General features: G+C 51.0%; 21 protein-coding genes, 4 long non-coding RNA genes and 4 pseudogenes across 68 annotated transcripts in view; 15 read left to right on the forward strand and 14 right to left on the reverse strand.

Moving 5' to 3' along the window:
* Positions 1 to 1,092, reverse strand: part of CASKIN1 (CASK interacting protein 1) — a 10,679-nt gene extending 9,587 nt beyond the window's left edge. The window contains exons 1-2 of the mRNA XM_037813789.1: positions 621 to 1,092; positions 272 to 565 (exon numbers count right to left, since the gene is read on the reverse strand). Coding sequence (XP_037669717.1) covers positions 272 to 565; positions 621 to 1,092 — 766 coding nt within the window. The remainder of the gene's footprint in view (positions 1 to 271; positions 566 to 620) is intronic.
* On the forward strand, positions 341 to 4,113 carry MLST8 (MTOR associated protein, LST8 homolog). 4 transcript variants are annotated; one of them, XM_037814924.1, is made up of 9 exons: positions 341 to 531; positions 1,024 to 1,219; positions 1,325 to 1,376; positions 1,457 to 1,619; positions 1,916 to 1,991; positions 2,073 to 2,225; positions 2,925 to 3,053; positions 3,158 to 3,321; positions 3,432 to 4,113. In XM_037814924.1, exons 2-9 carry the CDS (start codon positions 1,091 to 1,093, stop codon positions 3,439 to 3,441), a joined length of 876 nt encoding a protein of 291 aa, XP_037670852.1. In that variant the 5' UTR covers positions 341 to 531; positions 1,024 to 1,090; the 3' UTR covers positions 3,442 to 4,113. The 4 variants fall into 4 exon arrangements, with proteins under 4 accessions (XP_037670852.1, XP_037670849.1, XP_037670851.1 ...); XM_037814921.1 differs by having other exon boundaries at positions 445 to 531; positions 2,925 to 3,049; XM_037814923.1 differs by having other exon boundaries at positions 445 to 531; positions 1,328 to 1,376; positions 2,925 to 3,049.
* BRICD5 (BRICHOS domain containing 5) lies at positions 4,004 to 8,027 on the reverse strand. The gene is made up of 6 exons (XM_037814926.1): positions 7,959 to 8,027; positions 5,195 to 5,314; positions 4,857 to 5,012; positions 4,671 to 4,772; positions 4,291 to 4,444; positions 4,004 to 4,172 (listed from the first exon to the last, which is right to left on the reverse strand). Exons 2-6 carry the CDS (start codon positions 5,252 to 5,254, stop codon positions 4,078 to 4,080), a joined length of 567 nt encoding a protein of 188 aa, XP_037670854.1. The 5' UTR covers positions 5,255 to 5,314; positions 7,959 to 8,027; the 3' UTR covers positions 4,004 to 4,077.
* On the reverse strand, positions 6,386 to 9,207 carry LOC119517862 (phosphoglycolate phosphatase). Of its 2 annotated transcripts, XR_005213647.1 has the most exons (3): positions 8,533 to 9,207; positions 7,959 to 8,424; positions 6,386 to 7,181 (listed from the first exon to the last, which is right to left on the reverse strand). XR_005213647.1 is itself a non-coding variant. In XM_037814925.1 (2 exons), the coding sequence occupies exons 1-2, from the start codon at positions 9,170 to 9,172 to the stop codon at positions 8,099 to 8,101; spliced, it is 966 nt and encodes a 321-aa protein (XP_037670853.1). In that variant the 5' UTR covers positions 9,173 to 9,207; the 3' UTR covers positions 6,386 to 8,098. The 2 variants fall into 2 exon arrangements, 1 of the variants encoding a protein (XP_037670853.1); XM_037814925.1 differs by having other exon boundaries at positions 6,386 to 8,424.
* Positions 9,208 to 19,188: 9,981 nt separating this feature from the next.
* On the forward strand, positions 19,189 to 28,267 carry E4F1 (E4F transcription factor 1). The gene is given in 17 exon segments (XM_037814142.1): positions 19,189 to 19,363; positions 21,526 to 21,677; positions 22,624 to 22,723; positions 24,945 to 25,138; positions 25,222 to 25,342; positions 25,497 to 25,649; positions 25,743 to 25,912; positions 26,234 to 26,446; positions 26,654 to 26,762; positions 26,838 to 26,906; positions 26,909 to 26,982; positions 26,984 to 27,055; positions 27,178 to 27,363; positions 27,366 to 27,378; positions 27,451 to 27,593; positions 27,661 to 27,734; positions 27,790 to 28,267. Coding segments are annotated over 17 exon segments (2,355 nt in total). The 5' UTR covers positions 19,189 to 19,209; the 3' UTR covers positions 28,148 to 28,267.
* A 669-nt stretch (positions 28,268 to 28,936) lies between these two features.
* DNASE1L2 (deoxyribonuclease 1 like 2) lies at positions 28,937 to 33,034 on the forward strand. Its single transcript, XM_037814143.1, is given in 11 exon segments — positions 28,937 to 29,333; positions 29,336 to 29,386; positions 29,388 to 29,426; positions 29,428 to 29,442; positions 29,527 to 29,615; positions 29,707 to 29,790; positions 29,870 to 29,913; positions 29,916 to 29,984; positions 30,685 to 30,857; positions 30,936 to 31,187; positions 31,367 to 33,034. Coding segments are annotated over 11 exon segments (909 nt in total). The 5' UTR covers positions 28,937 to 29,294; the 3' UTR covers positions 31,421 to 33,034.
* Positions 32,128 to 42,126, reverse strand: ECI1 (enoyl-CoA delta isomerase 1). Its single transcript, XM_037814141.1, is given in 9 exon segments — positions 32,128 to 32,307; positions 32,416 to 32,616; positions 33,320 to 33,498; positions 33,586 to 33,707; positions 34,226 to 34,372; positions 35,057 to 35,184; positions 41,860 to 41,932; positions 41,934 to 41,974; positions 42,063 to 42,126. Coding segments are annotated over 8 exon segments (906 nt in total). The 5' UTR covers positions 42,112 to 42,126; the 3' UTR covers positions 32,128 to 32,307; positions 32,416 to 32,449.
* A 765-nt stretch (positions 42,127 to 42,891) lies between these two features.
* Positions 42,892 to 50,667, reverse strand: RNPS1 (RNA binding protein with serine rich domain 1). 6 transcript variants are annotated; one of them, XM_037815129.1, is made up of 8 exons: positions 50,515 to 50,667; positions 47,442 to 47,629; positions 47,051 to 47,200; positions 46,360 to 46,539; positions 45,954 to 46,056; positions 45,534 to 45,687; positions 44,689 to 44,830; positions 42,892 to 43,748 (listed from the first exon to the last, which is right to left on the reverse strand). In XM_037815129.1, the coding sequence occupies exons 2-8, from the start codon at positions 47,510 to 47,512 to the stop codon at positions 43,649 to 43,651; spliced, it is 900 nt and encodes a 299-aa protein (XP_037671057.1). In that variant the 5' UTR covers positions 47,513 to 47,629; positions 50,515 to 50,667; the 3' UTR covers positions 42,892 to 43,648. The 6 variants fall into 6 exon arrangements, with proteins under 6 accessions (XP_037671057.1, XP_037671052.1, XP_037671054.1 ...); XM_037815124.1 differs by having other exon boundaries at positions 46,360 to 46,551; XM_037815126.1 differs by lacking the exon at positions 50,515 to 50,667 and adding an exon at positions 50,416 to 50,434 and having other exon boundaries at positions 46,360 to 46,551.
* Positions 50,668 to 58,636: 7,969 nt separating this feature from the next.
* On the reverse strand, positions 58,637 to 102,334 carry ABCA3 (ATP binding cassette subfamily A member 3). 6 transcript variants are annotated; one of them, XM_037814614.1, is made up of 36 exons: positions 102,146 to 102,334; positions 101,036 to 101,202; positions 100,514 to 100,587; positions 95,044 to 95,207; positions 94,229 to 94,293; positions 93,964 to 94,085; positions 92,976 to 93,046; positions 92,560 to 92,824; positions 91,548 to 91,675; positions 90,771 to 90,936; positions 89,445 to 89,704; positions 86,167 to 86,283; positions 85,837 to 85,957; positions 83,765 to 83,938; positions 81,686 to 81,867; positions 79,907 to 80,047; positions 79,302 to 79,431; positions 78,609 to 78,763; positions 78,197 to 78,352; positions 77,782 to 77,992; positions 77,336 to 77,486; positions 76,018 to 76,116; positions 72,883 to 73,066; positions 71,769 to 72,072; positions 69,997 to 70,270; positions 67,533 to 67,737; positions 66,984 to 67,203; positions 66,048 to 66,233; positions 64,178 to 64,350; positions 63,321 to 63,449; positions 63,039 to 63,233; positions 61,141 to 61,328; positions 60,646 to 60,816; positions 60,209 to 60,399; positions 60,025 to 60,098; positions 58,637 to 59,521 (listed from the first exon to the last, which is right to left on the reverse strand). In XM_037814614.1, exons 7-36 carry the CDS (start codon positions 93,027 to 93,029, stop codon positions 59,390 to 59,392), a joined length of 5,136 nt encoding a protein of 1,711 aa, XP_037670542.1. In that variant the 5' UTR covers positions 93,030 to 93,046; positions 93,964 to 94,085; positions 94,229 to 94,293; positions 95,044 to 95,207; positions 100,514 to 100,587; positions 101,036 to 101,202; positions 102,146 to 102,334; the 3' UTR covers positions 58,637 to 59,389. The 6 variants fall into 6 exon arrangements, with proteins under 6 accessions (XP_037670542.1, XP_037670541.1, XP_037670544.1 ...); XM_037814613.1 differs by lacking the exon at positions 95,044 to 95,207; XM_037814616.1 differs by lacking the exon at positions 93,964 to 94,085.
* LOC119517700 (ATP-binding cassette sub-family A member 17-like) lies at positions 101,913 to 255,556 on the forward strand. Of its 12 annotated transcripts, XM_037814626.1 has the most exons (13): positions 102,471 to 104,247; positions 109,358 to 109,438; positions 109,727 to 109,775; positions 135,269 to 135,426; positions 137,521 to 137,602; positions 137,975 to 138,236; positions 142,674 to 142,811; positions 155,076 to 155,203; positions 156,412 to 156,574; positions 252,824 to 253,011; positions 254,030 to 254,199; positions 254,440 to 254,630; positions 254,741 to 255,556. In XM_037814626.1, the coding sequence occupies exons 4-13, from the start codon at positions 135,317 to 135,319 to the stop codon at positions 254,932 to 254,934; spliced, it is 1,626 nt and encodes a 541-aa protein (XP_037670554.1). In that variant the 5' UTR covers positions 102,471 to 104,247; positions 109,358 to 109,438; positions 109,727 to 109,775; positions 135,269 to 135,316; the 3' UTR covers positions 254,935 to 255,556. The 12 variants fall into 12 exon arrangements, with proteins under 12 accessions (XP_037670549.1, XP_037670547.1, XP_037670548.1 ...); XM_037814621.1 differs by lacking the exons at positions 109,358 to 109,438; positions 109,727 to 109,775 and having other exon boundaries at positions 101,913 to 102,585; positions 254,741 to 254,814; positions 254,923 to 255,556; XM_037814624.1 differs by having other exon boundaries at positions 109,358 to 109,775.
* Positions 120,937 to 122,891, reverse strand: LOC119517702 (casein kinase II subunit alpha'). The gene has a single exon (XM_037814632.1). The coding sequence runs from the start codon at positions 122,822 to 122,824 to the stop codon at positions 121,772 to 121,774; it is 1,053 nt and encodes a 350-aa protein (XP_037670560.1). The 5' UTR covers positions 122,825 to 122,891; the 3' UTR covers positions 120,937 to 121,771.
* Positions 156,431 to 208,426, forward strand: LOC119517703 (annotated as a pseudogene).
* Positions 233,756 to 235,966, forward strand: LOC119517701 (annotated as a pseudogene).
* A 3,245-nt stretch (positions 255,557 to 258,801) lies between the features above and the next one.
* CCNF (cyclin F) lies at positions 258,802 to 280,185 on the forward strand. The gene is made up of 17 exons (XM_037814415.1): positions 258,802 to 258,840; positions 260,082 to 260,236; positions 261,208 to 261,314; positions 262,343 to 262,410; positions 263,280 to 263,473; positions 263,866 to 263,919; positions 264,775 to 264,879; positions 265,151 to 265,228; positions 269,467 to 269,618; positions 271,204 to 271,368; positions 272,914 to 273,037; positions 273,157 to 273,337; positions 273,617 to 273,704; positions 276,147 to 276,246; positions 276,334 to 276,461; positions 277,573 to 277,742; positions 278,421 to 280,185. Exons 1-17 carry the CDS (start codon positions 258,825 to 258,827, stop codon positions 278,846 to 278,848), a joined length of 2,313 nt encoding a protein of 770 aa, XP_037670343.1. The 5' UTR covers positions 258,802 to 258,824; the 3' UTR covers positions 278,849 to 280,185.
* Positions 269,775 to 280,927, reverse strand: LOC119517576. Of its 5 annotated transcripts, none has more exons than XR_005213562.1 (6): positions 280,771 to 280,927; positions 272,085 to 272,986; positions 271,442 to 271,659; positions 271,106 to 271,336; positions 270,423 to 270,529; positions 269,775 to 270,070 (listed from the first exon to the last, which is right to left on the reverse strand). It is a non-coding gene; the product is annotated as an uncharacterized LOC119517576 (long non-coding RNA). The 5 variants fall into 5 exon arrangements; XR_005213558.1 differs by having other exon boundaries at positions 272,085 to 273,710; XR_005213559.1 differs by lacking the exon at positions 280,771 to 280,927 and having other exon boundaries at positions 270,253 to 270,529; positions 272,085 to 274,308.
* A 64-nt stretch (positions 280,928 to 280,991) lies between these two features.
* TEDC2 (tubulin epsilon and delta complex 2) lies at positions 280,992 to 285,015 on the forward strand. 7 transcript variants are annotated; one of them, XM_037813883.1, is made up of 10 exons: positions 280,992 to 281,047; positions 281,132 to 281,230; positions 281,364 to 281,434; positions 281,540 to 281,942; positions 282,365 to 282,463; positions 283,104 to 283,197; positions 283,376 to 283,487; positions 283,603 to 283,704; positions 284,195 to 284,385; positions 284,581 to 285,015. In XM_037813883.1, the coding sequence occupies exons 1-10, from the start codon at positions 281,022 to 281,024 to the stop codon at positions 284,725 to 284,727; spliced, it is 1,344 nt and encodes a 447-aa protein (XP_037669811.1). In that variant the 5' UTR covers positions 280,992 to 281,021; the 3' UTR covers positions 284,728 to 285,015. The 7 variants fall into 7 exon arrangements, 6 of the variants coding, with proteins under 6 accessions (XP_037669811.1, XP_037669812.1, XP_037669806.1 ...); XM_037813884.1 differs by having other exon boundaries at positions 282,410 to 282,463; XM_037813878.1 differs by having other exon boundaries at positions 281,364 to 281,942.
* On the reverse strand, positions 283,961 to 290,403 carry LOC119517348. Its single transcript, XR_005213510.1, has 3 exons — positions 290,176 to 290,403; positions 285,043 to 285,233; positions 283,961 to 284,107 (listed from the first exon to the last, which is right to left on the reverse strand). It is a non-coding gene; the product is annotated as an uncharacterized LOC119517348 (long non-coding RNA).
* NTN3 (netrin 3) lies at positions 289,478 to 293,239 on the forward strand. 2 transcript variants are annotated; one of them, XR_005213508.1, is made up of 7 exons: positions 289,478 to 290,858; positions 290,939 to 291,127; positions 291,215 to 291,364; positions 291,452 to 291,502; positions 291,633 to 291,707; positions 291,922 to 292,984; positions 293,033 to 293,239. XR_005213508.1 is itself a non-coding variant. In XM_037813872.1 (6 exons), exons 1-6 carry the CDS (start codon positions 289,931 to 289,933, stop codon positions 292,260 to 292,262), a joined length of 1,734 nt encoding a protein of 577 aa, XP_037669800.1. In that variant the 5' UTR covers positions 289,478 to 289,930; the 3' UTR covers positions 292,263 to 293,239. The 2 variants fall into 2 exon arrangements, 1 of the variants encoding a protein (XP_037669800.1); XM_037813872.1 differs by having other exon boundaries at positions 291,922 to 293,239.
* On the reverse strand, positions 292,901 to 294,542 carry LOC119517223 (translation initiation factor IF-2-like). The gene is made up of 3 exons (XM_037813790.1): positions 294,392 to 294,542; positions 293,757 to 293,955; positions 292,901 to 293,648 (listed from the first exon to the last, which is right to left on the reverse strand). The coding sequence occupies exons 1-3, from the start codon at positions 294,540 to 294,542 to the stop codon at positions 292,901 to 292,903; spliced, it is 1,098 nt and encodes a 365-aa protein (XP_037669718.1).
* Positions 293,284 to 316,049, forward strand: TBC1D24 (TBC1 domain family member 24). Of its 4 annotated transcripts, XM_037813876.1 has the most exons (11): positions 293,284 to 293,360; positions 305,721 to 305,829; positions 306,817 to 307,913; positions 309,138 to 309,155; positions 309,618 to 309,776; positions 310,542 to 310,605; positions 311,419 to 311,514; positions 311,842 to 312,073; positions 312,338 to 314,199; positions 314,849 to 314,999; positions 315,094 to 316,049. In XM_037813876.1, the coding sequence occupies exons 3-9, from the start codon at positions 306,949 to 306,951 to the stop codon at positions 312,502 to 312,504; spliced, it is 1,701 nt and encodes a 566-aa protein (XP_037669804.1). In that variant the 5' UTR covers positions 293,284 to 293,360; positions 305,721 to 305,829; positions 306,817 to 306,948; the 3' UTR covers positions 312,505 to 314,199; positions 314,849 to 314,999; positions 315,094 to 316,049. The 4 variants fall into 4 exon arrangements, with proteins under 4 accessions (XP_037669804.1, XP_037669803.1, XP_037669802.1 ...); XM_037813875.1 differs by having other exon boundaries at positions 312,338 to 314,203; positions 314,849 to 316,049; XM_037813874.1 differs by having other exon boundaries at positions 314,849 to 316,049.
* Positions 316,050 to 321,846: 5,797 nt separating this feature from the next.
* Positions 321,847 to 327,418, forward strand: ATP6V0C (ATPase H+ transporting V0 subunit c). Its single transcript, XM_037814333.1, has 3 exons — positions 321,847 to 322,058; positions 326,425 to 326,608; positions 326,708 to 327,418. Exons 1-3 carry the CDS (start codon positions 321,980 to 321,982, stop codon positions 326,910 to 326,912), a joined length of 468 nt encoding a protein of 155 aa, XP_037670261.1. The 5' UTR covers positions 321,847 to 321,979; the 3' UTR covers positions 326,913 to 327,418.
* A 107-nt stretch (positions 327,419 to 327,525) lies between these two features.
* On the forward strand, positions 327,526 to 334,856 carry AMDHD2 (amidohydrolase domain containing 2). 3 transcript variants are annotated; one of them, XM_037814331.1, is made up of 11 exons: positions 327,527 to 327,669; positions 327,781 to 327,917; positions 327,995 to 328,134; positions 332,795 to 332,849; positions 332,952 to 333,164; positions 333,235 to 333,323; positions 333,418 to 333,562; positions 333,636 to 333,743; positions 333,852 to 333,920; positions 334,280 to 334,381; positions 334,640 to 334,856. In XM_037814331.1, the coding sequence occupies exons 1-11, from the start codon at positions 327,587 to 327,589 to the stop codon at positions 334,726 to 334,728; spliced, it is 1,230 nt and encodes a 409-aa protein (XP_037670259.1). In that variant the 5' UTR covers positions 327,527 to 327,586; the 3' UTR covers positions 334,729 to 334,856. The 3 variants fall into 3 exon arrangements, with proteins under 3 accessions (XP_037670258.1, XP_037670260.1, XP_037670259.1); XM_037814330.1 differs by having other exon boundaries at positions 327,526 to 327,669; positions 333,636 to 333,920; XM_037814332.1 differs by lacking the exon at positions 333,852 to 333,920 and having other exon boundaries at positions 327,526 to 327,669.
* Positions 334,857 to 343,111: 8,255 nt separating this feature from the next.
* On the forward strand, positions 343,112 to 435,436 carry PDPK1 (3-phosphoinositide dependent protein kinase 1). 2 transcript variants are annotated; one of them, XM_037813524.1, is made up of 15 exons: positions 343,207 to 343,254; positions 394,258 to 394,346; positions 394,586 to 394,849; positions 404,159 to 404,201; positions 404,482 to 404,619; positions 409,489 to 409,633; positions 414,335 to 414,432; positions 420,631 to 420,706; positions 423,005 to 423,073; positions 423,246 to 423,342; positions 424,127 to 424,300; positions 426,149 to 426,366; positions 433,693 to 433,750; positions 434,663 to 434,815; positions 435,133 to 435,436. In XM_037813524.1, exons 2-15 carry the CDS (start codon positions 394,341 to 394,343, stop codon positions 435,247 to 435,249), a joined length of 1,656 nt encoding a protein of 551 aa, XP_037669452.1. In that variant the 5' UTR covers positions 343,207 to 343,254; positions 394,258 to 394,340; the 3' UTR covers positions 435,250 to 435,436. The 2 variants fall into 2 exon arrangements, with proteins under 2 accessions (XP_037669451.1, XP_037669452.1); XM_037813523.1 differs by lacking the exon at positions 394,258 to 394,346 and having other exon boundaries at positions 343,112 to 343,254.
* LOC119518009 lies at positions 356,188 to 357,215 on the reverse strand (annotated as a pseudogene).
* LOC119518011 lies at positions 361,721 to 363,135 on the reverse strand (annotated as a pseudogene).
* Positions 378,680 to 382,933, forward strand: LOC119517051. The gene is made up of 3 exons (XR_005213461.1): positions 378,680 to 380,563; positions 381,757 to 381,858; positions 382,876 to 382,933. It is a non-coding gene; the product is annotated as an uncharacterized LOC119517051 (long non-coding RNA).
* Positions 435,437 to 440,892: 5,456 nt separating the features above from the next.
* KCTD5 (potassium channel tetramerization domain containing 5) lies at positions 440,893 to 459,921 on the forward strand. Of its 2 annotated transcripts, XM_037814947.1 has the most exons (6): positions 440,893 to 441,172; positions 448,403 to 448,511; positions 450,189 to 450,280; positions 451,431 to 451,526; positions 455,531 to 455,656; positions 458,343 to 459,921. In XM_037814947.1, exons 1-6 carry the CDS (start codon positions 440,921 to 440,923, stop codon positions 458,370 to 458,372), a joined length of 705 nt encoding a protein of 234 aa, XP_037670875.1. In that variant the 5' UTR covers positions 440,893 to 440,920; the 3' UTR covers positions 458,373 to 459,921. The 2 variants fall into 2 exon arrangements, 1 of the variants encoding a protein (XP_037670875.1); XR_005213650.1 differs by lacking the exons at positions 451,431 to 451,526; positions 455,531 to 455,656; positions 458,343 to 459,921 and adding an exon at positions 448,632 to 448,966 and having other exon boundaries at positions 450,189 to 450,247.
* A 2,750-nt stretch (positions 459,922 to 462,671) lies between these two features.
* PRSS27 (serine protease 27) lies at positions 462,672 to 468,881 on the reverse strand. Its single transcript, XM_037813791.1, has 10 exons — positions 468,836 to 468,881; positions 468,759 to 468,794; positions 468,092 to 468,151; positions 467,689 to 467,836; positions 465,572 to 465,692; positions 465,337 to 465,432; positions 464,968 to 465,248; positions 463,869 to 464,140; positions 463,340 to 463,509; positions 462,672 to 463,069 (listed from the first exon to the last, which is right to left on the reverse strand). The coding sequence occupies exons 1-10, from the start codon at positions 468,879 to 468,881 to the stop codon at positions 462,782 to 462,784; spliced, it is 1,518 nt and encodes a 505-aa protein (XP_037669719.1). The 3' UTR covers positions 462,672 to 462,781.
* Positions 468,882 to 480,795: 11,914 nt separating this feature from the next.
* LOC119517523 lies at positions 480,796 to 481,939 on the reverse strand. Its single transcript, XR_005213544.1, has 3 exons — positions 481,773 to 481,939; positions 481,245 to 481,407; positions 480,796 to 480,925 (listed from the first exon to the last, which is right to left on the reverse strand). It is a non-coding gene; the product is annotated as an uncharacterized LOC119517523 (long non-coding RNA).
* Between the last annotated feature and the right edge of the window lie 2,545 nt (positions 481,940 to 484,484).

Here is a 484,484-nt window from a genome sequence, read left to right on the forward strand (position 1 = left end):
TGGCATTAGGTGAAGCTTGCACAGGAGTAACCTCCAGGACATCCTCTGATGCGATTTGAAATCTCTTAGCCACTGAAACCTTATTCTGTTGCCTTTCTTTCCCCACTTTTGGTCAAAAAGGCACTCTCAACCCCTAGATGCCAGGGTCAGGCTCGTTCCCGGAATCCGCGTCCCAGGTCACTAGGAAGGCGCATTCGTCTGGGGGGTCCTGTCCCACGGCGGGGGGAGGGCGGTGAATGAAATCTTAATTTAACGAGGTCCTGGGCTTTACCACGCAACCCCGTCCCACGGCGTGCGGGGCGCAGGAGGCCGGCGGGACCCGCCCCGGGGCCCAAGCCTGGAGAATGGCTGGGACCCCTGCTCCGGCCTCCCCGCGCCGCCAAGGGCCCTCCTTGCAGCCGCCTCCGCCCAGCCCTCTGGTCTCGCCCCGAAGGCCCATCGATAACTCTGCGCTCAGCGTCGGCCTCGAGCGACTCGCTCCGGCTCCTCCCGCCGTCCTGAGCCACGGCGGAGTGCGGCGCCGCGTGTAAGGTACGGAGGCCGCGGGACGAGGGCCGGGAGGCGGCTGCCGGGCGGCCGGGAGAGCGCGGCCGGGGGAAGCCGGCCCGGTTAGACGGAGCCAGGGCGGTCGGCGGAGCACAGGGGGAGCTTGGGGATCCACCGGACGGCGCCCCCTCCCTTCAGGTCCGCCGCCCGCCTGGTACGCATGCGCGGCGGCAGAGCTCGGCTTTCCGCTCCGGCCGGTCCGCCGCCCCACGCATGCGCGGCCCGCCCCTGCGGCAGAGCGGGCGTCCCGGGCGCCACTGCCCCCTGCCGGCCGCGAGGGGCGGGGAGCGGAGCACGCGCCCCGCAGCCCCCGAGGGCCCTTCGCCGCTGTGACGCGTGTACCCGGGCCTCGCAGAGCCTCACTGTCCCCACCTCTAAAATGGGAGCCATAGGACCCATCTCGCAGCGCCGACTGACCCTGGCACCCTCATACACGGAGGGCAGCCCCTGAACACCCCGCACCTCCCTCTTCTCCAGATGCTCTGATTGGTCCCCTGCCGCCCAGCTCCCGGGCCCTGTGCGGGCTCTCCTCGGCAGCCCCGCCATGAACACCTCCCCGGGCACGGTGGGCAGCGACCCGGTCATCCTGGCCACTGCCGGCTATGACCACACGGTGCGGTTCTGGCAGGCCCACAGTGGGATCTGCACCCGCACGGTGCAGCACCAGGACTCCGTATCCAGCCCCGGAGCCGGGTGGGGGGCCGGGAGGGGAGGGCACGATGCAGACGCCCCACGGGGTCTCTGGTGCTGTTTCTGGCATCTTCCTTAACCCATGCAGCAGGTGAACGCGCTCGAGATCACGCCAGACCGCAGCATGATCGCAGCCGCAGGTACCTCTGATCCTTGATCCCTGACGTTTGGTGGTCGCCCTGGGCGGCACCCAGCGTAATGTTCAGCAACGTGCCCTTAGGTTACCAGCACATCCGCATGTACGACCTCAACTCCAACAACCCCAACCCCATCATCAGCTACGATGGGGTTAACAAGAACATCGCGTCTGTGGGCTTCCACGAGGATGGCCGCTGGATGTACACGGGTGGCGAGGACTGCACGGCCAGGATCTGGGACCTCAGGTGAGGCGCGTGGAGTCGGGTCCAGGCCCCCATCAAGCAGAGGGCGAGGCAGGGCTTTGAGGGCAGGTGATTTATTGAGGGAAGTGAGGACAGCAAGACGGGGCAAGGACGAAGCCAAAGAAAGCTGTGCGACGTCACCGTCTGGTCCTGCGGGGAGCTGTGGAGAGTGAGCTGTGTCAGAGGCAGCTCCCCCTTCTGAGTCCATCCGGGCATTTCCTGATGAGACGACCAGGTAGAGGGCAGCTGGGCAGGGCACCCGCAGCATCCACCACACAGGGTGACCCCGCACCCTCCAGGTCCCGGAACCTGCAGTGCCAGCGCATCTTCCAGGTGAACGCGCCCATCAACTGTGTGTGCCTACACCCCAACCAGGTGAGGGGGCCTCGTGGGGCCTGACACCCAGGGCTGGAGGAGGGCAGGGGTCCTGCCCAGCCTCACCTCCCCTGCCCCCAGGCCGAGCTCATTGTGGGAGACCAGAGTGGGGCCATCCACATCTGGGACTTGAAAACTGACCACAACGAGCAGCTCATCCCGGAACCCGAGGTTTCCATCACATCCGCCCACATCGACCCTGACGCCAGCTACATGGCAGCAGTCAACAGCACTGTGAGTCTCCCTCCGGGGCCCCAAACCCCACCCAGCTTCTAAGCCAGAAATCTGGATGTTGGTTCCTCAACTATCCTTTTGCAGTCTGCCACGTCCTACCAGGCAGGTTGTGCAGTTTTGTTTACAGAAGCCCTCTGTCTCCTTCCTTTCTCCCTGTTCCCTTCCTGACCAGGGCTTTAGTCTCTCCGTGCCCCCCCTCCCGCTACTCCCCCAGCCCCCAATCCATTCTCCCATGGCCACCCGAACGTCCTTCCACAGGCAGCCTGCCCGCCTCGCCCCTGGCTTCTGACCGTGGCCTGCAGGGTGCTGCGGTGGCCCCTGCTCTCCTCTCTGGCCTCATGTTCTCCCCTTGGCTTCTATTAAACTTCAGCAAGTCCCGTGTCCCCTCCTGTGCCTTTGCCTGGCTGTCCCCTCTGTCCCGGGGCGGGGCCCTCCTCCCATCCTGAACTCCTCTTCCTGTTCCCGTTGGTGGGCAGCGTTCATCCTGGGCCGGCCATGGCTGCCTGCTGTTGGTCGCAGTGGCCTTTGGTTGGGTCCAGGGTTCCTGCATGCTCCCTTCAGGCAGGATCAGAGTGACCCACTGCCCGCACACGCCCCCCACCCCTGTGCACAGTCAGCCCCGGTGTTGGGCGGTAGCCCTGGATCCCGGCTCAGACCGCAGGCTCCCGGGCTGCCCACGATGGCTCTCCTACCCTGTAGGGAAATTGCTACGTCTGGAACCTGACTGGGGGCATTGGCGACGAGGTGACACAGCTCATCCCCAAGACCAAGATTCCCGCACACACCCGCTACGCCCTACAGTGCCGCTTCAGCCCTGACTCCACGTGTGTGGGCACCTAATGGGCAGGTGGGGAGTGAGGCGGGGCCGCCTGGTGCCAGTGGGAGTAGCAGTTGGAGAGCATCCGCTGTCCCCACACCCCCACCCACCCCAGGCTCCTGGCCACCTGCTCGGCGGACCAGACGTGCAAGATCTGGAGGACGTCCAACTTCTCCCTGATGACAGAGCTGAGCATCAAGAGCAGCAACCCCGGGGAGTCATCCCGTGGCTGGATGTGGGGCTGTGCCTTCTCTGGGGACTCCCAGTACATTGTCACGGGTAAGCCTGCCCCCCACCCTCCCAACCTCCCTGCTGTGGTCCCCAGTGCCAGCCCCCGGCCCTGCATGGGCTGGGGCTGTGCCCAGATCTGCTACGTGTTGCTCATCCAGCTTCTTCTGACAATCTGGCCCGGCTCTGGTGCGTGGAAACTGGAGAGATCAAGAGAGAGTACGGAGGCCACCAGAAGGCCGTTGTCTGCTTGGCCTTCAATGACAGCGTGCTGGGCTAGCCCGTGCCCCTGGGACTGCAGGCGGCGCACTTACTGTCAGCCGGGACTGCCTGATGCAGGCAGCACTCAGCTGCAGGTGCCTGGACAGCCCCCAGGTCCGAGAGAACCCCATGGGCTAGCCTTTGATGGCCAAGACCAAATGGACCTTTGAGCTACCCTGGAGCCCCCCGGCCAGCCGTGACCTGCCAGGGCGGCCTGCCCTGGGGCACGCTCAACCCAGAGTTGCTTCTCTGGGTGTGACGGTTCAGAAGGCCTAGCCCAGGCCCGGCTCTAGATGACTGGGCTGGGCTAGCCTGTCTCCATCTGGGAAATTCTGGCAAAATCTGGGCCTGGAGCCACTGAAAAGGACCCAAGGCTGCCGGCCTAGCACCCAAGCCAGTGCTCCCCACTCCCAGCTGTTGCCTTGGGCCCCGAAGCCACAGAGAACACCACCGCAGCCGGGCGGAGGGCTTTATTCATCTCAGTTGACCTCTGTGGTGCGGGTGACGGGTGGCCAGCTGGTGGGGATCAGGGCCGGGACTGGGGCTTTAATCTGGTAGGTAATAAAAGCAGACTGATACGCAGATGTTGCTGGGGAAGCAGATGTCGATACAGAGGTAGATGAGCCGCTGCCTTGGGGGCCCTGGGGAGAGAAGCCCCCGTGAATCTGAGAGGCCCCTGGCCCCAGCACCCCACCATGCCCTGTGGGAGCCGCAGGCCTCTCCGTGCAGCAGGGTGGGTTGCGAGCTGCCCTGACTCACCCTTTGCCCGACGGGCCCAGTAGATGGGGGTCCGTTCACAGAGCTGCCGCACCAAAGCCCCCACCTGGGCAGGGGCCACCTCGTGCCTGCCTAGCACGGCCAGCAGCTCCTGGGTGTGGCGGGTGTCCTGGCTGGGGCCACGAGACTCTTGGGCCTGCAGAGAAGGCGCTGGTGGACCGTGGAGGGTAGAAGGCAGAAGGGGGCCCAGGTACCCCAGGGCTGGCATGGCCCTTGGTCTTTGTCAGCAGCCCCCACCAGGGGAAGAGAGAGCTTTCTGTTACCCTGAAACCGGAGTCCTCAGGCGGCCCCTGGCCTGGTCCATACAGAGGAACTTTTGTCTGGCCCTGGCCTCGGCACCCAGCCCAGTGGGGGGCCCTCACCTGTGAGGTGTCCAGCAGCAGCTGCAGGGCCTCCCGATCCCCTGGCTCCATTGCGCGGAGGAAGCAGGCCCGGTGCTCTGCTGGGCGGTAGCAGACGCAGCCCTGGGGAGGCAGCTGGTGAGGCTGGCTGCCCCGGACGCCAGGGTCTCCCTGACTGCAGTTGGGGACCCCTCCCCACACACTCACGCTCTGCCCGTCCAGCAGCACCACCCAGCTGCCGTTGCTCCGTGGGGGGGTCACTGTGAGTGTCGCCACCTTCCGCACCACGTCCACCAGGGTGGTTTGGTTGGACCAGGCCCCCCGTGGGTTTGGGGGTGTCAGGTGCAGCATCTGCAGCAGTGGCTGAGGGGGGGTGGTCAGAGCTGAGTTGGGCCTCTGGGACACCCCCAGCACCCCAGGCCCGGGCTGTCCCGCCTGAGTGGTTCTGGCTGCTCTGAGCCCTTGCTCCCCGGGGGTGCTGGACCTGCTGGCCTCTGTACCCCTTCCCACTGCCCACGCCCCTGCCCAGACCTCGGGGGTCTCACCTTGGCAGGGCCCTGGGTGGAACCAAGCAGCCCCCCGGCCACAGCCCCAGCAATGGCCATGGCCAGCAGTAGCAGCAGACCTGGGGCTCTCCAGCCCCCACAGCTGGGCTGGGTCTTCTCCTGGGAACACACGGGGGTCAGCGAGGGGGCTTGCTTAGGACAGGTATAGCAGGAGGTGGGCCCTTGTCCCAGTCCCAGGTGAGGGTTTTGGGGTGGTGGGGGACACTTACCCCAACAGGCCCAGGCCCGGAGCGCTCAGTGAGACCGCTCCCCTGCTCCATGCCACAGCCTCTGTCGACAAGGAGCCGATTGTCTGGGCCCAGGACACCTGTGATGCGCCAAATGACAGCCCCCTCCCCTGCTCAGCTATCTGATATCTGGGTTGGGGCCAGCCAGCCCCCTCCGCCTACCTGGAGGGGCTTGTCACTGTGCCTGCGCCCTGAAACCCGGGCCGTGTGGACCAGGGAGCGTGGCCGTTGGGGAGGTTGAGGCCTGCTGACTGGCAAGGTCGGCCTGGGCCCTCCCAGACCCTGCCCTTCATTGGGTTCCCTGGGCGACTGATTTGACGTTTCCTGAAAAGGCCTGCTGCCCTTGGGTCACCTCTACACTCCGAGAACCGGGCACAGGGCATAAACATCCCAGTCAGTGAGCTGTCAGATAATGTGCTGGCAAACCACGGATGTGGGGACCCCAGGCCACTGCCTCCTTCCTCCTGGTGCACCCCCAGCTGCTGCGCCAACCCCAGGCTGGGTAGGGTGCAGCCTGCCCAGACCCAGTGTGCCTGGGAGGAGCCAGCTCAGCCCCTGGGGTCCCACTGCCCTGGCTTTCTCCTTAACTGGATGCCATTATCCTGGCCCTTGGCTTGTGCTCACCAGCAGCCTGACACTGTGGCCAGCACAGAGCACAGGCCCTGCCACTGCCTGAGTGCTCCATGCCATCTCGGGGTGCCCTGTGACCCTCTCCTGCTCTGGACTTCCTCTGCTTCAATTTCCCCAGCTCTTCCGGATTGGTTCTATCCTTCTCCAGAAGGCTGCCCCTCTGCAACAGGCCTGAGACGGGGTGGTGCCAGGTGGCAGGGTGATGGCTCTGGAGGTGGGAGCCCCGGGACAGCCGTCTTGCACTTTTAGTCCTCCTGCCCCACCCCCACGCAGGATCAGCAGCTGCTGCGGCGCGAGAGAAAAGCAGGCTGAGTCGAGCAGGTTGCAGAATTTACTACACGTTCAGTACACAGTGTGGAGCCCGTGATGCATGGGCTCCTGGGCGCTGCCGGGCAGGAGAGGGAGGTCACGGAGGCCGCCCCGCTGCGTGCTCCTGGTGTGGGTGACGACGCCCTGACAGGTCTGCTCAACATCAGACCCACCTTGAGCCGACATCGCAGAGCCAGGGTCAGCTCCACCAACCTCACAGGCACTGGCCTCCCTGATGGTTCCGCCTGGAGCAAAGCGGCTGCAGACCAGCCCGATGCAAAGCCCAGACCCCAGATCTGGGAGGAGCTGGAGCCTTGGGATACTCTTTATTGCTCTGAAAACTCTCAGTGGATGAGCGTGACCCGAGCGCCAGGACAGCAGCTACGGCCGTGGGCAGTTGCCACTGGGTGCAGGGCAAAAACCGGGAAGCAGTCGGCTGAGAGGAACAGCTTCCCAGGCTCTGCCCACACGTGCCGGTGGAGCGTCTCTTGAAAGGCCCGTCCTCGAGGGCAGCAGACCCAGGAACAGGCAGAGAACGCCACGGCCCCCGCCAGGAAGTGGCTACTCCTTCCACCGGCCAGACCGCGGGATCCAGGGGTAAGGGAGGTGGGCCTCCTGGGCCACTGGCCCCAGCCCCAACCAAGGAGACAGGAAGACGGAAGAGCCGAAGGCTTTTTAAAAGGCCTTCCTTTCCTGGAGAAACTCCCCCTCACCCACCCAGAGGGTGCCCGGGTGACAGGACACGCCCGAGGCCGTGCCGCTGGCTGCAGGGCTCGTAGGCTTCCTTGGTGGGAATTTCCCTACGAAACAGAGCACAGCTATTAATCAACACACTCAAGATTCTGTTTCAGCACTTGACAAAGTCCTTCCAAAGTTCACAGGGATCATTTTTGGTACCAGCGCTGAACAGCAGTGCAGAGTTCAGGGACTGCAGCCACACCCTCCCGGCTGCTTGGCCACCAACACGACATGCTCAGGAAAAGTCACCTGGATTTAAAAGCACATTAGGGCACCCGAAGCCTAACCGGGCTGATTTATAGAATTGCACAACCATGCGTGTGGCCCGGCAGCCCTGGGGATCTGAAACGGAAGAGACAATTGTGACATCGCAGTGGTTTGCAAGAAGTGGGTGTGTACGTGGGGGGGGGGGTATAGGGCAGTGCCCCATACCTGAAGGAGAGCCAGACACCCCTGGTAATGTCCCCTTCTCCATTCCTGTCCTCCACAAAAGGGGTCTAGAGGCAGCAGCAGACCCTTCTGCCAGAGGACACACGGATGCCAGCCCTGATCGCCTCCATACAATTTCTCCCAACAGTTGTGATAACGAGCACCAACCCCTGCCCCTTGCAAGGGGGGGCTTCGTCCCTGAACGGGTTCTTCAACAAAATCCCGGAACACACAGCCCGAGGCACACCTCAGTCCTGTCTGCAGGTCCTGAAGCTGCCTAAATCCTGGCCAGGTACACACCCACCCTTGCCAACAGCACCCCAGACCTGGGAGCCCCAGGGTGGCATCCTTAAAAGTGCATCTTACAACACAAGCATCTGTAAACAAGATCACCCCCCATGTTTACTCACAAGGTAGAAACTAAAGCCTCTGCTTGGCTCACAGTACGTCCTCTGGAGCGTCTCGCTGAGTGGGGACTTGAGCCCCACCAACGGATGGGGTAACTAACTTTCCATTTTTTTTTATTCTGGAGATTAAAGACACTAAATCTTTAACCTTGAAGGGCGGGCAGAAGGTCAGCGATGCTGTCCACATAGAAATCAGGGACCATTTTCTTCTTGGACAAGCAGTCACTTTCCTGATTGCTCTTGACGTCCTCCAGCGTGGAGACTCCAGTGAGGGTCAGCACGGTCTTCAGGCCACAGGTGACGCCCAGGAGGATGTCCGTGTCCAGCCGGTCTCCCACCATGACCGTGCGCTCCGGGTTGACGCCGTACTCCTGGGACACGCAGTCGAAGATGAAGCGGCTGGGCTTCCCGATGACATCGGCCTGGCGCTGCGCGGCCATCTCCACGGCGCGCACCAGGCAGCCGGTACCTGCGGGGCCGAGAGGGAGGCAGAGAGGGCGCGCCCGGGGTCAGGGGGGCGGGGGCGGCCTCGTTGGGGGTGGCCCGGCCGCCGCCCGCCCCCCCGGGGCGCACCGACCCGCGATGAAGCGGCCGTGCTCGAGCGGGAGCCGGTTGTCCATGTTGGTGCCCACGAGCAGGCAGCCGGGCTGCTGCAGGTAGCGCAGGGCCTGGAGCAGCTTCATGTAGCTGAAGTGCGGGTCGAAGCCCACCACCACGGCGCGCACGCCGGGCTCCAGCGGCGCGGCCAGCCAGTCGCCGGGGCCGTCACCCCGCAGCGGCTCGGGCCCCACGCCCAGGCAGGCGACGCCCACGGCCTCCAGCTCGGCCGCCAGGGCTGGGCTGCCCAGCACGTAGGCCTTGGCGCCCGGCGCGCCCGCCAGCCGCTGGCGCAGGTAGAGCGCCGTGCAGTAGGCCGTGCCGAAGACCTCGCGGCCGGCGTCGGGCCCCGCGGGGCCGCCGAAGCCCAGGCGCCGCAGCTTCTCGGCGTAGGCCGCGCGGGTCTTGCTGCTGTTGTTGGTGATGAAGGCCAGGCGCTTGCCGCGGGCCCGCAGCGCTCGCAGCACCTCGGGCGCCCCGGGCACCGCCGTCTCGCCGCGCCACAGGACGCCGTCGCAGTCGAACAGCAGCGTGTCCACGTCGGCCAGCAGCGCCCGGGCCCGCTCGGCGCTCAGCCGCACGCAGCGGGCATCGTCGCCGCCAGCCTCCGTCGCCGCCATGGCCGCCGGCGCTGCCACCACCGGCCGCCGCCGCTGGCTGCTCCTCGCAGCCGCCCGCCGCGGCGCCCGCCACGCCCCCTGCGAGCGCATTGGCCCGACGCCTCACGCGCGCTGCTCATTGGGCGCCGCCTGCGCCAATCCGCCCCCGCCTCCCGTGGGCTGCGGACGCTCGGCGCCAACCCGCGCGGCGCGGCTAGGGGAGGCGGGAGGCCATTGGCCATCGGGCTAGGGGCTCCGCGGTGATTGGCTGGAACGTCGCCAACCGGCATTCGGAGCGAGGCGTTCAGTGCGGAAGCGCTGCGGAGGAGCCGGAGGCCGGGCGAAGGAAACGTAAGACCGCCTCTCATTGGCCGCCGCAGAGCCGCGCTCCCATTGGACGCGAGCGGTCAGCCTAGGTGACGGAGGCCCTTATTTAGTGACCCCGGGCCAGGCGGGACGCTGATTGGCTGCGTTCCCTCGCCACGTGGGCGCCTCCGCCCGGGCGCGCCCGGGGCTCCTTCCCCAGCGAGTCTGCGCGCTCGCTCCCGGTCCTGGGCGGCCCCGTGGGGAGCAGGGTCGGTCACCGAGGGCAGTGGGGTCGGGGCCGCCGAGGAGGACGCTGCCTGGGCGGGGCTCTTAGGTTGTAATGGGGCCGTCCCTGTGCAGCTCGGTGTGCCCCGCCCCGAGGAGACGACCCAGATCGGGGCAGAATAGTTCCAGCAGCCCGGGAAGTTGCCTCCTGTCCCTGTCAGTCAGTAGCGGGTCCCCCCGACATGGAAGCGGGATCACGTAGTATGTAGTTTTGGGGTCTCGCTTCTTAGGCGCAGCAGAAGTTCTGTGAAATCCACCCTTCTCTCTGCTCCCCTCCTTTTCATTGCCACGTGGTCCGTTATGAGAATTTACCCCCTTTGAGCTCTTCTGTTGGTGGTCAGCTCGGGGCGCTTCCGGTTAATGCTGCCGCGTATGTGGACACCTGCACATAATGAGAGAGAGAGAATGTGCAGCAGCAAGATCTGGAAAAATACAGCCCTGGGGTCTTTATAGACTCTTAGTAAGCATAGCAGTGGAATTGCTGGGTCAGGGTAGGTGTATGATTACCGTTAGGCATTAGTTTTTAAATTTTCATTTCTAAAATTTTATGGTGATAGCCTATATGTATATAACACACAACTTGCCATGTGAGCCATGGGTTAGTACTTTGAATGGAGCCAGGTGGCAGAAGACAATGGGCCCCAGTTGCCCGAGGGCTGACTGCACCAGGCTAGCCAGGCTGCTAACCTTTATCGGGCACGCAGCTGTTCATTTTTGGGCCGCAGCTCTCCACAATCTCCTTTGGAGCCCCAACCCCACTCCAAACCCATCAGGCAAGGCCAGTGACTTTAGTTCCCAGGGTCACGTTTGTTTGCTCAATGGCCTGTTCATATTGGGTTCTTGGCTCACCTGGGGACCCCTGTAAGACAGGGGCCACAGCCCATGGGAGCATAACCCACATCATGCCCCTGCTTGGAGCACTCCCCACCCAGGGAGAAGGTATCTCCCTCCCTGCCTCTTTGTACATAGGTTTGGTGCTCCGGCTGACCCTGGGAAGAGCCAGATGGTTCTTAATCATATTCTCTATGTCGCAGCACCCTCACCACCATCCATTACTAGAACTTTCCCTTCACCCCAAACAGAAACCCTACACATTTTGCATTAACTCCCACTGCCCCGCCCCACCCCTGGTAACCTGCACTCTACTTTCTATCTCTATGAGTTTGCATAAACTCGGATTATTTTCTTTGTGGTTACCGTGGGGCTTAAAGTTCACAAAATCCCAAATTTATAACAATCTTGTTTTTGTTGATACCAACTTAACTTCAATACATATGTAAACCATGTCCCTACACCCCTCCATCTTCCCACCCTTGTGTAGTTCTTGTCACAAATTACTTTGAGTCCAAAACCACTGAGTTATCATTACATTTTTATGCATTTGCCTTTTAGATTCTGTAAGAAGTAAAAAGTGGAGTTACAAATTAAAAATATAATAGTACTGGCATTTATATTTGTCCATATCATTACCCTCACCGCAGATCTTTTTCTTCATGAGTCTTCGCTCTGTCATCTATTGTCCTTTCCTTTCAAATTGCAGAACTCTCTTTAGCATCTCCTCCTTAATTCCTCCCTCATTTTTGAAAGACACTTCTGCTGGTTATAGAATTCTTGGTTGGCATTTTCTTTGCTTTCAGCACTCTAAATGTCATCCCACTGCTGTCTTGCCTCCATGTTTTCTGATGAGAAATTGGCAATTAATCTTTTTGAGTCTCTCTTGTGACATGTTACGTCTTTCTTGTGGCTTTCGGAGTTCTCTGTTTACCTTTGGCATTTGACAGTTTGATTGTAACATGGCACACTGTGGGTCTATTTGGGTTTATCCTGTTTGGAGTTTGTTGAGTGTGCTGGGTGTGTATTTTCATGTCTTTTTGGGAAGTTTTCAGCCACTATTTCTTTGAATATTCTCTCTGCCCCTTTCTCTCTGTCTTTTCCTTTTGGAACTCCCCCAGTGTTTGTTGGGTCAGAGATGGGGTCCCACAGGTTCCTCAGGCTCTGTTCACTTTTCTTTCCTCTTTCTGGTCCTCAGACTGGGTGGTTTCAGTTGTAATAAGTTCAAGTTCACTGATGCTTTTTTCTGCTAACTCCAATCTGCTGTTGATCCCTCTAGGGAATCTTTAATTTCTGTTACTGAGGTCTTCAGCTCTGTTTGGCTCCTTTTCATAATTTCCATCTCTCTCTTGCTCTCATTGTGATCATGTATCATTTCCTTGATGTTCTTTAGTTCTTTCTCCATATTTTTCTTTAGTTCTTTGAACATATTTACGATCCTTTTTTTTTTAAATGTTTGTCTGGAATGCCCCAGGTCTGATCCTTGTCCTTGATGGTTCCTAATTGTTCTAGTTCGCTAAAGCTGCCAGAATGCAATATACCAGAAACGGACTGGCTTTTAACAGTAGGGATTTATTAGCTTGCAAGTTACAATTCTAAGGCCATGAGAACATCCCAATTAAGGCATCAAAGGAGGACACGTTCTCTGAAGACAGGCTGCTGGCATCTGGGACACCTCTGTCACATGGGAAGGCACACGGCCAGCGTCTGTTGGTCCTTCTGGGTTTCATTGCTTTCAGCTTCTGGCTTCAGTGGCTCCCTCTCTCATCGCTTCTGGGGGCCTTTTCTCTGTGAGCTTCTCTTGGCTTTTCTGTCTTTTATCCTCTCATAAAGGACTCCAGTAAAAGGATCAAGACCCGTTTTGAATGGGTGGGTCACATCTCAACTGAAATAACCTAATGAAAAGGTCCCACCCACAATAGGGCTGCACCCACAGGAATGCATAAAAGAACATGGCGTTTTCTAGAGTACATAATTTCAAACCAGCACACTAATGCTTTGTTCTTCTCCTTTGTCTGGGCCATCACTTCCTGTTTCATTTGTCTCTTTTGTAATCTTTTTTTGAAACCCGGACATTTCGATATTTTAATGTGTTACTGCTGAAATGTAGACTCAGAGGCCTCTGTTACAACAGAGCTTTCTTTGAATGCCAGGAGCTCTCGTACACACACACAAGGGAAAAAAGAACGCCCCTTCCCCAGTCTTTGCCGATTGACCTGTGGGAGCGTTCTCCTTCAGAGCGTATCCCATCAATGAGTTTAGAGAACAGTTCCAGGCCGAAGTGTGGGGTCTCCCTGATCCTTTGGGCACCTGCATCTTGTCTTGGGCCTGCGAGTGTGGGGCCTAGGAAATCCCCTGTTCACACAGTCACAGATGTCGTCTCCTCCCTAGGAAACGGCTTCCTCTTGGTCCTGGGCACTGCCCATGTGTCCCCCAGCCAGCAATCCCTTTCCCAGGCAGCATGAGTTAACTGCTCTCCACGGCGGTCTGTGAGCTGCCGTCCATAGGCAGGGCACGTTCTGGGACAGGGAGCCCCTCAGGCCACCCCCAGACAGATTGAGCCGGACATCCATGCCCCAGCATGTGCTTGAGGGTGACTCTGTCCCTTCAGAATTGAGCTGAGGGATCTGCACGGGGCCTGAGGCACTTTAAGTAACCTTTCTCTTGATTTAGCACTTGCCCTGTTACTGTCATCTTTTAACTGTTTTCAGGAGCTTTGGGAAAGGTGTTTCTGCCAGTTCTTGCACTTGTTCATAGCTTCTGTGGGTGGACGGGGCCCTAAAGCTTCTGACTCTCCGTCTTGGCCAGCCTGTTTTATAGTTTTTGTGTGGAAGTCTTTCATCTCCTTGGTTAAGGGATGCTACTGTAAATGGAATTGTTTTCTTGATCTTCTTTTTGGGTTCTTCATCGCTAGCATGTACTCCTGATTTTTGCATGCTGATCTCATGTCCTGCAACTTTGCTAAATTTGTTTATTAGGTCTAACAGTTTTTTTGTGCATGGATACTTTGGGATTTTCTATATATAGGAGCATGCTATCTGCAAATAGGGGAAGTTTTACTTGTTCCTTTCAAATTTGGATGTCTTTTATTTCTTTCTCTTGCTTAATTGCTTTGGCTACAACTTACTGTACTATGTTGAAGAGAAATGGTGAAAGTGGGCATTTTTATCTTGTTCCTGATCTTAGAGGAAAAGCCTTCAGTCTGTCACCATTGAGTTGATGTTACTTGTGTGTTTCTCATATATTTAATTTTAATAGTGTTGCATAAATTTAAATTGATTGGAAAACACAAGTAGCCCCAGAATCTGTGATTTTAAGTTGTTATTGCTTCTAATGAGCTAAGGAGAAAAAGAGAAGATCAAACAAATCAAATATGGTACTTACACCCAGTGGACTATTTTTCAGCTGTAAGGAAGAATGAAGTTCTGAGATAGGCTGCCACAGGGAAGAACCTTGAAAACTTCAGGCTCCGTGAAATAAGCAAGGCACGTAAGGATAAATATTGCATGATATCACTTATAAGAGATGACTAGAAATAGAAAATTTGCAGAGATAGAAAGTAAATTAGAGGCTCCCAGGGGGCCCGAGGAAGGAGGAAAGGGTGTGCTTGTTCGGAAAAAATGAGAGAGAGAGAGAGAGAGAGAGAGAGAATGTACAGCAGCAAGATTTGGAAAAATACAGCCCTGGGGTCTTTATAGACTCTCAGTGATTGTCCTGCCAACTGTTTAGCTCTGAAAAATGTACAATATGGTAATATCTACTTTTTAAAGCATTTAGGTATCAGATTTACAAATTAGTTTCAACCAAAATAAAGATAAATGGCATTCATCATTTGCCTGAAGCAAATTGACTACTTCCAGCATTATTTAGCCTCTCTAGGGTCAGAGACCTCTCATCTAGGGACAAGGTAAGGATGAAATGAAATAAGGTCTCCAAATGTCTCCATGTTTCACACATGGTTTGGATCAGTAAAGTGTCTCCTTGCCCAGTCGCAGGGTGGGATAAGGTTTGTGAACATTTAAAAGACTAGGAAAACTGTCATAAAAGCATTACCTGTTGACATTAGTAACAGATAAAAACAACCAAAAAAGAAAAAGAAAAAAAAAAAGAAAAACCCACAAAAGACCAAAGGGGATCATTGAAAAAGGACTCAAGTGGTCAAAAAACATGGATTCCACTGAAACGTTCTTTAACAAGGAATTGGTTAAATAAATGAACATTCATCCAAGCCATGGAGATTAAGCAGCTGTCAAAAAAGGACAGAGGGGCATCTGTGTGGACAAACGGAAGTGTAGGTGACGGTCTGAAACATCACTGCGGAGCCGGGAACCGGGGAGATGGCGGAGAGTGACCTGACACCGTGCAGGGGCTCGTCGCGTGGCCTGGTGCTCCGCAGCAGGTGCGAGGTAAGTTCCCCACGATATCCGACCTGAGCATCGGAAGACGCAGTGTCAGTCGCGCTGATGACATGGAGAAAAGCAACACCGACCTCACGGCACAGGCTGGGGTGGGAGAACTGGAAGGTGAGAACAGACACCTGCCGCAGAATGAGTTCCAGGTTGCTGGGAATTTACACCGAAATCGGGAACACTGGTTTTTCGAGCCAAGAGAAGATTGAATGGTTTTTCTACTACTACATATACACAGGTTTTCTATTATAATGTTTGCATTCTTAATATATATTATATAGTTTTCAGAATGACTTCCCCCATTTTCTTGAATATGGTAACTTCACATCTTGGACCTTGGTTGGTTGTGCTATTAAATATTAAACACTAAAACTCTGGCAGTTCCTGCATAAAATTTTCAAATATTTAGTGTATTTTTGTAAAATCACTTTTTTTTTCTGTCATCCTTTTTCTAGTAGTTGCTGTTGGATAAGAATTATGGTGTAACTTTTTCTTAGACAAATAGCGAGTCATTTGATTAGCACTAGATTTTGTGAAGCATGACATTTGTAGAGTTCCAGTTCTTAATTCTCAGCACGAAGTGACTGTTAAACTAACACCAGTGTCTTGGCAACACTTTTTAAATGGCCAAAAACATTAAAACATCGTTTATTCTGAAATATTTGTCACTACCTAGTTATGAAAACTCAGAATTGAACCATGGATCTGTTTGTTTCCAAGTCCCTGAGATGCTGAAGAATTGTTAAATATGGAATTGTCAAGTCTAGAATTCTTAAGTGTGGGAAATAACAGAATAGCCCGATGGAATGGAATGTTAGGGTTTTGCCGGAGATTCTAAGACAGGAGAAACCCACTGTGTCCATCTACAACAATGACCATAGAACAACTGTCAGGATTCTGAAACTCAGTTACTGCCCCTTTCTTCAAGCTTTTGACTGGAAAAAGACACAGAAAAAGGGAAGGAGAGCCCGCTAAGTCCAAGCCAGTTGCTGGGCTAGAAAACGACAAAACGATTTTGTAGTAGGTTAAGTTTTGAAGAAATATGGTTTTACTGAAACAACTTCTTAGCTAGATTGTGGCCAAGTAACAACTTTATTATGGGCCAAAGCAGCCTGGAATATGGCTCTTACCACTCAACACCGCAGTGCCGGGCGAACTGGGCCGAGGGGCTGGTGCTGACCTCCTGAGGGAGACTCACGTGGGTGTCATGGCAAAGTGACTTTTCTTTAACAAAAGCTGAGGAGCAGTTTAGTACTTCATGGAGGAAACCCCTTAATGAATACAGTATGTTTTTTTTAGTCATATTTTTTATTGTGGTATATAACATACATACATACAAGTGATAACTTTCCTAGTGCAATTTAACAAGTAGCTAGAGAGCAGATTTCAACAGCATGTTTCCTGTTTGTTTCCTATATCATCATTTGTCTTGATGGTTTGTATTACAGGTCTAGAATAATGTTAAGAAATAATTTGTCCTATTTTAAGTTCTCTGGGGAACAAAAGAATAAAAGTCTTCAGTAATAAAATGGATTAATGGCCATTATTGTGCAGGTGCAGGAAGGACTTTGGGGGAGCTGGCGCGGCTGTGAGGAGGTCACCACTTGTACTGGGCCGGGCCCAGTGACACCTGGGTGCAGGCTGTTTTCAAGCCCCGTGAGTGGCAGAGAAACGATCCCATGTCTTGCTGTTGCCGGGAGAGTTTGGCTTTAGTTAGGATTTGGCTTCTAAGAGTAAGTGGGGAGACATTTCCAAGGCAGGCTCCCCTCACCAACTCATTCATGAATAAATGAACTCAGCCGGAGCCCACGGTGAGAGCCGGGTGGGGCTGGCGGCTGTTGAGAGGAGGTAGGGGGTGTCTGGTTCTCGCCACTCTGCTTTCCTCCCAGTGACCTCGGGCCTGTCCACTCCTGTGCCTGCTGCTCTGCCTACCGGGCCAGAACACGCTTCTCCGAGTAGCCCGGGGCGGCACCAGGCACAAGCCCTGGCCTGACCCCTGAGGACTTGACCCAGCAGGCTCTGGAGCCCACAGCAGGGCAGACTTTCTGTCCCTACTGCTCACGCTGCCCCACGCCCAGGCCCTCCTCACCTCCTTCCTTCTGGGCTTCTCCAGAGCTCCTCAGCCCACCCCCTAGAGATCCAGGGCTCCGGGCTTGGCTTCTCCCTGACTTTACCCTCAGACCTGAACTCAGAGATCCAGCTGCACCCCCGTCCCCTCCCTCTGGAAGCCCCCCAGAGCCCTTGTGCTCCACACACCACAACCTGCCCCTCCTCCTGTCCCCCCCCACTAAGCGACCATCCATCTTGAAGGCCAGTGGCTTCCGGTGCCCACCCCCTTCCTCTGCCGGGGCCCTCCAGTCTTTTTCTGCACAGCAGTCTTCAGAAGAGCCTTCTGTCACTCCCTCAGCTGAAGTCCTTGCAGTGGCCAGAGACCCTGTGCTGGTTTGGAGTTGTGTACCCCAGAAAATGCCACATTCTTTTGATCCATCCCTGTGGGGGCAGACCCATTGTGGATGGGACCTTTTGATTAGGTTTTTTCAATTGAGATGTGACCCCACCCATTCAAGGTGGGTCTTAGTCCTTTACTGGAGTCTTTTATGAGAGGATAAAAGGCAGAGACATTTGGAGAGAGCTCAGAGAGAGAAACACCCAGAGATGCTGAGAGAGGACCCACAGCTGAAACAAGAAACCACCGGAAACAAGCTGGAAGCAATGAGACCTGGGAGTGAAGGACCAGTGGACGCTGGCCATGTGCCTTCCCAGCGGACAGAGGGGCCTTGGAGGCCAGCAGCCTTTCTTCAGGGAAGGAATCCTCTTGTTGATGCCTTAATTTCAATATTTTTTACAGCCTTAGAATTGTAACTTGTAACTTAATAAAACCCCATTATAAAAGCCAATCCATTTCTAGTATATTGCATTTCAGCAGCTTTAGCAAACAAACAGACCTTTGCTGCAGAAAGCAGCCCCTCTGTTCCCCGAGCCCCACCTCCTGGGCCTGCCTCCCCACAGCCCCCGCGTGGAGACAGCCTCCTCTCGGTGCTTGCTTACTCCTGGGCAGAGGCCCCACTCCCCGCAGAGGGACCATGCTGTCTGTTCAGCCTTCCCTGGAGGCCAGCAGTGCTGGGGATGGTGAACTTACCTGATGCCAGGGCGTCAGGGAGCCCCTGTGGGTTCTCAGCCCGAGGCTCTGGGCAGACCCATGGCAGTGTCCTAGATCCTCTGGGCCTCAGTTTCTTTATTTTCAAAGTGGGATTGCCTGGCTTTTTTTTTTTTTTTTTTTTTAACTGATGTGAACTTCACATAACATAAAATAGCCTATTTTAAAGTGTTACAATTCGCGGGCATTTACTACATATACAAGGCTTGTGACCAGGGGGTTCCAAAATATTTTCATCACCCCAAAAGGGAACCTGTACCCATTACCCATTAGCAGCCACTCCTCACCCCGCTCCCCCCAGTGGGGGCAACCACCGCTCTGCTTTCCGTCGCTATGGATTTACCTATCCCGGATTTTTCATATACAGGGGATCATCCAACGCGTGGCTCTTTGTATCTCGCTTTTCTGTTTCCGAGGCCCATCCACCTGGCAGCGTGAACCAGCACCTCCCTCCTTTTTATGGGGTGACTGGTACCCTCAATGAGGTAACGCTGTAAAGCTTGAGCCTCCAAGAACTAATTAAATATTACCGTAAAAAGAATAAGAGGCTTCGCAAAGCCACTCCAGGAGTGACCCGCAGCAACCGAGGGAGGTTCCACACCCCACGGGCGGCGAGGGTGGGGGCGCCCTCGAGCTGGGTCCACGGGGCGACGCGGCTGCAGCTTCCGTCCGGGTCCCGGGTCCGGGGTCCGGGTTCCACTGCCGAGGGGTGGGGAGCAGGGTCCGCCTCGCCCCGCAGCTCGGCTCGGCTCAAGCCGGGGTTCGGCACCTGGACCCCAGGCCCCGCCCCCGTCCCGCCTTCTGCTCTTTGGACCTGGCCCCGCCCCCATTCCAAGTCCCGCCTCCGTCCACCAGTCGGCTCCACCCTAACCACGCCCCCAACCGGGTTCGCCGCGTCCGCCTCAGAGGTTCAGAGCCACACCCCTCCGCAGGCCCCGCCCCACCTCCTGCCCATCACCCCTGGCTCCGCCCCGCCCTCCTCTCGTCTTCCCCTCTCGCTCGCCTCGGCGCGGCCCGTTGTTATGACGACACGGTCGTAAATCCGCCATCTTCCTGCGGCGCGTTGCGACATGGAGGGCGCGATGGCAGTGCGGGTGACGGCCGCTCATACGGCAGAAGCCCGGGCCGAAGCCGGGCGGGAGGCGGGCGAGGGCGGGGTGGCGGCGGCGGCGGCCTTGGCCCCCGGCGGCTTCCTGGGCCTCCCGGCGCCTTTCGGCGAGGAAGGTAACGGGACCGGACGCGTCTGGGCGCGGCCGGCGTCGGGGCGTCTCGGCCGGGCTCGCCGAGGCCCGGATGGCCTGGGCTGGAGGGCGCCGCACACTTTCCGAGACCCCCGCGGACTCGCGGCCCCCACGGCCCGCCACGAGCTCCCCGGGTGTCCTCAGACCCTCAGGGCCTGTGCTGCGGGGCGCCCGCCACCCCCGCGGGCCTCCTGCCCTGCCCCCGTGTCCTCACAGGTGCCCCAGCCTCCGGGGTGACCATGTAGACAGACCTTGCACGCCACCCCCGCCGGCCAGCCCTGTCCCCTCAGGCCCGCGGCCCGCTCCGCTCTGCCTCCCGTGCTGGGCAGGGCCCCTCCCAACGGGCCTCTGGGTCCTGGGCGCGGTGCGGCTCCAGGGGGGCGGGGGTAGGCAGCAGGGGCCAGTGTGTCGCACACCTGCCACTTTCCAGCTCTGCAATCCTGGGCAGGTGACCACACCCCTCTGAGCCTCCATTTCCGCTTATGAAAGGGGGCGGCTGCGGCAGATAATGATATACCAAACACCTACCCTGAGTCAGGTCTTCTCATCCTCAAACCAGCCCTGTCAGAGGCGGCTGCTGCTGTTGTTATTAGTCCCATTTTACAGATGAGGACAAAATTGGGGTCAGTGCTGGGAAAGTGACTGCCAGTCACCCAGCTAGGCAGCAGCCAGGACCTGATTGAAGCCCAGGACATTGTGGCTCCCCAGCCCACCCCTTAACTTCTGGATTTGGCCACCTTGTAGGATGATGGTGAAAAGGAAAATAGACCCTGCCTGTAGTGCGCTCAGACAGTGCCAGGGATGCAGTAAGGGCTCGTCACGTGGGCATGGAGAGCTTGGGGAGCCAGAGCTCTGATCTCTGTCCTCTGAGCTGGCCCCATGAGGCTGCAGACTGGGTCAGTTAGGAGGGGATGTGACTCGTGACCTTGGGGGGTAGTCTCTGTACCTTTTTGCCTCCCCACCACCTTCCAGCTTGGAGAAGGTCGATGCCCCTGGGGGCACTGCCAACCTAGAGAGGGGCTGCTGTGCCCTGCCCGGGCCTGCCCGTGGCCTTGCCTCAGCGTGGAATGGCCGGGTGTGCTCCCTTCTGGGGTGGGGGCTCTTTTGACTGCAATGGCCTGGTTCCGAGTCCGACATGGTGGGGTGGGAGGGTAAAGAGGGCAGCAGGCACCCCGGTGCTTGGTGGTCCACACCCACTGTCAGGTGGCCTTCTGTGGGCAAGTCATGGCTGTGGTGTGGCCCTTTGTTCAATCACTAATTCATCAAATGTTGGCCAGGCTCCTTCAGTGCACCAGGCCCCGGGTGTGACCTCGGTGTGGGACTGAACGTGAGCTGGTGGGGATTGGCTGACTTGTACAGAAGCAGGGGGCCCGTTCACCGCCCTGTCCCTCAGGGCTGACTGCAGGGCATCTGCACTTTACCCTCAGGTTCTGGCTCTGGCTCTGATGCCAGCTGGATGACTTGCAGCTCAGATTGTTTTCCAGAATGGGAATGAGCACCTCCATACCTGCAGGGGTTGGAGAAGTCCCCAGGGAGGTGCCTGGCACACAGGAGGCTCTCAGTGAATGTGAAGTCTCTCCTACAGGCCCTGGGGAAGGCCCTGGGTGGCCAGAGCCAGGCTGGCTTCAGGGTGCAGAGCCCCTCTAGAAAGTAGGATGACACCCATTTTGACACACCCTTTGAAACACTGAAGCAGCAAGTCAGATAGAGAGAAGGGTGGTCCCCCATCCCGTGGCCCATCCCGTGGCCCAGAACCTGGTGGGCATCGGCCCTCTGACTCCCCGTTGTGACCCTCGGGCTGCTCCGGCCCCCTCTACAGATGAGGAAATGGCCTCTGAGATGGAGACACGACCCACTCCAACCCCAGTGGGCTCGACTCTGGCCTTCCCTGTCTCCACGCCAGCCTGGGCAAATCCTGCCTGCTCACAGCCGAGTGGGGCTCTGGGCATGCCAGGGGGAGGTCAGGACCGTGCAGTGCTGCCCGCTGCTCCTCACGGGGCCTGCGCTGCCTCTGGTGCCCTGGGGTTCTTGGCGGCCTGTGGGAGGGCCAGGGAAGGGGCTGCTGGGCCTGCTGCCGTCCTTGGGTTTGGCTGGGGCTGGAGGGGCGGCTGCGCTGTGGCCCCCGTGACGGCAGGCTTGTGGCAGATGAGGACGACGTGCACAGATGTGGCCGCTGTCAGGCAGAGTTCACTGCCTTGGAGGACTTCGTTCAGCACAAGATGCAGAAGGCCTGCCAGCGGGCCCCTCAGGAGGCCCTGCCTGCTGCCCCTGCTGCTGCAGCCCTGCTGGAGGAGGAGGTGAGCCCCCTTCCCCTTGATGGGCTCACAACACACACGCATAGCCCACCCTCCCTGGTGCACCCACCAGGCCTCTGACTGGGAGGGGTCTGGGCCGGGCTGGGCCTCGTGGTACTCTGTGCTTTTTGGTGGCTTGGGATGGTCCTGCCTTCTCAGCAGCCTCCTCTTGGGTTGCAGGGGGCCTGCCCTGGCTCGGGGGTGCCATGGTGGCTCTGGGCCCTTGGGCTTGCTCCTGCCCAGGCCCCCTCCTTCCCAGGGAGCTCACAAATGACATGCCCTGTGGGTTCTGTCGCTCCTTTAAAAGCAGCTGCCCTTGTCGAGCCCTCATGGCATGGTCTCTGCACTGCAGTGGCTGTAAATTCTCATGACACTTCTGGGCGGGGGGCACAGGTCACCCTCACTTGACAGAAGCAAGAAAGGAGGCCCAGAGGAGTCCGTTGCCTCGGGCCCCTGCAGGGAAATGGCCCAGATGACATTTGAACCTGGGTTGTCCTGCTTGACCCTGTGCTGTTGACCAACCCCTTTCCCGTGGTGCCCCCTCCTCCAGGAAGGCCCCCAGCCTGCAACTCTGGGCCTTCCCTTTGACCGCTTGGCTGGGGCCAGGGTGTCCTGTGCCTTCATCCCTGCACAGCTGGCTGCACCACGCCGGCTTGCTGGTCACTTCCTCTGTGAGCCCTCCCTGCGGGGACCTGGCGCTCCACTCTCGGCCCTCGGTGGCGGGGTCAGGAGAGCAATGGGGCTGGGCCCCGCGGTCTCCCGGGCCGGGGGTCGGCTCAGAGCTGTGGTCCTGGGGGCAGTGTGCCCACTCCAGCCGTCAGCATCAACAGAGCCCAGGCTCGGTCCCACAAGCCGCCACTGCAGCTTCAGGCCAGCGGCACCCAGGCCTCTTCTGGGGGATTCTGGAGCCCACCCACAAGCCTCCTCTCTCTCCCTGACCCGTCGGCAGGTGGCAGCGGCAGACACTGAGGAGCCCATTGCCATGGCCCACATCGTGGTGGAGGCAGCCTCCCTGGCCGCAGACATCAGCCACGCGCCTGGCATCGTGGGTAAGCCCTGCCACGCCCCCGCTGTCCACGGGCGGCTTCTTGGTGCCGAGGGTGGCTGATGTAGGCAGGGCTGGGGGTGCTCGCAGGAGCCTCCCCTGGGGCAGGGCTGGGAGGAGACGCGACATGGGGTGCCTGGCCCAGCCCTGCCCTGCCTGCGAACCAAGGCTCCTCCCTGTGGCTGCAGGGGCCTGGGGGCCTGGGGGCCTGGGGACCGGGGGGCCTGGGGGCACGCTCCTGCCCTGGAGTCTTCCTTTCCCACCTGGTCCTGCGCCGGCTGCTCCTTGGCAGAGGTTTCCCGGCTCTGCTTTGGCCTTCCCGGGAACCTGCCCCGAGCCTTCCGCCCGCTCCTGGTTCTGCTTTCCTGCCTCAGCCCCCCAACCCCCGGGGCCCTGCACAGCTCCCCCCAGCTGTTGGCTCTGGAGGTCAGCGCAGCTTGGCGTGGGGTGCCCCCTGCACCCCCTGCTTGGCCGTGACTTGCTGCCTGCCCTTGGCCACCACCCCCGGCTCTCTGACTGCAGGTGTGAGGACCTGGTAGGGCTTTCATGGCGCGCAGCACGTGCTGGGTGTCCTTGTGGTTTCGTCTTTGGGTTCAGGCGCTGTGCCAACGTGCGGTGGCCAGGAGGCTTTGGGAGAGGTTGGGTCAGGGGATGGGGCCTGGGGGGGCGCGGGAGCATTTCACAGGGCGGCAGCTGGTGCCTGGGCAGGGAGGGCTGGCAGCTGGGCCCAAAGCCGGCTCTGCAGATGCCAGTGGGCAGTCGGGAAGGAAGTGGGCATTATTTGGGGCGGGACCCAGGCAGGTGGGTGAGTGGGCAACCAGACAGGAAGCGGGTTTGGGCAACAGCAGAACTTGGCCTTGGGAAGCCCTTGGGAAGGGCTGGAGCAGGAAGAGGGGGTGGCGGGGGCTGGGGGGAGGAGCCCCTGGGCAGGTTCTGCCAGGGCTCCACCTTGGGGAGGCGGCCGCAGCACCTGATCTGGTGCCCATGCCGTTCCTGACATCCTGGTGGGCAGAGGACAGCCGCGTGTTGCCACACCGGGATAGGAATGCTGTCTCGTGGGAGGTGGGGCTTGCTCCGGCCTGGCCTGGCACTAGGTTTCTGGGGCAGGAGGATGGTGTCATTTGGGAAACAAGCTTCCTGGGCACAGACAGCATCTCCAGGCTCCCGGCCCCACCCCTCAGTGCTCCCTCAGAGTTCCCTCCCCCTTGGGGGTGTCTTGGGGTCCCTAAATGAGCCTCTTGGCCTGTCAGCTGGGTCAGGGGACTGAGCCAGGGCCAGCCGGCCTGCCAGTTAGCTCTACACAGAGAGAAGCAAACCAAAGCCCCCACCGCAGCTCAGGCAGTGTGGGAGCTGGGCCGGGCTCTGGGCAGGCAGGGGTCCTGGGCAGTGGGCCGCGTGTGGCTGTGTGGCCTGCCTGGGCCTCCACCTGCAAACAAACTTGGTTCTCTGGGCTCATCTGAGAAGCCATGCTCTCCCCACTTCCCGGCTCCCCTCTATCTACTTGGCCACCACTGAACTCCAGACATGGGCATCCCAAGTCATCTGTCCTTTGTGGAGGTCACGTCTGGGTCGGAGGGGAGATGGGGATGCAGGGGGGTTGCCCTTGTCCTGAGCATGCCAGCCAGGGCCCGGGAGAGATGCCCCTGGTTGTTTCCCGAGTCCCGGTGATGCTGCTGTAAGGGGGTGACTGGTCCTGACGGGCCCCAGGCGCGTTCCAGCTGTGTCTGAGGGGCAGCTTTACAACCGTTTCCCACACATTGTTTTTATGAGCAGAAATCGTGAAGTGTGTTTACAGCTTAGTTTTACATGTTGTCATATTTCCTCAACACCCCATGAGATGTGTGGAAGCCCGATTTTCCTTCCCTAGGCTGTCCCAGGTGTCGAGCGAGTGTTGGCATGTCTAAGCCGTGTCTGTGCTGCCCCGGGGCAGGGCGCCCGGCCCGCTGGTGGCCCCTCGGGAGCGCATCCTCTGTGGAAAGGCCCGTGCGGGGCCGGGGCTGGAGCGGCGGGCACCAAGCGTGCCCTGAGCGTGCACTCCCGGGGTGCATCTGCTCCAGGCGGGTCTCCCCACCCCAGCACATTCTGGGGGCCCCGGGTCTGTCCCAGGTAGCTCATGGGGCCTCTGCCTCGGGTCCCCCAGTGCTGCTTGGACCCACTGTCCCTGGGTGGGGTCTGCAGGGGTCCCCAGTTCAGGCTGAGGTCAATGTGTGACCTGTGTCTCCCAGGTGGCGGGCACATCAAGGAGGTCATCGTAGCGGTCAAGGCGGAGCCGGGGGACCGGGAGATGGCGGAAGGTCCGGGCAGCCCCTCCCCCCAGGGACCTGGGCTCGCCGGGGAGGCCGAGCAGGCCCAGGTCAAGCTGCTGGTGAACAAGGACGGCCGCTACGTGTGCCTGCTGTGCCACAAGACCTTCAAGACGGTGAGCCCCGGGGCGGCCGGGGTCGGGGCAGCCCCTTCCCGCTCCCGCCGGCGGTGCCCTGAGCCACCCACCCCCCCGCACAGGGCAGCATCCTCAAGGCGCACATGGTCACCCACAGCAGCCGCAAGGACCACACCTGCAAGCTGTGCGGGGCCTCCTTCCGCACCAAGGGCTCGCTCATCCGGCACCACCGGCGGCACACGGGTGAGCAGGGGGCGACCCGCCACCCACATCCTCCCCCAGGTGTACCCCACACCTCCCCAGCCTTCTGCCCCCAGGGGACCCAGAGCAGGGGCTCCGTGTCTGCCCCTGCTGGGATGCCCGGCGTGTTCTGTGGGGCTGACTCCTCTCTCCGTAGACGAGCGCCCCTATAAGTGTGCCAAGTGTGGGAAGAGTTTCCGCGAGTCAGGTGCTCTGACGCGGCACCTCAAGTCCCTCACCCCGTGCACGGAGAAGATCCGCTTCGGCATGAGCAAGGATGTGGCTGTCAGCCGAGCGGATGGGGCTGCAGGTCAGCGGGGCCTTGGGCCGGGGGTCGGGTCCCTCGGGCTCCCCTTCCTGGGCCTGTGGCAGCTTCCTCAGGACCCTCTCGGCTGCCTCTCAGGGCCCGGCACCTCCAGCGTGGGGACGGTCACGTCGTCCTCGGTGACGGGTGAGTCCGTGGAGATGTCCCCCGTGATCCACCTGGTGACGGATGCCAAGGGCACGGTCATCCACGAAGTCCACGTCCAGATGCAGGAGCTGCCCCTGGGCATGAAAGCTCTGGGCCCAGAGGTGGGACAGGGAGGGGGTCTTGCCTGGAGGTGGGGACAGGTGGGGGGTGTGCCTGCAGGGGCGCGGTCCACAAGCTGGGTCCTTTCTGTCCTCTGTCCACTCCATGCCAGGCTCTGTCCTGGGCACTGGCCACAGGGCCGCCTGGGGCCTGCCTTCCTGGAGCTTGGTGTGTTTGTGGGGAGCCAGTCAGGACAGCAGACTGTCCAAGAATGGCAGCCCAGGCAGGGGTGGGCTTCGTCAGGGGAGCACAGGCCTGTGCACAAGGCTGAGGGGCTCCTGAGAGGGCAGCTGCAGTGTGCTCCTGTGCCCGCCTGGCTGCAGCCCCCTGCTCCCGAGGAGACCCCCGGTACCAGTGAGGGTGGCCGTGAGAACCTGCTGCGCCAGGCCATGCAGAACTCGGGCATCGTCCTGGAGCGAGCGGCTGGAGAGGAGGGGACTGCCCTGGCACCAGCTCTTGCCCCTGAGCCCAGCCCCCAGTGCCTGGGAGACAGCCCCCCAGAGTTGCCGCTGCTGGAGCTGGAGCAGGTGGAGACAGTAGGTGCTTGGGGGGGCTGTGGGCGCCTTCTGGACCTGGTCCACACTGTCCCCACACAGTGCAGCTGCCAGTGCCCGCAGTGCTTCCTGCTGGGGCAGACCCGTTGGTTCCCTGCTTTTCTGGGGTCCCCCATGGGGCTGACCGCAGGGTGGGCCATGGGTCCTGTTTCCTGGGCAGCTGTGGGAGGGGTACCTGTGGCCCTTCAGCAGGTGGCTGGCGAGGCGGCAGGTGTGTCCAGGGCCCACCCGTGCCCCCAGTGCAGTGAGGCTTTCCCCACGGCAGCCACTCTGGAGGCCCACACGAGGGGCCACGCAGGTGGGTGGCGGGGGCAGGGGAGGGGGCAGCCTGCGGCTGGGCGCTGGCTTGGGCCTGACGCGTGCCCGGCTGCAGGGCCGCGGCCGTTCTCGTGCATGCAGTGCGGCAAGGCCTTCCCCAAGGCCTACCTGCTCAAGAAGCACCAGTAGTGCACGTTCACGAGCGACGCTTCCGCTGCGGGGACTGCGGAAAGCTCTACAAGACCATCGCCCACGTCCGTGGGGCACCGGCGCGTCCACTCGGATGAGCGGCCCTACCCCTGCCCCGAGTGTGGCAAGCGCTACAAGACCAAGGTGCCTTGCCCGGCCCCTGCACCCTGCCTGGCCCTCTTCCAGGGCCTCTGGCCCCCCGCCCCAGCCTGGCCCGGCCCCAGGGGCGGTCGGGGAGCTGCGGCCTGAGTGCTGGCTCTCCACAGAACGCCCAGCAGGTGCACTTCCGGACGCACCTGGAGGAGAAGCCGCACGTGTGCCAGTTCTGCAGTCGGGGCTTCCGGGAGAAGGGCTCGCTTGTGCGCCACGTGCGGCACCACACGGGCGAGAAGCCCTTCAAGTGCTACCGCTGTGGCCGCGGCTTCGCAGAGCACGGCACGCTCAACCGACACCCTGCCGCACCAAAGGTGGGGTGGCTGTGGGCAGGCGGGAGACGGGACGGGCTGGGGCCACCCTGTGTAACTTTCCCCCCCACGCAGGAGGCTGCCTGCTGGAGGTGGAGGAGCTGCTGGTGTCTGAGGAGGGCCCCTCGGCCGCTGCCACTGTCCTGGCTGAGGACCCACACACGGTGCTGGTGGAGTTCTCGTCGGTAGTGGCCGACACCCAGGAGTACATCATTGAGGTGGGCGGGGCAGGCGGTGTGGGGCGGGGCCCTGGGCGACCCTGGCTGACCCCGACCTGCTGCTCAGGCCACTGCGGACGATGCAGAGACCAGTGAAGCCACGGAGGTCATCGAGGGCTCCCAGACGGAGGTGAGGACTGGGTGCTAGGTGGGAGGTGACCTGATGCTGGCCCAGGGCTGACGGTGCTGCCCGCAGGTGGACAGCCCGCATCATGGAGGTGGTGCAGCGGATCGTGCACCAGGCCGGCGCCGGGCATCAGATCATCGTGCAGAATGTGACGGTGGACCAGGAGGCAGGGCTCGGGCCCGAGGCAGCCGCCGCTGACACCATCACCATCGCCACCCCTGAGAGCCTGACGGAGCAGGTGGCCATGACTCTGGCCTCAGCCATCGGCGAGGGCACCGTGCTCACAGCCCGCCCGGGTGCCAGCAGCTCCGAGCAGGCCACCGTGACCATGGTGTCCTCGGAGGACATCGAGATCCTGGAGCACGCGGGCGAGCTGGTCATTGCCTCGCAGGAGGGCCAGCTGGAGGTGCAGACGGTCCTCGTCTAGCTGGCAGGGCAGCCACAGCGTCCTGCGTGGGCTGGGCCTGGAGGACACAGGGCCCGGAACTCACAGTCAGGGAGATGTGGGAGGACTTTGTTGTTGCTTTACAATAAAACCTGAAAACCACAGCTTGTGATGTGGCAGCGGCAGCCCCGGGGGCTGGCCCACTGCCCCGGCCGGTTCCCCGCGGCCCAGGCCTACCCCATGCGTCGGGACACCCTGCCCTGGGCACCAGGTCTGGTGCTGGCGACGCCATGGCGGTGTGTGGGCGTCCCTGGCATCTTAACAGGCTGCCTCCTGCCATTGCCTGGCCCAGCCTCCAGAGGCCGCTGGAGGGGGTGCTGTCTCCCAGGGAGCCTGGGGGCGGGGGCACAGCCTGCACTGAGTCTGTCTCTGCCCACCCCTGGGTGAGGGTGGGGTGGAGGGTGGGCAGTGGGAGGGGGGGTCCTGAGATGGGGCCATCTTCCCTGTGCTGTGCTGTGGTTCCCGGGGGTGTGGCACGAAGCGCTCAAGGAGGCAGATTCTGGTGACCTGGTTTGGGGGTGGGGACAAGGCCAGAGTTCTGAGTCCTGACCTGACCCTTGGGGGCTGGGCAGGGGGCTTCTGCACCCTTCTCAGGCAAGGCTGGGCTCCTGAATGGGCTCAGCATGGATCCCTGGCCACCCCCCCTCCTCCTTGGGGGCCTCTGGGAATGGGAACCAGGAGTTGGGGTGCCTAGTTCTGCCGAGGGGGCGGGACCTGGCACATCCTGGCCCCTCCCCAGGCCAGGACCTCAAATACTGGCCTGCACCCCGGTGCCGGAGCTGCTGCCAGCCAGCCCGCGCTGCCCCTCACTGTCCCAGTCCTGCCCCCAGCTTGGACCCCGCACCCCTCCTTGGACGGGGACCCTCAGCCTCTGCCCCTGCCATCCTAAACTCAGGTGAGTGTAGGGAGGGCTGAGCTGGGACTGGGTGGGATCACGGTGTCTCCCTTCTGGCCTCAGTTTCCCTGCGGAGTGGCAGGACTGCCGTGGGGAGGCCTGGAGAGCTGAGTTGGAGGACGCGTCCCGGCAGCAGACCCGGCCCCGGCCCCGGGCCCCCGCGGTCGGGCGTCTGGCCCCGGCTCCGCGCTCACGCGGCCGCGTCTGCCCTCCCAGTCCCGCCGGCCGCGCGCCATGGGCGGGCCCCGCGCCCTACTGGCCGCGCTTCTGGGCGCTTGGGGGTCGCCGGGGCCGCGGCGCTGCGCATCGGAGCCTTCAACATCCAGAAGCTTCGGCGACAGCAAGGTGTCGGACCCGGCCTGCGGCCCCCGTCATCGCGCAGGTGAGGGCCGGGCCCGGGCGGGGCTGCCCTGGGCGAACCGGCCGCGCGTGACCCGGCCCCTGGCAGCCTCCCGGTCTCCCGCAGATCCTGGCCGGTTACGACGTCATCCTGGTGCAGGAGGTGCGGGACCCCGACCTGAGCGCCGTGGCCGCGCTCATGGAGCGGATCAGCAGGTGTGACGGGCAGGGCCGCGCGTCGCCAGCCCGGTCGGGCCCCGGGCTTCGGCCCGGTGCCTTGACCCTGCACCGGGCCCGTGTCCCGCAGCGTGTCCCCGCACGAGTACCAATTCGTGAGCAGCGAGCCGCTGGGTCGGGACCAGTACAAGGAAATGTACCTGTTCGTCTACAGGTGAGGGGCGGGGTCGCGGGAGGGAGCGCGCGGGGCCCAAGGCGGGCCCCCCGGCGCGACCACCGCCTTCTGTCCCCAGGAAGGACGTGGTGTCGGTCGTGGACAGCTACCACTACCCGGACCCGAGGACATCTTCAGCCGTGGAGCCTTCGTGGTCAAGTTCTCGGGCCCCGGTCTCTGGTGAGGCGAGCCCCGCCCACTCGACAGGGCCCCGCCCACCCGCGCCTCCTCATCGCCCCGCCCCTGGACGGGCCCCGCCCGCTCCGCGCCTCCCTCCTCGCCCCGCCCACTCGACAGGGCCCCGCCCGCCCGCACCTCCCTCCTCGCCCCCGCCCACCCCGCGCCTCCCTCCTCGCCCCGCCCACCCGCGCCTCCCTCCTCGCCCCGCCCACCCGCGCCTCCCTCCTCGCCCCGCCCACCCCGCACCTCCCTCCTCGCCCCGTCCCACCCCGACAGGGCCCCGCCCACCCGCGCCCCTCCGCCCCCTCCGCTCCCCTCGCCCACCCCGCGCCTCCCTCCCTCCTCGCCCCGCCCGCCCCGCCCTCCTCGCCCCGCCCACCCGCGCCTCCCTCCTCGCCCCGCCCACCCGCGCCTCCCTCCTTCGCCCCCCGCCCACCCCGCACCTCCCTCCTCGCCCCGCCCACCCCGACAGGGCCCCGCCCACCCCGCGCCTCCCTCCTCGCCCCCGCCCACCCCGCACCTCCCTCCTCGCCCCGCCCGCCCCGCCCTCCTCGCCCCGCCCACCCCGACAGGGCCCCCGCCCACCCCGCGCCTCCCTCCTCGCCCCCGCCCACCCCGCACCTCCCTCCTCGCCCAGCCCGCCCCGCCCTCCTCGCCCCGCCCACCCCGCGCCTCCCTCCTCGCCCCTCCCGCAAGCAGCTCCCTACCCCACAGGCCCGCCCCTCCCTCCCGGCCGCCCCCTCCCCGGCCTCTGACCGCGCCCCCCGCCCGCAGCCGCCAAGGAGTTGGTGCTGGTCCCGCTGCACGCGGCGCCGCACCAGGCTGTGGCGGAGATCGACGCTCTCTACGACGTGTACCTGGACGTGATCGACAAGTGGGGCACCGACGTAAGCCCCGGGGGTCGGGGACCTGGGGCGCGGGGCGGGGGGCGGCCCCGGCGCTCAGACGGGCTGTGCGCGCCGCAGGACATGCTGTTCCTGGGCGACTTCAACGCCGACTGCAGCTACGTGCGGGCGCAGGACTGGGCGGCCATCCGCCTGCGCAGCAGCGAGGTCTTCCGGTGGCTCATCCCGGACAGCGCCGACACCACGGTGGGCAGCTCCGACTGCGCCTACGACCGCATCGTGGCCTGCGGCGCCCGCCTGCGCAGGAGCCTGAAGCCCCAGTCGGCCGCCGTGCACGACTTCCAGGAGGAGTTCGGCCTCGACCAGGCCCAGGCGAGTGGGCGCGGGGCTGGGGGGCGGGGGCGCCCGCCGCGTGAGCGCTCGGAGGAACGCCCTTAGGGGGCCAGGGCCCAGATCTGCGACGGCAGGAGTGGCTCCAGCCCAAGCGGGGCAGGGGCGCAGCGCAGGGCTCCCGGCGGCCCCTGAGGCTCCCGCCCCACCTCTCTCTCCAGGCTCTCGCCATCAGCGACCATTTCCCCGTGGAGGTGACCCTCAAGTCCAGCTGACAGCCCACGGCCTGCCCAGGACCGGCTACCTGCAGACTTGGCCACGTGGCTCGGCCCCTGTGGCTCCTCCAGAGCAGCAGGCCACCCCCTAGTGAGGCCCAGGGCAGGGGTACCCCAGCCTGGGAGCCAGCACCCCATCTCCCGCTGGCCTGGACGGAAGCCATGCACACGTCACGGGACCACTGGGAACTCAGTCTCCCCACCATCTGTACAACGGGGCCGTGGCATGTGCCTCCTAGGGCTCCGTGGGGAGCTGCACCCGCTCTCCACCCTCAGCACAGCGCCTGGGTCGCCGTCAGCCCCTCCCAGGCCTCCACTCCTTCTGGGGCACAAGCTCAGTCCCGCAGCCCCAGGGGTGGCCAGTGGCTCCAGCCCCTTAGGGAACAGGGCCACCCTGGCCTGGCCACTTCACGTCTTGCTAGGAGTCAGGCAGCAGCTTGAGCAGTGAACTCTAAAAGCCTCTAAGAGCCCTGAGGCCCGAGTGCTGTGAGGGGAGCAGGCAGCCGCGGCGGGCAGCAATCAGTCACCTTCACAGTGCAGGCGCTGAGACCCTCTCCCTCCCCGCGGGCCACGTCTCCCCTGGTCCTGGGCTGCAGTACCCGATGCACCGCCCACTGCCCTGACTCCCGGCCCCCCACCCCCCATTCCCCAGTCCTGCAACCCCGTGACTCCCTCACGCCCAGTAAGCAGGGAGACCAGAGGCCGGGGGAGAGGCAACCCAAGGGCTTTATTCCTGACTCTGCAGCGTGCTCAGTGGAGCCGGTGCCACGGTCCCGAGTGGCTGCCTGCAGCTTAGGGCTCTCACCCTGGCCAGGTGGCCTCGTCATTCCAGGGCCTTCCAGCTCCTCATCCTGCTGCGCAGAAAAAGCTCTCGTGGGTGGCCCTGGCTGTAAATAAAGAACAGGCCCTTCCGATGAGATCTACAAAACCAAGAGCCGAAACGACCCGTAACTTGAAAAAATGCTGATTTCCGACCCCGGGACCAGAAGGCTCACCAGGAGCCGGGTCTGCCCCCGAGGCGGTGCGGCCTCAGCCCTTCCTCTGCCTCAGCTTCTGCAAGTACCCCTGCAGCCCCTTCTGGATGGAGTCCCTGGAGATGAAGTCGACGAAGTGCTGAAGGTCAGCCTCCCGCTGCTTCAGCAGCTGCTCGGCGGTCGGCTTCCGCATCATGGCCTTGGTGAGCTGGCGAGCGTGGTCTGGGGAGGACAGGCCCCTCTCAGCAGAGCCAGCCCGGGACGCCCGGCCCTGCTGGGGGGTCTGGACAGAAGCTGGGGGAGAAAACTTAAAAAAATTAAAATCACCTGTTCCCCACTGCCTCTGTAAAAGAGAAACTACCTTTATAACCTGTTGTTCCTGCTCAACTACGTACTGAGATCCTTTTCCACGTCATGAAAACTAATGGCACAATCAATAGCTGTGCAGTGTTCGGCCGTGTGATTTCATCAGGTGCTGGCACACCTGGGCTGCAGCTCTTTGTTTTTATTTTCCTGTGACTCGTGAGCTAAGAATGGTCATACGTTTTTAAGTAGTTGGAAAAAAAGAAATCAAAAGGATATTTTGCGATGTGGAAATAATATGAAATTCAAATTTGAGTGCCCACCAATAAAGTTTTATTGGCAGTCAGACACACATGCAACCGCTGACAATGGCGGAGCTAAGGGCTGGGACTGGCCACGTGGCTGCACAGCTAATACTGTTGGCACTTCACGGACAGTTGCTGGCCCCTGCGCTCTGCCACCAGTCGGCCCCGCTTGCTGCCCTGAGCACAGGCCTGTGCAGCCCGGGGTGACCCGCAGGGGGCTTTCAAGGTGAGGACACCCTGCTCTCACCGGCAGTGTCGGGCCAGGGTGGGATGGTGGAAGGCCCCCATGGCCAGGCTGCCCTTCTCGCACCCCTTACCTGGGATGGCCATCCAGCGTGCCATCTCGGAGAGAGCGGCGGCCTGCACCTGCTCCTCGGGTACCACCTGGTCTACCAGGCCCACCTGGAGGGCCTCTGCCGGTGGCAGGAGCAGCCCCAGCTGCAGGGCACGCTCCGCTGCCCGGTGCCCGATGGTGTTCACTAGTGTGTCCTTAAACCTGCAACGCAAGCACCCGCTCACCCTGGGCCCCAGCTCCTGGGCCTCGGGGTCACCTGGGGCCGGCCCCATGCAGCCCTCGCCTCACCAGAAGGGAGCGATCATGCCCAGCAGGGTCTCGTTCAGGCCGATGGTGTACTTGGGGTTGTCGGCCAGGACACGGTGGTCGCAGCTCAGGGAGATGATGCAGCCGCCGGCTGGGCAGGCACCCTGTGGGGGGAGCGAGACACCTCTCCTGCAGGAGGGGCTCCTGGGTGCTCTGACACCCCACGGCTGGGCAGTGGGTGTAGGGAGGGTGGAGCAGCACCCATCCTTGGGGTTCTGTGGCTTTTGTCCTGGGGTCAAATGTCCGGCAGGCACTGACCCCGAGCCATCCCCTCCCGCCACAGCTGAGGTGTCCAGGGTACCCACTTCTTGCCCTTCATGGCCCCAGAGATGGGCAGGTGGCCCCGCATCCCCTTCCCTCAAGGCCCCCTGCCCCTGCCCGCACGGTGCATCCTGAGCCCGGCCCGAGGGACGTTTCTGCAGGAGCCCAGGCCCCCCACGCAGCCCCTGTTCCTCTTGACCTCGTCTCTCCGGCCACTCCCCTCTACCTGTGTCCCCCAACATGTCACGCTGGTCCGTCACGGCACATTCACCTGTGAAGGTCAGAGGGGCACCCCAACTGCCCCTTCCCCTCCGAAAGCCCCCAGCCAGTGCCCACAAGGCCGGGGGGAGCGGGCACTCACGTTGATGGCGGCCACCAGAACCATGTTGGAGAGGTAGAACCGCAGCCACAGCTCCTGCACAGCCTTCCAGTACTCGGCGTAATGCGCCGGGTTCCGCCCGCAGATCTCCAGCAGGTCCAGGCCGGCTGAGAAGACACCGGGGCAGTCCTGGGGGGGGGGCAGGAGGGCAGGTCAGGGGGCCACCCGGCGAGGCCCAGGCCCCCCGGGGCTCAGTCTCCCACTACTTCCAGATACGTTCTTCCCCTTCCAGCTTCAAACCAGGAAATACGAGAGAGGCAGGTGGGGTTTGGCTCCCTCGCCGTCGTAAGCACACCCGTCCTGGCATCGTGCGTGTGGTATCCCGGGTCGTGGGCCTGCCTGGCGTCTGCAGGGACCGTGGTTCTGATCTACCCTCCCTCAGGGGCTGCCCCCCGCCCTGGCAATGACACAGCATCACGGGTGCATTACCAGTGCCTGCCAGCACCCAAGCCAGGGCCGCGGGGCCCTCGAGAATGAGAAGGAGACCCCGACTTCCAGCCCCTGCCCCAAAGAGGAAGTGCGAGCTGGCAGGCGGGCAAGTGGGCTGACAGTGACAGCTCGGGGGATCCCCTTGGAGGCAGTGGTCTCAAGCTCAGCTGGCCGCCCTGTCCCAGGCACACGAACACAACTGGGGCCCCGGGCCACTCCCAGGCTGCACGAGACCCTCTGCAGAGGCCCCCGGGGTGGCCTGGCATCCGCCGTGACGGCAGGTGCTCGCTTTTCTGGGTGACCTGCGTTTGGACCCCGACGCAGCTGACTGAGCAGCGAGCCCAGGGGCCGGAGAGGTCAGACGGGAGCTGGACCCGCTCGTACCGAGGTGATGATGATGCCGCGGAGGGTCTTGTCATTCTCCAGCTTCTCCAGGCTGATGAGCAGCTCCGTCAGCAGCTCCAGGCTGAGGCTGTTGACTGGGGGGTTCCTCAGTCTCAGCACGGCCACCCCTCGTGGGAAAGTGGAAAGGGAAAGAATGCACTTGGCGACAGAGCAATCGCTCATCGCCACGGCCACGGGAGACTTTGATACACTCCCCGTCCCAGCAGGATCGTCTCAGATCGACAGCGAAGTTGCCGGGACAGCCCCACAGCCCTGGGGCCCTGCTGGGTCTCAGTTCACAACACAGAGGCCTCGGCCTTCTGCTCCTGGGGTCCTGGCACTGGGAGAGGAAAGCCTGAGGCCCGCGTGGGCGCAAACACGAGCAGCCGGCCAGCGTCGGACACACCATCAGGTTCTGAGCAGGTGGAAGGGGCCCCAGGGGACGCGGCCTCCCGGGGGCTCAGGTGGCAGAGGGGGCTCTGCAGGGCTCTGGGGATTCAGTCACACGAGGATGCAGCGAAGGCCGCAGGCTGGACCGAGACGCCTCCTGGGCCGCTGTGGACGGTCGCTCCATGAAGCACGGGCAGGAATGGGGCACCCCGGGCTCACCACATTTGGGCATGGGTCTTGGGGTGACCCCCTTTCTGTGTGACTTCAACACAGACCTGATCACGCCACATCCCCAGCCCGTCAATGGTGGGGTGCACGGCTCACCCCAGGGCACTAGGCTCCGGCCCCCACTCCCCCCTCACTGCGCCAGGCGATGCGCTGTCAGCTGCACCCGCCTTGGCTCGGCTGTGCCCCCAAAGCCCGGAAGGGAAGCCCCAGGAGGGGGGGCGCTCAGCCTGGAGGGAAAGCTCTGGGGAGACCCGGGCAAGGACCCACCCGGACCTGGAACCGAACCCACAAAGGAGGGGAAATTGGGAAGCTTCCTGCCCTAGGGGTAACTTCTGTGTTTAAAACACACTTGTTTAATTTTAACAAAGCAACGTGTGTTTTTAACATTTAAGACAGCATTTTCTTTCCTTTCCTGTGAACAAAGGATTTAAAACAGGCGGGAAGGCTGCCCTCCACGGACGGCTGGAGTCAGAGAGAATCTCGGGTGCTGGTGAGGGTGGGGGGAGATGGGAGACGCTGGGACCCCCGCGTGCTGCTGGGGGAACGTGCATGTCCCAGAGAATGGAGAGCGGGACGCACACAGAGCCCTGCCCGCCGATGGCCGTCACAGCATTTGCACAAGAGCCAAATGGCGGGAGCCCTGGTATCCGGGACAGCTCCGTGGTCCATCCACAACAGCTCAGCCACAGGAAGGAGTTCAGATCTGAGACCCAGCAGCAGGCTCTCTTCCTTCCCCAAGAGCTCCGTGGGGCAGAGTCCGTCCAGTTTTTGCTGAGACAGGTGCTTCTCCCCCAGACGTGTCGAGGAGGGTGCGAGCCGGGGAGCATGGCTCTGAGGGGTCAGGCCGCCAGCAGAAGGAAGGAAGGAAAGCAGAGGAGGCCGCTGCCCACTCCCGGGTCTGGTGAGGATGAAATGGAAGGCCCGGCTCTGCACGGCGCTCCCTGCCCTGATCCCGACCGCGGCTGCCCTGCCCCCGTCTCCTGTCCTGTGGCACCCCCGGAGGGTCTGGCCACACCACCACCCCGGGACCTCGCCCCTCACCCACCAATGCCAGGGCTGCAGGAGCGAGGTGGGGGCTGCACGTCCTGCCAGGCAGCCCCAGCCGGAACCCCACCCCCCGTCCATTCTCGGCGAGGACTCTGGTTGATAAGTAAAGGCTTCCGACAAAGTCCAAATCCATCCTGGAGAAACGTCTTCAAGACCTAGTGCCAGGAGGGAGCTTCTGAGACCTTACACCCAAAGCACCAGCAACGAAAGAAAAAATAGATAAATGGGATCTCCTCAGGACCGAACACTTCAGTGATTCAGGGACTTTGTCAAAAGGGTGAAGAGGCGGCCAACTCAGTGGGAGAGAATATTTGGAAAACGTGTATCTGATAAGGGCTTGATATCCAGCATATATAAAGAAACCCTACAAGTCAACAACAAAAGGACAAACAACTCAATTATAAAATGGGCAAAACATATGAACAGACATTTTTCCAAAGGAAATACAAATGGTTAAAAAGCACATGAAAAGATGGTCAACATCATTAGCTATTAGGAAAGTGCAAATCAAAACCACAATGAGATATCGTATCATATCTAGTAGAATGGCAGCCATTAAACAGGAAACTGTAAGTGGTGGAGAGGAACACTCATTCACGGCCAGCGGGAATGAAAAATGGTGCAGCCGCTGTGGAAGACAGTTTGGTGGTTCCTCAGAAAACTTAATACTGAGTTGTCCTACAACCTGGCAGTTCTGCTACTTGGTCTATGCCCAGAAGATCTGAAAGCAGGGACACGAACAGACATTTGCACACCAATGTTCATGGTGGTAGTGTTCACGATGCCCATGGACAGAGGTGGTCTAAGGGGCCATCGACTGATGAGTGGAAGGGTGAGCTGTGGTGTGTGTGTACAATGGAATATCGTGAGGCTACAGAAAGGAATGAAGTCGTGAAGCAGGCAACGAGGTGAAATAAGCCAGAAACAAAAGGATAAATATTGTATGGTCTCATTTAAAAAAATGACTATACAAAATAATGTCGACACCCCTTTTTAGCATGAAGAAGTTTGAATGGTCTTGCCCAGATATCCCTGAAGACTGAGAGAACGATCAGATGACACGGAGGAGTTGTGAGAAGTTAGGATTTAACAAATGATTACGACTACTGACCATTATATAGATAGTTCTTTTTAGATTCTAGAGTATTAGGACAGCCAGAGGGAGATCCCTGAAACTGCTGAACTGTAGCCCAGGAGCGGTGGCCTTGGATACTGATTGTGTAACTATATAGCTTTTATCTTGTGACTGTGATTGTATCCATGTAGGGGGAGATGAGCAATAAAGTAAAGACATGCATGAAAAGAAAAATCCATCCTGTAACCTGACGATTGCCTCGTGCCCGGCCCCAGCCGCAGGGGGCATCCCCCTTCACTTCTTCCTCTTCTGGAAGAGGCTGGTGGTGTTTGTTACGGGTCTTTTTCACTCTCAAAATCTCCCTGCCAGCTTCTGACGTCTGCTCTGCTTGTACTTCATCAACCCGTCCGATCCTTCCCGTGCTTCTCATCCTCCGGCAGCTGGTCCCCTGCCGTGCGGGGGAAGGAAGTGGCCTTGGGGTCCCCTTTGCTCCAGGGAGTAAGCGAAGCCCTGTGTTTTGGGAAAAACCGAAGAACCAGATGTGCAAGGAGGAGCTCGGGGTGGTGAGGGACACCCCAGTTCCCGCTCGTTGAAGGACGGGGGTGTGAGGGCCACGGGCCTGGGCGGCTGGGCGGCTGGGCGGCCGGCTGTCCTGGACGCTGCCGCGGAGGTGGTCCGTACGCCTCCACACACCTCCACACACCCCACCTCAAGCGAACAGACGACCTTCCATAACGTGGGTGCCCTTGTCCGAAAGGCAGAGGCCCTGAGGGTGGAAACCAAGGCTTCCCGGAGAAGAAACTGTTTCCAGACTACGACTCTTGCCCGAATTTCCAGCCTGCTCTACAACACTCATACTTGCCAGCTCCCACAACCACAAGAGAAGATTCCCTAAAATAAATCTCTAATCGCGTGCACGCACGTGCACGTGCACAGGACGCAGAGGCTGTGCGTACACGTGTGTCTTGCTGGTTCTGTTTCTCTGGAGAACACTGAGTGACACACAGGTTAAAAATATGGGGATTGGACGTTCTCCAGCGGGTCTCTGGATGACTGGCTTGGCGGCAGCGGAGAGCGCCCCTCTGGGGCTGGCACCGGGCAGGAGGGACAAGGGCCTTCCCTCAGGTCACCTGCCCCTCTCCTGTCCCACAAGCAGACCCCGAAGGCTTCAGAAACACCACCGTTCCGGAAGGGCATTTTTGGATTCCTCTGGAACCTCCGTGAGAGGTATTAACTGGCTACAAGTATATGCGTTCATGTCTACGAGAAATAAGCAATCAAAACTTCTAGAAACGAGATGCCCAAACTTGGTCTGGAGGGAGGTTTCTGAAATGGACCCTAGAGTGTGTGGGAAATGATTCCTGGGCACAGAGGAGCCTCCTGGGGCAGAGAGCAAGCCCACTGGGGGAGAGGTCACGAGGCCGAAGGTGAAGACGAGTTACTGGAGGGGCACTGTGTGCCATATCTCTGGCACACAGTGGTTGCTAAATAAATGCTTCCTGAATGCTCTAAAATCAGCCTAAATACAGTACTCAATTACATTAACACAGCACTAACTGCTTTCACAACCTGTGCTACTATCTCTGTCATCGTTACCAACACTTTTTCATCGCTGCCAACAGAAACTCTATACACACCAAGAAACAGCTCCCTCCCCACCAGGCCCAGTCACCTCTCCCCTATTTTCTGACTTGATGAGTTTGCTTGTTCTGGATATTCCAGAACCAATATTTATCCTTCTGTGCCTGGCTTCTTTCAACACAGCATGATGTCTCCAAGGTTCATCTGTGTTCTTGCAAATACCAGAACTATATTTCTTTATGGCTGATTAATATGCCATTGTGTGGACGGGCCACATTTTGTTTTTCTCTCCATCTGCTAAAGGCACTTGGGTTGCTTGCACCTTTTGGCTCGTGAATAACGCTGCTGTGAAAGTAGGTGGACAAGAATCTGTTCAAGTTCCTGCTTCAATCCTTTTGGACAGATCCAGGAGTGCAACTGATACGGTAATTCTATATTTGACTTCTTGTGCTGCCAAACTTTTCTTTGGTGGCTGCACCATTTTACATTCCCACCAACCACACACAAGGTTTCAATTTCTTCCCGTCCTCGCCAACACGTTATTTTCCCTTTTTTTTTTTTTAATAACAACCATCCTAGTGGGTGTGAAGTGGGATCTTGTGGTTTCGATTTGTACTTTCCTGATGGCTGATATTCATGTGCTTATTGGCCATTTATAGATCTTCTATGGAGAAATGTCTATTCAAATTCTTAGCCCACGTTTTAATTGAGCCGTTTGTTTTTTTCTTGTTGAGCTGTAGGAGTCCTTTATATATTCTGGATGTTAAACCACATGTCATATACATATGATTTTCCTCCCCATTCTATAGGCTGTTTTTTCACTTCCTTGATAACGTCCTTTGATGTTCAGAAGTTTTAAATTTTGATGAAATTCAATTTATCTGTTTTCTTCTGTCGCTCACGCTTTCAGCATCTCATTTCAGAATGCACTGCCAAATCCATGAGCACGTGTTTTCGTCTAGGAGTTTTACGGTTTTAGCTCTTGTATTTAAAGTCACTGATCCATTTTGAGTAAATCTTTGTGTATGATGTGAGGCAGGGGCTCCCCTTCGTTCTCGTCCACATGGAGAGCCCGTTGTCCCTGCACCATTTGTTGGAAGACTATTCTTTTTCCAAACAAAAAGGTTTTTTTTTAATTTTTAAAGTTTTATTTACACACCATACAATCCATCCTAAGTAAACAATCAGTGGTTCCTGGTATAACACGGTTGTGCATTCACCACCACAATCTATGTGAGGCATTTCCATTTCTTCCCAAAGAAAGAAGAGGGAAAAAATGAAAAAATAAAAAAATAAAAAAAGGAGAAACACCACCACCAAAAATCCCACACCCCTCCCTTATACCCACCTCTTACTGACATTTAGTGTGTATTGTCTCCAAACAAAATATTTTTAAAACACTTTGCCCTGAAGGTTACCTGGATCTTAGTATTTCAATTGTGTTTCACTAGTAGTAGGGACAGAATCAGGCCACTTTTCTGGCCCCAAACTCTACTTTCTATAGCTCTAAGCCGCTGAATTTAGCCAGTTCTTACATGATTTAGTGGGAAAACTTTTTGGCAAATAACCATTATTTCACCTGTATCTTTATATACATACACATTTGTTTCTGGATTTTTTGATATAAATATTTCAAGTTGCCATAGACTTGATCCTTTTAGGTTGTGGCCACACTTGTACTCAGTTCTTAACTCAGAGAGGCAGCTGGACAGGTGAGATGGGCCAAATGGGCAGGAGCAGGGCACCCCACTACTGTGCAAAGGTATGGGTGGCAGGAGGTGGGGGTGTGCGTGGGGGCAGCTGGAGGAGAAGGTGGAGGAGGGTGGCAGCTGCAGCCTGTTTGGGGAGCAGCAGGGACCCGGCACTGAAAGGCCAGGGCTCTAGAGCTGGGGGGCCGGGGCCAGGAGCTCCTGAGCCCGCAACTTTTCCAGTCTCTGCTTCCTGCTCTCCTGACCCCAAGCCTTCCCCGGGGCCAGCTCTGGGGTCCTGTCCAGTGGGGGCGGCGCACAGGGTTTTAGCTCTAGGCCTCTAGGCCTTACCTGCCTCCAATTTCACCAGCTGTTCTGAAAGGGCTCCCTGGCCCCGTTTTTGGGGTCTGCACCAAGAAGTAGAAAACTAAAACATTTCCTTCCAAAATACTGCCAATGTAATGGACTAGAAAAAGGATCACATCCTCCAAAGTTTAAAAACACGGAGTGTTTAGTCCTCATAATGAGCTAGTGAGATAACTGTCAGGCTCGAAGTGCACCAGAAACAGAACCTTTAAAGCCAAGCTTCCTTTCCGTGCCCTTTGGAAACGAGTTTTCCCACTGGCCGGGAATGGAGCGGGCAGGAATGTCACACGCGCTCCGTCCGCCTCCGGGCACCGGGCGCTCTTCCCGCCCCCGACGGAGGGCGCAGACCCGGGGGCGCTGGCGGGCTCCTCCCCAGCGGCCGGTGCCCGCGCCCCCCCCGGGCCCCCGACCCCCCGGCCCCGCTGTACCTGCGCCCGCGTCCGCCTCCATCAGCACCCGCTGGCTCGCCTGGCGCCGCGCGCCGTCCCCGCTGCCCGCCGCCGCGCCTCGTGCGCCCGAGGGCCGCGCCCCGGAGCAGGGCCCCTGCGGACGCAACGCGTTGGGGGTGAGCCCCGCGCCCCCGCGCCCCCCGGCCCGGCCCGGCCCGGCCCGCCGCCCCCGCAGACCGCACCTGGACGGAGCAGAGCGCGCGCCCCGAGCCGCCCCGCAGCCAGCGCCATTTTGGCCCGCCGGGGGGGGGGGGTTGTCGAGGCGGGCGGGGCCGGCGGGGCCCCGGGGTGAATCCCTTGACGGGGAGTTCCGGGCTGCACACGGGTCACGATAAAAACCACACCCAGCGGGGCCGAAGGCGGACGACGGACTGTGGCTGATGTGATGGTCAACGAGGCGCCACACCAAGGGCAAAATGGTCCCAGGGGCAACTGTGGGGCTACCGGGACTGCATTTGCTGCAGGTTTTCCGTTACACCGACAACAGCTCTCCGCGCCCGGACGGCCCTCCCGCCCCCCGGGGTGGAGCGTCCAGTGCAGCCCAGGCCGGGGGCAGGCCACCCCCTTCCCCGCCGGGAACCGACAGGCAGAAGCCGGACGGCGTGGACCCCGCGCAGCTGGTGGAAGCGCACAGATGGCGCCCCTCCTGCCAGCGGGAGACAGAAAGGCCACCCGAGAGAGCAGCGGAGGTGGCCGGCGGCCGGGCAGGGGAGGGCGGAGGGGAGCGGGTCTGCGGTGGCGGGGTGGGGGTGGTGGACTCGTTTGTTCTTCAACCCGGGAAGTGTTTCCAGTTCTCTCTGGGGGCACAAACCACCTTCTAAGGTGGCAGGCTAACCACATACTCTCCTGAGATTCTGGGGGTGTGGCCGCAGAAATAAAACCAAAACCCTGTTTTCAGTGAGTCACGTACTAGAAACATTGTGCTTTCACTTCTTTCAAAGCAGAAGCTTAAAAAACAAAACAACAAAGACACCCAAGGGCCGGAAGGAGGCAGCGAACCCTATTCCAGACCTGCTTTTCAACACTAGGTTTATTCAGTACAATCCATTCTTTCTACATAACAAAGTACAAACACAACATTATCTAAAATGCTACAAAGTTACAAAACTGAAAACAGGAACTTTATAGTACTGACTGTACAATAAAAGCCAAATAAGCAATATACACTTTGCAACGTCGATGGCTGCAGTGGTGGCTCCGTGGTGACCCTGCTGAGTAGCACTCAAGTTGCCCGCCAATTTCAGAGAGGGAGGTATGGGGTGGGTGCAAGGGCACAAATAAAAAACCATTCACACCAACAAATGCAGGGCAACGGGGACTCTTCTTGGGGTGCTCTGACCCTAGGGGTTGGAAGAAGACTCGGAGCAGGGGGGCTCGGGACGGGCCAACAGGAAGGGCAGCTGCAAAGACGCTCACCTGTGCCCCCCAGGGGCCACAAGGGGCACGGCCAGGCCACCAGGTGCTTCCAGGTCCTTTAGGGAGAGGAGAAATGGGCCCCAGCAGGGGCAGCATGGCCACCGTGCAGCTTCACTTGCCACCCCCCTTGGCCCTGCCTCTAAACTAACTCTCCAGAAAGCTGGTGCACTTTCCAGCCAGAACCCCTGGAGGGCCTCACCCCAAACCAACACCCCCGTGGGCCACACCCAGCCTTCGAAGCCCCCCGAGTTAAGGATTTCCTTTCCTGCCTACCTCCCTTGACTAGAAAAGTGACAAAATGTAGTCGGACGGGAGCACTAAGTTCTGGGGGCGTGGGGCTTCTGCCGCTGCTTTAGCGGGAGGAGTTGGAGCTGGAGCGGCTTCGGTGGCGGCGGCGGCCAGGGGACCGGGAGCGCCGGCGCACGGGAGACCTGCGCCTGGGAGAGCGGGACCTGGGGGGGGAGAGAACACGTCACCACAAAGCAAAGCACCCCAGAAGCAGCTCAGCACCTTGCACCACAGGGTGAGGGCCGGCGCCTCTCAGGAACAATTCTGTAGTTTTATTTTTAACTACAAGAAGAGTCAGCAGAGCTTTTACTCTCTCTTCATTTGCACGTTTTAGTTTACTTTCCAGTACTCAGGGAAAAACAACGGTAGATTCACCTACCAAAGTGGAAGAACGCCGCAACTATGATCTTTCTTAAATATAAAATTTTAGTTCATATAACACATAGCCATTTAAAAATGTAGACCTCAGTGGCACTGTGTGTCCACAAAGCTGTGCAGCCACCCCCTCTGCCTAGCTCCGAAACACTTTCATCACCCCAGAGGAAACCCTGAGCCATTCGGCAGACAGCCCCCCTCCCTCTGGACATGTCCCTTTTGATGGGACCAAGATGGAGCCTTGGGAAGAGAAACACTGTTCTCATGATGGAATGTACAGCCCCAGATGTCCCTGGTTTTCAGAGGGCTCAACACCACTGACAAGGGAGGTCAAGCTTTGGCCTTGGCCAAGGGAATTAACTGCCCGCTGCCATTCTTCTGAACCAAACTTCCTCCCCTCTGGGCCCAAGGGGCCCTGCACTTAGAGGTCCAGGATGCCAAGCCCCTGAGATGCCACATCACTTGACTGCAAAGAAAACACACCAGAGCCACCTCTAGGCCCTCATCTTCAGCCCGTCACTTACTTTGGCTACCGCCTGCTCCTCCTTTTCCCTCCTGGGGTGGGCCTGATGAGATCCTGGGGGCCAAGCCATGATGTCCCCACCCCACTATGAAGCCCCAGTTGAGAAGGTGGCAAGGCTGAATCAAAGGGCCCCAAGTAAGCATTTCATAGGATGTCCGCAAGTGAAACAAACCCAAACTGGCCCCCGTCAGTCCCTGAGGATTTACCTTCTCCTCATCCGTGGGGGGGACCTGCGCCACATGGGCGGTGGTGGCAGCATTCTCCTGGGAGGGCTGAAACGCCGGGGGGGTGGCCGAGGCCAGGGGGCCAGCACGGCTGTGGCAGTGATCTCCTGGCCATCTATTTGTCCTGTTGGAAACAAAAGGTAACAGGCACTGTGCCAGACGCAGGAGGTGTAGTGGTGAACAGACAGAGAGACGGGGCTAGGAGGGAGCAACAAGAACCATGAGCCTAGACGGTGTCGTGTGCCACGGCGGCCTCAATGACAGCAGCGGGGAGCTAGGCCGAGACCAACTTCAAATTCCTTAAAATGCTGACTTGAAGACAAAATGAAAACTATCCACAAGCGTTCATCCCACCCAGTACATATGGCTATGAACGTCACCAATGGTTATAAAGTACAAGCTTTTGTATATTTTGTGAATTCTGATAATTGGTCACTCAGTAAAATAATCCTAAAAATGCTGACATGGGAATAAAATAGAAAATCATTCTCAAAAACTTTAAAGGAATTACTCTCATACAAAAAGTTTCATTATATTCATAAGAATATATTTATAAGTAACCATCATTCGATTCTTAAGCTTCTAACAGACTGAAAAATCTTAAAAAGTCCATATACTCATACTTGCTAAATCTTTTTCAAGACTAATGTTCCATAATTCATGTTTTTGGTAAACACACTCCCTCTGACTAAGAATTGGAATCCTGAAAGAGTTCCAGGGAGATTCTGACATGCAGTCAGGTTGGAAATTCCTATTAAGGCATAGTGGATAGTTGATCTGTGGCATAGAACAGGTGAAAGGTCAGAGGGCGCAGGAAGGTCACCCACCTCCGTCCATGTGTTTCAGCGCCTTCTCGGCTTCATCCGGGTTCTCAAACTCAACATACGCGTAGCCTTTGGAAAGATGGGGGTGCATCCTTTCCACAGGCATGTCAATCATTTTAATTTTCCCATAGGTGGAAAATATCTCCATGATGTGATCCTGGAGGGATAGGAAGGGTCACTAATGCTCTCGCACCAACTGCTGTAAGAATCAAACAGAATCTACCACCTGAAGACTTACTTAAACATTCCTCTCTGAAGAGAACCACTGTCATTTGGATAAGTTCCATTTAAAGGAGCATTAATGCATTTAATCGATGCTCTGCCCGACTCTCGCAGCACCGCGACAGCCCTCCGAAAGGCTCCTCCGGCACAGGCCAGCTGCCCCACACCTCACCACTGTGCAGTGGCATCCCCAGTCCTCACCTTGGTCACATTCCGGGTGAGCCTGCCAATGTGTACTTTGGTGGGTTTTGGGGAAGGACTCCGCCTTTTCCTTTCCTTTTCATCTCTTTTGGGTGGTTTGGATCTGATTGAAAAACAAAGCAAAAAACCAGAAAACATCAGTTTTCGTCAAGTTGAAATGTACTGGATTTCTTGTTAGTGGGGATGTTAACTGTGAGCATGACAATCTTTTGTAGGGAAGCTTTTCCTACCAGCTCACCCCCATTACCCATCTCAGAAATCCTATTAAGACAGAAAGCCTCCTGTTTGCTTTTACAGTTGGCCCCAGCTTGCCAACTTAAGTTCCTATGTAAAGCATCAGTCTTGGGGGAGGCTCCCGAACCACGCCAGGCCAGGCCCAGGAAGGGGTCCCGGAGAGGATGCTCACTTGGAGCGGGAACGCCGCCTATTGTCGTGTCTGCGCCGAGAAGGACTTGGAGAGCCCGAGGAGCTGCTGGAGCTGGAGCTGCGGGATGTGCTGGAACTTCCCGAGCGGCTAGAGGCCGAAGAGGAGCTGGAACCACTGCTTGAGCCCGTGCTGGTACTGGAGCCGGAGCTGGAGGTAGAGCTGGAGCGAGACCTGAGGTCAAGGTTGAGGAAGCCACAGTTGGACAGGAGGTGGCGTCTCAACGCTTGGCAGCAGACTTTCCCCAAAGCCTCCAGTGACCCCGAGGGCATCGGTGCCCTCTAAGTTCAGGCCTCACTGCTGTCCCAGTGGGAAAGGAAGGTGAGAGCCAGACATTTACACTCCCCACCCCCAGGCCAAAGACCTAGACAGGGAGAGAAAGCCGCATCCACACGGAGTTGGTGACGGGAAAGAAGGAGCCTAAGCCAAAGTTTAGAACCATCAATTTAGCTGGGGAGGTGGTGGCTGATCAGGTCGGTTTTCAGCTGCAATGAAAAATACACTCTAAGCTAGATGATCTAATCACAACTTTCAACAAAATTTACCACACGTTCCTTAAAACATCTAGAAAAGAAAAAAACCCAAACACCCTCTTTTACATATAAATAGAATAAACCCCAAACCAGTTTCCCATAAATTAGGGTCTCTGTTTAGCCCCGGCCAGCAGGCCCACCTGGTGCTGCTGCTGCCGCTGGAGGCGCTGCGCCTCTTCCTGGTTTTATCCCTGCCACGATCCTTCTCGTCCTTGGTGGCCCCCTTGTCTTTAGAGCGGTCCTTGGACTTCTCGTCAGAGCGTTCTTTGCGTTTGGAAGGAGAAGGAGCCCTGGATGGTGAGGAAGAGTGTGAGAACGTGTGCCCTTCAGACCAGAACCTGAAACAACAGCACAACCCGCAGAAGGGAGCCACGAGGGCTGGAGAGCCCAGGGAACCTCAGAGCAAAATGCTCTGTGGCTTAGGACATTTTCACTGTTGAATGCAAAACATTTCCAACCTTCCCCTTTGTGAGGGTCCCTGGCAATGAGCACCCCCGAAGTAGCACTAGAAAAATCTAACAGAAGGATTACCTAGTGCTGGACTTTTTATTATTTTCTTTGACTCCTAGCAAGCTCTTCTTTTTCACTCCTGATAAATCCATTCTCCCCTTCTGAAGTGTTCAAAGCAGCAATGGCGGCCTCACTGATCTGAACTCTCACTGCTAACTCGATTCTGAGAAACGATCCCTAATCGATTGCAATTTACGCCAAAGAGCAGCCTAATAACAAGATAAAAGGATTTAAAGAGTGAATGGATTGGCAAGACAACAAATCTACTTTGCAGTAAAAAGCTGAGCACATGAAAAATTGGCAAGGGAGCACAGTAAGCAGTGTTCACACAGCCAGAAACCCATCTCCCTACGGAGGATTCTCCACCCCTATAGGAGGTGGGGTTGGCCCTGTGAGTGTTGTTTTATAGGCTGTATGATATCACTTTTTCACCCAAACATTTGATGAGCTCTCTAAAGCCCTTTTGAAAAATAGAGTGCCACATTCAATGCAAACAGGGAAAAGCCTAACTCAAATGTGGCTCTCCTCAGAGAAATTATTGCTGTAATTTCCTTTTGGGATATACTGGCTATATAACCAGAAGCAAAAAGCATTCCAAAACTAACTGGTACCAGCATCAAAACACTTAATATCCAAACATAAATAGACAAAATGCCTTATATAGACAATTAAAAAAGCAGGAAAACGATACTTTAAAAAGTAGTTTCTGGAAACACTGAACTTTAGTGGTACGCATACTTCAGTATTTAGGGGGAAAGTACAATTTTCTTTGAAATGCAAGAAAAAGTAAGATTGGTGATTGCTGGATACACGATAAAGCGGAGAGCAGGAAGGTCACTTGCAGGCTCTATTGGTGGTTATGTGGGCATTCAGGGTACAACTCTTTCAACTTTTTTTGTATGTTTGAAAATTTTCAAAATAAAATGGTGGGGAACAAAGTAGATACTAGAATTGTATGAGACACTGCATGAAAAGCACAGTGCTTAGACTGCAATATGTTTAATCAATGGTAACTAGTAATTTCTTATGTGGCCTTATTTCCTGGAGACTGCAGCCTTTAGTACTTCCAGGGAGGTTTGGAACAACTTGCTGGAATTTGGAAGCAAAGACCTCAGGATACCAGTCCCAACTTACGCCTCACCTCCAAAGGCCCGCAGGCGACCCAGACCAGGCATGGCATCCAGGTCCCGTTTCCGAACGTGTAGAATGCTGCCATTTTGCTGCATGGAAAAGTGTCAGATCCAAGAAAGAAGAGCACCTGGCTCTGGACAGTCAAACAAGTGGAGGAGAGCAGATCACCACCTTGCTGCTCCTTCCCAGGGCTATAAAGCCACTTGCAACACACTACTATAGGCGGCAGCACTCAATAAGGTGGACAACCAGGAGAATTCAGCAGGAGGAGCACAGAGCCCAGGTTTGATTCAGGATTTTGCTGTGTGACCTTGGACAAGCACTGAAACTTTCTGAGCCTCAACTTCTCATCTGGAATAGGGTGACAATTACAGTTCCCACCTTACCATCAAGGGCACTCATGGAATTAACCCACCAAAGAGACTCAGTGCCCAGTTAAAGCTCAATAAATGATAGCTACTCTTTTAAGAAGGGTTGTTTCTCCACTTTTGGAGGCTCTTTTCCCACATACACTGTTTCCAATGACACATGATTTCTGAATGCTCCCCCAGGTGTCCCTGTCTTGTCCGGGTTAGGGTCACCTGGAACAGAGCTGCCCAACAGAAGAATGCGAGCCACAAGCATATCAAAATTTTCCAGTGGCCACGTTGCAAAAAATAAAACTCAGGCAAAATCTTATTTTTAATAAAATTAACAAACTATATCCAAGATATTCTCTTTCCAACAAGTAATCGTTATAGGACTATTACTTAAACACTTTATGTTCTTTCCCAAGTCTTTGAAGCCCGATTTGCATTTTAACTTCTGAGCTTGGGTCAATTATCCTTCAAGTGCTCAACAGCTCCATGTGGCCAGTGGTTATGGTACTGGACAGCAGAGACCTAGCTTGCAGGTTTCACATTCAGATTCCTGGGCCCCATCCCAGCCCTAAAGATCTTGAGGGCAGACCCTGGAATGCACTTTGTGAAAACAAACACCACCTGTTACTTTTAAGCACTCTAAAAATGAAGAATTGCAGAATAAGTGAGGGCTTTGCTGGGTGCGGCCGGGTGCTAGGAAGCAAAGGGTGAGGTTCTCGGTTCATGCAAATGCGGGTAACAGGCCAGGACCGCGGTCACCTCCCGCATTCTCCGGAATGGTGCGCGGCCGACAGCCAGAGAGAGGAGAGAACGATCAGTTAAATCCCGAGCACATGGGTTTCGGCTCGACTCTTCTGAACACCTTTCCCACTTGAAAGTACATTTTAGGCACAATTCATGCGAAATAACAGACAGGGAAGCCTCGTCCACGCCTCCTCCACTGACCCTAACCTTCCCGCACCCTCCCCTCTAGGGTGGCCCGTGACACTGAACTCCACGACAGCAGAGGCCGTGCCCGTCTCGGTCACCTGCGGGGACCGCACCGGGCTGTGCCCCCAGGGTCTGGCACCGAGACCGGCACCCAGGAGCCCGGAAAAAGTTCGTGGGCAAACGTTTGAACTTCCGACCCCGAAGGGAGAATCAGCCGGTCTTCCGGGGCCTCCCACAAAGCACCCAGCCCGCGCACGCCCAGCCGCCGACCTCGCCCTCCCCGTCCGCGTTCACTCACAACTCCCTAGTCCAGGCGCCGGGCCGCGAGCGCTTCCAGAACGCTGCGGGTCCGGGTCTCGGCCCGGCGGGAGGCCCCGAGAGCGGAGGCCGCGCTGCCGGCTCCTCGGAGCCCCGGGGGCCTAGCTGGGCACGCCGCAGAGCGCACCGGGCGACGGGCGCCCTTCCGTCCGCGCCGGGCCCGACCACTTCCGGGCCGCGGCCTCGGCGCCTCCCCCTCCGCCCGCCCCGGCCCGCACTCTTTCTCCTCAGAGCCCGCGCCGCGCCGCCGTCCCCACCTCGGGGCTGCGGAGCGGGCCGGCTCCACGATGCGCCCCGCCGGGCCTAGCGGGCGGCCCCCGAAGCTCAGATGGGGTCGGATTCCGCCCCGAACTTACATCTTCCCGCCGCCTGCGCCGCCTCCCGCTCTCCTCAGCCGCCGAGGCTGGCGCCGTTCTGTCGTCAGGGTTCGGGAGCGGGAAGGCGCCGCTGTCCGTCGCGCAGCGATGACGTAAAGCGCGGCAGCCAATGACCGTGAGCGAGGAGAGTGTTAAAGGGCCAAGGGCGTCTGTGGTTAATCGCGTCAGGGGCGCTTAGCTTATTTCCCCCCCAGGAGTGGTCTTCCGGTGGGGGCTGCCTGGGGCTGGTTGCGAGCTTCCTGGAGTGGGTCAGGGGGCGGCTCGCTGGGGCCAGGAGGGCCGCGCTGACGGCACGGAGGGGGTTAACGCGGGCGCGGCCCCGCTTTCCCGTGCGCGCGCGCTAGGTTCGAGACCCCCTCCCGTGCCTCTTGTGCGCGTGCGCGCGGCGCTCGCGGCCCCGCCCCTCTCGTGCACGCGCTGGGTTTGTAGCCCCCGTCCCTCTAGTGCGCGTGCGCGCTGGGTTCGGGCCTCTCCACGCCGAGCGCGGCTAGAGGCCGCGGGGTCCCTGGGCTCTGGGCCGCAGGGCGGAGGCGGCTCGGGGGGCGGGCTGGGGCGCAGCGTGGGCTCGCGCGGTCAGGGTTCCCCGTGGCGCGAGCCGGCGAGGCTGGGGAGGACGAGGCGCAGGAGGCACGCGGCCCGGAGGAGGCGGCCCTGCGCGGGGACCTGCGTGGAAGGGGCCGGGCGCGCGGCCCGTGGGGAGGAGGGGGCCGTACGCGGGGAGGCGGCGGGCGCGGGGGGCGGTCAGGCCGGGAGGCACTGCCGAGCCTCTGGGAGTGGGAGGGCGCAGGCCGGGCTCGTTCCCCGCCGTGTCACCCCTGGTGCTGGGCAGGTGGTCGGCGCTCTGTGATTAACCGTGGAAAGAAAGACGGTGCGCTCGGCCTGGGATGACCCGCGTTGGAACAGGGTGGGAACAGTGTTGCAGGAAAGAATTAAAGTGAAGGACAGGAAAGAGTTCAGGATGAGGCTTGACGACCCTGGACAGATGGACGGAAGGATGGACAGTCGGGATGGACAGGTGGATGGATGGTACGATATGGCCCTCCCCCTTCCCCAGTCCCTCTGGCCTTGCCCAGTCCTCCCTGACCTGTCTGAGGAGTTAAACTCTCTGCCTTGCCATCACATCTCCTGGGGTGGCCAAGCATCAAAGAGTAAGTGGGAAACAAGGGTGCCCATGGGTGGTGCCTTCGACCCTTCCGCTGCAGTGAGGGGTATCCGGAGGTGGCCTTTGGGGGATGGGGTGGGCTTGGTGGTCCAGGCAGGCAGATGTGATGGCACAGGGGAGCTGGTGACCAGAAAGAGCTCCCCAAATCCTGAGCCCACCATCAGTGCCTGCCCAAAGGCCTTGAACCCAGGGCCTCTGTCCAGGGCAGCACTGACTGGTCAGGGGCAGCCAGGAGACCCATCATGGCAAGAGGAAGATGGGGAGTGGGGCAGAGAGCCAGCCACTCTCCTGCTTTTTGTTAATGCTCTAAAGTAATTTAACTTGACATTCCTGTAAAATTTAACACATTTTATATTAAATTTAAGAGCACAATTTATTCAGACACTTGGGAATTTAATTGAATTTGTTTCTAAATATTATTGGCTTTTGTGATGAAATGTGCAGTCAGCTGTTGAACTTTAAAAATTGAGCATCATGGTTTTTGCCATTTAGAGGAACAGCAGAAGTGTGTTCAGAAGATACGTGGCCGTATGTTTCCCCCTCCTGTTCCCCTCTGCCAGTCCGCCAAGGCTGGGGGGCTGGGGGTGGCGAGGCCAGGCCCTTGGGACCTCCTGGAGGGTAGGGCAGGGTGTCTGTGGACAGGGCATTGGGCAGCTGGCCGGGGCCTGGAGCTCTGCCCTTTGGCAACCTGCACATTCAGGCCAGCGTCCTCGGAGAGGACACCGAGGGATGGATGCCAAGGGGCTATGGTGACCACCCCCCCATTTCTTCGTGGCTCAGTGCTCCTTCAGCACTGTAGACTTCCGGGGAGATTTGGGGAGCTCTAATCAAGGGAGAATCTGCTCCCTGCCCTCATCCTCCCCAGGTCTGATGGAGGGTGGCAGCTGGGACTTGTGGTGCTCACCCGGTGGTCCGGGCAGGTACCAGATCTCCTTGTCAACGATGTCTGGGAAGCACCTGTGCCTGTCACTAAGAGCTGGCTCCGTGTGCCCAGGGCAGTTACGGCACAGCAGGGCAGGACACGGGGGTTTGGGTAGGTGCGGAGGCTGCGATGAGCTGTGTGACTTTGGGGAGACTTCAGCTCCATCTGAAGGGAGAGTGGGGCGGTAAGGGGGTCTGGGCCTGTGGCAAGGCCTCCCCAGCTCTGGGTTCACCTCTCAGAGGCGTGAGGGCCGTCAGAGTCTGGCCCCCCCAGCAGGCACCTCCCGTGAGCCCTTTGCCCGACACCTGGAACGAGGGGTGGGAGCAGGAAGGGGCATGCAGGAGGGGCTGTTGAGAAGGGGAAGAGGGGGCTGTCAAGCACACTGAGGCTAAAGGATACCCAGGTGGGATTCAGGGTGCTGCAGAAGGACCTCCTTGAGGCGGGGTGGGGGGATGAGGGGGCAGTGGACGGGGGACGAAGGGCCTCTGAGGGACTGAAGGGGCAGAGCTGGGGGCTTAGGAGCTGTGCCAGTTTTTACGCTCAAAGCCACGTGTCTGTTGCTGTCATTAGAAGGCTGAGGGCAGTGATGCCCGAGCCTAGAGTGTCTTGTCAGGGGAGAGGGTGGGGTGGGGCCCCACCCACACACTGGATGAGCCGCAGAACCAGGGAGCAGTGGGGGCCATGGCTGCTCACTGGGCCCCGGCTGGCCCGGCCTCCAGGCCCCCCGTCCCCTACCTCCTAGATCCACCTGTAGCCAGTCGACCTGGAGCTTCTCTGACCCAGGAGGCATCTGTGGGTGTGGGCCGGGCCCCAGGAGCGGGGCCTGGGCAGCCCCATGTGTTGAGGAAGGAAGGCAGGGCCCCCGCTCCCCGGGCCCGACCCCACAGCTTCAGCCCCTCCTCCTGCCTGCTTGAAGCAGGCCACCTGGGCGCGTCAGGTACGATAGGGACTCCCCGGCTGGCCTGTCCCCTGGCTGCCTCTCCCAGGGGTCACAGGAGGGCTGCCCGGGGCCTTTGGGGGCTGGGCCATCCCTCAGGGAAGGGGAAGGGGCTGCAGGAGCGCAACAAGCTTCAGGGTCAGACCAGGCCAGCCAGGGTTCAGGGAGCGAGCGGGGCCTCGTGTCTGGCGGGTGGGGACGACCCACGTGCTGCCTGCTGGAACTCTTGTGGGGCACCCCCTGTGGGCTGTCTGCGCTGTGTGGGTGTGGGGGCCCCGGCCGCCCTCCATAGGAGGCTCCCTCAAGCTCTGTCCCCAGGTGCGGGCCACACGCAGGTGAGGCTCTGGGCAGGTGTGGGCCAGAGACCTGCGTGCTGAGCACCTTGTGGGAGCCGGAGGAATCTTCGGGGGCCGTGCCGGCCTAAGCCATCGGAATTTTGCTCGTCCCTAGGTGGACAAAACAGCAGCAGCTGGGACGGTGTTTTACACAGAGCAGCAAGAAACAGCTGTCCTCTAAAAGGATCAATGAAATCAGCGACCCTTTAGCTCATCTGCCAAAAACGAGACAGGATGCAAATAACTCAGCTGTTAAGTGAATTGGCAAAAGTGCCTGGGGGCAACTTGTCTCAAGTGTCTAAAGCAAAGGCCACCTTTTTCATACCTGACCAAAGTCAAAGCCAATTTGTGTGTACGTCTTGGAATCTCCCACACGCAGCTAAGCCAAGTTTCCTGTGCGACTCTCCGAGCTCTCGCCGCTGCAGGGATGTTCTGACATTTAAACCCGGATCTTGATTTCCTCACAACCGGGCTTTTTGTTGGGCGTGGTTACATTTTATTAGTTAGCATTCCTTCCCTTTCTAAGGCTTGCTTTTCTTACTTGTTTTTGTTTAATCATATTTTTCTTTGTGGGGCCTCATTATATTTACTAACTAAGCTGCCTCTTTTTTAGGGAAAGTTGGAGTGTGTTTGTCTTGGCATCGAGTGTTCCCAAATTTGCAAACTGTCTCCTTTTAATAAAAAAAAAAGTCTCTCTCTTCTAAATTCTTAAAATTTGTCTTTTATTTGATACTACCAACCACACATAAATAAAAAGGATTGTAAGAGGTGAACAATGGCATGCCAACAAGTTAGATACCCTAGTTAAAATGGAAGAGATTGAATTAGCAATCAAAGCCCCCCCAAGGAAGAGAAGTTGAGGGCCCCACAGCTTCACTGTGAATTTTATCAAACATTCCAAGAGGTATTAACACCAATCCTGTTCAAGACTCTTAGAGAAAACTGAAGAGGGAACACTCCCAACTCATTCTCTGAGGTCAGCATCACCCTCACACCAAAGTCAGATAAGAACATCAAAACAACATCCCTTATGCACGTAGATTCAAAAATCCTCAACAAAATAGCAAAGGGAATCCAAGAGCACATTAAAAGAATCACACACCATGATCAAGTGCAATTTATCCCAGAAATGCAAGATGGTTCAACATAAGAGAACGAATATCATACACCAGATTAATACAATGAAGGAAAAAAACTACATGATCATCTCAAATGATGCAGAAAAGGCATTTGACAAAATCCAATATCCTTTCATGATAAAAACACTCAGAAAACGAGGAATAGAAGGAAATCTCAACATGATAAAGGGCACTTGAAAAATCCTCTGCTAGCCTCATACCCAATGGTGAAAGATTGAAGCTTTCCCGCTAAGATCGGGAACAAGACAAGGAAGCCCACTGTCGCTACTGTTATGCAACATTATACTGGAAGTTCCTGTCAGAGCAGTTAGGCAAGAAAGAGAAATAACAGGCATCTAAATTGGAAAGAAGTAAAGCTTTCTCTATTTGCAGATGACATAATCGTATATAAAGAAAATCCTGAAAAATCCATCACAAAGCTACTAGAGCTAATAAATTCAGCAAAATGGCGGCATACAAGATGAATGTGTCAAAATATGTTTTTATACACTAGTAACAAACTGAGGAGGAAATCAGGAAAAAAATTCCATCTACAATAGCAACTAAATCAAATATCTAAATAAATTTAACCAAGGATGCAAAGGCCTCGTACGTGAAAAACTAACAAAACATTGCTGACAGAAATCAAAGAAGATGCAAATAAATGAAGGATATCCTGTGTTTATGGATTGGAAGACTGAATATTGTTAAGATGTCAATTCTACACAAAGTGATTTACAGATTCAATGCAATCCCAATAAAATTCCAACAGCCTTTTCAGAAATGAAAAGCTGATCCTCAAATTCATATGGAATTGCAAGGGGTCCCGAATAGCCAAAGCTATCTGAAAAAGAACAAAGTTGGAAGACTCCTACTTCATCTTCCTGATTAATGCTTAATCCGTAATCAGTACAGAGTTTCCCTTTGGGGTGACAGATGGTGGTGATGGCAGCACAACATGTGAACATAATTCACACCACTGAATTGTATACTTGGAAGTGGTTAAAACAGATTTTAGGTTGTATGTTACCACAATAAGAATTGAAAAACAAAACCCTGTGGACCTATACAACACAAGAGTAGATTGTGGACATTGGCTGTAATTAATATAGTAACATTGGTTCATTGATCATCAGAGGTTCCACCACTTTCCACCAATGCGAAGTGTTAACAAGGACACAGTGTGAGGGGTTTATGGGCCTCTACTTTCTGCAGGAGTTTTCTGTAAAACTACAGCTGCTCTAATAGAAAGAATGAATGAACCAGCTGCCCTGGCTGCTGCCCCTGCCCTGCTCTCAGGCCCTGGGGGAGCCCAGGTGGACTTCCCTGGGCCTTCAGTCCTGCCACACCTGCCTCAGTGGCCCAGAGAACCACCCAATGTGCAAACGTTGAGCACCACCTCCTCCGTGTGTGCAAGGAAGTGGCTGGGTGTGCAGGCCCCATCAGATGTGCCTGCTCGTCTGCAGCCAGCCCGAGTGTTGCCTTGGGCACTTATTCTGGCCTGGCTGGTGTGGGGCTCCCAGCCTCGGTCCCCTTTGCTGCTGTGAGACTGGGCTGGGGGTCCCCAGTATTCAGGTGCCCTGGGCTTTCCCTGGAAGCCTGGTGCAACATACATGAACTTTTGCATTATCCCCAACTCTTCCCTCTCCAAGGGGCCCTGGAGAACAGATGTTCCCCCATCAGGGAAAATAAATCTAGGCTTGAGGAAAACAGTGCTGTCCTCAGAAGGTATGCCCAGGAGGAAAACATGAAGTGTAGAAGCTGACAGGCCAGTTTGTGACCCTTAATCTGAAGGCACACGTAGCCGAACATGCCGTGCCTGTGCTGCAGCCTTGTTCCCTGTCTTCAAATCTCACAAGCATCGTCCTGTCCCCTGGTCAGTGAGGACCAAAGAATCTCAGCCTCTCCTCCCGCTCCGGAAAAATGCCGTATCCCACTTTCCAAGCTGGGGTGTATGAGTCATTCTTGGGTCTGTCGCACCCCTCGAGGTTCCACAGGAGGCTGTCCTGTTACACAACCCTCGACTCAGAACACCCGGATTAAAGATTTGGGATTGAAATTTGCTCAGCCAGAAACTGTCCTGTTTGCTTTACTTTTCTAAGTCCTGCGCCCTTGGCGGGGAGTGGGGTGGGGTGTGGCCGCTTGTGCCGAGGCCTGTGGCTTCCAGCTCTAACGGACAGCACGGTGTTCGTGGGGGAGCCTCCCCGAGGAAGGCAGAGCCTGTGTTTACTCCCCGGTAGTACCAAGTCTGGGCCGCGAGCAGCCGAGGGGGCCTTCTGCCCGCCCCTTCTAGCTGCCGCATCCAGGGGCCGTGAGGGTGCTGCAGTGGAACTCGGGGCCTGGAGCCCGGGCGCCTGGAGGTCGGAGGACGGTCGCAGCACCCTCTCGGGCTCCGCGCGCGGCAGAGACGCAGATTTCTGTCTCCGAGGCCAGCCGCGAGCAGCAAGCGCTTCCCCCCGGCTCCCCGGGGTGCAGGCGGCTGCCACCCGGGCGGCCCTAGCCCCTCATGCCCGGGCAGGCGGCGCACGGGGTCATCCGCCTGCAGCCTCGCCTCCGGTAGGGACCGGGCCACGCACGGCGGCCGCGTCCCGCACCGCTGGGGCCCCCAGTGGCTCACAGCCGCCACGGCGAACGCCACAGCAGCGCGGGCAGGGGCTTCCGCGGGCCACGCGCCCGCCTCTCCGGCCGCCGCTGCACCCACCCCCCGGCTCCCTCGCCGCGCGGCGGCGGCGGCGGCGGCAGCGATTCCGCACGCCCCCGTTTAAAGGCCGCTCGGTCTCCTCCGCGGGTCCCGGCAAGCCCTGGCCTCTCGCCTCCCGTCAGTGGGTCCTGCTGACTCTGCACCGGAGGACCCCCGGCCCCCGCGTGTGCTGTCCCTGCAGTCCCGACCCAACGGAGAAAAAGGGCGGCCGCAAGCTCGCATCCCCGGTGAGGGCTCCACGTGTGCCGGTCGCGAGCCGCGGGACCAAAAAGCAGGAGGACAGGGTGGCGGGCAGGGGGCGGGGCCGACAGCCCTGGGGGCGGGGCACCGGGCGGGAAGGCGGGGCCTCCAGGCAGGGGCGGGGCGCCGGGCGTGGGCGCGCTTGCGCTGCCAGGAGGGTCGCGAGCACGCGCGGGCACAAGGCCGCCTGTCGACTCTTTCTCTTTGAAGCCCACGGGCACCCCGAGCTTAACTTTTTGAACGTGAACTAAGTGACAGCTTGAAGTTTTAAAGGGAATAAAAGACCTTCCGGAAACTATCTCTAGTGTGCATAAGCTATCAGAGAATGATAAAAATGCAAAGTTGAAACTGTCCCAAATGAACTGAAAGGATTAACAAGCCGAGCCTTTTCTAAAGCTATGAATTCTAAGGGAGGATAAAGGCGCAGACATCTTTATCATGGAGTTTTAGGAAACCATAGCAACTGTGGTGCATAAATAAAAAGGTGCTCGTGCTAAGTCTGAGGCCTCCTGGCCCCGGAGCTGCCTCCCAGCACCCTTGCCAATCCCGAACGGATCTAAACTGGCTCCCACGGGTGTTTCCGGCTTATTCCTTTGCCTCAGGGTGATGCGTTGGTAACCTTATTACCTCCCGCTTGTCAGGAACCCTGTGCCACCTTGTTCTGGGTGCGAGTCACAGACCACGACTGTGTTCCCCACAGCCTTTATTTCCCGGACAGTCACGTATGTTCAGTGTGTTCCCAACACTGGCCCGAGCCCCTAGGGGTGTCGTGTCAGAAATGAGGACTGCGCTCTGCGTCTGGGTGCACCATCCCCCACTGTGCCAGAAGGTTCCGGAACATGCCAGTGGGATGATGCCTGGCCTTAGCTCTGCGTCTGTAGACGTCCACACCCCAGGGAGCAGTGTGCAGCGATTCCAAGACGCCCTCCCGGGCCGCGCTGGGAGCTAAGAACCTGGCACTCTAATTACTGCCGACCTTTTCCCTTCACTGACGGAGATCTGCCACTTCCGTTGGTTCACCGCGCTCTGGTGCACCCGGCTGTACCCCAAGCTCCTTCCTAGCTCGCCCTTGGGAGGCCTGGCGTCCCATGTGTGTGTGCTTCCCAGGTGTGCCCTCCTCACGGGACTCAGGCCCGAGCCCCCGGTCAGTGGCAGCCCCTCCTGCGGCCCCTCTCCGCCCCGCTGTGCACACACAGACCCCGGGCCGCGCTCGGTTTGGGGACGTGCGTCCCAGAGGGGTCAGAAGTGGGTGTCTGCACACTGTTTCCCAGGTGAGGGCTGGTCGGGTGGCCCCTACCGTGTTACACCTTGATTTCTCACGACCATCATAGAAAAGAGTGATTACAAACAAAGGTGCAGGACAAAACGGACTCGGAAGGCAGGATGCCGTGAGCTCCTACCCCGCCCCGCCGGGCGCCTGGGAGGCTGCAGAGGGCACCTCACGGCCCTTGGTCCTCGGCTGCTGGCTGCAGGTGGGCGAAGCTCAGGAACACCTGCTCCAGCGAGATCTGGCTCACTGAGTAGTCGTCCACCCCGTATGTCTCCTTGGCTCTCTCCAGGGTGCCAAACACCTTTGGGGAGGCAGAAAAGCCACTGTTCACGGAGGCAGGGCTCCTCGCCTGGGTCTGGGGTCCTCTAGCAACAGGGGTGACAAGGCCCCCGAATATCGTGCCAATGCCCCGGCCTTGCCCCAGAGTGCCTGCAGGAAGCCGGCCCATGGGGTTGGCTGGAGGAGATGTGCAGGTGTGCACTAGCTGCAGGTGCAAGTGGGGTGGGGCCTGGCTTCCCGCTGGCTGTGTCCAGTTCCGCACATGAGCACATGACCTTGAGCAAACCAGGTTCCCTCTGGGCCGGCTTCCTTTTTGGCACCAGATTCCACCCCACTCAAACATTTTGGGTATAAAACCCTGAACCCATCAGGTGCTGTGATTCATGCTGGAGGAGGAACTGCCAAAGGACTGAAATTGATTTCTGCCTGGGAAGAGAAGCCAGTTGCCACGGAGAAGTGGCAGCTGCAAGGGAACTTCCCCAGCCCCAGCCAGGGGCCTGGCCCAGACACGGAGCCCACACTCACCTTCGCCCAGCTGAGGCCGTGGCCGGGCAGGTGGTAGTGGACCATCCCTTGGTGCTCATCTTCCAGGACGCTGCCTGCACAGAGCAGAGACCGTTTTCCCACGAGGCCCAGGCTGGAGGCTGGGGTGGGCGGCCGGGGGTCAGGGCTGTGGGGTGACGCGGGGGCCACCAGAGCTGGCACCCACCTGGGAAGGTCAGGTTCACGAATGCCTTGAACTCCTCCAGGGCCTCCTCCTGCCTGTCGTGCCGGACCTTGGCCCGCAGGGAGTAGCCGCTGCCAAATTTGCTCTTGAGGTGCTGCGGGCTGCCCAGGCACTTGAACTGGCCCTGCACCATGATGGCCAGGCGGGTGCACAGGGCCTCACACTCCTCCATGCTGCCGAGAGAGGGCGGGAGGCCTGAGGCAGGGCCGCGGATGTTGACGCCCTGATCGGGCTGTTCCTGATCCCCCTGCTCAGTGCGGGAATCCCCTCGCAGACGCTGCTCCGGCTGCTGGCAGGTGTTCAGTCCATCCCGCCCCTGCCCAGCCCACCCCTCTCCCAAAGCTCCCAGCCCCAGCCCCAGCCCCTGTCCCAGCTCTCCCACCGATCCCACACTGACCCCACACAGCCCCAGGCCCTACCTGTGGGAGGTGATGACAATGGCCTTGCCGGACTCACGGGCCCGGGCTATGGTGTCCCAGAGCAGGCGCCGGGCCACGGGGTCCATGCCAGTGGACGGCTCGTCCAGGAAGATGACCGCGGGGTCTCCGATGAGGGCGATGCCTGTGCTCAGCTTCCGTTTGTTGCCGCCGCTGGAGGCAGGAGGTGCCAGGGGAGTGACAGCCCGCCAATCAGCAGGGGTGCCCGGACTGCGGCACGACCCCAAGGCCAGGCACTGTAGAGGTGCCCCAGCCGAGACAGGGGGACGAGCCGCACTCAGAGCCTCACAGAAACGCTGCACCAGGAGGCTGCTCCAACCCCCTCCCGGGGTGAGCGGGGACCGCTGACGGGGCCCCCTCCACAGCCCTGGCTGGCCCGGTCTGCAGGTATCCAAGCAGGGAAGTCGGGTGCCGGGCATGCTCTGCTAAGGGGCTCCCTGAGCTGCAGGGCCCGAGCGGGCCAGCCCAGGGTCGCACCTGTAGGTCCGGACCAGCTTGTTGGCGTGCGGCTCCAGCAGCAGGCCCCGCAGCATGTGCTCCACGCAGGCCCCGATGTGGCGCTCGGGGACGCCCCGGAGCCGGGCGTACATGACCAGCATCTCCCGCCCCGTCATGTGGTCCAGCAGGGCGTCGAACTGCGGGCAGTAGCCGATCCGCCGCCGCACCTGAGGTTCAAGCACAGCCCGTGTGCAGCGTGGTCAGAGGGATGCAGGGGAGGCAGACACGGCGAAGGGCCTGAGGCCATCCTGCCTTGGGGTGGCCCCTGGCGCTGGGCTGAGTGGCAGGTCAGCGGGGCCCTGGGGAGGGGGCAGCTGGCTCAGGGATGCCAGCAGCAGCCACTCAGCCTCAGAGACACTACATGGACGTGCCCTCCCTTGGCCTCCGTGCCGAGGGGTCGGGAAGGGTCCGGTTGGAACCTGGCCTGTTGCCGGCCGCCATGGGAGTGGACGGGGAAGCACGGTGCCACGGCTTATCAAAGCGGGCAGCGTGCGCGGCTTTCCAGAGAAGCACAACCTTCTGGTTGCGAGTGGGGACCCCCCATCCGTTCACCAGGCTAACGAGCGCCTCTCTCTTCTCCTTGACTCAAAAGAAAGGGCCTGCCGGGCACCCACGGGTGCAGCACCTCTCAGGCAGAAGGGCGGCCAGCTCGGAACAGCTCCAGCAGAGCCCAGGCCCCATGAGGCCCTCGGGCCGGAGGAGTGAGCCGCTGGGGCCGGGGTGAGATGGGCTTTTTCCCCTTTACCTTTCTTGGGGTTCTCAGGCTTCTGAAATCTGTTTTCAAGTAGTGGAAGAAAATCTGTTCCCCCTTCCCCCCGACTCTTTCCCCTTGTCTTCTGGCAGGAAATTTTCTTTGGTTCTTTTAACGTTTTTTAAATCACGTTTATAGTTTTCTCTTTCCTGCATACATTTTCAAGCTTGTTTATTTAAATACAGTTGCTTTTGGATCTGAAAATTGCAAACGTAAAGCCTATGGATTTGTTTCTCCTCTCGGGCCCTTGTTTTTGCACTCTTTTCTTCTGTTTTTAACTATTTTTCAACTGCATGCTGTGCCTGGCCCTTAAACGTTATCTGTGGGGGTCTCGGAGGCACGGGGTAGAGCTTCGCCTGCGCCAGGGAGGACCTGCGTGTGCTTCGGGCCCTGGGGGCACGGCTGTCTGGACCACCCTGCCCAACCTGCGAGACCACCACCATCACCCAGCAGGGCACCTGTCGTCTCCTCTCTCCCCTGCTCTGCTCAGTGCCCGGAACCTTCCACGCAACCCCCAGCAGGGAGCAGGACTGCCTGTGACCCATCCTCACCCTGAGGGGACAGCCCTTTGGGGCTCAGTCCGACATGGGGAAGTCACAGCACACCCCAGAGCAGACGGGCCCCGGCTTTCGTCTCTGTCCCCTTCACTTGCTGAGTCACCGAGCCCAAGCCCGAGGTGCCGGGAGTGGAAAGCACCTGCTGGGCCGGCAGCTGGGTCAGCGCTGGGCTCACTGGTCAGCGCCCAGCTAGATTTGGGCCTTGGAGGATCCGGAGGACCAGGTTCCCCATTTCTATTCCATTCGGCACCGAACACCCCAGGGCCATGGGCCTGTAAACCAGGCCTGGAGACAGGGGAGGGGGTAACTTGTGTGAGTGAGGGGTTGTGGGGGGTCCTGCAGGGCCCTTCTGGCCCACCCTGTCCTCCTCTGAGAGGGGCTGCTCCGGGGCTCGCCCACCAGGCCTGGGCACTTCGGGGGGTTACAGGTGACAAGCCCTGGCTGAGCTGAGCCTCCTGCCTGTTCTCTCCTCCCCGCCGCGTGCTCAGCTCTGGTTCCTCGGCCCTGGCCTTGTCCTGCTGCCCACACACGTGTGCTGTGCCCCCACCCCTGGCCCCGGCTGCACCTGCCTTCCCCACGTCGGAGCGGATGCTGTGGCCCCCGACGAAGGCGTCCCCGGAAGTGATGGCCTCCTCCCCGGTCAGCATCTTGAAGGTGCTGGTTTTCCCGGCGCCGTTGAAGCCCAGCAGGCCGAAGCACTCCCCTTTCTGGACGGCGAGGGTGATCCTGTCCACAGCGAGGAGCGGGGCCTGCTGCTCGTACACCTGAGTGGTCCCCGTGGAAAGCACCAGAATGAGCACCATCCGGCTCTGGGGAAGGGCCACCTGCTCCCCCGGACCCCAGCCCGTCACCTTGCACAGCTCCTTGAGGACCAGCGGCACGTGGGGTGGAGTGTCTGTGGGGCCCCCCAGGACCCTGCTCCTCTCCTCCGCCACGTCCTGGTCTTCTGGAAGCACCGACGCCCGGCTGCGCACATCTGTCTAATTGTTCAGGGCAAAGACGGTGCGGGTGAGCCCCAGCCCGGGGGAGGGCAGAGGGCGGACGCTGAGGGGGTCTGATGGGACGGGGCAGGCAGCAGACTCGGGGGGCTCTCGGAGGTGCCCCGCTGTGCTGCCCGGCCCTTCCTCGGGAAGAGGCATTAACAAGTGTGAACCACCTAAGAACAGCAGCTGTGTGGGGCTCAGAGGACACCCCAGAGCTCTGCTGAGGGGGCAGAGGGTGCCTCCACCAGGGGAGGGGGACACCTCCTTCCCGAGGGGCCGGGGCACCTTACAGCTCGGCCTCCCCAGGTTCACCTGCAAACCACAGCTGCCTGACTGCCAAGAAAACATATATGTGCAAGGGGCTAGGAAGGTTCCCCTAGGCTGCTGCCCCACCATGGCCCCCCATAGTCTCCTCAGGCCCCCACAACCCCCCACGGCCCCCTCAGGCCCCCTAGGACACCACAACCCCCTCAGGCCCCCCTAGAACCCTACAGCCCCCTATGGCCCCCTCAGGCCACTCTAGGGCCCTACAGCCCCCCACACCCCCTTGGGCCCCCCTGGGACCACTGGCCTCCTCATTTCCAAGGCCTTCATGGCTGGAGCGCATCTGCAGGTGGGGGCGTGAGGAGCTGCTGGGGCCCCAAGGGGCCGGCACCGTCCCCCACCCCTGGGGAGAGAGCAGGAGCAGCCCGACGCTGGGCCCCTGGACTGGCCGGGGCACTCACCAGCACCCAGCTCCTCCGGGGGGCACAGAGGATGGCTCTCAGTCTCCTCGGGAGGCCGGTCTCGACGAGGAAGAGCAGGGTGAGGTGCACGCACCCCGAGACGGCCATGGAGGTCGCGAACCTGCCGACACCCGGGGTGCGCCAAGCGTAGAAGTTCTCCTGGTACTCGATGTCTGCGCGGGCAAGGGGAGACGGCCGTCACCCCATGCCCCTCCCCTGGGTTCCCACCTGCCAGGGCCGCAGCCCCCAGCCCACCCTCTCCATGGGGCTGAGGCCCCGCCCGGGCAGCCCCCCATTTGTCTTCCCCAAGGGGAGTCCTGAAAACAGCGACAGGGACCCTCCCGGGCTGCAGTGACAGCCTTCCCTATGGGTGAGCCTCAGCCCCACCTGTCCCTGCATCGGGCTCCACGCACAGAGCAGACGCGCCTGGGCCCGTGGCTGGGGGGGGTTGGAGAGGGGACAGCACAGCTGGCGGTGCCCCCTGGAGCAAGGGCACCCGAGGCAGCAGAGTGTCCGGGGCAGCAGAGACCCCGAGGGGCCCAGGGCTTGGCACGGGGGCCATGGCAGAGCTGTGCCCATGCCTGGGGGAGGCCGTCCGGGGTGGGAAGGGGTGTGGGTGGGCTGAGAAAGGACCCTGACAGGAAGTCCAGCTCTAAGCCCAGGGAGCTGCGGGAGACCTTTTAGGAAATCGCCTGTAGGTTAGTTAGCTGAGGATCTCGCACCCTGGCTGAGGGCTGGCCCCAAATCTCCTGACAAGAGACCTTGTGGAGGAAGGCAGGAGCCCTGAGGCCTCATACCCAGGGCCGGGCTGGGATGCAGGGAGGCCTTGGGAGGACGGGCCACGACTGGGGGGGGCACGTCCAGGGCCCAGGGACGCCGAGGGTTGCCAGGTCCTTGCAGACAGCGAGGCCGGGCACAGCCTCCCTGCAAAGAACCAGCCCTGCCATTTTGGGCTTCTGACCACCCCAGCCGTGGGCGAGGGGATTTCTGCTGCTTGAAGACACCCAGCAGTGGTGCTTTGCTGCAGCCAGGACAGAGCGGAGGGGACGGGGGCTGGAGGGGACACGGCAGACGCTGGTCGGGACACACATGGCCCGATGCGGGGCTGTGGGGCCGGGGAGGCGTTTCAGCAAGTGTGTGTGCACACTTGCGTGTGTGGGTGCACTCAGGACCGTTCCTGGGGGGCCGTGTGGGGGATGCACTGGGAGGGGGTGAAGCCCAAGAGGGCAGAGCGAGAGGGCCCAGGGGAGACGTGCATGTGGGGGCTGGAAGGCGGCGACAGTGAGGTGCGAGATGGCTGACTCAGGCGGTCCCCGAGGTGAGGGCTGCGACGAGTGGCCAGGGGACGCCGTGGGCTCTGGCTGAAGGGCCGGGTCACCTGTCCTGGGCCCCGGGAGCAGAGAGGTGTGGCGTGCCTGGGGGGTGCTGGGCCACGGAGAGAAGGGGCAGTGGTGTGCAGGCAAAGGGGTGCAAGGCGGTCATTTCCAAGCGGAAAAGGCCTTTCACGGGCAGAGAGGAAGGGATCCCTTCAAAGGGGGAGCTCTGGGGATCTGAGCTAAAGGGAGTGGGAGCCGCAGGGGTGGAAGAGGGTTCCTTCTCTGGACCCCAAGGCTCCAGGTCTCTTGCTGGGTAAGAGGGGCCGAGGACTGGGGGCACAGTGGGGGCACAAGGCCTGCTCCCACCCTCTGGGGCCTGGTCTCGAGGGAGCTGGCCATAGGCAGAGACAGGCGCCCATGTGGCGAGATGGAGGCGTCCGGACCCCGCAGGGCACGGCGGTGGGACAGGCCGCCCGGGAGAAGGTGGGAGCCGGGCGACGGCGGAGAGAGGCCCACCCCCCCAGCCCTCCCAGGACCCCGCGGCGGACACGCACTGTACTTCCTGCAGTAGTGGGTGGCCACCTCAGACGACGTGCAGTATCGCCGGGTCTCATAGTTCTCATAGAAGCTGCTGACGGCCATGCCCAGGCAGTGGCTGGGCAGCACCAGGAACACCTGGTCCAGGGCTCTGGAGAGCTCCTCCAACTTCACCGCTGCCGCGAGGAGACGGGCTGTCAGTCCTGGAGGGCACAGCCCCCCAGGGCAATCACCCAGGAACGGTGGGTCCCCCACATGCCTGGCAGTTCCATCCCCTCCCTGCTGCCTGGGGCGCATAGCAGGTGTCCCCAGCACGCCAGATATAGGCCGTCCCAGGCTGAGGGTGAGGGGGGTCCCAGAGGAGGGGGTCCTGGGGAAGGGGGGGTCCCAGGGGAGGGGTCCCGGGGGAGGGGGTCCCGGGGGAAGGGGGGTCCCGGGGGAGGGGTCCCAGGGGAGGGGGTCCTGGGAGAAGGGGGGTCCCGGGGAGGGGTCCCAGGGGAGGGGTCCCGGGGGAAGGGGGGGGTCCTGGGGGAGGGGTCCCAGGGGAGGGGGTCCTGGGGGAAGGGGGGTCCCGGGGGAGGGGTCCCGGGGGAGGGGGTCCTGGGGGAAGGGCGGTCCCGGGGGAGGGGGTCCCGGGGGGAAGGGGGGGTCCCGGGGGAGGGTCCCGGGGGAGGAGGGTCCTGGGGAAGGGGGGTCCTGGGGGAGGGGTCCCAGGGGAAGGGGGGGTCCTGGGGGAAGGGGGGTCCCGCGGGGAGGGGGGTCCCGGGGGAGGGGTCCCAGGGGAGGGGTCCCGGGGGAAGGGGGGTCCCGGGGGAGGGGTCCCGGGGGAGGGGTCCCAGGGGAGGGGGTCCTGGGGGAAGGGGGGGTCCCGGGGGAGGGGTCCCAGGGGAGGGGTCCCAGGGGGAGGGGGGGTCCCGGGGGAGGGGTCCCAGGGGAGGGGCCCGTGTGCCCACCTGGGATGCGCATGACCGTGACCACGAGGAAGGTGGCGACGCCCGAGAGGACGTTGAGGACAGTCAGCCTGGTGTAGGCGGTGGCCGCGCTCGGGAAGAGGAAGCTGGCCAGGTACATGAGGGGGACGCCGGCCCAGCCGTACAGCAGGAGCAGCAGCAGGGCGTCCGCCTCGTGGCCGTCCCGCGTGAAGGCCCGCACGTCGAAGGCTCGGAACACCCCCTGGGCAGCAGGAGAGGGCCCGCCTGGCCGTCAGCCCCGCAGACCCCACCAGGGTGGCTTCCAGCAGGGCAGGTTCCCCTGTGCCCCTCGCCGAGGGCGACTTAACAGGGCCCAGGCTCTGCCGACCATGGGCAGGATGCTGGCTGGGGGAACCTGGCTGGCCATGGGGATGTGGGGCAGGGGCTGCCAAGGAGGCGAGGGGAGGCTGCGGGCATTTCCCACTGTCCTCGCAGAGTCGGGGGCTGGGGCTGCCAGGCCGGTCCCTGAGATGTGCAGGTGCCTGTGTGACCCCAGCTCTCCCCACGCCCCCAGGCTGGCCCCGCACTCACCAGCAGCAGCAGGCTGGGGACGAGGAAGGAGAGGAGGTCCCACAGCAGAGCCGAGAGCCAGAAATGCGCCACGTGGACCCCGCTGACCAGCTGGACGTGCTTGGCCCCGGTGGTCCTCTCACTCACTGCCAGGATGGAGAACGTGCTGGCCAGGAACGCCATGGCGAAGAGCAAGTTGAGGGTGATGTCGAATCCCTTGCGGCCCCTGTGAGGCACAGGGTGGTCGGAGCAGGAGGCAGCTTCTCCGCCTGGGGCCCCCACCAGCCTCGTTCTTTGTGCCGCCTGAGGTCAGACCCGTTATTCGTGCCTGGGTTCCTCCCAGAGCTGACTGACCCCCTCAGACACACACCACACTGCTCGGTGCCAGCCCACCCTGCAGGGGCGACTCTCACAGCATAAAAACCCTCAGTCTTTCAAAAAACGGTGCTGGATCAAGCACAAATCAACATGGAAAGAATAAAGCCAACCCCTGAGTTACAACGTACACACAAATGGACCTAAGCACAAGAGCCAACGCTATAGAACTCCTAGAGGAAAACACAGGGCAAACCTTCAAGACCTTGGGTTAGGCAGTGGTTTCTTAGATATGACCCCAAGAGTACAACTGACAAAAGAAAAAATAGGTGAAGTCAACTTCTTCACAATAAAAACCTTTTGTGCTGCAAGTAATACCGTCAAGAAAGTGAAAAGAAAACCCACTGAATGGGGGATGGTATTTGCAAATTATGTATCTTATAAGGCGATTCGCATCCAGAATATATAAAGAACTCCTACAACTCAACAACAAAAAGACAACAACCGAATTTAAAAATGGGTGAAAGACTTGAACAGACATTTCTCCAAAGAAGATACACAGATGGTCAAGAAGCACATGAAAAGATGCTCAACGTCATCAGCTACCAGGGACACGCGAATGAAAACCACAACGAGATTCCACTTCACACTCCCCCATAATAAAAAAAACAAAAAACAGGAAATGAGTGTTGGGAAGGACGAGGGGAAATACATTTTGGTGGGAATGGAAAATGGGGTGGCCGCTGTGGAAGACAATTTGGCGGCTCCTCAGAAAGTTCAACACAGAATTACCCTATGGCCCGGCAATTCCACCCGAAGAGAAATGGAAAACCAAGTCCTCGCAGAAACCTACACACAAGAGCTCATAATGGCTCCATAATAGCCCCAAAACATGAATAACCCACATGTCCGTCAGCTGTCGAATGGGTAAAGAGCCTCTGACGTATCCTCCCCTACCATGGAGCATAATTTGGGGGAAAAACAGAAAGAATGAAGTACTGACTCAGAAGGTAACAGGGATGAACCAAGAGAACACTATGCTAGAGAAGGAAGCCAGATACAAAAGGCCTCAAAATTGTACGAGTCCATCAGAGGAAACGTCCAGAAGAGGCAAACCCACAGACCAGCGGTGGCTGGGCACTGGGAAGGAGGGGTGGGGACTGGCTGCTAATGCTTACGGGTTTCTTTTTGGAGTGAGGACAATGTTCTAAAACTACACTGTGCAGCTGGTTGCATTATCCTGAATCTACTAAAATCCACTGGATTGTACCCTTTAGGTGGGTGAAGCTTGCAGCACGTGATTCCTCTCTCAAAAGCCGTTAGAAAGAGACAGAAACCCTCCTTCCCCTGCCCCACAGCGAGCCCAGAAGCCTCAGCTGAGCTTTGGGGTCTCACAGCCAGGAGCTCTCTGTGCCGACGGCTGTCCCTTTTCCGGGAACCCCTTCCTGGGGCCCCACTCTGTGGTGACCAAGGCCTTGCCCAGCTTTCAAGGGCCCCGAGTGGTGCCCCCTCCCCGTGCCCTCCCACGGCCCCCAGCCTGGCCTCAGCACGTGCTCCGTCTTTGCGCTCGCCCTTCCCGGGCCTGTCGAGGAGGAGGAGGGCGGGGACGGGGGCGGCCGGGGGCCAGGCCAGGACGGGGAGAGGACACTGCCCTGTGCTCGCTGCCTGACGAACGTGACTGTTCTCAAACTCACTGACTCTTAGCTTCTTCTAGGGGATCCCAGTTTGGGGGCTCTGTGGCTGACACAGGGACGGCTTGACAAGGCGTGAGGAGACGCCTGAACGGGCTTCCTGCCGTGGGGTCACCCCAACCCCCGCCAGGCTCTGCCATCTCTGCCCCCCATCGCCCCGTGCGGTCGGCACAGCTCAGGACCCTGGGGGGGCACTGCCCGGGGATGGCCACAGGGGCGCAGGGGCCATGCTGGAGAGCCCGTGCAGGGGAGGACGGGGAAGACAAGGCCCTGCGAGGTCCACGCCACCTGGGGGTGGGGGTCCCATCAACTGACTCCCACCGAAGGGGCTGAGGAGGAGGTGGGGCCAGGGGGTCCTTCTGGCCCTTTCCCCGGAAGCTTGAGGGTGGACACTGCGTCCGTCCATCCCCGGGGTGCTCAATGACCCCCGTGGGGCCCCTGACCGCGGGCAGAGACTCCTTGGGGGTGGGGGCACGCACGCGCTGAACTGGTCCCTGGCGGCCTGCAGGGTGCTCCGGGGCTGCGGGTAGTTGGAGACCGCGATGGAGGCACGGGGGCCGCACAGCAGCCGGAACAGGAGGCTGTCCACGACGGCCAGGGCGGTGGCCGGGGAGTGGTAGGCCTGGTTGTTGAACAGCGCGGTGACGACCGTCCGCTCGCCCGCGTCCTTGAAGGACACGGACACCAGGCACCGCTCGTCGAAGCCTCCACCCTCCACCGAGGCCCGGAAGATCAGGAACTCCTCCAAGTCGCCTGCGGGAGCAGAGCCAAGTCAGGGGCCGGACCCCCCGGGGGCGCCGAGGGACACTGGCCACCCCACTGGGTTCTCGGCCAAGGCGCGGTGGCAGCCTGGACACACGGACGCCATCCTCAGATGAATGAGGAACACGAGCTGGGGCCCGGGAACCGGCGACTCCATGGAGAGCAGCGAGGGGTCCCTGGGGGGCTGGGAACTCTGAAATTCCCGAGTAAGTTCTTACATCCTCTGAGGATTCCAGCTCCGATGGCCCAGGAACCTGCCCACCTCCACCCACCTCCGGAAGTCAGGGGTAACGAGGGGATCCCCCCATGCCCGGCCCAGGCCCGAGCCCACGGGAGCCCTGTGCCTCATGGCACGGGGAGAAGACGGCACTTGTTTCGGGACTTGGCTGGGCCCGAGCTTCAGTTCAGTCCTGCTGGGCGTGTGTGTGGGGCCCGCCTGCAGCCGGCTGAGCACCCGCTTGGGCCTGGCCCTCTCCCTCGGCTGCAAGACGGGGGTCATAACCTTCACTGTGGGACTGACGTGGGGGTGGAGGGAAGGCCAGGGGGGTGGCCGTGAACGCATGCAAAGTGTGCACTCCATGGCCGTCTGCAAACTCTGCTGTTGTCAAAGAGGAGGAGGCGGTTTCTTCAAACAACAAGTTAGTAAAATTGCACAGCGAGGTGACAGGATGCAAAGGCCCTGCTTGGTAGGGGAGCCAGGCAGCGTGCACTTCCAGGCTCTCAGCCCGGGGCCATGTGCGGCAGCTCAGCGAACCCAAGGCCCGGCTCTCAGAGCTACCGTGCACCGAGAGCCCGAGACCCTGGGGGCCCTGCTGGGGCACTGCCGGCAGTCGGGGCGTGGACCCCACGGGGGTGAGATGGCAGGCGCTGGTGAGGGGCCACTCGCTGGCCTGAGGGGTCCTGTCTGAGAGCCGGGCTCATCTCTAGGGCACCAGCACGGGCAGCCTCTCCCCGAAGGAGAACCTGATTTCAGCCTTGATTTTGTCCTCATTCAGGGAGCTGACCCTAAAGGTTTCTGGTCGGGAGGCAGGAGGGGAGATGTGACACTTAAGCAAGGCACAACCCCTGCTCTAACCCCAGGGCAATAGGAAAGTGTGAGTTAGAAAGGTTGAGTGACCTTAGACCCTAAGGGATTGGAAAACAATGCTGGGTCATGTTAGGGGCACTTGGAGGCCTGGTAAACAAGGAGAAAGGTTACTGAGTGAAGAGTGAGGCTTTGCATTTCGTTTTTGAATGACCCTGAAAAATAGGACTTTGGTGGGTGAATGCGCAGACAAAGCTCAGGCCCGAGAGGCACAGCTGCGATCGGGGAGGCGTTTCCGGAGTCTGTCCGGCATTGCTGGGCACTGCCTGGCCCGGTGGGCTCCCCACCCTCTCCCAGGCATCCAGCCGTGACTGGAGGCAGCAGTGCCAGGGCTGCTGCTCAGCTCCCCGCTGGGCAGGGAATAGCAGGGAGTGCTCGGCCCCGGCGCGCCCGGGGGCCCCTTACCCAGCACCTCGCGGGGCTCCTGGCCCTCAGCCTGCAGCAGGGCCCGCAGGTGCTCTGACAGCTGCTGGTCCAGCCGGGAGGCCCCAGGGACCGAGAAGGGCACAACCGTCCTGCCGTACTGGCCCAGTGTCAGCTTCAGGACGGGGTCGTCTGAGATCTCGGAGGAGTAGCTGATGGCCAGGAGGGCCAGCGTGATGCACGCCAAGGGGACCAGGACCTGTGCCGCCACCATCTTCCACTCCCGCCAGCTGTAGAGAGCCTTCTTCACGAGCATGGCGCAGAACTGCTGGCTGTGGAGCGTGAGCTGCGGCACAAGGGGCGGGTCAGTGCTCGGACCAGGGACTGCCCTCCCCGTCAGCCCCCAGCCCGGCCGGCCACCCCACACACGTGCTGGGAGAACATGGGCAGCGGCCTGTGCCCACACAAACGAGCGGCCAGATGGAAAGCCCCGGATGGCGTGGGGTGGGGTGGAGGGGCTCGGACCTGTTGCTGTAGGTCCCATGCAGCTGCCCCCTGAGGCTTGGGGCTTGCAGCAGCCACGGGGGGGCAGGACAGACACCAGCAGGCCGGCAGCTGGCTTGCCAGAGGGCGCAGGGGCCTGGCTGTGACCCTGCGGTGGACACGTGGAACCAGCCAGAGCCCCGTCTGCTCCCCACACTGCTCCTCGCTTGGAGACACCACCGTGTAGGAACACTCGCAGGACGGACAAACAACCCCGCCAGCCTTCCTGTAGTGACCTCCCCACATTTCCCACGCGCACGTCTGCACTAAAGGGCGCTGGGGCTCAGGGTTGGGTTGACCCCGTGCTGGCTGCTGAGCTGAGGCCCGGGCCTCGGTTTCCCGACTGTAAAATGGGAACAGCACCAGGGAGGTGCTGCGAAGCCTCGTTAGCACGGAGCCAGGCCACAGCTCGCGTGGGACACATAGACCACCGGCAGAGCCACCAGCAGACGTCCGCGCCTGTTCCTGAGTGCCCAGGCTTCAGATCCAGACTGTGCAGAACACGAAGCAGCTGCGCCTGCGTTTCCCCTCTGCCCGCGCACCCGTTAGCAGACATACTGCGACTTGCTCCCTCCCTGCCTGTGCCCGGCCCCGGCCCTGCCTGGATGCTCACCCCAGTGCTGAGCCTGACCGTGGTGCCCTCCTCCTCAACCAGGGCGCCGGTGCCGTCGCTGGGGTCCATCGGCCCGCACGGGCTGTCCACGGCCCAGTCGCTGGCCCGCCGCTCGTGCTGGTACTGCAGGGCCGGGAGCTGCACGGCCTGGACGTCCATGCTCGTGTCGACCAGCTTGCCGACCCTGTCCGGGACACGGTGCTGGTCACGGGACAGCCCCTGGGAGGCGCCGCCAAGCAGCCGTCCAACCCGGGCCACGCCAGACGCTGCCCGGGGCCTGCAGCCGCCCCTGCTGTCAGGGACCCTTGGGGCCCATGCCGAGCCGGCAGCCCAGGTCGGAGCGTTCTGCCGCCAGGTCACAGCTGCGGAGCGGCGGGAGGTGACATCGGGGAGCTCTGGGGGCTCCCAGGTGCCGGAGGCCGGGGCAGACGGGCCAGGCCCAGAGGGGCCCTGGAGCCCAGGAGGGAAACGCTGTGTCAAGAATGAAGCAGTGAGCAAAGAATAAAAGTAATAAAAACAAAATGAATAAACAACACACAAAGAATGACACGGCGGAAGGTGAACCACGGAGCGGCTGGGTGACCCGGCTGTTCCCTCCCGGGGAAACCTGTGTCCCCCCGGAGGCTGGCACAGGTCACTCACAGCTGGGTGAGTCCCAATCGCCCAAGTGCCCACCGGCAGGCAGACAGAGGGACAGAACATGATCCAGCCACCGAGGGGGATTTTAGACGTAAAAAGGAACGAAGTTCTGATCCGTGCTACACGGATGAACCTTGGAAACACGTGGAGGGAAAGCAGCCAGACACAAAAAGCCAAGTACTGCGTGATTACATTTACATGGAGCGTCCGGAACAGACAAACGCACAGTGACTGAAAGCAGCTCAGGGGTTGCCAGAGCTTGGGGGGGACACAGGGCGTGACTGCTGACAGGTAACGGGCTTCCTTTTGGGGTGATGAAAACGTTCTGGAACGAGACCACGGGAAAAGGGGCACAACTCTGAATATGCTACAAACCACTGAATTGTACGCTTTAACAACGTGAATTTTATGGCTTAAATAACCTCTCGCTAAGAAAAAACACAAAAACAAAAAACCCTTCTACAGCTTCCCGCTGACTGCAAACCCAGCCGCAGCTGCAGAGCACGGGCCGGCACCCCCAGCTCATCGGCCGCCAAGCCCCGACGCCTGCACCAAAGGCTGTGGGGTTACTCCTCTCCGCAACGCCCCTCCCAAGCCTCAGTGTCTGCCCTGCCCTCGCCTCTGGGAGGAGCCCCTTCCTCCTTTTATGGGATGTCTGTGACCCTGTTCACCTTTCACAACTCTGACCCCAGGCTCTGGGTGGGGAAGGTGACAGGTGCCCCTCGCCGACACCCCTTTGAACGAGCACCGCCTGCCCCTCCAACCCCACCCAGGGCTCCATCACCCACTGGGGGATCTGGGACAGGCTGGGCAGAACCAAGCAGGTTCCTTCTCCTGAGCATGTAGGTGGGAGTGGCCACTGTCAGGTGTGCTCAGGGCTGTCACGCAGACTGGGGGCCGGGGAACAGCTGGGCCATCTGCGGTCAGGGACGTCAACTGGCAGAGAGGAGGCAGCGAGATGCGGGGGTGAGAGGCTGAGACCCTGCAGTTGCCGAGCCCGGCAAGAGCCACCCCAGGCCTGCCCTCTGTGTGCTTCCCTGTGGGCTCAGGCTCACTTGATTCCATCGAGAGGACTAAAGGCCACTGTGCGGAGCGGCCGCGGCGGAGCCCTGGGCCTGGGTCTGCGCCCCCGTCACTGCCCCGGCCTCGACCCAGCCTGAGTGAGTCTGCTCCTGGCAACCAGACAGGCCCAAAAACGCACATGCTAGCTCTGACCCTCCTCTCCCCCGCTGCCTTCTAGGCCTTCTAGGGCCTTGTACTGGTTTGCATATATTATGTCCCCCAGAAAAACCCATGTTCTTTGATGCAATCTTGTGGGGGCAGACATATTAGGGGGGATTAAGTTGGAATGTTTGGATTAGGTTGTTTCCATGGAAATGTGCCCCACCCAACTGTGGTTGGATAATTTCCATGGCGGTGTGGTCCCGCCCATTCAGCCTGGACCTTGATTAGTTCACTGGAGCCCAATCTAAGCTCAGACAGAAGGAACGAGCTTGCTACAGCCAGGAGGGATACTTTGAAGAATGCGCAGGAGCAGGAGCTGCAATTTACAGAGACATTTTGGAGATGGACTTTGAAAGCAGACTTTTGCTCTGGAGAAGCTAAAAGAGGACAAATGCCCCAGGAGCAACTAAGAGTGACATTTTTCAGGAGCTGAAGCCTAAGGAGGAACGTCCTGGGAGAAAGCCATTTTGAAACCAGAACTGCAGAGCAGACGCCAGCCACGTGCCTTCCCAGCTAACAGAGGTTTTCTGGATGCCATTGGCCATCGTCCAGTGAAGGTGCCCCCTTACCTTGGACACTTTATGACCATAAGACTGTAACTTTGTAACCAAATAAACCCCCTTTATAAAATCCAATCTATTTCTGGTGTTTTGCATTCTGGCAGCATTAGCAAACCAGAACAGGTCTTCCAGCTCCTTCCAGGGCCGGCCTCTGGTAGGCCACAGGTTCTTTCAGGGAAGAATCTAGGCTGTTCTTATTTTGCATTTCTGATTCTTAACACCATATTGGGCAAACAAGCACCCCAGAAATGTATGATTTAAAAAAAAAAAGTCTGATGAGTGTGGTAACCTTCCTGAACTTGCCCTATAACTCTGAGGGCTCGAAGGCTAAGTCTTACATAGTACAGCCACATTTCATTACGAACGAAGTGCTCCCCTGAGGGTTATTATCTAATTTCTAAACCCAAGAAGAGCCCGGCAGGCTTCTGCTGCTGCCATGGCGCAGGCGGTCGGGGGGCCGCCCCGGGAGGGCTGGGGCAGGTGCACACACAGGGTGCGGCTGCCGGCCCGGGTGCTGGCTGCTTTCTGTGCCCCGGGCTGCCACGGGGCCGGGCGCCACATGGACCGTGCACAAGTGCGGAAAGCTGAGTCGTAGTCTGAACCCCAAGGTTCTGACGGCCGCCCCGCTGCCACGTACCCTCCAGTCAAGGCGACCTCTGTCCTCACACATGCACACCCCTGCCCCCCACACGGACAGACGGACGGCACTGACCGCAGGAAGACTTCTTCCATGGTGGTGACCGAGGCCCCGAAGCTGGCGATGCCCAGCTCCTGCTGCTGCTTCTCCAGCTGAGCAAAAAGAGTTTCGAACCTGAGGGGAAAAGACCCAGAGTGATAAACCCCAGTGGCTCCCTAACATTTGTTTCCAAACAAGCACCTCTGTGGAGACTGGGGGAGGGGGAGGGAGAGTTAGCGCCTTGCGATGCCTTTTTTTTATTTTTTATTTTTTAAAAGAAACGGTGGCTGGGTTGTGTGGTTGGTTCCCTGCTTTTTTGTGCATCGCCTGGTGAGCACTTTGGCCTGTTAGAAATCCCCTGATAACATCCAGCTACAGGAACCAGAGAATGAACTAGAAGAAACAGGTGAATTGAACATTCATTTGGTTACAGGGCAGAAGGGCACTTTCTAAGCATACAGGAATGGAAGAAACCTCAAGGGGAAAGATATGACACACTAAATGTAAAATACATACAGGGAGACATCCCACAAAATCAAAAGGGAACTGGAAAGAGTTGCGACAGAAATGTCTTATATTAAACCATGAAACACCCCAACTGATAAATGAGTGACAGGCACGGACAAGCCACCCCTGGCGGAAGCAACGGGCAGCAGATCCGCTCCTCTAACCCCCCACTGGGAGGCAAGGAAGAAAGGCCAAACGCAAGTGCGAAGCAAGCGGCCTCGTGCCTTTCCACCATGAGGACACACACAAATATAAATATATATTTTAAATGTTTACTCCAAGCCGGCAACCTTGAGTAAAGCAAACACTCTCCTAGCGGCCGATGGAGGGTAGCGCAGCCCCACCTTTCTAGAAGGGAATTCGGCAATATCGATTCTACTTTATCTGCCCCAAGGGGGTAATCGGAGATCTGGACAAAGAGCTTTACATAAGGATGTTCATCAGTGCACTTGGGAGAGCACGAGTGTGATAACAGAGAAATCAGGGAACATTCTGTGGCTATTAAAACCACATTGTTCAGAGTCATAACAAGATTAAATGCACATCCCCACGTTTCTGAGTTTGGTTTTTCCCTCCCCATGTGGGTAGTGCTGCTCTGATTATAAGAGGGTGATGAGGCAAGATCCTGTGCCCAGATTCCCGTATCAGGAAGACGTGTTCACTTCCACAGATAATTCTGGAAACCACGATGGGCCGAGGAGCGGGCCCCTGGCCCTGTGACCGCTCTGACGGGCCGGCCCCTCGGGCCTCGTCTCAGGGATGGCTGCGCAGGGGCCCTGATGTTCCACCTGCAGGAGGGACACAGCCCGCCAGGCCTGGAGGCGAGGGTGCTGGCAAGGGGGCCCACCTTTGAGTGCTCTCTCTGGGGAGGACGAAGGACAGCTCTGAGCCCGTGCAGCTCTCCAGGGTGGCGCTGGGCACGTGAAGCTGGACCAGCCGCGAGATGGCCTCGGGGTCACAGTGTGGCTCCTTCACCAGCGCCAGGTGGTATCCGGCTCCTGAAACGCCGGGGTCATGTGTGAGGCCCTGGGCGCCCAGGCCAGGCTGTGCAGGGGGTGGCGGGTGAGCGAGCCCATTCCTAGCTCCTGCGGGGCAGGTGGCGAGGGTCTTGGGGTGGGGGCATAACGAAGAGCACCAGCTCTCAGCAAGAGCCCCCTTGACCATACAAGTGGCTGAGGCCCGGGGCTCCCGGGAAGTACACAGACGGGACAGGAGAAGAACCCCTGTGGCCGAGGGGCTGAGTCACAGCCCCGGAGCGGCCCCTCCCCATGGTAGCCGCCCCCCGCCGCTCACCGTACTTCTTCTTGAGGAACAGCGAGGACCCACAGCACTGCAGCTCGCCCTTGGCCATGATGGCGATGCGGTCCCCCAGCAGGTCGGCCTCGTCCATGAAGTGGGTGGTCAGCAGGATGGTGCGCTCACTTTTCTGCTGCTGCAGAAGGTTCCAGATGGCCCTCCTGGAGATGGCGTCCATACCAGAGGTGGGCTCGTCCAGCATCAGCACCTGGAGGGCAGAGGAACGGCCTCGGTCCCCCTCCCTGCCCCGCCCCGCCTGGCTGCTCCGCAGCCCCGTGCTGCTCCGGTCAGGGGGCTCCCGAGCTGCAGCGAGGCCCGCCCTCGCCAGATCTCCCTCCCGTTGGCGGCCAGGGCCGAGGGCCCCGCGGGTTTGCCGTGCTCCGGCAGGAGGCCGGGCCCCGCTGCCCCCTACCTTGGAGCCGGCTATGAGGGCGATGCCGATGGAGAGCTTGCGCCTCATCCCCCCGCTCAGGAACCTGCTCCTGGAGTTCTGCTTGTCTTCCAGGTTGAGGATGTGCAGCATCTGCTGGACCTCTTCCGGGCACTTCTGGCGTGGCAGCCCTTTCAGCTGGAGCGGCAGGAGAACCGCAGAGATCAGGCGGGGGCTTCTGACGGGAGCTCGGCCCCCTGGCCCCGGATGGGTCTTTCCGTGACACTGCTCTGCTCAGCCTCGGCTCACGGCCCTCGCACTCCCGCATTCCGGGATTTCCAGGACAGGTTTTGGTTTGCTGGGAGGTGGCGCGTGATCCTTGGCTGCCTCAGAAGCCCGAGCGTGTGAGCAGAACCCCCCAGAGCCAAACAGATCCCTGCTACCCCTGACTCACCTGGGCGTAGAAATAAAGATGTTCGGCTACTGTCAGGTTATCAAACAAGATGTCATGCTGGGGGCACAGGCCCAGGCTCTTGCGGATTTGAACCATGTCTTGGGAAATTTCATACCCACCAATGTAGGCCCGTCCACTGGTCGGGGGAAAGAGACCTGGGGACAAGCAGAGGACCCCAGGAGCTTACGTCTGGCAGGAAAATCCTGCTGGTGGCACTGGGTGTGAGGACCCCACATGGACTTACACCCTTTAGCTTCGTTGTGGCCAAGGTCCCTGCCAGGGAGTGAGTTTGCCAGTGACCCCCCTGCCGGGGGTCTGTGCAGGGGCTGCAGCTTGGACCAGCTGGGGAGAGTGGGAGAGAGGAGTGGCCCCACGACCAGAACGTGCACGTGTGAGGGGTGAGACTGAGGAAAGCACACGGTTGCACATGCGTGCACGCTGCGGCATCTGTGCGGCACTCACAAAACCAAACTTCACCGAGTTCGGGAAAATACGGGTGCTGGATGTGGAGTGTCAGGGAAGGCTTTCTAGAGGAGACAGTTCTTCTCTTGGTCAACAAAATAAACTCGGGGGAGGTGGGCCCATTTCCATGGGGCTCGAGGATTGGCACCCAGGGATGGGGCTCTGCCGGGGCGCCGGCGTATGGCTTCCCCGGCGTGGCCGCGGCTGGTGTGTGGGGCCGCTCTGACTCACCAGTGAGCATGGACAGTGCAGTGGTCTTTCCGGCACCATTGTGGCCCAGCAGGACTGTGATCTGCCCCTCAAACAAGTTGAGGTTCAGGTCCCTGATGGCCGCCTTCCCCTTGGTCCCGACCCTGAACACCTGCGGGAGAGGAGAGGGCCCCCTGCACCGCCTGTGGCTCCCCCGGCAGCACCGCCTCAGGAGACGAGGCCCAGTGCTGCGGACAGGCACCCGGGCAGCGAGAAGGTCTGCCCAGAGCGCTCGTCAGACGGCCATGCTGCTCCTGCTGCCCTGCTCTGTGTCTTGGGTTGTGCCCAGGGTCCCTGCAGGGTCAGAAGGCCCGTGAGGCCTAGGGGTCGCAGGGGGCACGTGGTAGTCCCTGAAAAAGCTGGTGAGTCCCTCCTGAGGCTGGCTGCACAATGGGCCCGCACGCTGGAGGACTGGCCAGAGGGCAGCAAAGGCCACCCCGCCCCCCTCATCGGACTCGGGAAGGCGGCCGAGGGGACCCGCCTCTCCCCGTGGGAAGCCAGAGAGTGGGGGTGAGCAGGCCTGGGGGGATGTGCCCACCCGGCAAGGCCGCCCTGTTGCAGCACCCGCCCCCTTGGGGAGGCGGCACCTTGGACAGGTGCTTAATCCGGATCCCGGCCACCAGGCCCTCGGGCTCGGCCTCAAAGAACTCGGTGCGGAGCACTTTCTCAGGGTCGTCGCCATCCTCTTTCCCTGAGGCTGTCCTCGGGTTCCCACACCAGTACGAGGGCTGGGAAGGAAATCAAACACGCGTCAGCTGGTCACGCCCTGTCCGTGTCCCTGGCCTGAGATCATCAAAGTGGTACCCGGCGATCCACCTAAGGCACGAGCCTGGCCATGCTCCCGGAGCCTGGGGCCACCTGGGACCCTGCCTGGGGCCTGGAGTTGGGGTCACATAGCGTTTATCCCCATGGGAAGCTCTAGGCCTCAGTCTACCGAGCTGGCAGAGGGGGTGAGAGTAGCTCACACGCCCACAGTGAATGTCAACTCGGACAACGACCCAGGGGGAGGGGGTTTATAAACCGTGAAATTTAACACCAGGTGACTGCAAGCTGCAGGCGAGAGTGAGGGTGGGGCCAAATAGCAAAGGAGCTGCGTCTCTGCATCACCTGAGTCTGATTTCCTTGCTCAAGCTGCACATGAGCGCATGTCAAGCAAGGGAGCGGAAGGGGCCGGCCTCACTCAGCTTCGAGGGGCAGGGACAGAGGGATGAGGCTCACACCCTCCTGTCCCCCTGGGCAGGGCGGCGGGGCCCCGGGAGAATCCCCACTGAGGTTTCACTCACAGCGGGACCACCAGGCTGTTTGCGGTGCCCACACCGTGCCTGGCACACAGCATGTTGCACTGCTTTTAAGGGACACAGTTTTTACATTTTAAGCTACTTTGCCATAGTTGCTTAACTATGCCACCAATGGAGTGCCACAGTTTAATGCTATTTTTCTTTCTTAGTAATTAATAAAATAAGGACACAGCTAACCATCAGTGCCATCTCAGATGTGACAAAATACATTAGTGGACACTTTATAAATAGTTGTTGCATCGAAGAATGAACAAAGGGGTGGCACCTAACTCAGCATCAATAGGACATTAAAATACATGGTGGTATATCCATAGGATGCAGGGCAGTCATTAAAAAATGAGGTCATTTTTAAAAGGGCATATATTTAAACAGATTTATAAATAAATAAAACAAAAATTAAAACCACATGTAGAAAAATCTAAAAACATTTATAAACATATACACATATTTTCATTTAAGATACCCAAGAAGTATTTTTGGGTGAAAATAGAAAGCAAGTTTAAAGCATTATTACAACACGACCCCACCTCCGTAAAAACAAACGCGTATCTGTTACATACGCATCTATGCGTGTGCGACGTGACAGCAACGCACGGGAAAATCTGAAGAGCACCCGGTGTTGTGGGTTTGCCTCCGGGTAGTGGGATTGTGCCGTGTGTTCCAGGGATGCTATCATTTTTATAGGAAGCAGGTGTTCTTTCATGGGCAGAAAACCCAGTAAGATATTTTTTACGAGAAAGGAAAAGGAGTCAATCATGTTGAACGCCAGAAAGAATTCAGCGAGACCAGGCTGTCAGCAGGCCGGGGTGGGCGGGGACCTGAGCGAGCAGCAGGGGCCTGCATGGGCCGGTCTGGGGGGTGACGGGCCGGCAGGAGCCCCTGCATCTTGCACCCTGGCGTGGCGGCATTGCAGTGAGCAAATCACAAGTGCTTTAGGACACGCCACTGTCCGCGCTGAGCACAGGAGGCGACGGTCAGGGACGTGGGGGTCCCGGGGAGCGAGCGCTGGGCTGGTGTCACCCCCCACCAGGGTCGGCAGCCCGGAGGCACGTGGGCACCAGGACTCACCAGGACGAAAAAGTACCAGGGCTGGGGCACGCCGAACTGCCCCGGGAAGACGGCCTCCACGTACCAGGTCACCAGGCCGTAGAGGACGGTGTCGAGCAGCAGCATGCCCAGCACCTGCCCGAAGGAGAAGTCGTCGTCCACGTTCACTGGACTCAGGAGCTCTTGCCACTGGATGCCCGTGCCTGGAAGACACACCGAGAGGCGGGCCCACGCTGGACGGCCGGCAGCCCCAACCCCGTCCTGACCACATGTGTGTGTGCTGCAGCCACGAGAAGCCAGCAGGAAGACAATAGCAAGTTATAGATAAAGTCGGTGAGTTACAGCAGCAGCACAGGCTCGTTAACCGACTGGACGTGCTCCGGTTTGATTTATGGCACATACATGTGCGCACACACACACACACGTATACCTACACATGCATAACTTGCAAACACAGGTACACACACATACGTAGGTTTTGGGGAACAATGGACCAGAGTGCATTTAGGAGAAGATGTTTTTAAAAACAGAAATAATTCAGGTATTTTTTCTCTCTGGTGGGCCAATGTCACAGTCCCTAAACTGCTTGGGAATTCTGCATGGCTGATCCGTCCTTTGTCCGCTCAAGGCCCCAGACACTCACGGCCGCTCTCCAGCCTTGGTGAATACACACAGTTAGAGGACTAGAGGTTTGTCTGTTTTAAGAAACTTCGTTATAGAACATTAAAAAAGAGAAAGGTAAATTTAAGAAGTCTAGTTCGATTCCTCTTTGTAAATGGTTTTTTGGAATGCATTTGAACCCCAGAAGGAGCTCCTCAAGTACAAAGTCCACATCTGATCAAACACGACTAAACCCGGAAACACACGCATCTAAAAGCTGAAGTGTTAGAGACGTCGCCAACTGCAGGATAACATTCCTATTAAAAACGGAGCAATGCCGAGTGCCCCGTGGCTGCTCGCCTACCTCCTTACAAAGCCACAGCTTGGGAAGCTGCAACGAGGAGCTGCACGTGGGAAGGGATGGGAACACTCAGCCTAAAAAAGAAACCCAGGCCCTGTCTGAAAATGCTCGCGGGCAGGCAGCGTTTGTGTGTCTCGCTGATGGGGCTGGGACAACGCGCAGGTTCCAGAAGATAGGGGTCAGGGCAGCCACAACTGCAGCCACCTTCCTGTCCGCTCGGGAAGAACCTGCTTCAACGGCAGGTTCTACTCATCACCCCCGGGGCTCCTGTCACCGTCAAAGCCAGCAGGCGCCTAGGCACGGCTCGAGCCACCCAGCGAGAGCAGGCCCAGCCTGTCTCACCCATGTGAGAGCCACTGGAGATCCCCCCAAGAGGTGAGCTCCCCGTCTGCAGAGGTTTCCGCAGGTAAGCACTTCAACCAGAAGCTCTCTATCAGTCCCTTCAGCAAGAGGGCTCCAACAGGGCCAATTAAAATGAGTGTCTACTGCAGGGTTTGCAAAATGGGAGCCCACAGGCCAAACAAGCCCCAAGAGTTTGACCACGTGGTATTTTAAAAATCAGGAAATTTCACAAAAATCAAGAAAAAATATCCTAGTTAATCACTCATCTCTCTCTTAGGCTCCTTCCCCACCACAGCTTTCTGTTCTTTGCTTGTGGGGCCCAGGCCTGCCCACCGCCTTCGCGGCTCCCGTCGCTGCAGGAGAGGGCAGTGAGAGCTGGGGGTCCGCGCAGAGTCCTCCAAGCCTGGTGGGGCGTTCTGAGAATCATGAAAGTGGGGGACTCGTGAGTCATCGGTCAGAGCCTGTGCCCTGGCGGATGCAGACGCTGCCCTCCAGGCACTTTCCTGCAGGAACCATGTGGCTTCCGGGGGAGCCGCAAGGAAAGCTGAGGCCAGGAGCTGCTCCGGGTGGTGCAGTGGCCGGCACGGTGGGATGGCTCCATCTCTGCCTCTCGCCGTGGGCCCTGCCCCCTGCTCCCCAGGCTCCCGTGTCCCACCCAGGGCACGCTCGGTGCCTGCCTGCTGGATGAGCCCATCCGTTTGGTGTCCCGTCTTGCCCACATATGACCTGGGTTAGAGTCTAACTGACTTCCTGCTACTGAATCGGCAAGAGCAGCATGTGAAAAGGAAGATACTTACCTTTCGCTTCGAATTTCCCGATGAGTTGGGCACCCATGGCCATAGCGACGTTGGAGAGGAGGCAGGAGAAGAGCTTCTGGCTCAGGGTCATCCAATTGTAGTGGGGGGCGATGAAGAAGTATGGGATATAGGTGAAGAAGTAGAGGAAGCCCCCGATGGCTGCCGCCATGTTAGCTGCAGAGCGAGAGTCCGTGCTAAGACATGTGTGCCGTGTGTTCAGAAGGGAGCCCGAGCTCCACCTGCGGCGTCAGCCATCGGCACGGAGACACGAGCCCCGGTGCTGGAGGGACTCCTGGCTCGGCCCGCTGCCTTCCTCTTCGCCGTGGGCACCCACCCCGGGAGACGGCACCTGCCGTAGCTTCGCATCTCCCCACATACTGGGGGACCCACAGAGACATCTCCAGCCTGCTCCGCCACGCTTTCCCTCCAGCGCCATCAGGAAATCACACCCAGATGGGCAACTTCTTACCAGATGGTAAGATAATATGTCAAAGTGCAAAGGGATACTCCATGGAGAGTTTTACATGAACTAAAATATTATTCAGGGCTGAGGACAAAATAAAGATGCCTTGCTACAGACAAAGTCAAAGAGAACTCACCCCTCACCAGTCCTCATTTAATAGAACTATTCAGAGTTCGTGTCTTTTTTTTTTTTTTTGGTTTTACGAGATTTTAGTTGGCATTTCATCCTATTATGCTGTCCGTTGTTTCCATCATTCTCTTCTGGAATTCCTATTGACCTCTGATGGAGCCTCTAGTCCATCCTTCATGCCTCTAAACTTGCTTTTCATACTTTTAAAAACCTCTTTACACTCAGTTCTGTATGATTTCTTTAGCGTTGTCTTCCAATTCTCTAATTCTTTGACTGTGTCTATTCTAGAATGCATCTTATCTACTGAGATTTTACTTCAACGATTATATTCAATGCAGAGTTCTGAACTTGCATGCACTGTTCCTGGATCAATGGTGGTATTTTATAGCCTTTCATTTGTGAGGATGATTGTTTTTCCCTATTTGGTCACTATTGTCATTCCCCTTGAAGAAATCATGTTTATGGCTATCCCCATATAAATAGCTGACCATTTATTTACTGGAGCTAGGGTCACAGACACTAGTATCAATTCCTCAATATTTTAGATATCAAATTCTCAAATTTAATGCAAATATTCCTTTTCATCTTTACACTACACAGAAGTTTTAGCTTTCCAAAAAAGACACCTCATCCATGACATTTTCCTTACATTACTTCAAAGACAAGACATCACTTGTTTCCCGTAGGTTGGATAATTATTCTAACTCCATTTCATTTTTATTTTTTATAACTTTTGAAGGATTAACTCTATAACCCATTAGGAATTTACTCATGCATTTCTATAAACTTTGTAGACTGATGACCCAGATTGGTACAAAAACAAAAAAGGAACAGTGCTTGGAGCCAGGCCTTAGTCACACTGCCCTGAACTAGGAAAGAGAGAGCTACGTAAGATCCAGATAGAACACTGTGAATGCATGGGGTGAATGTGTTTAAATGCTACTGTGATAAAACAGGTCCTGCAAGAACACATCTGAACAGCGGACAGGTATCAGCAAGGTGTACAGGGTAGGTGGATGGGCAGGTGTCATGTGTCCTAGCTGACAGCTGGCCCTTCTTTTCGCTGTCCTCCAGTATTCAACACAACTGTCCACATGCTCGCCTTGTTCCAATTTTCCTTCACCCTTAATTACTCTGACTCTTCTCCTTGTTGCACACAATGCACTGTCCCTCTTCTGCTCTTTCTCAGCTCCTTCCCGGGGTCTTCTGGGAGGCTCCGTCACTGGCCCTTTGCTCTGTTCCCTCCACGCCTCTCCCTCAGTGGCTTCACCTGTGTTCAGAGCTGCACCTTTCACCTGTGTGCCCTTTATGTCCACCCCTGGCCCTTCCTGCCCCCTTCCTTCCGGTAATTCCATCTCTAGGTCACTCACTTCTGCTTAGATGTCCTTTGACCCCCTGCCCCTGTGTACCCTGAAGGAAGCTGCCTCATTTTCCCAGACTCAGATCATCCCCTCTGGTTCCGGGGGGCACAGGGACTCACCTTTACTGAAGAAGGTGCTGACCATGAAACTGAAGGAGACGGAGGAGAGGGCAAAGCACAGCAGGAAGACCAGCACCAGCGAGGGGTCGCTGCTGGAGAGCACTGCCACGTTCTCCTTCACCTGCACGGCCGCCGGGGAGGTGGACGCAAAGGCAGGAAGTGACCTGGCCGCTGCCCGTCGTGGGGGACCGATCACGATGGGAGACGAGTCCGCACCTCCACGAGAGGGCTCTCCCTGGAACCGTCCCCAGACGGACGCCTTCCCAAGAGCAAACCCCACCCGGCGCTGCCCCAGCGCCCTCCCTCCGAGACCCCGTGAGCCACACTGACCTTGACGCAGAGGAGCAGGGTCATGGAGGCAACGACGACCAGCAGCAGCAGGGAGAAGAGCAGGAACCAGGCGCTCCAGTGCAGCCAGCCGCTCAGCCCCATCATGCACATGTACTCCTGGGGTGGGAGAGATGTATCGTGGGGTCCGTGGGCTGCTCAGGTGGGTGCAGGGCCCAGAGGGGGCCCACCCCACAGCTGTGCCCCAGGGCGGAGGTCAGGAATGGTAAAGGGCGTGGGGCCAGAAGAGAGGGCCTCGAGTCCTGATGCTGGGGCATGGATTTCAAAGGCCACCTCGCCCTCTTCTGACCCTCATCCCTGTTCCCTGCCTCTAGGGATGGTCTTCCCAGCTGGGAAGCCTTGCCCGACCCAGTCAGATCCATGGTCCCTGTGTCCACCGTGCCCTGCGTGCTTGCCCGGCCTCGCCTGGGCCCTGGCCTTGCTCTCCCTTCATGAAGCTCAGTCTCTGCTTCCTGCCTGAGGTCCATGGCTCTGTGGCTACCTCATGCCCTTTGTCAGGTCCAGGCCCAACATGGGTATGTAATCTATGGTAGCAACCAATGCGTTTTCTGCACAGTCCTCCATGGGAATCCCTTAATGCTACGAGGCAATTACCAACCCATAACCGGCGCTTCCGAGCCTTTTCCCAGCACTGGGAGCCACCCCTGGAAGCCGTGCCGCCTGGAGCCCTCGCTGGTCCAGCCCGGCCCCACTGCTGTCGGCCAGCAAGGCCCCAGCAGGCACCTGATTGCGCTCACATCGGCTTCCCCGGGTCAAACGGAACTGTGCTTGTCAAATGCTCCAGAAGGCACGAGGCATTAGTGAACACTGACTTTTCAGTGCCACCGCACGTCCCTCACCTCCCGCCATTCTGAAACAGGCGTCTGGAACTTTCCGTAGGAAGGCCAGATCAGCGATGTTGGGACGTGGTGTGGGATGCGGCGTGGCCAACCCTCAGCAGTCAGCTTCTGATGACACCTGCCTTCCTCGGCCCATCCTGGTCAAGAGGTCAGGAGGGGAGGAAGCCCAGCTCCTCGACCGACCAGAGTTGACCTCAGAGCCCACAGGACTCAAGGCTGTGCTGTCCCCTACAGTGGCCACTGGCCACATAGGGCAATTTCAATGAACTAAATAAAATTAAAAATGCAGCTCCTCAGTTGCACTAGCCAAATTCCGAGCTCTCAGTAGCCATGTGCGGCTTCTGTAACGGATGGTGCAGAAGCAGAACATGTCCGTCATTCTGGAACATTCCATGGGAAGGCCCTGGTCCAGGGCAAAGGCAGTCAGGATTCAGGGTTTCCCATACACCAGGTGCTAGGCTAGACTGCTTATTTCCAGCTTCCTACTACGAACAATTTCAAACCTCCAGCAAAAGCAGAAAGGCTAGTACAGTGATCACCGGTGGGCCCACCACTGAGATTCAATCATCAGGTAACATTTTGCCGTGTTTGCTTTACCTACGTATCTATGGATGTGTGTTGGTGTGCACATTTTTTTTTGGGGGGGGGAACATTTCACCACTAAATACTCCAACATTACACCATTTTATTGAATTATTTAAGGTTGCCCAGAACACAATACCCTGCTCATCGGTTGTTCCTGCCTCTCATTTACAGCATTTAAAAATTTCCAAAATTCTCACAGACCTGGGGCACCCCTGAGAATATCCTGAAGTTTGTTTCACCGGCATGCCAGTTTGAGGTACTATGTCCCCCAAAACGCCATTATCTTTGATGCAATCTTGTGTGGGCAATTAGATTTTGGAATCCTTTGGGTGTTTCCATGGAGATGTGATTAAATCAAGGGTGGACAAGACCTTTGGTTGGATAATTTCCATGGAGGTGTTGCCCCACCCATTCAGGGTGGGTCTGAATTAAATTACTGGGGCACTGTATAAGCTCAGACAGAAGGAGCAAGCTGCTACAGCCAAGAGGGACACTTTGAAGAATGCACTGGGACTAAAAGAGGGGCTCTGGCTTACAGAGACATTTTGGAGATGGCCTTTGAAAGCAGACTTTTGCTCTGGAGAAGCTAAGAAAGGATAAATGCCCCAAGAGTAACTAAGAGTGACATTTTTGAGGAACTGCAGCCTAGAGAGGAATGACCGGAACTGACGCCAGCCATGTGCCTCCCCAGCTAACAGAGGTTTTCCGGACGCCATTGGCCATCCTCCAGTGAAGGTACCCGATTGCTGATGTGTTACCTTGGACACTTTATGGCCTTAAGACTGTAACTTTGTAACCAAATAAACCCCCTTTTATAAAAGCCAACCCATTTCTAGTGTTTTGCATTCTGGCAGCATTAGCAAACGGGAACAACGGCATTGACAGTATTCCAAAGGAAGAACTCCAAGTAAATTCTGGGGACTGGCACATCGCTGGTGTGAGTTTATAGGGGATGCTGCTCACCTGGGGGTCCTTAAGTGAGTAAATTACATTACTCTATGGCCACACTTCACATACTTCTTCATTCCCTGTTACTTTACACCCAGCAGCCTAAAACTACACCTGTCCCTGCTCTGTACGCAACACTAACTGTCCTGCTCCGGCGTCTCTTTAAACAGCTCGTCTCCCTGTTGACCCAATCTCTAGAGTAGCACCACCCAACAGACGTCCAGCGTGAGCCACATAAGTAATTTAAAATTTTGTCATAGCCATAACCAAAAAGTAAAAAAAAAAAAAAAAAAAAGATAAAATTATATTTAAGCTGTTATATCCAAAATACTATCTTTTCAACATGTAATCAATACAAAAATTACCAGAAGGCCGCCCAAGTTCTCTGTTTTGCACCAAGTCTGTGAAACCCAGGGTACAATGCACACTTTCACGCCCCTGGCGTGGCCCAGGCAGGTGGTGGGAGCGCAGAGCCCTGTGGCTGGTGGCTCCCGGACAGGGCGGGGCGGCTCTGGGGCCACAGCCAGTCCTCGGAGGTCACTGCAGAGGAGCAGTGCTTTAGGAGGGTTTAAAGTGCACCCTCCCAGGCTGACCTCAGTGAGCCCAGAGGTGGCCGAGCGCTGTGTGTGGGGCGGTTCACTGCCCGGGGTCCGCTGCCCAGGGGTCCTCTGCCCAGGAGTCCGCTGCCCGGGGGTCTGCTGTCAGGGGTTCCTCTGCCTGGGGTCCGCCACCCAGGGTCCACTGCCTGGGGTCTGCTGTCAGGAGGTCCACTGCCTGGGGGTCCGCTGCCCGGGGGTCCTCTGCCTGGGGGTCCTCTGCCCAGGGGTCCGCTGCCTGGGTGGCCCCGCCCTGAGCTGCGTGGTCCCAGAACCACGGCAGGTGGGTTACCTTCAGCTTCCTCTCTTTCTCCTGCACCACGGCCCGGATGATGGTGAGCGAGGTGTAGGTGAAGCTCAGCATCAGCAGCAGGGGCAGCTGGTACTGGATGGCGACGAGGAAGGGGTCGGAGATGAAGGGCGGGTACGGGAACCTCTTGGCGATCACGGTGACCTTCTCGAGCAGCTGGGCCGCGGAGGCGTTGGCGTGGTGCTGCATGATGGCTCTGTCCACCGCGTGCTGCACAGCCAGGAAGCCTTCCCGGATGTAGCCTGGGGTGAGGGCAGAGGACGTCCACGCCCATCAGGCCGACACGTGGCAGGAGGGGCTGCTTGCACAGAGGGCTGCGTGTACCACCTCATATGAGGACGGCCCAGGGTCCCCAGAAAACGGGGCATGTGGGACAATGGGGCGAGTTCACCTGACGCCCCTTCTGCAGCCCCTAAGGGCCTTGGGCTGTTCTGTGGCCCCGTGGGACAAGGGAGAAGAGGCATCAGACCCCCATAGTGAAGCGAATAAGAGGGACACTGTTGCCATGTCCACTTTGCAAGTCACACGCACAATCACGTTTTTAAAAACACCTCCAGACGACCCTGGCTGGAAAGACCCTGCTTGCTTGGAACGGGTTTGGTGGGATTCTAAACCAACAAAAGCTAGGCCCAAAATATTAGGAAAGAGGGCACTGGAAGAATAAGGTTCGGAAAACAGGAGCAACAAAAAAAGCCAAGGAACAAGAGACGGTTTCCCCATAGCCAGTGAGAGGCCGAGGGGAAGGGCTGGGCCTGAGTGGGTGCTGCAGCTGCAGAGAGGCGAGTGCTCAGGTGGCCAAAGGCGCCCCCAGCCAGGAGGAGCCGGAAGCAGGAAGAGGCTGACCGGCTTTGCCAGAGGTGGACAGGAGAGGCGGTTTTGGTGGGTGTGCTAGTGTCCTGCTGTGGCTATAATAAATTGCCACGGACTTAGATGTTTAGAACACCACGGTGCACACAGATAGGGTTCAACCTGCCAAGATCCAACTTGTATCAGTTACTCAGATTCAATAAAACCAGGATAAACTATACAATGAGCACAGTGCTGAAACAGCCCATCCCCCTGTGCCCACAGATGGCCAGGGAGAAGGGGGCTCACGGGACTAAACTCAAAGGATTCAAAGCAAACCGAGGCATCTTTGAAACTGAAATGTAAGTGTGCCCCTCAAAGGGACATGTTTTCTGGGGTAAGAGGAGGGCACCCGGAGGAGGTTTTCTTCCTTTTCTGCAGAGAAGCCCATGGTGGCCCTCACGTCAGCACCCCCAGTTAGCACCCAGGGTGGGCAACCAGCGCGCTTGAGGTGCTCCTCACCTGGCTCGCCCCCATCAGGGGATGTGGGCTCCCTCGGCCCTGGGTTTGGGAAAAGTGGGAAAAGGGAAGTGGTGTGCCACCCCTCCGACTCTTTCAGGAAAACGGAGCCTGTCTGGGTCCACATGTAATTTCTTCGCGTGTAGCTGAACCGTAAGTGGTATTTCACCTATGGAACAAAGAAGAAACAAGCCGCTCTGGGGGCTCTCACTGCTGTGGAGGAACCACCCACACCCCCATCCCCATGTCCAACGAACCCCGTGTGAGATGTCACTGAGGAGCCCCTATTTAGGGTTGGGGTGGTGGGTTGTGAAAATGATGCTAGATAGACCTGGTGGTTTCTCTGTCTTCACGTCATCAGGCAAGTAAAAAGCTTCTTCTTCAACATAACTGGAGTTCTAATGCCACCCCGTATTCAAATCCCAAGTGCCTGCTATTCCCCCGTCTATCGTCTTCGAGCCACGCCACAGAGATGTGGTGACAGAACCACCTTTTATAAAATGAGAACCACAAGGGACCTTGGGCGACTGGTATGGGCTGCTTCCTTCAGGATTGGAAATCATCGCCAGGGGTTTAAAGAAGCGCCAGGGGCTCCCATCAATGGGGGCTGAGTTGCCAATACTGGACCTGAAGAGAGAGTCTAATATTTACTCGCAGGCAGCGGTTTAAGGCAGAAGTGGCAGCTTTCACATGTTGCAAGAACTCACAAAGGAGGACGTAAGGCTCTGCTCGCATTGCTGCAACGTCCCAGCACAGGGTTGGGGCCCCAGGGAGTCTCACCGCCAGGGGCAAGGGATCCTTGCTGTGGTTGAAGGCATGCTCAAACACCACCGCAGCCAGCACGTTGGAAGAGCGGTTTCCGTGCCTAATGTAGTCCTCGAAGTCCTTTTCGGAGGGAAAGCCTCGCACTGTGGAGAGAGAGCGCAACCGAGCAGTGAGTTGCCCCGTCATGCTTTCCACTCGAAAACTCTGGAGGCTCCACATCACTTACAGATACAAGATGGCAAAGGTACAAGTATCTCCAAGGCTTTGCAAGCCTCTGCTGAGACTCAAGTCTGCTTTCCTTCTTGGCCAAGTGATAGACAGCCATAAAGAGGGGGAACTGCTCAGCCAGGGCTGGGCCCCGGGCAGCCCCTTCTTGCACCGTGACTTCTTACGAGAGCTGAAGCAGAGCCGGCGGCAGAGCCACGTCGTGCTAATCTACGACCCTCCTCTGGGCTCTGCGGCCAGGGCTCACGTGCCCAGCTCATAACCATAGTGGTGTGTTTTAAAAACCAAGTGGACACTAACTTACAGTTTCTCCATCAATTCCTCTGTTGCCCAGAGCCCATCGCACATAAAGGGCTTCACTCTGATCGCTGGGTGAGGGCAAGGAACTTCCCCTAAGTGCTGGGGGAATCGAGTTAACCCCAGAAAGCAGGTGCCAACATTAAAAGGAAAAACGAAGGGGCTATCTTTTTTTTTTCACCTTGAGAGCAAAGATCGAGAAACAACAGAATGGCAAGTATGTGTTTGCTGGAAGTCTCCCTGCACGGGCTCCCTGGAGGCTCCTGCACCTGCTACACTCCCCACCCCTGGCTCGTACTTGAAGAGCTTTTCCAGGGGCACGCTTGCCCAGTTAGCCCTTAGGATTCCCAACTGGCACGGTCAGGAATCCGATCCCACCGCAGAGCCTGAGACTTCCAGAACGTTGTCACTGCGTGACTCCACTGGCCCTGACAACTCATTTTATAAATGGGAAGTCAGGGCTCAGGGTCCAGGCTCCCCTCCAGCCCGTGCCTGGCGCCCCCACCTCTCATGCTGATCACCAGCATCTTTTTCGCGGCCTCGGTGATGGTCCTCGCGGCGTCGCTGCCGGAGGGGACGAAGGCCAGCTCCCAGGCGCCCTCCGGAGGCGGGAAGCTGAAGAACAGGGGCAGCTCCCGGATGGCCTGTCCTGGGTAGACGGTGGCCTTGGGGACGTTCTCCGACTGGATCTTCAGGCGCAGCCAGATCAGAATCCCAGAAAACAGCAGCGGCAGGAAGACCTCCAGGACGGTGACGAGGACTTTCCGTTTCTGGAAGGGAAGTGGAAATTGAGCGGATGCAGAGCTGAAGAGGCCAGGTCCCTGGGAGCACCGTGTCTTCCTGGCCCCCTCACAGCCCCCCGAAGACACCGCATCCCAGGACACCGGGCCCCTCCCGCCCGCCTCGGGGGTCCCAGCCCACCTGCAGGGTGTAGTTCTTCCAGAGGAGGAGGGCCAGCTGCCTGGGCGCCGCCATGGCCTCGCCGGAGGGACCTAAGGGGAAATGAGGGTGAGAGAGGAGACCACCAACTGTGGGTGCTGTGGGGGAAGCAGGGGAGCAGGAGGAGAGTCGCCTCTCACACACCGTCCTCCTCCCGTCCCCCTCACCTTCTCCTGCACCACCTTGACTCAAAGCACCACCCAGAGAGAAAGATGCTGGCCTCGGGCCACCCTCATGTCTCAAACAGTCCCTACTCTGTATATTCCAAGAAGACCTAGCCCTTTTAGATGGACCTTTATTCTCCTGGAGCATTAAGCTCACATGCAGCGAGACTGCCGCTGTGGTTGGACAAACACTGTCTGGGTTTCCTCTGCAGGTGGCGTGGATTTTGTACGTATTGGCAAGGGCTTAGGGATTACGAGTGCTCCTTGCTGACGGGTTTTACCCTCAGCCGACAGGGCCAGTAAAAGGAAACTCGCTTGAGGGACCCGGCTGCGGACTGACATCTAGGCAGGAGGGTGGGGGGCTGGACAGGGCCCGCAGCCCCTCGGGGGCACTCACTGTGGACCCAGGGGCAGATGGGGGGACAGACATGCAGAGGTGTTCATCGTCCCCCCCGCCCTGACCCCCAGGGACCAGCCTCTGCTATCGGCACGGTGGGCACCGGCACCTGACCCTCCACTGCTGCAGATGGGCCGGTTTCTTCTCCATTTTCCCACTTCTCCAAAGAGAGTCGGGAAAAAAACAAAAACCCTACCATCAATCACATACAAATGTAATATTTAAATCTGACATGTATAACTGGGAAAAAGTGGGCTGAGAGATTTACAAACATAAGCAATAGCAAAGATGAGAGGCTGTGATTTCTTAAAGTGCCCCCCAATTGAAACAAATCCATGTTACTACATTTCACATGCAAGAAACAGACACCCTGGCCAGAGACCACGGCCCAAGTGCATTAGATGCTCACCTGGCGGAGAGGTAGGAGCTGGGGGTTAGCTCAGGTAGACCCTGCCACACCCAGGAAATGGACGGGACCGTGTTCCAGAGCTGAAGGCATGGAGTCGGAGGCGCAGACCCGACACCTGGGATCTAGGGTGGGGGGCACGGAAGGCGGCCTCGGAGGAGCTGCAGGGCACCCCTGGTCATCGTCCCCGTACGGAGAACTGCCAGCAAAGAGGAGAGGGCCCTCCCCAGCGCGGGACCGTCAAGTGGAGGGACGGCCGGTGACTCACCGGGCAAGTTTCAAGTTCAATCAATCAGCTCCATGCCCGCAGCAAACGCCAACCGAGCACCATCCCTGGGCAGGGTTGAAACAGCACAGAACTCTGAGGCAGACGAGTAGTAAGCCGCCGGTTAATCAACACCACAACCAAATGAAAGGCGGTTTCTTTTTCAAAATGGGCCACTGCTACTTCTGGCTCCAGTCAGTTGAAAATCATTCCCTTTAAAGTTCTTTTTTAATTAAAATCAGGCCTTTTTTTTTTTTTAGGAGGTAGCTGTCATATATAATAGCTACTCAAATGTATTCTTTAAAGGCTATCCAATAAATATTTGTAGAAAACACAAATGCAAGAAGCTATTAATTAAAAATCTGACTTTTAATGAACCCCATGGTTGAAATGTGAGGAAATAAAAGCTAAAACACTCTGAAGTGCTGTTGAGTAGCAAATTAGTAAGTTGTCCCAAAGCTTTTAAACTTAATAAGGTGGAAAGAGCGTGTGAAGGTCAGTAGTAGGGGAGTAATGCGAGAGTGGTGATCTGAAGGCAGCACGAAGGCCGGCAGCCTAGGAGGGGCTTCCGGAAGCTTCAGGTAAAGGAAGGCAGGGCCTCGGGTCGGGGCCAGGTGGCCGCTTGGCCGAGAGGAACCTCCTTCCTCTACCAAGGGAAGAAGAGAAAAAGATCATTCTTCAATGCCTCGTGGTTAGAGAGGCAGGTGGGCTCCTTTCCAGGAAGCTCCGGCCAAGGGTAACAAGCTTCCGTGCGTCACCCCATGCTCTGGGGGCCCAGGGCTGGGCGGGAAGGGCACCAGGGCCCCCCACCTGCCCACCTGCAGCAGAGACCTGGCACCAGAGGCTCCGGGGTCACAGGAGAGCTGGCAGGGCATGGACGGCCCTCCACGGACAGCCTCTTGGGCAGAGCGAGATCTTCGGGAACTGGGACGCCTCGCTGGGCATCGGGGAGCACCCGGGGTTCACGGGCGAGACTCTGCACCTTTGGACGAGAGGACGCCGTGGTGCATTTGGAGAACAATCACCAGACACTGCGCGTCCGGTCAGAAAGCAAAAGAGCCAAAAGGGCTGTAATGTGTTACTCAAAACAAAGTAGGTGGGATAACATGGAAGCATTTATTTAGAAAACAGATACACGCAGAGCGACTCTTTGTTCTCTCCCGGAACGTTAAAACATAAGATGCATCTTGTCCGATCCTCTTGCCCTCGTTGTCTAAACTGGCTCACCCAACCATCAGCCTGTGCGTCTACACACGCCCCGGGCTCACGGCCATGTCTCACCTAGAGCAAGTGCTGTGGCTTTGGGCACCGTCGCCATTTTAGAGAAGATGTGGAGACCCAGGGCCCACGGCCACACAGTGGGAAAGGGGCAGAGCCAGGGTTCAACCCTCTGCCTGTTCGAACTTCTGTGTTCTAACCTCGGCCCTTCCTCATCCTTGTGTAGCCCCAAAGCAATGAACATCTTTACAAAGTTTTTATATATGGCTCCCAGAACCCAATAGTAGAGATCAAAAGGATAAAATATCCTGCAGTTCCAGCCCCTTGACAGACATTTTGTTTATTTCTGTGTCCCTACAGCTCCCAGCCGGTAGCTCTGTGTATGCGCTCTGTGTATGCGAGGCTTTATCTAGTCCTTTCCTTGAATTCAATCTTCCATCTTGTCAGGCCCCAGAAAAAGAGTCTAACATATAGAAGGAATGTCTGATCCACGGGCCCTGCTGCTTATCTCATAAATACCAAGTGTGCCATAAACTAAGGGTTGGAGGCTGTTTTAGGAATCCCAGTCACAGTGGCACCTAGACTCCAGGGGGCAGACAAGGCAAGATCAGATATGCCCATAAGATGAATGATCGCAAACAAGCCAAAAGGCCTGCTTCCTCCACATAGATAATACAGTGCACATCAAAGAAGAGTAGTGTGTTAGAACCCTAGTAACCAGTCAGCAGAAACTGATAAGCACGCACCCAATCGAGGCCCAGAACACACTCAGCAGGAGCTTCCCCCCCAACACCCAACGTGGGTTTTTCCTTTAAAAAATGCTGCTCTCAGATAGAGGGCCGGAGCCATTTTTCCTTCTTTCTTTTCTGATGGCTCCCACCTGCTTTCTTCTGCTTTCTTCCTCTAATAAACCTTAAACTCTCTACTTAAACCATGACTTGCTGCGTTTGTGTGGATTCTTGAATGGCTCTGAACCTAACACATCTGTTCTTTCTGAGCAAGAGGAATTTAAAGATGGAGATTCCAGAATTACAAAATCTGGAAAGCTCTCTGGTTACGAAAGCAAATGTATGTGAAGAAAAGGAAGTCAGAGCTTCTTAAAACACTTGACACCGTAGCACACAGTGTCCCCAGAAGCCGATGGCTGGGATCCAAAGCTGCGGGCAGGCCTGGCCCTGGGAACAGCTCTAAAGCAAACACGTGGGGGCTGCTGGTCCCTTCCAAGGCCGCCCACCTCCGGCCGACAAGAGCAAGTCCGAGAACTTCCCTCTGAAGAGGGCTCACTTCACTGCCCCCGGGAAAGGGACAGGAAGGGCAGGGAAAGGTTTCTCTTTCCTGCTAAACAGCTTGTTTGCTGACTCTTAAAATATTAATCATTAGACAAATCATTGAGTATTTCAATGTTTGCTTTTTAGGTGAGCAATCGAACCCATGGAGTCAGCGCATGCTATGGGTTGCTAATTTCTGAGAACTTTTTCGATGGAACGAAGGATTCCTCTAAAAATTGTTTTTCCAGAGAGCATCACTCATTTAAGAGGTACAATTGTGCCAGTTCAGCTGCAGCTGTGATTCTTCAGGCACCTCAACTCTGCAGGTAGCAGTGCTGAAGAACGAAACGCGTGGCAGTGCCCGATACCTCCACTGCTGTTTCTTGCACATCAACTTGAACACGCCATCTAATTTATTCGTGTCCAGGCAAAAGAAGTTTCTATTTCTGCATATTCGGAACAGAAAGGTGTTAATGCTTCTGGAGAGGTCCCTGTGAGTAGGCCTTAAGACCAGTGAGCAGAAGGAGGGGACCCCGCACAAGGCGCCGGACCCTCATGCTATGTTCAGGTGCATGCCTGTCAGAAACCTAAGTTTGCCCAGGCCTGGCAGGGCACTCCTGGAGGAAGATACGCCATGGGGAAGAAGGCGGAGGGTCTCCATGAAGCTGCAGTGGACCACCCGACTCACCCAAAGGGTAGAATACAGAGGTTCCCTGTTAGTGGTGATGGCCAGGACCCAGCACCTTTTCCTCCAGGGTTCGGCCCCCTCGCAGCTAGGAACACAGCAGAGCTCCAACATGGGGCGTCCACACTGTCAGCTGGCACTGAAGGCCACAAGCACATCGCGGAAGCATGATAGGTACTTAACGGAGGTTTAGCAGCTGCATCTGTGGCCTTACAGGATACACGTGGTAAAAAGGCATTTATTCATTCAACAAACATTTGCCAAGTTCTTAACTGTGTGGTTGGCACTTGTACCAGGTACTTCTTATCCCAGGAGTTCACAGTCTAAACGTAAACAAATGCTTGTATGTACTGAAATGGCTGTCTCTGAAGCCAAAAAAAAAAAAAAGGATCACAAGATTCTGGGAAAGAGAGGAATTAACTGTGTGTGTTTGAGTGAGAGAGAGCTGGCCCTGAAGGCTTCAGGAAGGAGGTGACATGGGGCACAGTCTCAAATTACTCATTAGTCGGGGAGGGGAGGGCCTGACATCACTGAGAAGTAAAAGACTCTGTTTGGGAACCACGGGTAGTTCTGGGTGGTTGGAAGAGTGATTCAGGGGCAGCAACAGCAGGGAAAAAGCCAGAAAAGGAGGCAGACCAGGGCTCAAGCCGCCAAGACCAGGTCTGCTGTGTCAGGAACGGGCTGGGGGCAAGTCCAGGTTTGAATGAAGTGCAGTGCTGCTGCTGAAGGACGTTTTGTTCTGTTCTATTTAATCTTTTACCCAGTATATGAGCCTTTTTTTTTTTTTTTTTGGGTGACCAGTAAATGACTGAAAAATGGATTCTGCAGATTAAATGCCCCAATATCAGTCTGCCTGCAAAAATCAGGTTGAAAATAGCTGGGCACATCTCTGGCCTAAGGTGTATGGCCCCCACCCGTGAATCCCCCTGATCGCCACATGGGGTGAGCAGGACAATCTGCTGCAGTGAACTTCCACGTATCCATGTTTTTCTCTGAGAGGAGGTGAACTTGGCCTTACTGGTATTTAATATGAGGACAGGCCATGGTGCTCTCGCTGACCTGTGTGTCCGCAGCCACGGCACCCAGAAGGGGAGTGGGGGTGTCCGTGACATGGGGCGTGGTGGGTGCCCTCACCCCCTGGTTTACCATCAGCACCTTCAGGCAGGTTTGTGTGTACCTGCTCCAGGACACCTTGGCAGCCAAGTGCATCAAAGCAAGACCCTGAAATAGCTGAAGCTGTACAGGCCTTTGCAGTGATTTGGGAAGGGACACAGGGGCTCGCTGGCTGTCCCAGGGTTTAGTACTTCAAAAAGCCGGGGAACTTAATGTGGGGGCATGCATTTTCTTTCATGAAAACACCAGGGTTCCAAATCTGCTGGCCTTTATCTTTTTAATGACAACTGGCCATGGCACTGCATCAATAAGCTTACTTCTCTTAAACAGACACACTCAATGACTCTGTACCTTCAAGGAAAAGGTGACAACGAGCAAGGTACAGCTTTTCAAAAAAAAACCTGTGCCAAGAACACAGCGTATCTGAAGGTGGATGTTTGGAAATGTCTCCACAATTGTGTGACTGTGCTACTGAGATGATACAAGAATTCCGTCTCGCCAACACTCATTCCTACACACTGAGAAACCTTGGAACCCAGAGCTTCCCCTTCCTTGAGAAGTTACCAGCCCCCATTCATCAAGGGCCCTCGCAGGATGGGTGGGTGGATCGAGAAACAAGGACCTTGACTTACGAGCACAGGCTGTGTGCCTTCATGAGGTGCATCACTTCTACCGGGGAACGTCACAGAAGCCAAGAGCTGCACTAAACATAAGTTAGAACCAGACCTTCAAATGGCTGGGACTTAAGTTATCTAAGAATTTATAAATGGGATATGGCCTCCATCACATCACTCTTATTTAAAAAAAAAAAACAAATATATTTGTGTTATAGTTTTTGTACCATTAATATATTTAAATATTTAATTGGGTTTACTTCACTTCTTACCCTTTCAAAAGATCTATATCTGTATATATTTGAATGTCCCGAATATCAGGACAGTGTTATACAGCTATTATTTAAAGCATATAACATATATGGAGGTGCTCACTCAAATCTGACAGATAGGAGTACACAATTAGAGTATGAGGATGACTGTTTTGCACAAATTGCACTTGTGAGAATGAGGTGGGAACAAACCCACAAGCAACCGCCAACACCCTAGAGTTCCACAGAGGGGGTGGTTTGAAGCTGTAGTGGTTTGTATCTGGGGGCCCCAGGGAGTGGACTGCTTTCTGCAGCTCACATTGGACACCACCCCCTGCTCTGTCCAGGGCCAGAGGCAGCCCTTCCCGACTCACAGGGCTCTTGTTTAAAGAGAGCTCCAGAGCTGTGGTCCAAAGGGGGCCGTTGGGAGCGAGTTCAACCAGATGGAACCACTACCCGCTTTCTGAACCGCTGCTGCCACCTCGGTCCCAGGCCTCTCTTGGTGGAGGGAGTGAGGGAATGAGGCAACTGAGAATCCCCCAGGCACCTTGGCTCTCTGGCAACGAGCAGGCCACAAGGAGCTCATTACACAGCTCCTGCAAAGAAGCCCATCAGCCTGTTTACTCCCAACCTCTGAATGTTTGCAAAAACCTCTGAGCCATTTAGGGGAATGGGCACCATGACAGCAGCCCAGGACTGGGGGCCACATGCTTTCAGCCTTCCCACATGCTTTTGAGGCACTTCTCTGCTTGGAGTATCAGCCATGTCTACCTGCTGAAATCCCACCCATCATTCCAAAGCCCAGGCATAGTGCCACACCTCCAGGAAGTGTCACAGAGAACTCTGGTTCAGTGATTCTTGGCTTTGGCTGCACACTGGAATCTTCCAGGGGGCTTTAAGACAGATTCGGACGTCAGAGGACCATCCCCAGGGATTCTGGGCTCCTGTCTGGGCATGGGCATGTTTCCGCAGGCGATTCTAACATGCAGCCAAGGTTGGGGCCTGATGCTCTTGCTGAGAGACAAACGTCTCTCCACCCCTTTTGCCCACAGCACGTTCTCTGGACTTCTCCTGCGGCACACAATTCAGTCTGTCTTTTGTCACAAATTACTTGTGAACAAATCATCTCCTTAACTTACCAGAGTTCTAGAAGGCCTCCCCTGCCACAGACTTCATTTGGAAGAAGGATCCATGGCCACCTTAGGAAGCAAGGCTGGAGAAGAGATTGTAATCAACAAAGGAGTTGTCCCTGGGCCTTTCCAGCTGAGACCAAGTCAACGTAGGTTCCCATGAGGCTGTCTGGCAGACACTGGGGAAGGCTAACGTCTTATTAAAAACAAGCTCAGCTACCCTCTCTTATTCCAAAAGGCTGTCTTGTCAAAATGACGGTAGAGTGCCTTGGATGGGGAAAGACGTCATCCTGCTTGTCAGACATAACAAGCAAGGGTTTGCACTCTCTCTCTCTCTAAGACATTTAAAAAAAAACAAAAACAAACCTATAGCATCCATTCTTACCTACTTTCTCTTTCTCTTACATTTCCCATGATGCAAACTCTCTAACAGAAAACAGTCTTAATCTTCCTGACTTCAAAAAAGACAGCCTCAAAACTTTCTGAATAAGATGACGCAGTTGCTCTGGAGTATAACTCTCCCGCTTGTACCTTGCCTGGGTCTGCACACAGTCAGCCAGTCACTCCTCGAGCATTTCCTGAGTGCCTGTTATATGTCTGGCGCTGGGCTGGAGGCTGAGGATACAGATGCCAACAAGTGCTGGTCCATGCCTTCAAGGAGTTCACAGTCCAAGAGGCAAAGAGGCAAACAAACACCCCTATAAGGAGACGGCTTTAATTAGGCTGTGAACAAGCAACTGGGGAGGGGGCATGTGTTCACTAAACAAATGTACACTTTTTTGAGCACAGGCACCACCCTAAGCCCTTTGGCAGAAGATACAGTCCATGCCCTCAGGAAGCTTATACTCCAGTGTGGGAAATAGTCAATAAATTCCTAACAAATAAATTTATGCAGTGGGGGTACCAGGGTTCCCGTGTGGTTGCCCTTTCCTTCTGTCCCCCACAAAGGAGAGGAGCTCACAAACTCCGGCCATGAACAGCGGGCCACTGCCCCTATTCTGAGGCTTACTGCAATGAAGGGATTGGGAGCAGGCTGGAATCTCACGCCGAGAAGCACCCCCACCGCATACCGGCAATCTGCGCCCCGAGGCGGCTCTGCTCCACCCCCCCAGCCCGGGACGCTGCCTGGAACCGAGCCGGCAGGTGCTCAGAAAGCGCCTGAGGGACGACTGCCAGCCAGGCTGCCACGGCGATTCTGACGCCCCGGAAGGTTAAGTTTTTGCGAGCAGAGCCGGCTTCGGGGAGCCGCCTGCAACGGCGGGGACACACCCAAAGGCTCCCCGGCGCCGGAGAGGAAAGCATGAGTCAGAGCGAACCGGCACTGCGGGGAGATGCACCTGCTGGAAAGGGCGCGCGGGGAAGGGGCGGCCGGGACGGCGGCTGCCTGCCGCAGCGGGGTCCTGCGGGGGTCCGGGCGGGGTGCGGGGGGGGGCGGGGGGGGGTGGGGCGCCTGAGGGCGGGGTGCAGGGCCGCGGGCAGGCCAGTGGGCGCGCGGGGCTCAGGGCGCACACGCGGGACAGGGGGCAGCCCCGGCCGCCGGCCAGGACGGGCAGGGTGGCCAGGGCGGGCCAGGCGGGGCAGCGGCCCGGGAGCTGCGGGCCCCGGGAGCGAGCGCGAGCGGCCGGTCCCGGCTGCACCTACCGACCCTCGGCGTCGGGGCGGCGGCCGCGCTGCTCCTTAGCGCGGACTCCTCCCTCGGCCCGGGCTCCGGTCCAGCCTGGCAGCAGCGGCGGCGGCCAATGCTGACAGCTGCTAGGCCGCCATGGCGGGGAGGGGGCGCCTGCTACCCGCGGCCGGCGGACGGACCCGGCCGCTTGGGCTCCTGCAGAGGGCGCCGCTGCTCCGCGGCTCGCGCGTGCGCGGTGGGCCTCCCCTGCGGGTGCCGGGTGCGCCCTCCGGCGCCCCGCCCCGCCGCGCCCCGCCCGTGCGCCCGTCGGCCCCACGCCTGCGCAGTGGCCCGAGCAGGGGTTCCTGCGCCTGCGCAGTGGCCCACGCGCCATCCTGCAGGGGGCGCACAGTGGGGACAGGTGGCTTTTCGCGTTCGAGGCCGAGCGGGCGAAGCTCGGTGTGGCGGAGCGAGGGTATGGACTTGATGACAGAGGTTGTTAAGTGTGTGTACATTTCACATCCCCTAGAGTGGTTATCACGGGAAAGTTCGACCTTTGTTGGCCATTTTTCAGGTTTGCCATCTTTCCTCTGGCGAGGTGGGGGCCCTTTCTCCTCAGCTCTCCGCGGGGGAGGGCGGCCCGGGGCTTCTGTCCCGGAGGGCCCGTGGCCTGGCGGGGACGGCGGAACGAGGGCGAGGGACTTTCTGGAGAGGGGCCCTCGGGGCGGCGAGCTCGTAGCGGAGGCCGTTCATCACGGCGGTCCGGGGGCCGCCCGGGCGGGGTGAGGGTAGCCCGGGGGCGGCGCGCGGGGCCAACAGTCGGCCGCGGCCCTGGTCCCCGAGGAGCCGCCGGCGGCCCGAGGCGCGCTCATCGCCTCCCGCCGCCCGGGCGAAGCCGAGGCCGAACCGTAAAGGAATGAGCCGGGCCAGCCCCCCCAGCATCCCGAGAGACGAGCGGAGCGCGCCAGAGTCCCGTCGCCCGGGTTTATAGACCCGCTTTCAGAAGTATCCGCAATGGGCTTATTTACTGATTTTCTTTTCTCCCCTCTCTCCCCACCAAAAGGCGGGCTCCATGAGGAAAGGGAGTTTGTCTAGTTCCTTGGGCTATCCCCGGCATGCCTGGCACAGGGGGCACTCGGTAGATACCTGCCTTCCGGTCTGGCCCCTGAGTGAGCCGAGTGTGCCGGGGCAGGGCGCCTTCACGTCCTTAAAATGGGAGGATAGTGATAATACCAAACTCAGAGGTGACTATTATTATTATTATTTTGAAGAAGATGCAGGTTTAAATTATTACAGTGCCCGGGACATAAATGCTCACTAAATGGTAATATCCTGTGGGTATAACTGGAGACTTCCATGTCTGTAATGAACGTAGAGAAAATAGTTAAAGCAATTACAGTCTTTACTGGTCTCCAGGGGATGGGTGGGGGAGTGGATTATTAATGCACTGCAGAGATCTTGGAAACCACTAAGCCTTCTTTCTTCAGCTGTCCATGTCAGTGATCTCCCCTCAAACTGCACCCCCAACCCCACCTGTCCCCCGACTGAGGTGTCTTCACCATTCTCTGCTCCTTGTTGGAAAACTCGGTGAGCCTGACTGGTCCCTGTCTTCACTCTGCCTCTTCCTCACTCATTTTCTCTAAGGAATTTGATTTGGTTATATCTCACTGTTTTTCCCACCCTTTTCTAAACCCATTCCTGATTCTGCCTAACCACACCCAGGAACAAAGGCTGGCTGACTCAGAATTTCCCTTAGGAGGAAGGTGAGGATAGAGGTGCTGGAAGGATGATGCTGCAGATCAAGACAGAGCAATTACAGAGAGTTCTGATTTTATGTTTTTGTACTTAACTCTGTCAGGGGGTCTGCTATTGTTATTATTATTGCTAAATATTAATGATCAAAACTGTGAACTGGGAGGGTGTGGAGGGCACTGGCAAAGGAAGATTACTATGCACAAAGCCTCCAGGCTTCGGACTCCTGGTCCAAACCAACAGCCCACGGCAGGCTGGACCCATTTGATCCTCTTCAACAGTCACTGAAAAATCTGCCATATTTCTGCTAAAAGTCCGTATTGAAAAAACAAGTGAACAAACCTAGATGCTCCGTCTGGTCTTTCCCCTCCAGATGGAGGCCCAGGTAAGGGTCACAATTTGTGCAGAGTTACTCAGTAGAACAGATACTGGTATATAAGCATTCACATTCATATGCCTGTGAATGTGTGTAAGGAAATTGGATGGCTTGCTCCTTGGGGTTACCATGGCCCAGACACTGCTTTCTCTTCTTTCAAGATTGATGGCAAAGGTTAAAGTGGCTGTGACACTCATAAACAAATCACAGGGCTTTACAAAAGGCAGTAAACCTATTGGCTGCACTAGTTGGCTGATGCTCATGTATATAAATGCATTATACATATTTGTGTGTGTGTGTGTATATATATATATATATATATATATATATTTAATGGAACCAATGTATGTCAGCTCCTAATTTGGAGGGGCACAAATAACTATATATTTTATTTTCTGCAGCACTGCCCAATGTTGCTGGTGTTCAATGCAGACTTTTAGAAGACTTCTCTGATTGTTTCCATAGGAACAATGTTATAATTAGGGGGTATGGCCTGGACCAAGTGCTGCACATACATTCATTTGTTCAGTGATTGAGAGACATTGTATTGTAGTGGTTAAAACTGGTTATGGACTGTGGCCACTCTGCCTTGGATTCAATCCCAGTTCAAATGTATTTAGGCAAACTACTTAGCCACTCTGTTCCTTGATTTTGTTGTGTAAAGTGAGGCTAGTATAGTACCTGCTTCATAGGATTGTTGACAGGATTAGATACATCAAACATGGTAAATATGTGCACAAGTGATTGCAACCTGGCAAGTGCTCAATAAGTGATCTAAGCATTATGCAATATGCTGATGATACAAGAATGAATGAAATGTGTGTGTTCTCCCTCATTTCCCAAAACAGATTCACTCATTTCAATTTAGTTTTCACTGGGTACTTACACCAGACACAACTTGAAATGCCAATATGAATAAAATATTATCTATACTATAAGGGAATTCAGAGTCCCTAACAATATATTGTTAGAAGCAAATGTGTTGCAGTTGAAAATAATGTAAACTCTGAGTTGCATAGAATGAGCATGAATACATTAACTACATTGAATATCTCAGTTATTCAGGGGTTTCCATTGTACTATTAAGTATTCAAGTAGTACGGAAACTTTAATTCCATTGTATCATAAAATATATTTGTCTAAACCTATAACTTGCTCAAAAATATTTATTTTGTTTAACCTTTTACAGTTTAGAACTTTTGTGGGGGTGATTTGTATGGACCATTAAAATTTTTCAAATTAATTTTAATTATACAAACATTACATGAATACATACTTTAAGTAAGTAGACTTTGTTTTTTAGAGTAGTCTTAGGTTTACAGAAAAATTGTGCAGGAAGTACAGAGTTCACATATACCACCCACCCAGTTTCTTCTGTTAACATTTTGCATTGGTACATTTGTTACATTCGGTGAACCAATATTGACACATTAACTAAAGTCCATAGTTTTACATCAGGGTTCACTCCATGTCCTACAGTTCTATGGATTTTGACAAATATGTAACGTCATGTATTCACTGTTAAGGTATTGTGCCAGTTTGAATATATTGTGTCCCCCAAATGCCATTATCTTTGATGTAATCTTGTGTGGGCAGATGTTATCAGTGCTGATTAGATTGGAATTCTTTGAGTGTTTCATAGAATGTGCCCCACCCAACTGTAGGTGATAACTCTGATCAGATATTTCCATGGAGGCATTGCCCCACCCATTCAGGGTGGGCCTTGATCAGTGGAGCCATATAAATGAGCTGATGGGCAGAGGGAACTCAGTGCAGCTGTGAGTGATGTTTTGAAGAGGTGCTACAGCCAAGAGGGACACTTTGAAGAAAGCACAGGAGCTGCAGATGAGAGACAGTTTGAAGACGGCCATTGAAAGCAGACTCGTGCTCCGGAGAAGCTGAGAGAGGACAGATATCCCAATGCAACTAAGAGTGACATTTTTGAGGAACTGCAGCCTAGAGAGGAATGTCCTGGGAGAAAGCCATTTTGAAACCAGAACTTTGGAGCAGACGCCAGCCACGTGCCTTCCCAGCTAACAGAGGTTTCCCGGACACCATTGGCCATCGTCCAGTGAAGGTGCCCGATTGCTGATGTGTTACCTTGGGCACTTAAGACTGTAACTGTGTAACCAAATAAACTCCCTTTATAAAAGCCAATCCATCTCTGGTGTTTTGCATTCCAGCAGCATTAGCAAACCAGAACAGGTATCATATAGGATAGTCTCACTGCCCTAAAAATCCCCTTCGCTCCACCTGTTCATCCTTCCCTATACCCCCCTTGAATCCGTGGCAACCACTGATCTTTTTGCTATCTCGGTAGTTTGGCTTTTTCTAGAACATCCTATAGTTGTAAACATAGAGTATGTAGCTTTTTCAGACTGGCTTCTGTCACTTAGCAATATGCATTTAAGTTTCCTTCATGTTTTTTCTTAGCTGGATAGCTCATTTCTTTTTATCATTGTATATTGTATCATATTTTGTATCATTTTATCATCCATTGTATGGATGTATCACAATTTGTTTATCTTTTCCTACCCTGATAGCCCATTTCTTCCTTTTTTAAAAAATTATTTATTTAAATTGTGGTAAAATATACATAACATAGAAATGACCTGGCCCAATCAAGATGGCAGAGTGAAATGCTTCAGGGTTCTGTTCTCCCACAGAAGTTTTGAACAACCAGCAGGAATTGACAGAAATATCTTTCTCAAAGTTCCAGAAAACAGTTAAAGGATGGCAATAGCAGGGCAAACACTGAATCAAGAGAAAGGCTACTTAAAAGCAGTAGGATCTCGTGGTGCCCTGGCTGGTCTCACCCCACCCCTCACTGGTTTGGCTCAGTGCAGAGCCATTCTGCACTCCCAGTGTGGACTCCTGGTCCTGGTCCCAGAGGGAGCAGAGTAACCCTTGTGCACCTACTGGGTGTATGTATGCCTGGCTCAGTCATCTGGAGGCAGCCCAGAACTTGCCCTGTTTGTAGAAGCATCTCAGAAAGCTGTGTGAGATCAGTCAAGTCAAGCTGCTTGGAATTCAAGGGGTTGCTAGCTGTAGAACATGTGGTGCAGTGCCTGTGACCATGAGGAACCTTTTTCCTGGGGAAGGTGGGACATTCGTAACCATGTAAATGGGAATTCCTAGGGCCAAACACATATGCCCAAGACAAGACACTTGCAGGAAGGATCCTCTGGAACTATTCTCTAAACTCATTACATGGATAAACCCTGAAGAAGTGCACTTGCACAGGTCAGTCTGCAAAGATTGGGAAAGATGGTTTCTTCTTCTTCCTCGTTAGCTCCTGGCAGTCAGGGAAAGCTCTGTCATAACACTAGCTGGATACAAGCTTAAGGAACAGACACCTCAAGGTCTAAATTCTGGTGAGAATACATCATTAAAATATCAAAATGTCCAAGTTTCAACAAAAGGTTAAAAAGACATACAAATTAATAGGAGTGATGGCCCCAGCAAAGATGATGAAACCGCCAATGAGGAGGACTAGACCTGAGACATACTGGACAAAGACTTCTTAAAAAATGGTGCTGAGTATGCCCAAAGAGCTAAAGGAAACATGGCAAAGAACGAAAGGAAATCAGGAAAATGATAGTTGAACACAAAGACAATATTGAGAGAAAAGGAAAGTATGGAAAAGAACCAAACAAGAGCTGAAGACTTCAGTAACAGAAATTAAAAATTCCCAAGAGGAGTTCAACAGCATTGTGGAGCTGGAAGAAGAAAGAGTCAGAGAACTTGAAGATAAGACAACTGGAATCACTCAGTGTGAGGAGAAGAAAGAAGAAAGAATGAAGAAAAATTAACAGAGCCTGAGGAACACCATCAGAACACCAATAGATGCATTCTGGGAATCCCAGAAGAAAGAGGGAAAGGGGCAGAGAGAATATTCAAAGAAATAATGGCTGAAAACTTCCCAACTTTAAAGAAAGACATGAATATATGCATCCAAGACACTCAGTGAACTCCAAACAGGATAAGCCCAAATAGACCCACACCAAGGCATATTATAATCAAACTGTTGAATGCCCTTGAGAAAGCTGGAAGCTGCAAGAGAGAAGCATGGGTCACAGACAAGGGAGCCTTAGTAAGATTAGAAGATTATTCATCGGAAACCATGGAGGCAAGAAGGCAGTGGGAGGACATATTTAAAGTGCTGAAAGCACAAAATTGCCAACCTAGAATTCTATACTGGCAAAACTGTCTTTCAAAAATGAGGGAGAAATTAAGAAATTCCCAGATAAACAAAAGCTGAGGACCATCATTACCACTAGACTGGCCCTACATGAGATACTAGGGAGAATTTTGCAGGTGAAAAGGAAAGGACAGTAAACAATAGATCAAGCCACATGAAGAAATAAAGATCTCTGGTAAGCATAACAGCATGGGTAAGTATAAATGCCAGTACTATCACATTTTTGGTTTGTAAGTCCACTTTATACTTCCTATAGGATCTAAACGGCAAATGCATAATATCTAATTATAAATCAGTGAGTCATAATGTATAGATGTAATTTGTGAGAAGACCTACAGAAAAGTGGGGGAACATAGGGGTATAGGAACACAGTTTGTATATACAGTGGAGGTTAAGTTGAAATCAAAGCAAACGATATTGTTATAGATTTAGAATGTTAACTTTAAGCCCTATGGTAACCATAAAGAAAGTATCGGAGAATATGCAAATTCAGAGGGACAGATGTTACTGTACGGGTTTCCAGGGGAGGTGGCAGTGGGAATGGGGTGTTAATACATAACAGGTGTAGGGTTTCTGTTTGGGGAAATGGGAAAGTTTTAGTAATGGAAGGTGGTGAGGGTACCACAGTACTATAAAGGCCATTAAGCCCATTGACTGGTATACTTGGGGATGGCTGAGATGGGAAAGCTTATGTTGTATGCGTGTTCCCACAATTAAAAAAAAGTAATGAGACAATGACGATTAAATGCTATATATGATCCTGGGTGGTATCTAACAAGGGAGGAGAAAAGGCTTAAAGGGATATTATTAGGACATATGGAAAAAATTGGAATGTAGATTGTAAGCTTTCAATGTTAAATTTCTTTGACTTGATAACTACACTTAAGGTACTTACATAAATGAATGTCCTTGTTTTAGGAAAGTGTATGGCAGTATTAAGTGTTCATGGAGCTTGATGTATACACTCTACACTCAAGCGTTGAGAAAATGGGTTGATAGGTAGGTGGATAGATAGATGGAGTGGTAGATTAATGGATGGATAGAATGATATGGCAAATAAGTCTGCATATTGAAATTGGTGAATCTGGGTATCTGGAGGGATAAGGGTATGTTGGAAACCTCTGTAGGGTTGTGTATTATTTTTGTAACTTGTATGAAAGAAAGTATTTCAATATAAAAATTTAACATTAAGAAAATATACGTAACACAGAAATCATTTTAACCATTTTAAGTGGGCATTCTGTGACATTAAATACATTGACAATATTATGCACCTTCCTCCTCTAGTTCCAGAACATTTTCATCTTCCTAAACAGAAATTCTCCCCAATTAAACAGTAAGTCCCCATTTCTATCTCCCCTTCCCCTGGTAATCACTATTCTGCTTTCTTTCTCTTTGAATTCGCTTATTCTAAGTATTTGATATGAGAAATATTATAATTATTGTCCTTTTGTATCTGGCTTATTTCATTCAACATGATATCTTCAAGGTAGCATGTGTCAGAACTGCATTCCTTTTTATGGCTGAATAATATTCCATTGTATGAATGGATGTACTAAATTTTGTTTACGCATCCGTTAATGGACATTTGGATTGCTTCTACCTTTTAGCAATTGAGAATTATGCTGCAATGAAAGTTGGTATACAAACATTTGTCCAGGACCCTGCTTTCAGTTCTTTTCGGTATATACCTAGCAGTGGAATTTGTGTGTAATATTGTAATTCTGTTTTATCTATCCGAGGAACTGCCAAAGTGTTTTCTACAGTGGCTACACTATTTTATGTTCCCACCAACAATGCACCAAGATTCCTATTTTTCCTCATCTTCACCAACACTTGTTTATTTTCTGTTTTTAAAAAATAATAGCCATTGTAGTGTGTGTGAAGTGATTATCTCGTAGTTTTTTGTTTGTTTGTTTGTTTTTGTTTTTTATTAGAAAAGTTGTGGATTTACAGAACAATCATGCAAAAAATACAGGTTTCCCGTATACCATCCTGTTAGTAATGCCTTGCGTTGGGTGGAGCACTTGTTACAATTGATGATAGCACATTTTTATAATTGTATCATTAACTGTAGTCCATAGTTTAACTCGTACTTTTAATTTATTTTTTAAATGTTTTAAATTTTATTTTTTCCCTTTTATACAGAAATATTGACTTGGACAATTTTTATTAATTGGACATTCTTTTTAACATCAGAATAAAAGAGTAAAAGCACCTAAAGTTGTAATATAGTTAATGTTACAATAAAAAAATCCAGAGATAGAAAATTTCTGAATTGGTTTAAATGCTAAATAAATAAACTTAAAATCCCAGTGAAAAATAGGGTTACTGATCAGATACTTTTAAATTTGGTGAAAGTCTTAAGATTTCGAATCTATTCCTGAGTAGTGATCCCCAAGACTATACTTGTTCCTGCAGATCTATTCTATTGTTATTATTATTATTATTTTAATTAGAGAAGTTGTAGATTTACAGAAAAATCATGTAGGAAATACAGTGTCGCCTTACCCCCCCCATTGTTAACACTTTGCGTTAGTGTGGTGCCTTTGTTACATCTGAAAGAATATTATAATTGTACTATTAATTATAGTCCATGGTTTACATTAGGGTGTATTTTTTCCACATATACCATCCTATTATTAACATCTTGCATTAGTGTGGTACATTTGTTATAATGCACAAAAGAACATTTTTATAATTGTATTAACTGTTGTCCATTGTTTACGATAGGGTTCAATGTGTTGTACTGTCCTATGTTTTATCTTTTTTTTATTCTAGTAACATATATATGACCTAAAATTTCCCCATTTAACCATGTACACATATATAATTCAGTGCTGTTAATTATACTCACAATGTTGTGCTTCGATCACTACCATCCATTTCCAAAACTTGACAGTCAACCCAAATATAAATTTTGCAAAATTTAAGCATTAACTCCCCTACCCCCAACCCAGCCCCTGGTAACTTATATTATAGATTCTAATTCTGTGAGTGTGCTTATTCTAATTATTTCCTATCAGTGAGGTCATACAATATTTGTCCTTTTATGTCTGGCTTATTTCACATAACATTATGTCTTCAGGGTTCATCTGTGTTGTCGCGTGAACCAGAACTTGAGTAATATTCTGTTGTACTATTTTGTTTATCCATTCAGTGGTTGATAGATCCTTGGGTTGCTTCCATCTATTGGTAGTTGTGAATAATGCCACTGTGAACGTCAGTGTGTAAATGTCTGTTTGAGTCCCTGCTTTCAGTTCTTTTGGGTATATACCTAGAAGTGGGATTGCTGGGTCATATGGTAATTCTATCTTTAGCTTCCTGAGGAGCTGCCAAATTGCCCTCCACAGTGGCTGCACCATTTTGCATTCCCACCAGCAATGAATGACTGTTGCTATTTCTCTATGTCCTCTCCAACATTTGTAATTTTCTGTTTTTTTTTTTTCTTTTTTCCAAACAGTAGCCATTCTAGTTGGTGTGAAAACATATCTCATTGTGGTTTTGATTTGGACTTTCCTGATAGCTCATGATGTTGAGTATCTTTTCATGTGCTTTTTAGCCGTTGTATGTATATCCTCTTTGGGGAAATGTCTATTTTAGTCTCTTGCCCATTTTTTTTTTTTTTTTAATCATCATTTTATTGAGATATATTCACATACCACGCAGTCATACAAAACAAATTGTACTTTCGATTGTTTACAGTACCATTACATAGTTGTACATTCATCACCTAAATCAATCCCTGACACCTTCATTAGCACACACACAAAAATAACAAGAATAATAATTAGAGTGAAAAAGAGCAATTGAAGTAAAAGAGAACACTAGGTACCTTTGTCTGTTTGTTTGCTTCCCCTACTTTTCTACACATCCATCCATAAACTAGACAAAGTGGAGTTTGGTCCTTATGGCATTCCCAATCCCACTGTCACCCCTCATAAGCTACATTTTTATACAACTGTCTTCGAGATTCATGGGTTCTGGGTTGTAGTTTAATAGTTTCAGGTATCCACCACCAGCTACCCCAATTCTTTAGAACCTAAAAAAGGTTGTCTAAAGTGTGCGTAAGAGTGCCCACCAGAGTGATCTCTCGGCTCGTTTTGGAATCTCTCTGCCACTGAAGCTTATTTCATTTCCTTTCACATCCCCCTTTTGGTCAAGAAGATGTTCTCCATCCCACGATGCCGGGTCTACATTCCTCCCCGGGAGTCATATTCCACGTTGCCAGGGAGATTCACTTCCCTGGGTGTCTGATCCCACGTAGGGGGGAGGGCAGTGATTTCACCTTTCAAGTTTTGCCCATTTTTAAATTGGGTTGTTGTCTTTTTGTTGTTGAGTTGTAGGATTTCTTTATGTATTCTGGGTATTAAATCCTTTTTGGATATGTGATTTCCAAATATTTTCTCACATTGAATAGGTTGTCTTTTCACTTTAATGATAAAGTTCTTTGATGCACAAAAGTTTTTAATTTTCATGAGGTCTCATCTATTTTTTCTTTCGTTGGTTTTGATGTAAAGTCTAAGAAAACAGTGTCTAACACAAGATCCTGAGGATGTTTCCCTACGTTTTCTTCTAGGAGTTTTATAATCCTGGTTCTTATGTTTATGTCTTTGATCCATTTTGAGTTAGTTTTTGTATATGGTGTGAATTAAGGAACCCCCTTCATTCTTTTGCAAATGAGTTTCCAGTTCTCCCAGCATTTTTTGAAGAGACTATTTCCTAATTCAGTGGACTTGGCAGCCTTGTCAAAAATCCATTGGCCATAGATGTGAAGGTCTATTTCTGAACTCTCAGTGTCTATTTATCTGTCCCTGTATACAGTACCAAGCCGTTTTGACCACTGTAGGCTTTGTAATAAACTTTAAAGTCAAGAAGTGTGAGTCCTCCAACTTCGCTTTTCTTTTTCAAGAAGTTTTTGGCTATTTGGGGCCCCTTACTCTTCCAATTAAATTTGATAATTGGCCTTTCCATTTCTACAAAGTAGGCTTTTGAAATTTTGAATCTGTAAATCATTTTGGGTAGAATTGTCATCTTAACAATATTTAGTCTTCCAGTCCATAAGCATGGAATGTCCTTCCATTTATCTAGATCTTCTTTGATTTCTTTTAGCAGAATTTTGTAGTTTTTCACATGTAAGTCCTTTACATCTTGATTAAATTTAGTCCTAGATATTTGGTTCTTTTAGTTGCTATTGTAAGTAGTATTTTTTTTCCCCTGATTTCCTTCTCAGATTGGTCATTACTAGTGTATAGAGACACTACTGATTTTTGCTTGTTGGTCTTGTTTCCTGCCACTTTCTGAATTCATGTATTACCTTTAGTGGCTTTGTTGCAGATGTTTTGGGACTGACTGTATATAGGGTCATATCATTTGCAAATAGGGAATTTTTACTTCTTCCTTTCCAATTCAGATGCCTTTTATTTCTTTTCTTGCCTAAGGCTCTGGCCAGAGCTTCCAGTACAATGTTGAATAGCAGTGGTGACACTGGGCATCCTTGTCTTGTTCCAGTTCTTAGAGGGAAAGCTTTCAGTCTCTCACCATGGAATCTGATGTTAGCTTTGGGCTTTTCATATATGCCCTTTATCCTGTTGAGGAAGTTTCCTTCTCTTCCTGGTTTTCTAAGTGTTTTTTATCAAAAAAGGATGGTGGATTTTGTCAAATGACTTTTTGCATCAATTGAGACAATCAGGTGATTTTTTCCCATTCATTATGTTAATGTGGTGTATTGATTGATATGAATATGTTATTGATGAAAAAATTCAACTATAAATTAAAGTTCTCTATGACCACCATCCCCTTCCCCAGTTTCCTCTCCATAGTCATTGGTTCAATAAATACACTTCTTAACATTTTGTATGCTTTGCATTCATATGCTGATTAGTCTATAGATATATAGTATTGTTTTATGCTTTTTCCATAAATGATAACATTCCGTAGATATTATTCTGCTATTTTCTTTTCAAATATGTAAACCAGGCATTTGATATTAGAACCTTGCTCCTGTGTTTGGAAATTCTCCATTGAGTGTGTCAAGATAATGCCTGGGCTCAGTGGATCAGGTGCCTTTGCAAAAGTGTTGCAGGTATTTCCCCCAAGTTCTTTTTTGGTTTTTTACTTTTTTTTCCAAAGAAAAGTTGTTACATTTTATATAATGAGATGCATCAATATGTTCTTTATAGTTTCCTGGTTAGGTCATGCTTATTAAAAAACCTTTCTACTGTAAGTATATAAAAATATTTACCCAGAGTTTCTTATAATACTTTAGTACTTTTATAATTTAATTTTATGTGTTAAAATCCTTCACTCATCTGGAGGTTTTTTGTTTCTATTTTTTTAAAATTCTGTTTTATTGAAATACATTCACACACCATACAATCATCCATGGTATACAGTCAACTGTTCACAGTATGATCACATAGTTATGCGTTCATCACCACAATCCATTTCCGAACATTTTCCTTACATCAGAAAGAATCAGAATAAGAATAAAAAATAAAAGTAAAAGAAGAACACCGAAACCATCCCCCCCATCCCACCCTATTTGTCATTTAGTTTTTAATCCCCGTTTTTCTGTCCATCCATCCATACACTAGATAAAGGGAGTGTGATCCACAAGGTCTTCATAACCACACTGTCACCCCTTGTAATCTACATTATTATATAATCGTCTTCAGGAGTCCAGACTACTGGGTTGGAGTTTGGTAGTTTCAGGTATTTACTTCTAGCTATTCCAATACATTAAAGCCTAAGAGGTGTTATCTATATAGTGCATAAGAATGTCCACCAGAGTGACCTCTCGACTCCATTTGAAATCTCTCAGCCACTGAAACTATTTTGTCTCATTTTGCATCCCCCTTTTGGTCAAGAAGATATTCTCAATCCCACGATGCCGGGTCCAGATTCTCCCTGCGTTGCCAGGGAGATTTACACCCCTGGGAGTAGGGTCCCACGTAGTAGGGAGGGCAGTGAGTTCACCTGCCGAGGTGGCTCAGTTAGAGAGAGAAAGAGCCACATCTGAGCAACAAAGAGGTACTCGGGGGAGACTCTTAGGCATAATTATATGCAAGTTTAGCCTCTCCTTTGCAGTAACATTCTTCACAAGGGCAAGTCCCACGATCGAGGGCTCGACACATCAAACCGCCAGTCCCAGGGTTTGTGACATCAACACCAGTCCAGGTGAGGAAGTCCAACACCTCCGCACCTTCCCCCAGCTCCTCAGGGTGGGGCGGGGAGGCTGTAAATATATTTTTTATTCTCTGCCCAAATTACCCTGGGATGTGTCACTATTTCACTCTAACCTATACCAACCCACCGAATCTCACTTCCTATTCAAAGCTCCATGCAATCACAGCATTCAAACAAACTGACTGTAGAGTTATACTGTTTAGAAAATATAGATCCTGTACCAAATAGACATCTCTTCCCCTGGTCTCACACAGAAGCCAAAGTTTTAAAACACAGTCAGTTTCGACCTTTACCCTTTGGCCCGGTCTGCCCTAGTCCCAACCAGATCTGCTTCATTCATATCACCAATTGAAGTCTGGGCTCCTTTTCAGCTTTTCTTTTTAACAGTTGCTGTATGCACTAATACTGACATTCATATCTGCCAAGCTCTAGCTCCGAGCCTCAGGCGTCCCAGAGATACGCTTTGTTCCAGAGACCAATCAGGCCACACTAGGGGATCAGCATCTCAAAGTCTAGAGATAAGCATTACAATTCAGGAATAGAGTTGACCGCTGCAAGAGCTTACCATCCAGGGACTATTACAATAATCATGTTCACTTTAGGCTATGTTCTAAGATTCAGTTCTGATTTTACATATTGTAGTTAGTCCATACCAGCGAGGCACTACAGTGTTTGCCCTTATTTCTGGCGTACCTCACTCAGATACTGCGTACAGGATCCATTCACCTCATTGTGTGTCTCACAGCTTCACTCCTTCTCGTAGTTGCTCACTATTCCATTGTATGCATACGCCACAGTTCACCATTCTGTTCCTCAGTCTGTGTACCCTTAGGTCCCTATCTGGAGGTTTTTTTTGCAGGAGTGAGCTAGCCAAAGGTCAGAGTTGTTTTTTTTTTTTTTCTTCCCCCTCTTTTTTTTTTGTGGACATGATGTCCAGTTGTTCCAGCACCAATTTTTAAAAAGATATTGAATTGGCAAAAATTAATTTGTCAAAAATTTGTTTACCATATTTGTGTGGATCTATTTCTTCTCTTTATTCCTGTGATCTGTGTGTCTGTCCTTTAGTGCAGGAGTTGGCAAACTTTTTCTGTAAAAGGCTATATAACAGATTTTTAGTCTTTGCATGCCAAGGGGCAAAATTGAGGATATGTAGTTGCTTAAGAGACAAATTTCCATATTTTTATTGATGCAATTAAAAATATGAGAATACAGTTACTTTTTGTAATACAGATCTAATGAGAAGAACAGAATTCTTTTGTTCAGGGTAACCTTTTTTTATTGTTCAACCTTTTATTAAAGAGAATTTCAAATATACCCAAAAATAGAATAGCATAGTGAACTCTTATTGACCCATCACTAGCCAATCTTGTTTCATTTATTGCCTTCTCTCCATTCCCCTTTACAGAGACTCAGCCATATTTTTTCTTGAATAAACATTCCTCAGATTGTTGAAAGCCTTTGATTAATTTCCAGAGTTCTGAAAAACAGAAAATAATAGTGGTTGAGGGCAATTCTTCCAATCATTAAAAAGTATAAAAAAAATTTTTAGTTTTCAGGCTTTACAAAAACAGGTCTTGGACCAAATGTGGCCCATGGGCCGTAGTTTGCCTACCGGTGCTTCAGATGGTATCGCCTGTCTGGATTACTGTTGCTTTATAGTAACTCTTGAAATCAGGTAGTGTGAGTCCTCTAACTTTCTTTTCAAAATTTTGGCTGTTCTAGTTCTTTGACTTTTTTTTTTTTTTTTTTTTTTTTTTTTTTTTTATTGTCAACATTTTTATTTAAGAAAACAGAACTTAACATGGCATTTTTCTTTCCTCTAATGGCAGCAGCACATAAATCATTTATCAGTCATCCAGTGATACAAAGAAAGGTGGCCAACTGTGTCTGAAGTAGTCAATTGTTAAGGATCACAACCCAGGCAGTGTTGCTTTTCTGCAAAGTAGTCTGCTCCATGGTTCTTGAAGATTTATCCAAGCTTTCCAGCTGGGTGTCATAATTTCTGTCCCAACTTTTTAGTCACCATGTACATCGAGAAGAGCCAACAGGTGAAAAACTGTTAATTTATTGTTTCAACGAAAATTGTTTTATGTTTTTTTTTTTAACAATCCCCAATACATGCAGTTCAGGGTTAAGTATCACATTTGTAGCACACTGTTGAGTCTCTACACAAAAATATTCATCACCTGGATAATTTCATCACATCACTTTTCCCAGTGTCAATACGTGGTTGGGGCTGTTTTCATTAACATATCCATGTAGTTTAAAAGCATGTTACTGCTTTTCTTGGCCAGATGTTTCTCTACTGCCTCCCCTCCTCTCCCTTTCCCCACCTTTAATTTTTAAAGGCAGGACATTATTCAAGTTTAATTTACTAAGCTGACAAACTTTGGCCTCTGTGTGCTCATGTGGACCCTGCTTTTGTTTTCAAAGGGTTTATATTTAAATAACCTTGACTCTGATCAGTTATTATCCATCTACTCCTATTTATTTGTAGGAAGAAAGTTTGCTTCCTCCTTTGGGTGCTCATGCAGCAACAGTTTCCAAACTAATCATTTAATCTGAACTGGCATTTAATGAAACCGTTAACTGGGCTCTTTCAGATCTACTTCAATGCACATAAAAAACTTCCAACTGTTACTTGTGTCCCAAAGTAGTTTGCTTCTACCCTCATCAATGCAGCACCTGGGAGAACCTAAGTCATTTCCCTGAGTAGGCGCAGACTGCGAGACCCACAGCATCCAGCTCTCTCGGGGACTCGGCATCTGACTCGAGAGCACCTTCTTTCAGTCCACGGGTTACCAATCCTGCTCAGGACACATTCCAGAACATGAACTTGATGTCTCCTAATTTTATCCCTAGTATGTTCCTTCCTCAACATCTATCTTTAGACTGTTCCTTTCCTACTTTAAGCAGCATCCTCCCCCCAGCCACTCTTCCCAAACTCCAAAGGATTATAAGCTCCCTCTGCCCCCTCTAATCAATCAGTGTGAGATTATCTTGCTTTCTTCTCTGCAAGGGAATACATTTGCTTGAGCCTATGAGTCCTGGTGTGCTACAGAATGTCCGGCATCAATACTCCTTTAGTTGGTAAGAAGACCCAGGAATACTTAGGATAGGATGGGGCTAGGCCAGCCGATGTGATCCAGGGGAGGGTGAACTATTGCCAAGCTATACATAAATCTATTACTCTGAACTTCCTCAGTTCTGCTCTCACCATGGTATCTCTCAGCTGAAGTAAAACCTGGCAGTTACGGTCACTTGTGGCCGATAAACTATGGTATACCAATCTGTATTTGGCATAGGAACCTTTTGTTCTCACCATACCAGGTCTATGTTCTTGAACACAGGCAGTACCTGAGATGATAGTGTAACACTACCCTGTTCCCCACATTTTTTTGCTTTTCTCTAGGAAATAATCAAGTCCTTATCATAGGCACTTTTAACGTGTTATAAGGTAATGAAGCAAATAAAATGTCTGATAAAAATTAATGAGATGAGTTGAAGAAATAATATGCTAACTAAGAAGGACATTGGGGTAAATCTACCACAGCTAATCTAAATATAAGACTAGACTGCCACTCCTACACACACCCACACCCACATCCACATACCTTTTAGAGCTCTCCAAGACCATCTCCTAACCCAGGTAAATACTCTAAAATCCCAGGGGAGCTAGGTCTCCCTGGGCACAAAATGGTTTTGGAGACAGGTGAGAGACAGACGGTCTGGAATGAACTCTCTTCAGTTCGGGAAAGAATAGCCCGAAGTTGGTCAGCTAGCAAGTCCAGTTGTCAAGAGCAGACTCAGAAGGGACTGAGCAATTCACACCCAGTTCTTTCTAAGTCTAAGGCATGAAGATGGGTAAAAAGCATAGGTGCGACAAAAGGAAACTGTATGAATAAAAAGGAAAAACTACTCATGTTTCAAACCTCACATACAGAACCCAAGGCCAGGCAGATTAGCTGTATCTGCACATACTAAAATCATGACCAAAGGAGAGAGCAGCAAAGGCAGGTCTTCTGACTCTTCTCTCCAGATGCTTTTATTGCCTCTGGGGGAATCAAGAGGATACTGCTTACCAAGACCCTCCAGCAGGCTCTTTCTACTTGGTCCAGACAGGCAACAACAACAACAACAAAGGCAGGGCAGGGGGAGTGGGTGAGAATGAGAGGTAGGGGAGCAGGAAAGACACACAGTAACACACCTCCCTGATAATAGCCAACAGTTCGATAATTGCCTATAAGGGCACAACAGAAGGCTTTTGATAATCCAAAACACTGAGTTTTGCTGTCTGACATATTGACATAGGCTCGGCTGAGAGTGCATGTCTCGTTTTCAATTTTCAGGTAGAACAATGTTTACACTAATATACATAATGTGCAATGCAGGCAGGTAGAATTGTTATGAGAACCTTAGCTGGACTCATTTTCTGGCTTTGGATCTTATTTAATTTCTTATTCTGGAACCTCAACTCCATAATAAGAGAAGAGTTTTATTTGCATTTTAAGTTCTTGCACACCAACGAACAAAAATAGTATCTACATTTAGAGATAGGACTCACTACCAATACCAATATGATTTTATTGGAATGTGGAATGTAAACAAATGTTTCAAACAAACTAACTTTGTAAAAATGTATGGCATTATTAAATAATTAATAAAGAAATCCTACAGTGGGATGTGATGACACGTCTAGCTCTAGCCCAGGTGTGTGAAATCTCCGCAGCGGTAGCATGGTGCTGCAGCTGGGATTCCAAGGAGCAGCTGGGCTGAGGTGCCCACCTGCAATCTGTATTGATGACAAGTCCCAAAATGAAATTAACCCTATTTTTTTTTTTTTTTTTTTTAAACCTAGCCTCCTTTGCTAATGTACAGGCTAGCATGATGGATCCAAACCTTTAACCTTTGTGCCAGTAGATCTGCTTCCTTCCCCAAGCCCCTGGTAAACTCCTCTCCTTTCAGTCACTCGAGTGGCCTTGCCACACAACTCCAGCACCTTGCATGCGAAAGACTTGTCTTTCTCATCACAATAAGCATCACATATCAGAGCTTAAAAATGTGTTACCCTGATTACAGCAGGAAATTATTTCTCTCAGGGGGATAAAAAAGAGGGAAGAAAAGGAGGGAGGGGTATATAACTTTCACCCAATAAATCTTTTCTGAATAAACTCTAATGGGATATTCTTCTCCTTCCCTGACCTGCCTGAAGACTGACTTTCCAGCTTTAGCTATGGGCGTGAACAAAAAGTCTGTTTCAAAGAGGTGCATTAAAACAGGTGCACATATAGGTATGTGCTGGTAAGTGGTTTGTTTTCCTTACAAGGCTGGGAAAAAAAGGGTAAATGAAAAAATAGCAACAAGATTTTTATGGTTAGGCAAATCGACAAAGGTTACACTTTGAGTTATCACTTAGCATCTAACTTTCAATGAGACTGATGACCTATTTGTGGCACCGCAAGGTTTAGTGATGCCACCTGACATCAAAGAGGACTCTTTTGTGAAGTGATTACAGTTTGCTCCCATATGAATACACTTGGAGGAAAACTGCAGGGATGAGGTACATTTCCTGGAGAGCTCATGTCATAAAAAATACATAAAACATGAATTTTAAAAGAGCTTTAAAAAAAAAAAAAAAGAAATACTGTCACTGTTTAATATCTCCTTTTCACAAATGAGGCTGGTGTGTCAGTGTAGACTGCTGACATTTTGCTATAACTTGAGCCTGAATCTCACCAAAGGAAACCCAGACCACAATGGAATAGACAGGAAGTCAGATATTCAGAGCTTGTTGACTGAAGGGGTTAATTCAACAGTGGTCTCCTGTTAAAGCAGGTAATGCACAACAACTCCGAGTCTCTCATCTCCCATGCATTCCAGAGGGAGCTTCCCTCAGATCCTGAACTATGCGCATCATCATGCTGCCAGAGCGGCAGCTCCCTGTAGACTAGTACTGGGGAGTTTCTTTCTTTCTTTCTTTCTTTCTTTTTGACAGACTTTTAGGTCTTTACTCTTCTTTGCATTTAGAAGGAATGATTACAATTTCTTTTTATCACACTGTAGTTTTCCTTCAAGGATGTGTGTTTTGGTTGGTTGGTTTTATTGGCAAGCATCAATGACGCATTACCCGTCGCTTCCCAGTCTTCATCGTGCAGTTGTGAGACCACTGGAAAGCACAGTGTTATCTGCAGAAGGCTGGGACTGCTCCTTCACCACAGCGTAGAAGTACGGGTGCTCCATGGCCTCCTTGGCAGTCAGTCTCTGTTGATGGTCGTATCGCAGAAGTTTGTCCAAAAGATCTAGGGCCTCAGGACTGACAAGGTGTCTGTTCTCACTGTGGATAAAGTTTTCCCAGCGTTTCCGTGAGTGTTGTCCCAGGATATCGTTGAAGTGTGGATCTAGGTCTATGTGATACTTCTTCAGATACCCATACAGCTCATCTGTACCCAGAACCTTGGCAATGCGAACAAGCTGGTCATAGTTGTCCTGTCCGTGGAAGAAGGGTTCCTTTCGAAAGATCATGCTTGCTAACATGCAGCCCAAACTCCACATGTCCAAGCTATAATCATACATCTGGTAGTCCACAAGAAGCTCTGGTCCTTTGAAGTACCTCGAGGCTACACGGACATTGTACTCCTGAGCAGGATGATAGAACTCTGCCAGCCCCCAATCAATCAGTCGCAGCTTTTTCTGTTGGTGATCTATCATGACATTGTGAGGTTTCACATCTCTGTGCATGATTCCCTTGCTGTGGCAGTAATCCAGAGCTTTAAGTAGTTCATACATATAAAACCGGATATCAAAGTCTGTCAGGATCTGGTAGAGTTGCTTAAAATCTGTATTATTGATATATTCAAATACCAAAGCTGGTGTCTTTGACACGGGGTCCTTTACAGTGTCAACCAGCTTAATGATATTTGTTCCACCACGAAGATTCTCCAGAATCTTAACCTCTCGTTTTATCTTCTTTTTCTTCACTGGCTTGAGAATTTTTACAACCACTCTCTCGTTGTTGGTGATGTTAATGGCCTCAAATACTTCACTATACTTTCCCCGACCAAGTTTTCGAACCAGTTGGTAATCATCTTGATTACCCCAGCTCGGGACGTGCGCCTCATAGTCCCAGTACTCGCGGCTCCTCAGGCTGTTCACCTCGGCGTAGACCCGGGCCCTGCTGCCCGCGGCCGGGCCGGGCATGGCGGGCGGGACCGGGGGGCGCCGCGGGGCGCAGAGGGTGGCGCGGCGGGGGGCGCCGGGGGGCGGGCGGAGCAGGCGGCGGGCCGCGGGGCGCCGGAGGAGGAGGAGGAGTGCGGCGGCGGGCGGCCGCGCCAGGCCGGGCCCGCGGGGGCGGGCGGGTTGGGGGGCGCGGGGGGCGCCGGCCGGGCCGGCCCGGCCTGGAGCGGCGGGCGAGGCGGAAGGGCGGGCGGCGCTCGCGCTCCTGGCGGCCTCGGCTCGGCTCGTGGTCCCGAGTCAGTGGCAGTGGCAGCAGCAGCTGCGGCAGCGGCAGCCACCGGCCGGGAAAGGGGCAGCGGCGGCGGCGACGGCGGCGGCGGCGAAGAAGGAAGAGGAGGAAACTAGTTCTTTGACTTTTTATATGATTTTTTAGAGTCAGCTTGCTGATCTCTACAAAAAATCCTCCTGATATTTTGATTGGAATTGCATTGAGTCTGTAAATGAATTTGGGAAGAACTGACATCATAACAGTATTGAAATTTTCAGTCCATAAAAATGGTATTCCTTTCCATTTATTTATTTTATTTTATAAATTTCTTTCATCAGCATATGGATTCTGTATATATTTTATTTCATTTTTTCAGTGTTACTGCAAATGGTACTTTGAAAAATTTTGGTTTCTACTTGTTCATTACTAGTGTGTAGAAATATAATTGATTTTTATATAATGACTGTTGTGACCTTGCTAAACTCACTTATTAGTTGTAGATTATTTTTTTGTTGTTGATTTCTGGGGTTTTTCTATTGAGAAAATCACGTAATCTGCAAATAGAAACAGTTTTATTTCTTCCTCTCCATCTATATGCCTTTTATTTCCTTTTCCAGCCTTATTTGTAGTACTCGCTAGGACCTCTAGTATGAAGTTGAATAGGATTGGTGAGAATGGACATCTTGGCTTGTTCCCAGTCTAGGGGGAGAGCATTTGATCTTTTACTATTAAATATCATGTTAACTGTAGGTTTTTTGTAGATGCCTTTATCCGGTTGAAGAGTTTCTCATTTGTTTCTAGTCTTTTGAGACATTTTATCATGAATAAGTGCTGAATTTTGTCAAATTTTTTTTTTCTGTATCCATTGGCATGACTATGGTTTTTTTCCTTTAGCCTCCTAATACGATGAGTTACATGATTGGTTTTGAAATGTTGAATCAGCCTTGTTTTCCTGGGATAAACCTCACTGGATCGTGATGTATCCTTCTCATATTTTGCTGGATTTTATTGGCTAATTTTTTGTTGACAATTTTTTGCCTTTACATTCATGAAGAATATTGGTTTGTAGTTTATTTTCTTGCATGTCTTTCTTGTAATGTTTTTGTTTGGGTTTGATGTCAGGATAATTCTGACCTCTTAAAATAAGTTAGCAACTATTCCCTCTTTTTCTGTTTTCTGGAAGAGATTGTATAGAAGTAGTGATATTTCTTCCTTTAAAGGTTTGTTAGAATTTGCCAATGAAACCGTCTAACTGTAGTAGTGCAGGGCCACCAAGAGCCTATATTGCACACTGTGCGTATGAGGAATTGCCAAAATGTGACACACACTGCCCCACAATCAGTTAATTAAATGTACTCCAGCTGTGCTAACCAATTAGATAAAGGCACTGCCTCTGAGCAGAACAATTAGCAAAAGGCACCCTTGCTCCCGCTGACCCAACCTTGTACCAGGGTGCATGGTTTGGTGAGTGGAACATAGACCGACTCTCAGCCCCTGCTCTCTCACCCCCTTGGCCAGGTGCCCTTGTGTAGGGGACAGTCCTCACAACTGGACCCAGTGGCTCTGAGAATATTTCCAGAAAAATGTTAAAAATAATGTTGCAACTGGTGTTCTCGTCTTGGTTCTGTCTTAACTGTGAAAGCTTCTAGTGGTCACCAGAAAGCATCTTTGCTTTTGATTTGAGATGTGTATTTTTTTTAGCATGTTATAGATGAGTCCTTTCTAAGGAATACAAAAACCTCCAAACATCCAGGAATAAATGTTGGATTTTATCAAATGCCTTTTTGAAGTTTATTGACATGATAATATGTTTTTACTCTTTCGACCTATTAATATGGTGAATTGTATTAATAGATATTGCATAAAAATGGTGAACCATTCTTATATTTCTGGAATGACTCTTCCATTTGCTCATGATGTATTATTCTTTAAATGTACTTCTGGATTCTTTGGGTTATGAAGATTTTTACATCTCTCTTCAGTGAGATTGGGTTTTCATTAGCTTTTTTTTTTAAACATAGTGTCTGATTTTGGTTTCACTGTTATGTAATCACATTTTTAAAATTGTAAGTTTTCTCTCTCTCTCTATGCTTATGGTTCAGATTAAATAGCATCAGAATGATCTGTTGTGCATTTGAAAATAACTCATCCATTTGACTTATTTGTCTTTGCATTGCTTCAACAACTCTGGCAACTTTCCCAATTTCTTCATAGTTATTTGAAGAAATATTTGTGTTTTTATCTCTTCTGGATTAATTTGGTAATTTCTGTTTTCTTAGATAATCAACTTACTTTAGGCACATTGACAAATTTATTTGCATAGTTATACAAAACTTTTAATTTTCTATGCATCTTTAGTTATTTTTGCATTTTTAATTCTTAATGTGTCAGTGTGTGTGTGCTTACTTTTTGTGTTGACTAGATGTGCTAGTGTATTATTTATTTTAGAGGCTTTATTTCCCCATCTACCAGCTTTTCTGCTTTTCTTAATTCCATCTTTCACCTAGAAAACAGTATCTGTGTTCCTAAGAAATTTAAAGTGTTAAAAAAAAATAAACAACCATACTGTAGAAACAATTCTTTCAATGGAAGAGGGTTGTCATAGACTAGAGATATTCACTTGTGCTATAACTGTGATCCTTTTTCTGCCAGAATTTCGATGATAGTGTTTTTTAATACCTCTAAATGGAGCTGTGGAACATAAACTGAGCATTTGATCACATCTGGCTTTTGTTTAGGAGGTACTGCCTTCCATTCCCATCACCAGCAGCACTATCATTAAACCAAAGCACCAGACATGTTCTTAACATTTGTAACAGTGGGCGATACGGATGATGATGACTATAAGAAGCTTCCACAGTTGTGTAACTGTGCACAGAGCTAGTTCTTGAGCCACTTTTAGTCTATGTAATGAAAATCTTACATATTCCTAATGAATTAACCATCTTATCTAGTTTTCTCCGACTTTTTCCCCCAACTTTTTATGTCGGATGCTTTATTTCTAATGTAGTAGTGAAAGGTTTGGGGTTATGAATTTTCCTGTCCATGCAGTTTTCTGTCAATGCAATTTTGATATATTTTGTGGTTTAGGAGGGAATTTTTAATTTGCTTTTGGTTTTTGCTGTTTTTATTATTAATACTTAGTTTTAGTGCAGTAATCTTGGAATGTGGTCAGTATGATTTCTACATTTTAGAATTTGAGATTTCCTTTGTGGCCTGATGTCTATAAGATGTTTTCACCCACTTCTGTTGACTCGCTTTTTATTCGGTAGGCATTTTGTTCCTGAGGATGCTTTGGCACACCTTTAGGTCAGAATTATACCAACAATGATGGATTTTCATCCAGAAAGTATTTTCTGCAAGAACTCCATTAGGCCATTTGCAGTGAACCACATCAACATCTCAGCCCACTGCTGAGGTACTGTCACCCCAGGGGGTCAAGGTACAAGGCCTCTAGAAGCAGTACAGTGAGGACCCTGGAGAGCACTGGGGCTCGTGGTAAGAGACAGAACCCATGGCTGCCACCCACGTCCAAGTCTAGTGATGGTACACTGTATATGGTTTTGGTTCCTAGCCTAAGGAGTTAATAGAATGAAAATTGACTGGCAAGGTGCCTGGTATTTTATTGGAATTTTGTTTCCAGAAGAGAAAAAAAGTTTAATAAGCAAATTGCTCAACCTCCCTGGGTATTGCCTGAAATCACACCACTAGGAAGTGGGCTACAAAGGCAGTGCAGTCCCTTAGAAGGGGGATTGTCTGCAATTTCCTTCTCAGGTGTGACCACGAAGGACGGTAGATACAATCAAGTTTCTTGTCACCGTCGTATGTTGGTGACTGGGGACAGTCACGTTTTCATTTAGCCTGGAGTGCTGGGCTGTGGGAGGACACATCTGTACCAGGACCTGAGGAATGCAAAGCACCCAGGCTGCCTGGCCTTGATGCTGGATGCAGAAACTGCACAAAACCCAGGCAGTCGTCTTCTTGTGGGGAGGGAGCCGAATGTATATAGATAGTATACGATGTGAGGCAGGAGAATTTTTGAAGTAGTATATATAGGAAGAAGAATTTCTCTTTTTTCTGTTCAGCAAGTAGGCAATGCTTTCCCTCCCCTCTTCTTCTGGTGACAGAAAACCTCTCTGTGTTGTGTGTGGGCGGCAGTCATTCCATATGGTTCAGGTGGGGCTGTCCCCCTCTCCTCCATTTTCCCTGTACCTCTCCCGCCTCTCACCCTGCTGCAACCCACGGTCAGCCAGTCAGAGTCCTCCTTAGGAGTTTTGCTAGAGCTATCAGGAAGGAGCCACTCTTTTCTCTGGGATTTTTAATATAAGCCTAGAGCTCCTGGGGGCCATCTTGGCATCAAATATTTAGAGGCTGCGTGATGAGAACAACACAGAGGAAAGTAGAACTGAGGGATATAAAACTCTGATTACATTATTTGAACCCCTGGTTCTGTTGTGCTCTGTAACTTAACTCCACTGTGGACTTCAGTATATGAGCCAATAAATCCTCTTTTTTTTTCCTTTAGTTATGTTGAGTTAGATTTCTGTTAATTGTAACTGAAAGAATCCTACCTGATACATCAGTTTAATTTCTTGGCTTGGACCGAAGTGGTAGCAAAGATATGGAAAGAAGTGAATAGGTGCGAGACATTTTTTAGAGAGTATTACCATGACTGACTGATGGATTGGATACAATACGTAGGGGACAGAGAGTTATTAAGGTTGGAACCTAGGTTTTTGGCTTAAGCAACTGGTATAAATTTATCATTTACTGAGAAGAATATCAGAAAAGGCAGGTAGAGTAAAATCACAAGTACACTTTGTGGACATGTGGAGTTGGAGATGTCTCTTAGATTCAGTGCTACTTCAAGTCCTTTCTTAGGAAGGCTGCACCATTTCTCAGTTACTTGGAATAGTTTCATCACTGGTTGGATTTGATCCTAACATTTTTTTCAAGAAGGGTTTTTACTTGTTTATAGGTCCATAGGTCCTGGCATGCTTGCAAATGTCTGTATTAACTTGGCTGATTATAAAGTCCTGGAGACATGCTCCGTATCTGAAGACATTTCAGTGAGATCTGCTGATGTCCTCTGGGGAGAGGTCCGAGGGGCCAGCCTGGTTCTCTCCCTTTGGTTGATGATTTGTTTGTGTTGCCTGGATGTTGTAGGACTCTTTCTGTGTCCTTGAAGCTCAGTAATCCACTAGGATACGTCTCTGTTTTCACAATTTTATGTAAGTTTTTCCTGGAACGTGCTGATCTTTTCTGATTTTCAGATTCAGCTGTTACTTCATCTGAAACATGTTTTCTTTTAATACATATACATATATGTATATATCTGTTCCAATTATTCCATTCCATATTTTTTCAGGGATATTAATTATTTTCATGTTGGATATCTGTTATCTTTTTATCTATAATCTTTAGTTTCTTTTGACTTTTTCTTTGCCTTCTTTATGATATCCTCAAGCCTGTCTTACATTTAATTGTTTGTCTTCTATAATGTTGAGTTTATTCCTTGCTATTTCTAGTGAATATCTTAGTTTTTCAATCTCCAGTTCCATCTCATTTGAGATGAGAGCTCATTTCTCTTTAATTTATTTGAGATTTGAAGGATTTTGTTGCTTCAAGACTCTTTTGCATATAATTTGATTTTTAATTAATTTTTTGAATAATAATACATGCTTTGGGTCACTGCCCTTGTCCCCTCAGATCTGAACTGAAGTTAATACTGTGTTTCCAGTTGCTGGTCTTTTGTTGTCTTTGAGGGCTTTCTTTGCTGGGCAGGTGGCAGGCCAGAATTCCCTGAGAATTAGCATTTTAGAGGAGCATTTCCCGACTAATATGTGATGGCAGTTGGCAGGAGTTGGTATATAAATACTCCAGTTCCCTTGCACACCCCTCAAATGGTACCTTGGAGGCTTGTTTTTTGTGTTGGCTTCCAGAGTCCCCCAGTGGGATTAAGGTATAGTCACCATGGGGGTAAATTGCTCAGTAACACATCCTTTATTGGCTATCTTCTCGTACTCTACAGTCTTTTTCTGTATAAACTATTTGCAGTTGCATCCTTGTCCAAGGATCTGCTTCTGATGGAAACCTAAGTCAATAGGTAATACATTTACATGATTGAAAGTCAGATGAAAGGTGTATAGAAGTCTCACTTACGTCTCTGATCCTATCACCCTGTTTCAACTTTCCACCTCCCCAAAGGAAACCTTTTTACTAATTTCTTATTTATTCTTCCAGTATTATTTTTTGCAAATGTAAGTGACTACATATATATATTCCCCCTTTTTCTTATTTAAAGGGTAACAAACTATATAATTGTTCTGTACCTTCTGTTTTTCACTTTAAATATATCCTGTAGATCCCAGAAGAAAGTCAGTATATTGAGTTCTTGCTTTTTTTTTAGTTTTTTTTTTTTAAGTTGCATATTACTTTATTGTTTGGATATATCATATTTTATTCAACTAGTCTATTGATGGATACTGGGTTATTGCTGGTTGTTGCTATTATAGACAATGCCACAATGAATAACCTTGTATATGTTTCATATTTGCACAGGTGTGTCTGTAGGAGAGTTTCCTAGATGTGGGATTGTTGGACCAAAGGCCTTTCTTAATCTTGTTCTTGTAGAATATTTGAATACTTGTTGTGTCATTTATTTTCAACCCATTTTTTCTTGACAAGGACAGTTCTGTTTAGGTTGTCTGTTTTCCCAAGGGCAGCGTGAATGGATTTTCCTTGATCCCCTCCCTGCTTGTCTGGTATCTATTTGAATCTTGCCCTCAGAACTTGAGCTTGCAGCTGAGAATTCATAGCTTGTGTTTTGTTAGTTTGGTAGGGATTGGGGTGAGGTGGTTAGGAACAGGGAGAAAGAAACTAAGGATTAAGATTAAGTCTCCCTTTTCTTTGTCTTTTTCCAAAGTCCCTCCTTCACTAAGGTTCTACCTGGTTCCACGGGGCCTGGGAGGTGGGGGCCCTTATCTTTCCATTTACTGGTAGGCAAATACATAAGTCTCTGGAGACAGTCCATTGATGCCTTCTGTCTGTTTGGTCCTTAGGTCCTCCGCTCTTAGTTTTCTGAGGCAGTTTGCAACCATAGGATCTCTGACCTAGGAGATGATATCCTTGTTTACACACACTCGCTTATAAATAACAAATTATTATTCAAAGTTGGTGAGGGAACGCTACCTTATAAAAGCCTTACTATTCTGGGTCAAGAGAAGCTACTGTTCTGCTGCAGACTCTTCATCTTTCAGGAAATTACTAGGCATTGTTGACTCTTTAAAAATTCCTTTGCTCTCTACTTCTTTTGAATTTTCGTTTCTCGTAATAGTGGTCAGTCAGGCTCTCTGTCCCTTCTCCTCCCCCACCCCCAACCTCTTCTATTCCTTCCCTCCCCTCACCTCCCCTCTCTTCTTGAGTTACTAACATTTTCTATTTAATCATTTTTCTTCTGGGAGATTATAAATTCCTTGAGATCAGATGCAGTTTGTTTTCTTTTAACTATTTATTGAAATATATACTTCCATATGTATATACAGAAAAGTGCACAAATCGTAAGTATAAAGCTCAATGAATTTTTACAACCTGAACACACCATGGAATCAGCACCTAGATGAGAAACAACATAACCAGCATCCCAGAAGGCCCTCTAGTGCCTCCTTCCAGTCGCTACACCCTCTACCAAAGTTAACTGTTGTTTGCTCTTGACCAGCTTGTACCAGTTGGCTCAGGACTTTCCATGCTTTAGCACTGGAAGTCCTGTATCCCGGGGAAACTCCTCCATCCTGGGCAAACCAGGATGGTTGTACCCGCTGCCATCCTAACTCCTTCTTGGCATAAATTATTTTTGCCTATTTTTGAACTTGTGTGAATTGAATTCTGCAGTATGTACCCTTTAGGGTCTAGCTCCTTTGGCTCAACATGATGTTTATGGGATTCATCTATACTTATAGATGCAGTTTTAGATCGTTCTTATGGCTGTACTTGTATGAACATACCAAAATTTATCTGTTCTACTGTTGATGGTAATTTGGGTAGTTTGCAGTTTTTTGGCTCTCACTAATAGTGCTGCTGTGAACATTTTAGAATACATAGGAATGGAATTGCTGAACCACAGAATATGCATCTGTGTTCAGCTTTTGTATATACTAGCAGTTTTCCAAGTGGTTGTACTGTATCAATTTATACTCCTAGCAGCAGTGTGTGAGAGTCCCAGTTGCTTCACATCCTCTCTAGCACTTGGTATTTTCTTTCTTTTCAATTTCCTGGTGAAGGTGTAGTTGTAATGGGCTCTGTAGTGCATTCCCCAAATGCTCCCCACCTCCCACATTTAGGACAGACTGAAGATCTGATACCCACAGACAATGAGAGTGTGGGTAACAGACAGCTCACAGTTGAGGTCCCCTTGGGAGACTCCCCTCCACTGGAGAGGACAGACTTCCCAAGCTTGCATCCCTTTCAGGGATGGGGGATGGGAGAGAGCTGGTTCCAGGGACTGGTAATGCCCTAAAGGGGGACAACTCTGCAGAGCTCTCTACTCCAACCCCAAACTATGGAAATGGTGAGGCCTTTGTTTTGACTGCATTGCAGCCCAGCTCTTCTCTACCCCATCTTGCTTCCTTTACTTCCAACAAGTATTGATTTAGAGAGCAACCCTGTAAACTTCCTGTGCACAAATCTCTCTCACAGTCTGCTTTCCATAGAGACCCGACCTGCAACGTATGACAGTAGTAGTATTGCCCTGTGGTTTTAAAATGCATTTCCCTGATGACCGCTGAGATTGAATACTTTTTCAAATATTTATTACCTATTTGGATATCCTCTTTTGCGAAATATCTGATCAAGTGTTTGCCTATTTTCTATTGCATGATTTTTGATCCCCATTATTTTCTGCCTTGAACTATAATGTTTACCTTTGTATATATTATTTTCTCTTACTAGGTTTTTTCCCACAACCAAGTTCTATAAGGGTGAGGTCCATTACTGATTGATCTTTTTATGGTAGCATTTTTCACCACATACAGTGCCTTCAGTACATACTGTTTCATTAATAGATTGTTTTACATTACAAGCTTCTGAGTAAACTTAAAAAAAGGAACATCTCACCTATATTATTCACAAATTTAAAACAATGCTTATTATGAAGACCCCCATCTTCTATTATTATTTCCTGCCCCATTGCATTGAGCTGTAACTGTGGCTGGAGAAAACCACATACCCTCATTTTCACTGGCTTTTATTTATTTTTATTTTTTACTTTTTAAATCAATAGAATATTTTTTAGAGTAGTTTTAGGTTTACAGAAAAAAATGAGTAGAAAATACAGAAAGATCTAATATACTCCTTCCTACCCTCTCCCGAATCCTGGCTTTAATTTTTTATCTTGGTTGGGCCTGTAATGGAGCCAGAGTAATTCCTTATCAAGATGATAGGAGTTATGCTTGGCAAGTTTATAACACAGAGTTTTAAAGAATTACTGTTGAGTGTTTTGGTAGGTGGATATTCTTCCCAGTTCTTCACTCCTACATAGTATTACGATCGTATTATCTGTGCCCTTCGCCTACCACCAGAATAGGCAGTTTATTTTCTTGTTGCATTGATATTGGGTTTGACTGTGTGATTTACCTTGGCTAGTGGAACAGTTAGCATATGTTGTGTGAGCAGAAGCTTTAAATGTACTTGTGTGGTTTGGCTTTATCTGTTGCGATCAGCTGAAGATGCTCTAGCTAGCCGCTGGTCTGAGGAGAATGCAGGGATACATGGAGCTGATCTGAGGCCAAGTGCAGCCAATGCCAGGAGTCCAGCGGAGCCACACTTGGCCTGTAGACCTGTGAGCAGGAAATAAATGCTTCTTGTTGTAGGCCACCGTGTTGTTTGTCATGCAAGATTGTTACAGAAACAGCTGACTAATAGAAAGGTATAACTGAATTCACTCTTTTTTTATTTTTAAATTTAATTGATTTTTTAATTGAGGTATAACAGGTAAAATGCAGAGATCTTAAGTTTACAGCTAAGTGAATTTGTACATATGGATCTATCCCACTAACTCTACCCAGATGAAGATATAATATCGAGTGTTTCCATTTCCCTTCACCATGCACAGTTCTCCTTTTCCTGGCTAATATTCATTCTCTGGTCTCAGCTTGAATGTCACTTCCTCTGGAAAAACAGCCTTGCTTCCCTAAGACTTGGTTACTACAGCTCTTCTGTGCTTATTCCTTTAGCTACACATTTGCTGTTAGCATCTCTTTCTAGATTGCGAGCTCCTTGAAAATAGAAGCTGTTTGTGGATAATTAGTTTAGTAGGATACCTTGCACATAGTAGTCATCCAGTTAGTATTTGTTAAATAAAATCCTAGCTCTGCTATTAATTGGCAGTGTAGCTTTGGGTAGTCACTTAATCTTCACTGGTCTCAGGTTTCTGTCTGGAAGATGAGGGGTTTGGACTTTATAGCTTGGGGGGTTTTGACTCGGGAATCTGGGTTTATTCCCTTGTGGTGTATTAGTTTCCTATTGCTGCTGTAACAAACTGCCACATACTCAGTGTCTTAAAACAATACAATACAAAAACACAGTACAGTCCTGAAGGTCAGGAGTCCTAAATAAATCAGCAGGTCTGCATTCCTTTTGGAGACTCCAGGGGAAAATCCATTTCCTTGCCTTCCCCAGCTTTTAGAGGCTCCCCGCATTGCTTGGATCATGCCCCCACATCTGTCTGATCTCTGCTATGTTGTTACATGGCCTTTTCTGAATGACCCTCCTGCCTCCTTCTTATAAGGACCCTTGTGTTTACAGTGGGCCCACCCAGGTAATCTAGGGTTGTCTCCCCGTCTCAGGATCCTTAACTCAATCACATCTGCGAAGCTCCTTTTACCATTTGAGGTAACATATTTGTGGGTTCTGGAGATAAGGACATGGACATGTTTGGGGGAGAGGCATTATTCAGCCTACTGTATGTGAGGTCCAGTTTCTCAATCAGGGCAGAGAAAGCATAGGAAAGACATTTTCTAACTCCTCAGCCCCAAAATGACATGTGTGACTTCTGCCGACATTCCAGAACTAGTCAGAGCCAACCTCATTGCAAGAAGAGCTGGGAAATGTGGAGGAGCACGTGGAAATTAGTGAACATGGACAATCTCTGCCACAGCCCCTTAAGTACCTTTTAGCTCTAACACCTACTCCTTGACCTACTTGCAGTGTTGGGGGTGACTATTCAGGATCTGTTAAGAGATATAAATTGGGCTTGCCCAACAATTTTTCCTCCTTTCCTAGATTTAGACACAATTCTTCCTTTTTTTTTTTTTTTTTAACATCATTCATGAATATCTCCCTAGGCAGAGTAAAATTGGTCTAGGGATGGGCAAGCCAAGCCTGTTAAAATTTTTACCCAGAAATCTATTATCTCAAACTGGAGGAAGAATGTCTTCTTTCTTCTCTAGTTGAGAAGCTGTAAGGATAAAAATTTGTGATGACTAGAGGCCAGTCACTGTGAACCCTACCACCAGTCTCCCAACAGGAGGCAAACTGGTTTGTGGCAGAGGAAACAGCATTAATTAGCTTTGTGACTTTGGGTTAGTATTTAACATTTTTGGGTCTCAATTTCCTTACCTGGAAAATCAGGGTTGGATTTTATAGCCTCTGTATTAGGGTAGTTAATGCTACCTTCTATAACAAATAAATCCTAAATTTCAGTGGCCTGACCCAGTGAAAGTTGATTACTCACTTGCCCAAAGTACGTTGCAGTTTGAGCATCTCTCCTGCTTAGCCCTCCTCCAAGTGTTGACTCAGGGCACATCCACTCTTTGAAGATGCTATTTCTGATATCTTGGGTTCATGAGAAAGAGATAACATCCCTGTCCTTAAGAAAATAACACTGTAGGATACACAACACAAACAAGACTACACACAGAATAAGGACTTTCTGGGAATAATAGTCCTGTTTTCCCCATATTTTTTATGAGTGAACCGTGTTTCTTTAGTTTCTAATGAGCAAAGTCAAGGAAGTTTTAACCTGAGGAAAAAAATATATATATATTTTCTTCTTTCCTCACTGGAAAGATGCTTTTCTGGAAATAAAAACCTCTTTATAGGAGTATCTAAAAATTAAAGCATTTATTACACTTGGGAAACAAAAATACACTGAAAAGAGAAGGAATTTTCTGGTACATAAAGTATTTTTTCTTCTTTCCTCACAGTCATTTCTGCTTCAACCATCTCCCTCCAGTATATACAGAGTGCCCACCATGTTTCTGGCACAGCTCTTGTGTCTGGGGATACAGCAGCAAAGAAAAGAGACACAACTCCTTGCCCTCATGGAGCTTACATTCTGGTTGGGAAATCAGATTATAACTAAGTAAATAAATAGTACTTTAAGTAGTTAGAAAGTGCTAGAGATTAAAAAATAAAGCGAGGAAGAGTGATATGAAATGTTTAAGGATGTTGACATTTCATATAGGTTGTTCAAGAAAGGCCTCTGTATAATTTAACTTGTATGGTAAGTTTATTCAAACACCATAATTACATGGAATTTTGAATAGGGAGTGAAATCTCCCTGGTTTGTACAGGTTTGTGTGAAGCCCTGGGCAGAGAATAAAAATGTATTTGCAAAGCCCCTTTGAGAGACTGGGGAAAAATGTGGAAATACTAAACGTCCCCACCTGGGGAATTACTGATATTCTCACAAACATCAGAGACTACCAATTTAGAAAGCTGAGCCCTCATTCTTGGGGCTTTCCCTTATGAGGTATGTTACTGCAAAGGAGAGGCTAAGCCTACTTAAAATTGTGCCCAAGAGTCACCCCCAGAGATCCTCTTTTTTTGCTCAGATGTGGCCTCTCTCTCTCTAAGCCAACTTGGCAGGTGAACTCACTGCCCTCCCCCTACATGGGACATGACTCCCAGGAGTGTAGATCACCCTGGTAATGTGGGACATGACTTACAGAGATGAGTTTGGCCCTGGCATCGTGGAATTGAGAAAGCCTTCCTGGACCAATAAGGGGAAGCAAAATGAAATAAAATAAAGCTTCAGTGGCTGAGAGATTTCAAATGGAGTTGAGAGGTCATTTTGTAGGTTATTCTTATGTGTTATATAGATACCCATTTTTAGTTTTTAGTGTGTTAGAATAGCTAGAAGGAAATACCTGAAACTGTTGAACTGCAACTCAGTAGCCTTGATTCTTGAAGACGATTGTATAACTATATAGCTTACACTGTGTGACTGTGTGATTGTGAAAATTTTGTGGCTCCCAGTCCCTCTATCCGGTGTATGAACAGAAGAGTAGAAAAATGAGGACAAAAAGTAAATGAATTATAGGGAGACATGGGGGGTGGGGATGGGATGTTTTGTGTGCTCTTTTTTACTTTAATTTTTGTTCTTTTGTGGTAATGAAAATGTTCAAAAATTGATTGTGGTGATGAATGCACAACTATATAATGGTACTGTGAACAATTGATTGTACACTGTGGATGAGTGTATGGTTTCTGAATTAGGAAAAAAAAAGTCTCATTGAGAGAGTGACTTTTGAAAAGAGGTCTGAAAGAAGTAGGGAGCTAGACGTGTTTCTGTAGGAGGAAATTATTCCCTCAGCGGAAGTGACAGCAACTGTGTTTGGTGTGTTCTGGGCCTAGCGTCCAGTCCTGTGATGCAGGAGCAGGGAGAAGGAGGGGAAGTAAAATAGGAGATGAGCTGAGAAAGCTAACAGGATGATATCCTGTGGAGCTTTGTGGGCCATTGTGAGGCTTTGGCTTTGGCTTGGAGTAAAATGGGAGCCAATAAGAGAGTTTTGAGCAGAGGAGTGATGTGATCTGACTTGAACAGGAAGACTTTTTTTGCTATGTGGAAAGTTAATTGTAAGGTGACAAGTGAAGAAACTATTGCCATGATCTAGGAAAGGGATGGTAGTATCTTGGACCAGGATGATAAGAGTAGGGGTGGTGAGGAGGTATTGAATTCTAGGTGTATTTTAAAGGTAGAGCCAACAGGATTTGCTGACAAACTAGATGTAGGATGCTAGAGAAAGGAGTCAAGAATAACCCTTTATAAGTCAAAGAATATAATTGCCATTAACTGAGATGAGGAACACTGTAGGATGATCTGTTTTAAGAGGAATATGAACAGTTCCATTTTGGACATGTTAGGTTTGAGATGTCATCAGCAGACAGATGGATTTAAACCCAAGAGACTAAGTGGGATCATTTAAGGAGTGAGTGTAGATAGAAAAGAGGAGCCGTTCACAGTCTTGAGCCCTGGATCACCTTAATATTTAGAGGTTGGGGAAAGAAGAAGGAACCTGTAAAAGGCTGAGAAGGAACTGCTAGAAGAGTAGGGAGAAAACTTATCTAGCAGAATGCTCTGAAAGCCCAAGAGAAGAAAGTTTTTCAAGGATGAAAGAGTAACTCAACATTTTTGTAACATACATGACATTTCCCCTGTTTGTTTCCTGACTAGGGGTGAGCCCTCCTCTTCTACTAGAAAAATGACAGTGTTCAGGAACTTAAAACTTCTTCTCTGGAAGAATTTCATCTTGAAGGTGGGTACAGTTATCTGTGGGGAAAATGTGAGTCCTTGGGAGGGGCTGAATGTTTAAGTTAAATTGATTTCTAATAATGAGTTAAAGTAAAAGTAAGAACTTTACTTGTAAATTCCCTTTTCTGGAAATAAGTCATGTTTCCACAGTAATATTAAAGATGACATCATTAGTACTGATTTCTATCTATTGGTGTTACAGGAAAGCTAAATGGAGATGTTTCTAGCTAATTCTCATTCTGTTTTTTCTTTTTCATGTGTTGTGCAGGAAGGCTGGAAGAAATGAAAGTGTTCTTACTGGAAGAACATTCATCATCTAGCAGTTTATATTTGTGATCTGTTTTGGATTAACATATAGCTTTCGTTTTTATTTTAGAAGCGGAAGACTCTGGTAACAGTCCTTGAAATCTTGATGCCATTACTATTTTCTGCAATTGTAATGTATCTTCGTTTCAATAGTTTTCCAAGAATGAAACCTCCTGTAAACTACAGTGCAATTGATATCAGTTTACTGCCAGATTTCTTCCATCATTTTCCTCTGAAAAGTAAATTTCAACTAGTTTATATCCCTTCCAAAAGTGAAACTTTGAAGGCTCTCACTGAAATGGTGGACAAAAGCTTTGATGTTGATTTTGAAGGTTAGACATAAAGATGGGGAAAGATAGGGAGGGCATTTTTATGAAGTATATTTGAAGGTTTTCCTAGAGTTCTTACAGTAGTGATTCCAACTCTGGGTATTCAGATTCTAAAGAGTCTACAGAGTGGTAGTTGGGGGGAAGTAGTTCATGAGGTATTTTTATTATTTCAAATAATACTCCTCTTGTTTATTTATTTTTCAAAGTTTCAAGGCTAAAGTGTTAAAATTTTAAGTATTTTTATTATTAATTCACTACATTGCCACTACTTATATTAATCAGAAGCTCTGTTTGGCAGTTATGTCATTGACTAATAAAAAATGGAAAACATTCAGAGATTCTAGAGTTCATAAACAGCCTTCTAGTTGTTCTCTTTGCTCCCCTCATTTCCCATTCTAATCCAATCTCCACGTAGAGGCAGAAAGATTGTCTTTAAAAGGTCAGTAGGATCCAGCCAGTTTTCTGCTTGAACCCCTCCAGAGAGTAAACTCTTCACTGAGAGTAAACTTGTCTCCAAGCCCACAAGTCTCTGCAGGACCTGGCCCTGCTTTTATCTCAGTTTTATCTAGTTCCGTTTTTGCCTTTGCTTCTAGCACTTAGGTTGCATTGGCCACCTCTCAGAATATGGGGGCCTCTTTCCTGCCTGAGGGCCTTTGCACAGACTGTGCCTGCTGACAGAAAGCTCTGTCATTCCCCTCTGCCACACACACACACTGGTTCCTCCTTGTTCCAGTTTGCTAATGCTGCTGTTATGCAAAATACAGAAATGGATTGACTTTTATAAAGCGGGTTTCTTTGGTTACACATTTCCTAAGGCCATAGAACTGTCCAAACTAAAGCATTGGCAAGAGGATACCTTCACTGAAGGAAGTCCGATGGCATATGGAACACCTCTGTCAGCTGGGAAGGCATGTGACTGGTGTCTGTTGTTCCTTTGCTTCTGGGTTACATTTCAAAATGGCTTTCTCTAAAATGTCTCTGGGTCTCTCTTAGCTCCTCTTTCTTAGCTCCCGTACATTCTTGCTTCTTTCTCCCAGGATGTTTCTCTCTAAGCATCTGGGGGTCCTCTCTTAGCTTCTCTGGGGCAAACTCTGGGCTTCATCTCTTAGCTTAGCATCTCCAGACATCCTCTCTGCACCTCCGAGTGTCTCCCAGCATCAGCAAGCATCTGAGTCAGCTCTGGAGCTCTCTTAAGTAGTCCAGTGAACTAATCAAGACCCACCCTGAATGGGGAGGGTCTACACCTCTATGGAAATAATTCAATCAGAGGTTCCACCCTAAACAACAGACTAATCAGTCTGCCCCTACAAGATTGTGTTGAAGAGTATGGCTTTTCTGGGGGACTTTATTTGGATAATAGATCGAAACTGGCACACTCATTCTTATCCTTCAGATTTCGGCTGAACTGGCAACCTAGGCAGGCAGCTAAGCAGATTTTAGATTTCTCACCTCTGCCTTATTCTCTCTCACAGCACTCTGTTTGATACCTTCTAGCAATTTTATAAATGTTTAATTACACATTTACTCATTTGTTTTCTGTTTATTCTCCCCTTTTCTCCACTAGACTTCACCTCCACGAGCTCAGAGGCCTAGGTTTGTTTTGTTCATCAATGGGCCAATTATATATAGTGCCTGGCACATAGTAGGGGCTCAGTAAATATTTACTGGATGAATATTGAATGAGTGAATTTGGTAGATAAAATTTTTCAAAATGTGGAGTCCAAGATGGGGGGGGGCGATGTTTCCAAAATTACTATAATTGTAAAATGTGCTATTATAAAAATAATCTAATAATACAAAAGGATATAGAGTGTGGGGCGGGGTGATTCTCCTCCCCAGCCATTCAGTGGGGACAATTCTTTTAAAAACCCTCAGTGGTAAAATGTTTGAGAACACTGTTTTGAAAGTTGTACTTTATGCTTGCCTAGTACCCTGAAATACTATTCTAGTTCATTTACCTTATGAGAGTTCAAACAAAACAAAACAAAACATGGAAAAAAATCCTCTCTGAGTTGGTGACAAGTTAGTTAAGACATGAAGGATAAAGAATGAGCCATACTAAGTGGGAGGGTGATGGGGTTCAGGAGTAAGGGACTGTCCAAGTAGGGGAAGCAGCAAGTGGCAAGGTCCTGAGGCAGAAAATAAGGTGTTTGAGGGTCTGAAGGTTGACAGGTGAGGTTTCAGTATGTTGAGAGAGTGGCTTGAGATGAGGTTTGAAATGTTGGTAGGAGCCATGTAATTCAGAGATGTGTCGGCCTTGATAAGATGTTTGGGTTTTCTTCTATATACAAAAGGCAGCCATTGAAGGGATTTTAAGAAGAGAAGTTAGGTGATACAGTTTGTTTTAAAAGGGATGTCTCTGGCTGTTCCAGGGAGGAGTGATTGGAAGGGGGTATTATTTGCAGAAATTCGGTAAGAGAAAGATGATAATGGCTTGAAAAAGGGAGATGGAAATAAGTAGACGAATTCAAGATAAATTTTGGAATTTGGGAATGATTAGTTGGAAGCCCTCCTGACTGTTCTGGGCCTTTCTCAACCAGTAGCTTCTCTCTCTCCCTAAATATTCAGTTTCCATCTTGGTTGGATTTTCCTCTCACTTTCGAATAAGCTTTATTCACCCCATTAAAAAAATCCCTATTCTTTCTTAACCATTAAGGTCCTTCCTTAGATAATTTTTTCCCCTAATGATTTCATTTTTATACTTCCCACTCATTTCTTAACTCATCATAATCTGTATTCTGTCCTCATCACGGTACTGATATCTAAGAAATTGTCAATAATGACTTGCTACTGGTCAAATCCAATGTTTTCTTTCCAGTCTTCATTCTGTTTGTCCTCACTGTAGCAGTGATGTTTTTAAACTACTTTCTCCTTTGAATTCTTTGATGCTGTTGTCTTCTATTTCCATCTTCCCACTGTTTCTATTTGTCTTCTTTACTCAATTTTTGTCCTTTAAACAACTCCCTGCCTTCCTTTCTTCCCATGATTAATACATGAAACAATATGTGTTTAAAGTAAAAGAATCAGAGTCCCCACTTCTCAGAAGAATTCTTTGTTAATGCTTTGGGATGTATTTTTCTGGAATTTAAAAAATTTAAAAAAAACATAAAATTTACAATCAGTACATGAGTTCTTTGCTTTAAAAATATCAAACAATATAAAAAGATAAAGAATAAAAAGAAAATAAACCTCTTCTTGCCATCCTCTGAGCAAATTTTCCATCCTGGAAGTAATGACAAATGACAATTTGATGGTCCTTTCTGAACCGTCATGGACATCTAATTTTCTTTCTTCCCCAGCATTTAGTTACCCTTTTGATATACATTCCCTATTTCTCTCTGAGAACCTGATCCTTTCCCATTCTCAGCCCATGTATTTCTGGTGATGTTGACTACCCTGGCTCAGGATGGATCATGTAACCTGTGTATAAGCCAGTCTGTACTTTGCAGTCTCCTTGCTACAGTGATTTGTCCAGGGAGGGCATTTAACTCAGTCAGAGTCAGTGAAATACAAGGACATATTTGCCAGGAACTTCTGAGAAAGGTATTATTGTCATTCCATTTCTGATACTATGGCAGACTAAGTAATTTGGACCAACTCAAATATTTTGGCCAATTTTTATTTGTACAAAGTATTAAAAACAGGTTCGTGAAGGCAATACAGAACTAAAAAGATAGTAAAGAACTATCTAGACAAAAACTTTAGGGTGACAATTTATTTCTTCAGCCAGAGTATGAGTTTTTGTTTGTTCATTTTGTAACTAGTCATTGAACTGAACAATTGTGTTTTGTATATCTTCTTGTTTGTATTTTATTTTCCCCAATTTAACATCATATATATATATTTTAAAAGATTAAGGAAACAAAAGGAATGAAAAACCACATATAGAAAAAATAAAGAAAATTCACTCAATCCTATCACCCATATATAAGTGCTATTTATTATCTTGGTGTAGATTCTTCTTACCCTTTCTCTAACCATGTAAGTTAACAAAAATAGGATCATACTGTGTGAACTATTTTGTAGTTTGCTTTTATTTAATATATTGTAAATATTTTTCCAGAATATTAGGTATTTTCCTAAACAAAAAACTCTAGACAAAGGAAAGAACCCAAAGAGGTCAGTGGAGACCCTAAGTTGCTTTTGATGACTATGCATCATACTAGGGGAAATTGAGCTGTAATTTCCAAGGCCTTGAAAGTCACGGAGGGAAAGAAGAAGAAGTCAAGGCACATTCAGAGGGGAGTGTGTAATAGGAGACCATTTTCCCTTAAAACTTGGACTCCAATTGCCTTAACTGCTAGGGTTAAGTTGAACATGCCCCACTTGCACCCCTAGGGGACTACAAAGAATATAGCCTTGGAACTGACCATAGAAGGTGAGGGGAGGAACCCTGAGAGTCATATCACTTGCTTGTGTCCCCCCTTCCCCCAAAAAAAGGAAGGAAGAAAAAGAGAAAGAAAGAAACCCCTCCAACTATGAACTGGGACTCTGACTGGCAGATACAAATCAAAATCTCCCCTAGAAGAACGTACTTTCATGCTGTATCTCAAAGATACCCACCAAAAATGTTTCAAGGTCAGTGAGCAGCACTCAGTCAAGAATAAGTCAAACACTGGGAAACAAGGCAACAAAGCTGACAACTCGTATATGCTGCAGAAAGCAAAAACAGACTATAATGACAAGATAGTGGAATTATTAGTTTCACTTTATAAAATTACTGTTTACTAGATTTAAAGAACTGAAAGATAACCTGAAAATATCTGTAGGTAGCTTGTCACTATAAATAGTCACCTAGCAGATTCTGGTGGTGGGAGAGAACCAAACAAAATTTCTAGAAATAAAAACAAAAATAAACAAAATTTAAAACTCAGCTAAAGATAAAGTTAGTAAACTAGAAGATAGATTCATAGAAAAAGTTACAGAATGCAATAAAGAGAGAGAAAAAGACAAAATATAAAAGACAGGTTAAGAGACAGGACAGAATGAGAAACACGAATAGATGTTTAATAATTAAAGTTCAAGGAGAAATAAGAATGTGGCAGAAGCAATATTTAAAAAGATACTAGTTAAGAATTTTCCCTAAGTGATGAAATTAACCAATCCAGAAATAAAAGAAATTTTTAAAAAAAGAAATCCACAGCTAGATACCTCAGAGTAAAACTGAAACATCAATGATAAAATCTATCTCAAAAGCCACCTTAGAAAAAGAAAACTTTAAAATGAGCCAGAGTTAGATTGATAGCTAACTTTTCAAGAGCAATATTGAATGCTAGAAGAGAATGGATTAATATCTTCAGTGTGCTGAAAAAAAATACCCACTGATCTATGATTGTACACCCAGGAAAATGTATTTCAAGAATGAGGAGGATATAAGCATATCTTAAGCAGCACAAACAACAAATTATTTAGCATCAGTAGGCCCTCCTAAAGGAAATTCTAAAAGATGCACTTCATCTATAAGAAAGGTGAATCTGGATGGAAGAAGGAAGACATAATAAGGAATGAAGTACAAAGACAGTGGTATGAATATATTGGTAAATCTAAACAAGTGTTGTATTACACTACAATGAAATAATGTGGAATAAAAGATGATTAAAATACATTCCAACAATAATATATGTTAGTGAAGAGAGTTGGTAAATGGAATTAGAGTGTTCAAAGACTCTTGTACTGTTTGAGACGAGCATAAAGGTTTTGATTAAATTTAGACTTTGATGGAAGACACAAATGACCTGTAAGCATCTGAAAAGATGCTCAACATCATTCGTTATCAGGGAAATGGAAATCAAACTCATGATGAGATACCACTCCACATCAAGTAGGATAGCTGTTGTTAAAAAACAAGTGTTGATGAGGATGCAGAGAAATGGGAATCCTTATACGTTAATGGTGGCATTGTAAATGGTGCAGATACTGTGAAAAGCAGTTCGGCAACTCCTTCAGAAAAGTGAAAATAGAATTACTGTATGACCCGGCTGTGCTGGTTTGAATCTGTTCTGTCCTCAGAAAAGACCATGTTCTTTTAATCCATCCTTGTGGGGGTAGACCTACCATGGGTGGGACCTTTTGCTTAGGCTATTTCAATTGAGATGTGACCCAGCCCATTCAAGGTGGGTCTTAATCCTTTAGTGGAGTCCTTTGTGAAGAGCATAAAAGACGGTAAAAGTTCAGAGAGCTGAGAGAGAAACACCCCAGAAGAAACAAGCAAGAACTCTTGGGAGCTGAGGGAGAGAGCCATTGAAACTGGAACCCAGGAGAGAAGGACCAGCAGACATTGCCATGTGCCTTCCCGGGTGACAGAGGAACCCTGGATGTCAGCAGACTTTCCTCAGAGAAGGTATCTTTCTCTTTATGCCTTATTTGGACATTTTCATGGCCTTAGAACTGAAAATTTGTAACCTAATAAATCCCCATTGAAAAAGCCAACCCATTTCTTGTATATTGCATTCTGGCAGCTTTAGCAAACCAAAACACTGGCAATCCCATTTCTGGGTATATATCCAAGAAAATTGAAAGTGAGGACGTGAACAGATATTTGTGCACCAATGTTTATAGCTACATTATTTACTATAGCCAAACATGGAAGCAACCAAGGTGTCCATCAACAGATGAATGGATAAACAAAATGGTACAAACACAAAGGAATACAGTTCTGGTGCATTCTACAACGTGGATGAACCTTGAAGACCTCATGCTGAATGAAATAAGCCAGATACAAAAAGACAACTTTTATGATCATACTTGAATGAAATACCCAGCAGAAGCAAATTTAATACAGATGAATGTTACATTATAGGTTATCAAGTGCTGGGGAAGGGGCCTGAGGAGGGAAAGAGGGAGTTATTGCTTAATAGGTGCAGGGTTTTTGTTTGAGGTGATGAATAAGGTGGAGTAGTGGATATTGGTGATGTGAATCAATATTATGAATGCCACTACTGAATTGTGCACTTGAAAGTGGTTAACATGGGAAATTTTGAGTTGTGTATATGTTATTATAATATAAAATAAAATAATTTATGCTCTGATGAATTGGTGTAAAATGAGTTGGTATGCATGATGTAATTCCTAACCAAAAAATATTGTAAGACTGGAAACGTTTAAAAAGAGAAAAGGGGAAAAAAGTACAGAATAGGTGGCACAAACAGAAAACACAAAATAAGATGATAATAAATCCAGATATATCAATTATTACATTAATGTAAATTATTTAGTTAAAACATTAGTAATGCTTAGGCTATTTCAGTTGAGATATGACCCAGCCCATTCTAGGGTTACATTTAGATTTTAAAAGTTCAACTAGCTGCTTTTTACAAGAGACTCTTGCTTTTCACTTCAGAACTTTAATTGGAAAGTCTATAGTCCCAGGAACTGCTAGCAACTGTCTTGAAATATGAAGGAAATAGAGTAGTTGAAGGAAGAGAGAATTTAAATACTGATCACATCATTTGAGATCTGGATCAAACCTTGCTTTGGATTCTTCAGTTACATGAACCAGTAAATTCTCTTTATTGATTAAACCAGGTGATTTGGGTTTTCTGTTACTTGTAACAAAAAATCCTAAGTAATAACCTTATGTTATATATGAATGTGCCTATTAAAAATTTTAAGTGTGATCAGTTACAAGTTATTCTGTAATTAACCTTTTTTCCAATTGGATGTCTCAGAGAGCTTTCCATGTCAGTACATAGACATCTATTTCATTCTTATTAGAAAATATACATACTATTCTATATCCTTAATCATTTATTTAACGATTTCTAAATAGACAGTTCTAACTTTTCTACTACCACAAACAGTGCTGCAACAAGAATTTTGTGTGTATGTTGAAAATTCTGAAGTATCTGTTTTGAAATGTAGAATTGTTGGGTCAAAGTGATTATACATTTGTAATTTTGATAGATCCTTTCAAATTATCCTCTAAAAGTTCTGTAGCAGTTGACACTCCAACCAGCAATTATGGAGGTACCTGTTTCCCACAACTTCTCTCGTTGTAGATATGATCAATCTTTTTGATTTCTGCTAGTCTGATAACAAAATCAGATATGTCATTTTAATTTACATTTCCCTGAGTGCTAGAGAAGTTGAACATCTTTTCCTAAAGTTACTGCCATTTTCTGTTTCCTCTTCTGTGAATTGTCTTATTTTTTGCCAAGTTTTCTACTGGACTTTTTACATTTTTTGTATTTACAAGAGTTCTTTTTATATTTTGGATTTAAATCCTTTATCTATTGGATATATCACAATTGTTTTCTCTTGGCATTTTAACCTTGTTTTTTGGTGTATAATGACATACAGAGGATTTATAGTTTTGTATAATAAATTTGCTGATTTTCCATTATGGCTACTGGCATATGTGTCTGTTTTTAAGAAGGCCTTCACTATCCCAAGTGTTAGGGATTGAATCACGTCACCCTGAAAGATGAGTTCAATTCCTAACCCCTGGTTCTGTGGTTGTGAACCCATTTGTAAATAGAATCTTTGTCAATAGAGTCTTTGAAGATGTTTGCAGTTAAGGTGAGGCTGAGTTGAATTAGAAGGGCCTTAATCCAATGTGGCTGAAGTCCTCCTATGCAAAGGAAATTTCGATACAGGGGCAGGAGGAGACAGGAGAACTATTGCCATGGGGTGAAGGCAGAGATTGAGTTGTGGATTGCTGACCAGCGGCCACCAGACACCACAGACACTGGAGAACACATGCCCTTGGTTTTGGACTTCTGGCCTCCAAAACGGAGACCGTACATTGCTGATGTTTAAGCCAACTAGTCTATGGTAATTGTTACAGCAGCCCTGGCAAACAAAGACACCAAATTATATGAATGTATTTCATCTAATTCAGTTATGGGTTTTTAAAAATAGATTTAGCTATTTAATTCACCTGGAATTTGTTTTTGCATATACTTGGAGGTAGAATGAATAGTCAGATTTCCCAAACCATTCAGTTTTCCCAACCCCCTCTCATTGTAAATCAAATATAATTTATACATGGGTAAGTTTTAAACTCTATTTTAGACTGGGGATCAAATTTTCTAATTCTGTGCCACTAGTATCCTTTAAAATTACTGAAACTGCACATGGTGTTTGAAATCTGGCAAGTCTCCTCCGTAATTGTTTTTCAAAATTTTCTTGACATTTTAGAATGGGTTTTTCTATTTCTCAAAAAGTGCCACCAGGATTTTGATAGCAAATGCATTGAATCGTATATCACTTTGGGTAGTAGTATCATCTTAATAATATGAAGTCTTTCGATCCATAAACATGGGATTCTTTCCACTTATTTAGGTCTTCTTTAATTTCTTTTAGCAATATTTTATAGTTTTCAGTGTACAAGTCTTTCACCTCTTTGGTTAAATTTATTCCTAAGTATTTTATTATTTTTTATGCTACTGTAAATGGAATAGATTTCTCCATTTCCATTTCAGATTGTTTATTGCTGAGTATAGAAGTCCAACTGATTTGTGTGTGTTGAATTGTGTGTTCTGAAACTTTGCTGAATTTATTAGCTTTAACAAGTTGTGTGTGTGTGTGTGTGTGTCTGTGTGTGTGTATTCTTTCAGCTTTTCTACACATAAGATTATGTTATCTGAAAGCAGAGATAATTTTACTTCTTCCTTTCGAATTTGGATGCCTCTTATTTCTTTTTCTTGCCTTGTTGCTCTGGCTAGAATTTCCTGTACAGTGCTGAATGATAGTGGTACAAGTGGGCATCCTCATCTTGTTCTTGATCTTCAGGGGAAAAGCTTTCGGTCTTTCACCTTTGATGTGTTAGCTGTGGGTTTTTCATACATGGCTATAATACATGCCACAGACTGGTTGTCTTAAACAAAAGGAATTTATTGTCTCACAGTTATGGAGGGTAGAATTCCAAAACCCAAGGTGTCAGCAGGCTCATGCTTTCTCTGTGGCATTCTGGTGGTGGCTTGCTGGCAGTTCCTAACTCCAGCTCTGCCTCTGTCACAGGTGATCTGGCTAGATTCCCTCCACTTTTAAGGACTCTAGTCATATTAAGGCTCACCTGATTCAGTTTGGCCTCACCTTAACTAATAAAGATGTTATTTACATACGGGTTCATATCCCCAGGCCCAGGGTTTAGGATGTGAACATGTCTTTGTGTGGGGTATGATTCATTCCATAATAGTAGGTGTTATCATGTCAAGGAAGTTCCCCTCTATACTTAGTTTATTGAATGTTTTTATCATGAAAGGGTGTTAGATTTTCTCAGATGCTTTTTCTGCATCCATTGAGATGATCGTGTGTTTTTCCCCCCTTCGTTCTATTAATGTGGTGTATTACGCTATTGATTTTCGTATGTTGACGCACTCTTGCATTCTGGGGATAGATCCCACTAGGAAATGGTGTAACATCCTTTTGGTATGCTGCTGAATTTAGTTTGCTAGTATTTTGTTGTGGATTTTTATATGTATGTCCATAGGGGGATATTGGCCTGTAGTTTTCTTTTAGTGTCTTTGTCTGGCTTTGATATTGTGGTAACGCTGGTCCCATAGAATAAGTTAGGAAATATTCCCTATTCTTCAATTTTCTAGAAATTTTGAGAAAGAATGGTGTTCATCTTCTTTAAATGTTGCATAGAATTCACCAATGAAGGCATCTGAGCCTGGGCTTTCTTTTTTGGGAGGTTTTTGATTACTTGGTCAATCTCTTTACTTATTATAGATGTATTCAGATTTTCTACCTTTTCTTGAGTCCGTTTTGGTAGTTTGTGTTTCTAGGAATTTGTTATTTCCTCTAGGTTATCCACTGTGTTGGCATGCAATCATTCACAGTAGTCTCTTATAATTTTGCTAATTTGTGTCTTTTCTCTATTTTCTGACTAAAGTTTTGCCAATTTTGTTGATCTTTTCAAAGAAACAACCTTTGGTTTCATTGATTTTCTTTATTTCTCTGTTTTTCTATTTCATTTATCTCTGCTCTAATCTTTATGATTTCCTTCCTTCTGATATTTTGAGTTTAGTTTGTTCTTTTTCTATTTCCTTAAGGTGTATGTTAGGTTATTGATTTGAGATCATTCTTATTTTTTTAATGTAGGCATTTACAGCTATAAATTTTCTTCTTCATACTGCTTTCACTTCATCCTGTAAGTTTTTGTATGTTGTTGGTTACATTTTCATACATCTCAAGGCGTTTCCTAATTTCTCTTGGGATTTCTTTGACTCATTGGTTGTTTAGAATGTGTTGTTTAATTTCCACACGTTTGTGAATTTTCTGGTATTTATTCTGTTTTTGATTTCTTGTTTCATTTTATTGTGATTTGAAAAGACACTTTGTATGATGTCAGTCTTTTAATATTTATTGAAACTGGTTTTGTGGCCTAAATATGGTCTATCCTCAAGAATGTGTCATGTGTATTTGAATGTAATGTGTATTTTGCTGCTATTGGATGGAATATTCTGTATATATTTGTTAGGTCTAATTAGTTTATAGTATTGTACACGTCCTTAATTTCCTTACTAATCTTTTGTCTGGTTACTCTATTCATTATTGAAAATAGAATATTGATGTTTCTAACTATTCTTTTAAAACTATTTCTCCCTTCAAATTTTGCCTCATATTTTTGGGACTCTGTTAGATACACATATGTTTATAATTGTTACATCTTCTTATTTAATTGACCCTTTTATCAATTATATATATAATGTCCTTCTTTGTCTCTTGTAACCCTTTTTGACTTAAAGTCTATTTTGTTTAACAATAATACAGCCACCAAGCTCTCTTTTGGTTAATGTTTTCATGGAGTATCTGTTTCCATCATTTTATATTTAGCCTATTTGTGTTTATATTTAGCCTATTTGTAGTCTTTGAATACTTTTAACACTATTCTTTGAATAGTCTTTGAATACTATTAACAGTTAATGTGAAGAAGTTAGAGACACAAGTGCTGAACAGTGTTCATAGCGTCTTCACCAGGAGTAGCTTTCATCTCAACAAACCATTTTCTTTGCTTATCCATGAGAAGCACCTCCTTATCCGTTAAAGTTTTATATTGAGATTGCAACAATTCAGCCACTTCTAATTCTAGTTCTCTTGCTATTTCCACCATATCTGCAATTACTTCCTCCACTGAAGTCTTGAACCCCTCAAAGTCATCCATGAGTGTTGGAATAAACTTCTTCCAAACTCCTGTTAATGTTGATATTTAGATCTCTTCCCATGAATCATGAATGTTTTAAATGGCATCTAGAATGGTCAATCCTTTCCAGAAGGTTTTCAGTTTACTTTGCCCAAATCCATCAGAGAAATCACTATCTATGGCAATTATAGCCTTACAAAATGTATTTCGTAAAATATAAGACTTGAAAGCTGAATTTACTCCTTGATCCATAGACTAGCAGAATGGATGTTGTGTTAGCAGCATGAAATCAACATTAATCTCATTGTTCGTCTCCAGCAGAGCTCTTGGGTGATGCGGTACATTGTCAGTGAGCAGTCATATTTTGAAAGGAATCTTTTTTTTCTGAGCAGTAGGTTTCAACAGTGGGCTTAAAATATTCAGTAAATCATGTAAATAGATGTGATGTACTGTCATCCAGGCTTTGTTGTTCCATTTATAGGGCACAGACAGAATAGATTTAGCATAATTCCTAAGGGTCCTGGGATTTTCAGAATGGTAAATGAGCATTGGCTTCAACTTAAAAGGCATGGGCTACATTACCCCTAACAAGAGAGTTAGCGTGTCCTTTGATGCTTTGAAGACTGGCGTTTATTTCTCCTCTCTAGCTATGAAAGTCCTAGATGGCATCTTCTTCCAATAGAAGGCTGTTTCATCTACATTGAAAATCTTTTGTGTAGTGAAGCCAACTTCATCAATTATACTAGCTAGAGCCTCTGGATAACTTGCTGGAGCTTCTACGACAGTACTTGCTGCTTCTCCTGACACTTGTGTGTTACAGAAATGGCCTCTTTCCTTAAACCTCTTGAACCAACCTCTGCCAGCTTCACACTTTCTTCCCGCAGCTTCTTTACTTCTCTGAGCCTTCAGAGAATTGAAGAGAATTAGGGCCTTGTTCTGGGTTAGGCTTTGGCTTAAGAGAATGTTGTGGTTGTTTTGATCTTCCTCTGTATCAGCAATAAGGCTGTTCCACTTTCCTATCATTCGTGTGTTCGCTGGAGTCACACTTTTAATTTCCTTCAAGAACTTTTCTTTGCATTCACAGATTGGCTGTTTGGCGCCAGAGGCCTAGCTTTTGGCTCATCTTGACTTGGTGACGTGACTTCCTCACTAAGCTTAATCATTTTTAGTTTTTAATTTAAATGCAGAGATGTGCAACGCTTCTTTTCACTTGGACACTTAGGGTCCATTGAAGGGTTATTATTGGCCTAATTTCAATATTGTTGTGTCTCAGGGAATAGGGAGAGCCAGGGAGGGGGAAAGAGATGGGGTCACAGCCAGTTGGTGGAGCAGTCTAAACACACACAGTAGGGCCATCTTATATGGGTATGGTTTGTGGTGCCCCAATAGTAACATCAGAGATAGCTGATCAGAGATCACTGTAACAGATACAATAATAATGAAAAAGTTTGAAATATTGTGAGAATTGGAAATGTGACACAGAGACAGGAAGTGAGCACATACTATTGGAAAAATGGCACCAATAGACTTGCTCGACAAAGGGTTACCACAAACCTTCAATTTGTAAAAAAACAGAATGTCCGCAAAGAGCAATAAAATGGAGGTGTGTCTATATCTTAAATGATAGCAAGATGCAAAACAGCTCATCTTGTATACTTCCATTTGTTTGTAAGGCGTTATATAAATTCATTAAATATATTTGTATTCATAGACTATTTATAGGTATAACTTAATGCAATAAAATTTGCCCACTCAAAGTGTGCAGTTTAGTGAGGTCTGACAAATAAATACATTTATGAAACTACCATCACAGTGAGAACAGAACATTTCTGTCACCCCAGAGAGTCTCCTGGGCCCTTTCTTGTTCAGTTCCCTCCCATAATTCTAGGAAGCCACTGATTTCCTTTGCATCACTATTGATTAAATTTTTCTTTTCTAGAGTTTGATAAAGATGGAATCATACAATATACTTTTTTTTTCGGCTGGCCTCTGTGTCTGTCAGAAGTTCCTTCCTTTTTGTTGCTGTGTAGTATTCCATTGTCTGGACAGACCACACTTGGATTATCCATTCATCCATTACGGCATTTGGATTGTTTCCAGTTTGGGGTTATTATGAAGAAAGCTGTTAGGAAAATTCTTATAGACGTCTTTATGTAGACTTATGTTTTCATTTCTCTCAGGTAATAAGCGTGAAATTATTGGTTTGTATGGCAAGTGTATATCTAACTTTATAAGACATGGCCAAACTGTTTTCCAAAATGGTAGTATCACTTTACATACTCACTAGCAGTGTATGAGAATTCTAGTTGTTCCATGTTGTTGCCAACAGTTGGTATTGTTAATCTTCTTAACTTTAGTCATTCTTAGTGGGTATATAATGGTATCTCATTGTGGTAACAATTTTCATTTCATTGATAACTAATGATATTGAACTTCTTTCAGTATATTTATTGACCATTTGTAGATCTTCTTTGGTAAGGTGATTGTGTGATTTGCCCATTTTTAAATTTGGTTGTTTACATTCTTATTATTGGTTTGTAAGAGTTTTTTATATGTCTTATGGATACAAGGTCTTCATTAAATATATGTATTCCAAATATTTTCTCCAAGTGTGTAGTTTCCATGTCATTTTCTTAATACTGACTTTCAGAGAGCAGACAGTTTTAATTTTATAGAAGTCCATTTTGTTAATATTTTTTATTTTATGTTTGTGGTTAGTATTGTTATATCTAAGAAATCTTTGCCAATTCCTAGAATCACAAAAAATTTCTCCATGTTTTCTTCTAGAAGTTTAAAAATTTGGTTTTTATGTTTTAGTCATTTATTTTAAGTTAATTTTTGTGTATGGTGTGAGGTCAAGGACAAGGTCCCTTTCTTCCTATTTAAATGTCTAAGCTTGTTGCGATACCTCTTAAGTTGGATTACCTTAGTCTTTTGTCCCCCTTTATTAGCGAAGTTGCGGGTTTACAGAATAATCATGCATAAAATACGGGATTCCTATATACCCCTCCCTCCACCACCACCTTGCATTTCTGTGGAACATTTGTTACCATTGATGATATGTTTATAATTATACTGTTAATTAAAATCCTTGGTTTAACTTAAGGTTCGCTTTTGTGTAGTTTTGGTTACAGATGGTGATGATGCAGCACAACATTGTGAATGCAGTTAAAGCACTGAAATATATATCTGAATACCTTAGCCTTTTTATTGTAAATTAGTTGACCATATATATGTGGGTCTACTGATGGATTTTCCCCTCTGTTGCATTGATCTATATGTCTGTCCATAAGGCAATATCACACTGTCTTGATTATTGTAGCTTTATCACTAACTGAGATTAGTTAATGTAAGTCTTCCAAACTTGTCCTTTTCAAAATTGTTTTGGCATTTCTAGGTCTTTTACATTTTTATATATAAACTTTAGAATCAACTTGTCAATTTCTGCAAAAACGGTCTGTAGTTATTCTTTGTTCCCTTGTATATAATGTCTTGTTTTCTCTAGTTGCTTTTAAGATTTTTTCTTTATGACTGTTTTTCTGCAATTTGATTATGATGTGCTTCTGTGGGATTTTTTTGGTTGTGTTTCTTCTGTTTTTGGTGTCATTAGAGTTTTTTTATTTTTATCTTTTTTACTATGTGCATGCCTTATTCTTGGCAGTTAAAAAACTGGTTGATAAAAACCCATTAGTGTTTTCAGAGAGTTGTGAGAAAATATTGTCACTCTAAAACATAAACAGACTCCTATGAAAAGGAACCAATTAAAAAAACAGTGGTTTTAAAATTAAAAATGATTATTAAAATAACTCATGGAAATAATAGAATAGATATGTTTGAAGTTTGGCTGGTGATTCAGAAGATAAAGTCAAGGCAATTTCTGAGAATGTGAAGCAAAAGGATAAGGAAATTGAAAAAATGAAAGAAAAGTTAAAAGACATGAAGCCCATACCTGCAAGTTCAACCTTCATCTACTAAGAGTTCCAGAAGGACAAAAGGAGACAACTGAAGAGAGGAAAACATTTAAAGCAATACAGAAAAGAATTTTTAAAGAGATACTTTATGACTCTTCAGATTGAAAATGTTCATTAGTTCCAAGCAGGAAAACAAAATAGGGGCAAATTTAGATACATTTTAGTGACATTTCTGAACTCCAGGGATAAAAAAAAAGTCCGAAAAGCTTTCAGAGAGGAAAACCAGGTTCCCTACAAAGAATCATACATTAAACTCTGCAACACTGGCTGCTAAATTATGTACTAATGCCTTCCACATTCTGAGGAAGAGTTATTTTCAAGGAGAATTCTATATTGTAAAGTGTAAGGGCAATGACTTGAGAAATTAATTATCTCATGAGAGCAAGTAAATTTCTTTATCATTTTATTCCCCAGTTTTGGTTTTTGTTTTAACCTTGAAGAGAAAATTGAAACAGAGCAACAGATATTTTCTCAAAAAGAGGGGCAAGCATTGTGTTCCATCTACCTGTTTGGACTAAGTGTTGCCCAACTTAGAATAGTATTATGAGGAAACTTCAGAGATTTAGACCATTGTTATTTGACTTTGTATTCCCATTGCATAGCATAGCTACCAGCATCTTGTACGTGCTCATATGTTTGCAGATTGAATAAATGAGTGAAGTTTGCTATCCCTTAGTTACGAAGTAAGCTAGCAATTCTGTAACTCCTTGGATAGAGAGGAGGTAGTTGGGCATCATTTTCCTTCAGGCCAGTGACTCACTGATGGGATTTTTCTCTCTCTAGTTCTAGGCAGTCATTCAGTGCCTTCATTTGATAGATACATAGTGAAGAATCCCAAATCTTTCTACGTTTTGGCTGGAATTTTTTTTTATCATAGCTTCAAAGACAGCAAGGAGCCCTTGCCACTTTCGGTAAGAACATCTTTTCGGTAACAGTCTCATTTTGCAGCCTTGAGTAGGAGCTCACTGAGGAATCTTGTTACCTGATCTGTCCCACTGCTTTGATCTATTTCAGCTCTATCAGCTAGCTGCTATCTTATTTCTGGAGGAGATAAAAGGATGCTCCTGTGTTGGTTGCACATCTTACAAGCTAGATCTTGAGGTCCCATTCAGTTTTCTGATTCTTTAAGAGAAAACTTAATCTGAGCAACTTTTATCCTGAGAGTACAGGATAGCAAATGTTCAGTTGCTTGACTGAAAAAGTAGAATGCATATTCCAGTGCCAGTCTCCATAAATTTGAACCCTGGTTCTGCAACTTATTAGCTGTGTAACCTTGGGAAAGTTAGTAACATTTCTGGGCCTCAGTTTTCTCATCTGTGTAATGGGGTTAATATCAGTACCTAACTCATAGAGTTGTGAGGATTAAATGAGTTTTCCTTCTACAGTGCTTGGAACGGGCCTAAAACTGAGGAATTTTCCATAAAGATTAGTTATCATTGTTGTCATTCTTCTTCTCACAACATTTCAAATATGGGAGGTTTGTTTAAGAAAAAGGCAGTGTTTTAAACATGGGAATATTTGGTTTTGAGATGGGAAAACCATCAGTGTGTAGCTTTTGTTTTGTGATGTGCAGTCTATAGAATAATTGATTGTCAGAACTTGCATGGAATGTTGGTGGATGGAGAGAGGCATGTGAATAAAATAGCCAACATTTTTCAAGCACTTCCTAATACCAGGTATATTGCAGGGACCAACTCATTTAATCCCCCAATGCCCCATGAGGTAGATGTTATGACTATCATCCCCATTTTACTGATGAAGAAACCGACTGTGTGGGGAGGAAGTAACTTGCCCACAGTGACTTGGCTATTCAAGAGATTTTGGATTTGGATCCTGTTAGTCCAGCTCCAGAGCCCAGGTCCTGCCACACTGTGCCGCTCCCCCTTCTTGAAGCGGGGCCCAGTAGCCTGTTGTCCGTTTCCCTCGTACAGTCACAGAGACCATTTGTGGCAGGTGCAGGACAGGACCCCTGCTGAGGGTGCTCCCTGGAGGGACGCTGGCCAGTGTGGGTGCACTTCCTCCGCCACAACTGCCTCAGTCACACCTCTTCCGTGTTCTCTGCCTTTGCTGAGTTGCAGGATCGCAGAAACCAAATTTATTTTTTCTTTGTTCTTCGTAGGTTAAGTATCACTTGCGCTTCAGTTGCATAAAGAGGAATTATTTGTTGTCAAGGTTAATCATCTTTCGAGACGATGGTGAAGGCTGGAGCACATCCTATCTTTATCCTGCTAACCTAGGACAAGAACCCCGGGAATATTTATTTGACGACGGGGGACACCCTGGTGAGGAAGCCCTGAAGCCTGTGTGAGTTATCAGGAGCATGGCCACTGTCACCTAGCAGCACATATTTGTGAGGCTATTTTTGTTGTTTTTACTGTCTGAACACTTGGTAAACAAACACTTCAAAAGAGGGTGAAGGAGTGATAATTAGGAATGTGGCATTCGGTAAAATGCTTACATTCCAGCATCAATTAAAACAGCAGTTATATATTTGTTTTGTAATGATATCCTTTCACTTGTAGGAAGGGTTGAAGCATTTATGTTAACATTGAGTGTGACTCACTTTCCTTTGTTTCTGTATTAACTTTTCTGTTTATAAAAATGTATATTTGCCCTTAACCTTCTGCAGACTAGCATTTAAATAGCTATATTCTTATACATTATTAAAACTCCCGTAAAATAATTACTCTACTTTTTCTCTAAAGTGATTTGTCATGCCATCCCTGCTCTAGAGACATGCTTGTCCTCTTTGCATGCCTTGCAGCCTCCATGATACAGCAGTATAGTATGTGTACTGCATTCTAAAGTGGCTTATTGAATTTTGAAGTATGACATATTTGGACGAGTACACAAGTCATAAGGGTCTAGCTATATGAATCTGTGTACCCAGAACCCAGATCCAAACAGAACATTACAGTAGCCCAGAAGTCTCCTTCAGCCCCCTCATACACTGTCTTCTCAGGGATAACCACTATCTTGACTTCTAATCAAAAGTGATTTTGAAAAATGATTTCCATACCATCAATCCCTGTGCCAGAGACACACATTACCTCATTTAGCTTTATCTTGTGGGGCAAAACTTCTCTTGTTTATGTAGAAATGTGTCTAATTTTTGGATTCTTCTAAGTTTAGCAATTAAATAAGTTTTATGGTTCTATTAATATTGGAAAGTTGTATTCCATTTCTGATTGTGCTTAAGGAAAAATTATTTCTCATTTGGAAACTTACTTTATTTTTTGATATTCTTACTTCCCACAACCATTTCTTGAATTGCTGCAGCATGTTTTTTCCTACTGTATTTTAGCTTGTTTCCTATTTTGTTTCAGCATATCATTTCCAATTTAGTACTTTCTGGCCCAACAAGGACAGAAAGGGAGGTGGAGATCAGTCTGTGCATGTCATCAAACGCCACCCTATGACTTTCTCCTGCTCAGTTGCCAGCCTCTTGCTTAGGCCCCAGATCTCCCTGGATTTCCATTTCCTTTCTTGCAGACCCAGGACTGACTAGGCCTGTTCACGGTTTAGCAGCTAGTAATGCCCACCCAGCCCTGGAGATTTCTCTCTCTTCTCCCCGGCTCCTCACTTTTTGTATCCCCTGGAGATAAATACCTAGGATCTTTTCATTTTAGAGATTTTCCTGCTAGCTGTTACAGGGCATTGGGTGGGAACTTATCTTGATTCCAAAAGAACTACCAGGACATCTACCCCAGATGTCACAAAACACAGTCTTCACTCGCCCTGCTCTCCTTCTGCGACTTCAGCCTTCCCTGCTTACTGTGTGGTTAGAGGATGAGAACTTGTTGCCGTCAGAAAGCGCGGTCTTTAGTAAGCAGGCCTGCCTGATCCCACATCAAACAGAGAAACAAGTCTCCTTGCTTTGGTGAGAAGATGAGTTTATTGAAGATGCATCAACAAGGAACTGGAGGGAGGGAAAAAAAAAGGCTTCCCAAGACCAGTTTGGAGTGAGAGGGGGTAGTTTTGGCTTTTATAACCCCAAACAGACAAATAAATGCCCAGAATCAAGAAGAAAGCAGAAGGGGAAAAAAAAATAGAAGAGGGAAAACTGATTGGTCAGCATGTCCTGTTGTCTTGTAGGCCCTTCTTGTTGTTGACTGTTTGGCTTTTGATCTTGTCCTTCAAAAGAGAGGAAGGTGCTGTTATTAGTTCATGTGATGTTTCATTCCTGCAAGCAGAGCAAGGGAGGATTTTATTACTGTAACTGAAAAAGAGCAGAGAGTAAATTTTTGAGATTAAATTAACAGGAAGCTGTTTCTACAACAGCAAACTATTTCAACAAGGGCTTTTAGGCTTAAAATAACTCAAAGCTGCTTTAGTGAAATGATCATAATAAACATTTTTCTAGCTACTGAAGACTGTTAAGAAGCTTTTTTATTATTATTTTTTAAGCTAAAGGATTATATTGAGTATTTTCTATCTATCCAGCTATCAAACTGCGCATGAGCGAGGGGGTCAGGTACTTGCTTTGTGAGAGTGACAGGGGCTAGGGCTGGCCGCTGCTGTGGCTCTGATGAGCCTGCTGAGTGCCTATGGGCTGTAGCTGTGTGTTTTGGGCAGAGGGCATGCAGGGCCAGAGCAGATCATAGCTGGCAACTCAGGTGACATAGCTCTCAACCTGGAGGGAACGTGATTTGTGTTTTATGAACATTTAAGGTTTACTTGGTCCCCTTTTCTGTCTGTAAGTACCACTCTTGTTTGTTTCATCCTTTTAAAAAATATATTTTTATTTTGCTATTTTTTTTCTTAGAGTGGTTATAGGTTTACAGAAAAATCATGCATAAAATACAGAATTCCCATATATCACCTTATTATTAACACCTTGCATTAGTGTGGTACATTTGTTGAAACTGATGGAAGAACATTTTTATATTTGTACTATTAACTGTAGTTCATAGTTTACTTCAGGGTTCGCTGTTTGGGTTGTACAGTCCTATGGATTTAAAAAGAATTTTTTTTCTTTAACATTTATACAACCTAAAATTTCCTCTTTAACCACATTCAAACATATATTTCAGTGCTGTTAATTACATACATGTTAATGTTGTAATACCATTACCACCATCCTTTGCTAAGGATAGTAGTAATCATCAATTTCCATCACCCCAAATAGAAACTCTGTACAATTTAAGCTATAACTCACCATTCTCTACCCCTACCCTGACCACTGGTAACCTATATTCTAGTTTCTGACTCTATGAATTTGCTTATTCTAATGATTTCATATCAGTGAAATCACACAATATTTGTCTTTTGTATCTGGCTTATTTCATTCAACATGACGTCTTTCAAGTTCATCCATGTTACCACATGAATCAGAACTTCATTCCTTTTTACAGCTGAATGATACTCCATTGGGTGTATATATTACATTTTGTTTTTCCATTCATCAGCTGACGGACACTTCGGTTGATTCCATCTATTGACAATTGTGAATAATGCCTCTATGAACATCAGTGTGCAAAATCTCTATCTGTTTGAGTCCCTGCTGTCAATTCTTTTGGGTATATACCTAGAGGCGGGATTGCTGGGTCGTACAGTAATTCTGTATTCCATGGCAGTAGTGACAGGGGGCGTCCTTGTCCTGTTCCCGATCTTGGAGGGAAAGCTTTCAGTCTTTCACCATAGAGTACGAGGTTACCTGTGGGTTTTTCATATATGCCCTTTATCATATTGAGATATTCCCACCAACAGCAAATGAGTGTTCCTATTTTTCTGCATCCTCTCCAACACTTGTAATTTTGCGTTTTTTATTTTTTAAATAGTAACCAATCTAGTGGGTGTGAAATAGTATCTCATTGTGGTTTTGATTTGCATTTCCCTGTATAGGTAAGGATGTTGAGCATATTTTCACATGCTTTTTGGCCATTTGTATATCTTCTTTGGAGAGAAATATACTCATGTCTTTTGCACATTTTTAAATTGGGTTGTTTGTTTTTTTGTCGTTGAGTTGTAGGATCTCTTTATATAATCTAGATATGAAACCTTTATCAGATATGTGCTTTCCAAATATTTTCTCCCATTGAGTAGGCTGCCTTTTCACCCTCTTGACAAAGTTCTTTGAAGCAAAAAAGTGTTCAGTTTTGAGGAGGACCCACTTACCTATTTTTTCCTTCGTTTCTTTTGTTTTGTGTGTAAGGTTTTAGAAACTACTTCCTACCGCAAGATCTTGAAGATGCTTCCCTACATTTTCTTCTAGGAGTTTTATGGTTCTGGCTTTTATATTTTGGTCTTTGATCCATTTTGAGTTAATTTTTGTATAAGGTGTGAGACAGGGGTCCTCTTTCATTATTTTGAATATGGATATCCAGTTCCCCGGGCACCATTTGATGAAGAGACTGCTCCGTCCTAGTTGGGTGGACTTGGCAATCTTATAAAAATTAATTGCCCTGAGACGTGAGGGTTTATTTCTGAACTCTCAATTTGATTCCATTGGTCAATATGTCTGTCTTTATGCCAGTACCATGCTGTTTTTACCACTGTAGTTTGTAATATGCTTTAAAGTCAGGAAGTGAGAGTCCTGCAACTCCTTTTTTTTTCCTTTTTCAAGATGTTTTTGGCTATTTGGGGCTCTTTACCCTTCCAACTAAATTTGGTAGTTGGCTTTCCAATTCTGCAAAGTAGGCTGTTGGAATTTTGATTGGGATTGCATTGAATCCATACATCATTTTGTGTAGAATTGACATCTTAACAATATTTAGTGTTCCAATCTGTGACCACAGAATGTCCTTCCATTTATTTAGATCTTCTTTGATTTCTTTTAGCAATGTATTGTAGTTTTCTGTGTATAGGTCCTTTATATCCTTGGTTAAGTTTTTTTCTGGATATTCCATTCTTTTCATTGCTATTGTAAATTGAGTTTTTTTCCTATCTCCTCCTCAGATTACTCATTACTAGTGTATTGAAACACTACTGACTTTTTTTTTTTAATCATCATTTTATTGAGATATATTCACATACCACGCAGTCATACAAAACAAATCGTACTTTCGATTGTTTACAGTACCAGTACATAGTTGTACATTCATCACCTAAATCAATCCCTGACACCTTCATTAGCACACACACAAAAATAACAAGAATAATAATTAGAGTGAAAAAGAGCAATTGAAGTAAAAAAGAACACTGGGTACCTTTGTCTGTTTGTTTCCTTCCCCTACTTTTCTACACATCCATCCATAAACTAGACAAAGTGGAGTTTGGTCCTTATGGCTTTCCCAATCCCATTGTCACCCCTCATAAGCTACATTTTTATACAACTGTCTTCGAGATTCATGGGTTCTGGGTTGTAGTTTGATAGTTTCAGGTATCCACCACCAGCTACCCCAATTCTTGAGAACCTAAAAAGGGTTGTCTAAAGTGTGCGTAAGAGTGCCCACCAGAGTGATCTCTCGGCTCATTTAGGAATCTCTCTGCCACTGAAGCTTATTTCATTTCCTTTCACATCCCCCTTTTGGTCAAGAAGATGTTCTCCGTCCCACGATGCCGGATCTACATTCCTCCCCGGGAGTCATATTCCACGTTGCCAGGGAGATTCACTCCCCTGGGTGTCTGATCCCACGTAGCGGGGAGGGCAGGAAACACTACTGACTTTTGCATATTAATCTGTATCCCACTACTTTGCTGCACTTGTTAATTAGCTCTAGTAGCTTTATTGGAAATTTTTTGGGCCTTTAGGTATAGGATCATATCATCTGCAAATAGTGAAAGGTTTACTTCTTCCTTTCTGATTTGGCTGTCTTTTATTTCTTTTGCTTGCCTAATTGTTCTAGCTAGAACTTCTAGCACAATGTCAAATATCAGTAGTGACAGTGGGCATCCTTGTCCTGTTCCCAATCTTAGAGGGAAAGCTTTTAGTCTTTCACCATTGAGTACGATGTTACCTGTGGGTTTTTCGTATTTGCCCTTTATCATACTGAGAAAGTTTTCTTTTATTCCTAGTTTTTAAATGTTTTTATCAAGAAAGGATGCTGGATTTTTAGCATCAATTGAGACCATCATGTGTTTTTTTCCCCTTCATTTTGTTAATGTGATTTTCTTAGGTTGAATCACCCTTGCATACTGGGATAGGGTTCACTTAATCATGGTGTATAGTTCTTTTAATGTGCAGTTGGATTCCATTTGTAAGTATTTTGTTGAGGATTTTTACATCTATATTCATTACAGAAATTGGTCTAATTTTCCTGTCTTGTAGTATCTTTATCTGGCTTTGGTATTAGGGTCATGTTGGCTTGATAGAATAAGTTAGGTAACATTCCCTCCTCTTCAGTTTTTTGGAAGAGTTTAAGCAGGACTGGTATTAACTCTTCTTGGAATGATTGGTAGAATTCACCTGGAAGTCATCTGGTCCTTGGCTTTTCCTTGTGAGTTTTTTGATAACTGTTTCAAGCTCTTGTGATTGGTTTGTTGAGGTCTTCTACTTCTCCTGGAGTCAGTGTAGGTTGTTAATTTCTTTCTAGAAAATTGTCCTTTTCATATAAGTTGTGTAGTTTGTTGCGTGTAGTTGTTTATAGTGTCCTCTTGTGATCTTTTTGTTTCTGTGGGGTCGGAAGTAATGTCCCCTCTCTCATCTCTGATTTTATTTTTTTGCATCTTCTCTCTTTTTGATTTTGTTAGTCTAGCATCAATTGTGTTGATCTTCTCAAAGAACCAACTTTTGGTTTTGTTAATTCTCCGTTTTTTTTTGTTGTTTGGTTGGTTTTTTTTTTGTGTTGTTGTTCTCAATTTCCTTTATTTTTGCTCCAGTTTTGTCTATTTCTTTCTCCTTGCTTTGGGATTAGTTTGCTGTTCTTTTTCTAGATCCTTCAGGTGTGTAGTTAGGTCTTTGATTTTAGCTCTTTATTCCTTTTTAATGTAGGTGTTTAGGGCTATAAATTTCCCTCTCAGCACTGCCTTTGCTGCATCCCATAAGTTTTTTTTTTTTAATCTTCATTTTATTGAGATATATTCACATACCACGCAGTCATACAAAACAAATCGTACTTTCGATTGTTTACAGTACCATTACATACTGGTACATTCATCACCCAAATCAATCCTTGACACCTTCATTAGCACACACACAAAAATAACAAGAATAATAATTAGAGTGAAAAAGAGCAATTGAAGTAAAAAAGAACACTGGGTACCTTTGTCTGTTTGTTTCCTTCCCCTATTTTTCTACTCATCCATCCATAAACTAGACAAAGTGGAGTGTGGTCCTTATGGCATTCCCAATCCCATTGTCACCCCTCATAAGCTACATTTTTATACAACTGTCTTCGAGATTCATGGGTTCTGGGTTGTAGTTTGATAGTTTCAGGTATCCACCACCAGCTACCCCAATTCTTTAGAACCTAAAAAGGGTTGTCTAAAGTGTGCATAAGAGTGCCCACCAGAGTGACCTCTCGGCTCCATTTGGAATCTCTCTGCCACTGAAGCTTATTTCATTTCCTTTCACATCCCCCTTTTGGTCAAGAAGATGTTCTCCGTCCCACGATGCCAGGTCTACATTCCTCCCCGGGAGTCATATTCCACGTTGCCAGGGAGATTCACTCCCCTGGGTGTCTGATCCCACGTAGTGGGGAGGGCAGTGATTTCACCTTTCAAGTTGGCTTAGCTAGAGAGACACGGCCACATCTGAGCAACAAAGAGGCATTCGGGAGGAGGCTCTTAGGCACAACCATAGGGAGACCTAGCCTCTCCTTTGCAGCAACCGTCTTCCCAAGGGTAAAACCTGTGGTAGAGGGCTCAACCCATCAAACCCCCAGTCCCCTATGTCTGTGGTCATGTTAGCAACCATGGAGGTGGGGTAGGCGAATACCCCTGCATTCTCCACAGGCTCCTCAAGGGGGCACTACATCTTTTTTTTTCCTTGTTTTTCTTTTTCTTTTTTTTTTTTTTAACTTTCCCTTCTTTTTTAAATCAACTGTATGAAAAAAAAGTTAAAAAGAAAACAAACATACAATAAAAGAACATTTCAAAGAGACCATAACAAGGGAGTAAGAAAAAGACAACTAACCTAAGATAACTGCTTAACTTCCAACATGTTCCTAATTTACCCCAAGAAAGTTACCTAATATAGCAATAATTCTGTGAACTTGCTCCTACTATATCCATCAGAAATTAACAGACCATAGTCATTCCTGGGCATCCCCAGAACGTTAAAAAGCTTATCTGTTCTTCTTGGATTATTGTTCCCCCTTCCTTAATTGCTCTCTATTGCTAGTTCCCCTACATTCTACATTATAAACCATTTGTTTTACATTTTTCAAAGTTCACATTAGTGGTAGCATATAATATTTCTCTTTTTGTGCCTGGCTTATTTCGCTCAGCATTATGTCTTCAAGGTTCATCCATGTTGTCATATGTTTCACGAGATCGTTCCTTCTTACTGCCGCGTAGTATTCCATCGTGTGTATATACCACATTTTATTTATCCACTCATCTGTTGAAGGACATTGGGTTGTTTCCATCTCTTGGCAATTGTGAATAATGCTGCTATGAACATTGGCGTGCAGATATCTGTTCGTGTCACTGCTTTCCGATCTTCCGGGTATATACCGAGAAGTGCAATCGCTGGATCGAATGGTAACTCTATATCTAGTTTTCTAAGGAACTGCCAGACTGACTTCCACAGTGGCTGAACCATTATACAGTCCCACCAACAATGAATAAGAGTTCCAATTTCTCCGCATCCCCTCCAGCATTTGTAGTTTCCTGTTTGTTTAATGGCAGCCATTCTAACCGGTGTTAGATGGTATCTCATTGTGGTCTTAATTTGCATCTCTCTAATAGCTAGTGAAGCTGAACATTTTTTCATGTGTTTCTTGGCCATGTGTATTTCCTCTTCAGAGAACTGTCTTTTCATATCTTTTGCCCATTTTATAATTGGGCCGACTGTACTATTGTCATTGAGTTCTAGGATTTCTTTATATATACAAGATATCAGTCTTTTGTCAGATACATGGTTTCCAAAAATTTTTTCCCATTGAGTTGGCTGCCTCTTTACCTTTTTGAGAAATTCCTTTGAGGTGCAGAAACTTCTAAGCTTGAGGAGTTCCCATTTATCTATTTTCTCTTTTGTTGCTTGTGCTTTGGGTGTAAAGTCTAGGAAGTGGCCGCCTAATACAAGGTCTTGAAGATGTTTTCCTACATTATCTTCTAGGAGTTTTATGGTACTTTCTTTTAAATTGAGATCTTTGGTCCATTTTGAGTTAATTTTTGTGTAGGGGGTGAGGTAGGGGTCCTCTTTCATTCTTTTGGATATGGATATCCAACTCTCCCAGCCCCATTTGTTGAAAAGACCATTATGACTCAGTTCAGTGACTTTGGGGGCCTTATCAAAGATCAGTTGGCCATAGATCTGAGGGTCTATCTCTGAATTCTCATTTCGATTCCATTGATCTATATGTCTATCTTTGTGCCAGTACCATGCTGTTTTGGCAACTGTGGCTTTATAATAAGCTTCAAAGTCAGGGAGTGTAAGTCCTCCCACTTCGTTTTTCTTTTTTAGAGTGTCTTTAGCAATTCGAGGCATCTTCCCTTTCCAAATAAATTTGATAACTAGCTTTTCCAAGTCTGCAAAGTAGGTTGTTGGAATTTTGATTGGGATTGCATTGAATCTGTAGATGAGTTTGGGTAGAATTGACATCTTAATGACATTTAGTCTTCCTATCCGTGAACATGGAATATTTTTCCATCTTTTAAGGTCCCCTTCTATTTCTTTTAGTAGAGTTATGTAGTTTTCTTTGTATAGGTCTTTTACATCTTTGGTTAAGTTTATTCCTAGGTACTTGATTTTTTTAGTTGCTATTGAAAATGGTATCTTTTTCTTGAGTGTCTCTTCAGTTTGTTCATTTCTAGCATATAGAAACATTACTGACTTACGTGCATTAACCTTGTATCCCGCTACTTTGCTAAATTTGTTTAGTAGCTCTAGTAGGTGTATCGTCGATTTCTCAGGGTTTTCTAGATATAAGATCATATCATCTGCAAACAATGACAGTTTTACTTCTTCTTTTCCAATTTGGATGCCTTTTATTTCTTTGTCTTGCCGGATTGCCCTGGCTAGCACTTCCAGCACAATGTTGAATAACAGTGGTGACAGCGGGCATCCTTGTCTTGTTCCTGATCTTAGAGGGAAGGCTTTCAGTCTCTCTCCATTGAGTACTATGCTGGCTGTGGGTTTTTCATATATGCTCTTTATCATGTTGAGGAAGTTTCCTTCAATTCCTACCTTTTGAAGTGTTTTTATCAAAAAGGGATGTTGGATTTTGTCAAATGCTTTTTCAGCATCTATTGAGATGATCAATTGATTTTTCCCTTTTGACTTGTTAATGTGTTGTAATACACTGATTGATTTTCTTATGTTGAACCATCTTTGCATGCCTGGAATAAACCCCACTTGATCATGGTGTATGATTTTTTTAATGTGTCTTTGGATTCGATTTGCAAGTATTTTGTTGAGGATTTTTGCATCTATATTCATTAGGGAGATTGGCCGTTAGTTTTCCTTTTTTGTAGCATCTTTGCCTGGTTTTGGTATTAGATTGATGTTAGCTTCATAAAATGAGTTAGGTAGTGTTCCATTTTCTTCAATGTTTTGAAAGAGTTTGAGTAAGATTGGTGTCAGTTCTTTCTGGAAAGTTTGGTAGAATTCCCTTGTGAAGCCATCTGGCCCTGGGCATTTATTTGTGGGAAGATTTTTGATGACTGATTGGATCTCTTTGCTTGTGATGGGTTGGTTGAGGTCTTCTATTTCTTCTCTGGTCAGTCTAGGTTGTTCATATGTTTCCAGGAAATTGTCCATTTCCTCTAGATTATCCAGTTTGTTGCCATACAGTTGTTCATAGTATCCTCTTATAATTTTTTTAATTTCTTCAGGATCTGCAGTTATGTCACCTTTTTCATTCATTATTTTGTTTATATGGGTCTTCTCTCTTTTTGATTTTGTCATTCTAGCTAGGGGCTTGTCAATCTTGTTGATCTTCTCAAAGAACCAACTTTTGGTGATATTTATCCTCTCTATTGTTTTTTTGTTCTCTATGTCATTTATTTCTGCTTTAATCCTTGTTATTTCTTTTCTTCTACTTGGTTTAGGATTGGTTTGCTGTTCATTTTCTAGCTTCTTCAGTTGATCCATTAGTTCTTTGATTTTGGCTCTTTCTTCCTTTTTAATATATGCGTTTAGTGCTATAAATTTCCCCCTTAGCACTGCTTTTGCTGCATCCCATAGGTTTTGGTATGTTGTGTTCTCATTTTCATTCGTCTCTATATATTTAGCAATTTCTCTTGCTATTTCTTCTTTAACCCACTGATTGTTTAGGAGTGTGTTGTTTAACCTCCAGGTATTTGTGAATTTTCTAAGTCTCTGATGGTTATTGACTTCTAATTGTATTCCATTGTGGTCAGAGAATGTGCTTTGAATAATTTCAATCTTTTTAAATTTATTGAGGCTTGTTTTATGTCCCAGCATATGATCTATTCTGGAGAAAGTTCCATGAGCACTAGAAAAGTATGTGTATCCTGGTGATTTGGGATGTAATGTCCTGTATATGTCTGTTAAATCTAATTCATTTATCAGATTGTTTAGGTTTTCAGTTTCCTTATTGGTCTTCTGTCTGGTTGATCTATCTATAGGAGAGAGTGATGTGTTGAAGTCTCCCACAATTATTGTGGAAACATCAATTGCTTCCTTTAGTTTTGCCAATGTTTCTCTCATGTATTTTGTGGCACCTTGATTGGGTGCATAGACATTTACGATTGTTATTTCTTCTTGCTGAATTGCCCCTTTTATTAGTATGTAGTGGCCTTCTTTGTCTCTCAAAACATCCCTGCATTTGAAGTCTTTTTTATCTGAGATTAATATTGCTACACCTGTTTTCTTTTGGCTGTAGCTTGCATGAAATAGTTTTTTCCATCCTTTCACTTTCAGTTTCTTTGTGTCCCTGTGTCTAAGATGAGTCTCTTGTATGCAACATATTGATGGTTCATTTTTTTTTGATCCGTTCTGCGAATCTATATCTTTTAATTGGGGAGTTTAATCCATTTACATTCAACGTTATAACCGTGAAGGCATTTCTTGAATCAGCCATCTTATCCTTTGGTTTATGTTTGTCATATTTTTCCCCTCTGTCTATTAATATCCTTTATTGTACCCATACCGAATCTCTTTAGTACTGAACCTTTCTCCAAGTCTCTCTGTCCTTTCTTTGTTTCTCTGTCTGTAGGGCTCCCTTTAGTATCTCCAGTAGGGCAGGTCTCTTGTTAGCAAATTCTTTCAGCATTTGTTTGTCTGTGAAAAATTTAAGCTCTCCCTCAAATTTGAAGGAGAGCTTTGCTGGATAAAGTATTCTTGGCTGGAAATTTTTCTCACTCAGAATTTTAAATATATCGTGCCACTGCCTTCTTGCCTCCATGGTGGCTGCTGAGTAGTCACTACTTAGTCTTATGCTGTTTCCTTTGTATGTGGTGAATTGCTTTTCTCTTGCTGCTTTCAGAACTTGCTCCTTCTCTTCTGTGTTTGACAGTGTGATCAGTATATGTCTCGGAGTGGGTTTATTTGGATTTATTCTATTTGGGGTTCGCTGAGCATTTATGATTTGTGTATTTATGTTGTTTAGAAGATTTGGGAAGTTTTCCCCAACAATTTCTTTGAATACTCTTCCTAGACCTTTACCCTTTTCTTCCCCTTCTGGGACACCAATGAGTCTTATATTTGGACGTTTCATATTATCTATCATATCCCTGAGGTCCATTTCGATTTTTTCAATTTTTTTCCCCATTCTTTCTTTTATGCTTTCATTTTCCATTCTGTCATCTTCCAGGTCACTGATTCGTTGTTCAACTTCCTCTAGTCTTGTACTATGAGTGTCCAGAATCTTTTTAATTTGGTCAACAGTTTCTTTAATTTTCATAAGATCATCCATTTTTTTATTTAGTCTTGCAATGTCTTCTTTATGCTCTTCTAGGGTCTTCTTGATTTCCTTTGTCTCCCGTACTGTGGTCTCATTGTTCATCTTTAGTTCTTTGAGTAGCTGCTCTAGGTGCTGTGTCTCTTCTGGTCTTTTGATTTGGGTGCTTGGGCTTGGGTTATCCATATCGTCTGGTTTTTTCATATGCTTTATAATTTTCTGTTGTTTTTGGCCTCATGGCATTTGCTGAACTTGATAGGGTTCTTTTAGGATTTGTAGACCAATTGAAGTCCTTATCTCTACTTTATCAGATCTACAGCTTCGTGGAGTACACTTTCTCTAACTAACCAGCAGGTGGCATCCACGAGCCACCTGTTCTCCACAAGCCAGTTCTCCCCTGCTTAGCCTTTTTGGTGAGTGGGGGAGTGAGTCTTGTGGGGTCCAATTGGTGCACCAAGCTTGTTTGTGTAGTTGGTGTTGCCTGCCCTGTATATGGGGCGTGTTTCTGGGCAGTCAGGGAGGGGGGGGGTGGCTCTAACAATCAAATCTCCCTGGTGATCCTAGAGTTTTAAAGCTGCTGCAATAGTCTAATCCTTCAGTTCAGTCCTGCCACAGTTTGTCTCTGCCACTGACCCACAAGTCCTTGGTATTGGCGTATGGCTCCTGAGACTTGCAAGTGGGCCCTTCTTCCAGGCCGTGCACCCCGGGTCCTCTGTTGAGGGATGACTGTGCTATGTCACAGGTGAGTGCCGTCCCCCCAGGGCAGTTCTGGGCTGCTGGGCTGTGTAGGGAGGCTCCCAGTCTGCTGAAATGATGGCTGAATGGGGCTTTGTTAATTCACACTGCTATACCTTCCCAACTCTGGGACAGTCAGCTGAGGTTGCAGGGAAGGCTAATGTCCACGCCCAGTTTTGTGGTGTGTGCCTGTTATTTGAAGCACTTCCGTCACACTGGGTTGTCTGGGGAAGTTCTGGGCTATGGGGCTGGCGATGGGCAGGAATGTTACCTGTCCACCAGGATGATGGCTGTGAGCGGACACCCCCGTTTTCTTGGGAAGTTGTGGTGTTTAGTGAATTTTCTCAGCCACTGGATTATTGCGTTTTGTCTCAGATATCTCCTAGTTCTGCTCTTGACTTGACCTGACAAAATTGCAAGTCTTTGAAGCTTTCTGTATTGGGCTTCTTAGAGTAATTGTTTTAGAAAAAGAAAAAAGGATTAAAAAAAAAAAAAAAAAGGCCCTTCTCAGAGATCTAATGGGTTATTGAAATGCTAAGAGACAAAGCAACCAGGGCCATTAAGGAAAGGTCCACAGGGCAGAGAGATCAGCTTTTCTTCGGGATTTGCATATGCGCCTCAGGGCCTGAGTTCCGGCCTGAGCTCTGCCCTTCCCCTTTCTATGTTCACCAGAACTCCAAAAATCCTCCGCTTTTATTTTGGAGTTTTTTGTGTTGTTTTTTTTCTATGCCTGTCTCCTCTCTGCTGGGCTGGCTGCTCTCAGATTCTCTGGTGTCTGGTCTCAGTCTATCTATGGTTGGAGTTTGGATCAGCAGAATGAGTTTCCGATAAGGGCTGCCACTGCAGTTCTCCCTTCTCCTTCCCGGAGCTGACAGCCCCTCCTCCCCCGGGACTGAGCCTGGCAGGGAGGGGCGCAGGTCCCCTGGCCGCAAAAACTTACAGATTTCGCTGATCTCAGCAGTTCCATGTTTTCATGAGTGTTGTATGAAGTATGCCCAAAGTCAGATTGCTCTGTGGTGTCCAGTCCACGCAGTTCCTGGCTTTCTGCCTACTTTCCTGGAGGAGTAACTAAAACATACAGCTCACCAGTCTGCCATCTTGTCCCGTCCCCCCCATAAGTTTTTATATGGTGTGTTCTTGTTTTCATTCTGTTGCAAGATATTTACTTATTTATCTTGCAATTTCTTTTTTGACCCACTGTTTGAGAGTGTATTGTTTAACTTGCATAAATTTGTGCATTTTCCAGCCTTCTGCCTGTTGTTGATTTCCAGTTTCATTCCGTTATGGTCAGAGAAGGTGCTTTGAATAATTTCAGTCTTTTAAAATTTATTGAGACTTGTTTTATGACCTAGCATGTGATCTGTCCTGGAGAATGATCCACGGGCACTTGAGAAGAATGCATATCCTGTTGTTTGGGGGTACATTGTTCTGTATTTGTCTGTTAGATATAGTTTATTTATAAAATTATTCAAGTCCTCTGTTTCCTTATTGATCCAATGTTTAGATATTCTACCTATTGAGTAGTATGATGAAGTCTCCAGCAATTATTATAGATTTGTCTTTTTCTCCCTTCAGTTTTGCTAGTGTTTGCCTCATGTATTTTGGGGCACCTCATTAGTTACATATGTATTTATGATTGTTATTTCTTCTTGGTGGATTGCCCCTTTTAATAATATACAATGTCCTTTTTTGTCTCTTATAAAAAAGAGTTTTGCATCTAAAATCTAATTTGTCCAGTATTTGTATAGCTATCCCAGCTTATTTTTGGATACTGTTTGCATGGAGTATCTTTTTCCATCCTTTCACTTTCTGCCTATTTGTATCTTTGTGTCTAAAGTGAGTCTCTTGTAAACGGCATATAGATGGCTCTTTTTTTTTTAAATCTATTCTGCCATCTGTGTCTTTTGATTGCGGAGTTTAATGTGTTAACACTCAATGTTACTATTGTAATGGCAGTACTTGCTTCATCCATTTTATCCTTTGGCTTTTATATGTAATGTCTTATTTTTGTCTCTCTTTTTACCCTTTTACTTGCCTTTACTGATAGTCTTCATTTCTATATTCTCCTCCAAGCCTCTCTCTCCTGTCTTTTCCTTTTAGCCTGCAGGACTCCCTTTAGAATTTCTTGAGCAGCAGGTCTCTTGTTAATGAATGCTCTCAGCTTCTGCTTATCTGTGAATATCTTAAACTTTCTCATTTTTGAAGGATAGTTTTGCTGGATAGAGAATTCTTGGGTGGCAATTTTTCTCTTTCAGTATTTTAAATGTATCATCCAACCATCTCCGTGGTTTCTGATGAGAAATCAGCACTTAGTCTTATTGGGTATCCCTTGTATGCAATGAATCACTTTTCTCTTGCTGCTTTCAGAATTCTCTGTTTATCTTTGGCATTTGACATTCTGATTGGTATGTGTCTTGGAGCAGGTCTATTAAGATTTATTTGGTTTGGAGTATGTTTCACTTCTTGGAGATGGGTATCTATGCCTTTCTTAAGAGTTGGAACATTTTCAGCCATTATTTCCTCAAATATTCCTTCTGCCCCTTTTCCCTTCTCTCTTCTTCTGGGACACCCAGGATGCGAATGTTTGTGTGCTTCATGTTGTCAGAAAATTCCCTGAGACCCCGCTCCATTTCCCTTTTCTTTTCTCTGTCTCCTCTTTTGTCAGTTTGAATTTGGATGCCGTCTTCCAGCTCATTGATCCTTTCTTCTGTGTCTTCAAATCTGCTGTTGTGTGCCTCTAGTATATTTTTAATTTCATCGATTGTGCCTTTCATTCCCATAAGATCTGTTATTTTTCTTTACATGCTTACAAATTCTTCTTTATGCTCACACAGTATCTTCTTAATATCTTTTATCTCTTTAGCCATCTCCTTGAATTGGTTTAGGAGTTTTGTTTGAACATCTTTGATTAGTTGTTCCAGATTCTATGTTTCCTCTGACTTTTTGATTTACTCCTTTGACTGGGCCATATCCTCCTGCTTTCTTGGTTTGTCTTGAATTTTTTGCTGATGTCTGAGCAATGGATAATCTTGGTGGGTTTATTCTAAAGGTTGGATTCATATTCTCTCCCCCTCCTCCCTCCCTCCGTCCCTTCTGCCCCTCCCAATCTCATGTCATTTATTGAAAAATATTTACTGAATGCCTTTTCAGTGCCGGGCACTCTTCTAAGACATGTATCCTGGGATACATCAGTGAAAAGAAAAAAAAAGTCCAAGATCTGTGACTGATGGTCTAAAGAAGACAAACACAGGTCAGGAGGAGTGGGGAGAGCCGCGGTGGCTTCTTCATTCAGAGCTCTCCTTTCAGAGGCCGACTGACTGGGTGCCTCCGCCTCTCATCTTCCTCCCAGGACAACAGCTGCAATCCAAACGTTACCTGACATCCACTTTTGCCACTTTCTCCTTATCTGTCCTCCAGTTATCATTTCCTGTCAGACTTCATCATTCTTCACCTGTTGACGTTTTCAGATATAGCAAAGCATCCTGCCTCTGAATTTCCATGTCCTTCAAACTACTTGCTTTCCCAATCTGGCCTTGTTCATATTTTCAACTCTAAATGTCTGCAACCTCAACGGAAACAGTTTCAAAGACTTGGCTCCCTGCTCCTGCCTGGGCTACTTCGATGATATGGACCAAGTTACTGCCACAAGGTAATGACAGGATTCCCATCCTGGAAACACTATTCTGTTCATCGTTAAGCAATTTTCTCATATTGTCATGGACAGTTTATCTCTCACAAGAAGGCTTTTGTGCAAGGTATAATGAGATAAATGTGCTCCTCAGCAAATTAAAAGTACATCTTTGGTAGCCAGTTATAAACCCCTCCTTAAGTACATAATAAATATGAGTCTGAAAATAATGCCAAACACTCAAATATCTACTTTAACTGAGAGATTTTTGCATAATTTTGATTTTACACTGTAATACATTTGAATTCCCAGTGGCCTCTGGATGTACCTCAAAAGCTCTGAGCTTGGGGATAATTTCTACAAGCAGATGCATATCTTTGGAAACCTTTGAAAACTGAAAGTGGAGCTTTAGTTTTTTCCACTTTCCTTATATATCACCACATTCTTGCTTGAACTTCTTTTCTTTGTGAGGAGGGACATTTTTCTACAAAGCCTTTATTTCTTCTGCAAGTTTATCTAATATAGGTTTTTAACTCTCCAGGATTTCATCAAAAAGAGCTTGGTCATGGTGTATAATTCTTTTAATGTGCTGCTGGATTCAATTTGCAAATATTTTGTTGGGGATTTTTATGTTGATATTCATTGAAAGGATTGGTCTGTAATTTTCTTTTCTTGTGGTATCTTTGTCTGGCTGTGGTATTAGTGTGATGTTGGCTTCATAGAATGATTTAGGTAGCTTCCCTCCTCTTCAGTTTTTTTTTGAAGAGTTTGAGGAAGATTGGTACTAATTCTTTCTTGAATGCTTGGTAGAATTCACATGTGAAGCCATCTGGTCCTGGACTTTTCTAGTTGTTGTTTGCATGACAGGCCTTTGTTTCCAGCCTTTCACTTTCAACCTAGTTTCATCCTTGAGTCTTAAGTGAGTCTCTTAAGTGAGTCAGCATATAGAGTCAGCCTGTTGTTGATTTCCAGAGTCAGCATATAGAAGGTTTTTGCTTTTTTACCCACTCTGCCAATCTATGTGTTTTGATTGGGGAGTTCAGTCAATTAACATTTAATTTGATTACTGTAAAAGCATTACTTTCTTCAACCATTTTTTCCTTTTGGACTTTATATGTCATATCTTTTTTTTTTCTTTCTTTTCACCCTTTTAGTTACACTTACTGCAAATCTTCATTTCTACACCCTTCTCCCAACCTCTCTCTCCTGTCTTTTCCTATCTGTCTGTAGCACTCCTTTTAATTTTTCTTGTAGAGGGTGTCTCCTGTTCACTAACTCTCTCAGTGTCTGTTTATCTGTAAATATTTTAAATTCTTCCTCATTTTTGAAGGACGGTTTTGCAGGTTATAGGATTCTTGGTTGGCAGTTGTTCTCTTTTAGTTTCTTGAATATATCACACCACTGCCTTCTCCCTTCCATGTCAGGTATGCACTGACACTTCTAAAGCACTTGAGATATTTCAGGTAGAAGGTCACACCTGGTCCACGTCCACAGCAGTCCCAGGGCTCCCAGCAGCGCACAGGCCCAAAGAGCTCTCCAGGCAAAGCCTGCAGCAACCTGGATTCTTGCCCATCAAATATTTTTGTTGTTGATTGGGTTTGTGTTAATGCTCTTCTTTGACACTTGGCTCATCAGTATTACCCAACTAAGGGGGCACCATCTCACAGGGCCCCAGGGAGAGGGTCAGGTAAAGATGCCAAAAATCCTTTCATTCTGCTCCCCAAGGGTACACTTTCCTAGAGTGCCCAGCATATGGCCCTCTTTGCCCGAAAGCCTTTTAGACGTCTTCTTGGAGGTGGGCTTTCCTCGCCTGCCAGCAGATGGTGCTCCGTGTCAACCTGCTCCTGTCAGCTCTCAGAAGGCTGGCTCTTATTAGCTCCCTGCCGGATCCAGCAAAGCAGCGCTGGGCGGGGTGGGTTGAAAACGCAGGTCTCAGGACTCCAAATTTGCCACCCAAGAGCTGGAACAGTGCTAGACCAAGTCCTGCCCTCTTCTTGGGAAAGTGGAGCTCCGCGGCCCTCTCAGTCTGCAGCCACCCGTCTTCCAAGGGCCGGACACCCCAAAGCTTTCTGCCCCAAGAGCCAGGGCTGAGGGGGCTCACTCATGGTCTCTCACTGTGGCTTCTCCAACTCTTCATCCTGCACTTCCCTGGGTGTTGCAAAGCACTTCCCCCTGATCTCCAGAGCCCCAGAACCTTTGTTCTGGAAAGTTTCTGCTTGTCTCATAGTTGCTTTTCTGGGAGAGAGGTGATTTCAGCCTTTCCCTAATCAGCCATGTTGGATTCTCTCTGGTCTTTATATCTTCATGTGCTTTGAGCCCCTGTCTAGTGTCCTTTCCTTTCAGTCTGAAGAACCCATTGGCCATCCTCCAGTGAAGGTACCCGATTACTGATGTGTTACCTTGGACACTTTGTGGCCTTAAGACTGTAACTTTATAGCCAAATAAACCCCCTTTTTATAAAAGCCAATCCATCTCTGGTGTTTTGCATTCCGCAGCATTAGCAAACTAAAACAGATTTTGGTACCGGAAGTGGGGTGCTTTTGCTGCTGAGTTTGCAAATACCAAACATGCTGGAATGGCTTTTTAAATGGATAAGGGGAAGACTCTGGAGGAATTGTGAGGAGCTTGATAGAAAAGGCCTAAACTGCTTTAAAGAGACTGTTTGTGGAAATATGGACTCTAAAGATACTTCTGATGAGGTCTTGAACAGAAATGATGAATGTGTTGTTGCAAACTGGAAGAAAGGCGAACCTTGTTTTAAAGTGGCAGAGAATTTGGCAAAATTGAGTCCTGGTGTCAGATGGAAAGAAGAATTTAAAAGTGACAAACTGGAATACTTAGCTGAGGAGATCTCCAGACTACCTGTGGAGGATATATCCTGGCTTCTCCTTGCAGCTTATAGTAAAATGCGAGCAGAGAGAGATAAACTTAGAACTGAACTCTTGGGTTCCAAGAAACCAGAAACTGATGGCTTGGAAAATTACAGGCTTCCAGGGGGTGGAATCCCAGAAGCTACAGCCCAACGTGAGGATGGAACCAAACATGGAACCCAGCCGCCATTTCAGTACAAACCAAGATTGGAAAAGGAGTTAAGCAGAAAGGATTTGTGGAAAATCCTATTGTCTGATGGCTTTGACCCCTGCATGCTTCATGCAAAGCCAACAGAATTTTTGCGAGATCTTTATAGACGGAGCCATTGCCGGTCTGGACTGGAGGAGACAGACAAGGAAAAAATTAAAGGAAAAATCTCTTCAAAGACAGAGCCATGGAGGTTGAGGTCTGGAGTCAAGAGGTTTAGGGCTGGGAGAGCGGAGCAGCCCACATGCATGGAAAGAGTGAGTTTGCCCTGGAGGTCGAGGGCGGGCTTTCCACCTCGATGCTCTGGAAGAGTTTTGCCACCTCAGGTCCCAAAGAGGTTGGAGCACATTCCCAGGGAATTGGGGAGAGCCTGGCTGCCACCACACTGTTCTGAAGGGGTTGAGCGTGTGCCCCGGAGATGGAAGGGAATCCGGGAGCTGCCCCGATGTTTGAGGAGGGTGGGGCCGAGAAGGTGGTCTCCCCAATGTGTGGGTATGTTGGAGCACTCACCTAAGCGTTTGGAGAGGAAAGGGCTGCCGAAAAGGCCCTTAGGAAGAGTTAGGCTCCCACTCTCTCAAGCCCCAAGGATGCAACGTTGTTCTGTTAATGACTCTCAGACCTTGAAATCTAATGGAGTTTGTCCTGCAGGTTTTAAGAACTGTTTTGGTCCTGTTAACCCTGTTTTCCTTACTGTTTCTCCTTATGGCAATGGAAATGTTTATCCTATGAATGTCCTTCCTTTGTATATTGGAAGCATATAACTTGTTCTAAGTCCACAGATCCAAGCTAAAGGAAAAGTTTGCCTTAGGACTGACCACGCCTATATTTGAGTTTGATGGGATTTTGTACTTAACTATTGTTACTGAAATGATTTAAGTTTCTGTGGTATTGTGGGATGAATGTATTTTGTATTTGGAAAGATAATGTCATTTTGGGGTCCAGGGGGTGGAATGTGCCGGTTTGAATGTATTGTGTCCCCCAAATGCCATTATCTTTGTGGTCTTCTGGGACAGACGTTTTGGTGCTGGTTAGATTTGCTTGGAATGTGCCCCACCCAGCTGTGGGTGGTGACTTTGGTGGGATACTCCCATGGAGGTGTGACCCCACCCATTCAGGGTGGGCCTTGATCAGTGGAGCCATATAAAACATGCTGACTCAAAGAGACTGAACAGAGTGCAGCTGTGAGTGACGTTTTGAAGAAGAGCAAGCTTGCTAGAGAGGAACATCCTGGGAGAAAGCCATTTTGAAACCAGAACTTTGGAGCAGACGCCAGCCACGTGCCTTCCCAGTTAACACAGGTTTTCCGGACGCCATTGGCCATCCTCCAGTGAAGGTACCCGATTGCTGATGTGTTACCTTGGATGCTTTGTGGCCTTAAGACTGTAATTGTGTAGTGAAATAAACCCCCGTTTTATAAAGGCCTATCCATCTCTGGTGTTTTGCATTCTGCAGCATTAGCAAACTAGGACAACCCCCTTTAGCATTGCTCGTGGGGCAGGTCTGTGGTGATGAGCTACCTCAGCTTTGGTTTATCTGGGGATGTCAATCTCTCCCTCATTTTTGAAAGAATGTCTTGCCAGATATAAAATTCTTGGTTGGCAGTTGTTTTCTCTGTATTTCAACCCACTGCCTCCTTGCCTCCATGGTTTCTGATGAGAAATCGGCACTTTATCTGGCTGGTATCCCTTGTACATGTCACGTTACTTTCTTTTGCAGCTTTCAGAGCTGTCTCCTTGGTCCTTGTGTTCAACAGTTTGACAGCCATGTGTCTGCATGTATTCTCTTCAAGTTTATCCTGTCTGGTGTTCAGTGGGCTTTTTGGATGTGCATATTCACATCTTTTAATAAGTTTGGGAAGTTTTCTGTCATTATTTTTTTGAGTATTCCTTTAGCTCCATTCTCTCCCTCATCTCCCTCTAAAAATAAAGAGATATGTTGGTATACTTGATGGTGTCACACAGGTCCCTTAAGCTCTTTTTGCTTTTTGTAATATCTTTTTTCTTTCTGGTCCTCAGCCTGATTCATTTCAATTGTCTTGCCTTTGAGTTCACTGATTATTCTAACAGCTCCGATCTACTGTTGAAACCTGCCTAGGAATTTTTCATTTCAGTTATTGTAGTCTTCAATTCCAGTAGTTCTGTTTTGTTCCTTTTAAAAATTTCTGTCTTTTTACTGAGATTCTTATATTGTTCATTCATTGTTCTCCTGATATCCTTTAGTTCTTTCTCTGTATTTTCCTTCATCTCTTTGAGCATATTGAAGATAATTTTTTTAAAGTGTTTCTGCAGTATGTCCACACTCTGGTCTTCTTTGCTGATGTTTTCTGGGTTTTTACATCTTCTTTGGGATGGGCCATCATTTCCTATTTCTTTGTTGTAATCTTTATTGTACACTATACATTTTAATATTTTTGTATGTTGTCTCTGCAATTTAGTCCCTAATTACTTGTTTCTTGAGTTTGTATTTAGATAGTGCTATGACAGATTTTCTTGAGTGCCAGGAGCTAACAAAACCAAACAAACACAAAAAACACCTTTTGCAGTCTTTGCAAATTGAATTTTTGTTGGTTGGTGCTCTCTTTGAGTTCAGCCCTTCTATCTAGAAGGTCAACTCATGGCAAACGCAAAGCGCGGGGCCCTCTCTGTCTTTTCTGGGGCTGTGTCTTCCCCTGGACTTGTGCTTGCTAGTGGTCTTAGGAGTTCTGCTGTTCACAGGAATTTGAATGTCCCCTCTACTCCCTGGCAAGCAGACCTCCTCTCCAGGATGCTCCCAGCAGGACTTAGAGCAGGTAAGCTCTGCCGCAGGCCACTTTACTCAGCTGTTTCTTACCTACCTTTCAGCTGTCTCAGGGTGCTTTTGTCTGGAGGGCAAATTCTTGGGGGAGGGAAGGGAGCAGGAGAAGCGTTTTCCAGATCATTCTTTCCCAAGTGGAACAAGGCCAGGGAGCCACAGAGGGAACAGTGGCTGGCTGGCTTCACACTGCCCAGGGGAGGGCATGAGTGAGGGGTCAGCACAGGCACCAGGGGCTTCTCTTATGGCTCTTTAAAGCTGTGTTTTCTTGATTTGGCACTTGCCCAGGTCTCCTCTGCCACTTTTGCCCAGGGTAGGTTGGAACAACGGTCACCCTTAGAGAGCAGTGGCCAACTGTCAGGCTGCCGACACCTGGATCTTGGGGACCTAGGTTTTTATATCCTACCTTGGCACCAGCAAGCTGCACCATGGTTGGATTGAGTACTTCCCTGCTGCCTGCCATGATGCTGGGGAGTGGGCGATGGTATCCACTGCACAGAGAGGACAGTTCATCAGTATGTACAGCAGTTTTCCAGTCTCTTCCTCCCACTCTTCCTTGGATGCTGCGTAGTCTTCTACTAGACTCTGAAGTTTCAACAGTTGATTTAAACAGTTCCTGCCTGTTTAACAATTGTTCTCATGAAAGGACTGATTCCTGGAATTTCCTACTTCACCAGCTTTCCAGAGTCCTCTGTTCCATCCATTTTAGCACACATGCTGTTCAGCACCCATGTTCCATTTGTTGTCCTTGTCTGACACCCCTCACTTATTATCTGTGCTAAATGTTTTCTTTTTGCTTTGTCTTTCCCATTTAATATAGTAAAGGGAGAAAAGACAATTGTTCACACTGTCTCGGCTCCCTGTCTGCCTGCTCAAAATTGCTTTGGGGGCTATTTCCAGGCTCTGCTTCTAGAATCCCTGAACTCTCTCTGGCCTTTTCATTGGCTGATCTTTCACTTTGAGTTTACCTGCTTGGACCCAATGCTTTAGATCTTTTTAACATTCTTATTCTGTCCTCCTGTCCCCTCTCGTCTGAGCAAGAATGCTAGTTCCGTTTTCTTCCAGGTCCCATAGTCTTGGCAAGAGAGTTTCGCTCCTGTTTCATCCTGTCTGGAACCCTAGTCTGGAAGAAGCCCTTCCTCTTCCTACTCCTGGCTCAGGACAAGGGGACAGGAAATTAATACCAGAGGGTTGAAATAGTTCAGGTTCTCCGATTTGTCCTAATCCTCCAAACGTCTGCCAAGCAGGGATGAAGTGTGGTCTCAAAAATGGGTCCTGACACCCAGTTTCCATAGTGTGTATTCCTTGGGAAGCTGCACTGATTCTGCTCTGGCACTTCAGGTGAAGGTGAAGGGGAGCCTGGCTCTGTGACTGCTTTTCATCTGCTTTCGCTCTCCCACATTAAGTGGTCTAACGTGTCTGACAGAGTGGATACCTAAACTTGGCACCCAGTTTTTCTTGGCCTTGTCTACACCACCACAGCCCCCAACTCCCACTCCGGCTACACAGGCTCCTGGAGAAGTAGTGAGGCAACATCAAGACCTACTCATCCTCTGTTCTTCACAAAAAGCATCATATTCCTGATTTAAAGCCCATGAGCCAAGCCTCTCTTGAAGGACTCATGCTCTCCACTTCACTTTGGAGTTTTGGTTTCCCTCTTTTGCAAGGGGTTTAGGGTGAGCACCCTCTTAGGGAACTAACTGCTTTTGGAAAATTAGTCTGTTAATCAGCACTTTGTTGTAGAATGACTGTACAATTGACCTGATGCTTTGAGCCTGTATTTCCATCAAGCGAGACTCCATGGCCAAGCACTTACAGTTTCTAGATGACTCCTGATATAGCTAAGGGATTCACAAGATTCTAGAAAAGATATAAGCAGTTCTGGAATGGAAATTCTCCAACCTACAGTCAACAATATGTAACATTTCCCAGAATGTTATTACCAGCAATTTGTTCCTCATTTGTTTATCCTGATGTATCTGGGGGTCTGTCTGGGTCTAGGCCATGGGAAGACCTTATTTACCCCCACTCCAAGCTGACGCACCCCACATTGCTTCTGTCCATATGGGGGGCCAATAACCCTCACTCAGAGGTGGAGCCATTATCTCCCAAGCTAGGAATCTTTGTCTTTGAGCCTATTTTTCCCAAAAGCTGACCATAACATACCATCCATTCCATATTGAAATGAGTATTGCTTGTTGTAAGGACTGTTTTTGAGACTTGGTGTAAAAATTCAGCGACTATTTCTTGGACTACAGCAACAGTGACAGTTCAAAAACAGATCACAATGGGTCAGGGAGACAGTCTTTTTCAAGTGCTTTGAGTTTTACCATCTCACAGGTGCTTGATGATCAAAACTACAGAACATACACCCCTCCCTAAAGCCTGAGCATAAATAGCAGAAGATGTGGCCCTACCCTGGACAACCTTTGTTTGTCTGCCCTATTTTCTGATAATAGACTCTGTCTCCGTCAGCCATGGGAGGGTTTCCAGGTATTCTTGTTCCTCCATGCTGCAGCCCATGGTCCACAGGGATGCCTTTCTCACCGTCACCTGCATGTCTTTATGAATGGCTACTGATAACTGAATTATCAGTGGTTTGCACCTTCAGTTTTTCGTATTCTCTTATGTTTAAAATCCTGTAGGATATTACAAAGAAGGCTTCCTGGCCATACAGCATGCTATGGATAAAGCCATCGTGTGGCACCATGCTCGTGATGCGATGACCCGGATGTTCAAGAATGTCAGTGTGCTTGTGAGAAGATTCCCATGTGGAGCCTATGTGCAGGATTCTTTCTTCCTGGTCCTGCAGAGCGAGTTCCCTCTGCTCCTCATGCTCAGCTTTATCTGCATTGAGCTCATCATCATCAACTCCATTGCACTGGAGAAAGAGAGGAACCTGAAGGTAACCTCACCTACTTTGGATGCATGCCTCTCCCGGGACAGGAAAGTATGGAAGCTGCTAATGAAAAATGACCAGAGTAGAAATGAGGCCAAGGCAGGTGAGAGGTTGCTTAGGTATCAGAGTGGCCTGCAAGGTAAGAACTTAGAAGTTTTCCATAATTTTAACTTGCTTTCAACTTAGAAGGTGCCATCTATTGTTTTTACATGAATCCTTGCTTTTAGACTAAGGACATCCAGCCAAGTAGTTACTGGTTGGCTAGCACACTGCCCAGCCTGTGGTAGGTGTTCAGAAAATGCTTGAGGAATGACTAACTGAAAACCCTAAGGAGGGGAGTAATCATCCAAAATTAATGTATTCTTATTTTGCTGTAAGGGAGGTAGGAAGCTTTATCAAGGAAGAGACAACTTAAGGCAAGGCTGATCCTGCTGAGTTGCTCCTAAAATCATTGATTTTATGCTACTGTATGTACTCCTCTATTTGTCTACTCTCTCACGTTACTTCCTCTTCCTAACTTTTCTACTATTTTTTATTCTTCTCACTCTTTAATTTTCTTCTCATTTTATTGTTTCTTATGATTGTTTTAAGTTAGCCTACCAGTACAAAAAGACAAATATTGTATGACCTCAATGATATGAAATAATTAGAATAAGCAAACTCATAGAGTCAGATCCTAAAATATAGGATATAGGATGGGGTGGGGTAGGAAATGAAGAGTTAGTGCTTAACTTGTACAGTTTCTATTTGGGTTGATGATAAAGTTTTGGTAATGAAGGATGGTGATAGTAGCACAACATTGTGAACATAATTAATAACAATGAATTAATTATATATGTGAATATAGGTTAAAAGGGGAATTTTTAGATTGCATAAATGCTACTAGAATAAAAATAAAACAACAACATAGGACCGTACAACACAAACAGTGAACTCTATTGTATATGATGGACTATAGATAACAGTACACTTATAAAAATGTTCTTTCATGAATTGTAACAAATGTACCACAGTAATGCAAGGTGTTAATTATAGGGTGGTGTATGAGAACTCAGAAGAATTTTTCTGTAAAACTACAACTTCTCTAATTAAAAAAACAATCCTGCCAGTGACTCCCCGATCCCTATTTGACTTCACTGATGATGTGCAGGGCTAAGAAACTGATTTCCCTGGTTTGCTGTGGTTTCTTGTTTATTCATTGTAAGGAACAGAGACTAACTGATGATGGTTTGTGAGGCTGGCTGTGGGATTGCCTTGGCAATGCTCTAATGTTGGCTGTACTGGATGATAGTTGTTCTGTGGACTGACTGGCAGGTCCTTCTGGGGAAACTAGAAGCTTCCAGTGTGTTGGAATTTTTAATTTCTTTCTTAGAGAGGTTATAGGTTTTTGGAAAAACCATGCAGAAAATAGAATTTCCAAATACCATCTTCACAAACGCAGTTTTTCCTATATGAACTTTTTTTTTTAATCATTTTATTGAGATATATTCACATACCACGCAGTCGTACAAAACAAATCGTACTTTCGATTGTTTACAGTACCATTACATAGTTGTACATTCATCACCTAAATCAATCCCTGACACCTTCATTAGCACACACACAAAAATAACAAGAATAATAATTAGAGTGAAAAAGAGCAATTGAAGTAAAAAAGAACACTGGGTACCTTTGTCTGTTTGTTTCCTTCCCCTATTTTTCTACTCATCCATCCATAAACTAGACAAAGTGGAGTTTGGTCCTTATGGCTTTCCCAATCCCATTGTCACCCCCCATAAGCTACATTTTTATACATCTGTCTTCGAGATTCATGGGTTCTGGGTTGTAGTTTGATAGTTTCAGGTATCCACCACCAGCTACCCCAATTCTTTAGAACCTAAAAAGGGTTGTCTAAAGTGTGCGTAAGAGTGCCCACCAGAGTGACCTCTCGGCTCGTTTTGGAATCTCTCTGCCACTGAAGCTTATTTCATTTCCTTTCACATCCCCCTTTTGGTCAAGAAGATGTTCTCCGTCCCACGATGCCGGGTCTACATTCCTCCCCGGGAGTCATATTCCACGTTGCCAGGGAGATTCACTCCCCTGGGTGTCTGATCCCACGTAGGGGGGAGGGTAGTGATTTCACCTTTCAAGTTGGCTTAGCCAGAGAGAGAGGGCCACATTTGAGCAACAAAGAGGCATTCAGGAGGAGACTCTTAGGCACAAATATAGGGAGGCCTAGCCTCTCCTTTGCAGCAACCATCTTCCCAAGGGTAAAACTTATGGTAGAGGGCTCAACCCATCAAACCACCAGTCCCCTATGTCTGTGGTCATGTTACCAACCATGGAGGTGGGGTAGGCGAATACCCCTGCATTCTCCACAGGCTCCTCAAGGGGGCACTACATCATTTTTTTTCCTTGTTTTTCTTTCTTTCTTTTTTTTATTTTTTAACTTTCCCTTCTTTTTTAAATCAACTGTATGAAAAAAAAAGTTAAAAAGAAAACAAACATACAATAAAAGAACATTTCAAAGAGACCATAACAAGGGAGTAAGAAAAAGACAACTAACCTAAGATAACTGCTTAACTTCCAACATGTTCCTACTTTACCCCAAGAAAGTTACATAATATAGCAACCTTTCTGTGAACTTGTTCCTACTATATCCATCAGAAATTAACAGACCATAGTCATTTCTGGGCATCCCCAGAACGTTAAAAAGCTTATCTGTTCTTCTTGGATTATTGTTCCCCCTTCCTTAATTACTCTCTACTGCTAGTTCCCCTACATTCTACATTATAAACCATTTGTTTTACATTTTTGAAAGTTCACATTAGTGGTAGCATATAATATTTCTCTTTTTGTGCCTGGCTTATTTCACTCAGCATTATGTCTTCAAGGTTCATCCATGTTGTCATATGTTTCACAAGATCGTTCCTTCTTACTGACGCATAGTATTCCATCGTGTGTATATACCACATTTTATTTATCCACTCATCTGTTGAAGGACATTTGGGTTGTTTCCATCTCTTGGCAATTGTGAATAATGCTGCTATGAACATTGGCGTGCAGATATCTGTTCGTGTCACTGCTTTCCGATCTTCCGGGTATACACCGAGAAGTGCAATCGCCGGATCGAATGGTAGCTCTATATCTAGTTTTCTAAGGAACTGCCAGACTGACTTCCAGAGTGGCTGAACCATTATACAGTCCCACCAACAGTGAATAAGAGTTCCAATTTCTCCACATCCCCTCCAGCATTTGTAGTTCCCTGTTTGTTTAATGGCAGCCATTCTAACCGGTGTTAGATGGTATCTCATTGTGGTCTTAATTTGCATCTCTCTAATAGCTAGTGAAGCTGAACATTTTTTCATGTGTTTCTTGGCCATTTGTATTTCCTCTTCAGAGAACTGTCTTTTCATATCTTTTGCCCATTTTATAATTGGGCTGTCTGTACTATTGTCATTGAGTTGTAGGATTTCTTTGTATATGCAAGATATCAGTCTTTTGTCAGATACATGGTTTCCAAAAATTTTTTCCCATTGAGTTGGCTGCCTCTTTACCTTTTTGAGAAATTCCTTTGAGGTGCAGAAACTTCTAAGCTTGAGGAGTTCCCATTTATCTATTTTCTCTTTTGTTGCTTGTGCTTTGGGTGTAAAGTCTAGGAAGTGGCCGCCTAATACAAGGTCTTGAAGATGTTTTCCTACATTATCTTCTAGGAGTTTTATGGTACTTTCTTTTAAATTGAGATCTTTGGTCCATTTTGAGTTAATTTTTGTGTAGGGGGTGAGGTAGGGGTCCTCTTTCATTCTTTTGGATATGGATATCCAACTCTCCCAGCCCCATTTGTTGAAAAGACCATTATGGCTCAGTTCGGTGACTTTGGGGGCCTTATCAAAGATCAGTCGGCCATAGATCTGAGGGTCTATCTCTGAATTCTCAATTCGATTCCATTGATCTATATGTCTATCTTTGTGCCAGTACCATGCTGTTTTGGCAACTGTGGCTTTATAATAAGCTTCAAAGTCAGGGAGTGTAAGTCCTCCCAGTTCATTTTTCTTTTTTAGAGTGTCTTTAGCAATTCGAGGCATCTTCCCTTTCCAAATAAATTTGATAACTAGCTTTTCCAAGTCTGCAAAGTAGGTTGTTGGAATTTTGATTGGGATTGCATTGAATCTGTAGATGAGTTTGGGTAGAATTGACATCTTAATGACATTTAGCCTTCCTATTCATGAACATGGAATATTTTTCCATCTTTTAAGGTCCCCTTCTATTTCTTTTAGTAGAGTTATGTAGTTTTCTTTGTATAGGTCTTTTACATCTTTGGTTAAGTTTATTCCTAGGTACTTGATTTTTTTAGTTGCTATTGAAAATGGTATCTTTTTCTTGAGTGTCTCTTCAGTTTGTTCATTTCTAGCATATAGAAACATTACTGACTTACGTGCATTAATCTTGTATCCTGCTACTTTGCTAAATTTGTTTATTAGCTCTAGTAGCTGTATCGTCGATTTCTCAGGGTTTTCTAGATATAAGATCATATTGTCTTCAAACAATGACAGTTTTAGTTCTTCTTTTCCAATTTGGATGCCTTTTATTTCTTTGTCTTGCCGGATTGCCCTGGCTAGCACTTCCAGCACAATGTTGAATAACAGTGGTGACAGCGGGCATCCTTGTCTTGTTCCTGATCTTAGAGGGAAGGCTTTCAGTCTCTCTCCATTGAGTACTATGCTGGCTGTGGGTTTTTCATATATGCTCTTTATCATGTTGAGGAAGTTTCCTTCAATTCCTACCTTTTGAAGTGTTTTTATCAAAAACGGATGTTGGATTTTGTCAGATGCTTTTTCAGCATCTATTGAGATGATCAATTGATTTTTCCCTTTCGAGTTTTTAATGTGTTGTAATACATTAATTGTTTTTCTTATGTTGAACCATCCTTGCATGCCTGGAATGAACCCCACTTGGTCATGGTGTATGATTTTTTTAATGTGTCTTTGGATTCGAATTGCAAGTATTTTGTTGAGGATTTTTGCATCTATATTCATTAGGGAGATTGGCCGGTAGTTTTCCTTTTTTGTAGCATCTTTGCCTGGTTTTGGTATTAGATTGATGTTAGCTTCATAAAATGAGTTAGGTAGTGTTCCATTTTCTTCAATGTTTTGAAAGAGTTTGAGTAAGATTGGTGTCAGTTCTTTCTGGAAAGTTTGGTAGAATTCCCCTGTGAAGCCATCTGGCCCTGGGCATTTATTTGTGGGAAGATTTTTGATGACTGATTGGATCTCTTTGCTTGTGATGGGTTGGTTGAGGTCTTCTATTTCTTCTCTGGTCAGTCTAGGTTGTTCATATGTTTCCAGGAAATTGTCCATTTCTTCTGCGTTATCCAGTTTGTTGCCATACAGTTGTTCATAATATCCTCTTATAATTTTTTTAATTTCTTCAGGATCTGCAGTTATGTCACCTTTTTCATTCATTATTTTGTTTATATGGGTCTTCTCTCTTTTTGATTTTGTCATTCTAGCTAGGGGCTTGTCAATCTTGTTGATCTTCTCAAAGAACCAACTTTTGGTGATATTTATCCTCTCTATTGTTTTTTTGTTCTCTATGTCATTTATTTCTGCTTTAATCTTTGTTATTTCTTTTCTTCTACTTGGTTTAGGATTGGTTTGCTGTTCATTTTCTAGCTTCTTCAGTTGATCCATTAGTTCTTTGATTTTGGCTCTTTCTTCCTTTTTAATATATGCGTTTAGTGCTATAAATTTCCCCCTCAGCACTGCTTTTGCTGCATCCCATAGGTTTTGGTATGTTGTGTTCTCATTTTCATTCATCTCTATATATTTAGCAATTTCTCTTGCTATTTCTTCTTTAACCCACTGATTGTTTAGGAGTGTGTTGTTTAACCTCCAGGTATTTGTGAATTTTCTAAGTCTCTGATGGTTATTGACTTCTAATTGTATTCCATTGTGGTCAGAGAATGTGCTTTGAATAATTTCAATCTTTTTAAATTTATTGAGGCTTGTTTTATGTCCCAGCATATGATCTATTCTGGAGAAAGTTCCGTGAGCACTAGAAAAGTATGTGTATCCTGGTGATTTGGGATGTAATGTCCTGTATATGTCTGTTAAATCTAATTCATTTATCAGATTGTTTAGGTTTTCAATTTCCTTATTGGTCTTCTGTCTGGTTGATCTATCTATAGGAGAGAGTGATGAAGTCTCCCACAATTATTGTGGAAACATCAATTGCTTCCTTTAGTTTTTCCAGTGTTTCTCTCACGTATTTTGTGGCACCTTGATTGGGTGCATAGACATTTACGATTGTTATTTCTTCTTGTTGAATTGCCCCTTTTATTAGTATGTAGTGGCCTTCTTTGTCTCTCAAAACATCCCTGCATTTGAAGTGTATTTTATCTGAGATTAATATTGCTACACCTGCTTTCTTTTGGCTGTAGCTTGCATGGAATATTTTTTCCATCCTTTCACTTTCAGTTTCTTTGTGTCCCTGTGTCTAAGATGAGTCTCTTGTATGCAACATATTGATGGTTCATTTTTTTTGATCCATTCTGCGAATCTATATCTTTTAATTGGGGAGTTTAATCCATTTACATTCAACGTTATAACCGTGAAGGCATTTCTTGAATCAGCCATCTTATCCTTTGGTTTATGTTTGTCATATTTTTCCCCTCTGTCTATTAATATCCTTTATTGTACCCATACCGAATCTCTTTAGTACTGAACCTTTCTCCAAGTCTCTCTGTCCTTTCTTTGTTTCTCTGTCTGTAGGGCTCCCTTTAGTATCTCCAGTAGGGCAGGTCTCTTGTTAGCAAATTCTCTCAGCATTTGTTTGTCTGTGAAAAATTTAAGCTCTCCCTCAAATTTGAAGGAGAGCTTTGCTGGATAAAGTATTCTTGGCTGGAAATTTTTCTCACTCAGAATTTTAAATATATCGTGCCACTGCCTTCTTGCCTCCATGGTGGCTGCTGAGTAGTCACTACTTAGTCTTATGCTGTTTCCTTTGTATGTGGTGAATTGCTTTTCTCTTGCTGCTTTCAGAACTTGCTCCTTCTCTTCTGTGTTTGACAGTGTGATCAGTATATGTCTCGGAGTGGGTTTATTTGGATTTATTCTATTTGGGGTTCGCTGAGCATTTATGATTTGTGTATTTATGTTGTTTAGAAGATTTGGGAAGTTTTCCCCAACAATTTCTTTGAATACTCTTCCTAGACCTTTACCCTTTTCTTCCCCTTCTGGGACACCAATGAGTCTTATATTTGGACGTTTCATATTATCTATCATATCCCTGAGGTCCATTTCGATTTTTTCAATTTTTTTCCCCATTCTTTCTTTTATGCTTTCATTTTCCATTCTGTCATCTTCCAGGTCACCGATTCGTTGTTCAACTTCCTCTAGTCTTGTACTATGAGTGTCCAGAATCTTTTTAATTTGGTCAACAGTTTCTTTAATTTTCATAAGATCATCCATTTTTTTATTTAGTCTTGCAGTGTCTTCTTTATGCTCTTCTAGGGTCTTCTTGATTTCCTTTGTATCCCGTACTATGGTCTCATTGTTCATCTTTAGTTCTTTGAGTAACTGCTCCAGGTGCTGTGTCTCTTCTGGTCTTTTGATTTGGGTGCTTGGGCTTGGGTTATCCATATCGTCTGGTTTTTTCATATGCTTTATAATTTTCTGTTGTTTTTGGCCTCGTGGCATTTGCTGAACTTGATAGGGTTCTTTTAGGATTTGTAGATCAATTGAAGTCCTTATCTCTACTTTATCAGATCTACAGCTTCGTGGAGTATACTTTCTCTAACTAACCAGCAGGTGGCGTCCACGAGCCACCTGTTCTCCACAAGCCAGTTCTCCCCTGCTTAGCCTTTTTGGTGAGTGGGGGAGTGAGTCTTGTGGGGTCCAATTGGTGTACCAAGCTTGCGTGTGTAGTTGGTGTTGCCTGCCCTGTATATGGGGCGTGTTTCTGGGCAGTCAGGGAGGGGGGGTGGCCCTAACAATCAAATCTCCCTGGTGATCCTAGAGTTTTAAAGCTGCTGCAATAGTCTAATCCTTCAGTTCAGTCCTGCCACAGTTTGTCTCTGCCACTGACCCACAAGTCCTTGGTATTGGCGTATGGCTCCTGAGACTTGCAAGTGGGCCCCTCTTCCAGGCTGTGCACCCCGGGTCCTCTGTTGAGGGATGACTGTGCTATGTCACAGGTGAGTGCCATCCCCCCAGGGCAGTTCTGGGCTGCTGGGCTGTGTAGGGAGGCTCCCAGTCTGCTGAAATGATGGCTGAATGGGGCTTTGTTAATTCACACTGCTCCACCTTCCCAACTCTGGGACAATCAGCTGAGGTTGCAGGGAAGGCTAATGTCCACGCCCAGTTTTGTGGTGTGTGCCTGTTATTTGAAGCACTTCCGTCCCACTGGGTTGTCTGGGGCAGCTCTGGGCTATGGGGCTGGCGATGAGCAGGAGTGTTTCCTGTCGACCAGGATGATGGCTGTGAGCGGACACCCCCCTTTTCTTGGGAAGTTGTGGTGTTTAGTGAATTTTCTCAGCCACTGGATTATTGCCTTTTGTCTCAGAGCTCTCTTAGTTCTGCTCTTGACTTGACCTGCCCAAATTGCAAGTCTTTGAAGCTTTCTGTATTGGGCTTCTTAGAGTAATTGTTTTAGAAAAAGAAAAAAGGATTTTAAAAAAAAAAAAGGGCCCTCCTCAGAGATCCAGTGGGTTATTGAAATGCTAAGAGACAAAGCAACCAGGGCCATTAAGGAAAGGTCCACAGGGCAGAGAGATCAGCTTTTCTTCGGGATTTGCATATGCGCCTCAGTGCCTGAGCTCTGCCCTTCCCCTTTCTATGTTCAGCAGAACTCCAAAAATCCTCCGCTTTTATTTTGGAGTTTTTCGTGTTGTTTTTTTCTATGCCTGTCTCCTCTCTGCTGGGCTGGCTGCTCTCAGATTCTCTGGTGTCTGGTCTCAGTCTATCTATGGTTGGAGTTTGGATCAGTAGAATGAGTTTCTGATAAGGGCTGCCACTGCAGTTCTCCCTTCTCCTTCCCGGAGCTGACAGCCCCTCCTCCCACGGGACTGAGCCTGGCAGGGAGGGGCGCGGGTCCCCTGGCTGCAAAAACTTACAGATTTCGCTGATCTCAGCAGTTCCACGTTTTCCTGAGTGTTGTATGAAGTATGCCCAAAGTCAGATTGCTCTGTGGTGTCCAGTCCACGCAGTTCCTGGCTTTCTACCTACTTTTCTGGAGGAGTAACTAAAACATACAGCTCACCAGTCCGCCATCTTGCCCCTCCTCTGCTTCACTTTTTCTGGTTCTTTTTTAGAATTTCTATCTCTTTGTTGATATTCTTTACTTGGTGAGAGTTTGTTCTCATACTTTCCTTTAATTCTTTAGATAAGGTTTCATTTAACTTTTTGAACATGTTTTAAATTGTTGAATTAAAATCTTCATCTAGTACATACAGTTTCTGTTGATTACTTTTTCCTGTATATGGGCCATACTTTCTTGTTTCTTTGTGTGACTCCTTGTTTTTTGTTGAAAACTGGACATTTAAAATAATAGAACATGGCAGATCTGGAAATCAGATTTATCCCCTCAGAGTTCATTGTTGTTGCCATTTGTTTTAGTAGCTGTTGCTTTTTTGTTTAATGACTTTCCTGAACTAATTCTATAATGTCTGTATTCTTTGTCACGTGTGGCCCTTCAAGTCTCTTCTCGGTTAGCTTAGTGGTCAGTTAATTATTGGACAGAGATTTCCTTAGACACCTGGAACCAATAAGTCTCCTGATCTTTGGTGAGGGACTCTTTGTGACTCTTGGGCGTGCCTTCAAAACTCAGCCAGGCAATTGACAATTCTGCCTTAATCTTCCCTTTCTGCTTGTGCAGACCTTCAAGGTCAGTTAGAGATGAAAGCATTGGGCCTCTTCATGTCTTTCCTGAGTATGGGCCCAGCCTGACCCATGAACATAGCCTTCTAGATTCCCAGATATATGTTGAGCTTTTTAAAGCCCCTATGAAAATCTCCATTTTCAAGCTTTTCCTTGTGAGCTTTTTGATTAATCTGCACCTCAACTGTTGTTCACCACCTTGGTCCAAATCAGGTAAAATGCAGATAGCCTTGTAAATACAGTACCCTAGGGAACCACCAGACGGGACAATTAATGACAATTCCCCGTGAACAATACTTTAAAAGAACTCCAGTCCCATTTTGATCCCTCCATTGGCTGCCAGGCTAATGGTTTTCACCATGAATGTAGGCTGTTATTTCTCAAGGGCATCACAGAACTGGAAAGCAGAATATGGGACTAGATCAAGTAAAGACTTCATAAAGCTCACTGTTCATAACGAGATTCAGCTCTTTTCTTGAATAAATGCTCCCCAATTGCTGCATGCCTTCTGTTAATTTTCCAGTTGATTCTGATAACTTTTGCCAGTTTTCTCACTGCTTTTCTGGAGGAGAGACTCTTCAGAGACTCTACTATTTCATGATGTCGTCTCATTTCTGTTCATTTTAAAAACAAGCTTAAATTCCTGTAACTACCATTATAATCAGGATGCAGAACAGTTTCATCACCCCAACAAACTCATGCATACTGACTCTTTCCCCCTCTAACCCCCTGTAATCCTTCTCTGTTCTACATGACTAACATTTTTCATTTTCTAGTATGTCATAGAAATAGGGTCATACAGTAGGTAACCTTCTGATACTGACTTTTTCATTCAACATAATACTTTTGAAATTCGTGTAAGTTGTTATGTATGTCAATAGTTTATTCCTTTCTATTGATGAGTAATATTCCGTTTTATGGATGAACCACAGTTTGTTCATCCATTCACTAGCTGAAGGACATTTGGATTATTTCCAGTTTTTGGTGTTTATCAGTAGAGCTGCAGTAAACATCCATGTACACTTTTTTTTGTTTGTTTTTTGTTTTTTTGGAAGGTAAGTTTTCATTTCTCTAGATACATTCCTAGGAGTGAGATTTCTGGGTTATATGGTAAGTACATGTTTAATTTTTTAAGACACTGCCAAACTGTATTCCAGAGTGACTGTACCATTTGCATTCCCACTAGCAATGTAAAATATTTCTAGTTGCTCTACGTTCTCACCAGCATCTTGTGTGGTCAGTATTTTTTCCTTTAGACATTATAATAGGTGTGTATCTCATGGTGACATTAATTTGCATTTCCTTAATGGCTAATGATGTCGAACATCTTCTCATGGGTTTTTTGCCGTCCATATTTCCTCTTTTGTGAAGTGTTTGCTCAAGTCTTTTATCCTTTTTTAAATTTGGTTGTTTGTTTTCCTGCTGTTGAGTTTTGAGAATTCTTTATATTTACAGGTCCTTTGTCATGTGTTATTTGCAGATATTTTCTCAGTCTGTTGCTTATTTTTCATTCTCTTAACAAGGTCTTTCACAGAGCTAAAGTTTTAAATTTTAAGTCCAGTTTGCCTTTTTTTCTCTTGTAAGGATCATGCTTTTGGTGTCATGTGTCAGAACTCATTGCGTAACCCCCCAGTACACAAAATTTTCACCTGTGTTTTCTTCTAAAAGTTTTTCATTTACATTATGATTCATTTTGAGTTTTTTTTTTTTTTTTTTTTTTAAATGTGTGACGTTTAGGGCAAGGTTCATTTTCTTGATATGGAGATGCAGTTGTTCCAGCACCATTTGTTGAAAGACTTATCTTTTCTACATTAAATTGTCTTTGCTACTTTCCAGAAAATCTGTTGACTACCAAGGTGGTGTCGTGAGACATGCCAGGGTTCTGTAATCATACAGAAGTTTTAAACAACAAGAAAAATAGGCAGAACTATCTTTCTCAGAGCTCTGGAAGATAGTTAAAAGATTGCAGTAACTGAGTGAATACCAAAAGAAGAAAAAGAGAAGTTAAAAATACTCCTGTCATTCAAGGAGAGCTCAGTAATAGCAATAACTGACATAAGCTTAAGGAACAGACACCTCAGTTACTGAATTCCAGAAATAAAGCATTAAAATATTAAAATGTCCAGCGTACAACTAAAGATTATAAGGCATGCAAAGAATCAGGAAATGACAACCTGTGCAAAAGAGCAAGATAAAATATTAGAAGCCAATCAAGAGGGAGACTGGACTTTGGACACATGAGACAAAGACTTTTTAAAAATAGTCTTAAATCTGTTAAAAGAACTAGAGGAAAACACAGACAGTTAACTATAGGAAATCAAGAAAATGACAGGTGAACAAAAAGAGAATTTCAATAAAGATATGCAATCATAAATATGAACCAAACAAAATATTAGAGATGAAGAAAACAGCAACTGAATTAAAAAAATTCCCAAGAGGGGCTCAACAGCAGATTGGAGCTGGTAGCATAAAGAATCAGTGAACTTTAAACAATTGAAATTATTCAGAATGAAGAGCAGAAAGAAATAAGAATGAAGAAAAGTGAACATAGTCTAAGAGACCTGTAGGACACCATCAGGTGTACCAACATATGCATTATGGTAGTCCCAGAAGAAAGAAGGGAGGGAGGGCAGGCGGGAGGAAGGAAGGAAAATTCAAAGAAATAATGGCTGAAAACTTCCCATTTTTAACAAAACATGAGTATACACATTCAAGAAAGTTAGCAAACTCCAAGCAAGATAAACCCAGAGACCCACACTAACACACTTTATATTTAATCTGTCGAATATCAAAGACAAAGAGAAAATCCTGAAAGCCTCAAGAGAGAAGTGTCTCATGTATAGGGAGCATCAATAAGATTTAGTGCCAGTTTCTCATCAGAAGCCATGGAAGCAAGAAGTCAGGGGATGACATATCTAAAGTGCTGGAAAAAAATAATTGCCAACCAAGATTCCATATCTGGCAAAACTGTCTTCCAGTACCTTCCCAGATAAACAAAAGCTGAGGAATTTGTCACCACTAGACTGGCCCTATGACAGATGCTAAAGAGAATTCTGCAGGTTGAAAGAAAAGAACAATAGATTGAAGCTGCATGAAGAAACAAAGATCTCTGCTGAGGGGAACCGCACAGTTAAATATAAATGGCAGTACTATTGTATTTTTGGTTTGTAACTCCACTTTTTACCTCCTGTAGATCTAAGGTCAAATGCATAAGATTTAATGACAAATCAGTAGGTCTGGACTCGTACTATGTAAACATGTAATTTGTGAGAAGAGCTACATAAAGGTTGGGGACAGAGGGTTCAAGAACATAGTCTGTGTATACTATTGAATTTAAGTTGGTACCAAATCAAAGAAATTGTTATACATTTAGGATGTTAAATTTAAACCCCATGCTAACTACAAAGAATATGTCTGAGAAAATATACACAGAGGAAAATTAGAAGGTATTCTAAAGGGTTCATTATAAAAAATCAACTAAATACAAAAGCAGGCAGAGGTGGAAGAATTGAGGGACAAAAAAGGAATAGAATTACAAAACCAAGTAGCAAAATTGCAGAATTAAGAACCACATTACCAGTAGTTACTTTTGATGTAAGTGGGTTAAATTCTCCAATCTAAAGCCAGAGCTTGGCTTTAGAGACTCAGCTTAAATTCAGAGGCACAAGTAGGTTGAAAGTGAAAGGACAGAAAAAATATTCTGTGCAAATAGTAATCTAAAGAGAGTAGGACATCCATACTATTATTAGACAAAATAGACTTTAACTTAAAAAAAACAACAAAGAAGGATACTATATATTGATAAAATGGTCAGTTCATCAAGAAGATATGCAGCTAACAACAGAACCCCAAAATATACGAAGCAAATATTGACAGATTTGAAGGGAGAAATAGATGTTTCTAGATTAATGGTAGGAGACTTCAATTCACCATTTTCAATAATGAATAGACCATCTAGGCAGATCATCACTAAGCAAACTGAGGACTTCGGCAATCCTGTAAAGCAGCTAGACCTAAGAGATGTACATAGAACACTTGCTCCAGCAACAGCAGAATACACATTCCCCTCAAGTGTACGTGGATCATTCTAAGGATAGACCATTTATTAGGTCAGAAGACAAGTCTCAATAAATTTAAAATTACTGAAATTATAACAAAGTATCTTCTCAAACTTCAGTGGAATGAAGCAAGAAATCAATACCAGAGGGAGAATGGGAAAATTCACTAATATGAGGAAATGAAACAATACACATTTAAGCAACGAATGGAATAAAGATGAAATCACAAGGAAAATTAGGAATTACCTTAAGACACATGAAAACTAAAACACACCATGGTAAAACTTACGGGATGCAGCAATGGCAGTGCTCATAGGGAAATTCATAGTTGTAATTGCTTACATTAAAAAAGAAGAAAGATCTCAAATCAGTCACCGAACCTCACAGCTGGAGGAACTAGAAAAAAGACCAAACTAAAACCAGTGTGAGCAGAAGAAAGGAAATAGTAAAGACTAGCACAGAGAGCAATAAAATACAGAGTAGAAAAACAATAGAGAGAATCAGTGACACCAGAAGTTCATTCATTGAAGAAATCGATTAAATGGGGAAACCTTTAGTTATACTGATAAATAAAAAAGAGAGAGGATGCAAATAACAGAAATCAGAAATGAAAGGAGGGACATTGCTGCCAACCATGAAGAAATAAAATGGAATATACGAGGATACTGTAAACAATTGTACATTAACAAATTAGACAACCTAGGTGAAATTGAAAAATTCTTAGAAACACACAGAAACCTACAGAATGGGATAAAATATTTGGAAACTATATATCTGATTAATTTCCAGAATATATAAAGAACTTCAATTCAACAATAAAAAGACAAACAACCTGCTAAACAACCTGTTCTAGTTTGCTAAGCTGCCCAAAGCAGAAAACCATAAAATGTATTGGTTTTAACTATGGAGTTTATTAGCTTTCAAGCTTATAGTTTGGATGCTGTGAAAACGTCCAAATCAAGGCATCATCAAGATGATGCTTTCCTCTTGAGGACCAGCTGGAGGCAATCCTGGACACCTCTGTCACATGGCAAGGCACATGGTGGCATCTGCTGGTCTCTCCCTTCTCTTCCAGGTTCCATTGTTTTCAGCTTCTTGCTTCCATGGCTTTCTCTCTTCTTGTCTGAATTTCATTCTCTTATAAAGGACTCCAGTATGGGGATTAAGATCCACAATGAATGAGTTGAGTCACATCTTAAGAGCCTACTCTCCAAAAGATCCTAGTTACAATGGGTCCACACCCACCGGAGTGGATTAACGTTAAGAACATACTTTTATGAGGTACATACAGCTTCACACCATCACACAACCCGATTTTAAAAATGGGCAAAGGTAGATACCCCTGAAATCGAGAAAGCAATTAATTAAGATAGGATTCAACAAAGGATTATGAATACTGAATATATAAAAAATTTTTAAATGCTAGGGTATTAGAATAGCTAGAAGGAAATAACAGAAATGGTGGAACTGTAACCCGTAACATTCTTTGAAATTTTCTCTATAACTACTTATTAAATTGTACTTTGAAAGTTACCATCTTTCTGTATATATGTTATATTTTACAATAAGGAAATAACTGAAACTGGAACTGTAAACCATAACATTCTTTGAAATTATCTATATAACTATTTGTTAAACCATACTTTGAAAGTTATCACCTTTCTGTATGTATGTTGTGTCTCAAAATAAGGAAATGAAATTGTGGAACTGCAACCCATAACATTCTTTGAAATTTGCTCTCTAACAACTTGTTAAATCATACTTTGAAAGTTATCACTATTCTGTATATATGTTATAGTTCACAATAAAAAAGTAAAAAAAAAACAAGAGAATGAAAGTTAAAAAAAATCAAACCCTAAATAAAAGATTTATATTGAATCATCTCACTTAAAAAAATGGGCAAAGGATTTGACTAATTATTTTTCTAAAAAAGATAATACAAATGGCCAATAAGCACATGAACAGATGTTCAACATCATTAGCCATTAGGGAAATGCAGATCAAAACCATAATGAGATACTAACATCACACACCCAGAATGACTATAAATTTTTTAAAATGGAAAATAATAGTGCTGGCAAGGAAGCAGAGAAATAGAAAATCTCATTTAATGTTGGTGGGGATGTAAATTGGTGTAGCTGCTGTGGAAAACAGTTGTGCAATTCCTCAAAAAGTTAGACATATGACGTGGCATTCCCAACAGATTTGGGGATCTCAATTTGCAAAGAATTGAAAGCAGGGACTTGTACAGATGTTTGTATACCAGTGTTCTTGGCAGTGCTATTCACAATAACCAAATGGTGGAATCATCTCATTTCCGTCAACAGATGAATAGATAAACAAAATGTGGTACATACATTTAATTGAATATTACTGTGCCATGAAAAGAAATGTTTACATGCTCCTACTACATGAATGGAACTTTCATGTGAAATAAGTGAATAAGCCAGACACAAAAGCACAAATATTGTATGATTTCATTTATATGGAATAACTAGAATATGCAAATTCATAGAGACAGAAAGAAGAATACAGGTTACACGGGGGTGGGGGGAGTGTAATGGAGAGTTAATGCATAATAGGTGCAGAGTCTCTGGGGTGATGGAAAGTTTCAGTAATTTTGGCGGTCATGGTGGTACAATACTGTAAATGTAATTAATGCCATTGAATTGTATGCTTTGGAGTGGTTGAGATGGGAAATTTTATGTTGTATATAAATTATCACCATTTTAAAAAAGAGAACAACTGAAGAGACCATGACAATTAAAAGCAGTACATGATCCTGGACTAGAAATAATAATCTGGGAGAAAATATCCAAAAGGACATTATTGGAACAATTGAAAAAAATTGGAATATAGCCTGTATGCTTGATAACAATGTTAAATTTCTTGACGTTGGTCATCGTACTTTATTTGGTACATAAGTGAATATCCTTGTCCTTGGAAATATCGTGGAGATATTAAGTGGTAATTAAGCAGAATGTACACAGCCTACTCTCAGATGTTTAGAATATAAGGGAGGGAGGGAGGGAGGAAGGATTTTGCAGATGCCTTTTAATGGGTTGAAGAAGTTCCCCACTGTTTCTAGTTTGCTGAGAGATTTTATTATGAATAGCTGTTGAGTTTTGTCAAATGCTTTTTTTGCATCTATTGATATGATTATATACTTTTTCTTCTTTTGACTGTTAATATAGTGGATTATTTTGATTGATTTTCAAATATTGAACCAGCCATGCATCCCCTCAATAAACTCTACTCGGTCATGCTGTATTAGTCATTTTTTAATAAATTGCTAGACTCAATTTGCTGGTATTTTGTTTAGAATTTTTACATCAGCATTCATGAGGGATATTAGTCTGTAGTTTGCACTTCTTTTATTGTCTTTGCTTTTGCATCAGGACATTGCTGGCCTTACGAAATGATTTCGAAGATGTCCTTCCCTCTTCTCTCTGCTAGAAGGGATTATGTGGAATCGGTGTTATTATGTCTTTAAATATTTGGTAGAATTTGCCAGTGAAACTATCAGCCTGGAGATTTCTGTTTCAGAAGGGTTTTAACTACAAACTCAATTTCTTTAATAGTTATAGGACTGTTCAATCTGTTTCTTCATGGTTGAGTTTTGATAGTTTGTGGTTTTTCAAAGAATTGGTCTATTTCATCCAAGTTGTCTTATTTATGTGCACAGAACTGTTTGTGGTATTCCTTTATAATCATTTTAATGTGTGTGGGGTCTGGTTGTGATATGATATCTTTTTTTCATTCTTTCTTTACCTTTTCTTTTTGGCCAGTCCTTGTAGAGGTTTATTAATTTTATTGTTCTTTTAGAAGAACTAGCTTTGTTTTCATTGATTGTTCTCTATTGATTTTCTTTTTAATTTCAGTGATTTCTGTGCTTTATGCTTTCCTTCTTTCTATTAGCTTTGAGTTTATTTTGCTGTTCTTTTTGTAGTGTCTTGAGCTGAGAGCGTAGATTATTGACTTGAGAACTTTCTTCTTTTCTAATGTAAGCATTTAATCTTATAAATTTCTCACTAAGCACTGCATACCACAAATTTGCACCTCACAATTTTGATGTCTTACTTTCATTTTTGTTAAGATTTCCATGAAAATGAAAAAGCACTTTGCAGAAAATTATGTATATTATGATTCCATTTTCTAAAATACACATTTATGTTTATATATTTGTAGTAAAAAAATTAGGGAGGCTGCACACCAAACTGTTAACCGTGGTTAGTTATCATAGGGCAGTGGGGTTGGTGGTATTTTTTATTTTACACTTTCTAAATTGTCTGCATTTCTTAAGCAATTAGTTTGTTTACTTTTCCAATTAAAAAGATAATATTTTATATATTTAAGCTTATTTGGAAGGACAAATTCACAGGAAAAGCCAGTAACATATAGGAATTTCATTAATGTTTAAAATGACATTTTAAAACCAGTAGAGAAAGAATGGATTCATCAGTAAATAACATTTGGCCAATTGACCATCCATTTGGGAGAAATATTAGATTGGTTTTCTAATTTATAAGCAAAAATATATTCTAGGTTCATTAAATATCTAAATTAAAAAACTAACAACTTAAAGACTAGAAGAAAATACAGAATATTTTTCTAACTTTGTGGTGTGGAAGACTCCCAGAACTTGCCATGAAACCCAGAAAACGCTAAGCAATATACAAGTATTTAAATACATAAAAATTTAAGGCTCTATGGGAAGAGACACAATAAATAATGTTAAATAGCAAAAATACTATATATATATATAAATTACAGAGAGTTTATTTGTTATTTACATATGTGTGTGTGAACAAAAAAAATTACAAATGGAAATTACAATTTAGGAAAAATAAACAGAAGATGTAAATGATATAGAAGAAAAAGTGTCTAATAATCATATGAAAATATACTTAGTGTCCCTAACAGAGAAATGTCAATTAAAACAAGATATTTTATCCCTCAGAAAGGTAAAGATTTAAAGAGATAAATAATATCTAGTGTTATCAGTGATATGGATCTAGGCATTGTGATAGCTGTTGGTAAGACCAAATTCTTCGGAAGACAATTTGACACTATCTACTAGATGTTCAAAATGCAGACCCTTTGACTCAGTAATCTCTGCTTCTAGAAATTTATCTTGTAGAATATTTGTGAAACTTGTGAAATTTGTGAAATTATATATAAACTTGTGAAATTATATATAAAAGAATGTTTGTTTCAAAATTGCTTTATAAACATAAAAATGTAGAAATGTCTTAAATGCCCATCAAATAGAGGCTGGTTAACAAATTATGTGCATAAAACAGAAAATGATGCAACCATGAAAAAGAATTATTTTCATCTCTATGTCCTGATATGGTCAATGTCCATCATATATTATTAAATGAAACTAGTAAGTTGGAGAAGATAATGCATAGTATAATTCCATTTTTATTTTTTGTGCTTATATCTAAAAATTGATTATACACAAAACTGTAACAATGATTTTGGAGAATGGAGAAGTACCTTTACTTTCTACCTCATACATGTCTCTTATCCAGTTGAGTGTGTATTTATTGTTTTGTTTTCTTTCTTTCAAAAAGAACAGCTTCACTTTTATTTGTTCTGTAAGATTTCAGTTGGAAAAATAGAGGATTCTGCTGCTAAGAAATGAAATTTTAAAAGCACTACAAATAGATAATCAGCTTTGATAATAGAAATTTAAACTGAAGACTGATTAATCAATTAATTTATTTCCATGCAATCAGATACAGGTGGCTTTTATTCATATTAGATATGACAGATGAATTTCTTCAGGTTAACGTCTTCTTGGCATAGCGGAGTAATTCCATGACTTTGCATTTTTAGTTTTATTCTATTGTGTAGCCTCTGAAAATTCAAAAATGCCTTTTCTTTGTATACACGTTTCATTAATATCTGCATTATAAGCTGCCCTCTCTCTTTTATTTATGATGGGAAATGTCACTGCTCCTTTTCTAAATCCTCTGAAACAGCCTTTAGAACATTAGGAAGGGTAATTCAGCTTTTTTATTATTATTAATTTTATTTTAAAATTTTCGCAATTTACAAACACCCACCAAACAGAATCTCCCCCTTCCCTCCTGGAAACCTCTAATATAATTTCTATCTCTATGAATTTTCTATTTCTACATCATTCATAGACGTGAAATCATACAGAGTTTTTCCGTGTGGGTCTGGCTTATTTCACTCAGCATGAGGTTCTCAAGCTTCATCCTCGAGATGTGCCGCAGCGTGGATCGGAAGTTCACTCCTTTTCATGGCTGAGCACTACTCCATTGTGAGTGGGCACCACACTTTGCCCATCTGGTCACCTGATGATGGACACCTGGGTTGTTTCCACCTTTTGGCTCCATGGTGTATAATTTAAAAATATATGTATTTAAAATAAACTTAAAGGATTAAAAAGAAATTAAAAAGAGAACATAGTCTCCTGAGTGTTTTTTATATGACTGGTCAGTTGAAGTTTCAAGTGAAACTTAATGATTGACAGGAGAACAAAACAGAAATATTTTGTATCAGAAATAATTGTCATATGGATAGGGATATTCCTTGAGAAAGCATTTGTTTTACTGCATTATTTTTATAGAATATTGGTTATAGCAAGGGAAGCAAAATACTATTCAATGTTTATCATCTGTTGGGCTGTGGTTGACGATAATGCTTCTTTTAAATACTGTTTATTATTATAGGAACTTACCTTGTATATGTAAAAGATGAAGAGAAGCTCAGAAAATCATCTAAAGTTTGCTGACATCTCTTTGTCCTGTTTTAGCAGAGGGATATGTGACCCAGAGCAACATCTACGCTTGGGAGTCTCTAGGGGTGGGGAAATACCTCACGGCCCTGGCTGTCCTCGGGCCTGTGTACCTCGTCCTGCTTTTCCTCATTGAAACCAATGCCTTGTGGAGACTGAAAGCCAAGATTTCTGAACTCTGCAGGAAGAAGCATTCAGTTAGTGAGTCAGAGTGTGACCCTCTGAGGGTAAGGGGCGGGTCAAGGAGCTGGCTCCCTGGCTTCCGCCTGTGATCCATAGCAGCCTCGATTCTGAGCATCAGAGGGGGCCTGGAAACGTCTAGTCTAACCTCAGGGCAGAGAGGCCTCATGCCCGAGGACCCACAGTGACTGGTAGGGGAGGAAGGAAGAGTCTCGCTGGGCTGTCCGGTGACCTCAGGAATAAGCTGGTCCCTGCGTACTTGAGTGGCTCTCTTAACTCAGCCAAGAAGCAGACAAGTCCCTGGGTTTTCCAAAACCAGTCACTCTGTGGAATACTTCTTCCCCACAGACATCCAGGAGCCTGATAGGAGAAAGGTCTGTCCATTCAGCTCTTGCTGTGAATACCTTCCCCAGAGCAAGGGCACCCAAGGAAACTCGAGAAAATAGGCCCTTGTTATAACTTTACATTGCAGGATTTCACTCTTAGCTTTCCTCATAAGTCAATGCCACATATAGATCCCACAACCACAGTACGTAGTCATGTCAACCTGAGTTCAGCCTTGAACACTGGTAGCTGCCCTTGGGGTGGGAGTTGTCATGGATGCGCACACACGTGTGTGTGTTGAGAGAGAGAGAGCAGGGGTGGGTACTGAGGTTGGGCTGGGTCCCTTAGGTTCTCCTCAGAGAGGATCTAGTCCCTTGTTTCCCTCTATCTTGCCTCCAACCCTAGCAAAAAAAAAAAACAAAAAATGACATCTTTGGTCCTTCTTTTGGGAATGCAGGCAATGTTACTTGACGAAGCATTTGAACTTGGAGACCAAGATGTGGCAATGGAGAAGAAAAGTATCCGGTCAAATTTGCAAAAGTTGTATGAGAATAATCCCCTGGTTGTTAAAGAAATGTCAAAGGTAATGTCAGATTTGGGTTTAAAAGGTAAAGGCCATGATTCTTCTAGGCCCTTCCATAAGGAAGGAGCCTGTTGAAGTCACTTTGCTGAGGTTACGTGGCTCTTCCTGCAGGTTTGGAGTATTGGCAGATGTCCTGGGTGAGTTTCAGTGGAGACAGTCTCAGAGTGGGTTTTCTCTGGTTGTGACTGAGTCACATTTGAGTTCATTTGTACACCTAAAGACAGAAATTAGCAACTCAGCCCTTTCACTGTCTCGCCTGTGTGCCCCTTTAAGACAGGAGGGCCTGGGACAGGACAGGGCCCAGACACCTGAATCCCAAGAAGATAGGAAAGCTGGAAGCGTGGATGGGACCGGCTCAGTTTCTCCTAGATCTAGGAGGCGGGGAGAGGGAGCTTAGAAAATTCAAGCCAAGCCTTATTAGTCTTCTGTGGGCCCCAGGGAGAATTTTATCAAGAGACTCATCAAACATCCAGGAACTTTGTAATATTTCCCCTAAGTTTGTTAGTCTTATTCTTTGTTTCCCTATAGTCACTGGTGGTTTAAAAAATAATTAAAAATAAAATAAAACTCAAGCACCATCAAAAGATCAAAAGAACTTTGCTTGCTTCAGAGACAGAAGGGAAGTGGCTACTTTTAGAGAATGAAGTTCTGACTGTGGAAGGCGGAGAGAAGGGAGAAAACCTGACCAGATCCTACTGGCAGTCACAGCTGGGAGGAGACAGTGACTAAGCCTGGGTGCAGTGAGAGGCTCTGGGGCCCCGAGGGCAGCTCAGACCTACCCCAGTACACGGGTGCAATCAAGCAAGCGGAGCCTTCTGCACTGTGGCCTCCAGGCCTCTTACTGGGCATGTCCTGCTTTGGTTTTCTCAGGTGTACTTTAAGAAGACGCCCCTGCTGGCTGTGAAACAGGTCTCCTTCGTTGTTAGATCAGAGGAATGTTTTGGCCTTCTGGGCCCCAATGGAGCTGGGAAAACATCCATTTTCAAAATGCTAACTGGGGAAGAGCACATGACCTCTGGGAATGCCTTTGTCACTGGCCTCAGCATCAGAACTGACATCAAGGAGGTAGGGTGTGGCCAAAGCAAAGCAGATACGCCCTGGGTGGGGCAGGTGTGGTGGCAAGAGGGGTCACAGAAACAAACCTGGGAGATGTTACAGGGGATTTCGGCTTTTTCTGTGAGCTCCAGAGGCATCTCTCCAGCTACTTACTCAACATCGCCTCTTGTATGGCCCTCAGGTACTTTGTCCAGTTTGCCAGGGATGTTGTCACAAGTATCCCAGACTAGATAGCTTAAACAACGGGAATTTATTGTCTCACTGTTTGGCTAGAAGTACAAAATCACAGTTTCGGCAGGCCTGTGTATTCTCTGAAGTCAGCAGCGTTCTGGTGGCAGCTGGCTGGCTGGCCATCTGTAACTCCATCTCTGCCTTTGTCATGTGTCCTTCTCTCATCCAGTCTGTCTCCTCCCAAGTCCACATTTTCTCTGTGTTTGAGACCTCAGATTGAGGCCACCTTGATTCAGTTTGGCCTCACCTTAATTCATAACATCTTCAAAATCCCGCTTACAAATGCGTTCACGCTCGCAGAACTGGGAGATAGGACTTGAACATGCCTGGGGAGGGGCAAGTGGTGTATGAGTCTGTCCATAACACTTCACATGCAGACCCACATGCAAAATACATTCACCCCATCCCAATATCCCAAAAACCTTAAGCCATTTCAGTAACTCTCCAAAATCTCTTCTAAATCAGTTATGGATGTTATCCATCCTGGGGCAAAATTCCTCCCTACATGTGGATGTGTGGAATGTAGAAAAAAGTTATCTGCTTCCAAAATACAGTGGTGGGACAGGCATAGGATAGACATTCCCCTTCCAAACAGGAGAAATTGGAAGGAAAACAGGGTTCATTGACTGCAAACAAGTCAAGGCCTGGGCATCATCTGTGGCTTGATGCTTTGTCCCCAGGGCTGACTGGAATAGTAGCCCTGTCCTCTCTGAGCACTGAAATGGTGGCCACACTCTCCCCAGAAACCAAGTTTTGCTGCATATAATTTTTAGCTCTGCTGTTAGTTGTGTATATGTTCATAATTCTTGCTCAATTGAACATTTTACTTTTAACCTTTTTGTGTCTTTGTATCTAAAGTGAGTCTCCTATAGACAGCATGTAGTGGATCATGTTTTTTTATCCATACTTCCAATCTCTGCCTTTTAATTAAAGAATTTAATACATTTACATTAAGGTAATAACTGATAAGGAAGAATGGTGCAACCTCTGTGGAAATCGGTATAGCTTATAAAGTTAGCTATAGAATTACCGTATGACCCAGCAGTCCCACTTCTTGCTATGTTCCCTAAAACATGGACTCTTAAAGATATTTGTATGTGAATGTTTATGACAGCGTTGTTAACAATAGCTAAAAGATGAAGCAACCATAGGATTCATCAACAAATGAATGGATAAACAAAATGTGTTATATACACAATGGACTATTATCCAGCCATAAAAAGGAATGAAAGAGAAAAGGCCAAAGCAAGAAACTGAAAGCAATGAAACCCGGAAGAGAAGGGAAAAACAGCAGACACTGCCATGTTGCCTTGCCATGTGACAGAGATCGCCCGCAGCCAGTCTTCAGTAAGAAAGCATCACCTGATGATGCCTTGATTTGGACATTTTTCTCAGCCTCAAAACTGTAAGCTTGTGGAGGTGATGAAATTTACTCAGATCTCAGGAATGGAGTTGCATCCTATGGGAACACCTGGTGATTGGCTGGCTGAGAGGCACGGAGCCCATTTGAACTAATGAAAAGGTCTCAGAACCACAGAGCAAAATACCCAAGGCAGAGCCAGCAGGGGTCTGGACACTCCTTAGGAGAAGAGCATCCCAGGAAGAGAACCAGCCTCAGACTTGTACTCAAGAATATTTACCAAAAGGAGCTGGAAGAAACTGCACATCCATTTTGAAATCGGAAACCAGTCTCCAGAATCCTAGTTCAAGGACAATTGACTGACTCCCTGGTGGTGCTACTAGGAAGAACTTGCTAAAGAAAGAGGCATTCTGGAATCAAGAATTCAAATATGACCCGACAGTGGTTTAAGTCGCAGTGTGAGAACATGGCTGGAACATGAAGAAGTACTTTGTGTGTAGATATCTATGACACAAGGAATGAATTTGATGAAAAGAAGCCATTGCTTCCTTAAAGGACATAGTAGAAGGAGAATTTAAGGCACCACTGGCAGAGAAGCTGTTGGAAGTGTTTGACACTAGGTCTTCCCAAACGCACCCTTCCTGTTTTCTTCCAGGCCAGGCTGAACCTCCTCAGCAGTGGGTCCGTAGTGCCGGTCAAGATGGAAGTGAATCCCCCCAAACAGGAGCACCTGCTGGTGCTGAAAGGTTTGAGAGCCTCCATCTAGAATGGAATGGATACCTGGTACGTCACTCTCTCTGATCAGTGCCCATGCATTCACCAGACAGAATGTAACTGCAGAAGCTGATGTACGGACTCTACTCCGTCTGAGGAACTCGCTAAGAAATTTTCTCTTCATTAAGAGTAACCAGATTACTGTAGAATGACTACAGAAGTAATAGTACATTATCAACCATATGAAAGCAACCCCTCAAAACTGCCAAAAATTGCAGAGAAAGCAATTCAGGACTTTCCTACTCATCTGCTATCAAGATTTATTCCTTGGTTTCCACATGATGGATCCAGACTTGCACACAAACCTAAAAAATCACCACCTATGATTTCTAGAGAGGCAGCTAAAGATGTGAAACAGTGCTTAACTATTTCAGCACATGATGTTAAATCACAAAAGCTGTGATTATACAGTAGATCTATTGGAGTTTCAACCTAATTTGAAAAAAAAGAAGCACTTAATCTGGTCTTACACACTGAATTAAAAAACTAATCCTGGAAATATCAATAAATGATCAGAAAAAGGAAAACAGCACTTGAAGAGGTCTTGGAGTGTTTCCATTCACAGCAATAATTATACTGAAAAGATTTTCCCTTTATCTAAAAATCTGCAAGATAGTTTAAAGGCACTAACTTTGCACCCTCTTTATAGAGGAAGATGGACAATAGAACACACTATTTGTAACAGCCAAACACTGGAAGACATTGGGCAAAACTCAATCAAATATCAGGCACAGTGAACTACCATCTTGTAATACAACAATTCAGAGACATTTAGGTGAAATATGGGTTTTCTGTGATGTTATATACTGTGAATATGTATAAAATTTTCTTAAAAGAAGATTAGCTCTTACTGGGAAAATGAATTTATTTGTATATAAATATGGTGTTATTTTTAGTATGTAATGAATTTGACTGATTGTAAAAAAGAATTTTTTGAATGAACTGAGCATGGACTTGAAATAGTGAGATGAATAAATGTTTTACTGGTTTTTACATTTTAACGACTTTTTTTTTTAACTTTTGCTAATATAGCATGTTTGCTCTTAACTTTGTGGAAAAATAATTGTATGATATTATGTGTACAGTCTGTATCCCCAAAATGAATATGTGTCAGGCAAATTCCTAGCCTTGTCCTTAACTCAAAAACTTTCTGGATTCTACTTATTAGAAACCTTTTAAATGAATTATGATAATTTATTGTTTAAAGTGAATTTGAAGGTAAATATTTCTTTTTCCTTTTGTTACTTTTCTAGTGATTGAATTAAATATTCCTATGAGATAACTAAGTTGCATTTTGGTGAATGCTCCGAATCTAATTTTACTGTATTTTTTTCTTTATTCATCTGAAGTGTAATGATTTTTTCCAATAAAACTGAAAACAATTCTTCTAAAAAAACAAGAGGGAATTCAAATACGGTTTCAGAACTGAAGAGCTGATACCCCCTAGGGCCATGAATTCCTTGGCAGATGCCCCGAATTGGAGGCCCCATGTGTCACGAGGGTCCAGACACCCCAGACTGTGCGGGGGAGAGAGCCCTCACCTCCCGCTGAAACTTGAGAATCACTTTCCAACACTACTACCTCTGGGGAGGGATTCTCAGGTCCTTGGATTCCTTTTTTGGCCCCAATACCAAAGAAAATGCCAAGATAACAAAGAACATACTGGTGTGGGGGTACAGCAGTTAAAGGACTAATCTCAGCCTCATTCTGTGCATATAAAAATTTGCAGCAGCCCGGATGCACTGAGACAGACTGTGCTGGCGCCGTGACTCCCGGCCGGGGGGCCGTCTCCTCCACTTCTCCTGCAGCACCAGCAACGCGCAGGAACCTCAGTATGTATATATTTACTTAACAGTCAAGAATTCTCTAATAGTTGTATAAACTGGCACAGATTTTTAGAGGGAATTTTGGTAGTGTTTATCAGGTTTTCATTGAATCTGTAATCACTTTGGTTAGGATTGACATCTTAGTAATTTTAAGTCTTCCTATCCATGAACCCAGGATGTGTGTTTATTCATTTAGGTCTTCTTTAATTTCTTCCAGCAATGTTTTTTTTTTTTTTTTTTTAATTAAGTCGTGAGTTTAGAACAATCATGCATAAAATGCAGGATTCCCATTTACCACCCTATTATTGATACCACCATACATTGGTGTGGTACATTTGTTACAACTGATGAAGGCACGTTTTTATAATTGTACTATTAACTATAGTCCATGGTTTAACTTAGGGTTCACTCTTTGTGTTGTGCAGTTGAATGCTTTTTAAAAAATTGGTATTCTAATGGCATATATACAACTTAAAATTTCCCCCTTTTAGCCACATTCAAATGCATATCTTTCTGTGCTGTTATTTGCGTTCACAGCATTGTGCTACCATCACCACCATCCATTACCAAAATTTTTCCATCTTCCCAAGTAAAACCTCTACGTTTTGAGCCTTTGCTTCCCATTCCCTACCCCCACCCCATCCGCTGGTGACCTGTGTCCTGGATTCTGACTCTGTGAGTTTGCATATTCTGATTGTTCCCTATCAGTGAGATCATACAATGTTTGTCCTTTTGGTGTCTGGCTTTTTTCACTTGGCATGACGTTGAGGTTCATCCATGTTGTTGCACGTATCAGGACTTTTGATTCCTTTTTATGGCCGAATGGTGTTTCATTGTGTGTGTACACCACATTTTGTGTGTCCGTTCATTGGTTGATGGATGCTGGGGTTGCTTCCATCTTTTGGCAATTGTGAATAATGCCGCTGTGGGCATTGGTGTGGAAACGTCTGTTTGAGTCTCTGCTTTGAAGTCTCTTCAATCCCACCTGGAGGGGGATTTCCTGGTCATATGGTAATTCTGTGCTTGACTTGCTGAGGAACTGCCAGGCTGTCTTCCACATCAACTGCTCCATTTTGCATTCCCACAGCATCATTATTTGCAGTTATATATTGTGTACATTATAAAGTTCAGAATAACATACAGATAAATTTTTTGTTTAAAAAATTAGTTTATCAAGGTTTCTAAATGCAAGGTCATATAATAAAATGTTGCTGACAGGGCGATGCAGGAATGAAACACAGACGCAAAATTAAGATTTAAGGGAGCAGGGGACCCACTGCATCGTGTGCCAAGTGGGTGCTAATGCACCTGTGCTCCAGTTATTTATTCGTTTGTTACACAAAGCAAGACTACGCTATGTGAGCAAAAGCAAGCAGGGTCTCTCAGATGTCAATCTTTACATCCTGCTGCAGATAAGAAGGAACAATCTGGGGTCAATGGTTAATGCTGTTGTCATAGTCACAAGACACATATCTTTACAAGGTGTGCTTGCACGGCGTTCCATGCAGGCTTGCGGCCCAGCTTTCCAGGCTGCTACCCTGGACATGGTCTAAACAACATGAAAGGCTTGGTTCCCCACAATAAAATCAATTGCATTTTAATATACCATCATTAGTTAGAAAATAAAATTTTACAAAGTTATCATTTATAATAGCATCAATGACCTAATACATAGGATTAAATCTGAGAAAGTCTTTATTTCTCCATTTTTTTAATGGAGAAATTTATTAAAATAATTTTTTAATTATTTTGAAATAATTTTGGACTTACAGAAATTTGCAAAAATAGAGCTGGAAGTTCCCATATATCCTTCAAACAGCTTCTCCTAATGGTAACATCTTGCATTTATACAACACTGCTAATGACATGCCTTGTTAGAATTTCACCATGTTTCCACTGATACCCTTCTTCTAGTCCAGGATGCAATAGAACCCCACCCTGCATTTAGTTACCATGTCTTTTTTTTTTTTTTAATTTTTTATTTTGAAACACTTTCAAACTTACAAGACAATTACAAAAATAATACAAAACAAATACAGAGAATGCCAACATACCTCCACCCCCATAACCAGATCTACTAATTTTAAAATTTTGCCACATTTGTTTTATCATTCTATCTGTCTATTTATCAATCCATTTCTGAACTCTTGAGTGTAGATTGTATACATCAAGCTCCTTAAACACTTAATATTACTATGTATATTTCCTGAGAACTACAATATTCACTTATGTATCCCCCTTTAGTACAGTTATCAAGTTCAAGAAATTTAACATTGATATGAAGTCTACAATCTACAATCCAGTATTTTCATATGTCCAATAATTTACTTTTTTTAAATTTTATTTTGAAATAAATTCAAAGTTATAGGAACAGTTGCAAAAACAATATAAACCCCATACACAGAACTCCAGCATTCCCTGACCCCCCCCATACTCCGATCCACTAACTTTAACATGTTGTCACACCACTATTTCTTTCCCTCCCTCCCTCCCTATCTATTGCTCTGTTTTCTGAACATATGAGAGCTTGCTGCACACATCCTTGAACAAACACTATAATTCACATATAGAATTCCCATGAACAAGAACATTCTTTTATGCAATCCCATTAAGCGCAGCTAAGAAGTACAAGAGATTCGACAATGATACAAAGCTTACATTCTGTCTTTCGTTTTCCTTATGTCTTGACTGTGTCCCTTTGAGCCTCCTGTCCTCCATCCACAGATCCCATCCAGGGTCATCCTTGGCATTCAATTGTCATCTATTTAGACTGTCTTTTTTTTTTTCCTCAATTGTGGAAACATATATACAGCCTAAATCTTCCCATTCCACCCGCTACCTAGCCTTCCATTAGTGGGATTAATCACATTTAGAATGTTGTAATGCTGTCACCTTCCCACCATCCATTACTAGAAATTTCCCTTCACCTCAAACAGCAACCCTACACTCATTTCTTAACTGCCCATTGCCCCTTCCCCCATTTCTCTTAACCCATACTCTGCTTTTCATCTCTGATAATTTCTTTGTGTTTACTGTGGGGCTTAAAATTAAACTCTTAAATCCATAACAATCTTGTTTTTCTTTGATACCGACTTAATTTCAATAGGACACATAAACTATGTACCTGTACTCCTCCATTCCCCCACCTTTATATAGTTCTTGTCAAAAATTAGTATTTTACATTGAGTTCAAAACCACTGATTTGTCATTAGAGTTTGTGTATTTTATATCATGTAGGAAGTAAATAGTGGAGTTACAATTCAAAAATTATTGACTTCTATTTGTATTCCACTGTGGTCAGAGATTGTGCTTTGAGTATGTTCAATTGTTTTGTTTTGTTTTGTTTTAATTTATTGAGGCTTGTTTTATGTCCCACCATATGGTCTGTTCTGGAGAAAGATCCGTGATCACTAGAGAAAAATGAGTGTCCTGGTGATTTGGGATGTAAAGTTCTATATATGTCTCTTAAAATTCTCTATATCTCTTTCTCCTTTCTTTGTTTCTCTGTCGGTAGGGCTCCCTTTAGTATCTGAAGTTGGGCAGGTCTTTTATTGGCAAACTCTCTCAGCATTTGTTTGTCTGTGAAATATTTAAGCTTTCCCTCAAATCTGAAGGAGAGTTTTGCTGGATAAAGTATTCTTGGTTGGAAATTTTTCTCTCTCAGAGTTTTAAATATATCATGCCACTGCCTTCTTGCCTCCATGGTGGCCGCTGAGTAGTCACAACTTAGTCTTATGTTCTTTCCTTTGTATGTGGTGAATTGCTTTTCTCTTGCTGCTTTCAGAACTTGCTCCTTCTCTTCAGTATTTGACAGTCTGATCAGAATATGTCTTGGAGTGGGTTTATTTGGATTTATTCTATTTGGAGTTCACTGGGCATTTATGCTTTGTGTATTTATATTGTGTAGACGTGTTCTAGTTTGCTAATGCTGCAGAATGCAAAACACCAGAGGTGGAATGGCTTTTATAAAAAGGGGGTTTATTTGGCTACACAGTTACAGTCTTAAGGCTATAAAGTGTCCAAGGTAACACATCAGTAATCGGGTACCTTCACTGGAGGATGGCTAATGGCATCTGGAAAACCTCTGTTAGCTGGGAAGGCGCATGGCTGGTGTCTGCTCCAAAGTTCTGGTTTCAAAATGGCTTTCTCCCAGGACGTTCCTCTCTAGCAAGCTTGCTCCTCTTCAAAATGTCACTCACAGCTGCACTGAGTTCCTTCTCTTTGAGTCAGCTCATTTATATGGCTCCACTGATCAAGTCCCACCCTGAATGGGTGGGGCCATGCCTCTGTGGGAATATCTCATCAGAGTCATCACCCACAGCTGGGTGGGGCACATTCCAAGCAAATCTAATCAGCACCAAAACGTCTGCCCCACAAGAATACATCAAAGATAATGGCGTTTGGGGGACACAATACATTCAAACTGGCACATTCCACCCCCTGGACCCCAAAATGACATTATCTTTCCAAGTACAAAATACATTCATTCCATCACAATATCACAAAAACTTAAATCATTTCAGTAACAAAAGTTAAATACAAGATCCTATCAAAATCAATTACAGATGTGGTGGGTCCTAAGGCATAATTCTCCTTTAGCTTTGGATCTGTGGACTTAGAACAAGCTATATGCTTCCAATATACAAAGGAGGGACATTCATAGGATAAACATCCCATTGCCATAAGGAGAAAGAGTAAGGAAAACAGGGTTCACAGAACCAAAACAGTTCCTAAAACCCGCAGGACAAACTCCATTAGATTTCAAAGTGTGAGAGTCATTTACAGAACAACATTGCATCCTTGGGGCTTGAGAGAGCGGGAGTCTAACCCTTCCTAAGGGCCTTTGTGGCAGCCCTTTCCTCTCCAAACACTTGGGAGAGTGCTCCAACATATCCACACATTAGGGAGACCACCTTCTCGGCCCCACCGTCCTCAAACATTGGGGCAGCTCCTGGATTCCCTTCCATCTCCGGGGCACCCGCTCAACCCCTTCAGAACAGTGTGGTGGCAGCCAGGCTCTCCCCAATTCCCTGGGAATGTGTTCCATCCTCTTTGGGACCTTGGGTGGCAAAACTCTTCCAGAGCATCAAGGTGGAATGCCCACCATCGACCTCCGGGGCAAACTCACCTTTCCATGCGTGTGGGCTGCTCCACTCTCCCAGCCCAAGGCCTCTTGACTCCAGACCTCAACCTCCATGGCTCTGTCTTTAAAGAAATTTTTCCTTCAATTTGTTCCTTGTCTGTCTTCTCCAGTCCAGATTGGCAATGGCTCTGTCTGTAAAGATCTCACAAAAATTCTGTTGGCTTTGCATGAAGCATGCAGGGGTCAAAGCCATCAGACAATAGAACTTTCCACACATCCTTTCTGGATAATTCCATCTCCAATCTTGGCTTGTACTGAAATGGTGGCTGGGTTCCATGTTTGGTTACATCTCACATTGGGCTGTAGCTTCTGGGATTCCACCCCCTGGAAGCTCGTAATTTTCCAAGCCATCAGCTTCTGGTTTCTTTGAACCCAAGAGTTCAGTTCTAAGTTTATCTCTCTCTGCTCGCATTTTACTATAAGCTGCAAGAAGAAGCCAGGGTACATCCTCCACATGTAGTCTGGAGATATCCTCAGCTAAGTATTCCAGGTTGTCACTTTCAAATTCTTCCTTCCATCTGACACCAGGACTCAATTTTGCCAAATTCTCTGCAACTTTAAAACAAGGATCACCTTTCTTCCAGTTTGCAACAACACATTCATCATTTCTGCTCAAGTTCTCATCAGAAGTATCTTTAGAGTCCATATTTCCATAAACAGTCTCTTTAAAGCAGTTTTGGCCTTTTCTATCAAGCTCCTCACAGTACTTCCAGAATCTTCCCCTTATCCATTTGAAAAGCCGTTCCAACATGTTTGGTATTTGCAGACTCAGCAGCAAAAGCACCCCACTCCTGGTACCAAAATCTGTTCTAGTTTGCTAATGCTGTGGAATGCAAAACACCAGAGGTGGATTGGCTTTTATAAAAAGGGCGTTTATTTGGCTACACAATTACAGTATTAAGGCCTTAAAGGATCCAAGGTAACACATCAGTAATCGAGTACCTTCACTGGAGGATGGCCAATGGCGTCCGGAAAAACTCTGTTAGCCGGGAAGGCATGTGGCTGGCATCTGCTCCAAAGTTCTGGTTTCAAAATGGCTTTCTCCCAGGACGTTCCTCTCTAGCAAGCTTGCTCCTCTTCAAAACGTCACTCACAGCTGCACTGAGTTCCTTCTCGTTGAGTCTCATCAGAGTCATCACCCACAGCTGGGTGTGGCACATTCCAAGCAAATCTAATCAGCACCAAAACTTCTGCCCCACAAGACTACATCAAAGATAATGGCGTTTGGGGGACACAAGACATTCAAACTGGCACAAGAAGGTTTGGGAAGTTTTCCCCAACAATTTCTTTGAATATGCTTTCTAGACCTTTACCCTTCTCTTCCCCTTCTGGGACACCAATGAATCTTAGGTTTGGACATTTTATTTTATCTATCATATCCCTGAGATCCTTTTTTATTTTTTGTATTGTTTTCTCCATCCTTTCTTTTGTTCTTTTATTTTCTGTTCTGTGGACCTCTAGGACACTGAGTCATTGTTCAGCTTCCTCTAATCTTGTATGATGAGTGTCCAGAGTCTTTTTTTTTTAATCTTCATTTTATTGAGATATATTCACATACCACGCAGTCATACAAAACAAATCGTACTTTCGATTGTTCACAGTACCATTACATAGTTGTACATTCATCACCAAAATCAATCCCTGACACCTTCATTAGCACACACACAAAAATAACAAGAATAATAATTAGAGTGAAAAAGAGCAATTGAAGTAAAAAAGAACACTGGGTACCTTTGTCTGTTTGTTTCCTTCCCCTATTTTTCTACTCATCCATCCATAAACTAGACAAAGTGGAGTGTGGTCCTTATGGCTTTCCCAATCCCATTGTCACCCCTCATAAGCTACATTTTTATACAACTGTCTTCGAGATTCATGGGTTCTGGGTTGTAGTTTGATAGTTTCAGGTATCCACCACCAGCTACCCCAATTCTTTAGAACCTAAAAAGGGTTGTCTAAAGTGTGCATAAGAGTACCCACCAGAGTGACCTCTTGGCTCCTTTTGGATTCTCTCTGCCACTGAAGCTTATTTCATTTCCTTTCACATCCCCCTTTTGGTCAAGAAGATGTTCTCCGTCCCACGATGCCAGGTCTACATTCCTCCCCGGGAGTCATATTCCACGTTGCCAGGGAGATTCACTCCCCTGGGTGTCTGATCCCACGTAGGGGGGAGGGCAGTGATTTCACCTTTCAAGTTGGCTTAGCTAGAGAGACAGGGCCACATCTGAGCAACAAAGAGGCATTCGGGAGGAGGCTCTTAGGCACAACCATAGGGAGGCCTAGCCTCTCCTTTGCAGCAACCGTCTTCCCAAGGGTAAAACCTGTGGCAGAGGGCTCAACCCATCAAACCACCAGTCCCCTATGTCTGTGGTCATGTTAGCAACCATGGAGGTGGGGTAGGCGAATACCCCTGCATTCTCCACAGGCTCCTCAAGGGGGCACTACATCTTTTTTTTTTCCTTGTTTTTCTTTTTTTTTTTTTAACTTTCCCTTCTTTTTTAAATCAACTGTATGAAAAAAAAAGTTAAAAAGAAAACAAACATACAATAAAAGAACATTTCAAAGAGACCATAACAAGTGAGTAAGAAAAAGACAACTAACCTAAGATAACTGCTTAACTTCCAACATGTTCCTACTTTACCCCAAGAAAGTTACCTAATATAGCAACATTTCTGTGAACTTGCTCCTACTATATCCATCAGAAATTAACAGACCATAGTCATTCCTGGGCATCCCCAGAACGTTAAATAGCTTATCTGTTCTTCTTGGATTCTTGTTCCCCCTTCCTTAATTGCTCTCTATTGCTAGTTCCCCTACATTCTACATTATAAGCCATTTGTTATACATTTTTCAAAGTTCACATTAGTGGTAGCATATAATATTTCTCTTTTTGTGCCTGGCTTATTTCGCTCAGCATTATGTCTTCAAGGTTCATCCATGTTGTCATATGTTTCACGAGATCGTTCCTTCTTACTGCCGCGTAGTATTCCATCGTGTGTATATACCACATTTTATTTATCCACTCATCTGTTGAAGGACATTTGGGTTGTTTCCATCTCTTGGCAATTGTGAATAATGCTGCTATGAACATTGGCGTGCAGATATCTGTTCGTGTCACTGCTTTCCGATCTTCTGGGTATATACCGAGAAGTGCAATCGCTGGATCGAATGGTAACTCTCTGTCTAGTTTTCTAAGGAACTGCCAGACTGACTTCCAGAGTGGCTGAACCATTATACAGTCCCACCAACAGTGAATAAGAGTTCCAATTTCTCCACATCCCCTCCAGCATTTGTAGTTTCCTGTTTGTTTAATGGCAGCCATTCTAACCGGTGTTAGATGGTATCTCATTGTGGTCTTAATTTGCATCTCTCTAATAGCTAGTGAAGCTGAACATTTTTTCATGTGTTTCTTGGCCATTTGTATTTCCTCTTCAGAGAACTGTCTTTTCATATCTTTTGCCCATTTTATAATTGGGCCGACTGTACTATTGTCATTGAGTTGTAGGATTTCTTTATATATGCAAGATATCAGTCTTTTGTCAGATACATGGTTTCCAAAAATTTTTTCCCATTGAGTTGGCTGCCTCTTTACCTTTTTGAGAAATTCCTTTGAGGTGCAGAAACTTCTAAGCTTGAGGAGTTCCCATTTATCTATTTCTCTTTTGTTGCTTGTGCTTTGGGTGTAAAGTCTAGGAAGTGGCCGCCTAATACAAGGTCTTGAAGATGTTTTCCTACATTATCTTCTAGGAGTTTTATGGTACTTTCTTTTAAATTGAGATCTTTGGTCCATTTTGAGTTAATTTTTGTGTAGGGGGTGAGGTAGGGGTCCTCTTTCATTCTTTTGGATATGGATATCCAACTCTCCCAGCCCCATTTGTTGAAAAGACCATTATGACTCAGTTCAGTGACTTTGGGGGCCTTATCAAAGATCAGTCGGCCATAGATCTGAGGGTCTATCTCCGAATTCTCAATTCGATTCCATTGATCTATATGTCTGTCTTTGTGCCAGTACCATGCTGTTTTGGCAACTGTAGCTTTATAATAAGCTTCAAAGTCAGGGAGTGTAAGTCCTCCCACTTCGTTTTTCTTTTTTAGAGTGTCTTTAGCAATTCAAGGCATCTTCCCTTTCCAAATAAATTTGATAACTAGCTTTTCCAAGTCTGCAAAGTAGGTTGTTGGAATTTTGATTGGGATTGCATTGAATCTGTAGATGAGTTTGGGTAGAATTGACATCTTAATGACATTTAGTCTTCCTATCCATGAACATGGAATATTTTTCCATCTTTTAAGGTCCCCTTCTATTTCTTTTAGTAGAGTTATGTAGTTCTCTTTGTATAGGTCTTTTACATCTTTGGTTAAGTTTATTCCTAGGTACTTGATTTTTTTAGTTGCTATTGAAAATGGTATCTTTTTCTTGAGTGTCTCTTCAGTTTGTTCATTTCTAGCATATAGAAACATTACTGACTTATGTGCATTAACCTTGTATCCCGCTACTTTGCTGAATTTGTTTATTAGCTCTAGTAGCTGTATCATCGATTTCTCAGGGTTTTCTAGATATAACATCATATCATCTGCAAACAATGACAGTTTTACTTCTTCTTTTCCAATTTGGATGCCTTTTATTTCTTTGTCTTGCCGGATTGCCCTGGCTAGCACTTCCAGCACAATGTTGAATAACAGTGGTGACAGCGGGCATCCTTGTCTTGTTCCTGATCTTAGAGGGAAGGCTTTCAGTCTCTCACCATTGAGTACTATGCTGGCTGTGGGTTTTTCATATATGCTATTTATCATGTTGAGGAAGTTTCCTTCAATTCCTACTTTTTGAAGTGTTTTTATCAAAAAGGGATGTTGGATTTTGTCAAATGCTTTTTCAGCATCTATTGAGATGATCAATTGATTTTTCCCTTTTGACTTGTTAATGTGTTGTAATACATTGATTGATTTTCTTATGTTGAACCATCCTTGCATGCCTGGAATGAACCCCACTTGGTCATGGTGTATGATTTTTTTAATGTGTCTTTGGATTCGATTTGCAAGTATTTTGTTGAGGATTTTTGCATCTATATTCATTAGGGAGATTGGCCGTTAGTTTTCCTTTTTTGTAGCATCTTTGCCTGGTTTTGGTATTAGATTGATGTTAGCTTCATAAAATGAGTTAGGTAGTGTTCCATTTTCTTCAATGTTTGAAAGAGTTTGAGTAAGATTGGTGTCAGTTCTTTCTGGAAAGTTTGGTAGAATTCCCCTGTGAAGCCATCTGGCCCTGGGCATTTATTTGTGGGAAGATTTTTGATGACTGATTGGATCTCTTTGCTTGTGATGGGTTGGTTGAGGTCTTCTATTTCTTCTCTGGTCAGTCTAGGTTGTTCATATGTTTCCCAGAAATTGTCCATTTCTTCTACATTATCCAGTTTGTTGCCATACAGTTGTTCCTAATATCCTCTTATAATTTTTTTAATTTCTTCAGGATCTGCAGTTATGTCACCTTTTTCATTCATTATTTTGTTTATATGGGTTTTCTCTCTTTTTGATTTTGTCATTCTAGCTAGGGGCTTGTCAATCTTGTTGATCTTCTCAAAGAACCAACTTTTGGTGATATTTATCCTCTCTATTGTTTTTTTGTTCTCTATGTCATTTATTTCTGCTTTAATCCTTGTTATTTCTTTTCTTTCTTCTACTTGGTTTAGGATTGGTTTGCTGTTCATTTTCTAGCTTCTTCAGTTGATCCATTAGTTCTTTGATTTTGGCTCTTTCTTCCTTTTTAATATATGCGTTTAGTGCTATAAATTTCCCCCTCAGCACTGCTTTTGCTGCATCCCATAGGTTTTGGTATGTTGTGTTCTCATTTTCATTCGTCTCTATATATTTAGCAATTTCTCTTGCTATTTCTTCGTTAACCCACTGATTGTTTAGGAGTGTGTTGTTTAACCTCCAGGTATTTGTGAATTTTCTAAGTCTCTGATGGTTATTGACTTCTAATTGTATTCCATTGTGGTCAGAGAATGTGCTTTGAATAATTTCAATCTTTTTAAATTTATTGAGGCTTGTTTTATGTCCCAGCATATGATCTATTGTGGAGAAAGTTCCGTGAGCACTAGAAAAGTATGTGTATCCTGATGATTTGGGATGTAATGTCCTGTATATGTCTGTTAAATCTAATTCATTTATCAGATTGTTTAGGTTTTCAATTTCCTTATTGGTCTTCTGTCTGGTTGATCTATCTATAGGAGAGAGTGATGTGTTGAAGTCTCCCACAATTATTGTGGAAACATCAATTGCTTCCTTTAGTTTTGCCAGTGTTTCTCTCATGTATTTTGTGGCACCTTGATTGGGTGCATAGACATTTACGATTGTTATTTCTTCTTGTTGAATTGCCCCTTTTATTAGTATGTAGTGGCCTTCTTTGTCTCTCAAAAACATCCCTGCATTTGAAGTCTATTTTATCTGAGATTAATATTGCTACACCTGCTTTCTTTTGGCTGTAGCTTGCATGAAATATTTTTTTCCATCCTTTCACTTTCAGTTTCTTTGTGTCCCTGTGTCTAAGATGAGTCTCTTGTATGCAACATATTGATGGTTCATTTTTTTTGATCCATTCTGCAAATCTATATCTTTTAATTGGGGAGTTTAATCCATTTACATTCAACGTTATAACCGTGAAGGCATTTCTTGAATCAGCCATCTTATCCTTTGGTTTATGTTTGTCATATTTTTCCCCTCTGTCTATTAATATCCTTTATTGTACCCATACCGAATCTCTTTAGTACTGAACCTTTCTCCAAGTCTCTCTGTCCTTTCTTTGTTTCTCTGTCTGTAGGGCTCCCTTTAGTATCTCCAGTAGGGCAGGTCTCTTGTTAGCAACTTCTCTCAGCATTTGTTTGTCTGTGAAAAATTTAAGCTCTCCCTCAAATTTGAAGGAGAGCTTTGCTGGATAAAGTATTCTTGGCTAGAAATTTTTCGCACTCAGAATTTTAAATATATCGTGCCACTGCCTTCTTGCCTCCATGGTGGCTGCTGAGTAGTCACTACTTAGTCTTATGCTGTTTCCTTTGTATGTGGTGAATTGCTTTTCTCTTGCTGCTTTCAGAACTTGCTCTTTCTCTTCTGTGTTTGACAGTGTGATCAGAATATGTCTCGGAGTGGGTTTATTTGGATTTATTCTATTTGGAGTTCGCTGAGCATTTATGATTTGTGTATTTATGTTGTTTAGAAGATTTGGGAAGTTTTCCCCAACAATTTCTTTGAATACTCTTCCTAGACCTTTACCCTTTTCTTCCCCTTCTGGGACACCAATGAGTCTTATATTCGGACGTTTCATATTATCTATCATATCCCTGAGGTCCATTTCGATTTTTTCAATTTTTTTCCCCATTCTTTCTTTTATGCTTTCATTTTCCATTCTGTCATCTTCCAGGTCACCGATTCGTTGTTCACCTTCCTCTAGTCTTGTACTATGAGTGTCCAGAATCTTTTTAATTTGGTCAACAGTTTCTTTAATTTCCATAAGATCATCCATTTTTTTATTTAGTCTTGCAATGTCTTCTTTATGCTCTTCTAGGGTCTTCTTGATTTCCTTTGTATCCCGTACTATGGTCTCATTGTTCATCTTTAGTTCTTTGAGTAGCTGCTCCAGGTGCTGTGTCTCTTCTGATCTTTTGATTTGGGTGCTTGGGCTTGGGTTATCCATATCGTCTGGTTTTTTCATATGCTTTATAATTTTCTGTTGTTTTTGGCCTCATGGAATTTGCTGAACTTGATAGGGTTCTTTTAGGATTGGTAGACCAATTGAAGTCCTTATCTCTACTTTATCAGATCTACAGCTTCGTGGAGTACACTTTCTCTAACTAACCAGCAGGTGGCGTCCACGAGCCACCTGTTCTCCACAAGCCAGTTCTCCCCTGCTTAGCCTTTTTGGTGAGTGGGAGAGTGAGTCTTGTGGGGTTCAATTGGTGTACCAAGCTTGCGTGTGTAGTTAGTGTTGCCTGCCCTGTATATGGGGCGTGTTTCTGGGCAGTCAGGGAGGGGGGGGTGGCCCTAACAATCAAATCTCCCTGGTGATCCTAGAGTTTTAAAGCTGCTGCAATAGTCTAATCCTTCAGTTCAGTCCTGCCACAGTTTGTCTCTGCCACTGACCCACAAGTCCTTGGTATTGGCGTATGGCTCCTGAGACTTGCAAGTGGGCCCCTCTTCCAGGCCGTGCACCCCGGGTCCTCTGTTGAGGGATGACTGTGCTATGTCACAGGTGAGTGCCGTCCTCCCAGGGCAGTTCTGGGCTGCTGGGCTGTGTAGGGATGCTCCCAGTCTGCTGAAATGATGGCTGAATGGGGCTTTGTTAATTCACACTGCTCCACCTTCCCAACTCTGGGACAATCAGCTGAGGTTGCAGGGAAGGCTAATGTCCACGCCCAGTTTTGTGGTGTATGCCTGTTATTTGAAGCACTTCCGTCCCACTGGGTTGTCTGGGGCAGCTCTGGGCTATGGGGCTGGCGATGGGCAGGAGTGTTTCCTGTCGACCAGGATGATGGCTGTGAGCGGACACCCCCCTTTTCTTGGGAAGTTGTGGTGTTTAGTGAATTTTCTCAGCCACTGGATTATTGCCTTTTGTCTCAGAGCTCTCCTAGTTCTGCCCTTGACTTGACCTGCCCAAATTGCAAGTCTTTGAAGCTTTCTGTATTGGGCTTCTTAGAGTAATTGTTTTAGAAAAAGAAAAAAGGATTAAAAAAAAAAAAAGAAAAAAGGGCCCTCCTCAGAGTTCTAATGGGTTATTGAAATGCTAAGAGACAAAGCAATTAGGGCCATTAAGGAAAGGTCCACAGGGCAGAGAGATCAGCTTTTCTTCGGAATTTGCATATGAGCCTCAGGGCCTGAGCTCTGCCCTTCCCCTTTCTATGTTCACCAGAACTCCAAAAATCCTCCGCTTTTATTTTGGAGTTTTTCGTGTTGTTTTTTTCTATGCCTGTCTCCTGTCTGCTGGGCTGGCTGCTCTCAGATTCTCTGGTGTCTGGTCTCAGTCTATCTATGGTTGGAGTTTGGATCAGTAGAATGAGTTTCTGATAAGGGCTGCCACTGCAGTTCTCCCTTCTCCTTCCCGGAGCTGACAGCCCCTCCTCCCACGGGACTGAGCCTGGCAGGGAGGGGTGCGGGTCCCCTGGCCACAAAAACTTACAGATTTCGCTGATCTCAGCAGTTCCACGTTTTCATGAGTGTTGTATGAAGTATGCCCAAAGTCAGATTGCTCTGTGGTGTCCAGTCCACGCAGTTCCTGGCTTTCTACCTACTTTCCTGGAAGAGTAACTAAAACATATAGCTCACCAGTCTGCCATCTTGCCCTGCCTCCAGAGTCTTTTTAATTTGGCCAACAATTTCTTTTATTTCCATAAGATCTTCTATTTTTTTGTTTTATCTTGCAATTTCTTCTTTATGCTCTTCTAGGGTCTTCTTTATGTCCCTTTTATCCTGCTCCATGGTCTTCTTCGTGTCTTTTATATCCTGTGCCATGTTTTTGTTTCTCAATTGTAACTGATTAATTGTGCCAAGTACTATGTCTCTTCTGATATTTTGATTTGAGTGTTTGGGATTGGGTTCTCCATATCATCTGGTTTTATCATATGCATTAAGATTTTCTGTTATTTTGGCCTCTTGGTATTTGCTTTGCTTGATAGTATTCTTTCAAGTAAAAAAATATACCAATCTGTTTTTTCAGAAATACAAGTTGGTGGTGTACACTTTCTCCAGCTAACCAGCAGATGACGTCTGCGAGTCACCTATACCCCTCAAGTCAGTTCTCCCCAACTCTGTCTCTGTGGTGTGTGGGGAAATGATTTTTGTGGGGTTCGGTTGGTGAACTCAGTTTGGGTTTGTTGTTGGAGCTGTGCACCCTGAATGTGGGGCGTGTGTCTGGGTGGTCAGGGAGGCAGGGCAGCTTTAGTATTCAAACCTCCCAAGTGTTCCCAGAGATTCAAGGCTGTTGCAAGAGTCTAAGCCTTCATTTCAGTTTTGCCCCAGATTTTCTCTGTCGCTGACTGTCCTAGTTTGCTAATGCTGCAGAATGCAAAACACCAGAGATGGACTGGCTTTTATAAAAAGGGGGTTTATTTGGCTATACAGTTACAGTCTTAAGGCTATAAAGTGTCCAAGGTAACACATCAGTAATCAGGTACCTTCACTGGAGGATGGCAAATGGCGTCCGGAAAACCTCTGTTAGCCAGGAAGGCACGTGGCTGGCATCTGCTCCAAAGTTCTGGTTTCAAAATGGCTTTCTCCCAGGACGTTCCTCTCTAGCAAGCTTGCTCTTCTTCAAAACGTCACTCACAGCTGCACTCCGTTCCGCCTCTTTGAGTCAGCATGTTTTATATGGCTCCACTCATCAAGGCCCACCCTGAATGGGTGGGGTCACACCTCCATAGGAGTATCCCACCAAAGTCACCACCCACAGCTGGGTGGGGCACATTCCAAGCAAATCTAACCAGCACCAAAACGTCTGTCCCACAAGACCACAATGATAATGGCATTTGGGGGACACAATACATTGAAACCGGCACACTGACCCACAAACCACTGGCACTGATGTAGCGTCCCTGGGTTTTCTGAGCGGGGCCCCCTTCTCAGCTGTGATCTTCCAGGACCTCTGCTGAGGGAATGCTGTGCTACGTCGCTAGTATGCGTCATCCCTCAAGGGAAGCCCCAGGCCCCCGGGCCGTGCAGGGGGCTCTCAGCCTGATGCAAAGATTAGCCTATAATTCTTGACTGGTGTAAGTTCTGAATGAAAGGCAGGTAGTAGAGCTGGGCCCCACCCCTTTCCTCTTAGAGAAGATAGACGCCCTAGGGGGAGGTCATTAGCATTTCAGTGGTCTCTCTCTGCCTGTGCCACACCCCTGTCTGGGTCACAGAACTGGGAACTGAAAATGGCCGAGGCTTTCTCCACTGAGTCGAAAAAGGAACAGAGCTAGTCTGAGGCGATGCTTGGCTCCCCAAGGTCAGCCGTCACCCAAAGCCTCTGTCTACTTGTTGGGGATTTGTACCTCGTAGTGAGCAGTTCACACTCACTAATTAAAACCCCAGTTGGAGCTCAGCTGAGCTATATTCACTTGCTGGGAGAAAGCTTCTCTCTGGCACCACGAGGCTTTGTAGCTCGGGCTGTGGGGGAGGGGTTTCCCGATTTGGATCCGCAGTTCTTACTTACAGATTTTGTGCTGTGATCTTGGGCATTCCTCCCAATTCAGGTTCGTGTATGATGAGTGGACAGTCACATTTGTCCCCCTGCAGTTATTCTGGATTATTTACTAGTTGTTTCTGGTTTTTTGTAGTTGTTCCAGGGGGACTACTTAGCTTCCACTCCTCTCTATGCCGCCATCTTAGATCCTCCCTCAATAATTTACTTTTGAGCCGTCTCTCCTCCCTTGTTAGATCCTGACCAGGGTCATTTATTGCCTTTAGTTGTCTTTGATTCTTTAGTTGCTTTTTCTTTTTTTTCATTGTGGGAACATTTATATAACATAAACTTTCCCATCTCATCCATTCCCAGTGTACCATTCAGTGGGATTAACCACATTCATGTATTGTGGTACCCTCCCCACCTTCTGTTATCAAGTTTCCCATCTCTCCAAAAACAAACCCTGTACCTATTTTGCATTAACTCTCCGTTCCTCCTGCCCCCACACTGGCAACCTGTACTCTAATTTTTGTCTCTATGAGCTTGCATGTTTTCCAATTTTTAAAAAATTACCGTGGAGCTTAAATTTAACATTCTCAATCTTTAACAATCTGTTTGCTTTGATACCAGCTTAACTTCAATAGTGTACACAAACTGTGTTCCTATACGTGGGAAGCATCCACCCACCTTTATGTTGTTCTTGTCACAAATTACAGGTTTATACATATAAGTCCATAACCATTGATTTATAATTGCATTTTATGCATTTGCTTTTTAGATACTATAGAAAGTAAAAAGTAGCATTATCCTATTGTTTATTGTCTTTGCCTTTTCCTTTTGTCCTGCAGAGCTCTCTTTAGCATTTCTTTTAGAATTCCTGCTTGGTTATTTTTTTCTTTCAGCACTTTAAATAAATCTTCCTACTGCTTTCTTGCCTCCAGGGTTTCCAATGAGAAATCAGCACTTAATATAAGATGCTTCCTTGTATTTGACATGTTGCTTGTCTTTTGTGGCTTTCTTTGGAATTTGACAGTTTGATAATATGCCACAGCATGGGTCTATTTGAGTTTATTCTGTTTGGAGTTCGTTGAATGTCTTGGGTGTGTACATTCATGTTTTTTTGTTAAATTTTGGAAGTTTCTAGCCACCATTTCTTTGCATATTCTCTCTGCCCCTTTTGCTCTTCTCCTTCTGGGCCTGCTACAGTTTGTGTAATGATTCGCTGGATGATGTCCCACAGGTTCCTCAGCTCTGTTCGCTTTCTGTCACTCTGCTCTTCAGACTGAATGATTTCAATTGTCTTATCTTCAAGTTCTCTTACTCTTCTGTCAGCTCCAACCTGCTGTTGCACCCCTCTAGGAAATTTTTAATTTCTGTTACTGTGGCCTTCATCTCTGTTTGGTTGCTTTTCATAATTTCCATCTCTCCATTGATATTCTCTTTGTTTATGTGGTGGATTAAACTGTGTACCCGTGTTTGGACACGTTCTTGGTCTCGTTGCACATTCTGGCAGGTGTGGACCCATTGTAAGTAAGTTCTCTTCAAGATGGTGGTTCAGTTAAAATGTGGCCCAGCTGAATAAGGTTGGTATTTAATCCAGATTAGTGGAATCCTTTATAAGCAGAATGAAAGTAAGATAGAGAAGTCATGGGGCACAGCCAGAAGCTGGAAGTCAGTGGAGCCCAGAAGAGACAGGAGAAGATGCCCCATGTGCATTGCCATGTGACAGAAAAGCTGAAGACCAAGGAATAACGGCAGCCAGCCCCAGAACACCACAGTCTTATGGGAAGAAGCATCGCCTTGCAGACCTTGATTTTGGACTTCTCCTAGCCTCAAAACCATGAGCCAATACAATTCTGTTGTTTAAGCCAGCCCATTGTATGTTTGTTTTAGAAGCTGGAAACAAACTGTTCATCCATCATTTTCCTGATTTCCTTTAGTGCTTTGTCCATGTTTTCCTTTATCTCTTTGAGCATATTTAGGACCATTTTTTTAAAGTATTTGTCTAGTATGACCCAGCTCTCTTTCTCCTCATTAGTGGTTTCTAATGCTTTAAATCTTCTCCTTTGCCTGGGCCATCATTTCCTGTTTCTTTTTATGTTTAGTAACCTTTTGTTGAAACCTGGTCATTTTGATATGGTAATGTGTCATTGCTGGAATTTAGACTGTTAAGCTTGTATCCAGCTAGTGTTATGACAGAGCTTTCCTTGATTGCCAGGAGCTAACAAAGGGAAAAAAAAGCAGCAGCAGCAGCAAGCAAAAAAATAAAACATCTTTCCCAGTCTTTACAGACTGATCTGCATGACTGCTTGACTGCTTGCCTTCAGGACTTATCCATTCAATGAGCTTAGAGAATAGCTCCAGGGCAAAGCCTCTCTGATCCTCTCCATGCCTGCATCTTGTCTTGGACATGCGCCTTTGGCCCCAGGAATTCCCATTAACATGATTCTGAGTGTCCTATCTTCCCTAGGAAATAGTTTTTCATGGTCCCAGGCACTTCATTGTATATCCTACAGCCAGCAACCCTTTGCCCCAGGCAGCCACTTAACTTCTCTCCCACAGTGTTCTGTCACAGAGCTGCCTTCTACATGCAGGGCAAGTTCAGGGATGGTGAGTCCCTCAGGCCAACACCAGCATATTGGGCCAGACATACATGCTCCCAGCATGTGGACAAGGGTTACCCTGGTCCATCTGGAACCGGGACCAGGGATCTGCAGGGGGAAGGTGGGCTGGGTCCTTGCTGAGCCAGTGTGCTGGTTTGGAGTTGTTAGGTCCCCCAGAAAAGCCATGTTCTTTTAATCCATTCTTGTGGTTGCAGACCTCTTGTGGGTGGGACCTTTTGATTAGGTTCTTTCCACGGAGATTTGACCCAGCCCATTCAAGGTGGGTCTTAATCCTCATGCTGGAGTCCTTTATGGGAGGATAAAAGACAGATGAAACTCAGAGAACCCAGAGAAGCTAAGAGATGAAATCCAGAGAAAAGCCTCTAGAGGACAGAGAGAGCCACTGAAACCAATCCAGGAGAGAAGAACCATCAGACACCACCGTGTGCCTTCCCGGGTGACAGAGGAACCCCGGATGCCAGCAGTCTTTCCTCAGAGAAGGTATCTTACTCTTGATGCCTTAATTCGGACATTTCCATGGCCCTAGAAATGTAAATTTGTAACCCAATAAATCACCATTGAAAAAGCCAACCGATTTCTGGTGTATTGCATTCAAGCAGCTTTAGCAAACCAAAACAGCCAGCGAAGGGTGGGCGAGGGGCCACGAGATCCTACTGCTTTTAAGCAGCCTTTTTCTTGATTCAGCACTTGCCCTGTTACTGCAGTTCTTAAACTGTTTTCCTGAGCCTTGAGAAAGATATTTCTGCCAGTTCTTGCTGGTTATTCAAAGATTCTGTAGGGAGACAGAGCCCTGAAGCATTTCATTCTGCCATCTTGATGGGGTGGTCTCTCCATTAAAAAAAAATTGTTTATTTTAATTGATGATAAAATATACATCATATAAAAACCATCTTAACCATTTTAAATGGACAATTCTTTGACATTAAGTACACTGACTATACTGTGTAACTTTCACCACTCTATTACTAGAGAATTTTCATCTTCCCAGACCAAAATTCATACTCATTTAGCAGTAACTCCACATTTCCCCTGCCTTTACCTCTAATAATCATTATTATGTTTCTGTGTCCACAAATTTGCCTACTCTAAGTATTTCATATAAGAAAATTAATAAAATCTTTGTTCTTTTGTGACTGGCTTATTTCACTCAACATGATGCCTTCACGTTTCATCTATATTGTAGTATATACCGGCACTCATTTCTGTTTTACAGCTGGATAATATTCCATTGCCTAGATAGACCACATTTTGTTTATCTGTTCATCTGATAATGGATACTTGGGTTACATCCACCTTTTAGTTATTGTGAATAATGTTGTGATGAACATTAGTGTACAAATATCTGTCCGAGCCCCTGCTTTCAGTTCTTTTGGATATATACCTAGGAGTGGAATTGCTGGGTATGCTGGTTTGAACGTATTATGTCCCCAAAACACCACTATCTTTGATGCAGTCTTGTGGAGGCAGATGTATAAGTGTTGATTAGATTGGTATTCTTTGATTGAATGTTTCCATGGAGATGTGACTCAATCAACTGTGAGTGAAGCATTTGATTGGATAATTTCCATGGAGGTGTTACCCCACCCATTCAGGGCAGGTCTGAATTAAATCACTGGAGCCATATAAAAAAACTGACAAACAGAAGGAGCTCAGAGCAGCTGTGAGTGACATTTTGGAGAGCAACTGAGAGTGACATTTTGAAGAGGAGCTACAGCTAAGAGAGGACAAAACGCCTCAAGAGCAACATTTTGAAGAACGCACAGTTGCTGAGAGAGGAGCTGGAACGTAACCCAGGATCAGCAGATGCCAGCCACGTGCCTTCCCAGCTAACAGAAGTTTCCCGGATGCCATTGGCCTTCCTTCGGTGAAGGTATACTTGTTGATGCCATAGATGGACATTTTTAGGGTCTTAAGACTGTAACTTTGTAACCAAATAAACCCCCTTTATAAAAGCCAATCCATTTCTGGTATTTTGCATAATGGGCAGCATTAGCAAACTGGAACACCAGGTCATGTGGTAATTCTCTATTTAATTTTCTGAGGAACCAACAAACTATTTTCCATAGTGACTGCACAATTTTATTCCCATAATTAATGTATGAGGGCTCCTACTTCTCTGTCTCCTCACCAATCCTTGTTATTTTCATTTTTTAAATCATAGCTATTCTAGTGGGTGTGAAGAGGTATCTCATCATACTTTTGTGTTTATCTAATGACTAATGATGTTGAGCATGTTTTTATGTACTCATTTGGCCATTTGAATATCTTCTTTGGAGAAGTTTCTATTCAAATTCTTGGCCCATTTTTTAATTGGGTTGCTTGTCTTTCGTCGTTGAGTTGTAGAAGTATATTCTGGATATTAAACCTTTATCAGATATATGGTTTCTAAATATCTTCTCCCATTTTGTAGATTGTCTTCTCACTTTCTTGATGATGTCCTTTGGTGCATAAAAGATTTCAATTTTGATGGAGTCCATTTTATGTATTTTTTCTTCTGCTCCTTGTGCTTTAGGTATAAAGTTCACTGCCTACTACAAGGTGTGGAAGATGTTTCCCTGTAAAAGTTTTATAGTATTAGCTCTTATATTTAGATCATTGATCCATTTTGAATTAATTTTTGTGTATGGTGAGACATTGGGGTCCACATTCATTGTTTTGCATGTGGGTTTCCAGTTGTCCCAGCACCATTTGTTGAAAAGACTATTATTTCTCCATTGAATGGACTTGGCACCCTTGTCGAATGTCAGCTGGCCATAGATTTGTGGACTAAACTCTCAATTCTATTCCATTGATCTGTATGTCTGTCCTTATGTGAGTACCACACTGTTTTAATTACTGTAGGTTTGTAGTACGTTTTAAAATCAGGAAGTGTGAGTTCTCCAACTTTGTTCCTTTTCAAGATTGTTTTGGTTCTTTTGCCCCTTGCAATTCCATATGAATTTGGGGATAAGCTACTCCGTTTCTGCTAAAAAGGCTGCTGAAATTTTGATAGGGATTGCATTGGATTTGTAGATCACTTTAGGCAGAATTGACAGCTAAACAATATTAAGTCTTCTAATCTTCATTTGTTTTTCTTAGTGAAACTGGTATTTTTTTTATTGGCAAAGTTGTGGGTTTACAGAACAATCAGTCATAAAATACAGGATTTCCATACACCACCATACTATTAACACCTTAGGGTGGAACATTTGCTACAAACGATGAAAGCACATTTTTATAATTGTATTATTAACTATAGCCCGTGGTTTAACTTAGGGTTTACTGTTGGTGTACTGTAGTTCCATGTGTTTTTTTTTAAAGTTTATTGTTACCATAGATGCAATCTAACATTTCCCCTTTGAATCACATTCAGGTATATATTTCAGTGCTGTTAATTGCATTCACAGTGTTGTGTTATCACCACCACCATCCATTACCAAAACATTTCCATCATTCCAAATAGGTACCTTGTACATTTTACGCCTTAACTTCCTATTCCCTATACCCACCCTGTCCTGTGGTAACCTATATTCTAGATTCTAACCCTATGGATTTGCTTATTCTAATTATTTCAAACCAGTGAGATTATACAATATTTGTCCTTATGTGTCTGGCTATTTCACTAAACACGATGTCTTCAAGGTTTGGCCACGTTTTTGCATGTATCAGGACTTCATTTCTTTTTATGGCTGTATACTATTCCATTGTGTATGTGTACCACATTTCATTTATCCATTCATTGGTTGATGGAGACTTGGGTTACCTCTGTCTTTTAGTCTCCGTCACTTTCGAAGGATAACTTCACTGATACAGAATTCTAGGTTGGTCGGGTTTTTCTGTCAACACTTTAAATATGCCACTCCTCTCTTTTCTTGCTTGCTTGGTTGCTGACAAGGAGTCCACTGTAATTCTTATCCTTGTTCCTCTTTAAGTCAGGTGTTTCTCTCCCTCTGGCTTCTTTTAAGATTTTCTTTTTGTCTTTGGTTTTCTGCAATTTCAACATGGAATGCCTAGGAATAGAATTTTTGTTAATAATCTCCTTGGTGTTCTCTGAAATTCCTGAATCTGTGCTTTGGTGTCTGTCATTTAGTTGGGAGACTTCTTGGCCACTATTGCTACAAGTCTTCCTTCCGACCGGTCCTCTCTTTCTTCTGCTTCTGGTGTTCCAGCTGCATATGAGTTACACTTTTTGAAATTGTCCCACAGTTTTTGGATGTTCTTTTTTTTCTTCTTTCACTCTTTTTTGTTTTTTATTTGAGTTTGAAAAGTTTCTGTTAACATTTCTTCAAGCTCACTGATTCATCCTCAGATGCAGTCTACTGATGAGCCCATCAGAGGCAGTCTTCATTTCTCTTACCAGGCTTTTTACTTGTAACATTTCCTTTTGATTCTTTCCTAGAGTGTCCATCTCTCTGCTTGAATTACCCATCTCTTCTTGCATCTTGTCTAGTTTGTCCATTAGCCCCCTTTATATATTAATCAAAATGGTTTTAAATTTCCTGTCTGATAATTCTAAAATCTGCGTCATTTCTGAGTCTGGTTCTGACGCTTACTCTGTGTCTTCAGAATGCTTTCTTCTTGCCTTTTAGCATACCTTATCTTTTTTGTTGTTGTTGAAAGCTGGACAGGATACGTTGGGTAATAGGAACTGAGGTAAAAGGCCTTCTGTGTCAGGTTTTATGTTAATCTGGCTAGGAGTTTGGAGGGTATTTAATATTTGCTGTAGCTATAGGTGCCAAAGGCTTCAGATTCCTCTAATGTCCTTGTGTTTTTTCCTCCCCTGTTGTTTTTGGGTATCCTTATTGAGTACAGCCTGTGCGTTGCAGCTTTCACATGTAATCCACTGTCAGTACACTGGAGCCACGTCGGTGTAGTGGTAATCTGGGGGAGGAACTGCTTGCACGAGGAAGGAGAAAGGGGGAAAAATAATGGAAAAATAAAAAACAGTTATTTTCAAAATTAGCATCTGGCTATTTTTTTGGCATCTACTCTAGGAGAACATTAGAACATAAGGACAAACCAGGGTGGTTTCCTGTGGGTTTATAGTGGCAAAAACTTGGAAATAATTCAAGTGTGCCTGAATGTTTGAAACAGCTAAGTAAAATCGAGAAACTTTCCCTGGATGACTAAGTAGCAGTTGAACTGAACGGGCGTAGGTCTGTGTTTACTGACACAGGAAGATCTTGAAGACAAAATGTTGTGTTTAAAAAGCAAGTTACAGAATGGTGGGTACAGGAGGATACTGTTTGGCAGAAACACAGAAATGTTCCTCTGCCAGGGAATCTGTCTGTGGAGGTTGCCTGCTTTAAAACAATAAATCCGACCTGGTGGACCAGGGCAGGCAGCCATCGGAGACCTCGGGAGCCCTTGTTGACTGCTTCACACAAAAAATTTACTCACATATTACATGTCTTGTCGAAAACATGTTTAAAGGGGAAAGAAGTAAAGCACAGAGAGGCCGAGCGGCAAAGCCCAGCTCCCTGAAAGAGGAGTAACCCACCCCTGTGGCTCATCACCATGCCCTCTGACCTGGCCAAAAAGCAGGCAGCTGCCAAAGCACGACAGCAGCCCAGAAAGGGGCATGAAGAAAACGGAGATGCTGCCAAGAACCACAATTGGCAGACTGCCAGTGCCAGAGAGCCCACAGCAGGGCATGTGCTCACCAAGGAGCTAGGGGACTTTGAGATGAGGAAAGCTGCTGTTCGAGTCGTCCCTGGTGTCCTAGCCTCTCGCCCCAGCATACGATGTCCACATTACCAACCTCTCACTCACCTTTCATGGTCAAGAGCTGCTCAGTGACACCAAACTGGAGTTAAACTCAGGCCATTGCTGTGGTGCAACTGGCCTAAGTGGAAGTGGAAAGTCTGTGCTGGTCTCTATCGGGACACGTGACATGCCCATCCCTGAGCACACTGATGTCTACATGTGACTAGAGAGATGCCGCCTTGTCACGAGACATCCTTGCAGTGTGTGATGGAAGTTGACACAGAGAGGGCCATGCTGGAGAGGGGGCTGAGCGGCGGGCTCACAAGGACGCGGAGTGTGAGAAAGCAGCAGAGCTCCATGAGTGCCTAGAGGAGCTGGATGCTGACAACGCAGAGTGAGGGCCTCACAGATATTGCATGGACTGCATTTTCCACCTGTCACGCAGCACAAGAAGGTGAAAGACTTCAGTGGGGGCCGGAGGGTGAAGGCTGCCCTTGCCAGATACCTCATTATTTGGCCCTCAGTGCTGCTCCTGGACGGGCCCCCAACCATGTGGACTCAGATGCCTGTGTGTGACTGGAAGAAGCAGCACATCTCTGTCCTTGTCTCCCCATCCCAGGATTTTCTAAATGGTGTCTGTACCAACATTATTCACAGGAACAACGAGAAATGAAGTATTGCACAGGTAATCAGGCTCACTGTGTGAAGATGCGACTGGAGCTGGAGGAGAACCAGATGAAGAGGCTTCACTGGGAGCGAGATCAGCTAGGTGTGGTCATGGCAGTGCCAAGCTGGCCCAGAAGGCCCAGAGCAAGGAAACGACGCTACAGAAAATGATGGCATCAGGCCCAGTGAGAATGTTGGGCATGACAAAACACTGTCATTTTATTTCCCATCATATGGCAAGATCCCTCCATCATCATTATGGTACAAAACATGAGCTTCAAGTATACAAAAGATGGGCCTTGCACCTACAACAATCTAGAATTTGGTATTGACCTGGATACATGACTGGCTCTCGTAGGGCCCAGTGGAGCAGGAAAATCAACTCTTTTGAAGCTGCCAGCTGGAGAGCTACTACCCACAGACAGGATGGTCCAAAAAAAAACTCTCTTGTCAAGATAGGGCATTACCATCAGCATTTACAAGAGCAGCTGGACTTACATGTCTCGCCTTGGGAGTACATGATGACATGCTACCCTCAGATCAAGGAGAAGGAAGAAATGAGGATGATCATTGGGCGATATGGTCTCCTTGGGCAACAGCAGGTGTTCCCAATCCAGAACCTGTCAGACGGGCAGGAGAGCCGAGGGTGCCTGGCCTGACTGGCCTGGCAAAACCCCCACCACTCACCTGGACACTGAGAACATCGATGCACTGGCAGGTGCCATCAGCGACTTTGAGGGTCTCATGATGCTAGTCAGCCATGATTGCAGGCTCATTCCACAGGCTGCACAGGAAATTGGGTTCTGTGAGAAGCAGACAATCACTGAGTGGCCTGGAGACATTCTGGCCCACAAGGAGCACAAGTCCAAGCTGGTTGGCGAGGAGCCCCAGGTCACCAAGAGGACCCACAACATGTGAGCCCTCTGGCCACGCTTGGGTCAGGAGCTCCATCTGGGGACTAACAGCTGCTGTCGTGACCGGCAGCGCAGGACAAGACTCTGGGGCTACCCTCCTGCACTGCGGCAATATTGCTCCCCCATAGCCTGTTCCCCTGCCCCCTGCCACCTGCCTTAGCTGCACTCTGTCATCTTATCTACAGCTGGACAGTACCTATCTGTTTCCTATCCTACTTCCAGTTACTTTTGTCCATGTCTGGACTCAGGTGGCCGTTCCCTGCAGTCCCTTGCTGGTTATTTACCTGGATAGTGATGCAGCCAGAGGCACCTGAGGGTTAGCCAAGGGCCCAAGCCCTAGATCTGGCCTGTGGAGGAGCTTAGGATTCTTGTTTTCTGGGTTTGGGTGATGTTGGAGGAACACCCCCAGCCCCACCAGCCCCATTCCTTTCTGATTCTGGCTTGGAGCTCTGGACCAGGGTATAAGACCTGGTCAGTTTTTAAATAATTATTTAACAGCATGACTTCTAGACCTGTGTGATACCTACTGTTCTAGTTTGCTAATGCTGCCAGGATGCAAAACACCAGAAATGTATTGGCTTTTATAAATGGGTTTATTTGGTTACACAGTTACAGTCTTTTTTTTTTTATTATTAAATTCAGTTTTATTGAAATACATTCACACACCATACAATCATCCATGATATACAATCCACTGTCCACAGTATGATAACATAGTTATGCGTTCATCACCACAATCTATCTCTGAACATTTTCCTTACATCAGAAAGAACCAGAACAAGAATAAAAAATAAAAGTGAAAAAAAACACTGAAATCATCCCCCCATCCCACCCCATTTGTCCTTTAGTTTTTTTTTTTTTTTTAATCATCATTTTATTGAGATATATTCACATACCACGCAGTCATACAAAACAAATTGTACTTTCGATTGTTTACAGTACCATTACATAGTTGTACATTCATCACCTAAATCAATCCCTGACACCTTCATTAGCACACACACAAAAATAACAAGAATAATAATTAGAGTGAAAAAGAGCAATTGAAGTGAAAAAGAACACTGGGTACCTTTGTCTGTTTGTTTGCTTCCCCTACTTTTCTACACATCCATCCATAAACTAGACAAAGTGGAGTTTGGTCCTTATGGCATTCCCAATCCCACTGTCACCCCTCATAAGCTACATTTTTATACAACTGTCTTCGAGATTCATGGGTTCTGGGTTGTAGTTTAATAGTTTCAGGTATCCACCACCAGCTACCCCCAATTCTTTAGAACCTAAAAAAGGTTGTCTAAAGTGTGCGTAAGAGTGCCCACCAGAGTGATCTCTCGGCTCGTTTTGGAATCTCTCTGCCACTGAAGCTTATTTCATTTCCTTTCACATCCCCCTTTTGGTCAAGAAGATGTTCTCCATCCCACGATGCTGGGTCTACATTCCTCCCCGGGAGTCATATTCCACGTTGCCAGGGAGATTCACTTCCCTGGGTGTCTGATCCCACGTAGGGGGGAGGGCAGTGATTTCACCTTTCAAGTTGGCTTAGCCAGAGAGAGAGGGCCACATCTGAGCAACAAAGAGGCATTCAGGAGGAGACTCTTAGGCACAAATACAGGGAGGCCTAGCCTCTCCTTTGCAGCAACCGTCTTCCCAAGGGTAAAACTTATGGTAGAGGGCTCAACCCATCAAACCACCAGTCCCCTATGTCTGTGGTCATGTTAGCAACCATGGAGGTGGGGTAGGCGAATACCCCTGCATTCTCCACAGGCTCCTCAAGGGGGCACTACATCTTTTTTTTTTTTTTCCTTGTTTGTCTTTTTTCTTTTTTTTTTTTTTTTTTAACTTTCCCTTCTTTTTTAAATCAACTGTATGAAAAAAAAAAAGTTAAAAAGAAAACAAACATACAATAAAAGAACATTTCAAAGAGACCATAACAAGGGAGTAAGAAAAAGACAACTAACCTAAGATAACTGCTTAACTTCCAACATGTTCCTACTTTACCCCCAAGAAAGTTACATAATATAGCAACATTTCAGTGAACTTGTTCCTACTACATCCATCAGAAATTAACAGACCATAGTCATTTCTGGGCATCCCCAGAACGTTAAATAGCTTATCTGTTCTTCTTGGATTATTGTTCCCCCTTCCTTAATTGCTCTCTACTGCTAGTTCCCCTACATTCTACATTATAAACCATTTGTTTTACATTTTTGAAAGTTCACATTAGTGGTAGCATATAATATTTCTCTTTTTGTGCCTGGCTTATTTCGCTCAGCATTATGTCTTCAAGGTTCATCCATGTCGTCATATGTTTCACCAGATCGTTCCTTCTTACTGCCGCGTAGTATTCCATCGTGTGTATATACCACATTTTATTTATCCACTCATCTGTTGAAGGACATTTGGGTTGTTTCCATCTCTTGGCAATTGTGAATAATGCTGCTATGAACATTGGCGTGCAGATATCTGTTCGTGTCACTGCTTTCCGATCTTCCGGGTATATACCGAGAAGTGCAATCGCTGGATCGAATGGTAGCTCTATCTCTAGTTTTCTAAGGAACTGCCAGACTGACTTCCAGAGTGGCTGAACCATTATACAGTCCCACCAACAATGAATAAGAGTTCCAATTTCTCCACATCCCCTCCAGCATTTGTAGTTTCCTGTTTGTTTAATGGCAGCCATTCTAACCGGTGTTAGATGGTATCTCATTGTGGTCTTAATTTGCATCTCTCTAATAGCTAGTGAAGCTGAACATTTTTTCATGTGTTTCTTGGCCATTTGTATTTCCTCTTCAGAGAACTGTCTTTTCATATCTTTTGCCCATTTTATAATTGGGCTGTCTGTACTATTGTCATTGAGTTGTAGGATTTCTTTGTATATGCAAGATATCAGTCTTTTGTCAGATACATGGTTTCCAAAAATTTTTTCCCATTGAGTTGGCTGCCTCTTTACCTTTTTGAGAAATTCCTTTGAGGTGCAGAAACTTCTAAGCTTGAGGAGTTCCCATTTATCTATTTTCTCTTTTGTTGCTTGTGCTTTGGGTGTAAGTCTAGGAAGTGGCCTCCTAATACAAGGTCTTGAAGATGTTTTCCTACATTATCTTCTAGGAGTTTTATGGTACTTTCTTTTATATTGAGATCTTTGGTCCATTTTGAGTTAATTTTTGTGTAGGGGGTGAGGTAGGGGTCCTCTTTCATTCTTTTGGATATGGATATCCAACTCTCCCAGCCCCATTTGTTGAAAAGACCATTATGGCTCAGTTTGGTGACTTTGGGGGCCTTATCAAAGATCAGTCGGCCATAGATCTGAGGGTCTATCTCTGAATTCTCAATTCGATTCCATTGATCTATATGTCTATCTTTGTGCCAGTACCATGCTGTTTTGGCAACTGTGGCTTTATAATAAGCTTCAAAGTCAGGGAGTGTAAGTCCTCCCACTTCGTTTTTCTTTTTTAGAGTGTCTTTAGCAATTCGAGGCATCTTCCCTTTCCAAATAAATTTGATAACTAGCTTTTCCAAGTCTGCAAAGTAGGTTGTTGGAATTTTGATTGGGATTGCATTGAATCTGTAGATGAGTTTGGGTAGAATTGACATCTTAATGACATTTAGCCTTCCTATCCATGAACATGGAATATTTTTCCATCTTTTAAGGTCCCCTTCTATTTCTTTTAGTAGAGTTATGTAGTTTTCTTTGTATAGGTCTTTTACATCTTTGGTTAAGTTGATTCCTAGGTACTTGATTTTTTTAGTTGCTATTGAAAATGGTATCTTTTTCTTGAGTGTCTCTTCAGTTTGTTCATTTCTAGCATATAGAAACATTACTGACTTATGTGCATTAATCTTGTATCCCGCTACTTTGCTAAATTTGTTTATTAGCTCTAGTAGGTGTATCGTCGATTTCTCAGGGTTTTCTAGATATAAGATCATATCATCTGCAAACAATGACAGTTTTACTTCTTCTTTTCCAATTTGGATGCCTTTTATTTCTTTGTCTTGCCGGATTGCCCTGGCTAGCACTTCCAGCACAATGTTGAATAACAGTGGTGACAGCGGGCATCCTTGTCTTGTTCCTGATCTTAGAGGGAAGGCTTTCAGTCTCTCACCATTGAGTACTATGCTGGCTGTGGGTTTTTCATATATGCTCTTTATCATGTTGAGGAAGTTTCCTTCAATTCCTACCTTTTGAAGTGTTTTTTATCAAAAAGGGATGTTGGATTTTGTCAAATGCTTTTTCAGCATCTATTGAGATGATCAATTGATTTTTCCCTTTCGAGTTTTTAATGTGTTGTAATACATTGATTGTTTTTCTTATGTTGAACCATCCTTGCATGCCTGGAATGAACCCCACTTGGTCATGGTGTATGATTTTTTTAATGTGTCTTTGGATTCGATTTGCAAGTATTTTGTTGAGGATTTTTGCATCTATATTCATTAGGGAGATTGGCCGGTAGTTTTCCTTTTTTTGTAGCATCTTTGCCTGGTTTTGGTATTAGATTGATGTTAGCTTCATAAAATGAGTTAGGTAGTGTTCCATTTTTTCAATGTTTTGAAAGAGTTTGAGTAAGATTGGTGTCAGTTCTTTCTGGAAAGTTTGGTAGAATTCCCCTGTGAAGCCATCTGGCCCTGGGCATTTATTTGTGGGAAGATTTTTGATGACTGATTGGATCTCTTTGCTTGTGATGGGTTGGTTGAGGTCTTCTATTTCTTCTCTGGTCAGTCTAGGTTGTTCATATGTTTCCAGGAAATTGTCCATTTCTTCTACATTATCCAGTTTGTTGCCATACAGTTGTTCATAATATCCTCTTATAATTTTTTTAATTTCTTCAGGATCTGCAGTTATGTCACCTTTTTCATTCATTATTTTGTTTATATGGGTCTTCTCTCTTTTTGATTTTGTCAGTCTAGCTAGGGGCTTGTCAATCTTGTTGATCTTCTCAAAGAACCAACTTTTGGTGATATTTATCCTTTCTATTGTTTTTTGTTCTCTATGTCATTTATTTCTGCTTTAATCCTTGTTATTTCTTTTCTTGTACTTGGTTTAGGATTGGTTTGCTGTTCATTTTCTAGCTTCTTCAGTTGATCCATTAGTTCTTTGATTTTGGCTCTTTCTTCCTTTTTAATATATGCGTTTAGTGCTATAAATTTCCCCCTTAGCACAGCTTTTGCTGCATCCCATAGGTTTTGGTATGTTGTGTTCTCATTTTCATTCGTCTCTATATATTTAGCAATTTCTCTTGCTATTTCTTCTTTAACCCACTGATTGTTTAGGAGTGCGTTGTTTAACCTCCAGGTATTTGTGAATTTTCTAAGTCTCTGATGGTTATTGACTTCTAATTGTATTCCATTGTGGTCAGAGAATGTGCTTTGAATAATTTCAATCTTTTTAAATTTATTGAGGCTTGTTTTATGTCCCAGCATATGATCTATTCTGGAGAAAGTTCCATGAGCACTAGAAAAGTATGTGTATCCTGGTGATTTGGGATGTAATGTCCTGTAGATGTCTGTTAAATCTAATTCATTTATCAGATTGTTTAGGTTTTCAATTTCCTTATTGGTCTTCTGTCTGGTTGATCTATCTATAGGAGAGAGTGATGTGTTGAAGTCTCCCACAATTATTGTGGAAACATCAATTGCTTCCTTTAGTTTTGCCAATGTTTCTCTCATGTATTTTGTGGCACCTTGATTGGGTGCATAGACATTTACGATTGTTATTTCTTCTTGCTGAATTGCCCCTTTTATTAGTATGTAGTGGCCTTCTTTGTCTCTCAAACATCCCTGCATTTGAAGTCTATTTTATCTGAGATTAATATTGCTACACCTGCTTTCTTTTGGCTGTAGCTTACATGAAATATTTTTTTCCATCCTTTCACTTTCAGTTTCTTTGTGTCCCTGTGTCTAAGATGAGTCTCTTGTATGCAACATATTGATGGTTCATTTTTTTTGATCCATTCTGCGAATCTATATCTTTTTAATTGGGGAGTTTAATCCATTTACATTCAACGTTAAAACCGTGAAGGCATTTCTTGAATCGGCCATCTTATCCTTTGGATTATGTTTGCCATATTTTTCCCTCTCTCTATTAATATCCTTTATTGTACCCATACCGAATCTCTTTAGTACTGAACCTTTCTCCAAGTCTCTCTGTCCTGTCTTTGTTTCTCTGTCTGTAGGGCTCCCTTTAGTATCTCCAGTAGGGCAGGTCTCTTGTTAGCAAATTCTCTCAGCATTTCTTTGTCTGTGAAAAATTTAAGCTCTCCCTCAAATTTGAAGGAGAGCTTTGCTGGATAAAGTATTCTTGGCTGGAAATTCCTCTCACTCAGAATTTTAAATATATCATGCCACTGCCTTCTTGCCTCCATGGTGGCTGCTGAGTAGTCACTACTTAGTCTTATGCTGTTTCCTTTGTATGTGGTGAATTGCTTTTCTCTTGCTGCTTTCAGAACTTGCTCCTTCTCTTCTATGTTTGACAGTGTGATCAGTATATGTCTCGGAGTGGGTTTTTTTTGGATTTATTCTATTTGGAGTTCGCTGAGCATTTATGATTTGTGTATTTATGTTGTTTAGAAGATTTGGGAAGTTTTCCCCAACAATTTCTTTGAATACTCTTCCTAGACCTTTATCCCTTTTCTTCCCCTTCTGGGACACCAATGAGTCTTATATTCGGACGTTTATATTATCTATCATATCCCTGAGGTCCATTTCGAGTTTTTCAATTTTTTTCCCCATTCTTTCTTTTATGCTTTCATTTTCCATTCTGTCATCTTCCAGGTCACTGATTCATTGTTCAACTTCCTCTAGTCTTGTACTATGAGTGTCCAGAATCTTTTTAATTTGGTCAACAGTTTCTTTAATTTCCATAAGATCATCCATTTTTTTATTTAGTCTTGCAATGTCTTCTTTATGCTCTTCTAGGGTCTTCTTGATTTCCTTCATATCCCGTACTATGGTCTCATTGTTCATCTTTAGTTCTTTGAGTAGCTGCTCTAGGTGCTGTGTCTCTTCTGGTCTTTTGATTTGGGTGCTTGGGCTTGGGTTATCCATATCGTCTGGTTTTTTCATATGCTTTATAATTTTCTGTTGTTTTTGGCCTCGTGGCATTTGCTGAACTTGATAGGGTTCTTATAGGGTTTGTAGACCAGTTGAAGTCCTTATCTCTAATTTATCAGAACTACAGCTTCGTGGAGTACACTTTCTCTAACTAACCAGCAGGTGGCGTCCACGAGCCACCTGTTCTCCACAAGCCAGATCTCCCCTGCTTAGCCTTTTTGGTGAGTGGGGGAGTGAGTCTTGTGGGGCCCAATTGGTGTACCAAGCTTGCGTGTGTAGTTGGTGTTGCCTGCCCTGTATGTGGGGCGTGTTTCTGGGCAGTCGGGGAGGGGGGGTGGCCCTAACAATCAAATCTCCCTGATGATCCTAGAGTTTTAAAGCTGCTGCAATAGTCTAATCCTTCAGTTCAGTCCTGCCACAGTTTGTCTCTGCCACTGACCCACAAGTCTTTGGTATTGGCGTATGGCTCCTGAGACTTGCAAGTGGGCCCCTCTTCCAGGCTGTGCACCCCGGGTCCTCTGTTGAGGGATGACTGTGCTATGTCACAGGTGAGTGCCGTCCCCCCAGGGCAGTTCTGGGCTGCTGGGCTGTGTTGGGAGGCTCCCAGTCTGCTCAAATGATGGCTGAATGGGGCTCTGTTAATTCACACTGCTCCCCCTTCCCAGCTCTGGGACATTCAGCTGAGGTTGCAGGGAAGGCTAATGTCCACGCCCAGTTTTGTGGTGTGTGCCTGTTATTTGAAGCACTTCCGTCACACTGGGTTGTCTGGGGCAGCTCTGGGCTATGGGGCTGGCGATGGGCAGGAGTGTTTCCTGTCCACCAGGATGGTGGCTGTGAGCAGACACCCCCCTTTTCTTGGGAAGTTGTGTTGTTTAGTGAATTTTCTCAGCCACTGGATTATTGCCTTTTGTCTCAGAGCTCTCTTAGTTCTGCTCTTGACTTGACGTGCCCAAATTTCAATTCTTTGAAGCTTTCTGTATTGAGCTTCTTAGAGTAATTGTTTTAGAAAAAGCAAAAAGGATTTAAAAAAAAAAAACAAAACGGCCCTCCTCAGAGATCTAATGGGTTATTGAAATGCTAATAGACAAAGCAACTAGGGCCATTAAGGAAAGGTGCACAGGGCAGAGAGATCAGCTTTGCTTCGGGATTTGCATATGCGCCTCAAGGCCTGATCTCCGCCCTTCCCCTTTCTGTGTTCACCAGAACTCCAAAAATCCTCTGCTTTTATTTTGGAGTTTTTCGTGTTTTTTTTTTTCTATGCCTGTCTCCTCTCTGCTGGGCTGGCTGCTCTCAGAGTCTCTGGTGTCTGGTCTCAGTCTATCTGTGGTTGGAGTTTGAATCAGTAGAATGAGTTTCCGATAAGAGCAGCCACTGCAATTCTCCCTTCTCCTTCCCGGAGCTGACAGCCCCTCCTCCCCCGGGACTGAGCCTGGCAGGGAGGGGCGCGGGTCCCCTGGCCGCAAAAACTTACAGATTTCGCTGATCTCAGCAGTTCCACGTTTTCATGAGTGTTGTATGAAGTATGCCCAAAGACAGATTGCTCTGTGGTGTCCAGTCCACGCAGTTCCTGGCTTTTTACCTACTTTCCTGGAGGAGTAACTAAAACATACAGCTCACCAGTCTGCCATCTTGCCCCCCATGTGTCCTTTAGTTTTTATCCCCATTCCTCCACTCATCCATACACTAGATAAAGGGGGTGTGATCCACAAGGTCTTCACAGTCACACTGTCACCCCTTGTAATCTACATTATTATATAATTGTCTTCAGGAGTCCAGACTGCTGGGTTGGAGTTTGGTAGTTTCAGGTATTTACTTCTAGCTGTTCCAATACATTAAAGCCTAAGAGGTGTTATCTATGTAGTGCATAAGAATGTCCACCAGAGTGACCTCTCGACACCATTTGGAATCTCTCAGCCACTGAAACTATTTCGTCTCATTTTGCATCCCCCTTTTGGTCAAGAAGATACTCTCAGTCCCACGATGCTGGGTCCACCTTCATCCCCGGGAGTCATACTCTGCATTGCCAGGGAGATTTACACCCCTGGGAGTCGGGTCCCACGTAGGGGGGAGGGCAGCGAGTTCACCTGTCGAGATGGCTCAGTTAGAGAGAGAGAGGGCCACATCTGAGCAACAAAGAGGTACTCAGGGGAAGACTCTTAGGCACCGTTACATACAACTTTAGACTCTCCTTTGTGGTAATGAGCTTCATAAGGGCAAGTCCCATGCTCGAGGGCTCAGCACATCAAACCGCCAGTCCCAATGTTTGTGACAACATATGCTAGGGGATCAGCATCTCAGAGTTTAGAGATAGGCCTTACACTTCAGGGATAGAGTTAACTGCTGGAAGAGCTTACAATCTAGGGACTTTTACAATTATTGTGTCCACGTTAGGCTATGTTCTAAGATTCAATTCTGAGTTTACACATTGTAGTTAGTCCATATTGGTGAGGCATCATCCCTCTCACCATGTTTTCTCCAACACTTTTACTCCTATATATATATTTTCCTACAATTTTATAGAGTGTTATATTCACATACCATACATTTATCCACAGTGTACAATCAGTTGTTCATGGTATCATCATAAAGTTGTACATTTATCACCACAATCAGCATTTGAACATACTGATTACTACAAGAAAAATTGTTTGTTTGTTTGTTTTTTTAGCAATAAGAAAAAATGATAAAAAGAAAAATAACATGTCATACAATACAATATACTACTAAGGACAGCAAATAACACCAATGCCAAGAATCCCATATTACTCCCCTATATCCCCTTCTCATATACATTTAGCATTGGCTTATTGCCTTTGTTATATTTAATGGAGGTATATTACAATGTTACTGTTGACCATAGACTCCAGTTTGCTTTGATTATGTTTTTTCCTGAATACCATCCCTTTTTCAAATTTCTACATGGTTGACATTCATTTGCTTTCCCACATGCAAAAACATTTTTATATTTGTATATTTAGTAACAGTCATTGGCCACTCCAGTTTTTGCCACGTTATACAGTCCCAGTCTTTATCATCTATCTTTACCTCTGGTGTCATACATTCTCCTATCCCACCTCTTTCAGCTTTACTCACAGACATCTTTGTTCAGTGTACTTACAATACCGTGCTACCATCACACAGTATTATGCTATCTATTTCTGGATCTATGCAATCAATCCTAAACATTCTGTAGTCCTTCAGCATCAAATGGCTGATCTCTGCCCTCTTTCTATCTCCTGGTCGCCTGTGTTGTCAGCTTTTAACTCCCAAAGTTTGTTCATTAATGTCTGTTCATATTAGTGAGACCATACAGAATCTGTCCTTTTGTTTCTGGCTAACTTCACTCAACATAATGTCCTCAAGGTTCATCCACATTATTACATGATCCATGTCTTTGTTCTGTCTTACAGCTGCATAATATTCCATCATGTGTATATACCACAGTTTGTTTATCCACTCGTCCTTTGATGGACATCTGGGCTGTTTCCATCTCTTGGCAATTGTGACTAATGCTGCAATAAACATTGGTTTACAAATGTCTGTTTGTGTCTTAAGTTTCAGTTCCTCTGAGTATATACCCAGCAATGGAATAGCTGGGTCATATGGCAAATCTATATTTAGCTTCCTGAGGAACCTCCATACTGTCTTCCAGAGTGGTTGCACCATTCTACATTCCCACCAACAATGAATAAGTGTGCCTCTTTCTCCACATCCTCTCCAGCACTTGTCATTTTCTGTTTTTTTTGATAATGGCCATTCTGGTAGGTGTGAAATGATATCTCATTGTGGTTTTGATTTGCATTTCCTTAATAGCCAGTGAAGTTGAGCATTTTTTCATATGCTTTTGAGCCATTTGTATTTCCTCTTCAGAAAAATGTCTGTTCATGTCTTTTGCCCATTTTTTAATTGGATTGTTTGTCTTTCTGTTATTGAGATGCAGGATTCCTTTATATATTCGGGATATTAAACCCTTATCTGATATGTGGTTTCCAAATACCATCTCCCATTGTGTAGGTTGCCTTTTGACTTTTCTGACAAAGTCCTTTGATGTACAAAAGTGTTTAATTTTGAGGAGATCCCGTTTGTCTATTTGTTCTTTGGTTGCTCGTGCCTTGGGTGTGAGGTCTAAGAAACCACCTCCTTTCACAAGATCTTTAAGATATTGCCCTACATTTTCTTCTAAGAGTTTTATGGTCTTGGTGCTAATGTTTAGGTCTTTGATCCACTTTGAGTTAATTTTGGTATGAGGTGTGAGATGGACATCCTCTTTCATTCTTTTGGAAATGGATATCCAGTTCTCCAAACACCATTTATTGAACAGGCTGCTCTTTCCCAGTTGCTTCGGCTTCACTGCCTTATCAAAGATCAGTTGTCCATAGATGTGAGGGTCTACTTCTGAACACTCAATTCGATTCCATTGATCAGTATATCTGTCCTTATGCCAGTACCATGCTCTTTTGAGCACTGTAGCTTTGTAATATGCTTCGAAGTCAGGTAGTGTGAGACCTCCCACTTCACTCCTCTTTCTCAAGACATTTTTGGCTATTCGGGGCACCTTACCGTTCCAGATAAATTTAGTTATTGGTTTTTCTATTTCTGTAAAGTAAGTTGTTGGGAGTTGAATTGGTATTGTATTGAATCTGTAAATCAGTTTAGGTTAAGATTGCCATCTTAACTATATTTAATCTTCCAATCCATGAACATGGTATGTTCTTCCATTTTTTCAGGTCTTGTTCAATTTCTTTTTGCAGTTTCTTATAGTTTTCTATGTAAAGGTCTTTTGTGTCCTTGGCTAAGTTTATTCCTAAATACTTGATTCTTTTGGTTGCTATTGTAAATGGGATTTTTTTCTTGATTTCCTCCTCTTGTTGCACATTACTTGTGTATAGGAACACTACAGATTTTTGCAGTGTTGATCTTGTAGCCTGCTACTTTGCTGTATTCATTGACTAGTTCTAGTAGCTTTGCTGTAGATTTTTCTGGATTTCCTACATATAGAATCATGTCATCTGCAAATAGTGAAAGTTTTACTTCTTCCTCTCCAATTTGGATGCCTTTTATTTCTTTTTCTTGCCTAATTGCTCTAGCTAGAACTTCCAGCACAATGTTGAATAGCAATGGTGATAGTGGGCATCCCTGTCTTGTTCCTGATCTTAGAGGAAAAGCTTTCAGTCTCTCCCCATTGAGTGTGATGTTAGCTGTGGGTTTTTCATATATTGCCTTTATCATATTGAAAAAGTTCCCTTCTATTCCTATCCTTTGAAGTGTTTTCATCAGGAAAGGATGTTGAATTTTGTCAAATGCCTTTTCTGCATCAATCGAGATGATCATGTGGTTCTTCTGCTTTGATTTATTGATGTGGTGTATTACATTAATTGATTTTCTTGTGTTGAACCAGCCTTGCATACCTGGAATAAATCCCACCTGGTCGTGGTGTATAATTCTTTTAATGTGCTGCTGGATTCGATTTGTGAGTATTTTGTAGAGGATTTTTGCGTCTATATTCATTAAAGAAATTGGTCTATAATTTTCTTTTTTTGTAGTATCTTTGCCTGGTTTTGGTATTAGGGTGATGATGGCTTCATAGAAAGAGTTAGGTAGCTTTCCCTCTTCTTCAATTTTTTTGAAGAGATTGAGCAGGATTGGTACTAATTCGTTATTGAATGCTTGGTAGAATTCACATGTGAAACCATCTGGTCCTGGGCTTTTCCTTTTTGGGAGCTTTTTGATGACTGACTCAGTCTCTTTACTTGTGATTGGTTTGTTGAGGTCATCTATTTCTTCCTGAGTTAATGTTGGTTGTTTATGCTTTTCTAGGAAGTTGTCCATTTCATCTAAGTTGTCTAGTTTATTAGCATATAGTTGCTCATAGTATCTTCTCATTATCTCCTTAATTTCTGCAGGGTCAGTAGTTATATTTCCTTTCCCATTTCTGATTGCATTTATTTGCATCTGCTCTCTCTTTTTTTTTTGTTAGCCTAGCCAGTGGTCCATCGATTTTATTGATTTTCTCAAAGAAGCAACTTCTGGTTTTGTTGATTCTCTCTATTGTTTTCCTGTTCTCAATTGCATTTATTTCTGCTCTAATCTTTGTTATTTCTTCCCTTCTTCTTGCTTTGGGGTTAGTTTGCTGTTCTTTCTCTAATTCCTCCAGGTGAGCAGTTAACTCTTCAATTTTTTTGCTCTCTCTTCTCTTTTAATATAGGCATTTAGGGCAATAAATTTCCCTCTCAGCACCGCCTTTGCTGCATCCCATAAGTTTTGATAAGTTGTGTTTTCATTGTCATTTGCCTCAAGGTATTTACTAATTTCTCTTGTAATTTCTTCCTTTACCCACTGGTTTTCTAAGAGGGTGTTGTTTAGCCTCCATATGTTTGTGAATTTTATGACCTTCTGCCTTTTATTTATTTCCAACTTCGTTCCTTTGTGGTCTGAGAAAGTGTTTTGTATAATATCAATATTTTTAAATTTGTTGAGACTTGCTTTGTGACCCAACATGTGGTCTATCCTAGAGAATGTTCCATGAGCACTTGAGAAAAAAGTGTATCCTGCTGTTGTTGGATGTAGTGTTCTATAAATGTCTGTCAAGTCTAGTTCATTTATCATACAATTCAACATCTCTGTTTCTTTAGTGATCCTCTGTCTAGATGTTCTATCCATTGATGAGAGTGGTGTATTGAAGTCTCCAACTATTATTGTAGAGGTATCTATTTCTCCTTTCAGTGATTGCAGTGTTTGCCTCATGAATTTTGGGGCATTCTGGTTTGGTGCATAAATATTTATGACTGTCATGTTTTCTTGATGAATTGACCCTTTTATTAATATATAGTGTCCTTCTTTGTCTCTTTTAATTGTTTCGCTTTTGAAGTCTAACTTGTCTGATATTAATATAGCTACTCCCGCTTTTTGCTGGTTGTTGTTTGCATGAAATATCTTTTTCCAACCTTTCACTTTCAGTCTATGTTTGTCCTTGTGTCTAAAGTGAGTTTCTTGTAGACAGCATATAGATGGGTCCTGTTTTTTAATCCATTCTGCCAGTCTGTGTCTTTTTATTGGGGAGTTTAATCCATTTACATTTAGTGTTATTACTGTAAGGGCAGTACTTTCTACTACCATTTTGTTTTTTGGAATTTATGTCATATCTTATTTTTTCCTCTCCTTTTACCTTTCCTGATAATCTTCATTTCTGCACTCTTCTCCAACTCTCTCTCTCCTATCTTTTCCTATCAGCCTGTAGCACTCCCTTTAGTATTTCTTGTAGTGCCGGTCTCTTATTCACAAACTCTCTCAGTGTCTGTTTGTCTGAAAATGTTTTAATCTCTCCCTCATTTTTGAAGGAAAGTTTTGCTGGATATAGAATTCTTGGTTGGCAGTTTTTCTCTTTCAGTATCTTAAATATATCATGCCACTGTCTTCTTGCCTCCATGGTTTCTGCAGAGAAATCTGTACATAGTCTTATTGACTTTCCCTTGTATGTGATGGATTGCTTTTCTCTTGCTGCTTTCAGAATCCTCTCTTTGTCTTTGACATTGGACAATCTGACCAGTAAGTGTCTTGGAGTAGGTCTATTGGGATCTATTCTATTTGGGGTACGTTGTACTTCTTGAATCTCTAATTTTCTGTCTTTTATAAGAGTTGGGAAATTTTCAGTGAATATGTCTTCTATTACTCTTTCTGCCCCCTTTTCCCCTCTCTTCTCCTTCTGGGATACCCATAACACGTATATTTGTGCGTTTCATGTTGTCACTCAGCTCCCTAAGACCCTGCTCATATTTTTCCATTTTTTTCACCATCTGTTCTTTTGTGTGTATGAATTCGAATGACCTGTCTTCCAGTTCACTGATCCTTTCTTCTGCCTGTTCAAATCTACTGTTGTGTCCCTCCATTGTGTTTTTCATCTCCTCCATTGTGGCCTTCATTCCCATGAGTTCTGCCATTTGTTTTTTTAAGTTTATGAATTCTTCTTTATGGTCAGCCAGTGTCTTCTTTATATCCTTCAGCTCTTTTGCTATATCTTCCTTCATTTCATCAAATTTATTTAGCATTAGTTGCCTCCACTCCTGTGTCTCAGCTGAGCTATTAGTTTGTTCCTTTGGCTGGTCCATGTTTTCGTGTTTCCTGGTATGGCTTGTTATCTTAAGTTGTCTAGGCATCTGATTCTCTTGATTAGTTTATTTTGGAGCTTGTTTTCTGTCTTGTACCTAGTGGTTTTCTTGTTGGTTAGCTTTGTTTTCTGGCCTCTGTTATTCAGTTCAGCTTATTCTAGACCTCTAACTTAGGTTCTATTTAGTTGATCAGAATTTTTCCCCTCTTGTTTTTTCTGTTTCTTGCTCTGCCTCTATGTAACCTTTTTGTGAGTGGGTTTCCTCAGATATGGTCAACCCTAGTCAGATTTTCCCAGTCTAGTGAGGCCCAGGTCTCATTGGGAGGGTATGGAGTTTTCCTGATAATGAGACCCTCCTATGAGGCCTTTAGAATTGGTGCTTTTCCTCTCCTGTCCAGCAGGCGGCGCTGGCCAGCCCACAGCTCCCCCACCAGTGTAAGGAGGTGTGGAGCCTTTAGTTCTCCTGGTGACTCTGATCCTGTCGGGGGCGTGGCTGACTGAAGCCGGAATCTGAATTCCAGCCCCTGGGGTCTGAATTCCCGGAAGGAGGACTGCCAGTTGAGCTGGACCTCCCTCCACTCTCCCAATCCTCAGAACTCCAGTTGTCTCTCAGGGGCACTATTCCCTTCTCCTCTCTCCTCTTTGGGGCCTCTCCAGGTAGATTCCTTGGTCAGCCTGAGTTGCCAATTAAAGACGGGGGTGGAGGCCTTCAGTAGTGAATACGGAATTCAAAGACACCATGGGTACTCTGTCTCCCCCAAGCCCAGCCTAGTCCCTCAACCTGGGCTTTCCGATAGAAAATAACCACATATATTACTTTTAGATTTAAAAAAAAAAAAAAAAAAAACTAGGAAAGAAATCAAGAAAAAGAAAAAAGGAAAAAAAAAAAAAAAGAGTCTCTTTTAAAGGTCTTTCCCCAGCCTGGAAGTTTTGTCAGTGTCAGAATAGAGCATTTAAAGATATGCTTTGGGCTATTGTCTGATAATTACTCTCCAACTGCTTCAGTTCCACCCCCACAGTTACAGTCTTAAGACCATAAAGTGTTGTCCAAGGTAACGCATCAACAATTGGGTACCTTCACTGGAGGAAGGACAGTGGCATCTGGAAGACCTCTGTTAGCTGGGAAGGCACATGGCTGGCATCTGCTCCAGAGTTCTGGTTTCAAAATAGCTTTCTCCCAGGATGTTCCTCTCTAGGCTGCAGTTCCTTCAAAAATGTCAGTTTTAGATGCTCTTGGGGCGTTTGTCCTCTCTTAGCTTCTCCAGAGCAAAAGTCTGCTTTCAACGGCCGTCTTCAAACTGTCTCTCATCTGCAGCTCCTCTCTTAGTTCCCGTGCATTCCTCCAAGTGTCCCTCTTGGCTGTGGCAAGCCTGTCCCTCTGTCTGAGCTTATATAGTGCCCCAGTAATCTAATCAAGGCCCAGGCTGAATGGGCAGGGCCACACCTCCATGGAAATTTTCAATGAAAGATCTTGTCCACAGTTGAGTGATCACATCTCCATGGAAACATCCAATCAAAGTCTCCAACCCAATCAACACCAATATGTTTCCTGCCCACACAAGACTGCATCAAAGATAATGGGGTTTGGGGGGATATAATACATCCAAACCAGCACACCTACAAACCATCTAATAAAGCAGGAAGCGTTAAAAATAAAACAACACGTCTTCCAGTGACCAGACTTTCCTAAGGTGGCCGAGAGGGAGGGACGAGACAGGAGCACCCAGCAGGTGTTTCCACCGCACTTTCTCCGGTACCGGCTGCTTTGCTTGGGCCCAGACTGGCTTCTCTAGCTACAGGAGTCCTATTTACTGGAACAAAAGGCAAGTGTGCCCCAGGGTGGGTGCTGAGGAGAAATGCTGGCTGCTTTCAGTCAACTGCCGGCTCTCCCAAAACTTCCTGTTCAGCCTCCAGCAGCAGGGGCTGCACTGCAGTCCAGGCTGGCCTCTAACCTCCTCGCTAGCATTAGTATCACCCCACTCATGGTCCCAGGCTTGCACCCCTGTGCCTGCGTCTGTTCACATGGCAAACGCGTATCAACAGGGCAGAGCCGGGGACCTGGGCTGGGGCAAGGCCAGGGCAGGAGGCCTGAGCTTGGTGGGGAGGCTCCCCCCTGAGCGGGCCCCACCCCGGGCTGTGCTTGAACCTCAGGTGCGGCGGCGAATCGGCTACTGCCCGCAGTTCGACGCCCTGCTGGACCACATGACGGGGCAGGAGATGCTGGTCATGTATGCCCGGCTCCGGGGCGTCCCCGAGCGCCACATCGGGGCCTGCGTGGAGCACATGATAGACGACTTATCCCTGTGCCCTTATGCCGGGAAGCTGGTAAAGATCTACAGGTGCGCCGTGGGGCTTGCTTTGGCCCTTTCCTTCTCCTCTTCCAAGACAGACTCCAGTTCTTCTCGATGCCAGAGTTAGGGCCAGGACTGTCGGCACCAAATGGGGCCGCTGCACATCCGGGTCCTGGGCTGCCTGGCGCCTGCCTCCTCCCAGCCCTGGGCTCGGGATGATGGGCCTGAGGATGGGCAGGTGGCATCACACGTGTGCTCCCCAGGCCAGCATAAGGACACCCTTTCTTCCTGCACCTTCCTCGGGGCTTCTAAGCTTCCATTACCTGCCCAGGGCTCTTTCATTTGTGATTAAAAACCCAACTCAAATCAGCTTAAACAAAGAAGGGCATGCAGGGGCCATGTGCTGCAAGGCCTCGTACTGCCCAATCCCAGAGTCTGTGGCCACGCTGTGCATGGCACCCCCTGAAGCGTGCAGCAGCAGCACACGCCCGTAACTGGGAAGCACAGAGACGCAGCTGACTGGAGAGCTGGGCCCAGGGCCAGCTGACTCCCCGTCAGGGTCTGGTGCTCACCATCCCCCCCACCCTGGCTCTGCGTTCCTCTCTGTTGGCTTCTGCTTCAAGCAGGCTTTTATGTTTTTTCATCCTAATTACCAGGGTCTTCTGAAGATATGAAATGAGCTCATATTTGCACAGTTTAGAACAGTGCCTTGCACATAGTAAATATGTGTTTTTTTTTTTAAATAAAAAAAGTTAGCTGAAATGGCCCACGCCCCTACCCTCAGATGGAGGAGAAGCTCCTGCCCCCAACATCCAGAGACCTTCAGCAAAGACCACGTGCTCACCCTGGACTGTTACTGTCCAGGGGAATGGTTTATGCCCTGACTGGACAGCCCAAGTCACAGTACAACCCTGGGGTGAGGGCGACGGACCATGTTACTGAAAGTCCCCCTAGGGGTGGTGGAGCACGTCCTGAATAGACAGCTGGAGGGGGCAGGTCTGAGCAGAGTTCACTGCTGGAGCTTTGTGGCTGCCACTCACCCTGGCCTTCTCCCCACTGACCCCAGCGGCGGCAACAAGCAGAAGCGAGCACAGGCATCGCCCTCATCGGAGACCCCGCGGTCATCTTCCTGGACGAGCCGTCCACTGGCATGGACCCCATGGCCCGGCGCCTGCTCTGGGGCACCGTAGCCCGGGTCCGCAAGTCCGGCAAGGCCATTGTCATCACCTCCCACAGGTAGGGCCTGGGGCTGTGTGGGGTCAGTGTGGGGTAGGTGGGAGAGCTGGGACAGGGGCTGGGGCTGGGAGCTTTGGGCGAAGGGTGGGCTGGGCAGGGGCGGGGTGGACTGAACACCTGCCAGCAGCTGGAGCAGCGTCTGCGAGGGGATTCCCGCACTGAGCAGGGGGATCAGGAACAGCCCGATCAGGGCGTCAGCATCCGTGGCCCTGCCTCAGGCCTCCCGCCCTCTCTCGGCAGCATGGAGGAGTGTAAGGCCCTGTGCACCCGCCTGGCCATCATGGTGCAGGGCCAGTTCAAGTGCCTGGGCAGCCCGCAGCACCTCAAGAGCAAATTTGGCAGCGGCTACTCCCTGTGGGCCAAGGTCCGGCACGACAGGCAGGAGGAGGCCCTGGAGGAGTTCAAGGCATTCGTGAACCTGACCTTCCCAGGTGGGTGCCAGCTCTGGTGGCCCCCGCGACACCCCACAGCCCTGACCCCCAGCCGCCCACCCCAGCCTCCAGCCTGGGCCTCGTGAGGAAACGGTCTCTGCTCTGTGCAGGCAGTGTCCTGGAAGACGGGCACCAAGGGATGGTCCACTACCACCTGCCCGGCCACAGCCTCAGCTGGGCGAAGGTGAGTGTCCAGCTGGGCGTGGGGACAGCACGCCTGGGAGGTCATAGCTTTCTGGTGTGTCAGTTCCTTTCTCTTTCCGGGGAGTCACATTCCGTGCTGCTGCCGCAGGTCCCCTTCTGACGTCTCCATGGCAACGTTCAAGCGGATTTCGTAGAACATAAGGTGTTTGAGCTGGAAGGGACCGTGGAGATCAGCTCCTCCCACCCCCTCACTTCACAGAAGGGAAGCAGGCCCAGAGAGGGTGTGCCACACGCCCAGGGCCACACAGCCAGCCAGGGACCAGTGGGCCCTCCCCCACGGGAGCCCCTCCCGGCCAGGCCCCCTTTCCCCTGAGAGCACAGTCTGAGTTCAGACACTCACTTCCGAGGATGGGCCTCTGGGGGGACTTGTCGCAACCCAAGAGGCCCTCCCGCTTTCTGCCCCTCTGCTGCCTCCCCCTTCCCGGTGCCCCTCCTCATAATGAGCCCTGTCCTCCTCTGGCCTCCGTCGGCGGCGGTCTCCTTCCTCTCCTCGGGTGTTCGGGACACTGGAGCGAGCCAAGGAGGAGTACTCCCTGGATGACTACTCTGTCAGCCAGGTCACCCTGGAGGACGTCCTCCTGAGCCTCAGCAGCACCATGGCCCCAAGCGGGGAAGCGAGTTGAAATGACTGCAAGCCAAGCCAGCGGGGCCTCCCTCACCCCCAGACGCTGCTATCACATGCCAGCCTGTCTTGCTATAATAAACAGTTCCTGTTGCCCAGACTGCCAGGTGTGGCTGCCTTGTGGCCTGCCACCGGGCCCATGCCCACCTCGGGGGCCTGGTGGAAGAGCCAGGGGCATGTGAGCGCACAGGTTGGCTGTGGCCTCGTCCAGCCCTGGCCATGTCCTGTCGTGGTGATAGGCATCCCCCGTCTCCCGCAGCTTTGTGCTCGGTGCTGTGGCTCCCACCCACCTCCACTGCCCTCAGCCAGGCGGAGGGCCCTGGTGCTCACGGATGAGGAGACTGGAGTCAAGGGGATGTACTCGCCTGGCGCCTGCACCCTTCCTTCTCCAGAACCCATTTCTCCTCTGCTTCAGGGCCACAGGCCCTCCCTCCCTCCCTCCTGGGTGTGACAGGCCCTGTGCTGTGTGCACTGCTGTGGGCAGGGTTTAGACGGTGTGCTGGGGTCCACACAGGGGCACATAGCCCCTCAGCATGTGCAGTAGAGTCAGGGATGGGACACAGACCCGGGCTGGGCTGGCATGCCACATGATACCATGATCAAGCATGGCACTTGAAGGAGTCCATGAATTTGAAAATCAAGCCTGGCCTCCCAGAGCATAATGAAGGTATATTTGTCAAAGGAGGAGAAAAGAGCATATTTAAGTTTGCTAGCCTAATTTACACTTTTTAAATATTTAAACATTTAGATATGTAGGCCCCATCTGCTCTCTTGCCCTGGCCCCTGCCAGTGTTTGGGGTGGGCCTGCATGGGCCCATGAAGTGGACGCAATTAGCACCCCCGTTTCAAGAAGGGTAATCAGAGACAGATAGTCTGGAGCCTTCCCAGGTCAGCAGCCAGCAGCACCAGGACCCTGGACCAGTTAAAATGCAGATTGCCAGGCCCTGCCTCAGACCTCTGAATCAGCTCTTGGGATGGGGCCCAGAAGTCAGCATCATAACAGCCTGCGCCAGGGGACCCTGACGCCCCAGCCTGAGAACCGCCGAGAGCACCCACTGCCCCGGGTGCTGCAGGGGGCGGGCGGGGGGCTACACAGATGCTTTTCTGTCGCCCCGGGATGTCACCCCATCACGCAGCCTTTCGCTCTCTGTCCCGTGGAGTCAAACTGTCCCTCACCACTGGCTCCCTCTGGAAGGACCTCAGCTGCCCCTCTCATGACCAGGGGTGCTCCTCCCTTCCTTTCTCAGCAAGCCTGACTCCTGTGCCCACCATGTGGCCAGAGTTATGGCTTTGTCACGCCTCAAGTGCCATGTCACTGGCTTCTCTCGACTCCATGTGAAATCTCTCAGCCACTGAAGCTTTATTTCATTTCATTTCGCATTCCCCTTTTGGTCAAGAAAATGTTCTCAATCCCACGATGTCGGGTCCAGATTCATCTTGGGAGTCATAATCCTGTGTTGCCAGGGAGAGTCACACCCCTGGGAGTCAGGTCCCACGTAGTGGGGAGGGCAGTGAGTTCACCCGCCAAGTTGGCTTAGCTAGGGAGAGAGGCACATCTCTCAGTCCTCGATTTGCTTGAGGTCTGAGTCACTGAGGAAAGCCTCTCCCTCGTTGCCCTTCCCACCACCTTCTGGCCTCCCCATCACTCCAGGGCCGCTGTCTCCATTGCAGGCTCCTTCCTCTTCCTTGGTCTCTAAACGGGGGCTCCCTCAGTCCTGCAGCTCACCTCGCTTTCCTTCCTCTTCCCTCTGCACCCTGCCACCTGTGGCATTCTCATTCACCCCCACCTTCCAGCATCTTCCCTGAGCTCCTGCCAATCTAGAATTTTCCAAACTCTCCAGTCCACCTGAAGCCCGTATCACACACTACCAGGGGGCTGGCCTGGGTTGGCCCTGAAGGCTCCTGCTGCGGGCGTGGAGGGTGGGGGGCGAGGGACGTCGTGGCTAAGCACAACCTATGGCTGCTGCTGAGAGGACACCTGTTTCCTGAACAGTAAGAAAACTTAGCCTCTGAGTGAACAGAAGAGTTCCCGGGCAGCTGAGGCCTTGGGAAACAGCGTGCTATTATGGACACATGACGTAGGACCCACTCAGGGCGTGGGGCGAGGAGGCACAGGGTGGCTGCTGACTTGCTCAGTGTTGGGCCTAGTTCTGTAGTTACTCCAAAGTGCCACCAAAACCTAGCCAGGCAAGAGCGCACCTCAACCTTTCGGGAAGATGGGTAACAAAGTAACAGTGCGCAGGGGAAGAGGGTGGCAGTTACACCCTGGGGGAAACAGTAACCAGTGGGGAGGAGGGGAGCCCCAGTGGGTGCCTCCCCTTCCTCGTGTGGGCAACAGGGACACCCAGGGAGCAGCCCCCGACCCAGCCCCAGCAGGCTGAGCTCCGTCCTCTCCTGGCCTCATCCCAGAGTCTGTGGGACCGCCTGGCCTTCCGGGCCGTGACCTGCACACTTCTGTCTCCTGCCCCAGGGACATGGAGCCTTGACACGCCCCAGCACAGAGCAAGGGGAGCAGGAGGGATGGGGGAGGGGGTGACGGCTGATGGGGGGGCACAACTCCTGACCAAGTCCCCCAGGGTTCTCAGAGGAAAAGCCACTCCAGCAAACACCTTGCCTCTCCCTGGAGCTCCGTTTCTTTCCCTTTTCTTTCTCTTTCTCATGGAAGAGGTGAGGTTGCAGCTGGACAGTGAAGGTCAGGCCCGGGTGGGCACCGCCCAGAGAGGGATGAAGAGGATGGCCGTGGACTGGACACTTTCCCCGGGACTGGCAGCAGCCGGTCAAGTCAGCAGGGGAGGCAGCGAGGAGGGACTGCGGACAGGCACGGGCGGCGTGTGGCCGGTGGAGGGTGAGGGCCGCCTCCAGGAGCGAGGACCAAGCCTGCGGAAGGCGAGGCCCGAGGCTCTGCGCCCCGGGCTCCCGGCGCCAGCCCCGGGGTGCGCTGTGCCCCGCCCGCGGCGGGGAGAACGCTGTGCGGCGCCGGCAGGGACCCCCGGGCACCGCGCCCCAGCGTGAGCAAGTCGCGGACCCTGGTGGCGCCTGAAGGACCCCCGGGTCTTCCGCAGCCTGGGCCCCCGCGGCGCCGCGCGCCCCGCCGAGAAGGGCCCCTCCCCGGCTACCTGCGGAGCGCCCGGGGCATCCCGGCCGGCGGGGGAGGCGGGGCGGCCGCGCAGGCTCCGCCAATCAACGGCCGGCATTCGAATTTGCGTCCTGGCGCGGTCAATCACGGGCTCGCGGTGCCGGCGGGGCGGGCGGGGCCGGGGAGGGGCCGGCCAATGGGAGAGCCGGGCGCGTTTGAAACTGCGGCGGGCGCGGTGTGCGCCTGCGCGGCGGCGGCGCGCACTCGGGCGGTGCGGGCGAGCGAGCGGGCGATGGGGAGCGGCGGCGGTGAGCGCGGGCCGGGGGCGCGGGCAGGGCAGCGGCTCGAGGGTCCAGGGCCCGCCTCTCGGGCAGAGCGGGGCGCGGGCGTCCTGAACGCCGGGTGGGCGCCGCATCCCCGGGGGAGCGCCATGGCGGGCCGCGCGCGGGGGTCCCCGGTCCCCGGTTTCCGGCGAGGGTTGAGCGCCTGCGGGTCGGCCGCCGCGCCGTTTCCCGGGCTCGCGGGCTGGGTCCGAGGGGCCGGCCGCCTGCCACTGGGCGCGGGAGCGGCTCGCACGGAGCCCGGCGAGAGCGTGAGGAGACGCTGACGGTGACGCCCTCCCCCTCCCCGGGGACCGGCCACCGGCGCCCGGAGCGCTGCGCACCGTTGACTGCGGATAGGAAGACCCGGGTCAGGTCGGGGACGGCCAGCGGCGGGAGAAGGCCCTGGCGAGGGGGACGGGGACCGCCCAGCCGCAGGGGTTCCCCGCGGTGGGGAGAGCAGCCCCCTCAGGAGGGCAGGGCGGGTGGGGTGGCAGGGCCCTCAGGTTCCCGTCTGACGGGGTCCCTTTTCCTAAGAAATAAAGGGCAGGAGGAGGGAGGAGTCGCCGGTACGAGAAGCAGGAAAGCCTGCAGGAGAGGGGAGCTGGAGCTCACGGAGGGTGGGCTGCTGGGCAGTGGGGGCCCGGGAGGTCTGGGTTTGTGTTGGGACTCGCTGGGCAGCCGTGCCGAGGAGCGGTCACCTCCCTGCTGCACCAGCCGGGTGCTGGCACCCAGGGGCGGCCACTTAGCGGGAGGCACAGGGTCCAGCCTTGGGTGCAGCCGGGCCCGGCCTTTTGCCCCTCCGTGGGGCCTGAAGCCACACCGCGCAAGTCCCCAGCCGCTGAGTGTGGTGCTTTCCAGTGGAAACAGAAGCAAGGGTTCAAGGGGCCCTCCTGGGAATGAAAGGCCGGAAAAAGTGCCAGCCCCGTTGGTCTGTTTTTCTCTGCCTGGTTGTCACTTGGGGTCCTGGCCTAAAAAGTTTGCCAGTAGCCAAGTTACACTGTATCTGCTGTTTTCCATAAATGTTTGTTGAAGAATTAAAGAAATTATTATGTTATAATTTGTCAAATACTACTACTTCATTTAATCTTTTTAGGACTAGAAATGTGGTCCATTCCTCTTGTGGAGTAGGGGACAGCAACTGTTAAATCGTCTTCAAATACAGCTCTTCATATTTTTGCGACTCCTTTCCAGTACATCACTCAACCATCCTGGTTTTTCTCCCTCAGTGATCCACTGTAGGTGTGCCAAGTGTTTCTGTTATCCTACCAAGCGAAGAATAAGAAAGAGGTCCCGAAACCTAACCATCTTGAGTCTTCCTGAAGATGTACTCGTTCACATCCTGAAGTGGCTTTCCGTGGAGGACATCCTCTCTGTCCGAGCTGTGAGTTGCCACGAAGATAGGGCCTGCCCCAGCGTGGGTCCCTGCACTGCTAAGGCGTTGTGTTCTTAAGGAGCAGAACAGAACTTTGGCTGTGAAGGAGGGCACAGGGCAAGAGAATGATATTGTTGGTAGATGTTTGTGGTTTTGTTTCCAGTTGCAGGATGTTTAAACGTAGCAGACTGAGCTTTGACTCTGTTGGTACATCACTCTTTAATTCAATTGAGAAAGTACCCCTTTTATGGCAATAAAATTTGAATCCCCAAAGAAATAAGCTAGCATTAAAAGGAATAAGGATGTATTCTTGAGGACAAATCCCATGTGATATTCTGCACCGAAAGGCACTCGAATAATTATAGATCCTGGGACCACGGCCTTGCAGCCACTCACTTTGAGTAACTTCACCATCATTTTAGTGGGAAAACTCGACAAGAACCCCTTCCTCTGCCTTCCAAAGCCGCCTTCGTCACAGTCATAGTACATTGCATAGAACCCAGGGGGTGCTGGGTCTCCTGTGGCAGGGGAGAGATGTCGGCCCAAATGCCCTCCTGACCTCTCAGCCCGACCCAAGCAGAGGCTCCCTGGTTACCTGTGGCTCCTGCACAGGTGTTACAGCTGTTTCCACAAGTCCCCGGCACCTAAGGGCTGCAGGCCACACTGCCACTCACAGGGCCCCACGGAGAGAAGCACAAGGTGGATTTCTGTCCTGCCTGCTCCCCTTTAGAGCCAGTGCCTCTGGCCCTGCAGGCAGGCACTTGTCCCCCCACTTTCCAGGACCTCTGTCCTCACCTTTAGAGTCTCGGGGAAACTCACCTCTTGGCTCTTTCTTCTATTAAAAGCAACTGTTAATGGGGTCCTTTATACTTGGGGTTGGGAGGGAGATAGGAGACCCTGTATGAGGTGACTTCTAGGGCCCCTGGAGCGGGTCTTCCGGGATGTCCTCTGATAGTCCCCACCTGGCTTCCGTTCTGCAGGTGCACTCCCACCTGAAGTACCTGGTGGACCACCACGCCAGCGTGTGGGCATGCGCGAGCTTCCAGGAGCTGTGGCCATCGCCCAAGAACCTGAAGCTGTTTGAAAGGTATGTCCGTGGGCCGAGAATGGCACGGTTTCCCACCTCGGACCTGTGGCTGGGAGCCCATGTCCTGGCTTGGGCTGGCGTTGCCGTCCGCCATGGTGTGGCCAGCAAGTCACATGGCTGCAGACGCAGCCGCACTCCCAGTGACCTACTTCCAGCACAGCCCTGACGCTGACACTGGCCACAGTGGGGCTTCTGACGGGTCCCCCTTGGGCGTGACCCAGCCCTTGTGACTCACAAGCGAGCCAGCTAGATATGGAAGCTTTACTCAGACTCTTCCATTAGTCAAAGGTGTGCGATTTCAGTTGTGCCCTTTTCCACTCACTGGCTGGTCCCAGCCCACCGGGCTCATGGGTGCAGGGTGCAAATCACCCTGAGCCAGCCGTCCTCAGCCAGAGCCTGCTCGCGCCTCCTCATTTAACAAACCGAGAAGCCACGGCTTGAGAGGGCCTTTGCCTCGCCGAGGCTCATGTGCCCCCTTGGGTCCGTTCTGGCCCTCATCCCGTCTTCTGACTTGCTTGAACTGCAGGCCGAGAGCCAAGTTGGTGCACAAATGTAGGACTTCCAGGTTGCTTTTGCTGAGAGAGAGAGACACTCCACACAGCGTGCAGTTCACCCTTTCAGGGTGCTCAGCCCAGCAGGTTTTAGCATAGTCACAAAGGGTGCAGCCATCAGAGCAATTCCAGAAATTTCCACTGTCCAAGGAGAAACCCTATACCTGTTAGGAGTCACCCTCATCCCTCCCCCAAGCCTCAGGCAGCCACGAATCTACTTTCTATCTCCATGGATTTGCCCATTTGGATATTGTGTATCACCGGACTCGTACGATATCTGGGCTCTCTCGAGACTGCCCTCAGCATCACGTCCCCAAGGTTCATGTGTTGCGGCCTGTAATGGACAAGTGACACTTGACCATGTTACCTAGAGAAACATTCTGTTCAGAAAACAGGTGTTCCAGCTTCAAGTGCTGTAGAGGTACAGGACCTTTGTGGAAGAAAATACAGTGATGTTTTATGTTCTTGGTGTTTCAGGGCTGCTCAGAAGGGAAATTTTGAAGCTGCTGTGAAGCTGGGCATCGCATACCTCTACAACGAAGGCCGTGAGTCCCCCGCGAGGCAGGGTGGGGCCGGGTCTCTCCATTGCCGAGTGAGCAGGAGCCTTTGGCGTTTCCAGAGGCCTTTCCAGGTTGACGGGTTGGCTGGAGGTCTGGTGTCCTACCCCTCTCGGGAGCATCCCTGCTGAGGGCCGATGGGTGGTGCTGATGTCATCGGCTGTGAGAGGGCCACCTCTTGTTTTAAGAAACCCTCAATTTTGAAGAGGAAAGAATCGCCCTGAACAGAGTCTTGGGAGGGGGAAATGCAGCTGCCCCAACAGCGCAGCCTTTTCCTGGTTCTTTGATCCTGCCATGCTCCCTGCCCTGGGGAGACGCCTCTGCCCATGGTGGACATGGCCTCTTTTCTTGGCCACCCTCTTTTGAACTTGGGGTCAGAGATCAAAACATGCATAATTCGAATGAGTTTCACTAGCTCAGGCAGCCCAGGCTACAGGCATGAAGCAGGTAAGAGCCATCATGGAGCTGAGTTCCTGCACCCCAAAGGGCTGGTGCTCAGAGAACCTTGTGCAGCGTCCTCTGCCACAGCTTGGACAGACTCGGTGGCCCATCATTTTCCTGCTTCTAGAAGCCTCACCTCTTGCTGCGAGCTGGCCCTGCCCATGGCCGGTCGACAGGCTGTGGGAACAGCCCCTGGCCCTAGGCTTGACCAGGAGGGCTGAGGTCCTGCCCCAGCTGGGGGGTGGAGGGGCTGAAGCCTCCACGGGGGCACCTCCCGCTGACCTCCCGAATCCCGGCTTCTGGGAGGACTTGGCAGAGACCTGATTACAGAAGACCTCCCCATCCTTCCCAGAGGGACCTCCTCCTGAAATAACTTTCTGCTCCTCCCCCGGCTTCACTCCTCTCTGTCCTTGCAGTGTCTGTGTCTGACGAGGCCCGTGCAGAGGTGAACGGGCTGAAGGCCTCGCGCTTCTTCAGCCTGGCCGAGCAGCTGAACACCGGCGCCACACCCTTTGTCTGGCTCTTCATCCGCCCGCCCTGGTCCGTGTCAGGGAGCTGCTGCAAGGCCGTGGTCCATGAGAGCCTCAGGGCCGAGTGCCAGCTGCAGAAGGTAAGGCCTGGTGGACGGGCGCATCACGGGGCCCTGGGCAGCTCCAGGCGGGAGGGGGAGGGGGAGGGTCAGCAGCCGAGGGAAGCAAGGCAGAGAAGCTCAGAAGTCTGGACATGAGGGAAGTGTCTTGGGACAACGCAGTTGAAGAAGAGGTGGCCTCAGAGCCACCACTGGGTTCTCAGGTGATGGCCAAGTGCAAAATTCTGGGAGCCGCCATGACAGCTGGAGAAGCAGACGAGAAGCTCCATAAAGCCTTTGGGGCTAAATAGTGTGTGGAGTGTGGAGTGTGGGTGAGGCAGCAGGAGCGTGGAGGGCTGGGGTACCCCCCCCCCCCCGAGTTCTCTGCAGGTGACCTCTCTCCTCCCCCTCCTCCTTTTCCTTTATCTTTTAAGACTCACAAAGCATCCATACTGCACTGCCTGGGGAGAGTGCTGAGTCTGTTTGAGGTGAGTTGAGTTGTCTCGTGTGGCCCTTGGTGGTGTGATGTGTCCCTGGCTTGGCGGAGCTGTGGGGTGCTCCGCCCAGTTCCACAGCTGCCCCGCGGGCCGGTGCTGGGACCAGAAAGCAAATGAGAAGCCTTCACGGAGCAGCAGAAGGGGCTTCTGAGGCCAAGGCCACGCCCAGCACCACCCATGGGGGTGGCCTGGAACCGGGCAGAGCTCTGCACGTGGACCAGGCCACGGGTTCAGATCCCAGCTGCCCTCGCTACCTGGGAGGCCCTGAGCAGGTGACCTCACCTGCCTCCTGGCTGCTTGGAGACTCTGGGCCATTCTGGGAAAGGTGCAGCACGAGGTGATTTGGGTTTACCTGGGACATTTGCCAGCCCTCCTGCTGGTGGGCCTCCCCTGCTCCTCAGCTGACGCCTGCCTTCAAGGTGGTTTAAATGTGCTTTGTGATTCCTGGACCCCCCTCTGCAGCCAAATGCAGGAGGAGGGGCTGTCTGTGAGGGAGGAAGGCAGAGCTGAGCAAGGAGGCAGGGGTGTCCTGAGAAAGTGGGGGTGCCTGTGGGGCAGAGAAGCCCGGAGCCCTGCTGGGAGCCTGCAGGCTGGGTGAGGCCACCATCCAGCCCGGGGGACTGCAGGACAGCCGACAGCCCAGTGCGGAGGGCGCACCCTTGCTGGCCACGGCACTGAGTCCTGACGGATGGCATTCCCACTCGGATTAGCTCACTTGCTTTATCAGAGGCTGCAGCAATGCCGGGACAACTTAGAAGTACAAGAGGGACAAGGGTGGTTGATAGGACAATTGAGCAGAAAGTAGAGAGCTAGGGAAGAATAAGCTGTGCTTCGACTTCCTCCCAGGATGATGAGAAGAGGAGGCAGGCCCTAGACCTGCTGGAAGAGTCCGCAAATGAGGGATGCTTGAGCAGCTCTTACCTCCTCTGGGAAAGCAGCCAAAGGGTGGACGTAAGTGAGCGTGAGGTCATGGGGGGCACGGGGCGAGGGCTGGCTAAAGGCCCAGCTTCTAGATGGGGAGGGAGGGAGGACCAGCTCCTGGGCCTCTCCGTCCCCGGAGCCACTGGTCTGGGCTGTGCCCAGCTCCGCCCAGGACGGCTCCTGTCATTTGGGGGTAAAGGCCTGGGACGCAGGCGCCACGGGGCCATCCCGGGGGCACAGCCAGGCTGCTCCGAGGACCCGTGCAAAGGCACAACTCTAAGGACCCTCCTCCCATTGACAGACGTCAGATCCCGGGAGGTACCTCCACAGCTTCCGGAAACTCAGGGAGTTCGCCACCAGGGGCTGCTGGGAAGCACAGGTGAGGCCCGGAGCAGCCGGGGGAGGAGGGCCGCGCCCGCCCTGTCGAGACCCTTTCTCCTTTCCTACTTTCAAATGAAATGTTACTTCCTAATAGGTTGCTCCTTTGAACGGTTAACTCAGAACAGCAGTAAGAGGCTTGGCGTGAGTTTTGCTTCCATGCCTGTCCCCACCCATCTCTTGCTCCTCCACTCCCCGCACAGGGGCCGTTTTTATGGGTTTTCTGATTGATCTGTCTAGTGTTGCTTCACGAAAACACAAGCACATGTACATTAATGTGCTCACCCCACCCCTCAACACAAACGGTAACAGTCGGTCCTGCCGTTCGGTACACTGCCTTGTTTCTGGGTCTCGTAACATGGTCTGGAGCCGGTTCCAGTGCGGTCCCTAGAGTGAGCCTCGTTCTCCGCTGCGGGGATCCTGCTGCAGGGGCGTGCTGGTGTCCCCTGCTTGTCGGCAGGGCGGGTCCAGAGAGCCAGGGTCCCAGGCCGGTGGGTAATGGCGGCTGTGATCTCATGAGACGCCACGAGGCCCCACCCAGGGGCGTCAGCGTTTTTTTATGTTTCTTTGTCTTCGGCAAAATAGACACAGCATTGCTGTTCTAATTACCTACTTGTCTCAGAAACCTCAGAAAAGTAATGAACATAGACAAGAAGGTGAAAAGTATTATGAAGAAGAAGGAGAGGGAGGGAAAGAAGGGGAGAGGAGATGGGGAGGGGAGAAAGGAAGGAAAAGAGAGAACGGGATGATGTGCCAGTCCCCCAGCTCCTGTCCAGGGACTGCCGAGCGGGTGGGGTGCTCCTTCAAACTTGCAGGCAAACAAAGCAAGCTCTTGACAAACGGGGTTTTGAGGGAGGTTTTATGTTTACACACCCCAAGCTTTAAAAGCTCTTGGAGCATCTGCTCATCTCTGATCTGTTCTCCGCCCTTCAGCAGTAGCTGTTGCTTCCTGTCCCCAGAGGGTGGGCCCAGTAGCCTTGGGGAGGGGGGGGCTGCTCTGTTTCCCTGTGTCCTCTCGGTTTCCAAAGAGGAAAATAGGATCAGGCCCAGAGAAAACAGCCCGGAACACCACGATGACTTGCGGAAAGGTGTTCAGGGGAAATTATGAAACCCAAGCTGAGGGGAAATTGGGCCAGAGAAAGGTGGCTCGGATGCTGTCAGATGAGGGATGAACGGGCTGCAGAACATAGGGCAAGCAGGAGTGTCCGCCCTAGGAAAGCGTGACGAGAACGCCACTAGGCCTCCTCGGGAGGAAGCCCGTGCTGCCGGCAGAGATACAGCACATGTGCTTTTGAAAAACAGTAGAACCGGATTACGTGTGCTCTGCAACGTGCTTTACCCACTGTATTTGCTGACAACACTGTATTCTTTCCTCTTGTGGCTTTGCCATCCTTGTTTCCTGCTTTTTGCGTTTTCCCTTTTCCTGCCCTAGCTCCCGAGTCTCCCTGCCTCAAGCTCCTCCAGGTGTGTGTCCAACGCCCCTACCCCACTTTCCTCTCGCTTCTTGTTTCCTGTTGAGTCAAGACCAAACCTGTCCCCTAGAGTTCAAGACCCTCCGTTGCACCGGCCCCAGCCCATCCTCCCAGCTCCTGGGGCGTGCTGGGCCCTGCTGCCTTCCGTGCTTCTCTGTCTGTTAGAACGGGGTGCCACTGGGGGCACGGAGCTGGTATCAGACACACTCCTTGAGCAAGCAGCTCCTGGCCCTCACAGAGGTGGGTTACAGATGGGTGACCTGGTGTGCCCCTGTACCCTGGAAGCAGCGGCAGAGCCTCTCACCCCATGCTCTGGAGCTCCTCTCCACACAGCCCTTCCCAGGGACCCCCAAATACCCTGCTCCCGAGGAGGGGTCAGCATTTGCCGTCCCACACCAGACACTTCCAGCTGGGGGTCCCCTCACTGCCCACCCCGGCAGGCTGCCCCTGTGCCTCCAGAACTGTCCTGTCCTCTCCTTGGCGTGCTGGAGTAACCTGAGTCCACACCCTGCCCGACCTGCCTCTGTCCTGAGCACGAGCCCTGTTGGACGGTGGCTTTCACCCCGGGCCCTGCACACACACAGCTCAAAGCACCTTCTTCCTACCCTCCTGCTCCCTCCTCATCCTGGCAGACCCCAGGGAGGCACTTCTGGGAAGTCCAGTGGACCCCCGGGGCTCTCTTCGTGGCCTGGAGGAGGGGGGCTTCCCTGTTCAGGGCTCAGACCCACCCCAGGGCCCAGGCGAGCTGCCGAGCAGCTGTCGCCACTGAGACAGGCCATTTAACCCCTCCTCTCACTCCCACCTCTGCCAGCTTCTACCTCGTGGGGTCTTGCAGACAGCAAGGTCGGGAGGTAAAGCAGTTAGCGTGGGTCCCAGCACGGACAGGACACCGAGGAAGGGGTCCTTCCTGCGGCTGCCACCTCGCTGGCCCCTGCGCATGGGCATCCTCTGGGCTGGGCAGAGCGGCTGCTGAGCGTGTGCTCCCTAACTGCTGGTTGAGGGCTGGCAAGAACCAGTTTTAAGTGAATCAAGTCAGGGAATCGTAAACTGAGTTTCTTCTGTGGAGAAGGTGGTGTGCTGGGGTCGGGCTCGGGCCAGGGAGAGGCCACGCGCGATGCAGGGCAGAGTGGGACTGACCCGGGCTTTGTTGCGTCCAAGGCCTCTGGCTCCCGGGGGTGTTGGAGTGTGGCAGCCGCTCCCGCTCCTCCCTGCCTGCCCCTCCCAAGCCGCTGGGGGCCGAGCGGCCACACCCCTTGTGGTGCTCCACTTCCAACTGCTTGCCGAAGTGACCCCGCAGGGAAAACACATCTGCACCAAAACGTGCGGGTTCTGGGGCGCGAGCGGCCGTGCGGAGCGTTCTGTGTTCCTGTCAGCGCCTCGCGCGTTGGAGTTTGAGAACCAGGAAATCCAGAATGTGTAGTTGTTCCCCAGGCCTAGTTCCCTTGGGGCTGTAAAGAAATTGTTGTTTCAGGACAATCAAAGAAAATACTCCTTTGCCAAGCCGGTTGGAACTTGGTGCTTCTCGCCCCATGGAGAGGGTGGGCGAGAGTCATCTGTTCCCAGAGGCCAGGAGAGAAACCACTAGGCGGCCGCCGGCCTGACCGGCTGAGGCACAGCCCTGCAGTGTTAGTGTCCGAAAAGATCCTCAGCAGGCCTGCGAGAATAGAGCTTAGGCCAGGAGCGAGAATAGTGAGGCCTGAGAAGCTCGGAGGACCCCAGCGGACTCCCGAAAAAGATGAGAAACATGGAGCAGGTCACATTGCAATGAGAGATTTGGAGCTGATGGTGTTAGCAGAGAATGTATGTAGATTCCCTGTGTGTGTTTAGGCTGGATAGCCGGTAACTTCCGAAAACCTGTACTTTCCACAACTGCGAAGGTGCTCCTGTTAGTACAGCCCCCGCCCACGGCACTTGGGCACTGAGCCAAAGGCTCACACGTCTGCACCTCTGAGAGGGGCACAGGCGCACGGAGGCCTCATCACACAAGGGCAGAGAGAAGGTGTGAGTGACCGTGTCACGGGCACACAGACTACATTGCCATAGAAGAATCTGGAAGGAGGGGTATGAAAGCTGTTAATAGTAACCACCCGAGTGCCCAGAGGCTGGGGACACGGCCTGGTTACTCCGCACAGCTCTGCCAGAGCAGGCCGTATTCATCACACTGTTTCATGAGGGGGAAACTGAGGCACAGAGCGCCCCCCCCCACCCCCACTCCGTGATTTGCCAGGGGTCCCAGCCCCTGCTCCTGGCTGCTTTGCCGTGTGGTCCCCACAGAGCAGCTGACGCGCAGGCTTGCGGGTGAACAGAAACAAACTCAGTTATTTTCTAAAGCAGAGGAGCTGCAGCAGGCGGGAAGGTGGCTGACGCTGCAGTGTATAACTTTGGCTTCTGTAAATTTTTATATTACTCAAAAAAAGAACAGTAATTATGAGTAAGAGCAATTACTGCTTAGAGCTATGGAGTTTCCGTTTGGGATGATGAGAAGGTTCTGGAAACAGGCAGTGGTTACACAACACTGAATGGACTCGATGCCTCCAAATTGTAGTTGAACATAGTTAAAATGGAATGATTTAGTTGTGAATGTTATACCACAGCCAAAAAATTATTAAAAAAAAAAAAGAAGAATAGTAGCCACCATGTTAACCACACTGGTTCTAGAAGGTGCAGAGGTGTAAGTTGGGTGGGCGAGTGTGTGCATGTGGACAGATGTGTTTGGCCTCGGTCGTCCTCCGCGTTCTGAAGCAGCCTGCTCTGCCTCTCCCCGCAGCTGTCCTTGGCCAAGGCCTGTGCCCACGGCAGCCAGCTGGGACTGGGAGCCAGGGCCTCCAGCGAGGCGGTCTCTCAGCTCTTCCAGGGCTCCCGGGCCGCCAGCAAGCAGCGCATCTTCTCTGTGCAGAAGGGGCTCAACGACACCATGAGGTGAGGTTGCAGGGCAGCCCGTGTTTCCGTGTAACCCCGATCCCCTTCTTGACACTTGCCGCCCCGTCGTCACCCCACCAGGATTCTCCTGTTTTTGGGTGCGTGTGCATGTGTCTCCTAAAGCAAGACTATGACGAAAAAAGAGTTCCACATCAGTTTCCACTATCTTGGGTTAATTTTTGTAAGACACAGAACGTGTTAAACCATTTTAAGTGTCTTTCTAAAATAGTGGGATTTCCCTCTTTCTGAAGCGGAAAAGCCACCTTTTCCTTTTGACCCACTGTCACCAGCACAGGTGTGTTGTGGGGTGTCCGGCGGCCGTAGGAGCTGCCGGGCCGAGGGGGCTGCGCTTGGGAAGCCTGGGGGCCCCAGCGTGACAGGCGTCTTCCAGCACATCCATTTTCCTCCAGGGCTTGGAGGTAACACTCTTTTACGCTAAGTCACAGAACATCCTAGAGAGGAAAGATAAAAATGAGTTTTTAAGTTTAATCATGTGGCTTCAAATACACTTTGGATTTATAAGGGACTGACTTGGGCCCTACTGCCAGGAGACAACGCACAGCACATAAGTGCTCGGCAGAGGAAGGAGGGAGCCCACACACACCAGCACACACCTGTGCACACCTGCACATACCTGCACACACACCGGCCTGCACCGCCCCCTGCCACTTCTCTCCCAGCTCTTTCCTCTTCCTGCTGGAAGCCGCTTGCCAGCAGCACCTTCTGCCCCTCTCGGGCTCCTTGGTTTTGTTTTGATTTCTGCTATTCATTTTATGTGTGTGTGTGTTTAATGTAGATTCTCACCATTTTGGAGTATACAGTTCACTTGGTCTGTTGTTTTAAGCCAGGTTGTTAGGCTGGTTAAAGCTCTGCTAGTTCAGGCTTCAGACACCTGGCTCCACTCTCCTTCCCTGAGGGAGAAACCGAGGCTTTTCTCCCACCACCACTGCCCCCCTCCCAGCCCCTCTGCACCTCTGTCCCCTGCCTCCAACTGTGAGGGACACCTCTGCCCAGGCCACACCTGGAACCGTCCCCTGCCTCCAGCAGCCTGTCCCGTCACGCCTCTGCTCACCTGCTCGGCCTCCTGTCCTCCACCCAGCGGCATGCAAGGGAGCGGTTTCCTCGCCAGTTGCATAGCTCCTACCTTGTGATTGTTGGCGGCTCGGCCTGGGGTTGCAGGGCCTGTGCCCACAGCTCTGCATTCCCACCCTGGGGCACAGTCGAGGGCTGCTAGGGGACCCCAGGTGAGTGAAGTGGCCCTGGCCCCTCTGGCTCTAGCCATGTTGCTGGTGTAAGTTGCCATAAATGACCCAAAGAGGAGAGGTGGCCCACAGGGAGGTCCCCGACTGCAGACGAGTCGCGCTCCCGCCACCTGTGAGCCACCAGCTCCTCTGGGGCCTGGGCCCCATCCCCTCCGCCATGGCCTACAGGCAAATTGTTCACTTCCCAGGGCCCCAGGAGCACACCGGCAGAGCACATGAGCTCACCCTCCCGGAATGACGTTTGGAGATGCGGGGCCTGCTGCTTGGGGCGGGCACCCAGGAGAGCGTCTCCTCGTGTTTGAAATGCGGCGCTGCACCCGCAGGTACATTCTCGTCGACTGGCTGGTGGAGGTGGCCACCATGAAGGACTTCACGAGCCTCTGCCTGCACCTGAGCGTGGAGTGTGTGGACCGGTACCTGCGGCGGAGGCTGGTGCCGCGGTTCAAGCTGCAGCTCCTGGGGATCGCCTGCATGGTCATCTGCACGCGGTGAGGCCCCTCCCCAGGACCCTCACCCTGCTCGCTCGCTCACCCTAAGTGGCATGAGCTCCATGTGCCTCACCTGGTTGCCGGGCAGTGTTGGGGTGTCCAGGCCGAGCTGCTCCCAGGCTGCGGACGGCCCTCAGGGTTCCCCTTGGTGTGGGCGGCCACTCCGCCAGGCCCCTGTGTCCAGGCGGCTGGGCCCCAACATGAGGGCTCAGGCTGGTGACGTGGGTGGAGGGCGTCATGCAGGGCTGGGGCGGCTCCTTGAGGCACCTGGCTACAGGCAGCTCCGACTTCCTGCACGGGAAGAGCCTCTTTTCCTAAACCTGCCTTCCTTGGACCTGCGCCCACCCGCCCCAGTCTCGCCCTTGAAAGCCAATGCAGAGGGTGACTGTCCCACGCCCCCGCCCCAGGCACCCCCGGCCTGGCCCGCCGTGGCCCACAGGACATTGCTTTTGAGGTTTGGTGCTTACAGGACCCTCAGTTTGCACAGCTGACGTGCGAGCTTGGGGGCCGAGTCCCCTTCCATGCACCCACCCCGATGCAGCATCCGGGCCCGTGACAGGCATTGCTGCTTCATGAGCTCCCAAGGAGCCTGGTGCCTTCTGTTGTGCTTTCTCCCTCCACCCCCACGCTGGTGTCACCCTTGTCCCCAAAGCAGAGGCCGCTGGGCACACGGAGCCAGAAGTTAGTGCAGAGCAGGCCACAGGCTGCAGGGTTACCTAGCGGACACTGCTGCAGTCTTCAGATGGGTCCTCTGCAGCCGCTTCCCCAGCCCAGGCCTTGAGACCAAAGCTGGCTGCAGAGGTGGGCTGCTCGACACGTAGCTCCATCGCTGCAACTGAGGCCCAGTTCCTGAGCCACAAACAGGCCGCAGCGAGACAACAACAGCTTCAAAGACGTTTCCGAAGGCTGAGGCCGCCCCATCTGCTCTGGGAGCAGTGCCTGCCCTTGCACTGGGCTCTCACTGACGCCATCGCCTCTCGTCGCTGGGGCCCCCCACCCCCGCCCACACCAGCACGCGTGTGCGGGCCCCGACCACCCCAGCTGAGCGAGGCGTCCTGAGAGCTGGTGCTGGGGGCAAGTCGGGGCCGGCTGCCTGCCAAGGGCCCCAGGCCATGTGCCTGCTTCCTCCGAGCCACCTGAGGCCCTTGCTTCCCGCTGATGGGGATCAACCTGCTGTCTAGCTCCCACAGCCCCTGTGCCAGCCTCACAGGCACTGCCATGGGACAAGGCCATGGGGGGGCTGGTGGCCCCCTGTAAAGCACGGTTCTTAAGGTGGTCAAGAGGATTGGGAAGTGGACAGATGTGTCTGGTCAGTGGCTCTTCCATGCCCTGCTCTGCATCTGTTTGGTGACCCTGCTCTCCTTCCTTTCAGCACCGCTGCAGCCTCCCCGTTTTCCTGCCTTTCCCGCCAGGGGCGGCTGGGTACGGCCACCAGCACCTGGAGCAGTTTCTCCTCTCTTGCCTCGGTGCCTCCCAGGGCCTGGGGCTCCTGCGGCTGCACCCACCGCAGCCGGTGCCGGCACTGAGGCCCTGGTGACGTTGCAGGTTCATCAGCAAGGAGATCCTGACGATCCGCGAGGCCGTGTGGCTCACAGACAACACATACAAGTACGAGGACCTGGTGAGGATGATGGGAGAAGTTGTGTCCGCCCTCGAGGGGAGGATTCGGGTAAGTGACGCTGCCTTTTCTTCCCCAAGATGATGGCCTGGTGGGAGGGGCCGTGGGTGCCCCGGGGTCAGGCACGGAGAGTGGCCTGAGAGCCTGTGCCCCCCCCCACCCCGGTGCAGGTCCCCACTGTGGTCGACTTCAAGGAGGTCCTCGTCACGCTGGTCCCCGTGGCCCGCAGGACCCGGCACCTGTGCAGCTTCCTGTGCGAGCTCTCGCTGCTGCACACCAGCCTAGCTGCCTATGCCCCGGCCCGCCTGGCCGCCGCTGCCCTCCTCCTGGCCCAGCTGATGCACGGACACAGTAAGGCGTGCCATAGCCCCAACCCGGGGCAGGAGACACCCCAGGAAGAGCCAAAAGCAGTTCCCCCCAGGAGACAAGATTAGGGAGGGTTCTAGCTTAAGAAGCATTTTCCATGTTTTTGGCAGCACTGAGTCCTCTGTGGGGTCTTTCCGAAACAGTTTGAAGGAAAGGGCTCACAATCTAGCTCCAGGAAATGTCCCGGCAGAAGCGCCAGAGCTGTGGGGCGGGTGCATGGGCAGCAGTCCGTGTGTCCCTCACTGCCAGTGCCCTCCTCTTCAGCGCAGCCCTGGGGCCCTCGGCTCTGCGACCTCACTGGCTTCTCCCACGACGACCTCACCCCCTGCATCCTGAGCCTCCACAAGAAGTGGTGAGTCTGAAAGGAGACGAGCCCCTGCTCCAGCTGGCAGCCCTCAGCGCCGTGTCCACGCTGTTTGCCTTCTCCCAGGGAGCCCATCAGCAGGGCCCAGCGTCCCCTAAGCCCGCTGCAGCAAGGACGGGCTCTGCGAGCAACGACACTGTAACCCCCAGGGCTCAGGTGCCCCGTTCCAGGTGCGTTAGCATCGGGCCTGGGTGCCGGATGCCTCCAGTGCCAGCCTGACTCCATGGGCGGCAAAACGTGGTGAGAAAATGAGCCATCACCCTGACCAGTGAGCCCAGTGCTGCACGACAGGTCATCTAGCTCCGGGGTCCCAGCCCGGCCTCTGCACTTGTTGTGAGGAAAGTCCAATTGCCGTTCAGCCGTGCACCTTGTCCCCTAACGGCTGTGGCTGCTTCTGCGCTAAACGCACGGGTTTGAGTGGTTGTGCCAGAAGCCGCGAAGCAGAAAGTGTTTACTGTCTGGCCCTTTACAGAAAGAGCTTGCCCAGCCGTAACCTAGTGACTGGGGTGGCTAGAAAATCCATCTCAATGGAGAAGCCACAGGAGAGGGAGTCCCCCCCAACAAGTCCCATCAGTACCTGCCTCCCCCTCCAACTGGCCCAGGACCCCCGCCTCCCAGCCCCAGCCCAGCCCTCGTCCCGGGCCAGGCCACCATCACCCTGCCCGTCCAGGCTGGTTCCCTCAGTGCACGCTCACTCATCCCACACGCTTATTCTCCCCACACACTCATCCCACATGCTCACCCTACACGCTCACTCACCCCACACACTCATCCCGCTCACATCCCACACACTCACCCTACACACTCCCTCATCCTACACTCCCTCATCCTGCACACTCATCCCACACGCTCACCCTACACACACTGCATGCTCACTCATCCCTCACACTCATCCCGCTCACATCCCACATGCTTACTCACCCTGCACACTTACCCGCACACTCCTAGACCCCCCCCCCCGGGGCCAGCACTGGGGCCCAAGCAGGCTGCGATGATGCTGGCCAGGGTGACGGGCTCAGAACTCTCCAGTGTGCTCTGCTGCACACACACTGAATGTGGAGAGGCAAAGGTGGGCAAAGGGGCTGGGCTGGGCGCCTCCATGGGGCAGGGGGCAGGTCCCCTTTAGCATGGCATCTGGGCCCAGCGCCCGGGGAGCTGGGGGCCACACGCCCAGGCTATTTTTGCCCACGTCCTCATCATGCCACCACTCTGTCCCCGTCCCTCTTCCCTTCCCCACTTCCTCATCTCCCCCTCCTTCAGGCATATCTGCCAAAGTCCCCGATTACCTCCCTTCTGCAGGGGGCTCCGCTCCCATCTCCTGCTCCCACCTGTGCTGCTTCCCCTTGGGGCCTCGCTGGGCGACAGCAGTGCTTCCTGTGTCCGGACCCTTCTAAACTGACCCCGCGCTCCAGAGCACCCTGCGCCCCGCCTGCTGCAGCCTGGCCCCCTCTTGCCTCCTCATCTACCCCTGGTTCTCTCCTCAGGCAGCTGACAGCACTCACCTGGGGTCACCCCCTTGGGGGACCCTCCCCACTGTGCCTCAGCCTGTGGCTGCTCACGCTGACCTGGGCTGCGTCTCAGGACTCCCTGGAGCGGCCCCAAGGCTCCCAGCCGGCCCCCACTCTGGCCTGTGCCCTGCTTCTCCCTGAATGTAGCCACATGGCACCAGGCGCCTCTTCCCCTCCTGCAGCCTGGACCCTGTACCTGGGGTTGGGGAAGGGGCGAGGGCTGGGGGGCTCACACGTTGGCTTCCACGGCTGCTTGTGCAGGAGGATAAGTTCTTGTGTGCTACTAGCTGCCCAAATTTGTTGATGGGCTGGCTTTTTGTTTTTACTGACGGTGTGTTTTTTTAAACATGGAAACTGAACGTCAGTGTTTTTTAGTGTATTTACAGATACGTGCAATCATCACCAGTCAATTTTAGGACATCTTTATCACCTTAAAAAGAAACACCAAACCCTTTAGCTGTCATCCCACCACTTCCCCATTTACTCCCAAACCTGTACACAAGCTCCAGGCAACCTCCAAGCTACTTTCCATCTCTATATTTCTCTGTTCTGAGCATTTCATATAAGCAGAATCTTAACAATTTGCTGCCTTTTTAGTCTGACTTCACTGAGCATCATGTCTGTGAGGCCCAGCTCTGTGGGGGCTTTGTTCCTTTATAGGCTGAGTCACATTCCACGGGACAGACAGACCACGCTTAGTTTATCCATCCGTCTGCTGACACACTGGTGCACAAGTCTCCACATGGATGTGGGTTTCCATTTCCCCTGGGGAGACCCCTAGGAGTGGAACTGCTGGGTCATCACTGTCTGAGGAACCACCAGGCTTTTCTACAGCAGCTGCACCACCTTACCTTCCTGTCGGGCTGTTTTGGGAAGTGTTTCCATCTCAGTGGCCCCCCCTCACTTGCCCCTCTCCTCCTAGCTTCCGCGATGACACCCCCAAGGACTACAGGCAGGTGTCGCTGACCGCCGTGAAGCAGCGATTTGAGGACAAGCGCTATGAGGAGATCAGCCAGGAAGAGGTGCTGCCCTTCCCCCTGCACCCGGCTGGCTGAGTGGGGGGCCTGTGTGGGGACAGGGCCCCCTTGCTGACCCCACCCTCTTCCCAGGTGATGAGCTACAGCCAGTTGTGCACGGCCTTAGGAGTGAGGCCGGAGACCCCGGAGCCCACGTCCTTCCTCCACACGGGGGAGATCCACGCCTTCCTCAGCTCCCCCTCCGGCAGGAAGGCCAAACGGTGGGTGAGACCCGGGTCACGGCAGGGCCAGGAGTTTGGCTCCCACGGGCCATGGCTGCGTCGCCTCCTGGAAGCTGCACTTGGCCCCAGGTTCAGAGGAGGCTGCCAGGCTTGGGGAGAGCATGCCCAGGGCCTAAGACGAGACTGGGGTCTGGACCCAGCAGGCTGGCTCCTGGCTTGTGTTTCTGACTTCCACATTCGTTCTCCTTTCTCTGGGGGGTAGAGGGTCTCCTCTTGGGGTTAAGCCCAGCTCTTGCTCTCGGTGCTCAGGCTCCTTGCCCCCCCCATGCTGTCCTGGCTGCTCTGTCGGCCTCACACCCGCCCTCCTACTCTGACCCACCAGCTGTCCTCAGGGCCCCTCCTGCCCCTCATCCCTGCCCTCACTGCCCACGTGGGTCCCCACTTGCTCCAGTCTCTCCCATTTCAGTGCCTTGGCACATGCTACACGTCCTGAACAATGTCCCCTCCCCACCTTACCCACCTGAAGAACTCCTATTGGCCCTTCAAAGTCCTAACAAGCAGGACCCTCTGCCTCTGTGACTGTGGAGCGCCATAAGCAGCCGCGAGCTCTTTGGGGGCAGCCCTGAGTGTCTGGGTTGTCCCTGACCACAGCACAGGGCTGGGAAGGACCAGTCCATTGGCTTCCTAGGGGGAGTGGGGGCAGGGAGCCAGCCCCTGGGCAGGAGACTCTTGTGCTCAAGGGGAGTCCGAGGAAGCAGTGGATACAGAAATGCCTCCACCCCATAAAGGCAGCCTGTCCGCTCCCAGCATAAGGCAGGTCTATGCTGAACGGGGAAGAACAGAGCCCATCTGGGGCACCTCCTGCCAGGGCCACCTTTACATCATCCTCTCTACAAATACTGCCCCCCCCACCACCGCTGCCCATCATCTGGGGACAGGACGGCCTGAGGGCTCTGTCGCAGCCAGGCCTGCATGTGTCTGTGCTCCTCTCCCTCGTGCCCACCCCCAAGGCTGACAGCCCCACTTAGCTGCTGCAGTGGCTCCCAGGGGGAGCCCAAGGAGGAGATGAGGCCCAGGGGCCACAGCCAGTGGAGGCAGGCCCAGGGCACGTGGCGCGGAGGCCGGGCCTCCTGACACTGCTCCCTCGCAGGAAGCGGGAGAGCAGCCTGCAGGAGGACCGGGGCAGCTTCGTCACCACCCCCACGGCCGAGCTGTCCAGCCAGGAGGAGACGCTGCTGGGGAGCTTCCTGGACTGGAGCCTGGACCACTGCTCGGGCTACGAGGGCGACCAGGAGAGCGAGGGCGAGAAGGAGGGTGACGGTGAGTGTGGGGCAGAGGAGCCAAGTCCCCAGCCCCTGGCTAGGGAGGTGGGGGTTCGGGTGTCACGCAGCCGTCCAGATGCTGAAACCGGAGGCCTGGGGGAGTTCACGGTCCCTGCAGAGCCCGTAGCAGGGGGAGGAGGCTGTGCCCACAGGGCGGGCCCGGTCCACCAGCAGGAGGCTCTCAGATGCCGTGTGCTGGGCTCCACTGTGAGAGACCTTTCTAGAACATTTATAAGTGTCCAGCGTGAGTTGTGCTGAGTGTGGGTGCCCCCTTCTGCCCACTGGGCTCTGTGCCCCACACCCTCCAGGGCAGGCTGTGTCCCCCACGGGCCCCAGTGGATGTCTGCACAGGAACGCCCCTCCCCAGCGCCTGCTCTGGGTGGGCTTCACTTTGTTTCCCAATTGTTAGCTTTTATGGCTGCTCTGGGGCTCAAATAAGTGAGAAGACCAGCTTTCTACTGTCCTCAGAGGCACAATGGGCACCCCGCCAAGCTCATTTCCTACCCCAAGGGGAGTGGTGGGGTTGAACCCGTAGTGACTTTGGGGCTGGGGTCCCTGACACGGGGAGTCTTAGCCAAGGTCTTGGCCAAGAGCCTGGGCCGCCCAGCGTCCCAACCGGGCAGGGGTCCATTCGGTGCCCTGGCTGCGGCGTGACCTCCCCAACTGTCTCCTGCAGTGACGGCCCCCAGCGGCATCCTCGATGTCACCGTGGTCTACTTGAACCCCGAGCAGCACTGCTGCCAGGAGTCCAGCGATGAGGAGGCCTGCCGGGAGGAGGCGCCGGGCGCCCAGACATCACCGACCCAGTGGGCGCCCGGCGCAGACACGAGAACCTCAGGCTGCTCTTCCCTGAGCAGCACCAGTCCCACAGACTCCGTGGGCAGCAGCCTGGGGGACCCTCCCCAGCCCACCTCAGCACTGCCCCCGGGCCACGACTTGAACCCACAGCCTTGCTGCCACGACGCCAGGAAATGGCATTCACAGTACCGCCCCCCAAGCCCCCCAGAGAGCACTGCTTCTGCCCCCCGGCAGCAGGTGAAGCACAAAAGTATCAGCAAGCGGAGTTCAGAGGCGAACGTGACCTTGGCCTTCCCGCGGCTGTGAGTGTGAGAGGGGGCGCTGCTGCTCTGCCAGCGAGGGTGGAGGCTTCGGGCAAGAGTGGAGAGGTCAGCCTGGCACCCGGCCCCTGCCCAGGGTCCTGTGCCAGCCAGCAGAATGTCTGTCGGGTTGCAAAACTCAAACCCGTGTCGGCCACGCTGCCTGAGGCTGACTCCCAGGAAACTCGGGCCTGTGTCCTGGTCTTCCCCACCTCCACCGGGACTGCGGGGCGTGGCACAGCTCTCCTGCCTCCCCGGGAATGAGGGAGCTGCTGACAACCCCAAGGGCAGCACTGCCTCCATGCCCACTTGGGCCTACAGGGGCATGCGCGCCCCTCCTCGCTCGGCAGGGCATGCCCTGGTCAGGAAGCTGTGCCTAGCGCTTCAGTGTGGCAGCAGCGATTGGGGGCCAGACGCCCCAGCCACAGACTCCCAGCTCTCTTGGCTAATTTTAAGGATCCGGTCTCTCCTGGGATTGTCCACCTGCAACCCATGTGCCCCATGTGGTCATTGCTTTCTCTTTGTTCTGGACCATCCGTTACTGTGTTGCCTTCCATTTTCCATTCTTCCGAGATGGAAACAAAGCAAAAACCAAAGAAGTGGGACTAAATGAAAAGCTAGACACTCCCAGCATTATTCAGGTTCAACTAAGAAAGCAAAATGTGGCTCAAGCCCCCTCGATACCAGCTGGCATTCCCTAGGAGGGTAGCTGCAACATCTTGGGAGAGCAAAATGCAGAAGACAAAACGGGCAAAGGATTTGTCCCCAAGTGGTGGATGGGAAAATTCCCACGGGAAGAAAGCAAATCGTCTGCCCCCCTGTGCTGGGCAGCCCAGAGAAGTCACGTGGCCTGGAGCCTCAGGCTCTCCCCTTCGAAAGCCAGTGAGTTGCCAGGGTGGTGGCCAGGAGGCTGGGAGAACCCACCAAAGGAGGTGACATTTTCCCAGGCTGGGGTTGACCTCCAGCATTTGCCAGCTGTGATGTGCTTGTGTTTCCTCCTGAAGTGTGAGCAAGAACTACTTGGCCAGGCATATCCCTCAAATGCTCTTGACCCAGAAGTTCAGGGCTGCAGAAACGTCAGCTTGATGGTTGCTTTTCTGTCTGCTGGTTGTGTGTTTGCTGGTGTCCCCAACCCTGGTCTTGGCTACTGTGAGAAAACCCTGCCCCCTGGGGCAGTGCATGGCTGGGGTGGGGACCCAGGCGTCTGGTGTGCCCGTGGACATGTGGTGAGCCCCAGGGGCCTCAGCTCCATCTTCCCTAAGACGGGGCAGGCATTCCTACCTCACGGGGATGTTGTGAGGGCTCAATGTGAAGAGATGCCAAACAAGTGACTTACAGACCTTACCGGCCTTGTTCTCTTGTCCTCAGCTGCCTTTATCAAAACCCCAAATCTGGGTGGACTCAGCCTTCTGCCCCTTTGGGAGGAAACTGCCCCAGGGGACACCTGCTGCCACCTGACTGTGGCGTGGGCTCGCCCTGTGAGGCCTGAGTCTAATATCCACCAGCCAGGACCGTGCAGGGGCTCCCGAACCCCCTCGCGTCCCCCGCCCCCGTGCTCCTCCCGCTGCCACCACTGGCGTTCCTTGGCCCTCAGTGTTTACCTTCCTTGTTTACTGTTAGCTCCACACTCCTGGGGCCTGCTGCCCGCATCACGCGTCCCAGCTGGTGTCTGCCACCAGGGCCTGGGCCCCCCGGGGGTCCCCCGAGTCACTGAAGACCTCGATGCCCCATCCCACAGACCCCGCTCGGGCCTCGGCAGCGTTTGGCGCCGTGGCCCACTGGCTCCCGGGACGGCCTCCCGCGGACCACGGCCCGCACTGCTGAGCCTGCGCTCTGTCCCCCAAGGCCCCGGCCTCGCACACGCAGCCCGCCCTGGGCATCTGTCCAGGCCCCGTGGGCCATCAGGCGCCCCGCTCCCCAGCCGCTCACCTGGGCCCCTCCACGGCCTGTGCTGGGGGCCCTGCCGCGGAGCCCCTTCCGCCCGAGGACCGCTCGGGCAGCGCTGACGAGGAGCCGCGCCGCCGCGCGCCGAGGGCTCCGAAGCCGGGACCGCGCGGTGCGCCAGCCCGGGGCGGGGCGGGGCCGGCCCTGGGCTCTGGGTTGGATGGTTCGGCCGGAAGGGGCGGGCTTCCATGGCAGAAGGGGCGGGACTTCCCGACGGCGGCGCATCCGCCGCCTTCATGCTGCCGGCCGACTGCTCCCGCCGGTGAGGGCCGCGCGCCGCGCCCGGGAGGGCGGGCGTCGCCGGGGCGGGGGGACGGGCCGTGCTGAGCCGCCGCTGCCCCCGCAGGCTGGTGGCCGAGCTGCGGGGCGCCCTGGACGCCTGCGCCGAGCGGCAGCGGCAGCTGGAGCGGAGCCTGCGCGTCTCGCGGCGGCTGCTGCGGGCCTGGTACGCGGACCCGGGGCTGCCGGGCCAGGGCCCCTCGGAGGCCCCCGAGGCGGGAGGCGCTGGGGTTGCCCCGAGGCCAGGCCGCCCTGGGTCCCGCCTCCTGGCCGTGCCACGCTGCCCTGTGCCTTCGCAGGGAACCAGCCGCGACCCCGGCTGCGGAGCCAACCCTGGGGCCAGAAGCTAAAGGAGAGCACCTGTCTCCAGGTGAGCCTCGGCCGCCCGCCTTCCCCAGGAGCTGCCCCCGGGCATGGCCTGCCCCATCCCGGGAGCAGCGACCAGGGGCCTCTGCCCGATTCTTGGCTTTCTCAGCGTGCACGCCCAGCTCCCAAGACCTCAAGGAGCTGGAGCTTCTGACCCAAGCCCTGGAGAAAGCTGCGCGGGTCCGAAAAGGCATCTCAAAGGCTGGAGGAGATAAGGCTCCTGTTCCAAAATCCGGGTCCACTGTCACTCCTGTCACCACCACTCCCTCCCACCTCCAGGCCCCTGGCCAGGCTGATGGCCGTGTCTCAGAGACCAGCCCACCCAGGGGCATCTGCCAGACCAAGGCGCCTACCAAGGGCCACCCTGAGCGCAGGCTGTTGTCATCTGAGGATAGAATCTCTTGGGGAAGGGGAGCCCGAGCCACCAGGCCTGGACCTGGCCTCAGGGACCAACAGACAGCCCCCCCGGCTGCTCAGCAGGCCCCGGAAGCTTTCACTCTCAAGGAGAAGGGGTAGGTTTCCCAGAGCTGTGCTGTAGGGTGTTCTGTCTCCACCTGCTCAGACCCTGACCCAGCAGCAAGTGTCTGGGATTTGGGGAGATAGACATGGCAGGGCACCGAGCTGGGTATGGGGTAAGGGGAGGCTGAGGCCCACCCCTGGAGGCCTGTGCTGCTGAAACCAGGAGAATGGAGCAGCTGCTGTAACAGTGCGGAGTTGGCTTGCTGAGGCCTGCCTCACTCTCCACCGTGGCTTTCCAGTACTCCATCCCCTGTCTACCCCACCTGGATGCTCCAGGTGGGCCGTGCTCTCTTCCTTCTGTCAGAGCAGTCCTGGCCTGGGCCAGGTCCCAGGGCCCCTCCCGGAGCGCTGTCTGGGGCTGGTCTGAGCACAGGGTTGGGGTGGTGAGCCTCATCTCAGATGGGGCTCTGAGCAGGGAGCAGCCCCGGAGTGAGGCTCTGAACAACGGCTTCCCGGACAGAACCCTTCTGCAGCTGCCCATGGCCTTCCGGAAGGCGGCTTCCCAAAACTCCCGGTGAGGTTGGGTCTGGTGGCTGGGTGGGGGCAGAGGGGAGGTCAGGGGGTTCTGGAGAACAGAGGGGCTGAGACTTCCCACCAGCTCCAGGAACACCTTGGTCAGACCCTTCCTGCAGGCCCTTCACTTTCTGCCGGGCAGTGGCCTGTGCACATAAGAGTGTGGGCAGCTGGGACCACCTTCACCCCCTCTGACTCAGCGGACTTTGAGGCCCTCAGCTCAGCCCCTTGCAAGCTTTGGGACCTCGTACAAGGCCCCTGGTTTCTCCTTCCCAATCGGTCTTCCCAGCAGAGGTGGCGATAATGGCACCAGCTTGGCAGATGTGCCACGAGGCAAGGGGAGGTGGCCCCTTTCCAGTGCCTGCGCCATGCCTGGCAGGCTCAGCACCCAGACCTGTCGCCAGTTGTCATGGTTACCGGTCACTCCTGTCACCACCTCTCAAGGGACACCTGGCCTTTCTCCCCTTGGTCCTTGAATCCCCACAGAGGATTCAAGGACCTGCTGTCCTTGGCCTCTGGGGTCCCCCTGGCATTCAGCAGAGCTGGGTACCCCAGGCCGGACCCCTCCCCCAGCCTGGCCCCCTGCCTGAATCCCCGGCCTCCCTCTCCTGACTCCTGGGCTGCCCGTGTACGTGTCCCAGGCTATGGGCTCAGATCAGCTCTACACAGACCAGTGACTCTGCAGATGCCACCACCACTGCCAAAACCCAGTTCCTCCAGAAAATGCAGACAGCCGTATCCTTCCCGGGCCTTAGAGGGATGGGAAGCTCTGGCCTTAACCTATTAGATTTTAGGAGCAGCCCAGGAAGGTCAGTGGGGGGCGGCCAGGCTGCTCAGCAGGGTCCCTTGAGGGCCACCATCCTTGGTATGGGGAGGGGACCTGGCCACGGAAACGCTCCCTGACGGCTCCCAGTCGGGCCCACACGGTCCCGGGCTCAGCGCTGCCGAGGTGGAGGCGGAGCTGGGGCGCCTGCAGGAGGCCTGCTCGCTGCTGCGGCTGCGCATGGAGGAGGAGGTGGCCGCAGGTCAGGAGCCCTGCAGTGGGTCTTGGGTGCCAGTTGGGTGGGGTGGGGTGCAGGGGACCAGGGTGGACTTCAGGACCAGCTGGAGCCCAGCCCCATTCCCCTCACTCCCATGCAGCGCCTGTAGACTGGAAGCAGGAGTTGCGCTGTTTGTTCACCCTGGAGGGGCTGCAGGCCCTGGCTGGGCAGTGTCTCTGCAGGCTGCAGGAGCTGCGGGCAGGTGAGGCCCTGCCCCACCTGCTCTGAAGCCCAGGCCTGGCCAAGGTTCTCTGGCCACAGGCTGGGGTTGGCTTCAGCCAGCCTTTCTCATGCTCACCCTGCTGCCTCCTGGTTCTCACCAGTTGTCCTGCAGTCCCAGAAACGGGTGTGGGGGCAGCCAGCGTGCCCCACCTCCTCAGGGACTCCCCACCCCACTCCTGGCAGCAGAACCATATTGCTGAGTAGCAGGAGACACACAGAGACACTGGGGTGGCAGGAACTGGTTGTTTCTTGATGGGGAGGAGGGGTGCACACGCAGGATAAAAGGAGTCCCAGTCAAAAGGAAGATTCCAGAAAGCAGTCTCCTTCCCATGCCATCTTGAGCCGTGCTTTTTCAGAATTGCCCGTTCTGCAGCCCTGACTACCTTTAAAGGAGGGGGGCCATGGGGAGGTGACTGGGGAGGCCTTGAGCATGCACTGCCCCCCGCATCCACCTTCCCCTGTTCTCACAGCAGTGGCAGAACAGCAGCTGGGGCCATGGCCTGTGGGGGGATCCCGCAGCACCCTGTCCCCCTGTGGAGCAGGAGCAGACCCTGCCCGGGGCCCCCGGCTGCTCCTGTACTCCAGCACCCAGGAGCTGCAGACCCTGGTGGCCCTCAGGCTGCAGGTGGCCATGCTGACCCAGCAGATCCACCTGGAGAAGGTGCTTCGGGGCAGCGTGGGGGGCCGGGGGAGGGCTCTCCCTGGGGGCGGGGAACAGCGGGGATGCTGTCGGAGCTTCACCTCCTAGGACCTAGAGGGGCTGGGCCAGGGTCAGTCTATAAGCACCCCAACATGCTGCCCACAGAGCGCCCAGGCTGATACCCTGTCCCTGCATCCCCCTCTCCCCCCTGCCCAGGTGCTGATGGCTGAGCTCCTGCCCCTGGTGCACACCCAGGGGAGATGGGGCCCCCGCGAGCTGTCGCTGTGCCGGGCCGTGCACAGCCTGCTGTGTGACGCAGGCGAGCGCTTCCCCACAGTCCTGCAGGACGAGCCCACTGGCTGAGCCCCAGGCCGGGCAGGCTGGTCAGGGAGCACCCCTCCATGGTCGGGGTGGGCGAGCTGGGATCTGGGTTCTGTTTGGGGATTTGCAGGGCCGGAGCTGCCACCCGGGTTGCCGAGGGCTGTCAGCGGTTCCCTGGCCCATCCTGAGCCCACTCAGGGTGCTGCTCTCTGCCCTCCTGTGAGCCAGGAGGCCCGGGCAGCTCTGGCTGCCTCCATTTCCTCTCCTGTGGGTGTGGAAGCCACGTGCGTGACATTAAAACTACTTTAGAAAGTAGAGCTGCTTAAATAACGTCAAGGTGGGTCTCGCATCTCTTACCTGCATTGCATCTTTGTGTTTTGTCTTGCTGGCGAGGTCGTGCACACCCTGGTGCTCAGAAGGCAGGGGGCGAGCCTGCTGGGGAGGTCACCTGGTGTCACTGGGTGCATTCGCCCTGGCACAGTTTGAAGTCCCCCCTCCCCAGGTGTGTGGTGTGCCCAGGCTCCTCGGAAGACACAGAACCTGCAACCCTGTGTCGGAAAGTGGGCTGGCAGCTGCCCACCGCACAGGCCACCTGCTCCCTCTTTCTCCAGGCCCTCCCTCGAGCCACGGAGCCACCACCAGGGAAAACCCTTCACCCTTTGCCCAGCAAAAGCCCTCCTGCCTCCCTGGCGACCCCTGCCATCACCCCCTGTCCCTCACTGCTTCATCATCCCCTTCTGAAGGAGGCCCTGCTCCGCAGGGAAAATGAGAGCACCAGGGCTGGCCTCCAGGGTCACAGGTAGGGGTTTACACTATGATCTCACTCCCAGTGGTGGGACTTTGAGCAACATTCAAGGGCCTCAGGGCCTCAGTGGTCTGGTCTCCACATCATTACCTTGTGGGCTGGGGCAGAGGGTGGTGAGGTGATGTGGCTAAAGCAGCCGGGCCCAGCAAAGGGAAAGGGCCACTGTGATGGGCACCACCACTGCTGCCTGGAGGGACCCAGGACTGGGGGGGGGAGTGGGCAAAGGGAGGTGTCCCTGAGCCCTCAGCCGTGAGGCCCCCTCTGAGAGCACAGCAGGATGGGAGGCAGCTCATGCCTACAAGGCCGGGTTTCCTGCCAGATTAATTGTTGCAGGTATAGGGGTGAATGAAGTGCTGGTGGAGCAGCCTCAGAGTGCCTCGGCTTCCAGCCAGGAGGCCCCCCATATTTGGGACCCCAGTCCAGTGGGACAGAACCCCCCAGCTTGGAGCCGGGCTGTAGGTCTCCTGGGAACCAAGGCAGGAAACAGAAGCAAGGCTGCCGTTTGCAGTCGAGGGGGCCTTCCCTGGGACTGAAACAGCTCTGGCTTCTACCAGAACCCCCCAGTGGTGATGGGGGCTGCCAGGCTGCCCTGTCCTTGGAGGCTGGCATGCAGCTCCCCACCAGAGCGCCCCTCCTGGCCACTCCACTGCCTTGGAGCCTGTGCCCTCTGCCTCTTACACCCTCCAGGGAAGCACCCCGCCCTGAGCTGGGTCACTGGCTGGTGCGCTCAGCTCACCCTCCGTCCATCTCCAAGCCCAGGGGCGCCCAGCATTGTTGGCTCAATGGCCCTCGTGTCCCGGAGCCAGACGGGGCTGCTGGTTGTCTCGGGAATCCCATGTGGGTGCACCTGGAGCTTCCTGGACAAGAGGTGCCCTGGATGGCACTGTGGGGGTGTTTAGGCAGACCCCAACCAAGGCACACTGAGCCGGGAGGAAGACCCAGGCTCCGGTTAATGCCCGCCCACACTATTGGGGTCAAAATCCGGCGGAGGTCCTGGGCGTTCCGGTGGCGTCACCGCGTCCCCGGCCAATCCGCTCTGACGTGGCGCGCGGGGGCTGCGCGGGCGTCACCCCCGTCCCCGAGCGCGGGCCCCGCGGCGGCGGCATGAGCGCGCTGGAGCCCCCGCCCGCGGTGCCCGCCGAGGCCCCCGCGCCCGTCCCGCCGGGCCCCGCGCTGCCCCGCGCACTGCACGCTCTGCTCGTGGCCACCGGCGGCGCGGGGGGCTCGTGGGCGCGCTGCGTCCTGCCGTTCGGCGCCGTGGCCCTACTGGCCGGCACCGCCGCCACGGCCATCACCTTCTCGCTGCGCGGCCTCCGCCTGGACCTGGCCCAGGGCGCGGCGCTGGCGGCCGTCGGCGCGGGCCTCGGGCTGCTGGCCGCCGCCCTCCTGTGCTGGCGCGCTCGGCGGCGGGAGCCGGGGCCCCCTCCCCAGGAGCTCGCGGCCAGCGGGGGGCGGCCCCCAGCTCCGGAGCCGCTTGGGCCTCGGGAGCCCCCTACCTAGACCTTTTTTTTCCGAGCCCCTAGAAGGCCCCGGAGACGGGGGTCGCGGACGCACACACCCCACCCCACCCACTCCCACACCCCCACACCCCCGGAATTCCAGCATTTTCCCCAGGACCGCGGGGGCCTGGCTGAGCGCGGTGTGGGGGGGTGGACTCGGCCGAGGTGCAGCCTGCTGGGCCCCTCCCTCGGTTGTCTCCCTTGGGCACTGAGTTTGGAGCCCCTCTGGGCGTAACAGACGGTCAATAAACGTTTGTGCAACACTGACTGGTGGTGGCTTGCAGGTGTCCTGGAAGGGACAGATGATGCTGGGCTGGGTCAGGGCGATGAATCCATCTGCCTTTTCCCAGGCTCCCTGAGGCACCCCTCCACGGGGAAGACCACATGTGCCCGGAAGCCAGCAGCTGTCACTCTGGGGGTCTCAGGGGACTGCTGTGGTGGAGGGGCTGCAGGTGGGGGGAAGGGAGATGGCAGCCTCTTTGTTGCTGAAAGGGGCTGGGCAGGGACTGGACGTGGAGGAGGGTGCGGGGAGGTGGACCCTGCCATGGGGGTGGGGACAGGAGGGTGAGTCCACAAGGAGCAAGGGGCTGGCACCCATCACCCCGGAAGATGTCTGCAGAGGGACCATGGGGGGTGGGGCCTGCAGCTCCCCTGCCCCACCCAGAGAGCAGGTGATACGGCACCACCTGCTGACCCTGAAGGGCAGTGGCAACAGGGCTTGGCCTTGGGCACCTCCTTCCACCCACGCCAGAAGCCCTGGCTCTGGACTTGACCCACCCCAGAGCAGGACTAGCCGTGCCGGCTGTCGGTTCTGCGTGGCCATCTGCTTTAAGGACAAGTTCTCTTCATTGGGAGGCTGGGGGACAGGAACCTGTGACTTCCACCCTGTGGTGTGAGTGACGGGGGTGAGTGGCACAGTCTTCCTGCTGCTGCCCAAGGGCAGCAGGTTCTTTCAAGGTCTCCCATCTGTCCCTCCACTCCATGCCCACACCTGTGGCCACAGCCTGCGGAGGCCACGCCCAGGATGCCGGGGGTGGGGGGCAGGCTCCAGATGCCCTTCAGGCTGTCTCTTTCCCCTCCCTCCTGCTTCCCCCTCCCCTTCCTCCTCCTGTCCCCCCCCTCCTCCTGTCCCCCCTCCTTCTGTCCTCCCCTTCCTCCACCTCCTCCTTCTCTTCCTCCTTGCTGCCAGCTCCCCTGGGAAGCTCCAGGTTCTCTCCTAGATGGCCCGTGCCTCGGTTCCTCTCCAGCCCTCTCTTATCCCCAGAGCATCCCGCAGGTTCAAGGCAGCAGCCCCGCCCACATCGACATGCCCACACTTCCAGGTCCCCAGGTCCCCAATGGAGGCCCCAGCCTGGGGCCACCTTCCTACCTGAAACTGGGCATTCAGGCCTCAGAGCTGTCCCAGGTGGGACCTGATGTGCTCCCTCTGTCTGGGGCCAGCCCCCAGCCCTTCTTGGGGTGCTTGGCCCTCCCTCAGGGGCCTAAAGAGGGCTTTCTTGGCACCTCTTGGCTGGCGGCTCTGGGTACCCTAAACTCTTCCAGCTGCAGCTACCCCAGCCCCAGCCAGTGCCCAGGCCACCCACCTGGACTACTGCGTCAATTTCTCTCCCAAAGCTGCCGGGATGTAGGCCGGGCTCGGGTTCTGACACGGCCATGTGGGGCCAGGCTGTCCCCAGGGACCAAACGTGACCACCTTCACCTCCACCGTGGTCCTCAAGGCAGACCAAGTCCCTGAACCCCAAAGGCCCTGCCACCTGGCGCATCATGGCCACGTAGCTACACACTCTCGGACCCAGGGACACCCTGGACAAGCGTCCAGCCTGACCCCAATGGGGTCAGCTCAGACAGCCCAGCCGGAGAGAAGTCCAGCAGGACCGCCCAAAGCCTCCGAGCCCCCTACCTGCATGGGCTCGGCCCGTCCTCCCCACAGCTGGGCACAGCATGTTGAATGCATCTGGCAGACAAGGAAACTGAGGCTCAGGCAGGTGAAGGGACACAGGCCAGGCCCCTAGGAGCTGGAGCCACTTGGCCCCAATCAGATCAGGCCCCAGTCCTGGGTTCTTTCTCCCAGAGCATGCTTCAGCCTCGGGGACACCCCACAGCCCTTCAGCCACACTCGGCATCCCCTGACCTGTGGGGACGTGGGGCGGGGATGGGAGGAAGGGGGGACACTGCCTTCAGCACCAGGGCAGGTGCCTGACGGGCCTGGGGGAGGAGGTGGCCCAGACCTCCACCCAGCTGGTGGCACAGCAGCCCCAGCAGCAGTCTCGGCCTGAGCGGGCAGGGTCCCTGCTGGGTGGTCCCCGCCACCCCTCCAGACCCTTCCCGCCAGCGCATTCCTGCTGGCGCCCCGCCCCCGACTCCGGGCGCCCTCCCCGCCGGCCCAGCCCCTGTCTGAATCTGCTTCTGATTTCGGCGCTGCCGCCGAGACCCCCTCCCGGCCCGAGCAGCCCCGCCCCCGGCTGGGCCCGGGCTCGCGCCTGCTGCGCCCCCACCCGCTCCCGGCCCGGCGCGCCCGCCCTCGCCCTCGCTGCAGCGGGAGGAGGTGGCGGCCCCGGCGCCCCAGGCCCCGCCCGTCCGCGGCCCTTCCCGGGAGGCCGGGAGACCCGCTGGGCCCGGCCCTCGGTGGGTGAGTGAGCGCCGAGCCGGGGCGGCGGGCGGGGCCTCCGCGGGCGGGGGCCGGGACAGGGGCGCCGGAGCGGGGCCGCCGCCTGTCATCGCCGCGGGCCCAGCGGGCGGACGCGCCACCGTCCCCGCTGCTGCGCTCGGCCGAGCGGGCCCGCGGCCGCTCCCACGTCTGGGCTCCGGCTGGGGCCGCCGGGGGCTCGGTCTGCGCGGCCCTGCGGGGTCTGGCGGCCACTGCCTCTCCTCGGGCTCTCTCTCCCCGGGGCGCGGGGCACGTCCTGGGGCCCCGGCCGGCTGACTCCCCTGCGCTCCGGCCATGCCCGGCTGGCCCTGGGGGCTGCTGCTGACCGCGGGCACCCTCTCGGCCGCGCTGAGCCCCGGGCCGCCGGGGCCCGCCGACCCCTGCAAGGACGATGGGGGCGCGCCCCGCAGCTGTGTGCCTGGCCTGGTGAATGCGGCCCTGGGCCGCGAGGTGCTGGCTTCCAGCACGTGCGGGCGACCAGCCACTCGCGCGTGTGACGCCTCAGACCCCCGGAGAGCACACCCGGCCACCCTTCTGACCTCGGCGGGAGTCACCACGGGCCCACTCTGCTGGCGCTCGGACTTGCTTTCACGGGCGCCCCTCAACGTGACCCTCACGGTGGCCCTGGGCAAGGCTTTCGAGCTGGTCTTCGTGAGCCTGCGCTTCTGCTCGGTGCCCCCCGCCTCCGTGGCTCTGCTCAAGTCCCAGGACCATGGCCGCAGCTGGGTCCCGCTTGGCTTCTTCTCCTCCCACTGCCGCCAGGACTACGGCCGCCTGCCTGTCCCCACCACTGGCCCAGTTGGCCCTGGGCCTGAGGCCCTGTGCTTCCCGGCGCCCCAGGCTCAGCCCGATGGCAGCGGCCTTCTGGCCTTCAGCGTGCAGGATGGCAGCCCGCCAGGCCTCGATCTGGACAGCAGCCCGGTGCTCCAGGACTGGGTGACGGCCACGGACATCCGCATGATGCTCACAAGGCCCAGCGTGCCGGGCGACACCGGGGCCTCTGCGGCCACGCTCCCTTACTCCTACTCGGCTGCCGAGCTCCAGGTGGGCGGGCGCTGCAAGTGCAACGGGCATGCCTCGCAGTGCCTGCCGGACCCCCAGGGCCGCCTGGTCTGCGACTGCCGGCACGGCACCGAGGGCTCCGACTGCGGCCGCTGCAAGCCCTTCTACTGCGACAGGCCCTGGCAGCGGGCCACAGCCCAGGAAGCCCACGCCTGCCTTGGTGAGGCCCTGGAGGGTGGCCTGGGGACCTGGGACCCGGGCGGCCTGCCCCTGACGCCGTCCCCGCACCCCACCCTGCAGCCTGCTCGTGCAACGGCCACGCCCGCCGCTGCCGCTTCAACATGGAGCTGTACCGGCTGTCCGGCCGCCGCAGTGGGGGCGTCTGCCTCAACTGCCGGCACAACACCGCCGGCCGCCACTGCCACTACTGCCGCGAGGGCTTCTATCGCGACCCTGGCCGGGCCCTGAGCGACCGTCGTGCCTGCAGGGGTGAGCCTGCTCCCAGCCCCCTGAGCCGTCTGCCCCCCCCCCCCCCGCCTCCCAACTGGGCCTCTGATCACCTGCTCTTGTCCCCAGCCTGCGACTGTCACCCGGTTGGAGCTGCCGGCAAAACCTGCAACCAGACCACAGGCCAGTGTCCCTGTAAAGACGGGGTCACCGGTCTCACCTGCAACCGCTGCGCACCAGGCTTCCAGCAGAGCCGCTCCCCAGTGGCGCCCTGCGTCAGTGAGTGAGCCCCCATCCCGCGCCTGGCCCTCTGTTGCTGCCCCCCCACCTCCCCAACATTGCCCGCTATTCTCCAACCCCCTGCAGAGACCCCTGCCCCTGGACCCACTGAGGAAAGCAGCCCCGAAGGCTCCCAGGGTGAGTGGACACAGACCAGAGCCCAGACTGGTGTTTCTGCAGGAGGAGGTTGTGGGTTCAGGGAGGGGAGGAGAGGGTGCAGGAGGGGGGGGGGGTGGGGAGCTGTGCCAGCCTCCCGCCTTCTCCTCAGACTGCGACTCCCACTGCAAACCCGCCCGCGGCAGCTACCGCATCAGCTTGAAGAGGTTCTGCAAAAAGGACTACGGTAGGCCGTCGGCGACCTCCTGCACCCACCCACCACGTTCCTCCCCATTCCTCCCTCCGTGGCCCCCTCCAGGACCCAAGTCCCCACTTCCTGGGTCTCCCACTGTCGCTGGCCCCGGTCCCTGCAGCCCCGTGTCCTCTCCGCGCACGTCCCCTACCCCACCTCCCCCACCCGCGCCGCTCGCCTGACCCCGCCCCCTCTGGCCTCCCCGCAGCTGTGCAGGTGGCGGTGGGCGCGCGCGGTGAGGCGCGCGGCGCGTGGACGCGCTTCCCAGTGGCCGTGCTCGCCGTGTTCCGGAGCGGCGAGGAGCGCGCCCGGCGCGGGAGCAGCGCGCTGTGGGTGCCCGCGCGGGACGCGGCCTGTGGCTGCCCCCGCCTGCTGCCCGGCCGCCGCTACCTGCTCCTGGGGGGCGGGCCCGGGACCGCTGCGGGGGACCGGGGCCCCGGGCTCAGCGCCGCGCGCGGCAGCCTCGTGCTGCCCTGGCGGGACGCGTGGACGCGGCGCCTGCGGAGGCTGCAGCGGCGCGAGCGGCGGGGGCGCTGCGGGACGGCCTGAGTCCGCGGGCCGTGCGGGAGCGCGGTGGGAGCTGGGGCGCTGCCCCCATCGAGGCGCAGGCTCGTCCGGCACACCCTCCTGCCGAGGAGTCTTCGCGGGCGCCCACCTGGGCTCCCCGCGCCGGCGCCATCCCCGCCGGGCGCCTCCCGCGGAGCCTCCCTCCTGTCTCGGGCGGGGTGGGGCAGACTCAGCGACACCCCGCTCCCGACGCGGACGGGTGGCAAGAGCCCCAAAGAGTTGACTTGTGGCGCCCTTGGGCGGCTGCAGCCCCGGAGGACTCCGGATCCTCCCGCGCTCTCTGCTCTAGGGGCGCCGTGACCCCCCACCCCCACTCCCAGGGCTGTGAAACCCCTGTGGGCCGGACCCTTCAGGGCCCTGCGGGCACCTCACGGTCGCTGTGGCACCCCCGCCATGTCGTGGTCCCGAGAGAGCGTTTTGACCTTCTGAAAAGGCACTGTGACCCCTCAAACGGCTTTGAAAGCCCAGGACTCTGATCCCCAGGGCCACTCCGCCCTCCCGGAAGGCCTGGGACAGCCTGGGTGCCCGTGGACCCCCCACCCCTGCCCGGACCCGCAGAGGGCGCTGCGCCTCCGTCCCCAGCGGGTCGCGGTTTCAGTCTGACCGCTTGACCCTGGTCCCTACGTCTGTCCGGCTTCCCCGCGGGCCCGACCCCAGCGGGGTCCCTGCCTCTCGCCTCGGGCCTGCCGCCCCCCTCTGCCCGCGTCCCTGGACCCGCTGCTCCGGGCTCCTCCGGCCCTCCCTGCGCCGAGGTCCCGCCCCGAGCATCCGGCCCTGCTCTCCGCGGGGCCCCGCAGTCCCCCGCGGGCTTTCCTCGAGACCCCCTTCACCCCCCACCCCGCATTCCGTGCTGGGCGCGGGGGCCGGGACCTGCTCCTGCCGCTGCCGCGCCGCAGCGCGCATGCCCAGAGCCCAGCCGGGGCCCACGGGCGCTCTGGGTGGGCCGCCAGCAGCGCGTGCCCGGCGGGGGCGGGGCCCCGGGCGCGCGTGCTCGGGGGGGGCGGGGCCTCGGCGCGCGTGCGCACAGGGTGGCGGCTCAGTCGCTCCCGAGCTGAGGAGAAAGCGGCGCGGCGGGCGGAGGTGGGTCCCGGCCGCGGGCGGGCGGGGGGCGGCGGGCCGGGGAGGGGGCGCGGGGCGGGCCGCGCGGGGACCCCGGCCGCGGCGTGGGGTGGGGTCTCCGGCGCCGCGGGGGCCCGGGGATGCGGGTCGGAAAGGAGCTGCCGCGGTGGCCCGCTCCCCTCGGGGCGTCTCCTCCCCTGCCGGGCGGGAATCCCCCCTCGGGGCCCGGCCACGGCGGCTCCCCCGGCACGTGCCACACGCAGACCTGCGGCCCCGCGGCCCTGGGGACACCCCTGCGCTTTGGGGCCGCTGTTCGGGAGGCCCCTCCCCCAGGCAGGGTGGGGGTGCGCTTGGCGCTGTGCTCCCCCAGCCTCGGGGGCAGAGCCTGAGGCCGACACGGACCCCCTGCCAGCTCACCCAGGGCGGGGGGCGCCGGCCGCCTGGCCCTGGTCACCACTCGCGCCGGGACCCAAGGCCAAAGGTTGTCCCAGCGCCGCCAGGTTGTGCGGAGCCGCAGGCCGATGACCTGCGAGGGGCAGCACGGGCGCTGTGGACCCGCTGGTCTGGGCCCGGTGCTTCTTCCCAGCCAGTGACCCGCAGTCCGGGCCGACCCGCGCTGGCAGGTTATTTTTCACGGTGGTCAGCAGGTGACTCCCAGGCAACTCGGAGGAAAAATCCACCCCGTTAGTTGGCTCACGTTGCCGTTTCCACCGGTTGGGGGCAAGGGCTCTAGCTGCTGGTTCTGTCTCGGTGCCCGTAGGTCTTGAAGACAAGCGAGCAGGTATTTTCCATTTTAGGGAACACCGGTAGAAAGGAGCGCGGGGAAGAGGAGATCAGGAGATCTCCCTGAGAGGTCACGGCCCTGTTCCGGGCAGTAGTGTGACTCCACACACGCGTCCTTTTACTCCAAGGGTTGATCCCATCTAATCTCCGTAGTCCTCGGATAAAGCCTTGTCAGGAAGGACTTAGCAAAGTGCAGCAAGTGCTGCATTGAGGAGCCTGCCCCTCCCCGAAAACAGGGCTGGAACGAGGTGTCGTTCATCTCTGCTCGCCCGTCGCCTGGCAGGGAGCAGCCTGGGTTCCCGAAACATGCTCGTTAAAGCCAGTGCAGGCACGACGGCCAGAACCGTGGATGCGAACCGACGCAGTGCTGTTCAGCTGGTTGAGGGCGACCTCCATGGGGTGCAGAAGTAATCTCGTCATCTTGGCAGAGTTTTCGTAATAACAAAACCACCCTGGATCCATGAGCTCGCCGGCAGGGGGGCCTTGCTGGGTCTCGCTGACCGCACCTGCCGGTACTGCCCAGCAAGCTCGGTGACCTTGGGCACGCAGTGTCGCTCTTAATTGTCGACACAATCTGAGCCGATCTCAGAAGACACATTTAAGATTTTGCCTGTAGATGGTTTGTGGTTTAAAATACACGAGGATGAGGCAGGTTGTAAAAAAAAAAAACACTTAAGCAATATTTATGGTTTTCAGTGTTTTATCTGTTTGAGGATATCTTGTTTGTGACGACAACTCTGTAAGTGGAGGAAAGAAGCCCTTTTCTGCTTGAAGCAGCAATTTCAGGGGCTGTTTCAAATTCTAGATGGAAATAATACCAGGTTTTTTACTAAGAATCAACTTGAGTTCATTGTTCAGTAATCTTCTTTAGTCTCTTGCCGTGCGTTTGTTGATTCAGGCTTCATGTGTGGAGGTGCTGTGCCTTGTTGCCTGGATGCAAAGTTCAAGGAGACTCGCCCTCTGCCCTTGAGAAGCCGTTGCTGTGGGGCAGAGGCTGGTGGCGGTGGATGCGGGGGGATGTAGCGTGCCCTGGGCCGGGCAGGAGCTGGGGGAGGGTGTCTGAGAAGGGCCTGGGCTGGACTTTGAAGGATGACTGGGAGTGGCGAGGCCATGTGAGGGCAGGTGCCGTCCACGCGAAGGAGCAGCTGTGTGGAGTCACAGGCGCACGGCGCCCTCCCACTGCCTGCTTGGAGGAGGGCAGTGGGTGGCTCCTTATGGCTGGAGTGACGTTAGAGGCTGAAGGCAGGTCCAGAAAGGACTTGGGTGCCAGGCAGGCGAGTTCAGCTTTTCCCCTGAGGGTGCTGGCAAGCCACCCAAGGGAGGGTCTTAGGTTTGCCGCCTGATGAGGTTGTCTTGCCCAGAGTGACCTGGGCAGTGGGCCGGGGCGGGTTGGTGGAGGGCTGCCCTGAGGCAGGGGACTGGTGATGGGGCCACCGCAGCTCACCAAGGCGGGGACAGGAAGGGTGAGTAAGAGTCTACAGAAGAATAAGGGAGAAAGGGGGACTTCGGGAGAAACTCCAAGATGGGGTGCAGGGTGGGAGGGAACAGCAGGCTACACAGTGTGCAGAACGAGAGCAGGGCTGGGGGAAGGGGCTTTATTTTGGAGGTGCTGGATTTGGGGGACGGTGAGACCTTGGGGGGCAGGTGGATTGATGATCTGGGGCCAAGGAGAGCGACTGGGGACGCATTTCCGTGTGGCCGGGTGGGGTCTTCCCGGGATGGAGTGGGAGGGGAAGACTGAACCTCGGAGACCCCTAGGATTTTATTTCCTTGAGATACGGAGTAAATGTAACAGAGAGCCTAGTAAATTGCCTGTTGCTTTTTTGGAGGGAGCGGGGAATAGTAGGCTCTTTTATTTGTATCACAGAGCCCCTGGTTTTGTTAAAGTAAAGGGCAGAACCGGGTTCCAGGGGCCTCCTCATCTCAAGTGGCTTATTTGCCTTTTGGGAACCCCCAGATTGGGTGTCCCTCATCATCGCAGGGTTTCAGACTGAGGGTTTCCCCGACCCACCGCTGGTCCTTGCTGTAAACAAGCCTCTCACCCCGAGGTGCAAGGCTGCAGGATTCTGGCGCTGCCCCAGGCAGCTCAGCATCAGCAGCAGGCAGAGCCCTGGAAAGACCCCAGCCAGGCCCAGGGCCCCCCACCCCCACCACTCCCAGGGGCCCGCTCCCCCAGGGCTGGCTATGCCTCCCGATAAGGTGCAGGTCTGACAGTTGAAGGGGATCTTTGTCCCCTCCAGAGCCTGCTTGTGAGGGCCACGTGGTTCCTCGGCCCTCAGAGCCCCTGGCCGGCTGCCCACGTTGTCTGCCTGCCTTCTCAGGCCCCGCACTGCCCAGGGCTCACGCACAGGTGCCTGCCCGTCTGCCCTGGCATGTGCTGCTTCCACCCCCAGAACGTGCCAAACACAACTCGAATTGTTTCTCATAATCTGAAACTGTGTCTGTCAAACGGTTACACAATTTAATTGGGTGCAGCGCACACCGAAAGTGGTTATTTATACCCACAGGGGACTCTGCGATCGATAAAAACCCTTGTCCTGCATATCGTTCTAAATGCGGCTCTTCCCTGAGGCCCTGCTGCTGTCCTGTGTCCTCACCTCGCTGCACCCTTGCTCCCCAGTTCCCCACCATGACTCCTTTCCTGCACGTGTCATTCTTGCCTTCACGACTTGATAAACCTGTGGCCCCTTCCTGGACTGCCCCCCACCCTGCCCTGGCTTCCTCAGGCCCTTTGGCTCCAGTGGCCTCGTCACCCCATGCCCTCCCCCCCTCAGCCCCCTCGACTGGCATCGTCCTGTCCCTGCACTCACAGCTGGCCGAGGGCCGGGCCAGGCCTGTGCTCTCCATTCCCACACTCAGTCACAGGCATCCGGGAAGTGTTTCGCCAGAGCCTGCTCAGACGGGTCCACCTGCAGCACCCTGTCCCAGCCCCGGCTCTGTCAGGTTTAAAACCATCTGCTGGGCACCTGGCCGTCTGTGGCCACCTGTCGCAGGCACCTTGCTTGGAACTCAGACTGGTCCAAACCCTAGTGTGTTGACAGCCACCTTCTCTTCTAACTGCTCGTTCTGTGTGGCCTGCTGGGGGTGTCTGTCCAGATGTGCTGCTGGGAGGCCTTGTTGGGCTCGGAAGATAAGGGTCTGACATTAGATCCCCAACAAGGCCACGCCTGCCCGCAGGCGGCCAGATGGCTGGGAGACGGGGCTGCCGGGTAAAGGACACAGGGAGCCCTTTTGGGCAGCAGCCGAGGCTGTGACCCAGCGTACCCTGCCAGGGCCTGGGCCCCCGTGAGGCTCTTACCTGAACTTGAACGTGCAGCCAGGCCAGGTGCTGTGACTGACAGCCCAGCAGTGCTGTCCCTGCTGCCTCAGGCACGTGCCCTGCATTGTTGCCACCCCAGAGGGCCCCTATCAGGTTCCTGCTCTCGGCTCCCCGGCAGTTGCCCGGAATGCCTGTCGCCGCTCACCGAGAGCTCCCCACGCTGCGCTCAGGCCAAGGCAGGAGCACGCCTTGCTCTCTTGTTACAGGAAGGGGACGGCCGGGTGGGTCACTTGCTTGGCCATGTGGCCTTCAGAATTAAATGTTCTTGTGGGCTAAAGTGGTGTGCAGCTTTCCTGAGTCTCCATGCGCTTCCTTCTCTAGTTTCCGCCTGCCCAGAGCCTGCTGGGAATAACGTGAGACCTCTTGGGGGAGCTGGGCATATGTGGGACTCAGGGCGGGCAGGGCAGGGTGCCCTCAATGCCCAAGAGGGCACAGAAGGCCCTGAGAAGGGGGTGGCTGCTGGGCAGAGGCTTGAAGCCCTGACAGTGGCCATCCCCTCTGAGCTTGGTGTGGGGCCCACATGGAGTTGGAAGGGCAGAGGGGGCCAGATGGGGAAGGGTGCAGGACTGGGGATGGGGTCTGGGGGTCTTGGCAGCCGATACAGCCCTGCCCTGGGCAGAAGTGGGTGAGGAAGCTGCTGAGGACTGAGCCACGCCGACACGCAAGGGTGGCCAGGCCTGCAGGGCTGCCGGGACAGCACTGGGCGGAGGGGGACAAGAGGACTCTCCTGTCCGGACAGCATCGGAGCCAGGCCCGGGGATGCAGGCACAGAGCAGAGGGGGTGTTGCAGGGTCCGAGGGTGGCTCTCGGAAGCCGAGGCCAGAGGAGCATGTGGTCGCTGAGCGGGGCTTCCGGGAGGCGAGGGGGTGCCCAAAGGTGCCCGTGAGACCTGGCCAGGTGCTTGACTCTGAGGTTTCCAAGAAAGGCGGGGGCAGAGCGGGAGTAGGCGACGGGTTCTCCGGTTGGTGGCCTTTGGGAGTGGCGAGATCCAGGCAAGTCGGGGTCCCCAGGGGCAGAGTGGAGTCTTGCACTGGGGCTGTGGCTGGGGCTCAGAGAGTGGGGTGCAGGCCAAGAGCGGGGGTCAGGCCAGGAGGCCCCTTTCCACGGTGGGGGGAGGGGCAGTGCTGGGGGCCAGCGGCGCCAGAGCAGGGGTCTCTGGGTGGGCGCACCGGGAAGGCCTGCCAGGCGGCCGGGGAACGCATGCCCACACAGCACATCGTCAGCCCAGCTTCCTTCTTTATTTTTTTATTGTGATAATAAATTATAAAATAAAGTTGGCCATTTTACCGCTTTTAAATGTGAAATTCAGTAGCATTGATTATATTCACAGTTTTGTGCAACACTTGCCACCACGACCTCGTCACCCCAAACGGAAACTCTGTCCCCGTTGAGCAGTAGCCGCCCCCCCCACCCCCCCTGCACTCCTCTTTCTCTCTCTGAAGGTGCTTCTTCCGGACACTTGTGCTGAGTGGACGACAGTACCCGCCTTTGTCTGCTGCCTTCTCGCAGCTTGAGGTCCTTGGGCCAGCCGTGTCGTGTGGCCCAACACCTCACTCCCCACGGTGAACAGTACCCCGGGGCGCGGACCCCCCAGTGGGCGTCTCCCCGCAGTGGCGAGTGGGCCGGGGCTGTGATGTCAGTGCCTTGGGGGTCTGTACCTGGGGGGGAGGTCACCGGGTGGTCTGGTGAGCCTCTGCTTAGCCTCCTGAGGACCCACTGTCCACCGCGGCTGCCCCGGTTCACGTCCCCTTCCCGGTGCACTCCTGCTGGGTGGCTGGGGTGGGAGGACAAGCAGGTGTGGGAGCTGAGGGCTTGGGCATGACCGGTCCAGGCTGAGCAGGCAAAGGGTTGAAGCCGGGGTGGGGGCTGGGAGGCGAGAGGCGGGGTCGGGGCTTCCGGGCTGAGCCTGGGGGTGGGGTGGAGGCAGCGGAAGGGAGAGTGGGCGTCTGAGCAGACGAAGTTCTTGGGAGAGCTGCTCCTGGCCAGGCTGTGGATGGAGGTAGAGAGGGCTTTTAAATTGGGGGGATTGGAGCATCCCCGGGCCATCGGGCACCCTGCAGCGATGGCCCCAGAGAAGGGGCAGGGCAGGCCGGGCCCGGGGAGAGCCGTGGCAGGCAGCCTGGAGCAGGCGGGCACGTGTGGGGAGAGGACGGAGACAGCATGCGCCGCCAAGACAGGCCTTTCCCAAGGCGAGAACCAGGGTGGGTGGCAGGTGGCTTGGGGAGGAGGTCTGGGGAAGTCCGTGACCCCTCGGCCAGTGACACCGAAACCACCCTGTCACCCAGGCCAGGAACAGTGTCACCTACAGCAGTGGGACATGAGGTCTGCGGAGGAGCCCTCCCACCACCACCTCCTACGCTGGGAGGCCCGGGTCGGGCCCACTGCCCACACCACCGGGAGGTCAGACTTAGACTCACCCCTGCCCCTGCAGCGGACGCCAGGCGTCTGTTGGGTCCCTGGTACCCTCTCCTTGCCACCCCACTTTGCCCTGCTCAGGGCCCTCCCTCCCGGCTCAGTGTTTCCGACAGCTGCCTCTGCGTCCTTCTAACCCCACCCCCTGCAGGCTGACACCAAAGGGATCTTTCTGGAATGAAAGCTGGGTCATGGTTTTCCCCGTCAGTGTCACCCCGTGTCACGGGTTTGCCTCTTTACACCTCAAACCTGTGATCCCCGTCAGGAAAGGCCTGAGCCTCATCAGGTCGGGATTCAGCCAGTTTGAGCTTCATCAAGTAACCTCCCACTCAAGTAAGAGTCTAGGGACAGACAATGGTTTAAAAGCAAAGGGCACTCAAGACAGGAATTCACCTTCAACACATTTTTACTAAAGGAGCACTTAAGATGAAAGGAGCAAGTTTATGATGTAAAAACTAACAGATACATTACCCAGCCTGGGAGCCCCCCTTCTCCAGACGCAGCTGGACATGAGATCAGAGAGCTCCCCCTTGTCTCAGTTACAGAGGATTTATAGCGTCCTGATTTAGAGTAACTTTAATTAAGTCATTATATTTTTACATTAAATAATGCTTCGTGAGCACAAATGACTCATGAAACGAAGCATCTTGATCCACGAGTGATTCAAGATCAAAAGAGGGTGTCCACATTATCAGAGACTTAGCCTTGAATGCCTGTAAGACTCTACTGATAAGATTTTTTCTAATTAAACTATGAGTTCTGTCAGAGCAATGTAACATACTTTCACTTGTATAAAGTCTAAAAATTAGATGAGATTACTATTACTTGTCTCTAACTTATTAATACAGTTTTTCATTTTATTTTTTGACTAGTTTAGCCATTACATCGTATTGATAAACACACATTTGATTAGGACCGTGTTCAACCTTGCTGCATTATTTGACTTCTCCATGATTAAAGTAACAGCTGCAGCTCATCCTGTTTTCACACAGGACTAGTGATTACATGTTATCTGTATTTATATCTTCTGCTTTCTTGAAAATATTCACAATTCTTTTACCTGTTTAGCTTCTCCTTTGGTATAATTTTCTAATATGGGACTTGAAGGGTATGAATTATCTGTCCAGTTATTATAGTGAGGCCTTTTTACTTTTCATCATTTGGAAATTATACTTCAGGGTTTTTAGATAAAAGTTCTGTTAAATATGCTTCTATATCAGAAGGAATAACTGGTTCTTCACCATCAGAACTGAAGGCGTCATGTGGTGTGTGGGAGCAGCTTGGAGAGAAGGAGTCAGCGTCCTCGTTTTCAGGTTCCTCACGGAGATATTACCCTGCGATACCGTCACCAGGAGGAAGTCAGACCCCTCAGCGGGGTGACGCCTCGGGATTTGCCTCCCCCCCACTCCCCGCTTTACCGACCTTCCGGGGGAATTAGCTGCTCGTACACACCGAGCGTGGAGGTTTAGTGCGGCCACACCATCCCGGGAGCTGGTCCCTCACCCGGAGTGCCCGCTCCCACCCTGTTGTCTTCTCGCCCCAGTGGGGATGTCGCTGCCTCCAAGCAGGGCGCCCGGCGTCTTGCCCCGACCCCTCAGATGGGACCCAGCGGTCCCCTTTGGGTTGCCTCTGCCCGTGCAAGGCAGGCATTAGGCTGTTTTGCTACAGCTCTGTCTGCAAGTCTGTTTTTCCGCTGGCCTGTCAGTTGTCTCATTTCTGTGCCTGTGGTGGCAGCTCAGAGCCATGTGCCCAGAGGCACTTGGCAGGGGGGTGGGGTGGACGTGGCTGAGTGGACGGCATGGCTGGTGGCCTCTCACCTCCACACCCACTCCTCCCCAGGGCTGGGGGCCCAGACAGAGCCTGACGCTCTCGGTGTCTCCGGGGCGCACCACAGATTCAGGGGGTGGGGGTAGGTTCTGCTCTGGATCGGAGCCACCTTTGGGGGGAAGCTTCCAGCCTGGCCACCCCCACGCCCAGACCCTGTTCACTCCTGCTGGCTGTCCCACGACGTCCCTGCCTCTCCTGTGCCTCGGGGACCCCTCTCCACCTCCCTCCAGGCATCTCCCGGGCTGTCCCCACCTGCCCGCACGCCGAGCACCCTCAGCCATCCAAACTCGCCACGTCTGCTGCTCCTGGCCACCCTCCCCTGGCCTGCGGTGGAGCCCGGGCGCCTGCCCGTCCCTGGGTGCTGGCCTGGCCCTTGGAGGAGCATCTCATCAGGCCCCGACAGTCCGCCTGGCTGCTGGCGGTTGTTTGCATCTCACCCCGGGATCAGGAGCTCCCTGGAGGCTGCAGAGGCCCCTCGGCCCCCTGCATCCTGGCCCCGCCGAGGAGATGTCCCCTGCTTGTTGGTTCCACCCGCACGGGCCCCACAACACTTCCATTTCCTTCCAGGGCCTGCAGTGCTCAGCAGGGCCGAGGGCTGGGAGAGGGCGATCGGAGCCGCACCCCGAGCTGAGGAGCTGTGGGCTGGGAGCGCAGGGTTCTCTGTCCTCTGGAAGTGAATCTTCAGGGGCTGGGCAAGCACTTCCCTGCCCCTCCGTCCTTGAGGCCTCACTGCCCCTTCCACCCCAGTCCCAGCCATCGAGGGTCCCCACACACAGGGCAGGAAGCCCAGTCCCACTTCCCCTCCTCCTGCACCTCCTGCCTCCAGGAACCGCGTGGGGACGCTCAACTGGAGACAGGTGCTGGGGCCGGGCTGGATGGCACTCAGGGTGGGGGTGAGGGTGCCCTGCCCGTGGCACCAGCTTTCCACCCTGGTGATGTGTGAGGAGAGGTCCAGGGTACTTACCTCCCCCTGTGGACAGGCCGCCTCTGCCGGGGCCCCGGGAGCTGCGGGACCCGCCAGGGAAACGTGGCGCGGGAGGCTGCCTGCACCCAAGAGGCCGGGAGCCGTGGGGCCGGGTTGGGGGCGCATCTCCCCCAGGGGCCGAGGGCCCAAACCCTACCCGGCGCCTGGTCCTCCTGCAGCCCCCGAGCCCTCTGCTCCCCACACCGGGCCGTCCTAGTGGGGAGCTCTCCCCTTTCCCCACCCGGTCCTCTCCCCAGCCCCCGGGAGAGCTCCCCAAGGTGCGGGTCCGATCGTGGCTCCTTTCGCTTAAACTCTCCTCCTGTCCCGCCTGAATGGACAGTCGCGGTGCTGCCAGCGGCCCTGGAGACCCTGCTGTGTCACCCCCGACCCTGCGCTCCAGCCCCCGGAAGGCCTCCCCTGGCCTCCCCGTGTGCTTGCTCTCCTGCCCCACCCCTGTCCCACGCCAACTCCCACCTCCAGGGGCTGGGGCACCCCATCTGCGCACCCCTCACGCTCCCCCCCACCCCACGGCCGCTCCACTCCGTCTGATCCCAGCGCCCACTGGGCCCCACGTGGAGGAAGCATCTTGGGATTTGTCGGATGAGTGCAGGTTCGGGGCCCGGGAGCCATGCTGTGTGCTGACTCCTCAGGCCTCCCGGGACCGATTCTGGGGAGAGCAGGAGAGGGAGGCTCCAGGCACAGCACGGAGCTGGGACCCCTGAGCCTTCGTGCCCTGCTCTGTTCACTTTCAGCTGTTGGGGGAAACCGTGTTCCCGTGTGAGAGGCGAGGAAGGCAGGGGTTGGCTCTGAAGCAGCGTCTGGGGACGTGGCATGGATTGAAAAGCCGCGCCCCCACCTGGCCTGGGAAGGGGAGAGGGGGCCATCCTGGAAGTTGTGAGCTGCGCAGTGAAGTGAGAGAGGGCTTGGGTGGTAGGGGTCACGTGTTCGGGCCCGACCGCAGGCTGACTCCCCATACGTGGGGACCCAGGAACCAGGGGCCTGTGTCACAGGCTGTCATCAGCATGAGCCGACTGGGGAGCCTGCAGCCGGGGTGCCCAGCACACTAGCACCCGGGGCAGGGGCCCGGCTTGGCCAGGCTGCGGCTGCTCGGGGCCAGCCAGCCCCCGTCCCGCTGGTGCAGAAGGAGCCTGCTCTTCCTTCCCCACCCAGGAGCTTGATGTGAACTTGCCCTTGGCAGGCGCACAGCAGTGCACCGTGGCCAGAGAGCGTGGCGGTCGGCCTGGCAGGACGAGCAGGGCTGAGGCGCCACCCAACAGCAGCGTCACATTTGGGGAACTAGAGGTCTCTCGGTCCCACTGAAGTTTTTTCTTTTAGGAAATTTTTGCTTCCCATGTAGAGGGACCCTGAATTCTCAGATGGACACAGTGTTTGTGAGGGAAAGTGGTGCAGAGTCCCTGGAAAAGGCTTCTGGGGTGGAGTAGAAAACAACTCGGGGCAGCAGGAGGGAAGGATATCCCTCCCCAAAGGCTGACTCGAGAGGCAGAAGGCACAGCCCCCGCTTCCTGCACTTTAGGGAAGAGCAGCATTTGTAAGAGAAGGGGCTCCCCGCACCCCCGCCTCCCCTCCGGGAGGGCAGGCCGGGCCGCGCCTCGATGATGCCAGCGTGTGCCCCGAGGTGGCCGTCATCATTCCTTCTGTTTCCGGAAGAGGAAATTGCAGTTCGGAGAAGTTGGGCAACTTGCCCAAAGTTCACGCCGAGACAGTGGGGCTGGGCTGTGCGGCTGGCCCGGCGGGCTCCAAATGGGTCTTTCTCCACGGGCGCCACCACCCTCCTTCTCTGTCCCCGCACCTCCAGGCACGGGAGGGGGCACGCGGCATCCGTCTCGGGCTGGGGGGGTGCGGAAACCGGGCCGGGTGTGAGCTGTGCCATCTCTTGGCAGCAAAGTGACTGGTGGGGCAGCGGGCAGGAGGGGGTCACGGGGATGCCAGAGCTGCGAGACCCTGCCTGCTACGTTTAGATCTGTTTCCTGCCTCCCCTCCCAGTAACCAGTTAAAACAGTCTCACTCAGCTGTAAACCAGTGTGCCTGTAAATGCAAGAAAAAGGTATGAGGGACACACACTGAAATGTCAGTAGTGATTACCTTCAGGGAGGGAGGGAGCAGGACTGGAGGGGGTGATTCAAATAGGACTTTAAAATTTTGCTCCATGGTTTTACATTATTGGACCTTTCATGATTTTGCGTTCGTGTGTCACTTGTGCAGTTAAAGAAAAGAAAACGACTTCGGATCTGGTTTTTATTGATGCTTTAAATAGGTCATCACCAGTCTTGTTTGGCCAGCCAGAAATGTGCTCTCTCTTGGATGGGGGATTTTAGGGGGAGCTAAGGCTGGGTTGGGGGGCTGCAGTAGCCCAGAGGTTTTTTCAGGGTCTCCTGTACACGTCCCCTGCCTCGGATGGCACTTGCCCTGGTAAACAAAACTCCAAGCCTGTTTCTTCCTGAAGGTTTTTTCTGGCAGAACTTTGCAAGCATGATGATTGCTTTTGGAGTTTCCAGTTTAATATTCAACCGAAATCTGGGGCTAGTTGAATGCAGGTTGGTGCTGTCCTGCCCAGCTCCTGTTCTGTTTATAAACACATTTATTGCCGAGAAGGGGCCGGTTCTTTCTACCAGGCAGGCTGGGCCTGGGATCCCTGGAGAGGTTAATGGGCTCAGAGCCCAAGATGATGAACCTAAAGTCTACAACTCGTTGTTTGCATGGAAGATTGGCTGGCCTGGGGATGGCACGACACGGCGGGGTGACACAGAGGGGCCCTCAAACTGGGGAAGAAGGGAACCCCACACTGCCTCCCTCCAAGGACGAGGCACGCCGGTCAGCTGCCGTCAGGGTTTCCTTCCTTTCGAGCAAGAAGCCGTGGGTGAGGCTTTTCCAGTGGGGCTTACTAAGTTGTGGCATCACAAAGCCTTGCTCTAGTTCATAATTTCTGTGGGAAACCCCCATGAAAACAGCATCAAGGTATTTTCCCAAGATGTCGTCTCACGCACATAGATTTTATACTGTAATGCTTTACTTTTCACTCAGTGTTTTGAAATAGCATTTGCTTTTATGTTTTCAGATGACTGTTCGAGATACAAGAGAAACCAGAACAATCTGCTCATTCACCCAAACTCGCTGAAGCAGACCCCAAGACGTCCCTGGGCTCTTGTGCCACCCCAGACATAACGGTTAGTCTGACGCGCGGAGGCAGAACGTGGCACTTCCGTGCTGAGGACGGGAGCCGTCGGCCAAAACAGATGCAAAATTGTGATGTCCTAAAGGGTCACACTCGCCTCTAGATGTCTGCACACAGTAAACCATGCCCCCGAGTCTCGAAAGGCAACTCCTGCCCGTTTCCTTCCCATCTGCCCAGTCTCAGCAGCCACCCACCTGGAGAGAACACTGAACCCCCCTGCGCCTCTGATTTTTACCCAGAACTGTCTAATTTTGAAAGCCTTCCCATCTTGCATTTCCTTCTAAGCCCTTCCTCGTTTCTCATATCCGCTCATCCACCCATGATTTTTCTCTTGAATTGCCTGCCTGAAACCACGCTTTCAAGCTGGCATTTTTAGAGAGTTTTAGGGAGTTAAGGATACAAATCCAGAGAGAGGAGGGCAGGTCGGGTTTGTGTTTTGGTCACATTGCACAGCTGATTAAAGCCCCAAAGCCTTGGAGAACCGAGCAGAAGCATCTCTTGGCTTGACCCCCGTTAAGGCCCGTGGCTCCCAAAGGTGTCAGAACAGCCCGGAAAGCTGCAGAGCCCGCCTGCCCCAGGCCTGCAGGACTCGAGCTGTGGGGCGAGGCCAAGGCGGCCATCCTTCCCGGGAGGCCACAGCATGGCGTTTGGGAGCCTGGGAGATGCCCCTAGCGGGGATTGTCCCAACAGCACCCCCAGGACACCTCCCAGCCCTTCCCAGCTCGGAGCCTGTGTGCCCCGGTCCAGCAGCCTCATGGGCACGGCACCCCTTCTCTGTGAGAAGTTACAGTCCAGCCTTCACGGCGAAGCCCCCACATATTCACACACCTTTAACCAGAGGCCCTTTCAACATTTTCTAGAAAGAGTAACACAAATACCACCCCCCACCCCCCACCCCCCCAAAAAAAAGTGTTTTTTAAAACAGGAAACTTCAAATACAAGGATCTTCAAGTGTGTTTGTTTTTTTTTAACCCTGCAGGGTGTAGGATGGCAAACGGGTTAGGAGAAAACCCCATGCCAGGCTGCCAGAGGATTTAGCCATCTCTGCTCCCCTCCCAGGGCAGGAGGACTCCGCCAGCAGCCCAGGCATTCCCCCGGGGCACCCCGAACCATGGACTCCCCTGGCTACAACTGCTTCGTGGACAGAGACATGATGGACAGGGCCATCCACGACACGGGGCCCCGGGAGCTGGGCTGCACGGAGCTGCCAGAGCTGAAGCAGCTGGCGCGGCAGGGCTACTGGGCGCACAGCCACGCCCTGCGGGGCCAAGTGTACCAGCGGCTGATCCGCGACATCCCCTGCCGCACAGTCACGCCCGACGCCAGCGTGTACAGCGACATTGTGGGCAAGATCGTGGGCAGGCACAGCGGCCACAGCCTCCCGCTGCCCGAGTTCGTGGACAACACGCAGGTGCCCAGCTACTGCCTGAGCCCGCGGGGCGAGGGGGCTGTGCGCAAGGTCTTGCTGTGCGTGGCCCACCAGTTCCCCGACATCTCCTTCTGCCCCGTGCTGCCCGCCGTCGTGGCGCTGCTCCTGCACTACAGCCTGGACGAGGCCGAGTGCTTTGAGATGACGTGCCGCATCCTCGCCTGCAACGACCCCAGCAGGAAGCTCATCGACCAGAGCTTCCTGGCCTTCGAGTCGTCCTGCATGACCTTCGGGGACCTGGTGAACAAGTACTGCCAGGCGGCCCACAAGCTGATGGTGGCCGTGGCGGACGATGTCCTGCAGGTCTACTCGGACTGGCAGCGCTGGCTTTTCGGGGAGCTGCCCCTCAGCCACTTCGCCCGCGTCTTCGACGTCTTCCTGGTCGAGGGGTATAAGGTGCTGTACCGGGTGGCGCTGGCGATCCTCAAGTTCTTCCACAGGGCGAGGGCCGGGCAGCCCCTCGGGCCGGACAGCGTGAGGCAGGACATCCGGCTGTTCGTCAGGGACATCGCCAAGACGGTGTCTCCTGAGAAGCTGCTCGAGAAAGCCTTCGCCATCCGGCTTTTCTCGCGGAAAGAGATCCAGCTCCTGCAGCTGGCCAACGAGAAGGCGCTGAAGCAGAGAGGCATCACCGTCAAGCAGAAGAGGTAGGCCGCGGGCCGGCCCGGGCAGCCCCCTCACTTGTTCCCCCGGGGGCCCAGCGCCAGGGCCAGGGGCAGGGGCAGGGGCAGGACATGTGCTGGGAGCTGGGGGCTCACGCTCGCCCTGCCAGCCTCTCGGTCTGCCTCCACTCCACCCTTCGTCTGTCCACACTTCTGTCCATCCACCCTTCATCCATCCACCCATCCATCCATCCACCCTTCGTCTGTCCACTCTTCTATCAGTCCACCCTTCCGTCCAGTCTGTCTATCCTTCCGTCCATCCACCCTTCCGTCTATCCAGCCTTCCATCCAAACACCCTTCCTTCCATCCACCCATCTGTCTGTCCACCATTCCATCCGTCCACCCTTCTGTCCATCCACCCTTCATCCATCCACCCATCCATCCATCCACCCTTCGTCTGTCCACTCTTCTGTCAGTCCACCCTTCCGTCCAGTCTGTCTACCCTTCCGTCCATCCACCCTTCCGTTTATCCAGCCTTCCATCCAAACACCCTTCCTTCCATCCACCCATCTGTCTGTCCACCATTCCATCCGTCCACCCTTCTGTCCGTCCACCCTTCATCTGTCCACCCTTCCGTCTTTCAACACTTCCATCCATCCACCCATCTGTCCATCCACCCTTCCGTCCATCTACCCTTCATCTGTCCACTCTTCTGTCCATCCACCCTTCCGTCCAGTCCATCCACCCTTCCATCTGTCCACCCATCCATCCATCCACCCTTCCATCCATCCACCCTTCTGTCTGTCCACCCTTCTGTCCATCCACCCTTCCATCCATCCACCCTTCCATGCATGGGAAGAGAGAAGGGGCCGTCTTGGTCATGGCTGCGAGAGGCCCGGGGTGGTGTCCTCAGGGAGTCCGGCCACTGGCTGAGGCGGAAGCTGGGTGCCCCTTGGAGCCAGCAGGTCTGGCAGTGGCCCGGGCCCTCCCCGCAGCCATGAGAGGGGTCCTGTCAGGGCAGCAGCCCACGCCCGCCAGCCCCGCCCTGGGCCCCGAGCCCTTCTGTCTGGGGCTTGCTGGACGCGCCTCCCTGCCCTGGGGCACGGCCCCTGGGAGCAGGCTCAGGTGTCTGTGGTGTCCCGAGACGGCAGCTGTCCCCAGCACTCTTGTGCGGTGGCCCATGGGTGTGGTGCTCACCACCAGTTCCTCCTCGCCTGATTGGCTTTTCTTCCTCTTATCCGCGTCCGTTGTGTCCTCTGGTTTCTCAGAGATTCATTCTCTAAAAGGTAGGTTTCAAATCTGCGTTCCAGGCCTGGCTTCTCGCTCCTTCTGTCTGGCTAGCTGTGGAGCCCGTGCTCTCAGGGCCACCCCAAGCCCAGCCGAGGCTCAGGTGCTGTCTGACTGCCTGTCTGTCTGTCTGCTTGGCTGCCTCAGTGGTGCTGTCCATTGGGGCTTGGCTGACCCTGAAGCCTCATCTTGCCTGAGCTGCCTGTTTCTCTGTCCCCGTCTCGTAGAGAAAAGGTGCCTTTGTCCCACCCAGGCTGGGCGCCCTCCCCTCTCTGCAGCCAGGGTTGGGAGACGGGGCGCTGAGGGACAGCTCTGCCCCATGACGTCTCAGTGGGCACTGAGGACCGGGCTCTGACCCTGGCCATGCCCACCAGACTCCCCACCAGGAACCCCCCAGCATTCCCGAAGGAGGGGTGGCTTGGAGCTGGGGGCCACCCTCGGAACACCTCCTGCTCTCCCAGGCAGTTTGTGCACCTGGCCGTCCACACGGAGAACTTTCACTCGGAAATCGTCAGCGTGAGGGAGATGCGGGACATCTGGTCATGGGTCCCCGAGCGTTTCGCCCTTTGCCAGCCCCTGCTGCTCTTCTCCTCGCTGCAGCACGGCTACAGCCTGAGCAGGTGACATCCTGGGAGGCCAGGCAGGGCCGTGGGGGCACAGCGAGCCGGGGCTAGTGCACACCAGCTCCGGGCAGCCTGGGGACAGCTGCAAATGGGCCTTTGGTCCTTCTCTGGACTTCCGTCCCTCCCAGGCCCAGGCTACCCACGCTGCAGGGGTCCTCGCCTCAGCACGACCCCTTGAGTGACAAGAGTCGTGCGGAGAGAACGACTTGAGGGGAGCAGGCCTGGTTGCTGGGTTGCTCCCTCAGCTCCCTCGGCCCACTGCGCTCCTGCGGCCGGCACTCAGTGTGGCCTCCCTGAGCCTCAGGTGGCCAGTGGCCAGAAGCTTGGGCTTGGGTCCCAGGCTCCCAGCAGAGGTGACACGGGCAGAGCTGGTGCAGAGGCACCGTCTGCCGCCCCAGGCACGGGGTGCCAGCGTAGCTGAGCCACGTTCACGCTGCCTCCTGCCTCTGGGCAGTATGGGAAGCCCACAGATGACTGACCAGGTCTCTCAGGCCCCCACACATGTCCGGGGACCCCAGCTCCCCCCATGCTCAGGCTCCCAGCCATGCATGTGGGGACCTGAGAGGCACCTTCCCAGCCCAGGTTCCTCTCCCTGCTGTGCCTGCGGGGCCCTGCTGAGGCTGTGGGGTGCTGCCAGGCAGACAGTCCCTGCACGCAGAGATAGGGCCTGTGGGCTCCAGTCAGTGGGGCTCATGGGGGGCAGCCCCAGGACGTGCAGGACAGACGGCAGCGTCACGCCCAGCACCTGCGCTCTGCCCACAGGTTCTATTTCCAGTGTGAGGGGCACGAGCCCACCCTCCTGCTCATCAAGACCACACAAAAGGAGGTAAGGAGGGACCGGCACGGCCCAGGGCCTGGTGTCAGGGGACATCCTGCTGCCCAGACCCACCTGCTCTCAGGGCCAGGGCTCCCTGGCACCCGACGCCCAGGCTCAGGGCCCCCCAGAGGGGAGAGTCCAAGCCTCCCCCGTGGTCTGCCCCTTCCCCGGGCCCAGGACCCTGCTGGTGGCCCCGAGCAGCCTCGGAGGGGACCCGGCCCGGTAGCTGCCTTCACTGCTGCCACTTCACCCCTACACCGTTCTCAGGGCTGCTCTCAGCTGTCCTGGGAGAGCACCCCAAGGCGTCATGGAGGGTCTGTTCAGCGACTCCCAGACCCGCACGCTGAGGTTTCGGTTCTTCACCCCAGGCCCCAGGTGCCGACGCTGCAGCAGCTCCGAGGCCAATTCTCTAATGGGGGTCAAAGGCTCTGCTGGTTCGCAGGGGTTGGGGGAATGTTCTAGAGCAGGGGCACCTCCCGAAGCCTCCTTCTGAGGGTACAGACATGGCCAGCAAGTGAGGACATGGACCTCGTTCCCTCATTCTGGGGACACGGAGAGAAATAAAGATGAAAATGGCCCAGACAGGCCCGACCTCCCACCCCACCAGCCCCAGGCCTCCAGGAAAGGGACACGGGGTCTTTGGGCGAGCTGACCATGTCACCCACCCCAGCCCAGACTGTTCTCAGCCCTTTGCCCTTGCGCAGTGGGGGGCGGGGCGGAACCCCCCCAGCTGTGACCAGGGACATGTGCTCCCTGAGCCTTGAGCAAGGGGCCACCCCTGCGGGCGGGCAGGACGCAGCCTCACCCCACACCCTCCCCCAGGTGTGTGGTGCTTACCTGTCAACAGACTGGAGCGAGAGAAGCAAGTCCGGAGGCAAACTGGGCTTCTTCGGCACTGGGGAGTGCTTTGTGTTCAGAGTGAGTGGCCTGGGCCTGTGGGCAGAGGTCAGGGCTCCCACTGGGCTCCCCCGGGGTCCCCGGCATCCAGCTCACCCCCCACCCACCTGACCTTTCATCCCGCCACAGCAGCTGTCCCTGCGGGTGGCTTGCCTCTGAGTTTTGGTCATTAGACTGTGAGCTCCACGGAGCGAGCACAGCCTTCTCTGCCGTGGCCATTGCCCCTCCTCGGCCTTGGCCGGCCCCTCGCCCCCGGGGCTCTGGATGGAGGATAGCGGGCTGGGGCTCCGGGGGCGGTGGGGTGCGACCCAGCAGGCCGGCCCCTCACACCTGCCCCTTTGCCCTCAGCTGCAGCCTGAGGTCCAGCGCTACGAGTGGGTGGTCATCAAGCACCCCGAGCTGACCAAGGTGACGCCTGCAGTGCCCCTGGATACCACCGCTGCCCCCACCCAGCTCTGCCACACCGTCCCCCGGGACCCTGCCGACCGCCTCTCGCCCTTCCTGGCCGCTCGGCACTTCAGCCTGCCTTCCAAGACGGAGGCCATGTTCATGGCTGGTGGCAGCGACTGCCTCATCATCGGTGGGCCCCTTGGCTCTGGGTCCTGGGGACCGTGGGTGGCTGAAGCCCCCATGCCCAGCCCCTGGTGGCCCCTGGTGGCAGGGAGAAGGCATTGCTGCCCATCTGCTGGGGCTGGAGTAGGCGTCAGCTATGGAGGGTTGGGATCCTCTGGCAGAGGGCAGGACTGGCCAGGCCAGGTGGGCGATGCTCGGAAGCGGGAAGGGGTGCTGCGGGGGCGCTGCCAGTGCAGGAGTGGGGGGCAGCCCTGACCTGCTCGTCCTGCAGGTGGAGGGGGCGGCCAGGCGCTCTACGTCGATGGGGACCTGAACCGCGGCCGGACTGGGCACTGCGACACCTTCAACAACCAGCCGCTCTGCTCCGAGAACTTCCTCATCGCAGCCGTGGAGGCCTGGGGCTTCCAGGACCCCGACACCCAGAACCTGGGCCAGTGATGCGCCTTGCTGGGCGGCTGCTGGGCTGCTGGGGGGGTGCTGGGTGCTGCGGGGGCGCGGGGCGGGGGTGCCACAGCAGCCGTCCCTGCCTCCACCTCGCCTGGCCCCAGCCGCTCAGTGATGTACCCATCGGGGCCACCTCTCCTGCTGGAGCCCAGGCTTCTGGAAGGGTCCGAGGGCATCTTTGACTCCTGTCGGTTGGCTCCTTCCTCCCCCATGGAGGCAGTACCAGAGCCTGAGTCCCCACAGGCTGAGGGTGGGTCCCCGGTGTCCCCTGCTGGTGCTCCTCCTGCAACTCCCAGCATGTCGGGATCCTGAGAAGAGCTGGTGCTCTTGGGCCTGCTCGATCCCACTCCCTGCGCCCACAGCCTCTGCTCCCGTGTCCTATCCCTGCCTCGGCTCTTGGGGCAGCATCTCTGAGGCTCCCAGGGGCAGCAGGGCCCAGTGGGGCAGCAAGCCTGTCCTGGGTTTGTGCAGATTTGCAGAGCCTGAAGCTTCTGCGGTGCCTGCGGGTTCACACCTGGGGTGGTGGCCACAGGGCAGCCCGGGGAGAGGCCCTCTGGGAAGACCAGCCCCTCGGCATCCCCCAGCCTGGCGGCTGCCACAGGCCCCCTCAGTGCTCCCTGGCCCACGGCCTCTTCCCGTCCGGCTCCCAGCATGCCCCGCTGCATGTCCACCCCACGCCCCCCAGGCCCCTGCCCAACAGCCCCTGCCCCACAGCGTTCCCCTGTGTGGAGACTCGCTTCCCCCCACGCCCCTCTGGTAGCGGTTGGCTGGCCGCACAACCCCTTTTGGACTTGGGGTATCTGGGCCTCCTGCCTAGCCAGGCCCCAGATCCCCATCCTCGCGCACAGTGGTTCCGGTGAGACAGGCCGGGGGGACAGGCAGCGGCCTCTCCCACCTGTATGACTTCCCAGCTGGCCCTGGGGGCACCACGGAGGGCAGTGGGGAAGCAGAGCCCGAGGCAGCCGTGTGGGGCCTGCAGGCCTGGGTTCCTGAAACACAGGCCCCGCGGAGTCACCCAGCCCCCAGCTCCAGGCTCAGGCCAGCACTGCACTGCCTGCCCCACCTCCCTGTGCCCCTCCTGCGCAGGCCGCCCCAGCCCCCTCTCAGTGGGGGGCAGAGGCAGGAAACTCACACGGCCCATCAGGAACTCAGTTTCCCTCACTGCCCAGTGGGGACCATCCTCCTGCCCTGCTCTCCTCTCGGGGCTCAAGGGCCTCAAGGGGGTGGGGGGTTCCCAGCAGGGCTGAGGCACTGTGAGGAGTGTCACTGCAGACCCCCGTGGCCCTTGCCAGCCCCTTCCTGCGAGCCCTCAGCCCTGCGTGTACCACTGCCCGCTGCCCATTAAACAGCCTCTGTATTAACTCCAGGCTTTGGGTCTGGTCTCTTCAGCCAGGGGGTTTCTGGAGGTTCCCCAGGATGGGGAGGGGGTACAGTCGGCTGCCCAGTGGCCGTGTTTGTAAGTGTGTTCTCACCACTGATCGCTTCTGAAAACAGCCTCTCGGAAGCAGCTGAAGTTACATTTGTGCACGATTTGCAGGGTTCCCTCCGTAAACTTACTGAACCGAGTGAGTAGGGCCTTATGAGCAGCTCCCGCTTCCAGAACCTTCTGTGCCGCCGCACCAAGGAGCCCCCACGCACCCGCCTGGAGAGCCAGCCCGGGGATGGCCACTGAGGCCCAATCTCCACATCGTGGGTGAAGTTCTTTGCTTTGTGTTTGTGTGTAAAACAGTTTCCTTATACTTAATAGCTTCTTTATCCTAATTTATTCTACTAACCTAAAAGGTATGTATGATTTTCTTTACTTTTTATTCTTGTAGCTGTCTGTGTTAGAATTATGTCCGAACATAGTGTATTGATGTTCTCTTCTTGGCTATGGATTATTAGCTTTTGATGTTTAAAATTAGCCAAAAGCGGACACAATTGTGTGGTGAATCATTTGTTGTTCAGAAACATTTCCAAGTTTATTTAAAAAACACAAAGTTGAACATCATTTAAATTGGTTCATTAGAGGAGGCTACATGCCTTTGGGTCTTCAGAAAATCAATTTTTCAAAAACAATATCACACATGAGTAAGTCATTTGTATTTTACAAATTTTTCAGAGTTTTTAGTTATTGAGCTAAAAGAAAATTATTTCACTTTGACCTATTTTGGTAAGCTGCGTGCTTAAGTTTTTAAGTCTTTCAATGTAACTTGTATTAGAAGGTTCTAAAGAGCACAGAGGCCGCCTAAGTTCTTTTATCTATTTCCTGAATCCATAAAGCCTTCAGAGTCTTTTATATTTGAGTGTTAGAGTCTTTTATATTTGGTCAATTTAATTTTACCTGTTTATTTTGTAGTAATTTAGATTCACAGAAGACTCACCAAGGTGGTCCCGAGTGTCCCTGGCGGCCCTCCACTTTCCCAGCGTGGCATCTTCCGTGATGGCGGCTCCTTCGCCAGGACTGAGCTCAGCGTGGTGGGGGCTCTGTCGACTCCAGCCCCACTCAGGTTCTTCTGGGCGCCCCCCTAATGTCTGGTTTCGGTTCCAGAATAGATTGAATTGTTTTGGATGTTTAGTTTCCCACATTTTTGTTAAATCCAGAATGCTGTCAAATTTCCAAGACAAACACTGTTTCAAACAAAAAGATGGCACCGATGAGGCATTATAGTGAGTACCTCAAATTTGGATTCCTGCACCTCAGAGTTCTCTTCCTGGGCCTGAGTCTCTTGTCTGTGTGGAAAAGTCTCCAAGTGACGCCTGGGTTCCTCACCCCCGAATATGTGCCATAGGCAGAAAAGTGCGTGGAGTTTTAAAAACATCCACTGGTGTAACTACATATGCATAGAGGGAGCACGTGTGTGCACGTGTGCGCACGTGTCGGGCCGTGCCCAAGAAGCCGAGCAGAGTGGATGTGATTTGCTGCTGCCGCTGAAGCCCTGTGCACCCTGCCCGCCCGCCCCGCGGCCCGGGTGGAGCCTGTCTCCTCCTTTGGGCCAGGCAGGGGCTGTGTGGTGCACATGTCCATGTGTTGACCCACGGCCTGGCCCCTCCTGGTCTGCAGTGTGCCCTGCCTGCTCAGACCAGTCACCGTGGACCCCCAGGAGGGAGCCGGGGTGGCAGCTTTGAGGTGAAGCAAGAGTGGGGCGTGGGCTGGTGCACCCCGGGCCTTTGGAGGGCCGGAGTGCAGGGAGAGGGCACCCGGGGGCCCCCTTGGCCAGGCCGCTCCTGACGCCCTCAGTGGGGGAAGCCCACCGAGCCCACACCTTCCCGAGGAAATGGAGCAGGCCGGTGCACCGTGTCATGGACGCTGACAGGCAATGGAGTGAACATAAGGGTTGCATGAACGAATTTAAACTTGCATTATGAAGGACAGTCATTGGCTTCTTTTTAAAAAGGGTGTACAGAACGGATGCTTTGGAGCTTCTGAGTAAATATGATAATAATGTTTAAAAAGCCAGGACCTTGTGGAAATACAACCATGTGTAGCGACCCAATGTGTGTTTGAAGTGAAACCTGACTTTGGAAAAGTGAAAATAAAAATGATCTGGTGATGTATTTCCTTGGTGTTCGTTTGAGTCCGAAATGAAATCAGAGAGGCCCCCGGGCCAGGGTACTTTTGAAACCTGTGGGTTGGGAGACAGCAGACGCAAGGGGTGCTCGGTGGGGAACGGGCTCCTCCCGATTTGCCACCACCGGGGCCCGGGCAGCCACCCCCACTGATCTGGTGTCACTTCCTTCTGCCCACAGGCCTGAGGCTGCGCGTCCAAGCAGGGGACAAGGAGAGCGGTGACTACGCCGCTGCCGGGAACCTCCCGGGGTCCTGTCCGCGGGATAATCGACAGCACAAGCCGCGCCGCTGTAACACGACACAGGCTCGCGCTTCTCGGGCAAGGCTGGGACGCTGTGCTCGCAGTCCCCTAAGGCAGTGCTGAAGCCTTTCCTGTTGCCTTGTGTTTTAGTCTCCATAGGTGTTTAATCCAGACAGTGTGACTCTCCTTTCCCGGAGCCCCCACCCTGCCGGCGCCCCCCGCCCTTCCTGCCACTGCAGGGCCTGCTCGGCAGCTCCCTGGGGACCCCCACCAACTCCTGTGGGCCCTCTCCCTTTGCTGCCCCCCGGACAAGCGTGTTCTCCTGTGAGCTCTTTCACTGGGGCGCCGGGTGGGGGACGGCAGGGGGTCCAGCTTTGAGAAGTCCTCGCCCGGTAGACCACTGTACCACCCACCCTGTCCTGTGCTTCCGGGCCTTGGCACGCGCCGCCCCCCCCCCGGTGGCTTGTTCTCCGTGACAGAGCGTCACAGCCTTTCGGACGACTCCACTGTCCCCCACTCCACCCCCAAGATGTGAGCCCCAGGAGGGTGGGAGGGCCTGGCCCTCGTGTGATCTTCCTGAGGTGCCGGCCCCTGTCCCGGGGGACTTGGGAGAAGTGACGGCATCCCAGGGGGTGTGTGCTGCTGGGGGCACCCCCCACCCCAACATTCCCCATGGTAACTTCCTCCTCTCCAGGTGCTCGGTAATGCAGCCTGCGGGGCCGGGGCTCCGAGGCAGGCAGGCAGATCTGGGTGGCGTGGAGGGCCTGGGCCCCAGGCTGGGTTGGGCAGGTCCCGTTCCCTGGCACGGGTCCTCGGATGTCTCGGGCCCCCGCCCCGCTCAGGCCAGGCCAGCAGGGTGGCCACAGCGTCTGCCTGAGCCCCGGCGGGCAGGGCCACGCCTCCCCCTGCTCCTGCCACCTGCCTTCACATGGTCCCTGGGGTGGGCCCAGCAACGCATCCCAGCTCACGCTGCACCTCCAGCCCTCCATGAAGCCGCTTTGTTTCCTTGTCTTATGTTTCTTCAAAAACAAAATATGCATGTAGGGCAGGAACCTGCACTGTGCCCGGCTTCCCAGTCCCCCACATAGGTGATGTCTCCATGTTTCCAGCCGGCCGCCTGGTGACATAGGAACCGTGCCCGTGCTTCTCCCTGCTCATCTGCATCCCAGAGCTCCTTCCCGTCAGGACGTGAGGGCCTCCTTCAGTCCCCTTAACGCTGCCCTGTGCTCTGTGGTTTGCACCGCGGTGAATTATTTAACCAGTTCCCTATTTCTCACATGCAAACTGGGCCGTGTCTCTCCCCTGCTCAAAACACTCCTCATCCTTTAACATGTAATGCAGAAGTCACCACCCCTGGGGCGCTGGGAACTGCGCCCCCCCAGTGTATCCCCCCGGTACCCCCTCTGCACCTTGTAAAGTCACCTCTGCTTTCGCGTCCACAATGCTGTCAGAACACCGTTGTCTGTGCGTCCAGCAACCCTAGTGGCCTTGAGCTCCCCGAGGGCTCTCCTGGTCAGCTCGTCTGCCTGGGCCGGGCGCAGCGCCTGGCAGTGGCGGGGGCTCAGAAATGCAGCCTGTGGGAGTCTGAGGCAGGCAAGGCCCTGGGCGTGTGACCCCTGGCTGGTGCAGAGTGAGGAAGGGGCATGACCCAGGCCAGACATGGGGTCCCGGGCAACCCCAGGCCTGTATGGGAGCAGGGAAAGGGCCCCCATTGTGCCTTGACTGCGGGGCCCGCTTCCTGGGCCTGCCTGCAGCCCTCCCCGCGGGTGCTCAAAGAGGAAGACAACATCAAGCCCTTTCACATCAACCCTCAAAGACTGGAGTCAGCAGAACAGCTGGGGAACTTCTTGCTCCCTGGGGTGCCGACAGATTGGGCCAGAGCCGCCTGGGATTTGCAGCCCCCACCCATTCTGGGCCGGCTGCCCCTGACCCCCAGCGAGCCTGGATGAGGCAGGTGAGGCTGGCGGGTTTCGGGTTCTACTCGTACCACGTTGATTTGTCTGCAGGACGTTAGTTAAAAAAAACAAAAAACTCCTTATATCATTTCATAAGCCTTGGTTTATTTTAATTACAATCATAAAAAAGATAACTTGCCTTTACTTACCCTCCCTGCACCCCAGTGGGGCAGCTTTGTGCCTCCTTCCTCTCCTTCCAGCCGCCCCAGGCCGCATGTGGCTCTTCCCTGCTGGAGGGGCACAGGGTGCCGTCTCCCTCCCACGAGTGCCCACTCGGGGTGCATCTCCACGGCCGCTTGTGAGAATGGGGCTGTGCCGCAGGCTCCTGGTGTCCCGGACGGGCCGTGGTGCCGGCTGCTGGCCTCTCCCGTTTGGAATGGCTTCCTGGGCCTTGGAATCTTATTCCCAGACTCGCTGCCTCCTTCCTCCCCCACCCCCTCAGGTCTCTGCGAGGTGCCACAGGGTTCTCTTGGGAGGGCCCTTTACCCGGAAGGCCCTCAGGGGCAGGGATACCCGCCTGCCACCAGGGCTTCTGATTTGTGTTTCTCTAAGTCTTGGCCTCCCCACTCCTGGAAGTCCCCAGCAAGCAGGGGCAGGCCAGGGGCTTGCAGGGCAGTGGTTTCACCCAGGAGGAAGTAGCCATGTGCAGGAAGCAGACACCCCAGTCGTAGCACCCGAGCCTGCAGACCACCCCAACCCAGGGCCCTACCCAGTACTGGGACATCCAAGACGACCTGGTCCCGCCCCAGCCCCACCCGCACCCCAGCACCTGCTCAGCAGACACCCGGGCAGCAAGCAGCATGGGCGTTCGCTTTCAGTCCCACCCTCACTAGGCCCGTGCCCCTGGGTGAGATTCCTGACCTTCCTGAGCCCGTGTCCGTCCCTTCTCTGCCGGGTCACTGTGAGGATGCAGGAGATGCTGCCAGTACACGCTCAGGACGAGGTATCAGGGAATAGACAATGAGGCACAGAGACCCAATGGGGCAGTGGGGTGCAAAAGGTGATAATGGAGTGTGCAGTGGAGGAGGCAAGGTCAGGAGGGCTTTCTGGAGGAGGTGACTTTTGAAGATGGCATCACACTAGTTAACAACGGAGAGAGAGTGGCTGGCACATAGGGAGCTGCGGTCGCAGTTGATTCGTCTGGGGGGGGGGAGGTGGCGGCCGGTTACCAAATCCTAGGCTCTCAGGATTGCTTGGAGGGTACCGGCGGCGGGGGCTCTTTCCCGGAGGCGAGGGCGAGGCAGGGGACTGGGCCCGGTCCCCGGCGTAGGCGTGCAAAGTATGGAGGGCGGCGAGAAAGGAACAAGCGGGACACGGTTCTTTTAGGGTGAAGAAGCCAAGAGAGTTTATTAGGGGAGAGTACAAGCTTATATCGGGCGTTTAGAGGGCGGGGTAGCTGTAGAGGTTAAAGGCTTGGATTGGTTCTGAGAGGGCGCGGAGGTTGATTGAAAAGGGGCGAGAGTTGCTCCGGTAACGGTGTCTGGCAACAATGTATGCGCACTGGTGGTGATGGGAGTTGCACTGGCAACGGGGAGTGTCCGGGCAAGATAAGGGGGTGGGGAAAAGGCGGTTCCCTCCGGCAAGCCTCCCCTAACAGTGGTATTTTGGGTGAGGAAATGGGGCCTGCCTCCGGCCTTACTTTCCCAGGCCCGGGGGGCTGCGGAGGGCGCTGTCGCCCGTGCCCACCACCCTCCCCAGGGGCTGATCAGGTCCCCCAGCCCAGGCCCGCCAAGTTGAAGCACGTAATCAGTGTCCCGCAGGGAGCCACACTCGAGAACCCTAGTGATGAGGGGGTGCTGGGCAAGTGAGGAGAGGGGTGAGAAGGACCCCAGGAGGGGGTGATGGGTCAGACTGGGCACTGAGAGGGAGCCCGTGGCTTCAGGGTGAAGAATGGATTGGCGGGGAGTGGGAGGCAAGTGTGGGAAATGAAGGGCCTGGAACCCAGAGCAGCGGAGTGGGGTGTGAGTAATAGGAGAGAGGAACTGGGAGCCAGGCAGGACTGCTCCAAGCTGCTGGGTGGACATGGCCGCCTTGGTCTGGGATGGAAATATCCAGTATGGAGGCTGGTGGTGCCGGGGCGGGATGAGCTCAGGGAAGCCTGCTCGTTTGCAGAACCAGGTGACCCCGCGGGCCCCCAGTGTGGTCTCCCCTCTGTTCTTATGGCCACCCCGTTCTCCATCAGTCCTGCCCCTGCTTCCCTCAGGGCCCAGGCCACCCTCCGCACAGCCTCCTGGGCCCCCTGCCAGTGCCACCTTCATGCCCTGGGCTCCCCTGCTCTTGTGGCAGCCGGACCTCAGGGCAGGTATTGGGGATCCACGCTTGGAGAGGGCAGGGCTGGAAAGGTGCAGCTAAGGGACAGGACAGTGCAAGACAGAGACTGAAGCTGGGTGCTGGCCACCCACCTAGGAGCAGCAGGGCTGGGGAGCACGCTGGGGCCGTGCTGAGGCTATGGGGCTGGGCCTGCTGTTGTCCCCCCGCATGACTCCAGCAGGAGCAGGGACAGAGAGGGCGGCCGAGCTGCTGCGGCGAGCAGGAGAGAGAGAGGCTGTGGGGCAGCGGGTGGCCAGAGGCCCACACAGATGACCTGACAGATGTCCCCTCCCTTAGAGAAAGGGCCATCGATGACCGTAGGGAGGCAGGGAGGCGCTGCTTGGAGAGCTCTCTTTCAAGAACCTGGAGTGGGGGCAACACAGGGAGGTGGGGGAGGCCAGAGGTTCCCGGCACCTGTCACCTCCGCTCCTGCTTTGGCAACGGAACAGGTTGGGCCAGTGCTGGGAAGGCTGGTGACGCCTGCACCAGGGAGGGACTCTAAGGCAGGGGCGCGGGCGACGGGGCCCACGGGACAGCCAGGGCCAGGAGACGGCCCGAGCTCCTGAAGGGGAGCGCAGGAGCTGCGGGTGGAGCTAAGGCGGTCAGGGCTGCCCCCATCGGCGGGGGTCCCCGCAACGGACAGGACCACCCGCCCCGGCTGATGTCCGGGTCCCTGCCGCAGCGAGAGAGCACCTGCGCCGAGGGGTCGCGCTTTTCTCCGAAGCGAGGGACAAGTCACCACCTGCTGGGTCCGGAGGAGGCTGGCGTTTGGGGACGGGGTGGGACGCCCGCGGCCGCGCCCGGGACGCGGCACGTCGGCTTCGTCTGCTCTAACCTCGGCCAGCCTGGGGACGGGGAGGCGTCCGATTCCCCGTGGTCTGGCTCGGCGCCCAGAGAAGCCCGAGCTCTGCCCTGGGGGGTCACTCGCGAGAGGCGGCCGGACTCCGCCAACGCACAGCAGGCGGCGCGCTGGGCCGCGAACCCGGGCAGCGCCGGCAGTCCGCAGGGGGGGCGGGGCCGCCGCGAGACCGCGCCCCCTATGCTAATGAGGCGCCGCCGCCCCGCCCCAGCCCCAGAGCCGGGCGAGACCAACGCCGCGGGGTTCGAAAGGCCCGGAGCGCGCGACCCGAGTCCGCGAGGCCGAGGCGGGACGGGCCGGCGGGCGGGTGGCCCGGCTGTCGCAGCGCAGAGCGCCCCCCCGCGGCGCCAGGTGGTGCGGCCCGGGGGCGGGGTCCGGGTCATGTGACGCGGCGGCGGCCGCCATTTTGCTCTGCGGTGCTGGTATTTAGAGCGCAGCGGCTGAGGGGCCCGGTCGCCTTCGCCGCCGCCGCCGCTGTCCGCCCGCTGTTGCGTCGCCCGCCCGCCCTCGCCCCTGCCTCGGCCGCCGAGCTCGCCCCCAGCCCCGCCGCAGACATGTCCGAGTCCCGGAGCAACCCCGAGTACTCCGCCTTCTTCGCCGTCATGGGCGCCTCGGCCGCCATGGTCTTCAGCGGTGAGCGCCGCGCCCGAGGCACCCGGGGGGGGGGGGGCGCCAGGGCCGCGCGCGGGGCTCGTGCCCGCGGCTCGGCGGGGGTCCGGGGCCGTGACGTCACTGACCCCACCCAGCGCTGCGGGCGGGGGTCGGGGCCCCGAGGGCGGCGGGGGCCGGGGCTCCCGGGGCTCCGGCTCCCGCAGCGCCGCCGGTCGGGCTGAGCCGGGGCGGGGGTGGGGCGGCGGCGCCGCTGCCATCTTAGCCGGGGGAGCGAGGAGAGGGAGGCTGGGCTGGGGGCGCGCGGTTTTGCGCGTGCTCGGTGCCCGCCGCCCTCCCCGCTCCTGCGGGCGGGAGTGACATCACGCCTCGGAAAGCTCCCGCGATGCGGGGGCGGGGGATCGGGCTCGGGAGTCCCCGGCGCTCCCGGGCCGGTGGGAGCCCGCACCGCGCCGAGACCCCCGCCCTCGCGGCGGTCCGGCTTCAGCGGGGGGCAGGTGGGTCTGGCCCCAGAGGCAGGTGCTTCCGGTTGCGGCTTGCGGCGGTTTCCCAATAGCCCGGTCAGCTGTGCGGGCTGGTTAGGAAAGCTGGGCTGAGGATTTCGTCCCGAAACCCGCACGGGACCCGGGAGTGGGAGTCTGGAGATGGAGGGGTGGGGGGTGTGGGGCAGCGGTGAGGTGATCAGGCAGCCCCAGGGCCAAGGGTGGGTGTCTGGAAGGCAAGGACAGCATCACCGTTCTGCCATGTGGACGCTGGCTGAGGGTCTGTGCTTCGGGGTGGGGAGAGGGTGGCCTGGGGTGCCGCGGAGGAAGCAGCATTTTCGGGGTGGGGTCTTTGTCTTTCGGGAGGGAGTCTTTCTTCTGGTCCTACAGAATGAATGAATGATCTTGTTTCCTTCTCTGAGGCTTGGAATTGGGAGGGCTTGCCTTGGGCGAGGGAGGGGTCTTCCAGGGTTTTGACGGCATCCTTTTTCTTGGGTGACAATTGGGTCTCTCAAGCTGAGTTGGGCCTTGGCAGCCTGGGGGTGTCATTTATCTGGGAGAAGGGCACTCAGGCCAGGCCCAGGAATGTGGGACCCAGGGAGGCAAGTCCTGGCCCAGCCAGAGGCCCCCTGGACTGGTCGGGCCTGGTCTCAGCCTCCTAGGGTGGGTCTGGGATTTGGCTTTGGTGACCCCGCCCTGCCCTGCCCTCCCTGGTGGACTGGGAGGCTCGCTGCGCAGGTATGTGGAGGGTTTGCACCCCAAACAGGGTCTCTGCTGACTGTAAACACCTGTGGGGGCCCACTGTGGGGGCTCCTTCTGCCTGGGCCCGCCTGCCCTTCCCCTCATGTGCGAGGAAGGGCCATTTGTGGTGGGAGCTGGTCTAGATTTCTCCTCTCCCAGACGCCACCGTTCGGGGGCAGCTGCTCTCCAGCTTGTTGGAACAGGCATCTACCCCCACTCCTGGTCATCTCTGCTCCTTGCTCCCAGGGTGGCTGCAGGCATTCCGCCCACCAGGCCACCTGTGGGTTGCCATTTGTGGCTATCCATTCATTCAGCGAACCTTGATTGAGTGCCCACCGCGTTCCAGGTGTGGGGAGGCATCGGTGAACAAGATAAAGTCCCTGGCCTCATGGGGTTCCTGCTGTCAGCGCTTGTTCCTAAAGCCTGGAGTTTGCCCATGGTGCCCTTTTTCACACCCAGCTCCCTCCTGGCACCAGGATCCTCCGCTCCATGCAGAAACAGGTGCCTTTTAGGTGGAGCTTGGCCCCCAGAGTTCTGGAAGTTAACAAGTGCGGGGTATCCCCGGCTCAGGGCTTTCATGCTTAGTCCTGGGGACTGGGGCCTGCCTGCTCCAGTGGGCCCCGATGCTGGCTCCTCCACAGTCTCCTTTCCGCCCACCCCCTGACCCGGGGACCTCTGTGGCCCTACAGGAGCCACCTTCTCACGTGGTGAGTGGCATTGACCTGTGACTATTTCTGTCCTCTAAACATGGCACTTTCTCCAAGGCTTGTCTTTATCTCTTGTGCCTGCCTCTTGGTATCTGCACAAGTGCTTCAGATCTTGGCAGAGATGCCCTGGCCTGCCCAGAACATGGCTGACTGGTCTTAATGCCAAAGGAGGGCCACACACACTTTTGGGATCCCCCCAACCCCCCATTTCAAATTCCAGCTTCCCTTTTTTTTCTTAGCTTATGACAAAAGTCATGCTGATTCTTTCTTCATCATGTCTTCCATGAAGATGTCAGTTGCTCCTTTTCCGTATTTTCTGTCACTTCCTCCTGCCCGTCAGCACCCTGCATTTGGGGCTTGTGTTCCTGGAACTGCCTCCTGACTTCTCCCTGACTCCTCTCCCTCCACTCGGTCCGTCGTTGCTGGAAGGTCTGCCTCCTAGAACCCCGTCGGGCTTGACCTGGGAAGCTGGCATCCAAGGTCTTTCTGGAAACCCACTGCTTCCCCACGCCCAGCTGGGCTCCCTCCTGTTGCACTGGCTTTGGATGGTCATCTCTACTTCTTCCTTTTGTTCCTCTTTCCCCCCACCCCACCCCCCTGCCAGCCACATGATCTGCCTGTTGCCTTCTGCAGCTCAGGGCCTACACGTCCTGCCTCTGGTGGCTCCAGCCTCACGGAGGCCACCTCCCTGGGCTGCACAGTGTGCCCAGCATCCAGCCCCCTCCTGCCACATTAGCCCAGGCTCTCCCACCCAAGGGTGCAGGCACTGGCACTGGTCTTTTGCACACTGTGAGGCAGCCTGACTGGGTGCTGGTTTGCAGCAGGAGTTCCCAAAATGCATTGATGGCCAGAAGATTCCCAGAAGGAGCCTCATGAAGAGAAGCCCTGGACCCTAGGCAGAAGGTGCGGGATGTCCGGGCACGGCATTGCCTGTGTGCTTCGGAGCTGCTGTGGAGGAGCCAGCACGAGTCCCTCTGCCTGGCTCTGCCTCCTTCCCACCCTCCAGTTGCTCTCCACTCGACCTCCTCTTGTCTGGCATCTCTGATCATGCTGTCTGGAATTCTTTCCCCTTTGCCCCATCTTCCTGGGCTACTCGCTGACCACCACGAGCTCTGCTCAGGCTTCACCTTCTGTGAAGACTTTTCCCAGCACCCCGTCCCCCCTTCATCCCTGTGCCTAAGCTTCCCCCTGTCTCCTGGAAGAGGCTGCTGCACCTGGAGGTGGCTGCGTTGCCCTCTCTCACTGACCTCTGCCCTGAGCAGGCAGAGCCTGTCCTCCTTGCTCAGCACTAGCCACGGAGGGAATGTGTTTCGTGGCCCACATGATGAATAAGACGTTTGGAGGAATGACCCTTTCCACTCCTGACCCAGGCTGTGCTCTGTGGAGGAAGCCGGCTGTCAGCCCCTCTGCTCCCCTAAGGATCATGGCCTGGGGCCCCCCAGTCGGCGCCTTTGCTAACTCTGAGGACGCTTGTGGCTGTCCATTGTTCTGGATCCGCATCACCTTGGCTTTCCAGGACATGGGCCAAGCAAGGGACATTCAGGGGAGGCAGCATATCCCAGGGGTGGGGGTGGGCTCAGAGGCCTCCTTGCCTCACCTGATACTGGTGCTGCTGGAGTCTCTGGGCCCCCAGGGGAGTGCCACAGCCTCAGGGCCAGACTGGGTGTTGGGTCCCCTGGTCCTGAGCAGAGCCGCCATGTGGCTAGGGCGCCTGGCACCAGCTTGACTCCGGAGATTCAGCCAGGTGATGAGCTGCCAGCCCTCCTAATAGCAGGCTCGGGGTTGGGAGTGGGGATGCGGTGGCCCGAGAGGACGGGACTTGCCAGCTTGCCGCCTCCTGACCTGAGTTACAGCCTGCAGAGTCTGCAGGTGGGCCACATCCTCTTGGCCTGCAGCCACCCTTCCAGAGGGTTGTTCCTGAGCAGCACCCACCACCCCCAGGCTGCCCAGCACACTCTGGCCTGACACCTGGGCTGCTGACAGTGGTCAGCTTCAGTGTTCAGCTTGGACCGTCACAGGTTTGTCCTGATTCCACGTGGGACAGAAGGTTTCCTGAGCCTTTCTGCCGTGAGCAAGGTTCTGGGGCCCGTGTTCCTTTTCCACGTGAGAGTGCCTGACCTGTCCTGGCTCCACCCTTTAGGTCTTGGGCAGCTGCAGCTGCAGCTCCTTAGGAGCATGGGACCATCACAGGAGGCTACAGGGTGGGCTCCCACAGCAGAGGGGGCCCCAGGCAGCGGAAGGGCCTCTTCTGGAAGAAGCATTGAACTATCTGGGGTGAGATCTCAGCCAGAGCAGAGAAACAGCTACTTCTGGCTGCTGGCACCCCTGGCTGATGTGGTGCGTGGGGACCGTCTCTGAAGGCACCTCCTCCGGCCCTGGCCACGTTCCTTGTTAAGCTCCTGCTGTCCCCAGTAGCTGGGCCGCACAGGACGCCCGGCTCACCATGTCTCCTTCCCACAGCCCTGGGCGCTGCCTACGGCACGGCCAAGAGCGGCACTGGCATAGCGGCCATGTCTGTCATGCGGCCAGAGCTGATCATGAAGTCCATCATCCCCGTGGTCATGGCTGGCATCATCGCCATCTACGGCCTTGTGGTGGCCGTCCTTATCGCCAACTCGCTGACAGAGGGCATCTCCCTCTTCAGGTGAGAGCTGCCCGCCCCAGCCCACAGCCCCAGGAAGGCCACCCGGGAGCTGGGGGAGGCTGGTGGGCCCTGAACTTCCCCTTGTCTCCTCTCTCCTAGGAGTTTCCTGCAACTGGGGGCCGGCTTGAGCGTGGGCCTGAGTGGCCTGGCAGCCGGCTTTGCCATTGGCATCGTGGGGGACGCCGGTGTACGGGGCACTGCCCAGCAGCCCCGGCTCTTCGTGGGCATGATCCTCATCCTGATCTTTGCCGAGGTGCTGGGCCTCTATGGCCTCATCGTTGCCCTCATTCTCTCCACCAAGTAGCACCACCCCGGCCCTCCGGCCCGAGAATCTGATGTAAAGACCACCCCCCTCATTCCAGAAGAGCAGCCTGACTCGCACGCCCGTGGCAGCCAACCCCCCAGTAGCTGGTCTTGTACATGCACCGTGTCTTAGTGCCCGTGGTCTGTCATTCCCAGCCTTGCCCCCGCCCGCCCCGCGTGTGGACATCGGGCCCAGTTGTCCCTGCCAGGGCCTGGCCAGCGAGACGCAGGCCCCCCCTGGCCAACCCCCCCCCCCCCGAGTGGTCTGTGCATACGGATGAATTAGAGCTGTCACTGTTCTCTTCACTGGATGTTTATTTATAAAAGATCTGACCTGTTCATGCGTCTGTGGAGCAGCCCTCGCCTCCCGCCCATGTAGAAACCTTTTAGAGTGTTGCCTGTGGGTTGCTGTGTGACGCTCCCTGGATGTAGCGGCCCTGCCCTCCTCTCCGGGCGCCCGGGCCTGCGCGGGAGCCGTGTCCAATAAAGTCCTCGGATGTGACCGGATCCTGTCTCGTGGCGGCTCGCGTGGGCCTTTCGCGCCGGGGGGGGGGGGGGGGGGGGCGGGGCCGGGAGCCGCGTTGCTGCCGCGCTCGGGTCACGTGGGCGCCGCGATCACGTGCACGCCGCAGTCAGCTGAGCGTCACGTGGCGCTCCCGGCGGCTGCGAGTCGGGATGGGCGAGCGGCGGGGCGCGGCGCGGGCGCCGGTGCTGCGCTTCACTAACTGCCGCCTGCTGCGCGGCCGGGCGCTGCTCAGGTGGGCCGGGCGGGGGGCCGGCGGGCGGCCGGGGGCGCGGCGCGGGGGGCGGGCTGCGGGCGGGCGGGCGGGGCGGGCCGGTCCCCGAGCCCCTGGCCGCCGTGTGCGCAGGGAGGACCTGTGGGTTCGCGAGGGCCGTATTCTGGACCCGGAGAAGCTGTTCTTCGAGGAGCGGCGCGAGGCCGACGAGCAGCGGGACTGCGGGGGCCGCATCCTGGCGCCCGGCTTCATCGACGTGCAGATCAACGGTGCGGCCCGGCGCGGGGCTTGGGGGCCCCGGGGAGGAACCGGCAGCCCCGTGTGACCCCCTTTTCTGCGACCGCAGGCGGATTTGGCGTCGACTTCTCTCAGGCTGCCGAGGACGCGGGGTCGGGGGTGGCCCTGGTGGCCCGGAAGATCCTGTCCCATGGAGTCACCTCGTTCTGTCCCACACTGGTCACCTCCCCGCCGGAGGTTTATCACAAGGTGAGCTCAGGCCGTGCGTTCCAGGCGAGGGGCTTCGCCAGCTCTCTTGGTGGCTCCGCATCTGGCCCCCGGCCGGCTGCTCCGGTCCCCGCACACCCCCTCGCCGCTGCTGTCCCCGCGCTCCCACCTGCCACGCCCCTTCCCCATCCGGCGCCCGCTTGACTAAGGTCGCTGGGGAGTTTCCTGTTGCCACATCCAGGAGTTGACGCTCAGGCTTGTCCTGCTAAACCTGCCCCAGGTATGTGACTCCGCTGGCCTCACCTTCCAGAAAACTCTCCATTGCTTGTTTTAGGTGGTCCTGGTGCTGCTCTTGACTGCACGGTGCTTTCCTTCCACTTTTCTCTTACCCAGAAATTTCAGGATTTTCCTTTTTTTAAAAGCTACTGTGATTGCAGGTTTTCTATTTTTAACCTTTGCTGCATGTATCATTCTCTCTGGTTCTCCTTAATTCGTTCTGACGCATTTGAGCTTATGAAGCTTCTTTACTTAACGTTTAGTTGTGTCGTTTGTAGAAACATAAACAACATATGTAGTCATGATACTGTTCATAATTGTGGGAATTAACGTTGTCACAGTACCTTAATCTGCTCTCTGTATCCAGTTTCGTTCCCTGTCCCAGTGGCACTCTAAAGTGTGCTCTTTTGCTCCGGGGTGGGCATTGCCCTTCTGTGTGTCTTGGATACTTTGGCTCTCTTAGGTTTCCCTCCTGGGTGGGAGGAGTCCAAGGAGACTTGGAGGTGAGAGAAGTGTGGGTTTGGGATCTGGCCTTTCTGGCTTTGCTCCCGGCCACTTGACTTCATTGTGAGGCTTAGGAGAAGCCACGACCTCTCGCTGAGCCTCCGTTTCCCCAAACCTAAAGTGACAGTCATAGTAGTGTCTCTCTCCTGGGGTTGATGGGTAGGCTGTCTCATACTCTGTACACGTTAAGGCTTCTGTAAGTATCAGCTTTGGCTGTTTTTCTGAAAATCTCCCGCGGCTTTCCCAGCACAAAGTCAACAAGGCACAAACCAAAGCCCTCTTCCTGCTGGGGATGGGCACTTGGTCTGCATTTCCTCCACTGGCACGGCCGTGGCTCAGGTGCCTGGGGTCTGGAGCTGTGCCTCCACCCCTCCTAGCGCCCACCACTGAGTCTCAGTGGCTGCTGGAGCCTGCTGACCCCTCCCCAGGCTCTGGGCCTGCCCTTCCAGCCCTGCCTGAGTGACTCGAGACGCAGAATGTCTCCTTTGACTCACTGCACATTAAGAATCCTCCTCCTTAGCATTCCCGTTCCTGCCCGTTCAGCTTGTTCTCACTGCCCCGGGCGCATTCCCTCCATGCCCCCAAGCCCCCTGTCTGGAGCGCCTCTGCCTTGCTCTTCTGCAGAGCTGCCCGGTGCCCTTGCCTCCCCTGAGGCCTGGCCCTCCTGACTCTCCCGGCAGCATGGCCCACCCTCGTGTCACTGTTGGGTCCCCCTTCCTCGGAAAAAGGAGTTTCTTGTGGGAAGGATATATTTTAAGCTTTCTTTTTGTTCCCCATCACAGTCTGCTTTGAAGACCCTTGACAAATGTTTGCAGAAGGAAGGGTGTGAGAGGCAGAGAGTAAATTTATGGGTGGTAGAGATCGTGGAGGACTTTGGATATGAAGACTTTAATAACAAGCTTTAAAATTAGAAAACTTTGCTTGGGATCCCTTTCTCCCCCACCGTCTGCCCCACCTTCTCCAGGCCCATCCACACTGTGCAATTGCATGGCAAGCTTGCCAGGAGTTATCCAGCTCATGTGTCATAGTGTCCTGGTGCATTAGGCCCACGTGCTCTTTTTCTGGAGTGTCCTACTCTAACTCTAATTCTGCCTTTTGCTATCCTTGGAAAAGGCAGGTTGGATCTTAATACTCCCTTGCTTCACATCCATTGTCAAGTGCCTCCGCAGGGTGTCGGCCAGGCCCTTTGGTTCCTGCCCCCCACAACTCCTCCAGGGGACCTTTTCCAGCTTGCCTGTCTTGTATGTGGCTCGTTCCCCTCACTTCCAGGCTATTATTCTTTTTGCTTTCTCTTGCTTTCTTTTTTAATACTTAACTCTGGAAAGTTGATTGGAGATTTTCAGAAGCTGAGAGGAAGGAGAATAGGGGGGTGTTGCTTCAGAGATCATGATGGAAAGGTTTTGGTAACAGATGATGGTGATGGTGTAAGTGTAACTAAATCTTTCGAGTTTCATATTTAAAAGCAGTCAAAACAGCAAGTTTTACAGTGTGCATTTGCCACAATTCAAGAAAATAAATTGGGAAAACAAAACAAAAAAACCCAATTGTGGGAAAATAGCTATTATTTGCTTTTCTATCTCTAGTGGCTGTGTAGCCACGTGGCTTGTAGGGAAAGTGGCGGTGGCCTGGCAGTGCTGCCTCTTCCCCCCCAGGGATCACCCCCCCAAGTGCTTAGCTGCTTCCTTTGGAATTTGCCTCCACATCTCTAAGTAACATGTTTGGATTCCATCTCTGTTTTTCCATTTAGGGAGCTGTTTAGTTGTTTAAGAAAGAGGAGGATGTGCGCTCTCGCAGCCTCTCGGGCCTCTTCATGCCCTTCCTGTGCCTTGACCTCCCCAAGCGCTCCGTGGTCAGGGCTGCGTGGGGCCGGCATCTCCTTCCCTGCCCAATCTCTGCTTCTGGGAGTTGATGTTCTGTTCACTAATTCGCCCCCAGGCTCCTGCCGGCCGCCTCACGCTCCTCTCGGAACGCATAGACCCGGCAAGTGTCCGTCCGTCTCCTCTTCCTGCGGAAGCCCCTGGGATCCATTCCCGCGGCACTGGCCGCCCACACCAGGGGCAGAGCTGCCCTGGGAATGCCTTCCACTCGCCTGGGAGTCCTTTCTGTCGGGTCTCCTGGGTTCCGTGTCCCGTGTCTTCCTCTTTCCTGGTTTACACCTTCAGTTTGATGAAGCACATTCTCCAGCGGCTTCCGGAGAGAGGGGTCACGGGAGGTAAATTTTATGAGATTCTGCAGGTCTTGTCTTGTCTGCCGGCTTGGCTGGGTGAGAATTCTGGGTTGGAAGTTGTTTTTCTTGAGTTTTAAAGGCATTTCTGTGTTGTCTCTTAACTTCCAGGGTTCTCATGAGAAGTCGGCAGGCATCTGACTCCTGATCCTGTGTTTTCTCTCTGGAAGCTTGTGGGGTCTTTTCTTTTTTTCCCTGTGGTCTGTAATCTCAGGAGGATGTGCTGGGGGTGGGGGTGGGATCTGTCTTCATCCCTCAGCAGGCCCTGTTCATCTGGAGACGCAGGTGTTTGTTTAATTTTCTCGAATGATCCTCCTGGTCATTTCCTCCCTTCTGCGTCTGCCGCTTCTTCCTGGAAGTCCTCCGGTTGCTGCTGGGCCTCCTGGACAACTTGTCTTAATTTTTGGTTCTCATTTTCTCTCTTTTGACTACGTTTTGGGTGTTTCCTCAATTTCTGTCTTTCAGTTTTTCTGTTGGGATTTTTGCTTTGGCATACTCATGTTTTTACCTTCAAAGACTTTGATTTCTTCCCTGAGTTTTTTTTTTTTTGTCAGCTCCTGCTCTTGTTTCATGGGTGCAAGACCCCTTACTGCCCTGAGGGCTCTGACGTTGGCACTCTCCAAGGTTGGCTTCTGCGCCCCGCCCCCACCACTGGCTTCATCCTGTCGCTCGTGGTGCCCCTGTCGTTCCTCCTAGAGACTGTCCCAGTGGATCCTCCGCTGGCTGCTCTGTTTAAGCCCCAGGAGGCCAAGCTGGGGAGGGGCTCCCTGGGGAGACTTGGATGCCGGGGTCTCTGGGTCCCTTCTCAGGCTGGTCAGATTCCCAGGGGTGCAAATCTCAGTCTAAAGAACATTGTTTTCCCCTCGTGACGTTGTTGTCCAACATACTTCTAGTACAGAGACTCTCTAGAGAGCCAGGACGGGGCAGGAGCTGGCTGTGTACACCAGAGCAGGTGTCTGGGGACACAGCTCCTCCTCGTTCATTCTTCCGTCCGCCCGAGGCACTGGGGATGCCCCAGCCTGCCTGCGGGAGGTCTGATCCTGCCTCTCTGTCCCGAGCCACCTTCCCGACAGCCCTGCACCTGCTTGTCTAGCCTCCAGTGTCTCTGCTCCCCCCGTTCTCTGCCTTCTGGCCTTCATCTGGGACGTTTGGGTGCAGGCAGCCAGCTGTCTTTGCCCCGTCAAACTTTTCCGTCATTCTGGGTGCCTGGGAGGTCTCCCTGGGAAGCCTCCTTCCCTGTGTTGGAGGGGTGTTGGCTCTGCCTGTCGGTCTCGGTGATGCACCCTGTGAGTGTACCCGTCACTCCTCCCCCGATGTGTCCGGGCTCCTGGGCATGGAGGCCAGGGGCCTTGCTGAGCCCTCGCCTGGCCCTCAGGCAGCGGCCTCCTGCGCACCCAGCTCTCCCCAGAGCCGCAGCCCTGCCTCCCCCGCCTGGATCCCTCTCCCTCCTCCTCTGGCCCTGAATCCCTGTTTTGCAGCTCGGAGGTGGGGCTGCTCCCCTGTCTGGGGCCTGGGGTCCCGCAGGCTGCATCTGTGCACACCTGGGGGCGCCAGGGAGCAACGGGCTGGTCTGGGCCCTGGGCAGTGGCTTTGGACTCTGCACTGAGCTGGGCTCTGAACTCTGACCTTGGCTGGGCTGTGACCTCTGGGTGCTGGGCCTCGGTGGGGGGCAGGGCTTTAACAGCTGGTTCCCCCCAGGTCCTTCCTCAGATCCCCATGAAGACTGGTGGTCCCCACGGGGCAGGGGTCCTCGGTGAGTGGCAGTCCCCTCCCTAAACAACCAGCTGGGGCAGGGGGCGTCAGGGGGGCCCATGGGTGGGGGTGCCTGCTGGAGGATCTCCTCCCCACCCCCCAGGGGTGCACCTGGAGGGCCCGTTCATCAGCCAGGAGAAGCGGGGTGCGCACCCCGAGGCCCACCTCCGCTCCTTCGAGGCCAACGCCATCCATGACGTGCTGGCCACCTACGGGCCCCTGGACAACGTGCGCATCGTGACGCTGGCGCCCGAGCTGGGCCGCAGCCGCGAGGTGATCCGGGAGCTGACGGCCCGCGGTGTCTGCGTGTCCCTAGGTGAGGGGCCGCCCGGGGCTGGGCAGGGCCTGGCCGTGCAGGGTCTGAGTGCCTGTCCCCTGGCCCTCAGGACACTCGGTGGCTGACCTGTGTGTGGCCGAGGAGGCGGTGCAGAGCGGGGCCACCTTCATCACCCACCTCTTCAATGCCATGCTGCCTGTGAGTGGCGCCCAGCAGTGGGGGCGGGCGGCTCCTGGGGGTCGGGGTTCCTGCTGCCACTCACCATGTGGTCCCCCTTGTCCCCACCGCCCAGTTCCACCACCGGGACCCAGGCATCGTCGGGCTCCTGACCAGCGACCAGCTGCCCCCAGGCCGCCGCATCTTCTACGGGATGATTGCCGACGGCATCCACACCAACCCTGCTGCCCTGCGCATTGCCCACCGGGCCCACCCCGAGGGTGAGCAGCCAGGCAATGGGCAGGCGGGGAGTGGGCGGGGGGCTGGGCAGGACCTCACACCCCTCCCCCACAGGGCTGGTGCTGGTCACTGACGCCGTCCCTGCCCTGGGCCTGGGCAATGGCCGGCACACGCTGGGGCAGCAGGAGGTCGAGGTGGACGGGCTGACAGCTTTCGTGGCAGGTGAGCCCCCTCTGCCCCCAGCTGACCCCCTGCACACAGCCTCTCGGTTCCCGCTGCCCCCGGTAGGCAGCCCCAGGCCTGCCCCGAGCCGGCCCTCTCTGCACCCAGGCACCAAGACGCTCTGTGGCAGCATAGCCCCAATGGACGTGTGCGTGCGGCATTTCCGGCGGGCCACAGGTCAGTGAGCTGGGGTGGGGGCCGGGGAAGGGCTGCTTTTGGGAGGAGCTGGAGGCACAGTGGGGACAGCCAGGGTCCTGGCGCCACAGGTCTCATCTGTCTCATGTTGGGGCACAGGGGCTGGCACTGGGCCCTGCCCCCAAGAAGTTCCCAGCAGGGGAGGGGACGGCATGCGAGCCTCGAGTCCAGGGTGACAAGGCTGTGGAACTGGGACCCAAGTGTGAGAGGTGACCAGGTCCTGGGGTGGGAGGGGCAGCAGGACTTGGCTAGGCACAGAGCTGGCACTCTGGGCCTGGGGTGCGGGTGCCAGTGGCACCAGCCGTGCTGGGGCTCGTCACCCCGTTGTGTCCCCTGAGCAGGATGCAGTGTGGAGTCGGCCCTGGAGGCTGCGTCCCTGCACCCTGCCCAGCTGCTTGGCCTTGAGAAGTGCAAGGGGACCCTGGACTTCGGTGCCGATGCAGGTGAGGGGCCAAGGCAGGGCCCTGGGCAGCCTTCATCCCACCCAAAGATCCGAGGGTGCAGGGGGCCGGGGCCTGGGCAGGCAGGGAGGTCCGCCCAGGTGCCTCTCTCGGCTGCCCCTGCCTGGCTGCCAGCTTCAGGCCTGGCGAAGGGCTGCCGGTGTGTGGGATCCAGGCCCTGACGGGTCAGCCTTTGGGTTGTGGGGGGCGGCTCGTGGTGGGCTGAGGTTCTGCCCGACCCTCACGGCTGGCTCTCTCCAGACTTCGTGGTGCTGGACGATGGCCTCCACGTTTGTGCCACGTACATTGGCGGGCAGCTGGTGTGGCAGGCGGAGGCAGCCAGGCTGTGAGCGGGGCCCTGCTGGACAGGAAGCCCACCCCGCTGGATGGACGCCGTCAGGGAGCTGGCCTCTGGGGAGCAGGGTGGGCAGAGCTACTTTAGATGAGGGGTTGCTGCATAAACGCTCTCACGGCAGGCCGCCTTGTCTCGAGTTCTGCTTGTGTCCCGCAGGCCTGGCCTTGGAGCTGGCCCAGGTGGACCTCCTGGGGGCGGCGTCTGTGTCTGGCGGGGGGGAGCAGCATTCCAGCCTGCTGGGCCCGGGGGAGCAGTGTGCAGGGGGAGGGGGAGCAGCAGAGGTTGCCCCTCCGGTGGGGAGGAAGTCCCCAGGGGGTTCAACACTTGTCTGGATGCTGTGGGGGTGGGATCCCAGCCCTGACTGGGATCTGGAGCCTTCCCACAGGCAGGCTCTGCACTGCTGTGAGTCGGGTGGGCCGTGTGGAGGCTGAAGCCTGGTTCTGGGCCTGGGGTGCGGCCGCATCCATCCCCCATCCCCCCCAACTCTCAGAAGGGCCTCCTTCCTGCCCGTGGGACACCCTGAGCTGGGCCCAAACCCTGGCCACTGCCCCCGGCCTGCCTGACTTTCCCGGCTTGCCCAGCCCTTGGCCCCACTCCAAGCTCATGTTGGAGAATCGGGGTTCCACTCCCTTGGGTGTTTTCCCTTAACAAACTTGTCCTGTCCCAGCTCTCTCTGCCCTATGTTTGTTAGCTGTGGGTTCGTTTCCTTTGTGGGGAGCCCAGGCTGCCAAGCTCTCTGGATGGCAACGAGGTGGGCAGGTCCTCGGGGGATCCCGTCTGGCTCTGAGCTTGGGCAGGACCCAGGTGGGGAGGGGCGCTGTCTGCGGGGTCCCACCACAGGTCTGGGGGGGTGGTGGCTTGGTTCTCTCCACAGCCAGGTCCTAGGCTGGAGGTCCCCAGAGGCCAGCTCCCTGACTGTCTTTCCAGCAGTGCAGCAGGACTCATCTCAGAACAGGGTGGCACACGACGCAGTCCCCGGCAGCCTCTGCAGCAAACCCACTGAAGGGGTTGTCTACAGCTCTGACGTGATGCCGTGGTCACGGTCTCCCACGTGTGTCTGAGGGCGGGCAGCCCCCCGGGGCAAGGGCACCCAGGCCCCAGGACTGTGCAGTGCTGGCTCAGGAAAGCCTGGGGATCCCGGCCTTCTGCGGGCGGCCCTGGGAGGCACTGGCTGCAGTGGTGGCCTGTGCCTAGCTGGCTGTGTAGCAGCATGTGTCAGGTGTGGGCCTGTGCCCGGGCTCACACCAGTGTGGGGGCCTGTACTTGTAACTCACTCCGTCCTCTGCCAGGAAATCCAAAGACGTGACCCAGGCATCATCCTGTTTTCCAGGTAGCTGGGGTCTGTGGGCCCCACCCCACCAGCTGCAAAGAAAATTGCCTGGGTGGAGGCCCTGAGACAGGGCTGGGGGGCTCAGGAGTTAGCGGGGCCCTGGAGGATGTGCCCTGGGAGGGTGGGGTTGATCCAGCTGGCACACTCCAGGAGTTGGCATTTTATTCCAGTTCTTGGGGAGGCCCCTGGAGGGTTTTAAACGGCTGCAGTGGCATTTTGAGTAAACTTGGGTTGCTGCACTGCGTGGGCAGAGGCTGTGGGACCTGCAAAGCAAGAAGACTGGGCAGCTGGTGCCAGCATTGCCCAGCCTGTGCCCCTGCAGTTGGAGGGACACACTTGCCCGTGGTGTGGGTGGGGGAGGGGAGCAGCACCCAGGTGGCTGCTCCAGGCCCCAGGTGGTCCTGGGTGGGTGGCTGGGGGCTGCCTTCACCAAGATGGAGAACCTTGGAGGTGGGGGTCAGAGTGAGCTGCTCCTGAGCCCTCCCGGGCAGGGTGGGTGGCAGGTGTCTGGGTGCTCCCAGCGCCACCCTTGTGGGCTCGGCTGCTGGCTCTCCCCGTGGGTGGGATGGGAGCACCACTGGGCGTGGTGGCCCGTGGATGTGGCTGTGCCACCCGTCTCCACACCTGGCTGCCCGTGGGGACAGGGCGTCTGGCAGCCTTGACCCTGACCCTCTGGCCTCTTGAGTCAGGCCACCGTGGCTCAGTGTGGCTGCGGGACCCCAGCGAGGTTGCTTTATCTCTGAGGCCTTGGGCTCCGGCCGGGGGAGCAGGGGCTCGTGGGCGCAGAGGGGCTGAGGGCGCGGGTGGGATCCTGGAGTGTCCTCAGGATGGACCTGAGTCCTAGAGAGACTCAAGGTCACTGAGGGAGAGGGAGGGGGCAGGCAGGGCAGAGCAGCGCCGGTGGGGGTGAGCCCCATTCAGAGTCGGGCCGGCTCCCCCCACCCCCCCCAGCTGCGCCCCGCCCAGACCCTCTGTGCTCTCCAGTTCTTTCGTGCCTCAAGCTTGGGGACGTGGGTGGTGGCTCCCCAAGGCCTCTTCCCGATTGCTCGGAGCTGGTCCGGAGTCGGGGATGCGGTGCCCTGAAGGGTGAGGGAAAGGCGGTTCCATCCGCCCCAGGGAGCATTCTTGGCTCCCAGGGTCCCCTGGCAGCTCTGGGGCGCCCAGCGTGACTCTCTGCTGTGCCCCGGAGCCTGTCGCCTCTGGGCCTTGGCCTTTTCCCCTTCACTGGCCCCCACCCCATCCCTGGTGTGCCTCTGCAACCTGCCCCCCAGCTTTTCTCCACATCCCCATCTCATGTTGTCTGCCAAAGCCAAAGATGGGATCATGGCTCCATGTGGTTCTGCAGCTTTTTTTTTATTTTAACTGAACAATATGAAGTGAAGAGGCCCTGGGGCAGGACAGGTGGGTCCGTTGCACTCTTAAAAGGTTCCGAGGAGACTGTGGGGTTCCACCGAGTGTTAACAGATCCCATTGCCAGCCTGGCTAGGTTCTCCATTGCCCACCCCTGGCGGTCGCGGAGGACCCACCCTGGAGATGATGCGCAGGAAACTCGGGGGTTCCAGATCGGGGGACAGCTGGGAGGTGGAAGGAGAGCTGGCTCCGGGGGTGGTGGGGCAGGGAAGAGTCTTGTGGGGTTCCATGTGAGTGCAGCAGCGCGTTTCACCCTCTCAGTGATACAAAACAGCTCAGCCTAATGGTCTTGTGCTTCTGGGAGTCAAGAGTCTGACACGGACCCACGGAGCTGAAGCCAAGCTGCTAGCTGAGCACGGTGCCTCTGGGGGGCTCTGGGGGAGAGTTCATTTTCTTGCCTCTCTCAGCTTCCGGGGGCCACCCGCGTCCCTTGGCTCGCAGCCCCTTCCATCTTCAGAGCCCGCAGGGACCAAGTGAGGGATTTTGCTGGGCAGGAGCACTGCCGGACGCTGACTCCTGCCCCCCTCCCACCTGTTAGAGAGCCCTGCCACTACGATGGGTGCTGCTGGGAATCCTCGGGAACTTGCCTGTTTGAGGGCCAGCTCGCGGGCAGCCTCATTTCCGCCTGCAATGTGCCTTTTCTCTCCATGTAACACACGGTTCCCAGGGCTGGGACGGGGGCATCTTGGGGGCGTTACTCTGCCTGCACCCTTTCTAGAGAGGAGGGGCTGGGCCAGGGGTCCCCACTGCTCAGGTCTAAGGGAAAGGCTGTCTTCCTAGCACTAGTGGTTGAAAGTGCCCATTGTCCTACATTCCTGCCAAGAGCAGGTGTTATCCGTCTTTGGATTTTTACCAGTTTTTGGAGTTACCCCATTTTATAGCTGAAGAAGGTGGAGTTCGGGAAGAGCAAGTTACTTGCCTGAGGTCTCATACAGTTTTTTTCTTGGTTGGCATGTTTATATGGGAGGGCACTTGGAAACTATTTTGGTTACTTTGGCATCTTCCGTCCACCCACCCATCCCAGCCTGCAGCAACACGTGTGGGGAGCCTCAGGCGTGGTGACCCGGGACCTCGGGACCATAGCCATCATTTCTTGAGAGTCCCTTGTCACCTGTCTGGGTGTGGACTGACTAGCCTCCCTGCCTCCCCTTCTGCCCGTCCCCAGGGAGCTGCAGGCACAGTCTGCAGATGCGGCCGGGCCGCCAGCCCCGCTTGGCAAAGCTGCTCCCTGGCTCTCCAGGGCGGCGCCTTCTGCTCCAGAAGCCTCCGAGGTGCAGGCTGGCCCGCTCTGCATTCCCTTGCCTGCCTGCCTCCCCGGGTCACAGCAGCCTCGGGATCCCGACAGTTGTCATTGCCAGCTGCCCAGACAGCCCCCAGTGAGCACCCCTCCAGGGTTCCCAAGGGTGGGTTTGCGTGGCCCACAGAAGAGGGGAAGGGGTGGTGCACTGCTTCCCTGAGCAGGGTTTGAAAGACACTGTAGCGTCCATCTCGGGCATGCTCCCTTTTGGGGAAAGCCACCTGCTGGGTCACCCTGACACCTGGCCAGCCTGGCGCTGGAGTTTGGTGAGGGACCGGGGCTCCGGCCAGCCACGTTGTGAATGTGCCTGTCAGGAAGGGCAGCTCCAGCCCCAGTCCAGCCTTGGGGTAGCGCGGCCCGGGCTGGCAGCTGGGCTGCAGCCTCCTGAGAGACCCTGAGCCCCACAGCCCAGCGCCGTGGCTCCCAGCCCCCCGGCCCACGCACACCACAACCCATGGAATGTCTGTTGTATTGAGTAGCTCTTTTTTCGGGTGGTTTGTTACACGGTGATAGAGAAGACGGACGCTGCCTGCGTGGCCCTTGGCCCCTGAAGCTCGGTTTTCTCTCATGCCCCAGGTTATGGAGCTGGAGAGCGAGGAAGGCATGGGGTGGCTCAGGCCCAGTGCAGGGTGTGTGCCACACAGGGTTCCCCAGCTGGAGCAGGACCTCACAATCCCAGGCCATGACAGCACCCTCCTAGCCCCCCTCCCCCGGGCCCCCTGCAGAAGTTCTGGGCAGGGGAAGAGGCAGATGAGAACCAGGGAGGCCCCTTCCCCAGCTGGGGTGCCAGTGAGCTGCGCTGAGCCAGGGCGTGTCACCTCCCCTCCTGCCTGTTGTCCCGGGATGGGCACCCAGACCCGATCCAGGGAGGGGATTCCCTGCCGCTCCGGAGGTGAGAGGAGCAGCCTGGCCTGGCCCGGGCTCTGCACTTTGCCGTCACTGAGGCCCCAGGAGAACTGAGAACCGTCCTCCTGCCCCTGGCCTTCAGCTGCCTCTGGGTGGCAGCACCCCGTCTTCCCACGCCCCATTCCCCAGGGCCTGCTGGGGCTCCATCACCGCCTCCTGCTGCTCTAGTGAGCTCCAGCTTCTCCCCAAGGTTTTTCCTTCCCTCCCTTTCCGTCTCATTTCTAATTACCCAAGAAATCTGCCACTCAGCTTTGTTAATGTATTTATGTGTGTACGAAGAAGCCCGTCCACTGCCAGTGGGAGCCATCGCTCGCTGTTTGGCATGTGTTTCCTTCCCGTCTTTTTCCTGCACAATTGCAGATATGTTTACGTGTTTATAGGTATATGGGTTGTTTGAAAACATTCTTTGGATCTTTTGATACTTCTTATTCTGCAACTTCTTTGACTTCACTTTTTTTTGCTTCTCTCTTTTTCTCTTTTAGCACTTTGCACTGTTCTGTTTTTTTTTGTTTTTGTTTTTGTTTTTGTTTTTGTTTTTTTTTTGCAGTAACTGCATAGAATTTGCCAGGATGCATGTACCGTAATTTATTTGGCCATTGTCCTGTTGATAAATATTTGGATTGTTTCTCAATTTTTTTTCCTGGATATTAAAGCAGTGCTGCCACAAACTTTCTTGCACACTTTACAAAATGAGTGAGAATGTCTTAGAATTTCCAGGAAGAAGATATGCTCATTTTATTAATCTTTGTAGCGGTATGAAGCCAAGTAAAAAGGCTTACAAGGAAAAACAACAGCCCCTGCCTCATTCTCCTTACATCCCATGACTACTGTTTAAAAACAGTTTTCCTGGTATTTTTGCCCATCATTCTGAATAATACGGTTATACTCTATGCCTTGATTCATCATCTGTAGTCTTTATTGCCTTTCTTTTGGAAGAAGTGAGGATCGAGCTGCTTACACCCCCCTCCTGTCCCCTCTCCTTCCAAGGTGTAGCATAGTCACCAGACAAAGCAATGTATTCGTCTCATGATTAAGTTCTGCTGACAGCTGACGTGAGTGGTGCTTTCCTTCTGCTAAGGCTCTCTTTCTGGAGTTTTCCTCATCTCTGTCAGCTTCTCGGTACAACTTTCTATATGATGAAGCCCATCACATAATTACCATTTTCAGTATTTTTCTGAAATTCCCTGGAAGCCTGCTCTGCCCGTTTGCTGACTGCTGACAGCTTCCACCCAGAGATTTCTCTTCATCATCCATTTAAAATGGCATCTCGTCCCCTGGCTTCCTGAGACCACACTTACCCAATTCTCTCTCTTACCCACAGCGCTTTTCACTTTCTAACATACCATACAACTTACTATATTTTTATGTTTTCTGTTTCTCACACTCTGCCCAAGTAGTATATGAGTTCTGCAAAAGCAGGGATTTTTGTGTTGTGTTCACTGATGAATCCCCCATGCCCAGCACGGTGCTTGGCGCAGAGAAGAGGCTCAATAAATATCTGTCGAGTGGCCAGATCCTGGGACTTCCCTTCATCACATTCCTGTGTGTTCTGTGTTTCTTCTCCTGTCCTGGATATCACGTCTTCCTCTTTATTGGTTTACTCCTTTCTTTGGTGGAACACATCCTTCAGTAACTTTCTGAAACAAAGGGTGCTTCTGAGATCTATGTTTTTAGACTCCATAGCTAAATAAATACGTTTACAATCACACTTGGTATATAGTGGCGCAAATTTCTTAACCTGTCAAATGGTAATAAATATTGAGTATCTACCTCATAAGGTTGTGATGATTGTTTTGATGATAAATAAAAGTAAATCACATAAAATTGTTAGCTTGCTTTTAGGACAAGTTATCAATACTTGGTGAGGACCACAATGGAAAATAAGGTTGTTGGGAGGCAGTGGAATACAGCGAGTAAGAGCTGGGCATTGATGTGGTCAGGACTGGTTTTCCAACTTTGACCAAGGGCAGGCAGGCAGGTCACTCAAGCCTTGGCTTCTTCATGTGACAAACTTCAAATGATTGCACTCCCTACTGCTTAGGGGGCTGCTGAGGTGAAATGAGCTGGCACTCCTCGTGTGTAGTAGGGGGTATTGATGTAGGATAGCGTCAGTGTTCTCAAATGTTGGCTGTGTCTTGGTATGGTGGCAGAGCCAGTGTCTATCTTGAACTTGTCTTTGTCGTCTGAGGCTGAAGTTCAGCTGGAACCATCTTTGTGGAACAGTGCAGGCACGAATCAAGAGCTTTGAGGAAGCATGCGTGCTCTTTGACCCAGCAATGCCACATTCTAAGAATTTATGCTAAGGAAATAAGTAAGGGTGTGCCCAGTTTTACTCTACTGACACTTGCTCAGTATCCATTTAGAAGGAGCTTAAACTATACATGGTCACCGAATGGTGTCCCCTGCAGCCCTTGCAACACGGGAAGAAGGCAATCAGAGGTCAGGAGAGCTCTAAGGATGCAATACCATACTTTGTTAAGTGAAAAAAAGCAAATATCCAAACAGCATGAACTGACTGAGCCCTGCTGGGCGATGAGTTAGTTAGCTTTCTCTGTTGTTCTTTGAGGTATGCTTATGTGTCTACATTTCAGTCCTGCCACTGCCTGGCCTCTGCTTTGTCTGAAAAGTGGGGTGACAGTAGCAGGGGTGTTTGTTTAGGGTAAATGAGATTAGGAATGGAACTCCTTAGAGTACACACTGAATACATGCTAGCGACTACTACTCAATAATTCACTCTAGCCACGTGGGGTAATGGATGAGTTTATTTCATGGTTACCAGTCTGTATTATCTAAACGATCATTTAAAAAATACACATACATTGCTTTTGGATATAGAAAAAAGGTTATTTAACGCTATGAAAGTCTTCAGGTAACAAGGATGAGCCTAATACGAAGACAACATCACCATCAACAGTTAACAACATAGTACGTTCGTGGGCAAAGAGAAGTTCTGAGGATGTCCACGGACTATTAACAGTGAAGAGATGGTTTTCTTTTCTGCCTTATAGACGTGTCTTCAGGGCCAAAATGTCCCTCCGTGATCGCGTTCGTTTTCTAGCCATCAAAGGTGCGCCTCTCGGGGTTTACGCAGGGCCCGGCCAGGGGGTCGGAGGCGGGGGTTCGAGCCCCGCTCCGCCGCTGCCTCGGGCGTGACCTTGACCCGAGTCGCGGCCCCTCGGAGCCTCAGTTTCCCCTTCTGGAAGACCAGGACAGCTGCTCGCCCTCGCCCCGCCCCGCCCCGCGGGCCCCGGGATTGGCTGGCGCGGGCCCTCCTCCCAGGCGGGGCCAGGTCGTGGCCGCCCGCCGGGCCCCAACCCGGAAGTGCAGCTCCGAAGCGGGGGCGGGGGCGCGGCCAATGGGCGCGGGCGGTGGCGGCGCGGCGGAAGTCCCGCCCAGCGTCGCGCGGGGGCGGGGCAGTGCCGGGGGCGGCGGGCGGCGGGGCGGGCGCAGGATGAGGGCGGCCATTGCTGGGGCTCCGCGGCGGGGAGGAGGACGCTGAGGAGGCGCCGAGCGGCGCAGCGCTGCGGGGGAGGGCCCGCGCCGACGCGGGGCCCATGGCCAGGACCACCAGCCAGCTGGTGAGCGCGCGGCGGCGGGGCAGGCGCGCCGGCTTCTGGGCACCGTCGAGCCCGGCGGCCGCCCGGGGCCGGGCGAGGCGGGGCGGCCCGGGGTCCCGCGGGCCGGGCGGCGCCTCACCTGCGGCCGGGCCGGGGGACGCGGGGCCGGCCGGGGACGCCGCTCTGCGGCCGCGGGGAGCCCGGGCCCGGCTGCGGCGGGAGCCGGCGCGGGCCGGGGGCGCTGACAGACGCGCGGAGGGCGGGGCAGGCCGGGGAGGTGTCGCCCGGCCCGGCGGGTGGAAGTGCCTGGAAAGTTTGTTCGCGGCGCGGCGCGGCCTGGAGCCGAGCCTCCGGAGTTACCTTTCGCTTCTGCCCGAGAGGAATCGCCCCGGCCTTGGCCTGGAACCCGGCCTCGGCGCCGGGGCGAGCAGCAGAGGCGTCAGAAGGTGCGGCTCCGTGCTCTAAGCCCCTTGCGCTCCCGGGACCGCGTCTCGGGATCAGGGCAGAGCCCGGCGGCTTTGGGGTGCTTTTCCTGCCTTGGGGCTCCGCTCTCGGCCCCAGGCTCCCGTGTGGTGGGAAGCCCCTGAGAGCCGAGCCTGCACCCAGCACCGCAGGAAGCGGCGCTTGACAGGTGGGAGGGAATTTCAGGGAAAAAAGCAAACCAGTACCACTTGTTGGGTTAAATGTTTTGCTGCAAGTATCACTAGTGTTTCCGTGTTTTCTTTCTGTCGGTAAAAGTATCCGTGGTGTGTTTATGTTTTCGCTCAGTTAAGTTCTGGAGTCTTGGGAAGATGGTTGAAGGATTTGTACCTTGTGTGCGAAGGTGAAGTGAATGGCAGAAGAATGTTCAGACAGCCTACAGTAGAATTTGATTTTAAAAGTAGAAGTCCTTAAGTGAAAGAAGACCGTTAAGTGGACCTGGTCTCTTATATACCAGGGCACCCATTACTGTAGTGATTCTTAATTTTTTTGGGGGGGGGATGGGGGTGAGCCCCTTTGAGACACTGATAACAGGTACGGACCCAAAGCCGCAAAAAGTGCACAGCTGCACCAAATGCTGTCACTCTGGAATAGAAGGCCCTGGAACCTCCTGCCGCTCGTCCCTGGGCTCCAGGTGAAGAACTTGGGTCTCTAGAGATGGGCAATACTGCATCAATCCAAGGAGGACCTGTTCAGTTGAGGAAAATGGTGGAAGGTGACAGGGATGTCACTGACTATTGCGACATGGGTGGCTGTGTGCCCCAGGGGGCCTGGGCTGATGCAAAGACCCAAATCAGGCCATTTGGCTAACCCTACCGGAGGCTGGGGATGGATGACGGTTGTGGAAGTTTGTAAAATGAACCTTCACACAGGGACACTGTGGCTATGCAAGGTGTGTGCTCTGATGGCATCCCCAGGAGGGGCAAGAGCACATCTGCCCCCTGCCTTGGTCGTTCTGCCTGATGGGTGACGCCTGACAGCGGCACTTTTCTCTGCATATGGCAGCTGTTTAGTGCAAAAATGCTGAAAACCAGTGAGGAAAAATAACTGCGAAACAGAGGATGGTCCTCCATCAGAAAGTGAGAGGAACTAGGCTTTTGCGACTTTGTCACATAGATTCCAATCATACGTCTGGCATGTTCCCCGTCTCTAGTGGCTTTTCCACGCCTGGAGTGGGTTCACAAACCCCTGTCCCGATGATTACTGTTCCCAGCTCTAAGTGTCCAGCTGACAGGAGCAGTGTGAGTTGTGGAGTTAGAAAATGGATTAGCCCAGTTTGGAACTACAGCGGGCTGACAGCTGCGAGTTCCGTTTGTTGAGCAGGTGCAGGCAGGCACCTTGCTAGGCGCTCACACCTCCTGGCCCTGTGCTGTCAACAGTTTTGGGAGGAAGGTGTCATTTCCATTTTACAGGGGTGGAAACCGACATGCAGAGAGGGTGAGTACCTGCCTTGTAAATAGCCAAGTGCAGCTGGGACCCGAGTCTGAGTGGTGGGAGAGGCCCCGGGCTACACGGCCCCTTGGGTGACGGCCGCCGGAGGGAGGGTCTGCCGCAGCGGGTCCGTGCTCGGCTAAGGAAGCCTCCGGTGCCTCTGCCCGGGATGTCTTCCAGAGGTCACACCTGAGTGTCCTGACTCAGGCTGGAGGCAGGAGGGACGCCGTCACACGGCAGGACAGCATACTTATTTCCTTCGGAAGGTGGCTGAGCTCGGCGACCCCCGGAGTCTGCCTCAGCCACGGGCTGCTGGAGGCAGCTGTTTGAAAAGAGGCTCCAGGCCCTCCTTCCTTGAGGGCTGGTAGCTGAATGGGTGAGGCTTGGAATCCTCCCCTGGCAGGACAGCAGTGTGTAATGACTCTGTGAAAGGGAGGATTGGGGGTCTAGGTGGGCTGGTTCCCTGCCTTCTCTTGGGTGGCTCTAACCTTCAGAAGCATCGCTGCATTCAGGGGGAAGGTACTGGGAAAAGCAGCGAGCATGGAGCGAAGTGGCTTCTGATTCCCTTTTGGGTGGCTCCTTGCCTGGCTGCTTCTGGTTTGCACTGTGATGGTTTCTGGCCCCAGGGAAGCTCCCGCAGCAGTTATGGCGCCGAGTCCAGAGCTGGCAGGTGAGGTCCCAGAGCCAATAAGCGTGGAAGGGGAGGTCTGTTTTGCTTTCTGACGTGCATTTACAAGAAGAGTCACGGCAACAGCCTCGGAGAGACACAGGACCTGAAAAGAGGTCTCGGACAGCTGTACAAGGCATGTCTTTGACCTCTAGGCTGCCTTCACTTTGGGACAGGAGGAAAAGGAGGCTCCTGGGTGTGAACCCCTTTCCAGTCTGTGCCCCTCACCCAGCACCGTGAGCAGCCTGATCCGGGGACGGTGCACCTAGGCCAGGGGATTGACCCTCCTGTGAGACAGAGCTTGGCAAGTGCGTGATGAACTGGGAGACAGTGTTTTCGATTGTGTTTGGAAGAGTGTTTGCTGGCAGGACACTGTCCACATCCCTAAGGGGATCTTCAGAGCAAAGGCACTTAGAATTCCACATGTTCTTTCAGTTTTGCAACTAGACCAAGTGGTTGCTGCCCCTCTGCCCAGGTGACTCCCTCAGCAGGTGCAGGGGCCAAGGCCCACGTGTGCCGCATGCTCTGCGCCTGCCCTTGCGATAACAGGTGTCACTGGGGGTGCACAGCACAGTTGTTTTGAAGGCAGGCAGGTTCAAAGGGCGGTTCACAGGGGAGGAAGTAGCTAGTGTGGAAACTGTAAATTTCGAACATTTGTCATTCAGGTCTTTTCAGTAGTGCATTCTTTTGAAACTGGATAACATTCTTTTTCAGTGTGATACCAGGCCCTTTGTTTTCTTTAAATTATTCGACTATTGGGAAATGGTTGTGTGTTCAGTCTCTAGCTGTTAGATAAACAGACAGAGTGCATTTTCTCAAGGCGTAACAATTTGAAGAACTGGCTCCATCAGTGAGGGAATCTGTTTTGATGATAGTATCTTAGAGAAGAGAAACTTGTTTGGGATCATAATGGCTCTCGGGGTCTATTTTTCTGTGCTTGACGCTGTTGCATTTATATAGTTGCACAAAGTCTGTTTCCACCCTTTAGCCTTAGAAAGCTTTCCTAATATTCAAATTGAAGTTCTACTCCTAGAAATTCCAAGTAGTTTTAAGCTACCACGGAATGCTATTCAGAGAGATACTGAGTTCATTAGAGGATTTACTTTTATGGACTTCAAATCCGTGAGAGGGACTCATTCAGGTTTATGTTTAAATAGGTTAGCTGTAGACCCACAGAAGTTGGAACCGACAGTACTGCAGTTTCTGTTTATGAAAACGTTTGATGAGTCTGACACTACCAGTCTGCTCCTGAGTGCATGACCTGTTGAAGAATGAGCAAGTGTGTTCTTTCCATCTGAAGTTTGGCCGTGGGGCCTGGTGAAGGTGGATGTGAAGTTCCCACATGGCCCAGTGACTTCCTTCATTCCACACGGAGGGTGCAGGGCACGCTGGGCCAGCTGCTGGCCAGGGACCGACCTGCGCTCCGTCGGTGCTGCGGCCCCGCTGGCAGCCAGGGATGCCGGTTCCGGAGGATGGTGGCGTCTGTGTGCCAGCGGAGCTGCAGGCGGATGAGAGGCTGCGACCAGGCGGCTGCCATAGTGCAGTCTACATGCACCTGGTAGAGGCTTAGCTTTTACAGTAAGTTCATTGTTGAGGTTCCATTCTTCACTTGTTTTTCTCTTTTGGAATTAATTTTACTGCGGTAGGAGTTGTATCTCCAAGTGACAGCTGTGTTGGATGCTGTCAGGGAAGGCTGATAAGATTTGCAGGGAAGACTCAAGGCCTCACTGAAGTTCTCCTTAAGTACTTTGACAGGCAGCGGGGACTTGTGAGGGAAAGGGCTTAGAGTTAATGTTCCATTTCTCCCTCCCTGTTTCCAGGAGATAACGGAGGACGGCCTGCAGGGGGACCTGGGCACTCTGCCCCCCACCTAAGGCTTGGGCCCTACAGACCTCACTCTCGACCCCGAGTGTGAAATGTAGTGGTGGGGCCCCAGCGTGCCCTTGGCACTCAGCATGCTCAGATGCCCCCGGTGCTTTCCGTCCAGCGGAAGGACCTGGGGACCCATGTTCCCCTCTGCTTTCTCACCCCAGCGACAAACTACTTCCTAGTTCCCCTTTCCCAGTGAGGGAGGAAGGGAGGGACTTGCTGGCTGGGCCCCCAGGGTCCCACGCTCCTGTGACTTCCCCCTTCCTCTCCTGGCCTGTCACTTTGTTCCTCCTTGGTGAGGGTCCCTGCCTGGGACGCCCTCTTGGCAGCCAGGCCAGGCCAGGCCCTTCCTCTGCCTGAAGGAAGTCCCTCCAGTGGACCCTTCCCCTGAGGCTGCAGAGCCTCTTCTGAGCAGGCAGTTTCTCTGGAGCGTCTCCCTCCCCCGGCCTTTGGTCTGTACCAGATTTTGTTAGACTGTCTTCTGTTCCTCTGAAACAGGTTCTGCACCTTGTTACATCCTCATCTTTCTGAATCATGAGTCTCTCAGTGGCTTCTGTTACTCTTTTTCATTCTTTCTCCTCATGGTTCTCATACCTGGGCTTCCTCTGGTGTTTTGGTCTCATACTTGTCTTAACATTTTCACTTCTTGTTATCAAAAACATGTTTCATTCCTGCTTGTACATTCTGCATTCAGAGCTGTGTGTGTTTGAGGGGTGGTCTCATCATAAGCTGTCTCTTGCCTGTTTAGTGCTAAACACAAAGGCATTCCAAACTAGGAAGAAATCAAATGGCCAAAACATGGAACCATGTTCTGCCTTTTTGTATCTAGGGAAATAGAACTTAAAAATGGATTTGCTCTTTTTCTGTATGTTTATTATACTTCAGTAACAAGTTTTAAAAATTGTATAGTTTAAAAACACTTTCTGAGACTATTAAGTGAAAATGCAATACCTGGTGTTTGATGAAGGTGCAGGAAAATAGGACTCATTGTTTTTACAGAGGTGGTGGCCGTGGTGGTGAGTTGCCAATGTGTATTAAAACAGAGAAATACTATTTGGTTCAGCAGTTCAGTTTTTGGGAATTTAAGCCCAGGAAATAAGGTAGATGCAAAGACTTCGCTACTAGAATATTTACCACAGTTATGAAATAGGGGAGAGTTGGCAATATCCTCGACTCCCATCGGTGCAAAATAAGTTAAGAAGATGATGGCAAGTTCTGCTTATTTTCATGAGAGGTGGCTGCAAAGTGTTTCTCAGTGAAAAGACCTGGTTGTAAAGCAGTATGCCCATTGCGACTTATTTTTAAGGCACAGGAGAAAGAGGGAAGGAGTTCGCCACAGACATAATGTCCGTGGATATCTGGTTAGGGGTTGCTCAGCGGCTGAAGGTTCGTTAGTGGCTCAGGGTCAGCTGGAGCAGGGAGGCGGCTGGGAGTGGAGAGGCGGAGAGGTGTGTCCCCTGTCCTCCCGGGCCCTACCCCAGGAGGCTAGTCTTTCTCCCCCTAAAGAAGAGTTGAAAGATGAGCACCTAAACCCACCAGGTGACTTTTGTCGTGTTTGCTTGTGCATCTGTGCCTCCCCTGACCACTGTATTTTTTATTCTTGTCTTATTCTTTTGCTGAACCATTTGAACGTTGCAGACATCGTAGTATTTCCCCTCTGAATTGTTCACAGTGCCTTCTGATCACAAGGATTGTTTCCTACAGGATTCCATCGTCTAATACACAGTCCATACGCAGCCATTTGCAGTTTTCTTTAGTGGTCCTTAAAATGTTTTTTATACCTATCTTTTTTGTTGTTGTTGTTTTAAATAGCCAGACTCCAATCAAGGATTACTCATTTGCATTTGCGTTTCCCATAGTCGAGAACAGTTCCCTTGCCCACCTCCACCTCCCCTTTTTGTGCCTTCCGTGACATTGACATTTTTTTAAAGACCAGACCAGTTGTTTTATAGAATGTCCCACAATCTGGATTTCTCTGATTGTTTCCTCATCAGATTCAGCATAAATATTTTTGGCAAAAATACTTCTTAGGAGATGATGTGCTAACAGGTGATTCTTAATTTCTTCTTTTGTTTTAATACCTTCTTTTTTAGAACAGTTTTAGATTTATAGAGCAGCTGACGAGATAGTACAGAGAGTTCTCATATACCCCACACCAGTTTCCCCCCACTACTAACTCCTTAAATTAGTGTGGATAATTGTTACAATTAATGAACCAATACCAAAACATTATTATTAACCTAAGTGCATAGTTTATTCAGATTTCTTTAGTTTTTACCTGTTGTCATTTTTCTGTTCTGTGATCTCCTCCAGGGCACCAGCTGACCCTTAGTTATTACTTTGTCGCCCTCAGGCTTCTCTTAGCTGTGAAGGTATCTCAGAGTTTCCTTGCTGTTGATGACCTTGACGCTCTTGAGGAACACTAGTCAGACATGTCATAGAATACCTTTCTGCTGGGAGTTGTCTGGTGTTTCTTTCATGATTACACTGGAGTTATGGGTTTGGGGGAAGAAGACAGTGGTTTTCTCCCATTCTGTAGGTTGTCTTTTCACTTCTTGGTAATTTCTTTCAATGCACAAAAAATTTTAATTTTGATAAAAACGAATTTGTCTATTTTTTATTTTGTTGTTTGGGTTTTTGGTGTCATATCTAAGAATCCATTGCCGAATCCCAAGTCATGAAAGTTTGCCCCTATGTTACCTGTTAAAAGTTTAATCATTGTGGGAATAACCCAAGATGGTGGCTAGGTAAGACAGGGCAAAAAAACACCTCCATGAAAAATACTAGATATAAGCCAGAAAGTGACCCAGAGCACCAGTTTCAGCAATGAGCCAGCCAGACAAGGTCTGCTAACTCCACGGGGACTGTGCATTTGGCAAAACAGGGAGTCTGTGTTCTGAAAAGATTGAATGAGCCGGCTGAAAGTTCGTCGGCCACGCTGCAATGTGGGGAAACCGTGGGTTGGTGTTTGGAGACGGACTAGTTCTTTTTTTAAAAAAAAAAACAAACCTGGGACTGACTGCGGATGCAACGGCTAGGAACGCCCCTGCACAGCCCGGCGGTCCAGGGCTTCCCTGGAGGACCGGTGCGCACTTGTGACATGGCGCGGCCTTCCCTCGGCAGGGGTCCTGGAAGAGCACAGCTGAGAAGGGGGACCTGCTCGGAAATCCCAGGGACCCTACACCAGTGCCAGGGACTTGTGGGTCAGCGGCAGAGACGATCTGTGGTGGGACTGAGGTGAAGGCTTGGACTCTTGGAACAGCCTTAAATCTCTGGGAACACCTAGGAGATTTGATTTTTAAAGCTGCCCTGCCTCCCTAGCCGCTCAGACGCACGCCCATCATTCAGGGCGGACAGCACCAACAAACTTGGTGCACCAATTGAACCCCGCAAGAATCAGACCCCCACATACCACAAAGTCAAAGCTGGGGAGAACTGACTTGAGGGGAATAGCTGACTCATGGATGCCGTCTGCTGGTTAGTTAGAGAAAGTGTACACCAGCAAACTGTAGATCTGACAAATTAGAGATTGGTGTTTTATAGACCCTGAAAGAACCCCATCAATAAAGCCAATGCCAAGAGGCCAAAAGCAACAGAGAATCTTAAAGCATATGATGAAACCAGATGATATGGAGAACCCACACCCAAACACACAAATCAGAAGATCAGAAGAGACACAGTACTTGGTGCAGTTAATCCAAGAACTAAAATCAAACAATGAGAGCATGGCACAGGATATAAAGGACATAAAGAATACCCTAGGAGAGCATAAAGAAGAAATTGCAAGAGTAAATAAAAATAGAAGATCTTATGGAAACAAAAGAAACTGTAGGCCAAATTAAAAAGACACTGGACACTCATAATACAAGATTAGAGGAAGTTGAACAATGACTCAGCGTCCTTGAAGACCACAGAACGGAAAATGAAAGAATAAAAGAAAGAATGGGAAAAAAAATCGAAATAGATCTCAGGTATATGATAGATAAAATAAAATATCCAAATTTGAGACTCATTGGTGTCCCAGAAAGGAAGAGAAGGGTAAAGGTCTAGAAAGGGTATTCAAAGAAATTGTTGAGGAAAACTTCCCAAACCTTCTACACAATATAAATACACAAACATAAAAGCCCAGCCAACTCCAAATAGAGTAAATCCAAATAAACCCACTCCAAGACATATTCTGATCAGACTGTCAAATACTGAAGAGAAGGAGCAAGTTCTGAAAGCAGCAAGAGAAAAGCAATTCACCACATACAAAGGAAACAACATAAGACTAAGTAGTGACTACTCAGCGGCCACCATGGAGGCGAGAAGGCAGTGGCATGACGTATTTAAAATTCTGAGAGAGAAAAATTTCCAACCAAGAATACTTTATCCAGCAAAACTCTCCTTCAAATTTGAGGGAGAGCTTAAATTTTTCACAAACAAATTCTGAGAGATTTTGCCAATAAAAGACCTGCCCTATTTTGGATACTGAAGGGAGCCTTACTGACAGAGTAACAAAGAAAGGAGAGAGAGATATAGAGAAATTTAACAGACATATGTAGAACATTACATCCCAAATCACCAGGACACACGTTCTTCTCTCGTGATCACGGATCTTTCTCCAGAACAGACCATATGCTGGGACATAAAACAAGCCTCAAGAAATTTAAAAAAATTGAGTTTATTCAAAGCACATTCTCTGACCACAATGGAATACAAATAGAAGTCAATGACCATCAGAGACTTAGAAAATTCACAAACACCCGGAGGTTAAAAATGAGGAGGAGATGAAAACATTGCTGGATAATCAAAAGCTGAGGGACTTCATCACCAGTAGATCAGTCCTATAAGAAATGCTAAAGGGAATTGTGCAGGCTGAAAGGAAGGGACACTAAACAATTAACTGAAACCAAATGAAGAAATAAAGATTTCCAGTAAAGATCACATGGTAAATATAAATACCAATACTACTGTATTTTTGATTTGTAACTCTACTATTTACTTCCTACAGGAGCTAAAATACATAAAGTGTAATGATAAATCAGTGGTTTTGGACTCAATGTAAAATATGTAATTTTTGACAAGAACTACATAAAGGTGGGGGAATGGAGGAGTGTAGGAACATAGTTTATGTGTCCTATTGAAGTTAAGTTGGTATCAAAGAAAAACAAGATTGTTATAGACTTAAGAGGTTAAATTTAAGCCCCACGGTAAACACAAAGAAAGTATCAGAGAATATGACCATAGAGATGAAAAGCGGAGTATGGGATACGAGAAGTGGGGGAAGGGGCAATGGGGAGTTAAGAAATGAGTGTAGGGCTTCTGTTAGGGGTGAAGGGAAATTTCTAGTAATGGAAGGTGGGAAGGTGATAGCATTACAACATTCTAAATGTGATTAATCCCACTAATGGAATGCTAGGGAGGGGTTGGAATGGGAAGATTTAGGCTGTATATATGTTTCCACAAGTGGAAAAAAAAAGGAAAAAAAAAAAAAGACAGTCTAAATAGATAATGACAGTTAGATGCCAAGGATGATCCTGGATGTGAACTGAGGATGGAGGAGAGGAGGCTCAAAGGGGCACAGTTGGGACATAAGAAAAAACAAAACGGAAATATAGAATGTAAGCTTTTTCTCAGTGTTGGGAATTTCTTGAACTTCTTAGCTGCACTTAATGGGAATACATAAAAGAATGTTCTTGTTCATGGGAAATGTATATGTGAATTATGTTGTTTGTTCAAGGATGTGGCAGCCTACTGTCATATGTTCAGAAGACAGCAATAGATGATGGATGATAGGGAGGGAGGGAAAGAAAGAAATGGTGGGTGTGACAGGATGTTAAAGGTGGTGGATCGGGGTATCGGGGGAGGGGGGAGGGGTATGCTGGAGTTCTGTGTATGGGTTTTGTGTTGTTTTTGTAACTGTTCCTATAAGTTTGAATTTATTTCAAAGTAAAATAAAAAAAATAAGTTTAATAGTTGTAGCTTTTATAATTTTATAATAATTTTATAATTAGGTCCTCGATCCATTTTGAGTTGATTTGTGTGTACCTTGTGAAGTAGGGGTCTAACCTCACTCTTCTGCACATGCATGTCCAGTCTTACCAGGACCGTTTGTTGAAGCGATTATTCTCTCTCCTCTGCATGTACTTAGCTCTCTTGTCAAAATTCATGTGGCCCTAGATGTGGGTGTATTTCTGGTTCAGTTCTGATCTCTCTATTTTTGTGCCAGCTTCACACTGTTTTTATTGTTGTTGCTTTGTACAGTTTGAAATCGGAAAGTGTGAATCCTCCAACCCTGTTCTTCTTTTTCAAGATTGTTGTGGCTATGTGGGCCCTTTGCATGTCCATATAAATTTGAGGATCGGTTTTTCCGTTTCTGCAAAAACTGCTGCTGAAGTTTTCATAGGGATTGCAATGAATTTGTATACTGTTTTGGGTAACATTGACATATTGGCAATGTTAACTCTTCCAGTTTGTGAACATGGGCTGTCTTGCCATTTATTTGGGTCTTGACTTTCTTTCAACAGTTTGGTAGTTTTTATTATATAAGTCTTTTGTATCCTTAAATTTATTCCTAGATGTTTTATTCATTTATATAGTATTATACATGGAATTGTTTTCTTAATTTCCTCTTTGGATTGTTTATTTCTAGTGTGTAGGAACACAGTTGTTTTTTGTGTGTTGCTCTTGTACCTTGCCACTTTGCTGATTCGTTTATTAGCGCTAATAGTTTTCTTGTGCATTCCTTTGGGTTTTCTCTATATAAGATCATGTCATCTGAAAATAGATATAGTTTTAAATCTTCCTTTCCAATTTGTGAACCTTTTATTTCTTTTTCTTGCCTAACTGCTCTGACAAGAACTTTTAGTACAATATTGAAAAGCAGTGGTGAAAGCAGGCATTCTTGTCTTATTTCTCATCTTACGGGAAAGCTTTAAGTCTTTCACCATTGAGTATAATGTTAGCCATGGGTTTTTCATAAATACCCTTTATCATGTTGAGAAAGTTCCCTCTATACCGACTTTTCTGGGTGTTTTTATCAAGAAAAGGTGCTTGATTTTGTCTATTGCCTTTTCATATCTATTGCGATAATCATTTGTTTTTATTTTCTTTCGTTGTATTTATGTAGTGTATTACGTTGATTGATTTTCATATGTTTAACCACTTTGCGTTCTTGGGATGAATCCCACTTGGTCATGGTGGAGATCTTTCTACTATGCTTTTGGATTTGGTTTGGTAGTATTTTGTTAAGGACTTTTGCATCTATATTTATAAGGGAAATTGGTGGGTAATTGTCTTTTCTTGTGATTTCTTTATCAGGCTTTGGTATCAGAGCAATATTGGCCTCATAGAATGAATTAGGAAGTTTTCACTTTTTTTAAATATCTTAACATTTATTAGAATTGTGTACGTTAACGTGGGCTAAGCAAGTACGATTAGAAAACACGAGACAAGGAAAAAGAAGCAAACATATAACGCAACCACCTTCTTCCTTGGGCCTGCAGAGTTCTATGCCATTTTAGATATGAAAGAGCCTGCTCTGGATCGAAGTTGATGTTGACCCTGCAGGCTGCCTTTCAGCGTCTTCCTTGTTGGTTCTGAAAGCCCCTCAAAGGTGAGGTATACTTTGAAGAAGGGAAGTCAGCCTCTCTCAGGCCTCTTGACCCTCCTTCCATCAGCTGGGCCTGCATGGGGACCCAGACCTGGCATCCGACCCCCAAGGCCCTCTGCGCACCCCCTCTGCACATGCTAGGCGAGGCGCAAGGGCTTAGCATCACTCCGGGGAGGGCTGTGCAGACAACTCGTCTCTGTGGATAAATGGAAACAGGTCCACAGCCAGTGTGCATGGGGCTCAGGAACCAGAGAGAGACGGAGAGCCATTTTACAGTTAAATCAAGGAAAGGCCCTCATTGGTCATCAGAAAAACTGATGGTCCTGCTAAGGAGCTGATGAAGTGACGCTGGGCCCCAGCTGACTGCGTGGAGGGACTTGCACCTGCCCAGCCAGACAAGGAGTTCCCGCCTGCTGAGTCTGTGGGCCCCCATGGTCACCAGTACTTTGGGACAGAGCCTGGACTGGAAAACAGAGGTCACAGAGGGCCCTCTGCTCAGGTCCGCGGGCCCACTGTGGCTTTCCCTGGGTTGATAAGCTCCTCTTGGGGAAGGTGAGTATGGGGCATTTGATGGGCAGTATGGCCCTGGCAGTACTTGCTGGTGGGTCCAGGATGCCTCTCTGTAAGGGGGTGCCTTGGGGAGGGGCTGGGCCCTCAGAAGCCCCGGGGGAGGCTTTCTGCTCCTGCCTGAAGGTGGCAGGCGCTCGGTGGCTCTCGGCAGCTCCCTAGGTCAGGACAGGTGGAACCCCACACTCCCGCCTGTGCCTGAGGTCCGGGGCCACCTGCACTCTTCAGGAAGCCGAGAGGGGTTCTTGCTCAATCCTCTTTCATCGTTCCTGAAATAAGATCACGGATGGGAAGTGCTTTGTAAACTGTAAAAGGTTACAGACCTTTTATCACAGCATCATTAATGCTACTGGGTGCCAGCCAATTCAGACGGGCGAAAGCACGAAGTCCGGTGGAAGGGAGGAAGTGAGGATGAGGAGCCAGCAGCTTGGGGCAGCTGGGAACAGCCACGCTTGTCTGGGATCATCAACTTCTTCTCGGCCTGGAAAAGCTTCTCGGAGCATTTCCCACAGTGGCTGGTGTCGCAGTGAGGGAAGATCTGGTCCAGGAGGCCCCCTCGGTTTCCTGCAGGCCCCTCACCTAGAGCAGAGCCCATGGCAGCAGATGCCCAGACGTTCCAGGGAATCTTTGGACAGTCCCGAGTCTCATGGTTACAGTAAGCAGACTCCTGCAGTCGCTCCCTCAAGCCTGGAGTGCCACCACGCAGTCTCCTTCTCCGTGTCGGACGAGTCCTCGGTGCCACTGACACTGCTGTAGCAGGAAGATGGCAGCTTCCCGGAAGCTGTTCACCAGCATCCACGTGCTCCTTCACGAGGGGGAGCCCTTTGCTGACTGAGCTGGAGTCCTGTTTGCTCAGAGGGGCTGGACTGTGAATGTGGGGCTCCTTGGCAGCGGCAGAGACCGTCACGGTGACTGGGCAGCTCAAGGGGCCACTCACCCCGCTGGAGCAGCTCTCCAGTGCCACGAGCTGCTCAGGTTTGGGTCCTCTGGGGCCACTCGGTTCCCCTGGAGAGCTGACGTCTGCAGGCGGCTCGCTAGGTACAGCTGGGTCTCTTGGGCCACCTCTCAGGGCTCCGGGTCTTTCCTGCCAGGCCTCCCCGGCTTTGGGGACTCACTTTTTCTCTCCATCACCAGAGAAGGTGCTGAGGGAGGGAGAGACCATTATGGCCTTGGTGGGGTCATCTCCCCAAGGGGGAGGCAGAGAGGGGGCAGGCACAGCCCCCAGCCCCACTCCCCCTTTCTCGCTGACCAGAGCAGTCTCACGGAAGTCATCCTTCACCTGCACACACACTGTCCCCCCCCACACCTTCCCTCCTTTCCCTGAGCCTTCCTTGCCCCCAGCCCACATGCCCAGCCTGAGGAGCCCCAAGTCATCCCGTCTGCTCCTCAGGCCACAGTCTCTGGGGAGCGCTTCTCCCCAAGCCCCAGCTGCTCTGGAGGGCTGGGTGGGGTGGGCAAAGGGGGCGTGAAGGGCGGACGTGGTGCCTGGGGTGGGGTCAGGCCTGTGGCAAGTCTAGCTTCTCAAACGGGGCGGTGATCCCACAAAGCAGGGGAAGGGCCCCGAGAACCCAAAGGTTCTGACCAGGGCCGTGCCAGGCCAGGCCCTTCTCTCCCGCCTCTTGAATTCTTCAGAAGAGGTTGGGAAGGATTGGAATTAATTCTTTTAAATGTTTGGTAGAATTCACCACTGAAGCCATCTGGTCCTGGACTTATCTTTGGTGTATGGTTTTTGATTATTAATTCAGTCTCTTATTTGTTATAGGTTTGGTGATGTTTTCTGTTTCTTCTGAAGTTGATTTGATATATTTTTAGGAATTTTTCCATTTTTTCTGGATTATCTAGTTTGTTGGTGTACAGTTGTTCATAATATTGACTTATCCTTTTTATTTCCTTAGGTTCAGTGGTAATATCACCACTGATTTTATTTATTTGCAACTCTTATCTTTTTTCTTTGTCAGTTTAGCTAAATGTTTGTCAATTTTATTGATTTTTGTCTCAAAGAGCCAACTTGTGGTTTTCTTTTCTGTTTTTCTATTTTCTATTTCATTTCTCTCCACTCTAATCTTTTTTCCTTTTTTCTAACTTTGGGTTTGCTTTCCTTTTGTTTTCCTAGTTCCTCAATTTGTAAAGTCAAGTTACTAGAGAGCTTTCTTTTTAAATTATAAGCATTCGTAGCTATAAATTTCCCTCTGAACGCTGCCTTCACTGCATCCCATAGTTTTGGTATGTTGTGTCTTTGTTTTCTTTTGTCTCTGAGTATTTTCCAGTTTCCCTTGTAATTTCTTCTACCCATTGGTTGTTGAAGAATGTGCTGCTTCATTTCCATGTTTGTAACTTTTCCATTTTTCCTTCTGTTACTGATTCCTAGTTTGTGGTCAGAGAGGTTACTTTTTATGATTTCAGTGTTTTAAAATATACTGAGATTTCCCTTGTGCTTAACACGTGGTCTGTCGTAGAGGATGAGCTGCACACACTTGAAAAGAATGTGAATTCACTCTTATTGGGTGAATTCTATATATGTCGTATTGCATGTATGTTGGTGAGATCAAGTTGGTTTATAGTGTTGCTCAGGTGCTCTGTTTCCTTATTAATCTTAATGTTTAGATGTTCTGTTCACTATTGAAAGTGACATGTTGAAACCTCCACTCTTACTGTAGAAACTTTTTAGTTCTTCCTTCAGTTCTGTCGATATTTGCTTCATGTATTTTGGTGCTCTGCTGTTAGCTGCATATATATTTGTAATTGTTAAATCTTCTTATCGAATTGACACTTTTAACAGTATAATGTTCTTCTTGTCTCCTGTAACAGTTTTTGACTAGGACTATTTTTTCTGATACCAATATAACCACCCCAGTTTCTTTTGATTACCGCTTGCCTGAAATATTTCTTTCCATCCTTTCACTTTCAACCTATATGTATCTATGGATTTAGGATGAGCCTTTTGTAAAAAAGCATATAGTTGGGTCATGTTTCCTAATCCATTCTGCCAATCTCTGCCTTTGGATTGGAGAGCTTAATCCATTCATATTTAAGGAAATTATTGATAAGGCAAGATTTACTTCTGCCATTATGCTAATTGTTTTCATGTCATACCTTTTATTGTCCTTCCTTTCTACCATGACTGCCTTTGTTTGTTTAGATGTTGTTTTTTAGTTTTAAATGTTTATTTGTGACAAACTATGCTACAAAAATCATTGAAACCATTTTAAGTGGACAATTCTTTGACATTGAGTACATTGATAATACTATGTAACTTTTACTACTATTTCCCGACTATTTTCATTATCCTAAACCAAAACTTAGTCATTTAGCAATAACTCTCCCTTCTCCCCTCCTGCCACCTCTTGTAACCACTAATCTGCTTTTGGTCTCTTATGAATTTATTTGTTCCAAGTATTTCATATGGAAAAATACAATATTTGTTCTTTTGTGTCTGACTTATTTCACTTCATTTCTTTCTATGGCTGAATAATATTCCTCTGTATTGATAGACCACACATTGTTTATCTGTTCATCTGTTCATAGACACTAGGATTGTCTCCGCCCCTAGCTGTCATGAACAATGCTGTGATGAACGTTGCTATACAAATATCTGTCCGAGTCCCTGCTTTCAACACTTGAGTGTATACTGAGGATTGGAATCGTTGCATTGTATGGCAAGTCTACGTTTAACTTTCTGAGGCACTGCCAAATTGTTTTCCACTGCAGCTGTACCTTTTTACATTCCCACCAGCAAAGTTTGAGGGCTCCTGTTTCTTTGCATCCTAACCAACTCCTGGTATTTTTAATTTTTTAAATACTCAACATCCTAGTGAGTGTGAAGTGGTATCTTATTGTAGTTTTAATTTGCATTTCACTAATGGCTAATAATATTGAGCATTTTTTCATATGCTTATTGGCCATTTGAATATCATTATTGGAGAAATGTCTTCAAATTCTTGGCCCATTTTTTTAAATGCAATTTTTATTGAGATATATTCATACACTGTACAAACCATCCAAAGTATACAATCAGTAGTAGCCCACAGTATCATCACATAGTTGTGCGTATGTCACCAAGATCAATTTTAGAACGTCTTCATTACTCTAGAAAAGAAAAAGAAAAAAGGAAACTCAAATTATCCCATACCCTTTGTCCTCCCCTATTATTGACCCATAATATTGGCTTGGTACATTTGTTACTGATGATGAAAGAATATTAAGATATTACTGTTAACTGTAGTCCTTAGTTTGCAATAGGTACATTTTTCCTGTATACCCCTCTATTGTTAACTCCTTGTCGTAGTGTTGTACATTTGTTGTACTTCATGAAATAACTTTTTTATATTTGTACAGTTAATCATAGTCATTGTCTACCTCAAGATTCACTGTGTTATACATTCCCATGTTTTAATCTCCTAACTTTCCTTCTGGTGACATCCATGACTCTAAACTTCCCCTTTCCACCATGTTCACATGGAATTCAGTAGTGTTAGTTATTATCATAATAATGTGCCACTGTCACCTCTATCCATTTCTTGGCCCATTTTTTTTTTTTTTTTTTGTATCCCTGTTTATTTTTTAAACAGTTTTAGTCACATACAATACAACCCATCTAAAGCAAACAATCAGTTATTCCCATATAATCACAGGTATGCATTTACCACCACAATCTGTATGAGGACATTTCCATTTCTACTGCAAAGAAAGAGGAAGAGGACAAAAAAATGAGGAATAAAAAAATAAAAAATAGAAGAAAAAAATAAAATACAATGAAAAGGTCATATAACACCACCACCACCAAGAATCCCATACCACTCCCTCATATCCCTCCCCATAGACATTTAGCTTTGTTATACTGCCTTTGTTAAAATTAATGGAAATGGTATTACGATGTTACTGTTAACTATAGACTCTGGTTTGCATTGATTATATTTTTCCCCATATCATCCAGTTTTTAACACCTTGCCATGTTGACATTCATTTGTTCTCCCTCATGTAAAACATTCTTGTATTAGTACACTTAATCACCTTCATTGACCATTCTAGGTTTCACTAAGTTATATAGTCCCAGCCTTTATCTTCTATCTTTCCTTCTGGTGTCGTACATGCCCCTAGCCTTCCTAACCTCTCTCTCTTGTGTTTTCCTATCTGCCTGTAGCGCTCCCTTTAGTATTTCTTGTAGAGCAAGTATCTTGTTCACAAACTCTCTCCGGTGTCTGTTTGTCTGAAAATATTTTAAACTCTCCCTAATTTTTGAAGGACAGTTTTGCTGGATATAGAATTCTTCGTTGGCTGTACTTCTCTTTCAGGATCATAAATATATCATACCACTGCCTTCTTGCCTCCATGGTTTCTACTGAGAAATCCACACAGTCTTAATGAGCTGCTCTTGTATGTGATGGATCGCTTTTCTCTTGCTGCTTTCAGAGTTCTCTCTTGACATTTGATCATCTGTTTAAGTGTCTTGGGGTAGGTCTATTCGGATCTATTCTGTTTGGGGTATGCTGCACGTCTTGGATCTGTAATTTTATGTCTTTCATAAAAGATGGGAAATTTTCAGTGATTATTTCCTCCATTATTCTTTCTACTCCTTTTCCCTTCCATTCTCCTTCTGGGATACCCATGACATGGATATTCGTGCGCTTCATATGTTGTCATTGTGCACTTCAATTCCCTGAGACGCTGCTCATATTTTTCCACTCTTTTCCCTATCTGTTCTTCTGTGTGCAGGATTTCAGATGTCCTGTCCTCTAGTTCATGGATCCTTTCTTCTTCCTCTTCAAATCTGCTTTGTATGTCTCCACTGTGTTTTTCATCTCTTCTTCTAGGCCTTTCTTTCCCATAAGTTCTGCCATTTGCTTTTTCAAGCTTAAAAATTCTTCTTTATGGTCACTGTATTAGTTAAGGTTTTCTGCTGGGACCTGGGGGGCTCCAAATCCCAAAGTGGCTGTCGTGGTATTAAATCCAGGAGCCCCAAAGTCTCCTGTACCCAGAGGCCCTCTGATCTTAGGTTGGTTGTTGCCAAATAAAGATGCCTGTCCAGCACCAAGAGCTGTTCCAAATCCTGCTCCAAGCCCAGTTCCCAGAGTCCCAGGTGCTGGTTTGCTTCCAAAAATACTATTCCCACTGATATTAGAGCGAAAACCAAAGAGCCCGCCACTGGTTGTACCAAATGAAGGAGCACTGGTTGTGCTGGTTCCAAATGTAGTAAGCTTGTTATTGCCAAACAGGGTCAAACCAGCAGCACCAAATCCAGTACTGGTCTGCCCAAAGAGATCCTGTGTCAAATGCTGTCCCAGTGCTGGTGTTTGTAGCTGTCCCAAAAAGACCTCCAGGCTGTGAGGCTTGGGTTACTCCGAATAAACCCATGGTGTTAGTGCTTGGCTGTCCTAGTGTACTGGTATTACCAAAAGAAAAGCCAGAGTTCTGGGTGGTTGTAGCCTGGCCAAATGGCTTGCTGAAGAGGCTAGTGGTCTGTTGATTTTGTTGGCCAAAAAGACCACCTGCATTTATTCCAAATCCAGTTGTGCTAGTTCCAAAGGCAGTTTTGTTCTGACCATATGCAAAGCCTGAATTAGTGGTGGAAGAGCTGAAGAGTCCTGTAGTGCTGCAGGTGGCTGGAGAAGAGCCACACAAGCCAGTTGTGGTACCTGCTCCCACCTGGTTTTGTGGGCCTTTCCAGTTAGCCTGATAATTCTCTAAACGAAATTCCTCTAGTGACTTGCTTTCATATTCTTTCATAGCAGTAATACACTGGTGCTTAGTACTGATGTTAGTGCTGACTCCAGCTTTGACCATCGTATCTGTACCAGCTGGAGGGTTAAATTTAATGGTAGTCCCGGTATGAGCAGCTGTAAAACTACTTGGCCCAAAGAGAGCCAGATGTGCTACCAAAAGGGTTAGAGGTGGTATTTGTAGTTCCAAAGAGTCCCCCACTGCTAGTACTTGTTCCCAAATTCCCAAAGCCACTTGGTTTATTTTGTGTAAAGGCATTGTTTGGGGATGAGAAAAGTCTGGTTCCTGTACTTGCAGTTCCAAACAAGCTGTTGGATGTTCCTGTTGATGTGCCAAACCGAAAACCAGTGCTTGTGGAGGTAGCTGACTGGCTAAATGAATTGGTACCAAGCAATCCTCCTGGTTTAGTCTGTGAATTTCCAAAAAGGCCTCCAGTATTGTTGCTAGAACCAAAGGCAGATGTTCCAAATGCCCCTCCACTAGTAGTGCCAAAACCAGTATTCTGCCCAAATGTTTAAGTTGTGCCAAAGCCACTTGTGCCACCCCCAGAGGGTGTTCCAAATGATTTATTAAACATCCTTGTTCCAGAAAGTCTTAGGTATTTAGGAGCTAGTAGATATGAATAAAGTTAGGTACCTAAGTACCATGTAAAATAGCAACTGTATAGGTCCTCTTCCCTGGGCCCCACATTTCAGGAGCACATAAATACCCAGACTCTTTTATAACTATTTTTAGGTTTAACTCCTCCATGTTTGTTTATTCATTAAGGCAAACAGGCTTACAGAGGGTCGAGTCTGTGCCAAACAACCGTGACGTGGTAGGGGAAGGGAAGTGTCAGGAGTGAGGGCCCGGGCCCTCTGCCACCGGCCGCTCAAGGAGCAGCGCGCGGCCAACATGAAGCCATCGCCGCCGCTGCCACCGCTACGGACCACCACTTCGGGTGCAGAGGGCCCAACTGCGTCACATGCCGCCCTCTGTCAGAGGCTCGCTCCGAGCGCTCCCTCTTGGCCCATTTTTAAATTGGGTTGTTTGGCTTTTTGTTGTTGAGTTGTAGCAGTGCTTTATATATTCTGGATATTAAACCCTTATTACATACATGCCTTCCAAATATTTTCTTCCATTCTGCAGTTTGTCTTTTCGCTTTCTTGTTAATGTCCTTTGATGCACAAAAGTTTTTAATTTTGATGAAGTCCCATTTATCTGTTTTTTCTTTGGTTACTTGTGTTTTTGGTGTAAAATCTAAAAATCCATTGTGTGCTACAAGGTCCTGAATATATTTCCCTGTGTATTCTTGTAAGAGTTTTATTGTTTTAGCTTTTATATTTAGATTACTGATTCATTTTGAATTAATTTTTGTAAATGGTAAGAGGTAGGTGTCCACATTCATTCTTATGCATGTGGATTTCCGTTGTCCCAGCACCATTTGGTGAAGAGACTGTTCTTTCCCCACTGAATGGACTTGGCACCCTTGTTGAAGATCAGTTGGCCACAGATGTGTAGAATGAACTCTGGACTCTCAATTCTGTTCCATTGGCCTAGATGTCTGTCCTTATGCCAGTACCACACTGTTTTAATTACTGTAGCTTTGTAGTAAGTTTTGAACCAGGAAGGTGAGTCCTCCAACTTTTTTTTTTTTTTTTTTTTTTGAGACCATTTTGGCTATTTGGGGCCCCTTGCAATTCTATATAAGTTTGAGGGGCAGCTTTTCCATTTCTGCAAAACTGGGCTGCTATTGCTTTGATAGGGATTGCATTGAATTTGTAGATCACTTTAGGTCTGAATTGACATCTTAACAATATAAAGACTTCCGATCTGTGAACACAGGATGTCTTTCCATTTATATAGGCCTTCTTTAATTGTTGTCAGCAATGTTTATCGTTTTCAGTGTACACATCTTTCACTCCTTGTTTAAATTTATTCCTGGGTATTTTATTCTTTTAGATGCTATTATAAATGGAATTGATTTTTTGTTGTTTCCTGTTCAGATTGTTCATTACTGATGTGTAGAAACCCAGCTGCCTTCTGCTTGATTATCTTGTATTATTCAACTTTGCTGAATTTATTAGTTCTATTAGCTTTCTTTTTGGAATTTTCTGTATATAGGATCCTATCACCTGTAAATAGGGCTATTTTGACGTCTTTCTTTGCTATTTAGATACCTTTTATTTTTTTCTCTTGCCTGATTGCTCTGGCTAAAATGTCCAGTTTAGTGTTGAATAACAGTGGTGACAGTGGACATCCTTTCTTGTTCCTGATCTTAGGGGGAAAGCTTCCAGTCTTTCACCATTGAGTATGATATTTGTTGTGGGTTTTTCAGAAATGTCGTTTATCATGTTGAGAAAGTCCCCTTCTGTTAACTTGTTTTCTGAGTGTCTTTTTCACGAAAGGATGTTAGGTTTTGTCAAATGCCTTTTCTGTATCAACTGAAAAGATCATGTGGTTTTTCTCCTTCATTCTAATAATGTGGTGAATTACATTGATTTTATGTTGATCCATCCTTGCATTCCTGGAATAAATCCCACTTGGTCATGGGTTTTCCTTTTAATATACCGTTGGATTTGGTTTACCAGTATCTTGTTGAGGTTGTTTTTGTCTATATTCATGATGGATATTGGTATGTAATTTTCTTCTGTCTTTATCTGGCTTTGCTGTCAGGTTAATGCTGGCCTCATAGAACGAGTTAGGAAGTAATCCTCCCCTGTGTATTTTTTGGGAAGAGTTTGAGAAGAATTGGTGTTAAAACTTCCTTAAATGTTTGGTAGCATTTAGCAGTGAAACCATCTAGTCTTGGACTTATCTTTGTTGGGAGGTTTTTGACTTCTGATTCAATCTCTTTATTTGTTATAAGTCTGTTGAGATTTTCTGTTTCTTCTTGCTTACTGTTAGGTGATTTTTATGTTTTTAGGAGTTTGTCCTTTTCATCTAGGTTTTCTAAGTTGTTGGCATATGTTCCGATTTGCTAATGCTGCCTTTTTGCAAAACACCAGAAACGGATTGGCTTTTGTAAAGGGGGATTATTTAGTTACACAGGTTACAGTCTTAAGGCCATAAAGTATCCAAGGTAAGGCATCACTAATCGAGTACCTTCACTGAAGGATGGCCAATGGCATCCAGAAAACCTCTGTTAGCTAGGAAGGCACATGGCTGGCATCTGCTCCAGAGTTCTGGTTTCAGAATGGCTTTCTCCAAAATGTCAGGGTCGCCTTCCAATGGCCATCTTCAAAATGTCTCTGTAAGCTGCAGCTCCTCTCCAAAATGTCACTCTTAGTCGCTCTTCATTCCTGTCTGTCAGCTCATTTATATGGCTCTAGTGATTTAATTAGGCCCACCCCTCCATGGAAATTATCCAATCAAAGTGTTGCCCACTGTTGATTGAGTTACAGCTCCACAGAAACAATCAATAGGTTCCAACCTAATCAAGACTAATACAGTCTGCTTCCGCAAGATTGCATCAGAGATAATGGCGTTTTGGGGGACATAATACATTCAAACCGTCACAGCGTATAATTGTTCACAAGACCCTCTTATAACCTTTTTGTTTCTGTAAGGACAGTAGTAATGTTATTATATTTTCAGTATAATGAAAATCATTAATTCCTGATTTTTGTAATATGTGTCCTCCTTGTCAGTCTGGATAAAAGTTTGTAGTTTTATTGATCTTTTCAAAACAACTTTTGGTTTTGTTGATTCTCTCTTGTGTTTCAGTTCTCTATTTTATTTGTTTCTGCTTTAATCTTTACTATTTCCTTCCTTCTACTAACTTTGGGTTTAGGTTGCTCTTCTTGTTCTAGTTTCTTTAGGTGTGAAGTTAGGTTAATGATTTGTGAGCTTTCTTCTTTTTTAATGCAGATATTTAGATATAAATTTCTCTCTGAGTACTGCCTTTGCTGTATCCCATTAAGTTTTTTTTGTATGTTGTGTTTTAGTTTTTATTTGTCTCAGTATATTTACTAATTTCTCTAGTGATTTCTTTGACACATTGATTTCTCAAATTTTATGTGTTTAATTTCCACTTTTTTGTAAAATTTCCGGTTTTCTTTTGGTTTTTGATTTCTAGCTTTATTTCTTTGTGGTCCAATAGATACTTTGTATGACTTCATTATTTTAAAAATTTGTTAAAGATTTGATTTGTGACCTAACATCTGGTCTATCCTAGGAAATGTTCCATTGCACTTGAGAAGAGTGTGCATTCTGCTGATGTTGGGTGGAGTGTTCTGTATATGTCCGTTAGGTCTAATTGGTTTGCAGTATTGTTCAAGTCCTCTATTTCCTTATTGATATTCTGTTTAATGTTCTATCAGTTGTTGAAAGTCAAGTATTAAAGCCTCCAACTGTTGTTGTAGAACTATTTCTCCCTTCAACGTTGTAAAATTTCACTTCATATATTCTGGGGCTCTATTATGAGGTGCATATGTGCTTATAATTGTTCTATCTTGCTGGATTGAAACTTATCAGTCTAACCCTTTTGTCTCTTACAACATTTTTTAAATAAAGTCCATTTTGTCTGACACTTATATAACCTTCCAGCTCTTTTGATTACTGTTTGCTTGAATGTCTTTTTCCACTCATTTACTTTCAACCTCTTTGTGTCCTTTTACGTAAAGTGAATCTCTTGTATTACCGGACCAAGGCGATGGATTCTTTTGCCGATGCGCTCAAATGACCAATTCCTGATACATCAGGGTTTCAGAGAGAGAAAGAGTTTTATTGCTAGGTGCAAAACAGTAGAACAGATGGCCTATGGGTCCAAAATCTGTCTCCCCGAACTGCAGTAATTCTGATAGTTTTATATTATCAAAAGATGGGCAGGTTTTGGATAATGAGTGCAGTGGCCCCAGATGATGTAATTATAAGTGATTCACTTATCTAGCATGCGCAGATTGATTACATGCTTAGTCACAGAACATATGTAAAAAAATGGTGGCCTTAATATGATGATGGGTGTGATTTTTAGTAGTATAACGAGGTATAGGTGACTGGTAGGTTAAAGTCTAAGCTACTGCACATGTCATGTGGGCCTATTTTGGTTAGATCCAGCTTCGGTTATCAAGATAATTTTGGACTTGGGGTAGATTAGTTCTGGGCTGACCCAAGACCCTTCATTAATAAACATTAGGCTGGTTTGGTTCCGGGTTTCAGCACCAAAAAAATAAACATTAGGGGCTGTCTTTAGTGATCATAAGACTTTAAAGTTGAAAAACTGGATAAATGGGTACGAATGACAATTAGTCACAAGGTTTTTACAGTCACAAGGGCACAAGATAAAAGCTGTACAATCATTATCAGAGATCAAGGCTGTTGGATTACTGTTCAGGTTTCAGGTATTTCCCTCTTTCTACTCTAATATACCAGAAAGTAAGAAAAAAAATCTGTATAATGATTCAGTAGTCATAGTCAGTCCTTAAATCCTAACTTCTCCATCACACTTCTAGACAGCATATAGATAGAGCATGCTTTTTCATTCAGTCTAAATCTCTGCCTTTTAGTAGGGGAGTTTAATCCATTGACTTTTTTTTTTTTTTTTTTTTTTTGGTATTTATTTATTTATTTATTTATTTATTTTTTAATCATCATTTTATTGAGATATATTCACATACCACGCAGTCATACAAAACAAATTGTACTTTCGATTGTTTACAGTACCATTACATAGTTGTACATTCATCACCTAAATCAATCCCTGACACCTTCATTAGCACACACACAAAAATAACAAGAATAATAATTAGAGTGAAAAAGAGCAATTGAAGTAAAAAAGAACACTGGGTACCTTTGTCTGTTTGTTTCCTTCCCCTACTTTTCTACACATCCATCCATAAACTAGACAAAGTGGAGTGTGGTCCTTATGGCTTTCCCAATCCCATTGTCACCCCTCATAAGCTACATTTTTATACAACTGACTTCGAGATTCATGGGTTCTGGGTTGTAGTTTAATAGTTTCAGGTATCCACCACCAGCTACCCCAATTCTTTAGAATCTAAAAAAGGTTGTCTAAAGTGTGCGTAAGAGTGCCCACCAGAGTGATCTCTCGGCTCGTTTTGGAATCTCTCTGCCACTGAAGCTTATTTCATTTCCTTTCACATCCCCCTTTTGGTCAAGAAGATGTTCTCCATCCCACGATGCCGGGTCTACATTCCTCCCCGGGAGTCATATTCCACGTTGCCAGGGAGATTCACTTCCCTGGGTGTCTGATCCCACGTAGAGGGGAGGGCAGTGATTTCACCTTTCAAGTTGGCTTAGCCAGAGAGAGAGGGCCACATCTGAGCAACAAAGAGGCATTCAGGAGGAGACTCTTAGGCACAAATACAGGGAGGCCTAGCCTCTCCTTTGCAGCAACCGTCTTCCCAAGGGTAAAACTTATGGTAGAGGGCTCAACCCATCAAACCACCAGTCCCCTATGTCTGTGGTCATGTTAGCAACCATGGAGGTGGGGTAGGCGAATACCCCTGCATTCTCCACAGGCTCCTCAAGGGGGGCACTACATCTTTTTTTTTTTTTTCCTTGTTTGTCTTTTCTCTTTTTTTTTTTTTTTTAACTTTCCCTTCTTTTTTAAATCAACTGTATGAAAAAAAAAGTTAAAAAGAAAACAAGCATACAATAAAAGAACATTTCAAAGAGACCATAACAAGGGAGTAAGAAAAAGACAACTAACCTAAGATAACTGCTTAACTTCCAACATGTTCCTACTTTACCCCAAGAAAGTTACATAATATAGCAACATTTCAGTGAACTTGTTCCTACTACATCCATCAGAAATTAACAGACCATAGTCATTTCTGGGCATCCCCAGAACGTTAAATAGCTTATTTGTTCTTCTTGGATTATTGTTCCCCCTTCCTTAATTGCTCTCTATTGCTAGTTCCCCTACATTCTACATTATAAACCATTTGTTTTACATTTTTCAAAGTTCACATTAGTGGTAGCATATAATATTTCTCTTTTTGTGCCTGGCTTATTTCGCTCAGCATTATGTCTTCAAGGTTCATCCATGTTGTCATATGTTTCACGAGATCGTTCCTTCTTACTGCCGCGTAGTATTCCATCGTGTGTATATACCACATTTTATTTATCCACTCATCTGTTGAAGGACATTTGGGTTGTTTCCATCTCTTGGCAATTGTGAATAATGCTGCTATGAACATTGGAGTGCAGATATCCGTTCGTGTCACTGCTTTCCGATCTTCCGGGTATATACCGAGAAGTGCAATCGCTGGATCGAATGGTAGCTCTATATCTAGTTTTCTAAGGAACCGCCAGACTGACTTCCAGAGTGGCTGAACCATTATACAGTCCCACCAACAATGAATAAGTGTTCCAATTTCTCCACATCCCCTCCAGCATTTGTAGTTTCCTGTTTGTTTAATGGCAGCCATTCTAACCGGTGTTAGATGGTATCTCATTGTGGTCTTAATTTGCATCTCTCTAATAGCTAGTGAAGCTGAACATTTTTTCATGTGTTTCTTGGCCATTTGTATTTCCTCTTCAGAGAACTGTCTTTTCATATCTTTTGCCCATTTTATAATTGGGCTGTCTGTACTATTGTCATTGAGTTGTAGGATTTCTTTGTATATGCAAGATATCAGTCTTTTGTCAGATACATGGTTTCCAAAAATTTTTTCCCATTGAGTTGGCTGCCTCTTTACCTTTTTGAGAAATTCCTTTGAGGTGCAGAAACTTCTAAGCTTGAGGAGTTCCCATTTATCTATTTTCTCTTTTGTTGCTTGTGCTTTGGGTGTAAAGTCTAGGAAGTGGCCTCCTAATACAAGGTCTTGAAGATGTTTTCCTACATTATCTTCTAGGAGTTTTATGGTACTTTCTTTTATATTGAGATCTTTGGTCCATTTTGAGTTAATTTTTGTGTAGGGGTTGAGGTAGGGGTCCTCTTTCATTCTTTTGGATATGGATATCCAACTCTCCCAGCCCCATTTGTTGAAAAGACCATTATGGCTCAGTTTGGTGACTTTGGGGGCCTTATCAAAGATCAGTCGGCCATAGATCTGAGGGTCTATCTTAGAGGGAAGGCTTTCAGTCTCTCACCATTGAGTACTATGCTGGCTGTGGGTTTTTCATATATGCTCTTTATCATGTTGAGGAAGTTTCCTTCAATTCCTACTTTTTGAAGTGTTTTTATCAAAAAGGGATGTTGGATTTTGTCAAATGCTTTTTCAGCATCTATTGAGATGATCAATTGATTTTTCCCTTTTGACTTGTTAATGTGTTGTAATACATTGATTGTTTTTCTTATGCTGAACCATCCTTGCATGCCTGGAATGAACCCCACTTGGTCATGGTGTATGATTTTTTTAATGTGTCTTTGGATTCGATTTGCAAGTATTTTGTTGAGGATTTTTGCATCTATATTCATTAGGGAGATTGGCCGGTAGTTTTCCTTTTTTGTAGCATCTTTGCCTGGTTTTGGTATTAGATTGATGTTAGCTTCATAAAATGAGTTAGGTAGTGTTCCATTTTTTTCAATGTTTTGAAAGAGTTTGAGTAAGATTGGTGTCAGTTCTTTCTGGAAAGTTTGGTAGAATTCCCCTGTGAAGCCATCTGGCCCTGGGCATTTATTTGTGGGAAGATTTTTGATGACTGATTGGATCTCTTTGCTTGTGATGGGTTGGTTGAGGTCTTCTATTTCTTCTCTGGTCAGTCTAGGTTGTTCATATGTTTCCAGGAAATTGTCCATTTCTTCTACATTATCCAGTTTGTTGCCATACAGTTGTTCCTAATATCCTCTTATAATTTTTTTAATTTCTTCAGGATCTGCAGTTATGTCACCTTTTTCATTCATTATTTTGTTTATATGGGTCTTCTCTCTTTTTGATTTTGTCAGTCTAGCTAGGGGCTTGTCAATCTTGTTGATCTTCTCAAAGAACCAACTTTCGGTGATATTTATCCTCTCTATTGTTTTTTGTTCTCTATGTCATTTATTTCTGCTTTAATCCTTGTTATTTCTTTTCTTGTACTTGGTTTAGGATTGGTTTGCTGTTCATTTTCTAGCTTCTTCAGTTGATCCATTAGTTCTTTGATTTTGTCTCTTTCTTCCTTTTTAATATATGTGTTTAGTGCTATAAATTTCCCCCTTAGCACTGCTTTTGCTGCATCCCATAGGTTTTGGTATGTTGTGTTCTCATTTTCATTCGTCTCTATATATTTAGCAATTTCTCTTGCTATTTCTTCTTTAAACCCACTGATTGTTTAGGAGTGTGTTGTTTAACCTCCAGGTATTTGTGAATTTTCTAAGTCTCTGATGGTTATTGACTTCTAATTGTATTCCATTGTGGTCAGAGAATGTGCTTTGAATAATTTCAATCTTTTTAAATTTATTGAGGCTTGTTTTATGTCCCAGCATATGATCTATTCTGGAGAAAGTTCCGTGAGCACTAGAAAAGTATGTGTATCCTGGTGATTTGGGATGTAATGTCCTGTATATGTCTGTTAAATCTAATTCATTTATCAGATTGTTTAGGTTTTCAATTTCCTTATTGGTCTTCTGTCTGGTTGATCTATCTATAGGAGAGAGTGATGTGTTGAAGTCTCCCACAATTATTGTGGAAACATCAATTGCTTCCTTTAGTTTTGCCAGTGTTTCTCTCATGTATTTTGTGGCACCTTGATTGGGTGCATAGACATTTACGATTGTTATTTCTTCTTGCTGAATTGCCCCTTTTATTAGTATGTAGTGGCCTTCTTTGTCTCTCAAAACATCCCTGCATTTGAAGTCTTTTTTATCTGAGATTAATATTGCTACACCTGCTTTCTTTTGGCTGTAGCTTGCATGAAATAGTTTTTTCCATCCTTTCACTTTCAGTTTCTTTGTGTCCCTGTGTCTAAGATGAGTCTCTTGTATGCAACATATTGATGGTTCATTTTTTTTGATCCATTCTGCGAATCTATATCTTTTAATTGGGGAGTTTAATCCATTTACATTCAACGTTATAACCGTGAAGGCATTTCTTGAATCGGCCATCTTATCCTTTGGTTTATGTTTGCCATATTTTTCCCTCTCTCTATTAATATCCTTTATTGTACCCATACCGAATCTCTTTAGTACTGAACCTTTCTCCAAGTCTCTCTGTCCTGTCTTTGTTTCTCTGTCTGTAGGGCTCCCTTTAGTATCTCCAGTAGGGCAGGTCTCTTGTTAGCAAATTCTCTCAGCATTTCTTTGTCTGTGAAAAATTTAAGCTCTCCCTCAAATTTGAAGGAGAGCTTTGCTGGATAAAGTATTCTTGGCTGGAAATTCCTCTCACTCAGAATTTTAAATATATCGTGCCACTGCCTTCTTGCCTCCATGGTGGCTGCTGAGTAGTCACTACTTAGTCTTATGCTGTTTCCTTTGTATGTGGTGAATTGCTTTTCTCTTGCTGCTTTCAGAACTTGCTCCTTCTCTTCTATGTTTGACAGTGTGATCAGTATATGTCTCGGAGTGGGTTTTTTTTGGATTTATTCTATTTGGAGTTCGCTGAGCATTTATGATTTGTGTATTTATGTTGTTTAGAAGATTTGGGAAGTTTTCCCCAACAATTTCTTTGAATACTCTTCCTAGACCTTTACCCTTTTCTTCCCCTTCTGGGACACCAATGAGTCTTATATTCGGACGTTTCATATTATCTATCATATCCCTGAGGTCCATTTCGAGTTTTTCAATTTTTTTCCCCATTCTTTCTTTTATGCTTTCATTTTCCATTCTGTCATCTTCCAGGTCACTGATTCGTTGTTCAACTTCCTCTAGTCTTGTACTATGAGTGTCCAGAATCTTTTTAATTTGGTCAACAGTTTCTTTAATTTCCATAAGATCATCCATTTTTTTATTTAGTCTTGCAATGTCTTCTTTATGCTCTTCTAGGGTCTTCTTGATTTCCTTCATATCCCGTACTATGGTCTCATTGTTCATCTTTAGTTCTTTGAGTAGCTGCTCTAGGTGCTGTGTCTCTTCTGGTCTTTTGATTTGGGTGCTTGGGCTTGGGTTATCCATATCATCTGGTTTTTTCATATGCTTTATAATCTTCTGTTGTTTTTGGCCTCGTGGCATTTGCTGAACTTGATAGGGTTCTTTTAGGGTTTGTAGACCTATTGAAGTCCTTATCTCTAATTTATCAGATCTACAGCTTCGTGGAGTACACTTTCTCTAACTAACCAGCAGGTGGCGTCCACGAGCTACCTGTTCTCCACAAGCCAGTTCTCCCCTGCTTAGCCTTTTTGGTGAGTGGGGGAGTGAGTCTTGTGGGGCCCAATTGGTGTACCAAGCTTGCGTGTGTAGTTGGTGTTGCCTGCCCTGTATGTGGGGCGTGTTTCTGGGCAGTCGGGGAGGGGGGTTGGCCCTAACAATCAAATCTCCCTGATGATCCTAGAGTTTTAAAGCTGCTGCAATAGTCTAATCCTTCAGTTCAGTCCTGCCACAGTTTGTCTCTGCCACTGACCCACAAGTCCTTGGTATTGGCGTATGGCTCCTGAGACTTGCAAGTGGGCCCCTCTTCCAGGCTGTGCACCCCGGGTCCTCTGTTGAGGGATGACTGTGCTATGTCACAGGTGAGTGCCGTCCCCCCAGGGCAGTTCTGGGCTGCTGGGCTGTGTAGGGAGGCTCCCAGTCTGCTCAAATGATGGCTGAATGGGGCTTTGTTAATTCACACTGTTCCACCTTCCCAGCTCTGGGACATTCAGCTGAGGTTGCAGGGAAGGCTAATGTCCACGCCCAGTTTTGTGGTGTGTGCCTGTTATTTGAAGCACTTCCGTCACACTGGGTTGTCTGGGGCAGCTCTGGGCTGTGGGGCTGGCGATGGGCAGGAGTGTTTCCTGTCCACCAGGATGGTGGCTGTGAGCGGACATCCCCCTTATCTTGGGAAGTTGTGTTGTTTAGTGAATTTTCTCAGCCACTGGATTATTGCCTTTTGTCTCAGAGCTCTCTTAGTTCTGCTCTTGACTTGACGTGCCCAAATTGCAATTCTTTGAAGCTTTCTGTATTGGGCTTCTTAGAGTAATTGTTTTAGAAAAAGAAAAAAGGATTTAAAAAAAAAAAAAAAAAAAAAAAAACGGCCCTCCTCAGAGATCTAATGGGTTATTGAAATGCTAATAGACAAAGCAACCAGGGCCATTAAGGAAAGGTCCACAGGGCAGAGAGATCAGCTTTGCTTCGGGATTTGCATATGTGCCTCAAGGCCTGAGCTCCGCCCTTCCCCTTTCTGTGTTCACCAGAACTCCAAAAATCCTCTGCTTTTATTTTGGAGTTTTTCGTGTTGTTGTTTTTCTATGCCTGTCTCCTCTCTGCTGGGCTGGCTGCTCTCAGAGTCTCTGGTGTCTGGTTTCAGTCTATCTATGGTTGGAGTTTGAATCAGTAGAATGAGTTTCCGATAAGAGCAGCCACTGCAGTTCTCCCTTCTCCTTCCCGGAGCTGACAGCCCCTCCTCCCCCGGGACTGAGCCTGGCAGGGAGGGGCGCGGGTCCCCTGGCCGCAAAAACTTACAGATTTCGCTGATCTCAGCAGTTCCACGTTTTCATGAGTGTTGTATGAAGTATGCCCAAAGACAGATTGCTCTGTGGTGTCCAGTCCACGCAGTTCCTGGCTTTTTACCTACTTTCCTGGAGGAGTAACTAAAACTTACAGCTCACCAGTCTGCCATCTTGCCCCGCCTCTCCATTGACTTTTTTTTTCTTGTCTTTTTTTTTTTTTTTAATCATATTTTTAATTGTAGAATATAACATATATGCATAAAAGTGATAACTTTTCAAGTGCGGTTTAACAAGTAGAGAGCAAATTTCAAAGAATGTTGTGGGTTACAGTTCCACAGTCTCAGTTACTTCCTTCTTGTAAAATATAACATATATACAAAAAGGTAATATCTTTCAAAGTGTACTTTAACAAGTAGTTACATGGGAAATTTCCAAAAATGTTATGAGTCACAGTACCATAGTTTCAGTTATTTCCTTATTGTGAAATATAACTTATATACAAAAAGGTAGTAACTCTCAAATTACAATTTAACAAGTAGCTATAGAACAAATTTCAAAGGATGCTCCACCATTTCAGTTCTTTCCTTCTAGCTATTCTAATACCCTAACAACTAAGAAGAATAAAATTATATACAGATTCAGTATTCATAATCCTTTGTTAAATTCCATCTTGTCTGTTGCTACCTCTTCCTCTAGTTCAATCACTTTCCCGATCTTCAGGGATGTCTAGGCAGTGACCACCCTAACTTGGTCATGATGAAAAGAGGTGTCAACATTGTAATCCATTGACATTTAAGAGAATAGCTAAGAAGAGTCTACTTCTGCTATTTAGCTATTTTATTGATTGATTGATAGGTAGATAGATAGGTAGGTAGGTAGAAAGAAAGAAAGAAAGAAAGAAAGAAAGAAAGAAAGAAAGAAAGAAAGAAAGAGAAAGAATGTTTTTTGTTTCTCAAGTGCTCCATTATTGCCTTTTTGGTTACTTAGTTGCTTTTTTTCTAGTGTACTGTTTTGATTCCCTTCTTTCTTTTTCTTTGTACTTTTTAATTATTTTCTTAGTAGTTACCTTTGAAATTACAATTAGCATGTTAAACTAATAACAATACTACTACTAACCTGGTTTCAGTAGTATACAAACTATTCTTGTTTAACTCCATCACTCCCCTTTATATTGTTATTTTTTCAGTTCACAGCTTTATATGTCGTATGCTGATTAAGATAGATTTATGGTGTTATTTTACACTTTTGCTTGTTAAGTGAGATAGGAGTGTAAAAAGCAGTTACAAACCAAAAGTACAAAAATATGGGACTTTCTTTGCCAGTGTATTTGTTCTTATGGCTTTGAGTCACTGGCTGTGTCCTTTCATTTCAGCCTGAAGGACTCCCTTTAGCATTTCTTTAGGTCAGGGCTTCTGGTAATGAACCCTTTCAGCTTTTATTTATTTGTAAACATTTTCATTTCTCTTTCATTTTTTGAAATAATTTTGCTAGATAGAGAATTCTTGGTTTGCAGTTTTTTTCTTTAAGGACTTCAAATGTCCCATCCCTGCTATCTGCTGGCCTCCATGGTTTCTGATGAGAAATCCGCTGATAATCTTATTGGGGATCCCTTGTATGTGATAAGTCACTTTTCTCTTGCTTCTTTCAAAATCCTCTCTTTGTCTTTGGATGCTGACAGTTTTGCTGTGATGTGTCTTGTTGCAGAGCTCCTTGAGTTTCCTGCATGGGCAGCTCGTTGAACTTTCTGGATTTGTATATTCATGTCTTTCATCTGATTTGGGAAGTTTTCGGGCATTACCTCTTCAAATATTTTCTCTGCCCCCTTTGCTCTCGTCCTTCTGGGTCTCCACTGATGTGTGTATTGGTTTGTTTGATGGTGTCCGACAGGTCCCTCAGACTGTGCTTGTTTTTCTTTGTTATTTACTTTTTCTACACCTCACACTGGATAATTTCTTTTTGTTTATCTTTATGTTCACTTTCCTCTGCCTGTTGAAATCTGCTGTTGAATCCATCGAAGAGTTTTTCATTCTGGTTACTTTGCACGTCCAAATCTTCTGTTTTGTTCCTTTTCATAAATTCCATCTCTATTTTGTTCTGATGTTTTCCAAATTCCCTTTAGTTCTCTTTATATTGAGTCCTTTAGCTCATTGGACATATTTAAGGCAATTGATTTAAAGTCTTGTAACTAGTAGTTCCAGTGTATGAGCTTCCTCAGGGATGGTCTAGCTAGTGTTTTGCTTGTATGGCCCATACTTCCCTATTTCCTTGCATGCTTTTGTGATTTTTTGTTGAGAACTGTACATGCTGAGTGTTTCTCACTGTGGCTTGTGGGTGGCCGTGGCCGTCTGCAGAGCCGCAGCTGCCTCCCTGGTGTACATGTTGCCAGTGTGGGGTCTTGAGTGAGCCCTTGGAACAAGGCCATGTGTTGGTGGTCCTGGGAGGACCCTGTCCTTGGGGCTGGAGCAGCTACCTTCTTGGGCTTTCCCACTGCGTCCGCAGAGCAGTTTCCTACGTGGGCACCAAGTGAGCACTGTTGAGTAAGAGCCCCTCACCTGGAAGGGCAGCCTGCCAAGGCACATCTGGCCGTGGGGCAGCCCCACACCTGGAAGGGCAGCTCGCCAGTGTGCACCTGGCCATGGGGCAGCACAGGGTGGACTTGTGCTGTGGGGCATGGTGGAAGCAGACCCATGTTTGGGAAGATTGCTGGAACTCAGGCTTTGCTGAGCCAGGTTCTTCAAAATGTTTGACCTGGAAGGCCCACGGCCAGTCCCTGGGGAAGTCAGTGACCTGCAGTGCTTGGTGGCTCTCACTGCCGGGTGGCATCTTTATCCCACCAGTTGCCTCCCTGCGGGTAGGTCCTCACCTGTGGCATCTGCCTCTCTCAGTGGACTGTGGCAGAGAGAATAACCCCTCACCTCAGCACTCAATCTCAGAAGCTCACAGCATTTACTGTTCTGTTCTGTTTTTCCGCTGTTAACTCGTTTTTTTCTTCGGACAGCTTGATGTGTTTTTTTTCCCCCCATGTTTTTTCCCAGTGGTCAATATTATAGTCTTCTGATTGTAGGTACTTGGGTGGTTATTATCAGATATATAATAGTTTCTAAGACGTGCATCTAAACATAGATTTTATTGGTGAATGAGTTTTATTCTCATTCCTTAAAAAAAAAATTCATGATCTAATTAAGTGACACTTTGAGGGGGGTGCTTCTTAAAGAACTTTCCTGCTTGGAAGCTGCCTCAGAGCTTTGTGTCTCTGGGGCAGAAGTGGACAAGAAGAGGTGGCAGTGGTTGGTAGAAGAGGCATCGAGAGAGCAGGGCTCACCCATGGCCTGAAGAAATCCTCGGGTGGGAAAGACTGCGCTGCCCTGCGTGCATGATCCTGGGCAGCGCAAAGGGGCAGACAGGCAGCAGCCTTGACAGTCATTGAAGAGGGTGGCCCGCATGGGGCTGCTGCACAGAGGCCCTCAGGAAGAGCCTGGGGCCCTGGTGGACCAGGCAGGGGCGGAGCTTCCCTGGTGGGGTGCTGTGTGGGAGGGTTGTTGAGGTGGGGGGGTGGGAGGAGCAGGTGCCTGTGCCTGCCTCGCAAGGTGGGAGGTGGGTCATGTCTCTGAATCCTGAGGCACTTTGGACAGTGTGAGCTGAGGATGTTGGTGGCATTAAGAAGCTCATTGTAAACTTGTTCTGTTGGGTACCCTCTCTCTCCCCCTGCTCTGAGTATACTTTCCCTCAGTAGCTCTGGCTTTTTTAAGTAAAAGTGTTGAGCATTGCCTGGGAGTCAAATTTTTAATGACACAAGGTGTTTTTAGGTCCTTTAAGTTTATTTTAAGCTATCGAGTTAGTCTCTAAACAAAGTTATTTTTAAAGTAGCCTTATTTTGGAATAATTTTAGATATATAGAAAACTTGCAAGGAAAATACAGAAAGTTCCTGTATGCCCTTCACCCAGCTTCCCCTAATGGTAGCACTTTACGTAACTGGACACGTTGGCCAAACCAAGAAATCAACATTGCTTACAACACTGCTGACTAAACCACAGACCTTTTTTGTCTTTTGTCCCTTTTTCCCTGTTGTCCTTTTTCTGACCCGGGACCCACCCCCCATTGCATTCAGTTGTCACGTTGCCTCTGATCTGTTTCTTAGTTTTCCGTGAAGTGAGGGTGACCTCGTTTTTCAATGACCTTGACACTTTTGAGGAGTACTTGTCAGTTATTTGTTAAGTGTCCCTCAGTTTGGGGTGGTCTGGCAGTTTCTTCTGTGGGACTGGGGTTGTGGGTTTGGGAGGAAGACCCCAGAGGAGAGGGGCCCTTCTCAGTGCATTGTATTCGGGGGACGGGACACCCACATGACTCATGGGTCATGTTAAACCACCTGAGTTTTAATTTGCTAGAATGAAACCTCTGACTCCGCTCTGCTCTTGAATCCTTGCCGTGTGTGTGTCTGAGATCCTGAGACAACCCCAGTGTTTTTACATTGAGAGGGGCTTCTGAGGCCACCCAGTTGGGTCCATCCAGTTTCCAGGTGAATAGCCTGGAGCCTGGAGGGTCCTGACACAGGCCCCTTGGCAGAGCCGCCCTGGGGTCCAGGCTGCCTCTCTGCTCTGACCACATTGTGCAGGCCTGGTGCCCTTCCCTGAGACACGCTGGAGGAACAGAGATGTCCCCAGGAGTGCAGCGGGAGTCTGAGCTCACTGGTGGAACTGGGTTCTGTTTAGGGGTGGGTCAGTGTGCCCCCAAGGTGTTGGGAGGCCCTCGGCCCCTCTGTGCAGCAAGTGGGAGGACAGCTCCATGTTGCTTGGCCTTGGTGAAAGTAGGTGGCCGGCTTTGCTGCCTTCTCCTCTAGCCTTTCCTCCTTCAGGTGAGGCTGCAGTGCTGTTTATTGTCTGAAGACCTTCGTCCCGAGTTACAGACCGGCCCGTGGGCTGCTGCTTTGTTTGAGGCTTTTATACTGAACCAAGAACAGAGAGTTGTTCTCCCCGAAGTTCAGGAGACAGGCATCCAGGAGCTTCATTCTCTGGTTTATTTTCCTACCCATCTGCAGAGTCGCCTCTCCAACCGCCTTTCCACACGACCACAGCAAAAACAAGGCAGTTAGGTGATTGTGAGTTGGTGGGAAAAAGCCAGGGCACGGGTTTAATGGGAGAGAACGTTGAAGAACAGGGGTGACCCCCTCATCTGCTGAGGATATGGGGCCTCCCCTGGCGGTGGGCTGACAGGCTTTGGAGCACCAGGATCGCCCGCCTGAAGGTGCGTGCTCAGGTGCTCGGAGCGGCCCAGGGAAGGTGGGGTCCCGCACCACCACACCTGTCCACCCACCCGCCCTTCCTTGTTTCTGGTGACTAACTCAGTAACTGGTGGCCGTGGAGGTGAATGTAAGGCTTGACAAAACTGATCTTTCTCTGCACACGCATGTGTCGTGAAGTTTCCGTGGAAGCTAGGTGTTCACGCTGAGACGACACCTCTCCAGACCTCTGCTGGCCGTGTTACCCCCGGTGAGAAACTCTTCAGAACGCTCAGATGAGGAGCCCAGGATGAGGGGCATCTGTTCGTGGCGCCCCTTCAGGTGTGAGGCTAGGCCTGCGCGTGCACATGCTTGTCATCCACAAGCAATGACCAAAGCAGGGCTCGCCTGCCCGAGGGGTGTTCCTGCAGGGTGACATTTATTCAAATGCCAGCAGCTTGGGGGCGAGGGCTGGTGTTCCCCTCCTATTTAGAGGAGATAGCAGCTTTTGAGAGTCGGAAAAAAAAACCCAAAACTGTGACCACTTTAATCTGTCATTTTCCTTGCAGGATTATCTGTTAGAATTCCTAGAACTGTTCTCCATATTACTGTGGTTATACATTTACATGTGGGAAACAGTGATGAGGCATAAACAAAATCCGGGGCATTTTAAGGGTCTTGGGGAAATTACCACAGATCCCATTGCTGCTCCAAGCATCTTGAAACTTGCCAGGGAGAGAAGATTCATACCGGGAATAAAAGAGCCACTGGCAAAAGGACAGCAAGCAAAGCTGTCCCTGCCAGGGGGCCCCCGAGGGACGTGGGCACAGCTGGGGGTCAGCTGGAGCCAGGGATGCAGTGCGCCAAGGGTCCCGGCCCCGCAGCCCAGGCAAGGCAGTGGGAACCAGAGACAGGCTCTCCTTTCGTTGGAGCACCCTTGTGCCCTAGGGTTTTCCTTCAATTTGTGACCTGTTACTCTTGGGGGCTGCAGGTTTCCTGTGAGGAGCCAGGGTCAGAAGCTGGAGAGGGTAAAGAGAGGGCCATGGGCAGGGGTCCCTGGGGAGGAACCCACTGGCCTGGCCTGGCCCCGCTGCATCCCTCTCGGGAGAGTTGACTTGTCAAGGTAGATGCCACTTGGATTCCTAAACCAGGTGGTGGAGAAGACATTTGCTGAATGAATTTAATTCCCAAGGAGAAATTTGTATTTCAGTGATATGTAGTTAGTGTGACTTTAGACTAGAAACTCAGTTTTTCAGTCTTCATTGTCAACTTTAATATGTATGTTAAATTATTGATTTTGGTAAAATAGAAGGCAAGAGCCCATCCATGTTATTGTTTTCTGACTAATAATCGATTTCACTAAGTCAAGTTTTTAAATGCAAATTCATTTTAAATATTGTCCAAAGTTATTTGGCTGTGAAATGGAATCTTAACCATATGGATTGGATTAATTATTTTTTAAATGCTGTTTTTTTCCCCTAATATAGTTCCAGGAGGTTGGGGCTTGCAAAGTTGATACTCATTTTTCTCACCAGGTCCCCCACTGGAAGTTAATGATTTCTGGCCCACTGGTATGAGCTGCATGGAGAAAATATTAGTTCATTCGTCTTCTTGATAGCAAATATTCAGCAGACACTGTGAGTTCTTTTTGGATAAATGTAGCTCCTTTCTGCCTTTTTTTTTTTAATCAAATGGGGACCCCTGTGACACACAGGACATAGTTTTGTTTCCTGCTGTTTTCACTTAACATTTTTGCGTGAGCGTTTCTTTAAAGCTCCTTTTCCAGTGCCCGCCGAGAGTCCTTGCTGTGGGGGGACCACAAGTGACCAGTTTCCAACTGTTGGATGTTTGTAGAGGTTTTCTCAGCTGTATGAGTAATTTCTTCATGAAGATGATTGTAGGATCAGTCTGGGTCTGCATTCCTGACTGTTTCTGCTAGGTTCTTACTGGGAGGGGATTTGCCAGGGTAAAGGGTGTGACCCGAGGGGCTTGATGTGTGTCCCCCCCCCCCCCCCCGCCCAGTTCCCTGAGCAGCACCTCTGCTGCCACTGGGGGGCCTTGCACCTGCAGAAGCTCGGTGCCCGGAGTTCCTGCCTCATAGAGATGTGCGGAGGATGAACTGTGAGAATAGCTCGGAATGCTCCAGAGAGTGCGGGCAGAGAGGAAGCGCTTAATAAATGTTAGGTAGTCTTTTTAGAAGTAGAGGGGAAAATGGCATTTTGTTTATTTTATTTAAGCAGTAGTATTTATGGCTGTACCTATAAAGGCATGTATTTGATATATCTCAGAATTCAAAGAGGGTGAAGGCTCCCTCCCGTCAGTCCAGAGGTAGCCTGCATCCTGATTTTCGGGTTAATCGATAACATCTAAAATTAACCCTTTAGGCAGTTCCGAAGTGGTGTAAGCTAAGCAGAGGGTCCATTCAAAGAAATCCTTGTATTTCAGTGTTTCATAGTGTGTTTGTGGTGACATCTGTGCTGGTTTGAATGTATTATGTCCCCCAGAAAAAGCCATATTCTTTGATGCAATCTTGTGGGGCAGAGATATTAGTGGGGATTAAGTTGGAACGTTTGGATTGGGTTGTTTGTGTGGAAATACACCCCACCCAACTGTGGGTGATGATTCTGATGAGCTATTTCTATGATCTTGATCAGTGGAACCATATAAATGAGCTGACGGGCAGAGGGAACTCAGTGAAGCTATGAGTGACGTTTTGAAGAGGAGCTACAGCCAAGAGGGACACTTTGAAGAAAGCACAGAAGCTGCAGATGAGACACATTTTGAAGACGGCTGTTGGAAGCAGACTCTTGCTCCAGAGAAGCTAAGAGAGGACAAATACCCCAAGTGCAACTAAGAGTGACATTTTTGAGGAACTGCAGCCTAGAGAGGAACATCCTGGGAGAAAGCCATTTTGAAACCAGAACTTTGGAGCAGACGCCAGCCACGTGCCTTCCCAGCTAACAGAGGTTTCCCAGACACCGTTGGCCATCCTCCAGTTGAAGGTACCTGATTGGACACTTTATGGCCTTAAGACTATAACTGTGTAACCAAATAAACCCCCTTTTATAAAAGCCAATCCATTTCTGGTGTTTTGCATTCCGGCAGCATTAGCAAACTAGAACAACATCTTACAAAGTTAATGTTGAAAATGTTAATAAAATTCAGAGAGAGTCCACCAAGCACCGCCCGTCAGCGAGACGGAGGAATCAGCAGCAGGGGGCTGGCGCCCAGCTTGTTGCTGTCTGCCTCTGGCTGTATGAGTGCTCGGGCTGGAGGGGGCAGTGGGCACTGGGGCATGCAGTAGGAGGACAGATGAAGGAAGCCGGCTGAGATCATGCACTGAATACCTCCCCTCCCTCACTCTTCTCTATCTTGCTCCAAGCAACCAGCTCCACTTACTCTCCGGCCCTCGTTTAAAACCAGCCAGGCAACACTCTGGGCTTCATGAGTGCAGCTCCCTGTTGGCAGAACAAGCAGCTTTTTGCTAGGTAACATGCAAGAGCCTTGGTGGCCTCTTGTCCAAGGGGCACCAGCTCCCTACTGCCTGTGGCAAAGGGACCATGTTGGCGTAGCATGTGGGCATGGGTCAGCGGGGTGGGCACACGCAGACATGTTGCATGGTCCTCTGTCCTCGGCTGGAAGATTCTTTCTCTTTGGCACCACCCTAAGTCTTCAGCTTCGAATGCCCAAGCTCGTTCCTTATATACAAATTCTTGCTTTATTTGTATTTTGTTTCTTAAAGAGATACAGACAGAGAGAGGTGAAGGACCATCTGGCCTCCATTCCCGTTGTGCTCCTTGGGCTCCCCTCCATGGGTACCTGTTGGAATGAATGGGTACCTCACTTTTCGATGTAAAGTGTTTTAAACTACCTTTCAAAGTAATTTGAAAGTAGAGAAAGAAAAAGTAGCCGTGATTATCCCACCCCAACCCAACCCTGCAAACCATCTCTGAGAAGAAAGCGCCTTTTCCTCTGGGCTCGGGGGCTGGCCGGACTGCGGGCTGGGAGTTGTCCCAGCGGTGCAGGGGTCTCACGCAGCCTGCGAGTCCTGCCATCTCCACGTCCTCTTCTCCCAGGTGTAGCGGGGCTCACCAGTGACTGGTGCTGGGGGGCGGCAGAGGGGCTCAGCTCCTGTGACCTGATGGGAGGGGGAGAAATCCATGGCTCGTTTGTTTTCCTTTTCCCCAACTTCATTTGTGTTTTACTCTATTTGCCAAATTCCTGTTACATTTAGCAGTTTTGAATATTTGGATATTGATATTTTTTGAAACAGTCTTTAGTGGCTGAGCAGTGTGCTGGGCAGCTACATTGTGCTTAATGTATTTTTGGTGGTATGAAAATGTAATTAGATCTCAAACTGTTTTTCCCTTGAGACACTGTACTTCTCTGAGAATGAGACTGCTGAACTCAGTATTTTAAAAAGTCAACCTGAAGTCTACAGAAAACATCCAGTGTACAAATGGACTATTTTTTAAAGTTCATTTGGAAGTCACTTTAAAGCTGGGAGCTTGTTTTCCCGTCACAGACACTGTTGCACGGCGGCCATCCTAGTCCCGGCCTTCCTCACCGCGGCCGGCCCAGCCGAAACCCAGGTCCAGCACGCCCAGGCGCAGGCGAGTGCAGAGCTGTGCGTGTGCTGAGCGGGGAAGCGGATAGAGCGGGATGCCAAAGAGGGTACCAAAGAGGGTACTGGCTGCCGTGAGCACTGGGCTGTTGACGGCGCTGATTCTCCTGTCTAAATTCCTTTGCGAAAGATGCAGCCTTCCTTTTTCTTAGGGAGCTGCACCATGAGCACAAGCTTCACATTTATCAGCAAAGAGGATGCTGCAGAAGCTTGTCCTGACAGCTGGACAGGACATAAAAGAGAGGCTGGCACTTGGGTCCCCTCCTGTGGGAGGGTGAGGTGGACCAAGTGCCAGTGCCATGTTGCCATGGCTGCGGGGAGGGGCCACATCTCCCAGCTTTCCCTTGCAATTGGGAGTGCACACATGTGTGGGCATGCAAAGCTGGCAACTGCCACCCCGGGGGGCTTCCCCATCCCCTCACATGATGGTGTGCCTGTTCTCGTGACCTTCTCTTGTGGGGACCACCTGTTTTTTCCTTAGGTGAATGGGGACAGGGATAGTGGACAGGCAACCAAAGGTGTCTTTGCTTTAAATTTCTCCAGAGATTGAAGTTTCAGAAGCTCTCATGTAAGCTTAACTTTGCTTACCATAATTGTGTGAAGTGGGTGCAGACTGATGGGACTGGGATGGGAGGGATGGGTCCCCTCAGGGCCACTGGGCTGGGAGAGGGCACCCTGGAGCCCAGTGGGACGTCCCCAGCCGGAGGGGCTGCCGGCCAGCGTTTGTCGTCTGAGCAGGGTGGACGCTCCGGAGTGATGTTTATGCAGCTTAATTACTGCTCAAGAATTCTAAAAAATTTGCCGTCTAGAACAACAGCCTCAGTGCACATAAACATTTGGACTTTTCACACTGAAGAAGGGTTTTTTCCTTAGGCTTTTTATTTCACAATTGATGCTTAAAATTGCTTTAAAAGGTAATATTGCCACCATCATTTTCTTTGACTGCAGAAATAAAATGATTCATGGACACCGACCCCGTGCCAGCCAGTCTCAGGTGCCTCGAGGAGAGGCAGGAGCTCAGAGCTGCCCTCAGCAGCCCCAGGCCAGGCAGGACCCTGGGCTTGGCTTGCGCTGGGGTGGTGGGCTGGCTAGCTGGGGGAGGGAGGTTTCAGGATTGCATGAAGGAGGAAGGGGACCTGTAGACAGGCCCCAGGTCATCCTGCTGGGGCAGGGGCTGACCGACGCTGCTCACATACTCCTTGAGCCACTGCGGTCTCGCTGCCAGCCCACTGGAGCCAAGGCGATGCTGGCTGGTGCTCGGGACTGGAGACGCTGGGGAGGCTGGCACCAGCAGTGGGTGCAGGAAGCACCCGCGCCTCTGCCTGGGCCTTCGGGCCAGCGCCTTTCTCAGGCTCCTGTCCTGTGGTCTGAAGTACCAGGGACGCCAGAAGTGATCCCAGAGGGTGGGCTGAGGCCTCATGGGCCTGCCTATACCCGGAGCTCTTTCTGGAGGTGCCGCTCCCCTTGAGGCCTCTGCACTGGCCACTGCTCCGGGAACCCCTCCCAGCAGGCCTCGGGGCTCCCCATGTGAGGGCCCCTCTGATTGCCTGTTGACATCTGCTCTATTCTCCATAGTAATTATCATTATTTGACATACTGTAAACTTTGCTGGGGGTTTTTTATAAATGCATTTTTTTATTGTGAACTTTAACATACGTACATAACAATGATAACGTTCAAAGTACGATTTAACAAGTAGTCAGAGAACAGGTTTCAAAGGATGTGATGAGTTACAGTTCCACAATCAGTTATTTCCATTGTAAAATATAACATAGCTACAGAAAGGTGTTAACTTACAAAGTACAGCTCAACGAATAGTTATACAGGTAATTTAAAAAAATGTTATGGGTTACAGTTCCACAGTTTCAATTCTTTCCTTGTGGTGAAATATAGGATATATACAGAAAGGTGATAGCTTTCAAAGCACAATTCAACTGATAGCTATAGAGCAAATTTCAAAGGAGTTATAGGTTACAGTTCCACCATTTCAATTATTTCCTTCTAGGTATTCTAATACCCTAGCATCTAAATATATATAGATATAGATATAAAGCTACAGTATTCATAGATCTTTTTTAAATCTTATCTTGTCTGTTACTACCTCTTCCTCTCGTTTAACCGCTTCCTCGATCTTAGGGTAGACACTGACAGCCCTAACTTGTTCATATTGAAAGGGGGTGTGGACAGTGTGGGAAAGGGGCTGCATCTGATTCTTGTTCGTAAAGAGGCTGTTGCCTGTGGGTTGTAGGCCTTGTCTGGCATAAGAACACTGGCGGATTTACGTTTCTGAGAGATAAAACTTTTTATAGAATCTCAGGTAAGGACCTAGGTATTTGGAGGCTACTTTTGGTAAAGGCATGGCATACTGAGGCCATTTGGGATGTCTAGCTGGAGGCTGCATAAAAGAAACTTCCAGAATAGCCTCTCAACTCTATTTGGGATCTCTGAACCCTGTGACCTTATTGTTACCTTTCTTTTCCCCATTTTGGTCAAGTAGACATTTTCAGCCCCTTAATGCCAGGGCCAGGCTCATTCCTGGGAGTTGTGTCCCATATTGCCAGGGAGATTCATTCCCCTTGGAGTCATGTCCCTCATGGGGGTGGGGGTTAATGAATTTATTTTCCAAGTTGGGCTTTGACAGAGAAAGGCCACATGTGAGCAACAAAAGGGGTTCCCTGGAGGTGCCTCTTAGGCATAATTTCAGGAGGGCTCAGCCTCCCATTTACAGTCTTAAGTTTCACAAGAGCAAGCCTCAAGATCGAGGGCTTGGTTTACTAAGTAGGGTGTTCCTAAGTTCACATAACATATATTCTGTCCCAAGATAAACAGTTTCTCACATTATCTTCACTTAGTTGTACCGTCATCATATCGTAACAATACATCCCAGAGCTCTTATCAGCTGCTAATTATTCATCCCTAGTATTAGTGTAGTGTTGGTAAGATATTCCTATTAAATTTAGTCATTAATATGTAATGGGTAGTTTTTCCATAGTACCACTCTGTTGTTAACCCTCTGCAGCAGAGTCATACCTTATAAGTATCTCATGCTGACACTTACTTAGGTTTGTGGTGCTACTCTGGGTTATTTGCCTTTGAACAACCATTTACGAAATGTTCACCTTCAGTGCGTCGCTGATACTTATAATCCCATTAACAAACCATAATCACACCTGACCATTCCCATACCATTTAATTCACCCTCGTTAATGACATTTGTACATATTAGATATCATTCCCCCTTCAATAGATTCTGTCCAACTCTAGGTCCTGTATAATCACTTATTTTACATTGTACTTGGAGTTCACATTAGTGGTAATATACAATATCTCTCCTTTTGTGTCTCCTTGTGTTTCACTCAGCATTATGTCTTCAGGGTTCATCCATGTTGTCGTGTTTCAAGACCTCGTTCCTTCTTACTGCTGCATAGTATTCCACTGGCAGTATACACCACATCTTGTATATCCTCTCCTCTGGTGAAGAGCACGTGCATTGTTTCCATATCTTGGCAATTGTGAACAATGCCGCTATGAACATGGGTTTGCAAATATGTGTTCGTGTCACTGCTGTAAGATCTTCTGGGTATATACCGAGAAGTGAATTTGCCGGATTGTAGGGTAACTCAATACCTAGTTTTCTGAGAAACCACCAAACTTTCTTCCACAGTGGCTGTACCATTAGACAGTCCCACCAGCAATGAATAAGAGTTCCAGTTTCTCCACATCCTCTCCGGCATTTGTAGTTTCCTGTTTGTTTAATGGCAGCCATTCTAATTGGTGTGAGATGATATATCATTGTGGTCTTGATTTTCATTTCCCTGATAGCTAGTGAATATGAACATTATTCGTGTGTTTTTTAGCCATTTGTATTCCTTTGGAGACATGTCTTTTCCTATTTTTTGCCCATTTTATAATTGGGTGGTTTGTGCTACTATTGTTGAGTGGTAGGATTTCTTTATGTGTGCAAGATACCAGCCTCTTATCTGATGCATGATTTCCAAATATTTTCTCCCATTGCGTTGGCTGCCTCTTCACCTTTTTGACAAATTCCTTTGAGGTACAGAAGCTTTTGATTCTGAGGAGATCCCATTTATCCATTTTTTCTTTCGTTGCTTGTGCTTTGGGTGTAAGGTATAAGAAGCTACCTCCTAGTACTAGGTCTTGAAAATGTTTTCCTACATTATTTTCTAGGAGGTCTTTGATCCACTTTGAGTTAATTTTTGTTTAGGGTGTGAGGTAGGGGTCCTCTTTCATTCTTTTGGATAGGGATATCCAATTCTCCCTAGCCCCATTTGTTGAAGAGACTGTTCTGTCCCATTTCAGTGGATTTGAGGACTTTATCAAAAATCAGTCGACCATAGATCTGGGGGTCTATTTCTGAACTCTCTGTTCTATTCCGTTGATCAGTATGTCTATCTTTGTGCCAATACCATGCTGTTTTGACTACTATGGCTTTATAATAGGCTTCAGAGTTGGGAAGTGTAAGTCCTAACACTTCATTTTTTTTTTTAAGGATGTTTTTAGCAATTTGAGGCTCCTTTCCCTTCCAAATAAATTTGATACCTAGCTTTTCCAAGTCTGCAGGGTAGGGTGTTGGAATTTTGATTGGAATTGCATTGAATCCTAGATAAGTTTGGGTAGGATTGACATCTTAATGATGTTTAGCCTTCAGATCCATAAACAAGGAATATATTTCCATCTCTTTAGGTGCCCTTTTATTTCTTTTAGTAAAGTTATGTAATTTTCTGTGTAGAGGTCTTTTACATCCTTGGTTAAGTTTATTCCTAGGTACTGATTTTTTTAGTTGCTATTGTGAATGGAATTTTTTTCCTTGAGTGTCTTTTCAGTTAGGTCATTTCTAGTGTATAGGAACATTACCAACTTTTGCACATTAATCTTGTATCCTGCCACTTTGCTGAATTTATTTATTAGCTCAAGTAGCTGTGCTGTCGATATCTCAGGATTTTCCAAATATACGATCATATCATCTGCAAATAAAGATAGTTTTACTTCTTCCTTTCCAATTTGGATGCCCTTTATTTCTTTGTCTTGCCGGGTTGCTCTGGCTAGAACTTCTGGCACAGTGTTGAATAATATTGGTGACAGCGAGAATCCTTGTCTCATTCCAAATCTTAAGGGTAAGGCTTTCAGTCTCTCACCATTGAGTACTCTGTTGGCTGTGAGTTTTTCATTTATGCCCTTTATCATATTGAGGAAGTTTCCTTCAATTCTTCTTTTTGAAGTGACTGTAACAAAAAAGGATGCTGAATTTTGTTGAATGTGTTTTCAGCATCTATTGAGATGATCATTTGTTTTTACCCTTTCGATTTGTTGGTGTGTTGTATTAATTGATTGATTTTCTTATGTTGAGCCACCCTTGTATGCCTGGGATGAACCCCACTTAGTCACAGTTTATGATTTTTTTAATGTGTCTTTGGATTCGATTTGCAAGTATTTTGTTGAGAATTTTTGCATCTGTATTCATTAGGGAGACTGGCTGGTAGTTTTCCTTTCTTGTAGCATCTTTATCTGGTTTTGGTATTAGAGTGATGTTTGCTTCATAAGATGAGTTAGGTAGGTTCCATTTTCTACAATTTTTTGAAAGAGTTTGCACAGGAATGATGTTAGTTGTTTTTGGAAAGTTTGGTAAAATTCCCCCTTTGAGGTCATCTGGCCCTGGGCTTTTATTTGTAGTAAGCTTTTTTTTTTTTTAATTCAATTTTATTGAGATATATTCACACACCTTACAATCATCCAAAGTGTACAATCAGCTGTTCACAGTACATCATATAGTTGTGCATCACCCCAATCTATTTTTTGAACATTTTCCTTGTACCAGAAAAAGTTAAAATAAGAATGAAAAATAAAAGTAAAGAAGAATACCCAAAACACCCCCTCCACCCTATTTTTCATTAAGGTTTTGTCCCCATTTTTCTGCTCGTCCATCCTAACACTGGATAAAGGGAGTGTGATCCACAAGGCTTTCACAATCACACTGTCACCCATTGTAAACTACATTGCTATACAATCGTCTTCAAGAGTCAAAGCTACTGGGTTGCCGTTTGATGGTTTCAGGTATTTACTTCTAGCTATTCTGATGCATTAAGACCTAAGAAGGGTTATGTATATAGTGCATAAGAATACTCACCGGAGTGACCTCTCGACTCTATTTGTAATCTCTCAGACACTGAAACTTTGTTTCATTTCTCTTCCCCCTTTTGGTCAAGGAGATGGTCTCAATCCCATGCATGATGTTGGGTCCAGATTCATCCCTGGGAGTTCGTATCCCATGTTGCCAGGGAGATTTATACCCCCGGGAGTCAGATCCCCTGTAGGGTGGAGGGCAGTGAGTTCCCTGCCGAGTTGTGCCAGCTAGAGAGAGAGGCCACATGTGAGCAACAAAGAGGTAACCGGGGGGAGACTTAGGCACAATTACAAGCAGGTTTAGCCTCTCCTTTGCAGTGATGAGCTTCATAAGGGCAAGTCCTGTGAGAGAGGGCTCGGCACAGCAAACTGCCAGTTCTCAGTGTTTTTGAGAACATCAGCAACAATCCAGGTGAGGAAGCCCAACACCTCCGCATTTTCCCCCAGCTCCTCAGGGGGGCCCTGCATATATATTTTTATTCTCTGTCCATATTACTTTGGGATGTGTCGCTGTTTCACACTAAACTATACAAACCTACCAGGTCTCACTTCCTATTCAAAGTTTCATGTAATTAGGGTATTTGAATGAACTGTGTGAGTTAAATTGTTTAGAAAATAAAGATCTTGCACCAACTAAACATCTTTTCCCGTGGTCTCACATGGAATTTGAAGTTTTAAAACGCAGTCAGTATTGTCTTTCACTCTTCGACCTGACTTGCCCTAGTCCTGACCACATCTGCTTCATTCATCTCTCTAGTTGAAGTCTGGATCCTTTTTCAGCTTTTTAACAGTTGCTATATGTGCTAATACTGACATTCATATCTGCTGAGTTCTAGCTCTGAGTTGCAGGTGTTACACAGATACCCAAAGTTCCAGGGATCGATCAGGTTATATACAAAGGGATCAGCATCTCAGAATCTGGAGGTAGCCATTACAATTCAGGAATGGATATGACTGCTGTAAGAACTTACAATCTATGGACCGTTACAGTAAGTTCCCCTGATAAGCTGTGCTCTAAGGTTCAATTCTGAGTTTACAAATTGTAGTTAGTCCATATTGGTGAGGCATTGTAGTGTTTGCCTTTGTTTCTGGCATAGTTCATTCAAAATACTGTCTGCAGGTTCCATTCACCTCCTTGCTTATCTCACAGCTTCACTCCTTGCAGTAGCTCAATATTTCCTTGTATGCACACACCACAGTTCACCATTCTTTTCCTCAGTTGGTGTACCCTTAGGCCACCTCCACCCATTGCAAATCATGTACTCTCACCATGAACACCAGTGTGCAGATGTCCATTCATGTCCCTGCTCTCAGATCCTCCAAGTAAATGCCCCTTAATGAGGTTACAGGACCTTATGGCCCCCGTATACTTAGCTTCGTGTGGAACCACCACACTGGCGTCTAAAAAGGCTATACCATTCTGCCTCCCAACCAACAGTAAATATATACATCCCTCTCTCCATGTTTTCTCCAGCGCTTTTATCCCTGTTTATATTTTCTATACAATTTTATAGAGCTATATTCACATACCATATAATTATCCACAGTGTACAATCAGTTGTTCACAGTATCATCATACAGTTGTGCATTTATCACCACAGTCAGCACTTGGAACAGTTTTTTTTTAATAAATAATAAAAAAGATAAAAAGAAAAATAAAATATCTTACAATAAAATATAATAGTAGAGTCAGACAGCGACACCACTACCAAGAATCCCATATCCCTCCCTTATATCCCCACTCATGCTCATTTAGCTGTGGCATATTGTCTTTGTTACAGTTAATGGAAGCATATTCCAGTGTTACTGCTGACCATAGACTCCAGTTTGCTTTGATTATATTTTTCCCCACTACCATCCCCTTTCCGGCACCCTGCATGGTTGACATTCATTTGTTCTCCCAGATACAAGAACAGTTTTATATTTGTACATTTAGTCACAATCATTGACCACTCCAGTTTTTGCTCAAACAGTCCCAGTCTTTATCTTCTATCTTTACCTCAGGTGTCGTACATGCCCCTAACCCACCTCTTTCAGCTTTCTTCCTGGACATCCTTGTTCAGTGTTAGCTACAATATTGTGTTGCCATCACAGCAAAACAGTATTCTGCTATCTGTTTCTGGGTCCATACAGTCAATGGAAATCCTGTAGGAAACATCTGTAGTCCTTCAGCATCAAATGCCCATCTCTACCCCTCTTTCTGTCTCCTGGTGACCTGTGTTAACAGCTTTTAACTCTTAACATCTTTGATCCATTTTAAGTGTATTTTTGCATGTGGTATAAGGTAAGGGTCTAGGCTGCTCAAGCAAATACTATGAAATGGGTTGGCTTAAACAATGGGAATTTATGAGCTTACAGTTTTGGGGTTAAAAGAAGGTCCACCTCAGGATTGTCAAGGCGGTGTCTCCTGAGTCCTGGTGTTCTGAGGCTGGCTGCCTGCGGCCCTTGGCAAGCTGCATGGTGGCTCTCCTGGTTCCCCTGATGTCCGGTCTCGCTCCCTGTGGCGCGCACGCTCTCCCTCCCTCTGTCTGAATTTCACTCCTCTTATACGGGGCTCCAGTAATAGGATTAAGGCCGTCCTGACCGAGGGCCACAGCTGCCTGCCTGAGGCCCTCTGCACGTGGCTCACAGCCACAGGAGTGGCTTAGTGTACGCACGTCTCTGGGGCACACACGGCCCACACCTCCACGGGCCACCTCTGCTCTTCCACACACGACCTTCCAGCGGTCCCTGCACCGGTTGCTGAAAAGCTCTTCTCTCCCCGTTGAGTGGTCTTGGTACTCCCCTTGTTGGAAGTCAGTTGACAGTAAATGTTAGCATTTGTTTCTGGACTCCCAGTTCTGTTCCTTCAATCTCTATGTCTGTCCTTATGCCAGCGTCACACTTTCTTGATGACCACTGCTTTGTAGTAAATTTTGAAATCAGGAAGTGAGTCCTCAAAATTTGTCCTTTTTAACGATTTTTTTGGCTATTCTGGATCCATTTAATTTCTGTATGTATTTTAGGACCAGCTTGTCAACGTCTGCAAAGAAGTCAGCTGGAATTGTGATAGAAACTATGTTGAACAACTTTTTTATAATGTAAAAATCTGTAACTCTTGGTTTGTAGTTCCTTTGGATGGTGGTGAGCAGTTTGGCTCTAAAATTATTTTTCATATTTAAGTCAATCTAGTACTGATTTGCTTGAAAAATGTACTTTTGGTCAAACATTTTTATGTGGTTGGTGATTTGTACTCTCCTTCCATTAAGTTAAATTTCTGCTTCTGTTTCAGGACAATGAGGTTACAGTTCTGTTCGGTTCTGGGCTGTGGCAGAGGGGTTGGCTGGAAGCGCACACGGGGAAGAGGGAGAAGAGATGGAGGTGGGCCCTGTGTGGAGATGCAGATAGCCCAGTGGGGTCCGTGGGGCCGGGCACCTAGTGGGGCACATTGGCCGCGGCAGGTGGGGATTTGGAGCAGGGGCCGCAGAGCACTCTCGGGAAGGGAGGCCCAGCCTGTCGGGGGCCTGCCCTGCGTTCAGGGTCTGCGTGAAGGAAGGGCAGGTGAGGTGGCCTTCGGAGAGGTGCCCCGCCTTGAGCTTGCCCCTCCCCTCTGTGCGCAGTATGACTCCGTTCCTGCCCAGCCCAGCGTGGTGATCTGCTCCTGCCCGTCCCCGTCAATGGTGAGGAACCAGCCTGGCTCCGGCACGGCCCCCGGCGCTCCCCACCTCGGGAGCAGGCAGAGCCCCACCATGGACGGCTCCGCGGCCGAGCCCCGGCCAAGTGCCAACTCCTTGCAGCACGCCCAGCCGCTGCCGCAGCCTCGGAAGAAACGGCCCGAAGACTTCAAGTTTGGGAAGATTCTTGGTGAAGGCTCTTTTTCAACAGTGAGTATCTGCTGCTGTGGATTTTTGAGTGAGCGTGTTCTCCTTGGGGTGGTTGACCTCCCACAGGGCTTCGAGCTGGAAAACCCAAGCACACGGGGTGCTTTTTCCCCAGGCGGGGTTGAAGCCTCTCGGGGCCTTGCTTCTGGTCCCATGGGGAGTGTGGCTGAAAGAGCTAAACCAGGATTTTGAAGATGAACACTTTCAAAGTGCCTCTTGGTTCTGTGGTGTTTACGCAGTTAGTTTTCATTCTAGCCAGGTATCAGCAAGAGGGACTCCGTGTTCTTGTGTCCCTTCCGCGGGGCCTGGGAGCAGTTCTGTCCCTGAGGGCAAAAGTTAGTATTTCTGTAGTTATTTGGTCACATTTCATGACCTTGATTGCGTGTGTGTGTGTGTGTGTGTGTGTGTGTGTGTGTGTGTGAGTGAATATATAAAGAAGTATGCCCTTGACGTTGCTGGGGCCATCACCAGCTGCAAGGGGCACACCCAGGCCCCAGTCTCCTGAGCAGATCGCCAAGCTGAGCTCTCGGTCACACGCCTCTCAATGCTTTTGGGACCTGAGGGAAGGTTTTATGTCACTGGATTTTTTTCTTTGAAAGCAAAGAACTGAAGATGAGAAGAATCCCTCTGCAGAGGTAGGTGGGAGGCAGCAGAGCTGCCATTGGCTGCAGCATGGGCGGACCACCGCACTGCCGGGCACACATGCCCGGGGGTCCCTGAACTGCCAGCCTGTTGAGCTGGATGTTTGTGAAGACACATTTGAAATTTGTTTTCTTTTTCTTTTTTATATTTATGAAATATTTCAAAATACAAAGAACATGAAATAGCGTAGCATAGCCACCCTCCCAACACCTTGTTTTAGTGTTAACTTTTTAATTTGAAATACTTTCAGACTTAGAGGACAGTTAAAAAAATTATACAAACCCCATACGGAGAACTCCAACACACTCCACCCTCCCACCCCAGACTCCCAGGTCCGCCAATTTTAATATTTTGCCATATTTGCCATATTATTCTATCTGTCCACCTATTTGTTTGTCTGCCTGTCAGTCTGTTTTCTGAATATTTAAGTGTGGGCTGCACACATCACACTCCTTGAACACTTACTACTGTCATGAACATTTCCTAAGAACAAGGATATTCATTTATGCAACCACCTTAAGTGCAGTTATCAAGTTCAAGAAAGTTAATGTTGATAGAAAGTTTACAGTCTATATTCCAATTTTTTCATAAAAAGGACAATAATGTCCTCTTTAGCTTTCTCTCCTCCCTTGTTAGATCCTGTCGAAGATCATGTGTTGCCTTTGTCATTGTCTCTTTAATTGCTTGCCCTCCCTCCCTCTCTCCCTTCCTTCCTTCCTTTCTTTATGTGAGAACACTTATATAACATAAACTTTCCCACCCCCCAGCCACCCCCAAGAACACCATTCACCGTGGTTAGACACACTCACAGTGTTGCGGTGCCCTCACCACCTTCCATTACTGAAATGTTCCCATCTCCCCAAATGGAAACCCTACACCCATTGTGCATTAACTCCCCATTCCTCCTGCCCCCACGCCTGGCAACCTGTACTCTAATCTCCGTCTCTGTGAGCTTGCCTATTCTCCAGTATTTTCCTTGTAGTTACCATGGGCTTGCATTTTTTTAAAATTCAATTTTATTGAGCTATATTCACATACCACATAATCATCCATGGTATACAATCATTTGTTCACAGAACCATTATGTAGTTGTGCATTCATCATCACAGTCAATTTTTTTTTTTTATTTTGAAATAAATTCAAAGTTACAGGAACAGTTGCAAAAATAATACTAACCCCATACACAGAATTCCATCATACCCGGACCCCCCCACCCCCGGTAGCTCAATCCACCAACTTTAACTTGCTGTCACATTGCTATTTCTTTCCCTCCCTCCCTATCTATCATCCATCATCTATTGCTCTGTCTTCTGAACATATGAGAGCAAGCTGCACACATCCTTGAACATACACTATAATTCACGTATACACTTCCCATGAACAAGAACATTCTTTTATGCAATCCCATTAAGTGCAGCTAAGAAGTACAAGAGATTCAACAATGATACAAAGCTTACATTCTATATTTCCGTTTCCTTATGTCTCAACTGTGTCTCTTTGAGCCTCCTGTCCTCCATCCTCCAATCCCATCCAAGTTCATCCTTGGCATTCAATTGTCATCTATTTAGACTTTTTTTTTTTTTCCTCAATTGTGGAAACATATATACAGCCTAAATCTTCCCATTCCACCCCTTCCCTAGCCTTCCGTTAGTGGGATTAATCACATTTAGAATGTTGTAATGCTCTTTCCCACCATACATTACTAGAAATTTCCCTTCACCTCAAACAGCAACCCTACACTCATTTCTTAACTCCCCATTGCCCCTTCCCCCATTTCTCTCAAACCATACTCTACTTTTCATATCTATGGTCATATTCTCTGATAATTTCTTTGTTTACTGTGGTGCTTAAAATTAACCTCTTAAATCCATAACAATCTTGTTTTTCTTTGATACCACCTTCACTTCAATAGGACACATAAACTATGTTCCTATACTCCTCCATTCCCCTACCTTTATATAGTTGTCTAAAATTACATATTTTACATTGAGTTCAAAACCACTGATTTATCATTAGAGTTTGTGTATTTTATATCATGTAGGAAGTAAATAGTGGAGTTACAGTTCAAATATTACTGACTTCTATTTGTATTCCATTGTGGTTGGAGAATGTGCTCTGAGTATATTCAATTTTTTTTTTTTTTTTTTAATTTCTTGAGGCTTGTTTTATGTCCCAGCTTATGCTCCCTTCTGGAGAAAGATCTGTGATCACCAGAGAAAAATGAGTGTCCTGGTGATTTGGGATGTAAGATACTATATATGTCTGTTAAAATTCTCTATATCTCTTTCTCCTTTCTTTGTTTCTCTGTTGGTAGGGCTCCCTTTAGAATCTGAAGTAGGGCAGGTCTTTTATTGGCAAAGTCTCTCAGCATTTGTTTGTCTGTGAAAAATTTAAGCTCTCCCTCAAATTTGAAGGAGAGTTTTGCTGGATAAAGTGTTCTTGGTTGGAAATTTTTCTCTCTCAGAATTTTAAATTTATCATGCCACTGCCTTCGCCTCCATGGTGGCCGCTGAGTAGTCACTACTTAGTCTTATGTTGTTTCCTTTGTATGTGGTGAATTGCTTTTCTCTTGCTGCTTTCAGAACTTGCTCCTTCTCTTCAGTATTTGACAGTCTGATCAGAATATGTCTTGGAATGGGTTTATTTGGATTTATTCTATTTGGAGTTCGCTGGGCATTTATGCTTTGTGTATTTATATTGTGTAGAAGGTTTGGGAAGTTTTCCCCAACAATTTCTTTGAATACTCATTCTAGACCTTTACCCTTCTCTTCCCCTTCTGGGACACCAATGAGTCTTAAGTTTGGACATGTTATTTTACCTATCATATCCCTGAGATCCATTTCGATTTTTTCAATTTTTTTCTCCATTCTTTCTTTTGTCCTTTCATTTTCTGTTCTGTGGACACTCTAGGACACTGAGACGTTGTTCAACTTCCTCTAATCTTGTATTGTGAATATCCAGAGTCTCTTTAATTTGGCCAACAGTTTCTTTTATTTCCATAAGATCTTCTATTTTTTTATTTACTCTTGCAATTTCTTCTTTATGCTCTTGTAGGGTCTTCTTTATGTCACATATATCCTGGGCCATGGTCTTCTTGATGTCCTCTAAATCCTTTGCCATGTTTTCGTTCCTCGATTGTAGTTCTTTGATTAATTGTGCTAGGTACTGTGTCTCTTCTGATATCTTGATTTGTGTGTTTGGAGTTGGATTCTCCATATCGTCTGGTTTTATCATATGCATTAAGATTTTCTGTTGTTTTTGGCCTCTTAGCATTTGCTTTGCTTGATAGGGTTCTTTCAAGTTGTAAAAAAAAAAAAAAATGCCTATCTAATTTTTCAGAAACAGTTTGGTGGCGTACAGTTTCTCTAACTAACCAGCAGATGGCGTCTGTGAGTCACCTATACTCCTTAAGTCGGTTCTCCACCTTGTCCCCGTGGTGTGTGGGGAGATGATTCTTGTGGGGTTCAGTTGGAGAACTCAGTTTGGGTGTGTTGCTGGAGCTGTCCACCCTGAATGTGGGGTGTGTGTACGGGTGGCCAGGGAGGAAGGACAGCTTTAATATTCAAATCCCCTAGGTTCCCAGAGATTCAAGGCCTCCGCAAGAGTCCAGACCTTCATTTCATTTCAGCCCCAGACCCTGTCTCTCGCTGTTCCACAAACCACTGGACTTGGCGTAGTGTCCCTGGGTTCTCTGAGTGGGTCCCCCCGCCCAGCTGCGATCCTCCAGGACCTCTGCCGAGGGAATGCTGTGCTACGTCACCAGTGCACGCCATCCCTCAAGGGAAGCCCCGGGCCGCTGGGCTGTGCTGGGGCGCTTTTAGCCTGATGCAAAGATGGCCGACTGGGGCGTCTCAACCCCACCCTCCTCGCACAGTTCCTCCTTCCCAGCTCCGGGACAACTGGCGGGGCTCTGGGCTGTGGGCATGGCCCGGGCAGGAGTTTATCCAGCCCTCTGGGGAGCCAGCTGCTAGCCGCGGGGTTTCTTTCTGCGTCTGGCTCTCCCCTCCATTCCCCTGGCCCCGAGGGTATCTGCAGCAGGCTATCTTCCAGGCCAGACACGGAGAGGGCAGCCCAGCCCCCTCTTGCTGTGTTTTATTGTGTGGTTCCCACTATTGCAACTGCAGCCGCTCCTGGGCTTTTCCCATTTTTTTTTTTTTTTTTAAAAAGAGCCAGTCGGTCTCCAAAAGCCAAACCCTGGCTTCCCCAGACCGCCGCGCGGCTGCGGGTCTTCCAGCCAGCTTACTCATTCGTTTCAGAATTCAGACTCCCAGTTTCACCAAGTATACGGCCCCTATGAAACTAGCAGACCTTGTCCAGCTGGCGCATCACTGTAACCGGTGTTCTGGGTCACTTTCTGGTTTTTATCTAGTGTTTTTCACGGAGGTGTTTTTTTGCCCTGTCTCACCTAGCCGCCATCTTAGTTCCTCCCACAATCAATTTTTGATCATTTTCATTACCACACACAAAAAAGAATAATAAAATAGTTAAAGTAAAAAAGAACACCCAAAACATCCCATACTCCCCATTCCTCCCTATTATTGTTCATTTACTTTTTGTCCTCATTTTTCTATTCATCTGTCAATACACTGGGAAAACGGAGTGGGAGCCTCAAAGTTTTCACAATCACACAGTCACACGGTGTAAGCTATATAGTTATACCATTGTCTTCAAGAATAAAGGCTACTGGGTTGCAGTTCAGCCGTTTCAGGTATTTTCTTCCAGCTATTCCAATACACTAAAAACTAAAAAGGGATGTCTGTATAATGCATAAGAATAATCTCCAGAATGACCTCTAGGCTCCATTTGAGATCTCTCAGCCACTGAAACTTTATTTTGTTTCATTTGTCTTCCCCCTTTTGGTCCAAGAAGGCTTTCTCAATCCATGGGCTTACATTTAACATCCTAAATCTATAACACTCTCATTTGCTTTGATGCCAGCTTAACTTCAGTTGTACACAAACACAGTGTTCCTGTACCCCTCCGACCCCCTACCTTTATGTAGTTCTAGTAACAAATTACAGGTTTATATGAGTCCAGAACCACTGATCTAGCATTACATTTTATGCATTTGCCTTTTAGATCCTGTAGGAAGTAAAGATGGGGTTACAAACCAAAAATACAGTGGTACTGATGTTTGTATTTATTAATGTTATATCTTTACGAGAGAGCTTTCTTTCTTCATGTGGCTTCAGTCTATTGTCTTTTATCCTTTCCTTTCAACCTGCAGAACTCCCTTTCACATCTCTTGTAGGGCTGGTCTAGTGGTGGTGAATTCCCTCAGCTTTTGTTTATTGGGAAATGTCTTAATCACTCCCTCATTTTTGAAAGAGAGTTTTGCTGGATATAGAATTCTTGGTTGGCGATTTTTTGCTTTCGGCACTTTAAATATGTCTTCCTGCTGCCTTCTTGCCTCCCCGGTTTCCAAGGAGAAATTGGTGCTTAATTTTACTGAGGCTCCCTTGTACATGACACGTTGCTTCACTCTTGTGGCTATCAGAATTCTCTCTTCATTTTTGGCATTTGATGGTTTGACTAGAATATTCTGTGGCAAGGGTCTGTTTGGGATTATCCTGATTGGATTTCAGTGAGTGTCTTGGATATGTATATTCATGTTTTTCAGTAAATTTGGGACATTTTCAGCCATTACTTCTCTGAGTATTCTCTCTGCCCCTTTCTCTCTTTCTTCTCCTTCTGGGACTCCCACAGTGCATATATCGGTGTTCTGATGGTGTCCCATAGGTTCCTCAGGTTCTGTTCACGTTCTTTCATTCTTTCCCCTTACTGCTCCTCAGACTGGATGATTTCGGTTGTCTTATCTTCACATTCTCCAATTCTTTCTTCTGCCAGCTCAATTTGCTGTTAAACTCCTTTAGGGAATTTTTTATTTCTGTGACTGTGGTCTTCAGCTCTGTTTGGTTCCTTTTCATAAACTATATTGCTATTCTTTTTGCCTTTGTGTATCATTTTCCTGATTTCCTTTAGTTCTTTGTTCATGTTTTCCTTTAGCTCTTTGGGCATATTTAACACCATTTTCAAAAGTCTTTCTCTGATGTGTTCTGGGTCTAGTCCTCTTCATTGATGGTTTCTAATGCTTTAGTCTTTTCCTTTACCTGGATCATTGCATCCTGTTTATTCATATGTTTGTAACCTTTTGCTGAAACCAGGATGTTTTGATATCTTAATGTATTATCGCTGGAATTTAGCCTCTGAGGCATCTGTTCCTTAAGCTTGTATTCAGCTTATGTTATGACAGAACTTTCCTTGAATTCCAGGAGCTAACAACAACAAAAGCAGAAGAGGGGAGAAAATTAAACACCTTTCCCAGTCTTTGCAGACTGACGTGTGAGAGTGCTCGCCTTCAGGCTTGTCCATATGATGAGTTTAGAGAACAGCTCCAGGCCAAGGCATGGGGGCCTTCCCGGTCCTTTCTGGGCACGTGTCTTGTCCTGGGTGTGTGAGGTGGCTTAGGAAGTACCCTGTTTACAGAGATACGAATGGCCCCTCTTCCCCAGGAAACAGTGTGTCCTACCCCCAGCAGTGCCAGCCCCCAGCAGTGCAAGTTGCAGTCCTCCCACCATGTTCTGTAGGAGAGCTGGGTGAGCTGCTTTCTACACGCAGGGCAGGCTCTGGGACGAGGGGCCCCTCAGGCCACTGCAGACAGATTGGGCCAGACATACGTGCCCCAGTATGTGCATGAGGGGGACTCTGCTCCCTCTAAGACTGGCGTCGGGTTTGCACAGGGAGTGCAAGCTGGCTGTGCACTAAGGTGGCAAGGGGTATAGCAGGGGCCAGCCCAGGAGCCACAAGATCCTACCACTTCTAAGTCATCTTTTTCTTGATTCAGCACTCACCCTGTCACCGGCGTCCTCCAGCTGCTTCCTGGAGCTTTGAGAAAGATGTTTCTGCCAGTTTTACTGGTTTTCAAAGCTTCTATGGGGGTTGGAGCCCTGCAGTGTCTCACTCCACCATCTAATTTAATTTATAAAACAACTGTGACCTTGTGATAAAAAACTTACACTAAGAGTATTCTCCCCATAATTGTGGTGCTCACTACCAAATCCTTTCAGAAAGAAGAAACTATTTTGAAAAGAACCTTGGCCATTTTTTACAATTATTTCCAATATTCCAGGGAGAGAAGAAGTGCTGTCTCTTTCCTCAGTTTTGCCTTAAGGACATCTGGCTTGACGAGGGTGTGGGAATTATTTGAGGTCTCCACGTGGGGAGAAAGCAGGCACCTTTCTGGGTGGCACACTCCTGATGTGGAGACCACAGCAGTGATTCTGGTCCTTGCTGAGCCCTTTTTGGGCCCCTGTTCCGAGGTTGCCCGGGAATGTGAGTGGGCGGGGCCCGTTCCTCGTGCCCGGTCAGAGCCCTGCAGCCCTGGCTCTGAAGTGACGTGCGCTGCCCTCGGCTTGTCCTCGCCCTTCCTGAAATGAAGTCCAGTGGGGTTAGATTTCCAGGGGAGGGAAACAAGGATTTACAGGGGCAGTTGGCAGGCTGGACCTGTCTTCGCTCGGCAGAGCCTGGTGCTGGAGCAGGGGGGCTCCCAGCCGCCAGCCTGGGCAACCCGGACAGACACGGCCTGCCTCGCCCCCCCAGAGAAACCTGCTTTTGGAGTTCTGAGTTTACATATCAAAGATGACATAAATGTGTTGTTCCAAGGAGACTCTATGAAGTATTAGTACTGTCTAACGTAATTATTTCCTCCTTTTTTTCGCTTACGACACTAGAGAAGGGGAGTCCTTCCTAAGTCTGTCCCCTCCCTTGCTGTGCTTTCGTCCACAGCATGTTCCTCTGGAAAGAGACTGTGAGCTGTTCCACTCAGGTGCCTGTTGTGCCAGCTCATCCCTTTTGATGCCCCATGTCTGCCTCACTTGGCCCAGGGCCTCCTGAGGGTGCACCCGTCGGGTCGCGCCTCTCCCCAGGCTGGGGCAGGTCCTCGGCGGCTCTCCTGGTGCTTGCGCCAACCGCAGTGGCCGCGCTTCCGGTGGCAGAGCCGTCTCCGGGGCACCGCCAGGCTGGTTGCATCAGCTGCTTCAGAGCGGGAGGCTCATGGTGCGTCCCGGGATTTGCTTGTGTAGAAAGGTCTTTTCCGAGTCGTGGGGTTGCCGTGTTAGGGCTTTCTTCTGTCCCTGATGTGGAATTTGAACACAAAGCAGAGGGAGCCCCCAGGAGGCGCTCGCTAGGCAGGCGGTGGTGTTTGGCTTCCTGTGCCCCTGGTGGCCTCGATAGTAATCACGGTGTCTGAGGGTGTCACCCAGTGAAAACGGGGGTGAGGCTGATTTGAAAATGCCCAGATTCAGGGCAGCTTTTTTATTTTAGCAGAAATTCCCTGTAGCCCTTGTGGTGGTGCTATTTACTTCTTTCTGATTTTTGGAAGGTTTTGTTAGCCCAAGATGTTCCTGAAATTGTATTTTCACTGCACCATGAGGACTGTTGGCAGCTGATTAAGAACCTTCTGGAAACAGTCGAGGGATTAAATTTGCCCCTAACTGTTGGAGCACTCCACCTTGGGCCTTGGTTTTCAGCTGTGCTTGCTAGTAAAGGACCAAAACCAGTTCAGCATAGCTGCAGAACCCTGTGGTGGGGGGCGGCTGTGGGTGACTGCCCAGCCCCACGCCCTGTTCCATCGCGTGCTTTTTCTCCTTTCCCCTTTTCTTCCTAACCTAGGTTGTCCTAGCCCGGGAACTGGCAACCTCCAGAGAATATGCTAGTAAGTAACAGTCCCCAGCTCGGGGTGGGCAGTGCAGGGAGGGTGAGGCCTCTGTGTGGTACCTTTTAGGGGGTGGTCCAGAGGGTTCCGGTGGGTCCCAGAGACCTCGTAGGTGGTGCACACATGAAGATGTCTGTCTGTGTTTTGAAGAACTTTAGTTTTTATCGGTTACATTTATAAGTTAGGTCTTCAGGGTGTTCCTATTTTTTGTTTTATTTTATTTTATTTTTAAATTTTCACTGTTTCCAACTTTATTAATTAGTTTCTTTTTCATGTTAAGTTAAAATTCTGGAGAAACGTCACATAATAAAAGAGAACAAGGTCCCATATGTAACCCGGGAGCGAGATGTGATGTCACGCCTGGACCATCCCTTCTTTGTTAAACTGTACTTCACGTTTCAGGATGACGAAAAGCTGTGTATCCTTTGAGCGGTCAGGTGTCTGAAAGCATGCCACACCTGCCTTACTGTTGTGCTGGTGCCCACGAGTGGAGTACTCTAAAGTCACGCGGCCCTTGGATGGCTGCCCTCCAGAGGCACCGAGATTGAATGCTGTTTTAAGAGGACGTCATCAAAGAAATTGCTGAGGTTTTCTCTGGTAAACACAGTTTCTAAGGATTGCTCTTTATTATTTTAACTTGACCATTCTAAACATCCTTGTGAGATGTTGCTAGGTTTATTCGAAGGCGTTCTCATTCTTTCAGCCGGCACCTTTGGGGTGTCTGTCAGGTGTCAGGTCTTGGGCTCAAAGGAAAAAGGAAGCTTGGGTGGGGGCACAAGGAGGACGGCCTTGTGGGCTTCGGCGGATGTGGGGGGCGCTAATTGGAGAGAGGAGCGTTACCAAGGTCAGCTGCCAATCAGCAGTCCAGGAAGTGAGCCCCAGGATCCCAGGACACCCACCAGCACCACTGCTGCAGCTGCTCACTCGGCTCGGTGTGGTTTCTGACCCTCAGTTTCACCCTCCAGCAGAGAGTGTGCACTGGGTTGCGCTTGGCTTCACCCAGCAGCATCTCCTGTTCCCCTGATTGCTCGTGGAACCCTGGAGTAGCGTCTTTTTTTTTTTTTTTTTTTGATTGTTTTGTTTTGTTTTAGCTTGTGCTTAGGAATCGGCACTGGGGACACCGTGGCCATTGACTGTACATCATGCTGTCGGGTGCCACTGCCCTGTGTCATTCTGCTTGCCTTCGGCCCTGCCAGTTCCCCCGAGCCCTCCAGCCTCTTCCCTCCGGCCCCTCTGCCCAGCTACCCTGCCCTGGCTCCCAGCAGACGGTCTTGGCATCTGCTTGGCCGAGAGGGAGTCAGGAGGTCCCGGGAACGTCTGCCCAGCAGACTCATCCCGGTCTCCTCGGCCTCTGCGTCTCTTCTTTCCCTCCCTCCCCTCTCCCTTCCCTTCTCCCTTCAAATCTCAGGGGCACCCTCCCCACCCCCACCCACGCCCTGAGCCTGCCACCCTCAAAGCTAGTCCACATGTCTGCTGAGGTCTCGGACCCCTCTGCCCTCCCTCCAGCACGGTTGGCAGTCCCTTCCCTGTCCCTCCTAATATACCTTGAGTCTTCTGGACTAAAGCCATGCTCGATCCTGCTTCCACTTGTAATGCCATTGTCTGGCTCTGTCAATGCCAGTTGCATCTGTTTTTTTTTTTTAGAAATACTTGTTGAGTGCCAGGTAAGGGAGAGCTGCCAGTTCACAAAACGACCTCTGCCCTCCTGGAGCCTCCTGTAGTGGAAGAGCGAGCTGTGCCTAGTCACTCAGCATGGCATGTGCCCTCAAGCAGTGAGACATACTCCCCAGCATCTTGTGTCCCTGGAAAGCAGGGTAAGGGGTCCCTGGTAGCTGGAATGAGGGGCTCTTTGGGCTCAGGTAGTCAGGGAAGGCTGCTTGGAGGTGGCAGCCCTGGGCAGAGTGTGGATGGGGCTGTGCCCACACAAGGGAGGCAGTTCCATGCTGGGTGGGGAGGGGGGAGCTCCACGGCCTGGGAGGGGTCGTGAGAAGTCTGGATTTTCTTCCGAGTGTGGTGGGAACCCCAGGAGGGTCTTGAGTGGCAGCTGGGCTGTGTCTGGCTCTGCACTGCTGTGTGGAGAGGCTGTAGCCGTGGTGCAGGCTGGGTTAGGGGGCCAGGTGGGAGCAGTGGAAGTGCCTGTGGGCAGAACTGGGTGAGAAAAGGGAGTCTAGATGCCTCCTTGGTGGGTGTGTGCCCAGGGTGTGGTGGTGCAGGTACTGAGCGGGAAGAAATGGGGAGAGCACTGGGCCGGGGCAGGTGCCTTGGGCCCATCCAGTGGCCCTCCCTGTAGAGGGCCGAGGGGATCTGCTGCGGGCAGGTGTGCACGTCAGTCTGTGCCCCGAGTGGCCGAGCCCCGTAAGGGGTGTTTGAGTGAGGCTGAGGCGGAGGCGAGAGGGTGGGGCCACCAGGGAAGCAGGCGGCTGGGGCGCAGAGGCCGCCTGGTGAGGTGGTTCCGGTGGAGGGCGCACGCAGTCGGCCTCTCCACGTGCTGCAGGATGACCCGGAGATGGCCCGGCGGTGGATCTGGCCCGTGGAAGCCGTGGTTGGTGGCCGGCAGCAGTGGGAACACGGAGGCAGCGCGGGGCGGGTCTTCCTAGTGGCTCTGCCTGGAAGAGGGGTGGGGAGAGGCCCAGGAGCTGAAGGGCAGAGAGGGCGGTGCTGCCCGTCTGCTCTCAGGTGCTCTAGGACGTTTGCCTCCCGGCCCGTGGCTGTTCTCTCCCCCTGGTCCCGGCATCACCCCTTCTCTCCCTCGCTGCCCCCACTGCTTCTGAGGCAGCTCTCAGTGACCTTGAGAACACCGAAGGGGGTCGCTCCCTCCTCATGCCTCGCTGGGAACCGCATGGCCACACCTCGGAGCCCTGGGCTCTGGTCCCGGACTCCCTGCAGAGCTGGTGGTTGCTGCATATTACTCTTGTGAGACTCTGGCAGAACCTTGGTACTTGGCTTTGTCTTTTCCCACGTTCACGTCTGGCGGGACTGGGCAGCTCGGAGTCTAGACAAGAGCAGTCTCGCCTTCTCATTGTCTGATGGCCTTGGTCAGTGTAAAATGTGTGGAGAATGGATTCCAGGTTCTTTGTTTGGTGATATATGCTGCCCTTGATTTTTAAGACTAATTTCCAGCCCAAGAAGACCGTGAGGGCTCACTTACCTCCGGCAAGAATGAAGCTCGGGTCTCCCACCCCACTCCAAGTTCTGGTGACGTGCATCATGTCAAGAAAGAGAAAACAGTGAAGAAAAGCCCAACTAGGAACACAGTTGCCCCTGGGGAGAGGGGTGCAGTTTGTCCTGTGCATTTCCTTGTCGCTGTCTGGGAGCGACCACAGGGCTGGACCTGGCGCAGGGCCAGTGAGTGCGAGGTGGTGCGAGGGGCAGGTCTACTGCAGCCTGAGGAAGCCGGGCGGAAGGAGTGGGGTGCCGGCAGCCCCTCAGCCTTGTGCGGTGGTGAGCCGTTCCCAGGAGGCAAGCTGCCCTCCCTCCTCAGCCACACTGCTGGTGGGGCGCCTCCCCCCAAGGCGCTTGGGAAGGCAGGGGAGATTCTGGCTTTTGTCACTGGCCCTTGGCCTTCCTCACCTCCCAGCAGGCCGAGCCTGCACCTGCTGCCCTGCACGTTGGTGCCCACTCCCGCCGCCTGGGAAGGAGCCCCGCACTGGGCGTCAGGAACCTGGGCTCTGGGCCTGTCCCTGTGTGCTGTGACCCTGAGGACATTGTCCAGCCTCTAGGGCCAGTGGCCCTCCTCTCTGAAGTGGTGGCTTTGGGCTCACCAACTCCTGGGGTCTCTGCCACAGGGCTGGGTCTGTGCTTGTCCTCCAGGAATTCACCCACTCCTCACAGTCCAAGAGCTGGCACAAGGGAGGAGGAAGACATGCTTGGGATGCAAGAGCACCCTAGTGGTCGGGGTAAACCTGGGGGTCTGTAGAGCAGTCATCCTGAACAGTCAAACCCTAACAGTCACCTGAGCCCCACAGCCAAGCAGAGAGCCAGAAGTGTTCCCTCCGCAGGAAACAAGAACCCAGTGGGTGCTCAGCTAAGGGGCCCGAGAAGCCGCTCCCCACCCTGGCTCTGCCCAAGCCCCCCGTGGGCCTGCAGGCTCCTGGACAGAAGGCATCCTGCAGTAGCCAGGCTCGGAGGCTGGCACCATGGGCGGTCTGTCCCAGAGCCCTGTGGGGTCAGGTGAGAGCCAAAGCAGGAATCCCCGGTGGCTGGTGCCCTTGAGGCTTTCCGGGCGTGCAGGCCCCTGCAGCATGGGCAGGGCACGGCAGGGAAGGGGACAGCCCAGACCCTGTTTTCTCCAGGAGTACGGAGAGGCTCGGATGTGGTTTCAGTCTCTGTTTAAAATTGTCCACATTGGAAGAGCTTGGCTGGCCAGAGACAGAGCAGGACGAGAGGCAGCTCTGGCAGGCTTGGTTGCTGTCTCTGCCCTCCTGGGCATGGTCCCCTGCACTTCCCTGGAGAGATGACAACACCTGGGTAAACAGGACTGTCCCGGGCACCGGCCACCACTTCCTGGCCCTCAAGAGCCCCTGCTTGGGTGGAAAAGGACCAGGGTCACCAAGTTCTGGCAGCCAGGGAGGGGCCCAGGACCTGTCAGTTCCCACTAGAAGGCGCAGATGTGTGATGCTTCTGGAATCTGTTGACCAGCCAATTTCAGGTCCTTTGTGGAAAAAGAAGATGAATGAAAGGAATCCTGGCGCTGGGGTGCCTGGGGGAGCACCTCTGCCCCCCAACCAGTGCTGGCCTCAGATTGCAGCGAGATGTTAGTGAGATGGCTCTTCTCTTAACCAACTTGTCACCCCTGAACGTGGAATGGAATGTTCATTTAATAAGCGTGTTTGGGAATGGGCTCTTAGCCCAGCACACAGTGGTGCTCACCGCGTGTGGGCCGCAGGATTGTGTGGAGCCGGTGCCCTCCCCCAGGCTTCAGCTCTGCCCTTTCTGCACGCGAGGCCAGCACACGAGCCGTCGGTGCCTCAGCCCAGGGGAGCAGCCCTGACCGTGGCCTCCAGTGGTTGCCATTCCTGGAGGCTGGGATGCCCTCTGGGGTGGGGCAGTCTGGGCTTGAGGGCTTGCGCTTTTCCGGGGACTGTGTCCCTGACTTCTTGGCAAGAACCCCACACACTGGTGTCAAGCCTGGGCCTGGGGCCGGGCGTTTCAGGACCTGGGCTTTGTGTTAGACCAGTTGCAAACCTTCAGTTTTCATTTAACTTTTTCAAAAAATGTCCTTTTTGGTCTGTTCAGGATAGTTTAAAAAACTGTTTTTACACTCTTCCTTAACCGTGCATTGCTCAAGATTTTGGCCTTAGCTATGCTAAAAATGGAGAACTACTTAAATACATCCGCAAAATTGGTTCCTTCGACGAGACCTGCACTCGGTTTTACACGGCTGAGATCGTGTCTGCTCTGGAGTACTTGCACGGCAAGGGCATCATCCACAGGTGAGTGCCACAGGGCCCCGCACGAGACCCCGCGGACCTGCAACCACTCCCGGCATGATGCCTGGCAGTCAGGGGCAGGGGAGGGCGGGCACGTCCAGGCCGGGACTTAAAATCCGCACTTTTGAATGAGTTTCAGATTATTAGTGGAGTACTCTGGGTAACTCTAAATCAGAACTAATAACTCCTATAGGATCTGCTACAGTCCTGTAAAATAAAGAACCACTTTGCTCTCCTCTGTTGGTTTTTTCCTGCTCCCTCTCATATGCCCGGTTCTCATTCCTCGGACGTTTGTTGGAGGTGATGCAGAGTAAACTTCTGCTTCCTTCCATGAACCGTGAGAACTTTTCATGGATGTGCACATTAGTGGGAGGTCATCATAAATGAGACTCGCACATAATTCCGTGAGTGGAGGGAGTAAGACTGAGGAATAGGAAGGGAATTGATCACTGATAGAAAAAAACATGAGGGTTTTCTCAGGTCCTACAAATAGGAAATACTCGGTTTATAAACAATACTTGGCTTGTTATAAGTTAAATTAATGAGATAGAAAAGTATCACAGTTTTAGTTTGTAACATTTTAGCAGAAAGCTTCGTTTAGAAAGTTTCCTGTTATACACATTCAGGAATAAAGCTTTCATAGTATTTTTAAAAACTTTTGCTTTTGTTAAATAAGGGACTAATGAGCATTTTGCCCACAGTTTATGGTCTTTGGCAAAGGAGTCGTCATCCCCCAGGGTCAGAGCTGCCTTCTGTCACTGAGGCTGTGACGGGTGAGCACTGAGAAGAGCTGGCTGCCGCTTGGAGTCCAGGGGTAGTCGAGAGGCTCACGGCCTTGAACACCAGCTCTGCCCATTGTCCTGGGTTGTTTTTTGTTTTGTTTTGCTTTGTTTTGTCAGTATAACAATTCTTTGTAGCCTTCTTGATTAATGATTTTCTTTTTTCCATTGTAGCTTTTGTAGTCTGATTTTCCATGACTTTTTGACAAAGTCAAATTGAAAGAGTTCGTAAGATATGAAAATGATAGATTATACTTCAGACATATATTCCAGAGGATTTGGGGAGGATGGTGGAGTAGGAACTAACAGAGATCAGTCCCTCCACCAGAACAGACAGCAGCTCAGCTGACGGGAACTGTCCGAGTCAGTGCTGTGAACTCGGGAGTCTCGTGGAGCACTGTGCAGTGTCCAGGGAGGAGCCAGAGGAACAGGCTGGCAAAATGCCGTAAATATTGGTAAATTTCACCCTCCGAGCAGCAGCTCATACCCTACATCCCCTGGCTGTGTGGCAGGCAGCAGGGGGGCTGCAGCCCAGGCTCCTGGTGCCAGGGTTGCTATGAGGACCTGGTCCCCCAGAATCCTGGGTAGTGTGGTCTGGCACTGATTGCTGCTTTTGATCAGCTGCTTCATATCCCTGGGGCTGCCTCTGAGGTGGCCATTGCTCTAATCCCCGTCAGGGAAGAGCAGCAGAGGAGACTTAAAGACACAGAGCCACCACCACCACCACCCCCCTTTCTCTTACTGTTTCCCATTTGGGAGCAAAGAATGTTTGGAAAAGTCACAAGTTGACGGCTCCAGCCTTAACAACAACAATGCAGCAAAAGCTAGCAATCCCAGAGGAATGGGGGGAGAGGGGGCTAGATTTCCAAAGTAGTAACAACATAATACTCAGAATATCCAGTTCTCAAAAAAAAAAAAAAAAAAAAAAAAAATTAGAAAACACACAGAGAAACAGGAAAGTATGGCCAATTCACAAGAAAAAAAAATTTGCCAGAAACCATCCCTGGGAAGCTAATACACTGGAACTGTTAGTCAAAGACTTTAAATCAACTGCCTTAAATATGCAGAGGGATCCATGTGCAAGGGACTAAAGGGAATTAGGCAGACATCTGAACAAGGTAAAGAAAGGGAAATTACTCAAAAGGAACCAAACAGATTTTGGAGCTGCAAGGTACAGAAACTGAAATAAAAAATTTGCTAGACAGATTCACCTGCAGACTTGAACAGGGAGAAGAAAGGATCAGTGAACCTGAAGACAATTGAAATTATCCAGTGTGAGGAGCAGAGAGAAAAAATAATGAAAAATGAACAGAACCTGAGGGACCTGTGGAACACCATCCAGAAAACCAACATAGGCATCGTTGGAGTCCCAGAGGGACAAGAGAGAGTGAGAAATGGACAGAAAAATTATTGGAGGAAATAAGAGACTTTAAGAGATCTACACCAAGAAATATTATAGCAAAATGGTCAAAATCCAAAGACTAAGAGAGGACTTTGAAAACAAGAGAGAAACGACTTGTCACATACAAGGGATTCCCAATAATATTAACAACCGATTTCTCATTAGAAACCGTGGAAGCCGGTAGACAGTGATATGGCACATTTAAAGTCCTTAAAGAAAAAAAAAACTGCAAACCAAGAATTATATATCTGGCAAAATTAGCTTTCAAAAATGAAGGAGAAATTAAGACATTTAGGAAAGAACAAAAGCTTCGTTACCAGAGGAACTGCCCTATAAAAAATGCTTTATAAAGGGAGCCCTTCAGGCTGAAATAAAAGGACACTAGACAGTAACTCGAAGCTGTAAGAAGACATGACAGACATTGGTGAGGGTAACTACATAGGTAAATATATAATCCTGTATTACTATCCTTTTGGTTTATAACAGCTTTTTTCACCCGTGTGACTCAATAGGCAAACGTGTAAAATAACATTATCAATCTGTGTTAATGGGCATAGCAAGTATAAAGATGTGATGTGAGATAAGAACAGCATGAGGGGGGACAGAGATACAGGAAGAGAGATTATAGACTACTAAATCTAGGTTGGCACTGGTCAAGCTAAGTTGTTATTAGCTTAAGATGTTTATTGTGGTTAAAAGGTAAACACTAAGAAAATAACTAAAAAATTATGAAGAGAAGAAAAGAAGAAGGAAATCAAAACTGTACACTACAAGAAAGTAACTGAATCCAAAAAAAAGGCAGAAATGGAATAAGTGCAGTGGATTTTTAGATTTTACAGCAAAAGCATGAGCAGGAAAAGAAAAAAATAGATAAAATGGACATCATGAAAATTTAAAACTTGTGTGCACCGATGGACATTATCAAGAAAGTGAAAAGACAGCCTAGAGCATGGAAGAAAATACTTGGAATTAGGAGTGGATCAAGGATTTGAATGGATATTTCTCCAAAGAAGATATTCAGGTGTCCAATAGGTATGTGAATAGATGGGAAAGAGACAAATTAAAACTGTAGTGATGGTGTGGCTCTTCCCTAAAATCACTGAGAATAACAAGTGTTGGACAGGATGTAGAGAAATAGGCACCCTCATACGTTGTTGGTGGGACTGCAAAATGGTGCAGCTGCTGTGGAAAGCAGTTTTGTCGGATCCTCAGAAAGTTAAACATAGGATTACCATGTGACCCAGCAGTTCCATTCCTAGCTGTGTGCCCCAAAGAATTGAAGGCAGGGACTTGGACAGATATTTGTACAGCAGTGTTCATCGCAGCATTCTTCACAGCACCCCAAGGGCAGGAGCAACCCAAGTGTCCATCAGCCGAGGAGTGCGAAAACAGACTGTGTTCTCTGCATCCAGCGTAGTCCTCGCCAGCTGTCAAAAGAGGTGAAGGGCTGGTCCCTGCTGCTACGTGGATGAACCTTGACGGCTCCCTGTTGCGTGAAATAAGCCAGACACAAAAGGACAAGTACTGTACAGTTTCACTTACCTGAGCTACTCGGAAGAGGCGAGTTCACAGGGACGGAAAGCAGAACAGTGGTTCCCAGGGGTGGCGGCGGGGGGCGGGGGGTGCTTCTTGCTAAGTGAGTTTCTGTTTGAGATGATGAAAATTGTCTGGAAATAGAGTGGTGAAAGTTGATATACTTACTGTCAAAGAATTGTCCACTTAAAATGGTTAAAATGATTTCATGTTATGTGTGTTTTACCACAAATAAAAATAAATAATTATTAAAAAGCAAGAGACTGGGTTTGGAGCCAGACAGACCTCTGTTCAGACTCTGCCCCTCTTCCCCGGCAGAGACCCACCACAGCTGGCTGTGAGAGGCGACTTAAAATGCCAGGGATTCTGCCAGCTGGTTGTTAAATAAACCCAGCTGAGATTAAAGGTTAAAGTATATTAAAAATAAAGGCAATAATTCCTTAAAAGTCCTCACTTCCTAATTGTTTTGCTGTTCTCTCTGCCGTTGCAGTTCTTTGCGTCTGTTGATGTGTGTGGTAGAAGCAGGCCTTGCCCATGTGTGGCTGCCGGCTCCCCCCGCCTTCTGGGGTGGGACACCACACTGGCTGCCGGAGGAGGGTCGTGGTGGGAGCATTTACACCATGCGAAGGGGCAGATGTTCAGTCAGGGCTTGATTTGTTTATTATGCTTAAGGATGTGATGAGACAGTTAACATGTAGATGAAACTTAAAACAGTATCAAAAAGGTAATAGATTATACTTCAATAAAAAGCTTATTAGAAATGGTGCTTCTGTGATACAGTGGTATAATCTGAGTGTCTTTGAATGCAACTGATCCTTGTTCAGTGTGCCCCGGAGACTGGACTTGCAGACTTGCAGTTGAGTGGTTGTGCTTGGTTGTTAGTGAGGTGACTGGCATTAATCAGTTCACTGGGTTGTTCGCAAAAGTTAAGGTATGCGACGATGCAGCTTTTAAATATTTCATCTCAAATGTAAACATCACCTTTTTCAGGGACCTCAAACCAGAAAACATTTTGTTAAATGAAGATATGCACATCCAGATCACGGATTTTGGAACAGCCAAGGTCTTATCGCCAGAGAGCAAACAAGGTGCGTGTGCGTGGTGTTTGCACAGAGCCCTGGCTCGGGAGAGGGACGTGCCCACCTGTGCTACCCCCCGCAAGGACAGGCGTTCGTGGTTGCTCTGCTCGGCTGAGGCCGAGGCTGGGCTTTCCTAGGGAAGGCTCCACTCTCCCTGGCGGGGTCTTGCTGAGGCAGCACGTCCAGGGGCTTCCTGAGCTGCCTGCAGCTGGCACGGCGTGGGGGGTGGGGTGCCCTCCGTCTTGGGGTTGCCATTTTTCATGAGCTCCTGCTGTGGCCCATCCTCCCTGGTCATCTTCCTGGAAAATTCCAGGGGTGCCATGTTTGCTCCTGGGCCCTGAGGTAGGGGGTGGGGGCTGGTGGGGCCGCTGTGGGCTGTGACCCGTGGGCCGTCAGGCTCCCCTGGGCCATGAGGCACAGGCTTTCTTGTTGAGCCGGTTCTGCAAGATCACATGATGAGTGGGCACTGCTTTGGCCTGTGGGTCACACTCACGTTTATCGTCGCAGACCCTCCAAACCACTGGTCCCCCGGGATCACTTCTGGCCTCGGGTAATCTCAGGTGCCACCTCCATGACCTGGACACCTGGAAAGGGGCTACCCTGGGCCGGCAGCACGGCCTGGCCGGTCTCAGCCTTAGGGCATCTTGTCTATCCTCCAGTGTCTACTCGATAAAAATCATCAGCTCCGAAGGTTCCAGGAATGGTCGTGTAGCTTTTGAAAACTACTTTAAAGTGTTGGGTAGAGAGAAGTTAAAGCCCTTTATGATGGTTTGCAGGGGAGGGGCAGCTGAAAGCTGTCGTGTGGGTTAATACTGGGCCTTGCAAATGAAACGCAGGACTTATCCTGCCGCCATTGCCGGGCAGGAGAGAGAGCCAGGGGTGTGTCATGGGCCCAGTCCTGAACTGTAGAGGCCACCGCGGGGCCGCGGGCTGTGGTTGCCTACCTGCCCCCGTGGCATCTTGGGGATAAAGACCCCAGTCAGAAGCTCTGGGTGAATAACGGGGCTGGAGTTGGATGGGGCAGGGTGGGGGTGCAGGGGCCTCCTGGGAAAGGGGGAGTGGCAGAGAAGGGCCCCCACCGGGGGCTCCCCTTTGCCAGGGGTGGGGATGGTGACGTGGTGAGGCACGCCTTCAGATGCTCCTTGGTCTTCTGTTTGTTTTTTATTTGTCCCGTGTTGTGTCTGCACCTCTTCATGGAATCTTTGTTCGAGAGTTGTACAGACACTCAGGATCAGTGAGCAGTGGCAGCACAAGCTAGATTGTTTACTTGTGTGGGACGCTGGCTGGCGTGTGCAGGTGTTACTCAGACATCTCTGGGTCTCGGCCCCAGCCTGGGGCACAGCTGACAAGTGCTGTCCTGCGGGGCGCGGGCTCGCCTTCCTGGGTGCCCCTCCCCCAAGGCCTCATCTTTCCTTTCCGGGGTTCCTAGCCCTGGGTTTTCAAACTGAGGGTGTCCTGATCAACATTCCATCTGTTAGGGCTTTAATTTCTGCACAAACATGGTGTCTTGGATTTGGAAACTTCTCTGAGAATCCTAAAGCCCTTTTGGAGCTGGAAACCGAATTTGCAGCCGTTGAAGAGGTCCTTAATTCTTACAAGGCATAATGCTGGCGCCCCTTGCCTGCCACCCTTCCGTCCTTTGTAGCACCTTCCCCACTTCCTGTTCAGTGGTCTTTGTGGACAAGATCCAGAAGCACCGGAAGTCCTCTGGACTGTGTGAGGTGCTGTGAAACCTTAATCTATTAAACTCATTCCTACTAAGAAGCAGCCATTTTACTAGCAGTGTATCTTATTTGTATGGACGTGGCCTGACATCCTAACCATAAGCCCCGCCCATGAATAAGATGAACCAAATAGGGGCAGCCATATCCCCAGCCCAGTTTTCTCGTGAAGACTCACTGGCTGCCCAGTGTCTTACCCGCTGACCCTCCCTGGCGTGGGGAGCCTGCTGTTGTCGGGTGGGAGCGGCAGGCCTGGACGATGCTGGTACAGCCACACGGTCAGCCTTGGGGCTGCCCCCCTTGGGGGTCTGCTCTGCGCCTTTTTCCTTCTGGTGTATTTTCTTCTGGATCTGCTGTTTGGCACGGGACTAGTTCTAGGGCATTAAGAAATATAATAATTAAAATGCTTTGATGGAAGAGTGAAAAAACCTGCTTTTCTTTCTGGAACCAGGAGGCTGAAAGTCCTTGCAGGGATTACATGGTTGAAAACCAGGGACAATTGCTTGGGTAGATAGATGAGTCGGCATTTTTTTTTCCCTTCTTAGAGGGAAAAGGAAAAACATGCATAATTAATTATGGGAATGACTCATTTTAACAACTTACTCTCATCTGCTGTTGGAGTAAGTTGACTTGTTGAAACAACTCTGAGTCCTACAATTGATTCCTGCATTGGCTTTTTTTTTTCTTTTTCTTTTTCTTTTTTTTTTTTTTTTTTTTTTGCTTTTGTACAGGGGTGATGTCCCCAAAACATCTTCAAAGCTTCCAGAAGGAAAATGTGAGGGTTCAAGGCTGTAGGTCCCTCTGGTTGTGCAGTGAACGTGCTGCCCATCCCTCCTGGGGGGAGCCAGTGTCCCGTCTTCACCGACCTCTGTCCCTGGCTCGCCCCTTCCTGGTAGGGGTGAGCCCTCCAGATGTCTCCCCTCACTTGGGGCCTCAGCAGGGGCCCACACGCCTGCGAAGGCAGGGGGCGGTGGTCGTGGAGTGGGTGGGGACTTCCTGGCTACCTTGTGGTGTGGACGGCTGAGTCAGGACCAGCCCCTCCTCCAGGCTCATCCCTGGCCTTTGCCCTCTCTGTGAGAGCCTCTCTGGAGCCCCAGGTGGCCTGGAGCTGGGGCTCATGCTTTGTACCTGGAAACCTGTGTTCTCGCCTGTGCTCCCAGACCTCTCTGGGAGGCTGCCTGCTGTGGAGGCACCACTCCCCAAAACTGGGAGAAGGGAGGCTCAGCGGGTGTTGGGTGTCAGGTGTGGAGTGGCTGGAGAAGAGGGGCAGGCGGGAGGCTCCAGCTGCACCTCAGCCCCCACCTGTGGAACGGCCACCGTCTGGACCTCAGGCCGCATCCATCCCCTCTCCCAGGCGGGGAGATCCTCTTCCAGCCGCCGGCACCCTCCCAGCACCCTCGCATGGGCAGCCGTGCCCACCCCTGCACAGGAGCAGCACAGTCTCCCTTCCAAAAGCAGTGCCGTATTCTGGGGTTCACGCCGTCGAGGAGTGAGTGTCCACACTTCTCCCAGCAGATGCGGCTCTACCACTGCGAGAGGTCATGCTTTGTTCTCTTCAAAATCTGTGTTGTTGAGCCATAGCTGTCACAGAGGCCTTTTTGTTTGTTTGTTTGTGTGGTGTTACGGGGCACTGGGAGCACCCCCCCAACTCTCTGTGTCCCTTGTGTGCTGCTGAAGAAACCAGGTCCCTTGTCCTGTAGACTTTGCTGGTTGCAGCTCGGTGGAGTCACTCACCAGGTTTCCTTTCCTTCCTTTCCTGTAAATTGGGAGTTGATCTGGCTGCTTGCCACATCGATGCTTGACTCCCTCCCCGAGCAAGCCAGTCGCCAAGGGCACATGTTGCGCGAGTCCGTGTGCTTCACCCGGAAGCGCAGCCCGTCCAGACACCTCCTGCGAGGTCGGCCCCGTTTGTGGCCTGATGGCCTCGACCCACAGGCTCATCAGAGGCTGCAGAAGCACAGGGTCTAATTCTGTCGTCCATGAGCTGGACTTCTGTGAAGAGAGACCCCCCCGTCAGCTCTGATTCATCAGTGGTGGTGTTTGTAGAGGAAAAGCTGAGTAAACACTCTTTACCGCTTTACTTGTCATTTGAAAACCATGATTTGTTTCACCAGCATCCTCCAATGGTGACCAATTTGTTTAAAAAACTGTGTATGTGTATGGATATCCCCACCTCACACCATACGCGAAAATTAACTCAAAATGAGTCAAAGGCCTGTGTGTAAGAGCTGACACTGTAAAACCTCGTGTTTGACTTTACCCCTGTGCAAGCCAGTCACAGACGGCACATGTCGTATGAATTTTTATGTAAAATGTCCACACAGGCAAATCCATAGAGACAGGATTTTTTTAAATCACTGAGTTGTAATAGTTCTTTATATATTGTGGACACATGTCCCTTATCAGGTACATGACTTGTAAATATTTTCTATCGTTCAGTCATTTCCCTTTCTTGATAGTGTCCTTTCATGCACAAACATTTTTTCATTTTCATGAAGTCCAATTTACTTTTTCTTTGGTTTCTTGTACTTTCGGTGTCATATCTCATCAAATCTGTGGTCATGAATATTTACTCCTGTGTTTTCCTCTAAGAATTTTATAGTTTCAGCTCTCACATGTAGGTCTTTGATCCGTTCGGAGTTACTTTTTGTGCATGGTGTGGGGTGAGAGTCCAGACTCATTGTTTTTGCCGTGGCCATTTCCAAGTCAGCCCCCGGCCAGGGTGCGCACCTTCCGGCAGCGTGGGAGAGTCGTGCTTCCCCCAAACTAGGTGGCTGCGGCAGACACTTTTGTTTCCCAGATTTTTCATTTGTATTTATTTATAGAAAACACAACACATTTTGTATTCATTTGGCCAATTAATCCAAAGAAAAAGTGAAATATTATGATTAAAAGTATGTTAATAAAAGAAACTCTTCTAGGAAGATATACAAAAATGATAATTTTCAGCAACTTTTAAAAGAATCTGGTATAAAAGAAAAGGTAAATAAAACATTTCAGAAATGATGCCATCAGTTCACCTAACTTGCATTTCTTCAAAGAGACATTTGCACTTCTCATCCTGGCTTAAAAATAAAACAGGAAAATAAAACCTCAAATTACTCTCTTTCATCCAAATCAATTTATCATATTACCTAAACTTCATAAAGTCCGTGGGGGTATGTTCAGCTGTCACTTGATAAGAGAAAAACAGGGAAAGGAGCTTTCACCTCCTTCCCAAAACCCCCTCCTCCCAGAACCACCTCAGGACCCCCGAGGAGAGCAGGTGCCCGGGCCCGGCGAGGTGTCCTCGGGTCTCGGGGTGCGCAGCCCAGGGTTTTCATCCCGGCCCCTGGCACACTTGGGGCTGACCGTTCCGCTGGAGGAAGTAGAGCTTCCTCCCTGGCCTCCTCCCACCGGATGTCAGTGGCCCTCAGGGTCCTGGTCACCCTGGCAGATCCCCTGCTGGGTGCACATGCTGCTGCCGTTCGGGTTGCCTGGTGGCCCTCCTGGGCCACCACTGCTGGTCGCGTCACCCGATTCCAGAAGGACAGGGCCAGAGACCCCAGATTGTAGGAACCTGTCTGACCTTTGGGGGCGCAGGCAGGTGTTTTGGTGTAGTGTCTTACCTGGCACACTTGGACCTGGTTGGTTTAGGAAAATGTGTCCTTGAAGACAAGTACTTCTAGCCCATGTTATTACAGATGTTGAGTAAGGGCAGCTTGAGCTGCATAAAGTGAGCCTGGATTGCAGTGCTGCCTTGGCGACGGCCGTGGCACTGTGTGTGGAGGGCTGGGATGGATGGTGCAGGGGACAGCGCCCTCGACAAGTGGGTGGCCTGTACACTGCAGTCTCTCAGGTGACCGGCCCCTCTCCCGTCCCATGTCCGCTGGTGCCGGGAGCACGGGCACTCTGTGAGGAGCCTCCAGCCCGGCCCGCACGCTGTGGGGCAGCGCCAGACCCGGGAGCGGTAGGGAGGGGCTGCAGCACAGGCCCCCAGAGGAGTGCCCCTGCCACCTGGGCTCGGAGAGCCGCGGTGGTGCTCCGTGAGCTGAGTGCCCGGCAAGCAGGAGGGCTGGCGGGATGGGGTTCCCTGGGTCTGGGGTGCCCTCCGAGCCCTCTCCACACTCTCTGAGGAGCTGGCTTTCAGGCTCACTGTGTGCTTGCCGTGGGTCTGCCGCCATTTGGGCTCAGCAGTGAGCAGATCAGATGGCACCCCCGTTCCCGTGAGGCATGAGGTGGGGGTGGGCTGGGCAGTGACAGCCGACAGTGGCCAGCGAATGTGTCCCTCACGGGGGAGGGGGTCGCTGAGGAGGGGCCTGGTGCCAGCCTCGGGCGGTGTCCAGGAAGGGGGGGTGAGGACCTGGGACAGGGGGCGCCCTGGGAGTGGATGGTGTGAAAGAAAGCCCCAGGGGACTCACGTGGAAACAAGGTGTCCTGATAGGAGCAGCTGCTCAGATCGCGGGTGTCTCCGAGCCTGACCCCTCCAGTCTCCCCTTCTCATCAGCCAGGGCCAACTCGTTTGTCGGAACCGCGCAGTATGTTTCTCCGGAACTGCTCACAGAGAAGTCCGCCTGTAAAAGGTAACCTGCTTTCATCTGATCCATCGTTCTCTCCTGTCTAAAGTAGCTTGTAAGTTTGGTTAATATGAGATTAACATTTACGATTGTTAGCTTTCATGATTCTGAAATAGTTAAGCATATTTAGAGCAAAATTAACGTTTTACTTTTTTAATCAGTGTTTTCCCTCTAATGCACATGCCCGTTACTTTATTAGGGTAATTTATACCCCGGGCTCTGGTGTTGCCTTACGGGTGGAGATGTGATCTCGTTCCTTTAGGAAGAACTGTGGAGACCAGGCCTTTTGGTGGGGAAAGTGTGGCCCATGGGGCTGTACCAGGCAGGTGGGTTTCCAGCTGTGGCCCCTGGGCCCAGGACACCTGGGTGCCACCTCGGGCACGGCTGTGGGTGCAGGGGCCTCTGGGAGAGTGGGAAGAGGCTGGGAAGGGCAGCCCAGGTGGGAGGGAGCAGGCAGGAGAGGGCAGAGGACTAGCCCTGCAGAAGCAGAGCCGGCAGGCGCTGAGCTTGGCAGTGGCCATGGCCTGAGAGTCTTTGGTGATGGCCTCAGTCAGGTCATGAAACAGCCAAAGTGAGGGAGTCGGGGGCTCAGGGGCAGGCGTGGGGACGGGTCAGCCCTGCGGGACGCTTAGGCACTGGAGGAAAGGAAGTTGGGGGAGCCGGTGGCCAGGAGCGGGAGGATGTCTGAGGGGCTCGGGAGCAAGGGCCCAGGGGGTGCTCATCAGTATTTGGGGTTTCAGAGTTGACAGCTGGGGAGCAGGTGCAGGCGACAGCGAGTCCTGTAAAATGAAGGTGTTGTGGGGTTCTTCCTGCGCTGGGCCCTCAATTCCAGTTCCCGCCGGGTGCTCCCCGCGTCCCGCACTGGCAGCTTTCGAGGAAATACCTTCCTAGACCGAGAGCAGCAGCTGTCGGCGGGCGAGGGGTGGCCGGGCAGTGCGCGGCCAGGGGCTGCAGGTGGCGCTTCTGAGCACGACACATTCCCCGGGGCGGGGCGCCGACGGGACCCCAGGAGGGGAGGAGGGGAGTCTGCTTTGAGGGAGTCAGCCCGAGGCCCTTTCCTCTCTGGAGACGCCTGCAAAGCCATCAGGATGCAGCTCCTCTCCCCACGGCCGCCGGCCTGCTCCTCCCCATCTTATGCTAGCCCCAACAGCAGAGGAGCCAAATGTGGATCCAGGTGTGCACACCCTTCGCCCTGCCGTGACTCGGTCTGCTGCATTCTTTCTCCCGTGGAGAGCTGTGTCCGTGTCCCGGGGCCTGTGGTGCTGGTGACACCAGTGCGCAGACAGAGAGCCTCCACCCAAGGTCCCAGTGCCGTGTTTCCGGCTGCTGTTCGTGTGGGTGCTTCCCCCACGCCCGTGACTTGATCTTCCAGAATGCCAGCTGTGGGTGCGGCCTCTTCCAGGAACTGCCTGTGCCCCACGAGCCCTGAGCCCTGCGCACCCGCAGGACTCAGTGGGGGAGGAGGTGCACCCCAGGGGCCCCCCAGGATTGAGCTGGGGACAGAATGTCACACTTGCAGAGGAAATAGAACACAGAAAGGGCGTCCCAGGCTGTGAACACAGGCCAGCGCTGAGGGGAGCTGAGGCAGGGAAGGAGGACCAGGGAGAGCAGGGAGGGCAGGGGAGAGGCCCCGTGGGTGGAGACTCCATGGGCAGGAGAACAGCTCCTCCGGGTCCCCCAACAGCCCGGAACCCCATGGGAAATGGAGCTGTGTTCCGGAAATGACTCATGGAAATGGAGCTCGTGGTGTTTTGCCTTTAAAACGTGTAATGAAGATGAGCACGAAGGAGGGGCGAGGGGCTCCCAGCAGAGGCCACAAAGGGAGGGAGAAGGCTGACTGCCGCCAGCCCATGCCCTTGACATGTGCCTGTGCCCCTGGGTCCTGGGGCAGACACTGGGGTCCCCGGAGAGCAGGCAACTGTGCCGGCTCCAGGGCCCCGCAGCCCGGCACGTCCTCTCGGCTGCCTCTCTCCTGCCTCCACTGAAGGAAGGCTGCTCTCAGTCCCTTTTCCTCCTCTAGTCATTTTTGAAACTGGTGTTGGCACCCTTCTTGGGCCCCCACCCCGTAGCCTGGCCTGCTCGCTGCAGTGTGTGGTAGGACACGTCAGCCCACCCTCCGGGCCGACAGAGGACCGGTGCGGCCGCTGCTGCCTGCTGCCCGCGGGCAGGGCCAAGACGAGCCCCGGCGCTGCCTCTCCCTGGCTTGAACAGGGGCGGCATAACCAGCACCGGGACTGAAAATGAGCTCCGCTGGTCCCTTCTGCTGTGTAAATGCCCTTTCTCCTTGTTTTCCCCTCCCTAAAGTTCAGACCTTTGGGCTCTCGGATGCATAATATACCAACTTGTAGCAGGACTGCCGCCGTTCAGAGCCGGGTAAGAAACCGTGCCTCCCCGGTGGGGCGGGAGGGCAGGGCTGCGGCTCAGCCGTGCTGGTGTGTCGCGGTGTGCACCCTGCAAGGCCTGAGTGGGAGTGTGCACTGCCCCAGGACGCAGAGCGCTACACAGCTTTCTATGACCTTGCCCGGCGATTGTTCTTATTTTACAGAAACGAATATCTTATATTTCAGAAGATCATTAAGTTGGAATATGATTTTCCAGAAAAATTCTTCCCTAAGGCAAGAGACCTCGTGGAAAAACTCTTGGTAAGTGCTTGGACTTATCTAACCCTGTGTGCAGAGTGGCTTCCCAGAGGCACCCGGTGTCGAATAGGATGACCTTTTCGGGGTCGACAGAGATCACAGATAGGTTCGTAACCTATAGCTCATTTTACTATAAGCCCTTTTCAATTTGCCAAGTCCCGGCTGTTGACCTCAACGAGACAGGAAGGTACTACGTCCCGTGGCGTTTGCTCACCAGCTTACCTGGCGTTTTGTGTGCCCCGGTGCTGGAGCAGCTGGGTCAGCACAGCCGCAGGTGAAGCGAGGCTCGAGAGACCTACCCAGGGTCAAAGACAGACAGCCCCGCCGGAGTGGGCCCTTAGGCCCCAGTGGCCAGAGTGTCTGGCCACGGCCTGCTGCTGACCTGGTCTCCCCTCCACCTGCTGCTTTGGGCCGCTGGCCTTGGTGTGTGGGCCCAGGGCAGGGCCGGCAGGGCCCTCTGCTAGCCCACCCTCCCGCTGTCTCCCCTCAGGGTGGGGGATGCCCCAGGGCCTTGCCAGGGGCCAGGGGAGGCGCCGCTGGGCCGGTCACTGTGTGCTTTAGAAGGACACTTGCTGTACCTAGTTAGGTTACGAGGGTTGCTCGTTTTCACCCATGAGAGGAAAGGGAAAGGAGACTGGAGAGCTAGTGGGGCTGGGCTGGGCCAGGGCATGAGCCGTGCCCTCGCTATTTCTGGGAAACACTGAGGACGGGAAAGAATTAACCGGCTCATTCCTTTGTCAGAATTACTTGTTACCTGTGATGTTGACCTGTCTTGATGTTTTTGAAGGTTTTAGATGCCACCAAGCGGTTAGGCTGTGAAGAAATGGAAGGCTACGGCCTGCTGAAGGCCCACCCATTCTTTGAGTCCATTACCTGGGAGGGCCTGCACATACAGACGCCGCCAAAGCTCACAGCCTACCTCCCAGCCATGTCTGAGGATGACGAAGACTGCTACGGGAACGTAAGCCGGCCTGCACGCCAGGATAGCTGGGGCGGTGGGGCTGCCCGGGCACCGCGTGCCAAGCCTCCTGGGTGCCCAGCGGGTCCATGTGAGGAGGGGCTGGGGGGGGAGGCGTCAGGGCCACTGTCTGAGGCCCATTCGTGCTGAGCACTTGGCCTTGTGTCTTGAGTCTCACCGAGCCTCACTGCTGACGAGCCTTTCTCAAGCCCCTGTGTGCACGGGCCCACCTTCTGGTCGCCTGCCTGGGGCCAGGAGTGCACCACGAGGCTCTCGGGCCGGTGAGCTGTTCCTTCCTGTTCCCTAGGCTGTGAGCAGTACAATCGGTTCTCACCCAAGAGGGTCAGATGGAGCCAGACGTGGGTGAGGGCACGTCACAGCCAGTGGGAACGGTGGCTTCTGCACCCATCCCAGCAGGGGTGTGGCTCTGGGGCAGAGGAGCAGGGGGAGGCTGCTGGGGGCCCATCACCTTTGTTGGGTTTGGGGCCTTTCTAATTATGTGTCTGAAGACACTCCAGAGCAAGCTTAGCTTTCCACAACAAGTGTGGCAGTGCGGCTTTGGACTTTTGGGGAAGTGGCATCAGGAGGGTGGACAAGCATCAACGTCTGGCTTTGGTGCTTTGTGAGAAGCGGGGACTGCAGCCCAGTCCCAGGGCCGCAGTACTCCATGGTTTGTGGTGAGAACCCATACTTACCAGCTTGTCTGCCTGCCCAGTTTCGGCTCAACTACAGACATGGGGTTTTAAAAACTGAAACTTTTCATTATGGAAAAGGTGAAACAACCAAAAGTAGACCAGCATAATGAGACAGTGTGTCCATCCCCCAGCTCCAATGGGTACCAGCTTATGGGCATTCTCGTTGCATCTCTGTCCCCTCCCCACCACCACCTGCCCCCAATATTTAAGTATGATTTAAAATATTTATATAATCATATTCTTTTTTGTGTGGTTTGACTTTGGTCTTGGTGTTAAGTTGCTGGGTTTCCTAACCAATGACGGTGTATTGGAATTTCACTTTTGTTGCCTGAGGAATTCTAGATGAAGCCATTACTTTATCTAGAAGTCATCCAAAGCTAAATTAAAACTACTACTGGCATCACCCCTTAGAGTTTTCCCTACATCCTTGTGTTTGAACCATCTGTGCTCACCCCAGCACACTTCCCCTGGTGTAACGTTTGCATGTGCAGACGGCAGAGGGCCCATCTCCTGCAGTCTAGGAGCCCCCCATGCTCTGGCCACATGGCTGTGGACGTTCTCAAGCCACAGCCGGCACACGTGGTGTCTCTGGTGGCCCGTTGGCTCGTCAGCTAGGCTGACACTGAGCTCCCGCAGCCTGGGTGGGGGCATCTCCTCCCAGGCTACACGCACCCAGTTGGGACCTAGAGCCCGAGTGGTTTCCCCTCCTCCAGGCCCCATTCACAGGGCCTTGCGGAGGCCAGCAGGCCTCTGGCTGCTGCTACTGGGCTGGCCCCACACCGGCCGAGGGCCTGGGGCTCCTCTCTGGAGGTAAGACTGAGGCTCACCCCTCTCTGACCCGTGTTCCTTCAGAAGGAGCATAAGTGGACCGGGCAGGATCCAGCTCTGCCTTGGTTCCGTGACCGGGCGTCCAGTGGAGGAGGAGTCAGCAAGCTGCCCACAGTCAGTGGCAGCAAGAGAGGCAGACTCGCCCGCGGACCTCGTGCCCAGAGCCCCAGGAGCAGGCCCCTCTGCCGGCGTGGCCAGCCTCTGGGCGCCAGGGCCGCACGGCCTGCAGGAAGGGCGCTCCGTCAGTGGCCCAGGGCAGGTGCATGTGGGTCTTTGGACGTAGAGGGAGACTAAGGAGCTGTTCTCCTCTCCCCCTTTCTCCGTGCAGTACGACAATCTCCTGAGCCAGTTTGGCTGCATGCAGGTGTCGTCATCCTCGTCCTGCCACTCCCTGTCCGCCTCGGACGCGGGCCTGCCCCCACGCTCAGGCAGCAGCATAGAGCAGTACATCCACGACCTGGACACAAATTCTTTCGAACTGGACTTACAGTTTTCTGAAGACGAGAAAAGGTTATTATTGGAGAAGCAGGCCAGTGGAAACCCTTGGTAAGAATCATGAGGTGTGGGTAATGCTCCGTTAGAGTTGCAGCGTGATGCGTGAGGGGAGCTGTGAGTGGGGCGGGCAGGGGGCGGCTTGGCCTTGGGTACCACTTCCTGCACGTGCACGGCCTCACCTTCCACACCCGCCCGTGAGGCGCTGCTGAGAGGGTTCATCAGGCCTGCAGCCCAGGGGTGAGAGGGTTTGGGGTCCTCGGGGCTCCAGTCCTCACCCTGCCCCAGCTCTGGTGGGTGAGGCCGTTGGCAGCCCCCTGCCCTGCCAGGCATGCTGACATCCTATGGGTGGATGTGGCTTCGCCTTGGCTTTAATAAACACCACCCAGTGCTCAGACATGCAGGGTGTTTCTGAGCATTTGCTCTTGCAAGCATTTCTTGGTGCCTGGCCTTTCCCATTTGTCTGATTGCTTCTTCAAGACGCTTCAAGACGGGCTGTTCATGGGGTCGGCAGGGCCTGGGAACCCACCTTGCCCAGCATTCCTTCACCCACCCCTGAGCATCTGGTGCCCCAAAAACGGGCTTGTGTTAATTTGTGTGTGTATTATTGAGGTCAGTATCTCGTGTATTCACAGGCCATTTGTAGTTACTTTTTGAGGTGCATTTGTGTTCTTCGACTATTATCTTTTTTGTATGTTTTACACCTTTTGAAAGTTGCTTCCGAAGAGCTATATAGGTGACGATTTTTCTCCTTGTATGTTTTGTGAACATATTTCTTCAGTTTGTTTGGTCTGTTCATGCGGGTTTTGTATGAAGTTGCAGGTTCCTTCAAAGCCCAGCCTGTCTGTGTCTCTGTGCTACGCTCCCACCTGGCCACGGGAGCGGGGCTTCTGCACACCACTGCTTTCACCTGTGCTTGTTTCTTCAACCAGTTTTACGCTTTGGCCATTTTGCATAGGTAGAGTGGTGCCCACGGCAGGCGCAGAAGGTGTTTCAGGACGTGTTTGGATAGAAGGGTGCATGTGGATGGGCGGAAATGGCGGGAGGACCTGAGAGCTTGGTCAGGCTAGAGAGGGGGCTCAGGACTTGGGGGACTGCTGTGCGGAGGAATGTGGGCCAGGAGGGGGTCCCTCAGCTGCTTCCCCAGCGAGAGACCGACTGTGGGCACACAGAGGGAACGCAGCGTGTGGATACGACCAGAACTTTGCACCATTAGAACTTACTGTCTCTAGAGAAAGTGAGTATAGATATTGGCCAAAAGAAATCCAAAGTTTTGGAGCGGTTAAACTTGTCCTTTAAAGCAATAGTTCCTAAAGTTCTAGGGATATTAATATTCTGAGCAGGAGACAAAAGGTTTTTGAGCAAACGGATTTGAAAAATGCTGGGCTGAACACCCAGGTCTAAGTGGAGCAGGGGCTGTGCAGAGCTTCCTGCCCATGCGGCTCGAGCCCTTGAGAAGAGTGTGCTGGGTCTCCTCCCGCAGAGCACATCGGGAAGTGCTTGCACTTGGGTGCTCGCTTGCACGCTGGAGTTTCAGCTCCTTTTCCCAGGGGACTCCCCTGCAAGTCTGTGTGCCTCCCACCCAGGGTGTTTTCAGAGGACCCCGGTGGGCTCAGGCACTTGCACCTGCTGTTCCAGAGAGGATGGCGAGGGCAGCGGGCAGCAAGGCCACATGTGCAGCCTCTCGCCTGCCGTCTTTTTGTTTCGAGTTCTCCTTCCTTTTCCTCCAGATGCCAGGCCCGTTTTGGAAGCTGAGGGCTGCAGAGAGCTTGAGGGATCTGTTATTTGAAGGCTTCCAGCATTTTGTTTTTTAGAACAGTGGTTGCCAGTGTGTGATCCATGGATCCCTTTCAGGGAGTCCGAGGTCAAAATAAATTTTGTAATAGTACTGTGATGATGTTTGTCTTTTTCGGTCTTATTTTCTCACGCGTACAGTGGAGTTTTTCAGAGGCAACATGCTGTATAAAATGACATCACTCTGACAGCTAATAGGATAGGTTTGTGTGTTCTCAAGTTTTCTAGAATTTTCTAATACAGCATGTCTACGGTATAAATATGTGCATTTTAGAGATGAATAAGTTGTTCTTGGTACTGCTGCTGGGCTCTTATTAGCTATCTTCAGTTATGCCTGCTGTAATCTTTCAACTTCATATAATCCAATGAATCATTATTTTGAAATCCCAGTTTCCCTCATGTTTACTTGTAAACACAAGAAGAAAGTACATTTTGTTGACTTGTTTTATAATATATTTGTATAATTTTCAATTGCTGAAATTAAAGACCCAAATAAATGGAAAGGCAGCCGTATTCGTATCAATTGTCAATGCTATCCAAAACAATCTCTGGATTCACTGCAATCCCTATCAAAATTCCAAGAGCCTGTTTTGCAGAAATGGAAAAGCCAGTCCTCAGACTTATATGGAATTGTGTGGGGCTCCAAATAGCCAAAATCATCTTGACAAAGAACAAAATTGGAGGTCTCATATCTCCTGATTTCAAAACTTACTGCAAAGTTACAGTAATCAGAACAGTGTGGTCCTGGCATCAGAGCAGACAAATAGGCCAATGGAATAGAATTGAGAGTCTAGAAAGAAACCCACACATCTGTGGCCAGTTGATTCTCAGCAAGGGTGCCAGGTCCATTCAGCGGGAAAGAACAGTCTCTTCAGCAAATGGTGCTGGGACAGCTGGATGTCTACATGCAGAAGAGTGAAGTTGGATTCCTACCTCACCCCTTTTAAAAAAATTAACTCAAATTGAGTAGATGCTCTAAATTTATAAAAGCTTAAAACCATGCAAGTCTTAGAAGAAGACACAGGGGAAAGTCCTCAGGACCTTGTATTTGGCAGTGGGTTCTTAGCTATTTCACCAAAAGCATGGGTAGCAAAATAAAAATTGGGTAAATTGAACTTCTTCAAAATTAAACACTTTTGTGCATCAAAGGACATTATCAAGAAAGTGAAAAGACAACCTACAGCATGTATAAGGAACTGCTACAACTCAACAACAAAAAAAATTACCCAATTATCAACACCAGCTGATCCGCGGAGAAGATTGTTTTCTTTTTTTTTTTGTTATCTCAGTGCTTGGCAGTGAGTGCAGATGGGGATGGGACAGGCCCAGTGTTGAGCGCCTCGTGGTTTCCCAGAACAGACGTGACGTTGGCACTGATGGAGCAGAGCAGCAATGGGTGAAACCACTGGGCCTTAACCCACGTCGAGGCCAAGCCCCAGGCAGTGTGGCCCATTGTGGCTTCTTCACAGCCACATGCACACAGAAAGCAGCAGCCGGCCTCGCTCACCAAGCTCGGTTAAAACGATTCGTTTTATTAAATCCTGACCCTTGGTCCACGTCTCTTTAGTTTCCTGTGTGGTGAGGTGGGGAGCGTGCAGGAAGCACGGCGAGCTGCCAGGAGACGGCCTCGGGCTGCAGCAGCTTTGTGGGGCCAGTGCCCCTTCCTGGAGCACGACTGACAGCTGCCCCACAGTTACTCAGACCTGGGCGTTTGGCAGATATTTCTTTAAGATGATCACCGTGAGTCTCTCACATCAAGGAAAAACAGCTGCCAGTATGTGTTACCAATTTTAATATTGGAACTTTCAGGTAAAAATTAGAATTTTGGAAAACTGCCACTCTGAGCTTGACATCTTCCCAATGCTTAAAGACTTTTCTGAGGAGATAGGTGATCATATCAATGAATTGATTTGTTGCTATCACAGAATGAAATTTGTCCACATTTGGGAGATCTGTGTAATTCAGTAGATCTGTGTTTTCCAAATGACCAAAGTATGGCATCATAAAGTCACACACGGGTCAAAGAGCCACATAGAGTGCAAGGGGGGCTGAGGGGTGCCATGTCCCATAGTGTGAGAAACGCACTGCCAGGACCCAGATTCCTGCCTCAGCCTTCTAGAAACCACCATGTGCCAAGTTTGGGTGCACTTAAATAGCTGAAAAGACTATTCCTGTTCCTTACCTGCTAAGAGGCCACATTTTCTTCACATACTTCAGTCAGAACAACCTGTCGAAGCAGAGTGAGTGCAGACGCAGACGGGAGACGCTCTTCCCTCAGGCCAGACGTGGGAGAGATTTGCCAGCTGTGCAGCAGTGTCCCCCTTCTCGCCAATTATTTCTATTTTGGAAACTGCAGTCATTTTTCATAAAGATGTTATTTATACTAGTATGTAATTATCCCTTTATCTTTTTGTAATGAACTAAATAAGTATTTGAAAATATCTGCGTTTTAGTTGCTAATATCAATAGATATAACTGAAAAAAAAGAATATTTTTCTGAGTCTTCCATGAATTTTAAGAGTGTAAAGGGCTCCTGAGATCAGAAGGTTTGCAAGTTGGCTCTTTAGAGCAATCAGACGGCAAGTCTGCTGCCCCTGCTTGCCCCTCCCCTCACTGGGTGGAAGCAGAGTTCCCGGAGCATTCCCGAGATGGCAGAGAGCCCACAGGGGCTGAACGCACAGCTCTGTGGGGAAGGGGCCTGCGCTCGGCTGGTGGCCGTGGGCACGGCTCTTGAAATGGCCTCTTTTGGAGTCTGGGTGGGGTGAGCTACCATGAGGAGAGACCCCTGGCTTTAGAATCAAGAAAAAAGAAGGGAATTTTCCACTGTCATGAGACCCTTGGCCCATGCACCTATCTGTGCAGTATTTGAGGGGAAGGGTGGTAGATAAGGGAGCCAAATATTGTGTCTGAAGGGGAGGTTGTCAGCTGGACGAAGTCCCATGCTCGTGCTTACATGCTAAATATCAAAATATGTCTCCGATGTTAGGTTTGGTTTTGGCTCTGAATCTTCAAAGTAGATTTAAAAAAGCTAGAAATCTGTTGTAAGCTTATTGGAGTTTATGCTAATGGTGCAGCCCACTGACCTGGCCGTCCACCCCCTCTTGGCTCTGATTTTGGGGCTGCGGGGCTGTCAGGCGCCGAGCTCTGGCCTTTCACCATTGAGGAAACCAGTGGTTCCCCCCACTCATCCGAGAAATGGGGCGTGGGGGGCTCTGTGTGTGTGAGCATGTGAGGGGCAGCAGGTGCCTGTTGTCATGGGGTCCTCACTATGCCTGTGTGTCCACCCTCCTCTGTGGTTCCAGAGTGTTCTTACGTGGCTTCAGTTTCATTAATGTAAGTAATACCACTGTGAGCTGCGAGCATCTCTGTGCTCCTTGCCACCCCACCCCCTTAGGGTAGGTTTCTGGAAGTGGAATTCTTTCTCAGAGCATCTTTCAAAGTTGCTTTTTCAGAGCACCCCTGATTTCAGGGCCACCCGTGCTGAGCGAGAACAGCACTTCCACAGCACCCACACAGCGTCGCCTGGGCTCCGGGGCACACCAGCCGAGCAATGAGACGTGGGCTCAGTTCCATTCCTTTATTTGGCGCCCTTGGGAATATTTTCATGGCACCTAATTTCCTCTGGGAAGTTTCCCGTTTGTGTCCCTTACCCACATTTCTGCTGAGGCCCTAGGCCTTTCCGTCATTTGGTGTGCACTCTGTAGAGCACAGAGGCTGGTCCTTGCTGGCTTGGGTTTGTTGACAATCAGTCCAGCCTGTTACTAGTTTTGGTTATTTGTATACTTTGAAGTTCTCCTTGTTTTTATGTAGTCTTGGCTGTTGCTCTGTATTTTGATGATTTATTTTGCTTTAAGCTTAGAAAGTGATCCCTCCCACTTAGGCTTGACAAATACCCAGTTCTGTTTTTCTCCAGGTTTTTCTCTTGTTTGGTTTAACTTTCTAAGAGGTCTCTGTCATTACTCCATCTGGCACTTTCTTTGGTGCTGTGTGAAAGCTGAGGCTCCGAGGACAGCGCGGCCGCCTCTTCCCTGGCCCTGTGCCCCAGCGGCCCCAGCTGGCAGCCAGCTGGCGGGGTGGCGTGGCCAGTCAGATCCTTCACCCCCGGGGCCTAAGCGGACCCTCCCCTATGTGGGGTGCCCCTCTGTAATTTCACTAACCGTCTGCCCTCTGCTGCCGTGCGCCTCCCTTCCCACCCGTAACCGCCTCGGGGACCAGCCCAGCCTTCTGGTTCCGCCGTGCGCTTCTGTGCTGTCCTCTTGGCACAGTGCAGCAGGCCTTCCTCCTGACAGCCTTTCTCGGTAAGCTCCTGGGTGCTCTCACCTGTTCATGCTGCCAGTGAACGTTGGAGCTACTGTGTCGAGTTCCATAAAAAAGAATTGCGTTAAACTCAAAACACTCATCTAGGAAGAACTGACATCTTTATAATGGGTAGTCTTCCCATCCAGGCAGAAATGGTGTGTCTCTTTAAAAGTGTTGTGTTTTGCTTCTTGCTTTTAAATACCTCTCAGAGACTATTGCATTTTTCCTCGTGGAGGTCCCAGCATGTTTCTTATTAAAATCTTGGTTATTTTCACAGTTCACGTCAGCATTGTGAGTGAGGTCAGGCGGGGCAGGTCAGATGTCGGGGCCAGAGGGGATGGGGGTGAGGGGTCAGCGGCAGAGTCTCAGCTGGGAGAGCAGCTGGAGGTGCAAATATATCTATTTAAACAGAGAAAGAATACTTACTTTTTATCCCTAGGTGACAATTGTTTTGTGCCTTTTTCAAATATAAAACAGTATTTCTGTAGTAGAACCTCAGATCAGGAATTTCAGTAAAATCAAACAGAACACAAAGCAGTAGCTGTTTGCTTTTACCAACAGAGGAAACCTACAGGCATTGCAGCAACTGCTTTCGAACTCTTAGGAATCAAGTGACATATACTTGCTAACTTGGAAAAGAAAATAATGTATATTAAATCACAACCTGTGTTGGAAGCTTTCCCTTTCAGAGTCCTGCCTCACTGGAATAAATCTGTCTTGTTACTGTGGTAAGAAACAGCTTCAGATCAGATGTTCCTAAGCCAGAGCCAACTCGGGTCCTCCAGGGATCTGTCATTCTAAATTGCTCTGTACATTCTGAGCCCTGAATCCAGGGGCCCAGCCTGGGGGGGATAAGTTAGGAACGACAGTCTGCGTCCCCAAGTCGCTGCCCACAGCATCCGTGCCCTCGACAAGGATCAGCACGTCCCACCCCAGCTGCGTCCCTGGGGGCAGTGGGACGCACCACGTGCTCGGCTCTGCGGCCCCTGGCCCCCTCCCCGGAGTGTGGCTGCCACCATGTGTGGCAGGATAATCGGTGGTATTTCTGGTATTTCTAGGCTCTCGTCCAGATACAGATGAAAAGTTCCAGAAAGCAACTGGGGCTTGCAAGAAGCATTTTGAGTTGTCTCGTGTCATGCAAACAAGATTGGATCTGTGGGGGGAGAGGCCTGGTGAACGCCAGTTTCAGGAATGCTGTCAGAAGTCTGTTTTGACAGCAGACGTTTGGGGAATTTCTGTCTGTTGCTCTCATCTGAGTGTCTCATTCTTATTTTCTTCTTTCTATAGGCACCAGTTTGTAGAAAATAACTTAATATTAAAAATGGGTCCAGTAGATAAGCGAAAGGTAAGTCAGGTCTGGCTGCCCCTTCGCAGGCAGTGTGTGGCCCTCCTGGGGCTCCCCTTCCAAGTGGTTAGCAGAGCACCCTGTCTCTAGGCTCCCTCTTTAGCGCCCGTCTCCAGGTGTAACAATTCAACAAGGTTTAGGGCATTCCGGGGAAGCAGCTTGTCCCGAGTCGCACAGGCAGGCAGGAGCAGAACGGAAATAGGCCTCGTGTTTTGAGTCACAAGCCAGGGCTCAATTTCTACACGAGGCTGGCTTTGCCGATTTCAAGGTTTCTGTCAAGTTGCAGAAGCTCTGTGTGATAGCTCAGCAAGTAGTCTAATACCTCATTAGAGTTGTTTTTAAAAATTATTATTCGTTGTGTTTTATGGAGACACAAATGGATTCATTGTATCAAAAAACATCAGACCCCACAAATGTTCTCCGTCTGCCGACAAGTAGCCCCTCTGGGTACCGGCTCCTGACCATTCTTTCTGGCCACGCTCAGCCTCACACCCTGGGCCACCTCGGGGACGAGAGTCTCCACCAAGGTGGGATCGAGGTGTGACCGACCGAAAGGCAGAGCTCCGCACCTTAGCATGAAGGAGAGGTGGGAGAGAGCCTTGGAGAGGGCCTGCTTGGGAGGGCCCCGTCTGAGCCATTTACCTGTAGGGGCCTGGGCTGCTTTTGGGACTTAGATTTGCCTGCCTGGCCTGCTGCTTCCCGATTCGGAATCCCGTTCCCCGGGGCCGGGGACGCCCTGCACCCAGTGCTCACTGCTGCCCCCTGACCCGAGGAGCTGGCTCAGCCCCTCTGCCCAGATGAGTGGAGAAGCGTCTGGTGGTCCTGCGCCCCGAGCACCTGGGGAAGCCCCACGGGCTGCCAGCACCGTGCTGGAGCTCTGCCCAGCAGGGCCCTCCTTTCTCTCCGTATCAGGGTTTGTTTGCACGACGACGACAGTTACTGCTCACAGAAGGGCCGCATCTGTATTACGTGGATCCTGTCAACAAAGTCCTGAAAGGTGAAATCCCATGGTCACAAGAACTCCGACCGGAGGCCAAGAATTTTAAAACCTTCTTTGTTCACACGGTGAGTCCCAAAGGCTCCCTTGGGGCGAGCAGTCTGCCCATGAGGGAGAGGAGGAAAAGGCAGCTTCTCCACTTCCCCGTGCACCCGGGCCGGGTCCTGGGGCAACCCGAGGGCCTGCAGCCACCTTCCCAGGAGGGGTTTCCTCTCTTCACACGTGTGGCCTCAAACCAAGCCCCCTGCCCACCTGCTTCTGAAGAGCACCCATGGGGGCAGGCACTTGGGACGGCCATTTCCTTTGTGATTTCTCCCCTAGGGGTGAGGTGCTCATGCTGGTGGGCCTTCCCTCGAGCCGCTCGGCCCCATTTCTGTCTCTGCAGCCGCACAGAACATACTACCTGATGGACCCGAGTGGGAACGCACACAAGTGGTGCCGAAAGATCCAGGAGGTGTGGCGACACAGGTACCAGCCCCACCCGGACCCCGCTGTCCAGTGACCCGCGGCCGGGCTGCTCGCTGCCAGGACTCCTGCCCCTACGCGGGCTCGGCCGCCGCCCCAGGACTCTTCAGACCACCTGCCGGCCACCGCCAGGGGAGCGCCACGTCGGGAACCTCTCAGCTTTTTTATTTAAAAGAAAAGAAAAAAACCACCACCACACAGAATAAACCAGTGACGAACATAAAGGAGTTCAGGGCCGCTTTGCTCGCTCTCTGTGCGACTGCGGGGGTTCCGTGCGTGTCCCCGAGAGGACCCGGCCCCTCACGTCAGCTCCGTTCCCGCTGCAGACTTGTGGACATGCCTTGTGTCACCTGCTTCCCTGGTCCTGGTCCAAACAGACAACCCCGGGCCCCGCCCTGCCCTGGTCACAGCCAGTCCCATGTGGTCGCGTGCTCAGGGTGCCTTTCTGGGATCTTGGTGCCCTCCTGTGGTGTCACTGAGCTCTCACCAAGGACCCCAGCCCCCTTGTGGGTGCCATCAGAGCTTTGTGGGTTTGTAGGGTGGTTTGCTTCATCCGTGTGCTCCTCTCCTGCGCCCCTCGCTTATGGCCCACCCCCGTCCCCCATGGGGCTCCCTGCCTGGCTCCAGCTGCAGGACTCCCGTGGCACTTGCTCCTCTGGCCTGGCCGGCAGGCAGCTCCACCTGGTGAGGACGCAGTTGTCAGGGTGAAAAGCCAAGCATATGGCCCAGGTTTGAAGGTTGCCATGAAAGCCTTCAGGTTTGTCACCCCTGTGAGCAGTGCCTGGAAGGAGCACAGTTAGACGAGAGCCTGATGATACCAGACTTCATTGTGGTGGGCAGGCGGCTCCTTGGGAGGCAGTCTCGTGTGGGCTGGCAGAGAGCCTCGCCCTTTGGCTGGTGAGCCCTCCCGGAGGGTCTGGCGGACAGTTTAAACGTGCAGCTCTTGCCCCGGCTGCTTAAGGAGGGTGAGAAATGGCTGGTGTCGAGCACCTGTGAGGTACTTTGGTCACCCCCAGGTGGCACAGGAGCAAAGGGCCCCACCATCTCTTGCACCCCTTTCTGGGACGGGGGTGAACGTTGTTCGTAGCCTGACACCTCTCCGCTGAAAAGTTAAATTAGCTGAATTGTCTTGTGTTGCTGGGTCGTCCGGTCCCTCGAGGAGCAGATGTGCCTGGAAGCAGGTCACCTGCCTGGTGGAAGAGGTCAGAGCGTCACCCTCGTACCCGCATATCCCTGCTGGGCTCCTCCTCCAGTTCTCCGGTAGTTTCCTTGTGATGCCTAAGAGGTGGTGCCCTGCTGTGACAGCCGAGGCTGGCCAGGGCTGGCTGGTCCTTGTTGTTTTCTTCTTCATTACCCAGGCAGGAAGCCCTCTCAGTGGCCTGGAGGGGCCCGGCCATTTCTTCCATGGCTCCACTTGTCCCTGAAGGATAGCCCTTGGTCCCCTATGTTGCAGTCTGCTCACAGCCATGGCTGTGGTTTGAATGTCCCACAGAGTAGCACCAAGGAAACAGTGGAAAGCCCAGGCAGATAGAGGAGAGCCTCCACACCACCTCCCTGCCCCTCCACCTCTCGCCTCCACCCTGCGTGCTGGCCAGGCCCAGATTGGGAGGATTTCTCTCGCACTGCTTCTGCGCTAAGAGTGGGTCTTCTTAAACTGAAAGAAAAGGGCAGATACGGGGAATGCCATTGGGATTGGGCAGTGAGAGGGGCTTGCCTCTGCCGTTGCTCCCAGTTGGCAGGGGGTGGGGAAGCAAGGTGTTGGGGCACCCCAGGGAGCGGGGCTCTGGGAGGCACAGAGTCTAAGAACTGCGCAGGCTCCAGCAGGCTGCCCTCGGGGGCCAGGGGCCGGGGGCCTGCTCTCCTCCTGGCTTCTGGAAAGGCTCGCCTCTGGTCACGCGCTTGCCAGCGGTGAGTCTGACTGGGCCGTATCTTTCAGGAGTTTCTTTTCAGGCTTTCACCCTCTCATTTCCGTTTAACACTTTCCAGAATCTCTTGCGTCTGGGTTGGCAGTGAGGAGAGTTGGGAGCTGGCGCCCAGCCTGGCCCCTCTCCCGGGCTCTGGTGCGGGGAGGTGAGCAGAGCCGGCCCTGGCTCCTAACAAGGGCTCTTCACCAGTTGTCTGGGGGCGGCGCCACTACCTCCTGGTGCCACCGACAAGCTCCCATTCCGAGCTCCTGAGTGAGGTCCCAAGGGTTCAGAGACCCACTCTCAGGTGACAGCTGAAACAGCCCCCCTTCCCCTGAGCAGACGGCAATAGGCCCCGTCTCTGGAGGCCACTTTCTCCTCTTACTCACAAGTCCCCTTTTCCATTCCTTTTTTTTTAAAGTCTGTGCAGATTCTTTTGCTTAGTCTTATGCCCATCCTTGGAGCCTTCGCCCCAGCACGCAGGTGCCTTACGTTCTAAGATGTGGGTGTACATGCGAGGAATGTGAATGTGGCTGTTACCTGAAGTGAGAAAAAAGTGGCCTGCTGTTTAATAGGTTGAGGGCTTACATGTCTTTACCAGCGCAGGTGAGGACAAATGTAAGTACCAAATCAGGCAGCCAGCTGAGCCAAGACCGCCCCTCACCTGTGGTACAGACGGCAGGCGGGATGGCCAGGAGGGCTCTGGACACACTGAGGCGGCTGGTTTGGGAGGAGCTTGCTCCTTCTGTCTCTCTGCGGCCCAGTGGGGAGTACCACGGCCCGGCTGCCGTCGGGGCCTTCGTCCAGTGGAGGCTGGTTAGAAATTTGCTTTGGGAAAGACAGCTTGTGCCATCATATGCCAGAGCCGGCAGGCATCTCTTTATCCGTGCCAGGCCTGAAGGGGTTGCAGAGGAGACGGCCCCATGGCACGGGCCCTCGGGGCTTACCACGGGGTGCCTGGTGGGCCTGTGCTTTCTTAAAACCAACATTTTGTTTTGTTTTGAAAAAATCAGCAGGCTCGCCACTCAGAGAAGGCCACTGTGAACGTTTTGGTACCTGTTCTGCCATCTACCCCTAATGCACATTCGTTTGCGGTTAACTAAACTGGGGTCACACAATGTACAATTTTGCATCAGCTATTTCCGCTTGATATTTTATCTTAAGCATTTCCCCATGTTGTGAACAGTTCTTCAAAATCATGCTTTTAATGATTGTAGAGTTTAATGGTTGTAAATTTTATCATAATTTATCTGGCCATTTCCCTGTTGTAAAACACTTACATGGTTTTTGGTTTTTCACTATTTAAATACTTCTATGATGCGTATTCTTATAAATCTTTGATTTTGACTCTGGTATTTTCCCCCCTTCGATTCCTCGAAGGTGGTATTGTGGGGTCAGGGAACTGATTCATTTTAAAGGTGGCATTGTATTCTCTTTCTTCCTGGTCTGATACTTAGGTGCTCAGAATTCCAGTAACAGAACAGCCTTAGTTCTTCAGATTCTGAACAGATCCATTTCTGATAAGCTCTATGTTCCAAAGAATGTTTGACTAAGACCTTTTTTTTTTTTAATTTCTAAAATGATAACATTACTGCAGTCCATCCATGACAGATTTTTTTTTCCCCAGAAACCAGTTTACTTACTTTCACTGAAAGAATCTGGTTGCTCCTGCATGTTACCTTCCCATCCCTGCTGCTGTGGCTTTCCAGTGCTTGGTGATATTTTCAGAGTCTTGTACTTTGTGTCCACAGTGGTACTGAATCTGCACTGCACAGTCAGCAGAGACAAGAGTGCTGAACTGACCTTGCCGTGTGCTTGGTGGATGATTTGTTACTAGGTTTATAGACTCAGAAAGTACACCCGGCCGTTTGGGATCTGCAGAACAGCCTTTCAGCTTGGAAAAAAAAAACGTGTAGCTGATCAGATCTTATAGAATGTTTGTTCCTTAGCTCTTCACGCTATGGGACATGGTCAGAAGGTAAAAGAGGTCCAGGAGAGTACAACGGTCCAGTCTGTTTCATTTCTCGAATGTGGCTGTCCTGGCTGATGCGAGTTTAAGGACTCCTGCCATCCCCCACCCCACCCCCGCCCACAGTGTTACAGGCTGCCTCGCTGTCTTCAAGTCCAGACCATCCAAATTTGGTTTCATCTTTAACTCCCCCACGTTAATTAGGGGATCCATCGATTTTGAGGGTAAACGTGCATGACAGGTTTTCCCAGGCACCACCCTTGACAACCAGAGGTGATGGTTGAATCGTGCAGAATTAGGCCTCCCGGCCTCCCTCTGCCACCCAAGTCCCCTCCCCCCAGCTGGTCCACAGACAAGGGCGATCGCTGTCAAGAAGCGTCAGAGGCCGTGCGAGCCACAGCCCCCCCACCCCCACCCCCCCGAGCGCATGGTGACAGTGCTGTTCTTTGCAAAGTGGTCGTACCCGTCTTAACGTTTTGTTTCATCCTCAAGCCCAGGATGAATGTTGGTGAGTCGGGTGGGCGTGTCCTTTGCTTCCCAGGCAGGACACGTGGCAAGTGCCCTCTGATGGGCCCCTCGGGGGGCAGGCTCACTGGCCAAGTCACCCGCCAAGCTCACACAGTCTGGCTGGCTCCCTGTGGAGGACTGGTCAGGGGAGGAAGCAGCTCCAACAAAGGGCAGTTTTATCTCTAGCTCAGATGGCCATAGTGGGCAACCAAACGAGCCTACATGTAGACCTGGATTCTCCCCGTCACTCATTTCTTCAATATGAAGAAACTCCAAACTTTATGTACAGAGAACTTTTTACAAAAGGCACACCTTTTTTAGCTATGTGATCCACTTTAGTCTAAGCAGTCTGACTGAATGACTATGAATTGGGGTCATTTTGCTGGTGACAAGCCTCTTATGACCATCAGCTTGATTGGACGTTGGCAAAACTAAATTGTGGCAGTAGTTAGAGCTGCTGTAGCTGTTCCTTAAAAACATAAGAAGAACCGATAGAATGCTCGCTGCCTTTCAGGCTGGTGGCAGTCAGTTAGAGCATGTGTAATATTCTCTACCTGGTCTGTAGCTGTAACTGTGATGTACAGGAAAAGCAAAAATTAAAGAAGTATGAAAACAATGCAATGATATTAGGATATACACTTTTGTATTTTTATTCTTATATAAGGTTATTTGCTGGCTCTTGTTGGCCTCTAGTTCAGTCTGTGTTATTTAAATTCTAATATATGAATTATTTGGATTGAATTCATGTTCGGGGACACGTTGTTGTATGTATTGATGTACAGCCTTGAATGTGAATAATTATTGTAAACTATATATTTACAACTTTTTTTCTGGCTTTGTTATATAAATTTTCTATTTGGTCAATGATTTAATCATATCATAATTTAATGAATCTGTTTACCCCCCCCTTTTTTTTTTTCAAATATTTGTGCTTTAGATGTAGTTAACGGATGATGACTTTTCCACGTATGCTCGGTAGTCTTGTAATAAAAAAGCATGTAGAGGTGTTCGCTGGCGTGGCTCTTCTTCATTTGGTCGGGAGTGGTCGCGATGCGGGGGAATCTGGAGATGGGGATCGGGCACGCGCCGGGAGCCCCCTCCCCGCCAGGCCGGGGGCTGCGTCTGCGCGCTGGGACCACGCCGGAGCTGGCTCCGGCCGGAAGGGGGCACGACCGGCCGCGTTTCGCGGCCGGAACTTCCGCCTCCCGCGTGCCGGCGGGGCGGGCGCTTCGCGAGGGCGGGCCGGCGGGCGGGACCGGGCCCGGAGGACGGTATTAAAGGCCGGACGCTTCCGGTGGCGGGGCGCTGCGGCGGGGCTGGCCGGCATCATGGCGGAGAGCCACTGCGAGCTGCTGCCGCCGGCGCCGGGCGGCCTCGGGGCGGGGCTGGCGGGCGGCCTGTGCCGGCGCTGCAGCGTGGGGCTCTGCGGCCCGGCCCCGCGCCCCGGCGGCGTGTCCAAGTGGGTCCGGCTCAACGTCGGCGGCACCTACTTCCTCACCACCCGGCAGACGCTGTGCCGGGACCCGAGGTCCTTCCTGTACCGTTTGTGCCAGGCCGACCCCGACCTGGACTCGGACAAGGTGAGGGTCCGCGCCGCCGCCGCCGCCAGCTCGTCCCCAGACCCCCCTGGGCCGGGGAGGGAGGGGATGGCGCCCCGGCGCCCGCCACCCACGAGGCTCCCGGCCGCTTCACCCTGGGCGCCTCTTCCGCGCCTTCTCGCTGTTCGCCCCGGAGGTTTCCCGGACCCCGGACTTCTGCTCTGCTGTGGATCTACTTTCTTTTCCTCCCTAGATTCCTTCGTCCAGGGGGTGTGAACCCCACCTCTTCTCCTCCCTGTGTAGTTATGGCTCCGGGGACGGAGAACCCTTGCTCTCTTCTCTTTTCACGTTCTGGACGCTTGACCTAACGCTGGCTTGCAGGGTTGACACGGGTGGCCTTCTTTCCCCCAGCGGTTTGCTTTAGAGAGTTGGCGCTCCGTCCGTTTCAGCCACCACAGCAGGCGCCCACTCCGCGGCTCAGAAGGTGGGCCATAATGTGAGTTTTCAAGGGGAAGGTGTCGCATATTAAGGAGGGGCTTATAGGTGCCGAAGAGGGGAGCAGATAGGAAATCTTTTTTACCCTGCTTTCTAAGTAACTTTAGTTTTCTCATTGCCCAATTTTGAGGTTGGTTCTGTCCTGGCAGCTCACAAGCCCTACACCAACTTTGCTGGGACTCTCAGTTGAGCCTACATAATTGCACTTGGCTTTGTGCCTTGCCAGCCCAACATTTGCTGTGCATGAGGTTTCCCAGAAAGATTCAGATCCCTCTTCAAGTGCGAGAAGCCAAGCTTGGCAGAAACCATCCTCAGCATGGCATGACCTTGTGCTCAGGAAACAAGAACTCTCAAGTTACCACAAAACCTCCCATCCCCGTGTTGGAAACCAGGGTTTGAGCTGTCAGCAGCCTGCCCCCCACCCCACCCCACCCCCAGCCGTTTCCATTGCTGATTTAACCGAGCTGTCTCCTCTTAAGAAGACTGGCCTCCCAGAAAATGACTATCTTTTCCAGGATAGAAGGACACGTTTGTTAGCTGTGATTTTCCTTTTATAGTGTGGGTATGGGCTTCACTGTTTGGTTTGTCATTTTAAAACAGTGGATCTTTAGTGGTCATTCACTTGGATTTCTACTTGCATGCTCCTGTTTTATATGTTAAATCACATTTTAAATTGCTTCTGTGTGTTGGATAGCTTTGAGGCAATGGCTATATTCAGCTCTGGAACAATCGACTCAGCTGATGGACTTTGGCTTGTGCCTTCATCAGGTCTGCTCGTCCCTTTGTTTGGCTGTCTCTTAAGACTATTTTTTAAAACTCTGCTTTACTGTAATAGGAATCCTTAGTGGGTGGGGGTGATTAATCTACCGATATATCTATATGGTAGTTGCTTTTTTCATCATCCGCTTAATTATATTTGGTTTCCAGACTGTGAAACCAAAAATTAGTACCTGAAGATAATACAGCAGATACAGTGTCATGTCTCAGAAAATACCTGCTAGTAGTTTTAGTGATGGATACGTGAAATCTCCAGAAAGAATATTGCTAATTCACATTAGTTATGCCCATACAGTGTTGTACTTCAGGTGAAATGAATGTATAAAAAGCTTTATGTGCACAGATTTTTTTTTTTTTTTTAATTCTGATGAAAGAAGTTCCCAGGTGACCACTCCTGGAGATTTACACCCTGAGTGAAGAATCTGGGGGTGAGGGTGGAGGGAAGGGCATAAGGAGGAGTGAGGTTATTTCTTGATGGAAGACAAACAGGATGTTGAGTCAGATGTAAAAATCTCCATGCTCTGACATCATAGTTGAGATGAATGAAAGGGTGCATGGCGGATGTTCCCTTACTTGTATTTCAGCACGGACCTGGTGGAGGATTTTCTGTCTGGCGCCCGATTGAGGTTGATTGAGCAGCGAGGCTTGCGGAATGGGGTGTGCTGGCTGCGTGCGGGCTGGGGGCTGGGGGTAGAGAAGACACGCAAGACCTGGAACCCTTCAGGAACCGCCTTGGAGAAGCCTGTGAGGGTTCCAGAGAATGCAGGCTCTCGTGGTGAGCTAAGTCGGCCAGCGAGGTGGGAGCAGGGGGCTTCCTGCAGGATTTCTGGAGGAAGAGTGAAAAGTTGGAAAACAAGTTGTTAGGGGGGGTGGGGGGCAGGGCACGGGGCACCTGCTCTCACCCTCCTCCCCGCCGCAGGTGGGAGCCTCTGCGTGGGCCACAGCTGCCCCCTGCCCGCCCCCAAGTCCCCGCACTGCCCGCCCAGCCCCACTCCCCTTTCTCCTCGAGGCTGGCAGAGCCACTGCTTCCATGAAGTTCTCTTTCTAGGCAGCTGAAGGGTGTATTTTCCACTTCCTCCTGGGACTTCCTCCAGCGGGACTGGCTGTGTTGTGCATTTCATTATTTGCTCGCCTGCTGTCCTGTATCGTTTTCTCGCCGTGATGCCCTTGGGGGCAGGCCAGCTGTCATCCTGATGCCTGAGCTGCTCCTGAGTGCCGTGTACAGTAGTCGCCGTTTGGTTTGCTTGGGTTCTGGCTCGTGGGGGTTGTCTAACAGTGTCTAGAGCGTTGCAGCCCCTGCGTTGGTACAGGGAAGCAGGAACTACTGCTGCCTCATGGTTGGGAGCACTCAGACCGGGGGCGGGGGGAGGCCTGGAGAAGCCTGGGGAGGGCATGTGACCTTTTGTCGTTTGGACAGGGCCATCGTCCCGGCTTCCGGGTTATGGATGTGGCATCGGATGGGCCTTTAAGGGGCGAGGCTCTTACCGTGCATCTGATGACGTGTCGTTTGCACTCTGCCCTTGGCGTCGGCAGTCATTGCAGGGGTAGAAAGATCAGAAAAGGAAGCTTCAGAAGCAGGACTAGGTGATAGGGTGCAGGTAGAAGGACTGTCAGACATCTGAAGCGGTGAGTTAAGTGTCCTGAGACATTGGATGTGTTTATTCCACACCGAGGCAAGGCCGTGTCTCAGCACTGTCCATAGCTGTGACCAGGAGGGCGTGGGGAGTCAGGCCCAGGCAACACAGCCCCTCCAGTGCCCACCAGTGAATGCCTGGCCATCTCAGCCGGAGCCCTCGTTTGAAGGCCCCTCCAGCCAAGCCAGCTAATGAGTCAGAGCCACAAGGCCTAAGAAAAGGACTTGCCATTGTGAAAGTTGGACCTTGCTGAGAAGAGGGGGTTTGGGGCCTCAAAGACACCCTCCCCGGCCACCGCCGAGGGCCTGAGGACATGGCTCGGCTGCAAAGATCCTCTTTTGGCCAAAGCACATGCAGCCTTGCTCTTGCCCACACTGACAGGACTTGGTTTAGAGCACAAGGTGGGGGACCACAGCCACCCTCCTGTTTTCACAGGTGCAGTCGTGCTGGCTCCAGCCACACCTGGTCACTCTGCTGGTGTCTGTGGCTTTTGCCCGGAAAGGACAGAGCTGAGTGGTTGTAGCCTGAAGCCCTCACTGCCTGGCCCCTTACAGGCGGCGGGTGCCGGCCCTCGGCCTGAGGGGAAGCTTGCACCCGAGGATCCTGCACGTGGGAGCTGACAGCTCCTCCACGGAGGTGCAGTGGCCTCTGCCCACCCTTGGCACTTGGTCGGGGGCAGCCATGTTGCTGGTGCACTCACCTGGCCTTCACTGGTGGCCTCTCCCGGGGCTGCAGGAACCCTGCAAACTTTGGTCGTGGGCTTGGTGCAGTGTGGGTGCCTGGGCTGGGGTGGGAGTTAGGCTTACAGCTCAGGCCTGGTTTCACTGCCTGCCCCTTAACCCACTGTGCAATTTGGGGTAAGTTAACGCACCTCTCTGGTGAGTGCAAAGTGAAGGGCGCACCCACCTCCTGGAGTCCTGATGAGAAGGAAGAGAATGAATGCAGACTGCGCCCAGCACCTGCTCCTGGGTCTTTGCCGTGGAGACAGCTTTCAGCAGGGGTTGGGGTTTTTTGGTACTTGCTTTTTAGGAAGAGAGAATACACAAATACACTTTCCCTCAAAATTCATTTTTGTTAGTTTTATCTCTTAAATATGCTGAATCGCTGTAAACCTCATGGTGCCAGGCTGTAGCCCCTGGAGCCCGGGTCCGCCAGGCTGCCGGTGTGCCCACCTGGCAGGTCGCCTGCTCCCCACCCCGCTGCTCCACACGCGCCCCAGCCCCTCTCTGCTGTAGGAAAGCAGGCAGCGGACAGGCCTTCCTGGGCAGCCCCCTGAGGTTTCCTGCAAGAAACTCGATGCCTTTCAGCCTTGAAAATACTAGCTCCAGGGTTCAAGGACATCAAGGCCGTGTGTGTCGGAGATGGGCCCGCCGTGGGGTGGCATCAGGTGGGGGTGCCGGAGCCTCCCTCCCTGCAGCCCCTTCTCCGGCGGCTTCTATTTGCTGCATGTGTGCACTGCAGGGGTCTTGGAGCTGTTTTTCTCCTTTGATTGCTATTGTGGTAACACACACAAACTAACACCTCCCAGTTCACCCCTTCCGAGCTGCAGCCCAGCGGTGTTCATCACACTTGCTGATTTGGCAAGTCAGGCTCAGTGACCACAGCTCCGGAGGTGCCCATGTGCTGGCTCCTGGCTGCCCGTAGGCCGCGGCAGGATTTCTGAAACAGGTGAGGGAGAGCAGGTCACGCCGTGCGAGGGCGGGCAAGGGAGCAGGGGAGGTGGCACCGGCTCTGCCAGCAGGCCCGGGCGGGAGGAGAGTGGAGGCTGCCTCGGAGCCCAGGGTGGGCGGCCGCAGGGCGGCTGGTGGGAGGGCCGGGCCTCGTGAGGCCTGCAGCAGGTCCGTCCTGGCTGAGGACACCCCTCCTGCATTTGGGGCCTGCCAGCACTGAGGGTGCTAGAGGCCAGGCAGGGCCCACGCTCTGGGGTGTCCGCAGCCAGGAGCCTGTGAGCTATTCCTTGGGCTCCAGCCCCAGTGGCCACCTTTCCCCTCTCGTTTTCATCTCTAGTTGTTTTCCTGATGCTGGCAGTTTGATCTTAAACACACTCACGTGACCTACGTAGGTGAATGCTAGCTGCAGGGGCTTTGTCTGCAGCTTTCCTGCACCTCGAGTGCCTCTCGGGAGGAAGCCACCTTAGAGCGCCAGTGAGATGGACGCACCCCTGGCCTTACAGCCTGGGTGTTCTCGCGGGAGCCCTCAGCCCAGCCGTGGCCTTGCCGTGGCCTGCGGGTCCACCCCTGGCTCCTCCCGAGCATCTGGTCAGCCCCTGCCCTTGGCATCTGCTCCTGTGCGAGCTCCCATTCTGAACAGGGCAGAGCGCTCGGGAACAGACTGAAGCTTCTGGGTTGAACCTGCTGCTGGTGTCCTGGACGCAGGTTGTTTGAAGAGAAGGCCTTGGGCACCCTGCGGTCCCCTCACGAATCCACTTGAGGCTGCTTTCTGGGCACCTCACTTGAGTTGTGGGGACGCACTGTTGCCTTGAACTGCAGGGCCTGGGCTGCATCGGGTGGGGTAGGGGTGTCCTTGGGCTGGGAGGCGTCCTGGGGTCTGCCCCCCAGGGAGGCAGCCAGGCCCAGTCCAAGCAACCCTGCTGGCGGCAGGAGCCCTCCCCCTCCAGGGCGGCACATGCGTTGCGGGATTTGGGCAGGAGAAGCCGGAGGGGCCCTGCGTGTTGCCGTCCTGCCTCCCCGGCCTGCGGCAGCCCTCCACCGGAGGAAGGCGGCGCTGTGGCCTCCTCCCTGAGCTGCTCCGCCCGGGCACCTCTGGCCTTGCTCTGAGGACAGTGGGGATCCAGGGGCCAGGAGAAGGGCCGGGCCCTGGGGGCCCCCAGGGGTAAGGTGAGGAGGGCTCCTGGAAGAGGGGAGCCCAAGGAAGACTAGCACTTCCCTGAGCAGGCTGGACTGGGAATGCGGGTGGAATTGGGGCTCCCGGTGCTGTGGCCCGGCCCTGGGGCACGGGCGGCCCCCGAGAGCAGGTGGGCTGGTGCCCAGGGCGGCCCCCCGGGCTTGGTTTCCTCCCTTTGATCTGAAGGCAGCAGCTGCCACAGCTTGGTGACGGAGGAACCACGAGCTTCCACTGCACAAGCTCCGGAATTTGATGTCCCTGAACGAAAACTGTGGGCCCCTATGGTGCTTGCTTTGGGGTGGATGTGCCTCCGCCTCCTGGTGTCCTGGGCTCTGTGCCCGCAGGTGCAGCGTCCGGGGCCTTGGCAGTTGCTGCTGTCGGTGAGCAGGAAGCCGTGTGCACCGGGCAGCCCTCAGGCCCCGCGTGCCACGTCGCTGGCGGGAAAGCTGGCTGCAGAGAGCGCCCTCGGCGAGGGAGGCCTGATCTGGGGGGGCAGCCGCCTGCCAGAGGGGCCACCAGATTCTCAAAGGTGCTCAGCGTGGGGCAGGAGCACAGGCTTCCCTGGCACCATGGCTGCAGAAGGCCCTGGAAGGTCTTTGGTCCTGCTCAGATACACAGCTGCCCCACTCCCTTACCCCATGTGGGGTGGCGGAGCATGAGTGACCCTCCGTCATGCACCTTTGGCAGAGCCCAGTGTCCTGTGGGCTCTGGGGCTCGTGGCGCTCCCCGCCAGGACCACCCCACCCACGACTCAACAGGGGTGCGCCCGAGGTGCTGCCTGCCCTTGGGGGTGCCTGAGATGCCACCCCACGGCCCGCCCGGCAGGCAGACGCGTCAGCGCCGAGGGGCCCGGCTGTCAGCTGCAGGAGGACAGGTGACCCAGCTGTGGGGCCTCTTAGACGGTCCGGTTTGGAAGCGGTGCAGACCCTGGGCAGCCAAGCTTGAGGCGAGAGCCCCAGGAAAGCCCTGGCACCCGGCAGGAGGCCGTGGGCTCGCCGTGGTGACTGTCACCCCGCTGACTGGGGAGTCCCTCAGCGCTGCCCAGACCCGCGGACGTCGGCCTCAGCCCCGGCCCGGGGCTGCCTCCTCCGGAAGCTCTGCTGCTGCGTGGGTCGGTGCCAGGCGGGCTCCCGAGGGCGCCCCAAAGCCGGAGGGCCCTGGTTGGGGGGCCCCAAGGGCCTGCACTCAAGCCCCCTGCAGAAGTTGTGTCAGGGCCTCAGCTCTGCCTTTTGTGAGTGTGTGTGTTAATCACTCTTGTTCTCATGAGGGGGTGCTTTAAACGAGTAAACTTTGTTTTCTCAGAAATTTTCAGAGCTAAGGAGAGAAACTCCATTCACATACGGTCACCTCACCTCAGAGTAAACAAAAGGGAATTTGTCTTCATACTAAACAGAACTTGGGTTTGACTTAGACCTGAACTGGGGCGCCTCAGAGGGGGCAGGGGCCGGGCAGCTGTGCCCGAGCAGAGACGTGTGCCCGGTTTCTCACCCACGCTCACGTCGCCGGGGTTTTGTTCTTGTAGGATGAGACGGGCGCCTATTTAATAGACAGAGACCCCACCTATTTCGGGCCCGTGCTGAACTATTTGAGACACGGAAAGCTGGTTATCAATAGAGACCTCGCTGAGGAAGGTAAGTCACCCTTTTTGCACAAAAACCTTAGTTTTGAGGTCTTCCTTTCTGGGGGCAGGGTCCTGATGGCAGGCCCTGGTCCCTTCAGCACACTGACCCCACTCCACCTGCCCCCCACAGACGCCCTTGACAGGTTCTCCGAGGTGAGAGGCTGCTCGGCCAGGCACCACCGCCCCGCCCCGTTCTTCCTCCAGGAAGCGAGTGCCTGGGGAGGCCCCGGGCTGGTGTGCAGGATGTTGACCTGGCCACGGGGACCCACTGAGGCCACCTCCTGTGGGCTCTCTCTCGTGTGTGCTTGCCAGGCTGTGAGGGGCAGGGGCTCTGCTGCTGGGAGCTGCCCCTTCTGACAGCCGCTTTCACTGAAGGATAGGCAGGGCCTGCGTGTCATGGACGTCCCTGGAGAACCAGCCTCAGCTCTGTCCTCATGTCCAGCTGTCTCTCCAGGCCAGGCTGAGGTGGGCAGCACCACCCGCTCTCAACTCCGAGCACCGTCTCTCTTTCCCAGACATCACGCTCAGTCCTCAGCTGGCCGTGGAGCAGAGGCCTGAGCCTGGCAGCCTCCGAATGCTCAGAGGACTTGCCGGCTCAGCCGTGGGGGCCTGTTCAAGCAGGACTCCCAAGGTCCTGGGCACGTCCACTGGCCTGGCTCTGGGCCCCCACTTGGGGAAGCTTCCCGTGAGGGTTAGTCTCTAGCTCTGCTGCGTGTGACTCCGCGTCTCTGGACCTTGGAGTCTGCCTTCCTCCCAAGTCCACGCAGCCTCCCCCTTTGTCTCTCTGCCTCCCTCGAAGGAAAGGGCCCGCTGTCCCTTGCTGCACCCTGGCCTTTGGCAGCGAGCCCTCCATGCACAAACACCCCAGCTGCTGCTCGGGGAGCCTGCCGTGGTGTCTGCTTGTGCGGCTCTTTGGTTCCAGGCGAAGTTAATTTTGCATCCTGTCCGGAGTGTGATGGCTAGAGCTGCAGGCTTGCCAGGTCCACAAACATACCCTCCGCTGCCTGAGCAGTGGCCCCCTGGCGTGAAGGAGACGCCTCGGGTGCCGTTCCTTGGTCTGCTCGGCAGGCTGACCTGTGGACCGGAAGCTTCAGGGCTGTGTGTTCTGCATCCTCGGCCCAGGGGGGTGGGCGCTGGTGAGGCCACGTCAGCCTTGGCCTTGCTGGAGGCTCAGAGCCCTTAAATAATGTCCATCGTAGGTGAAAATCTTTAAATGTTTAAAAAAAAAAAAAAATGGCAGGGGGAGTTCTGAGGCAGGAGCCTGCCTCCGTCTCTACTTTGTACAGGGAAATTGAGGCACAGGGCCACCCAGTCAGCTGGTCGCCCCGCGTAGGAGTCGGTGAGCACAGGGCGGTGGCTCTGAGCTGGCGGGGAGGGCAGCATGTGTGTCCCCAGCGTGTCGCGACACTGCAGAGACACATGGCCTTCCTTGGCCCCATCGCTCCCGGCACATACAGTGCCAAGGAAACACATCTCTTCCATGTCCAGCCTCCGCCCTCACGGTCTCAGGAGCCCCACTGGGGTGGGGGAGGTTTGAAGGAAAGCTGGAGCTGCGGACTTGGGGTACGGCCCCGGGAAGGCCGGGTGTGGCCGTGAGTCCCCGGCTGTCCTAGGCAGGGGTGGGCACGGAGGCCGCTGTGGTTCGCTTTGGTTTGGTGAAAACGACACTTTTGCTTCTCTCTTCCAGGAGTGTTGGAGGAGGCAGAATTTTACAACATCACCTCATTAATAAAACTTGTAAAGGACAAAATTAGAGAACGAGACAGCAAGACATCGCAGGTGAGACCTCTCGGGTGGGCGTGGCAGGCTCTGCTCCCTCCCGGGGGGCCTCCGGGCCAGGCTGTCCCCACCCTGTGACCCTGGTACCCAGCAACCCGCTCCAGTCTCCACCTGAGGCCGCCGGCTCTGCCGCGGGGCCCAGCAGGGAGGGCACGTCCTGCAGCTCTGTCCAGCCCTCGAGACCCACCACGCCAAATGGCTGCGCACCCCCCAGGGAGTCCACTCCAGGTGTGACCTGGGGCGCAGGTGACCCTCCCTGCCTCAGTCTCCCCAGCTGCAGGGTGGAGGTAGAAGGGACCGTCCTCCCGGGTCCAATGCGAAGGCCTGGCTGGCAGCTGCTCCACACACATCAGCTGGTGTCGTTACCCTTGTCTTGAATTAAAGGGGGGTGGGGAAGCCCCATGCTTTGTGTGACTCACCCCTCACCCGGGACCCTCTCCCCTTGCGTTCACCTTAGTCTCCATCCTGCCTGGTCACTCATGTGTCCTGGGAGGCACTGTCCTCGCCTGCCGGGGGCTCGGTGACACGAGCGACATAGGGGCAGAGTCCTGGGTGGTTTGCCGACACAGTCCAAACCAGAACGTGCCTGGCACGAGGTGGCCCTCAGTGCGCATCTGCTGGGTGGAGGGACGGATGCTGGACAGGCGGACAGATGATAGTTAAATCAGAAGAGAACTTTCAGGAAACCGTTTCTGCCTGGGAAAAGGCCTCTGTGTGTCAGAGCTGTTTTCTGGTGGCAGGACAAGCCTGAGGGCCCCCCTGTGAGGGCCCCGTCCCCAGCCGATGAACTCGGGCACTTTGTGTGTTGTTTTTCCTCCCTGTGGGACAAAATGGGCCCCCTTGTGTATTTATATCTAGCCACAGGTGCTCTTGGGATTTCAGGAACATGGCTCATTTTATTTTGGAATTCAGAAATAGAAATGTTTTCGGAGGTGAAATAGGAAGCAAACAGCAGCTGTTACCAGCTGTTTGTTTTGGCTGTTTGTTTTGCTTTTGTGCAAGTGCTCAGGGTTGCTGTGGGCATCGTGGCGTGAGCCCGAGATGGAGAGTGAGCGTCGGCCTCACCTGGGGCCGGGTAAAGCTGCCTCCGGGATGGCACGTGAGGACGGGGCCGCCTGGGGCTGCTGGGCTGACTCGGCTCTGTCCGCAGGTGCCGGTCAAGCATGTGTATCGGGTGCTGCAGTGTCAGGAGGAGGAGCTCACGCAGATGGTGTCCACCATGTCTGACGGCTGGAAGTTTGAGCAGGTGAGCAGCGCCCGCTGGGCACGTCAACGGCAACGAGCCCTGCAGGTGGAGACTCTTAGTGGCAGAGGCACCAGGTCCTTAGGGCCGCTGGCCCCAGGGACGGGTCACGAGACCCTGCCTGACCGCCTTGTGGCCTCGTCCATGGTCCCGTAGGTCTGAGGGGCCGGACAAGCAGTGTCCCCTCCGCCTTTCCTGCATGGGTTAGTGGGGGCAGTGGGTAAGAGGGGCCGGTGACCGCTGCCCGCCCTCCTGAGCCTCTCCAGCCCTCCTGTTGCTCTGGGCCCTTCTCTCTTCTCTGTGCTTCCGCCTCTGTGGGGTGGGCGTTCAGCATCCGCATCCTGAGTGTGGCCTGGCCCCGTCCCTTCCCCCTAATATGCTGGCCGAGTGGATGGGGCACTCGGGGCTCTGCCGCGTGGCTGGTGGCAGACACTTTCCTTGAGTGGAAAGACTGTGGGGTGCCGTGTGGGCCCCGAGACTTCCAGTTGACAAATCCTTCTGTTCCGGTTTGCTGATGCTGCTGGAATTCAAAACACCAAAAATGGACTGGCTTTTATAAAAGGGGGTTTATTTGGTTATACAGTTATAGTCTTTAGGCCATAAAACATCCAAGGTAAGGCATCAACAATCAGGTACCTTCACTGGAGAAAGGCCGTTGGTGTCCAGAAAACCTCTGTTAGCTGGGAAGGCACGTGGCTGGTGTCTGCTTGCTCCCAGGTTGTGTTTCAAAATGGCAGTCTCCAAAATGTCAGCATCAGCTTCCAACAGCCGTCTTCAAACTGTCTGTCTCAACCCCAGCTGCTCTCTCAGCTCCTGTGCATTCTTCAGTGTCCCTCTTGGCTTGGCAAGCTCGCTCCATCTGCCTGAGCTGTACAGTGCTCTCGGGAACTAATCGAGGCCCACGCTGAATGGGCAGGGCCACACCTCCATGGAAATCATCCAGAGTCATCACCCACAGTTGGGTGAGTCGCATCTCCATGGAAACACTCAAAGAATTACAACCTAATCAACACTGATACATCTGTCCACATAAGATTGCATCGAAGATAATGGCATTTCGGGAGACATAACGCATTCAAACTGGCACACATTCTATATTTTCTGCCACCTGTGGTGTCGCCGACAGGCCTCAGGTGAGACCTGGCATTTGCAGGCGTGTGCTGAGGCCCCGACAACTGTCCACGTCCACCCCCACCCCCACCCGAGCTCTGAGGGAAACACCACGTTCCCGTTGGCTTCTAGAACATCAGCTCCAAAGAGGCTGTGCAGGAGGAGCTGCCCCGACCGCAGGCTGCTGAGTGCCCTCTGGAGCCACAATGCCACTGGCTGGCGGGGGGCTCCCCACCCCCTCGTCCAGGCGGCTCCTGTTTCATAGGCAGGGCCAGGGGTGCTGCTCATGAAGGGGAGGAGCCGCATGTTTGCCCCCAGCCAGCCCTGAGAGACCCCTCCGCCTGCAGGCCCAGCCACCAGGCAGGGTGGGAGGTCACGGCTCACCCGTGCCCCTCTCTGGGGTCTGCCTTTGTTGGGGGTCCTGTGCATTTTTAGAGTGCTCGGAGCCCCCCTTAAATAGGGGTCACTAAAGAAAGTCGCAGTGGCACCTGCCCTTGCCCCAAGGCTGGGCCCTGTTTGGCCCTGGGGTCTGCCGGCCACCGCGGCTCACCGTGGTCTCTCTTGGGTTGCTGCCACTCCTTCAGCTGCAGTTGGCACGTGTGCAGAGCTCTGCCAGTGCTGCCCCAGCAAGGACGGGCACGGAATGCGCTGCCCGGAGAGTGGCCACCACCCCTGCTCTACCCACACGCTGCCCAGCCTGACCTGTAGGTCCCCGGCCGGGCTGGGCCTTTTCTCTTTCGTTGTTCTTGGCTCTGTTGTCTTCCCTTCCCTTCACGTCTGCTTTGGTACCGAGAAGGTCTTGCCTGTGGTTGTCTGAAGCCCCAAAGGTCACATGCTGGGTGTCCCCGAGGCTCCTGAGCGTCAGGAAGCCGCCCCAGCCTGGTCACGCTCGCTCCGTTCTCGGAGCCAGCACCCCCGAGCCACAGAGGCGTGTGTCTCCATCCACCATCCATCAGTCTGTTCTGCTTTCTAGCGCTTTCTTTGTCAGAACCTGCATTTGTACCTTAATTTTTACAGTAACAAGAATGTGGGTTAGTGGATTTTTACTGCACAGAATCAACAGAAGCAATAATATAAATTGTTCTGAATGAAATTGAACTTGATTTCTAAATTCTGGAAGATGTTTCGCTTTCAGCCGCGTTCCTCGCTGGGGGCGGCGAGTCCCCAGCCCTGGCCATGACGCCCACGACACCTGCACTCTCCTGGGGGCTCCCCTTCCTGTGGCATCCTGGGTGCGACTGTGAATAGGCTTTAGAAATTCCTATTTTTATTTTCTCATTTCTTGTTTCCTCTGTTCTCCTTTAATTCTTCTCTCTCTCTCATTTTTTTCCCTAAACTTTAAACCACATTAATGATTATCATCTCTAACCTTGAGTCCTAATTCTCAGATTAAAGCAGGCCCTTACTACTGGGTGTCTCGCCTTTACTCCAAAGGGAAACCCGGGGCCCCCCTCGCCTGCCGCCCACCTCAGCAGCAGGACCCGGAAGCCAGGAGCCAGGCCGAGCGGCTGCACAGGGACAGGAGGACGCCGACAGGCCCCCGGGGCCCCCACGCTGGGGTCCGGTTGGGACCCCGTGTTCTGTGTGCCCGCTCCTTGTGCGTGCGACTTGGCGAGAGCAGAGGCTGCCCCGCGGAAAGCCCGGCCTCAGTCACCCCGCGTATGCGGCCACCTCGGCCCCCGGCCCTGCCCTGCTGACGAGAGAGACAGAGACAGAGAGAGACAGACAGAGAGAGAGAGAGAGCGCGCGCGCGCGCGCGCCTCTTGCTCCCTGGGGACTTTGTCCCTGGCTCTCCGCCCGCCTGCACGAGGTCAGGGCGGGTGTGCCGGCCTGTGAGGGCGCACCCAGGGCTGTGAGCATTTAGAAGGTGCACTTCCGGGTCCCGCCTGCCCTCCCCCAGGCCACCGCGGGATGCACGGCTGCTCCACAGGCCTCCTTGGGTTGGCTGCGCCCGCCGCCCCCACTGCATCACCCTGGCCCGTGCCGCGGTCCCGCTCTCTGATCCCTCACCCGGCGTGTGCGGATTCAGGGGGACCCGAGAGCCACTCTCTGTCTCAGTGGTGACGTCCTTATGACAATTTTATTGGTTTTCTTTTGTACTCATAAAGCACTCAAGTGCTTGGTGGGCTCTGGTGGCCAGTGAGGGGCGAGGCCCGGCCCCAGGTGGTGTGTGTGGCAGGTCTGGAAGCTTCCGGGGACCCCACAGGGTGGCTTCTCGGGCCGACCTGGGGACAGGCCAGCAGGCCACGTCGGACAGACTGAGAAATGGGGACAACCGCTTCTCCACATCCCGCTTGGATCCAGGCTTTCAGGGTCGGTCCCAGCCCAGCTCGCCTCTGCCCTCCGCCCCGCCTCCCCTGGGTGACCCTTGACCCTGCTGCCGTCCTACAGGTTCTGCTCCCCCAGAAAGGCCTGCTGGCAAGAGCCGGCATGCACGGGGCCCGGCGAGGTTTTCTGCAGCTTGTGTGTGCGTGTGCTTCAGGCCTTGTCTGCCGGAGGCACGCAGCCGAGGGGACGGGTCAGGGCTAGCCGCCCGGCCTGCACCTGCCTCCCATCCCACTGGCCCCATTAGAAACTCCGACATGGTGGACGCGGAGTGCCCATCCCGGCGTGAGACCCTGGTCACGCGGGTGTGTGTGTGTGAATGCATGCGTGCCTGTCTGCACACTGGCGTGGCTCTTCCGGGCCTTTCTTTTCCTGGGCCTGTTACGGGCGTCCAGCTGCTCCGAATGTTGGTCCCGGGCAGCCGGCACAGGGGGCTGAAGTTCTCTGCAGAAGCCACGGGCTCGGCTGCCCACCACCCGCTGTGCTTCACACTGGGGCTGGGGGCTGCCTCCCAGCAGGCGACGTGTCCGTGGGGCCCTCGGGCAGCCCCTCAGCAGCCCTCTCTCCCCCAGCTGGTCAGCATCGGCTCCTCTTACACCTACGGGAACGAAGACCAGGCCGAGTTCCTGTGCGTGGTGTCCAAGGAGCTGCACAATGCGCCCTGCAGCACGGCCGGCAAGCCCAGCGAGAAAGCCAAGGTGAGCCCACAGGGTGCCCTGGGCCAGCGAGCAGGCGGTGGCCAGGCCGAAGACGCTCTTGGCAGGGCTGGGGTTTTGAGGCTTTTATTTTTCCTCTTCGAGGTTTATTGTTCCCTCTGTCCTCACCCACCGGCCGCCTTGGTGGCTTGCCTCCCTGCGCTGTCCTGCCTCCATCGTCCCCTCCTTGCTGCCTGACCTGTCAGAAGCAGGGTCCCCGGAGTGTAGTGCAGTCGTGCCCCGGGGGACTGTAGGCAGCAGCTGAGGGGTCTCTGGGCACCGGCCCCCAATGGAGGAGGTGCCAGGGTCTTCTCAGCCACGTCCTTCACCTCCATCCTTCCCGACGCTGTGGAGTCGGGTCTGGAAGATTCCAGCAGGCGACTGTGCATCTTGGTAACCTCACTGCAGGCTCTCATCTCCAGACCAGGGATCCTCTCCCTGGGGCACAGACGGCCCTGGGTGTGTGCTGAGGACTTGGGACCAGGTTGCTGATGTGGGGGCACTAGGAGGGGGGCTGCCAGGTAGGAAGCGGGGCCCCGGGCCAGGAGGCAGGCCCCTGAGGCCCCACCCTCAATGGTGGGCAGTGGGCAGCAGCCTCGGCCCACCGTCCCAGCCTTGGGAGTTGTGTTTAGTTTGTGAGCGGATAGTTCCAGCACATTCTGTAAAGCCCTGGCGCCCAGCATGGCAGCGAAGCCCTCAAGTGGGTGCAGATATCCCTGCTGGGGGTGGCGGCTGTCACCAGCTTTGCCAGGGCAACAGCTTCTTACAGCATTTCCTTTGGCACTTCCTTGAGGCCAGGGATCCAGAGCAGACACATCTGTCTGTCCTTGCAGAGTCCGGCCTTGCCCCAGCCAGGTGCACCTGCAGGCTCCTGGTGCCTGGAGCCCGTTGGGGACCGAGAACCCCGTGGCAGCTGCGTGGGGACCCAGGGTCCAAGCGGTCCCTGCCCTCTAGCACTGCTGCGGCAACGCCAGCCTCTGCGGCCCCAGGAATGGATGGGGGCCCCGTGGGGCCGGGGGACAGGGCGGGTGCTGCCAGGTCAGTGGGGCTCTGAGTGCCGAGGGGCGTCCAGGCAGGTGCAGGCCGGGGTCAAGAGCTGCTGCCGCTGGGGTTCACCGGGCACCCTGCAGGCCTGGTGCCTCTGTGGCTGGCACCACCTGCCCAGACGCCATTCCCAGGGCCTTTGGGGTCGTCAGAACTGCACTCGGCTCCCACGGGGTTGGGGTGAGCGGGCACTCCCCCGCCTGCTGCAGGGCCGAGTTCCCACGTCCTCACCAGGGTGACTGCCCGGCCGGCGGTGGGGGTGGACCCTGGTGTGCGGAGGACTGAGCAGCCTTCGTGTCGGGCCTCGGGAGCGCCTCGCCCCCGGGGTCTGCAGCCTCTGGCCTCCGGGAGCTGCCAGATACGGCCCCTCAGGGCGCCCTCTGCACGGTGGCTCCTCTTTAGCCACCCTCAGCTCCCCTGTCCGTCCATCTGTCCGCCCCCGGCTCCTCCCTGAGCTCCCCCACCTCTCGGCCTGTCCCTTCTCCCTGCCCTGCAGTGACCACACGGAGGTGCCCCCAGGTGGTGCCCGTTCTTGAGCCTGTCACTCCGTCCCAGCGGTGGGGAGTCTGCACCCTCGTTTCACAGTCGGGCGGGTGGGTGAGCGTCACCTTCACCCTGGGAGGGCCTCCCAGCACAGGAGGGAGCCTGGGGAAGGCGCGGGCCCCAGGGTGAAGCCGTGGCTGTAGTTGAAACGTTGGGGACATGCCTGGATGGCACCGTTGGCTGCACAGCCCAGTTTTATTTTCTTGCCCTTCAAGATAAGTTACCGAGCCCCGGGCTGGAGGAGCAGTGTCTGACGCAGCACCCGGTCCTGGGTTAGGAAGCAGAAGGAAACAGGTTAATCACAATACCCTGTATGTGACGTGACCTGCTAGGCAGCTCGCCCTCAGTGGGCTGGGGGAGCCCCTGAAAGAGCCGGGTACAGCTGCTGCCAAGGGCTGACGTGGAGAGAGGACCCTGTGAGGGCAGGGAAGTGGTCCCAGGTGGCTTGCTGGACGGCGGGGGCTGGGGGTGTGGGCGCCCCTTCTCTGAGCCCAGGAGTCATCCTGGGACCCCCAGGCCTTGGCTCTCAAGGATCTTTCGGACAGGGTCCATAGCCCCTCAGGAGAGCAGGCCCTGCCCCCACCGGCTGCCAGCACAAGAGGGGTTGTGGGCTGGGGGGGGGGTGGCGTGTTCTGACAGCTCCAGGAGGGTCCCCAGTGATACGCAGGAGGTCGTCACCGGGGGTCTGGTTGGAGCCCCCTCCTAAGCTCACGCTGAGGCCAGGCGGGGAGGACACCCTCCCTAGGGCGTTCCCGTGTACCCAGGGCTGACGGCCCCGTGGCTGCCGAGTGGTAGACTAGGGTGGGCCCCGGAGTGTGGTTTTCTGGAAGAAGAGAACAGGTGCATGGGGGCTGGCATGGGGGTTGTCTCAGGGGTCCTGGCCTCACCTACCCCCTGTTCCACCTCACCTGTGTCCGCTCCGCAGCTGGGCAGCCAGACTGGGCCTGGAGGGGCTGCAGGGTGGAGGTGGGGGTACGGGGCGAGCAGCCATCCCAGCCCCCAGCCTGCCCTCTCGGGTCCAGCCCCACCCCCAGGGGCTTGCTCCCAGGTCACGGGCCCCTGGCTGGCCAGGTGCCATCATCCCCTGCCTTTGGTTTTCCAGATTCTGCAAGAGCGCGGCTCGAGGATGTGAACCAGACGGCAGCGACAGCCAGCAGACGTCCTTTCCCAGGAGGCATTGCATCACTGTGCCCAGCAGATGCCAGGACAAGCCTGCTTTTGACAGTTTCTCTAGAGATCTGGGTTAGAATCTCTTTTTGCCTCTGAGCTGGGTGGTGAGAGGCGGACCCGCTGTGGAGGCCGGGCCTCGCGGCGCAGGAGGGGAGGTGGCGAGGGCCCGGCCCCGCACTGGCCTCCACTTCGGTTTCGTCACACGCCACGCAGGACTGACACGTGTGGAGTGAGTCTTTCGTTCTAATTGCTGAACATCCCTTAGAGGAAGACGTTTTTGGTGCTACTCTTCACAGTCCTTACGGGGCAGCCAGGCCTCCCGTGGGGCATCGGCCACCCTGGGCGCCGGCCTGGGGCTGCTCGGCCCGGGCGCCACCTGCCACCTGCTCCCCCTGCGCCTCCTTCCCGGGCCCCGGCGGCGGCTCCTCCGCCACCTCCGCCACCTCCGCCAGGCCTCTGCCTCCTAGGCCGGGTCTGCTCCCAGCTGCGCTCCCGTCCCCCCGGCTGTGCCCGGAGAAGCCACGGTTTCTCCATTTGTATTTTCCAGGCAAGAGAACTTCGTATCCCTTTTTCCCAGTGTGGATGGACCACCACATATTTTTACTTTTTAGAAATGCCTGAAAGTGTTGATGCATTTTGGATTGATCTGTTAAATAACCTGAGGCAAGGGGAGCCTTGCCTTGTCCCATAAACTGCTGGCTCGTGCAGAAGCATCTTTTGGAGCCTTTGTCGTGCGCGCGGCTGCGGTGGGGGCGGGAAGGCTGCCACCGGCTCCCCGAGCCAAAACCCTGGATCCCGTTGGAAATTCCGGATGTTTACACACACCACAACTCCCTCTTTCTTGCCATTTTCTGTAACTATGCAGCTTTCTAAGCTTTGGGATGTTTGAGATGTCACACGTTGTGCACAGGCTCTGCTCACCTGACAGATGTCAAAGCCGCTAGGATTTCTTTAGAAACCGCTGTCCTCACACTTTGAGCGTGGATTTCACCTGGCTGGTGGCGGGACCGTGAGCGCGAGCAGCAGGTGCTTTCCTGCCCGGCGCTGCGCAGACCGACCGCGTCACGTTTCAGACGCTTCCAGAGACTTCTTCCTGTGCCCTCTCCTCCTCTGCCAAGTTCTCAGATGCCTGGGACTTACCTCCTCCTTTTCGTGAGGTCTGTTTCTGTCCTTAAATGTTTGGCGTAAACAGTTCATTGAAAACCTTTCTAGAAAGCAGCTTTGGCCCCGGCCCCCACGAGCGCTGCCCCGGGAGGAGGTGGCCCTGCTTCCGGCCGCAGCGCGTCTGTGGGGAGCCACTGGCCACTTCGCACTGTTTGGTTTGGGGCCTTGACATGACTGGTAGGCTTGTGGGTTTTTAATTTAAAGATACTAAGACTTAATTCACTAAAATTTATTCTAAGGGGATATTTATACTTTTATACTTTTTTAGGTATCTGTATTTTATCAACTTAAGGTTTAATGCCTATGTTTCCCCTGAAAATAGCAAATAAAACTGTATTTATGAATGAGCACAACAGCTGTTAGTGTGTTAAAGCGCATCCAGGAGCTGCAGCCGCTGCAGCACTGCCCTGGGCTTGCTTGGCCTGCTCACTGCCTCTTGCTGTCCAGCGGGGCCATCCATGTGTCCGTCTGGGCAGGGCCTGCCCCACCTCAGCTCTGGCTCCCCACGTGCCGCAGAGCAATTCCCACTCCCTGGCCCCCTGGGAGGCCTCGGACTCGAGAGGCTGGAGCCGTGGGCTGCCGGGGGGTCCTTGGCAGGGCATCCACCTGCCTCTGCAGGGGGCTGGGGAGGGGTGGGGTCACCACTCGGGGCAGCCTTCGGGGCAGCCGGTACCCAAGCATGCGGGTTCCTGTGGGCCTCTGGCAGTGGGGACTCCTGCAGAGCACAGGCCCGGAACCTTCCAGGCACTGCCCAGGGGCAGGTGCTTCCTGCATCTCCCGTCCTCCCCAGGGCTGGTGGGACAGCTGCCCAGGGCCCACTGCCCTCCAGCCACTCAGGAAGACCTGACCGTAGTTCCAGATGTCCATGCATCTGTCAGCATCCATGCATCCGTTCATCTGTCAGTGTCCGTGCATCTGTCAGTGTCTATGCATCTATTCGTGTCCATGCGTCTGTGTCCGTGTGCCTGTCAGTATCCATTCGTCTGTTGGTGTCCATGTGTCTGTCCATGTCTCTGCCTCTTGTCAGTGTCCATGTGTTGGTGTGTCCATATGTCTGTCTGTATCTGTGTCCGTCAGTGTCTGCGCATCTGTTGGTGAATGACGGTCACCATGGCCCTGTCTGCGCCTCCCCTCAGCCCCCGCACGGATGCCCCAGCCCCCAGCCGACTCCGCCCTGCACCCGGGGACCTTCCTGGGGCCTCCTGGGGCCTGATGGTGAGCTTATGCTGTGTTGGTGTGTGCGCAGCTGTGTGTGAACACGTGTGTGTGTTCCCCACAGGCTCTGCAACTGCCCAAGGCGACCTTCCACTTGGGGCTGGGAGGGAGACTCCTTCCGGAAGGCCCCTTGCTCCCCACCAACTTCCTGCCTGTGGTGTTTTCCTAGTGGCAGGTGGGCAACACGCCTCCTAATCTGTGCCAGGCCGTCCTCCGGGAGGCCCCCTGCCGCCCACTCCTGGTGGGTGACACTGAGGCTCTGCTGGGCGGCCGCGAGGGGCTGTGAGCACCGCGACCAAGCTGCAGGGCCCACGGGCTCCCGAGAGCACCCTCCCTCCAGGGCCCTCTCTCCAGTGCCTGCACGGTGCTGCCATTCTCCTCCACCCGCACACGCACCCCACACAGGGCCGAGCTCCTTCCCCAGCCCTGACGCCCGTGGAGCATCCCCTCTCCCCTCTCCCAAACTGAGGCCCCTGGGCAGCTCTGCTGCACGAGGAGCTGGCACCCCCTTGGAACCTGCCCTCTGGGACATCCAGTCCCCTCTTCACCCCTGCCTGGTCCTGGGGCACCTGCCTTCCTCCCCCATGGGACACAGAGCTCTGGCGCACCAGGGTCCCCCAACTCCAGTCTCGAGGAGGAGCTCAGCACCAACCGTATGTCGGAGGGCCACGGAGCAGCATGGGACCCCCGTGTTCCTTGCTGGGTGCCAGACCCCCATGCTCAGCTGCCTCTTGTGGGAAGGCTCCTGGCAGCGCAGAGCCCAGAGGGGGGTCTGTGGGCTGCCCCATGCCCAGGGCCTGGCCATGGCAGGTGCTTGCTGAGTACTCATTCGACTCTTCCCAAAACATCAGGCGCCCGGGGCTGTGCCAGGCCACCTGTGCCCATGGGCTTGTGTGCAGGGGGGTGTGTGTGCACACGGGTGCTTGTGTGTGCTGGGTGGGCAGCAGAGCTGGCCCCTCCCTGGGGTCCCCATGCAGCAGTGGCTGGTGCCTAACGGGCAGGGAGCCCCAGGGGCCTTCCAGCAGCTGCCCGCTGCAGGGGGGACAGGCCCGGACCTGCTCGTGCCGCCGGAAGAGGGGAGCGGGCGGGGACTGTGGGTGGAGGACAGGGGGCTGCGGACCGAGGCAGCGTGCCAGCTGTGGGGTTCGCCGTGCAGGGTCCTCGCACATTTCTGAATTTGCAGGATCGTTGCTCAGTGAACGGCGCCAGTGAGTTTGGCCTGAAGGCTGAGCCCCAGGGGCGGAGGAAGGAAAGAATCTGCTGGGGGCGGTGCAGCCCCCCATGGGGAGAGGCGCAGGACTGGAGGCGTCTCGAAGGGGGCCTGTGGCCTGGCCCGAGCCGTCCCCAGGCGGTGGTGCTGGGCTGTGGGGCCGGGGGTGAGGCGGAAGGCGCGGGGAGCCCAGGGACAGCTTTGCCACCCACCCCTTAACCCTGAGGAGCAGGCGGGGGTGCGGCCCCGTGCCACCGACAGGCGGGAAAACGGGCTCGGAGAGAGGCTAAGACGTCAAGGCAGAGGGTGGGGGTGGGGTCAAGGGGAGAACCTGGGGAATGGGGGGCCCTGGAGGGACAGGGGTGCTGCCTGGCGGGTTCTGCATCTGCCCAGCAGGCTCCTGGCACCCGCAGACGCCCCTCCTCGGCCCGCTGACTTGCACGCGAGGTTAGGGCTGCACTGATGAGGAAACAGGCACAGGACAGGGCAGTCCTGACGGTGGGGCCAGGTCAGGGGCAGAGGTGACGCTGGGACCCCTCACTCTGGGCACCTGCCCCTTTCAGCCTCACCCCGTGCACCAGCCCCGGCTCAGCCCCTGGGCGCCCTGGGTGCCCCCTAGTCCCCACTCCCTCTCCTTGCCCCAAGGGTCGGCACCAGACGGCAGGCCCGGAGATGGGGGTTTATTGGACGAAGAACATAAATAAAAACAACTGGGCTCTGGGGGTGCAGGGGCTCGCAAGATATTTACAACAGGACGCCCGGCCCTGGGGGCTCGGGGTGGCTCAGAGGGCCGCGAGCAGGGCCGTGAGGAGCAGGAGGACCGAGTGGGCCGCCAGGCTGGGCGCCAAGCTCTGGCCCAGGGGCAGCTGGAGCCGGGGGTCTCGCCTCGGGCCCCCCGCCGGCTGGAAGCGCAGCTCGGGGATAACGCGGCGGATCCAGGCGTGGTGGGAGGTGACGCGGATGTAGACACCGGGGCGGTTCCGGCGGGCGCAGCCCTCACCCCAGCTGATGACGCCGGCCTGCAGCCACGAGCCGCCCACGAGGCACACCAGCGGGCCCCCCGAGTCGCCCTGCGGGGACAGGCACGGCAGAGCTGGCAGGAGTGCACGCCCCGTGGCACTGGGGCCCTCACCCCTCAGCCGCTGCCATGTCTAGCATTCCCAGACCACCTGCCTGGTCGCACTAGGGCTGTGCTCAAAATGCAGATTCCTAGGCCCCACCCCCCACCCACCACCTGGGACTCTGCGAGGGGTCGGGACTCTGCTGTCTGAAGGCAAGTGCCTCCCTGGCCTCGGTGGTGGGGCAGGGCTGAGCCCCCCAATGGCCACCACAGCCCCCACCTTGCAGGCGTCCTTCTTGCCCTCGGCGAAGCCGGCACAGAGCATGTCATTCTTGATGGTCTTGGGCTGGAAGCCGGACTCGGCGTCTTTGCTGTAGAGCAGGTTGCACTTCGGGGTGGCAATGATGGGCACAGCCAGCTTCTGGAGGACCCCCGGGTTGGGCAAGCGGTCTGGGAGGGGTGGGTGACAGCTGACAGCTCAGAGAACAGCCTCACCGAGGACCCCACGGCCCTGGGGTCTCGAGAGCCCAGCTGCCTCTCCCCCTTTCTTGCTTGGGTTTAGACCTTCTCTTCCAGCTCTGGGCTTTGCAGGAAAGAATTCCTTCCCAGCACCACGATGGGCTCCCCTCTCTCTTCCTCCTCTGCTTCCCCTCCTCCTCCTGGGTCTACTGCCCCTTTCCCACCCACCCCCACTGGTTTGAGTAGAGACCATTTTTATCAATGTCTGCAGAAAAAGATTGTTGGTTCAGAGTGGCCCCCAGTTTGCCTGGGACATGTCCCCCATTCTCTCCTGGCCCTGCCCTCCTTACCTTGCTCACTGAGGCTGCCCCAGCCGGTGATTGAGCAGTTCATGCCTGTCCCAAAGACGACCGAGGGGTCGGGCACGCACACGGGCAGGATGTGGTCAGTGAAGGTCACGGGCGCCTCCAGCTCAACCAGGGCCACGTCGGCACTGGAGGCCATGCCCTGGTACAGGGGGTTGTTCTCCACCCGCTTCACTGCGGCGTACACGGCGTGCGGCCCTGGCTTCACCAGCTGCCGCGCCCCCAGCAGGACGCGGTACAGGGATGTATCCGAGGTGCTGGCGGGAAGAATGGAGGGGGTGAGCCTCCAAGTGCCTCTCTCCTGACCCACCACAGGGCCTGAAATCTCCCTGCACGTTCTCTTCAAAGCCCTGCCCTCCAGGGCCGAGGGCCGTGTGCAGCACTTGATGGCAGCCAGAGTGCCGCCTTCCAGCCCCAGCCCCACCCTGGGCAGCCGGCAGTGACCCTGGGGAGTCCCCCAGCGAGTTCCCTGTGACTCAGTGCCCTCATCTGTAAAATGGGCAACACAACAGACCCTCCCTGACAGTCCCACCGGGAGGGTCGAGGGAAACGGCCCAGCCCTGCCCACCGGGGTGCAGTGGGAGCCAGGCCGGTGGGCCCTGGACGCCGCCCATCCCGGAGAATGGCTGAGTGTCTGGATTATGAGGCGGGGCTCTCAAAGAATCAGAGCTGCGGTGAGACAGGACGCGGGATGCTTTCGGGGTTCCAGCCTGGCTTGGGGACGGGGCGGCCCTTTGCTCAGGGCCTGCAGAGCCGACCTCAGCGGGGTGGGGAGGGGGAAGGGGCGGTCTCCCACGTCCTCGGGCTTGTCTGTGCTCACAGAACCCCAGCCGGGAAGGCGGTGCCCCGGGTTTGACAGGTGGGACGGGGAGACGGCGACCAGGGTCCGGGGCAGGGAGGCGCCTTTGCAGCAACAGCGCCCCTGACGGAGACCAGTAGGGCCGGGCCCCCTCCCCTCCCCGCGGGCGCGCATGCGCAGGGCTGGCTCCCGGGCGGACGCGCATGCGCAGGGCTGGCTCGCGGCGGGGCGCTGTCCGCGGTGCTGACGGGCGGGCGGGCGCGGGAGGCGGCGGGGGCGACTCACTTGGAGAAGCAGTGCGCGGCCGTGAGGACCCACCGCTCCGTGATGAGGCTGCCCCCGCAGAAGTGGCTCCCGTCGCGCTGGATGCTGACCTGCCACGGCCACTCGCCTTCCTCCGCCTCCTGCCCCCCCACCATCCGGTTCAGCATCCTCGGGCGCCCGCAGGCTGGGGGAACACGGGCGCGGCGCTGAGGGGGGGCGGCTCGGCTCCCCGCCCCCAGCCCCCCACCCCGGCGCCCACTCCCGGCTTCACTCCGGGCCGCCCTGCCCTGGCTCAGGGAAAGCTGTTGGCCTGGGCGCCCAGCTCAGCCTCTGATTCCGGGGGACCCTCCCCAGCCGTGGAAGGAACCCCGCCCCGGCCTCACTCCCCACCACTCTGAAATGGGGGAAGCGCAGTGACGCGGAGCTGGTGAAGCTCTTCCCCCGGGGTCTGAAGCAGAGCAGGGGCTCCCCGCGAGAGGGTGCCCTCTGCAAGGCAGGTGACCCCGAGGGGGCTGGTAGAGCGACACGGCCTCCATTAGGTCCTCAGGCCTCAGCCTCGATCGTTTCCCTTTTCCTGCTCACCCCCAAACCCGCCTCAGTGCTCCTACCCCGCCCTGCTCTGCACTGCGTCTGCCAGCCCCTCCTCCTCCACTTCTTTCTGGGCCCCAGTTCCTCCCAGCACAATTTCTCCTTCCTTTGGAGGGATGCTCTGGGTGCCCGTGCCCCTGGGTGGGGTGGCTGTGTACCTGCGGTGGCGGGTGGCGGTGGATGTGTTCCTGGGGGGTGCTGGATGGGGGTGGTGGCTGTGTACCTGGGGGTTTGCTAGAGGGGAGTGGGTGCATACACGAGTGGGGAGGCACTTCCGCTTTGCTCTTAAGAGTGAGAATCTTCCCCTGTGGTGCAGGCGTCCCTGGCCAGGGTTGTGATTCTGGAGCAAGCCCACTCCTATCCTTCTGCCACCCCCCATCCCCCACCCAGAGGCTTTGGGTGCTCACCTCTGGATGCCTTGGCTCCCTGAGTCCCTGGAAAACAGACAAAGGGGGTGAACAACAACTTTGCAGAAGCCAAGGTCTGCACCCCCTCTCACCAGCCCTGCTGGTCAGCTCAGCCCCTCCCCAAGTCCCCGCCCGCCCTCCCAAGGACTCAGGAGGGACAGGCCACAGAGGGACCTGGCGGGAGAGGCCGGTGACCTCTACCTTCCCCCCGGGCCTGACCCTCTGCAGGGTTCACAGACCCAGGCCTCTGGGCCAGAGCTTATCTGCAAGGCTGGGCCAGCTTCCTGCCACGCGGAGAGCCAGTCAGAAGACACCAGTGAAGCGCCTGGCTGGACCTTCCTGCTGGGGGGAAGGGGTCCCCAGACTTCACACTCCACACCCATCCCCATCTGGAGTTTGGTGTAGCTCGGAGCTGGGATGAAGGCCTGTCTCTGCCTTTCCAAGGCCTGGGGCCACCTCCTAGCCTGAGCCAGAGTCAGCCACTCCCCTTCAAGTTCTTCCCAAGTCCGACCTCCACCCCGAGACGACCCCAGCCCCACAGCTCCTATTTCAGGGGGACAGAGGAGCCTCAGGGATTCCCAGGAGCTCACCCTCCCTCTGGCATCCCAGCACGCTGGGCCGGGACACCTCCCTCCCTTCCACTTCCCTGCACCCCAGAGTGAGGGGGCAAGGCCTGTTATGTGGCCTTTAGCCAGGACCCAAGCCCCCATCCCAGCCTTGAGACCCCAGCCCCCTGCCAGCAAGTATGCTGAGAGTGCCAATCGAGAGCCCTTCGCCTCCACCCCAGTCCCTGTAGCTGGTTCACTGGGGGCAGAGCTCATCAGAGCAGCCCCTCTCCCCTCCCCGGCTCTCAGCATTTCTCCTAAACTCCAACCCTCCCCAGGCCCGGAGTGTGGGGCAGCTGCTGCTGACTGCGTCACAGTCACACACACATGGGGACAGGAAGCGGCCAGCTGCAGCTCTCTGTGGGGGGCCCAAGGAGCCCCTTTCTTCCTGACAGATTCGCAGTCTGGGGGCACACCCCCCAACACTGAGGGTGGGACTGGAGGATGAGGCAGCAGAGGGGAGAGGCTGGGGCTGAAAGCACAGGGCAGGACAAGCCACTTTTCAAAGGAGGGGAGCCAGGTGTCAGCCCTGTGGGCAGCAGGGAATAGGAAGTCTGCCCTGGACACCTGGGAGCTTTATTTCCATCAGCCCCTCTCACCTTAGTATAATTTAATTAGATCTGTAACACCTGGCTCCCTCCCTCACGCTCTCCAAGGCCTGATAACTCTGCTTACAAAATGATGCTCCGACTTGCCCAGCCCTGTCCCCCCTGGTGTTTGGGCTCTTCCCCTCTCCAGGATTTTGCATGAGGCGCCTCTTGGTCCTCCGTGCCCCGGGCTCCCCGCAGCAGCCCAGAGGAACTATCTGCCACTTCTCATTTATGCTGGGCTTCCCTGCCCCTGTTTGCTCATGCCCCCCCCGTCCACTTGGATGTGTCCCCAAGACCAAATCCTAGACTGTCCAAAGTCTGATGAAATGCCTCCTCCTCCAGGAAGCCCTGTTTGCTTGCACTGTCTTGTCTCAGAAGGCTTGTGCCCTCTCCTGAGCTCTCTGTCCTCCTGCTGGGTGTCACATGGCCCCACCCACCTCGCCCTGGAGTTGGAACTGTCATCTCATCTCAGGGGATCCTGAGCTCAGAGATTGCCAGGGAGGAACAGAACGAGTGTGGCTGGGGATGCCAGGGCTTATCAGAAAGGGGTACTTGGGGCCCTGGGCTCCGTGGGGTGGGTGTCCTATTGGGGACTGGAAGAGACAGCCAGTGGTGTCGGGTCTGTTGTCCCCAGGCCCAGGGACCCTGAAGTTCCCATAGCTGGTTGGGATGTGGCTCGGCCGGAGGGCTGGGAGGAGCCCTGGGAGGACACCAGAGGCCAGCTGGGTGCCAGGCCCGCCTGGCTGGGGGTGAGGATGCCGAGGAAGGAGAGCAGGCTCCAGGCCGCGGCCGGCTTTGGAGCCAAACGCAGGCTGCGTGTCCACTGGGGCAACAGATAACCTTGATCCTCAGAGCCACGGGGAACGGTCACTGCTGTGCACATCCCAGGGAGACGGAGGAGGCCGGGCTGCCCCCACACACCCACACACACAGATGCTGACCCAGTGCCTCCCACCACCCGGGACATGGAAGCCCGAGCCCAGGCCGCACCGCAGCTGGGGTGACCCGCCAGGCCCTGGGAGGTGACATGAGGACAGGGAAGTGCGGTGGCCGCCAGGCTGGCTGGGCTGGCCCAGGAATGCAGGAGAGTTTCCTGGGCAGAGAGGCCCACCCTGCAGGGAGGGAGGGAGGGGCCTGGCAGGTGGGGCCCCCAAGGCTGGCTCCCAGTGACCCCAACTGCGACCAGGAAAGGGGACGTCACTGGAAGGAGGGCAGGCCCCTCTGCAGCCTGCACCTCGGCCCCCAGCTCTCTGCTGAGCCCCCCACAAGCTGCCCCTGTGTTGCCAGAGTCAGGCCTGGTCCCAGCTGACGGTGGTTCAGGGATTTGGAGCCCATTGGCCCAAGTTCAAATCCAGCCAAGTGGTCTGAAACACCTGGCGCCTCCGTGGCTTCATCTGGGAAATGGGGGGCTCACAACTGCCGCTCTAGAGTTTTGGGGAGGAAGGAGCAGCCGAGAAGCAGCAGAAGCACCAGGCCGGGAGTAGGCCTCAGGAGCGCCCAAGGAAAGGGGGGGCCCCAAAGCCCCTGCCAATGTCACGGCCTCGGGTCCGCTCCATCCTGCCCCCCACACACCTGCTCTCCCCACTCCACGCCCCCGGTGGGGACACTTGGAACCTTCCTACCTGCCTTGGGCTCGGCCTGGGCTCCAGGGACAGGTCCTGGTGGGAAGCAGCGGCCCTCAGTGCACCCCGGGACTCACCGAGACTGAGCAGCAGCAGCAGCAGCGCAGCGGCCGGGGCCCACATGTTCTCGGGGGCGGGCGGGGAGCGTGGGGCAGTGCTGGCAGGGCGCAGGCTCCATGAAGTGGGGTTTTATGCCGGAGGTGAGTGTGGGCCCGGCTATGCCACCCAACCTGTCCGCCCGGCACACCCGGCTCCTCACCGGCAGGAAGGAGTCTCCCGGGAGCCCGACTCCACCGTGACCTGGCCCTGAACCCCCACCCCACCTCCGGGCCGGGGCCGGGGTGCTCACACTGGGCCCCCTCTCCCACCTGACCCCACACCCCCTCAACTGACCACAGGCCCACACGAGCTGTGGGCCCCACAAGACCCGCCCTGTCCCATTCACTCATTCGCTCATTGGTTCATTCGTTCCCTGTTTACTGAGCAGCTACTAGATCCCAGACGACAGTGACCAAATCAAAGGGCTCATTAGGCTCCCACCTGGGCAGATGAGGGAAGCTTGTTGGAAAAGAGCGCGGGAAGGGGTCGGGAAGTGGGGGGTCCCCGGCTGACTTAGCACCCCTCACGGGCCCTGCCCCCCAGCAAACTGGGTCCCCGAAGCCCCCACCCAACACGAGGGCGCCGGGACGCCCCAGCGGCTGCACCCCGCTCCCGGGCCAGGGGCGGGGGGCTGCCCGGAACCCGCGGGCCGGCGGGCGGGGCGGAAGCGGGTTCCGGGAAGGCCGGGTCGGGGTGACGGTCCCCGGCGTCCCTGCCCTGGGCGCGGCTGCTCGGGCTTCGGGCCCCGGCGGAAGCCGCCCCGGGAGGAAGTTATTTGGGGCACGGGGCTGATGTCAGAGCCGGGAGTCGGGGCTCCGCGGCCACTCCCCGCCAGGCCGCGGGGTCGGGGTGCGCGCGGGGCCCCTGGACACGGCCCGTCGGCCCTGGGGCTGCGGGGACGCTGGACGCCGAGGCGGCGCCCTGCCTCAATTTCCCCTCCTGTGCAAGGGGTGCGTGCGTGGGGTGGGCGTTCCCGGGGCGCGCGGGGCCTCCCCACCCCAAGGCGCCCCCGTGGGCGCTGCGCCCGCCGCTCTCTCCGCCCCCCCAGCGGCCCTGCGAGGGGGGCGCCGCCCCAATTCGGGTCTCCGGCCCCGCTGCGGGCCCGCGCGTCCCCCTGTCCCCTGGGGCACCGGCGGGAACCCCGGGATCCTCACTCCGCCTCCCGCCCGAGTGTTTTCTTAGCGCACTTGGCGCCAGCGGTGCTCCAGGTGCCAGAAGCACCAGGTAAACCAAACAGACCTCAGCCCACAGCGTGCAGAGGGAGCCAGCAGGAAATCATTTAGGAAAAAACTGTTGACTTGGAAACATGGAAAGTGTGGCAAAAGCTTCTGCACGCCCCCAACTCTCCAGGCGTCTCTTTGCCCCCGGAACCAACCCCTTCCTTTGGGCCCCTCTTGCTGCTTTCCCTGCCTTTTCCTTTTCAAGCCAGTGCCTTTAAGGGTGAGTCTCCGCAAGCAAGCAGCCAAAGTGAGCACAGGGGTCAGAAAGCCGGGACTCCAGGGACAGTGACAGTCCTACAGAATAACACAGTCACCCTGGGAGGACAGGCCCCGGGGCCCACCCCGACAGGGTGGGTGGGGGTGAGTGGGAGCCAGGGCCCTTCTCCTGCCATGCCTGTGCAGAGGGAAACAGGATTTGAATCCGGTCCCTCATCTTAAAAAGTGGCACGGGCATATTTCAGCTCTCTGGAGGGAGAAGGGCTTTCTAGGTTGGGAGCTGCAGAAGACAACAGAAAAGAACAGGTGCGTGTGGTCCCTCAGTTAAAGCACACAACCCAGCCCGGTTACAATCTTGATAAAGAGGCAAACAATAAGGAAAATGTGTGCAGAAAATATGGCAAAACCCTGACACCTTTCCTATGTCAAGTGCTCAAGAAACCGATCAGAAGAGCACCAAGACCCTAAAGATTAAAACAAACGAGGGACGCAAACTGACAAGTCACCAAAGAGGAAACCCATCTGGGTGACAGAGTCACTCAGCCCCGGGAATGAAATCGATGCAAATCGAAGCCCGGGCCGAGGCGGCGCTCCCGGGCTGGCCCGGCTGGAAGGAAGGTCTCCCGCTGAGCCGCGGCGGAATGGGCCGGCACAGCCGTCTCGGAGATCGGAAATCGGTCTGCGGGCTTGTGCCCCGGCTTTTTAAGTTTATTCCCTTTGGCTTGGTGACTTCACCGCTGGAAGTCTGTCCTAGAGGGAGCCTCCTAACTACAGAACTATGGCATCGTCAGGTTATTTATATTTGCAAAACGAACAAAACAAAACCCACAAACAAAAACGACCAGCAGCAGACTGGTAAATGCGACATCTGAGCAGCGTTCCTTGCGATGCCCTTCTCCAGGGAGTGGCGGGTCAGCGTGGAAAACGCCCGCGCCGTCTCAGGGGAGACGGAAAGGGTGTCCAGGGAGGGGTCTTGGTTTGCCAGGACCGCAGTGGCCGGGGACCACCCGCTGGGCGGGAGTCCATCTGCTCCCGGTTTGGAGGCTGGAAGTTCACCATCGGCAGGCCCTGGCTCCGCTGCAGTCTGGAATGTTCTCGGGGTGGCTTGCTGGCAGTCAGTGCCCCCTCCGTCGCAGGGCCTTCTGCCTCTTCCTGTCCCTCTTGTGGCTTCTCCTTCCGTGTCCAAATTCCCTTTGGGTTAAGCCAACTCTGATTCCATCTGGCCTCATCAGAATCAGCTCTTCTGAAGAGCCCGTTTACCACCGAGGGCACCCCACAGGACAGGGCTGGCAGGGAGGACACGGCTATCCTATCCAGGGGTATAAAGCTTTGTAGGAAGTGCAGTAACCTCACAAAAAACTCAGAGTTCCAAACAAAAGCAATGACAACCCCCGAAAGAAAAGGCTGCAAGGCGTTTGGCAGCGACCAGCTCCGAGGGCTTCACTGGGGCTCCTTCGGCAGCGGTGGAAGGGGCCAAGTCAGAGTCTTGGAACCCCTGTGTTGCTCCAGATGGAGGAGGAGCCGTAGGGATGCAGGTGGTGCTCACGGCCTCGCTGCCTCCCCCCAGGACCCTGCGAACCCCGAGATGTGTTTCCCCGAGGGCTGCGGCTTCTGACGTTCAAACCAAGGCGTTGGCTGTGGCATCCTGCTGCTGATTCGCTGCGGTGCTGGGGTTCTCCAGCTTACATCCCTGCCCCCCGTCACCTGCTGTGTCTTTGGTCCTCTCCTGTGAAGTCTTCTCAGACTCCTGGCTTTTTTTTTTTTTAATTCAATTTTATTGAGATACAGTCACATACCATACAGTCATCCAAAGTGTACAATCAGCTGCTCACAGCACCATCATACAGTTGTACATTCATCACCCCAATCTATTTTTGAATGTTTTCCTTGTACCAGAAAAAGTGAAAATAAGAATAAAAAATAAAAGTAAAGAACACCCAGATCACTGTCCCCCCACCCCACCCTAATTTTCATTTAGTTTTTGTCCCCATTCTTTTACTCATCCATCCATACACTGGATAAAGGGAGTGTGATCCACAAGGTTTTCACAATCACACTGTCACTCCTTGTAAGCTACATTGTTATACAATCGTCTTCAAGAGTCAAGGCTACTGGGTTAGAGTTTGGTAGTTTCAGGTATTTACTTCTAGCTATTCCAATATATTAAAACCTACAAAGGGTCATCTATATAGTGCATAAGAATGTCTACCAGAGTGACCTCTCGACTCCACTTGGAATCTTCTCAGCCACTGAAACTTTATTTCATTTCATTTCGTATCCCCCTGTTGGTCAAGAAGATGTTCTCAATCCCACGATGTCAGGTCCAGATTCATCCCCTGACTCCTGGCTTTTTATAAGATCTCCGGTAATACAGGTTCAGGCCCTCCTACTTCAGTTGGCCACACCTTAACTAATATTAACATCTTCAAATATTCTGATTTACAAATGGATTCGAACCCGCAGGAACATGGATCAAGATTAAGAACATGACTTTTGTTGAGGTGTATAATTCAATCTACTGTACCTCCCATGCACCATTCTTGGGAAGGAAAGATGTTCTCCAATAAAAAAAAGGGTAAACCAAGAAAGTGGCAAATGTGGGTCATAGAAAACAGAGATTGAACATGGAAGAGGAGTGGAGAGAATCTCCAGGATCACGGGAAAGGGGGGCTCAAGGAGACAACTGTGCCCGAGCCTGGCAGGCAGTCGGTCTCCACTGAGACTCAGGAAACAAGGATGGGGAGGTTATCGCCAGGCCTTCCCCACTGGACCATGTTTTTAATCTTATGAGACTACTGCAGGGTGTGCTCCACAAAAATAAGGATGTAAACCAAGAAAGAGCAAGACCTGTGATCCAGGAAATAGATAATCCATACCAGGAAAAAGGCAAATGGAATTCCAAGGATGTCAGCTAAGTCATGTGCCCGGATGACAGCCAGACAGACAGAAGTAGAACACAGATCTCAAGGAGGGATGTGGTGAAAAAAATTAAGTAGTACTGATATATTCTCTAATGAGACTGACCTTGTGAAAAACTGTACTAAAAGCCAACTGGAATAAAATGAACAGAAACAACAACAAGGCAACTATTAACTTCAGGGAAGAAGTAAGAAAGGAAACAACCTTTGTGCCTTACAAAGCTCAGCTATGAATAATATTTCAGCAGACATAGTAATGCTGATGGCACTAAAATGCCCAGTAATTACCATATAATATATTGGGAGATTGTAGGGATTGGCAGAGGGAAGGATAAATCAGAGAGCTCATAGTAACTCAATAAGTAAAGTATAAAACTTATTAACCATAAGATAGATCTATATAGGAATATAGATACAGGCAAATACCGGGAAAGCAGCTAAAAGAGCTAAAAACAACTGCCTCTGGGAAGGGGACTAGAAGTGTGGAAGGGTGGGGCAGTAAACTGCTGAAACTTTTTTAAAGCCTTTTAGTAGTAGTTGACTTTTAAAGCAATATGCATCTATTACTTTAAAAAATAAAAAAAGTATTAAATTTTAAAAGGCAGTGGAAAGAAAGCATGGGAACAAATGAGTATACCTTTGGATGACAGTGTTAGAATACTGGATATTCAGATTTATTCTTGTCGAGTGTTTTCCTGAATATAAAAGTAATACCTGTTGCAACAAGAAAAAAAAATCAAGCAATAAAGAAATGTCTGAAGCATAAAGCAAAAGTCCATCATGTTTGTTTGTTTCTTTGTTTTTAAATTCAGTTTTATTGAGATATAGTCACATATCATACAGTCATCTGTGGTGTACAATCAGCTGTTCACAGTACCATCATATAGTTGTGCACTCATCACCCCAATCTATTTTTGAACATTTTCCTTACACCAGAAAGGATCAGAATAAGAATAAAAAATAAAAAATAAAAAAGAACACCCAAATCATCCCCATTTTTCTACTTATCCATCCATAAACTGGATAAAGGGAGTGTGAGCCACAAAGTTTTCACAATCACACTGTCACCCATTGTAAGCTACATTGTTATACAATTGTCTTCAAGAGTCAAGGCTACTGGGTTAGAGTTTGGTAGTTTCAGGTATTTACTTCTAGCTATTCCAATACATTAAAACCTCAGAGGTGTTATCTATATAGTGCATAAGAATGTCCACCAGAGTGACCTCTCGACTCCATTTGAAAGCTCTCAGCCACTGAAGTTCTATTTTGTTTCATTTTACATCCCCTTTTTGGTCAATAAGATGTTCTCAATCCCACGATGCCAGGTCCAGATTCATCCCCGGGAGTCATATCCTGCGTTGCCAGGGAGATTTACACCCCTGGGAGTCAGGTCCCACTTAGGGGGGAGGCAGTGAGGTCAAAGCCAAAGTGGCTTAGTTAGCAAGAGCGGGCCACATCTGAGCAACAAAGAGGCACTCAGGGAGAGACTCCTAGGCACAATCATAAGCAGGTTTAGCCTCTCCTTGCAGCACCAAGCTTCATAGTGGCCAGCCCCAAGACAGAAAAGCCCATCGTGTTTTGATTATCTATCACTGTGTAACAAACCACCCACAACAACCATTTCCTTACCTCTCCCAACTGTGCGCTGCCTGAGCTCACCCGGGCAGTGCCCGCCATGGTGACAGGGACTGCAGATATTTGGGGATCTTGCCTGAGCCGGAAGGTTCAGAATGGCTCCCTCCCGGGTCAGGCGCCCTGGCAGGGATGGCTGGAAAGCTGGGCGCCCTGAGGCCCTGGGATGCCTCTGAGGGGGTTCCCAGGGCCCCTCCCGCTTCCCGGGCCCTTTCCCGTGGTCCTTCCAGCAGGGCAGCCACCTTGGTGCGGGGTGGCTCAGACTTGCCAAGAGTGTAAAAGCAGAAGCTGTCAAGCCTTCGACGGCAAACTTCCACCACATCCTATTCGCTCTCGTGAGCTACTGGGAGATAGATTCAGCATAGAAAGGATGGACAGTGCCTCCGAAACCGGGAGGCAGGGCTGGTTAGGGGCCTCTTTGGTGACTTGACATCACAGACTGCTCCTTCGTCCCCAGCGATTGGCCCCTCTCCCACGAGTTGAGAACACTCTCTCCCTCCTAGCTCCCCCAGAGCCTCATCTTGTCAACTAAATCAGATCCAGGTGCAGATGAGGCTGCCCAGGTATGGTGTCTCCGGATCTGCAGGGCCGCGGAGGAACGAGAGAAGCCATCTCCCCCTGTCCAGCCAGCATGCCAGGTGAGAAAGGGACAGTAAACCCCTTGCATGGCAATCACCGGTCCTCAAGTGATTCCCAGCCCAGCTGGGCACACACTGCCAACTCCCCCTGCCCCGGAGCAGGGAACGCATGTCCATCGGGCCTGTTTCTGTTAACTGGGAGTGGTTTCTCCATGGCTCTTAGCTCCACCCTCTAGGCTCTCAGCTTTGGCCTCTGACTCATCTGTTCTTTTCCAGACAACGGCCCATGTTTGTAGCTGAATAGTGTTCTCAGCCTGCTCCCTGCCTGGAGAATGGAGGAGACCCACAGGAGGGTCCCTTTCTGTCCACACTGATACAACTGCTTTAAGAACTTGGCTCCATTTCATTAGACAAAAGCCACCTTCAGAAATCTTTTGGAGACAGGACCCTCCATACCAAGGCTGAAAGGCAGGTGCTGTGGGGCAGCACCTTTACATTATTTTGTCTCCTGAGAGGATTTGTAAGGCATGGAGTTCAGTCTTTCTGAGGTCTGAACAAACGTTCTTAAGCTCGAATCCTCGAGTTCTCAATCCAAGGCCATGATAAGGCTCTATCTGTGCCTTATCATAATTCAGCTAAAAGAAACTAGTTGGCATTTCAATCTTCTGCAACCCTCCTTCATCCAAACCCCAAGTTCATTAAGTATATTTTCAAATTTTCACATTAGTGCAGGTGACAGTGTTGTCAAACTTTCCACACGACACACACCCCACCCCCAGCACAGGTTACCATTTCCTCCTGTCCCTCTAGCTTCTCTTCCAGCCACCAGGCAGTCAAAGACCCAATATTACATATTTTAATTTTTTATTACAACATTCCACTTCCCATTTCAGTTATCCATTGCCGTATAACCAACCATCCCAAAACTCAGTGGATTCAAATGAAAACCACTGTGCTGTGAACATGATTTTGTCAGCTGACTGGGCTCAGCCGGGTGGTTTTCCTACTCCTTGTGATGTTGGCTAGGTCTTTAGTTTCCTGGAGGTTTTCTTAGGTTCAAATGTCTAAGAAAGCTCCCTCACATGTCTGGCAAGCTGGAAAGCTGTGATCAGCCGGGATGCTGAGAGAACTGGGCCTTTTTCTCTCTCCACAGAGTCTGCGGCCTCTATGGGGCTCCTCCAAGCATTGTCTCCCTGAGGGTGGCTGCGTGAACTCGTTTTCTGATGCTGCCATACAAAGGACCAAACGTAATGGCTTAAAACAGCACATATTATTTAACAGTTTTGAAGATCAGAAGTCCAGCATGAGTCTCACTCAGTTAAAATCAAAGTATCTGTGGCTGTGTCCTTTCTCTAGGCTCTAGGGAAGAATCTGTTTCCTGCTTCTTTGGGCTGTTGGCAGAATTCACTTCTTTGCAGTTGTAGAACCGAGGTCTTAGTTTCCTTGTGGGCTGTAAGTTGAAGGTTGTTGCCAACTTCTTGAGGCTACTGCATTCCTTGGCTCATGGCCTCCTGCCTCCATCTTCCAAGTCAGTAACGGTGGGTCAAGTCCTTCTAACGTTAAATCTCTTGGACACTTTTCTGTTGTCACATCTCTCTCTAAGCACAGCCAGGAAAGGTGCTCTGCTTTTATGGACTCTGGTGACTACATGGGGTCTGCCCAGTTCATCTCCCATCTCCTGATTCTTTAACTTAATCACATCAGCAAGGTCCCTTTTGGCCATGGTAGGTAACATTTCCATAGGTTCCAGGATGAGGCAATGGGCATTTGTGGGGGATGTCATGGTTTCTCCGCTGCTAAAACACATACCAAACAATGGGTTGCCTTAATTACAGGAATTTATTGGCTCATGGTTTCAGAGGCTGGATGCTGTCTTCCCCCTGGGGTCGGTATCTTCTGGTTGGCCAGCGATCTTTGGGATTCCCTGGCCTTTCCCTCCCATGACAATGCACATGGCGGCATCTTCTCCTTTCTCTTCTGGGTACCACTGACATCCAGCTCCGCTGCTCCCCGTGGCTGCCTCTCCTTTGCTGTCCAGTTCCCCTGGCAGCTAAGGACTTCAGCCTTACTGGATCAAGACACACCCTCATTCAGTTTGGACACAACATTCACAAATGGGTTCAAACCCACAGGACCAGGGGTTGGGCCTGATCATGCCTTTGGTGGGGGGACATGATTCAGTCCCCAACAGGGGCCATTTTTTGCCTTCTACACTGGGCTTCTTACCTGGCAGCACAGGACTCCCTAGAGGGCCAAAGTAGAAGCTGCTGGATCTTTTCCTAGTGTAGGCTTGGAACTGAAACAGCATCACTTCTGCAGCATCTTATTGGTGAAAAACAGCTGGAAGGGAGCACACTAGAGTCAACACTGGGGGGCCATCTGGTGGCCACTGCTGGAGATGAGCCACTGGTGCCCCAAACAGAACCGTTTTTAATGTCTGTGGCCCATCCTTTATTTAGTTTTGCAAAGTGTCAACTTTACTAGGGTGGAAATATTTGCCAGAATGCCTCCCCATGTTGGGGTGGCTGGTCAGAAGGTAAATTGAGCAAGATGATGCCGGTGGAGATGAAGCAGCACAAGTGGCTGCTGACCTGCTGACCCACTCTGGGCTGCAGCCAGACCCCACATCCTCCAGCTCCCGCCAGATCCTTGGGGTCCTGAGCCAGGCTCACATGCAGCTTCATGGCAGAGGGCACCAGTTACCTCTGTGGGTCACCCACGGTGTCAAGGTTGGAGGTGCAAGGACAGATGTGGTTTCAGAGTATCCTCACGCGTTCCAGTTTGTCCTTACTCTTTCTTGCTTCACACTTAATTTTTTCCTGTTTGTCAGCCCTCCTGGTTTCAGTCTTATCACCAGAGGCACAGGCAACAACCTTCCACCGACTCCACTTCCCCCCAAGATCATGTAAGATCTAATCTCTCCAATCAATTCTTATTCCCAATCACTCATGGGGTTTGTGATTTCCTGTTCAAACCCTAACATATTACATGAATGTGTTTTATGCTGATCTTCACATTTAAACCAATGGGGAAAAGAGAAGATTATTCAATAAAATTACTGAAAAAATTAGCTTATATATTTGTACAAATTAAATTATATCTGCACTTCATATCACTCATTAAAAATGATGAATACCCAAGCTATAAGCATTTTGGAAGAAAATAATAGCAGACTATGTTTATAACTTTAGAATACATAAAGGTCTTTTTTTTTAAATACAGGATGCCCACATACCACCCTATTATTAACACCTTGCATTGGTGTGGAATATTTGTTACAACTGATGACAGTACTTTTTTATAATTGTACTTTTGACCATTCATGGTTTAACCTAGGGCTCACTGTTCATCTTGTGCAGTTCCATGGATTTTAATTTTTTAAATTTTTGTTCTAGTACCACATACACAAACTAATATTTCTCCTTTTAACAACATTCAGATATATTTTTCAGTGCTGTTAATTACGTTCACAGTGTTGTGCTACCATCACCACTATCCGTTACCAAAACATTTCCATCATTTCAAATAGAAAATTTGGTTTGATACCAACTTGACTTCAACAGCCAACTCCCCAGGAGGAAAAAAAAAATCCCTATCTGTTGGCCAATTGCTGTGGTGTAAATTTCCCAGCATGGCTGATTTCAAGCTATCAACCTGGCGTCACTGACCGTGGAGTTGGGAAAAGTGTGCAGTAGCTTACACCTCAATAGAATTTCCACCACGGATGTCAATAACTTCAAGAAGGCAGGTAATAACAAAACGTAGTAAAAGAATCAGGAAGTGATCATTTTGAGTATTTGTTACCTTTGTTTCTTAGAACTTATTTAACTGCAGGTTTATGTAATTTAATTTTAATAATGACTTGCAAAATTCCCGAAAATTTAACCGTCTGCGCTAGCGGTTCAGTACAAGTTGCCTGCAGTGAGCCACTGTCCGCCTCCCCCATCGGCGGTGTCTTCTCATCGGTACACGTTGTACTTACTGGACCGGACTCCTGGGTGCTGGGAAAGCCCACCCAGGAGCAGCCACCCGGGGGCGACAGACGCAGCGACACGCCGGCGGGACTGGAGGGCGGGGCCTGGGGCTCACCTGGCCGGAGCCCCGCCCCCGAGCGCACCTGTCCTCCCTCGGGGGCCCGGGGACGGCCACGAATCGCCCCCACCCGCGGGGTAAAGCCGGACTCGCCCTCCGCGCCCAGCCCCGTGCGCCCCGCAGCATGCGCATGCGCGTCCCGGCGCCGGCCGAGGCCCATTTCGGCCCCCACCCGACAACCCCCGCGGCCGGAAGTGGCCCTGGGCCGAGCGGTCCTTCCCGGCAACGCTTGCGCCCTGACCTTACTTCTGCCGGTCATGGGCTCAGAGCAAGTTCAGGTGGTTAACTGGCCGGAGATAATTAATCACTGAGCAGTTAGCTTACATTTTCCCCTGTCCTGAGCCCAGCTGGATTAGGGACAGGAGTTTCCTCCTGAGTCACCCGGAGGCAGCAGTGCCAGGGAGATGCCGCGAAGGCGACTGCCCGAAGCCCGGGGGCGCTGGGGAGCAGGCAGTGCCCAGCTGGGCCAGGAGGCCCGAAGCTGGGGTGAGGGGCCTGCCAGCTTCTGTGTGACTTTAGGCAGAGCCCTCGACCTTGCCGGGCCTCGGTTTCCACGGCAGACACCCCCGGTTGCCTCTGACATGCGTCACCCCTCATGCCTTGTTAGCTCCGGCGCTCAGGCCTCCAGGGGAGAGTCATCCCAGTGGCCATGTTACTGTTGGACTCCACCCACCCTGATGGACCTTTCCCCTTGTCAAGTTCTGGCTCCCTGGAAATACCACCAAAAAACCCACTTACTAATTTACTTGAAAGAGTCTTGGTACAGCAGAAGGGAGAGGGCAAAGTTGGGGTGTTGAGGTTTGGGGGTCTGGTTTAAGGTGGATCTTTTGATGCAGGGCTTAACTAGAACTGGGTAAGGACCATGTCATAATAGTTCGTGTTGGTGGTGGCTGTGAGGGCTGGGTTTTCAAGTCTTGGAGCCTAAAAGTTGTTTGCTACCTATTGGAAACTTGTGCAGTGATAAATAGATTTTCCTGAAGTCAAGAAGTAAGGTTACCTGCAACTGTTGTCTTCCTGGGCACAGGTTTCCTGGAATACTAAAGTCATTTTGATGAAAATAGTGGGATAATAAAATAATGTTAATAGAGACAGTAAGCTGTAGTTGGTTGTAGATGATTTTGGTGCCCACTTGGGTAGGCAAGTGACCCAATTCTGGCCAATGTGCCCAGAGGGAAAATATGCTCAGGGCTTTGGGGAAAGTTTTCTATGCTCTTCTGTGGCTGCCATGACAAAGTACCACAAACTGTGTGCTTGAAACAACAGAAATTTATTCTCTCATAGTTCCGGAGGCTCAAGTCTGAAATAAAGGTGTCAGAGTGCTCAGCTTGCTTCCTCCAGAAGCTCTAGGAGAGAATCCTTCCTTGTCTCCCTTGTATTCTAATGTTTGCTTGCAATCCTTGCTGTTCCTTGACCTGTGGCAGCATAAATTCAGTCTCTGACTGTCTTCACATGGGCGTCTTCCCTCTGTGTCTGTCTCATCTCCCCTTCTTGTAAGTGCACTGTCATACTGGATGAAGTGCCCGCCTGACTGCAGTATGACTCATCTTAACTGATTCCATCTGCAATGGTCCTATTCTAAATAAGGCCACATTTGGAGGTGCTGGGGAATAAAACTTCAACATGACTTTTTTGGGGACACAATTCAACCCAGAACAGAGACCCTGGAAGACACGGTCCCTTTCGTGCACCTTCTAAACGACGTGTTTGCTGGAGATACAGCAGCTGTCTTACCAGACTGGAGCCTTGGCAGACAGCACAGAGATGCAGCATCATCTGGCCAGTTGGGAACCAGGGCATCTTCTTGCCAGCCTGGAGCTGAGGCATTTGGTTGTCGGCCTGATGTCAGCCGAGGCTCTGGGAGCCACCTCTACAGCTGGGGGAGGTAGCCGTTACCCTGAGGGCAAAGCCAAAAAAAACAGAGAAGTGGGGCTGGAGGCTGCCCTTCTTCTGGAGATACATTTTCTTTTATTTCCTTCAGCCATTGTGAGTTGGATTTCTCTGACTGTGGCCCACAAGGCATCCTGTGGATGGTTGTGGTTTCTTGCCTATGAAATGAGGGGTTCGTATCACGGGGGAGGGGTAGGAGCTGGGCATGCAGTGACACGACCAGTTTGCAGCCTCTTGTAGCCTTTCAGTGTTTAGGCACCATAGTGCTTACAAAAATGTCTGAGTCCTGGAAAATAATTCTTACTCCTAAATAGGAAAAGGAATCTGCTAATTGAGGTGAATAGATGTGTGTTAAATGTCTCTAAAACTTACCTATTTCCACTGGTTGTTTGCCCTCGCATATAGTGACAGGTCACTGTGTTCACTGGGTGGAGGGTGCGTGTCCCTGTGTTTGATGCCGTGTGGTGGGGGCTTCAATGAAGAGTCCATGAGGCTTAATCAAGGTCTTAAAATAGCCCCTTGGCGGCTCCTCAGAGAGCTAAGTGTAGAACCACCATGGGCCTGGCAATCCCTCTCCTAGGCTTAGACCTCGAAGAATTGAAAGCAGGGACTCAGACATCGGCACACCAATGTTCACAGCAGCATTATTCACAATAGCCAACAGGTGGAAACAACTCATGTGTCCATCAACAGTTGAATGGATAAACAAAATGTGCTCTATCCATGCAATGGAATATTACTCAGTCATAAAAAGGAATGGAGTTCTGATACCTGTTAAAACATGGATGAACCCTGAAGACATTATGTTGAGTAAAAGAAGCCAAACACAACAAGACAAATATTGTGTGACCTAACGCATATGAATAATTCAAATATACAGATTCATAGAGTTGGAAATTAGAATATAGGCTGCCAGGGGCCAGGGTGCAGAAATGGGGATTTAATGCTTAATGGGTACAGACTTTCTACTTGAGGTGATGGAAGAGTCTTGGTAATGGATGGTGGTGATGATAGCACAACTCTGTCAATTAATTAACACCACTGAATTGTGTACTTTATGTTGTATATATGTTATCACAATAAAAAATTAAGGAAAAAAATCCATAGGACTGTACAACACAAAGAGTAAACCTTGATGTAAACTATGGACTTTCGTTAATAATATAACTATAATAATATTGGTTCTTTAGTTGTAACAAATGTCCTACACTAATGCAAAATGTTAACAATAGGGAAAACTGTGTATAGGCGTGGGGTGGGGAGTCTAAGGGAACTCTGTATCTCCTGCAGGATTTTTCTGTAACCTACAGCTGCTCTAAAACATAAAATTTTTAATCAAAGCCCCATGGGGTTTGATTTCCGCCTTTCCCACTTGCCAGCTGTGTGAACCAGGTGGAGCTCCTCCCCTCACTGACCCCACTTCCTCACGTGTGCCGTGGGTGAGCCGATGCCGATGCCTGGGGCAAGGAATGAGGAGGATGGAGCAAGGTGGTGTGTTGAGTTTGGCAGCTGGCAGTTGTTGGAGCCGAGGCCCAGCTGCCTCTGCAAATTGTGGGTAACTAACTTTGCGAGAGACCCAGGAGACTGGTCCGGAGGTCGCAGAGGCTGACCGGGTTGGGAGAAAACAGGAGAAATGACGATGAAAACACCCACCATCTTAGCTCAGGGGCTTTCTGACTGGTTCAGGTCCATTCTGTGACCACCCCCCTTTCCTCCCGCCCTGGCACAAGCGCTAGGGGCTGCCCCAACACCACTCGCATTGGGGGTTCAGGCCTCCCTCTCGCTTCTCTTAGGCTTATGGTCAGGGGCGATATTAAAAATATTCAACAGCAGTTCTTTACAGGCACTGAACCGTCAGAACAGGCTTGCCGGGGTCCCTGGAGGCCCCCAGCCTCATCAGGCGCTAACCTTTCCATTGCCAGCTCATCGGGGGTCTAGGGGAGGCGTGGGGCAGCTGGGCAGGAGGGGTCGCTCAGGGGCTTGGGAAAATGGCCATTTATTGGCGCCCTCCGTGCAGCAGCTGTAAACCTACCTCCTCGGGCAGGACGGGGCAGGTGGAGGTTGGCAGGGAAGCCCTGAGCCACGCCCGGAGGGATCAGGGCAGACCTGGAGGCTGGGGCCGTCGGTGAGGCCTGAGGTTTGACCAGTGTCCCCACGTGGAACTTCCCCGGGTTTCCAGGTCTTCCCCCTTTTAGACAGGAAAACCCTTCCCCTTCCGGTTTCTGTCTGAGGCACTACTGTGGCCTCCTTCCTCCCTCCTGTGCCTGCTCTTCGAAGCGGACCTCGGTGGTTGGTTAAGCCTCCTGGCTCACCAGGCCATTAGCGCGTGAAGAGCCAGCAGATCAGCTCCTTCAAACCCTGCCAGGAATTCAGGGAAACTATTTGCGTTCTGTGTTTCTAGGGTGAAGAAAGGGGAATAAAATAAACCACTGAACAGGTTTTCTGGAGTGTAGTTTGACAATACCTATCAAAAGCTGTAAATAAGTTTATAGACTTTGACCTAGGATTTCACTTCAAGGAACATGACCTGAGGAAATCACTAGCGATACATTCAGAGGTTTACAAACAACGCTGTCTATTGAAGCACTATGTACGTTTCGTACAAAGTAAAAAGAATGACTGTCCAGTATCAAGGGCATGGTTTGGTTAAATCAGGAGACATTGCACAATGGAATTCCTTGCAAGAACTAATAATCATGTTATGAATGGTTACTGACATTTTAAAAGCAGATTAAAATAATATAGCAGTACGAGTCCAATAACATAAAAAGAAAGAAAAAATCTAAGATGTTAATTAAGCAAAAATTTCTAACCCATGTTCCATTGAATTAATTAATCAATTAGTTCAACACATTTGGGTGTACAGTACGTGCCAAGCACTGAGAATATATAGTAAGCTGTCAAAAATAATTTTCAGAAAGCTAAAATCATGACTCAAATCAATATAAAAGGAACACGTCAAAGATTTTAATTCATTAGTGAATGAGGAGTCTAGTAAGAGGTTAAAACAGTTTAAAGGAGAAGTTGAAGAATAGATATATCGACAATCAGGAATGTTAAAATCAACTTGCTAATGGATTCAAA

Source organism: Choloepus didactylus, chromosome 21 (assembly GCF_015220235.1).
Source record: "Choloepus didactylus isolate mChoDid1 chromosome 21, mChoDid1.pri, whole genome shotgun sequence".
Lineage (NCBI taxonomy): Eukaryota > Metazoa > Chordata > Mammalia > Pilosa > Megalonychidae > Choloepus > Choloepus didactylus.

Coding starts and splice junctions, on each gene's coding strand:
- KCTD5 (XM_037814947.1), top strand. CDS start 440,921: ATGGCGGAGAGCCACTGCGAGCTGCTGCCGCCGGCGCCGGGCGGCCTC. Junction 448,512..450,188: donor TAGAGACCTCGCTGAGGAAG/GTAAGTCACCCT, acceptor TCTCTCTTCCAG/GAGTGTTGGAGGAGGCAGAA. Junction 455,657..458,342: donor AGCCCAGCGAGAAAGCCAAG/GTGAGCCCACAG, acceptor TTGGTTTTCCAG/ATTCTGCAAGAGCGCGGCTC.
- LOC119517700 (XM_037814619.1), top strand. CDS start 102,244: ATGCTGACAGCTGCTAGGCCGCCATGGCGGGGAGGGGGCGCCTGCTAC. Junction 102,586..135,268: donor CTCGGTGTGGCGGAGCGAGG/GTATGGACTTGA, acceptor CTTTCCTCACAG/TCATTTCTGCTTCAACCATC. Junction 137,603..137,974: donor GGAAGAATTTCATCTTGAAG/GTGGGTACAGTT, acceptor TTTTTATTTTAG/AAGCGGAAGACTCTGGTAAC.
- LOC119517862 (XM_037814925.1), bottom strand. CDS start 9,172: ATGGCGGCGACGGAGGCTGGCGGCGACGATGCCCGCTGCGTGCGGCTG. Junction 8,425..8,532: donor GCACGGCCGCTTCATCGCGG/GTCGGTGCGCCC, acceptor TCGGCCCCGCAG/GTACCGGCTGCCTGGTGCGC.
- NTN3 (XM_037813872.1), top strand. CDS start 289,931: ATGCCCGGCTGGCCCTGGGGGCTGCTGCTGACCGCGGGCACCCTCTCG. Junction 290,859..290,938: donor GGAAGCCCACGCCTGCCTTG/GTGAGGCCCTGG, acceptor CCCACCCTGCAG/CCTGCTCGTGCAACGGCCAC. Junction 291,503..291,632: donor CAGCCCCGAAGGCTCCCAGG/GTGAGTGGACAC, acceptor CCTTCTCCTCAG/ACTGCGACTCCCACTGCAAA.
- TBC1D24 (XM_037813875.1), top strand. CDS start 306,949: ATGGACTCCCCTGGCTACAACTGCTTCGTGGACAGAGACATGATGGAC. Junction 309,777..310,541: donor CACGGCTACAGCCTGAGCAG/GTGACATCCTGG, acceptor CTCTGCCCACAG/GTTCTATTTCCAGTGTGAGG. Junction 312,074..312,337: donor CAGCGACTGCCTCATCATCG/GTGGGCCCCTTG, acceptor CTCGTCCTGCAG/GTGGAGGGGGCGGCCAGGCG.
- ABCA3 (XM_037814615.1), bottom strand. CDS start 93,029: ATGGCGGCGCCCAGGCAGCTGGCCCTCCTCCTCTGGAAGAACTACACC. Junction 78,353..78,608: donor ATCTTTATTTCTACGCCCAG/GTGAGTCAGGGG, acceptor CTGCCGCTCCAG/CTGAAAGGGCTGCCACGCCA. Junction 67,204..67,532: donor TCCCCAGCCTGCTGCTGCTG/GTGAGTGCGGGG, acceptor CCTGCTGCCCAG/GGGGTGTTCCGAGCCTTCGA.
- AMDHD2 (XM_037814330.1), top strand. CDS start 327,587: ATGGGCGAGCGGCGGGGCGCGGCGCGGGCGCCGGTGCTGCGCTTCACT. Junction 327,670..327,780: donor CGCGGCCGGGCGCTGCTCAG/GTGGGCCGGGCG, acceptor CCGTGTGCGCAG/GGAGGACCTGTGGGTTCGCG. Junction 334,382..334,639: donor GGACTTCGGTGCCGATGCAG/GTGAGGGGCCAA, acceptor GGCTCTCTCCAG/ACTTCGTGGTGCTGGACGAT.
- PRSS27 (XM_037813791.1), bottom strand. CDS start 468,881: ATGTGGGCCCCGGCCGCTGCGCTGCTGCTGCTGCTGCTCAGTCTCG. Junction 467,837..468,091: donor GGGCTTCCATGTCCCGGGTG/GTGGGAGGCACT, acceptor GTGTCCTCCCAG/GGCTCCTCCCAGCCCTCCGG. Junction 463,070..463,339: donor GCAAGAAGGACGCCTGCAAG/GTGGGGGCTGTG, acceptor CTGTCCCCGCAG/GGCGACTCGGGGGGCCCGCT.
- LOC119517702 (XM_037814632.1), bottom strand. CDS start 122,824: ATGCCCGGCCCGGCCGCGGGCAGCAGGGCCCGGGTCTACGCCGAGGTG.
- CCNF (XM_037814415.1), top strand. Junction 265,229..269,466: donor GGGGCTGCTGGGAAGCACAG/GTGAGGCCCGGA, acceptor CTCTCCCCGCAG/CTGTCCTTGGCCAAGGCCTG. Junction 273,338..273,616: donor CCAGCTGATGCACGGACACA/GTAAGGCGTGCC, acceptor CCTCCTCTTCAG/CGCAGCCCTGGGGCCCTCGG.
- TEDC2 (XM_037813878.1), top strand. CDS start 281,022: ATGCTGCCGGCCGACTGCTCCCGCCG. Junction 281,231..281,363: donor CGGCGGCTGCTGCGGGCCTG/GTACGCGGACCC, acceptor GTGCCTTCGCAG/GGAACCAGCCGCGACCCCGG. Junction 284,386..284,580: donor AGCAGATCCACCTGGAGAAG/GTGCTTCGGGGC, acceptor CCCCCTGCCCAG/GTGCTGATGGCTGAGCTCCT.
- PDPK1 (XM_037813523.1), top strand. CDS start 343,231: ATGGCCAGGACCACCAGCCAGCTG. Junction 404,620..409,488: donor TCAGGATGACGAAAAGCTGT/GTATCCTTTGAG, acceptor GCATTGCTCAAG/ATTTTGGCCTTAGCTATGCT. Junction 423,074..423,245: donor CTGCCGCCGTTCAGAGCCGG/GTAAGAAACCGT, acceptor CTTATTTTACAG/AAACGAATATCTTATATTTC.
- BRICD5 (XM_037814926.1), bottom strand. CDS start 5,254: ATGGCCATTGCTGGGGCTGTGGCCGGGGGGCTGCTTGGTTCCACCCAG. Junction 5,013..5,194: donor CCACCCAGGGCCCTGCCAAG/GTGAGACCCCCG, acceptor ACCCCCCCTCAG/CCACTGCTGCAGATGCTGCA. Junction 4,173..4,290: donor CTGGGCCCGTCGGGCAAAGG/GTGAGTCAGGGC, acceptor TTCTCTCCCCAG/GGCCCCCAAGGCAGCGGCTC.
- MLST8 (XM_037814921.1), top strand. CDS start 1,091: ATGAACACCTCCCCGGGCACGGTGGGCAGCGACCCGGTCATCCTGGCC. Junction 1,377..1,456: donor CAGCATGATCGCAGCCGCAG/GTACCTCTGATC, acceptor ACGTGCCCTTAG/GTTACCAGCACATCCGCATG. Junction 2,226..2,924: donor TGGCAGCAGTCAACAGCACT/GTGAGTCTCCCT, acceptor CCTACCCTGTAG/GGAAATTGCTACGTCTGGAA.
- ATP6V0C (XM_037814333.1), top strand. CDS start 321,980: ATGTCCGAGTCCCGGAGCAACCCCGAGTACTCCGCCTTCTTCGCCGTC. Junction 322,059..326,424: donor GGCCGCCATGGTCTTCAGCG/GTGAGCGCCGCG, acceptor TCCTTCCCACAG/CCCTGGGCGCTGCCTACGGC. Junction 326,609..326,707: donor GAGGGCATCTCCCTCTTCAG/GTGAGAGCTGCC, acceptor CCTCTCTCCTAG/GAGTTTCCTGCAACTGGGGG.
- LOC119517223 (XM_037813790.1), bottom strand. CDS start 294,542: ATGACGAGATTACTTCTGCACCCCATGGAGGTCGCCCTCAACCAGCTG. Junction 293,956..294,391: donor TGCTCCCTGCCAGGCGACGG/GCGAGCAGAGAT, acceptor ATAACCTGCCAG/CGCGGGTCGGCCCGGACTGC. Junction 293,649..293,756: donor GCCGGCGCCCCCCGCCCTGG/GTGAGCTGGCAG, acceptor CCTCCCGAACAG/CGGCCCCAAAGCGCAGGGGT.
- RNPS1 (XM_037815124.1), bottom strand. CDS start 47,512: ATGGATTTATCAGGAGTGAAAAAGAAGAGCTTGCTAGGAGTCAAAGAA. Junction 47,201..47,441: donor AATAAAAAGTCCAGCACTAG/GTAATCCTTCTG, acceptor CTCACCATCCAG/GGCTCCTTCTCCTTCCAAAC. Junction 43,749..44,688: donor CCCCCACGGATGAGGAGAAG/GTAAATCCTCAG, acceptor CTCCCCCCCCAG/GTCCCGCTCTCCCAGGCGCA.